This window comes from Falco rusticolus, chromosome 3 (assembly GCF_015220075.1).
Source record: "Falco rusticolus isolate bFalRus1 chromosome 3, bFalRus1.pri, whole genome shotgun sequence".
NCBI classification, from domain to species: domain Eukaryota; kingdom Metazoa; phylum Chordata; class Aves; order Falconiformes; family Falconidae; genus Falco; species Falco rusticolus.
In genome coordinates, this window is record NC_051189.1 from 116804073 (window position 1) to 117347660 (window position 543588).

Below are 543588 nucleotides of genomic sequence, written 5' to 3' on the forward strand. Positions count from 1 at the left end.
AACGGCTAGCAGCCAGCCGGTTGTGGCTACAGAGCATCACACCAGTTCAGAAGAACTTGTGGCCAGAAATCAATTTTTCCACATGTGAAGACCATTCCTTACTGTTGGCAGATGTCTGCTCTGGGATGGAGGCCACCATCCGTGCCCAGCTATCCGTTCCTGGATCCATGCTCTTGAGAAGTGGCCCTGGAGCCAGGCCAGCAGCCAGGACCTGGCACTGCTCCTGCAGCCCTCGGCTCCATCTGGAGGCTGGGCTGTGGATCAAAGATCCCTGCACGATCCATCCGTGGATCAAAGCCACCTCTCGCCCCCCCAGGACCACAGCCTGGAGTCCCTAAGCGGGAGCAGACATCTGCCCAGGCTGCCAGGAGTGACCTGCATCGGCACCTAGGAACGAGAGAAACACCTGGCCACTCATCCCTCCCCACCGCTCGCTTGGGTTCCCGGCGTCTTTCCTCAGATCTACTGCTGGCACATCCTTTATTTCAAGCTGCATCTCCCAGAGCCTGGTTTGTGGCTGTTTTTCTGCTGTGGCTTACAGGAGCCAAGCCTGGAGAGATGCTCAGAGAAGAGGCCTCCACTGCCTGCAAAGAGGGCGAAGGCTGGAAGTTCAGGCTTTTTGTGGTAGCCCCCCAAAACCACTTCACTGGTCCACAGCTACCACCATCCTTTCCACCGAGAGCCACCCAGGGGCTACGACCGGTCTGACCACGAAGAAATCCACCCCCACTGCAAACTGCATTTACACGGTGGTCCCTGTACCCCATCCCAGCTTCTCATGCTTCATTAATTCACACAGACTTTTAAACTTCTTTTTTTTCCCCTTCCAAAAGCTGCTGGAGCTTATCAAGAGACGAAAGATTGAAGGACATGCATAATTAATGGCCTGGCTTTATTTAAATAATTTAATTTTGCCATCACGTCTGCATTCTTCAGGTATGGCTTTAATTCTTTAATTACAGAAGAGCATGCCACAGTGCTTTGCCTGATTAACAGTTGAAAATTAACTAGATTGGAGTGGGGGAGAAGGATGTCAATACAGTAATAAGAATATAAAGTAGTTTGATAAAAGAGCAAAAGTAAAGAGCATCTTCAATTCAGCAAACCTACTTTTAATAGTCCTGTATCTGTGGGCATTTCCAGGAGGATTTCCTGCCCCTCAGGAGAGCTTGAAGGGTCCCAGGGAATGAGGAAGGGTCCTTTGTAGGTTGAAATTCCCCCAGGAGCCTGGGCAAGCAGAGTGATCCCACCCTCTCCCCAGCACCAGGGTGCAGAAGCCCGATGGGTCTGGGCAAACCCTGCGGCATCCTAAAAGAGAAAAGCTGACTTTTTACAAAGTTTGGCAAAGATCCTGCTATTAATGCTGAATTTAGAGAGCAGAATCGAGGCTCTGGGATCAATAGAAGCTGAATTCTCTCATCACAAACTGATACTTTCAACTTCTAGAAAGGAAGGGAAAAAAAATATTATCCTCTGGTCAGTTCAGGCAAGTGCATTTGCCAGCCGTTATCCAAGGAACAACATTGATGCCAGCTGCAAAAGACAGCTCTTCCCCTTGGCTCAGCTCCCAGCCCAGCACTAAGCAAAGGTACATCAAACTGGGACAGCAGCAGAGAAGAAATAAGAAGTGAAAGAAGATGAAAAAAAAAAAAAAAAGGAAAAAAAAAAAAAAAGCAGCATCTGAAAGCACCAAATGCTGGAGCTTCAGTTTTCTGGCTGCTGATGCTCCATCCCAGCTGGGCGCCCCCAGCATCCTTCAGCACACCCACTTCCATGGGTCACCATCCCTGAATCCTACCTTTCCAAACCTGTCTTTGTTTTTTCTCTGATGGTTTGGCGGTTTGGTTTTGCTAGTGTATAACCTACTGAGGATTTTTCACTAATAAAGGGCAGGCTACAACGTGAATCTCAGAGCACAGGAAGACTGGCACAAGTTTGGGAAAGAAAAACCGCTGTGCTGAGGGTTTCAAGCTGTCTTCCAGCAGCTGGTCGGGAAAAGCTTTGGGAATGACCCAGCTGTTATTTTCTGTTTTCTTTGGGAACAACCCCAAGTTTTCTGTGCAGGGGAACAGCCACTCCTGGCACGGAAAGGATTTGCTTGTGGCTCTGGTGCTCCCTGGTTCTGTGCAAAGGTCCCCGGGGGACCCCCAGCGCCATCGGTGCTGCAGAGGGGATGCCGAGGCTGGCAGAGGAGCCAAGCTGCTGCTGTCAGGGGCTGGCTGATAAAGGCCGTGGATGGTCCCTAACCAGGGTACGTGCACAGCCCTGGCATATGAAATGTAATAGTAAGATGGTAATGATTCATTATCTCACCTGTCTACGAGGGGGATATTTTTCTCTTTACTGGAATAATGAAACCAGCTTCTTTTACACACTAATAGCACTTTACTGTCATACAGCATCTTAAATCCAAGCACTTCACACCTATTTGGCTAATGAGGACACGGCGCTGCCAAGGCTGGCTGAAGGATTCCCCTTCTGCAGGCAGCGGGTGAAGCCTATAAGTGAAGTTATAAGGTGAGAATAACGTCCCAGTTATTCTCACCTCCCTCTACAGGATTTTCAGGTGCCATTACTCACAGCCACAAATAACCCAGCCCCTTCCCCGCTCCGAAACACACCTGCACCGTGATGCTGAATTCCAGCTCTGCCTGACTCCCCGGCAGGGAGATGCTTCCCTCCCCCACAGCCCAGCTGGGCAGGCTGGGGGGGGGGATTGTCTGTAGCTCACAGTGCAAGTACAAATGAAATGCCACTTTTATTTCTTCCCCCTCTTTTTTTGGCCTTCTAAAGCCTGAGAAATGAATTATGCATTTTCCCCCCTAGCGCTAACTATAAATTCTCCTTTTAGTGCTTGGAACATTTCTGCAGAAAAGCAGCACCCTGGCTGCTGCACCCCTCCTCCCTCCAAGATGCAAAATCTCAGTTAAATAATACAAAAATATGTCATACTCAGGTTTTTCATTTAGGTGCAGATTTACTGTGACTGCTGCTCATCTAACAGGTGCCTGTGATGGATTTTATATCACTCGTCTGTTCAGACGGGGATGGGAGGAATTTGTACAATCTCAGCACCTTCCTAGGAGATAAAACTCCGTGTGTTTATCCCAACCCCGGTGTAGCTCCAGAGGACACGGCATCATCCACCGCAACTCAAGTGCCAGGAACTACTTCTGACTTTGCTGCCGGCTTGCTGTATCCCTTTGGCAAGTCCCTCACGGTCCCCACTTTCCCAGCCTCCCCAATCAGTCTAGAAACTTTTCCGAGTGACTGCCCCCAGCCCCCAAACCATGGCTTCAAAGGCTCTTTACAAGGAGGTTTTCCACACCAACCTCTTCTGAGGTTTTCGAATCCCCCAGCCAAGAGCACCCAAATGTGCAGGTGCAAAACCTCGGGCAGCTACAAAATTTCAGAAAGCTCTCGAGCCTGGGAAAGCCATGCTCGCCTCTCCTAGCCTGCCCAGGTCGCGTTGCAAATGAGAGCCTCGACGTCCAGGGAAGCTCCCGTAGCTCCCACAGGCTCTGAGAGGGTTCAAGTGCCCAGCTGAGCTCTGGATCCCACGGCGGAGCAGTGCTACCTGGTTTTTATGCGTCTTGGACAACCGAGGCCACCTCCCCACCCTGCAAGGGAAGGCGTGAGGACGAGGAAAGCTGACCTGCAGCAGCCATCCCACAGCTCCTACATGATCTCCATCTCTACTGTTACCACCCCAGCAGACCGAGGATTATTCCCCCTCTCAGAAAGCCCTTTAATTTTAGTAGTATGAGGATTATTCTATCGCTGTCACCACGCTCAAAAAGCCGATTGTTTCCAACCTTTAGGAGATGAGCCAAAGAGAGGGCGGCTGGGCACTTTGCTGGAGGACACCCAGCTGTGGCAAGGCAACCAGGAAGGCTGCGCTCAGAGACGTGGCGATTTAGCCCTCCGGGGGGACTGTCCTGTTGGAACCGACAGGTTCGGGCAGAGCCACCTCGCTTGTGAAAGGATGTGGCAGCAGGCAGAGCCTGCACCTGGATGCTAAAGCTGCCGAGGGGAGAGAGGAGTGTCTCGGGAACCAGCCCGTCTGCAGGGAGCCCAGTGCCTCCCCCATAGTACCCAGCAGCCCGGCGGCACCAGTGTCACACCGAGCCCGAAGGTCTCGGCGGTCAGTCCCGGAGGTGTGAAAACTTCCATTTCAACCTGCAAACTCCATGGGCCAGGCTACACACTCGGCAGCAGGTCACGCATCAAACCCCGTCGCTGTTTCTCTGCACATGGTAACGTGTGACCCTGGGCTTGACGTGCCTTTTCAGGAAAAGCCACTTGACTCAGGGGGAAACCAGACATTAACCCCCCCTGACTACCAGGAAGAATCAAGATGGATTTACTACTGACTGTTTTCCAAACAAGCTGTACCGAGGATACTCGCAGTGGGGGTAGTTTTGTGGTAATCCAGTGAGGGCACGGAAACAGCACCCAGCGAATCTGCTCTGGCCACAGCAGAAAACATGTTTTGTTAACACAGGGCCAGTAACTAAATCTAGCAGAGCCAGACCTGATCATGACTTAAACATATTTATCAGCTCCTCTCAACAGCAAAAGAATTAAAGGAAACTGCAACCTTAGCCTGGTCTGTGAACAAAGTTTTTGCTGGCAAAAGCGAGGTGCCCGCGGAGGCTGCGGGCAGCAGCTGCCCAGGGAAGGCAAGGCTGGGGAGGGGGCTCCACGGAGATATTGAGCTGCATCTGCTCTGCCAGAAGCCAGAGGAGCCACCGGGAACTTTAAAAAGTTGTTGAACAGTCAGAAAATGCCATGATTTTCTGGGGGATTGTAGCCATCAGCTACAGCTCTTGACTCCAATTTGACATGTGGTCCAAGCCCGCCCGCCAGTGGTGTCATCTCTTGCATCCTACATCGCGACCTGACTGCGGGGACCACCCCGGCGCCTTTCATCCAGCTTCCCAAATACCCCGGCACTGCTCCACACCAACACTCCAACACCACATTAGCCTCTGCAAGGATTTCTGCTTTAACAGTTTTCAGGAATATGTTCAATTCCTCATTTGTGGGAGATAAAGAGCGCGAGTAGCCTGGAGAGAGCAAAGTACAAAGCAGGATCCTTATAATGGAATTTAAAAATTGATGAGGAAAACCAGATCAATCTAAACTTAATGTCACTTGAGTAATTAGGCAACATTAGGGCTGCAGTTTATCTCACATGTAAGTGGTCATTAGACAGACACGACCCACAAAACCTTTTTCAACTCTGTCTCTTACATGGACTGACCAAGCCCAGAGCCCGCACAGGGTCAGATTTCAGCTGCAGGGTCTAATTGAAATCCCATTAAAATCAATCAAAAGCTCTCCCTGGCCTTTAAATCGTGTCAGGCACTCCTCATCAGCATGAACACATTTATCTGGGATGATCAGGGGAGGAACCGACCTGCCCCACAGGGGAGGGGAGGGGAGGGCAGATGGGGGCTGCTGTGCAGGGAGCGGGATGGGTATCAGCTCAGCCAAGGATGCAGTGATGCTTGTGGGCTCTCACTGTTGGCTTACACCTCCCACCTCCTGGATCCCTGAGCTGCCTGGCTCATCAACGTAAGCTCAGGGGTTTCCCTTTTCTCTCAAATGGATGGACACAACACTTTGACCCTCTCTCCAAGAAGCTGCAGGTCTCCCTGGATAAGCTGGCTTGGGAGTAAATTCATCAACAGCATTAGCATCAAATTGTTTGACCACAAACCTACGTGTGTTGTGAAACCACAAGCCAGCAGAGACAGAACACACTGGTCCAGATTGTGACAGTCTGGTCGTGTGGATGGTTACCAGGATGGAGGCAAAGATGAGGAAAAAAGCACACGGGCAAAGGCGAGGAAAAAGCACACGGAGCACAGGGCAGAGCCACAGCCTTGGCCAGCTCTCGCATGGGGTGGCAACGTGTGGCCACAGCCCCCCCAAAGCCCCCATCACCCGGCCAGCCTCAGCCCCGACGTCTGGTACACGAAGCCCACCCCCAGCCCTCCAGCGCCTGCTCCTCACTGCCAGCTGATTTACCGCTGCAGTTCATTATTCCAGAATTTCATTACTCACCTCACTTGCTATCTTCCTTCCTCCAGTCACATTTCCAGGTGCTCTGCCGAGCGCTGTGCAGTCATTCACCCCGCGGCACTGCCGGGGAGGCCCCCTCCTTCCTCCTGGCACATCGGCGTGGGGCGAGGAAGAAGAGCCCTGCCCTGCTCCTTGCCCTGATGCTCGTGCAGAGGGATGCTGACGGGGATGCAGGCATGCAGTGACACATCTACGGACCCCCAGAACCAGCGGCACCCATCAATAAAATAAATACATACCACCACGGCCCCCCCGCGCGGAGCAAGGCTGGAGGCTGAACTACACAGGGGGCAGAGTGGCTGCTTTATCTAATTGAAACAATTAGTGCAATATTTTCTTTCTTCAGTCTAAGTTCTGCCAAGAAGCAAAGGGAGTCGGAGCTGTGGGTGGATCGTATGTATGGGACACCCCGAAGAGTTAATCACTCATTTACAAAACGCTGCTATAAATTGCTGTTAATTAGCTCTGTAAATGCTTATTGTGCTGGTTAAATTAGTACCTGCTGGAAGGGGTTAGATGTGCCAATGTGGTTTAAGTGTTATTTATTTCTCAGGGGACTGTCTGCAGAGGGCTGGGGCGCCCTGGGAGATGGGAAGGCTTCACAGCCCCCTCCCGCTGGGACATTTGTTTTTCCAAGCAACTTTGTGTTCTGTCGTTTCCTTCGTGACTGGCTGTATCAGGGGTTACACATGACACCGCTGGGCATCGAGGCAGTGACATCCACGCCGTGCCTAGTGTTACGGGACCCAGGGCTAAGCAGCCCCACGGTCCCTGTCTGCAGGCAGAGGATGCTGGCGAGAGCCCAAGAGGATGCGCCTTTAAGAAGGACCCTAAATCCCTTTGCAGAAGACCCCAGTGGCAACACGATGCTCGGAAACTGAAGAACTATCATCTCTGCCAGTAGCACTGAACACCCAAAAGCCACGAGCGGTGCCTGCAGCCGGGTCCAGCCTCTCCCCACGGCACCTCTGTGAACTACAAGCAGAAAGGACCGACAATAACCTACTGGCAAAGCCCTGCAGAGCTCCAAGAGGTTGTAACCATCTTTCCTTCGTCAGCGTCCTTATCGATCCAACAGGAACGCTACCACTGCCCCCAAATCCAAAGCAACACACATCTCGGGCTCGTTGTGCCATGAATGAGTCACACCAAAGTCCAGCAGAGCCTGACACGGGGCACAGCCTGTGGAAAGCTCCCGGAAAAAAACTCGGCTCCATCCCACCGCCTTCCCTGCTGACCTTATTACAAAGTAAACCAGCCGAGGCCAGCTGAGAAGGGAATGAGACCAAAAAAGATAAAGTGTCTGTGATCTGGAAGAGACAAATAAAAGGCAACGTGAAAGCCACAGAGAGAGCATCAAACTCGCACCAGCGCAGCCGGCGTGGGCAGAGCAGAAGCAGTAGCAGGACATCAAAGACCATGCAACGCCCTTTTTTTTTAAACAAATTTTGTCAATAAGTGCTGAGACACAAGCTAATTGCAGTCAGTCATCAGCAAGGGGAAGAGAGGAGGCTTTCAGCAGAGAATGTAACCTCATTAAAGCAAATTGGGGCATCCTGGACTAGGAACACCCTAGAGTGCAGGGCTTTGATGGAGCGCAAGAAGAGGGTGGGGGTGTCTGCAGACCCTGTTATCCCACCTCCCACTGCACAGAACGGTTCCCGTTATCCCACCTCCCACTGCACAGAATGGTCCCCAATATCCTGCTGCACACAGCTCCACGCTGGGCACAGTTTTTCTGCCTCCCTTGACAGAGCTGACTAGGCCTGATAAAAACTTGCTGGAAAAGCAAAATAATCAATTCTGCATATAGAGAGGAATTAGCTCCGCACTCTGGGAGGGGGCAGCGACAAGTAGTTATTTCCTGGCCCACGTAGACTCGGGCTGGAGCAAGGATGCTGCTGGCCCTGCCCTGGCAGCTGGGGAGGTACCACCGCCCGCACGGACCAGGCGGAGCAGCGGGAATGTCTCACGGGGCAGCCGCCGTAACTCAACAAGCAGCTTTTTAACGCGGTCCCAAGGACGCCCGACTGCGCCACTCTGGCAGGGGCATGGAGCTCTTTCTTGCAGGCTGATTGCCACAGCAATTAAATGACTAATTTGTTGTCTGGCTGCACCTTTCTCTAGAGCTTGAAGAGATTAAAGTTTTGCCCTGTTGCAGATGTCTCATTTTACAGCCTTGGCTTTTAAGCTTCCAAATATTTTATTTCGAGTTCCAGCCAGAGATGGGGAGAAGGAACGGGCACCGGGGCACACGGTTGTCACCCATTGGTGTCACTCTAAGCAGCATCATCCCACCTTCCTGACCTCGGGAAGCACAGAGCCACCAGGAGCCCTTGGCACGCTGGGCATGGAGCTGTGGAGGGATGTCCATGGGATGCTTTAGGCTCCCTTCTGACTATCACCAGAAGCCGATGCTTTTTATTTGGGCTGCAGCAAGGTGACCCCTACCCTAGGCTGCTGACAACGATGTTATACTTGAGCCAACGTTGCATCAGCAAAACCACCGGTGTGGGGCCCCTACAACGAGGCTTAATACAGGTCAGAGCAAAAACATGTCGACAAACTCCACTGAGGAATCTAGAAAATGTGCCTATTTGTCACTGAAAAATGCAGCAATCTCAGATACTCTCAGAAAGTGTGACAAGAGACATGTAACAACATATTCGATGTCCCTTTCCAACTAGAAAATTCTCTGCCAAATTAATTTCCCACTTAAAAAGCAACGTGAATTCAGCCCCAAACCTGGATCAAGAGAGCCATTACCGGCAGCTGGTCTCACTTTGGGCAGTTGTGCCCTTTTTCGGTAGCAATGCTGAGCAATAAAGCAGAATTTCAAAGGTTTTGTTTGTGTCTTTGAAGCTCTAGTGGAAGTACCTGTTTTCAAGGGGGCTCTGCTCATCTGCTGTGACAGAGGATCCCTGAGCTCCCCAGCAGCCCAAGCATCATTCCCAGCTGGAGGGGTGGGACCACAGCTGGAATAACGTCACATCCCATTAGCGCAGAGCAAGTGGGAAGACAGGAGGGCACCGCAAGGGCCAGCAGCCAGATGTTGGCTTGGTTTAGTCCCTGTGGGTGAGCCTGCTGCCGGCCACGCAGCACAGACCGCATCCCGGTGGTCCGCCCCCGGGTGGGGGCTGCCTTCCCAGGGCACCACGTGGGGTGGGCATCCTGGGGCGGGAGGGCAAAGCGTGGCGATGGGGAAAGGGGTTTGCTCTTGCCCGAGTCCTCCATCATTTACCTGTGCCTTCCTGAGAGCCGGGACGTGCAGCTGAGCATCTGTGGAGCGAGGGTCAGCCCGGGGGGTGCAGGCTTGTCCCTGCGCGTGTGTGCGTGCAGGGCGGCATCCAGGGCATCCTAGGAGAAACCTCTGGCAGCTCACGAAAAAGGCACCAGGAAATGTAAGAAAAGCAATGCAAAAATTTATATTTTATTTTAAGTCAAAAATTTAAAATAGCTTTCAAATTCGGTAAAGTATGCCTGAACACAATGAAAAGCCTCATATACAGAGACAGATAAATTAAATTGTATATACTGCAGACAAGCCAAGTCTATGTATAGATTACATATTTACACTTTTATGTAAACCATATTTATACATTTTATTACATTTACAAAAAAAAGCTGATCTTCCACTACTGTTTACTACAATAATGAAAAAACATTTACATTGTGTTTTTTAACTGTACAAACTTTTGATTCATAAAAATATATCTCTGTACAAAAGAGGGATTTTTTATTTTTTTTTCTTTTTTCTGGTTTTTTTTTTTCCTTTTTTTTTTTTTCTTTTTTTTTTTTTTTTTTTTTTTTGACATAATGCAAGTCCTCTGGGCACAAGAATGGAGAATGTCATGTATCGGGTCCCAGCCAGCTTGCAAAAAAATGGGACAACACCCCCTCCACTTCTTTTGTTGCTTGGGCAACAGCAGAAAATGGTACTTAATGGGTTGAAAGCAGCAAGTCTTGTTTCAGTAGAGCCCCCCCCTTCTCCCTGCCTTGGGTGTTCAAACCCCTCGGGTTCATTTTACCCACCTTGATACAAGTTTCTCCTGGCCATCCCACGGGATGAGCGGGATTCAGCAAGGTCTGAAAGCAACCGCGGGCTCTGCGTGCCTGTGTGTGCATCCCTGCGCCTCCTCGCTGCGTGCCCAGGGCTCGGCACCAGTCGCAGCTGGGAGAGGTTTTTCTTGAGCTCAGTGATAGGAGCCTGGGAAGATTCAAGTCCTGCTGTTGCGGGATGGTGCTGGATGTTTGGGATTTGGGTACTGGAAGAGGAGCCGGGACACTGCAGCTGTTGGCACTAGCGCAGCAGCTACAGCAGAACGGTTCAGCGTCATCCTTCGGGATGCGCTCGGCGAGGGAGCCTGACCCCTCGGCTGTGTTATGGGGGATGGACGACGGCCAGGAGGACGGGCTGTGGGTCTGGCCAAGGGTGCGAGCTGCAGCATAATTTAGGTTGGAAGGGACCTCGGGGCAAGATGCGGGCCAGGAGAGCAGCGCTGGAGCTGGGAACTAGCTGCCTACTTGCAAGCCAAGGAGCCAGGGAGGTATCTGGGTCTCATTACACCGGTGTAAAGGGGAGGAAGCTCCCTGCGCCTTCACCGCAGCCGCTCAACTGATGGAGGGGAGACATGCCTCGGCCCCAGACCCCACCGCAGCCTGGCTGGGGTCTCCTCACCTACCCTTCAGCTTGCTCTGGGGTACATCTCCTGCAGGCTGGAGGTGCCCAGAGCGGAGCAGGCACTGCTGCCAGCCTGCCTACCCCAAGGCATTTAGTCCCATAACCAGCTGGAAGGTGAACCCACCCACCCACCTGTATTTGGCATGAGCTGGGGTCACACCTTGCTGCAGCACATGGGCCGGCACTGGCCCTGAGCCACCTGCGTGCCCACGGCCACCGGGCAGCGCCGCACCAGCTCCCGTCCGTGCCGGAGCAGGTCCCATCCATGCTGGAGCAGGGCTCCAGCTCACCCATGCGCTTGCACCCACCTCTCAGGAATAAATCGGAGCACCTTTGCGTGCTTTGGAGAGCAGAGATGGCATTTTTTGGCAGGCTGGCTGTTCAGCCATTAGGCTGTAGGACGCTGCTTACCCTAAGAGCACTGAATAAGAGACAGAAGTAAAAAAAATAATATATATTTATATACAGACACACGCGCACACACACGGAGTAAAAGGATAAACAAAACAGAAAAAAAACCCAAAACTACCCTGTGGTTTGCATTAGGCAAAACCTCAGCTGACATTAGGTAGGGGGAAAGCCAGCGTTTGGATGCAAGCACGGATGTAAACGCCACCCCATTTGTTTTAATCCCATTTTCCCTTCGAGCTTTCTGCGAGGAGCAGCTGCTTCGCCGACACGCACGTCAGCGGGATTTCACCCGACCGGCAGCCGGTGCGATGGCACTGTTGCGTTCCTCGACTCCAGCCTGGCCTAAGAAACGGTGACTCAAACCAAACAGACTAAACCCCGAATCAACAAAAGCAGCTCTCCTCTTTATTAGAGGAGGACAGTGTCATCACAAAAGCATCGTTCTCTTCTAAGGGAGGAAAAATGTCAAGCCGTCTTATCTGCTCTCCTGAAAGCCAAGGCAACCTTTCTGCCTCTGGGAAATAAAGGGAACAGCTTTGGATAGAAATTAAAACTCTTATTGCATTGCCATTTGGAGGATCAATATGGAAAGGGCAAAGGCTTTTGAACGCAACTGGGGGAAACCAGTATTTGTTAAGAGTTCTTTTTAAAGGGGTTTTTGTCCCTTTGTGTCCGTCAGCAATTTCCTGTTGAGGGTGTCTGGACACAGCTAAAACTGGCAGCTGCTGGGAGAGGGCTGGGGCTGGGGGGACATCTCCCTACCAGCCCCGAGAGCTGCCTGAAACGAACACGGGGCAGAAAGAACCCAGCAAAAATGCCCAAAGGATACTTAAATAGGGGGAAGAGGAGAAAAGCTTGCGCAATTCTGCTTTTCTCACTGAAAAGGTCCCATGTGAAAACTCTTCCTCTGCAAAAGCCCTGGCTTAGAAAAAAACAACAAAGAAATAACCCACGAAACCGAATAAGGACAAAGCAAGTACTCATCCTGTCCCGTACCGGTATCTTCCATGAACCCCAACCAGCACCTTGTGTGGTGCAACCTGCTTTTACCTCTCTGTTGTCCGAGCTCTTCCCAAAGCAGGGGGAAGCTGGTGGGACCCCGCACACCCCAACTGCTCCCTCCAGGAACACACCACCAAGAGCAGGTTGTCAAAGCCTGCCCATTGCCTCGCCTCCCCGGCCCTCCACTTCCCCAGGTCCTCCTGCTGGGCTGAGCCCCACTGGCAGGGTGGGAGAGACGAGCTGTGCCGGAGCGGACCTTTGGTTGGCTTCGTTATCCACGGCAGGGTGGAGAGGACGGGTGAGGACGACGAGAGGACACCCCTGCGGTCTCTCAGGAGTTAACGCAAAGTCCAACGAGGTGTAGCAGCTTCTCCACAGCCTCAACGAAGTTGGGAGGAGGGAGATGGGGAGGGAATGGATGGAGACTAGTGAAATGAAACACAATCATCCACTAGACACCGACCCCGGAGGAATCTGGGACAATGGGAAAGGAGGGGCGAGAGAAAAGCAAACAGCTTGTTAATATACACGGAAACGCTGGGAAAGTCTGCTAATGGCTTTGTTGTCTCAAACTGGGAACGTTCCCGTCTAGAAGTGCTCTACCCACAGGATACTTTCATGACACTTGTTCTTTCTCTGTGCCTGTGCAGTAAAAGTCTTAACCCCTTTGCTTTATCCTCTGAGGGTGCAAAACACCCTGTCTGGAGTCACACCAAAGACTCCTTCCTTCACCTGCTGACTGCCCCCACCACAGGGCTCTTGGGATTTGCTTTGTCACCGGTCCCCAGGAGGCCATGCCCCGACTGGCAGCAAGCACCTGAGACTGAGGGATGCTGGTTTGGGTCTTGCCCTGGGCAGAGACGATCTCCTGGACCACCCTGGGTGCTCCTTTGAACCACCACTTCCATACAGCATTTACAAAGTCCCAACCAGGAGGAAAGGGGGGGCAGCATCCCACTCTCGCGTCCCCTTTCTGCCCACTCACCGCGGAGGGGCCGGGTGCTATACGGCTGTGCACACCGTGCTGACTGTGAACTCCGTCTCGTTGGCCATGATGTCCGTGGGCTGCAGGTTTCGGTCGTACATCGGATTTTCAAACGTCGCTCGGACGTTGGTGTTCTCGTGGCCCGCATAGCCATTGAATGGGACTTTGGGTCTTCTCCTGCGGGGTGTCGGAGAGAAAATCCAGCCAGGTCAGAGCTACTCCTGCGGCAGGCAGCTGTACAGCCCTGGCAAGAAGTCAGTGGGAGGGGAAGAGCTGCTTTTGAAGAGGGTGAACAGCAATAAGGCAGAAGGGTCCTACAGAAAAATCGTGCTATAGATCCGCAGCAGCGGCAGCTCCCCGGGCTTTGCTCCCTCTGCCGAGCCGCCAGCCTGCACAACACTTTGCAGGGCAGCAACATTTCCACAGCCATACATTGATCAGGAGAAATCACTAACTTACAACATATGCAAAGCCAGCCTGAACGCTGAAATATTAAATTTACTTTGCCTTATCCTACTTAATGTTGCCACAAATCTTATTAATGGTCATAAAAGCCCTCAACGCTCGCTTCTCCTAACACCCTCGCCCCGCCATGCATGCTCGCTCCATTATTTTTTCACCTTCTGAATTAAATGAGAAATCAGATCTAGGGGGGATTGCTTTTAAGTGAAGCTCAAATATTTCTGCCAGCCCCCTGACTTTGTTTCAGCTACTCGCCTCATGCCTGCAACCTACCTGTGTTTGTAGAGATAAAGCACAAACCCTGCAATAATCAGGGCTATGAAAGGCACAAGAATGGCAGCTGCCACAGAACTGCTGTTTGATGCAAAATGGTGTCCTATTGATTCTGGATCATTTTCCATCATGCTGACGTCTGAAACACAGCAGAAGTAAACACATTTCAAAACAACGCTGTGGGAAAGTGGGGTTTGCTTGAGTTACAGGTTATATCCTCATCAACGGAATAAGATGGTTAGAAGTGTTGCTGTAAAAGGTAATCAAAAGCTGCTGAGCTGCAAGAAGAATTGTTTGGAGATCTAGCCTAGCTTAGACATCATCATTTATTTAGCACTGCAATTAAAGAGAGTTGTAAATAGATTTATCTTACCACAGTGCTCAAACTTGGATGCTTAAAGTCAAGCTTTAAGGGAGACTTTCAAAGGCTGCAATAAGGAGCATCTAATTCTCCATAAAGGTGATAAGAGTCCAGGGTCAGATTCCAAAAATCCTAAGAGACTGAAGAGCTCAAGCCACATTAAGAGATGTTTAGGAGCTTAGAACGTGGGTGGTTTAAGCTCTCAAGTGTCTCTGTGATTTCCCAAAGTGAGAGGGAGGCCACTTTTTGTGGTAGCAATGGGACTTGGGCTTTTAGGTCAGACATCTGGCAACGCGGAGGAAAAAAGTTTCCAGCTGCTATTTGTGGCTCCGAAGCCTTTGCCTTAACAGCAAACCATGCATTTAAATGCCTCGCTTTGTTCCCAAATGCAAAATCCTGTTGTTGTGTTCTTCGCCTCCCACAAACCTTACACTGAGGGTGGGTTTCGCCCCCATTGCCAGAATATTCTGTGTTCAATGTGTTTGGTATTTCAGCACAAGGCAGGGCAGAGCTGTGCGTCCATCCCGCATGGGGAGGAACGGGGGTGAGGAAGGAGTGGGATGCAGGATGGAAGTGCCCCCATGAGGGCACTTCACCCCAGGGGTTGGTTTTGGGGTTCCCAGCTCTCACAAACGCTGTGTGGAGAGCAGCTGGGAAGGGTTAGCTTAAACCCGACGGTTTAAAACCAGCTATAAAGATCTGGCCCAGCAGGCTGAAAATTACAAGCCAGAGGGACAGGAGAAACGTTCCCTGTTTGAAAACCTCCCCTACCACCCAAATCCAGCTTGCAAGGGGAAAAGTGGCAACCAGAGGAGGTTTACCAAGTCTCTGAAGGCCAAACTGCCCGAAGCCTTTGCCACGCACAAAGCCCTGGTACACAAACGTGCCGCTTGAAGACTCTGACGAGACCTGTGATGACAGGAGAGCACACATCAACAGATTTGTCCAAATTTGTCCTGGGATTTGAGCACCCATCTTATCACAGCCTCTTCCAGGGCCATGCCGGATTCATCTGATTCAATTCCCCAGAAAATCACGATGTTTTCTAACTGTTCAATGACTTTTTAAGATTCTCACGTCTCAAAGGAAGGAAAAAAAGAAACATTGGCAATAAACTATAGAACACACTGCTGATTCAACAGGGATGGTGAGGGCTCTGGGCTACAGCTGGCCATGGGTCAATCAGACCCAAGTTTCTTCTAAGCTCCAGTAGATCTCTCAGGGCATGGGAAGTTACCAGACACAGAAACTGAGCTGAGAAGTTGATTCCATAAGGGAAGATAAGCTCTTCTAGCTCCGTGTTTAACAGACATCAAATGTTAAAATGGAAGTAATGATGTTGGTTTCTCCTTTAGTGTTATCTGGAAAACTTACAGGCTTCAAACCAGAGGGCAATAAAAAACCAAAACCCCATACAGCTGCAAGGGAGCATGGAAGAGCTGACTGCCGTGTAACGTTATCTCATGTGCTGGAAGAGTGCCCTGTGTCTCCTTCCAGCAAGCAGGTCACTGGAGGATAGCAACCTCATCTTGCCACCAGCTACGGGAGTTATCCCCTCAGCTTCAGCAAGAGAAAAGCCAGGGTTGTGACAGCAATGAGAGGAGTGGTGTGGGTACGCTTTGTGTACGAGGTGCCCCAGCACTTACGTGTCCATCTAGAGCCCATTTATCATTTTTGAACTTGTTGACAAAGATCTCCACCGGCCCCGTTATTTGATAAACCTGGAGAAGCAGGTGCACGTCTTCCTTCTTGTAAATGCCTGAAAAATAAGTGGCTTTTAATCTTTTGATCACAATGACTCTGAGTTTGAAGTAATTAAATTCCTACCTGAGAGAGGAGAGAAATCACCACATCACCTTAGAGCGAACAACTTCTCCCAACCCCATCAGTGGGATGCACGGGGAAACACACCATGGGCGCACAATCCCCACCCCCCCCCGCCCCAGATGTTAAAGGCATCTTGCTCATGGGAAAAGACCTGACTGGTAACACCGAGGTGACGCTGCTGGATCAGTAACACCCTGGTGCTCCAGGGAGGGCAGGGACAAGGAGCACTCACATCATTTAATATTGTTTTATCTTAAACTACAAGCCCACCACCCCCGACGATGGGCTGGGCTGAGCTACCTTTCGGGTAGAGTCCGAGCAAACTCAGGCACATGATTTTGTTTGTCTTGGTCCAATCAAAGACCAGAGACTTTAATCAGAGCATCAACATCACTCATGGAGCAGAGCACGCAGCCCCTTGCTCTGCGGTACCGCACAGGATGAGTGTAAATCCCTACAAACGAGCACGCTGTCTCCCTTACCAGACACCTGGAGCTCCACGCCACTGTGGTCTATCAAAGTGGCGTTGACTTTACTGGTGGTGGGGTCAAAGCTAGTGACAGACAGCATCGCAGGCTGCTTTTTCCCCATGTATTCGTAGGAGCCTTTCCAAAGGGAATTCCTTGCAAACACATCAGCAGGCACTAGAAACCACAGCAATTTGGGAAGCATTGAAAAACAAGAGCATTGCCGTTTATTTTCATTTTTTTTAGAAATCAAAATAGAGCACATTCCATTCTTTCTTTGAATTCACAAATACGTATTTAAATATCTCCAATCCCACCCACCCTCTGTGTTACCATCACTGAGTACAAAGCCAAGGAGAACAAACAAGCTGATGACTTTAATTTTGTTGTTTTGACAAAAAATGCCACCAAAGTTTTAAAAACAAACCAACCCTGAAAACAATTACTTAGGAAAAGCTACCAAACCCTTTTTTTTTTTTTTTTTAAAAAAAAAGCTCTGATGTAACACATCCCAGAGGGCTTGCATCTCTGGAGTGCCCTGAGGTGGGTGCTGGTACCCAGCTCCCTTAGGGCTCCCACCCATCTCCAGTGGAGCATGAAGAGGATGGTGCACGTGGGCTGCGTTCAGCACGTGGTGCTGCAAGGAACAGCCGGGTTTCTGGCTGCCCTGGGGAAGAGATGGGAGGAGATGGACCTAGTAAGGTCCAGGTCTGGTCCTAACGCATCCCACAGAAGAGCGAGCGCTGTGACGGTACCTGACACCTTGGCGAGCGGCGGGTCCCGCGCGGTGCCGACCGGCCTCCCGCTGGGGCGGACATCAGCTGGAAGAGAGGGGCAAACATCAGCCCGTCAGTATTGCCGTGCCTGACGCTGTTGAGACACTTGTGCTGGTGCGAGTAGAGAACAGCCTTCGGCTGGCATCGCTCACACGGGTGACGTGGCTGCGCATCCCTGCGTGTGGGGGCTTGGGACAGGTTCCTGCCCAGCCCATGGCAAACAGCACGAAGCTTCATTTTGCTGTCCTCCCCTGCCAGCTGCTCCAAACCACAGCGTCCAGAGAAGCTACCAGCTCTGTTTCAAGAACAGACCATCCCGTGTTCCTGATCTAAGCCTCTCAGGTGGCTAAACGGTGGATGGCGTAAAGAAAAATCTTGTGCAGATGCTTCCGGATCCAAACCATCAGGCAGACCCCACCCTAGCTATCACAGCCCCTGGAGGACCCCACAGGACCCTGTGAGCCCCACAGCCAGGCAGCCACACGGTTCCTGGTGTACTGGTGCAGCTCCAGGAGCAGCACTGGCTCTCCGGGGCTGCAACGCTCCCCTCCACGGAGGTGCAGGCAAAGGCGAAACCCGCGGCGCATTGCTCAGAGCTTTTACCGAGGCAAATGGGGGGTTTCCCCGTCCAGCTGCCGTCTGCTTTGCAGGTTCGATGCTCAGATCCTCCGGTGAGATAGTACCCGTTCTGGCAGGAATAGATCAAGGTGTAGCCCAGAGATGGCAAATCCAGGGCTCCGATGTTGGCGTGGGAGGGGGTCTCCGGCTGCTTACAGTGGTGAGCTGAAAAGCACAAGGAAACAGATATGAGAGACACCATCCAGTTGTACACCGAATGGCAGAAAAGTGATGCCATGATGTCAGCAGGGACAGAAATCTCTTAGAAGAGCTTTTTTCAGCAAAAGCTTTCTTCGCTCACTGAGGGAGACTATGTCACGCCTAGATTTTCCCCAGCTGGATGAATTAATGAGACTGCTTCCCGTGCTTCGCTGGCTAGATCACTCTGTCTGGCTAAAGCTCTCAGGGGATCCTTTGCTCGGCCCCAGCTTCCATCAACTGAAAATCAGGCTCTGCCATCCCTAGCTTTTAAGGGAAAAAAGCCAAAGCCAGATGATGCTGAAGACACCTTCTTCCTTTGCACTCCAGCACCAGAACCATGTCCCAGGCTTCTTTGTGGACTGAAAATTGACTGGGTCTTGATGTCCTGCAAAGGCAGTTAAGCCAGTGATTCCAGTGAGTGCACTGCAGTGCTGGTTTTGTATAATCTCTCTTCCCAGGACCACTGTCCTCCCAGTAACTTGCACCTACCTGTCCATCGGATCACTCGGTAAGTCCTCAGAAGCGTGTGAGTCATAAAAGCCTAAAATTACTCAATAACTTTCAGGATTTGGCCACAGAAATGGAAGCTGAGCTTGTCCAGCTCCCTGCCACCAGAGCCCGCACCGCTCTACGAGGTCCTGCTGTAAATGTGTCACCGCTTCCCTTGAGAAGTTACGACACAAAATGAATAAATCACCGAGCTGGGACGCTCCCTCTCACCCACACTGTAAATTTGCCCTTTCTGTGGCTCTCCAACTGCTCATGAATGAAAACAAATCCTCAGCAGCCTTCAGGAGGTATAATCTTCATCCTCATTTTACAGAGGATGAGATGCAAAACGCAGGAAGCTGAGAGACCGACCCCAACTCACATGGTCTGGGACCCCCGGCCATGAGCCCCCAGCCCCATGGGGTCATGGCAGCTCAGCTCTCATTAGCTGGAACCGCATCCAGCTCCGTGCCGCGGACAGAGGCGGCTTTACACAGAACCTACAGCCTAGTGGTACCCACGTCTGCGCCAATTTTTCCTTTACCACGGTTACAACAGGAGATAAACAACTCAGCACTCCTGGCCACCACGGGGAAGCCAAAACCATCTTGTATTTCCATGCACCAGGAGCAAAACCCCACACAGAGCCACAGCGGCATCCCTGCAGCCTTCCCGTCCGGCAGAGAGCCTGGGCACCCAGGGATGCACTGCCAGCACCCAGAGCAGCAGGGATGGGCAGCTCCATCCAGAGCACCCCCCCCCCCCACCTCCCCTGATGCTATGTGTAAGAGCTTTTAAGGCAGGTGCCCTGGTCGGGCTGCTCGCAGAACAAGCACCTACAGGGTTTGTTAGCCGAAAAACCTCATAAGGGAGAGGAAAAAGCTTTTTAATACTTATGATACAGAGGTCATGGTGGATATTACCACTCAAATACATTAAACTGAGCTCCTTCTGGTGTAGCAAGGAAAAGATGATAGACAGCTTAAAAGAAAGAGCAAAATGTTTTTAGAGATGAGGAGAAACACTGCTCTGCCGGAGAGCCCTTCTGGCTAAATGTTAAACATCGGTCCCTGGAGTGCGAGCTCACGTTGCCGCCATCAAATGCGGTTTTGGAAGCACAAAACAAAGTCTCACCTGAAACTGTGTCTCTGAGGAAGGGACAAGTGAAAAAAAAAATCATCTGAAATCAGGAGCGGCTGCTGATGTAGTCATGTCAGGAGAGAAGGAATTGTGTGATCTCCCTTTTCTTCAAGAATATGTATGATCAGAGCCCCACACACCCCCACCTCCCCAAATTACCAGCTCTTCAGAGCTGGCACAGTGAAGCACAGCGACAAAACAAGGCGACAAGTTGAAGCTTGGGCAAAGGCACCGGTTTCCTTTGTCAAAACCTCTCCCGAGACTTACGGACACAATCCGGCTGCACGCCGCTCCACGTCAGGTTGGGCAGGCAGGTCCTGGTAGTGGAGCCCTGCAGCAGGTACCCCTTCTGGCACTTGAAAAAGATGATGCTTCCCACCTGTTTATTAAAGAAAATGTATTTTGAATTAAGAAATTTAAAGTGCTGAAGCTGCCAACTGGCAGAACCAGGCCTTGGCCCTTGTATAGCCCTAATCCAAGGCTGGTTTAAAACTTAGTCAAGCTAATCAGCGGGAGACTAAAGAAACAATAGATGATCAATTGGTGTATGCAAGTGCTCTCCGTTTTTATAAAAATTAATATAGATGAATATCCAAAGACTAAGCGTGCTTGAAGGATTGTGTGAGTTAAAGCAGGCAGAAAGAAGATTACGATCCGAGGAGGAGCCTGGAACCCAGGCGGAGCCTGGAACCGAATAGATGGATCAACTGGGACAGAGTCAGGTGATGGATTCACAGAACTGACGAGACTAAAGGAAACTTCTAAAAACTTCAGACATCAGCTAATGATTTGATAAGGGTATATAAGCTGCGATGCATCCCTTTGCTCTTTGCCCCTCAATTCTGAGCTGTGATTAAAGCAAGCCCAGTGGTACCCACAGCTGCGTGAATTTTTCCTTTAACACTGTTACCACAGGAGATAAAACACTGAACCTCCCAGTGCAATGGGATTCACCCATACTTTTAATACCAAAAATCCCATCATTTTCCATCTTCTATACGCTGGAGAGGGCAGTCACCTGCTTTCTGCCCTCACTGCCCTGGTGTTGAGAAAGCTCTCGGAGCCCCTGGGAAGCTGCAGCCCGTAGCTGTGCAGGGGGTTGCTGCTTTTAGTGATAGAGGCGAGGCTGCTTTGTCTTTAAAATACAACCAAAGCCAGCATCAAACACAGGTGCTGTCAGAATGGGCTGAGATTTTTGCCAAAAGGGATATTCAGTATAACCAGCATCAACAAATGTCCTGCAGCCCCGTTACAAATGCCAATTCGGATTGTGAAGAGCAAAGAGGATCACAAAACCCAAACCTGACTTTTCGACATTTTTGCGGCATGCTTTTTGCAGACTATCCGCATTTTTTGCAATTGATTTCCACCAAATGACCATTATTTCATCCCACAATGGAGCTCGTGCCCCGTTATCCCAACTGGATTTGCTTTAAAACCAAAATATCCTGGAATAAAATTGCCAAGCAAAGCTTTGAACACCCTCCCCATCCTCCCTAGCAAGGCTGTACTGTGCGGGCCACCTCCTGGCTGTCCCTGCGGCCGGGCTGTACCCCATGGGTGCTCCCGGGGACCCCCAGGGTACCACATCCAGAGGCAGCATAGCCCCGCAGCACTCTGCTCCAGCCACCACCTTGTCCCCTGCAGCGTGCGGCTCTCAGGCTGACCTACAGTGTCTCAGCATTCATTAAAAACTAGAATGAATACGCTAAACCCCAGGATTAAGATAGCTAATTAGCAGCAAACCCAAAAGAGCCACTCTGGCAGGAGTGGCTGCGTGGAATCCACTATCCTAGCCCCGTCGCAGCAGGGAACGGGCATCCACTGGGACGGCAGCGGAGGCTGGAGATGGAGCACCCCGGGGAATTCCTTCGGGTTTTTTCCCCCTCTCCTTTCCACTGATTTCATACTGTATGGAAGGTGCGATTATGAAAACCACCTACAGAATTTGGTCTGAAAATTAATGGAAACGATGCCTCCCGTGTGAATACTAATTACACTAATAACTATTAATTAGCACTGTAATTAATATCATAAATAATGCGTTGCTGGTTAATCCCATACAAACGCACTCTGAGGTCTAATGCAGCACGCCGGGATGTCCTGCTCACGGGAGGACACGTTCATCCCCATTACAATCAGACACGGAATAATCCCAGCAAGTACCGGGGGGCAGCCGAGGGGACCCTGCTGCCATGACAGTACCTGATAGCCCTGGGAGTTGTTCTGCATCCCAAAAAGAGGCACACCGGGGTCTGCGCACGTCGTGAGGCTGGGGTCTTAAAAGAAAAGAACAGAGACGGTGTTTTAAAGGAGCGGTTGTGGAAGCCCCGTCAGAGCTCTGCCTTCCCTGCTCTCCGCACAGAAAGACCGTGCTGTGCCTTTGCAACGAGACAGAAATATTCTGCTACAGAAGGAATACATAGCAACAAGGAAAAACACACGGATTTTTTTGTTTCTTAAATCCCTGACTGTTGCAACGTATACTAACCAGAGGCACTCTATCAGCCACGAGCAAATGCGAGAACATAAATCTTACGTCAGGGCCAGCTCCCTTCCCTTCCCCTGTTGTAGACGTGATGAGCGAAGCACCCGGCTCACCAGTGCTGTGCCCTCGGCTTCCACTGGCCACCCCTGCACCGAGGGCCACTGTCACACCAGTCTCTTCTGTGCCCTGAGCCAGCGCCTCTGCCCTTGTGGGCTCTGCTCAGCCGTCACTCGCACGCTCACCCTGGAACCTCACTGTTTCGTGGTGATAGGCGGGGGCTGGAAATTTTAATGCATCTCAGATACATAATCTCTCTTTACATCTTGTTCGGTCTCAATCCATCTAGATGAACGCACACAGTTCAGTAGGAATGATCTGCTGCTACCCTTGTAGCATCTATCACGACTTTTTCCCAGCGTGTCGGCAGTGGCAGGGCACTGGCGGAATTAAGGCAGAGATGCACCACTTTAATATCAGCATCCCAAACGGAGCAAAGGCAACATGCAGCTCCTGTCTCAAGGGCAGTTCAGCAGCAGCAGGTTCCCTGCTCCTTGGGAGCACTGCATTGAGTGAAGGCGCAGAGTTGGCCACAGGGATGCTCAGGTACCCGGCCAGGGTAGCTACGTCACCGGGGAGCTGGAGCATCGCAGGATTTCAGTGCAATGAGATGAGAGCCTGCTCTGGACTCCCAGCCTTCTTTCTTCAACTTGCTCAACATCATTAGGAGAAGCATAAACAGCACAGCAAATCCCTCTCTGCACTTCCCTGACATACCCCAACGAACAGCATTGTGCAAGTCAAGAAATAGCCACGAAAAGCCTCCACAACCCAGCACAGTGGGACAGAGGTGGCCTGTCACTACAGCCTGCAGCTACAGGGCCATGGAGCACAACTTCTGTACCTAATGGCATGGCTGTTTATGCCTTTCTTCCTTTCGATCTGACTAATCGGTCTCTTCACGCTGAAACATTATTGCACTCGTTGGTGTCGTCCCCAGGTCCTCAGAGCGGCGGTAACTAAACAAGGGATACAAAACGTGGCCCATTTGGGGCTGCAGCGCACGAGCTAATTCATTTTCCGTCGTTCGGTTCTGCTGAGCTTTCGTCATTTATCACTGATGCAGCTTCCACGGGAGCCTGCAGATAAATCAGTGTCTAAAATAAATAAATAAAGAGCCCCATCACTGGATGAGGTAGCAGGTGATGGATGGCAGCGCCTCGGTCTCCTGGCTCCATCTGGGGGGTCTGTGGCACTGGCAATCTAAGGAATCTCAGAAATGAGTGAAATCCCAATAAATACAGTACTTTGGGTTCGGCTGCTTGTGTCAGAAACTGGCGTTCTGGGTTAAGGTTTTGTAGACACACAAGTCTTCTCCCTTCTCGTGGTTTGTTTTGGGCAGGCAAATTCTAAGCACGTTTCAGCAGCAGCGTGAAGAGCTGCATTTGCTGGGTTCGATCACGGATGGCCCTGGAGGGCTGGGTGCCACACATGTCTGATAGGAAGGATCCTGGACAAGGATTTGCAAGAAAGTGCTGAAGCATTTAAAGCCAAAATTTCCAACAGTAGGCAGGTGCTCCCAACTCTCCATACGCAAGAAAGCTCCTGGTGAAATCAAGAGGAAACTTGGAGGTTCAAGCCACGAGTCATTTTGCGTTACTAGAACTGGTGAGGCATTTCAGATGTAGCTGGAATAACTGAAAATTGTGGAAAACAGCCCAGGATCTGTCTCTGCCCCCGATGCCCTCATAAGGTGATGATGGTGGTGTTCAGGCAGTTATGGTAACAGCACACAGCCCCTGCAGTTTATCACCACGGGAGCCCCAGAGTTCAAGAAGGTAGCCGGAGTTTTAAAGAGGTGAAGAATACTGTGACTAATTATGATTACACACCTCCCAGAGGTTTCAAAGGGTTCTGGAAGCCCCAGAAAATGGGCACCTGAAGAACAGGCGGGTATTTGAGCCTGAATCCCAACACCGCAGCTAGGCAAAGCGATCTATAGGATTTTGCTCTCTGTATACAGCACTTCCACACTTCCAGGAGTTGCTCTTCTGGATGTAATTCAAAGGCAGCAGAGAACATAAGGGCTCTCCTGTGCACCCTTTAGGCAGCACTCTGGTTTGCTGCAGTTTCTGTGAGCAGCAGAGCTAAAAGCCCACGGCTGCTCTCTGCAGTCAAATTGCATTTTCAGGCCCATCACTGATGACGACACTGTGCCCCTCCACGGAGCAGCGTGTTGGGCTGGAGGTCCCCGAGGAAGGAAGCCTGGAAGCAGCACAGAGCCCGAAGCCCAGCACTGTGCCAAGACGATGATGCGATGTTGGCAGGGATGCAGCAGCCTTAGCACGGCACAGGGCACAAGTGCTGTGGTCCCCAGCCCCAGAGGTAACGTGGGCAGCACCAGCCTTTGGGACATCTGGGTGGTGCAACCCCCCGCAGGCGCCTCCATCCCCCTCCCCAGCCCTCAATCCTTATGGCCCAGGTTGTAAATATTAACCTGGAAGTTCTGCAGAGGAATTTTCCTTCGGGCCCACCAGCAGCCCAAGCACAGTGCTGAGGAGCAGTAACGGGGGGATGGGGATAGCCCTCCTTGGGCGCACCATGCATTGACCACCATCAGGGGCAGGAATGATGGGGCCAGGCAGCAAAGAGCAAGAGAAGAAGATGGGTTGCTTACCACCAGCTAGTCCGTACAAACCCAAAGCACGATCCCTATATATTCTGATTTGCAGGGCAGCAAAGCGCTCGTTTCTACCAACCCGGGAAAGAAAGCCAGCTTTGCTACCAACGGAAAAGCCAGGTGACCGCTCAAAGCTCTTCGCCCGTAGGTGCAAGACGGAGTCTCCCCTTACCTATGCAGCTGGGCTGGGTCCCGCTCCACGTCCCATCGGACTGGCAGAACCTCCGGGCCGATCCCACCAGCACGAGCGGGGCTAAGCAGGAGAAGGAGACGGAGGAACGGTAGGTGAAGCCTCTGTCCTCCCTCCTGCCTTGAGCGGGTATCCCCGGGTCACCGCAGAACACGGCTGCAACAGGCGGAGAGACAAGTGGATTGCGATGAACCTCCTCAAGAGCAAGCCATGTTAATAAGCTAAAGATGGGTCTATTAATGGCCCAAACCTTACCACTCCCTGCCATCAAACTCTGTGATTGACTAGGGAATTAGCAGTGGTAGAAGGCGTTGCTGGCTACTTTCCTTGTAATTCTCTCTTTTTGTCAATTGCCGTTAATTAACTTCCACCTTCTCCCCCATCTTTTCTTTTTTTCTTTTTTTTTTTTTCCCCCTAACAGCATGCTTAGCTTTAAAATGTATCTCTAATTGCACGATGTCAAATTGCTATATGGTCACACAGAAAGCCCGCTAATTATACAAGATCCAGGGAAAGGTGCAAAGAACACGGTGAGGGCTTTGTATGATTTAATATGAAAATGGCTATTGTGCAGCTGCCAGCCATCCAGCCTAGAAAAGAAACTCAAATCTGCCTTTATCATTATGAGACTTTTAACTAATTTTTTTTGCATTAGCTATTGTATCAGGCACACAGGTTTTCACCCAGCCAAAGTTCTGCCTTCACAAAATATCCCTAACTCCTCCTGCAGCACCACAGTGCCCTTGGCCAAAGGTTTTTTTCCTACAGCCTTTGGCAGTTTCAAGAGCCCTGACTGCAGAGGCTTGAATCCCTGGGGATACACACGGAGGAAGAGCCTGTTTTAAAGACGCTTGTGGACAGGAACATGCAAGATCTTCAGACGTGCCCACACACCTTCATTACAGGAGGTGGAGTGACTGCCTGCATCCCCGTGGCCACTACTACAACCAAGACCCCCAGCCATGTGGCTGCTGCCGGAGGTGGGGAGCGCGTTCAGGCTTTTGGCTGCAGGCACGCTAAGCATCGTCATCTTTCCTCCTGCCATGCAAAACTCCCACTGCCTTCAGCTAATGCAAGCCCTCCCTTGGGCTCAGGGGTAGGAAGCACAGCAACCAGATATTTAACTTCCCACAGACTGAGAATGGTCCAGCCGTACCCCTGGGATGCTGTCAGGCAAGGCAGAGTTAGCACTAACATCAACGGCACGGAGACCAGAGATGCTGGAGAGAGGGAGCACTGAACAACTGGGTTTTAAGCAGACTCCTCCACCCCATTCATGCATGAACACATGGATGGCTGCCTACTCACGAAAGCACTGGGGAATTTCCCCGCTCCAAGTCCCATTGCCCTCGCAGGTCAGCACGGCAGGCAGGGAGAGCTGGTACCCCTCCAGGCAGGCATAGCTCACGCTGGACCCCCAGCTGAAGTCCGAGCCCACAACTTTCCCGTTGGGGATGGCTTGCGGGGATTTACAGATGATAGCTGAACGAGAAACAAAAGCATGCTCAAGTTCTCTCAACTCTTCAGCATAGTTATTTCCATTAACAAGCAAATTCGTGTCGGATCAAAGTCGTGTTCTGCTCTTGAAGAGCATCTCCTGGGACTGGGCTAGCAGGGGGCTGTGCAAACCTTCCCAGCTGTGCCTGCAGCTGTAAACCCCAACATTTTACTTTGAAGTTTGGAGTTAACCACATCCCAAGTCTCAAAGTGAGATTTCTGAGTCAGTGTTCGTTTCCCACGGAAGGTAAGAACCCACCCTGACTGAGTGTGAAAACTCACCTGAAATTCCCTCAAAGATTCAAACATTCTGGACAACCTAGCTGAGTTTCAGCTTAGCAGTTGAATCAACAACCAGTCTGTATTTCATCCACTCTAGGGTGTTTCAATATGACATTTTTGCAGTGCTTTGCTTTTCAGCTCAGGGGAGCACTGGGAAAGATGCTAAGCTCATGCAAATCAGCCCGGCCTCCAAACGAGACTCTGGCCACATTCTCTATTATTCCTGCAACATTAGCTCAGTTGAGAGAACAAAAGGAGTGTGAGAATTGCTCTTTATAGCCTCAGAAGCAACTGAAGTGTATTTGGAAGTTTCTGTGTGGTCTGTATTTATATCAGAATCATGACAGCTAAATTTTCCAGACTGCTGAAGAAGTACACAGATGCTGATACAAGCCTTATCTACACTTGGTGGGTGAGTAAAACACTCGCAGAAGAGATCCAGCCTGTCCTGCAACTGCTCTATTATTTCCTTTTCCTATCTCCTAACTACAGAGGCAATCTTAGAACTGAGAAATAATGAAAGGAGTTGGAAGAAACATTTTTCAGACTTCTAGATGGTGCCAAAAAGTGCATGCTTGCAAAACATAATATTTAATTCGAGTTTGATCTGAGTTTTTGCGAAGAGTAAGTTGCTTCACTCTTTGTGCTTCATTTTTAATTCTCTACTACGGGGATAACAGCAATTGTCTCCCTCCCAGGCTTATTGTGATGATATACAAGCCTGAAGACAGCAAGGTGTTCATGCTACATTGCTAAAATTGTGGAAGTGCCTGTGTTTACAGGGGACAGACTGAACGACAGGACTGAGACACGCCCCCCCCCTCCCCCCCCGGGGAGGCTCGTTGCTGCCTATTACATTGCCACAAATTACAAAAAAGTTTGTGGCCTGCAAAACGTGTATCCTCCAATATTTACAGCAACCAGTCTTACCCTTGCAGGCGGGTTTGGTGCCATTCCAGGTTCGGTCTTTCGTGCAGGTTAGAGAAGATGCCCTGTCTGACTCCATCATGTAGCCAGGCGTGCACTGGAACACCACTGTTCGATTGTAGGTGAAATCACTGCCCAGCCTAATGCCGTTGGCTGGCACACCGGGGTCACCGCAGTTGATCACTGCCAACAGAAAACAAACAAACAAAAAATAATAATGAAGCGTTTCTGGCTGACCATCCCTTGTCTCACACTTCTGGATCTGCAAGAACCAGCAACCTGATGGTCCTGAGTGTTTTTCAACACAGGAAAACTAACGGTGGAGAAGGAGCATCTGCAGCACAGAGGCTTGGGAGAGCTACGGAGCAGGCTGGGCTCCGGCACGTGGAGAAAACTTTGTTTCTACACAGCAGAGCGAGCAGCAATCTTAACGATACATTAAGACCTTGCAAGAAGTATTAACACACATTAAACTTTAAAGAAAACCTGGGTCAGATCTGGGCTAGGTGGAAGCCAGTGTGCCCACGGCACCCCCTCCTCGCTTTACCCTAGTTATGGTCTCTTCTGCAGGACCACGGTGGCCTCATCCCCGTTCCTGGCACCTGCGGGTGGGAGCCGTAAGGAAACGCGGCGCATCCACCGAGGGGCTCCTGCAGAGGGGCTCTGCCCACCACATCCCGCTGCCGGCATGCTCGCCTGCAGAAGCAGCCCCGGAGAGCCCCTGCGGGCTGGCTGACATCTACTTATGAAATTATCACCGAGCTCCCTTCATCCAACTGGAAAAAACAAACTCCAAACAAGAGTTTTCCATTAGGTCCTTGCGGGGATTGCAGGCTGAGCGGCTGACGCTGCCACAAGGCGGTTGAGCTGAGTTTCTCCGCACAGCGCAGCGTGTGTGTGTGTGTGCGTGCGCACATCTACAGCGAGCCTCCAACACGCCCTGACAACCCGTCCCCAGAGCCTGGCAGCATCCTTCAACTCATCTTCCAGGAATCCAGCCCTGCGCTCACCTGTACACTCCGGACTGGTCCCAGTCCAGGTCCCGTTCACTGTGCAGTGCCTGCTCAGCACTCCTGTGGAGTAATAGCCTTCCCGACACTGGTATATGATGGAACTGGAGAAAATCAAGCCGTCGTTAAATATAACCCTCGCGTTGCTGGGGGTTCCTGGATTTCCACAGGATATAACTAGAAAGTAAAACGACATAGTTAAAATATAAAAACCCACCACCAGCACCACAACACAAACAACATCCCCCCAGAAAACCAGACCAAACCCAAGGGTTTCGTCCTGCAACCGACTGTTCTCAATAAAGAGAAGATTTGCTGCAAAGCCCCTGGATCAGCTCAGACAGAACAGGCTGTTCCGTGGGAAATCAGCTGCATCGATCCAACAGGATCCCAAGCACCACTCCCCGGCTGGGAGCAAGGGCTCTGCTTTGCCAGGCACCGCGTCCCAAGGCTGTGGGGCAGCGGCCCTGGCAGGTGATTGAGAAAAACCTCCGTCTCTGCAGGCAGTCTGTGCTCGACACAGCAGATCCCCCTTCCCCTCTGGGCAGACGCCCAGCCTGCCAGCATCCCCCTCCCGCTGCTCCTCCAGGCTGAAGGAAGAACTCCTCTCTGGTTTTTGCAGGACCTTATCCCAGCTCTCAATCTCCCAGCTGGTCCTACAGCTTAACAAAGCAGACTGTGCCCACCACCTTCCAGGAATTTGGAAGCCCAGACCTGAGCTTTGCTTCCCTTTGGGAAGCCAACAACTTTGCAGAACAAAAAGGAACAAAAGCAGCAAGGGAGCCCGCTGCTCTCCCGCTCCGGCATTGCTCACTGCCCAGCTATATCCAATTATGCTCTCAGAGGAAGGAGAATATTGTGGGAATACAATTACAGGTTTGTCAGTGCCCAAGTTTTATGTCTGAAGTACCTCAGCACCACGGCAATAAAAAGGCGTCAGAGCGAACAGTGGCGCACGAAGCCCTGTCATGACCAAATAAGCACCTGCAATAATTGCAGCCAGCCCTCATTTACCCTGAAAATTACAGGACACGAAAGAAAATCACATGAATTAAGGAAAAGCTTACACCACAAATCCCAGCTCTTTGACAAGGAAATTCCTTGCTCCCACCTCTTCCCTGCATCGTGCCACAACCTCTGCAAGAGCATCAGTGGGTGCATACACAAGGTGACCCGCTCCTGCCCTGGGACCCCAGAAACGCAACTCCAGCTCCCAGCACCAGCCACCAGCGCAAGGAGAGAAGTCTTCCTCTGCCTCGTTGCTTAGTTTGCTGACAGCCTGTTAACAAAGGAGCTTGTTGGAGGCATATCTGTTTGACAGGAGGAAACTAATAACCATTCCGGACTGCGTGCACAGAAACTCTGCATGGCACTAAACTCAGCTGAGGTGCGCTCTCGTTACCGATTTCTCATGCAGCCAACGTCTCTGTGATACACGGTGTCATTTCCAAGAGATGCTGGGATAAAAGTCAGATCCTATCATCTCAGAAAAAGCTCGAAACTACTATTTCACTGCCTGCCCATACATCAGCTGTTCTCTCCTGCCCAACCTCCACCTACACACGTGGCCAAACACACACAGATGACCCAAAAATATTATTTTTGTGACTGCAAGGCGACTCATGGAAACGGTTTAATCGCAGCGTGCATCAGCTGTGACCCGTATAGGCTAGATATAAAGGAAGCTGTAAATGTAAGAATGAAAAGTTTGAACTTTTGAAATAGTAATTTAAATACAAATAGGATCTAATCATGCAAGTGAGCAGTAAGCGGGTAAATAATTCCCTTTAGCTTCAGTGAGAGGTGTAAAATGAATTAGGCCCCAGAAGAAAACTCGGCTTTGGCTCTGGTTTTTGAACAGAGTATAAATCCTGAAAAGCCCAGAATCCCCATAGTCATACCCACTCGCATCTCCCTTAAGAATCTCAAACCCAATCGCCTTTAAACCGAAGTCAAAATTCAAGACAATAACCTGAAAAGCAGCTGCATCAGATGGAAGTTTCTTCAGAGTTGCTGCTTCTTTACCTGGGAAATGTTTCAAGGGATGATGCTCAGCTGAAATGGCCGATACGACCAGAAGGGTCTGACTCTCCGCCGCAGCAAGGAGTGCGAGGGGTGCCGAGAGCCAGCTCACCCCGCGCCTCCCACCCAGGACTGGGGTTCTCCCACGTTGCAGAAGATACAACCGACGAACCCAGGATCCAGACCCTTCACCCCGCCACCAGCACATGGCTCCCTGTTTGTGCCAAAGACCCAAGCGTCCCGACTCCCAGCCCACTCTGGCGGCCACCAGCACGGACCCTGCCAGGGTGCTGAGCACTGCGGGGCAACCCTGCAAGGCCAAAGCCCGCCACTGCTCCTGCAGCATCCCAAACATCCCTGAGATGCACAGGCTGTTTCGGAACTCCCCACTTTGGGGGTTCTGGGTTTGTTGCTTTATCAAAGAAGATTTTGTTCCTACGGTGATTTTTATGAAGTCCTTTTTGAGCCATCAACTCCATTCCCACCGAGTACCTGCACATCTCCAAAGCCCACCCGCAGCACAAGGTTTTCCAAGCAGCGGGATGGGGTGAGCTCAGCATGGCAGGCTCCAAGCTCCTCGCGAAGTATAACACGAGACGGCACAGCAAGGACTGAGGACTTAAAAATGTGCTTCTGAGCCTTCCCGAAAACTCAGCTACTCGCCCCAATGTGGAGCTGGAAGGCAGCCAAGGGCACGCTGCCCTGCTCCTGTGTTCCCTGCCCGCTCTTCCAGCTGCTGTTACCGAACCCGAGTGGGTTTCGGAGCCAGCAGCTGGCTGAGACGGGGATGACCATGGGCTGCATGTGCTGCTGCCGCTGCGACAGCCTTCCCCAGCTCCTCCTCCCAGCGAGGAAGCAATTCTGATTTTTGAGGATGCATGCGGTGCATGTGTGCTGGGGCAGCCCGCGAGCGGTGACAGCAGGGACGGCAGTGTCTGCCTTGACTCCTGATGACAGCCAGAGCCCGTTCCCCACCATCCCATTGTTCCTGGGGTGGGGGCAGCTGGGAAGCTTCTGTATGCTACGAAGTGGCCTCTGCTATATAAAACATCACAAGGCTCAGAGGTGCTCCAGAGCTCAGTAATAATTAATTTGATGCCAATCCATGCATCCTTTTTCTGAAAAGCTTATTAAGATTCCCCCCTTGCCTTCCTTTGCTTTTTCCTATGTGTTTTACAGCGAGAAGCTGCTGGGAGAAGGGAGTTTCTCTGGTCAGGCCCTGGGCTCAGAGCTGGCATAGCTGTGCATGAAGCCACTGATGCTCAGAGCATGATCAGATGAGGCCACCAAGCTCCCCCCGCCCCAACATGTACCACCGTTAGCCAAAGCAGCATCCTCCAGAGCAGGGCAAGGGCTCGGACTTACTATACATTCCAGTTCCCCTAGCCCTACGCAGCAAATACCTCCCCGAACACTCCGAGAGGGGCTTGTTTCAGGGCTTTTCTGGCAGCCAGTGCCAAGAGAAGGTACTTTTCTGTGAGGAGCAGCAAGCCCTGCTCTTCAGAAGTGAGGGAAAGCTGAGGGCTGATGACTGCTATCGGTGCATGTCTGACTACACTCGAGGTGGTGCGTGGATACAGCGTCCTTCGCGTGTTCCCCCTCCTCTGACCTAATCTTTCTAACCGTCCGTACTTCTTTTGGGCTCTGCTGCCATCTGACCGCCCGGCTGAAACGCTCTCCTAATGACGCCTGACACATCAGGCAAAACCTCCTGCTGGAATAAGACACAGCTGAGAGCCTTTGCAGTCCCAAAGCCTTTGCTTCAGGGCTGGTAATTTTCATGCCGTTCAATTTAACCAGTAACCCATAACCCACCTAACAGAAAGAAAAAAAGCAGCCTAGACCCGAATCCCAGCCCTGCCACCTCCCATGTCCTCAGCAGTCAAGTGGGCATGAGACAAAACTTTCTTTTCCCAGTGTTATCACTTAAAATAAACATGTTTCTGTCTACTGAAACTGCCAAAGAGCAGCCAGAGCCCCCATCTCATTTTGGATGCGGCTTTAATTCACTTGGGGAATCAATAAACATTATACAAGCAAATATTCTGCTCAACTTCTAAGGGAAGGAAGGAGCGTGTGGCAGAGTCCGACTGATGAGCTCCCTCCTGCAACACTCCTCTGCCAACACAGCCAGGGCATCAGGAAGGAGAAGAAGGGAAAAAAAGAATATAAAATTCCGTTTACACTTTAAAAACTTGCTGGAAATTAAAGCTAAATGAGGCCTGAAATCAGCGATTTTGGAAATCCAGGGAAGCTGCTCTTACCAGGGACAGAAAACCTGGAGCTACATAGCACAGGCTGAAGCAGAAGTCCCAGGAGTCCCTGCACTTCATTTAAATCCAAACCATTTGTGCATTTTGTAAAAAAAGAAAAAAAATCAGTTGTGACTTCTTCCTGCCTCCCTATTCCTTCGATTTTCTTTGAAAAAGTTCTAGTGGGTGACAGGTATTGGGATTAAGAGCCGATGAGTTTCAAGGTGACCCTCTGCGAAGCTCTGTGCTCCCGCCGGCCGCGCACATCCCTCCGCGGACCAGAGCCGGCGCAGGAAAGCATCGACGGTTGAATACCCACCCCTTGACTTCAAAGTCAAGGAGACGCTTTGTCATTGAACCTATTACAGCAGCTTGCTCTCTCTCTCTGGAATGGAGATATCAGCTCCTCTCTCCTTTCCTTCTATTTATGCTGTAGGATTTGCATGGTGTCCTCGGGACCTCCACGCACTTACATGCTCCTCTGCAGCGGGCTCCCTGCTCCTGCTGAACGGGCTGAGACCCTCCGTGCTCACCTAGCAGCTCGTCTGGAGAGCAATTTGCATTGAATTCCCTGGGCAGGCTAGTGCTGGTGACCTGCGAAGCCCCGTCAGGCTCGATTTTGCTCAATTTTGGTGGCTGAGAGCAGCGAACAAGTGGCTGAGGCAGAGAGCTAATGTGCCGCGGAGGTGCCAAGCAGCTCTGCTGCCGCGCCGGAGCTTTTCCACAGCAGCGTCGAGATGCCCGCTCCTTCCAAGCATTGGCCCTCATCTTCATTTGCCCTGAATTAAATCCCAAAATTAATCTCTTCTCTCCCTCTCCTATAAATACCGTTTCCAGCGAGTGGAATATAGCATTCAAAGCGCAGTCAGAAGAACACCTTGTAGCGCTTGCAACTGGCTGTGAATACAAATGACGGAGACACAGCACACTGCTCATCACTGTAAATGACTTTCCTATATTGGCCAGTCAGCACTTAACATTAAATGACTACATTACAGGCAAAATGTTATTATTATTCATAAACTACGAAAAAAAAGCTGCCACGGATCCGCATTTTGGTGCCACTGGAACCTGATGGGTTATTTATCCTAAGATTAATGAACAGAGCCTTTCCACCGCAAGAAAAAAAAAAACACCAACCAGAGAATGAAAAAAAACCCCAAGACCTGAGTGTATTAATAACATGATTCAGTGTCTTTTCAATCAAGAGCTCCATCAATTTGGAATAAATTTCCAATTCATTTACAAACTCTCTCTGAGCTTTTGGCTTTCAAACCAGCTGGAGAGCAGCACTTGCCCAGGTCTCCTTGCAGTTGGTATCCTGCCTCATTTTGGCTTTTGTTCATTTCCCAATTGATTTTTAAACACTTTTATAAAACATCAGCAGTGAGCAGCACAGCTCGAAGAATGCGGCTGGGGGTTTATTAGATTGGATTAGAGGGTCTTACTTGACTCCTTCAAATGGAAAAATCAGGGGTTTGGGGTTTTCAAATATGAAAATATGCTTACTGGATTATAATTTGCATTTTGTGTTTCTACTTAATGTAAATGACTCTCGCATGTGCCAGTTCCAGCTTTAACGGGGGTTTGAAGCTATTGACATTTCTCATTCTGCTGCATTTCCTCACCAAAGCAGCACTGAATGCATCAGCGGTACCCACAGGCGTTCTGCCCAAAGGGGGCATTTCTGACCACCGAGCTGGGTACGTGATGCAGCTGAGGAGACACGGACAGCAAGCCTGGGAGCGACACTCTTGGGGGATGGCTGGGAGCGAGGACCAGATCCCAAAGGCTCTTCCTACTCTATACCTCAATCCAGATGTTGGCATGAACCTCAACAACCCGAAACACTTTATACCATACCGGTGCAGCCTGCACAGCAGAGCAGAGCTGGGCATGCAAAAAGGCGATACTCATCCTCCAGTGAGGAAAAACCCTCCTACGAGACATGACCTGCAGGTGTTTGGGGAGGGGGGACCTGAGGGTCCTTGCCGTGCATGCACTACTTGGAGGAAACAGGGAACATGAGTATTATTTCTTGCAGCACCAGACTGTCCCTGGTGACTAAAGCAGAGGGAAGGGCTGGCTGGGCAGCTGTCCCTGCCGCAGTGTTGCAACAACCTTCCCTGCCTTGCTTCTGGAGACATCACTGCAGGCTTGGCATGACGTGGGAGAGGATGCGGAGCTGGCAAAGTACCTTCACATTCCGGCTGCGTGCCGCTCCAGGAGCCGTTGGCTTGGCAGGTCCTCTCGGATGAGCCCCGGAGCATGTAACCGGGCTCGCAGCTGAACCGGACCATGCTGCCGACATCAAAGTCATCTCCCAGCCCAATGCCATGGGACGGGATCCCCGGGTCACCGCACATCCCCTGACTGCCTCCTGTGGAGAAGAGAGCACGGTATCAGCAGAGTAAGCAACTCATAGGGTACGGCCCTTCTTCCCTCGCCACTGCACGCGTTCGGGGGGCCGGCACACCGATCTGCGTTGTGTGGCTGACTCTGTTTAACTCTGGCTATCAGCAGAGCAGGGAGATGCCAGACGAGATGTCCCCCAACTCTGGGAGCCCACTGGTTTTAAGCTGGTTGCAAACCACGGCCATAACTCCTGCATCTCAAGATGGAGCCCTTGGCAGCTGCAGCCGCTTCCTGCGGCAGCTGCTCCAGCAGACAGCAGCTCGGTTGCCAGCATCAGTCATGTGGATGGTTTCCCTCCAAGCAGAAATTACGACATGCTCCGAGCCACCTCAGCATGCCCGATTGTATTTGCAGAACAAGAAGCTGTTGGGTTTGGAGCACGGAGGCGGGGAGGGATCCAGCTGAGAAACACCCGCCTGTACAAGTTGGGAAGGCTTGGAGCTGCCGGCTGTAAGGCAGGGGGACAGGAGGAAGGGAGCAGCTGTAGCAGATGCCTCGCAGGGGTTCTCCAGAGCAGGCTGGAGAAATGCCCGCCTCCTCGCTGCCTGACACGGGCTCACACCGTGTATTGCCTGTTCTTGGCTTTCTCCGCTAATGATCTGTGTAAACACATCCACCCCCAAGCCAGGAAAGACGATTTCGCTCCTGCAGCTAGCAATGAAGTTCCCAGCTCCCAGGCCTTCTGTGCCTTGCTGCAGGTACAGCCTTTGCAGCCTTATGTGTAATATAAACCATAATGAGCACATTCATCATCTTGCACGGAAAGAGAAGGAGGAGAACGCTCCCAGGTTCAGCATTTTCTTTCACGTGTTAACCGATATCAAAGTCTTTCTGTCTCATCTTGTGGCGCCGCAGGGATCCTCCACACGCAGCAGAGAACCTTTGGCAGGAGATGAGCCAAGCTGTGTTCTGCCTCTTCGCTGCTTCTGTAGGCGTACCGCCCCAGTTTGGTGTTAAACAGGAGCTTTTCCCCCAAGCCCCTGGGTGGAAAATCATGGTTCGGAGGTAGTGGGCATTTGCCCGGTCCCCAAACAGAGAGGGCTCATCCAAGGCCATCAGCCTTGGTCTCAAGCTGCCTCCATGGAGCCATTCAGAAAAATCACACCCAACAGATGTCCGTAGGAACCAGTCGGAGTCGCACTAAACGTTTCAAAAAATCCACCCACACAGATGACAGGAGAGACAGTGGAAACCACACGGGGAAGAGGCACGAATTAGAGCAGAAAACCCTTCCAAGTAGCTACAGATCAAGAACTCTGCAGATATGGCTTCTGAATAGGAGGATGACTCCACTTGATTTCTTTTTGCCTTCCAAAGCAGAGGTTAAACTTGGTCAAGTGGAGCTGCTAAATCTAAGTGGCATAATTAAAAATTAACACGTGTCCCAAATGCTTTGCTACAGCTAACTTCTTACTTTGGCTGCCTCTGTGCTCTCCAAGGACCAAGTGACGGGCTGGCATGGGGAGGGCTTTGCACAGCATCCTGCCTGCTGCTGGAGGCCATGGGCTGAGGTCCCAGCTCCCTGGTTTCAGGAAGGCTTGGCAAACACAACTCACTGCATCCCCCATCACCTTGGACCCAAGTCTCGTCTCGTCAGGGACTTTTTTGCTTATCAGGATGTTTTCAGTGCAAGACCCTTCTCACTCTGGCATGGGAGTGGGGATGGACTTCTGTTGCCAAAGCGCTCTCAGTGGAGATGCTGATGATGTGAAAACTGACTGTACCAGCTTGCACTTGCCTTGTGCAGACCTAGGACCGCTGTGGTGTCGTAACAGCAGATGTCAGGCCCTGGAAAGGGGCCTCACGGACTTCTTTTACCAGGACGCATGAGAAAGAGGGTCAGATGCTGCAGATAGGATGCAAGGATCCAACTTTGCATAAGACATGTTCATCCTATACAGCCTCTGCACGGAGAAAACTGTAAAGCAGCAGGCTGTAGTCCACCTCCCACCACAAACATTTGCTGCAGTGATTTATTTCTCGTCTTGCCAGCCGAGCGGTTTACTCTGTGCCAGAGCTTATCATCCAAGTTGCAGGAGACTGGAGAGCTGAGACGCAGTGATTTTCAGAGTCTTCCACAATCCCCCGCTGTAGCATGTGTATTTCTCTGGTTCAGCAAAGCACATCGGGTTGCCCTCTCAGAGGATGGAAGTGGGAGGACTGGACTGCCCCATCCCCTCCTGCCCGAAGCCCACCTCACCTGAGCAGTGCGGCAAGGAGCCGCTCCAGTGCCCATCCAGCTGGCACATGCGAGTGGAGTTGCCGATCAGCGTCCGCTTCCCGAGGCAGCTGTACCGCACCACGGAGCCAACGGTGTACTTGTCCCCTGAGATCTGAGCTTGGGGGGGTGAGCCGGGGTGGCCGCAGGAGACCACTGTAAGAGACAGATGCAAAAGCTTCAACCAGGAGGGAACTGCCCGTGATGCTCATACACAGGCAGGTGCAGCAGGGACACAGCAAAGTACTGCACTGTTTGAGGCCATACTGCACACATTTGAGGTTGCTGCATGGGACCTTGGCAGCTTAAACCCACTGATCTGCCCCAGAGCCCACCAAATGCCCAGGGACTCACGCCACGGTGCAGCTGTGCATAGCAGACCTTGCATCGGTCTCCTGCTGGGGCACACGAGCTCATCCTGTAAGAGCTGCCAAGGGTTTGTGCATAAATGTCTAGTCTTGATGCTGACAGGCATTCTGCAGGTTCCTTGGAAAGGCTCATCCCTTCTTACACAGGAGTATTTCCATGCACACCCTCACCCCCACCCACCCTCGGCAGCGCCAGGTCCTGCGACACAGAGCTGCAATCGATGCCATGTCACACCTGAGCAAATTATCCCAGCAGATTCCGAGCACTGCTCACTCGACCATTGCTAGTAAAAACCCGCTGCTAACAATAATTAATAGGTTTACTTTAGCTTAGCAATCAGAGTGGAGACAGGGAGGCTGTTGACAAATACAGTGGCAGATCCAGGGGTTATTAGACAGGTTTGGATGAGGATGCTCAGCGCCATGCACCACTCGGTTTCTGAAGGAAAGCATCCGTAATGGATATCTTATCTCCCTCTGCTACAGTCTAAAAATACCAATAGTGGCATTAGGTAGAAAACATGATGTATGTTTCAATAAAAAGGAGAGCACGCGTATGTTTGGGCACGTGGGCGTTGAAATACACTGGTGCAGAGCTGTGACTAAAACCAAGGACGCTTTGCAAGGAAATGGGTTTGATAGGTAATACTTAAACTCACACTGTAACTAACAATTTAATAACAGATACTACAGCAGACTCAGCTAAGCTTAAAACCTGTGGTGGGATGGAGGTTTTTAAAGGATTTATGTACACGGTATGAAGACTGTTTCTTCTGATGTGTCAGGCTCTGCTCCCGTGTATTTACTGGACTTGCCATCATACGCCTCAAAGGGGATCAGCCCTGTTTTACTCCCTCCGCAGGAACAGGCATGAGACAACATTTGCAACCCAAGCTTGTCTGGCATCAACCTCCTTAATTTATGTTTTAGAAAGTGCCTAGTAATTTTAGGTACCCAGCTGTAAACACTTTACAGGAGTATGAGTTTCAGCACTGAGCATATCTGAAGTTCAACACGCAGAAACAAAGACATGCAAAAATGTCTTTTTTTTTTTTTTTTAAACTGTTAAGCCCATGAATCCAAATGATCAGTCGTAAAACTGACCTCAGTGTCCAAAGTTTTGGGAGTGCCCACAAATCCTCCAAGTCAAGGGATGGTCAACATTTTAAGGAAGGAGATCCCTTTTACTTAGTTGGAAAGCTGTGGACTGAGGGAGCCTGAGATATCGGGCTGCCAGGTTTTCCAAGGTAACTACCCCCTCGGAGCCCCTGCGGCTGCGGCACCCCACCGTTATCACTTGTCAATTCCCCATGGCCTGTGCAGGGTGCTGCAAGTGTGAGGAGGTGGCATGCTGCTAACAAAAGGAAAGGAAAATGTGCCCAAACCTGCTTTGTATGACTAGGTGTCGAAGGATAATACAAGAAAAAAACCAAAACAAAACCAGAAACAATCATGGCTTTGGAACAGCTAAGCTGATTTGAATGTAAGGAGCTCCATCTCTGACTGCCCCCGCCATTCGTTATGGTACTCGTTATGTCTGCAAAAGGATGTTCTAGCTGTGTCTGCCAGGGGTCTGCTCCTGTCACTGGGCAGCCCTACGTCACCTGGAAAGGCACTCTGGACCTTGGCTCCCCCCAGTGTAAGCTGGGGACACCCCCACTGACACCCTTCATACAATGCAGGGAGATCTCCTGGACCAGGCACTACTCCTGCAGTGTGAGGCCACCATGAGTTTTTGTGTCTTTGCAAAGACACCTCAAGCCAAACCATTGCCCAGAACCCCCCAATTCTCTCTGCAAACCACAGCGGCAGAAAGGGCCAGGATACTGTAAGAAAGGAGGAGGAACATAAAGCAAGGGTCAAGAAGCAAATCCTCTTTAGCACCTGCACTACAGCAGAATAAAACCTGCATTTATTTCCCCATCGCATTGTCATTTCCCTCCCTCAAAGCCGCGGGGATGAGTGGGTGTATGGAAACTCAGCCATGCCCCAGCGGTGTTAAATATGCTCGTCCTCAGCCTGGCTAATTGCACGCCGCTTCCTAAGAAGATCTGTGTTGCACAGGTTTTGCTGCCCTTCTCTACCTGCAACACTTTTGCTGGAGCTGCAGAGAACCAGTAAAACCCAGGGGGAGCCACCTTCCCCTGCAGAGGGAAACCACCTCTGTCTACCAGGATTTCTCTTCTCAGACCACAAATTCCCCTTCAGCGGGCAGGATCCAGAGGCCAGTGAAGCTGATGGAAGGATTCCCATGGATTACAGAGGGCTTTGGATCCAGACTTTTTACACAACCATTCAGCTAAGCAACAGAGAACTACATGGGATGAAAGCCTGTGGTGGATGGGTATTATTAAGAACTTACAAAGACACTGTGGGAGGGCACGGTCCCAAGTGCCATCCCCCTGACAGGTAAGGACATGTGTACCCAATAAGTAATATCCATGGCTGCACTGATATGAGACAGTTGTTCCAAAGCTGAATCTGTGAGGACCACTTGGCTGCACTTGACGGATGCTGTTTTCCAGGTGCCCAGGGTCAGTACAGTTTACAACTGCAAACAAACAACAAAAAAACAAAACAAAACAAAACAAAGGGTGTAACAAAGAACAAAGGATTCTCCAAAAACGAGCAGGAAAAGGGGGAAAAACTGCAAATCACATCTTCCACAATTTAAAAGGGTTTTTTTCCCCAGTCTTTTTTTTTTTTTTAAGATTGTATAGGGTAGAAATAGAAAAAATCCTTATAGGCAATGCTGCAGGCTCTCGCCTTGCCACGCGAGGACTAGCAGCAGCGCCTTGCTCTCCGGCCCCAAACCATCTCACATCATACATGAGAATAACCGATTCCTTGACCAACACAGCAACAGTATTCACAGAGATGCTGGATTAAGGGAGTACAGAGGAAGGGAGTGCAGGGAGGGGATGGGAATTTGATAAGTGAACTTGAGTGCTAATACCAGCAGAAGAAGGGCAGCCTCGAAGGAGAAAGGGCTCTGCACAAAGACCGTGGCGTTTGGTTTGCATGAGCTGGTCTAGGGGTACCAGGTTGACCTCTGCTATGGGTCTGGCCTGGTATTTTCTTGTGTCCTCCCCACTTACAACACACACTTCAATGTCTTGGAGGATGTAGGGCTGGGCAGGGTCCGTTAACAACTTTGAGTGGAGTCCAAGAGACAAATCGGGTTTGTTGCATGCGATCTACCCAGGTCCTCGGAGCTCAAACATCACTCGTATGTTCCTGAGGAACCGCAAGATTTGCTTTACATGGATTTCTGACAGCAAGATCTTAGGAACCCAGAGTAACCAGCGAGGAAGGCGCAGACAAATCACATAGAGCAGGGGGGCAGAGGACTCACCGCGGCAGGTGGGCAGGGTGCTGCTCCACTGTCCATTGGCCAAGCACTGGGACTGGGATGCTCCTTCCAGGTGGTACCCAGTGTTGCACACAAACTTAGCCACATCGTTCAGATTGAACTGACTCCCTTGCGTCAAGCCGTTGGCAGGGTTGCCAGGGTGGCCGCAAGTGATGGCTACAATTAGAAATCGGAGCAATTACTTTTTTTGCCTGGAAGAAAGTGGATGAACCACTGGAAAAAAAAAAGTTCCCAAGGAAGGAGACCATAAAACGCCCACGTCAACCCTGAAACCCACACCAACACGTAAAGATTTGCAGCCAGCACTGTTGAAATACTGAATCAAGTGGAGAGCACAGCCAGTACCTTTGTTCGTTTTACTGGCATAAGAAATTCTCTGAACCGCTCTCTAAGCAGCTGAGTGCCAGCATCCTACTGACTTACACCGTAAATCCCTAGAGCTCCTCTTCAAAAACCCCAGCTACTGCTATTAATCTATTGCCTTACATTACCCTGGGCATCACACACAGAGTCATGAAACCTGATGTTTTCCTCTCCCTTCCTGGTGTACGTCAGATGTATGCTCACTGCGCTATGAAGTTACATCTGGAGGGATAGTTAAGAGAGAGGAAAAACAGAAGAAAGATCAGGTTTCTAGCATATGGTCCAGAAAGCTTAAATTGTCCTGCTTTAAGCTGGGGAAATTTGGGGGGGGAAGACGACACACCTTTATTTCTAAATCCCTGAAATGAGGAATTCTGTGTAGCTCTTGTTCCTGTGGCTGATGGTAGCAACAAGGTAAAAGGGTAAAGGGTCTGAGCTGCTCCACCAGCGCTGGGGGAAGGTGCAGAGGCAAAACCTGGAGCAGCAGTCAGCACAGACAGCCCTGACATTCAAAATCCTTCTGCCTGGACCACTCCGTGGCACCTTGGCAGAGGCGGGCGACACAGGGCAGACGCAGCCCCTGCTGCGAGCGATGCCCAGGGACCTTCGCTGTGAGCACAGCAGCCAGTTCCACTGCGCAAAAAGAAATGTCAGGATATGCCACGCAGCGTTTCTTTGGCTGCTTAAGGAATGCGACATCTTCCGACAGCTGAGGACAAAGCAATATTGATTATTGTCATGCTGAAAGAGGGTAATCATCCATCAGCAAAAGTCCAGCAGTTTAGCAGTACAGCTGCCAAAGCCCGAAGCTAGAGGGGAAGATGAAATTCTCACAAAAGATCCATAACATTTGACTGCCAGGGCTGGACTATACCACAGGGATGGGAATTTATTCCTTATGCAAGCTGGTGACAGGTACAGGTCTGAAAAATATGAAGCAAGGTAGCCTTTCGGTGCTGCAGGAAGCAGATGTCAGATTCTCTGAGGTGCTTCTGAATATGATTATACATGTTTTGAAACAAGTGATGGATTCCGTCCCAGATAAAAAAAAAAAAAAAAAAAAGGCTCCCCACAGTTGGCACGGATCAAAAAAGACCCGTTCACACAGAGGAAGCAACCGCAGCAGGTTTAGAGAGAAAGTATCAGGACAATAGGAAATTATAATGTGCCCTGAGCTGCTTCAGAAGCAATAAAGCCTCAAGGCACCTAATTTCAGAGCCCAACAGTGCTCTCCTTTAAAGACATCAGATTTATGTTATCTGTAAGGCCTAGTGTAATAACTTCAAAGCCAACTTCTGCGTATGAGACACCCTTACAGGTGCAAGCACGAAGGCTTGGGGGGCTTTCAGGCACCAGAGTCAGAAGCTGGCACAAAGCAGAGACAAATTGCTCAGGAACCCGCCCTGTGCTGGTTCAGTAGTCAGAAGACACATACGGACGAGCAACGTTCAACCTGCTTTGTTCTAATGGGTTTGGTCCCTCCTGGAAGAAACAAGATGAGCCATGAAAATGGATGTTTAGAAAATCCTGCATTTCCATAAATCTGCCTGACAGCTGGAGGACCTCCATCAATATGATTTTCTGATTCAAGGTTAGTAAGTATATACTTGGCAGGCAAAAATGAATTAAAACTTTTCCAACAGAGCATCCTCAGACACAAGAGTAAATTCAAAACGATCTACGGACCCAAAACCAGCCTTTCCAATAATTCTTTTCTGAAGATGCTCAGGCAGAATCACAGCCATCCTCCAAATCTTGGAGTCATTGCTAACCTTGACAGCTTCAGTCTGTTTCGTATTTTTAGGCTGGAATCTGCATATTTGCTGATAGGTCATTCCTCACTTCGTATCTTGCCGTTACTATTGTGCCTCAGCACACAGAGCTCTAAAGCAGGCAGGAGAGATTGAAAGCAAACAACTGGAGAATCACGATATGAAATAGCCGGATTGCACTGTCCATTGATAAGAAGATGCTTAAACTTATTAACACCTTAGAGCTCCAGAGGCTTACTTAATTAGCTTATTTACTGGAAAGATAAATGAGCAGGTTGTACAAGGTGACTTGTGAATGTGGATCAGAGGAGGAGAGAGACTAACTTTCCTCCAGCACAGGTCTCAAAGACGGTGACAACCGTGGTGTGCCCGGCGGGGCTGTATCTGCCTTTAGCCCCCCCGCACCCTGATAAAGGCTGGTCCCCCCAGAAATCACACCTTAACTGGGCTCCCCCGTTAAGAAATTCCGCGTATGAAAAGCACCAAAGTGGAATTGCCGAAGCAGCAAAGCTTCGCCACTCCTGCCACGCCGCAGCTCTCCTGCGCGAACCCCGGGATGCTTGTGCAGCACGCTCGCCATGTGCGTGTGCAAAGCAGCTGTACCCAGCTCGGGCGTGTAAACTCTGCACAACGGCTTTACACGTGCTCTCATCCTCTGAGCGTCACCAGGGCTAAAGAAATCTGACAACATACTTACGCACACAGACAGGCGTCTTCCCAGACCAGCGGTGATCCTGCTGGCAGATCCGCACCGACATGCCGATGAGGCGGAAGCCGGGGCTGCACTGATAAACCACGCTGCCACGGTAGTTGTAGTTCTCCCCGTTGATCTGCCCGTTGACAATGGGGCTGGGCACCCCGCAGTGCCCCGCTGCAGGAGGGAGACAGGGGGGTCACCGAGAGCTCACGGGGAAGGCATCGCGCGCCACCCCGATGCTCTGGGTGGATCTCGGTTCCACACCCAGCAGTCATAAACAGCCCCAGAGCAGCAGTAAAAACCAACGTATTGTTTTTAAAGCTCTCCTCTCCAATTTCAAAACACACGTACTGAGCCGTAAGGAATCAAAGTCTAATTTCTTTTTACACACCAGTGTTACCGAAATCTCGGAATGAAGAACTTATCGACACCAATGTGATGCAGATAAGCAGACGCTTCTTTACTGGCGGCCGGGTGCGTGAGCGAGTCCTCTCACGATCAGCGCACACCAAGCTTCAAACTCAGACACCTCATATAGAACTTATTCATGCATATTCATTAAGTATTCATGCATAATCATAGTGTTTCCCGAAAATCATTAACATACTCTCCTCCCATATCCGATTCTGCGCAGTAAAGGTTAGAAAGGTCCAGAAATGGGTCTGGGGTACCATTTGGGTAGGTGGTACATGAGTCGGTGGTCGCGATCTCCCCCTGCCAGAATTGCCTTTTACTAAAGTTCACGGTTTCTTGGCAGGTAACTACAAGTTGTTCCAGTCGACCCTCCCCAGTTCCCATTAATTCTATATTCTGACATTTCAATACACTTTCTACATACAGAAGACTAGTCAAATACAAAGGAATCTGTAAAATCCCAAATTTGTTACCTAAGTTTTAAACAATGATTCTGGCCCATTCTTCTAGCCTTGGTACAGAGCTGTACAAAGGATTTACATAGCAGCTTTTGCTGTGCAACTACAAGTTTCATTAAAATATATTTCTTATTCCAAATTATTTTATAAAATCAAATAAAGTCAATTCTAACTTATTAGCAGATCTGTAACACCAGTAGCACCAAATCCCTGCTCGGGCCCTCTCTTGAATCAACATGTAAAATTCCTACTCCTTCCTGAAAGGCAACCGAGAAGCTTTCCCGACAAACACCCGAGGGGATGCTCCACACCTACCCAGACATCGCACTTCTGCTCCGCTCCAGAGCCCGTTGGCCATGCACTCCCGCACGCGGGACCCGACCAGGGTGTAGCCAGTGTTGCAGGAGAAGATGGCTGTGGCCCCGTAGCTGGTCAACGTGCCGATCTTGTTCCCGTTCGGCGGGGTCGGCAGCTCTCCGCACGAGATGACTAGAAGAGATCCCAAAGCACAGTGAGCGACAACAGGCGGGGAGCGGTGTCTGGTATAGAAACACTCTCCGCGATGCTTACCACCACGAGTTATTAATGAAGTCAGAAATGAGGAGGAAAGATTATTAAATAGTTACACGGCTAACAACAATTCAGAGTCGCGTTACACGAGGTGACAAAAATAAGTGCTATTAATATTTATGCTTCAGGACGTGAGGGAAGTACTAAAGGTAAGACCGGCTAGGAAGAAACTGTAGAAGTTTTTCACATAGGAATATTTCTAGTATTTCTCTTATTATTTCTATTATTAACCCGTTGCTAGATACAGCCTGGAAGCCTGATTTCCAGAAAAGCCACAAAACGGCACAAGATCTCCAATTAAAAAGTGACACCCAGCTTTCCCTCACACCAGAACCTCCAGGACAGAGCTGATGTCTAAAGATCAGACCCACAGAGGACACCCCGATGAAAGGCTGGTTGGTGGGGTGCAGCTGGAGCCTGGCCAGGAGCCCGTGCAAATGCAAAATTCAGCTCGTTATTTTATCTAACTTAAAGATCTGCAAACCCTCTGGAGCTTTCGCACTCAGCAAGAAATCTAGAGACTCACGCTGGGTGCTCCTGACCTTAGTGCATTGCCAAGATCCTGTCATTTGAATTTAGGTGGCAATAACGCTGAAGAAATAAAACGAGGTCAGGCTCATGCTCCTGGATCTGGCTGAAGAGCTAGCAGGGGTAAGACTACATCTGTCACCGAAGCTGGCAGTTCCATCTCTAGAAACAAAGGGACACAGGAGGGAAGGGAAAGCTGCCATTCTGAAGAAGAAATTTTTCCGTCTCTATCTGCACTTACAGTGAAAAAACCCACCTTTGACAAAAGAAAAGATCCAAAGCAGAGCAGTCGTGTCAGAACTGAGCGAGCTGCTTGTTTGCCGAGAGTGTTTTTGATTTACAGGTGACACTGTTACCCTCGTAAACTTGGCATTTGCATACAATGGGAAGAGGTGAGGTTTCAAATCAGAATTTATCATCATCTTTCTTAAAAGCAAACTTCAGAGCACCTGGCACCAGTGACAGTGAAGCTGCTCGGACCCCCCCAGCAACAGACGAGCTAACGGGCTTGAGCTCTCACAGAACTGTTTAGAATAAACCAAACCCCAAGATCAACAGATGACCTCTCCCTGCATCCAAACTCCCTTCCACCACAGCGGTCCCACAGCCGTGCTCTCGGATGCTGCCGAGAGCAGCCAGGACCGTGGCACGTTTGCACGCCCACAGCAGAGCTTGCACACCCATCGGCCGGCAAACAGCACCCCCATTCCCTGCAAGGGTGGCTGGCCCTGGCGCGGCTCCGGAGCTTCGCTGCTCTTACTTTTACAGGTCGGCATCGGCTCGCCTATGCTCCACTTGCCATTGGCTTGGCACCTGATGACCCGCTGGCCCGTGTAGTAGTAGCCGGGGTCACAGATGAGCATGAGCTGGGCGTTGTAGTGGTACTGGATCTCGTAGGTCAGCCGCCACCGCCCGTGCTCAACTGCAATGCTGTTGATATCGGGACAGGTGACAGCTGAAAAACAGAGGTGGCGAGTCAGGGAAAAGAAATGCGATAAAGACATTAATAAGTGTTTAACTCCAGGGCATTTCAGCAAGCGTGTTGGCTTTTTAATGAGGGGGCCAGTATTAGCATCTCTGGTTTATGGGTGTTTTCCTAAAGCAAACATAAAGCTTGTTTATTTTAGTAAGCCTTCCAGGAACGCTGCTTTTCCCCCTTTTTTTTTTTTTTTTTTTTTTTTTTTTGTGTCCCACAAAACATCCGATCAAGGCTGATGGTGTCAGAGCCATGCCTGACGAAGGGGGAATCAGTTCAAAGGATATCCTCCATAGGATGGGTTGTTCCTTCTTATACAAAGCATCCAAGAAATTTTGGGTGGGGAAGCAAGACACCACGAGAGGGGACGGGACATCAGACCCAAGTTATGCAGGGTTACAAACCTGGTGTCCTAAAGAGTGCACCCGTGAGGCAAAGCTGCCCAGGGTAGAGCTGGAAGGCATTATTGAAGGGACTTCCCGAATTCCCCATAGGACTTGCTGCAAACACTCACCCACGCACTGCGGGGGCTGGTTGCCGTTGCTCCACTGCCCTGCCTGCAGGCACTCGGTGCTGGGCTCCTCGCCGGGCTGCAGCTGGAAGCCCTGGTTGCACTGGTACACGGCTTTCGTTCCCACTGTGTACTCCTTCCCAAAGACAACGCCGTTCCTCGGGGCTCTGGGAACTCCACAGGAGAGAGCTGAGAAAGGGGGAAAAAAACACCACCACAGCCGCGAAATCAGTCAGCTTCCAATTTTGTCATCGATTCGTGATGAGCTGAAAGCCCAGATCGCAGCTCTCCCATTTAACAGAAGCTCCAGCCCCCTGGTGAATCCCAGAAGCTGCAGCGAATTCCCACTTTCACCGAGGATCAGACCGTCCATCGGTGTGGTAACAGCAAAGCGAATGCTGAATACCAGTTTCTACTGGAAGAGGCTCTCGCTCCTACTTTCTATAATATCTGTAACACAAAATGTATCAACACAGCATTCAAAAGTTTTCACACAGAGATGAAGGATTAGATAGCAATAATGTTTTGTATTTACATCCGACAGCAGCAACAAGCTGAAACCCTTTTCCAACAGCACTTCTGGATTACATAAGGCAGCAAATTGTGTAATTATGTTGTGGCAGAAGGAAGGCTAAATTTAGCATTATGGCTGAGAAGGTAAGGGGGGGAATTCAGGGGAAATAAAAAAAATTGTTAACAGGCACAATGCCAAATGGCTGCTCAAGATGGCAGCACTTCGGAGAAGATGCTCTGCACCGCTCCTGCCGAAATCCTCAGCTCTGCGGCCAGGAGAGCAGCCAAACAGGGCAAGAAAGGGGACAGGCAGGTGGCAGAAAGATGAGCGACAGCCGAATACAGACAGACCAGACTCATGTTCATTTATGCTGCAAGAGTTTCACGAGACGGGACAAGCCTGGCTACCCCTCTTCCCTACCGCTGGGAACACCGGCACCGGGAGTCTGACACTCAAATCTGGTTTCCTCCATCAGCCTTCAGAAGAGCTGGGGAACCAAACCCCAAACCTGACCTGCCTCCAGAACCACCGCGCAGGTTCCCATCCCTCTCCGAGTCCTGGATCCAGGGGAAGCCCATCTTGCTGAGGCTGGAGATGGGCAGCCCACCTGCCCGGACAGGCGTGGGATGCCAAGGGGGAAGAGCAGCCTGGGACCTGCAGCGCTGCCACGGCGAGGCCACCAGCCAGCGGGGTGCCACCAGCCCCTGTGGGGCACCAGGACAAGCAGAGCCTGCTGGCAAGCACCAATACGGAGGCCAACACCTAACCCAAAGAGCTGTCTGCATTTTAAAAATACTCTAAAGGAAATCCATTCCTCCCCGGAGCAGCCCGAGCTGTTCCCGCCCAGCTAATGCATGAACTGGAGGCTGAGCCTATGTCTCCTGGGCCACATGCTGACACTTCAACACACATTCCCCATTCTGTTATTCCCTCTGCACACAAACGAGGGCTAGAAAATCAGCAACCTTAGAAAACTCGCCTGCTGGTGACACGGACTCCACTGGGCACTGGAAAGGAGAGACCAAGCTTACCGTACACAGCATCAGCACAACCACCAGAGATTTCCTACCGCTGAAAGTCCAAGATGCTTTCATCCCACTATTGCTACACGAGTCAGCCAGAGCCCCAGCCTGGAGCACAATTACACAGCACCTTGCAGAAGCTGGTGTTGCTAATAAGTGTGAGTAATTCAGCAGGCTCGTATTAGCACGATCAGGCAGATCCCTGGTTGAAATGATAATCACACGTATGTCACTTCATCGAGCTAAGAAGCTTGGCGAATCTCCGCACAAGGCTGGGTGTCTAGACAAGCAGCCACGCTGAATACCAATTTCGTTCTGAGGCAAAAGAAGAGGGGACCTGGCAAGTCCTGCTCTTTCTCTTGCACCCGGCAGTTCTCACATTATGACTTTCTGATGTTGCACCCAACACAAGAGGCTGGGGAGAAAGCTGCCCCCCTTCCCAGGCCGCTGCCCCCAGCAAAACCTTCTCCTTCCTCTGTTCAATCCTCTTCTGCACCCTGATACTTCGCCAAAACTCATCACCTCTATCTGCCACCAGGAAACTGAGTCACAGCAGCTGCAGGGAGGGACACCCGAGTGAAGAGAGACCAGGGCCACCGCGCTCCCGCTCAGCGAGCGCTGGCCTTTGCCTCTCTGCGCAGGGGGAGGATGACGATGACTTACTGCCTCCTCCTCCTCCCGGCAAGCCCCCTGCCCGCCTCTCAAGTGGTCAGACTGATCATTTGGAGTCTCTCCGCTGTGTAAATCCTGCCCTGATACAAAACTTAGCAATAACACAGTGCTTCTGGGCCAGACGCAGTTAATTAAAAATGTCATTAAGCCACCAGAAATAATAAAAAACCCCACTTAACCCTCTTCACCTGCAGATGGTTGGGCTACAACAAAGACTTGGACAGGGAAAGCCAACTGGGGCTGCAACCTCTGCAGCCCTGCCCTTGTGGCAGGATCCTTCCCTCTCCGCAAATTCAGCATCCTGGAGCAGAATGTGTATTAGCAAGTTTGTATTTAGAGCCCTTCAGGAAGCAGAGAAGCTTGATTTTTGAGGTGGCAATAAACTTGCCATCTGCTCCAAAAAGCATTTCTGAGACTCTGTGGGCACTGCAATCCACTGGAATTAAGAGGTGACAAAAGAGTGGGTGTTCGAGGGGAAAGCAAACCAGCATCTGGCTTGGAGACCCATGGAGAGCGTGGTCCCGGGAAGAAGGAGGAGAAGCACTTATGGGGGTTCAGAGGTACACAAACTCTGCCTGCAGGAAGATGATGTGCGAGGGAAAGGGACAGAGGCTATGAAAGCAAATCTGCAGCTGGGATTCCAAAAACAAAGCAGCTTAAAAATAGGCAGCAGAGACAGAAAAGGCGTATTAGATCATCTTGTGTTCTCCCCCATTGTGCCAACGCAAGATTGTTCCCTGCAGAATATTCTCTGCTGCTTCCATAAATGTCAGCTAGGAGTGAGCACGTAGTAAAGATTATTCAGAGGGGATTGGGAAGGGGAAGAGGATTATGCACTGGCAGAAAGGAGCTATGGGAAATGTCATTTGTTAACTAGACCATGTGTTTATGGGCACCCCAATTCCCCTCCTCCTGCCACTGCTGGCTGTGTGAGCAATTTATGTAGTGTTACGAATCGAATTCTCCAACCTCTGCCACGCGCTCCTGGCCACCAGAAAGGATGAGAAATGGAGTACGGCCCAAAACAAAAGGATGCCAGTTGGCTTTGAGAGCAATGTGAAGGGGAAAGGAGAAAAAAAAAAAAAAAAAAAAAAAAAAAAAAAGACAGTTGGATTTTATGTAGCTGAAGCAGGCAAGAAAAGCGCAGCCAGCCCTGGCTATCAGCTGCTGAAGCCGGGGGGGGGAGCTGCTCCACCATGAATTCTCCTACAGCTCCCACCCGCTGCCGCTCACTCACCTCCCGCATCCCTCTCAAGGCACCTGATAACCATGGGGCAGTATTAAGATTCCTGATGTAGATATGGGGAAGCAGTGAGAGGAGGGTGACTTTCCAAAAGGGGCTATTTCAGCCTCTGGATCTAACACCACCAGCGAGCTGTCCTCCTCGCTGGAGAGCCAGGCTCTTCCAGAGGGACACTGAGCTCCAAGATCCTGACTAAGCTGCTCTCTGTGTGGTCAGTGGACACCCCCCACCCCCCCGAGCTCCACAAGGGAAATCGGAGCACGAGCCTTCTGAAATGCTTAGAACTGCCCCCCGAATTCTTTCTCTGCTGGTGACTGCTGTGGACTGGGATCACGATGGAGCTCCGGGCATGGAATGCCTTCAGCTGAACCAGAATGGCACAGAGTGGGTTTAGTGCTTCTCATGTAGCTCCCATGGCAAACCTCCTTCCCACACCCCTCCGTCCCACGGCACAGCCCTGGCGTGCTCAGCAACACCACAGGAGCCCCCTGCACCCCCAGGCCATGGGTGGGTGGTCTGGCTCTGACTCCCTCCCTGGTGGCCTGGGAACTGGTGCTCAGGGACTTGTTTCTGCTTTGAATCACACCGCTGTCAGGTCATCCCTCATCCAAGAGCACCCTCTCCCAACCTCCCCACACACCTTCTCTCTTATCTCCTCCCCACCTCCATGTTTAAAACCCCACACACCATCACAGTTTTTGGAAGGAAACAGATTTTGGAGCTGAACACCAGGCTCAGATGGCATTCCAGCATACCAGGGCAATAAAAACTTAGCTGCATTTGTACCTATTCTTGATTACACCATTTCCCTCAAAAAAGATGCACTACATCAGAGAATTCCTCGCACTGGGCTAAGGATGCAGGAGGCACAGTTGCCATGACAGCCCCTCGTGCTGTTCATCTGCTCATTCCAGCACTCGGTGTTTGCACCTGTCTGTTATCACGGAGGCTCCATCGCTATCTGAGCTTGTGCCCAGTTTCCCAGTTCACCCTTGCCAACGGGACTGGGTAGCAGGGTCTTGGTTTACTGCGTTCCACTCACCTTTAAATAAATACAAGCCTTGGGAGGGCTCCAAGTGGATATAAGCACCCGCAGCACAAAACCACCCTTCGGCGACAGGACTGTTTGCACCCTCGTGCAATTTCCAAAGCGACTAAGTGATTTGGGAGCACAGAAAGGATTTTTTCAAGGCTCTTTGGTGCCTCCCACACTAAATAATCTTGTTTTTTCCTTATGGCTTGGACCGGACAACAATGCAGACAGTGCAATGAGATTTTGCCTGTGCTGTCTCTGTTTTCTGGCTAGTTTCCAGGGAAGTCAATGCAGTATCAATCCCCCGTGCTTGGTCCCCTTGGAACATGGATGAATGTTCAAAGGCATTGAAAGGCTTCATCAGAATAAAGATGGGCATTTCATCCACACAAAGGAACAGGGATGATTGGTGGGCTGAGGAAGAGGTGCAATCAGAAAGCGAACACAGCGAGGGAGACGAAACAGCGCTGAAGCAAAGCCCCCCGGGGCACGCTGCCCTGTCTTCCCCTCCACTCCCACGCCTGGAAGGAGCCCTGTGCTAAGTATGATATGTCATGAAGATTACAGTTAATTGGGAGGAAATGTGGAAAGAACAACTACATGCCTAAAGCTTATATGAAGCCAAGAGAAACGGGGCACCACCTGAATCTCAAGACATTTCTCATCCCCTGTTGAGAGACATTCCAGTTACAAAAGCTCAGCAGGACCCATGCTCCTGCCAGTTTTTCCAGATTCTTCCAGGCAATGGCTCTCCTGTCCTTAACCAAGGCTTGGCTGTGTCTTTACTGGCAGTTCCAACACTTCTACAGCAGCTGCCTTCACACAGCTAATTTTTTTCTCCCCCATCCCGAGCGCTCCCAGTTACTCCCTTCCCTCCCTGCCCACCTATTCCCAAGGACATGGAGAGGAGAGGAGCACCCATCGCTGCCGGCCTGCAGCTCCAAGCCTGTTCTCAACAGGGAACTGGAGCAATTACAGTCAGTTTTTATTTTTACCACATTTTCCTTAGTCCTTCCCAGGACTTCCCAGATCCTCATAACGCTCCGTCTGCCTGCTCTCACCTTGGCACAGAGGGATCGCTTCGTTCCAGTGGAAGTAGCCCTGAGGGTGCTGGGAGCAGGTGGTGGTGCTGTGGCCGACAAGACGGTAGCCCGCGTCGCAGCCGAAGCGGAGCGTGCTGCCAGGGTGCAGACCCGTCTGGCTGAGGATGAGCCCGTGGGCCGGCGGCTGCGGGAGGCTACAGTAAGGAGCTGGGAAGAAGGGCAGAAGTGAATAAATCAGTCACTGGATGGGCAACGTCAAGAGAAATTCTCTTCCTATTCTCGGGAATGACACCACGCTTCCCATAACCTAAGGCTGTACAAGAACTTGTGATGGATAAATAAAAACTCAAAGGGGGGAAAGAACGCAGGGCTAGTGTCCAAGTTTCACTCAGCTCTAGAAATAAAGACTAATTTCTGATAATTAAATATTACTTAATTCATTTACAGAGTAAAGTAATTATTTATTTATGACACACTGGCAACTTTTCAGCTCAGTTTTATAACTTCCATTAATTAAGATTTGCTAAGTTCCAAACCACAGTGATTCATTTTAAGGAATTCTCCGCAAACATTCAGCAGCCAGCAGCAGTTTTGTGCTGATCGAGCAGCCCAGGCTCCCCGGTCGGGATCCCATGGGAGCAGTGGCACAATGCCCGAGCAGGTGCACGGGATGGTTCAACCAGTTCATTGCAAATGCTGTAACACCATCAGTTGCGTGTAAGTTGTGTCTCATGCACCAAGCAGCTCCTAAACACATGTTCTTAGTGATGTTCATTTTCAAACATCTCCAAATGGCCTTGTGGCAAGGACACAGTAATTAACACGGCAATCTTTACTGTGAACTGCATGGGATGGGTTCCGTTCACCCCAAGCCATGTGGTCTACAGTTATATATTCTGGTTCTGATTTTTAAGAGGGGTTGAGAAACCAGCCAGAGCTTCAAGGTTTCTCCTGGAAAGGAACCTGCCTCCCCCAGCCTCACCAGTGCAGAACCAGCCCAGCTTTCTGCGCCTTCCCGGGCTTTGGCAGCTTCTGCCGACACAGATGGCCTATGCCCCTCTGCAGCAATTTTGTGGCGATCTTTGGCTGAAAAGACGGCCGTGCCCTTGGCCGAGCACCTCGCCCCTGCTGCCTACTCACCGGAGTAGCGGATTTTGAAGCCTTTTCTGCTGTAGGTGTGATCAGAGGACCAACGGAGATAGACTTTGTTCCCACTGCTGGTGACGGTCAGAGGGGCAGAGTAGTTCCCACTCAGCGACAGGAGCAGCGGACTCTGGCCAGAGGGACCTGTAAGGAAGGAGGGAACAAGGAAAAGTCAGGGCTGCCATGCAGCTACTCACAGGTCTTACGTGCCAGGGCGCGCAGAAGGAGTGGGCATGTTGTGGAACTGTAGCACGGCAGCTTTCGTTGTGAGTCCGGGTACAGCCGCTCACGCTCAGGGCTCTTTTGTGAACACGAGCTCCTGCGCAGACACCTGGCTCCTGGGGAACCGACGGCAGATCCAGCCCAGCTGACAGCAGCAAGGCTGGGATTTTGCTCCAGGCAGCACGCCCCATGCGTGACCACAGGAGCATCAGTGCAGCGTTTGTGTTCGGCGTGTAGTTACAAGGCTGCTTCGCCGTGAGTACCGACAGATCCCCAATCAGGTCATGAGAGCTCAGGGGTGTAGAAAATCTGGGCTGCGTGGGCTTCAGGGATGAGAATTCCCACCTTCCCAACTCGTCCCTTCCCAGCAATGTCTGCTACAATTTATCCCGGGAGTTTTCTAACTCCTTTCCCTTTGAAAAATACTTTCCATCTAGCAAAAAAAAAAAAACGAAAAACCAAACCATTGATATTTTCTTATGCAGAGAATCAATGAGTCTTAGAAGGAGCTTTCTCCAAGTCCAGGAGAAGGCTGTAGGTGCAGTGGTGGAAAGCCATCCCCGAGCGCTCTGGGAACAGCGATTAAGAGCTATCCAAACTGCTGCTTTTTCCTTTTCCCCTCAGCTGCTAAGCAAGTCATAGAATCACAGAATCGTTCAGGTTAGAAAAGACCTTTAAGATCACCGAGTCCAACCATTAACCCAGCACTGCCAAACCCACCACTAAACCCTGTCCCTAAGCATCTGCACGTCTTTTAAACACCTCCAGGGATGGTGACTCCACCACATCCCTGGGCAGCTCCTTCCAATGCCTGACAACACTTTTGGTAAAGAAACTTTTCCTAATACCCAATCTAAGCCTCCCCTGGCACGACTTGAGGCTGCTCCTCTTTTCCTATCGCTTGTTACTTGGGAGAGGGGATCGACCCCACCTCGCTACAACCTCTGGGCAAAGGGGTGACTCTCTTACCATCGAAGATTTCGAACTCATCATACTGCTTCTCACTCAGGAAGTACTCGATGGTGAGGGAGATGTTATACCCAGGCTCCACCTTCACCACCCACGAACAGGTCTGGAAGTGAGGGTAACTTCCCAGGAAGCTCTGGCTGAGGATCACACCGGTGGAGTCTGTCAAAACCTCGTTCATCGGACAGTGCACTGCAGGGAACGGGAAGGACAGACAATAAAAAATGAGTTTTCCTGTTCTGCAGAGGAAGAAAACACAAGATGCTATGGCCAAGAAGGTCTGTCCTGACACGCTAAGCCAAGACAGAGCCCAGCTCCCACCCACATACATCCACTTGGACCCTTTGGCTCGCAGAGAATCCCCAGACCCTGATGTAGGCTCCAAACAAAGCGTGCTGCATTTCCACAAATCCCAGCAATTGCCACATTGAAAGGAAGGGATGAAAAGCAACAATGCAAACAAACAATTACAAATGTCTTTGCATCGTTTCACATCTCTTCCGAAACGAACAGCGCTGCAACCGAGCAACCACTCTCAAGTTACAAAGCACTCCCTGGGAATCCCTGGAAGCTTTATTGCCTGGGTCAGAAAAAGGTATGCAGCCACAGGCTTCTCCCAGGTCACCCACCGAGCTGTTAACTAGGACTTCAGAAGTCTTTCTAGAATCACTACACCCCATTCAGCTTGCGGAAATACTAAATCCAGCTGAAAATGCTAAACATAAAGGCCAGCCAATACACCCCAGAAGAGGAGGCAAACACACAAAGTGAGCAAAAAGTGTAAAAAGATAGAGATTTTTATTTATTCATAATTGTCACTAAAGCCCAGTGCAAATGCTGTACTTATATTAATAGAAAACAGCCAGAACTATCCAGAAAGAACAGTGTATTCTTTCCAAATCCTTAATCCCATCAGTGATTTTTTGACCTCTATAAATTGGTGGCCAGATGTAATTTAAGCAGTCCCTTTACCCCCAGGCTAAGAACCATCAGTAAATAATTGAATGACCTCCCTTTCTCTCCTTCAGTTCATGCTATTTCAGAGAGAATAAAGCTATAGAAAAATATCCCATTATATGGTAAAAATGTTCAGATAGGAGGGAATGAAGGAGATGAAATAATCGCGGCTGGAGTGAACAAAAGTACCAGCAGGAATCCAGAGGATAAATAGGGGAACGTGGCAGCATGGAAACATCTCTGGGATCCCTCCTGCGCAGCAGCAAGGTGTACAACGCAGCATGCTCAGGGCTTTCATTTGTCTCCCATGTAATACATTCTGTGGCACTAATAGGGAAGCTGCTCCTCATGGGATTGCCTCGCTGGAGGAGCTCGCTTCGCTGCAGCCCTGCTCTTCCTTCTGCTGTTCCTGTGTCACTGGCAAACCATCAGTGCCGAATTCCTCCCCCCTTCCCAGGATAAGGATGTTTGGGTGACTGTTATAATGACTTCAGGGATGCAGTCAGACACACGCTGTCAGACCTCTGCTCAGCTCCACAAGCTGGAAGTGCCCTCCAGAATGGGGAATAAGCCAGAGGTCCCTCCTGTGAGGCAACCCCCCTGCCCCCCAGACAACGCAGAGACCCCACAAAATCCCTGGAGCCAGCAAAGGGGGTGCAGGAACTTTCCCCATCATTTATTAGGGAGCTGTGGCAATGAGTTATGCAGCAAATATCTCACTGTTATTCGCAGGTTGCTGCTCGAGCCCAGCCACAGTGCACACGGTGCATGGCACAGCCTGCGAGGCGGGTCGGGAGAACAGCCTTTCCCTGCATGGTGATGTCTCCTGACCCTCCTCACCAGGTCCTGATGGGTGATTTTGCACTATTGGGACCCTGGAGATGTGAGAGTTAGCCCCACAGATGCAACATGTGCAAGGAGACCTCCTCCAGTGCCACCCAGCTTGCTCCCTCCCTTACGAGCCCCCCTGCTTTGCAGCAGTCTGTGAGCAGGGGGGCTTCGGCTGCCACCCTGGGCACCCCAGCTTTACCTTCACATGTTGGGGGAGGTCCTTCGAACTGCAGGTGAGTGCCCAGTTTGCAGGTCAGGATTTCATTTCCAATCAAGGTAAAGCCAGGAAGGCATCTGTACCTCACTATGTCACCTACAGACAGAAACAGAAACCACCTTGATCTGAGAGAAGCATCAATTCATGCAGACTGAGCCGTGCCCTGGGAAGGGGGTACCACAGGGGGCAGAGACCTCTCGGCTGTGCCTCTGCCATCCAGCTCAGGCACGACCGTGCAGAAATAAAAGGCGTAGATGCAGAAATAAAAGGCATAGAAAGGCATGCTGGAGTCTCAGTCGGGATAAACTGCTGTCATGCCGCTGAGACTATTATGATTTGTGCAAGCTATTTCAGGTAGAGACTTTCCTCAAAGAGAGCAGACAGCGAGAAAAGCTGCTTTTAAAAAAAAATAATAAAAAAAAAAATCACAGCTACTTCGCTGGCTGCAGACACACTTAAAATGTGGATGTAACCGTGAGCCACAGCAAAAAAAATAAAATAAAATACAAAAAGCACAGTCAATATGGGTGAAAAGTTCTCAAAGGAAAGAGTAACGGCCTCTAAGCTTTCACACAAATCTTTGTTTGAAACGCCTGAAAACCATTATCGTGGCAAAGATTTCAGAATGTTTCTGAACAAGCTCGGGGCTCTCACAAAAGCCAAAGCACTTCTGCTGTACTAACAGAGAGGAAAAGCCTCAGGACAATCAGATCAGTTTGACTCCTTGTGAATATCAGGTGCTGAGCAAGGTCCTGTGCAGCTCCCCACGCAGTCACCCATGGGAAGAGGTCTCCTGATCCCCCAGATATGGGGTGACAGGACCTGTGGGTCTTCCTGGGGGCACTGCCAGCAGCTGGCGAGGGGGAACGGAGGGCTAGGAGGCCCGGGAGAGGCTACCTATGTTAAATTCTTCGTTCTCGGTGATGATTTCTGCGTTGGGAACGATGGTCGGAGGCTGACATCTGAAGAGCTGGTAGGCTGGAAGAGCAAAGGAAGAGTAGCAGAAGTTAGGCTGGGGGTGAAGGCAGCCACAGCCATCTCGGTGCTAAGCACCACGGACATCAGCGCAAATCCTCCCTCTCCACAAGTAGCAGGAATCGGCAAAAGTGCAACCAGCCCTTTCCCCCTCCAAACCCTACAGAGATGGATCCAGGTATGGGTCCCCCAAAGCAGCTTGTTCCAGTTTTTTTACACCTAATAGGAAACACATTGTTGTCAGTCAGTGGAGATGCAGGTGCCCGGACAGCATCTCCGGTCAGTCCGTCTGGATGATGGGTGCTGATGCCAGGCAACGTTACCAGCACCTTTTGGGACAGTACGGGAGAAGACGCTGGTGACCTCAGTGGAATCAGGTCCACCTCATGACAGGCAGAGCCTCAGACTGCTCCAGCACCAAGCAGATCACAACAATTATTCAGAGAATTTCATCCTTACCGCCTGTCCTCAAACAGAACTCACAAAACTCACTGATTTTTTTTTTTTTCAAAAACTTGGAATTATTCGTTAATTTCTTCTGCAAATAATTGCAGGAGTGCTAGTGTTTTCAACTGCAAATCCTATACGTAGCTTGCAGTTCACAACGTAACCTATGCAAGGTTACTGTCAGTGCCTCATGGAAGGCACAACAGGCAGACCTTGCACTCTTTGCTGAATTAGGTGTTTTTTTCAGGAGTACTATGTAGCTAAACGGGAAAAAGAAATCCTGTTGATGCGCCAAAATAATTCCTTACGGCTCACGCACCTGACCGAATACATTGCAAACAGCCCATTTTCCACCAAAAATTCAAGATCAGCTAAAGAAATGCACTGCTGACAAGCATGTGGGTGCATAAGGCTTGAGCACTGCACTGCTTATGAAAATAAACACACAGGAGCTATGAACACTGTTAAATTGAAAATATGGTACTGGGAACTAAATGAATATTAATGGAAGACATTTTCTGCTATTTGCTCAGCACTTCTCTGCATCTTTGCTCCCCCTGCACCTGACCCTGGACAAGCATAACTTCCTCTGAAATTTATATCAGCCCTTTAATTTAAGATACAGGAGCTCAAGCTGCCACTGAATATTAATTCTTACTAACTCCACAATGTTGAACTCTTCACACCGCAGCAAGGCTGGCAGTCCTTGCAGCAACCTTAATGAGGCTTCTAATGATGCTTAAATACTCATGTACAGAAGCAGATGCCCCATCGTCTTGCCCCAGGTTCCTTACGCCCTAATCCAGGGTAGGACAATATTTTCCAAGAGGTGCGTGGAAAAACGTGATGTTTGGAGGTCTGGGGAGCAGGCTGGAGGGAATGCAGGGGCTGCTGTTAATGTGAGGGGTGGGCTTACACACCCCGTGCGTGCAAGGGGGAGGAAAAACCAGCCATGGGCTACTACAGTGAGCTCAACTCAACTAGGGGCGAGCGTGTGGGGGTGGTGGGGGGTCACGGGAAAGGGCCAGCTCTGTAATTCGGACAGTCAGCCCCTTCCTTGCAACCCACCTTGGCAGCACAGAGAATGGATGAGCAAAGGAGCCAGGAGAGCCCACGTGTGGGATGGGAGCGGGAGCCGGGAGGCAGCAGGGAAGGATCCTGCTGCACAGCAAAGAGCCATCCCAGGAGGGAACACCCTTATTTCCAATCTTTCAAAACAGATGTTTGACAGTGGGGGAAGAAGGAAAGGAAAGCATAACAAAAATTTATATTAAATGCTATTTAAAAAGTGCTTGACAGCACCTATTGAAGTGGAAAGATAACCCAGCATTCACAGCATTAATCTCCTCTCCTTAATGGGCCATATTTCAATACAGAGGTGTGATTAAGATGGCTTCAGCATAGGGGTGATACAGCACTGGTAAAGCTCTTTTCAACAGCACATCCATTTGTTCTCACCAGGACAAAACAGAGTCCCGTCCTTGAAACCACACTGGGACCCCCTTGAGTTACTGTGCCATAAAACCCGCTCCCATCACACTCACACATCAGCTCCTGCTGGCACCTGAACTAACCCATTTAATAATAGGTGCAACATCATCATTTTTCAAGGGATGCTATTGAATCTTTAAGCTCTGGGAATCATTCTTTTGTTTCCCTTCCTCCACCCTAAGGAAACGTTTCTTTGCAACCATTTAAAAGGGCAACGGTTCTCTTGACACGGTTCTGATCATCTCTGTACGGGAAAATACAATTTAAAGCTGAAGGAGGATGTCTCCTATGTCCCAGATCTGCCAGCACGCAGACACAGAAATGAAAATACACGTTGCTGAAAATCCTGAGGAAATCGCTTTTCCTGCAGTTACACCCCAAAGGGTGATGACAAAGATTTAACTGACTGCACTGCCTGAGCCCGGTGTGAAAACTTCCCCCTTTTTCCCACACCTCTTGTGGCGTGCAAGGCACCACGTGCAGAGCCAGAGCCTGGGAAAGAGTGGAAACGTCTCACCCTGGAGGCAACCACCTCAGTCGCTTCCATCCTTGGGGTTAGGCTTTATGCTAAAGCCCCACGTATAAAGGAAGCAATGAGCCAGTAAATGACACTAATAAAAGGCCAAGCAGTTGCCAGAGTGCCCAGCTGGTTCACAGGGAATGAACGGCTGCCCCAGCTCCTACCAACACCAGCTCCAGACCCCTCGTGCCTGCGAGTGGCTTTACACCCCACATAAACCATAAGCTAAAGAAACTTCAGCATAAAGCGCTATCAAGATTAGAGAACGGCAACATATGCTGATGGGCTCTAACCATAGCAATGATACGATCTAATTCATATTACGAAAGGAAGCACTCGCTGAAGTGCAGCAGTGTTTACATACTGCTCGTTTCTGAGCCAAACTGCCTAAACCATAATTTTTTGCATAACTGTTATATACGCACCATTGTCTGGCAATATAAATCTCACAGTGTTTTGCAGCAGTAAACCAATTCCCTCCAAAACCCAGCGAACATTCTTTAAATTCAGCCTAGCTGTATAATACTTGCCTTTCGGAACTGAACATAAGCTAAGGCATTCTGCACAGATCCGTCCTGTAATTCACACCAAGGCTTTGTTGAACGTTGTTGCCAGCAAATTACCCCAGCAAGAGGAGGTCTCCATCTGTATTTTCCCAAATCCCAGCACCGCTGTAGGAACCTGTTAGCTAATCCGATTTAAAGTTGGGCTCTTGTTTCGTGGTAGAAAGCACAAGGTCTCATTTCAATGTAATACCTGACGCTGCTCTTAGCGTGAGCTGCACTCGCACCAAAGAATCCCCAGGTAATTCAGGGATTTATGGGAATCCTTTTCCTCCCCAGAGGAATGAAGTCACCCCTCAGCTGGAACACAGCTGCCATTTCAAACTAGCCACCAATATGGCCCAGTTGGTTTAGCACAGCATTGGAAAAGCAATACCACATCCAGCCAGCACCGCGGGGACGGGGACTTTTGGGTGGACAAAGCAGAGCTATCCATAACGGGATCTGCCACGGAGAGGACAATATTTACAGGCATCACCTTGAGAGAGGTGTAGGGCTGGCGTGGCTGTTAGCTTGCAGGGAACTGATCTGTGCTTGAACGATCACCACGTTACAGATGGGTATCCACATCTGCACGGGGCGCATGACCGCTTGCCAGCGCTTGATCGCATAAGCGACCTTCAATCTCAAACGTCTAACACTGGGCCCTTTGTGGAAGACTTCAGGTAAAAGCACGTTTTTTCACATCTTTTCCCCACAACCAGTCCTCCCCACAAGCCACAGCTGGCCCGTGCCCTGCCACATCCCACAGGGGGGTGTAAAGCTCGTGCTGCTCAGCAAACAATACAGACCGTAGAAATAAATGGCAAAAATCCCTCCGTTGGCTGCATCACTGTGGAATTTCATCAGGACCTGGTTGGAAGAGCTTTGGGCTGATTTCTTAGCAGAGTTGCCAGTGAACACACCGAGCTGTGGGGCTGTTTGCTGTGGACCATCCCTAAAATCATATGTCAGAAACACAAGGAAAGAGCATTATTACACGTCCTTAATCCCAGCAACAACCAACCTCCTACACTGCACGCACAGGAACTCGTGCATGCTCTTCCTTCCTTGTCCTCCCTTTTCTACTTCTGTGTTCCAGTCTCAGCAGCTCCCTTGGTAGCTGACCTGGACCCCTTGCCCCCCTCCCCACTCCATCCTAATCAGGATAACCTCTTCTGGCAGTGCAGTGCTCACTCAGTAGACGATTACAAAACACCAACTTCATTTTTAACTTCAGAACTTGAAGAGGTACAGCCAGCTTTCCCAAGGAGTTTCACTCCCTGTTGGCACAACAGACATCGAGATATTTTGCAAGTCAGATACTGAGTGCAACAAGCTCTTTAGCCAGGGCAGCTATGTGTGCTCCCTTGGCTGACTGAAGTTGGTAATAGATCATTTCTCTTCCCTTCTCCAAATAGGAAAAGAAGATCCCAGCCTGCAAGACTCCTGGGGTGAAGCAATCAGTGCCACTTCATTAACTGCAGCAGAGCTGTGCCCACTTTACATCAGAGGTCAGAGCTCCCACTTGCTGCTATTTAAAAGGCAGCTGAGGGTCACAGCCAGGGCTGGTGCCTAATGCCATCCCAGCGCTGCCTCTGCAGCCTGGGAGAGCAGCTTGGATGGTAGGGCTGCGCATCTCTGATGGCAAAAGAAAAACCAAAAGAGGACATCGGTAAATGTAGATGATTTTATCAATGGCTTTTTCTTCATTCAGCCTCTATCCACAGGCAGGTAGCCATAAAGTGCAAAAGGGGAAAAAAAACAACAAGCCCCATAAAGATGTCTATCAGAGAAATCAGAAGTGAAAGGCAACTCCTATTACACCAGTTCGAACAAGATTCATTTCAACTAAATTCAGCTTGGAGATAAAGACCCCATTTACCATTCATAAAGTGCCCTCTGCAAAGCCCCCTAAGCTTCCCAAGAGGTGGCTCCTTATTCCATTCAGCAGAGCATTTTGGAGATGCAGGGACAGGCTGGTGAAGGCACCCAGCAGGACAAGCGAGGCTCTGCCACCCAACACCCTCCCGCCGCAACTGGGACACCAGCCTGCGCCCCCCCAGCCGCTCAGCCCCTGCCCACGGTGCCAAACCAGTGGCTGCCAAGCCCAGGTGCTGCGGGGTTCTGATGGGCTGCTTCATTTTTAATTGCTGATGACCACAGAAATCAATGGCAAGGAAGATCTGCAAGGTCTGACAGGTGCTGCCGTACGGCCAAGGGTGGGACCGCTCCTTGTGAGCTGCACACCATCGAGGCAAATGTACCACGGAGGCTAAGGATTCCCATCCAGACTGCCCTCCAGACCCAAAGGATGACACTTCCATCGCTTGGCACGAGCAGCCTAGTCAGCCAGGGATCGTTCCCTTCACTGACCTTGCACTCCCTGCCTGCATTTCTCAGGAATGTTACATCAGCAGTGTTTGGAGACGGTCACCTTGTCCGTTTTGCTAGCCACTTGCAGCACATGGTCCTTAATCTAAAGGCTCTACCAAGCACCCGGAGTTAAAAAAAATTCAAATCCTCATCCCAGTGTCCCCGGAGGATGCTCCTACTCTCAAACATAGCACTACCCACACACCACGGCAACTGGTGCTCTATTTATCAGCAAGAGCATCTTTCTGAAATGGAGCCTTAGCAGCAACTCCAGTCATTCCTCACACCTTTGCTGTACCCACCAAACAGTGATGAAATCATTGTAGGGCTCTGTCTGCAGCAGGGTGAAGTTGAGGTGGATTCCATAGCCCACCGGCACTGTGAGAAGCCAAGCGCAGTCCTGGGAATTGGGGTACTGGTTGGGGAAGCCAGGAGAGTAAACCGTACCGTTCTGGGTGGTGATGTTCCCCCCACAGGGCACTGCAGGGAATCAGACAGAAACACGAAACTAATGAAGAAATACCTCCCACCAAAACAATAACTCTTAAAGATCCTCCATTTCCCATTTTTCTTTCAATATTTTGGATAAAAAGATAGCAATTCTGGATACCGGAGGATCCAGCCCCAAAATCCTGGCCTGGTTTGCCTTGATTAATTCGTATCTGTCATGACTACATCTAACGTTTTCAACTTAATCCCATTACTATAAATTTATTAAGTGCTTCAGAGCTGAAAGGAGACTGCCAGGGCGTTTTGTACAGATGTGACAACCAGGTGTGCAAATAAACTATCTTTTGCCCTAGTAAGAATCTTTGGGCTCCACCAGCTGTCTGCACCCATGCATGGAAAATACAGCTCCTGACGAGATCACACTAGTGGGCAAATCCATCCACTTGTTCATACAGCACGGGCTGGACCAGAACCGCCGAGCAGCTGGCTGCTCACCGAGTACCTCTGAGCAGGGGGGAAATGATGATTTGTATGACAGCGGCATCCAATTCATTAATCAAGGTGACAGTTCTACTGCATGAGGTATCTCCCAGGTCCAAATGAACTTGCAAAGCAATTAGAAAGCCTGGGCAGCGAAAAAGAGGGACAGAAAGACGACAGACGTCCTGCTGGATGTATGCAGGAGGGCCACAGCATGTCCCCAGGTCTGAAAGTCTCACGTACAGCTTCTGGGCCTCCCTGGTGTGGAAGTTCATTTGAAATGACGATCACACATCTGCAGCGTGTTACTGGCAGCCTGCAACAACTGCAGGCACAGGGTTAAGCGCAGTGTCCCCTGCCTGAGCCAGCTCTGCTCCAGAAGCTGCGTAGCTGCATTAACCCAGCCCTTGGCTTAGGCGAACACGTCCTCCCTCCCCACACAACAATTCAGGCTCAGCGCTACGCTCATGCGTAGCAACACACACCCCTTTTCGTGCAGGAGCAGCTCCACAGACTTGTGCCACCCTGGCCCAGATGTGATGTGCCAGATGTGAGGGTAGAGCCAAGCTCCGTCTATTCCCCGTCTGGTTCTGCTCTGCTTACTCACGTGGTCCGCCAAGCTGCGAAAAGCATGTGTATTTATGTAACTCCATACGCTCGCTTTCCCAAACAAACACCCAAGAAACCTTGGGGCCCAAGTTCCTTTCTGCCCTGCAAAGCAGCAGGCAGCCTGCTGATGGCTGGAAAAAAACAAAAATCCCCGGAGTGGTGCTGGAAACCTTGGCCTCTATGCATTTATTCCAGAATTACAGCTTCTCTTTTAATTAAAAGGGCTTTCAGATGTGACCTGCCTGGGAAAGGTGAGGCAGTTAGCCTAAGGCAGCAAGTCCTCACTGCTTGCTGCTATGCAAAAATGGACCATTTAAGGCAACAGCTACAAGAGGGATGCTCTGCGTTGACTTTAACAGCACTAACAGCCCACCAGGCGTGCGCACGGAGAAAAGCTGCAAAAGGTCCACAACGCACCTAACCCCTCACCCCCCTCTGCTATCGGAAGCGCGGCAGAGCAAGAAAGCTACTTTAAAAAACAATAATGAAGGAAGAATTGGATGGTTGCAGCTGCCAGAGCTGATGCCTGAGGCAGATAAAGGCACGATCCTGCTCCCAGCAGCTCCCCGCCGCGCCAGCAGCACCCGGCTGAGCACAGGACACTTTCCCAGGTAACCCACATCTCTGGTGCATCGCTGGGGTCACTGAAAGAGCAGCTGAGGATTTGGTTCTTTATGCTTTGTGTTCTCTGGGGTTCAAGGACTTAAAAGAGGAAAAATATCACCCCTCTCTCTCTTTCCCCAGTGCACAGTTCTTGCAGAGCAAGGGCTGTAAGGAGGCTGGGAGAAAGGTCAGCACTCCTGGGAAACGTGGTGAGAAATCTTCAACAAGCAGTCTTGAACTTCTTAAGGGTTCACCTGGAAACCTTCTGAAATAAACCACACACCACTCAGCCCACTGGCCACAAAGGATGAAAGGCTGGAACAGCCATGGTGGGGTTTGAATAGAGAATTTGGTCATTTGAGCTTCGGTGTGTAGAATGCAGACCCAGTCGTTGAGCCTGCAGGGCCCTCCTAGCATACAGGCTCTTCAGAAAGGAGACCGTGCCTGAAGAATTCCCACCTGGATCATTTTGGAGATGCCACTGCCACCACACTACAGAAACTGGGCGGGGACACAATCTTCCCACACCAAGAGTCCCCAGAGCTGCAAGGGTCTTTTACCAGACACCATTTCTATTTCCCCACGCTAAATGAATGGAAGCTGAGCGTTGCGGAAGAAATAAAGCAGACAAATATTCTTGCAACAGCCCTGGACCGTGCCGTGCTGGAAGCGCAGCTCCTACTGGCACTAGCAGTGCAAGGGACAGCTAGCGACAGGGCTCAACCATCGCGTGAGATTTAAACACGCCACCTCAAAAACCACACCTTGGTTTTAAACCGTTTTTTAAACTGTTGGCTTTGACCAGGCTGAAATATGTTGACCATCAACTCACGGAGAACATGCCTCAGCACCTCAAAGCGCACATCCTCCAGTGATGCTTTTGTTTCCAGAGACACTTTCAGCCCCATTACCAAACGATCCCAAAGGTGGCCAGAACGAGGAGTTCAAGCTCCTTCTCCCCCTCTGAGATGCCCGTGGGGGTGCTGCCGGGGTGAGCCCAGAGCCATACCTTCACACCTGGGCAGCGGGTGGTCCCAGTTCCTGTTGGTGCCGTGCTGACAGGTCAGGACAGGGTGGCCGATCAGCTGGTAGCCCGGTAGGCACTCAAACGAGATGGACTGGCCAACGTTGTAACCGGCTCCTCTTACAACGCCGTTAGCAAAAGGTTCAGGGTCAGGGCATTCCTGCAGCTCGTAGGCTGGAGAAAGAAAAAAAAAAACAACCCCACCAAACATAAGGAGGAATGTTTCATACTTGGTATTTTCTCAAAAAAGCAGGAACGGTACACCCACCGCACTGCTTGGCTAATTCCTCCTCATACAATGACTTAATTGAAGGAGATAAATTTTAATGAACCATGCACACGTCTGCATGGAGGCTGAGGGAAAATCCAGCTTCGCAGGAGCCTCAGACGTGAGCGCCAGGGTCTGCCCCGGCCCGCTGGCGCCTCTGAGCCCATATTCACCCAGTCACCCCGCACTTCGCTTCTAATTGGGAAATCTGCCTTGTTTTCCAACAAAACACGAACAACGCTGATGACGAACGCAAGTCAATTGGTTAACATGTTCCACCTGGCATTATAAATTATTGGGCAGCCTTGCTAGAGCTAATTTGCATAGCAATTTCCATGAGATTACCCAGAGTGCCTCACAGAGCACATTCCTTCCTAAATTGTGCAGCGGCGCATGAATTATATGGTGCGCGAACAGGACAGCCAAGACAAAATTAATGTTTTCAATTAAGTATGAGTAGCGGCTTTTATTGCTGTTTCTGGGGAGTCAGCCCTTTGTCAGTCCTTGGCTACATCACGTGGCTGGGGACACACGCTCCACCTTTCCCACTCCTCCCATCTCTCTCCCAGGCACTAGCTGGACCACTTGGCTCCTGTGCAGCAAAGCCCATCTGAATTGTATTCGGTATGAAATACACGACCTGCCCCTGGCATCCTTTGCCATTTCACACTCCCATATGCCACGGACAGGTGGACAGAGGAGACCAAAGGTTTTGCAAAGACATTCATTACGGCAGAGCTGCGGATCGAGCAGGGCCAGAAGTTCATGTTCTCCTTCTCTTTCACCAGGGCAGACTAACATAGGCAGCCCTGACCCAGCACCTTCAAAGAGCAGCAAATCCACAAAGAGACAGGGCACTGCCAGGACCTCGGGGCACTGCCAGGACCTCGGGGCACTGCCAGGACCTCGGGGCACTGCCAGGACCTCGGGGCACTGCCTTCAGAGTTCGGGGTGGCTGCTGCTCAGAAGACACCATGCTCAAAACTGGGGAGCTGCCCAAGGACTCTGGCTGGGTGAGAAGGCACCTCCATTCCTCCATCATCTCCAAAAACTATGCTCGAGGGCATCTTTTGATTTTAATAAAACTTCTTTCTCTCCTCTCACTCCAGGTACCCGTGGCAGCCCCACCGTTACATTCCTTGGCTCTTTGCTCAGCTGGTCCCCCACCAGCCTGCCCAGCACAAGGCTGGGCTGCAGCAAACAATGCCTTTGGACTTCAGTGGAGACTGAAAACCACCGCAGAATTCCGCAGCAAATGCATGGCAGCTGAGGGCTCCTCTCTTTGCACATGACACTCAACAGAGCCAAGTTCTATGTGAATCTGGCCAGAATTAATTCAAAGGCATTTTGCTGTCACAAAGCATTCTAGGAACATTCGTTATTTGCCGTAGGCATAAGTCCGGGTGAACAGATCCCAGTTATTAGGATTAAGCATGGCCTTCATGTAACACCTTTCCACTCATTTGGATTAAGTCCTCATGGAATTAATTCAACAGAATAGCAACAACCGTGATGCCTCCCCTCCCTCCACTGCTCTCTCCATCAGCACCTGGGGACAGGATTGTCCCACTGCAGTGCCTTCTCCAGCCTCCTTACCTTGGTATTCCAGCTTGAAGCCTGGCTTGTTCTGGGAGTGGTCGCTGTGGAAGTACACGGTGGTTTCATGAGACGTCGACAGGAGGGAGCCTGGGATTTCAGTGCCGCTGAACCGCCCGATGATGTTACTGGTGTCGTACGGCCCATTGCGGATTTCGACAAAGTCATGGTTCGGCTCAGTGGAGAAGTTTAGGAACTGGATGTGAGCACCTGGAGAGGAGGAATGAACAGTGCCTCTAAAGCTACACCCGAGCCTCAGCACATCAGCACCGCTCGCCCAGTGATGCCCAGTATACCCCGGGCATCAGCAGTACATTTACCCTGCTGGAGGCAGAGGGTGCCGGTAGTTTCAGACAAGCTCAGGCTATTAACGCCTGCAGGTTCACGCTGCTGGAGCTCCTGTGCACACCCCTCCCTCTGCCTGACACCCGAGGAACTAGGAAGGCAGGCACAGAGCGACAGGGATCACCCCTTGCCAAAGGGAGCGTGGCCGGCTCAGACGGCAGGATGCGTTGAGCACCCCGGCGGGCTGTTTCCCCAGCAGCACACGGCAGCTACAGCCGGAGGAGGAGAGTTAATTCAGGAAACCGGGAGACTCAGCACTTCTTCCAGACATGCAACACTTCCACCTCCTGGCAATCAGGCACCCTGATGGGGCTGGCCTCGAGAAAAGCTGAGCTGGAGATGGGCAAATTTCTCTCTTTACCAAGGGCTGGGGAGAGCCTAATTCTGAATGTGCTGATGCCTGCACGAACTCCAGCTGAGGCAGGACATAATCTGACACAAGCTCTGGTCACCTGTTCCATTTCTAAAGACTGATGAACTGGTGATGTTCTACGGCTATTACAAACGTGAGTAGTTAAGATGGGGAGATACACACTAAAAGAGGGTCTTACAGCCGATTCGGATGCATGCCCACAAATCTGGATCAACCTGTTACATTCCACAGTGTCCTGGCATCACCTTCTGAAAAAATATCTATCATTTCATAGCACCCTATAAATGCATCTTTAATGGCAAGTGTGATCAGGAGGTCAAACAGCAGTTTCTGTAAGTCATCGTGGCACTTGGCATCCAGCACAAACTGAACAGGGACAGGATCTCCCCACCACATCTTTTGTGATAGCACCAAACCAAACCCGTCTGTCTCACCGAACCCCACCGGCAGCAATATCCTCCATGTGCAGTCCAGGTTGCTTGGATAATTCCCTGGGAACCCCGGGCTCAGGAGCACTCCTTCCATCTCTTCTGCCGTTCCTCCACACTGGGCTGTAAAATCGACAGTGTTAATGGTCAGGATCACTTAAGGGTCTTCTCTGGATGATGGCCATGGCCGGCCAGCTGCATGGGAAATAAAGCAATTAAAAACTAAGAAGAGAGAAAGGAAAGCCTCCTATGGAATTAGCATAAAGTTTGAGAGGCACTGCGCGGCCACATTACTAATGCATGTGCCTTTCTCCTGCCCTCTGGAGATAAAAGCCTGGCCCAGAGATCCAGTTTGGGCAATCACAGTGGGAGAGACAGATCTGAGCTGTGAGCGAGGAGCCGGCCACTCTGTTCTGCTCACAGCCATCGTACCAGCACCTATCATCCACACAGCACTTGTTTGAATTTTTAACCACCTAAAAAAAAAATTACTGTGAAGAAACAGACCGATTCTGTTTTGATTCCAGTTCCCGTTACTTCTTTTTCTAGTTAACTGATCTACCTTGACTGCTATACTTGTCAATCTCTGGGCAATTACTGATAAATATAGAACAGAGTGTTTGCACACTGATTGAAGTAAATTCCCTATGAAGAAGCGAGCCACAGATGACAGTGCAAAATATGTTTACAAAAGGCATCGCGTAAAATTTAAATACAGATAGCATCTTTTCATGCTTATCTGGGTGACCTCTACCTTGTTACGGTAACACCAGCCAGCCAAATACACCCAGGCGGTCTCCTAACACGTTCTGACAGTGAAGGTACAGATTCCTTTTGTCCGGTATCTCATTATGTGTGTACTTGCTACTAACAAGGTTTCTCCCAGAAGGTTTCTCTTTCTTTTTCCTCTTAATGGCTCTTTAATAGAACTACTTCTAAATTATTTAGAAGTCAAGCATCTGGACGAAGTAGACCAAAGCAAATCAGCATGCTTTGCCAGGGAAGCAAGCTGTTCTCTGAGCAGGGCAGCAACCAAAGCCCGGGGTCCCGGGGGGCTGGCAGCCAGCGGCGCTCTGGACACTGTTTAGACACATCAGGGCACGTGATTAGCAGAGGACAACGACCCTCAGGGCTGTCAGCATGGGATGCTGTGGCATCCCTCGAAGAGATGATGGTCACTCACGATGAGCGCCATGTTTATGCCTCCCTGCATTTGGATGACCACCGCGCTTGGGCACGACCGTCCAAACCCAGACACCTGAATTCAACTGCCCTGGTGCTCATACCGTGAGGATGCTGAGCCAGCACAGCCCAGCCAGGCCAAATCCTGCTGCACTGGGAGACCCATACTTGTTAAAAGAAGAAAACTTGCAACTTGTAGTTGCTCAGCTAGGCACTAGCTAGGTGATAATACTGGGATCCTCCTCCGTGCTGGGATCTCCCCACTCTAAAGCTGAGCTGAAGGGCTTCTGACTTCACTCAGAGCCAGTCCCACAGGCGTGGGTCCTTTAGCTCAGTTATCCTGCTGCAAATGCCTCTCTATTTATTCCCGGCCTGCAGATCATCGGATGAAAGAACTGTTAGCTCTTATAATTACTTTAAAGCAAAATGATGTAAGCTAGAACAGCAGGAGCCTGAAATAACTGTTAACTAAAGCTATTAAATGCATAAATGTCTCTCTCAGAGCTGTAAAATGTGCAGTATGAATATTAAACACCTAGACTTGCTAAAAGCAAAATATTGAAAATAATCAAAAAACTCCAGCAAGTTCCCTTCACCTCTGTGCCTCTTCTCGCAGGGCTTACTTCTTTCCTGGCATGGATCGACTGTCCAGTGCTTTTCCCTGAAGGGCCAAAACACTCGGCATTCCCAGCCCTGCTCCTCAGAGGGTGTCACAGGCAAGGGGCTACACCGGCAAGGTCACATAGGACCCGCTAGACATCAAAGTGGGGACAGCAAGGCACCAAGTGCTGCAGTTCAGAGAGGCTGGGAGGTACCCAGGCTCCAGCACAAGATGCAGATTTAGTGATATCAAGATGCATTTCATCAAAATAAACCACAGTCTTAAGATCTCACTTAAGATGGAAAAAAACCCTCAACCCATAAAACCAACCTACTTACAGTATAAAGAAGTCTTAGGTTGTCCCTCTTGAATGACTTTTTGTTGAGGAAACCTTTTTTAATATTTTACATTTTATACTACAGCCACATTTTAAACATTCAAAATCAAGCATTCTGGGCAGCCCACAGGGACTTTTCCATTGAAATTCCCCCTGCAAAAGAAATGCAAATTTTTCCACACTGCCTCTCATTTCCAGAACAAACTTGCATTTCTCTAACTTAGCCCTTGACTATTTTTTTTTTGTTGTTGAGAAGTGCTATAAATATCTGCTAGGTACAAAATACCAAGAGTCCTACCGATGCAAAGCGGCGGTGGGTAATTCCAGCGGCGGACAGTGCCTGGCATGCAGGAGATGTGAGAGTGGCCCTGGAGGAAAGGAAAACAAGACACATCGTTTGGAGAGCCTCCCCGTATTCTAGACGTTTCCTGTCATCCTTTTGGCTGGAAAACATTCAGTACCTGCAGCGCATAGCCTGGTTCACACTGGAAAGAGACGACGTCGTTCACTAAGTAGCGTTCACCAACCTTCAGGCCATTCCCAGGAACAGGGGGCTCCGGGCAGCTGGACAGACCAACGGCTGGGAAGGCAAGAGCGAGGTGAGTGCTCCAGGGAGCGGGGCTGGGGGCTGCGCTGAAGGCAGGAGGAATGGGAACACGCCCCCCTTCATTTTATCCCATCCCCTTGCTGACCAGCCACCTCCACCGCAGACACCGGGGGGGGGCGGGATTCTTGGATTCTCCACAAAGACACCCTGATGACGCAGTATTCCCTGTGTTACAGGGCTGGCCAGGACTCAGAGCTATCTGCACCTAGCACTCTCACTTTACCTACAACATGTTTCTTTTCACCTACGAAGGCATCACAAATCACTTTGTGATTCATGGCCAAAAATGTTTTTGAGCTGAACCCTAATGCCTTGACAGAAGAGCTGCACTGGCACCAGCACATCCATCGCCAAGCAAAGACCGACTCACTCCCACCTGCTCATGAACCAAACTGGGACCCCTCCCCACCTGAGGTCCATATTTGTGTTGCGCTGTAGGTGCCTTCACCACCCAGGCAGCATCTGATGGGAGACTGGAGAGGATGTGAGGGAGGACTACCTGCTTCCCCTCGCTGGCGGTACCAAGGGCACATGGTATGTCTTGTATGTAATTTGTCCCTTTCTGGGTAGAAGCAGCACGGTTTCATCCTCCGACCCTATTCTTCCTGTTTTCAATGACAGATTGAATTTACCATGAGATAGCAGCAGCAGTAAGCGCGGCTGGTCCCTGACGGTGCCTGCAGAACAGGCTACACAAAGCTCACTCAGTCCCGTTTCTCCCATTTCCATCTGAGCTACGTGTGCAACTGGGAATATCCTGCTGCAAACCCCATTAACAATCCCCGAGGTCGAGTGACGTGCTCTCCCTTACACACATGCCATCCCCTCATCCTCCTGCAACACCCAACAGCGATAAAACGAAGACAGGTGCCTGCATCACCTCGTGCCCACCACGGCTCTGCTGCCTGCCAGCACCTCCCCTCGCTCTGAGCGCTGGCAGCTGCCACTAAAAGATAACCTTCTGCATCACTGCAAGGGCTAACACTCCGCTTAAACTCTGCAGACCCAGCTGAAAGCAGGCGAAAAAAAGGGAGAGGAGCTGCTGACTCCTCTCCCGACACCCGAATCATGCTTCCCAGCAAGGAAACATGTAGTCCCTCCCCACATCTCCCTGACCTTCAAAGAGCCGATAAAGAAAATAGCTTTAAATAATTTCCCATTCAGATCAGTGGGCGCTGAGTTTCAGTCGGTCCTAAATTGTTCTTGCTCCATTTTGGCTTTTGAGCATGGAGAGATAGGAGCTCTGCTTGAGGAATCCAGTGAGAGGCAACAAAGTGGTGTTTTAGTTCGCCTCCCAAAACTTCCTTGCACCGAACAATGACAAAACCTGAGGCTCAGAGCCATGGCATTCTACTTGTACAAGCAAAGCAAAAAATGTAGTATTTACAGCTGCCCTGAAAATCGACACCAATTAATTTTCTCAGCAACCAAACAAGTCTGATAATCCCAAGCCTCATGAAAAACCTGCACAGGATTGTTGCAGAGGGGTAATAGGATCCTCAAAGAACTTAATGAAACAGAAATGGAGAAGAAACAGTCACAGCAAGAGAATTTCTAAACGAACATCCACTTCTCCAGCTCCCAGGGAGCAACTTGGCACACGCCTCCTCTCCCCAGTCTTGTTGGTTGCAATAATCTTGCTGGATCCATTAATATGCAAGGTTTCAACCTGCAAACCCACTAAAACCTGGAAAGCTTAGTACTAGCTGGCCCTCTAAAAGCACACCGTCTCTGCAGTCAAACAGCTATGCCATTTCTGTGGACGCTTTATGAAATGAAATGCACTTTCAAATCTTATTTGCTGCTTTGGAAAAAAATAATAAACAGAATATTGGTTGGCTTCAGAGACAAACACAAGATTTGTGATCAGAACCAATTACGAGACACGGTGTCCAGCAAGAAACAATTATGTTTGCATTGCCCCAAGGCAGACTGCGTGAAGAGAGGCAGCAGTCCCAGCACATCTCTCATCAGCTCCCCATCACCGCTACTGATGCAGGAACACAGCCAGACCATCACCATGTATTAACCAGTCTCCCGAGAGCTGCATAAAGACCAGACTGGCTCCTGGCCGTGTCGCACCCGTGTCTTTAGTACGCTGCAAATGCACTAGCCTGCTTGCTTTCCTGACTGCTAGCTAAACATTCGATTTAGATGCGCTGGATAGAGCTGAGAGCTGCCATTCTGCACCTGCTTGCTCGTACACTGTCTGTGCCGCTGCTGGACTGTGTGTGAATAATTCAGGCCCCCGGTACAGCACCGTCGGTGAGATAAGAGCCACCATCACTGCGACCCGCTGCAGCTTGGCTGTAGCACACCTTTCCTGAACGGACATCTGCTTCAATAGCAGGAATCAACACACAGACGTGGGGGAGAATGAATTTTTGGCATCCTTATCCAAACCTGGCAGCCCTTTCGCAAGAGACTCTCTTCCTTGCCTTGTCTTCCAGTTTTAGCCAGGTTTGCTCTCTTACTACTGAGAATTTTTATCGTTTTTAAATATTGTCTCAGTATATCATCATATATAATGATATTCTCAGGTCTGGATACCCAAGAACTGAATGCATGAGACCTGCTGGAAGCAACACGCTGCCATTCTCCTGAGGTGCTGGCACGATCTGTAATGGAGGAAGCCACCAAACTGTCCAACACACCAGAGAGGGAGAAAGCAGCAGGTGCCCATGCTTTGGGCAGTGCCTCCTTTGGAACATCATCTCCAAGCTTCCCATTCAGCTCATGCCAAGGCGCCTCCCTGAGTTGGAGCCTGCAAAAGGAGGGTGGCCACGCATTCGTATCCACCACATGGGAAGTAAGATGCTCTCCAGCGTCTGGGCACTGCATCTCTAAACACCAAGCAGAGGGCGATGCCATGCCAGCAGATGAGCTGAACGAGGATCTAGCTGTGTGCCCTGGCAGCAGAGGCAGCCGACACTGCCCTGGGCTGCGCGGACAAGAGCACGGCCAGCAGACGGAGGGAGGTGACTAACCCCACTCTACTCAACACCTAAAATATTGTGCCCAGTTTTGTGCCCCACAGCATAAGAAAAGCGTTGATAAGGCAGACGGAGCTCAGCAGAGGAGCACCAGGAAGAGGCGGGGGGCTGCAGCAGCATCCTCTGATGAAAGGCTGCCCGGAGTGTTTCTGCAGTCTCCACCCTTGGAGTTTTTCCAAGCACAGACTGCATAAAGATGCGTAAAGTGAGTAATCTAGTTTTGTCTCGTACCCGACCCTGCTTTCAGCAGGAGGTTCAGTGAGATGACCTCTGCGGTCCCTTCCAACCCAAATTATCCTATGGATCTCTCTCTAGCCCTGCACGCTGTTTCCAGCGATGACCGATACGGAATGCAAAGAGCAGGCAGTCCCTCCCAAACTCTGGCAAGCATCATTTTAGGCACTTCCCGAGCAAAGATGACAGCACTGCGTTGAACAGGCCAACTCTCCATGAATTTTTAACATTTTGGCCTCCACAGCTCCTCCTGCGCTACAACACAGAAACCAAACAGGTGCTGCAAAGTGCATCAGCAGCAAGACGAGGGGCACCCCATGACCCCATGTCACCTCTGCTGCATCTATTCTCCACTTCATGGTCACCCCCTCTCCACAGCTTAAGAGCGGGGAACCACATAAGCATGATCCTCAAAGCTCACCGCCCCTTCCCCACTAAGCAGCTTCCACTCCTACAAGGCTACGGCTCTGTAACCATCTCCCCACTGCTCAGAGGAACTGCCAGATCAAGGCTGAGATGCTCTTACTTTTGTATTCCAGGTGAAAGCCGGCAGCAGAGACGCTGATATCCGAATAGAAATGCAGATAGAGCTGGTTTGAAGTGCTGTTCAGCAGCGCAGGCACTGTAGTTCCTGGGAAAACAAGAGGTGCACAAAGATACTGAAGAGGATTCTTTTTTCCTCCTCCGTGTCCTCGGAGACTAGCTACAGAAGAGGCTGAGAACAGAAAGTCCTTTAACTTAACAAGCTCTGTTGGTTTTGATCAGGTTCTAATGAGGCCAATTGAGAAATACCCAAGGCTTCTCCGCAATGGCCTTTTCAAAGTCTACTGGTGAATTTAATCATGTGAAGTTTTACCACTTACAGACCAGACAGACTAAAAGCGTCGAGAAGGGAACCAGGATGAGAAACAGCGTGGGTGGAGCTCAGGTCCCCCGCAAAGTCGGGATTCCTTCTCCTGCCTCCCCACTTGGGAGCTGCTGCAGCACCAGGTCAAGGCAGTGCTATCCCAAAGGCAGAGCCGGGCGCGGAGTCGGCAGGTCTTTACGCACGACCCTTCTCCTCAGAAACCTCAGAGCGCTTTGAAGATATCTGGTCATTAGATAAGCAAGAACCGGGGCCATCGGCTTGCAAGTGGCTCTGCTAGTTGAAAGCTTTACAATGCTCTTGGGCTGCCGGCTGCTCCCTGCTCTGCTAAAAGCCACTGGCCCCACTGTCAGGCACAAGAAAGGCTGTTTTGTAGCCCTTCATCCATTTTGGTGCAACTCAGAGAGGTTAACCCGCCGAGCACCGTGCTCCGAGCTAACCCCACACAGCCCGGCACTGCTGTGCAACTCCCACCTCCAGGCTGTGGGGTCTTGTAAAAAAAAAAAACAACCCCAAACCTCACCCCTTGGTTTTGCCTTTAAGGCTCTCTATCAACATTTCATGCAGGAGGACAGCAGCCCCATTCCCAGTTCAGCAAAGCATGTGATTCCCTCTAACGACGCACTTAAATCTGTTCCAAGTTTTTGAAGCACTTAAATATACGCTTAATTTTATGTACGTGCTGAAGTCCAGCCGATGTGAGCAGGAATGAAGCACGTGCCGGCGGGCTTCACCGAACATGATGCTGAACACGTACCGGAGAAACTGCCCAGCATGGTGGCGGTGTTATCTCCTCCGTCAAACACTTCCAGGGAATCCCAGTTCTGCTCAGTAACAAAACTGATCACCTGGATCTGGAGAGAAAAAAACAGAAGTAACAGTACAACTCCTGCATCAGGCTAATAAACCACAACAGCACCGATGAAAGGGCCGCTAATGAGGGCAGCAACACACCCTGGGGCCGTAAGTCAGCAGTGCTATTTATCTGTGCTGGCAAAACTTGGAGACCTATTGCCTCTGAGTACCACCACCTGGGTTACACAGCTGTGTCCCTGCAAACCCCACACTTCTGAGTCAGGGGCGCTGTCTTTTGCTGCTGCAAAGGGAGAGCTCCTGTATTTTCACAGCTAATTTACAGCAGCGGAGATTTGGAGCCTTTTTTTTTTTTTTTTCTGTTTTGAGAAATCCCTGAAGACTTTTGCAACGCTTTCAAATGAAGGCAACCACTGGCAACCCAAGAACTGAACTAAAAACAAAGAAACCCGCATTAAACCACAAGGTTTTTTTTGATCTAATGAAGTTCTTGCCACTGCCTTTTTTTTCTCAGCTTTTAGTCAAATCACTGAAGTCGCACTTTCAAATTTCCCACCTTTCTCTGCCATGCCCCATGAGGTTTGGAGGCTCAGGTCGGCCACTTGACTCTGTTTGTTAGAACATCAATGCATTCCTCAAATGAGTAACATCCTGAGATCTGATAAATCTGCATATACACTGAAAAGCAGCTCTTACACTCGAGCAAAGATCTACATGTAATTGCACAGATTTGTTTTCCTTGATTACCATTAAAATGGAGTCTGCTTTTATTCCTAAACGCTGGCAGTTCGAAGTATTCGGTGTCCCATTAAGGAAAATAAACTGTGCTGTAGATCAGGTGTGGTGAACTGCCTGAGCGAGTCGGACAGCAAACCCGAGAGAAAGCCAACAGCAGCAGAAAAAAACCCCAGCTTTAATCTGTAAGCTTGAGATGAAATTTTCAAACACTGGGTACCTCAAATTAAATTGCTAGGCCAACAACCTCAAAAAAGGACCCTTAGAGACAAATCAGGAGCACAAATGACTCGTAAGACTTGGCTCCAAATAAAAGGCTGCATTTCTTGGCATGCAGCAGAAGCTGCAGTGGTTCGGCACTGCTGCCGGTAGGATTGGGGAGAACGCCAGAACATTGGCCATTCCGGCAGGTGGACCCCCCTTTATCTCCAGCCTTCACACATCTGCTCACTGCGGAGCCTCCGCTCTTTGAGGGCTCTTTGGACAAAGATCTCCTGCTAAGCCTAATGCTTCTGATCTGCCGGGGTCCCGCGGAGTTCAGCGGAATGACTCCCTGAAGCACCGCGCTCGGCAGGACGCGTTCGCTGGACTGAGCACTGCCAAAGGATTTCAGCGCCCTGCACACCTTGACTGCACCCACCCACCCACCCGTACCCATGCACCCACCCAACCCTCCCCCCCTTATTCCTGCAGTCTTCTTATCCTGGCTTTACTCACCCACTCCCAATACCCTGCTTGCCTTCGCCCTGCTAAACATAAACGATGCACATTAAAATAAAAAATAATAATACTAAAAAAATAAAATCAACCCCCATTATTTGTGCCGGTTTAACCTTTTTCCTCCTTGATTTATTCTGAATAATAAAGCAGGCTATAAAGTTCCTGCAAAGTTTGGACCCCCCCACCAGAAAAAAAAAAAAAAAGTGGTGTTCATCTAGCAGAAATTGCAGTGACCCCTGCAGAGCCATTACTGATTACACTGACCAAGTCGATACCCCTCAGCCTGCGTAATTACACCCCTATTGTCATTTGCATTACTGCAAGAGAACCTGGATTGAGAATGTGCATTTTGTTTGCTCTTAAATTTTCTAAATTATTTATTCTCTTCCCTCCACCCCAGCTTAACGGAATAAACATTTTTAAGGTCCTAATTCTAGTCTGACATGTGGATTCACAAGGGATCTGCATCTATTTACTGCCATGTATATAAATTAATTCACTCAGGAAGGTTTGCTACAGGAATGAATAATTCATAGCAGAAGTGCTAGCTCGTACACTGATTACATAAAAATCCTGCTAGTGACTCGCCGCTACCAAGAAAGCTTTAATTTCACCTCCTCCTCTGATTTACAGTTGTTTAACCTTTAATTGTTGTACAAAATGAGGGTAAACTGATGCTTAAATTAGTATCTAATAACACAGAACATCTCGTGCACAGAAGCGGGTGACCAGGGGAGCAGAGCCCATGTGAGCGGGGCAGGTAAACAGCCACCGCGGCCATCACCCTGCCTCTGGGCTGTGCAGGGCTTCATGGCCGCTCTTTTACTCCCCGAGGTCCAAGACCTTCCACGATGCCTTTTTTCCCACTAGAAGACTTCCAGTGGACATCCCGGTGTCACAAGGTGATGCTGTCGCCAGCGGGCTGTGTCTCGGGGCAGAGCCGAGGGGCGGCCGGGCCAGCACGCCGATGGCATCGCATCCCCCACACCGGGAGCAGAGATGGCAGCACCGCTGCGGAGCCACACTGGCTCTCGCTGAGCACCAGAGGAAGGGGTCAGACTGAAAAATTTTTTCCTGCTGGAAAAATTCCCACTCTAGACCTAACAACTGCAGGGGCAGAGCTCAGCCAGGGGACACGCTTTTTCATTTGCCTGCCTTCTGTGTTACACCCCAAAATATTTATTTCCCTCGCAAGGGATCACATCCAGCAGGAAAGGGGCTCAAAAAACCACAGCCACCAAGCCTTTAAAACACTTTGCCTTATGTTTTCCAGTTTTACACGCCAGAGCGCTGCGTTGGCACAACCAAAAAAGTGGGAAACTTAGAAGAGACACGCTTCTAACAGCCCAATGCGATACGCGCTTTCCTCTAAGCATAACCGCCGGGCAAAAAGACCTCCAAGGGCTGAGAAGTGGCAGCGAGGGTTTGTATTCAGGACGTGGCAGCGCAGAATACAGGCATCTATTTATATCGCTTTAAAAATTAAGTGAATTATCACCTCCTGCTCCCAGGAGTCCCCAGCAACTCGCCAACTGCCTCAACTGTTCAGATGTTTGGCTGAGCAAAATGGATCTTTCTTGTCACCGGGGGATTTTGGGAGCAGCTAAAATTTCAGATGAACAGGGAAGTACTGACAGTGAGCTCTGCAGCTTTTGAAAACACTCTTTCAGACGGCTTTGAAACCAAAGAGGGGAGCAGAATTTGTCAGACTGGACACAGAGGGCTCAAAATATTTCCCCCGGCTTGTCCTGTTTTGCTGCGAAAGCCCCCAAGCGCTGCTCCCACCAGCCCTGTCCACCCAGGTTTTGGTGCTGGGTTCTGATGGTGGGTCCCAGAACCCCCATCTGGGAGAGCAGGACTGTAATCCAGCAAGGCAGAGATGATGTTTCAATAAAACCCTTGAGATAAACACGACTGCTGTGTGCCAACAGCCGGGAGCGCTGCGGAGAGGGAAGAACGCACCTACAAATCCATTAGCCAAGTACATGATGGAGAAATAAAAGCACTTCAGGAACAAAACCCTCGCAGACAAAGTGGTAGAAAGTAAAAAGAAACCCTCTGATAATGAGGCCTGTGGAATGAATGGACCTGTTAAAGAATCCATCTCCTGTGCGTCAAGCAATGTCAGCGCAACACACGGCAAGATGCCTTCCGTGAGGACAAGGCACGTGTGTGCTGAATGGGAACTTTATCTAAGGTTTGGTCTCTGATGTTGGGCTTAATTCTCAACACCCTCTAGCTTGCAGGACGATTTCTGCAGAGAAATGATAAGGACCACAAAAAGACCTGAAGAGAGAGCTCATTTACCTGGAGACAATGAACAGCAAAGCTGTAATTGTATAATCATAGCGCCGCAACTCTGCTGGCATAACAAATCCACGCAGGCACTCCGAGCAAGCAACTCTTCCTCGGTGTCGCTTACATTGCTTTCAACATTGCATAATTAAGCAGTATAAAGATATATGCCCAAAATACCGCAATTATTTTGTTACACCAGAACAGCCACGTAGCTCCAGCTGATTTCCCACAGAGAGTGCCTCCAGGAGGCAAAAAATACATTGAAGTATTACCCACTTTTGGCAGTCACAGTGTAAACGAATGTCTGATTCTAGAGAATTACACGTTCAACCCATCTTTTTCCTGTGAGGAGCGGCAACTTCATAACACGTGGCCTCTAAGTGCACTGGGTACCGTGCCTTCTCCTCTCCATCCCATGCTGCAGCCAGCCAGGAGCCCCGTACCTGTATCCCTGCTCCTTCGGGAACCGTTATCTTCCACACGCAGTTGAGGCTATTCAGGTACGTCTCAGGGAAGCCAGGGGACAGGATGGTTCCTTTGCGTTCAGTCAAATTTCCACCGCATGGCACTGAAACAAGCAAAGTAGCTGTTGGAAAGCGGAAAGACTTGGCTTTATACAAAAAAATATTCTCTTTCAAGCATCTATCCACAGACACAAAAGCAGGCAGAGTTGGCTCACGGTTTGAGGATTAGATCTGTATGAATAAACCTCTTTTCAGTGACTCTCATACAACTTCTGACGCAAGGAGTGTACAGTCCTTGGGTGTGGGGAAAGTTGGCTACAACAGCCCACCAGGATGGTGCTTTAGGAACTGCTCTCCTCCAAAGGAGCTGAAAGCAGCTTTCAGACAGATGTAATTAATTCTAGATGCTGTCCTGGATCTCACGAGTCAATACTCATTCAAAAAGTTCACAAAGGATCAGAAGGTCCCTTCCCTGACATGTGGGGTTAACTGCCCTTCTTCACAGGCAAGCCTGGCTTTTGTATGTAAGAGGTAAGAAATGATTTTGTTGTTGTTTCACTGGTGTTTTAGGGTTTTGTTGGGTTTTTTTTTTTTAGCTTTTGTGTTTGGTGGGGTTTTTTTACTCATTCCAAATAGCGTCTTTAATTTTTCTAGCACAAACTGCTGAATTGTTTTGCCTTTTTTCCTCCGTAGTTACCTACCGACACAGGTGGGTACCGAAACGTTCCACTGAGCCAGCGCCCCAGGCATGGTGAGGCACTCGATGCTGCGGGAGCCCTGGAGCGCGTAGCCAGCGCTGCACTCGAACCGCACCACTGCTCCCACCGCAAAATCGCTGCCCAGCCGCCGGCCATAGCGGGGCTCTGGCACTGAGCTGCACTGGGTGGCACTGGTCCGAGGAACCGCTGGCATGGCAGGCAGCAGGAACCAGCAGGCCAGTGAGTGGTTGCAAAGCAAAAAGAGAAAATATAAAAAAAAAAACGGTTAGAGGACATATTTTGGAAATATTAAGTGCCAAATTAAAGATCCGTTGAAACCAAAACAAAGGAATTGATTATACCTAAACCCCAAAGACAGGCTGAACCCAAACATGATGATCGAGAAGAAAAAGAAATAACATTTCACTCAAACTTCTGACAATTCAAGTGCTAATTGAAATAAAAGCAGCTAGGTCACTACAGAACCACGCATGCTTCCTAAGAGGAGACTGTTTGCCTTCCGAAAAATGACCATTGCATCAGAAAGGTCACTTCTAAACAGGGAAACCAAGGCATTCAGCAGTGACTTCCCAAAACCTGTTTGCCATATACTGCTACAGCCTCAGCGGAAAACCCTTTAGGTTTCTTGGCTTACTTGGCCTCATTACTATAAAGGACAGGAAATTTAATCAGTCTTCTTCATGATGAGAAAGGTTAAAAAAAGAAAAGGGGAATTTAAGTTGCGTTGCTGCATCGCCAGCTGTTGAAATTGCCTGCATTCCTGCTCCATACTGGGAACAAGAAGCTCCCAGTCGAAGGGAACAGAGAGGCTGACAGGGAAGCAAGGGGGAAAACGAGTCAAAGAAATCTTGTTGCTGAGGAAGAAATCAATGCATCTCTCTGAGTTGCTTTACAATTCATCAGTGTTTAATGCCTGAGTTGCTGGGAGTGGAAAAACACGGAGATGATGAGCACATTAGCTGTATTGTTTGATTTTGATTTCATTCAGCGAGGTGAATGTCAAACCCACTGCCAAAGGCATCACGCGAGGTGATTGGCAAGAGGCTGAAGTGTGCCAGTGGTCAGGGGAGGGGGACGTGGAGGCAGAGAGGAGCCACTTATGACAATGCGTTACTTCGGGCAAAACCAAGATAGCCAATATGGCTCTGCAGCCCTGCTCGGTGGCTGGTGACTGACGAGCAGGTGCTCAGCCTCGACCAAACCGTGGGGAGAACTGTGCCCCTGTGCTCGCCAGGCTGCTCCCATCACGCTGCCCACTCCCCCGCCGTGGGGCGACTCGCCGCACACGCGCCTCGCTGCATGGGGGAGGCTCGGGGAGGGGGAGATCATATGTGTAAAAATGAGAGTAAACGTCATTAGAGCCTGGCCAGGCAGATCAAAACCAGGGCTGGCTCTTTCAGTTACTCTTGCCTTCTGTGCAGTAATCACTGACGAGCGTGCAGCTGATAATTAGCATGCGGTAGTGAGGAGGTGATCTTCACCGATTTCATCAAAACCTTTGCTTTGCTGAAATTTTTGAAGATTACTATCAGAACTACAATAATTGGACAGAAATTCAAGAGAGCCGATCTCTGGGTCCTATAAAACCTAATGCACGCTTCGCTTTGCCCCCGGAGCAGGCAGAGGTTGCCCGTGCTGCTGCCACCGCCTCACGGCAATGCACATGCCAGAGCCTGGCTGAGCCACGGGTAACTACACAGAGCACGTGGGTGAGCGAGTCCTTCTGTTTTCCCACTACTCTGCGCATCACTTTCTGTTTACTACTTTAAAATCTCCGAGTGGGACTTGCCTGATGCAATACAAGCTGTTACCGAAAGGATCAAGGGGTGAAAGTTTGACAGCAGGAGACCTGAGCCTGTGACATGCAGGGAGGAAGGATTTTGCCGAGCTGCCAGACAAGCGTTCAGCTGCTTACACTGAGAAATGTGCGAAAACACCAGTGGGAGAAATTGCTTGGGTAGAAAACTTCAGAACTCGCTGTGTACTCAGGGCATGATTCAATGAGATACTTCTGATACTAATCCTAGGACGCGCGAGGGTTGAGGCCAAGTGAAAACGGAAGGTCTGAATATGAAGTACCTACAGGAGCCCTGCAAGTTCACCGCTGCCAAAATAGAATCTTAAATCTTCCGTGGTATTTCCCGTTAGGACAGAAAGTGTGCGAGGACCCACAGGTGCCAAAAGCAGGTCAGGACACATCAGGACATCACCGAGGTTCTGACCGTTCTCTGGGGACCAACCTGAGGACATCCGCAGAACACGCCTGTACTCACCTTGGTAGACAAAATGAAAACCTTTGGCTGTAGACTGACCCTTGGAAGTAAATTTGATAAGAATCTGGTTGGTGGTAGCTAATGGCAATGATTCACCTAGATGAGGAGAAAGAGAGAAACCAGGAGATGGAGAGTATGGCATTAGCGACACAGGCGGGCGGCACAGGGCAAGGTGCTAAACACCAGGCTGCATTTTTAGTTTGCTTTGCCCAGCAGCCACAGGGACACCTTCCCTACCTGTATGAGAGCCTGAGAGGGAGCTGAGAAGCCGGGACTGCTGGTTGGGGCCATCGTGGACTTCGATGACATCGTTGAGCACGGTCTGGAAGAAGGCGAACTGCCCGAAGACCACTGCGGGGAGAGGGAGCGCAGGTCAGGGCGGGCGGTGGGATGCCCTGCGCTGCCACCCCTAAGCAGCCAGGGCCGGTGAAAAAGGCCTAAAAACCTAAAGATCCACCTGAGAAAAGTCTCAGGTAAAAGTTCTGTCCTGCCTTACAAGATCGCTTGACTTGGTTCCTGAGGAACCACAGCGTGTAGTGCCGAATCACCCTGTTCTTGCTCACTGCACCCAGGCCTCAGCCACTGTTGGAAATCGCTGTACCAGGTACTAGAAATTATAAATTAGGTAGAGTTAGACACATCAATAGAAAAAAAGGGTAGCAAGCCAAGATTCATGTACAAGATCCTGGCAGGGTCACTGATGAAAGAAAGCTGCAAAGTGCAGCGCTCTGAGGAAGACCACCTGAGCGAGGCCGAAGGCCGGAACGACCCTCTCAAAATGGATGCCAAGAGAATACTCCGCCTAAACTCACCCAGGCCCCGCCTAGACTCTGCCCATCATTAATATGCAATGAGATGTTGCAATTACATGAATAACGTATGAAAAGATGTTGCCATCATGTATGTCAAATGTATAAATTAGCCTGTTTCACACCTGTGCTTCGGGGCGAGTTTCTGTGGTGTGAACCACCTCCTCCCCTGCGCAGAAAATAAATACCTTGCTGCTAAAAGTACACAAAAAAAAATCTTCATTCCGAGGTTTTTCGGCATCACCAGGAGTGCCCAGGCACTTGGGCTGCTTTTATTTCAGGAGTTTGGCAAAGCTATAAAGGGCCTGACTGACAGGCCTGGAAGATGGGAGCCCTTTATTTATCCGCAAAGTAGACATAACAGAAGCAGCAACCAGCCTCCCCCGTGTTCCCTTGCCAGTGCGCCTTAACACTGATTCATAGGCCAAACGGGATTCTTCTATGAATCATCCCATTCGCCTGCCTACATAACACAAGGTATATAATTTCACCAATGGATAATTATTATTTATTATTTGTACCAAACCCCTGGCAGGAAGCAAGCTCCCATCGGGTTATGCATCGTACAAAACCTGAATAAAAGAATCCCCGTCCTGAAGAATTTGGTTTCTAGATGGAACCTCTCTGGTCAGGGAGGATGACTGCTAAGGAGAGAGGACACTCGCCATTTTATTAACAGAGACTGCTAACGAGGGAGCCGCGCAGTGCCCTGGGTCTTACTGCAGACATTGTAAATGCACCCAGGAGTAGGCAGAGCTTATGAAAGGGAGAAAATAATAATGAGATGAGCAGAGCATTTTTTTTCAGCTTGAGCCAAGAGACTTCGGTTATTTATCTTTATTTTTCAGAATACAATACGGTTTTTTTCTCCCAAATCTGCACTTAGAAGATTTTTTTCCCTCCACTTTGTCTCTTCTCCTAGCTTTGCATTTTCCAGTTCTAAGTGCCCAATTGCAGACTCACAAGCTGAGAGGTCCCTTGCTGTGAAATTCATCATCCACCAAGCTACGACATTTCTTTCCTGCACATTCAGGTTTCCACACAGCTTTGATGTTAGGAACACTGGAAAAGTGACGACAGCACACCCTGATGCCTGCTTACGCAGAATCCGAGAAGCAAAGGAGATGGGAAATGCATAACATTCACTACTACGGGTTTCCCTGCTTGTTTTTAATGAAGCTATTGAAAGGTAGCAGGTGGAGAAGAGAAACTAATTTAGCCATCATCCTACCGCAGGCAAAAGTCAGGCTTGCACATCAAGCCCGCCTAGCCCTCTAGTTATTGTGTTTCTTAAGACAATATCAAGATCAGCTCTAGAAAAAGAGGTTAAGAGGCAGTATTTCATCAGTTAGATCCAGGAGCTCAGATGGACCTGAGATGCGCACAGGCAAAAGGGCGATTTCAGTGAAAGGAGCTTATAAGTGATGTCTGAACACGGGATCCTCGTTTCACACCTTGCTATCTTAGCAAAGGAAATCACAAACAACTGAAAAGACCACAGGGACTGGCTGGATCGATACGATGCACGGAGAAACAGAATCAAATAACAGAATTTAGACACCTTCACCTGCCAGAGCTGTCAGTGCCACTGCTCTTTAAGAACTTTAAATTCCCTTCAAACAAGAAAATATGTTAACCAATACTAATATCCAGCTAGCTGCCTCAGAGGTTTCTTCAACATTGATCACTCCCGTATTCCAGCTCTGACCAAAATTAAGCAGCATCAGAGTCTATAAAAGAATGACAGCCCATTTAATTGGATCTGGTTTAAAATTTAGTTTACGTGTTATTTAAAAATAAAAATTAGTCATAAGTACTATAGCTGCACATCCACAAACCCATACACCGATGTGCTTTTCTGCACAGATTATTTAGCGGCAGAGTTAGCATGTGTTTATGGTAAATACGTTTTGTACTCTTGCAGGTCCTCTGAGTCTGCTGCTAGCATTAATCACCATGAATTACTTTTTGCTGATTTCTCAACTCTGCATGACTGCATATAGTGCAGGAACTGGAAGAGGAATCACAAGATGGTGGGTTTTGTTAGGTTGGGGGTTTTTTTGCCCTCTAATTTTTGATAGATTTTGAAATTCACAAAATTCCCATCACCCTTACCGACTACCACAAAGTATAAATAGCATCCCACAGCACCACTTACTATTTCCCAGTCTCTCTTATCTCCATTTATATAAGCACTTATTCTATGGCTTTGTTCAAACAACAACAAACAAACCAAACGAGAGAGTTGCACAGACAGCAGGACAGATTTCCAAACACCCCCCACAACCCATACCGTAGTCCTTCGGCACAACGATGAAGTACAGGCAGACTTGTCCGCTGGTGTAGTTCTGGGGATAATTTGGAGAGAGGACGACGCCGTCCGAGCCTGTGTACTGCCCACCACAGGGTGCTGTGAGAGAAATGAAGGAGAGCTCGCCGAGCGCGCCCCCGCCGCAGCCTGCCCGGGACCCCTGCCCACTTCAGGCAGCGCAGCCCTCGCTGCAAGTTCTTGTTAAGAAAAATCAGACTTATCCTAACCCGAGCTCATGCCTACTTCACATTTCATTATGGAGACCGTGGTAAGGCTCAGGGATGCCGTGCGTGGGGTGTAGGCTAACGCGTGATTTGCACAGCTCTCCACCCGACTCAGCGCTCAGGACCGGTCGGAATGAGCTCCACTCCCTTCGCCCTTTCTCCGTGGCAGAAGCCCGTCTCCAGCGGGAATGCCGTCCTCCCCGCCAGCGCCTTGCCAAGCCAGGGATGTCATTCTCCCCGTCACCACGGACTGACAGCTATCTCTTGACTCACTTCTCAGACGAAGAAGGTCTGACCGCAAACCCACCGTTTAAACCATGTTCTCGTTAAGCCAGAAAACAAACCAAACTACAGAACCCCTATGAAAAAAAAATAAAAAATCTTTTATTTTCTCAGTAACTCTGGCCCTGCTCAGGAAACCACAGGTTTCAGGACTCTGATTAGCAGGGATGAAGTTAAGCAAATGTTGCAGTGGCTCCCTAAATCCTGCCCTGCACTAGGGACACGGGATTTGTCACACACATCACCTTTTGTGCCCAGTTTTCTGTCTCTCTCAAAAGAAACCTCATAAAAGTCAGGTCTTCCCGACCTCTGGCTGTTAAAAAAATGGATTATAATGAAACACTATGAAAAATCCCCTCTGCAAGCAGCTCTATGGAAAAGTGATGTTAAGCTTTTCATTAGGATAAGGTGCTGAAGTATCTGGCAATAGGCAGATCGCTCTCTACTCCCCTTTTCCCCCCCGAGCCTCACCTGTACAGGTAGGTCGAGGTTTGTTCCACGTGGGTTTTCCATCCCCTCCCATTATGCACGTCAGCGTGGAGCCCCCTTCAATGTCATAGCCCCCGTCGCAGTAGTAGGTGATCGTAGATCCCAGCTTCAGATCCGTGCCCACTCGTGTGCCATTCTTAATGGAACCAGGGTCGAAGCACGACTCCCGGGGATTTTCTGCAAGACAGAATTGCCAAGATCTTTACAGGTTCGATACAGCTAACTCTAAAATTTTGGTGAACGGCATGGTTTTGGCTTTTCTCAGCTGGCAACCTCACTCAAGCGTATCATGAAGACTGGTACCATGCGCAGAGTTTAGGTTTCAAACATTCGCTCCTGCTGCTGAAGCTGGGGAATTGTACAGGTCAGATTCTGGTCCAGAGCCTTCTCTGATGCTCAGCTCCAGTACAAGCATGCTGGAAGAAGGAAGGCTTTGGTTCACACGCATTCCTGCCAGTACCCAAAATCCAATGCACGAGGCAAAGCTTTGATTTAACTATCTGCACTGGCTCTCCCTTCTTGCACAGGGGACGGGCTGCAAGGAACTTTGCAAACCAGGGCATATAAACACAGACCGAACATGCAAAGTATTTCAGATACGCTACATCTGTTCGCATTAGCTCCTTGGCACCTATCATTCCTGTATCTAAGAGCTGTCTGCTCTCACCATGGAAATACATAGTGCCATGTGCTAGCTGGTTGATTCTCCAGATGTGCAGCATGGCTGCAATTATGGCAAAATGATTACAAGTAGTTAGACAAAATGAAGACATTTTTCTCTCTGTTCACTATGCCCTGCAGAGTTAAAAACCCCATTTACATATGAAAATTCCAGTAAAGACTACAGAGCTGTCAGGACTTGGATATTTTTTTCCTTCTTCTTCTGAAGGGCTTTTTTCTTCTTTTGCGTTTTTTTTTTTTTTTTTTCTCCTGCATGAAATATAATTAGAGGCTTTGATTAATCCTGCTCTTTTGTCATTTGGAAATTGCTCATTAAAGATGAGGGCTTTTCTGAGAGCAGTGGGTCTGTGAACAATTATGATGTGTTTAAGCATTAAATCACAGGCTTTCAGTATTTGGGGAAGGGGTGGAGGCAGAAATAGAAAACAGTAAAGCCCCCAGATCTTGCTTTTGTTTCTTTGTTTGCAGTGAAAAACAGGATTAGCTCTACGGTTTCCTTCGCACAACAGCTGTACCACTAGCTAATGATCCAGGTAAACAGGGCACAAAAGGATGGGAAATGATCCCACCAGAAACAGCTACCCTGAACCACAGAAGTGAGGCCACCGTTTTTCCCTAGAACACCAGTTCCCCGTTTTGGGAGCCAAAGGCTGGTCACCCCTCAGTGCTCCCCACAGACCATCACACACTTGTATCACCAAACTTTAAATCACGAAGCCCTGGGTTCTCTGCTGTGTCTGTGGTGCCTTGCTGCACGAGCTCTCTGGACAAGCCACTTGTCCTTCGAACAGCCCCATTTCCCAGCCAAGTAACAGGATGCTCCAGTTTATCTGGTCCTGGGAAGACACACACGTGTGCCTTGATGTGTGATTGCCGCAGCACTCAAAAGAGAGCTCCGATATGCAGATGGAGAAGATTGGGTTTCTAAGACTAGAATTCCAGCAAACATTTTTACTCCGTTATTTCCTCCGTGTGATCTGATGGTAGGTCCTGCTGAGATACCTGCTCGACACAAAAGAGAAAGCTTGACTATGCCGAGTAAGAGATCAGGACCAAAAAGCTTGTTCCAACCACAGCACTGGAAAGCAAAGCCCTTGGCGCTCCGGCCAGCTCGGATGAACACATCCCCTCCTCATTTACCCTTATGAGACACCAGCCGTCTCTTTAGCATTACACCAGACGATGGAATAGCCCTGGGCAGACCAGTCACCGCAGCCCACAGAGGCAACAAACTGCTCCCGGGCATCGGTCAGCCCCTGCATCGAAGACGAGTGGTGCAGTGGCACAGCCCAGAGTCCATGGTAGCACAAAAGCCATCTGCAAGTATAAATGCTTCATCTACCTTTCCAAAATATTTTTTTTTTTCACTCCACAAGCCTTTATTTCTTTGAATTGCTAATATTCACTTCTAGACCCCTTCATACAAAAGCCACATCCACCAGCTTCCTTCTGACCACTTTATGCCTCTCTTGTTGTTTTGAACAGTCTCACTGCCTTTCATCTAACAAGTTGATGTGGCTTCAACCTGTCAATCACCCTCCTACCCAGCTGTCAGATCCCTCAGCCATGTGCTTGATCTCAGCCTCTGCTCCCACTTTGAAAAATCTTGACATTCGTTGCTCAAGTCACTCCGCCGACTGCTGAAAAAAGGGTGGTGGCGGACTGCTGAGCAATAGCCCCGCTGCTTTGGTTGTGTCTTCCTCATTCTTGACTGTTTCTGTTCCCTTGAGGGGCTGTGCCTTCAGGGACACCGCTCACCCCAGAGGATGATGCATCCTGACACACCAGTCCCACACGTATCTCCAGCCGAACGAGCCTCCGCCCCTATGATCCCCAGCAGCAGGCTACAAAGGCAGGCAAGGAGCTCAGCTTTAAGGAAGCGTTTGGTTGTGTGGTGACTGCGAAAGCCTCGTGGAGAGATGTGGGCAAGCCACAGCTTCCCCAGCTTTTGATTTATCAGGCTATGAAGTGAGTACAGCGTGGCTCACCCATTTAGAATTCATGTTTTATTTGCACGCAGCCACTTCAGAAATCAAGGACTTTACCCTGATGTCCCAATTAACATGGATTCAGGCTGCCAAATGTTTTGAAAAGAGTCAAGACAAAAAAAAAAAAAAAAAAAAGCCATGAGAACAGGTTCATTAGTCCAAAGAAAGCAGAATTTTCTGCGCTTCCCACCCCTCCTTTCCCAAGGAAAACTCAAAGCCCGCATAAGCTCCTGGACCAGGAGGTCAGGCTTTCACCTGCACGTTCGGGAACAGCTTTGCTGGAGAGCTGTTGTCGGAGAAGGGCATCACGAACTCCATGTCTGTAAACGTCTGCAAGCCTTTATTAAGAGTTAAGCCTTAACACAACCCCAAGAGAAATCGTCTAGAAGACAGTTTGCCACAACAGTCATCATCACATCCTGAAGACAAGACAAATCCCATCAGGATCTTCAAGGCCAGGTGTAGCCTTGGCACCCTGAGCAGCTGGGCTGTCCCCTCCCCCGCCCCAAACACACTCTCTTTCCCAAAATATTCCAAAAGATCTGGTTTTCAAATGCATGTTGTTCTAGGGTCAAGCATCATCTCCCATTTCTGCCCGTTTTAACAGAAAACCGGTGCTGGGTATTTTTAAACAGCTTGCTTTGCAACAGATTTTGCAGAAGAGTGTTTCTGCGGGGAATTTCCACCTTAAATAACCCGTAAGTAATGCTGAATATATGTTTATAAGCTCAGGATGGGCAAAATAGTTCTAGTGAAATAATAAGGGATTTGAAATAGGGCTTGGGGTTTAGGGTTTTTTATTCATTCCTTTGGAAGGGTGAAAATTAATCAGTTTTGCTTCATTTGCTTTCAATTTCACGCCTCTTCACTTCTGGCCCACAACAGAAACAGGAAGCACTAAAAAGCGTGAGAAAACCTCCTGCTTCGGAGCATCCGACCTGGAAATTCCTTCCCACTCCCTGCCCCAAGCATGAGGAGCCAAACCCACGTGTGCACCCCGGGTCCCATTCAGCACCAGCCCAGCAGGGTAAGTCGCCCAGCTGGAGGCAGCGACGGATGGAGTCGGACCCACCTCTGTGCTCGTGACAACACGTCCCCAGCACTCACAAAATGTAAGGGAAGGGAATAATTTGGGAAAAGGTTCTCCAGACAACTAGCCTGCCCTTTACATTGCTTACAAAGTGCGGTCTCCATTTAAAAATGTAAGTGTATGAATATATAAAATGCATTCTTAATAAAATCTGTGGTTTGTGAGATGTTGCAATGCAGTGATTACTAGAATTCGGTTGATTTCCCAATGAGAAAAGATAAGCTTCACCTTAGACATTCATCCCCAGCCAAATTTCAGAGTCTCTGCTGGCATTTTCGGGCAGTGGCACCCTCATACCAAGGGGTCTTTCAAACTGACTGGGAACAGCTCTGGAATCCAGTGTTGTTCTGCAGCCAGGAGTCTCCCAAGTATAACTAACACACACAAATATTATCTTGGTTCAAAAGATAACACATGCAGAGATAGTGAGTTAAAACCCATATTTTGTTAAAAAAATTAAGCAACAACTGGAAGGAGAAATAAATTTGAGGTGTATCACAAGCCATCCCTTCCCTGTGTTTAAGTTTTTGTTTCCTAACCCTTCCCTATTTTGTAAGCAAGAACTTATCACGCTTTGGCGCTGGCAGGCTAACACTTGGGCTCACGTGGATCTGCAAACTTTCACAGAAAAAATTCACAGAAATCACAACACTAACTAAGCCGGTGTTGCAAACAAGCACTTTTTAAGGATTGTGATAACTTCAACAGACCTTCAACAGGATGCCTGAGCAAAGCACGCCTTCCTTTTCATGAACCAACCCAAAATCTATTTACTACTGCTCAGTCATTCCAAAGAATAAATTCCTCCCCAGCTGAATCCCCAAACTATTGCACTGAAGTTTCACCTGACCCTCTGAACCAGCCCAAGGCTTTATGCAGGCAGCAACCCAAACCTCCGCAAATGCATGGGGAAAGCACACTTCAGGTTGCTATGCTGGTAACCTTGATTTTTCATCCTGCTGCACAGCTGACTGCATGATGGGTGCAAAGCAGAAGGCATGTGTTCATCTATCGGAAATCCTGCTGGTGTAGCCTATCTGTGCAGCAAAACTGGGAAACCGCCGGGCTGCAGATCTGCCCTCAGACACCTTTCTATGGCATTGCTGCATTCCCACTTCCCCCTCGCTGTCATGCTCTATGCAAAAACTGGCATAATCAAAGCCAAATTCATTCTTCTCGCCTCTGTTCTCTCCATTCTTCATGGCCCCAGAGGACAACTTCCTCTGGAAGAGCCATTGCCCCTGAAACAATTTCAGATGAAGTGCTGAGGCTGTTTGAAATTCACCCGACACACCATAGCTGCAGGCTAGCACAACGGTCCCAGTCCCAGAGAAGATGCAGGATTTTAAGAAGGCACTGACAGATGGCTGCTTCGCCTTCCCCCCGCCCCCCCAAACATCACCAGAAGAGGACTACAAAGCCCCCGGTAATTCAGAGTATCCCCCATACAGCTGACACAGGTGATATACAGTATTTAGGGAGCTATAGGGGCAGAAGCCCGCCCGGGCTGCAGCACTGGCCAAACACAATGGGATGGCTGAGAGAAGCCGGTGTCTTTGAACTGTACTTGGGATTCCAGGCTGGCAAGGAGCCGAGCTCGCTATTTGATTTTCTTTCACACATGCTCCCTCCTGCATTTCTTTTCTTCCTCCTTCCATCCCCCAAAGTTCTTTTTTTCTGCCGCTTCTCAGACTTGAATCCCAGGTTCCTTTTAAAGCGTGGGGAAATTAATGAGCAAACTTAAAGCCTCGGTCTTTTCTCCCAGCAGTCTGGCTTTGTGGGAAGTATGTAGGCGTGACTAACACGTGGGAAGTATGTAGGCTTTGTGGGAAGTATGTAGGAGTGTTTAGGAGAAAAATGCACCACACAACCACCATAATTTAAAGAGATTTAATTTCTTAAATACTTTCTGGCTGCCCAAAAATAAAGCAGAAAAGAAAAAACCTCGGACTTCACTTTTAGTACAATCAGTTCTAATGAGAGCAGAAAAAAATTGATCTCGTGCATCTTCAGCAGCGCTAATTGTCTTTGTCTTACTGTTTCATAACTTTACTAGAGGGACATTCATCTGCTCAGCACAAACTAATAAGAATTGTCACTTCACTGTCATTTAACCACCGGTCAGGTAGATTCAAAAGCAGGAACCGCAGCCCAGAGATAGGATCTAGGAAGAGAGAATTGCCCGAGCACACAGAGGAAGCAGCAGCAGCGCTGACGGCGCAGCAGCAGCACCCATCAGCTCTCCAGCACACGCTGTCGCTGCTCCCGCAGCACAAAGTTGAGCCAACGCGGTCCAGCAGCCCGTTTCACAGCCTATGCTGTGGTTGCACAGCCGTGCTTTCACAGTGGCTTGCAGCCAGTGCATCTGAAGCCATCAATGCTTTGTTCTCACGCTGCAAACTAGTCTATATAGGCCAGAGCAGGCTGGAAGAATTTTTTGTTTCTGTTTCCCCCCCCCCCCCCCCCAAGTTTTTAAGCCTTCTCTCCATTCTGCATAATCCCAGCTCATCGGATCCAGCTTTTCAGAGCGCGTTTTTTACTACGGTTTGTAACAACTTCATTCTTCCACCTACCCGACGTACAAACAAGGAACATACCTGCCAAAGCCTCCCTTTCCCCCCCCCATCTCCCAGAATAGCAGTGCCAGGTCTGTCACTTCTCAGCTCACTCCAGTGACAGCTAAAAGCACTCAGGCAAAGCTCTCACCCCTGTCCCTGTCTCTCACCATTCCAGTGTTTTACCTCCTCCTCAAGCAAGCAAGGAAAAGAAGCCACTGCTCTCATAGCACAGATACCTGCGAACTGTTCTGTTCGTCTTACTAATTATCAGCAAATTTTTCAGTAGATGCTTTCAAATCTGAAGTGAAGCAAAATGCACAGATTTCAGGACAGCTCCACTGACTCAAGAGAGCTGAGCATCCACCTCCATGATCCCTGCCTCTCGATACAGCCACCCAGTCATCTGGTACACTCCTGAACGTCAGGATCAAGGATTCAAACCCAGATCCCATGTTGGATATGTACGCCTGCACCTCCTTTTCTTGGACAGAGCCGCTCTTGTCACTAAGAATAAATCTTACCATGGCAATGCGGAGCACGCCTAATAACCAGTTAACAGTTCAGCACTCCCTAGTATGCTGAAAGCTCAAATTGCAATGAAGCAGCATGTTCTCCTCACTAAAAGTCAGAGTTACTTAAATGCAGTGTGGAGCAAGATAGATTATACAGACTACAGCCTGTACATAAATAACTACTCTCTGGGAACCTCCCTTGGTTTTCTTTAAAGAAAGAACAAAAAAACCCCCAAACCGTAAAAACTCTTCTCTGTTAATGAAAGCCCTGCACAGAAGCAGCCACACGTGACTCTCAGCCCGTTTAACGCTGCTTATATCTACTTTATGTACCCTGGCTCTTCTGCCTGCCTGCAGGATCCCCTCTCTTCAACTCCCAATTTTCCCTTCCAGGAAGGCAGCAAAACTGCCTGAAAAGAGATTCCACAGTGTCTAGAGCCTTTTCCACTTGGTCCAGCCTGGTGGTTTAACCTGAGAATAAGTGCAGGTAACATCTCGTGTATTTGCTGAGTCAGCTGGGGCAGGGGCACCCCCAGACAGCTCTTACCTGTGTAGTCAATGACAAATCCAGTGTTGCTGACCGATGCATCACTTCGGAAAGCGAGGAAGAGGTTGTTACTGCTGCTCTCTATCCTCTCGGGTATCTGGGAGCCGTAAAAGCTTCCGATCAGGGGACTGAGTGAATCGGGGCCATCATAGATATGAAGGAAATCATAGCCAGGCTCCAAACTGAAGCTGCAAGACCAAAGGAAGGGTGCTTGGAGCAGGCTGTGGTCTTGCTGGGCTGTACAACTACACAGCCGAGGGACTGCTGCTGCCCCAGAATTGCTCCTCAGCTAAGCACAGGACATTTCTGCCTCCGTTCCAGACGTCAGGAACCCGGGGCTGGTGATGCAGCCCAGAGCACAACCACAGCACCACGAGCCAGTGCTGCTGCATGGTTATGTTCTGTCAAACCCATGTCATAGCAAAGAGGAGCTGCTGCTGAAATTTGTGTACCTTCCCCAAATTCAGGTAACATCTGGGAAAAGGTTACTACCCAGGACTACGGGCCAGTCCTACCAGGTTCGGTTTGGTTCCTTCAGACAGGAACGGACCCACACGCGGACCCAGTTCACCCAGTCAGCACCCCACCGCTGCCACCCCCTCCCTGTCCCCATGGGCAGGCACCGAAGGGGAAGCTAGGAGCTCCCCGCTACGTACGTGTTAAACACCAGGGCAATGACATAGTCGGGGGAGACGGTCAGCTTCCAGTCACACTCCTTCCCCGGCGGGTAGGGCTCCGGGTACTGCGGGGACAAGATCACTCCTGCCGGTCCTGTCAAGATGCCTCCACAGGGAGCTGAAGGAAATCAAGCAAAGGGGTGAGGCTTTGTCTTAAGAGCAACTCGGAAAACAGTAGAAGAAGGGAGGGAGAAGGAGAGATATGGATAGACAAGGGGAGAGGGAGGCGGCGTGCAAGGCTGGCACATGTTAGATATGTATCACAAGGGTCTGCAGTGGCCCTTATGGAGATGAGGGCTGTTATTCCAGAGGGTGTTCGTGTACACACACACACACACACAGAGCTATAGATGCTCCTGCAAACTTCATAAGCTATCTATCTAAGCAAGCAACCGGGAGGAGAGATGCTTTATGCTTCTCTGTTCCATTTATTTAGGCAACTCCTGGTCAAAGTCTAGATAGTTGCTAAGTAAGTGAAAACATGCTGTCTGGGACTAATGGCTTGTTCGTCTTTATTACAGTTACCAACACATTAAATGCCAACTTGATTGAAAAATCAATTATTACTTTTTTCAGGCTGAAAACGCCTGCATATATTTCTACTGTAGCAAATACTCATGACTGATTGATTACTGTCAAGCCCTTCTGCAGTCTCTTCATGAGAGCTGATGCTCCTCGACTGCCCCCGTTGCTCAGCCCCGTCCTCCCAGGTTTGGGATGGGGTGAGAGGGGGGAGCACAGCCCGCCTTCCCCCCGGGTGGCTGACACCAACCAGCCCACGGCACGGCAAACAGCGAGCGGGAGATGGACTAGCACAGGCATGACTGAACGCAGCTTGGAAGGATCTTCCAGGAAGGAGCCAGTGTGTGTCTTTATCCTGTGGGCTTTTATAAATACACAAGAACCTCCAGGTGTGAGGTAGAATGTAGTGGGGCCGTTCTGCAAGGATCGCAGCAGGGACTGAAGCAGAGAGCCTTCTCCAAGGCCCCAGAGCAGCTTCTTCAGCCAAGTCCCATCGCAGGCTCTGCAGGCACCGAGAACTGGTACCCTTCTGGAAGGGACAAGGCAACCACAGCACAGACAGCAAAGAGTTTAGCTGAAGGTCACGCACAAATAACCTGCACGAACCACAAGCATCTATTCTGTCTCCGTTTACCTCAACCTTTAGGGTGCATTCCTCTTCCAGATTGTAAAGTCAGGGGAAAACTCAGAAGAAACAAAAGTATATACATGGTAAAACTAAAGGAGATACGTGGTGTCCCTGCCCATGGCAGCAGGGTTGGAAACTAGATGATCTTTAAGGTCCCTTCCAACACAAACAGTTCCGTGATTCCATACAGACTCGTTTTTGAAAAGCCCAGGGGAGATGACTGTTCAATACCCTCTGATTTCTTTGAAAATCCAACCCATAGTCTCCAAAGGATTTAAACCTGAAACTGGTCCAAGCCATAGCTGTTTGGAGGTGCACCAGCATCCAGACTTCAAATGCCCCAAACCTCTGGGGGCTGTTTCAGCTGTGAGGTTCCAGTTCAGCCCACACTGTTGAGGGACTCCCGAAGCCATACAATGAAGACGTGGAAAGATATTTGAAATGTTAAATACAAACATAAAATCCAAGCCCTAAATTAAACCCCGTTTTCCAATTCAGCTCTAACTAGACAGTCTGTAACACAGTTACTATAAAACTGAGATTCTCTGGCCACTGGTTATTCCTCCAAATACTTGGTCGCTGAATAGAAGGAATGAGCAAGACATAAGCTCTGCGAAAAGCTGAAAGCAGCGACTCCTAAACCAAGACAGCCAGACTCCTGTTCAAAAAGGACCCAAGACAATATCCCGTGTCAAACTGGAAACGACCCATGGGAATTCATCCCACACCAAGATTAAGGCACCAGCTACATTCCTCTGAAGAGGACCGAGAGCCCAGCGTCTGGTGTGAAAGAAAACTCGCTAGGAGAATGACAAGATGGGCATGACATGCAACAATATGATTTAGTTCTAGCTGCGGGAAGACGAAAACGACTGTCTCTATCACGCTGAAAGGGTGCCACACTAGATCATCGAGCTAGTCATTCAGAAACCAAGTCATCCTGGAGGGAGCATAAATCCTGTGCAGGCTGTAGAAGTTTCCTAGCTGGTATTAAATCAGATGTTAGAAACAGAATTAATTGATTTTGCTTGCTTGGGATAACAGTGCATGAACAGGAATGAAGGTTACAGGTAAGTAATTTGCGGCTAGCATTTAATTGGCCAGCCAATTTGATGTTTATTGCTCTTAGCAATGTGCTTAGCATGACTATTTTTATGTGTTCTGGACATATTAAAAAGAATCATTTTTATGAGCTTCTTTTATTACTTTACGATCTCAAAGAAAATGTCAGATAGCTCTTTCTCATGACAGAATTTGCTGTCTCCTCATGCAGAAATTATTCACCCATGACCCCAATCCTCTCTACCAACCTGAGTTTTAAAGAAGCCTTTAATTTTGACTTGTCAGGTTAAATATCATCACTTACATTACAGTATGTCCTGAGAGCTTCCAGCATGAACTAGATTCTCATTGTCCCAGATGCTCTGGGGATAAACCTCAAAAAGTAGTTCTATGAGGAAGCTACCTGAGACGTTGTCATATATCTCTTCAACCCAGGTGGGACTCGTCCCCTTTGGATACAGAAGCCTTGCAGTGACACGGGGCAGGGAAGCCAGTGCAATGGGAGGATGGATGTTCATCCTCCCACCTTCATACCTGTGCAGGAGGGAGGGTCTGGTTGCCAGAAGAATCTGTTCTCAATCTGCACGCAGGTGATTTTGGCTTCCCCTTGCAGAGCGTATCCTGGATTACACTGGAAGATGATGGAGTCACCAGCCTCTTTGCTGTCACCGCTCCGGCTCCCATTCTGGGGAATTCCTGGGTCATTGCAGGAAGTAGCAGTGGAAACTGAAGAATATTGAATACATACATTTAATATACAGATTTATGTTTAATACAGGCTTACAGCACTGGCTGTACTTAGACTCTGTCCTTCAACGGACACCCAAGCGAGGACTGCATTCTCCATCTCTCTTCCTCCTTCAGTATCCCTTCAAGTTGCCACACACTCAAAAACTGGTTTTTACTTTGCACTGAGCATCTGCCACTCCAGCTGGTAAAGGCTCTGGGGAATGGCAAGTTCAAGTGCACTACACAGAGTGCAAGTTTGATGTATAATTGTGCACATGCATGTTTACTTAATAAGTCCAGACATCCACTGATCTTACACGGCATTTTTATAGATTCCTGTGTCAGACACATGCTGCAAAATAAACTAATCCACTAGCACTTTTCACTTCCCTTGACTGGCAGAGCAATTTTGCCTTTAGCCCTGTGAAGCATCAAGCCTGACCTTTTAGAAACGCACGTGTCTCGCTGCCACGTCCCTTTGAGGCACGAGATGACCCCCTCAGCTCCTTCCCAGCTGGGGGCAGACAGCACAGCTGAGCGCAAGGGCTGTCAACACCGCCACTACTGAACGCCAAGGGAAGTCCTAGAGCCATAGAGGTTTTGCAAGCTTATATAGATCATTCACGTTCACAAGATCCAAAACTGTGTACTTCTGAGCTTAGGTCTGACTACTTAGTCACACCTCGTGAACAACGGCTTTGAGCAGGAGCATTCAATACAGCCCAGCTCCGTGTCAGGCAGGGGAGCAGAGCTTATTTCCTACTAAGTTGATGAGAGTCTGTTACACCTAGGCAGTTTGGAGAAAGCTGCTCCTAGCAGAGCCAGAGGAAATCCCTCTCTCTCTGCGCAACTGAAGATAAGCAAGTTGCCAGCCCAGTCTGGTCCTTCCTGACAGGCTGAGAGACAAGCCTGGCAAAGGAGGAGGACGGCAGAGCTCTGCTGGGTGACACAAAGCTCTCCTGTGGTCATCCCAAAAGCTCTTGTACCCACCACAAACTCTTCCCGAAGAGCTGGCCTACTCTCAACTACGCAAGGCAGCCTCAACAGAAACCTCTGGGCAAAAGCTTGGGAGAGACACAATGAGCTCTGATGCTGAGACGTGTCTGAGCCCCACGAAGGTCCTACCACCATTCACCCAGCAGCCTCCCTCTTTACTACCGTCTCCAAAACAGGCATCTGTTGGTCGGTTACTGGACATGTCAGTGAAGACCTGCATCCTGGAAACCTCCATGTGAATGCTGACATACATTACCCTAACACGATTGAAATTAATGCGTTTGCAAGCCTGAGTCTTAGGTAACAACGGCCAGGACTTTGTCAATGACAGACTGCAGTTGCATTACACGTAGTGCTGCTGCGTACAATGACATCCCCTACAGCCAACAGAGCTTTTTGTGATCTTCATCCCAGGGGATCCAATTTTAGGGATTTTAAATAGACTGGGTTTTCAGAGACCACTGACCAACTGCTCTCGGAATGCCTGAAGGAAGTTGCCTGCATAACGGTGCCTCTATGGGACCTGTGGGAACGTGGTGGAAAATATCTGTAATTCCTCATGTATTCCACAACGTACTGCTCTGCATCTTGCTGCCAAGTTCACCACTGTGAAGGTGACCGTAGTGGAGGGGAGCACAGAATTCACCTGCATTGCAAGGATAAAATACAAGAGTTTTTCTCTATTTGCAGAGACTGCACCCAAAGGTGGAAGACACTTCGTGTTTTAGCTGGAAGCTGGTAGACCGCACAGCTCCTGCTACCACGTTCAACACAATACCATCTGCTCGCCATCAGTACTTGTAGACAGACCTGGAATCACTTTTCAGCAAAGCTTGGGTTTGGACAACGCTGAGGACACAAGGTAAAGCCTACCTGAAAACTGCACAGCAAAGCCCTGCTTGCTTGTGAAGAAATCGGTGTTGAACTGCAAGATGACAGAGTTGAAAGTACTGTGGACATCGCTGGGTAAGCTGGATCCGCTCATCTCCTTCAGGAGGATGCCGTTCTCCACCGGACCGTCCCAGATCCTCAGCACATCGTGGAACTCCTCAGTGTGGAAAACCATGAAGTGGAGCCTGTGGGGCAAAAGGAACTGGAAGTCAGACCACAAAGGCTCTGCCTTTTTATTTTTTCTGAAAGCATCAGGAACGTGACTGGCACCAACACAAGGCAGCGTGGCCCACAAGGAATGTGTTCTCTCCCGTTATCTGCAGCTCAGCTTGGGCCAAGTACTCTAGCCCTCTAGAAAACTCGGTCTCTAAACCCCCAGACACCTTAGTTGCCTGCCTCCCTAATAAAACACAGCCATAAATAAAAAACCAACTGAGTCACAGACACTAATGTTTTGCAAAAAGTTGGGTCCTTTCTGGTGTTCTCTCCTGACCAAACAAAACTACTAATCTCTCCTAAAATTTTGAGGAACAAGTTAAAGGTCCAGAAGTCCACTGTGGGCAGCAGAAATGTCCCTAGCAAGAATATCACAGTTGGTTTTACACCGAAGATGCTCGGACATTGCAATGAGTAGCCGTCACACAGACAAAAGGCTGAGTCAAGGACACATAGGAAACCTGCAGCAGTGAGGTGCAGGGGCTGTGACGGGGAGGACCGGGGGGTTGTCCAGAGTTTCACTATCGATCTGTTATCAACAGAAAAACACAGAAGTATTGAGAAACTTACTCGAAACAGAATTAGAAAATGTGCTGGGGTCCCTTCAGGCAACTTACATATATTCATCTAATTCATGCACTGTCCCTACGCTGCACACAGCAACAACCTTGGCTGTCCTTTTCCCTTCCTTGGTGCCCTGCAAGGAACAGCTTATGGTCAGGAGCCAGCATCTACTGATAAAAACGCATTGATTTTTGTTACCAGCACTCAGATCAAAGAATTTGCTTCTGGCACCAAGCTAATCTTGTGTACTGGGGGGAAAAAAATGGAAAGGAAACAACCAACACCACTCTTAATTAAAACAGCATCATGCTGGAAAAGAAACCCTTACCAGGGTGTTAATTGCCCCAGAGGTTAATAAAAAGGGGCAGAACAGGGTGTGCAAACAGCGGGGTGTGAATTCTGAATGCTGGACTGCAGCACCTCTGAGGATTTTGATATGTTTTACACCACTCTGGATATTGCAAAACCGTATCTAGATCAGTTAACAGAATAACTTCAGCAAGAAATAAAGAAAAAGTGAGGCAGCATGAGCCAGCTCTCCAAAACCCACACCAGGAAGGGAACAGAGAGAAAACAGAGATTAAGAAACTGGCAATGAAATTACCCTGTGCTCTCAACGAGGTATCTATGACAATGCTCTGAATGCAGATTTCATTTCCTTACTCTGTGTATTTTGTCATTTTGTCTGCCCTGGAGAGAGGGCTGCAAGGCCCGCAGCGTATGCAGCAAACGCTCCTTTGTCCTGAACCGCCTGCAGCAGTGGTCCTTGGAGCTCGTCTTCTGCTTTTAAACTACACCAGGGCTGTGCCCGTTTGGAACTTCTACAGAAAATTCCCCAGGGAAAGCCCAAGATGCTGGCAGGGATCATCGTGGCAAGGGAGTTCACTCCAGTACCAGCGATGATGGACCTCAAGGGATGGGACACGAGCAGAAGTCCCCTCTGTGTCCAGGAGAAGTGGTGGCACTCTGGGACAGGACAGCATCAACCCTGGCGGGATGCTCCTCTCTTCCCACCCTGGGCTGGGGGGGCTATCACTGCACTCCTCCCCACCACACCAACCTCTGCTGTGGGAGGGTGCCCAGCAGATGGGTCCAGGCTTTGCACGGAGTTTTGGGATCTTTCAAGATCAGAAGTACCATCTAAGCCTAAGATACTGCCGTGATTATTGTCCCACCCAAGGGAGTTATCAGCTAAAGGCTGCGATACATCAGGGCTCGGTCCCCTTCACTCCTGCACTTATGATGCCGACCAAAGAGAAGGTATTTAATTGCCTCCGTTTTTCATTGCCACATTATCACTGGGGGAAATACAATCTGACACAACGAAACCAGGCTACCACTGGGTCACTCCAGGCACGCCGGTTTGAAACGGGGACAGAAATCTATAAACGGCACCGAGAAAAATCTGCAAAAAATAAAACAATCAGGTGCTGTGCTTAAAATCCTGACAGCCGGCGAAGGAAAAGGAGGAAGCATTCCCTTGGCTGCTTTCCTATTTATCCGGGGAAAACATAAATAAATCAGGCAGAACCATAAAAAGGGGGGAAAAAAGGCAAAAAAAATTAAAAAAATAATCCCACCACAATGTACTCAGCAACAAAATGGTGTCCACAGAATCCAACAGAAACCAAAAGAGCTGTATCATAAATCTACCCAGCAGAGACCTTGAGCAAAGAGAAAAAAAGCCAGGCTTGAGGAAAAGAAGAATGGATCCTAGCAGAGGTGTTCTCCACAGGTGTGCTGGCCTGATGACGTTTGTTCTCAGGTTAATTGGTTCTAGTTAGCCAAAACTGCCAGAGAAAACCCATTGCTGGAGACCTCAGAAACGGGGAGATGCTGCTGGGGACTGACCTGGGGTGGGGGGACACTCTGGGGCTGCCACCGCCTGGGAGAGCTCGCCGCTGGCTCCAAGCTGCCAAGGGGACCAAGGCTGCCTACAGAGGTCACACCTTTCATTTTTTTATTTTTATTTTAAAGAAACAGCATGCAGACAAGGCTTCACCACGAGGAAATAACCACGACAACACAGGGGCAGGGCACAGGCTGTCCAGTGCCAGTTGGTTCAGGAGTCTATCGGGACAGTTGATTTTATTAAGTGGCATGCTCTGGGGCAAATCAATCTCTTCCTTCGGCATATCTGTGACCAAACAATACGTTTTTTCTATCAGCTTAGTTCTGTTCTCAGTAGGGCTTCATTTAAGACAAGACAGAGACATTGGTTTAGCAGACAATGGAGGGGAAGAGGGTTTAATTCTTGCACTCTGCAATTTTCTGCAATTGCATGCATGAAAACGCAGAAAAAAGAAAATTAGGAATTCTGGAGAGATATATTTTTATGTGATAGAGGGAAAGTTGTCTCAGCTTAGCCAGGAGCAGAGAGCAGGAGAGACCAGCCCTGCACTGACAATCTGCATCACGGTTGACGAGCCATTCAGCCCCAGCTCTTCGGCAAGCATCCCCACAACCTCACCGAGCAACCTGGGGCTCTTGCTGCTGGCGATTCCCACCCAAGCTCTGGCTGCCCCACCTTGGCTCCGCTGCGCAGGAGGCTGGGCTCCCATCTGGAGCTGGCCGCGGCACTGAACGCCCGCAGCACCTGCACCAGCGCCGCAGGGCTGAGGCTAATGGTGCTGCAGGGCTGCCTGCTGCTTCCCAAATTTCACAGCTATGAAGCGTTACGTCCCTAAAAACCTCCACAGAAGCGAACGGGAACATCCCAATACTCTCCTTCCTATTTCTAGATGAGACGGAAAAATGGCACCTGTCAATACAGCACCCATTGAACAAGGATTAGCAATATCAAGAAATTCTTTTATGACACCGAGACCACCGCTCTACAATAAAACACCACTGCCACTTCTAACTGCATATATCCCCTCCTCTCAGCTCTGCGAGCAGCACTTGAAGGCAAGTTTCATTCATTTCATACCCTCCCACTTCTGCTTCCTTCTCTCCCGAGCCTCAGATAAGCCAAGTCATTTTAGATGTAATTTTAGGCACGCGCGTGTTTGCACACGCACAAAATGAATCCTCTCTTGAAGTCCAACCCTTCAACTTCCATGGAAATAATGTGCAGACTAATTTTTCTTTCTTTCTCTCCTTCCCCTCGTTCCGTGCAGATACAGCTTTATTCAAAAAAAAAGCTCTGGTGATTAATTTTAATGTAAGTTATAAATGAGAGCATTATACAATTGTATCATGCGTGAAGAGGATTATTTTTTCCAATGGATTACCATAAAAATGAAGTTGCTGAAAATGTGCTCTCTCAACTACCCAGAGATCATCTGTTCTGTCTGAGCTGCTGAAGAAAGGAACAGAAGAAGGGAGCTCTCATCTCTGATGACGTGGGGGTGGGGGGGTGGGGGGGTGGGTCGCAAGGTGTATTGCCCATGGTGCTGCCTGGCATCACTCCATGTCAGCCTTGGCCCCTTCCGAGCCTCTGGCAGCTCCTGCAAATGCAACCCCCCAGCTCTGCCCGCCCGAGCGCTCCCGGGGAAGGCGGCAGGGACGGCGTGTGAGAGCCAAGCTGACCTGCTGAGGCGGGCTCGGATGCTTCTGGAGGTGGGGAGAGAAGAGGGGACCTCTCCTCTCTGCTTTGTCCTACAAAAATCTTCAGATTCCTCAGAATCTTTTACAGGAGAATAAAAAAAAGATGAGACAACTGGAAGTTGCCTGTACAGGAATTAAGCTGCATCGGCTATGCTCCTTCTCCTCTGTTCATACCAGAAACCATCCATTATTGAACCACACCGAAGAGCAGAGGTAATGGAGGAAATTTCTGCATTAAGTAAAAATGAAAATACTGGACCAAATCCATCGCCAGCACAAATCCATCAACTAAACGCACCACAGAGCTCAATGTAACAGTCTCCGCTGAAGAGATGCTGAGTGCTGATGCAGCAAGGAAGCTCCGGTGGAGATAAAAGGGCACCAAGAACGAAGGAGCACAGAGCTGGAACAGCCGCAGACCTCAGGTCAGCCCAGAAACGGGGCCGACACACAGCTACCAAGCACTAGAAATCACGACAGGAGGTCGTGGGAGAAGAGGACTGTTGTTGAACAGACCTTATAATCTACATTTCTCCCCCTCAAGTCCCATCACTCAGCAAAAACTCTGTTTGCCAATACACTTCAGGTTTCTGTCAGAGCTGGCTGTACTGGACTGAAGCGTGTAGGTACACACAGGGCAGCGTGCCGCAACGGTTTGGCAGGGCTTGGGCAAACTTCAGCGTGGGAACAGTGGGTAAGCAGCAGGGATCACGGATGAAGGACCAGAGAGCAGGGAACTGCCTGGATTCTGCTGGTGGCTGCACTAACTTTATGAGCCAAATGTTCGCAATACCGTGCTTACCTAACTGCCAAATTCACTTCTAAACAAATTAAATTTCAAACTGCCATTTTCTAACAGGAAAGTGTCAACAGGACACTGAGAGAAGTCAGAGGAGCAGAAGGAGAACACAGTCTTGGGTCTCTGCACAGACCAGATGTTGAGAAACCATCCTGAGTCTTTCCTTTGGGAGGATAATCACGTTGTATATGTTCTATTTATTAGTAAAACAAAAACAAAACAATGCAATTAGAAGGCGAAGGCTAAGTGCTGTGGTCTCAGTTTTCCAGCTGCCAACTCACCTCTGAAGGACCCTCGCACACGTAACGTGGCAAAGCGCATCCCCCTTCAGCGTTAATTTTCTCTGGCAACGCCAATGGGAGACAAACCAAACCCATCACTTCCATTATCCTTTCCTGGGCTGCAACCATCCAAGCAGCTTTATACGTATTCCTTCCTTACTTCGGGATTATGCCGCTTGGACACGTGTTAAACATTGTTGGGAAATTCCATGTTAATCTGGTGGAAAAGGTTTGTTTCTGAATGCATCCCGGTAAGGAAAGGGGTGAAAATCACTTACACTGCAGACGCAGGTAAAACCTCTCGGATGTTATTTTAATACAGTCGTACCACAGGCGGCAACGGCACTGTCACTTGGTGTCACCCCCCAGGGCACCAGAGCTGTTACAGGCAGAGGCCATACGGGGCTAAAAAGCTTCAGGGAAAGGAGACGTGACACCGCTCCTGACCCAGCAAGGGGACAAACCAGCACCTGCTCCTTTGCTGGGGACTCGCGAAGTGACAGGGTATCCCCGCTACCCGCCTGACGGAATTAGGGATGGGCTTCTGGAAAAATAAGCTGTACATGGAAAGAAAAACCCAGCTACGAGAACCTGGCCCAACTCACCCGATGGTGCAACCGGCTTCTGCCTCTATGGTCCAAATACAATTCAGATTGTGATCGTAGGGCGTTGGGTAGCCGGGAGACAGGATCCGTCCCGATGACTCTCCTTTGATAGTACCCCCACACTCGGCTGAAAGAAACATACGGCTTAGTGAGAAGATTCATGACATACTACGATTCTTGCTTGGCAACAATGCAAATCTCATCCTACGAATACAACAGGGAGTATTTCTCGCCGTTTCAAAGAGATACTTAGAACCTACAAAACAAAGATGAAGAGAGTGATTTAATTCAGCTAAAAGACTGAGTTATCAGCATAACTCTGCACTTCTGTGCTCGTTCCTGACATCTGACATGCTGTCAAAGCTTCCCTCCACCTTTTTAACTCGTAGTGAGTGAGGGCAGAGCCTGCCAGCATCCTGCTTTCCCCGGTGCACACACGTGGGGTGAAAGAGCTCGATTCTTCTGCTTGTATCTGCAAAATGACTCATCCGTGTGACAAAATGAAGAAGCCAGCATATGTATGTACCTGCTAAATGAACTTCAAAGGAACGTGAGAATTTTGCATATATTTTCATACCGTATCCATTACAATTCTCTAAGTTTCCACGTGCTCAGACACAACCATTCATATATAACGTATGTATAGCAAAGAGGGTAAAGGTTAAGACGCATAAATCACAGAAATTGGTCTTTTTACCTCAATAATTAAGGCTAAAATTCAGCAGAGAGTTACCACATAAAGAATGGTCCTAGCTCACGGGAGAAAACAGAGTGCCAACGTCTGAGCACATCACTTATAACCATGACAGCAGCCTGCTGGCTGTTGAGACCTCTCAGAGGATGAAGTCTGCAGGAGCTTCACCACGTCCTGGACATGCTAAATAATCATGAAGTTGTGAAGGAACAGACCAAGAGCGCTTTGTTTAGACACACAAAAGTTAGTAGCAGAATTTTCCAAGCAAGAGGAGAGCTACAGGTAAAAGGGAGCGCGGGACTTGGCTAAGAAAAGACGGAGGGAATTAAAATGTCTCGGAATCTGGGATCAGATGTCATGTAGCTCTCACACGAACAAGACTTTGAACTGCCAGATGCCTGGACACACGCTGATGTCTGCCAGTATCAGAAAGCGCCGCTGTTCCACACATTCAAGTGAAAGGACAAGGACTGGAAGAGCAGCAAGTCCCCTTGCAAGAAACCTTTGTCAAACGTGTGCTCAGAGCACAGTGTTTCAGGTTAAGACCTCTTGTAAAAGCTGGGCAGAGACCAGTGCTCTCGATCTGAAGACGCCTTACGCAGCACCCTCAGCAGGGTCCTCAGTACTGTAGATGGGTGCAGTCAGGGCCAGAACTAACATCGTATGTGTTAGCAAAGGAGGAAGAGAGGGTGCTGAGCGTGATGCCCAGATGCAGAGCACTTGTGAGAGGACGTCTGAAAAGCCAGAGGTGTCTCACCTACGCAGGTTGGCAGGGGTTGATCCCAAGCTCGCCGCTCCCCTGTCAGGCAGACCAGCACCCTGCTGCCTCGCAGCGTGTAGCCCGGGTCACAGCTGAAGGACACGGAGCTGCCAGCAAAGTGTCCCTCGTCGTGCACCTTGTAGCCGAACTGTGGGATGCCAGGGTCCTCACATTTAATGAGTTCAAAACCTGGAGCGGGGGAAACGGCATCTGTTTGCATCAGGTATTTAGCAGTCAGAAGATATTAACATCAGCAGTCAGAAGATCACATTAATATTTTCTTCTTTTGCTGGAGAGAAAAACACTGTACTGAAAATCTGTATTTTTTTAATTACTATTTGAACAAGATCCCAGAAATCTGGTAACTCGGCTTTGATCCAAAGTTTCTGTATCACCGTTGCCTCATTCACAACAGAAAGGGTTTGCAGACACAATCCTCTCCCGCACTCCCAATCCCATTTTAGATGACAAGATCTTTATGGAAAGGATTGTTGCCGCCGGTCGTGCAACTGTAACACAACAAGACACCGCTACACCTCGATTCCCACCTTGCCTAAGACTTACTGGAAAACTGCAGCTCAAAGCCTTTACTTGTGTTTTCACTATTGGTGATAAACTCGAGCCACATGCTGCTGGAAGTGCTGTTTATGCTGGTGCCGAGCATTTCAGAGCGGCTAAAGGAGCCCAGCAGGCGAGCAGAGCTATTGCTGCCATCATAGACCTGGGGGAAACAAGAAACACACACTGGGAATCATCGTATTTTATTTGCTACTTCAGGGACCAAATCATCCGTAAGTGCAAATAGGGACAGTTCCTTTGAAACCAGTGAAATTAATCCCAACTAAGAGTCTGACCTGCTGAGACTTCATGATGCCGCTCATCTGAGGAGCAGGATTTGTGACCTGGGGGATGCGTATCCTCCTCCAAACACCCGAGCTTAGGCTGCACTCACAGCCGCGTTTTCTGAACTAAATTCTCTTCCAAGGGTGCAGCACCGCTACCAGGAAAAACATTTTCTCCCTACAGTGACTCATAGATGTGCCTTGACCCTGCTATTATTTAAGAAAAACACAAATAGTGGTGCTTTTTCTCTTTTTCTTTCTTTTAGATAGCATGATTCTCTATGAGGGTAAAAAGCAACTTCTCACTAGCAGAGACTGATAGTAACTTCTGTCGTGAGCAGATGAGAAGTTGATGACAAATCTGTTGAGAGAACAAAATTTTTTTTCACGAGTATATTCTTTGCATTAGCTGAAAATCTCTCTCTTTCCAGTCATTTGTGAGCTGAAAATATGTGGATTACACCTATCTCGCAGCGCAGAAGTATGGCACTTAAATAAGGACAGAGGCGTTCTCTGGGAAGATGGCTTAGCACAGCAGCACACATCTTGTAATATTAATGCCTCCTACAAAACCATTTCTTCGTGGTTAACAGAAACTCAGCCTGGATTTGTCTCCTCCTATATAGAATCCTGAAACTGGTAAATGCAGATTAAAATAAGACTGAGTATGGGAAAGCTGAAGAGCTTGAGCTTGGAGTTCTGCATTTAAATAAAACCGTTTGGGGGACAAAGCAGCCTTGATTCTTAAAAACACAAAAATAATGCTAACCACCTCACGCTTCCTCATGTGTTAACAGTTCCCCCTGTACAACTGGGCAGGTAAGAACTGAAGTTTAGCTACAAAGGGAGAACCCCTGGCATGCCAACAGATCTCTGCATCTCAGGGAAGACCTCACAGCAGAAGACGCAGCAGTACAGCAAACATATCCACATTTTTAACGGATACAGGATTTGTTTATGCATCCACCTGCAGACTGAAGCCTCAAATCCGCAGCCAGGCTGAAGCGTGGGGACATTCGCTATCGCCTTCGTGCTGCTGCCAAGGACTGCTACGAGCCGCTGAAGTTCAGAGGTGCTGAACCCCTACAGTGACACACTGTGCTTTAGGCACAGCAAACCAAGGCCAGCAGTGACACACGCCGATCAGACGGTGTCCCTGGGCTAGAAGGCACAGATGGATCGCATCTGGTGCCTCGCTCCGACCTTAGAGGGATACACACAGACAATATTTTAGCCCAGCTGCCCTGCCTGAAGTTCAGTCTGGTCTGTGGGAATGGTGCTGCCGTCCTCAAAACCGCCATGGCAAGTGGTTGCACGTAACAAAGCAGCCACTCCTGGCCACTCGTGGTCCTAGCAGGGGTCTCTTCCAGGGACTACCACGGCACTGTCTGGGCTTGGTGGCATTTTCCAGAGGTCAGGTCTCAGCTAACTCCATTAAAAGCTTAGAACATCGCTTTCCTTGCAGGTCTTGCTCTCACGAGCAGCATGGTAGCACTTCATCGCTAGAGACAGAAGAATTACCTTCAGGACATCTCCTGCCTCCAGTTCAAAAGTCCTGGCTTTCAGCTGGATCCCCTTTCCTGGCTGGGTCTGGATGGAGTAGATGCACTCATGGTTGTTGTTATAGTTTATTGGATAGTTGGGGGACAGCAGAACACCTTGGGTTCCAGTTACAGAAGAACCACATTCAGCTATATAAAGACACAAAACCACATTTTAATAACCACATGCATAGCCTGGCCATACAACACATGCAGGTGATGCCTCCAAACAGCCACGGATGCTCACTCCTTCCCCTACCCATCTGCTAATGCATCCATGGACTCTCTTTCCGAGTGCAGCCAGTAAACAAAACAGTACTTAATCGCGTTTCTATCATCAGTAAACCTTGGGTGCCTTACAGGAGAATAACAGCCTCCCCTTATACAGACAGGGAAACTGAGTCACAGAAAGCTCAAATGCTCAAATGCTATCTCGGGACCCGATTCAGAAAAACATCCCCAAATCCCTGGAAAGCCACCACTGGCTCGAAACAGTGTCTGTGTTTATGTTCCTTCCCGATTCATGGACCAGAAGCAAAAAAAAAAAAAAAAAAAAAAAATTAGTATATTGAAATCTTTTCCAGATTTCTACAAAGCTCATCTTATACATGGTACATAAAAATCAGGGTGTTCATTGAACAGTCAGCACAGCTCAGCACCAACCGCTGGTACCCATGCCTGGCAAGTGCCAGAGCTCTTAGTGCAGAAAGATACGCTCAGTGAAACTTCCAAATAATTCCAAATGACAAAGATAACTCTGAATTTCAACGTGTTTCACAAAACCATTTTCTAAAAGCTAAAAGGGCAACGGTTGACCTTATTTGCTGTTAATGCTGCCCTCAGCTCTCCAGTTCATCATTTGATGATATAAAAGTACCCCCTGTCCCTTGCTCCCTGCAAGGGGAGCTTTCTTCCCAGCTTTGCAGCTAACAATGACATCCGTTCCCATCAGCAAACGACAGAAAACCAGGGAGCCTTTTGCCTGTCCATTTCGGAAATAAGCTCCAATTCACATATCTTCGTTTCCTCCCAAAATGTCACTCAACAAAGCCCAGTGGGCTCAGGTTTTGCTGTGGCATAGACGAAACCCCGACCCTTCTCGTGGGAAGGACAAGGGGCTGGGGACAGCGGAGATGACATGGGAGCCCCTGTACCCCTCTCGCAGGGGCAGGGTAGTTAATGTCACTGTAATTGCTTCCCCCTGCCCTGAGACTTCCTACAACAGGTCATAAAGGGCGAGGATTTCAGAAAGAAGGAAATAAAGGAAGGGAGGAAATAAGGAGAGGAAGGAAGAGTCATTTCCCTCTTGCTATTCACTCCAACCTGCAGTCTGTCCCTGTTCCACTACGCTCTTCTCGTAAGACTTCTCCTTCACCAGCTCTGCTTCCTTTTCTAGTCTGCGTAGTGCGAACAACATTTGATTTTGAGCCAAATTCGAAGTTAGAAAATTTGCGTGGCTCAAAACTTGGCAGAACGATCCTCTTTAGAGAAGGAAAAGGATGGCAGCTTCAGAGGTTCAACCTGCCTTGGATGTCAGGAGATCACAGTTTAATGCTTCCAGAAAACAGCAACACCCATCCCTCGCCTCTGTGGTTTATGCATTTTAATTGCAAGCTTTTAAGGACACAATCTCTCTCTCGTATGAACATGCCACAGTGAGCAGAAGACTCACTTCTGCTTAGTGGAAGAGGACGGCTACAGGCACGTCTTCTCTACGCAAAGTGGTGAGCAGACAGCCAAGCACATCTGGGTGCAAGAAGCAGGGCTGCCGTGACAGCGCCGAGCTGACGGCACGACGGCAAACGGAGCTCTCGCCTGCTGGCATCACGGGGAAGAAGCAAAAGTCCACAAGGCCCACGCACAGCTTGAGGGCTCCCCTGCAAAATGGCATCCAAAGGATGTCCCAGGAGGAGGAGGAGGAGGAGGAAGCCTGCTGCCTTGCCGAGTGCCCGATGTCAGCCGGCACCACCGCGGCCGGTTTGCTACACGCCTACGCAACACGTGTACATCTGCCTAGCAACCACCACGGGCTCAGGACTTTGGGTTTCTCCCTGATTAGCTCCCAGAGGAGCAAACCCCGAGTCAGTACTTCTCAGCCTATTTACCCTGAAAGAATTTCAGCTGTAGAACACTGGCTCCCTGTTCCTTGGAGTTGCGGTGCTTTGCACGCACAGCTGGGCAGCGTCACTCCGACTTGCCCTGACAACAGCCCTCCCGAGCAGCCAGCTCTGCGCGCCTCCACCAGTCCTGCGCAGCACACAAAGCTGCTGGAGCCAAGGGGAACCGTCACGGTGCACATGCAACTTTCTGCACTGACTGCCACCGCTGCTGAGCCCGCAACAGAGCACGAGGGTTAAGTAAGGAAGCAGCAGCAGATACCCCGAGAGGAGGTCCTTTGGAGGTGACCTCCTCCCAGCAGATACACCAAGAGGAGGTCTTTTGGGGGTGACCTTCTCCCAGCAGATACACCAAGAGGAGGTCTTTTGGGGGTGACCTTCTCCCAGCAGATACACCAAGAGGAGGTCTTTTGGGGGTGACCTTCTCCCAGCAGATACCCCGAGAGGAGGTCTTTTGGGGGTGACCTCCTCCCAGCAGATACCCCAAGAGGAGGTCCTTTGGGAGGTGACCCTCTACCAGCAGATAACCCGAAAGCAGGTCCTTTGGAGGTGACTTTCTTCTCCTCTCTTGTAGCGTAGGAAAAGCAAGACGTTTGCTTTAGCACAGATCACCCAGGGATGATGCTGGATGATCACCAGATGGGCTCTGGGCTGAAGCAGCAGTCCATGGGGAGCATTCCTACCCTGGAGAGAGGGGTTGGCCAGCGGAACAAACCGCTCTCGTGTCTCTCCAGACCCACCTCTAGAAGACGAACTGAAAACAAAGTGCCTGGGTTGTCTGACAAACGAAATTGAATCTCCTGTGATCTAAACAGCCAGGTCTCCAGTATCCGTGGGTAGCCAGGGCGAGCACACAGAGCTGAGCGTGCAGCAGGGACAGCGCAGACGAAGCTGTCACCCTGCCACCAGAGCTCTGTGCAAACCACCAGACGGTGAATTTGGCCCATCATGATCAAACCAACCTGCCCATTCAAAGCCAGCTGCAGCACAGAGCTGGGAAATGGAAGCCAGTGCGCCCACTTAGTGATGATGTCTGAGGATCAAGTTTAAAGCCTGGTTATGATTCTTTCTGATTTCTATTCCCCTGATTAGCTTTCTCTGCAACCTGATTATTATTCATGCCCTGAAGAGGCGGCTTGTCACAGCAGGATGATGCAGCCTGTGACCTAAGCATTGAGCAGTGCTGGGAAATGCATGCAGCATGGCACGACTCAGCAGTCAAGAAAATAAACTGGCTCTTGCTGGGATGCTCTCTGCAATGGCCCTCAAAGGTCACGAACACAGAGCAGGAAAATCTACCTGGCAGGCTTTGCCAGAGTGAAAACAGGTAAGAGACCTGGTCTGCCGAATTGGAACGGATCCCTCGTGGCTCTGGGTGAGCCAGGCAGCAGCGCAGCACTGAACAGTTTCCTAATTGCTGAACTGTACCACAAAAAAACACATTACATCTTTCTGCAAAGGCCTGAAGCATCCTTCTTCCTTTCTGCTTCCTTCCCGTAGCACGTTGCCACTTGTGAGGTTTTAGGCTGACCGTAAGGCTTGGAGGGTGCTGGGCAGGGGGGGTGCTGGGCAAGGGGGGGTGCTGGGCAAGGGGGGGTGCTGGGCAAGGGGGGGTGCTGGGCAAGGGGGGGTGCTGGGCAAGGGGGGGTGCTGGGCAGCCCTCCCTGGCCACACCAGGGTGTCCGTGGCCCTGCTGCATCAGGGACGACAGCCAGAAACCAGCTCGGTGCTACAGACGAACTCTTCCCCTCCTCTGGCCTTAGCTTTATTTATTGGTATAAGTAATGGCCGGAGGCATTGCAAAAAGGACTTGCCATAGCTAGGAGGAGAGGAAGCGAAAGGTGTAAGGTGCGAGAAACCTCTGGAGGACACGAGAAAGCTAAAAGCTGGGGGTGTGTGTCCCGGACACATCCATACTAGTGTGGAATTTGTGCTGCTTAAGATCACCCACCCAGAAGCAGCTTTCACATGCCTGGACCATTGCACGCTACAGCACGGATCCGAAGGGAGGATGGCCTTACCCCCCCCAAAGGGACGACAGCTCTCCCATGGCTCGCGATGCGTTCGCTTGTACAGCCACTGGGGCTGGAGCGAGCGCCGTGGGTGGGCTGCAGGGGGGCTTCTGCCGGTGTGTGTGACCCCATCTGTGCTGCACTTGGTGTGCTCCATCTTGGGAGAGGACTGCAGCTCTTCTGCCCACCCCTCCCCTCCCCACACACAGCAGCAGGGCTGAAAAGCTCATTCCAGCTCCCTCTCCCCCCACCCCTGCCCCAACCACCCCGTGAGCTGAAAGATGCCGTCCTGGGGGATGCCGCCCATCCCTGCCCACCGACACCATCCAGCAGAGGGTAACCAGCCAAGCAAAATGAAAGCACATGACCACCTACCAACACACCTTGGCAGAGGCGAACTCCACACACGCCGTCTCCCCCCGAGGCAGGTGATGCGGGATGCGCCCTCCAGCCGGTAGCCCGGGAAGCAGGAAAAAGTGAGGACATCCCCCACGCCGAACTGCAGCCCCTTTCTGATGCTGTAGGCTGGGACCTCTGGCTCGTCACAGGGCTCCAAATCGTATTCTACAGGGGACAAACGGACATTTACGGGATGGCGGGGTGACACCTCATGGCCCGTTCTCCGCGGTGAGGGTAGGCACCCCAGCCCCTGAGCATGAGGATGAGGAGGGAGCTCTACATTTTGACCCAGCCGTGGTGAAGCTCTGCAAAGCAAGCATCCATGCAAGATGTACATCCCATCTGAGCTACGAAGACCAACTCGGGCTTCACGCCCAGTACACAACCCCCCAGGGCGTCACCAGGATCCTGATTTACAACAACTCAAAGCACAACAGGTCTCGTTCGCTGTCACCGTTGTCAGGCAAACATGAAAATGACATCAGTAGTGACAAAACACAACGGAAATTTGTCATTCTCCCTCTGGTTTAGTCAAATGAAGATGAATTGATCCGGATGGGATTTCTGCTGCCTCTACATTACTAATCCTGAAAATGAATGAACGCCGCATCTTGCTTGGGGAACGCAAGAGAACACTTAAGCCGTTGCTAAATGAAAGGTCATGTAGCATTCTGGCTAGTAGCCAAATGCACGTCTTCGACCACGACACGGTTTGAAGGAAACCTCTTTTGAGGGTTCCTTTTGAAAAATAACTGACCCACAAAGTACGAAGTATCTAACACAGATCATCTAGAAGAAGCTAAACCCACAACACAGATCATCTAGAAGAAGCTAAACCCACAACTGACTCCCATTTTCATCTTCCAAGATAGGAAAGAAGTCTCCAGCTACATTGAAAATAACAGTTACACTCAGAAGCAGTCTTTTTAATGGCATAAAGCTATTTTTCCCCTCATCAAAACAAAAGTTAATTGGAAACTTTCAGACTGGTTTCAGATGTGAATCCTCAACTTCAGAGGCCAGAACAAAGGCACTGGAAACCCGTTCTCAGCGCGGCAGGTTTTTATCTGCGTCTACGGCAATAGCTCTGTCAAAGACAGACCATATCAGCATCAAGCTCCGCAACGATAACGGTCATTTCTCTTCCACGCCAGCAAACCAAATTTGCAGCTGCTGCCCTCAGACTAAAAGGTACGCTGAGATACAGAAAAGAACAGCACCAACACAATAAGCTTCTGGTTGTAAAACTGATTGTTTTACGGAGCGGCTTGTCGGGGCGCTCAGGCAGTAAAGATTACATTTTCTGAAATGTGTGCGCCGGCAAGCACCTCAGCAGCCATCTGCAGGACTTTGGGTTAAAGGACAGAGTTAAACACCTCGTGCACTTCCACCAGAGCTCCCCCACGTGCAGCCGTCATCTGCGGGTGTGACGACCCCCTCTGCACAGGCAGACCTGCCCCCCTTGGGCTCGCTCTCCCAGAGCATCACGCATACGCCGCTTTTCATTGACAACTTCTGAAAATCCAGACTTTCATTTGAAGAAAGGAACATTCTGTATCATCGCTGTCGAAGGCAGCAGCAGGAGTGGCTTGGCTTAGTAAGTGCAGGGCTGAACTGGTTTACTGGGCGTTCTGGGGGCAGAAGCTGTCTCGCACAGCCCAGCAGGCGTGAGAAGGGCTGCTGACCTCAGCAAAATCCTGCATCCCTGGATGCCCTGCTATGTGTGCCAGGAGGTCTGCCTCCATCTGCTGTTACAGAGGGTCCATTAGAGCTTGCCCAGCAAGAGGAATTACTGTTTCCAGCTCCCCAGCGATGCCAGTGGGATCAGGGAAACCTGGGCTAAGCCACACGAGGCACGTGTTACATCTGAAGCCAGCTGCAGAGGCTGGGTCACTTGGTGACCGTCCACGTGGAGCAACAAACTAAAGGAAAAAAGAGAGACCAGACGGACAACGGGAGTGACCAGCTCTGCCTTGCTCCTTATCCAAGAAGTCCAGATTGCTCAGCGTTGCCTTCCAAAAGACCCCATCTGTCCCAGCTTCCCATGCTGGAAACGCTGTACCTACCGCAGTGATTTTCCTCTAATAAAAAGAGGAATGTAGGTATCTGGAAGAAAGAGGGACAGCATACCCCCAAAAATGTGGAGCCTTGGTCCATAAACAGAGCAGAGATGTTGATCGGGTGAGGAGGGAGAAAGCAACAAACATGTCTGTAATGGGATTTAATTCCAGGGGATTCAATCCAGTAATCTACTGGGGCTCAAGGCAGACAAAATGGCTAGATCTGGTGATATGGGGACTGCAGGAGAATATTTCTTGGGACATGCTGTGGTTTAATGCCAGAATAATTTACTGGGGTAACAAAAGGAGTGACCATCAGTGACCCGATCACACTCCACGGCATCAACAGAAAGTTATTCCCAAGATTTGTAGAAAAGTTGGAAAGAAAGGGAAAGAATGCAACCTTTACCCACCGCCTGTCCTTACCTGAGAAGGTGATGTTGAAACCCTCATAGGACATGGAGAAGTCTGAGATGAAGCGGATTTGAGCGGAGAAGTTTCCGAAGAGCCCTGCACTAAGTGGGGCAGGGAGCCGGGAGCCTGTCAGCTGCTTCAGGGGCTGAGCAAAGCTGGTGTTTTCCGTGATGAGGAGGTAGTCGTGGCCATTCTCCAAGTGAAAGGTATGAAAGGTGAAGAACACACCTGCGGGGGAGGAAAAAGGGACGTCTTCAGCCCACCGTGTCCACAGGGCACCCCTTCATCCCAGAGCCAAAGCCCCTCTCCTCTCCCTGAGAATCCCAGTATCGATTCCCTGCTTCCCAGTAAAAGCAGCCCAACTGAGAAGGAAAAGCACCCTGTAAACCACAGACCCATTGATGTTAAAAATGATAATAGTTGGAAGAAACAAAACAAGGGTACGGTACACGGCCCAGAAGAGGGAAAAGCGTTTAAGATCTTCAGCTCCTGTGCCTTTGTATCGCAGGAACAGAGGTGACACAGGCTCGCTGAAGGGACGGATCAGCAGCAGAAAGGACCGAGCCTGCCAGCTTAGAGGAGTATTTTATTTTAAAAGCGTTGACCTTTCCATAGATAGCAAAAGCAGCAAAAGCTGTAGTCGCGAGGATTTGAAAACAACAAAAACAAGTATGTTCTGGAAGGAATTCGCACCTAGGAAAACAGGGCTTAAGCCAAGTATCAAGGTCAGAGAGGCTTTTCTAGGAGATGAAGTCTGTCAGCGGTGTGACTGCAGGGACCTCCTGTTCCCCCTGCGGTGGGACTGGCTGCTGGTCCCCGGTACGGACAGCCCTGTGTTTCCCCAGCCACAGGCGGCTCGCTTCAGGTGTGTGTCCCCCGTAAGGGCCGTACCCCCCTCCCAGTACACACCATGGCACGGCCAGCAGCACTCCAGCACCCAGCCCTGCCCTGTGCTCCTGCTGTCCCTTCCCTGCTCGTGACCCACCCCCAGGACCTGCTGCCCCCCCCCCCCCCTCCCAGGCACCCGGTGGGATGTGCGTGTGCAGCCGCGTGCCAGGCACGCAGGGTCAGGGTGCTCAGCCCAGCTCCCGCTAGCTCGAATGGACCCTGGAAGCGAAGAGGATCCTACACTCCATATTGTACCGCCAAAAATAAAAACCACAACAGATCCACCCACAGAAAGAAGAGACAAATACAGGGAAACCCGTTTGTCCCTTCTTCCAAATTCAATTTCAACAATTTGAAACATTCCGGTGAGAAGGCTGTGACCTTGCTGCATTTGTAAACGAACAAGAAAGGAGTAAAGGGTTACTTAAAGTATCCTTCACACCTACCGACACAAAACAGTAAGTACTTCAGGGTTTTGCAAAAGCCTCTAGCTAGGTGATTTTTCATGCTGGAATTCAAATGCAATTAGAAGCACTTACTCTCTGGAAAATAATTCCATCTTTGAAAAACAAAAAATGGCAGCGACAGCTTTCAGGCTGCAAAGCAAGGCAGGATCTTCTATCAGAACCCCTGTCACATTATCGTCGCACGAAGTTAACAAGCTAAAGCGATGCCTAGCAATAAAAAAGCCTCTTTGCATTTATATGGCTTCTTTCATCCGAAGATCTTCCGAGCATCGAAGGGCAGCCCCCCCAGCCCCAGCTCATGCTGATTCGGGCTTTACGCTACTCATAACCCCGCTGAACTCAACAGGGCTATTTGCAGAGGAACAGGCTCCTCCGGGCAAGCACAAGAGCTGTAATCTGCCCCTCGTTAGTCACAGCTACGTCCCTACCTCCTCGCACGCCCCAGGAGCGGCCAGCGGCACGACCAGGTTATCTCATTTAAGCCACCGATTAGCACCACAGAGACCGCCAGCCTGGCGAGACCCCAGGGCTGCCCTGCTCCGCATCCCATCTCTGCCAAAGCACAGCATCAGCTGCTTCAAAAGCAAGCCCAGGAAATCTGTAAATAAGGATCAGAGGAATAATCTCCTCCTTGCTCCCCATTCCCCATTAATTTCTGGAGATCAGGATGAGACCAACCTAGAGATTGATTAAAGCTCTGGAGCATGAGATTTAATATCCATCCCAACAGGTTTTTGTCAGCATCAAATTATAACTCTGAATATTCCATTTATCCTTATGTCTATTCAATTTCTTTTTGAAGGTTTACTGGTCACAAGCAAGTAGTTCCCTTCCAAGAAATGAAGGTCAGAGAGGCTGGGAACCAACACAAAGCCGTTCCCACAGGGATCACTGGACTGGGAAGAAGCAGGGCACACACTGGCATCTCAGCTGCCCTCCTCCCTCCTCATCTTCATCCCCTCACAGCAGCTCATTTCATTGTGCCGACCCCCCGCGTCCCGGGCAGAACTGTTTGCGTGACCCACCGCTCAGCGATGACCAAGAGCAGTCTCGACTTTGACAATTCCCTCCTTACATCCAGATAAATACTACATGGAGCTTGGCAGAGAACGTTTAGCTCCGCTCTTCCCCCCGCAAAACTCCACCGAGGCAGGAAACCCAACGGTTTCCCAACGTTTATTATTCTTACCAACAGTACAGTCAATTGAAAATAGATATCGCCTGGTTTTTCCTGAAAACTTGGGGAGATGCAACGAATGCAAAACGCCTTAAGCGTTCCCTGGTTATCAGCTGACAGCAGATTTATACCCTCGGTTTTACAAAACCTGATCCAAGCAACAGCAACGCTATCACTCGCCCGAAATCGGCACGCCGCCAGAGGAACACCGGCACTATCCAGTTCCCAGATCCAGCAGGACAGCCCCCAGCTCCAGGATTTTTAGGATAACAACTCCCATCCCAAGGCACGAGGTCTCTCCAGCAGCAGAGCTGGTTAAGGGCTGTGTACCTGGAGCCATAACGGCAAATTATAAACTCATTTTAAAGGATTTGTGACTCTGATTAAACCTCTGCTGTGGTCTGAAATTTACAGTGGCACAAAATGTCTCTGCAAATGCAGGGTTGGGGTTTTTTTTCCCCATTCTCTGTGAAAGAAACAGCCAAACAAATTATAGGGAAAAGAAATCACTTTGAAGTCCTTAGATTAAAAATAATAGTCTCTCTTTAAGTGCTTAAATACCTTTAAAATTAAGCTGCTTTTAAACTCAAATTGTACAGCTCGTGAGTCCATAAAGTAAATCAGTGTCTGCAGTCACATAAAAATAACTATTATAACAACCAACTTGTTTCAATTAGGGGACTCGTGTGCTGGCCACGTGTGAGATGTTCATAAAGATCTGGGAGTGAATAACTTGGAGAGTGGGTTTTATGATGCCGAGCTTTCCTGCTCCGCCACCGGCTCGGGGGAACAGCCCGGGGGACTGGGGGGCAAGGAACAGCCTGGGGGGCTGGGGGTACCAGCCCTGCTCCAGTCTGGTTTATAGGAACCCAAAGATTTCCCAGTCCTGGGGCAGCGCCACGAGCCCGGCGTTGGTAAAGGCGTGGGAAACGTCAAACCAGAACAAGGAAAATCAGGTACAACGGGGAACGTTAGGTCGTGTAAATACATCCCCTTCTCACAGCAGTATTGTTACAGCTGCCGGGTTTAGCAAGCACCAAATTTACCGGGTGATCACGGATGCACGCGGTGGTCCCCAGGAACAGGGAGCCGAAGGGCAAGGACACAGCAGAGGGGGACGGCTCCGCACTGCATGTGCGCTGCTGATGCCATTACCCCAAACGGGCTTCGGTTACTCCTATTTTTGAAAAAATCCTGTTCTGTTTTCCCAGGACTAAATTGATTCCATTTTAGTGGCTACCGCTCTGCCTCAGTATCACACTGTTCCGCTGCTCTTTGCTGAAGAACGAGAAGAAACGTTGCAGGAATGCTGAAAAGAGCTGGGAGAAGCTTGCTGCAAGGCACAGCGGTTTCACACAGTGACAGCCGGGGAAGTCAATCACCGAGACAGAACGTTGTTGCAAGAGAAAAGATGTGTAGGTACGAGTACGCACGCTCCCACCAGCACGACCCAGCATCCAAACACATTCCAACATCTTCCAGAAAACATCAGGGAAAAGGACGTTTTCTTTGCTCGTCTCCTTCCATCGCACCGGCAACCAGCCAACCCCCCGGACTACAGGGCTTTCCTGACACGCAAGGTGGCCACGTGCCAGCTTGTTGTAACTACGTCCTCCATCTATCATCTCCTCTCACCCTAACCCTTACCTGGATGTGGAGGTTCCCTGCACCCTCGCAGCCCAGAAAGCCCCCCACGTGCCAGCAGGGGGGCTCTGCCACGCTGCTGTGGCTCAAGGGCACCTGCAGGGAGAGGGACCCCACCGTGCACCGCAGCTCACTTCTAACGAGCTCCTGGAGAACAGCCCTGAAGGAAGGATACCAGCAGGGTAAGGAGAGGGAGGGATCGAACGGAACACAGTACGAACACACTCCTTTCATGAAGGTGAGAGATTCTTCTACACCAAACACTCAACTTCTTTGCTCGGAATCTCACCCTCGCCTACCCAGCACAACCTGATCGGTAAGAAGAGCCAAAGCTCTTGCCTAAAAGGCCTCCAAGTTTTCACTACAGCTAGCTGGATTTACAGAGCAGCTCACAGTTTGGTTTTCTAATCTCCATCATCTGCAGCCAAGGCCAGAATTTTGGAAAAAGCTGACAGGCTTCAGACCGCTGAAGGTAGGACCAGCTTTGCCAAGAGCCGAACACCCAGCTTGTGTCAGTGTGACGGACACGGTGACACGGTCCGGTCCAGGATGCTCAGATCCAGGATGCTCAGATCCAGGGCTGAATTCTTTTGATGATCCAGAACTGCATCACACTGAACGGCTGTAAGGGCTGCACTGTTCCCTGCACTACTGAATAGCCACAGCAGCATCTTTTACAGGACAGGTGACAAAAAGCCCCAACACTTACGCAGACGTATCCCTACTATTTAAAAATACCCCGTGTTTTTTCAAGCCTTGCTTAGCTTGCTTAGAAGACTTTCTTCTGATGCTGGCATAAAAGCCCACAGGCCATCAGAGTTGCACTTTCTCATCTAAAAGCGTGCCTGTTTGCTGCGTGGTGCTCAGCTTGGCTACAGGATAATGCGGTGTCTCGTCAGAGAGCTGCATCCGAGGCACAGTGGATTAATGAAGAGTGGATTGCTGCTACTCAACAGAATACTTTTCACAGCATGCGATGGTTCCCTTAATGCACTGTGCAGTTCATTGACAAGTTTATTCGCTGTAATACAAATGGTATTTGCAAAATTGGCTGATGATGGCTCCAGTCATGCTCGTATCCGCTACGACGAGACCGTTATATAAAGTTACATAAAGGATTTATACCCTTTGTGCTTACCTCAGGCAGATACAGACTGGATCAGGTGAAATTACCTCCTGCCCTCGTGCATACAACTTGCTCTCTAATTGCAAATGATACATTTGCTTCAAATTTTCCCCCAAGACACAAGGTTGGCCTGTGTGCGCAGGAGATTGGGCTGAACAGGTCTGCACTTTGCCTCTGTGCTGGCAATACCCCAGGCTAGCGGGGAAACGAGAGATGAAGAAATAGGACAGAGCTGGGAACCAAGAGCCCGAGTTCTGTCCTGTGTCTGGAAATGATTTACTATGCGCTTCCACTTCGCTGTCGGTAAAATGTTACAGAGATAGTGATCCAGCACCGCAGAGAAAAATAAGGCAGAAAGTACTATCAAGTACTAAACGCTACTGCAGTGTGTTGGTGGCAGCTCCCCTTTCCCCTGGGTGACACTAGTGGCAATGCCAGGTACCCAACCACCTTCCCAGAGGATAACGCTTAAAGGTCTGAAACAGAAAATAACACCCAGCACAGGCTCGCAGATCTGGGGGGTGACAGGACCACCTTTCCCTCTTAATCCTCTCCACTGTAAAACGATTAAGAGATGTAACACCAAAAAACTCTCTGCATCATGTCCAGAGGCAATGTTTGGGTGGCAGCAAGGACGGCAACTGGCCAAGCACGTGGGTACCCGTCATCACGGACAGACGAGCTCCTGGTGCACACGGGGAGTGCTTGTCTCCCACTGACCACCATCCCTCAGTCCATCTCTAAACCCACTCCAAGCTAAAGGTTTCTCACCTTTCCCATGTGATGTTTCTATTGTCCACGTGCAGTTCAAGTTATTTGGATAAAAATCAGGGAAGCCTGGGGATAAGATGGTACCACTGGAACCATGAATGTAACCTCCACATAGGGCTGGGTGAGGAAATAAAAAAAAAAAAAAAAAGAAAAAAAAAAAAGAAAGAATTAGAATTAAATAATTCAAACCCTATCAGCAGCTGGAAGAACATCAGTTCTTCTGAAAGTCAAAACAAAGCCCAACCCATCAAAGCCAAACAAAATGCACAGATCAAGCGGCATCGCCAGCTTTACAATTGCAGCTTTGCTTTTGCAGCAGACGTGCAAACGAAGCGTCTGCCACCTCCTGCAGCTGCAACCTGCACTTCTCACCCTCGCAGCTGGGCAGCGGCCGGCTCCACTGGAAGTTCGGCTCACACTCCAGGGCTTCTCTGTCACTCAGGGTGTAGCCTGAATCACAGCTGAACGTCACCAGTGCTCCCACGTAGAAATCATTCCCATGACGCTGGCCGTTCACCGGGATGCCCGGATCCAAGCAATGGTCCGACTGGAGCTTCACAGCTATGGCAAACAAACCCACCCGTGTCAGAGCACTGGGAGGCTGCTGCGGGTGCAGCCACGAGCCTGGGGGAAAGCTCTGCTCCCCCTCTGAGCGCAGGCAAAGCCGTACTGGTCATCCCCAAAGGCAGAGGGTGAAACGGACAGGGGGACACAACTCCGCTTCCTAAAATCAGCAATAGTCTGTAGATGCTAAAATAAAACCTAAAATCTCGATTATAACCGAGAAGGGTCAGAAACCAGAACCTGCTACTTCCCTGGCAGCAGCTTCACGCCCCCCGGTCGCTGGCAAAGGGAAGGGTGAGACCCCTGAGCGAGGGCACCGCATGCCGGAGAGCGCGTAATGACATTGGTGACTTGCACTTACTTTCATATCGGATCTGAAAGCCTATGTCCGAGTGGCTTTTGTCAGTGGTGAAGAGGAGGTAGAGGTAGTTGCTGGTGCTGATGAGGAACTGGGGCACCTGAGTCCCATCATAGACACCTATCAGCGGGGAGGAGTAAGACCGGCCATCTCGCACCTCCAGGGTGTCGTAATTCACCTCCGTCTTAAATCTGAAAGGGACGCAAGAATATGTCTGTGAAAAAACAGCAGTGCTAATTCTGCTTCGTCGCGGTGCTGAGCATGCTCTAACACCCAGGAGGCAGCACAGGCCACCGGGCAACACGCGGGTTCTGCTTCTACTGCCTGAGCATCGTACTGAGAACATGGCATCCCCCCCTACGTGCTTCTGTTTCTTTCTGATCCTTCACCCGCTTCATCTGCTGACACCAAAAAGTCTTTGCAGCAACAAGCATCTTCCACTGCTTGAACACTCAGCTCAGCTCTCGGACACAGCCCCAGGCTCGGGGAAAGCACAGCCCTGCTCCGACAGCCAGACCCAGGGCCAGATCCTCCCTGGTGCTGCTCCCTGGCAGGCTGAGCATGGGGGAGCGCAGCCCCCCAAAACATCTCCCATGCCTGCCTAAAACAGCCCTGCTAATTAGCAGGCGTTAGTCAAGAGAAGAAGGGGAAAGAAAAAAAAAAAAAAAAAAAGACTGTTTTCCATGATTTCTTCTCGAATGTTAGGTGAATTGTAATGCCTTGCCAGGAGTCAATTAAAAAAAATAAATAAACAAAAAGAAGGAGAGCTCCTCGCTGGCAAACACAACTGAGCAGCTCGTACCCTTTTCCTCCGGGGGTGGCCACAACCCAACGCTGCTGGAACCACCGCAAACAACCCCAAACCAGAACCTTTTGAGAAGCCCAGGGTGAGCACCTGTCAAACGTGATCTTGATGGGGTAGCCCGGCTGGGCTTCTATGACCCACGCGCAGCTCAGCGAGTCCTTGTAGAAGCCAGGCCAGCCGGGGGACAGGATGGTTCCGCTGGGCGCTGTCAGGTGGCCCCCGCAGGGCGCTGGGGACAAGCAGAATGGCACAGTTCAGGCGAAGAGCATCATGGCAAGCAGCGGCACGGTGGGACATACCCCCCCGCCAGGCAGCACTGGCCCGCCAGGCAAGAGCTCTCATGCACTTTTGTTTCTCGCGTGTTATACAGGTGTGTGTAACTGTATATATACAGATTTATAAATATATATATATTTATATTTATTTACCATTCTATTTAGACAGCACTTATTCTCACCCCTAGACCTTCCTCACAGGGAAGATAAAGAGCATGGGCTTGAACCTGGCCCAGCAAAGCTGCTGTCCCCCCACCGACGAGTCAGCCCGTGGCAGAAGTCACATCATCACCGCTTCTCTATATGTATATATACAGCTGTGTATAATTCTGTATATATACAGATATACAGAACCAGATGGAAGAACAACACCAGCTGGTGAGAAATGGCCTTTTCAGCTTAAACTGAGGACGTAGCAGCCTGCTGCTGTCTCTGTGGGAGTCAGTAGCCTGACCTTGTGCAGTGGCTCTAAGGGGACAAGGTATAATAATAATTATTAGATATAAAAGCAGAGAAAACTGCAAGGTCAGTTTGCATTTCAGTAGCGGCAGGTAGCAGAAAATCTTTCATATCTGTGGTAATTGAGTCATGTCTTTTCTACCACCAGGGACATCACAAGACTATGGCGTTTATTCCACATTGTGGTCCCTTGTGCCACCAGCAGAAGCTGAAGGCATATTATTATCTTTTCTGGAAAAAGGATACTAGATCTGATGGACCAGAGGTATAAAATCCTATAACCCTAAATAACTGCAGTGTATTGTCCTCTAAAAAATGAAATTGGATGGAAAAGTGCGTCTGCTTCTGTGAGTTTGCGCTCCCCCTGCTCAGCACTTTGCAGGATTCATCACCCAGGTGCTTCTTCATGTCCTGCTAAGCCACCGGTGCGGGTCACCTACGTACGTCTGAGCCTAAACCCCCTCGCTGCTCATCTGAAGGATGCCAGATGAAAGTCAATTGATCTCAACTGGATCCAAACCAATTATTTTTGAACAAGAAGCTCCTTTCTACCCCAAAACTACAGAATTTCCTGCCAGGACTTCTATCAGTCTTTCAACTCTTCTTTTAGGTCTCCTTCTTTCCCATTAATTTTTCCAAGCACTGCACAGTACTTTAGATCTATATACTTCCTCCTTGTTTAAAAAGGCTAATTAAAACGTACACTTAACTGAGTGCATACTGAAGGGTGAGTCAAAGAAATCACCACTGTGATCACAGAGGAAAAAAGCCCAAGTTAATGGTGTAAGGTTATCAAAGCTTCCGAAGCTAAGAGTTGATTAAAAGTGTATTAGCTCATATATGTTTCCCTTCTACGCTTAAAAATACATAAACTTAAAGGCTCGTGCTTGTGAAAGTAATGGAAACCTTGAATCGTCAAACCTACAGACATCTTATTGTCAGCTGCTTCCAAAAGAAAAATTATACAAGAGCACTAAAAAGCCCAGCTTACTATATAAAAGTTATTGAGCACAACTGATACCTTCCTCTTCTAGTCTGAAAGACAAAGGACTAGATTGCGCGATTGCTGCTGCTCATCCGCTTGAACAATGCATGACCAACTACTGACATTATTTCTCACTATTCCAGTACTATTTCTCAATAGCACAGTACTTATTATTCCAATTGCTGTAAATACCAGTGCAGGGCATCGCTTTCCTGAGAACAGAGGGCAAAGGGAGACTTTTCACTTCTAATGAGCTCCTTCTTCACTTCTTTTTTTCCACAGTAGAAGCTTTAAAGGGTTAGGAAAAAAAGCTCTGAAATCTGTGTCAAAGCCTTTCGTTCAGCCCACCCCCCAGATTGCTGGGTGGGCTATCACAGCCGTCGTGGCAAAGGGATGTAAATGCCAAATTTCTGGCTCTCGACTGCCAGCGTCCATGAGACATGACTGATGCACCACGCTGACAAAGACATGCCGACGGTACGTGTACGTGTACCAACGTTTGCAGCTGCGAGTTCGCTTTTCACAGCAAAGATCTGTACCTTTTGCCTCCTTCATAATTCTACAGATTTTACATGTATCAAAAATCAGGAGAGAAGAAATATCGCCCTGTACCTTCCATCCTCTGTTCTTTAATTCCCTTTGTGACAAGAGTAGCAGGGAAGCTTTTAGTCATCAGTCAATCAAAGCCTTTTATTATTGTCATTAGAAAAAAATACCTGTTGCAACCAGAACTCGGCTAATGAAAATAATCCCCAGTGTTCGTTTCACACAAAAATAGGAAACAAACCAAGTTCAGTGCTCAGTGATGACTGGACTGGTACCTTCCCCTAAGCAAACTCTTCTGTGCAGATGACACCTTCCAGCGATTTGTAAAAGCCGTAATGGAGAAGCTGAGGGTAAGAACTGAAGTCCAACAGTCCTTTGGCTCTAAGCAACAAATGCCTCCGCCCATATGATGGCAAAAGGCTTCCTACAGAGCCAACGCCATACACCATCGCTACGGGTTATCTGACTGGAACCTAAACAGGACTCTTATCCTTTTTCCCAAAAGGCTGCAAACACCAGGGGCTCGCCCTCCCTCCAGGCTGCCCGTGCAGACTAGTAGGAAAGACGGTCAAACGGTACCTTCACATCTGAGCACTGCATTGTTCCAGACCACATTGCCTTCCTTCAGGATGCAGGTGATGGTTTCTGAGCCGTGGGTCCGAATGAAGCCCTCGTCGCACAGGAAGGACACCGAGCTGCCGAGCTGCAGGCTGTCCCCAAAGCGCTTCCCGTTCACCGGCACGCCAGGATCAGGGCACTCGTTATGCCTGAAGGCTAAGAAGGAACGAAAAGAGAACAGTGAGTAACTTGTTTCCCCCTCCTCTGTCCAATTCAGAATTAAATACGTTGGACCACAAACTTGGGAATTAATATTTTCGTGGGTTTTCTGTGTAGGCAGCACTTATTCTCGCCCCTGGACCTTCCTCACCGGGAAGACTAAACAGCCTGGGCTTGAACCTGGCCCAGCAAGGCTACTGTCCCCCACACGGACGAGCCACCTGTGGCAGAAGTCCCGTCGCCACCGCTTCTCTAAACGGCTAAGGCACCAGGTATGTGTCCCCACCACTCGGCTTCCCAGCTGGCTGAAGTCACTGAGGTTTTTCTGTTCCCTCCCCCTACTGCAAGTGCTCATTTGCAACCTGACAGAGGAATTACAGGGATTAAAAGATGAGATTAAAACCGTTTGCATCCAGGGGGTGCTGAGATGAAGCAGGAACAGGGGCCAGAAATGAGCCTGCAGAACAAAATGATCTCCTTAACCATCTCTCAAGCATGAAAACACACAAATACTCATAACGGAGGAAGATTTCTAAAGATTCCGCAGTGCATGCATCTGCATAGAGGGAACGTAAATTAACCATTAATGAGACAAAATGAAAGCTTTAAGGCTCTGCAGTTAAAAGTAAGGGTCCTCTCAGCACGCTCTCTGACCGACTGCCACGTAGCCCCTGACCTCGCTTGTCATCGTTCCTAGGACGAAACAAAGGACTCGCAGCAATTGCCTTTCTAGGTGTTGCAAAGCCGCACGTGGACTTGCAGCCCCACGGCTGTTTAAAGCCCTGCCCTTTGCCAGCAGCTAGAAACCAGGCTGGCCAACAACCAGAAAGCAAGCCTATAGCCTTAACTCCCCATTAAGTGCATAATTATGTGCTGTATCTTCATCTGCTGGGAGGTGGTCTTCAGAGATGAGCAGTGTATTAATGATTAAAGCCTCCAGATTAATTACACACACATGCTTTTAGTATCTTTAATGCACCTGACCAAATTCATACGAGTTCTGGATTTCTGACAAAGCGTTGTTACTCTTATAATATCTTGTTATGTGCACTGCTGAGGGGGAAAACACAGGCTGCATCTGTTCCTCATGCTCCGTATCCATCCCTGGCAGCGCTACATCGTCTCCTCTCTCATCCCTAAACTGAAGGGAGGGATGGCAAGGTCTCCGAGAGACTCGGGAGCTCCCTTTTGGTAGTTCAAGCAGTCAGAACAGATTAACTCACGCATACGTAAAGAGCCATTTACAACAACAAAAATCTGCTTTTAAAAGTGTCTTCCTACAGGGGACGGCCGCAACTCCCAACGCAGGTGGGTCAGGGCTGGGAGCTGCGTGCTGGCGGAGAGCACCCGCGTTTCTGGACGAGGTGTCTCGGTCCCGGCTATGTGATGCCACCATACCCGAGCTACTCCATCGGATGAGCCTCCAGCCTGCGGTAGTGTGGCAAGCGATTCCATAAGACCTCCAGTTTATTTTTATTTATTTAGTTAGTTTTAGTTTTAAATAGAGGATTTGCAATCATAGCTAGAAAGGCTATTAATTTAGCTGTGCCACTAAAGGCTATTACAACAAAGTCATTTATCAGTTCTGCTGAATAGGTTTAATAACGCTCTTTAGAAAATTATAGGACAATACGAGGATAAAATTACCGTAGCATTCATTTGAGATTTGAAGACTGGACTTAACGTGAGGCCCAAAACTATCTGCAGGGCTTTCAAGGCTTTCGATTGTAAGACATTGCTACGTATTTTCCTTTATCTTGCAAGCCTTGCATGCTTTCACGTGTCCGCTGACAAAGACAGTGCTGCCTGACGAACCCAACCATCCAAGACCTAAGAGCTCTTCCTGATGTGCACCGAGCTGTCCGCACCTCCAGAATGGGGTTAAACCCCCACCACACAGCGAGCTGCGGGCTGACGGGAGATCCCGGGCTGCTCCGTGGACAGATAAACCAGGGCCAAACTGGTTTCCCTCACCCCCACCGGCCAACACAAACTCACAGCCAGGAAGAACCTGTGCAACCAGCTCTAAGCTCGACACCAATCCTCGATTTCCCAACTGCAAATCCAAAGCGATCCCTAATTTTCAGGCTTACTCTGGAACAGCAATGGTTTTAGCAGGATCAAGCTCTTGCCTGCTAGTCTCCAACAAGAAATCAGAGTTTGAAACGAAAAGCAGAAAGAAGGATTGGGCACTTACTGGTGAAGGTTATGTTGAAGCCCCTCTTCTCCATGGAGTGGTCGGTCTGGAACTCCAGTCTGGCTACGTGACCGCTGCTGGTCAGGGAGGAGGGGATCTGGTTTCCCGAGAAGGTCCCCAGCACTGGAGATTCAGCAGTGCCACCGTCCTTCACGGCTAGGAAATCAAACTGGGGCTCCACGTCAAAATCATTGAAAGCCAAGTGAATGCGGCTCTCGGGTTTAGCTATAATTAACCAAACGCAGTGCAAGCTGCTTCCGTATTCTTCCGGGTAATTTGGTGACAGCACAATCCCAGATGGGGTGGTGAAGTTGAAAAAGCAGGAAACTGCAATAAGAAATCACCATCAATCATGCAGCACGGTGTTCCCACAAGCTGCTCCGCCACGTTTCCCCCTCCCCCTTAGCCCCTGGGCTGGGTGATTCCTGCAAATTCCCGATGGCTTTGCTTCTCAGAGACATTAAGGAAAAGAAGGGCTCAGTGCTCCATTCACTGCTAGATGTCAGTGATTTATTTCCAGGGGGAAGGAGTGACTCCAAAGCAGCCTCCAGCCCCGGCTGTTGTTGGGTTGCCATTCCCCAGCCCGGCACAGCACCTTTTCCAGCAGCACGCTCTGCGCCACGCAGCACACGTTTCTTTTACCGCGGCAAGAAAACGTCACTCAGGTGGGTGAGGATTTGGTATTTTGCAGGTGAATTCTCCTGCACCTCTCAGAGAGAAAGCCACACTAGAGCCAAATGCGTGACTGCAGCTAGCGCAGCGTAAATTTAGCATTCAACCAGTCAGGCTTTGTAGCATCATCTTCCATCGTGGCTACAAACCTGCGCATCCCACAAAACCCGCGGTAAGGAATCAACTGTGCTGTTGGCTCACGCAGACCTCCAGGCTCCTCTCCCGCTATCCGTATCCCAGCAATTCTGTGTGCAGCACAGACTTTTCAGGATTTGCTTAAGGAAAACTGCACGTCTGGCTCGCCTTGCCCTTTGCTAAATGCACTTTTCAGCCATGCCTCAACCGATGCGACTGCACCCGGGCAGTCCCACTGCACTTAAACTCCTTGCATTCAGACTATGCCCGTCCTATTAAGTACTTAATTTATTTGCATTAAATATTTGACCAGTACAGTCAACCCCTTTGCAAAGGAGCCGTCAGTCAATTTGCCTTTCTCTACCTCCTTGGGCAGCTGTTCAGACCTGTGCCAAACAAGCCCTGAAAAACGAAGGCTGCCGTTTGGTTTCGGTAGTGACTTTGCTGCGCTGGGCGAGGAACAGCTTCCAAGAACCTTCCCAAGCCTACTCCAAGTGCCAGGAGCTTGGGACAACTCGGAGCAAGGGTTGGCAGGCTGGGACCTGCAGCCCAGGTGTAGGGGACGATCCCCTTCCCATTGGAAATAAATCACTGACTTCTGCTGGGCTAGCGTGTTATCAAAGAGAGGCATCAAACCGGACTGCCATTCCCATGAAAATAAGTAAAACTGGTCTTAAAATGAAGTTGAGGGGAAGAGTGCATATGAAAAAAAACATCTTTAGCTCTCCAGGGTTTTCAATATATACTGTATTTCAGCTGACAAGGTCCATTAATTTGAAAAAGCAAGGCTGTCTTTTAAGTGGTACCTACCCCATGGCTTTCACTATTTTACGTATGGATGCTTTACTCATCTTTTCCCCCACCACCCCCCTTGGTAAAATCCATTACTTGGAACATATATCTCACTAATTCCTGGGAAAAGGACTTCGCACACAGGATGAGACTGGTTTTAGTTTGGCATTTATGCAATTATTTGGTTCAATGCTCACCCTCCCTTTGTTATTTTCCCTCTGTCTTCCTTCAACACTTAATGGTTTCAGATCAAATAAGATGGACGTTGCCATGACGTTATCAAGGCTAAGAGCTACACAATCTATTTCCTGCTCTCAGCAACAAAGAGAACAGATTAAAGAGAAAACAAACTGCAAAATATCCTCAGGATTTCGGTTCTTTACTAGATGCTGAAATATCAAGGGATGCTGTCAAATAGTTCTGTCAGCATCATCTTGGTATAATCTGCCTAGAAATACTTATTGAAAACAAATGCATTCACATATAGAGAAACATCTCAGCAGTAGGAACCCCTCACAGGAGCTAGGTATCTCATGAAAAATTTTAAATCTGAGGTGGTAAATTAGCATTCATACAGGACCTACAGCATCACACCGCCAGCAACAGAGAGGTGCAGTTGCTAGCGCAGCTATTACGGCACAGCGCTGCTGGCTCATTTCAGGAAATAAGAACAAAGAACTTGCTGACAAATGAAAGCAAAGCAGAGTGAGGCAAGAATATAAAATTAACCTGGGCTAGATAAAACAAAATGACAGATTAAAAAGTAACAGATAAAAAAACAACAACACAACAACAACAAAACAACCGCCCAAAGGTCTCCGCTGCAGGGAAGTAAATGACATATTTGACTTTCCATGAAATAACAAGTGTCGCAGACGGCCAAGGTGCTGGCTGGGGGACAGAGGCCACTGTCCCACACATCCAGATCCCATGGCCGGGGCAGGGTACCACAAAATCTGCTCGGTGCAACGGGGAGCTCGGCATCGCCTCCCAGCGCAGCACATCCTACCCAGGAAGCCACAGCTGATCCAGAAGATTTGTTAACAAGATCACAGTGTCTGTGACAGGAAGATTTTCTGTATCTTTTTAAGCAGGAGAGGTCTGTCTTCAGCATGGAAGGGGGGTTTTGGCCTGGGGCTGCACTGGCTGGCAGCGGGATCCACGTCAGCCTCTCTGCTTTCTCAGAAGGGCTTTGCCGGGCACTTGGATAAAAGCAGAAGGTGATTAAAAATATGTCACAGACAGCGAAACGCACTACCAGAACGAAGATGATGGCCCCCAAGAAAGGCAGAGGACAGCTGAGCGTTACCTGCCTCGTACTGCTTTGTGCATCCGAGACAGTCGGGGACAAAGTGTCCCCGAGGAGCCACCGGTCCCTGGAAATATGACAGACAGAGGCCAGCCCTGCCGCCGGCTGCCTGTCCGTCAGGATCGCCGAGTTAGCAACGTCTGAGGCCTTGGGCCTCAGAGACTGAAATTAATATTTATGATCAAGAAATTGAGGTGGAAATTAGTATTTATTACCGTTGTTCTTAAATGTTACGCGAGGATGTTTCATTGTGTGCACAGCACAGGTCTGAATTTATAACCCTATACTGATCTTTGTCAATAATTATTATGACCGATCAAGTACTGCAAAAGCAATAAGAAAAATCTCTGTGTTAAATACAGCAGAAAAAACCCACAACAAAACTCAGCAGAAGCAGAGCACCTACCAAAGCCGACGAGACCCACACCACTACTGAGTACAAGGTATTTACTCAAGTCATCACAAACATCGAGATTCTGCCCTCGGAGGAGTAAAGTGGTGAGGAAATCGCTCTTTGCTTCTTGTCTTAGAACGTCGGGTGGGACGTACAGCCCCACGCGTGCGATGCTCGCGGCTCAGCGGAGCACGGAGGCACGCGCCCGCGGTGCAGCAGCACGGCTGCTCGCCTCTGCAGCCAGCCAGGAGCAATTTCTGCGTTTGCCTGGTCAGCCAAAACACAACTTGCTTCTCTTCTGCCTTCAAAAGCTCCTGCCTCCTCACAGACCATCTCGCTTCTGCTGCCAGGCGTGCCCAGTGGCCCCCGCCGCTGCCTGAATCCAGGGCTGATCCCGGGGAGAGGGCACCCCTGCAAGGCACGGGAATGGGAAAGGCACCCCGTTCAGGAGCCGAAACCCAAGCATGAAACCACTGTAATAATTTCAGTCTCCATGGAAACAATAAAAAGAAAATCCTGACTTCTTGCTCAGCTTTTCGGTATCATTCCCGCAGCCTCTCACCACTTGGGAGAGAGCTTAAAGACAGTAACAGGCTTTCTGCCCTACCTTTCCTTTTCAAAAGGATCCCTCCTCCGGGCATAGCTTGGTGATGGACTGGAAAAATAGGACCTCAGCAGGAGCCTGGTTACTAAGTGGCACGTCTCGCTCGGGGAAGTGTACAGCCCAAAGAGCTAACAATGCTGGAAGCTCCGGGCACCGCAAAATACAAAATACATTTTGTATTTCCCACTTTCTGTATCTGTTCTTTCCATAAACACATCTGCACCACAACACGTTTTTCCTTCTTAAAACCCTGAGGCACTGGGAAGGCAAGCGGGAGGCGAGGGAAGGGCTCTAGAGCAAAGAGTAACTGGGAAAACTTTTGTTGTGTGTGTGTGTGTTTCAGAGCAACAAACTCTTCGGCTTGGTCTGATGGAGCAGTTGTCACCGCCAGCACGCGGCTGAGCAGGTATATTAAAAAGAAGGAAAAATAGGGAGGTTTTGGGTACCAGATCTTGAAAGAAAATATCAGCTGTGAACTTAACATAGATGGTAGAGGACCCTCCACACGACAGAGCGCTACGACACGAAAGTTGGTTTCCCTCCTACCCACACAGAGCAGAAGCAGCGGTCGGGTCACTAGGAGGAATTTTCTTAAACTTACTGGAAGACGCTGCTCCACGCTAGGACAGTGTTGGGCTGCTTGTCTGCCAGGGTTTCTGCAGCCATCTGTCATTCCGGAGGTGCTCCAAGGCTTCTGCACGAAGACGAGCTCCTTTCCCGTGTGCTTATTTATTTTCAGCAGAACTCCCCCCCCTCCCTGCACTCTCCCTCGGGAATCGGTGGCAGCATCCACAAGGCGACAGAAGCCTAATTGCTGCTTTTTGGCAAAAGCCCCAAAGTGGTGCAGTGCTCTTGTTATGTACCTTCTCCTTTCTGCTCCTCCGGGGTTTAGCCCAGCATCCTCCCTCCGCTGCAGCGCTCAGCGCCGGCTGCCAACTGCTGCAACGCATCCATCTCCTGCAGCTGGGAGCTGCTCACGCCGCCGGCCAGGACCTGCCTCTCCACACCGTCCCACGGTCTCGGCACACCGCGCGCAGGAAGGATGAGTGCCGGAGCACCCGGCGGCTGAGGCGCCCCCGAAGCGTGTCACGGCCGGGGGGCGAGGGCAGCTGCACACTGGTGATGAAGTGCAGCAGAGGCGGCACCAGCAGGTTCAACCACACGCAAAGCGAAGCTCGGGGGGAGCAAGAGAAAGAGCCTGAGGGATAAACTTGCCACACATCAACTCCACCTGCAAACTGGAAATGTCCCATTGCAGCTTTCTCGAACCCCAACCCCACACGTAAAGCGTTCAGGTACGACAAGGCAGGGGCGAGGGGACTCCTCTGCAGAGCAGATGGAAGGTGGCAACGGAACATACACCACAGTCCCGTTTTCTGGATATAGAAAGGGGACAGGGACAACCTCCTCACCTGATAAAACCAGTGAGCACCATTTCAGATTCAGATTCATGTAAAGAGAAGCGACCCGCCACGCTAAGCGATTGCTGTCAGGAACGGGGACAGATGCCTTGGCAGAGGACAGCTCGTTTATAGCAGCATGAAACCCTATCAGGGTAACAGTTCGACTGATTCAAGCAGGAAAATAACAAGCATGGAGAGAACCCAACGCACAGCATCCCACCGAGGAGCGCTGAGAGCAGCTCTGGTGAGCCGCCTGCGCTGCCACGGGGCCCAGCACCCCCCCTGGGTCCCCCCCACCAGCTCTGCTCCCTCTGCAGCAGAAGCATCCCTGCGGAGCACGTGAGAGCTGGCCACATCTGCTGGATCACCCACCCCCCTCACCCCACCCTGCAACCTCCCCGCTGACCCAGGCGGTCCGCAGCGGACCCCCGAGCCCCTAACAACCCGTTGGAAACCAGGAGAACACACGGAGCAGCAGCTCGCAGGAGGAGAATTCCCTCTGGCTTTACGACTGCTAGAAAGAACTCACTGGAAAAGTAACACCGAGGAGCAAACAGGCTCTGGTCTGATCCAGGGGGATGTCAGTTTTCCTCAGATGGAGACCCCAAGGGAAACTCGGCGTTGTGGCGTGCTGGAAGGCGCACAGCTCATCTGCGACAGCTCTCAAGGAGGAGCAGAAGGGACCGGTTAAGCAGCCCTCTTATAAAGTCACAGAGAGGGACACGGAAAACTTTCATCTGGGTTCCACCAAAACAATGCCTGGGTAGTTCACGGGGGACAATTAAACCCCCATTCATTGTCATTAAGAAGGTGCTTAAGTGCATTCCTGCCCAGCACAGCACTTCAGCATCCACGTCTACTTAAGCAAACATTTACATCGCGGCACTTTCATAAACTGCAATGCAGAACAGGGGCTTCGAGGGAAAGCGCCCTGCTTAAAATTAAGAAGGGAATGGTCTTACATGGCTGCAACCATGAAACAAGGTTGTTAACAAAAGCTACAAATCCCACATGCATACAGAGATCACGGTAATCCTGCCTTCATTTAATTTGCTTCCCTTCCTGCCAGGGACAGACTGGATCCCGGCGGCTCAGGGGACCGGGCTGAAGATAAGGAGCATTTCCCCGCCGATGTGCTGCTCTGAAGCCAACCCCGATCAAGGGCCAGCACAAGGTGGTAAAGGGTCCTGAAGGACACCCATCTGTTGCACAAATGCAGCAACCATCCAAGCCCCGGGATGTGGCTCCCCGGGCAGCCAGCCCGTTTCTCGGCAGCTTCCAGCCGCACGAACCCGGGATGCGACCGGCTGCTTGGCGGAGGTCAGAGCGGACACGTTTGGGTAGGTGAAGGTTAGCGACCAGTGCCCTCTCCCAGCTCGTCTGGCAGCGATAATTACCGTCTCTCTCTGCCATTAGATCTGGAAATTGTATCAGGGTGCTTCATAAAAGCATCAATCAAACAATAAACCCCCCCAACATGGCAAAACAGCTTGGAAATAAAAATTAATAGAATCCCTACGTTTCTTCCAAAATCCACTAAAAGCAACGGCATCTACCAGCAGATAAACAAGTCCAATATTAGCTAGAAAACCTGTTTACAGCAGGAGGGAGAAACATTTTGTGAGTTAACATCAACTGTTCCATCAGCAGTGCAAAAAGGAAGAGGAATTAAGAATAAAAGAAATAATATGAAGAGCACACAAAGGACCAGGTTTCATCAGAAGAGCGAGAGCCAATGCTACAGTTCTAAAGTAAAAAAAAAACCCTCCCTTATAATGACAGAAGTATCAACTGCTTTAAGGAAATCTTTCTGGAATTTCTGATTAAAGAATTATTGGACAATAAAGAATCATTCCAATCATCTTAACCATCTGCCTCCTTAATACAGACGATAAAACAATTCCTGGTTCCTACAGATCTCCATAAAGGAGTATCCAAACTCAATTTATGAATGTTTAGGTATGGAGAATCCATCACTGCCTTCAGTAGGCTGCTCCAAGGGTCAACTACTCTCTCTGTTAAAAAGCTATTATTTTTAAAAAGGCAAACGATGCTTTTCTCATTGCTAAATTAAGACACACACTTTTATCAAAATTACTCTTTGTAGGGAAGTCCCACAGGTTGCTGAGAACAGTGGGCAGGAAAAGAGAAGAAAGAAAGAAAAAGAAAACAACGGCCAACGGCCAACTTAATTTAGAACGAAGTGAAGACACTGTCAAGTAAAATAAAATCACATGGTTCTGTTCCGTATGTTGCTGGGAAAAATACCTACTGCACTTTGCACATGCAGCTGCTAATCCTGAATGTTTGTGCACGCAAAACGCTCGCCATCAGCTCAGAGGTAAAGCCTGCAATCTTTACAAAGATTATTCAGCAGGTATAATAGGCCAATACGGGATTAACAAAAACCCAGGAGTAATTACCACTAAGGAGAAGAGAGATTTTATCCTGCTATTAAGGAAAAGCAGACGGTCAAAAGACTGGGGAAACCCCCAGGATGGTAACCCCTCCGAAGGGGTGCGTGGGGCGACTGCGTGCCCTGGGCCTAGCTGAGCTGTTGCTGGAGCCAACTCAAAGGCATCTCCCAGCAACGCAAAGGATGCTCAGTTCGGTCTGAGAGAGCCAACGCACCGTTTGCAGCAAGGCAGCCCAGCTCTGCAGCGTTCACGGGCGCAGCGCTGCTTCTGCCCCGCATGCCGGCACGTCCCAGCACCCGTGAGCAATGGGTGCGGGGAAATGGGCTGCGGTTGGGGCTTTCAAGGGAACAAGAAGGGAAGAAAGCGTAACATCTGCTCCAAAGCCAGAGAACACCACACACAATTTAACATAATTTCAATTGGAAATGCTTTGGGAAATGCCTTCTGCTCTGTTTAGAGGAATATTATGCATGCCTACCGCTCCAAGCAGGTCTGTAATGCAAAGAGAGCTTATGATAACACAACAAAAAGCAAGTCACTGGAAACTAATGAGGATCCTAAAGCAAGACCAAAAGCCCTGTAACAGCAATCAGCTCAAGAAGGAGTCCAGGAGTACTCTGAAACAGCACAGCTCACATCGCAGCCCCTCCACTTAAATGCACACACGGATATATACATACGTACACGGGCGCACATATGTATCGCCAGCCTCTGTGGAGTTGCAGTCAAGCGACGCCAAAAAAATACCCCTCAGTTCAGGGCAGAAACCTCCTCCCCCAAGTCTGCTTGATGCACTGCAAGCAGAACATAGGCACCGCTTCACTTCTCTGTGTTCGTTACCTTCAGAACACGACGGGTCCGGAAAACTCGCAGTTTGCCAGTCTGAGATCAACGAACTAAACTTGTATCTGAAAATATGTTGTTTTCAGAAATTCCCCTCCCAGAGCAACTGCGACCCAGAGGACAGTTAGAACAAGGCAAAAGCTTTGCCTTTGTTGAGTGAGATGGTTACAAATGACGTATATTGTCAGGATAGTTTACGGCATAATTATCTACCACGTCAGATGACGGCGCTGATTGGCGCAAGGCAACCCTCCAGCTGTAGGTGCAGGACTGAAAACTCAGGAGTTGTAGGTGACAGACCCACCAGGGCAGGGCTGCAGGCAGGAGGAGGAGGAGGAGGGGAGCGAAGCTGCTGGAGAAGGGTAGCAAAGCACCTCATGAGACTGAACTGCTGCAGAAAACCCCTGGGCGCACCCTCCCCCCGCAGAGGGGGTGTCAGTCCCCCCCCCCCCGTCTGTTGCAAGGAAACATAAACCTCGTGAAACAAATCTTTGGTCATAGAAAATGTTTTGTAGTGGGGCTCTCTGTTGCAATAGTCCACATAAAATCGGGTAATGAGTTTCTCCCTACTACACATGACTATGTTTAAACAGTAATTCCAACCATGAATTTGAAAGTTATGGCACTACTGAAATGCCCTGCTCCCCGACTAGGTCCATCCAGACTTTCATCATCATTCTCACTGCAGTAACTGAACAACTCACCGGCTTCCCGTTATAGCTGCAATTATGGGCTGGTTCCCCGCTCATAGGCTTAATAATCTCCTCTGCCACAGGTAACTGTAGACTCCAGTTTGAGTATTACATCCCTTATGAGTTCCTACCATCAGAGCACAAACTTCATCAAAGTAGCACAATGGTTTTCCTTAGGTAACATTTATCTGCAGGACACCTCCGAAGCCCACGTTGCTGCCCTTCAAGACTTCGGGATAACTGAAGCAGCTCTTGGTACCCCTTCGTAGCTCTGCACAAAAGCTACGGCTCAGGTTAGCCTGGGTTACAGAACTGCCTCAGCCTTTGTAACTTGGAAAATGCAAGTATCCAAACAAAAACCGGGAACTATGAAGCTGATTTGAGCACTACGAGGTGCTGTGGAATAGGAAGAACGAGAGGTCTTCAGCACCCAGTCACCACCGGCACCCAGTCACCACCGGCACCCAGACACCCACATTGCACCGAAGCAGAGCCCAAGCTCCGAGCAGACAGCTGGACTGACCGTGTTCCTGCACCCGGCTGCAGCGCTCCAGGCTCCAGTTGTTTGAGGTATCTCAGCTCATGAGAAAAAAAAAAAAAAATCTGCACATATACAGCAAGGCGAGGGGGAACTCGCTTAGCAAGGGGTTTGTGGAGGGCAAGCGCTACCAAGGGCTTGCAGAGTTTCTCAAGCGCCCTACGTGCTTCACCCTGGCCGGTTAAGGGATGCCACGACAACAAAGAGGATGAAGATGGAGGGTCTGTTATCGTGAAGGCACAGACAGTCACGAATTAAGAACCCGCTGCAATAAGCAGATGCATTACTTAAATGGTTTGCGTTGCTTTGTCATCGAAGCCCCAGGAAATGAGTTCTCCACAATAAATTCTGTCTGCTCATAAATCATTTGCTCAGGACAGCAGGATGCACCATAGCGCGCTGTTTAATCTCCGCCTGCATTTGTCACGCGTTTGCAACCAGAATCAGAAGCACTGAATTGTTTGCATATTCCAACTAGCGGCACATAAATCAGGTTACCTTACTTCCCCACCTCACGCCCAATACATCTAATGGTCTCCCAACATTTACAGAGGGTTTTTTACTAATCCCCTGACAGATTTCATGCCAGGTTACACATTTTGTCATGCAACCGCTTCCGATTCATGCACGCTAATATGATGCTGTCTAGAATAAAGGCAGGCGAGTAAAGGTGGGGAGAGGGCTATGAAACACTTTTTCCGCTATGTACATGTTGCCTTGTTGATTCATCAATTGCCAAAGCTGGAGGGCCACAGAGAACAGAACACAATGGAATTATTTCAACTGAAAGATTCATGCCTGTGCCACGCTTTGCACGAACTGCCGATTAGGGCTTGATTTCAGTATCTACCTACAAAAAAATAATCCTACTTTACTGGTAAATCTCTTTTCTATACTGCTATGATCCAACCCTGGGCACAAACTATGGGTTTAGTCTCAGTGTGAACTATCTGCAAGAACCTCAGCCGAAGCACCTGCTGTTCAAACTCATCTGTACTACCTGGAAACAAAAAACCAAACAACTTCTGACCCTGAGCACAGAAACGGCCTAATATCTCCTGCTTCAAAGCTAACCAGGAAAATTCAATTTTCCTCATCAGCATCTTTAGCTGATTTGCTTGCAGAGAAAACCAAGTAGGAAGGGAGTCAGGGCATCTGGCAAAGGCAAAACTCAAAGTAATTGCTTCCTTTCCCCAAATAGACATTTCTCAAATGCTGGGAGATGAAATTAGCCTTTGAAAAAAGAAAGGCACTTATTTAAACCGTCTTCCCACATTCTCCCATAAATTGCCAACGTAGGAAGGCTAAACCTCCCCCTCGCTTCTCCCACAGCTGCTGAAGATCCCAGATTCAGCTCCGAAGTGACAAGGTTTGCTCCCCGCCAGCTGTGTCAACTCTTGGGCACGGATCAGCTCCTGCCACACCACAAACAAAAAATATTTTGTACTGCGGCATCGAACCCCAGCACACCTATTTATCTGCACAGCGAACCCACCCTGTAAAAATTATCAGTTCTGTTTCCTCTCTATCTGTTTTCACCACACTTCTGTCCTCTCTGTGTTGCTCAGCTGGATTGTCCTTTCCTATTTTTTTTGTTAGGATCCATCTCATTCCCCAACGCTAGAGCATCACTTCAAAAGTACAGACATTAACGTACCCAGCTAAGCAGAGGTGAAACAAAAAAAAAAAAAAAGATTTTGCTCATAACCAACTGGGGAAAATACAGATACTTTTGCAAGTTTTAGTAATGTCCAAATATAACATTGTTTGTGAGCGAAGGTTCGGTCAATATAATCAAGCAGATTGCCCAATGCATCTTTAAAGGACAGCGAAACCATTAAAACCCAGTGGGGACTGTGCATCTAACTTCCATTTACAACTGGAAATTTTATCCTTGGTCACTACTGAGAGCATAATATCCTTCTGCTGAGAACTCATGCAACAAATTAAAAAATGAGGTCCAGCAGCAGGGAGCCTGAATATCGTCAGATAACGAAGGAAAATTAAATGCCCCAAAATAGAATCAAGTTTTAAATTGTTGTATTTTTTTGTGTCCGTGTCCATGCCTCCTGCCTCGGACACGAAAGCCCTACTTTCTCTCCAGAAGGGATGCGAACCCGCACAGCGAGAGGGCAGGGGGGCAGAGCAGAGAGAGCTCGTGGTCCCGGTGCGAGCCCAAACGTCTGTCTGGATGCTGGTCCCCGCTGCGCATCCCTTCCCTGCTGAGAGAAAAGCCCAACCAAACCCTCCCCGTGGCTTTGGTTAAGCCCAGCAGCAGCTTGGTGCCATCTCTGCCGCCAGGAGAACGTGCCCTGCCCTGGGTACCAAGCACAGCGCACGCACGCACGGTTTACACGACCACCTCACCACACAAGGATGATGGGTTAGAGCCGACTCCTCACTGACTTACAAACACAAACTGGTTTCTGAGCAGACCACTGGCTGCTCTTTTGGCAGGTAATTGTTTTCTGTCCCTTCAACTCAAAGGCAGGCTGGCACTCAAACTTCAAGCTGTCCCCGTGGCGAAACGTGGATCCTTCTCTCCTGCCGTAGGCTGGGATCCCAGGATCACCGCAGCTCCCTTGGTCAATCTCTGGAAAAAAAGAAAAAAGAAAAAAAAAAAGAAAACAGAAGTTGCATGGGGGAAGGCTCCGACGCTGAGCTGGTGGGATCCCTGCCGTCACACGGCATCCTGGCCTCCCCCACCGTCTCACGGGAGGGGGTCAGCAGCGACGCAGAGCGCAGCCGACAGCATCCCAACATGCCAGTTTTACCAGTGCCACCGAAAGACCCTCCTAAAAACCTCCCCTGACCGCTTCCTCATCCTCCAGATAATCCCAGCCCACTGAAGAACACAGCGAGACCCGAGGAGATCCTCCCCTGCCCCTGCTCCAGGGACTTCTGCTGAGGCAGACGGACCGCGTCTCCCTCCACGGGAGCATCCTTCGGCTCCTCCGGCCGAGGGCACGCCGCTGGGATGCCTTAGCGCCATTCCACGTCTGCCGTCTTCCCCTTCCTGCCCCCGTTCCCATCTCCGCGTCTGGTCCCGAAGCCGCCACCATACTGCAGGGGAACGCAGAGGTTACCTCTTGCCGCGCAGGTATTTCGACTTCACGTAAATACAGCGCACTGCTATCTGTTACCTTCGGCTCCATAAAATTTCATTTCAAATTCATACCCCTGCCCTGTGTCACATTTAGCTACAAAACCTCATTCCTCCTCAGCCTGCCGAGCGCTCCCACACTGTTTCCCTGCTTCACATGCATCTCATCGTTCACGTCCTCCTGGTTTTATCCCCATCATCTGCGATCAGCCTCGCTGTCTTTTCTCCCCATTTTCAATTTCTTACACCAAATTGGAAACTTCTTTTATGACAGTTTCTTTACAGAGGAAAACGGCATAATCTGAGATTTGCATTACGCCATCTAATATTCCAATTTGGTTTGAATAACAACAAGCACCTCATTATTATTCTGACTCCAGGCAACTTAGAGACAGGTGTATTTTGAATAGAAGTCACAAACAAGGCACCTAGCTTCTGCTACTGCTGTATGCACCTGGAACTAAAAAGTCACTGCCACATAATGAAGCGTTCCAAAAATAATTTAATATATATTAATATGATAGTTTTCATGAAATAGGTGTCTTTTTTTTCCCTGTTAGTGAAAACAGCTTGCCAAGATTTACGTATTTCCCTGCCAACTTGGAAAATCCAAATGTTTCAGATTTGTACTTGCAAAGAAGGGACAAAATAGAACAGTTTGGACAACAAGATAGTGTTGAACTGTACGTTACTCTCAAAAAAAAAAAAAAAAAGCAGGAATCAAATCGTGCAAACGATGAAAAAAAAATTCAGCTTTAAAACTCAAGAAACAGCAACAAGATCAAAGGGTAGCATGCATATTTTAAACACGTATCGTGTCCTGACAGGCACGGGAAAACTGGTAGTGCCTTCTGCTGCAAGTCAACAGCCTTTAAAAATTCACCTCTGGCATTCCTTCCCTCCCCACACCTTGAAGACTTGAAATGCAGGAGCAGCAGGCGCCGCCGCGGGCACGCTGCCTCGGCCGCCTTCCCCCAGCGCCCCCATCCCCGCTGCCACCGACGCCGGCGGCACTGGGTGCCCCGGGGAAGGGAACGTTGAACACCCCGGTGCCACCGCGCTGTTTGTTCCTTGTTTGAAGAGATGGCCAGAGTGACACAGCGTGGCTTCCATCTCGGTGGGAGCAAAGTGTTCAGTCACCTCCCTGTCCTTGCCAGGCTCCTGCGCTTCCACCCAGAAACAACAAAACTCCTCGACAGACACACACGTTCCGGCCCGCAGCTCACTCCGGAGAGGGAGCCCCGGCTCCTAAAGCCCACGAGAGTTTTGCCATTAGGCAAAATTTTTGCTATTTGCCTGGAGGAGCTCCCCTCCGCACCTGCCCCAGAGGGATGGTGGCCACGGGACCTCCGCAGAGATGCTAAGCAGCTCCAGCAGCAGCCAGAGAGCTCCAGCGTGCAGCATATGCTGCTTTTTACAACAAGGACATGCTCAGGCTACCAGATACTCGGGAAAAAATGCAGCTGAGCAAAGAAAAAGAAATCCCTTTTGACCCTCTGCTAAGAAAGAATAAAGGTGCCCGAGATGCTCTCGAGGCACCGACTGTGTGGTCCCCCCTACGTGTGAGCTTCTGTAAGGGGACCAAGCATCCTCAGTCCCATCAATCCACCGATGAGGAATGGCACTGCAGGTGAGAGCATGGGAGCCTGAATCCTCAGTGAACCCTAGGTTCCTCAATCACTCGAGCACGCCGCACCAGCCCAGCTGGAACATTGCCACAGAGTGAAACCACAGGCTTAGGAATGGGAGAGAAACGAAGAATTAGAGCTCACACTTCCCACCGCGCACGTGGTCTCCTTGTTAGCGGCAAGCAACCAAAGCTAGCGCTTCTCATTGCATTAGGGAGGGCAGAAAACGGGATTTCTGTCCTGAGAAAATCCCCCGGTTCCTACATCTCTTTTCCTACATAGTAAAATTCACTAAATATGTAGCAGGGCAGAAATCCCCCCAAAAAGAGCGATTCAGAGATATCAAAACATGTTACTTCAATAAGATTGAAACATTTATTCTGATGAATGTTTAAGTAAAATCGTTTTCACATTAGAATAATAAAAGTCAAAACTAAACAAGAACATCTAAATCAAGTGTTTTGACATTATTTAAATGAAACAAGTCGACATGAATCTTTATCTTCCCCATCAAATATGATATCATGCAGATAAGATTTTGACAAAACAGCATTTTCGAACAGAAGATGTTTCACCAGCTATTTATGCTATTTGTCTTCTGGCTGTGGGTGGAGAAACCGGGTCCCTTGGCTCAGCACCGCGGTGGCTGCCCACGCTGCCAGGGTGACTCAGGAGAGCGAGAACCTCGCTGTTCCCTCACACCGCTGCACCACAGCCCAAAACTGAGGCCACACTTTTCCTGGAGTTCTGGGGGAATTCCTGCTCCTGCCTGACCTGGCTCTGGAGGAAAAGAAGAGGATTTTGCAGCTGCAAGCACTGTGCTAGGAAAAGTTCGGTTTCGGGGAAAAAATATCCACAAGGTGTGGGACCTGTAAGCACTTCGAGGCTATAGGTGTGGAAATCACACAAACGTTACCCCCAGTCAGAAAAGACCCTCCAGAAAATATTTAGCCTCACACACATTAATTTGTACATATATTAACTTTGCTGAAACTATGGAACGCTGTAAGCTTTCCGCCCGTACCTGAAGGAACCAGGACCAGGGTGCTTGTATTGCCTAGTTCTTTTTGTCGATCCCAGTGATGACATAAAAAGGATCTAGAGAGGAAACCCCATGAGCAGGAGGAGATCAACTAAGAAGGAAAAGCCATTTCTGCGTGTCTTTGCCACATCCTTCCCATCTAAAACCACCGCTGCAGGGCGAATGCAGAAACCGAATCCAGCAGCCTCATTAAAACCCTGTGGCATAACGGCAAATCGCTCCCACTACGGTTTATACAAGACTTAAATACAAGTAACATGACCCGGAGAGCACTTGAGGTCAACCCATCATAAGCTAAAAGCCTTCCCGTCTGTTGGGTCAGCAGTGCTGCATGTTTTATGACATGAGTCAATACATTTAATGGAAAAGAGAGCAGGAAAGAGCAAAACACTGAAGTTTTCTGAGAGACTTCCACCACCAACAATACTGGGGGCTTAGGCAACGTGGAACCTAAATAAAATAATGTAATTAATGAAAGCCACCTGCATGTTATCCGGGCTTCTCGGTGAAACCTGGGAGCATTTCACTGGAGAAATCCGAAGGCAGCGCTCCACGCCAGGGAGCAGGAGCTCAGCTTCGAAAGCTAACCCTGCCCAGCAGCAGCACTACCTGCAGATGTATTTTTTTCCCCTCAAGTCCCCTAGGATCAGGCAAGTGAAGACGGTATTGATCGCTCTCAATTCGACACAGGTAATGTGTACGCACACCCTTACGCGCAGCTTGCACGCAGGCGTCCCTGCAGAGTTCCGTACTCGCGTATCACACATGTACCCCCCGACGTGGCCACCCAGCGAGCTCCCCCGACCAAACACCAGCCAGTTTGATTAAACCCAGAAAGGTCAGCAGAGGAAATCTTCAGGCTCCAGCTCTGCAGAGCTCCCTAAGCCTCTTAGCACCGCGGGGCTACATTTCGGCTCTAAAGCTAAGCTCCTCAGACCAAACACTTAGTCAGCGTTTCAGCAACAATAAATATTGTTTAATCATCCCCTGCCTGCAGCATGCTGGTGGTTCGGGACACAGACCTTAGTCAGCGCTACCCAAACGAACCAGCTTCCGACAGAAATCCAACCGAGATTAGCGTGCGTCTAGGAACCTAGTTCTGATTTTAAATTATTACTTTACATGAATGATACATAAATGCAAGGCTAAATTAAAAGCCGGCTTTGTTCTGTTTTTCCATGGTTTAATATTTCTGTCTCTTACCACAGAATTTTCAAGTGCTGATTTACTTTTATACTGTTGCTTGTAAGAACCTCAAGCTCATCAGTAACGGGAAGACTTTTTCCCCAACACTTCCCCTGCGAGGAGGACCAAGCATCTTCAGTCCCATCAATCCTCCGACGGGGAATGGAACTCCAGATGAGATTATGCAAGTCTGAATCCTCAACGAACCCTAAATTACTCAAAAACCTTTGAAAATGTTACCCGGAGGAATTATTTGTTCCCAACCGTTACAAGGGGTTGACCCGGGAAATTTCACACCACCATCCTGACGGCTGCGGAAAGCAGTGGCTCCAAGGGGAAGGCACTTTCAGAACAAGACATCCCAGATTAAAGGAAAGAAGGGAGAAGATAAGGCCCAGGACCCCAGGAGGCTGTAAGCCCTCCCACAAGTCAAGCACTAAATTGCGGTATCAATCAGCTCGCTATGGTGGTGAGAAAGAAAAAGACTTTTCCACCAAAGTGGAGCTTAATACAAATTTCTTCTGACAAGCCCTGGAAGTCCAAAAACATCGTTCACTATTATGAGAGAATGCCTGTTTAAAAGGATAAACTGGCTGCAGTTGAGACATTGGAGATTTAGAAGTAATCTTCATGAACATTAATGAGCCAGATCCTCAGCTGGTAAAGACTGACATGGCTTAATTGAAAATCAATGCTGTCGCACTGATTTACACCCACCGAGCATTTGCTCCAAACGCAACCAGTCTTGCAGTGTGAAGATCTGGAAACACCCGAATCCAGATACCTTGTGTTTTGCACATTCTTCCTGGAGTTGAATATATATATATTTTTTACATATTTCTCCTGGAAAGCACGAGGACCTGGTTGGCTTCCCCCTCCCCGGCACCCTGCGCATTAAGAATCTGACGGCATATTGCCCTCCTCAGCACGTTCCTTCCAACAGGTCCTTGAATCTCTGCATCAATAAATCTCTTGGGCATAACTGTTTCAGCACTAGCAACAGGCTTTATGATGGCATTACGCTTAAAACGTACACTAAAACTTAGATGTTTTAGGATAGATGGCTATTTAAACATACTCTATAAGCAATACTCGGCCCTTCTACCAGGCAGATTTTTGGTCTTGAGTTTATATAGCTCCATTAGCCGTAATTTTCCTTTCACAATTAGGAAGACGTGTGGCCATAAAACTGATACGGAAACTTGTTAGTAAGTTGCATATAATTTCATAACGTATTTGGCAAGTGCTAATTGCCTCTTACTTAAATGTCTCTTTGCTTTGTAACTCCAAGCATTTGCAAAAACTAAAACCTCTGGATAGTACCAGTATGGACCTGTGCTTTGGGCATGGAGTGGATTTGCTTTGTTCATGCACAAAGCCCTTGTGCAAGGTCAGTAGCTGCTGTACAAAACCTGCAAAGATGCCCAGAAACAGGAAAAAAAAAAAAAGATATGAACGATCAGCAGAGCGTAGGCTCTGCTTCTAACACCTGCAAAGGACAGGCACCCCCCAGGCAAGGGTTCCTCCTTCAGCGTTCAGCAGCAGCAGCGCCAGAATATTCCTTTTTTTTTTTTCTTTTTTTTTTTCCCTTCCTTCCCTAGGACACCACAGGCATAGAAGAGCACGGCAGAATAGGCGGCAGCTGTGCAGGGTAAAGCTGGTGAGCAGGGAAGGGAGAAGAACATTTGACACTGGAAGTTCCATACGACAGGACTCCAAAGCAGGAATGATAACGGTGATCCCCAAACCGCCCGGTGAGGGCACAGGGAGCAGGAGCAGCTCAGCCTTGCTATAGATCAAACTCCCAAAAACATCCAGGCGAGCCAGAGGAGGACAAAGTCACGCTCCTTATAGATCCAAAGTTCACAGAAGATGAACAACAGCGTAAGGAAGTCCCTGTATCATGTGCTTTGCAGCTTTATGTGCTACGCTACAGGGTAAACATCAGATGTATCAAGAGGCTGAAAAAATATATCCGCATCGCTCTTTGGATGAGATTCACAAGGCTGCGGAGCGCTTTCAGCCCCCACAGCTGGCGGGCAGGGGTGCAGCAGCGCGCTCCGCCAGGCTGCCAAGGATCAATCGCAGCCAAACGTGGCAGGAGACAGACATGGCAGCTCCTGCAGACAGTGAGCTTCCCCTCCCAGCCAGTGAGACTGAAATAGCACCATTAAGATGCTCCCTAGACAATCAGGCTAGATCTGCCTTCTCCTCCTTTCAATTCCATTATCTCTTATCCACGTCCCTCCACGACTTTTCTGCTGACCTGGTCCTGTAATGCTGTAAATACTCCAGCATCATGACCCAGTCCCCGCTCCCGGGCACTGCTCAGCCTGCCTGGACACGCTGGCATTCACCCCAGCCACGTTTTCGGGTAGGTCAGGTCCCTTCAGGCTCCCAAAACTGCGGTTACTTCAGTGTCACATCATCAGCACCACGATGGGCAAGTCCTGGCCTGAACACATGAGGGCAAGTCCCAGAGAAACGCTGTTAAAAATGAATGAACGCTAATGTGCATTTAGGGCCCTTGAAAGCAAGATTTCAATGTTAGTGCTGATGTCGGTGGAAGCTGCTGGTACTCAGGCACTTCAGGAGCAGCCCCCATACCTCGATGAAGATTTATGCGCCTACTTTTAGGTGTCAGAGACAAAAGAGTAAGCCTTCCCTGGCAGCAGCAGGTCACAGAGAAAACAGAAAGGCATTCAAGTGCTTTTCGAAGAGATTAAAGATGACAACAATACCAAAAAGAAGCTGACAGGGAAGTGGAAATGTTCCTGTGAAACGAGCTCCCCCTCCGCAGGCACGAGGCACTGATGGGGGATGCAGAGCACGTTCTCCAGAGCGGTGCTGCAGAGGGTGCTAAGCACCCTAGGCGCTCACATCCAATGTGGAGACACAAGAAGGAGATTCCTGGAAAAATCTAAAACCAACTCAACCAAGAATCTCAGAAAAGCTTCAGCCAGAATCACCAGTCACTCAGGTGAGTGAGGAGGAACACTTTTCCATCACCCTTCCTCTAAACCTGTAAATACCAACGACACCAGCAAACACAGCAGCTTAAGACAGACTTCAGCATTCATGTCCTAAAGCATTTCATGAGTTCCTTCTGAAAAATCCCAGCATTAACTTTTCTTTCACTTGCAAGACTCCAGACTACCCCAAGTTTAAAGTTCCACTGATCGACTGGAACCATTGATTACTTGATCACACTTTCTCCCGCAGACGCAGCCTGTTGCCAGCAGCTGAGATTCACCAACTCTTTTCCAACAAAGCAGATGAAACGGCAAAGAAACATTACCCACTCCGTCTGCTTTCATGGAAAAGCTGTTCTTACTGCAGCAAAGCTTCAGTTTTAAGGAAAAAAAAAAATATCTGCAGAGCTTCAATATATTTAGAGAAGCCTCTTTTTCTCCCAAACAGCTGTACCCATCTCATCCCTCGTCCCTTGAAAACAGCTAAATTCTAAGAGTGAGAGAGATGCCTGGATTACCTTCATACGTTGCTTTGAATCCCAGCAAATTGCTGACACTGTCTGTCTGGAAGAGGAGCCACATCTGGTGGTGCGTGCTAACGATGAGATCGGGAACTGTGGTACCTGTCAAGCTGTAAAAATAAATAAGAACAAGTAAACAGCCTGTACATCTCCCCAAACTTATTATCCCACCAAAATAAAGGCTGCGTATGCCCCTGGGGGAGCAGAAAATAATGAGAGCAACACCGACACAATTAAGGATAACCCCAAAACAGAACACTGTCCAAAAATCTGATAGATTTTCAAGACTGATGAGCCTCTCGGTATGTTTGTGCATCCTACCTAAACAGGGAGCCTTCTACCACAGTTAAGGGTCGCTATTACTACCAGCGCTATAATAATTACAATTTAGTACCATTATTACAATGTATTATCCAGCATCAGTAGTAATAATTTCCTTCCTCACTGAAGCAAAACGTAAGCAAACAAATGAAATTCCCAGAACCCATACTGGTGACTGAATCCTCTTAACTGCCTGTAGAGTATTTGCTAGCATTACAAAAAAAAATTACCTTCAACACATTCTCGGCGACATTTCTATCCTCACAGACAAGTTTTCACAACAATGTCAAAAAACCAAACCAAAACAAAAAAAACCACCCCAAAAAAACAAACCCTGGAAGACAAGGCACGAGCCTCAAATCTGCTGAATGCCCTGTGAGCCCTTGAAAATTGCTACTAATCCAGGCGGTACGGGATGCTCAGGACATTGCCTACCCTTCAAGGAGACTCTTAGGAGAGCTGAAGAGATTTAGAAAAATGTCACCAATATATTCGTATTTATGAGCCGTGCGCGGCTCTCATTCAGCCTTTGGGATTAATCACCTTGTTGCGGTTCAACACGGCTTTAGAGTTTTATCCCCCACCCCAAGCGCCCGCTCCGACCGCGGCTCCCGCCCTTCCCTATGGAGTCACGGTGGGAAGGGATGGTCACAGCGTCCGTAGTGTCACGTTGCCCGTCTCAGCGGCAGCGTTAAACGTTATTATACTACGGCTGCCAAGGTATCATTGTGATAAAGTTATAAATCACCTTCAGTGCAACTGCTGTGAGTGGATAGGTGTTTATTTTTCCCCGTAGTGTTTGCTTAAATCTAAATACATACATATGGATGGGCATGGCTTCTGCCTGGCGCCGTTCTCAAGCACGACAGCAGCACCTGAAAGGTTTCTTGATAAAATTGATCCCCAAGCTCTCCAGGCAGAATTATTGAACCCAACGCTGCAAGGGAACACACCCAGCAGCTGTGTGTTGATAGCATCCTGTGAGGAAACGTAACTCGCAGCCTCCGGGCATCCTTGCTGCCATTCCCAGCTTCCCGGGAAACCAGAGGCGGTACGGCCGAGCTGCCAGCGCCTGTGTGCCGAGAGCGAAGTCAAACGCCTGCTTCAAGGGCTGTGCTGCTTTACCGCTCCTGAACGCCCTCCTGAACGCCGGCCACGTGCTGAGCGCCAGGTTCTCTCCAAGACCCTTCCAGGGATCTAACATGGATGGGACCAACTCCACCGGACACACAACTCTCCTCCCCATCCCGGAGAACTTCTCACCGCATACGCACCGGAGACTACGGTAACGTCCGAAACCAGCCACTGCTTGAGCTCTGGCCGTGGAATCTGAGGGGTGTTTTTCCCTGAAATCCCATTCGTGTCTCCCAAGCCCATCAAAACCTCCCAGTTCTGCCCCCACCTTTGCTCTGTTCCTGCTTTGACCTGCATCAGAAATTCTGTTGAGCCCAAGGTGCCGGCAAATTAAGAAGTAATCTTGTTTTAATGACTGTTTTGCATCCAGAGAGTTTGATGGGAGAGGCAGATGAAGTGCTATTGTTGATTCTCCTCAAGTTATTTAAGCAGCAGACGGGCAGGAATGAGGAACATACCACAAGAAAAACCTTCAGAAAAAGGCACTTCAAAGGTTTTTGCATGCTTTCCCACTCTACTGTAACAAGCTGAATGATTGATTTGGGGGCTTGTTACTTTAGGGAATAAAATCCTCTCTGCCAGTCGGAAAGCTCAGCCTAACAATCTGTTATGTTCTCCGAGATGCATCTCGCAGGGATGCGAGTGAGACTGGAAACAAATGGTCCTTCACACCTCAGCCTGGGACAGCGCCCGCTGCCACGCAGGCGGATTCAAACGTCTTTCTGCAGTTGGAAGGCGGCAGGACCCAGTTCCTCTTCAACATCCGAGAATAAATCAAGAGCAGTAATAAAACTGGAACTCCTGCCTTTAACAGGGTGAGGTTTCTGCACGTCGATTCCTCCAAAAAAAGTACAGCTCGTGTCCAGTGGATGCATCCGATACCGACAGTGGGTAAGAGGGCAGCAAATGCTGAGAAAAGTTGTCCACCACGTTCATTACGAAGGGAGTATTTCTGCGGTCTTCACAACTCTCTCACATTTCATTAGTTTTCCACTTACCCTCCCAGATCAAAAATAAATAAATTTCCCTGTCTGGATTCAGCATCAGCAATTTAACAGAAAGTTCTCCTGCCAAGAGAGAAGATACCAAGACACTACACCTTTTGCAGACAGGCTCAAGATATTCCAAAATTGCACTAGCAAGGTGTTGAGTAGCTAATACAGAGTGAGAAAATGTGGAATGATTAAAATCAAATTGAGGAAAATCTTCACGGGCTTTAGACAAACAGAAAGGGATGGAATGAGAAATCATTTCAGCAAGTTATTACAAACTACTCCCCTGGCAGTAATTTGCACATTTTGACCAATCAGCTGTGAAATGTTCTGTGACACTTTAATTACAAACACTTTTGCAATAAACAGACCTCACATTTATATACATCGCAGGTTAGAGTTGCTGACCTAAGTATCACCGGTGTTCACATTCGGAACAGAAACGTATGGGAAAACGAACCTCGGAGAAGGAGAGGTCTTGGAAAGAGGCAAACATTAAGATAACGGAAAACGGAGTGGGAGGCTGATTCACGTAGAAAAACAAGGGAGGAGGAAGAATTAAGAAAACCGCAGAACATGACACGCTCTCTGCTACCTGGGAAGAGTACGAGCGCTTTGCTAGAGCAGCTTTTGGGGAGTCGTTTGCTCTTGCATAAGGTGATTAGACAGAAAAGAAGGGAGACTTGCAAGTCAAGACACTTAAAGCTGGTGGCCTTGGGTTCCAGCACCCCGTTCACTGCTCCAAATACTCCCCCCAAGAGTCAGGGTGACTTTTCCCTCCTCCTGCCCCAGCATCTGGCTTGGCAAGTTCCCCCAAGCCGTGTGAGACTTTGACAGCCACCACCGCCTTACCTCCTCGCTCCCAAGCGGCAAACGAGACCCCAGGACGGCGAGCAGCCAGGCTTCCCGAAGCGCTCCAGACCCCAGCACCGTCCCGGGGCGCAGCCGAGCTCCAGGATATGGAGCAAAATACCTGCAGGTGCTCAAAGCCGCCCTGAAGTCACGCCGTCCACGCCAGCAGCACCCCGCTGCACTAGCCCAGTGCCACGTGTGACCCGTGCCTTGCTCTGCACCTCCACCCCCCGTGGCACGGCCGTACCTGCTAACGGCATGCTTGCGGCACGCAACCGGCATGCTGGGAGCGAGACACATCTCCCAAAGTGCTCCGATGTATAGCACACCTCCCACAGGTTTTAATTTTTTAATCTCCCCACAGCTACAGGGTATTCTGGATCTCCCTAAAGCTACAGGGTATTTCACTTTAATGATTCAGAGAACCTACAGCAGAATCATTGCTATATCACGATATATGATATCACGAATGATACACAATTACGTCTGAATGACACACAAATTGATTTCTCACCGACCCTTCAAACAAGGAACAGAAAGACTTTATCAGAGGAGGGGCAAACATAAGTCATTAACATCAGCAGGTTAATGAGAATAAACGGCCCTCAGAGATGATCAAGGCTCACTCTTTTTCAACGGTGGCATTTTCTACAGGCTGTTGTAAAAGATCCTGACTCACCCCTATGATACACAGGGGTCCATTTCCACTACAACCCCCCCTCCCCAGCACGGCGTGGATTTGGAGTGAAGCACGCTGTATGTAAACCTAAAATTTGGAGAGAAAGTTTAAAGGAGAAAAACCTCCCTGTGTGTGCTCAGGGCCACCCTCCATCCAAACCCGGCGGTGCCAGCACACGAGGACACGCTCTCCTCGGAGAAGCCAAGAGCTCCCACCGACCTCAAGAGAGCCTGGAAAACCGCAGGCACCACAAAACGATGGTGACATCCCATAAAACACGTGGGTCAGGGAAATCCCTCGCCCTCGGTGTAGCAACCCACAGCTCCTGGGCTGACACACTCCCTCCAGCCTAAGCCAGACCCACCTCCAGCTCCTCAGCCCTGAGGGTGGGATGGCGATGGCCAGTCCAGAGCCAGTTCCCCTTTACTCCTTGTATTAGCTGCACTGTAACACAGAGCACTCGGGCTCCGCAGCTTTTACAAACGATAGCCTGACAACACGGCAATCCTTTCTTCTACAAACTGGCAGCATCGGAGATTTCATCGCTTCCTTCAGCACAGCTGGACTAGCCCTGTACTGATCCAATGTCCTTTCTTTGGAATTAAAATCAGAAAAAAAGAAACCAGCCCCAAGCAACCACTCCCCCCCCCCCCAAAAAAAAAAATAAAATCACCAAAACAACCCAAAGCCAGCAAAAACCCAAATATATTTAGGTAGGAGACATTGATATAGGAACATCCGGAAGGAACGTAGGACTATCAACGTTTCTTTCGACCGAAGGAACCTCCATGGAACATCCTATCTACAAACGAAGGGATATAAACAGAAGGGGATGAACCCTCAGCCTTCCAGAAGTGTGCGTCACCGTTTACACGGGTGCACACCGGGTGTAAAACGCTCAGGATGTCACCCGAAAATAATGGATTTACAGCCACTTTGCACCGTTAACAACGGCCGCACAAGGAGGACAGCACGGGGGAGAGGGATCCCGACTGTCCCCGCTTTCTGCCCGATTTGCATCTTCTCTTGTAGCTGAGCTTTAATCCTGCTCCCCCAGCTCCTGGACAGCCTCAGCCTCCCCCAGGGGCCCCGACAAAGGCAGGGAAGTGAAGCAAGGAGGCAAAAACCCTTCCGTCAGCGGCAGCCTAAGAGAAGGCGACGAGGGCAGAGCACCCCAAGAACAGCCAGCTCCGCCAGCTGGGACCCCCGCACCCAAACCCACTGGTGACATCTCTCCAGGCACAGCTGAGGTGTGGATTTCTCACAGGGACAAAGGACGTGCTACTTACACGTAAAGCACAGTTTTCTGGTCTCCGACTTGTCCTCCATCACCCACTGTCAGAGTGTCATATCCTCTTTCTAGTTCAAATTCTTCAAAGGTGAGTTTGATAACCTGGCAAAGATGCAGCACATTAATATGAGTCAACTGCCAAGGTAGCCAGCAGATCCTCTTGTCTTGTTTATTTATCTGTTTGTCTATCGAGAAGCAATTTATAAGAGCATTAATATCTTCAGGACATCACCAAAGGTGACCGTCCTCACTTTTTATAGCACTTCTTTCCAGACAGATAGAGCTCTTACTGAAATTACCACTCAGATTTTTCTGCTTTATCTATTGATTTTCTAGATGACTTTATTGATAAAGATATGTGTGTTGGGATTGCAGCATGCTTTTTTTTCCACCAGGTACCGCTACCAATTCTTTCACAAACCCGAGACGATGGTGATGGATTTGAACGGGCACACAGGCAGCCCGTTAGAGAGTCTCTCTTTTGCTCTGTGTTGCTCAGAAGGTTCCCCCTGGTTTTCAGACGCTTCTGTCAGACCAAGAAAGACTTTACCTGAATTACCGCTGGGGTAGCTCCAGGAAACTTCTCAAGCTGCCTGCAAACACAGTCGTCATCCCACCTGCCCACAGCTGTTTCCTTCCTGTGATTTCTCTCCTGCTCTATCCAAACCTTCCACCCCCACTTGATTTACGCAGCCTCGACATATCATGTAGGAGCAGAAGTCCCACAGAAGTCGAGAGGTTTGTGTTCCAAGTCTCTTAGCTGCTTTTTAAATCCCTATTTTCAAATCACTTAAAATTACCACGTGACCTAGGGGACAAAGGTCCTTATTCCAGCCTTGGACAGGGCGAGCCCACAGAAAAGGAAGGGAACTTATTTTACCGATGTGCTTTACAACCACATATACAATCAATATACAAATAAACCAATGGGAACTTTGTTGCTTGGAACTTTTTAACTGAGTGAATCCAGGAAAGCACATAAACACTTGGATGCACCCAGACCTTTGTATGAGTGCCTGTAAACATAACACATTTCCTAACTTTGAACAGCCTAAGCTACCAGAAATTTGTTTTCACACTACTCTTTGCTATTTCACACAACACAGAGGTTATCAAGAGTAATGAATGAGAAGGACCTACGTGTGTGCCAAGGATCACGGAGACGTGATGCCACCCTGCACCTTCTGACTTGGGGCAAGGAAGCAAGGCACAGGAAAATGAAAATCCTCCCCTTGGAAATTCTTGCCTTTTGTAACAGCAGCATCTCCTGCAAACACTTCAGTAGGTGTGCAATCACAGAGCGATAAAAGTCCCAAAGTTAAACCCCAAAGCAATAATTAACTGTGCTTTATTAAAGGTGAGTGTGCCCTGCGGTCTCATCGAGGCTTGTATGGACTGTCTGGGAAGCTGACAACCTTCTTCTGTCAAGTCACCCAACTTCACCCCCTTAAGAAAACACCGATTACTCAGACATTGAATGGCTTGAACGTTCCTTAAAAAACAGTGAGTGTATATATAGCTCAGACTGAAGTGTCCTGTGCTACTGCCTTCTACATAGAAATGCAATTAATACTTTTAAAATGCACAGAAAAGCAAATGAGGTATCTCAGCCGTGACACTCGGAAAATAGGGTTTTACCAAAAAGCCCCAGGATCGTGAAACGGAGCCTGTGTGACACTTCATGGAAGTCTGGAACCATTAATTTTGTGGTAGTACCAAAATATTAACCTGTGCAGATTATTACTAAACCATGTAATGATGGAATAATGTAATTAATAAAAAGAACACGGTGCTGTAAAATGGCACACATCATTAGTTAAATCAGTCATTCAAGTAAACTGCATTCTAAGAAGTCTGACCCTAATTAAATAACTAATTACATTCTAGTATACTGAAGACTGTAACCTTGTGGCACAGGAACAGGATGCTGAAGACAATATTTGTTTATCCACTTTCCTATTTTCTTTTTGGCCTGAAAGCTGAAAATTATTTAATGATTCATTGAACAAGAGACCTACCAGCACACACAAATACACAGATGACACAAACCCTCAATTTTAAACTGCTGAAGTGACAGGAAGCAATTAGAAAAGCCAAGAAAATAGGCTGTAGTATGACACCCGATTCTTAAGGCTCTGGACTGCAAAGTGATTTGCAGCGCAGTCACGCACGTAGGAAAAACCCACAGTAATTCTCTCCGTGGAGAACAGCACCTCTTACAGTGATATTCAGATGCTTTACAAGCTCACATTACTCATCCCCCCTTCTCCCCAGGTCCCAAGCATCTATCTTCGTTCGGGATGAATCATCCCCTGGAGGGGCCCATCTCTCTCCACCGACCATACAAGACGCTTGGACGGAGCTTTATTTGGCTCGCCAGGCTCCAGGTGAGAATAACCCCAGGAGAAGTGTCAACCAGTAGCATCCATTATGTCAAGAAGGTTCAGAAATAGTTTTGATGCAAATTCGCCAATTATCATATGCATTTCTGGGCTCCCAAGCGATTTGTTTTTCCACCGTGGTTGAAACAGATTCCCACGGTACTGGGGACCAGCGAGAAGCCTCTATATGCCGAATCCCGCAAACAGGTTTGATGCCCCGCTCCGTATAGGAAATCATTCCAAGCTGTCAACTGAAAAGCACTATGCCTTTAATACTGTTTATGTAGGTTTCTGAGCAAACTTCGAGGGGATTATGTAGCTCAGTGAATCTGGCTCGCAGTCCTTTTCCAAATATAGAACAGATGACTTGCAAATGAGTTCTAAATTCAGCTCGGTGGTTTTCCCATCGCTCATATTAAAAGCTTCATATAACAGGACCTGATCCAAAGACCACTCAAGTCAATAAAAAGATTACCACCGACTTCAGCAGGCTTCAGCTCAGGCCCATAATGCTTTTTATCTTCAAAGTATTTTACAGGCATTTTAATTAATTCATCTCCAATCCTTCCTTCACCCATGCTGGGGAATGTGCGATGATGAGATCATCCCCTTTGCTCACAAAGGCGACGCGAGTCAGAGCGATGAATTCTCCAGTTTAGCACCCCGTTTCTAACTGGGGCCATGCTTTAAGCCAGCGAGAGGTTCACGTGTACTTCCCAGAGGCTGCACGACACGACTGGTGAGACAGGAATACCAGTGACCCACCTGGCACCAGAACGCACATCCCAGCAGCTCCCAGTGCTATACTGGGTCATGCACAGGTGAGCTGCTGCGGTAGCACACACAGCCAGCCTCGGGAGAGGTCTGCCGGGCGAAAGAACCCCCCCAAGGCAGCGAATTTACTGGCCATCTTGTATCTTCACTGCTCAGATATGACCTGGTCTGCACAACTCTGCTTTCCGGAGCCTTAATGAATTGATTTAAGAGCAGAAGACGCAAAGGGCAATGGGCTGGTTTCCAAGCTTCCCGAGGAGTGCCCGAAGGGGCTGCAGGGACCGCGTGGAGCCCCCGCCGGAGGAAGGGCATCAGGCTGCAGCTCCCGACAGCCGCTCAGACGAAGAGAAGCAAGCGAAGCGCCGCGCGGGGAACCGGCAGGCACGGCAGCGGCTTTCCCAAACCATTCCCGCGTTCCCCCTCAGCCCTCCCTGCTCCCAAGAGATGGGGAGTTTCTCCCTACTGCAACCTACACGTCCAGGATGAAACACCCCGAACCCAGAAACCCTTTCTAAACCGATATTGCTAATTAAGTACTACCGCTTCAAAGAAAACGAAGATGGCAGTCTCTTTACACAGCTAATACAAGCTGCTGATCTGGCCAATCCATCCGTGTTCCACTTGTGCTCTTCACCCTGCACCTCTTCACAGTCTACGGTGTCGTGACCCGTGGAGCGCAAACCACCTTTTTCTTGTCCTATTGAATCGGTAAGTATTGAAATTAATGGGTTTCACCAATTTCAATCTCCTGGATGATTTGATGCAAGCTGAGGATCAGGACTTGCAGATCCTGTTTTCTAATCGAGAATTCATTATCACTCAGGTTTAAAAGCTGAGGAAGAACCTAAGCAGCGGGAGAGGAGAACCCTTCCGTAAGTCAAAGTTCACAAAGACTATGGTTTCGAAAAGTGGAGACTGCCTGCCCAGGAGGCTGACAACAGGAGAAGCTTGTTCTATCACACCGCTGAAGAAGAAGCAGAACAAGTTTGTGCACGAGGCAGGCAGAAAAGCAGATCATCAGAGCTGAAGATCAGACTCAAAATACTCAACACGAAAGCAGGGTGACAAAGGGTCAATAAAACAGTGGACACAGTGACTCTTGGCAATCTCTTCAATCGTAATTTGTAACAGAAAACCCAACTGGAAGTGTTAACCTACACAACACCCAGGGCAGCCTACATCTAGCTCACTACAGATTCTTCCCAAACACAGAAGACTGTTTTTTACACCCAAAACCTGGGTTTTTCTGATCTTTGAAAGACAAAGATGGACAAAAGTAAGGGTAAGTCTGACAGCCACACCACAGCCCCAGAGGCTGATGGAGCCAACAGCCTGCCCATGCACAGGCGATGTGCACCCAGGGGTGTGCAGGACACAGCTGACACCTGAGCAGCAATCGCTGCTGTTAGATGTGGTCTGTTCTCCACTTGCACATTACCCTGATGAAGGAGAACGTCCTGGGTCTGATTAACCAGCAAATCACTCCAAAGAGATCAGCACCGAGGAAGTACCCTGATTCCTCACCCCGCTTTCCCAGAATCTGGGTCATTCCCGTGCTCCTGAGCAGCCCACCCAGGCATCCACGGGATGAAACGGCCGGCTGACGACGACAGCCCCTCAAACACAAACTCATCTTGAAACGGGAATGTAGGAACACTCCTCATTAAAATCATAATCCACCAGTGATCTGCACTTATTAAAGGCTTGAACGGAGGTCAAGGAGGAGAGGGAAGCAGAACTCAAGAGGCTCTTCAGCCAGCGCCAGCTGCCCTGCCACCAAGTGCTCCAGAGGGACATCCCACCGGTGGCAGCTACCACTGCGGGCGCTTCCCAGCGTTTCTGCGGACCGTAAGAATTTCCAGCAAAAGATGAGACCCTGGGATACTAACATGTTTGTGGAATGCCTACCTCGGATCAGCGGCCGCAGGCGGAGTGCCAGGACACAGGACTGCCTCGAGGCAAGGACCCAGGATAACTGACGGAGCAACGTACGAGCTCAGTGCTCGGCGCGCACCATTTGCTCACGAGCTAATGGGGATGACGTCAGTTGGAATCCAGATACTAAAAAGAATGAAACCCATTGTCTAAGAGCAGAGGAGAGTGAACAAGACCTCAAAAAGTGCATTTTGAGCTCCACAACGAAGTAATTTTTGTCCTGATGTTCCCACACGGATCTGGCGGAGAGGAACAGGCTGAACTTGCAGGGCTGGAGAAGGCGGCGAGGCACTGAACATTGCCCTCCCCGAGCCAGCGGAAAACAAAAGGACTTGATCTGACAAAGGCCCAGGCAGCGAAGCCTTGCTCTCTCCACGATCAACAATCAGACTTGAATCAGATACGCAGACCAGCGGGGACAAAAAAACCCACCACCCTCCTCTTCTTCCAAGCCTCAGCAAGCACAGAAAGGACTTGCTGGTAAATTTGCAGCACCGCATAAATAGCGGTAGGTAGAACCAATACCTCCCCTCCTCACTCACCCTCGGGGGGCTGCAACCCCCATTGGTGAGGGGCCAGCCACCAGCCAAAAGGAAGGGAAAAAAAAAAATAAATCAGCATTCCTGGCACAGCCTCCCCGGCCCGACTGCGAGCTGCCTTAATGAGATGCTTTGCTAAGCTGTTTGGCATTTCACCGCCATTCACGCCAAGATATCAAAGAGGTTTTCCATTAAAAATAATTACGTTCACTTTTAATTACATCCTTTAACAAAATGGATTTTCAGCAGAGATGGAATGTGATGTGTTGCGGTCTTTAAAGGCGGTTGGAGAAATGCAGGGAAGAAGTCTGCAGGGGGGGAGAAGGAGGTACCAACGTTAGAAACAGAAACCTGGACAGCTAAATATCAGAGCCTAGTCCTCCCTGAAGCACAGCTGTACGACAGTTCAACTAAGGCACCGAAATAATGACATGGAGACGCATCTCCGAGACCTACCTTGGCTGGATTGAGCGCAGTGATGACCCACACGCAGTAGGCATTGTTATCGTATTGTACGGGGTAGTTGGGAGAAGTTATCACGCCGCTGGGACCACGGAGGTACATGTCACACATCCTAGCTGTGGAGAGGAAAACAAGACAGATGTGGGAGGGAGGTCTCTTTCCCTTTGGGATGCACACTGCATTCGTTGTTTGAGGAGGAGAAAGAAGCAGAGATGTAGACGTTACGGAAGCGGGGGAGAATTAAACCTTGCTGCTCTGTGCTGTTTTCACTAGCCAAAAGGTTCCTTTTATTCCATGTAACAGAGAGGAAGGATTTCTCCGTGATGAGCAGATAAGTGGGGTGTTTCCAAGGGCTACCAAACAGATGGACCACCAGACCCACCAACAACCACTCATTCTCTAGTGCTCAGACTGATCGCATTTATTTTTTTACTATATTCAAGCCCTCACAGAAACACTTTGGTGTCCATACAGTGAAACCAACAGCAGAAGATGCCAGCTAAGATGCAGTTGCTTTTCAATGTCTTATTTCCTTCACTGCAGGTCAAAGAAAAATAAAAATACTGCACAGCAAGTATTTATTTGGTAAGGGCTGAGTTCATTTCAATATGACTGGGGACTCCAACCCAGGATGGCAGCTCAATTTTGCATCTTAAACACATCTTGGGTAAAGTAGAAACTAAGAAATGCTTAAGCAGGGCAATCTCAGCCTGTGGTATTCCTTGGATGTAGGATCTACCCAGAACATGTGAAGAACAGCATCCTTGGTCATGGAACTGCCTCTGCTGTGGTGGTGGATCCTCAAAATTAATATATCCCCAATCTCAAAGGAACCTTATTTGCACACGTGGCATCTGCAAAGCGGTTCCCCGCCCCCCCCCCAAATAGCAGTAGGGTGTGGAAAACGGTCTCCTGGCCAAACTGTCTGACTGCAGAGGTGGTCACACAGGAACGCTGAGAAGCTGCTCAGGAAAGAGCAGAGCGCATCTATCCATGCCCCATCCCTCCTGTGTGACCCCATCCTGGAGTCATTGCACCCTACCTTACAGAAATAAGGTAAATCCTCTTACTCCCACCGTTATTCCCATTTTACAAGCGGGCAACAGGAGCGCAAAGGGATTCGGAGAGCCTGCCCGTCATCCAGAGGGAACCCACTGCAGATGGGGAAGCTGAAGAACAGTTTCCCAACAGCAGGGAGAGGTTTGAGCACTGGGGATTAGAAATTACACAGACCAGGGGGTTAGAAGCTGGCTCAGCAGGGACCCCGATTTCTGTTATTTGACCCAATAACAAAAAGAACAAACAGGGAGGGAAAAAAAAAAAAATAAAAGCAGTATAAAGATGGAATAAGAAACAGATGGAAAACTTTTTAAAAAGAAAACAACCGCAAAAGTTAGCAGTTAAAAAAAAAAATTAAGTTGATTCATAGAATCAGAATAATGCAGGCAAATCCTTTCTTATCTCCTGCAAGAGGACACCATAAATTTCCTTTATAGTGTCACATATTTATGCCAAATATCCTCTTACAGTGATTCAATTTATTCTAGGCTTGTTTCAAGAATTAGATGGGATTCCAAAGCCTTGAAAAACTCCGTAGATGAAATTAAAGAAAAAAGAACTGAAAAAATACTAATTTATGACTTTAAGAGCTTTAGAGGGATTTAATTAAAAATATTACAAGTTGTTCATTATTAGCATTACAAGTATCACAATTATGCATGCGACTTCTTAGAGAGAGACGGAATGAAAACAAAATGGCCAAGGGCGAAATGGGCATTAGTGTTTTCCCCGCTGAAAAACAACTTCATTCACTGATGGCTCATGGCTGGGCCACGGGATAATCAGGATAATGCTGGCAGGGAACCACAGTCCAAGTAATCCTATATTGCTGCCTACTAGCAGCAGGTTCCACGTAGAAGTATCTCCCTCCATCTTAGCTTTTCCAGATTTTGTTTCAGGCTTTCACCTTTCCTCCCCTCTCCTCCTCATCCCATTAAAAGGAATCCCTGCAATAAAGAGACCAGAAGGGAGCAAAAAGCGTTGCTCAGAGGTGAGGACACAGTACACGGGTATGAAGGACACCGATGTCACCCGTGTGGTGCAGAGCTAATAGCTGATGGGGCTCCGTAGTTAATGGAAACAGCTTTACTAGTACTGCTATGCACAGGAACAGGTGTTTTTCTTCAAACCCAAATCTCCAGAATCCAAAAAAAAATATTGCATGAGAACCAAGCAAAGGTTTCTTTCTCAGGCTTGTGTAGAAAAGACTGGAAATTTAAACTCGTATGACACTCTCGTGCTCGGCCAGAAAACAAGAAGGATCATTGGAAAACTATTAATAAAGATCCCATGGACTGCTGAGCAGGGAGCTGACGAGCCCACAGCGCCACTGCCAAGGGCACATGTGCACCCAGCGCGGTGCTGAGCACACGGCGGGACAGGGCTGCACCTTCCCAGCAGGCTGCAAGCATCCAGGGGGGCTCTCCCCTCGAGGCGGGGGGCGGGGGGGGGGCTCTCCCTGCCGTGCCCCTTGCCCGAGGAGGGGTTTGAACACAGATCTGTACAGCCAGGCAGCAGGCGGTGGGTCCAGACCCCCTGAGCGGTGACAAACGAGGACAGAGTGGGTGATGCACGACGGGGACATTAAGGAGATGGATGCTGTTGTTAGTCCTAATAACTCAGGAAAAAATTTTTTGGTCTTCTCACCTCTGCACACCGGCCTGTGGTCACTCCATGCCACAATTATGTCGCTCACTCTCTTACAGGTGATGCTTTTGGACCCTTGTAAATCATAGCCCTCGTTGCAGGTGAACTGGATGCTGGAGCCTAACCTAGCAGGCAGAACAGAGGGGGACGTTAGCAACCGAGACCACGCTGCAGCAACAGGTTCGTCACTTGCTCGTTACTACCCCAGCGATTCTCCAAACTGGGAGCAGAGGGAGTTCCCCAGCCCTGCAGGCAACAGCCGAAGCGGGTGGGGGGCAGAGGCTGCCCCACGCGCTCGCTTGCCTCGGGGGTGACAGTGCACGGACAGAGCTGAACCTTCCCATGCAACTTCAGCGGGAATTTTATTCCATGTGGGAGCACAGGCTCAGCCCCCAGAGATGACATGCTCAGCATTCTCATAAAGAAAAAAAAAATATAAATTCTTTATCTACTACTAAATTTATTTTTTTTTTCTTTATTCTAACACTTTGGCTTCAGCTCCTCTGCTGATTTAAGCCAATGCTGCCTTCTCCACTGAAGCAACACCGTGCCAGTTTACAGCAAGCAGCTCAGGATTTATCCCATGGCATTTAGGGACTATTGGGAATTCCCTTTCCTCCACCCTCAACCCTCCGATCCGTTTTCTGGATTTCAGGAAAATTTGATAGACTCAGGCTAAGCTGCAAGACACTTTTTGTGAACAAAACGGCTATCAACAGTGAAATAAGATTAAATATCGATTCCCCATTGCTAACAGCAGGCTGATTCATTCCTGCACACTGTAAACGCTAGCAACCAGAAGGGAACAGCAGCATTGTTTTAAACTTTATAAGAAAACAATTATCTAGCACCACATATACTTATTGACAAGGAACTGTGCCAGCGCTTTGGGAAGTCACCTCAAATCCACCAGGGGCAGGGCCATGCTGTGACTGAAGCTAATTTGAAAAGTGATTTTTTTATATTTTTTTAAATATATTTTTTTTGGTGCTGTTTAAGGCAGTTCTTTCTGCACTTAACTGGAGCGGGGAATGACAACAAACATGGATTATACAAGCCTGGCTAAATGCCCGTGTTGTGATAAGAGAAATGCTCTGAAAGAGAGATCATTGCAGAGCCTCATCTGGGACACGGTCTCCCAAACACACATGGGCACGTTTACACACACTTGTTCTTTTACAATCACTAGTCTCGGCAAGCTTTTCTGAGAGAACACATTTAGAGGTGTGCAGATGGTCTCTAAAAACAGACTCCAGAATGCCAAGGAGCACACACAATGGTTATCGAGGGTAGCTTTGCGGCATGCAGAAACACACACATAAAAGGTTCTTACCTAAAATCGTTGCCTATTCTTTTGCCTCTCTCTGGAATCCCAGGGTCTGGACACATATTATGTCCCTGGGACACACCAACCTGAGTTACTACAAAGCAAAAACAGCACATACAGAGACAGAATAGCAAAAGAAACATTCTTTCATCAACTGTCTTGGTGGATGTGGAGAGAAAAATGGCAATCGGTAGCTCGAAAACCTGAACATATTCCATTTTGTTTAGGAAAAAAAAACAACCCCAAAACCAAAAACACCCCCACCAAAACGAAAACAGCTTGGGAAACAAATGTAATTGGAATCATTTCAGCTCGGTTTATACACCAAAGTGTTTTCTAGGAAATGCCAGCTAGGGACACAGTTTTCCCTCCGTTCCACTACAGAAGTACCTCTGAAAAGAGTTTTTTTTTGTTCTGCAAAATGACACCGACTAAGCCAGCCCATTTCCACAGCCTGTGATTAAAACTGGCCACCTGTGACACCACAAGGTGACAGCCTACCGCCCCCCCAAACCCACCTGAGTGGTGCCAGGGAAAGAAAACAACTCAATGAAGAGGCAGGTGTATGATACCAGGGGAAAAACCAAGCACAGAACAAAAGGGAGAAAGGAGAGGGAAATGCAAGTCTAGCATTATAAAGCAAGTAATTTAGTTTGGATATGAAAAATTTTATGGAGCAACCTTAATGTAACTGCCAACAAACATGAAATCTATGAAGTGGTGATCAGCACTGAATAAACACCTTCAAACTTCGTTCCCTACCTCCCCATCTCCACCTTCCCTCTCCAGCCCGTCAAACGGCACAAACAAGCAGTCAGGCACTGACCTGGGGGGGGTACAACCTGGGGGGCGGGGGAGGGGGCTCCTGACAAGGACGAGATGAGCTCTGGCAACACACCGATTCCAATTTTGCATTCCAGCAACTCCCAAAACCCACAATGATGGGGGGCAGAGGGATGATTTCGTCACGGAGCTGCCTCAGTTTTATGTGACTTGGTTTTCTTGAATCGCTAAGGGAAGGACCCAAGGAAAAGGCGACATTTCTTGGCAAGGATGCTGAAGCAGCGAAGCGATGAGTCTGAACCCAGCGCGCGTCCGTTCTACCTCTACCTCTCGCTCGGTTCAAGGAAAAAGCTCTGCTGTATTTCAGCAGACGCTACGTTAGCACAGCGCCCCGAAGACCGCCGCCAAATGGATGATGGTGCGGTGACCAAAGCATGTTTCTCACGAGAGACAGCGCGAGGTGTGCACGGCACGGAGCAGTGAGAGCGATGGAGCCGTGTGCGTGTCAATATTGACATGGGAGGATAAACACGTGGAGTAGCTACACAAACACAGACTGCGCAGCGTGAACACACAGGAAGGCAAGACCATCAAATATGGAAATTATTAATTGGGTAATTAGACCTTGCGGAGTGAGGCACTACAGGTGGAAGGCGGAACGCTGTTCCTAAAAGGATGGAGGGAGCTCTCTGCTGGGACGGGGCGCTCACCCCAGCACCCGCACCAGCTGCCTACGCTGGAAATGTGACAGCTTCTGACATCGGCTGCAGGCACAACGTCTCACCTTGTGCCCTTCCATTCGGCGAGGGCCTTTGTGCCTCCCGGTCTCCCGCCCCCCGCTTCCCACCCCACCCCAGGGTGCTGGAGCCCAGCACCCGCAGGATGGCTCGGGGCCGGCCCTGCCGCTGCTCGGGGTCTCGGAGTGCCGCTTCGGTGCTCCACGCTCTCCTCCATGTGTTTGAGGGCACAAGAGCAACAGACACAGGGCTCGCAGGGAACCAGGCTCCTGGGAGACTGATTTCCCTCTTCTGCATATTCATAACCTTGCGTTAAGCTCAGTCACCAGGACAGAGACACCGGCAAGTGACAGCAGCATGAAAGCGGCACACACTACCTTTTGATAGCTGCGTTTTGTAGCTACAAAGCTTTGCTGCCAGCCGTCACGGGTTCTGATGCTGAACGTACACCAGAGCCAGACGGCAGGGAGCCCCTGCCCAGAGCGGGGATTCAGCTCCGGGACTTCCAGCATCAGCGCCCCAATAACTGAAGCGGCCACGACAAAACCCTGCGCCAGGAGCCGGCGCCTCCAGCAGGTCTCCAAAATGCAAAAATCATTTGGTGACCCAAAGGAAATCCCCGGCTTCCCAGGGCCCCTCTGCTAGTGCTTGAAATCACACGCTGAGTCTGAGAAACGCAAGGTCAGCTGCACAAAGGACACCGGTGACACCGTCGTCCCTAGGGCTTCTCAGATCACTACCTACCCACGCAAACACGGTGACCACGCATACAGATGTCTCCAAAGTAAAATTAACGCTTAGAATAGAGCGTACAAACTAGGGCTGGACGTCACCAGCCCGTATGGTACTGAAGGAAAAGCGCTAAGATTTCTCATCTCGCTTCTACACCTTCCCCAGAGCAAAAGCACACTAAAGGAGCGATGCCCACCACGTCCGCGTGCGCAAACCCAGCTTCTAGAGACATCTCTCCATCCAAAGACCTGCACGCTCTTCCCTGCAGAGCGGATTACCAGATTGCCTTTCCACAGCCCAATTTTTCTCCCGTGGTCAAAGGACTATCCAGACATCTTTTATGCCTGGGTTACTTCCCTCTGCCCTGTATCACATCCATCAATTACGTCCCGTAGCAGCTGGCAGTGAACCTGGAAGCCTCCGATGCCAAGCTCTGGGAGGAAGCAAGGCTACAGAGGACCAGCAAAACCCACAGGCAGGTTGTTGGTTACCAGTAACATTTCTTCCCTTGTTAGCTAGCATTTTGTTCATCTCTGTATAACCCGTGTTGATAAACCAGAGAGCAGGTAAGATCAAACAGAGCAGGGTGGAAAGGAAACGTAACTCCGTAGCACGATAGCTGGGATATTTTACTGGTAAACGTGAAGGAGAGCAAAAGAAAAGGAGAAGATGGATTAGATGGTCACTTACAGAAACTTTTGTTCTTCTACGTTTTGTTTTAAACACACGCACAGGAATATAACCCACATAAGCCATATTTGTTATGCTGAGAACTTGCTGTCAGTACTGCGCTCATCCTCCTGCAGGTCTGACTGATCTACGTCTGGGCTGCAGCGCTCCAAAATGAATTCTTCAAGGTTACTAGAAAAACAATAGGTCTCAAACTGTGATGAACTGTTCAGTTTCTACATTATAGGCTGAAGGAGTCTCTCCCCCAAACCATGCAACTAGTTTTCCGCCCCTTCATTCTCCTCCTGATTTTTTTTTTCAGCAACTACCTTGCCATTGCGCATTCAGGAACAGACAGTGACGACCGCTTTGTTTGACACAGTAATTTACTCCATCTGTTAGAAGAACTGAGAACCTTCTTTAGTTCTCTGTATCTCACCACATTATTAAAGAAAGTTCATCGATAGGTTCCCGAGGGACAGCTTTTTATTGAATTTAGGGATGTAAAATATTAACTAGGAAATAAAGCAGCATCTAAAAAGATTTTACAAAGGCTCCACATTTCTCAGCATGAGAAATACAGTGAAAACAAGTGGGCTTTTCTACTGCCACGGGGGGTGGGGAGGGAAGGACTGTAGCAGCAATTAGTAGTTTTAAAAGGGTTAATCTTTAAGAGCACGTTAAGGCTGGCAGTTACTCCACGGAACCTTCTGGTTAATGGGTTACAAAACTCAGCCCTACGAACGGGAGAGCTACCACCCCAGCCAGTGGCTCGCTGCCCCTCCGCGTCCTTCATCCAGCATCTCCAGAACCTCAGTGGTGCCGATCCCGATGTTACCCGCTCACCCGTCTGGCCAAACGCCAGCGTGAAAAGGGTACAGACTTGGGCTGGTCACGACAACTTCCAGCTGGAAATCTTTTGCTTGGGGAATTCTGACCCCGTAATTCCACATCTTGTCGCTATCTCAGGCTAGCTCGGAAAAATAGACAAGTTCAAAAACGTTTACAGGCTTTCAGATTTTAAATACCATTTGCCAAGACTGTGTTTTGCCCTACTTAAAGCCAAGGCAGCTTCTTTCAGAGCTGGAGTGCTAGAGACCCAGGGCTGCTCCTCTGCGGCTCTGCACTCGCTCCGTGCTGCCGCGGTTCAGCCCGGACCCAGATACAACCACTCGCAGCTCAGCACCCCATGCAGAAAGCAGGCTTGCTGCAATGCTGAGGATCTAGAAGCTTCCGTACACTTGGCTGAGACCTACAACTGATCAACACCTCCAAAATTACTTGGCGTTCGTGCATTTAAAATAGGCTTTGACAAATCTGAACATACACAGAACTTGCGCTACTTCGTACAAGCGCTTCCAAGATATCCAGCAGCGCGTTTTCAGGGATGCCTCATTCAAAGGTCAGAGAAGCGGCTCTGATGTTGTTTTGTAAAAGCAAAGCACCACGCTTTTCCCACTGTGTGACTTGGAATACTCACATTTACATGCTGCGTACAGTAAAAGAAACAATCTCCTAAGCGCAATTTAAAATGTAAAACTGTTTCTTCTATCTTATCCTCAGGAGCTGTATTATTTTTCCTCCAAAAAAAATGATTAAAGCAAAACGTCCAAATCATTTTAGGGATGATGAACAGTACGAGGCACTTGATTTCCATTTCAATAAACACGTTTGTGACTGAACACAGTTAGCACCTCCCCCCCAGATTTCATATTTCTACACATTATTTTCCTGCAATAGTACCACGTGCTGTTCCGTGGATATGTGTCGCCTCTACTCCAACAGATGAAACACACGGGCTTTAATCTGGACAGTTAGGATCTGGCAGCTAACCACAGCGTCCAGCCAGCCCACCAGAAACCTCCTGGCAGACCTGCAGGGTGGTAAGGACACGGCTGCAAGCTGCTCTACACCGCCACAGATTCTTCAAGGGAGAATTTTAGGATGTGCAAAGAGCACCAGAAAAACATGGCTAGGAAGAAAGCCTTTGAAAATAAAGCATGGCACAGCTCTAGCTATTACCAAGAGACACAGAGGTTTCTAAATTTCCGATATTCGAGTCAGATGAAATAAGAGCACCACTAGCAAACTTCACAGGTCTTTAATCAGCCTGTCCCACCTGTATAATTACCTCTGATGCATACGCAGACTCAGAAGCTCATGAAAGTTTGAGAGAAGAAGGGGCATGGCTAGCCATGCAAATCAAAAAAGCAAGGGGAAAGAAGAAAAAAAAAAAAAGAAGATAACCTCTTGGGCTCCATTTTCTGAAAATGAACCATTTTCTGGAGACATCTTCTCCGGAATCAGCATTTCTGAAGTTGAAAATGTACTGTAACAGAAGTGTGACAGCAGAAGGCTGTGGGAGATAGAGCTTAATCTGGGTTTACAATCCAGACCTTGCTAAGAGCAGCGCACAGGGAAGGAGCTGAAGGCACAAGGGTTGTGGCAAGCACCATGCTGGTAAGGGAAAGGAATTTGGGCCACGGAACTATCACCATCTATATTATTACAGCTTAATAGCTTTCAGGCTAAGCTGCCTCCCTATGCTCTGTTTTGCCTTATCAAATAGGACAAGATTAGCACTACACAAGATGCTGAATTGACAGCTTTGAAGACTGAAGCCTGCTCCCCGTTGGGTGAGGATAAAGCGGGCAGAAGCAACAAGAACTTCCTACGTTTTTGCCCTCAAAAGTGGAGCTCGACTGGGACAGAGCAGGACAGCCCAGCAAGGGGAGTTCAGCCGCTGTCTCTCGCTCAGCCCCCACCTTCGCCCGAGCCCTGGGCACGGCCAGAGCTGACAGCGGTCATTAGGGAAGCAGCCTCACGTTCCCAGGAAGGAGAAATGGGAACCCTATATATTCCCAACACCGGGATACTTACAGACAGTAAACTAATGACTCCGAACCAGGCTAACGTCTTCCACTCAGCCAAGACTCCCTCCCCCACACCCCAGGCAGCAGACTTCCCACTCCAAACACATCCTTTTCTCTCCGGTGCCCACACAATCAAAGACCGTGGTACCTTCCAACAGAGCTTCACCCTTAGTTAAGTGAGCTGAAATGTTTATTACAATTAAATTCTTCTCGGCAAGAAACATCATACAACCAGAAACATGTTGCATACAGGGACTTTCTTAAAACTGAATTCATTTCCTCAAAACACGTCCTACCGTTTTCTGCTCTGAAGGTTTTGGGCAACTTATACCCTGCTATTTTGTTACCTTGTTGGGCTTTGCTTCTGAAAAATGTGAGACTTATAAGCACTCTCATGTGGGCCTAGAAGCGAGCCATTCTCATTTCAGACCGACAGTGAGCAATGCTTTACATTCAATTCATCCTTTTTTCTTAAGTGAATTTGGCATCCAAAATTCAGACGAGGGAAATGTCCAAACGGTACCTCTTTGATGGGTGTAATGGTCTATGCAACAAAATGAGCAATCGCCTCTTCTCCTCTAAAAAGGTATTTAAAAAAATGCTAGGTTCTGCTCCTGTTCGAATACATATAAAACATAAACTTGAGTTAATGCTGATCCCTCCTGTTCAATATTATTAATAAGTCCCGTTAGGAGCCTAGTGGTCCGTCCACAGTCAGGCATAAAGAACTACGGGTCCTGCTTCTGATTTGAAAAGGACCTAAAAGGCAAAGAGGAACAGACCTAACGGCTTCCCCTCCTGCAAGAGGAAAACACAGCAGTGACCAGGTGACATTCTGAGCACACCTCCAACATATCAACCCCTAGACACGCTGAAAGCGAGTAACTAACAAGGAGACCATAAAATTCAGTATTACAAGCTCTTGCACAGCAGCAGTATCATTTTTCTTCAGGGACAATTAAATAAAATGCAAAGAGAAAAAGAGAGAGGCTGCCATTGCCTCTGCAGATTTTCTGCTAGGTCTTTTTCGGTGGGGTTGCTTATCCCTAACTCCTAATTTTACAGCAGTAGCATCAATGCAGTTTTCAAAACTGTTTACAGTTTGACACTTTCCACGCTAAAACCCAACAGAAATCATGAACCCCAGTCCATCATCGAGCAGAAAGCATACAGTATATATTAAATGCACACACACCGATCCCCTCCATTCCCACTTCAACAAGTTAGTATATGCTTGTGAATAGAGCACTGGAAGTGATGCAGTAATGCAGAGGGAGGAGAGGGAAAAGCATTAAAACTTTTAAGAGTGACGAAGTTTTAGAGATTACTGGAAAGTCAAATGAAATGTTCAAGGAGACCATTATACAAAAGACAGCGTAAGGAGCAGCCAAAAAACTTACACACTGATGTCTTCTGGTTATTGTCCTTGCTGGGCATTAGCTTCACCCCTCTGGACTTCAGTTCAACTTGCTTTTTGACTACAGGGACAGATTTAAAACAAAGCAGAGACAAGGGAAAGATTTAGCTAAGCATTAGGGATTATTTAAAAAGAAAATGAAGCAACAGTTGTAAACCACCCACCCATGCTGCAGGATACCCTGTGTCTTCCCCTTACAGCCCGGACAGCTTATCCTGCCCCTCGGAGCCGTGTTAGGTCTGGGCTGGTGTCCCTGGGGATCCGAGCCAAGCCGACCCCAGCCGAACACAGCTCCTCACCCCTCCGTAACCACGGCATTTTGCTTAACAGGATAAAAAACGGGAAACAGGCAAAAGGGAAGCTCTGGGGGAAAAGGGCAGCTTGGTTTCACCCGGTTTGACTGCAGCAGTTCTTCAATGAACGCGTTATGGAGCGAAGCCATTCTCCGCTTCTGCGGGAATACCACGCCCCACGCGAACACCCCATAACCTACCAACCGTAATCACGATCTGCCTAACGGTAGGCTCAAAACGGCAGTAAAATCCCAGGGAAAAGGGCCACAGTAAAACCACGTTACTGGCAAAGAGAAGCGTGAGCGCACAGACCCACTACTCATAGCCACAGGCACAAGTAGAGATGCTGCACAGTGGCTACCAGAGCTCCCGGTGTGACCATTCACCTCCCCACTCTGCTCCTCACCCAGAAAATGAGAAACCACGAGGGTTGCAACAAGATCCCCATCCATCCATCCATCCATCCATCCATCCATCCATCCCCAAGAGAGCCCCGTCCTTCTCGATATGAAAATCCCCCGCGTAACTGAGCAGCTCCTTGTTTTTAATATCTGGACTTGGCTGCCGCCGAGGCGCTCACTACACCAGAGGGTTCTGCACAAACCCCACACTGGCAAAACCATCTGGATACCGGGAGCGAGAGAGAGAGGCAACGGCTCCCTGCAGCACAGACACAGCTATTTTTGCCTAACACACAGCAGAATTTTTTTACTGGCGTTATTTGAAGTTAACGTGGTTAAAGAACAACTTCACAGCAGAAAGCACGATGCCCAAATCACTTTATGGGATCCCTTCTCCAACGAGCCAGTCCTTATCTACGGAGAAATGTTCTTTTCTTTTTCTTTATCTTGTCATACTTTCATCCCTAAATTAGCACATTTTTAAGACAACGTTGTCAAGAAAAATTACCGATACAACTAACAAGCTTTTTTTAATCATGCTTTTTGGTTTTTTGCTTAAAAAAAAAATAAAAATCTGTTTATAACATCTGTCTGCAGGAGCTTCAGACAGGGAGATGTCAAGTATTATTCCTTGAAGCTTACCTAAGGCAGTGCTTTTCTGAGCTCGACGCTAGCTTGGAGCTTTTTGTTGATCATTTGGCTACAGCTTTTTGCTTTCTCCTTAAATAAAGCAGCTCTAACTTCAAACTGAGGTCCACATTAGCTTAAAAAACCTCGATGAAAAAAAGCTCGTGTTGTTCACATCTTTCTTACCAGTACTGTGTCTTTAATCTGTTGGGGTGTGTGTGTGTGTGCTTCTTTTTTTTATTTTTTTTTATTTTTTTAAAGAAGGGAAAAATAATTAGCAGTATGCCACTTTCAAAGCAAATTATCACACACTTGTTTCTTTTTTACTGTAAATCCACAAGGAGAAATGCAGCAGGTTTCCCAATGCCCCTGACAGCCACGTATTTCTCCAGGTCACGGACTGATGACGCCGGGAGATATGGAGCCCGACATCGAGCCTCTCAACAACTGCACCGTCAAGGGACCAACAGAAGACCCACAGGGCCACCAAATCTAATGTTGGGGGGGAAATTTTGAAACCTCTTTCTGTCTCGACGGGAACAGCGACAGCTTTAAAACACGAACGCGCTCTGCAGCCTTTTGGCTGTGTGACAGAGGGGGTCACATCTACCACGCCACCGGGATAAAGCGCCGAGCAGGTCCCCTTCTGCTCATCCTCCGTAACGCCGCCGTTCCCGATTCTCTGGCACTTTCCAAGCAAGTACAGGGATAACCTCGTGGTCACAGCCGATGTTCCCTCCCAGTCAATAAAATACAATCAAGCCCAAGCATCCAGGGCTAAATCTGAGCGACTGCAGGATGCACAATGGCTCGTGACTTTGCAGTAGCTAATTCATTGCTCTGTAAAGTGCTCTGGGGCACCATCAGTGAGAGAGCAGCTTTATAAAAATAATTTCCATTTTTATATTCTCTGCATCTTCCCGTTGCAAGTTACTTGATACAATTACCAGTGAATGTTTCTCCTAGCCACCCACAGAAAAGCACAGGACCATCAAGTTCTGTGTGATAAAGGAAGCCTGGAGCCTTAAAAGATGAGCAAAGCTTTCCAGTCCCTGGCGCATGCTCTGTGCACGTGGTATCGATGCCGACACCGTGCACGGGATAACGCGTCCCTGGGAGGGTCAGCACTTATCAGGGTGCGCCAGCTGCCCAACTGCACCACAGGGCTGCTGAACATCCCAAAATCAGCATGGGGAGCTCAGAGCTGCAACACACCTCAGCCTGGCCAAACACGGCCAATTTTTAAAGGACGCACCCGATAACAAAGGTTCACCCATATTCATTCCTGCTTTCACCACCCAGCCAGCAGAACCCCACTCCAAATTTGTGACTAATGGAAAGCCTAGCTCCAAAAAACCCAACAGCAATCAAAACAAGCAGCAGAAACCAAACCTTCGTTACTAAGGACCAGGCCTAAAATGCGGAGATGAAGATGCAATACCCATGAAGTATTTACTCCCCTAATTGCATCGTGTCTATTTCAATGATAATTGATAAAGAGATATCACTACATACTCTCCTTTTAATCCTTCATTTTGTTTGCGACATGGAAACGTAATGATGGAAGTCAAGCTGTACAAATTACCCTAGATGAGAACAAGTCAGAATACAGTATCATTTCCTTTTTATAAAAAAAAAAATTAGTAAGAACAATTCTCCTACTCTATGCCCTCAAAAATCTGGTATATGAAAACCTATTTTGTTTATAAATTTGAATGTGGAACAGGACTACAAAGGACTGTGTCAGGATAATTGCATGAACAGAAATTCCTCTATTTTCTGGAGGGTTTTGCTGCTCACGTGTATCTGATAGATTCTAATGGAATACTCAGTGTCCTGTCAAATTTGAAAGATGACATTACAAAGCTTTTCCAGCAAGCAGGTAGTCTGGGATGTTTCTTTGAAATCGTTTCACGTTGCTCTAAATGAGAATTTAAGGAGACATTTATTTATTTTTAATTTGGAAAACAGCATTTCAGCAAAAATCTATTCTATGAACCTCTGTTCGCCTTGCTAGGGGTTTGGTATTAAACACAGACTTGTCTGAATCTTTTTTCCTCCTGCTGGGGCGTTTTAGCATCCTCTGGGACACAACGGCAGGTTGCTTACAGGGATCCTTACTCAAGCTGCAGGTGAAGAGAAACACCCTCGACGCAACAATTTTGAAACTCATCATTTATGCCCTCCATCAGCTGGCCGAAGCAGCAGTTCTTTAGGAATCAAGAGCCTGCAACAAGGACCGGGATTTTCCTGGCTCTGCCTCTCCCTGAGCATCGCCCAGGAGACTCAACAGGTTGCACAGCACATGCTGTAACCCCTTTGTAAGACGTGATCCAACAGGAAGACTGGCAGATCCGTTAAAAATTAGGCGTGCGTATTTCTAGATATATACACGTCCTTAAAAGCCGTTTCTGTGGCGCAGCGCGTGCAACAGGCAGCTCCTCGGACCGTCAGGGAAGGGAGAGGTCTGCGGGTTCCCCGTGCTGCGCCACGGGCTGACACCCACCCGCGACCCGCTCTCCGCCTGAGGATGGAAGATGGAAGGGGAAGGGAACGGGGTGGGGAGATCAATCAAAGATGCAATTATGTGTTGGTAACAATCAACTAAAAAGCAATTTGGGATCCAGCTTCTGTAACAAAATGTGCAGAGAGAGATGGGCTACACCATTCTGTAGACCTGTTCAGCACCATTTTAAATTCAGCAGCTTTTTCATTACCTCGTTGCTATGCTGATGAAGGGGATGACAGGGGATACCTGGCTGTGCTGTCACTTCTCCCCGCTAAGGCACGTCTACCTTATTTTCTTAAGACCTGCAGGTAGACGGCACCTTTTTGGGAAGGCAGAAGTGGCAGGAAGAAACAACAACAACAACAACAACAAACCCCAAAGGCTGATGCACCAGTTTCTCTACAGCTCCTTTCATAAGCCTAGAGGGCGTAGGGAAGCAAGTATTTGCAAGAACACAAGATTCCCCTTACATAAAAGGGAAAAAGAAAGGGGAAAATATTTTAACTCTCCCTGGAAGGCAACCAATTTACTGTATTAACAAAGAAAAGCTGTATACAGGGTGATTATATCTAACCTTGCCTTTACATTCATAAAGATATATCCAAATCAGGGTGTGGATTAGAAAGAGCTGAAATAGAAGATACAAAGGCGGCGTTCTGCTAAACTAGGTATCAACGTTAAACAAGCTGGAAGGGAAATGATTTTCTTATAGATTATCAGCAACGCCTAGTACTGTCTCAGAGGACACAGAATGTTAATCAATGATGTATACAGATGTCTTTGGAAAACAGACGACAACTTCGATTCACCCTAACCCTCTCTTCTTCCTCTTGGACAACCCCAGGGTCTGCTTCATCTCTACTGCTGAAAAACACATTTTAGTTGCTCTGTTTTATATGGCGTTACATATCCTACTTTGTATGCGTTTCTCTCCATTAAAATACTTCTGTCCAAGCATGGTTACGTTCTTATGAAAAGGGTTAAGAGGTTTTTGCAGTTGCACTGGCACCTTGAACGTTGTACAGACACAGATTCCACTGACTGCCAATACCCTGCCTTTATACCGGGGGTGGGGGTGGGTTCGCTTTGTTTCTGTTTTAAGTATTGAAACCTTCCCCAACAGATAGAAGGGACCTGACAAACTCCATAAAACCCAGCAAGTGCGTGAACAACGAGCGCCAGATTCCCTCTGCCAGCTCGACAGAGGTCCAGCTTCAATGCCATTTCAAGAGCACATTTTTAAGTTGATCTTTGAAACACTCAAAACACAAAAGCACAGTTCATTATATCGAACAAAACAGCTTCCAAAGAGTGTGCTAGATTAGAACCCCCTGACATTTATCTAATCAGAGGAAATTATAACATTAATCTGTACTTTTCTATTTAAGAAAAAAGGATGATTCAGACAGGTGTTTTAATAGAAAGCAGCAATCATGACAGCAAAGGAAAATGTCGTATCAAAAAGCCATCAGCTGCGTGCAGTCATTTGTGTTACCCCGGAAAAACAAAGGGGGCTTTTTTCTTATAATTTGAAGTCATTTATATGTTAAAGGAAAGCAAGGGAAGTTAAGTTACAATGGTGATTCACGGAGCCCACATGGAGGCCAGGAGAGCACAGCTCGGGCTAAAGGAACAGGGAACAAACGAACGGGGCGAGTTTGTAGATCTATCCAAGGAAACTCAGCTCCCTCTCTCTTCGTTCCTGTTAGTCCAGGGCTACGGCACCCTCCTCACCACAGCCATCCTCCTTGCTTTTGAGGGGAGCTCTGCAGCACGCCGACACAAACCTGGAGGGCGGACGAGGAACTGGGTGCCATCCCTGCTCCTTCCCCGCTTTGTTTTCCCTCTCCCTGATCCTGCCTCCAGCGCCACTGCCTGAAGCAATGCAACTCCCCTGCGCCCACAAAGTCCTTCCAAGTTCTTCAGCATCCCCGAGAGGACAGCTCTGAGGAACCCGCCCTGGCGAGTGTTCGGCCCCAACAGGACGCACCGAATGGGTCACCAGGGCTGCCCGCACACCGTGGAGCACCACAGCATCCCAACTCCTCTGCCGGAGCATCTCCTCTCCCTCAACAGCATCTTAAGGACCCCAAACTGAAATCCACCCTTCCAGGGATGCCCGGTGAACCCGGAGCGGTTTACACCTCATTCAAAACAGACTCAGTTACCTCTCGCTTCAGCGGGGTGTAACGGCAGCGCAATCTCTGTGAGACCCTAAGACCACCCTCGGCCCGGGGGCACCCTGCCTGTATCCCCACATCCCACACGCTGCCAGCAGCGGGTACAGGAACCGCTCCTAAGGAAGCACACAGTGCAAATGAATCTCCCTGTGGTACTCCCAACAGCAGTTCTGCACATGGCAACGCTTAGAGACCCCGCTGGAAAAATTGATGTTAACAGGATACAGAAGGGGATCATGCAGGAAGTTAACTGTAGGTTCCTCGGGGGGAAAAAAAAAAAAAAATTGGCTAAACACACACTGTGAATAGCGAGACAGGCCAGTGAGCGTTTACCTTGATACTGGGCACTGAATCCCTTCTGCCTGTGGTTGCCATCTGATGTGAAGTGAAGCCGCAGCCAGTTTTTACTGCTGATAACCGGGGCAGGCAAATTCATCCCAGTAAACCTGCAAGAAACCAACCAGTAACAGCCAAACGTTAGTATGATTGTAAATGATACCCCAAATACCTCCTCCTACAGGAACACAGGAAATCCTGAGCGAGTACCGCAGGCCCCAGGGATGCATCCCTGCACCCCGCGGATGCTCCTGTGCCTGCGCTCCCTGCCTTGCCTTCCCATCCAACGGTTACACGGTTGTTAATTCCCGGCGTTTCCAGTCCTTCCTCCTCAGGCAAAGGATACATATGGGGGGCTGAGCTGGGGGCTCACCAGACAAACGGGATGGGCGCAGCTGGACAGCCCGGAGGCTCCAGCCCTCTCCTACCTCGCCAAGAACGTGTGGAAGGTACAGAACGGCTCCGAGCTAGAGAAGCGCTACGTGTTTCCCCAGAGTAACAGCGCCTCACGGTTCCGTCACCTTTTGTATCTCATTAGTATCATGCAGAAATGACAAAATCATCTCGGGGGACACGCTACAGCCAAGGTATGCAATATGAGCTTGAGTCTCAAGCTTATTCAGTTCCCATCTTCATATTTGGTTAACCCAGTTTAAAAAAAAAAAATAATGTTTGTTTTAACTGACAAAGAGAAAGCATTGCAAGAACGATTTTTTTACTGGGAATAGCCAGCAAGAAGCAATTATTTATGATCCATCCCAACCTGCAGAAGATTACAGCCATCAAACATGAGGTGGAAAGCTCCACAGCCCATTAGTAGTCCTTCAGCAACTGTTTCCTTCATACCTCTTTATACACTTTTTTTATTATTTTTTTAAATATTATGCTGTTTGCTTTATTAAACTCCCGATCATAATTCTTGGCTGAGTTGTCACATGCCAGGTCTCAGTCTGGAACAATGTTTACTTAAGTCACAGCCCTCTTGAACTGAGGTATATAATGGAAACATTAACCGTGGTAGGGAGAACAACACTACCATGACAAAAGCTATTACGGAATCCTATTATTGTTAATGAAAGCCCATTTACATTTTTAATCATGGACTGTCACTTATTTAAAAATTACTGGCATTCCAATACCTATGCTTTTTTACGTGAAGGTAAAAGGATCCTGGAAATCTATCCCATTCAAAAGGCTACTTCAGATTTTATTACTACACATTTTCAACAGCAGAATCGATAGCCCAGAAAATATTATAAAAGCCCTCTGCTCCACTAACACCTCCAAAGGTGAATTTACCTCTTTCCAAGGCATGCGGCAGGGAGCCAGGATGGTGCTTGGCAGCACATTTATTAATGGTAGAGGAACTGCAATGTAATCCTGCTCTACTAGTTAATGAAATAGCAGGGATGATTGCGCTGCATAACTAATCCATCTCTGCCACCTACAGTACAGCCTTTAAACCTGGTGTTATCCTGTGGCTGAATTCTGCATAATTACAAAGCATGATGAAAACATTCTTTACGCTATAAAACTGTTTAAGACTGCTCCTGATCATTTCTCTATTGATTATTTTCATCTCAATTTTGCAGACCCTTTTGAAATACAAGGTGTAATAAAAATGGGTTCTGTAGGGCGTTGTGCCATCCTTGGATAACTCAAAGACAGCAGAACCAAATTAATTTGAAACTTTTTCAAATAACTGAGTTGAAACAAACATATCTGGGGCTGATGGCAAACATGGGATGCCTCAAACCAATTCTGAGAAAGTTACTATGGCTGGTTGTTATGACAACGTGTTTAAACTTAATACTCTTACCCCCAAAGGCTGTTTTATTATTTGTTCTGAATCAATAGTCAAACTTCTCATAAATAATCTTCAGGTATGCAGAGCCAAATTTTACTTTCATAACTGTGGAGAGCCAAGTAATTCAATCGCCTGATATAAAAACTAGAGAACAATAAAATTAACCTGCCTGAATGAGGTAGAATTTCACTCTTCTGTCCCCCCACCCTATTTTTTAATATGCACATACTTTGGAGGAGCGGATTCACTAGCCTGCAGACTAGCAATCTACTTACACATATGTTTTAGGGATGCGAGTAGCCTGCTATTAACGTCCAAGGATCCCACAACATGAAGTGCTAGAATTTCACCAACCGAGTGCATTAACACTTCGAAAATCAATTAGACAAATGAATGGCTTGCACCCTCCTGCTACCTTTGCAACAGCACAAATAACTACTGAAGGCAAAAGCAAGAGGAGAGAAAAATAATCAATCACAACCATAGTGCTTCGTACCCACTTCACACTGCTATAAAAAAAATACAGAAGATTTAGGGTGAAGGAAAATGGTTCCCTGAATTTCCTGCATGTAAATTTTCATCAGCACCATATGTCATTTGCTTAAGACATTGACAGCTTCTTGAAAGGACTAAATCAGCCAAGAAATCACTATCAGGTCCTCATTTCCATACACACCACCGCTCAAACTCTCAGCACACAAAAAGACTCTATTCTCGAGGGTTCCAGCCTAACAGACTCCCTCTTCTCCCTTTTATCTCCCTGTTCTCTCATTTTGGAAGTCAAGCAGCTCCCTGTTAACGCCAGGTTATTTGGAATGAGTTTAGAGCCCAGGTCCTGCCGGCCAGCAGCAGCCGGCTCGGATTTTTGGATGGAAGGAACAGCTAAAACACGATGGCAGAGCACGAAGGTGCTTCCCTCGCCGCCCCAGCGCCTTCACCGAGCGGCAGGAATCCTGGTGGGATCACTGGGACAAGCATGTGGAAATGCACTGGGCAACAGGTGGAAGCATGGATTTTGGAAGTGGATTTTTTTTAAAAAAAAAGAAAATGATTCCTGTTAATAGAATAGAATTAGTTGCAGAACACAAAGGTCTTTTTGATTAGCTTAATTGCTTGCGGAGATATGATTTCAGGCTCTGTACAGGCACTGAGCCCCGAGCCCCCACGTATACTCCCAAGGAAGGAAAACTCCATATGATGGAAATATAAAATTTAATGTGTGAATAGTACTGCTCCCCCCAGCCGCACAGCAGTTGTAAACCTCCACGTGTGGAGCACTGAGTGGAGAAAAAGCCAAACCGCTGCAGGAGGGAACATGCTAGAAGGCACAGGCTTTCATTCCAAATTCCTGCACCTTGGCAGGGTCCAGCCAGCTGGCAAGCCACCCTCCCCAACCAGGGACAGAGCATCCCAGTCTTCCAGCGCACCCCCCCCACTGCCACCACTGCCTCTGCTGGTGGGCGATGCCAGGACCAAGGTTCCTTCCCACCGGATGGGTCAGGGGCAAAAAATATTCTGATGGATAAGGAATACCGTGGCTCAAGCGAGGCATTTAATGCAAATCATCAACGCTCACCTGCAGATAACCACTAGCTTTTCCCCATAAGGCTCCCACAGGTTTCAAATAATCGTTAGGAAGCATTAATAGTTAATTGATAATGGAATATTTAATTACAGATAAACACAGTTGAACTGAAGCAGCTGCATGGTCTTTGAATGCAAATGCCCTGGCTGCTCTTGATGAATCTCCAATGAAATGGGAAAGATGCTCAGCAGGCGAGAGTCGAGAGCAATCGCAAACGCCAGAGGAACATCTCAAGTCTCCTGCAGGAGCCACCACGGCTCGTCTGCACGCAGGGATAACGCCGGGCAGCACCAATTAGCACCGCTAAACCCACGGGCAGAGCGACAGCAGCCCAAGACAAAAAGGCCGGCGGCAAAGGCTGCGACAAGCTCCTGGGGAGGATGCTGACTGCACCGTGACACGGAGTACGCAACGGTGGCGCTGCCAACTTCTCAAGGTCACATTATTTTTCTTTATAAACCCAGCGCTGCTGCGCTGGCTTCGAGAAAAAGGAGGAGCCACCTTACAGAGACTTGGAAATGCACAGAGCTAATTAAAAGAAGCTGGAACGCCTTTCCACATTCCCCAGCACACTTTTGTACTACATTATGTGCTCGGAATTCTCAGCACCCACCATTAGCCCAATAAGAGATTGAATTTCTAATAGTCCAGTGAGTCATGTAAATAAAAGCCCTTCTCTTCTGGACCTCTGCCACTGTATTTTTCAGTATTCCAGGCTTTTCCTTCTTTTTCCCCTCTTTTTTTTAAAAAAATAAATCTATCAGCAATTTGAAAAACTTACCAAGCCTTTGTAATGTCCATTTCCCTCCCTCCCCCCCCCCCGCTTTCTTGCTGCCATCACCAGGAGATATGAATCACTTTATTAAATATTCAACTTCCTGAATACGGCAACATGTTAACTGAAATCTAAGGCTTTGGAATGACTAAGTAGCAATGTAAGAACTATTTTTTAAGTAAAATCAATAACCATTACTCACTGATGGGAATTTGGTACCCATTTTACATTAAGCATTTTTTTAATCCTGGAATCACTTGTGAAAGAGATGTAACCGTGCTTCCACTCAAAAATCATTCCTGCAGCTGTGCCTTTCTGAGTCTGGAGCATCTGGAGAGGATGCTGAGGCCAGCAAGGCTGGGAAGGATCAGGCTCTTTGCTCTGTCTCCCCGCCTGGTGACTGGGGATTGGGAGAACATCCTTCCTCCGAAAGTTGTTTCAGCCCGGCCCCGCAAGGACCATGTTTCAGGATGCTCTGGCTTGTGCTCTAGCCATGAGAAGACCCTGAAAGCAAAACTGACCCTTCAAAGCACACCAAACACCTTGCACAAGGACAAGAACCCCTGAGAAGGTGCCTAACTTCAGACTCTGTAAGATATTGAATGACTTTGATCAAGTTTCAAGTGTCTTCAACACCAATGTCAAGCAACCAGCGCGCAGAAATCAGCGCTGGGACAACGGGAACTTTTGTAATTGCTTGAAACCTCGGGAAAACTCTATGGTAGGGAGGATTTAAAAAAACAGTATTTTTTTTTTCTTGATGTCTAAGCCTGCCTTCTCTTCTCCTGCAATTTAAGCTCATCCTATGCACAGCGGAGAGAGAAGAGATTTTAGTTTTTTACATCGCGGTCCTCTGATAGAGAGACACTGGGCGCTTTGAGGACAGCAGGCTCCCAGCTCCCCACCGCCGCTGGTGAACGCTCCACATCAACAGCTTTGAACGTGAACGACCAGTTTCATCTCTGAATGAAGAGGGGAAAAAAAATATAAACACCGCACTCAGCCTGCTGTGGGGGCAGCTGGGTCACCCCACCGCTGAACGAGGTCAGCGGGACAGATTGTACGTACGTTTGGGATGAGGATTCAAGTCCCACGTGTTTGTTGTAGCTGCGTGGCACGGAGGACTATGTCAGAAGAGACCCAACATACCAAGAAGACAAGAATTCCCGTGATTGCAAGTTTTAGAAGAGCCAGGGAGGGAGGTTTTTGGATTTTGGAATGAGGGGTCTTCCTGCCGCGGGCTGAGCCCCGGTGCCCTGCGCCCAGTTCTCCTGCCACTGTACCAGGCACTGGATGTATTTACCTTCCTGATCACCTGCACTTCCAGCAAAACAAACCAACCCACCCAAGAAAACAAAACCACGCCGATACTCGGCCGTAACCCCCACCACACTCCTCCAGCAGCTCCCTCCTCCAGCCCACGCCACCTGCTCAGCCAGCAACCCCTGCAGCACCAGCAGAATCACAAAATTCCACTTCCCCCCAAAAAAACCAGTCTTTTCCTTTGCCAGCATGGCTCTGAACCCTCACCCCAGCCCCCAGCCCGGCACGCCGTCTGCAAGGCTAGATGGCCTGTGAAAAATACCTCTCAAGCAACAGATTTTATCCCAAATACTTCCCAATATTGTTTTTAAACCAGAGCATTAAGGCATCCTTTCCTGAAGTGAAACTGAAGCCTCTGCATTACACGCAGCTCCTCCAATTCCTTTGCTGCGTAATACAGAAAGGTTAATGGTATCAAAACTCCTCTTTTGAGCAAAAGCAGTGAAGTGTGGCTTTCTCAACTATTTTCTTTATTTCTTTTCTTGCTCTTGTATTTCACATTGGATTCAGGCATTTAATATTTACGCCAGTCACTCAGCCATTCCTCCCTTGGCACAGTTAGTATTACTGTACATGGATGGCACCGATTAATCTGCATTCACGCACCATTATCTATTTACAATCCCAATTCCTGGCTTTAATTTGGTTCCACATGGAGAGGAAGAAAAGAAAAGAAAAAAAAAAAAATCAATAAAATGTCAGCAAGTGAGCTAGAAGCCGCAGAATAGTGGAAGGAGATATTTGCAGACAGAAGATCCAATTTTAACTACCCTGAAATTTGATTACCACGAATTTGAGCGCAGTACTTAAGGAACCCAGAAACAATGAGCATCTCATTGCATGGATGCTGCACAAACCGACCGTAGGAGAGTGTGGAGTCGAAGGTCACAACCAAAGGTAAGAACTGCACTTGAAATCACATTACTTCAAGTGATTTATTCTGAAATAATGGATTTAAGCACGAACTTGGAAGGCACACGTGTGTCCTGGGCTGCCCAGAGGGAGGATGTAGTCAAACACTAGCTTCAGCGAGCCCCAATAAATAAAAGACAAAGTCACTGGGGCTGCCTTTCCCCCACCACCACCCTTAACTATTCTTCTTTTGGTTCACTCTTAACACAGAACAAGCTGAGCCCCCGAAGGAGGAGGTTACAATTCCAAGGTCACACCAGTATTAGCTCAGCACAGGGAGTTACACTCTGACCTTTTCAGATTCAGCAAAGATGCGTGTTGCATTTTCCAACAGCCTCATCACTCTAGAATAAAGACTTTTTTTATAGCACCTGCTCTTGCTTAGATTTTTTCAGAAGACCATGAATCCTTGATTTGCACGGGCACGTCCAAGCACAAGCACTTGCAAGAACACCGGAGCATCGCTGCGCTCTTCATGCTTTACTGGAAAGGACTCGGGATGAGCCTTGCTCCCTGCTCCGACAACACCATGCACCAGGCTGCCCACTTCCCAGCTGGGATTTCTCAGCAGCAAGTACAGGGCCACTATTTAACGCCACCTTCCTACATCCCCTCGGCACATGGCCATCTAACCACCAACCTGCTGATGACCAGTAGCATCGGCCAGTCCCTGACAGACATGGGGTCCCCCTAGAGCCTCCAACACTAACGTGGGGGAAACCATCTGATACTGCATCTTCCCACAGCACAGCTGCACCTTTTCCTGCTTTTTAACCCAAACTGAGATCTGCTTTAGTCAATATAGTGCTTAACACCACCTGACAGTCATGGTCAATAGAGATTTAAAGAGAAGAGCATGCACACCTGGTAGTAGAACAAGAAAAAAAAAATACACAAACACCTTAAATTTCGGGCTGTGGGTGCTTGGTTTAACCAGAACTGTTCGAGGTACAGACTGATGCCAGCTCAGGCCCCAGCAGCTTTGCAGCTCTTGATGGTCTTTATTACACTGAAGCGTTCTGACTATTCAGAGATTAATTTTCCTTCCAGTACAACTAGGGGACATATTGCAGAAGCTCTTGATATCTCCGTGTATTATTATTCACTTCACCTGTATTTTTAACTTTTCATCCAAACCTCTACTCAAATTATCATGAGAGCTGTACCATTAATTCTGAACATCTTACTTGAGCATGTCTACTCTCTTAAACAAAGTATACTTAAGCACCTCTAGACCTCATTTTTCGGTCGCAGGAGACATCCCATCACAATGGACTTCTACAAGGAAAATGAATAATTAGATCAAGTTATTGTTCCTCGCTAAACGCTGCAGGGATGGAAAGAACACCCTGCATCTTAAGTCTGGTTCAGCAGCACAGTTACACAAGCCCAGGAGATGCTCAGACGCTGCAGCGGGAGAGCCGCTCCCCACGGCTCCCCACGTCTTTGCGAGCGTCAGCCTGCCGGCGTGTAAATCCCCAGGGATTCCCGACTGTGAAGCACCCTATGAAAAAAAAACCCAAACAACGAAACAAACCAAAAAACCCACCAGTTTGAAATCGATGAACTTCTTGGACCAGTCAGGTTTGTGTCTTGTCATCAAACGAAGCCCGTACCCCCTTCAAGGCTCCAAAGCCCTCTCCTTTCGCTTCTTGGTTAGGAGGCTCCTCAAGAGGTCAACTTTGGCTCAGGGTCGATCGCTCAGGTCTCAAAGACCCACCGTGGGGCTCACGGGCCACCCTGACCCCAAGGGCAGAGCTACATAAGTTGTTGTCTGCAAGAGAGCCAGCGTTCTCCTCCTTTTCCAAGAGGAATGACATTTCACTTAAGCGTACAAGGGATTTTAGGAACAGAAGCGTGGAGACCTTCTTGGCACATTCAGAGATGCTGTGACCCTACAAACCCCCACGAACCTGGTGACACCAGACCAGCTGACAGTTATTGGAAATGACAGAAGACGAGAGATGTGCTCAAAAACGGACCCGGTCCAGCAAAGGCCACCACCCCGACCCAGGGCTGTGGTATCCGTTCAAGAATTCCCGTGATTCCATCTCACCTCAGCCTTAGCTCCTGGGTGCAGCCCAAGGGTGAACCCCTCCCCCGATGTCACCAGGTCACAGCACTTCTGGCCCCGAGCCCTCCGCCACCTTCTCGCTCTCCCAGCGGAGCCCCACTGATCTTGTGACAACAGAATTCAGCTTTAGCTTTAAGAGCAACAAATCGCTCCCAATGCCTTCCAGTTAGCGTGGGACCTGCCTTCGCTCCTTCCAGAAGCCGGTGCTGGAAGGGAAAGCTGATTAATTTACCACTCGCAGCTTGCTTAGCCCTCCCCTAACCCCCCCCCCCCCCTTTTTTTTTTTGCCTTCCATCGAAAGATGAAAGTGATTCCATGCAGCTGCAAAACTTCAGTCATTAACATCAACTTTAATTACTGCCAGCTCCCAGATAAATTTGCTGGCTTAAACCAAATTGATACCTCTTTTTTTTTTTCCCTTCTTCTTCCCAGGAACCTTTACACTTAAGTTCTTAATTCTTCATTTTTTAAGTGACATCTTTAAAGGAGTGTCAACCAGATCCCCAGCTGATTCGAGGCAATGCAGCTCCATCGGAGACAAAACCAGACTAATTCACACTATACAGGGGATCTGACAATCTAATTTTGCTGCTGTTTTCCCTAACCTATGAAATGTTTCAAAATTATTTTAGTCTCTCATTAGTCTGAATTCTCTTGGATCCCTATGCTAGATTAATTATGGTCACTTTAATGAAAGAAATGATTAATTAGTCCACATGCATTTCTGAAACTGTCACAATAGAGCAATTCAACAGGTAAAATGGTCACCAAGGAATTTTTATAAATTTATCTGTTACTTATGCACATATCCACGCTCTACAGAGAATTGGTTTCTCACATGTAATTGATATAGACGGAGTATTACATCCATATAGACACGTATGCAACATAGCCACACATGTTAAATGCAAAAAGAGCAAAGGGCTCACCTTGCAGGCAGATACTTTGCTTTCACAGCACTAACAGAATTTAGATTTTCACTTTCAGAGTAAAATCCTCTTCAACCCGAAGGCTGAACTTTACTTGCCACTCGCTGCAGCAACGAGCGAAATGCAGACGGTGCATAAAGGCAATGGTAAAGCACTGCAAAGCGTGACTAAAGTCATACATCGGGTTTAAACTTCAAAACTGAAGATGTCGGAATAACTCTGAAATCTTTCAGACGCCCCCCCGGTGACAGGCTGGAGGAAAGGGGGATCCCTGTGCTCCGCCACAGGCTAAAGCGAGGGACCAAGTGCAGAACACGGGTTCGCTTCTGCACGGCAGGGCCGGGCCAGCCACATCCCAGAAGCAAGAAAAATATAAAAAACCTCCCACCCTCTGTCGCTGGGGCCCCTCCAAGGGCCAGTCACATCAAAAATTATTAAGGGGAAAAGGCTTTTCCCCCCCAAACAACACAGCTGGCCGTGGCTGGCACGGCACTGCCCACAGGTCGATCCTGCAGGTTTCTTGTGGATGGGAAAAGGAGGGACACCCCCTACCCCACTCCCCCAAAGTAAAAGGGTCCTCAAAGAGACCCACCCTCACTGCAGAGTGCTTGAATGGGTGGAACTCACCTGACGGGTGGAACTCATGCAACTGACAGCACAACTGTGTGCTTACAGCGGAGCCCCATCAGCCACGATGCGCCGGACCGAAAGAGGAGACCATGTCGCTGAAACCGGTGTGTTTTATTCCGTGAAATACCTACCCTAATGCTTTCACTACGGAAACAGTATTTGGCTGTAGTCATACCCAAAAAAAAAAAAAAAAAGGTAACAAATATGATTATATTTATTCTATTCAGGAGAAAACAAACACTAATTCAACACAACAGAGGAATGGCTAATGCAATTGAAGCTTACTAATGCTGCATTGCAAATCCCCCAAAGAAATCTGCTACAGCTTTATTACAATTTTCTCTAAACCCTTTCTGCCTTACTATCAGTGCTACAGAGATTGTTTTTTCTCAGTGCAGTTAGATGAGTTGATAACAAGAGAGACTATATTTATTACTAGATAAATAACAACCATTGCCACCCCTGCGTGCAGAGAGATATACACTCGCGTCTTTGTCAGTCTAACAGTGCACTAAGTTCCATTAAACTTGGACTCTTTATGGATTAGGCTGGAAAGTCCTAGGGCACACTTTCACAACATCTACCCCACAAAATTCTGCAGACTGAGTCCAAGAAGTTGAAAGACAATTTTAATTTTCTTCTAGATGGAATATTAGGAAAAATTTCTTCACTGGAAGGGTGATCAAGCATTGGAACAGGCTGCCCAGGGAGGTGGTGGGATTGCCATCCCTGGAGGTATTCCAAAACCACACAGTGTAGAGGCACGGGTTAGTGGTGGACTGGGCACTCCTGGGTTAATGGTTGGACTTTATGGTCCTGAAGGCCTTTTCCAACCTAAATGATCCTCTGAATTTCCACATCCCAGTTTCCCAGCTCACTAGGCACAGCAGTTACTTCCTTTGGGAACTGGAGCACAGTTGGGCCACCTCACCCTGGTTTTTAAAGACACAAACCTGACCGAACTGACACCCCCCACCACCCCCCTACTTTACCGTGTCACACTAAGCACGGAAGATGCTAAGCTTAAGTGACAACTGGATTGAAGCTCGGCCGTATTCAGACCAGACACAGAGGTTCACGACTGTCCTGTTTTCTCCTAGGAACTCTGTTTTAGAGCCTGGCACCATTCACAGTATGTTCTACTTGTGGATATCCTTTCGTCAAGTATTAGTTAGGCATTCAAAAGAAAAAAGGGACATATCCAAGTCTGCTCCGATATCCTATCAGGCTCTTCAAGAAACAGCATCTTTAGAAAAAGAGGTGAAGGGATGTAAAAGACCGTGACGTCTCTGAAGTCCCAAAGGATGCTTACAAGGTTTACCACCACATTCAAGATTTTAGCCACAAGTCATCTATCAGACACCACCGTGAGACATATGTCATCGGCTGGCACCAAACCAGCCCACGTGCCATCTCTGAAGACTATTTTTCTGTCTTTTTTTTTCATATATTTTTGTAGCTTCTACAGAGGCTCTTCTACAGTGTAGGGGAAAAAAATACCACAGAAACTAGGAGAAAACAAGATTTGCACACTGAACCTTACGTTACTGACAGCTCCATGAAGACACGCTAAAATTACAGCAGTCACGGCTGTGGAAATTACAACAGAATGCAAAGCAGCCTCAGGAAGAAAGGAACCAGAAACTGCAAGTTCTCCGAAGCAAAGCCTTATTTTCTGGCTTCACATTTAGCACAAAGGGATGTGCCTGCGACCAGAGTTTCTACATGAGTCTCCAACTTAACGCTGATAAGAAATAACAGCGTGCAAACGAACCAAACGCTGGAACACGTCTTCGCAGGCACGCTGCTTCTGCCTCCCTTTTCAAGATGAAGGGAACTGACGGGCTGTGTGACAAGGTGAGGTGGTAAAGCCCCCTGAGAAAGGTGCAAGCCAGGTCTAATGGCTGCTGCCTCCAGGAAAAAGTCTGAACTAATCAAGTGATGAACGGCCCTGGGGTTCCAGCACGTCCCCAGCAGCTCCGTCCCCAGCAGCTCCATCCCCCGATCCTTCCCACCGGTTCCTCCAGAACAGGTCACTGATTTATGAGAGCAGCACCGTACAGCCTAGGGAACAGTACGTCCTGCCCTCCCCCGCTCCATCTCCATCAGCTCAGAAGACGTTTAAGGTTTTATATATTTTTTTTATTTTATTTTGATCATTTCGAAGCATACACGAAGCTGGAGTGATGGCAACATCCCTCCTGGCCAAAAGTTACAGCCTACACAGACTGCTTACATGGTGCTCTTTTACTGTACTGAGTTCTTGGCTCTTGCTAAGACCACGAAAAAGTGCTGCCTTGTTATAAAAAGCATATTGAAAGACGGAACTTGGTTCACAACTTCTGTACTTCTAGGTATTTACATCCAGCAACTACATTTCCCATCTTTTTAGCTCAAAATTGTTCTGTCTGCTGTCACGGTCAAGACTGTTCTCCTTTTTAACTTCCAACTGCAGCAGGGTGACACTTTTTGGTTGAAAAGACTTCAGCAGAACCATCTGCTTATTTACTCTAGATATTAATTCAGCATGAAGTCCAAAAAAGAAGAAAAGCCACATGATGGCTTTCAACCCAACCCACAGAAGCCACTTTGTCTCTAAACTCCAGCCTCAAACCTCTTCTAAATTCTTTCAGCGACGGCCACCTTCTGTCCCCTCCAGAGAGCAGCGAGTGTCATGGCACCCTGAAACACAGCACCGCTCTCAGCCCTTTCCAGCACCCAGCATCACCCACCACCACCCAGTGCCAGCCCTCATGCTCATCCCTGGATTCCTACTCAGCCCCCAGGATTTCTTTTGCCATGATGCCCAGACCCCAGACACAACCTGACCAAGCCATGCATTGAGGCAGGATTGCCATCAGCTTCAGCAGCTTTTTGACCAGACTGTAGATTGATGTTCCAAGGGTGTTTTACAAGAGACAAAACCAAGGGTTTATCACTGCTCATGCAGAGCTGGCTGAGAACAAGCTGCAGTCTGCTCCATCATGTAAATCAGCTGCATCTCATAATTTTGAATAGCGGACCAAAGCCTGCCTCTCATTTACGCTCGGCAGCACAGGATCACATGCCAAGGCTAGAAAGTACAGAGAGCATCCCTCAGCCTCCTCCAAAGTAGCGCACAACCCTCTTCTCTCTTGAACATCTCTATCTGACAGTGATTCAACATGGTCGTTTAGCAGCCTCCTCCATTGCTTAAAAATTACCATGACAGGTATGGAATAGTTTCTTGTTCTAACCTTCAGCTACTACCAAGAGAAAGTAGTTTCCCTTCCTCCCTGGTATAGCCACGCATGTTTATATAGTGACTGTGTCTGCCTTCATCATCTTTTACATTCATCTCCATGGCAATTTTCTTTTCCAGACCTTGTTAGCCGCCTTTCTGGGAATTTATTTCCAATCTTACATTTATTCAGAACTGGCAATCCCTCCACATGCGACAGCTGCTGCAAAATTATATATATCCCATTAGCAAACAATACAACAACGTCTGAAAAACCTGTCTGTAAAGCTTGAAGAGGTTTGCTGGAAATTGGGATATATTTTTTTTCTTCTTTTAAATTAAACTCCCCAATTTCTGAATACAGACAGATTCTAGATATAAAAGGAAAAGTTTGCTCTTTATTTTTCCTTTGTGAAAAGTACTTTGGTTGATGGATGAGGTAGACTCCAGGGCACTTGCAAAGGAGCTGCTCCGTTTTGTCACATCGCCGCAGCTCTCCCACCGACCCCTTGCATATTTGCTCAACCTTTTCATTCAGGAAGAACGAGCAGAACCCTTTCCATTAAGGAAAAAAAAAAAAAGTTGCTTCCACTCTCTTTTTCCTAGGCACGCTCTTGTGCCAGAAGTAATGGGAGCAAGAGAGGAAGAAACCTCCCGAGAACCACCCGCGGCACGAGCAGCGCACGCCGCAGTGCACAAACCAAACTTACCTGCTCCCCTCTAACAGCAGCAGTGAAGGTTTGTCCTTAGACATTAGCCTCCTGGAATGGCTTACTCAATCACAAAAATGACTTTCGTGCTGAACTTAAGCTGCCAAAACTTAAGCTTTAGAAATAATTAACTCTCTACCTGACAGTTACAAGCCCCTGCGCTCAGATGGGAAACCATGTAAAAATACCCTCCTCAATACTAGGGGAAAAAAAACAAAACAAAACAAAAACAAACCAAAAAAAGAGACTAAGAATGTCCTTGAAATCAGGCAGTATAAGAAGGTCAAATGAAAACAGGTCCATTAGCAGTAACTAGTATTTCAGAGCTCAGCCTTAGCATCTTCAACACAAAGTGCGTGTGTGGCAGGCTTATTACACAATGGTGGAGTTCTGGCATCTCAGTTAACAGATGTACAAGAGCAACTTTGGTGTAAAAAATGGAATAAAGATGTGCTTGTTTTGCTGCACGCTTAAGGCAGGAGGAGAATATCCAGACAGGACAGTGCTGCGTGATGAGTTTGCGTTGTTTTCTGTCTTAAGTCTGGAAGGAATAAAGATATTCCGTACTACGGCCAACTTAAAAGGACTGGAGCCTGGAAAAGAAGTGATTATCTTCATTTTCCTCCCACTGAGCCCACGGCACCTTCCTCTGGACACCAGCACGGGCACCGGGCTGTGAGATTGCCCCGTCTCCCACCCCCACCGTGCGGAGCCGACAGCATCGGGGAGGCACAGGAGCTGCCAGAGGACTGCTCCCAAGTTCCCCAAATACACCATTTAATTGTCTTCAGATAAGGCCATATCTGATGAGTATTTAACAGAAATGACTCCTGATCTTGGCCAAGCACTGTATGGTAAGCCATCACTGAGCAGAAGAACGCCGAGGCACCCACCCTGGGGTCATTTCACGCTCTCCTCTGCCCAGTCCCTGGGACCCAAGGGAAGATGCTCTCAGACAGACAAGGCTCGGTGACTTACAGGGCCAGGACTCAGCTTTTCAGCCACAAGCCCCTCGAAAGAAAACTGCAGGTCATTCAATTTGAAAACTTAATGGCAAACCAGTTCAGCAGCAGCACACCACTGTCAGGAGGAGCACACACAACGTACCTACGCCCCCGCAATAAGAGCATGCCAGAGTTACAGCAAGAACCGTGATTAACAGCAGTAGAAACTGAAAATACAACTAAATCCACACGTCACGGTGGATATAGCACCGATACGGTGAAGGCAGCACATTCCAGTAACCCCCCTTTGTCTTAGGAGAACCCCTTTTGCACCTTCCTATTAAAAGTGAAAATGCCTCCATCTCCAGCATCAACTGTTAATATTTTACGCCCACAGGGTGGTTGCAGGGGCAGTGGTAGAAAAAAAAAACACACCTAAATTACTCTCCAAGGTCATTCAAGCAGAGTCAGTAAATGAGGCCTCCCTGAAGATTCATAAAACTGAAATATACATGTCCTGTATATTAAAACTTCAGAAAAAGAGAGAGAGATCAAATATTATTAAAGCTCTGAGTGAGAGCTATAAAAGGCAGGAAATCCAGTGTTAAGTCAAACATTGGATCTCATTCAAAAGGAGCAGAACGGAGGAGAAAAAGATACAGATAAGGATTGTTTCCAACCGTGAACATGTTTACCTTATTAATTTCTGATACTCCTATCCTCTGATCAAGGTGCTTGGGATTGGGCAAAAATTAAACAAAAGCTAGGCACAGTTCCCAGAAAACTGGCCCGGGAGCACTCTATCTTCCCCAGACAGCCCATCGGTAAATCTCTCTCTCTTACACAGAAGGGGTCAGTATGTAATTACCCACGGCACCGAAAGGGGAAGCGGCCAAGGTGACACGCCAGGCTGATGGCCCAGAGCCCAGGTCCCCAAGCCCCGATCTGGTGGTTTGTTTTTTTTGGTTGTTGGTTTGTTTTGGTTTTTTTTTCCTCATGTGCAATCTGCTTAAAAGTCTAGACGTGCCTGGGGTAAGACCTTGTTCTGGAAGAGTCGTATATACACACCGATTTATTTGTTCTCATGCTTCCTGTATTTTGGATAGTATACAAAATATTTCTCTCCCCAGCTCTTCTAGGTGCAGAACTGCATTTGCCCAGAGATGAGGGGCTGAAGAATAGATCAGTTCAGCATATGAATGCTGAACATTTCAGGAGCTCCTCACAATTTACCAATGCCCTCAACCCCTAGCCCTTTCCACTCACCTGGACCCAGCTTGGCTCCATTGTAGCACTCAGGCATGAAGGCTCCTTTCACCCCAGCTCCCCTCGGCTCCCTCTTCCCTTCTCCCCCGAGCACATCAATCCTACCCTTACAAAAAGCCAGTCTTTTCCAGACCTCCTTTCTCCTCTCCAGAAGGGTAGCACTGTCACTGCTCGGCTACGTTAATAAATAAAAGACAGGCAACAAAAAAGATTATCTGTGGAATCACTGAGAGGAATTTTTATGAGGGAGCAAAGATTCAGTAATGATGATGTTGAAGCAGCAGTCGTTTGTGCAGAGTGGTCCCCCTGGTAATTTCTACAGTGACTACAGAGGTATAATATATAGTATTATTGCAGGGAAATCTCTCATAATGAAGCAGATCCTTGACTTGGTTTGACGTTGTCATTTTACACCACGCTATTCAGCGAGAGACCTACGAAGTAATAAATACTTATTTTGCTGGGATGTCGGAAGCCCTGTGAGAGGTGCCAGCTACCAGTCAAGGCAAAAAAATTGTGAAGTCAGTTCCCATTTTTGCACTGAATTCCGCCTTGCTCCCATTGCCTCTGCAGAAAGAAAATGAGTTCCCTCCTTCAACCGTGCGGGATGCTCTGAGATCGCGTTCACTGATCGACTGATGCTTGAGCTTTATTGTAATCCAGCCGCCGAGACAAGAAAGCCCCTTCAGTAACGTGCAGTCAACGAAGCTAGGGAAGAAATGAGGCTCGTTTTCCCTCTTTGCTCACCCCAACACTTTCTTTCCCAATCCCACATTAACGGCTTTAGCTCCTCCTGTCAACAGCGGTGTTGTGAAAAGGCACATGCAGCATCGTGTCTATTTACTTAGCAAGCAACTGAATAATTGGAGCAGAAGAGCATAAAACAAGCCTGTTCCTATCCTTTCTGGTGAATTATTTAAAAAAATCCGTTTTCAAGGGGCTGGTGAACAAAATAGTTGGTTGTTGAGAGAATTCCTAACATTCGATCCAAGTAAATACTTGTTTCTGAGGATCAAGCGGCACATTCTCACCAGCAAAGCGAGGGCTCCGGCGTCCACCTTAACGCACCAGCACATCCAATAACTCAGTAGTAGCCACTTCAGGCATCCCCTTGGTGAAAGCTTTCAGAAAAGGAAAACAAGTTCATTTTAAATGCCACCTGCCGCCGTACTCCCACCTTTAGCCAGCAAGATACTCACAGTTTGGTTAACCCAGTCACCAGTGATGTCCGCTGCCTCCTCGGACAAGAGGCCACCCCTCACTGGGGAGCACTCCAGCCCTCACCCGGCCCTAGAAAGGACCGATTTGTCCTTCAGAAATCCCAACACACGGGGCTTTGCCGGGCACCTGCTGGTCTTGCTTTATTTTTGCTCTCCGCACATCAGCTCCACTGATAAATGGGGCATTTGTTCTCAGGACTGGCCAGCCTACGGTCGTCACACGCAACACTCCCATCTTAAGAAAGATCAAAAGTTTTACTGCTGTGCCGCATCGTTCTTGTCAAAGACGTTATGGTATTAGCTTCAAGAGGAAGAAAGGGCTGGATGCTGTTGTTGCAGTATTTATTAGCCCGAGTACTCAAAGCCATGAGCGGGTTTTGAAGAAAAAAAGAAAGTCTTGATGGACGTTGGAAAACACCGACAACCGGGTTGTTGCTGGTATCATTTTATCATGCAAATCACAGCCCTAAACCCAGATCTCAGCCCTTGAAAATTCAACGCCTGCAGAAGTTATTTGACTTGCTGAATCGGCTGTATTTAAGAAAACATTGCAAAATTATCATAAAAACCTCCATCATATGAGCAATTCCTAATACAATCTAGATGGTCCATCCCAACAGACCCCATGGCTACAGGCCGTGAGTGAATGGCAATGACACAACCTGCTGTGTCCCCACAGAATTCGCATCCTCCACAGGCAAAACAAGAAAAGTAGGAATTGAATCAGCCAAGGTCACAGAAATGGTTTATAACAAGCTGTGCAGTAGCAGTGAACCAATTAAGTGACTTCTAAAATTTATGTACAGAATATACAGTACAACCATGCAACGGTCCTGTGAAAAGCATCTGATGTTTATAAAATACTGTGCTCAGTCAAGAATTTGGAGGAGGGAGAAGGATTTGTTAATTTAGGTTGTTTCATGCTGTCTGCTCAATATCAATGGATTTCGCTTGTGTCTGTTCTAGAGTTGGACAGAGAGAGTAACAGAGATTTAATTGGCATGGATCCCACAGCAGCCTCTGCCAGGAACAGCTGCTATCTGTCTGGGAGAAAAGCCATTCTTTTTCCCAGAGTCCTATAGTACCAGGATATAAAAGACTCCGGGAAAAAAAAAAATAAAAGAAAAAAAGAAAAAACCACAAAACCAACAAAACCTCACAAACCTGCGTTGTGCATTCCCTACCTTACGGACTGTCTCAGGGTTATCAGGCGAGGGATGAGGCGCGGAGAGGGACCCCTGTGCGGCCCCGGGGTGTAGGATGCTCGTAGGAAGCACAGGGCTCAGCACGGGGCTCAGCACCGTGCTGCTGGCAGGGCTGCAGACCGGCACCAGCACATCCACTAAGGGCATCTGCTGCAAATCTGCCTGAGCCCAACTAACCAGCAACCACTGGTAGTAGGCAGGACACCCCGGGGAGGGGGAGCAAAGGCCAAACATCTCCACTAACGCGATTCCATACCCACTTCCCATCCCCCTCCCTTCCAGTAAAGTCCCGCCACACACCGCACGGAAAAACTTCCTGAATGGGGAAAAGCTTCACAGAACACGTGTCAAGGTTGGCTAAATGTTGCCTTAAGTCTAAATTAATTATATCATCCATACCATTATTATATTATCCATAACATAACAAATATGAAGGATAACATCCAGCACCTTGTCCCTGGGCTACAGCAAAAAACCATCCCCGCAGGGAACCCCGATGTCCGACAGCGATGGTGGGGAGGCGGCAGGGCATTGAGGGAAAGATCTGCAGTGGCCACCTTCCAACGGGACTCGCCACCATCGATACAGGGGTTACTCCCCAGCATCACCCGACCGACTGGAGATCGCACGAGAGCCAACCTGCTGGAACTGCCACTTGGTAGCGTCAGATTAGGACCAGTGATCAGGGACGCCTTGAAAGATCCCGCTTGCCTGATGTCTAGATTTCCAAGGTACCACACGCAGCGCCAGCCATCCAAGCTTGCAATTCCTCCATATGCTTAAAAAGTCTCTATCTTTACTCACCCAGTCGTACAAGCACACCCTCCCATACAGGTACCCCAAGGTACCAATTTCACGAGGTACCTAGACATAAGCCCGACAGATGAAAACATCAAAGCTTTGTTTTGGTTCTGTTGCAAGTGATAATTTCTGCTCCTTTTCTAACAACAAGAATCCTAGATCTCCTCCCAGTACCCAAAGATTTCATCTGAACTCCTGAAACCAGCTGATGACAAGACCCCAACCACAGAGGTACATTCTAGCTCTGCCCTAGAAATTCCTTGGAAGAAATCCACCCTGCATTACTGGTATTTTTTCCTTCTCTCTAGATATTATGTCTGTTCCAAAATTGATCCATTCCAGGTCTTTCACCTCTTGTTAGTTTTTCTTTTCTTAAAACAAAACCGGTATTGTGTAATGGAGCCTTGGCCAACTGTAGGTGAAAGTACTACAGAGAAGGCAATTGTTAAAAACAAAGTAAATCTGAGTGATGCTGGGGCAGAGGGGAAATATCAATATAAGAGAATAACTGGGAAACAAACCCGATTGTCAAAGTTGTTCATAAGATGTACAAACTTCAAGCAATTTCCTCTACTTGTTGGTATACATCAAACTTCGTTATGGTAACTCCATTAAAGTGCAGTTGATATATTTAATATTTGCTGTGTCACAGTTAAATTATCAATAAGTACAACCAGGAATGGATTTTTACAGCTGCAAGATTAAATTACACACCCTCGCTTTGTTCCCCTGGAGGACTCACTTTCATGAACCGAAAGACTGTAGTAAGAACAAATAACAGGTGCATTTAAAAAAAAAAATCAAGGCAGGGATGGCAGCAGCATTTTGTCTGTTTTGATGATAAATATTACCAAAATATAAAATACAAACCACAGCGGGCATGAGAGGGAGGTGATCTCACTATCAAGGAAGAACAGGCAGCGTACACAACTGCTATCAAGAAATATTCCGGAGATCAGTACTCCTTGAACTTTTGTTATCTTACCCACCAGCATCTTATCTGGGGAAGCACAGCACTTCAGCTCTTCAGCATTTACATAGGCCATTTAAATAATTCCTGTAAAATAAACTGCTTATCAGTTCCACGCTATCCCTTTCCCCTCACTTACAAGACGGCTTTGCAGCCTGTCCTTTATTTTTCCCCGTATGACCCAGCGGAGCTGTACTTCACGTGAAGAGAAGCTGTGTCTCAAGCGAAGGCAGCAAAAGGCTCCTGACAAAGCACAGGCGGCGCCAGCCCACGGCTGAGCTGCCCCAGCGCCGGCAGCCACGTCATTGCGACGATAAAGCGAGCGACCGGCTTCACGTCTGAGCATGTCACCTCACCCGACGGCTTCATGTTGGCCGACGCAGAGAACGGGGGACAGTCAGGAGCATTTGCGATCCCAGTAATAACCTGACAAGATGATGTCCTCGGTGACGCCGCCAAGAGAACGCAGTAAAACGGGTATATTCCCACAAATTAACCCAGGGTAAAAAGGGGAAAGAGCTTCATAACACCGTCATCTGGGCATCAGCCAAATGTACCTATTTGGGGGACATGAATTGTTCAGTTCTCACTGAAGTCAACGCCTACATCCCAGCTGATGCCAGCCAGGCCGTGTGAAGACCCTCCTCCATTGAGTCCTTGGTCGGAGCAGAGATGCAGGGGTCAGAAGATCAGGAGAGCCCTTGCTACCTTCCCCCAGGCACCCGGGGGGGGGTCAATAACAATAAAACGCGGCTACAGAGCTTTCCGCCTAAAACCCAATTCTCTACGCGGTATCATGCAGTTACTCTTTAATAGCATTTTTTTTTACGGCATGGAAGAAAGAACTTAATATTGCAATTACTTCATTTAATACCATGTAATGGCTGAACAAGCTTGTCAGCTACCTGGAATAGAGAAAAGGCAAAGTATAGTATAATTGCATTAAAGTGGAAAACATGAGTAACTACTCATATTAAAAAGGACCAGAAATAAAAGGCAACATAGTGTGAATTATGGAGAAAATAAATAGTTTATGACATGCAGCTGAAGATCTGGCATCTTTTAGCAGCATCTTGAAAGCCAATTCAGCACATGAGAGACCATTCTCCTCCCAGTCACCTCTGCTTGCCAGAGGCAGGACACCAACGGGGGGGGGAAGGAGGGGGGCTGAAGGCACACACCGCGCAGGGCATGCGAAGGGGACACGCTGGGCTCATGTACAGAGTTAGGAGGTCGGGGACGAGGCACCTGAGGAGATGCTCTGCCTGCGATGTCGTCGGAGAGGTGGTGCATTGCAGCACCAACGTCCGCTGCGAGCCCAGCACCAGCGCTTTGCATTCTGACAGTCTGGCAGCTCGAGGTCTTAAAACCCTTCAACCACCAGCACCCCCCACTTAAACAGCCCCCCCCCCCCCCCCCCACCAGCTGCGACGGGACCAGCCCACTCTCCTGATTTTATGGCAGGAGAAAGGACACTAAAAAAAAAAAAAGCAATAAAGGCTATCCCTTGGAAAAACACCTGCGATGACCCTCGGCGCTGCTGATGGCAAGCGTGCCAGCACATTTCATGGACACATTTCACGTGTTCCTGAGGGTAAGTACTCCTTGCTCCAGCTTGCAAAAGCCAGACATCAAGTCTCCCAGAGTCTGGAATTAAGGCATGATGATGATCGCTGCCGCTTTCAAAGAGTGGAGTGAAAGCGCTTCACCTGAACAAAAGAAGAAAAGAGCAGAAGTGGCAAGAACGGGTCCTATCCCCAGCTGCTTGGCTAACTTCTGTGCACCAGGGAAGGCAGCAATATTTGCCACCACAGAAATAGCTTCTGCGTGAATATTTTGCTAGGAGGACCTATGTGCACGTCAGCTAAAAAGGGAGCCATTCCAATGAAGTCTTTGACCTTAGCTTTATACAGCCGGGAATACCTGTAGCTCCAATAAATGCAAAACGTTGACCAAAATGTCATCAGATGATGAAAGGTAAGATATCGCTTCTATTTACTTTACGACTTTTAAGATAACGTTACCTGGTTGGGACCTTTTTCTGCAATCGCAAACCAGAATGCCCAAGAAAGGCTCCAAGAGATGAAGCCTTTATATCTCCAGATTCACACGGTATAATTACAAGAGCCAACAAAGACACGCAGCGCCAAACCTCTTACTTTCTTCTGCCCTTACATAAATGGTAAGCTTTCAGACATTACACAACTTTTCTTCTCCCTACATCATACTTTACATAGATCCTCTACACCTTAGCGCGTGTCTGATCTTTTCAGCTGAACTCTCAAAATGTCAACATTCATTTAACTTATAATTAACATCATTACGAGCAGTGACATTTTTCTCATCTTCCTGCTTTTTTTGTGTCTTGATAGTTTCTGTCAAGGGGCTGGTCAGACTTTCAGGTTTTTTTTAAAGAAACAGTAAAAAATTGTTATTTCAAATTAACAGCTAATGCATATTACAAAGATTACCACTGATGAGGCAGCAACTTTGAGCACTGCTGGAAGCACTCCGGCAACAGGTTTACCTTTACATTAATTGCAGTTCATGTAGAGTCTTCTACTTTGGTTAATTTTCCTGTGTTGTCTTTTACATTATTCCTTCCAGCATGAAATTTTCACGCACCATGGGAAACTGGAACCAATTTCATACCTTAATCAACACTCATTAGCTAATAGGCAGAGGTAAGGTGTTAGGTGAGCGAGCCATTTTAGTGGCTGAAGTCTGTAAGGGTTTTGTTTGGTTTTGTATTTTTTTTTCCCAATGAAAAAAAATTTGTGTTACATGCAAACTTGATAACATTCTGCTTTTCACTGGAAACCTGAACAGGTCCCCAACAAAAATTTTCTCCTGCCAGGACTGACAGCAAAATCTTTTCTTCATTATTAAGCGTCTGCAGTCTCAGGACACGTTTCTACCTACTGCACCGAGTAGATAATGACACTAAGCAGGCACCTTGAAACAGCCAGAGGCCTCGTTCAGGTTCAGTTAGAAAAACAGACAAAAATCCACTTTAAGGAACAATTTCAGCATGCCTTCACATTTATGCACACAAGAAAACAAACACCCCCACCCCAACCACTCTGCAGTCTCCTGACTGCTCTGAAAACCACCGTTTTACACCAGGAGACATATAAAACACTCCGTACCGGCGTGCAGGGGTTCGTCCCCAGACTTTCCCTTAAATTATTTGAGAAATCTATGCACAAGTGCATAAGGACAGAAACACATTTACCTTGGAGATGTTTGTGATCATTAGTCAAAGCAGCTTCCACCGGATTATCCCAGTAGCCGAGCTGCAGGGAGGAGCAGCTTGGAGCAAAGTGCACTCAAAAGGGGTTTGAAGCATGAGAATCTCATTTCGTGTGCTGGCTATACTCATGTGCCGAATGCACATGCTAAAAAAACTCGACCGAGGGAATTCAGGATGAATTATTCCTTTCTGATGAGCAGAGTGAGCCAACAGAACACCCACCTGCCACTACAAGCATGACAATTGCCCTTCGAAGGAAAGGAAAACAACGCTATTGTTGAAGGCTTAAAAATCCCACCTACTTTGCAAAAACATGCTTTAAACTAGCAGCATCCACAACCTCAGTGATACCCAAAGGAATTCCTGCAAGAACGGTGCCGCCTTACACCCCAACTGCTTCCCAGCCACACACCACTAAGAAGCAGCAAAACCACCAAATACCAGCTTCAAGGTGAGATGCTGAAACAAGAGCAGCGTAAGAAAGCTCCGATATTTTACCTAGGGTGAAATTATCTTTTGTTTGGAAAATGCCCTAATTAAGTCTTCTGGGTTTTTGTTTTGGTTTTTGGTGTTTGTTTGGGGTTTTTTTGTTTGGTTGGTTGGTTTTTGGTTTGGTTTTGGTTTTTTTTTTCCAAGCTACATGACACCCTTTTGGTGCACCTTTATGTCCTCCCCCCGAGCCCCTTCAGCCTGCTGACCCGCAGGCACTGCCCAGGACCGTAGGGATGCTCACAACCAGGAGGAAGGCAAGAACTGCCCGTCAGGAACGCAACAACCAGGAAGCTTCCATGTCCCAGGGCCCTGAAAGAAATTTATCCTGAAATAAAAAGTGAGGTTGCTAACAGAGATAGAGCAGAGCTTTTAGGTAAACGCTGTCAGGTGAAAATAAAGACTGGAAGCTTAGTAAGGCACGGAGTATCTCTCCTATTGCACTGGAGTTTCCCTCAGCAACACGAAGCTGACGTACCGTGCTGCGTTATCGGGAAGGGACAGTCATTTTTAAGTTCTAACTCCCTATAAACTCATCAGATAACTGGATGGAGCACTGGAAGGGAAGGGATGCTTTGCTTTCCCAGGGGAGCACTGCTCCAGCTCTGAGGGATGAGTTGCAGACGACCAGGAATCCGCTGCCTCTGCGCTCGGGAGCAGGAGAACCAGCCGGGCTTCGCCATCCCCCCTACGCTCAGCAAGGGCACAGCCTTCAGTCCCAGGCTCTGCTCCGGAGGATGACACTGGCTGGATCGAGCAGGCACCGAAAGCTTTGCTCTTCCATCAGACTTCGCCAATAACTTGACCTTTTCAGCTCAAGTCAGGATGGAGCAACAAGCCTGCTCCGTTGGCTTTCCACAGCGAGCAAGCCCCCGCCGGGTCCACAGGGCTCCTGGCTCCGCCGGCACCCCCCGGCACGCTTCCCAGGGCTCTGAGCCCCTCAGCCTCTCTAAGGTTCTAAAAACCACGCTGTGTAGCGGAGGGCAGATGCTCGATACGCCCAGGAGGAAAAGGTTTTGTCATCAGACCCCGGGGAGAAGAGCAGCGGCCACAGGCGCACCCGAAGCCAGGCTCTCCCGCCTGCAAATAATTTGCTCTTAACCATTACTTTTCCACCTGAAAACCCTCTATACTAAGGGAAGTTACCGTAATAAAGCCACTTCATTATAGTATATTTGCCCGCAGGGGCCCCACGGAAGCGGCAGCGTATTAAACCCTGCTACACCTCTCCGCGCTGGAGAAGAGAGGGACAAGACGGATGGTTGTGTCCCCACGCCGGCACTGACCTGTGTTTATTCCAGCACTCCAATCCCAAGATTTATCTGAACAGAGTTGGCCTATTTTGATGAATTATGTAGGTAATTCAGGGACATGAGCAAACATTCTACGGAGTTCAGATTAATGGGCTCAATTCAAAGTGAATTTTATAAATGACCTAAACCAAGCGGGACACACGCTGTCTCATGTGCATTTTAACACAATGCACTCCTTAAGGCAATTTTACAGAATATCATCAATTCCACATTTAAATGAAATTCCTGGGGAAGATCTGGAAAGAACGCAGATAAATGAGGCTAAATAAACCAAGTCAGGGAAAAAAGCTGAAGAGTTTTATTTGTAGCTCCTGAACTCTGGGAATTGGGGAATCTGAAAGTCTCTTAGGCTGAATTATTGAGATAATAAAGCACCTGCTGAAGAGACCTCTGAATGCTGTAATGAAATTATTTCATTGCCCCAGAATAATCACAAATGCAGGTTCTCTTCTGAGAGCAAAAGAAACAATGGAAGGGAAAGCGGGGTAGATAAATGGAATGCAAATCACCCTCTCCACTCAGAGAAAGCAAAAAGGAGCCGTGACATGAAAGGAACGAGCCTTATGGTACTACAAACAGGCTGAGTTTGTTCCAATTTTATCTGCTGTCGTGGGGTCACTTGAAAACAACTGGGAGTAAACACCGAGGGGGAAGGGATGAGCACAGAAGTGCCACCACACTGAAGGACGGCATCCAGGCTTGGCTTTGCCACCACCTTCTCCATAGCCCGACAAGTCATCTGCCCCTAATTCTGACATAATTAAACAGCCCAGCAATTACAGAAGTCCTACTAGTTGCAACAGACTTATGCAATTAAAAAAAAAGTTATCCATGTGTAATACAGGGATGGCTCCTTACTTCCAGCCATCCGCTCCCCCACCTTTACCTTTCGGAAAGTCCTACAGAAGTCGGGGCTGTTTCATAATTTAATACTTATGCAATCAACTACATCTGAATATTTAACGCTGCCGGGAACGTCAATAAATCACCTCATACTTACAATGAATGGACAAAATTTCCATTTGTTTTATTCATAGTCCTGTTCTTAATCACGAGACTTCTGAGTAGGACAAAAAAGCCAGCCATCTCCTGGGGACAACTGCTCTAACCTTTCAAACCCAAGCAAACAAAACACGGGAAATTTCTTTCTTTTACTCCCCCACACACCTGCAGAACAGTCTTACATTTTTCATTTCCTAAAATGTAATTAATGAAAGCTTTTAAACCCTCGGAACCTTTCAAATTAATGAAAAGTCCACCCAAATAAATTAGACACGTAGTTCAAGAGCCGCACATTTAAATAACAGTAGTTATCCTGACAGGAACCAAGGAACAGCTGTCACATACGATTATTTTTAGGGCTGCTACTAAACCATTTTCCCATTATGAGCTGCCACCGCTCAGCAGCGAACAGCAGCTTCGCATTTTATCATGGCAAAAAATTAGAGGCATCCAGTCATCTCCTCGGTGTAACGCACGGTGTGTGGTTCAACAGAGATAAACCCCAGCGCCCGGTCCAGCCAAGAGCTATTACGTCATCGCCGCTATGACCTCATCCTAACCCTCCAGCCAATAGGGTTACAGGAAGCGGAGCTGGCCCCAAACGATTGGCTCAGAGAACTCCGCGTCACAATCACACCCCAAAGCCATCGCCCCATTGGCTCGGCGAACCGCGCATCACACCTGCACCCCAAAGCCGTCACCCCATTGGCTCAGCAAATGCTGCGTCATAACCACACCCCAAAGCTGTCGCCCCATTGGCTCTGTAAACTCCACATCATAACCGCACCCCAAAGCCATCCCCACCCCCCACCCCCGCACACTCCAGTGCGCTTCAGTAGCCACCACGCCAGCCGGCCCAGCTGCCTCCTCCTCCGCCTCCTCACCACCATGCTGAAGAAGAACCTCCGTTCCAGAAAGGAGCGGCAGCAGCCGCGCTCAGCCCCACCGCGCTCAGCCCCACTGCAGCTCAGGCTGCCCGTCAGCCCCCGGGCAGTGACCCACACCAGGTACCTGCTGCTGAACATCTCCATCCAGCCTGTGCCCAGCAGCAAGGCGGCCAAAAGCCGCTCGGGAACACGGAAAGCCACGTCCGTGAGGAAGAGAAGGAAGTATGAGGTGATGGAAAAGCACCCAAAGGTGAGAAAGTTGGGTGCTCCGAGGAGAATGAGGCTAAGGCAGAGGAGGCAGCAGAGGAGAAGACTCGGCTTCCCTACAGCGAAGCAGCCGCTGCCTCCCTTCTTCCTCTTCATGGCACAGCATCGTCCAGAGCTTCAGAAATCAAATCCAAGGTGGACAGCGGTGAAAACAGTCAAGAAGTTGGGGAAAATGTGGCACAAACAGCCAGAAGACAACAAAGAAAGGTACAAAGAACAGGCCGCACAGCTGAGGAGGAAAAACACCCAAGAGAACGGCGCAGGTCAGGGCACGAGCCACAAACAGGCAGGCAAGGAGCTCACCGCAGGGAAAAAAATATCCAAGCACAAAGGAGGAAATGAAGACTTTGATGGGCTGCTTTGCTGATAAGACCGTGACCCTCTGCAATTTCATCTCATCATTTCTGCAACTGCAGGTCCTTGTGAAGTTTCAGCAGAGTTCGTAAGCCCAAATAAAATAATTGCAAATGCTAGATAACCGTGATTTTTTTAGACAGGGCAATAATTCAGTATTAATATAGTTGGCTCCATATTGATGGCAACAGGAAGGATTGTGCGGGCTAGAGATAGATGTTTCGTGCTTATCCACAAAGAAAACAGCCATGAGTCTTCTCCGCCTGCTCTCCCCTCCAAATCGCGAGTTAAAACACGCTCCTTCCACAAAAGAGGAATTCTGCTCCTCTAACTCAGCAGGTCCTGGAGCCTGAGGGGCAACCAATAACACAGACTTGCCTTGGGGGAAGCACGAGGCGCTCCATCGTGCCGGGGCTCGTTAGCTGGTGGCCCGCTCGGCCTGTGGGTCCTCTCCACAGCACACACCACCCATGCCCCAGAGACGACAAGGTAGGTAGGACAGAGCACGTTCTACTGCCGCCCCGCACCAGTGAGCGGCTCAAGCTCAAACCCTCTGACCTGCTTCGGCAGGAGGCGGCTGTGGGACACACAGCATCCTGCTCCCAGCTTGTGTACGCAGCTTCGCGCAAGGACCATGTCTGCACAGTGGTGGGTAGGATGGGTCATCTCCACAACCACACTTGGTCCCCAACCCTGGCAAGGTTTGGGAGTGGAGAGGAGCTGCTGCCAATTGCCTCTAGTGGAAGCACCTACCTTCCCGTGAGATTCACCGGTGGGTTTTGACCCTGGTGTAACTAACACGGAACATGGAGATGCAGGGGTCCTCCTACACAAGCGATCTAAACAATGGAAAGAAGTTTTGGGTTTCAACTTTCAACCTTATGGAGAGCAGCATCATTTGGAAGGGACAGCAGTGCCCGCTCCGAGGACGGGGATAACGGCTAACTCTCTGCAGTCAGAGGGAAGCCTGGGGAAGGTGGACAAACTCAGACCCAGAACCTGCACAGGTTCCTGAACCCGCTGGACAACCGCCAGCTGGTTCATAGAGAGGTTTCTCCTCTTGACCACAACCTTCCTGCAGGTTCCCAAAGAAAGAGCCCCCATTTTGACACAGGGGGCAGCACCTCTTTTGGCTCAAACAAGCCTAAATTTGATCCAGAAGACCAGGTCTGTTACAGAAAGGCTGATGACTCACGGTATTTTGCAGCTAAAGTGAAATAACCAGCAAGCACTGCTTGGCCAAGAGGTTATCGGGCTTGTAATGCCATCTGTGAAAGCTCCGCGCTTTGGAGAGCAGGTCAATTGCTTCTGAGGCTCTCTGAAGCCTTTTCTCCCTGCGTCTCGTAGAAGCCCAGAGCTCCACCAGCTTGCCTGATCCACGAGCACAACCTTGTCACTCTGCTCCCTGCTCCTAAGCTCTTCAAATTTCTCTCTCTCTATTTTTTTAAAAGCAAAATATTAGGAGGAGAGAGCAGGGAAAGTGTCCATGCTTAAATGCTGCCTTGTGTATGAAGCTGCTGCTCCTTTTGCCCACGTGTCCTTGTCCCAGGTTTACCAGCCAGTTTTCCTGAATGTAAAATTTCATTCCAGGCTAAGGTTTACCCAGTCTCCCTCTCAACCCAAGGCTTCAAACCCAGTTCCTCCACCATACATACTGCACACATGCAAAAGGAAACAGTGAAATACTCAACGAAAGCAGCACTCCAGAACATTTCCACATTACCCATGACGGAGCATACCACACCAGAGAGCCGTCGTTAAATGCCACCTTCCTACCTCCTGTGCACAGCAAGGGGAACGCTGCAGCTCAGAAAGTCACAAGCAAACTAGACTCCAAAGATGTGCTTGTCCCTTAGTCCACAGCCTGGGTTTTGTCAGGGTCTTAGCACCATCTACTGTAATACCTGGAGATGAAGTTGGTGGTCAGCAGCTCTCACTGCTGGGAAACTTAAAACACCCAGGATACACCCCCTAGTAAGCAATCAGTACAAATGCTGACAGCATTAAGTAAAAAAAAAATAAAATAAAAAATACTCTGCTATGACTTGGTAGCGGAGTGTTTAAGTGAGCAGTGACAAGAAATATCATTTTAATGGTTCTCATGACTGCATTGGCCGCTAACATCTTGACAGCATCCATCAATTAAAATCTATTCCCAGCTGTACTAGTGATGGTCACAGCAGACTGCGCACCTATTTTTGGCACATTACAAATCCAAAGTGGTTAAAAAAAGATGCATCAAAAAGGTCCAATATTACCCATCCAATTATACTTTTAATGACATCTTTGTGTCTTCCATTCCTCAACCTGAATACTTCATAAACAACTGGCATTCAAGCAAAATCATGCTCTGTGAAGTTGGCACACAGGTTCCACTCAATTTAGCACATCGCAGTCTGTTCATGAGGAATGTCTTCAAATACCTGCAGCGCTGCCTCAAAACACACACGTCTTTGCAAACACACACGTCTTTGCAAACACACACGCCAATAAACCCCCACTACGGCTATTTCTGCCAGCCCTTTCGGCTGACACGCAGCCTGAGAGGCTGAAGGACAACTCTGACTGCCAGCTCAAAATATACAATAAATTCCCCGTTATCTGCAGCGGGAAATCTTGGACTGAGAGGGAACAGGAGAGTCTGGAAAATGGCACGCTTGAAATCGGCAGTTTTTCACCTGTATCTGATTTCACGCGAACGGTGTATAGACTACAGATGGAAATAATTGTTAGAGCTGAGCATTAACAATGAAAAATTGACACTTTTGGTGGTGCCTTCCAGTAGCAGCAGGGAAGCTACGGTCTTTGAAGAGCCTATGGGCAACTGATGGAGAAAGGGGTGTGTGTGAAGAATTAATACAGTTATCATGGGGGTAAGATGTCCAAGAGGCCTGGGGTAGGCTCCTTCACCTGCTTTCCACACTGTAGTGAAAGCATGCAAAGAAACCAACTGACGCCTATGGTTTCTTTCAGTATTGGAACAATTTAGGCTCACTGCAAGCTTCTGCGCACTCATGTACTCAAAACTAGTATTAATGACATTATAACAGACCTAGGAACATAATTTTTATTGCCATGCTACCTGTGTTGTCACTGCAGAGGGAAAGATGAGTAAAGAACACCTCGTAAATTCTGCGGGAGAAAATCAGCTGGACTACCTTCCCTACAAGCCAGCTAAATGGATCCATCTGGGTAGCGGACAGAGAGGGACAGGGCTTGCTTTCCCTGTCACCCCGATGGGGGGGCATCAAAGGGTCTGAATTTCAGAGTGGAAGAGAATAGCCAGAAGAGTTAGATCTTTAGCCAAAGCCTTCAGGAATCTGCTTCCCTCTGCTCTGAGCAGGAGCAAACACAGATCTGACACTGCAGCCACAGCGGCACTTCCACACATGGTACCAGGCACATCACGCTCGGGTCAGACTTCAAAGTCTGACCAAACAAGCAAACCCCAAAGCCAAAATATCACTATGCCCCTACTGTCGTAAAAATACCCCAACAAAACACACCCTCACACACCCCCAACCACTCTGTAATCTGAGCACAGAAGCATAAAGGATTTGTAAGAAGACGTGGATGCTACGCTCGCACTGCTGCTGACATCAAGAAAAGTCTATCACTGTAGATATTCCCTCTTTTACGTGTTAAATGGCAACAACAGCACTTCATCCTACCTCCCCCATCTCGCCTTCACTCTCCTTACGCCAGCAATTTTCTCCTGTGTGTGTAGAAGACATAGTCCAGAACCTCTTGTATTGCAGCAGTAGTAGTGGAAGCACTATGAATATTTCTGAATAGCTGATTTATTTAATAGATGTTCTCTGCAGCAATACTTCTACACCCTTGCCTTATCTGCTGTGTAACACAACCACGAGAAATCGTGTTCACGGAAGCTTACTGATGCACTGGATGTGTCACACAGGTGGGGACTAGCAGCAAAACAATCCTCAGAAAACAAAACATCGCAATTCTTTCCAGACGTTGTAGTGAGGAGCTGAGCCTTTCAATGTACTTGTTTGGGGCTTGTGTGGTTTGCACCCCTAAAAAGACGCACGGCTAAAAAGATTTGGCATCCCTCGGTGTGTTTAATAGAACAATGCACGGCAGCCTGACATCAGGCAAGCCTGGCAGAGACCTCCCCGTAAACTCCGCTTAGTCAGGAACAGATTAATACTTTATGACTTTGAGACTTTGTAGAAAGGGCCCTGTCATGAGTTAATTGAGACGTTATAGCCTAAACACTCCTACGAAAATCAGAAACTGGAAGCATTCTTTGCTCGTTAAATGGCTAGCAAAGAATCTTTTTGTTTTACAGAATCAATAACTGCTTTTCTCCACAGTTCGATTTTAACGTGACCAAAAAAGACACCAGTTTCTAGAAGCAAAAAACCCCAAAAAAAACAACCACAACCTACCAGGACTGTAGTAAAGAGAGCAACAGCTTGCTTCTTTTAAGCCCATCTTACAACAAAGCACAGATTGAGCATTACAGAGCACATACCCATCTGTACAGATTTGAGAGAGAGGCAGTACATCCTGCCACCCTTGTTAACTTTGATTTAGATCACAAATCACTGCAGTAACAAACTCATCCTCTGCATGCCAGTACAACGCTTAGCACAGCAGAGCCCTGCTTTGCGGATGCTGGCTACTACAGTTTTAAGAGCTTCCCCCATTCCCCCCCACCCCAAGGGAATGTGTTCAGCACAGATGATGCCCGCTGACCTTGCAGTTCTTGGGGAGACGGAATCCTCATTCCACATTCCAGTGAAGATAATAAAACAGGTCTTCAAAAGGGTGCCACTCCCACCGAATGGCAAACCCATCTGTTTCTTTTATTTGCTAATAGTTACCAAAAAAAAGCAGGTGCTAAGTGCAATTTGAGCAGCAGTTTGACAGAGCCAATTTTGTCTTTCGCGGAACTCATCATTTAGATTGATAAAATAAATATTTGCTTGTGCTCTTCCTAACCTCACATAAAACCACAGCAGGTGTGTTCATTTGGGCAGACAGATAAGACTTGCAATTCTCTAGGGGCGTGATACTATGCATAAAATACCACAGAACACTGACGTGCAAAATATGGTTAAAATATTATCTTTTTTTCTACATGAAAAATAAATATTTCATCAGACTACCATTTAGGAGACCACAACCACCAGCAAGATACATTGCTTGATTTGCCAAAGTCTATTTTCCATCACTTTCACCGCAAAAAGTTTTATGCTTCCTAGAACAGCAAATAATAAAAAAAGTACTCACTGAAGTTTAAGTCAATTAATAAATTAAAGATATGAATACTTACCTGGGAACCTACAAGACACCCAAGAACTTACTCAACAGCAACTGGCAATTAAACGTCAGCTGCAGAGTCCCAGTGGTTACTTGTAAAAGAGGACTTGACCGAGAGAGGGATGGTAAAGCCGTTATCTCACAACTGCCTATTACTTCTAATTAATTTATTGGATGATCCACCATATTGGCTAGATCAGGGGGATGAAGGTATTAATTCCTCTTCTGGGCACATGAATACTACTAGTAGTAGAGGATGCTATTACACGTGCATGAAGGGAACGACACACCACCCACTTGGTTTCAGCCAGGCTTACGCTTTCAGGTGGGGAATCCCAGGATGATCCAACTCCCGGAGAAATCAATGAAGAGTAGCTGCTCAGCTTCATGCCGATGCTGAATGAAACGCGGCCTCACATCCAACACAGCTAAGACAAAGCAAACACATTAACCCTTCCTCGCTGCATTCCCAGCAGCTCTGTCCTCGGTGGGACCGAGCCCCTGCTTTGCTGCGGGACCTTGGGCCAGTCCCTTCCAGCAGCCGATGCCGGCAGCGCTGATCAACGTGCTTCCTCGGGAAGATGAAGAGGCTTGTAACACCTGAGCAAGCAGCCAAGTTGCCCAGAAGTGGAATAAGAACCTACAAGGGCAAAACGTCCCTTTTTTAATAAAAAGCCTACGTGCGTGACCTTAATGCAACGTGAAGTCTTCCAACTGCAGAAACTGTTGACTACTTGAAAGCACTGCCGGTGGGCTTTACTTCATTATGTTTTATTTTTTAAACCTACCTTCTAGGTGCTCTTTGCAGTTCCTCTGCCTCTTCCAGATTCTCCGAGGAGATCAACCTGCATCTTTTCTGCTCAATCTCCTCAACTGATGTGAATCGTGTCACCGGAGCCGACTCCTCCATGCTGCCTATTGTTCTGTATTTCCAAGTGTTTCATCAGATAAAAAATCCTGAAACACAGGCTTTGGTCTGACATTAAACAGCCTACGACAGCAGAAAGGCAGCAGATATTCAGTCCACTTTCTATTGGGAAAAAAATAATAATAATCCACCTTGACCCAGCCGTTAACGTGGGGCCGATGCTGCTCCGTACCTTCGTCAGCGATGTGGTGATGGGATGGAGCACAGGCTCAGCAAGCCCACGGCCAACACAAAACTTGGGGGGCAGCTGCCACGCCAGATGGGTGCCCTGCCATCCCGAGGGACCTCAGCAGGCTGGAGAAACAAGGGGACAGGAACGTCAGGGTTCCCAGGGAAGCGCAGAGCACTGCCCCAGGCGGGGGCAGCCCCACGCACCAGCACAGGCCGCAGGTAAGCAACAACCTGGGCTGCAGCCAGCCCTCCGTTTTGTGAAATCCCACCGACTTAGGAGGACCTGAGCACCTCCCTCGCAGGAGTTCAATGCCAAACGAGCCAAGGCATCTGAAGGACTGACCCACCACGTGGTACAAAGACACCTTGCAGCATGACCACCCAAAGCAGCAACGTATGGTAACGGGTTCATTAGCATTGCTGCTTTTAAGTCAAAGCTCGGTGCAGCAATTACAGCTACACAGCACTCAAACTCGCAAAGAAATTACCAGAACTACCCACAGCTTAGATGAACTTTCTACCCTTTCAATCAATACAGTGCCATTAAGAACCCATTCCAAGCCCTACATTGTTTATAGCGTTAGAGGCATGGCAGAGCCTGCAGCCTGTTACAGATATTCTCGCTTGAATGTATTAAACTTCAGTTCAATACGACTTTGCTGGGAAAAGCCTTACAAACCACTAACTCTGCAAACTCCGGCATCTTCTAACCTGCAAGCCAAAGGGCGTTTCAAAGCTCTGCTGAGGTCTGTTTCTGGTCTCAGATTTATTATGGCAACCACATACTCAGAAATAGCTTCCATTACTTTTATTGCTACCTATAAAAATGCTTAAGAAAAGAATCCCGGGAAAAAAATGTTTAGGAGAGGAACAAACACGAAGTTCACAATTCCAAATGTTTCAGACTGGTTTATGTCTCAGTTAATGAAACAATGAGCACTTCGGGGTGGATGTCAGGATACAGCCTCCAGTCCACCCCAGACTTCTACACGTCCAGATGCAAGCTGTCTTAACGGAATGTTTAGAAGGAAAATTTAAAAACATCCAATTTGAAATCTCCTGAACTTCACAGCTGCAAACGCTGTGGAGTCAGCGGAGGTAAGCAAGCGTCAAGTCCTTACCAAAAACTCCTTGCAGTCTTTCAGAGATTTCAAAACATGGTTTCTTGATAATTTGGCATAAAAAGCAAAACACTTACTTTTTTGGCAACTTATTAAAATCAGAACTTGTATAAAGAAAGAGGAAAAGCACCAAAAGCAAAGCAAGAGCTAACATCCACAGCAAATGCAGAACCTATTATTTCGTCCCTTTGGACTCAATTAGTCCAAATTTTACAAAGAACGGCACCCTTAAAGATGTTAAACATTAACAAAACTTCCGCTAACTTGCTTCAAAATTAATTTTAATTGCAAGCTCTGCTTTATACACATTCCAGGGTTGCGAAATTTAACGAGCATCTTATTCTTCCCACAAAAATTCCAATATATTAATTTCATGCTAAAAATCTGTAGTTCCTTAAGAGGTCTAAGATTAAAAAAAATAATAAATCAATGACAACATGCTTTGGATGATGGGTACTTGAGGTCCTTTCTACTTTTAGAAGTTTCTTGTTGGCGGGCAGTGGGGGCAGAGCAGACAGATATCGAGCAGCAATATACAGACCTTCCTGCTTAAACAGAAACAGTTTTAAAACTGTCTATTTTTAGAGATGTGACAATACAGATGCTGACAAGCTTTCTCTTTTCTAAACTGGAGGCGAAGCTGAAATCACAGCGTGCATTACCTGTGTTTAAAAAGACCAGAAGTTGTTTTTTTTACCGTGAGCTTTCCTCCACCTGCAGTGACCGTCCTCACGTCGAGCGGCGCGGACGGCACTGCCTGAGCTTTTCACACCGGCTGCTCTGACCGTCAGGATCCACCTCCCACAGCCCACCGGTAACCACAACAAGAGCAGCCACCCCAAGTTCCTCGGATAAAAGGCAGCAGGCTTGAATTAAGTGCTTGGTCAACCCATCCCTGCTGCCACCACCCCCCTGGGACCTCAGCCACCCACACCAAGTCAGTTTTCAGCACCCAGCATCCAACACCACATGGGCTGGCTTTGAAACGTCTGTCAAGACTTTCCTTTCATTCTCCTTTCCCTTTGACTTTCTTCCAGGCTCCAGAAATTCCAGGGTGGCTTTGAGGCTTTGAACAAATACCCCGTTGGTTTCTAGTGTCACACAAAGTGTCTGTGACTGGGGGGGGGGGGGGGGGGGGGGGGGAGGAGAAAAAAAAAAAAAAAAAAAAAAAAAAGAGCACTGCCCTGACCATCAGGCTGTTTGGAGCACCGGGCACCACTCCAGGATCAATGGTGTTAATTTATTCTGTTACATTACAGAGCGAACAACCTTATTTCAAAATTCCTTCATGCCAGATTCCAGCCTGAAGTACTTCCCCCCCCGCCCCCCCTTTTAAGAACAGCTGACTTATCAAAAACAGGTTTTTCTAACAGAAAGCCAGAAGCTAAGCCACATTATTATAATTGAAGCAATTAATTACTTTTATGCCTGCCTTTTTAAGGGAGATCTTTAATGCAGGTAATTCTGACTAAAAGAGCTAATTTGAGCGGCTCCATCATTTAAGAGATGATTATAAAAATTAATAGAGAAAGTGTAGAATGAAGACAAAGGTAAGCAGGCGGAGATGGGTATTCCCCCTGTGCCCCAACCGGGCAGTATCAAACTAAAAATGCCTATTTTAAAAGCGTGGGAAAAGCTGATTGAGTTTTCAGGTCTCTGGTGGAAAAGCAGCTCCTGACACGTTGCTGACACGGACAGGTCGGTGGGCCGCTGCAGCGCAGGGGGGGAGCTGCTCCCGTTTTGCCTTTTTGGACTTCCACAAGGCAGGAATCGCCCTTTACACAAAACCACATCAGCAGAGCACTGTAACGCCTCTGGTTTTCCAGAGCCTTGGAAAACTCCAGCTAGCTGCACCCAGGGAGACGGTCGTTAGATGTTGGCTGTTGACAGCATTTTGTCTATTACTAATCCTCTGATATTTACTGGTGCCCTGGCATCTTCCTGATCCCTGCTACAAATCCAGCCGCAAGAAAGGTCCCTGTGAAGAAGAATCCAAACATCCACACTGTAAAACAGCCAAGGCTGTCAAAAATAATCTCAGCAGGAGCTGAAGAGATCACAACCTGCCATGAACAAAACAAAACGCCACCAAGAAGCAGCAGCAAAACACAGTAGCCACACAAATCCAGAAACATCATTTCCTGCCCCCACCTGGGCTTTGGGAAGGCTGATCAGATCTCCATGCAAGACAGTGGAGACGTGAAGAGGCAAGATACTTCAGATTAAGTGTCTGTATTTAATAACTGATATTACCAGATTTGCAGCCCGTGCTGGAGTCAAGGAGCATGCAAGACAGGAAAACATCAAGGAGCATGCGAGACAGAAAATCGTCCCCGTGCCAAACCCCATCCCTGTGCAGAAAGAAACCACTGGACTGGGAAGCACTGGGAAGCGCAGATAACCCAGGTGCAAGAAAACTCACAGAACTCATTATTTTCTTCTTCTGTCCCACAACAGAAATCATTCACATTTCTGCCTATCAGCTCATTCTTTGTCCCCTGAGCTCGGCACCAGGTTTTGGACTAACTTCTTGAAGAGCCATTGAACCCTCGGCAGGAACATCTCACCCTGAGAATGAGTTTCCACAGTTCAAGTTTCCACACCTTCGACCTCAGACAGCACTTCACGAGCAGATCCTGCGCTACCCGGCACGGAGCTGCTATCAGCCCTTTCGCCAACGCTTTTTGCTTCCAGCTCCCTTTCTGAAAATCCACTTCTGACTTCAGGAGCCCCTCCACGCACAGCCCGCTCCCAGAAGCATCGCACGGATCTGGAATGGAAAATAGCCTCTGCACTCCTCTCCTGCTTATCCCATCCGCTCCTGATCCTGGCCGCAGCATCTTTATTTTTTGAAGGAGCAGCAGGTCCGGCCAGCAGTAAACAAATCACAGGAACAGAAGCTGGTTTTTCCCACTTTTGCTGAAAGGTTGTTACTCAAGGACAAGAGGACTCCAGGACTGCACTACAGCTATTAAATTGCCAAAGATTGGCTAACCTAAAACTATATATATGGGGGTTTTGTGCTCCATCGTATTTGTCAAGACATGTCGCAGATACAGAGATATATTTTAACAAATACAACAGACCAGCTGTGAAAACACACTTTCTCATTCTTCACCGGAATAGTTCTTCCATTTCTATGGCTGTAGTAACACTTTTATTTAATCTGTCCTGTTGAGAGCAAGTGTAACAAAACACATTTGTGTTCCTCTAATCTTTGAAACACTGAAATTTTCCTCCCTTCACATCTACTCCCCGTCTCAGCCTGCTTCTAAGAATACCCAGGGAAGGACGGTGGAGCTGCTCAAGTGTGAGTGAGCAGGGGCCACTTACATTTCCCTGCTGCAATTTGTCACGACTGGAAGGTGCTGATCCCACCCGTCTATCTTGCTGGAGGGCTACACTTTCTCTAAAAAGCAGAAATTAACACACACGTACTTTGCATTACTCTCAGCAGCCAACAAATGTCTCCTAAAGCAGGCGCTCTATAGGTATTTCTTCCCTGTATTTTATGCACTTCAATATTTCTAGAGACAAGTGGAAAGATCAGGTTGAAGAGATGCCCGTGACCTGAAAATTACCAAAGAATAAATGACGCTTTTCCACGGCTTGAGTTTATACAAGCCATGCTAAATGCCATTCTTGCCCAGCTTCAATAAATTAGCGTGTAATGCAAATTAGAAGGGAGTTGTAGTTTAATCACAGGAAATGAGATATGTTAGCATTAGACATGCAAAAAAAAAAAAAAATTAAACACAAAGGATGAATTCAGCACCAAAAGACATCTATCAGCTGCAGAATCTGAACGCAGGTGAGCAAACCCCCACTTTCACACGAGCAGCAGCTGCAGGGAACCTCAGGAAGGAAACCCAGCAGGCAAAGACCATTTGAAATGTGTTTCGTAAAACAAGTGACATCTGAAAACAAAGTACTTAAATTCCTTAACACAACTTGTAAATATAAGCAAGCACCCCTGAACGGGCCCACAAAGGAACCCCCAAAGAAAGAGGCCTCTGAGAGGATGAGAACAGCTGCAGAGCTGCCTCCGCACTTGCACTTGGAAGTTGTAGATAAGGGTGAGCGGTGTAAAACACGACTATTATCAGCTCTGGCAGACGGATTCTGACACGTAAATGCAGCTGTGGAGGACAGAGGGAATACTCTGCACAGGCAGACCCCGCTGCATCTGCACATCCCCCGGCAGCTTCAACGGCGGCGAAGCCCTGCACCGAAAATGACATGAACCCTTTTCTGAACACACACAAAAAAACCCCCAAAAAACCGCCATGGAAAGGCAAAGACATCTCATAGAAGGACCTTGAAGTCAAGTCCGTCGTCTTTCCCACCAACACCTATTCATCCAAACCCTTGCCTCTCCTGGGGAAGCTCAGTGTCCCACACTAACAGTGGAAGAGGAGACACGGTGTTTCAAAGAGGACCCCAGGTGTCCAACTTTTTACAACCTGTGACATCATTTGCACTTACGTACAGTCTCCTTCCCCTGCCAAATAGAAGTATTATTCACCATTTTACAATCTAAATGGTCACTTAGATTTCTGGGTTACATCCAGAAGGTACTCTTGAGATTACCAATATTTTTTTCAGCTTTCAGCCTGTTGTGTTATACTAATTTTCACGAGGTCTGTCTTTCAAAAAAATTCCTTAGTTTGCAGGTATTGAGCGCTCTTGCAAACAAGCCTGTCTTTTTTACTTCCAATGCATGCTTGCATCCAGGACAGAAATAGCTAAATATTACTTTCTTCATTTAGTAACCCTCAAGGATTTTCCACACACCCACAGGCCTTCCTGCACCTCATCCCTTGAGGAGCAGGAGCCTCCACATCGGGTTCTCTCTGCCTCAGAGGTGACCAGCAACAAAGGACAAATTGGGATAAAAAGGACAATTAAAACATGATCAGGGTAATTTTCAGCCTAAAAGCATCTTCTTCGTTGGCTTAAAAAGCTAGCCTGAATATTCATGAAAAGCTCTCTACTATCTAGCAAACAGAATTAATCATATTAATGCATGGAAAAATAAGATTAGCCAGGAAGTGGTATACGAAATCTAATCATGTTTTATTGAATGAAACATGAGTGGGAGAGGTCGTGAGACCCTTTCGGTGTAATTTGTCACCGAAGCCTCCCTCCCTGGCAGGCTGCTGGCAGCAGCGCAGCTCAGGCTTTCGGAAGCACCCAGCTCACGCCTCCCAGGAGCGGGGCGGGCAGCCGGAGCAAGGGAAGGGGAGTTCTGCCGCTGAGTGACCTCGGGAAGGTCTTGCACACGCTGTCAGCTACGTCCTGAGCTGATGAGAGCTAACATAATCTGCACACTCTTCTTCTTCTTCTTCTCCTCCTCAGCCGGGGTACAGTCGAGATCTTCCCTTCCCTACCAGAAACACACGCACAAACCACAGAGCATCTTTTAACATCTTACCCTGATCGGCCCTTTCTTCCAGAATTTCCCAGTTATTTCTGCGGTACAACTGGCCAAGGAGCTCTAGGACAATGTGCAATACTATATATTGTATATTCTATAATAACGTATTATAGAAACCACAAAGCATCACCAATCCTTTAACTTCAAACCAGCCATCAATACACTCCCGGATCATTCGCATCCAGGAGGGAAGCATCAGCTCTCCCTCACAGCCACCACCAGGAACCGAGGGCTCCCAATGACTATTTCCCACCAAAGCAGTATTTTGCAGCTTAAAGCCTTTGTAGAATTTTTTCCAATTAAAAGCACTATAATGCTTAGGAAGAAAGAAAAAACCCAACCGTACCAGTCACTACAGAAGGCTATTCCCAGATCCCAACGAAGATGTACCAGAAATTTAAATAAGTATTTCAAAAGCCACTCATACACATCTTTTATTCATTCCCAGTCTATGGAAAATATTACCATGGAAGCAAAAACATCTAAGTATTACAGATAAATTATCTGTAGTAACTAGCTCTTACAATAAGGAAGCTTAATTAATCACACAGGAAAATAAAAGTTTCACACTTGCATTATCTAGGCTTTAACTAGTGATGGAATAAGTTATTTCAAGACACAATAATCTTCAAGCCTTCAGCCTCACACATGCACCAGGGCAGGATAATGCTTATCAACTTGCAAATAAAAGCAATTACTGACTGGAAAGAATTCAAAAAGTGGCAAGTGTGAGCTGAAAATCGTTTGAAAGCAGTCACCAGGCAACCTGTTCTACAGAACCGCTGCAAAGAACCAGGCAGCTGCAGGGGAACGGGGGGGAGGACCCCTTCTAGGCTCCCACGCAGGTCGGGGGGCATCGGAGTTTCACCCCAGCTGGCAACCACAGACCACGCAGCCAGCACTAACCTGGAGTGGGAGCAGCATCGGTGTAAGCGGCAGCAACATCAGCGGGAGACCCAGGGCTCCCGAGCTGCAATACAGCCAGAACGCATGGCAGCGAGTGCCAACATGCCAAAGCCTGACTCGGCAGCCCTCTGCAGCCAAAGCCTGCCCGTTGACTTCAGCAGGCGTCGACTGAGGTCTGAGATGAAAATACAGGCTGAAAGTTCCACAACAACTACCCAAGGATCAGAAGCTGCTTTGATATAAAGAAAATAGGTTGGTTCATTAGAAGCACATACAGGGAAGAGTTTTTCACCACCAACATTATCATTGTCTGAACCAGCCACCTTCAAGGACGCCGGTACTCTAATCTCTTAACGGTAGAGCAGATGTGCGAACAGATTAGCCTGGCCGGTGGCACAAAATAACTGGCATCAAGAGGGAAGCACAAAGCCGATCTCACATAGGAGAACTTTAATGAGTATTAGAAACCACTCGCAGATAGCCAAGGCTAGTGAGGAGGGAAGGGTCAACTGCAGATAATGACAAGGAAAGAAATGAAGTCAGTTAAGAGGTGATTCTCATAACCATCCTTCCCTCTGACTCAACTCCCCGCAGAAACGCAGCAAGAGAAAACTTGGGAAATCCTTTCCAGAAAGAGTTGATGTCCAAAGGGGTCTCCCCTGGGATCAGCTCCAGAAAAGAAGATATTACAGAATTAACCAGAGGAACCTTGAACTCAGAGGTCCTCAGTTCTCCTTCCAGGAGAGCTGAAGCAGAGCAAGATGCCTGCGTTGCCTCACATCAGGCACAGTTGTGCTAGAAAAGTAATGCCAAATAGCACACACGTACACGTTAAGGCATGCTCCCCCACTTCTAGGAAATCAAGAGACAAAGCTAAACCCAAATTCTACCAAAATTCAGTGCAAAAACAGCCCTAAGGAGGAGAAGGAAAACATTTGTGCAAGACAGACATGCAAAACATAGCTCCAAGGCTGAAAAGGCAAAACGAAGATGAGACACTGAAGAGGAGGAACCAGATTCAGACAGAAATAACTCCATCGATTTGGCAGTTACTTGCAGCCTTGCTTCTCCCACTGCATTGCTTCGCACGGGATTATTAACAGGAAGGGGGGAAACGTTTCACGGGGGAAAGCACTGGGGAAGGCTCAAAGAGTGGGAGGGCAGCAGAGGGGCAACTTGACAGATGATGCAACCCCCCCCTGCTAAAATAAGACTTCTGTTCCAGAACGTGGAATAATTAAGTCAAGAGGAGGATCATCGGGAAGAAAAATACCCAACGACCCAAGACTCCTGCATTAATACAGCAATTCAGTATGTGCTCATGTCCTCTTGGAACAAAATATAGAATTAAGGAAGTTGAGAAGAAGCAGTTTCTAAAGGTCCATGAACCAGATTTAAAAATAATAATAATAAATAAGGGAGTGAGTGGCAGCTTCATTTCCTTTTGAAGATAAGCATGTGAATTTTAACAAAATGTAGCCACATTCAGTAAATAAAGAATAAAGAAACCTAATAAGTTCAAGAAGAAATGCACCATTACTGGTTTGTCATTCAGAAGGGTAGACACAGCCTGGATTGCTCCAAGGGAAATCGATAAAGCAGCTGTAGCACTTTCCATTCCCAAATTAGGGTGGGATTTTATAGGGTCAGGCTAAACAGGCTCAACATTTGGACAGAAACCCAAGGATCCAGTGGCAAACGAAGGAATACAAAAGCAAATCATATTCCAGGTCACCATACACTTCTCAGTGCAGGACTATGAGGTGCTTTGCCAGGTAACATTCTGTTGCAGCCCGGTTCAAGCAAAAAGATTATGTGAAATGAGGTTATGGAGGGCAAGAGGTTAATTGCTACACTAGAACCTAATACAAGGCTAAAAAACAACTCAAAAGGTTCTGACCTTCACATATTGAAGTATTTTTTGATCTGAAAAAACCACCATATGACTATGTAACAGCAACAGGAGCACCTTTCCCAACTAAAATCCCAGTCTCTCTGACCAATTTGGATTCCGATAATCTACCATACGCAGCTGCAAAACGCAACATAGTATGAAGGATTTGAAAAGCTTCATTATTAAAGAAGTCATCTGCACCTCAAAGTAAACGTCCCATCGGAAAATTAGAAACATCTAATGAACTTCAAAACATGCCAGACAGGCTGTCACAGACAAACGAGATACTGTTAAGATTATCTCATAGAATTAATTCATCTGGCAGGAGCAGAGGTTTCTAGTTTCATCAGTGGAATGAACAGCTATGGAGCCCCACACATCGTCTGAGGGGAAAGGCTATCGCTAGCCACTGACCTGGCCAGCAGATGGGCTGAAGCTTACAGCATCTCCACTTTCTCCCGGTCTTCCAAATCAACAGCACAAAATAAGCTTTTTATATGGCAAATATTAGACCGTCTTCCTACGTTCCACAACTTTGAAGATCCCTGCTCTAGAGGAACTTAGTTGCAGGCGGCTCTGCATAGCCTGTGAACAAGGCTTTGATCTTTTACCTATTCTGCCCGCTTCAGCTGTATTGGAATGGCTGCAAAAACCTTCTTTTCTAATATCTGCATCATACCCAGCAAAAAGCACATTTGATCTTAGTCAATCCCTGTAAACACACACAAATAAACTGGATTATTAGTCATCTCCTCCATCACCACCTTCTCTGACAACGGCACCATAATGCTTTAATAATTGTAATCCAAGCCATTACACCTAATATTAGATACAGGTCCCAGACCAGCTAGGTGGGATCTAAACAGATGACAGAAGTGCAAGAGACAGACAACCCCATTTTCATTGTCTGCATGTAAACTGCAGCAGCAGGCACAAACACGGGAAATCCAGACCTCTTCCACCACAGGCAAAGTAAAAAGTTACCCCCTCTGAAGTGTGCTCAGAGTGCAGCCACGCAATTGCTGCACCACACACTGCTCCTTTCTCTAAACCTTGGGGGGGGGGGGGGGGGGGCAGGGCAGGCATGGAGGTACGACAGGAGGGTACGGCCACCAGTCCTGAGCTGTGGTACCCAGGCTCCCACCACCCCTGCTGGAGTCCCCATCCTGTCACCCCAGGCATCCCCCAAGCAACTTCTCTAAGGACTCACGGAAGAACAGGCAGGGGATCAAAGACAGTATTTTACACCAAGTCGAACCCTACCCAAAGCTTCAGAGCACCCCCGAGCTGTTAAAGGGAAGTGAGGCTGGGAGGCATCTGCCCCAGAGCAGGTTCAGTGCAGCCAGGACCACCTTGGAGGTTTCCTTATCATCACAGTCTTGGGATGGTTTAGGTGCTCAGCTTGAAACACTTTGGTATTTTCAGCATAGCTGAGCACCCACGGGGATGCTTGCCACCAAATAAAGCTTTAAAAGTGGGTACCACAACAGCCATAATCAACAGATATTCCTGAGAGGTGTTAGCCAAGGGATTTAGTCTGCTCCGAGCAGACACTGACACAAAGCACATGATCAGCAGAGCTCAGTCGCCTTAAGGCTGCAGCCCAAGCTGCTTGCAGGGGGTTTCTTTTTTTACATGTATTATAGAGAAAAAATTAATTAGTTCTTTCAGATCCCTCAGAGCTAGTAGAAAATAAGGGGGGAAAGAACCCCAAGCCTTGAAGACAAGAAAAAGTCTGGGGATAACGATGCAAGAGACCACATCACTGCGTATCCTGCTCCAGTTCCAGTGCATCCTTGTAGAGAGGATGTGATACGGATGTGATAAGGATGGCCACTCCAGCTAACCTCCAAGGAGAACAGGGCAGCTACTGCCACCCTTCCCATTTTTCTTTTTAGCCTGGAGACCCCCCCCATTGTCATTTCAATCTGACAGGCTCTTTTTCATACTGCTACTTTTTCCCCTTCCTCTTCTTCGCTCAGTAGAGTTTTATTTCTCACCTGTCAAGGAAACAGGCCCAAGCTCTCCTGAGAGAAACCACCGATAGCGGTTAGAAGAGCTGTAAATGTGTTATTTTATTAATACGTCTCAAATAGCTACTGAGCTCTATTGCTCGGCTGACGTATGGATGCTTAGACCTGCGATGCCCTTTCCCTTTCAAGACTTTACTGCGGATTTGCATCCAGCAGGTCAAGGACCAAACGCAACCCGTTGGGGGATTCCCCAGGGAGCAGTTTGTGCGCGCCGAGCTCAGCGTGCAGCGCGGCTGATCCAGCCGGGGCGACCGCCCAAGGCAGGAGGGTTAAGGGAACCCGGCTCATAAAAAAGCAAAGCAGCATCTATTTTTAAAGAGGGGAGGGTAAATGACCACACAGGAGATTTTTAGTAAGCCTGCTTGCTGCGCTGAGCTTACTGCTGCTGTGGTCTCATAAACACCATCGTTAGATACATTCCACAGCTTGAAAACACGTACAAATTACACTCCAGATGAAATTTAGTTTTGGTTGGGTTTTTTTTTTTTTTTTGAGTACATCTCTGGACAAGATTAAACTATTTATAGTGCTTAGGAAAGGAAATATTTAGCTGCAAGATACTTCCATAGAATGGTTTATTTGGTCACTAGTCTCTCTGCCACATTACAAATAATTAAAACTAGGTTTGGGGGGGGGGAAAGGGTTTTAGCTATATTTTCAAGCTGAATCATATCAACATGTTTAAGAGGAGATAGGAGCTCCAGTTTTTTTCCCCCTATGGGCAAAAATTATTAAAAAATGGGAAAATGAGTCATCTGAATTTAATTACCAGCTTTGAGTTGTGAAGGCTGGCTTTGAAAAATGCAATTCAAAACAAGACTCTTTGTAATTCTGTTTATGGGACTGAAAAGTTTCCTTTCTCAAGAATACTAATGAGATTCCCTTTGAATTGAACTGCCATGTTTATCTCGCCCATGTGTATTTCACGGGACTATAAAAATGCAGGATGACCTCACAATGCAGGAACCAGCTTCTTCCGGCTGCAATGTGTTTGTGTGGAACTGTTTCACTCATTAACACAGCGCAGCTCACCTGGGATGCTCCACCAGCCGATTCAAACAGGAGTCCACTGCTGCTACAGCTTGCAGAGTTCATCCAACTCCCAGTGAAAATCCATTTGAAAGAAAGGCATCATTAAAGATGCAGCACATGGGCACCCTGGGGGGCAAGGGGGAAGGAGGAAGCAAATATATCATTATTCCCTCTGACAAGGCCCCCAAACCCATGTCTGTAACTTCAAAACTCCATAGCTACTAAATCTCCTTTTTTAAAAAGAATCCATGTGCATGTACGTGTGCTACTGAAAGTCAAAGGGCTAATTTTCTAAGACACATTTGCCATTTTTAAAGGTCTACCATGCTGTATTATGGGGAGTTTACTAATTTATTTTTTTCCCCCAGCAGTTCACTCTGACAGGCATTGTTGTATTTTGATATGACAAGGCACAGCACTGCAGTGGCAACAACTCCAGGCTGAATAATGTTTCTTAACTAGCGACATTCATCTTTACCACACACCACAGATGACTGATCCTCACTGCAGTACGTAATGGCTAAAATCTAACAGTGCCCTAAATATTAATGCATGCTAATAAACAAGGGTTTTTTCCACGAAACAGCAACATCTAATTTTCAAAGGGGTCCTGGGCACAGTAAACAACTGGTACATGGTAAATGGCAAGTTCTCTCACATCACTACATTCTAGACATTCAAATCCTATTCCCCCATAATTGCCAGGCAAGTATAATCACTTAAATGAATGTTATTTGTGGCTGTGACAGAATCCTCATAAATAATTGTAATTTAACTTCCTGCTGATAATCCAGGCAACACCTAATTATTTCAAAACGCTTAATTCTTCCCTTCTGGAGGGATGTTGGTTTAAGACTACTCCTTCCATTTGCTGCTAGTTAGGACTTCTAACCATTGTTAAGTGCTACCACAGTGCAGAAGATCACAGTGTCTAGATTGACTAGAGGCAGAGGTGTCCTTTGCTGTAAAAGCAACATAAGCAATACATCACATTCCTTCTGGAAGCTCTCACTTCAGACTACACAGCACTGATCATTTGGGTAGCTCTTTTATATCTGGGGGAAAAAAATATCAGTGTGGCATTATTATACGTAAAAGCAATATTCTGAAAGCAGTGCTCTAACGATGGGATGAGAGGTATTGAAATTCTATACGCAGCCTTCTGTCTAAAGGACAGACTGTCTCTAGAAACATTTGCCAAAAGTTCATTAACAGTAAAGCCAACCTGTCAGCAACATATTTAGCAATAATCAGAAAACAAGTCAGGAAAAACAAGGTTTGAGCAGGGTTTCCTGGGTTTTGAAGTATTGGGTCTTCCGTGGTGAGGTTTTTTTTTTTTTAATTCGTTATTTCTTCTAACCAACTAAACTATGAAATCTTATTGCAGAGAATATGATTTAAAGTAGATTAAAACAGCCACTGCAAAGTTACCAAGCAAATAAGCATCCCAGGGAGTTCATTAGAAGGCAGCAACAACCTGTGCCTGGGATAACCACAAACTACCCTCATTCTGGCACAAACCCTCTTCACTCCCAACACCCTGTGAAGTCTGGATCTACGCACACAAACACCAGCAGTACGACACGACTATACAGATAATAACGAAGTATGGCCAGCAGCAACCTACCAGGTTGAAGATCCCTCCGTTCCAGCAACTTCTAAAACATCGTATCCATCTTCCAGCTGAAAATCCATGAAAACCAGAGCAATAGTGTCTCCAGGTTCAGCAAGGATAGTCCACGTGCAGTCCGCGTTATTGCCGTACTCCAAAGGAAAATGAGGGCTTGAGATAATGCCGCTCTGTCCCCGCAAAGTCCCTCCACAAGCATCATCAGCTGGAAAGAGAACGCAAGTTACCAGATTTTGTTGGAATGCGCAAAGCAGTACACCAAAAAAAGAACAAGCCCCAATTCAAAGCAAAGCTTTAAAACACCCATTGCTTTTGTCAGGATGTGTTTTACTACATACTATTATTAAGAGACAAATACCTTGCGGGATGCAAAATCCTATTAGGTCAGCCAGTGTCCCCTGGCAAGTGCCAGCTTATTCCCCACCGTACACTTACTCGTGATTTGTTTAGTCTCGCTCTAAACACCCCAAGTGACAGTTTCCACCACCTCCCTGGGGAGGCAGCTCTCGGTGTAATGTCTCTCGCTGTCAAGACACTCTTTCCTCACATGCTCTTGGCCAAGTTTTCTGTTTTATTCCTGAGCAGGATCCTCCCCCGGTGTTTCCCACAAGCTTCCTCCCATCCGTACAGCCAGCCAAGCTGGAGGAAAACCAGCAGGAAGGCAGCGACCGAGAGGGTTTTGCAAACCTCACGTCACAGCGGGGAGAGGCTGGTCTCCACCTCACGTAGATCTCAGCACCTTCATCAGCCACAGAAACACCCCCAACATCCCGGGAGAACAAGACTTAAGAGTACAAACACTGTATTTAACAGAAAAGGAGTGGAGCTCCCACACACCTGCCTCACGGGTCTTCGTTGACTCTGGTTTCTTAAGGAAGTATGTGGTTACCAAAACCATAGTGGTAAAAATTTAAGGCTTTGTTCAGAAACCTAGCAAGGACGTTTCCTGGGCATTTGCCTGGTCATACACTGGATTTCAACTTTGCTGCAGGTTCCTTCATTTTTACAACCTGACTTTTAGCAGCAGGAGCCGTTAGAGCAATTAAAGGAGGGGGATCTAAAGAAAACATGGGCAGGAAGATAAAGGAAACCAAGAATTAACCAGCACCGGGGCAGCTCACTGCTCATGTACATGCAGCATCAGCTCAGCATTTATTTGGAAAGCTGCTAAGAAAAGCCTGTTAACTTTACAACATGTATTACTGAGCATTTCAGATGCTTTAGTCAAGGAGCTTGGGGCTTTACATCACGAACACTTATTTGCATTACAAATGTTTTTTAAAAAAAACCCTTCCGAACTGAAATTTAACACAGGTGAGAGCAGGAGTTAAGTGCGATGGGTCGTTGGCACCTAAGGAAAGGGCAGGATGGCGCTGCAGGGCTGCTCGGGAGGACCCTTCAGCTTTTAGACCTGTTCAGGACTTGGGAACTTGTGCTATCAGGTCTTCTCAGCAGAGCTGAAACCCACAGCCTCTAACTGATGAAACTTGAAAGACAAAGTCAGACAAATACACATGCCAGCTTTTCTCTCCCCCAGCCATCTGCTGTCCCAGCCCAGCCAGCCACCCGAGCAAGCAGAAGGCACGGGCGGGCACAGGCTTCCCAGTGACGGATGGCAAGCGCCGGCGATAGGAACACCCCAGGCTAGAACGTCTTGTTCGTGTGGCATTAACACGCCGCGCAGGTTGCACCGGCACCTTTGAGCCTCCAACCACTGCTGTGCTCAGTCGGGGATGGCACATCGCTCGTTACGGCGGAGCTCCCAGCAAGACAGAAAAAAATAGGATAAAAATCCCCACACCTGTAGGCACACATGCAACTGCTTCTGGACCATTCCAGCAGCCAAAACTAGGACTGAAAAAGGCCACTGAAATCCCAACACAACGCTCTATTCCTGGTATTCTCTTACCACAAAGTTGTGTATCTGCTGCAGTTATAATGTCAGTGAATTTAAGTTATTCACAGACACTGAAGTACAGTTAGAATCCTCAATAAATTTAGGCTGAAAGATCTCTCGTCTAGTCCAAGCACCAGAAAACCCTTCAAACTTCAAGGCATCATCCACAAGATTCACAGTGGGACCTCCAAAGGAGGTCTACGAAAAAAGTAAAAGGGCTACTTCAACCCCCCACCACCACCCCCTCCCCCATCAGGCAGAATGCAAATGCTTTTTAGAGGATGAATGGATCCTAGCCTGAGAGGATAAGCACAATTCACCAGTTTACTGGTATGTTCAAATGTAATTTCTCATGAGTAAGTGCCCTTGCAGATGCTAGAGAGAAACAGATGCAAATAAGATTCTGGGTCAGCGAACTCAGACCACACGCCCAGCAGCAAGAGAGAGCAAGAGCAAGGTCATCAGCTGCTTCAGCAACACACGGGGATCTGAAGAGGCAATTTATCCTTAAGACAGACTTACCTCCAGAGGGGCAGCTACCTCCTGCACGATGTGTTAAAACATCATTGTTTGCTGCTGCTGGCCCTGGGCACCATTCCAAGCATCTTTGCAAATAAGGTCCCACACCGCTACCACGAGACATCCTCAAGCAACCCAGCCGCTGGATGCGAACCCCGCGGGGTCAAGGGCACAGCAGCTCTTGACCAAACGCTTGCTCCTCACTACGACCATGCATTCGTGCAGCTCAGGTCTACGCAGACCCCTTGAACACACACCCCCAACAGCAAACACAGCGTTTTCAAAGAAGCAGCTCCTAATGTCAAGTTCTCAGCCACGTTCACCATCAGAGCCTGATCTGGTCCATGAAAGCTGCTGTCATACTAGAAGGAATGCAGGAGGCGACAGCGAATACGCTCAAGAATTTTGACTCAATGCTATAATTAGATTTCTTAAACAACGGGACTATATATAATTTTTTTTTTTTTTTTTACAGGACTAACCTAATTTTAAAGGAGAAATTTACACAGACGTGGGTACCGCTAGGCTTGCTTTAATCACAACTCAGAGTTGGGCCACTCATGTCTGCGTAAATTTTTCCTTGAACACTAACTTAGAGTAGCTGAAGATCCAGCCAAAGGTATGGTGATTTTGGCTTCTTTTTTTTTTTTTTTTTTTTTTTAAATTGAAGGGGAGTTTTTAATTCCTTGAAATTTTTTCATTGCAAAAGGCATTTAATGGAAAATGTATTCTTCCTATCCATTTCTAAATACACACTTCCTAAGTTTGTAGAGGTTGTTACTGTGTAAATATATCCTACAATCTTCTAAAATCTTCTTGAACAGCCCTTCAATTATTTTGGGCACAGTGCAGTCTAAGCAGCTGTGTGAGTTAGGAAGATAGACCACTTTTAATGAGATTATGCATATTTGATATGCTTAAAACGTAGCTTCACAAATGTTCTCAACTTCTCAGCTGGCTTACTAAATTTTTACTCAACTGCCTACCAGAATCATAAACCTATCAGTTCTACTTAAATTCAGCAAACAACCTGGGCAAGACTTCTCTCCGCATGCATGAAAGAGCTTTACAGAACAGATTCAGATGTTTCCAGATACTGTTTTGGTGCTTCAAATGCACCATTTTGCTTTATTTGAAATTAAATGACCCCAGCGAGGGTTGTTCCTTCTGTGGCTACAGCGTAACAGAAGACAGCATTCCGAGTCCACAGGGGTTTTGCCTCCAGTGCACCGTCAAGATAAAAACCCAGCTAGACTGGCAGGACTGGGCTTAAGGCCCCATTTAGATTAAGATAAAGGTCTTGGTTTGTTCTGTGAATACAGAACAATTGTGCAGAAAGCGTGTCCAAAAAACCAAGATGCAACGAGGAAACCATCCCAGATATTTCTGACACACATTATTATAGCTGGGATAAATGTCAGCTTAGCCCAGGTTTTACAGTCTGACCCAGACTCGCTGAGGACTCTCAGTCCTCCAGGCGAATTTCCCGGTTACACATGGTCCGCCAGGCACAGCCCAGCTCCTCTGCTGGGCAGCCACAGCTGCCACCCAGTTCTGCGCGCTCCTGCTTCGCCGATCAGCATGGAGATGTCACTTCTGTTGCTTTGGTGCTCCCTGAATGAGATCACTGCAATTTTAAACCTTCCGGCCACGTAAGCAAGAAACATAACTCACCCGAGCAGAGTCTGTGCGGACTGAATTTATAGTCTCTTTTAGCTCAGAGTCCAAGAATCAATTTTGATATAACTGTGCTTTCAAAACCACTGGCGAGCCGCAGCACTAGCTACTCTCACCGGCTCTGCAGAGACACATTTCTCCGAGCCATTCCTTCTGCATCTGGAATTCCTTCCTCCTTTCCTTTCTTAGTGAGATTACACTTGTCCTCAATTAAAAAAATAAATAAATAAATAAATACATAAATAAATAAATAAAAAAGCCCTGTACTTCTAAACTGAGAGTTGGGTAAAGGTAGTGCAGACAAATCCTATGAAGATAAAGCTGCTACGCTGCAGCACTCCTTTCCTTCAAAGCCTTGCGGTCCTGGCACACCCCCGCAAACATCTTTGTTTCTTGGTTTTTTTCTACCATGCATTTCTTTGCATCTTCGATTATTTCACTACATGAACACTGGAACAGAGACAAGGCTACCAATACATCGAAAAGGATATTACAAAGTAGACGACCAGCACAAAGAAAAGAGCATGAAGAAACCAAAAGGGAGTATCGATTAGCATGGTAGAAACTCACACTGTTCTCAACACTTGTCTCACACCTGTCACTGTGCTGGAGAGGAGGGGAAGAAGGAAAGGGCAGAGTCCCCAAACCAAACACTGCCCTTCGCAGCGACATTGGATAAGCCTATTCCCAAGATCGCTGCCCCTGAGATTTTAACGCCAGCTCAGCTAGAAGGCACTTTTCATCTTTATTTGTTTGGATCTGACACAGCAGCATGACCCACCTCCAACTCATATTAGAAAATAAAAGAACATGTGCAAACACATTGAATAAACTTTCAGGTGACAACTACCAGTAAGCCAATACTATTTAATTATAAGCTACATAGGCCACACAGATCTTTTATCTCTCGGGGAAAAAGATATTCTTCTTCAGGCAAGAGTTTTGAAAACACTATTTTCCCTACAAATGAAGGCGTAAACCTGTTTGTCAATCGGCAAATCGTTTTGCCCCTTGCAGGAACTCAGGCCTGTATCACCAGTTTATCAACCAAGTACAAATTACTGATTACCAAAAGCCTCCTTATAGTAGGAGTGCAGCTGGGTTTCAAATTCCACAAGTCAATTTGCAGGCTGACTTTGCTACTTCCTAGTTTCCTAGAATAATAAGAGATAAATGTTACATGAGAAAATTTCTGGTTCCTGTCTCCAAAAAAATGTTTTGGCTTTATTCGAGGTAAAGTCTTGAAGGATCAGGGCCCCAATCTATTAAAAAGGAGCAGTTCCCTCCAGGAACCTGCAGGCACACTGCTACGCAAGTGCACCTGAATAAGCACATTATTTTGCTGCCAGAGCAATTCATACAACACTGGTGCAAGCACCACAGGATTTTTTATTCCTCCCTTCTGAAGTGTATCAGATGCCACCATCATCATTGCTGGACTCAAGACTGAAAGGGTAGTGTTAAAATTAAAAGTGGGTTTGACAGTTCAAGACAAAAATGCAAAAAGGGTCTTTTCTCTGCAGCAAAGATCACAAATTGCAACGCTGTCAACCCTCAACTTCAACATTTGTTGGGGTCAGAGGTTAATCCCTCCCTTGTTGGGGTCTAGTACACAAATGTCTGAGTAATAGCAGAGCAAGCAGATAGCAGCCTTCCTTTGGGCAAAGGCAGTATCAGAGAAATCCTGTCAGACTGGAAGAAACACTGGTCCACTGATGCAAATAATTTCCTTCCCTTCTAAGAAGGGTATTGCATCGCATACACTCAAGGTTGAACTGCAGCGAATGTTTTTTCTGCACACATTTCCAGTGAAATACAAAAGAAAAATTAAAAAAAAAAACATTATGAGAGTCCCAATCTGAAGAAAAAGCAAAGGACCGTAATTAATCAAACTAAACTGGCAATGATAGCGGTCCCTCTCCAGGGTCAGTCTGGCTGTATGACCCCCTCCTTCAGCAGTATAAAGCCCTTGGCCCCAAAACAATAGGTAAGCGTACAAAGAAATACCCCAAGCAGCACATATTACTGCTGCGTAACTGATTCAGGCAAGCATTAAAAACACACCAAGCAAACAAAATTTGCTCACTTTAAATGCAAGATTTATGCTACAGCTTAGAACTGCTGATTGATTGCACAAGCAGAGTCAATAAAAAGAATCAATATAAGATGCTCTGCTGAAGTACACAAGGAATTGAGGGGAAAAGACTTCAAAGTAACAGCAACTATTTTGGTGTAACACCACAGACACTTGTACATTTACAGACTCTCGAGTCCCTTGTGGTCCCAGGGAATTAGCAAGAAGCTCTCTGTACTGATAAAGGAATCTCTCCCTGCCCCAAAAGGGCTTGCAGGAAGGCTGGCCAGCCTTCTCAGACACAGGCTGGATTTTACCTCCCATCCAGCATTCCCTGCCCGAGGCTGCCAGCCCCACTGCCACAGCCCACACCAGCATCACCGCGGAACGTGCCACGGGGGAAGCCAGCTCGACATTGCAGAACGCAGAAAATCCAGTCTTGTTTTCTAGTGTTTGATCTCGAAAACAGGCATGATCTTGGGTGGATGCCCTATCTTATGGATAACACGCCTGCTCTCCCCCCCCCCCCCCCGCCACTTTAGACAAAGAAATTGAAGTTAAAGTAGCTGGGTAGCATTTTGAATACTTTGAGCACTTCATAAACTTCCTATTATTCACCCAAACCCTGGCAGTTTTAAGGAATCCAATAAAAAGGAACCTCAATATTAACTACATCATGTTTAGCTTTCACCTTTTTTAAATCAAGCTTACAGCCCGTGACGTTATTCCCAACCCCAAACAGCTCATTAAATCCTGTTGCATTGTGCCTTGTTCCAGAGGAGAGAGGACACTTTACCTCTGCAGAAGGGGAGAGGAAAATCCCAGGAAGCACTGTTTTCCGAGTTGGCATGGCACGTGAGCAACGCGTGGCCTTCCAGAAAGAAACCCGGATTACAGCTGTATCTCACTTTGTCCCCGATGCTGAAGGTCGTCCCTTGCTGAATCCCATTCTGCAGCCTTCCTGGATTTCCGCACGTATGACTCGGTAGAACTGCCAAAGAAAGGTGCTTCTGGTTAGGGACAGGGCATCGTAACAGAGCAGTCAGGTGAAGGATCCCGAGGGAGGGCTCCTCTCAAAGGAAATGCATCACTTAAAATGGAAAAAGCAAATAACCCCAGAACTTACCCCAACAGAACACATCAAGGCCAGTTAGGATTTGCATTTAATTACCATTTGTACCAAGTAGATACAACAAGGAAACAAAAATCACTCCCCCCAAGCTAATGAGTCAGAAACAAGATCCTCTCTTCCCTGACCAAAGCATCCCTCTTTGCCATGCCACGCCGTGCAGCTCCTTAACGCAATTGCAGTTGATTAGAATCCAAAGATTACATCCCTGTTTGAAATAACTTTTTTCCAACAGACCTTCCCTGGGCACCTCGAAGGCCCCTGCAACGTAAGCAGAGTTGCATTATACTTTAGAACCACACAGAAGATGGCAAACCCTGTAATTAGCAACTATCTCCTAAACAAAATGAGCAACATTTCAGCCCACCAGGATTTACACTTCATTGCGCTGTGTGTTTAATCTGGATTTCACACATATTCATCAAACCGAACTCTGAACAATGCAGTGGGACCCAGCTCCACCGAAGGCAACAGTCCAACAAAAGTTTGCATCAAAAAGAATATGGGATACTTGAATAGAAGATGGAAAAGCTGCAGAGAAAATGCTAGCAAATTCTTAACCAGTGCCTCTGTGCAGCAGTTTCAGAGAATTTAAGTAAAACTCCACGGATTCCCATCAGCCACTCCAAAATGATCCACTCAAATGATGGGTTTAGAACCCAGTGTAAAACCCGACATACACAACCCAGGCGACAAATGACTTAATCAAATGCGAATCAGGCCCTTGTGCAGCATCTTGTATTATAGTAGTTTTTCATTAAAGCTGAAACATGAGAGGAAGGAAAACATGGTCATTCAAAGCTGAAGTGACGGTTTATCATTGGAAACAATTTTGTCAGGGGCATGAACAAAACCAGATGAATTTATATGAGCAAAGGGAGGTTTAGTCTGCAGCTCTGCCAAGGAAAAGAGGAAGATTAAAAGGAAAATTATATGCTAGCGTACACGGCACACAGCACAATAAAATACAACCAAAATTGTGCGTAAGCATGTGAAATGAAACATAAATCCCCAACAGCAATGCAGACACACTGCCTGTCTGTCCTGCAGGTCGGGATTTGGGATGGCCCCGCTCTGCCTGCGGAGCGGAGCTCGGTACCCTAAGCGGGCTCCCTGCAGCAGATAGCAGGCAGCATCCCTCACAGCAAGGGAAATTAAAGACTAATCTGTAATGAATACAGGATTAGGCTTCCTGCATCCAGACAGACCACCTTGTTGTCTAGTTAACACGCTTCGAGATTAAATGCAACCTTACCACCTTGAATTTGATTAATCTTAATAGCACATACATTTCAATTCCTGCGTTGCTTCGGTTTTGGGGGGGGTTCTGCTGTGATCGCAAGCTCTGGGCACACGTCTGTGTGCAGGGGAGCTGTGATACCCAGAGCCCCAGCAGAGCAGAGCCAGCATCCCAGGGATGCAGCCCTGGGCTCCGCTCCCCCGTGCAGCCGTTGACTGCGCAGCAATGGGGGGCAGGTACAAGCTCTGACGGACAAGGTAGCTTCCCCTTGCTCCCTCCTCCAAAATACCATTTACAGCCTTCCCAGATGCCGGGAAGTTCAGCAGCAACTTCCACATAGAAATATTAATGACCATACAGGTTTTGTAAGCGGAGGGATGCTATCAAATACATCAGATGGCTTGAAAAGCAGTGTAGAACTAATGTTTCATTTTCTGTAATGATACTCTAAGCCCCAATTTAATTAAATTACCAGTGTCACTTTTTTTAAAAATGAACCCATTCCTGCTTTTATGCTTCCATCCTTTAAAATTAATGACTAGAACTCTGCTATAAATAAAAATCTATCATTTTTAAAAGTCAATCTCTAACACTAGCTGCTCTCTACTTAATGAACCGTGAAGAATCAGACAACCCTGACCTGCATCATATCTTAAAATCATACTTGAAAAACAGGATCTCATTTAAAAATTCTGCTTCATTTGGCTGCCTTAACTAATATCTTGTTACAGGACAGACAACGCACACATGCTTTCGGGGGGAGGAAACATTAACTCTTTGCATTGGATTCAGTGGGGTTGCTGCAGGAAGCAATGCGGATTGAGTATGATTTTTTTCACTTTTTAAAAATACCACCGAGCACATCTGCAGAAGACCAGCACTTCTTCAGATTGCTGCCTCGTGGACTGAAGGAACTGCTTCCAGAGAGGCCAGAGCTACGGCCAGAGCTGGTGCAGTGCAAGCAGCCTGCACGAGGATCCGCTGTCAGCCACGCTCTTGAGGCACTTGTGCAGGAGATGAGCTTGCTCAGACCCTACCAGGAGGTGAGGAAGTACACCGTCCCCTACAGAGGGAGCAAAAGGAGTCACGGGACACAGCATGGATGCTTCCTGAGAAAGCGCGGCTTCCCCAAGCCCCACCGGCTGGCTGCAAGGTGCGCCCAGGCTGCTGGGGTGCAGGGGCTGGAGACGTCCCCGCAAAATCCCAGCTGGAAGCCTGTGCCCGTTTCGCTGCCGAGTGTGACTCCCTAAGCTGGTGCAGCAACTGCTTTCACAGCGATGGATTTGTGATTCTACTCCAACATTCTCGAGAAGAGATAATATTATTGCTCATACTTGGCTGCCTCTAACAGCCAGACTCTCTGATTGCTTGAGAGATTAATAGAACTGTATTATTTACATCAGATGTCGCACAGAATAATATTATTAAAGCTTTGTCTTACCCATTTACCAATTCCACTGTAGATTAGTAGCACGGATTTATTTTTTTTTTCCTCCCCATAAAAGCTTTGTTCCCGGCAATCAACATAATATTTTCCAGTGATTGTATGGAAATGAATGCAGCCACAGACCAGATTTGTACAGATGAATAGAAGGTCCTGTTAGTCATTTTGTAGCTTAGTCTGTTTCTTTCCATGATGAATTTAGAGCAGTTTATTTTATTTGTCTTGATTTGAACAGCTGCCAAACCGTTATCTTATTTTATGACAGAGGAAAGGAAATAGGATTATTCTATTGCAGTTGCACCTGGAGAGCTCATCAACATACCTCAACCATCACTGTCCCAAGCACCATTCAGATATACTGCCCCGGAGAGTTCACTCCCCAAGACGATGCAGTAGAAGAATCATAATCGTGGTGTTAATTGCCAGCACAGACACAAACAGAATCTGGCCAGAACCTCTGGAGAGGAATTAGGTGAGAACTACAACTGTCTTAAGAGGCAACGTGGGATAGGATGATCTGAGAGCAAGGCAGAAATGGCATCTTTTCAGCAAGAAACTAGGAAGTGTCAGGACATGGAAAACAGTCAGGAATAAACCCACCAAATCCTAGAACTCTCCCACTTTCTGCAGTTTGCAATCTATCCTTCAAATCCACTTATTCAGCAAAAGGAAACCCGTAGGGCACAAGACCAGCCTCTGCCCAACTTAACTCCCTTCTGCTTAACTCCCATCTTTCTCTGCTTTTTTGTTTTCTCTTGCTTTTCAGTTTGGGCCCCTTTTGCCCCATCTTTTGGAACCCACAAATCTCCACCAATTCCCCTCTTTATCCTGGGAGCATCACCCAAGAACGCGTGTGCCGCACAGGTGTTGCAGAGTAACAAAGATGCGTTCCCCTCACGGCGCTAGATCTATCTGTGCAAGACCCGAGGTGCCTCAGATTTCATAGCATGCTGCTTGAAACCGAACTGAACACAAATTTGAAATAGAAACAACAGATTTGAGAAGTTTCCACCATCCATTCCTCCTGTGAGCTGCTAAAGAGTAGCCAGAGAGCTACCAGAATTGTTGGTCTGCATCAGAAGCTTCACACCATTCCCTGACTTCTTTACCCCCATTTCTTTCTGCCCTTTTCAACAGGCTCGCCAGGCTGTTCCCAGCTTTGCTCGACCCCTTGCCCATGATCACTACGCTGGAAGCTTTCAAAATCAGCAGCTTTCAAAGCCTAGCACTTGTCAAGCCATGTCTCCTTGTTCCAGTTCATTCCAAATTAATTAGTAGTTTTTAAGTCATTAGATGTGACTCAACGCATCCTTGGACAGCATCCCACCATCAAAATGCATTCAGCCTAATGACATCAGCCTTTCCTAAAACCCCATAGCTCTTTTTGACAGCAGGGAAAAAAAAAAAAAAAAAAAAAAAAAAAAAAAAAAAAAAAAAAAGCAGGGAGATTTTTCCTCTTCTTGCTCATCACATTTGAGCTACCTCCCCAGTTCAGGTACTTTCAAAGAGAATCATCTCAAACCCACCCCTATTTTGCTCACCATGCTGAAGAAAAACCTTCCCTGTTTCCTATTCAAATTAATCTTCAGCTCCATTTTCTCTGTTTATATTGTTCGAATATAAAATAACCCCAACATTTAATACATCTAGATACTGCATTCTGGTCTATTACCCTATTTACATAGCTAAAAGAAGCATTTTTATTGCTTGAATTATCTGTGGTAGTTTACGACAGATATTTCAATGCTATCATTGTTCTAACCTTGAAATCTTATCAAGGAGTGCAACTTTTATGATATGAGGCCATACATTATCTCCTCATTCCCAACTAATTTTCTTTCCCAATAAAAAAGAAAAGCAAGCAAGCCATGCCAGAGCAGGCACTTATAGCTCCTGAATACAGTTATTACAGCAGGAATAATTTATAAATCCCAACGAAAGGATGCTACACAGACCAAGCAAAATAACAAAACCATTGACCTAAACTACTTGGCTCAGTCGTCACCGCACGCTCATTTCCAAATTAATCTCCACGACGCTTTGTTCAGCTGCCTTCCCTTTTCCTGCAGTTCCAGAATGCAGCGGCAGTTGACGTCTTGACTTCCAAGGGAATAAACAGAAAGGTCTCTGCTGCTAGAGATCCAGGCTGGGCAGGGTGGTATTTCGCTAAGACAATCCGCATTGTATTTGTTGCCTTCCTAGAAATTCAAGGCAAGAAACGGATTCTTTAAGAGAACACCTCCAAGACTGCCGTCACAGCGTCGGAACGCAACCCCAACACCGGTGCACGACAGCGCGCCTTTGGCCGGCACAAATGCCAGCGCCAGCGGGACGGGGAGATCCACGCAGACCGGTGTCCTCTCCCCTCCTCATCCATAACTTTTAGGCCAAGTACCACAGGGATACGCCATGACTCTCAAATATCTTTCACCAGTGTTTTAGTGCAATCTGTTTTCGTTCAGCAGAGTTTTGACCTTCAGAATAAGTGTCCAGTGTGTGCTACAGAAAAGGAAATAAATGGTGTCTTTTTCATTCCATTTTATCCTTTTTTATGTCATGATTCATTTCCAGCACAGCCAAAGATAAAGCTAAATGGAAACTATTTTTTCCCCTCTAATATTTCTTTGTTCACTAAAAAACAGCCAGATAGTTACTTTTGGATAATAACAGACCAGAATGGTTCACCATCCATCATCTTTGTGGTAGTAGTTCTAGGGCTTTTTTCAAAATTCATTTTCAGTTTTCAATTTACCTTCCTGGAAATGTGCTACAGCAACTTCAGTGAAACTTCCAAGAGTACCATGCGAGCTGAGAGAGGATTACTTTAGATTTGATTTAGTAATCCCACTACAGAAATAGCAAAAGATTCAAAACATGAAAGCAGTAACATCACAGGAGATACAGCAACAAACAATCCCTCCTATCTTCAGAGATGCAGCGAGCAGGGATCCTTAACATTCAGGACTTTACACCACTCATTTTTTCTTTATACTTTCAAGTAAATGTTGTTACTTGCTGAGCACAGTAGAGGAAGCCTGGCTAGAATGAAGATACAGATACTGAAGCCTGGCTACAGAAACCTTTTGCCAGGCCCAGAAGAACAACATCAGACTGGCAGATGCTCGGACACCAGTAGATGCTCGCTTTCCAGAACCAGTGGTCCTCACATCCCATCCCAGCCTGGGATGCTCTCCTGCATCAGCAGCCTAATCAGCGAGGTACTTGAGAACGTGCTTTGTCTTTTAGCTCTAGTCCTGCTGCTTTTCAGTGCCACAACAGTTGAACACAGCTTAATTTAAAGTATGTGGTTAAGTGTTTTGCTTAGCAGGAATGGATTTAAGTGTATGTTTAAAGGCTTCATTGAACTGGCATTTAACAGCTGCAGAGTAACTTGGGAAAAAAAAAAAACTTCCCCAGGGAGGAGGGTGGTTTTACTTTTTACTTTTACTCCATCTTCCTCCCTGAACTGAGGTTAACCATTCCAAGGGAAACAAAGACCTGCATCTTTTTGTAACATAAAAGACAAGCCAAGAAAAGCAATACTGCAGTGGTTATCAGCACCAGAAGACAACTGCAGGAACCAAGCGAAAGCAGAATTAAAACTGCAGCTCCAGAGTGTTCGGGTGCCGTCCCAGATGAAGCAGCTCGCTCCACTGTGCACACCAAGACAGAAAGCCAAGGATCCGTGTGAAAAAAGGGTGTCAGATGTAGAAACCCTGATTCGAACTGAATCCATCTAGACACTGGGTGCCAGTGTTGATCCGCTCTGCATTTTGCTGGAGAGTGTCCCTGGCCAGGGAACGCTCTTTGTTCTTTAAAAAAAAAACCACGTCCAACTTTAGAGACCACATTGTTTATCCGCTTATTGATCTTCTCTAGCTATTGGCTGATTACCCAGAAACAGAAATCGTAGCCAACTACATTTGTTTTAATAAATATTTCTCAGCAGAAGGCAGGCATTCACCACAACACATCATGCCTAGTTTTTTTTCAGCTGCTTCTCTGGAAGCAGCAGGTAGCAAAGCACAGGGCAGCAGCCCGAGCCCGCGGGGATCCCAGCGCTGCTGGTGCTCCTCGGGTCTCACCTACAGCACTGCCTGATCCCTGTGCCCAGACACACGGACCTGCCAAATCTTCCCACCAGCATCACAGGCAGCTGGATTTTCTTTCTTCTAGCGGCTTCCACACTTCTCCCCCACCCCTCACTCCTGGCTTTCAGAAGCCTTTGGAGGGGCCGCGGGGGATCACACCCCACGCTCCCGCTCCAAGCAGCAGCCCACCCATCTTCTCAAGCAAGACTGCCGGAGTTAGCGCCCAAAAGTACCGAGGTTAAACCACGAGTAACCCGTTCTCTCAGAAGCAGGGCCAGAAACTCCATTAACTCACAGATTCCAGTTGCTTCAGCTTCCACCCAAACCACAGAAGGTCTGGCTCACTCCCACGACGCACGGACAAACGACTTTGTTTTCCTTTCTCATCTGCCTGCATAATGTATTCCTCCTAATTTATTCCCTCTTACAGTTAGCTTTGCTGTACCTCCTTTAGGAAGCTTGGTTACTCGATCCCACGTCACGGCCAATACCATAGGCATAACTGAGTGGGACATCACCCTTAGGGAGCAGCACATGAACTAATCCCTGATATCACACAGTTTGTGGGGAAGCGCCCTTGAGATCAGGCAAGGAGAAATGCTATATATACACCATCGAATACAACGGTCAATAGTAAAAGCAACCAGGAATGCTGAGCTCGCAGCGCGGGCACCTCCTATCAATACCCAGAAAGCAAACACGTTTCAGCCACGGTGCCACGGAAAGAGTCCACTGAGCTGCCGTAGCAATTAGGTCGTCTTCTGCTTCTGGCACTACAGATTCATTATTAATTTGCGGTCATAATGGATTAAAAAAAAATAAATAAATCTAGAAGGTAATTTTATCCTCCTCGCTGAAAACAAAGCAAAAGTAATCTAATTATGTCATAAAAGCATGCCTAGGGCTCAGTCCTGGTTCCTGAATTCACCAGTGCCTATCTTGCAAAATGATGCTTGTGGCAAGTTTTGCAAGCTATGCAATAACATGCACTCATCTCAGCGAACAAGTTTTTAGCCCCACATGGGATCTCCCCAATGCCTGAATACATCCTGAAGCAAGAGCTTATTCTGATTTCAGGGACCTTACTCTGATTTCAAGTCCTTGTCTGTTGCTTAAAAGGTAGATGAAGTGGATCTGGGTGCTCAGACCTGCCCTATCTTTTCTTTCATACATCCCAACCTGTGATGGACATTAAAAGGACATTTATGCAAGCTAAGGTTAAGGCAGGCAGGGAGGGTGAGAGGGGAAATGCCCATAAGACTAGGGTTTGGTGTGTTTTTTTTAAAAAGGAAAATAAAAAGAAAAGCAGCTGCCAAAAATCCTAACTTAGAGAGTTCAGAGCGGGGATCCAGAAAATACCCTTCAGTAGAAGGGAAGTACAACGTGCTGATGGGCTTCCCCGAGACCCCGCAGAATCACCGTCCGTGGAGCTTTCCATGATCCAGCCAAGCAGAAGCACAGGTGACCCCACCTAGTGCTGGTGGACACTTGGGCGTTGAGGGGGAGCCTGCAGCACAGCCCCCCTGCGGTCCCCTTGTCACCGCCACCAGGAGAACATCTGCTGCTTCCAGATCCATCGGCTCGTTACAGAACCACCAGGTGCCCGCAGAACCAAAGCACATCAATAAAAACGCCCCGCATCCTTCCAGCGAGGAGTTCTTTTGCGTGTGATATAAAGACTAGTCACTTGAAGTAAACACCTCCAATTCAAGTCGGAAGGTGACTTGCCTGTCACTTCTGCGCATGTAGCCTGGAGGACGTGGGTGTATTTCCGTCCACTTTTGAGACGAGACGTGGCTGGGTTGCTCTGTACGCCTCTCACACTGCCAAGCCATGCAAGACGAGCCCTACAGGGGCACTTGCAGCCTGCCTGCCCGTTTAGATCACTAACCTCCACCTTGGAGACCTTGGCACTGACTCACGGATTGGAGAGGGAAAGAGAAATGTCCAGCCACCCACTTAGCACGTCTCCAGCTGGAGTGGCTGCTGGCCATCCTTCACTGATGAAAAAACCTGCCACAATCATCAGCATGAGTACACAGCCCCAAACAAAACCCAGCTTCTAGTTGAAGAAAACTAGATGGGGGGATGCAGGGAACGCTGGAGACACCACCTATTAAGCCATGAATGTTCCTGTCCTTCCATGTGACTCATCAGCAAAATGGAAAAAAAAAGTCACCTCGTGTACTCTTCTCTCGCCAGACAAGATGCTGTGAAGCTTTGCTCAAAGGTTAGGACTCTGTCAATCCAGAAATGCTCATTTAAGTTCTATCTAGAATAGCATGATGATTCCAATACTTCAAGGAGACCTTAAATATACCAGGAATTGATGCAAAGAGACGTTACAAATGAAAAATCCATATATACATGCTACAACAAAGCCATCTATTGTATAAATATTGTCATGGAAACAAGACACGGCTTTGCTTTAAAGGACACTCACAGCCCGTGAATAGCAAGGACTGGAACTAAACCAGGACAAAGCAGATACCTCAAGATCTCGGAACTGGCCTGAATCTTGCTCCACTACATGGGACAAACCTAGGCGTTGCGTAGATTTCACAACACTGATCTAAAAGCTGAACGTTTGGGCTTTGATAACACAACTCTACACTGAGAAAGGTCACGTTGAAAGAGCTGAAATGCAACCACAAAAATACCACGTTGGGTTTCCACATGCAAATAACAAGGAGGAAAAAAGGTGCGCTTCGCTATTTCAACATGACATAGTTCAAAAATATTTTTTTTCCTCTTCCATTTTTCCGTGCTACTTTAATTACGCTGTTTATATGCAACACAAATCTACCCTCTAAGGGCAAAGATACAAACCCTACTTAAACTTCAGGTGGGGAAGTGCGAGAAACAGCCACACTCACCCACCCAACCTTGCATTCTCTACTGCAGATGCTACTGCTACTGAGAGGAAGGCAAAGAAACAAAACCTGTTTGTTAAGACAGTTCCCTTAACCTGTCTGCCACAGAAGAGAATACTACTCAGCTTCTGTCAGCAGTTTATGCCTTGAACATTTTCTATTAAGAAAACACTAAATCTTAATCTAAACAGTCTTCAGCTCTTGAACCCTGCAAGCAGGCAAAGCATGGAAGCTCAACCTCTTTGAGTGCTCACACTGGAAATAACTTACACAGCACCTATTAGACATGCAATCCCATCTAAAAAAAACTAAAACCTCTTTTCTCCGGAGCTATGCACAAGGCACTGAGAGAGGAAACGCTAGGGAGTCAAAACAACACCAGCAGCAAAAATAGGACCCACTATGATCTGTAGAAGATCAACTAGAGCAAGGTGACACACGAGCCTCCCACTCAGCAATAGCTCGCTAAAACTTGCAAGAGATTCATGCAGTGGACTTCTCTGTGACTGCCACCACCGTCTTCATTATACTACCTGAGCCGAAACAGGTATTTTTAGACTAAAACCCTTTATGAGCTGTTCATCTTATTACTGCTTCATTCCATTCATTATATTTTTAATCATGTCCAAACAACTGAGCTATTAAATAAATTCCAAAGCAGCACAGCAGGCTGTGGCTTATGCAAGCTAAGGATCAGAGCAGTAGGCGAGAAAGGCTACTTTGGCTGCAGATTAAACCTTCCCATTCTCACAAAGCAACTGCCACACATTCAGGATTACAGCCATTTCTCAGTCCTGTATCCTGCTGACATCTTAAAAGACATTCACATCTTAAAAGACATTAAAAGATATGATTTACTTGATAAAAGTTACAGGCATCTCACAAAGGAAGGAGAAAGTTATATAAGTAACCTTTCGGTAATGAACTCCCCGGTGCAAACACTTTTGTTAGTCTCCACTGGAGTATTTTTAAGTGCAGCTTTGTACGCTGCAACACTTGAAGCTTTCCAGACAGCTTCAACATCTCGTAAACTGTCTTGAAATAAGCAACTCCACACTGCCGTGACCCCAGGAGAGATGCTGGACTGCACACCTCGCATCGCTTACAGCGGATTAAATGGAAAACTTCTAGTGATGTTTGAAGACATCCATCCACCCGCTTCTGTAAATACCGAAAGGCTTCACTGAAATCAGGGAAATTGGTGTGCCACAACTCAGAAGGAAACCAGCATTACACGGCAGAAGACCAGAAGGAATTTGATGTTGTCCTGCAGCACGATTCTTTCCGGCTTCACCAGGCAATTGCCACAGAGGCAAAAGGTGCATCTCCCTTCTTGCAAACTCTGGAAAGGGAGTCCTCGGAACAAGGCTTGCTGCCCGCGACAGCACCAATAAATACATCACAGGTTTTGTGCAATGTTTTGTTATGGGACACCTACGCATGGATTAAATAACTAAAGAATACAAGAGGGGAAAAAAAAAAAAAAAAAAAAGCATTTCATAAGCCAGAATAAACATACTTTCCCAGTTAGAGGATTACACCTGCCATTCAACCCCATCCCACCTCAGTTTCTCATCTGCCAAAGGCAAGTACATTCATGCCGTTGGTTCTTACGGCATCCTTGCCCCACAGGCTAGCACTTTCACCCAAGAACCCCCACCCCCTCCTGTCCAAATCACTGCCCGCTTCTTCCAGAAAGGATCATTTTCCACCAGATCATCTAAGGTCTACCAGATCTTTGCCTCCAACCAGAAAAATCTATTCTCTTGATCAAAGGCTTCCAACCCCCCTTCAACTCATCGGTTTTCCTCTGCCTCTTTCACCCACCCCAGGGCTCCCAGTGGCTCCCAGCCCCGCGGCTCCCGGGGGCTCTGGAACCAGAGCAAGGAGCCTCAGCTGGGCTTGGCCCAACACCCTTCCAGGGGTGAGTGGCACAGGCAAGCCAGCAGTCAGTTTTGCTCTCGCTAGGATTACAGACCGCTGTCTGGTAGAATTTGAGCCATGACAAAGTTTACTAGCACTGAAAAGCTACCCAAGGCTCAAGTGAAATTGGATATATTCCACAGTACAGAGACGTAACAGAAAGCTTAACAACATGTGGCATTTATATAATATTTTTTATGTTCAAAGCATCATTCAGGCATTACCTGCAGCTCAGGGGACTGGTCAGCCAGGCTGGAAGTCTGTTTAGCATTAGTTCTCATGGGATTTCTGATAACGGATTCTTCACTTGCGCCAGAAATGCCATAAAAAGATCTGTTTAAGGGGTAGCACAGCCTGCGTGCTTTCATTGCAACCTACAGTCTCAGAAGAATACCAGCCACCCTTTTACAAGCTCTGAAGTTCTCATTTTAATTTGATTTCTAAACAGCAGATTGTGATAGTCCTCCTTTTAGCTAAGACACTCACTGACTTCCAGCACTATAGCCCGAGACAAAAAACTGGGACAAAAATTCCAGGGAGAATTAACAGCCATCATTTCCGTACACACAAGTTGCACCAGGGTTCCTTGCACTTTGGTGCAATGCACTTTCAGCAATACAGATTTTTCTATAAAACATAAAAATTACAGCTGGTTTGCGCACTGAGAATCTGCTCATACATAATTAAATACCTGGAACAGGAAAACTAACTTCCATTAAAGTTTTTGTTTCCACTGATTTTCTTACCTACCAGCCACCTGAGGCTACCAGCTCAGGAGGACACCAACATGCACCCACCACCATTAAAAAGAACAAGAGATGAAGATGCTGGAAGATAGTTTAGGACAAATGCATAAAGAAAGCGCATGCGGACAACTTGGTCACGTATCCATAACAGAGCTAACTGCTAATGAGATTACTACATGAAATATGCTAGCACAAACTCATTTTCCTCCCACTGCATGTTCCTGCAAGGCTGGTCTAATTTTATAGGATGAGAGGTTGGCATGGGAAGAACAGGATAAAAGCAAGATCCACGATTGTAAGAAATTTTAATTAGCATAAAGGTTACCCTGCGTTAGTTTACAGAACTGAAAAAAAACATAACAAAATGTCTGCAAGATTCACTTCAGGAGAGTCTGGGACCTGGATCTTTGTCCAAGACGCTGAAAAATGTACGTACAACATTTCTGACGCAGCATGTAGAACAAACTGCTCTCTTTTCTACAGACCTACAAGATAATTTTGGAATCACCTTTATGTCACTTCCATTAGGACTACGGAAACTCTTGTGCATCAAATACAGTCTGTTTTCTTAGTGAGCGGGGCTTATGTAATTTTTAATATCAAACAAGAGTTCACTGGATGCCAAACTACAGGATCTATTCTATTAAAATCCAGGACCATTCCAAATGCCCAGTCTCAGACATTTCTGAGCTCTAGCCAAGATGGATGAAGCGTAAGATCTGAAGTGATTAGTCTGCAGGAGGTGAAAATACATGGAATTTAATGACAGCACTGAAAAGAAAGCTCCAGCAGCGAGTGCTCGGGCTGAGCAGAAAAAGCAAACGATCTAAAAGGGATAGAGGGGTCAGGAGAAAGCTGAACCATCAGACATTCCCACGTTCAGAAGATAAACGGACAGCCACTTGCATCTTCAACTACAGATGGTCTTCAGTCGAACACACAGTCACATAAAAACATATCACCTTTGCTTACAGAGAAGAGATCTAAGTACATATGGAAATAAAAGAGTAAAAAAAAAAAATTCTTGTAAATCTTCTTCCTCCGTAAGGGCAAGGAAAATCATGAAATCAATGTGTTCTTCATCAAGCAAGTAGGAGATACCATTTACACAGAAGCATCTCCAACAGGGCACAGAAGAAAGTTATCAGTCCTAACAGAGAAGTACACTAGTTATATTTCAGATGTGACACGGACCATAAATACGTATTTGAAAGACTAATCTTAAAAACCATCAGACAGAAATAACAAAAGAAAAAACGCTCAGAAACTAGCCACTTCTTGCAGCAATGAGCTCTAATGGATCAGTTGGAACCCATGGTTTTCTGCTTTTTATACCCACCCTCTTTCTTTTCTTCAGCCTTTTTGTGCTAAGCTGAAAATATGCAGCCATCCCATCCCCGCTGTTTATGGAAGCGGCAGCACAACTGCCAAATCCCCCACCCTCCATTCCCAATTGCTTATTATCAAGAATGGAGACCACAATATTGAAGAAGCAGTGTGTATTTATATCTCTTTGGCAGAAAGATCTATTTGGAATGAATCAGATTGTCTTTTTCCCAGTCTGAAATACACTAACAGCATGTGATTCGTCATCTGAATTCAGTGTCTCCTAATACAAAAATACCTGGGTATGAAAATCTGACCCATCAGAGAAGAAACACTTGGACGTACACCAATGCTATGAAACGCTTCTCATAGCTAGAACGGTTAAGTTCCTTTATTAATTTTAAATAAAAGCTGCGTGTTGAACTGCTTTGGCCTTGAAACCAGTGGAAAAGTTGGGAAGGGACAGCTACAGCCTCTGGGGGGAAAATCCAGCACCAAAAACGTAGGGAAGAGGAGTCCGGTGCATCCCACCTGACCCACTTGGATGGTACCTCTCTGCTGCAAAAGCACAACGGGGCTGTCGTGAGAGACTCCTCCTGGCTAGAAAGAACTGAAAGTCAAGTCTGAAGAGCTGTACGCAAAGCGCATGAAAACAGTGCGAGTTAATCCTTTGAGTGAAAGTTATTTTCAAAGACCTGGTCTGTCAATCAGGGCGGAGGGAGGCTCCGGTGAGAGAAGCAAAGAGGAGTAAGACCAACGGTTCAGTTATATCCTTGCAGATGAGATCTCTGACTGTGAAATTTCCAAGATAAAGCACAGCACAGCACTTCCCCGGGGGCAGAAGGCAGTCACCGTGACTTTATCAAGTAACTAGCTATAATTTTCATGCAAATAACAAGAATAATCAAGTGACTATCGCAGCTGTGTCAGCCTGAAGAAAATAACATCTATGAGCTGATCAAAGCAAGCAGATGACCTCAGAGAAAGCACATTCATGATGTTATCCATCCTTCTACAATTCATTTGCTTTGGTGTGAGCTAAATCTTAAAAAAAACCCAAAAAACAACACAAAAACCACAAGACCTCTCAGACTGCTTATAACCGCACGGGTGAGAGTGCCACAGTCTGTGCACACCAGCCACCTTCCAGGAGCGTAATTTATATTTACTGGTCAATATTCACGTGTAGCCACTTGATTATTTTTACTCAGTCTTTGCCAGCACAGAAATATAGGCAAAATGCATTTGCTGTCCCTCAAGGCAAAGCACCAGACAAGCCTGTGTATTAAGGAATGGATGAAGCTGTTGAATAAATGAGGAAAAGATCAAATCATACAAAGTGCTCTTCAATGGGGTTTGGTGTTTGGGTTTTTTGGGTTGGGTTTTTTTGGGGGGCTTCCAAAGCAGAGGTGGTTTCTTACCTCCTCTGACTGTCAAACCTCAGGATACCATCACATGAAGCTGAGCTTTCAGATGCTGGCAGATCTATTTTTCCTACTGGTCTAGTTAAAAAAAAAGCTTCATCTTTCCAAACTGGTCATGGCTGTGGTGTTCTTTTTTTGTGGCGTTGTTTTTAATGTAAAATTCACAGGACACGAATATTCTTTTACACCACTTCATCACTATTAAATTTAGTTGAAATACTGGGTTTAAAAATTATGAGTCCACACACAGGGCATAACTGCATTCCTTCCATCTTTTGGAAACCAATCTAAAAACAAAATGATTAATTTTATGACAGGGGTATTCAGACACAGCTAATAAAAATTTACACTTAAGGAAATAAATGCCGTAACACAATTTACTTTCCATCTACTGCATAAATTAAAGGTCATACACTTAACTCTTACAAGCTAAATGATTTCTCTTATAATGTTTACACAGCATATTGCAGCGCTGGGCTGGGCCTGCAACGACGCAAATCAGGAACTTCAACTGAAATCATCCATTTCCAAATCCATGACCAGCTACATTTGGCATAATTACATTCACTGCCCAGAAAAAAGAAAAAAAAAAAGTTTTCCAAAAGCATCCTCTTTAGCAAGCGCTATCTGGATAGCCGGTAATCTGATGTTAGGAGTTTCAGGATGCACAGAGATAGGCCTGTAAAGTTTACACGGGGCAGTTCTCCAAAAAGTTTGGATCTGCTTTCGCACTACCTGCACGAGGACATTCGGTGCTCCCGTCGTTTAAGCTCCCTCCACAAAATATGGCTCAAACGTGCACGATACTTTACATTAGAATCTGGTCTAATTCTCTGAGAGAGACAGTCTTGTTTCATTCTTTTCAAGTGGGCATTGGTCATATCAGACCAACATATCTAATCATTATGCACCGTTAAGTAATTAAAGTTTTTGCAGTAAAAATGCAGAATTATTAGACAATCATTAGGGATTAAATACTCCCGGTACAAAAGAGAATGTGTAAAAGCCAATTTTCAGGAACAAATTGGAACCTGTTGCAGTTTTTCCATATAAAATCAGGGAGGGCAGACTCTTTATATTGAATTTTACTATTTTCTGTGAGTTTCTCATTTTTCCACCAAAGTATTTCTCATTGACCAGAGCTATCTGGTAAATGAAGTAGGTTGAATCATTTTCCCTATATATTTTAATCTGGAGTACGTTTAGTTCAGCTTTTCCATTCCATTTTATTCTTAATTGTTGGACTGCCCATTATTTTATAGCAGGCATCACTATCATCTAGAGAAAAACTGCACTTCCCCAGGCTCGGTACGGCAGAGCTACAAAGAAACATGGGTCAGATCTACTCGTACTTCCACAAGGTGAAAGCAAGCCAAGCCCTGTTTATTTTGCTCTACATTTCAGGGATTACTGATTGACAGACCCTATTCTTAATAACAATATCACTGAGCCTTTCTGAGCTTGAATAATCATTGTTTTTCCTCTCTAGTAACACGACAGGGTTTATACAGAAGATTCAAGAGCATAAAGCTATGGTGACCTTCCCCACCTGAGAAGATGCTGCTGAAAGTGACAGCTGATTAAAAAAAAAAAACCAAACACACAACAGATCAAATGAGATAATGCTCCAGCCATTTAATCTCCAGACACATCAGCCCATAATAAACAGAATGATAACCAACTCAGACAGATGACACTCCCTCCTCCCCCCAGTTCTCCCCCTTCTTTAAACAGCATTTCATCTCACCATTGCTAATACTGGGGGAAAGAACCAATTTGCACTTTCTGCATCGGTTACACGCTCCGAGTCTCCCTGAACACAGCCCCCAACACCCCAAATACTGAGTCATCCCTGATCTGGATGCAGATATCCATGTAAAAGTACGTTTTCATCTCGATATTGACAGCGTTGCAGGCGCTGTCTCCTGCTACCTCCCTAAACCTGTTGTCAATAGTCTCCTCACAGCAGCAGCAGCTCATGCTCTGAATGAAGCATCGCTGCTTTTCCTCAGCCTCAAATAGCTGGATGGGGCATTTTCCAGACGCACGAGCTGCAAGCACATTCAAGTAAATGCCTTTTCCCCTACCCATTTTTTAGATACAGTAATGAATAGCAAGAATTGTAAACGCAGTTGATACTTGGGAAATAAAATAAAAAAATATTAAAAAAAAAAACAAAACCAGGAAAAAAAACCTTCTTACACATGCACGCATACACCCTTTTTATTTATATATAGGGAGCCGAACCGCTCTCAACATAGCTTGCATCTGCATGAACAGCTTTTGTACAGCGCGATACAAAACAGCTGGGTTCGAGTCAGGGAACAGAAAAATTAGTATTACAGAAGCGAAGAATTACTCTGTGCACCACTAGAGCTGCTGGAAAGCCCCAGCAGGGACCAGGACCAGCATCACAAGGCAAACCCCAAGATCGTTACCAAGCGCCCTCCCATACCGGCGGTTTTGCCGGGCTCAGCCGCAGCAGTCAGTGTTTGACTGTGATTTGGGGACTCACTAACTCAAAGCAGAGTCGAAGAGCAAAGGACTTTTTGCCACACTGATCCCTTAACACGCATCGTGGCCAGAACTACAACTTGATTTTCCTTTAAGCTCTATTCAGCTTTGGAGACTGAATTCCGAGTGCCTCTACCGAAGGGACCACTGCGTCCAAGCAAAGAGCAGCCCATACCCTCCCAGCTGCACACAGCTGGAATGGCCCCATGCTCCCAGGTTTGAAAATTACTGATTTCAGTTGAACACAGCCTGCACAAAGGGATGTGTTTTGAAGGAGGAGGGACTTTTATTTTTGGTTTTGGACTTTTTTGTTTTGGTTGGGTTTGTGGGTTTTTTTGGGTTTTGGGGGGTTTTCTGTTCTTTGTTTTTTGTTTTTTTTTACACATCTTAAATGGCTGACAGCTAATCATACTGCTTTCTTCATCAAAGTATTATTCAAGGTGAGAACGCATGGTAATCAGAGACACAGATCACCACGTAGCATGCGCGTTCACTTCTGGAAGCAGAGATAAAGTTAATTAAATACTCATTTCATTTGAATTAAGATAGATTCACTCCGCTTGAGCTGATCAAAACCCTAACCCAAAAGGTACACTGTACAGAGTAGTAGCCTTTTGTTACTTAAGCTTTCCCGAAGATGCATTATTTGTGTAGCCTGGTACAAACGTATAGCCCCTTTTCATACCATCTGCTGTAGCTCTCGACCTCTCTGCCTTGCCAAGGGCAGCTCAGGTGGCTGCACAACAGGAGAATCCTGTCCTGTTCCTCAGCTGACAGGACAAGTGCTTGAAGAGCTCTTCAGATGCACAAGGGACACCTATATGACACCACCTAGTTCGCAAGTTCTGTGCACACAGGAGTGACAAAAAGACCAAAGCGAAGCGATACAGCAAAGGCGGGAAGAGGTCAGAGCAGAGGAGTACAAGGCTAAGAATCACCCCCGTTCCTGCCGAGGGTCAGGGCGAGAGCAGAGCTGACAGACCTGAACACCGACCTCCTTGTGCCAGATCAGTCCCCCAGCCCAAACATGACGCTTCTGCTCAACGTCGCTCAGCTCTATGAACACCCAGGGGAGAACACCTCTGTCCTCCACCATGAAATCCCTCCTGCTGCTCTGCGTTCCCATCACCTGAAGAGGGGCTGGGGGGTCCTTCCACTTTTTTTTTTTTTTTTTTTTCTTCCAAGAAGCCTCCAGGAGTCACCAGCAATTCAAAGCTTAACCTAGAGATACAGCAGGGCTCTTCCAATAAGGTGAGCCCCAGCAAACTGCTTAGAAGTTATTTATTTATTTATAGTCAGGTTCTACTCCAGACAGATGACATTTTAATCTCAACACTGGAAAGAAATACCACCAGGTAAAGAAAAGGGGAAGGAATTACCATCCAGGCTAGGTGGATTTGAATGTATTGAGAGGAGATGTCTCACAGGAGCTTAGATCCAATCTGCGCGTGTCAGAGGATGTTGTGGGATAGGTTCTGTTACTCAGCCAAGCAGGATTCCTTTCGGTGCCTCTGCAAACTGCTGTTTCCCAGCCAGCGCTGCTATGAACGGTCAGCCCAGTTCACAGCAAGCCACTAAAAGCAACACCGGTCAGCCAAACCGCCTCCTCTCCTCCTGCAGTAATTGCTTTGCCTACATAACCAAAAGCAACTGGGGTCCTGCTAATGGAAACCGGAGCTTAAGGCTAATTCTTCCCATTTAAAATGCTGCATACAGATAGCTTTAGTCTGTATTTTCAGCAATCCACGCACACTTCTTCCTCTGAAGTATAACTCATCCGTGTATCAGATGAAAGATTTATTTATGTGCCTAAATCAAGAAGTTCAAGATGAAGAAGATGCTTGCTGAAGCCCCAGATGGTGCAGACACAAGCTGATCCCTCCAGCTGAGGACCAGCCCCAGTGTTCCTTTCTTTACACACAAACATAGATTCTATAAACTTTTTAGATTTAGATTTTAGATCTAAATCTAGATTTAGAGACAGTGACCTCCAAAAGTTCATTAGTGAATCCTGCGGCACAAGAAACATTTCCCAGGCTGGTGGATTTCTACCAGCAGCTCCAGGACTGAACTAGTATTCAAACCCCCGGTCACATCAGAAGCCCAAAATAATAAAACCTGTAGTTATAAATAGCTCCTTCCCCTGCCAAGGTGCACAGAGTTCTGTACAACATCCTAAAAGCAAATGAAAACATAATAAAATCCAATAAACATAACAACCTCTCGGAATGCAAGCAGATATAGGCGTACAGTGAGGAGCCCCGACCTGAAGAACACAGAAACTGGCTCAGATGGTGACTGTGGACCCTTGGAAATGTCATTCCACAGAGGGAACATGGGATGGGCCAACAATTAAGATTGGAGACTAGGACTCAGGTCGGATGACTTACAACACTCTCCAATGTGGGAAATGAAAGCCCAGGATTCAGACTTTGAAAGTTAACAGAATTTCAATGGCCGTTGATCTGGAAGACAAACTGACCAAAAACCTCCTTAACATGGCTATAATTAGCAGCCGGATCAGCCAATTCTAACCATGAAAAGAAACTCCACAGCTTTGGGGAATATCTGTCTTAATTCTCACAGCCTTGGTCCACTGATGAGGCAGCTGGGAAGCCAACATACAGAGATAGAAAAAAAGAATAGTAGCCGCACATGAGTAGCAACAAGGAATTTTTTGGAGATGTGACACTACCCTCAGCATCTCACCTTCCTTTTTATAGCTACCATGGCTGTACCTGCTCGAGCACATTGCGTGTGCGTAAGGATCCAAATGGCAATGAAGGACGGACAAGCCTTTTAACCAAATTGGCTTGGCAGTAAGTCTGCAATTTTCGCACAGCTCATTAGTGGTGACTTTTTATGGAAATGTATGCTGAAACAAAACCAAACACATCTAACAACTACATGTTCTGCAAATAGATTCCTTGATTGAAAAGAAATGTTTCTCTATTATATGCGAAAGAAAAAAGGGGCAAGAAGGCAGGAAAATGAAGGTTTTCAGAAAAAAAAACCCACCACAATGAGAGTCCTTCATGACATGCCCTCGCACTGCTGCGCTGACATCTTCAGGTACTGATTTTCAACACCTTTCACCGGGTCCAGTCACATACAGCAACCCACAGGTCAGGCAAGCGCACCTCCAGCACAAACCGCCCTCCATTTCCAAATGCCACGAAAGCAGAAGCAATATTATAATCTTGTAAATTCCTTCGTGTTTGCTACGTTACTTCTGTATGCTCTCCTCTCAAATGGGCTGATCGGAGCAGCTGTACTGCCAGGGAGTAGCAGTGGGACCTCCTTGACAGCAAAGGGTCCCCGTATTGTAGCTTAGCAAGTGTCACTTGATGTTTGTTTAAACGCTTATATGCTCCATCCTATTTGCAAATCATTAGCATGCCTGCTCTCCTGCATCTGCACTGATTGATCTCATTTGCATATGCAAAACAAATGCCAGTATGAGACACTTAATATTCCCTCAACTTCATTTAGCGCTGCAGCAACAAGGGTCAATATCTCACACCATCCTCTAGCATGCGAGGAGGGTTCTAGCTGAGTCAGCAAATGCTAATAAGCCTTGCTGCTTTCAAGTCTTAGAATCAATTAGTAGTATATTAAGGCAGACTTGCTGGGAGCTCATTTAAGTAATAAAAATCTTTTGTATAGCTAAAAAGAAAAAGAATAGGAAGGTTGACTCTTCCTTCCCCGGGGAGTTGCTTCCATAAGAAGTCACGGCGGAAAGCAACGCATCTGCCCACAGCATCCACTGCAACAGCTCCGCCGGGTTTGCTGGCATCAGAGGGCAAGTCAGTCAGTAAGGACACCCAAAACCCACCCAGTCTTTAGCACAAGCTTTTCCCCTAACCCTTGTTTGAACAATATTAACATACACAGGCAGCAAGAGGAATTCAGAGCAGCGTATCCACCGCCACCAACCCCTGCTCCTGTATTCATGACACGAACCGACGCTGCAACGGCACCTCGCCTGCATTAACATTTACGGAGCGGTGACTCCAGGCTGTCACAGCACGAGATGTCCTACCAAGGAGCACAGGCTCTCCAGTGCTAACACCGCAAGCTTCTTGGAACACAAGCACTGCCACAAGAAGCTGCATGATCAGCGTAGGCAAACAAATGGTCCAGCAAAAGCCCAGCCTGCAGCCTCCCCACTGCTACAGGCATCATCCACCTACAGCAGATCCACCGAACCCCCAAACCCACATGCTCCAGGTTAGCTTTCCCACCCTGATGGGCGCTCAGCTCCAGAAATGCTCTGGAATTAAGGGACTGCACCAAGAAGATGCATTGAAATCAGAGCAAACACAATTTACACCAGCTGAGGGTCTGGCCCAGAACCTCTCTGCCCCTCACGGCCTCACCCTGACTGACAGCAGATCAAGTACAGAGAAGACAACCGGTACAGACAAGACAACCGACTGATGCGGAGCTTTTAAGGTATTTCCCCTCATGCAGATGCAGCTTCTGCGCATGTCAGCAGGGCCCAGAGCTCGGTGCTTTTGCTGCTTTTACCCAACGCTACAAATGGCACCAGCAGCCGCACCAGCCAGCCACACCAGCACTTGACCTTGAGCACTCCCGAGGGGCACTCACTACTCAAAGTGAGCACCAGAGCTCATTTCAGCTTTACGCACCGGGAGGTATTTGCACCTGAACGCTCTCCCTGCCTGAAGAAGTGCCCATTCATAAAAAAGCACGAGCATCCCCAGCCACACCACCCAGGGAAAGAGTGGCCAGCACAGCTATATACCTTTATCTCCTTCACCTACTAATCGAGGTTTGTTTTACAAGCACCTGACTACCTGATGTAGCACCGAGCTCATAAACACGGCAAGGGGCAAACACCTGGCTTATTTGCTTGATTTGTCTTCAGCAAATTTATTGGGCATCATCTGCAGGCACCAGACTGAGCAGCACTTGCACCGGTTCCTGCCAAGGCTGCGAAAAATAATTGAGTCACCACTGTCGTGCCAATTTGCCGTTCATTTCCCTTTCAAGGCTGAAATGCCACTAATGACTGGAATATGCTTCTGACCATGAGAAGTTTCCTCTATGGAACAAAAAGGAGTAAACAAATATAGATTACTGGAAATAAATAGCAATAAAGGGTTCACAAGCCAACTTCAGATTTCTCAGGTGGCTTTTTGCCCTTTAAAAGTTGTTCATAAAACAACTGCTCTTGTCTAAACCACTAACAAATTCTGAAGTAGTCTTTTTTGGTTGGTTGTTTTGGGTTTTTTTCTGAACGTCACAGCTAAGACATCAAAGGTACGTGTTCACTGTCAGGCCAACAGCAGTTCTTCCAGCGCTAGCACGGGCCAGGAGCAAAGGGCAGCAAGAAGCACAGCAGGACTTCAGGCTAATCTGGGATCTAAAGACTAAAAAGCACTTAAGAGGTGACTGACTCCCACCAGCCAGATACTTCACTATTTGTCTCATCAAGTTTGGATCCGTCACTCCAACATGTGACTGAACACAACAGCTGACTGTGCAAAAATCACTTGCTTCCAATATGCATATGGTACGTTAAATGAAAGAGTAGCTGCACATTGCAAACAGCTGATGATAAACAGGGACACAGCTACAGAGCTGCGATATGGTGGAAAAATTCCAAAGAGCAGCCATAAAAAAAATTCTGAAACCATATGATAGGCAAATTTACTGCCAACCAAATTTCTTTCACGTTAGGTAGAAAACACTTACTTGGAGACAGAACCAATCCAATGCTCTGCTTTAAATCTAATTATAAAACTACTTCTCTTCCAGACACTACACTGTGTAAAACAATCCTGTCACTCAATATTATTGACAATACTGCGTTGCCTTACTGCTTATTTGGTATCTTGGTTTATCATGTAGTCCAAATAGTAATACCTTGCAAACAAGAAGCGAATTAAAGTGCTGACTGAACAGCTGCATGGTTTGGCACAGCTTTGACAGCTCTACGTACACGTTCCTAAGCGTAGTGTTATGAACCCTAAAATGAGAGCAGCAAACACAGCGGTGCACAGTGTTCTCCTGCTCCTCACCTCCCCACCACGCTCTGTCACAGTGAAATCATGCCTGATGTTCCAGCAGAGAGGAGCAGTAAGCAAAGCTGCTGCAGAGCTGTGTTACCCTTCAGCTATTTATCACCAGCGCCGCTGCACTGCCTCCCTCTTCCAGCAAGACTCCGGCTCTTTCCGCTTCCCTCCAAGTTTATTGCTGCTTGACAAGACAAGGGATAACGCCCGATTTCTGTTCCCATCCTTTCTTTCAGGCATGATGTTCATTGTGACCAATCATGCTTTTTTAATCCCCGCGTATTAAAATGGATTGGGATGTTTCAGACACAGGAATATCAATGTTCAAATGCAATCTGCGCAGTTCCTGCTTTTAGAGTCGTTTGGAAACAGCAATGTGACCCAAAACAAGTCAACTCGCCCAGAAACCTGTTAAGATACAAACATTATCAGCAAGATACTGTGACAATAGGTATTATTAAGAAGTGCACGAGGCCACCAGAGCCAATTTAGGATCTCAGCTGCTGATCTCTTTGGCTGGTTTGAATGCTCTAAGCAAGTTACCAGAGCAAAATAAACTAATAAAACAATTTTTGGTATATAGGATTAGATGAAAACTCACGGGTCACCTGCTACTGTACTCTGCTGTTTCATTGCTTCTCCGTATGTTGGGCCTACAGACAAAATATGGGCAATTTCTCTTTACAGCACTCCACATAATCTGCAACAATCAGAACTTAATCTCTTTGGGAAGGTTTTTAGGTTCTGCAGTTCCACAATACAACAGATGGGAAGTTTTCTAAAACTTAAGATTAATTATAACTTTGAACAAATTACCTATAAAAAGAATACTATATAATGAGCACAGAAGTCTTGACATTAATATTTTGTCATCAGTTCAACACAACTAATTCCATCAGCATGTTTCCAGACTGGTAATGGCATTCTGTACCATCATCACAGAAGATGCTGGAGTTCAGGCGGCTGCTCCCGGATAGCAGTATGAACCATAGCCGGGTTTCCCTGTTTGCAAACAGACCAGAGACAGCTGAAAAATGCCGAAAGGAACAATCCAACTATGCAAGTCCATGCAGTCATCTCCTGTCAATTACTTTAAAGCAGTAATGAACATCTCAAAAGTTACAGTGTTAAAGCCTCTTAGAGACAAAGGGGCATTTTGAAGTGTTGCCACATTCAGAGAACCACCATTTTATGGCTTCCCAGGCTGTTCTTGTCCATAGCGTTATCTGAACTGTAGGGGCTACAAACTTCTTTTAATTAAAAACTTCAATCCTTGAGCACAGCTCTCTAATAATGAAAAGTAACAGGGTGGGTTCAGCATGGAGCTCTGGCCATCTGCGTATTTAGGAATCATTTCACCAGTTACAACCACCATTGAAGCAGAATGTCAAGCAGTACAGTCCAATACGGAGCACTTCACCTGAAACTCAGAAGAAATTTTAAAACAATAAATATTGTCTAAATGTGAAGACAACATCAGTACGCTAGACTCACACTCAAATTTGGTACACACCCTTTAATAGTCACGGACACCAAGCCACTTGGATTGAGCACCTGAAGCTAAAGAAAGCACCTGCAGAAGCAAACCAGCACCGACTGTTACCACATTCCTCAGCCCAATAGGAATTTTCTTCATTCTTTTTAAAGGAAACATGCAATGCCACTAGACTCACTACTAACTCGGTACTACGTGCTGACTCACCAAACGTACCTCCCACCAGCATCACGAGATTTCCCAGGGAGGTCTCCCATCCAAGCACCGACTCCAGCATCACCCTAACTCAGCTTGTGAGACACAGCAGGAGGAGGGAGACAAAGCTAAATCTTCCTCAGGTCACAACTGATACTAAAATTAGGAGGCATAGTTTAAAAAAAAAAAAAAAAAAAAAAAAAGAAGAAGAAGAAAAGAACCACTAAGGGAAGGTACATTGAGCACAGCTGGTAAGGATGAAGTGGCAAAAATTGTAGAAGCAGCTGACTGAACGGGAGGTAAAGAACTACGTCTATTATAACAATGATGTCCTGAAAAGTATTGCACATCCTTGAAAGCTTTATGCCACACAGTCAGCGTGCCCAATACTCAGTAGACCAAAGTAAAAGTAGCTGTTAAAAAGTCAATACACTCTGGCATCCAGATCCACGCACCCAACTGCAAAGCCATTTTGATTTTGAATACATTAAATCATCTCTTGCAGAGATTGAATCATCAGATAAACAAAGCAACTTCCAGAGAAAAAGGAGCAGCAGAGCAAGACTCGGAGCTTTCATCCTTCCCACTGCCAGCAGAACAAGGGTTAATCTGTACATTGCTGCAACTCAGGATTCACATTGCTCTGTTTTGGTTTGAAAAAGGAGAAAAGCATCAAGCCCGTAAATTTACCAAGAACCCCGTGTGTTCAAGTTATGATTTAGGTACTGAGAGAATTGGGACGCAGCTGGATCTTTAAATGAACCCAATATGGTGCTCGCTCAGAAGGCAAATTGGCATAAAAAGCACATTCGATTATGGCTTTAAAAATTTTCGCCTATTCAGTACTAGCCTGAATTTATTTACACAGACGGAGAACATGCTTTGAGCAGCCGCTGGACAAGCACGAGTCCCCACGTAACGACAGACAGCCCACACACCATCTCTGGGAGGCTGCTCCCAGCTGGTTTACCACCCTTTCACTCCAGCATCTCCTGAAGCCTTAGAGACTCTCTAGTCCCCGTAACAGCTTTGACCCCCAGTGTCAGCTGCAAGCAGGCAGGACTGAAACCTGAACTGTTACTCAAGAACTTTCCTGCAGCCCAGTGAACCTCATCCAAACCATCACAGCCCAAGTCGTACCCACAGCACAAGCAAATTAGAGCCAATTCTTCAGAAACTCTTCCCAGACTTTTACATTGAAGAACTTATTTTCAGAAAACGACTGGTTTGTGTATCCAAATTCCTCCACTCTTTCAGTCGAAAAATGGGATCATCATTTCCCAGTTTGTCAGAGGACTTCCAAAAAAAGGCCCATTGCCCAAGGCCTGGGGGAATCCCCGGTTTTTTGTAGGAGATTTTTGCCCTCAAGGACAGTGTTGGTCTTCACAATCAGAAGCTGATCTGGACAGTTACCTGCTTTCACAAAAATCTTGAACACTCTATTTCCAAAGACAGAGAGCGCTCAAACTGATCTGTCTGTCTTCCATTAACGGGGCAACTGTTACTGTAAAGTCAAATGACAGATGGGAAAACTGAGACACAAAGCAGTTTCACAGCTGGTGCACAGCGGCAGCACATCCACAGAGCAGCACCGGATCAGGAAACCTCATTTGGGTTTAGCAAAAGGAACGGTCAAGGAGGGCCAGGAACCAGTTTTTAATTGTATTTTCTAAATATGTATGCACAACTTCACAAAGAACCCTCTACAGAATGAGTTATTTGTGCTTGAGAAAGAGGAGGGTATTTATTATGAAGGAAAACAGCACCATTTACTTGGGGCTGTTTCCCTCTGTATTTAAATGCTTCTAATTTCTTAAAATAAGCAGTGTTCTTCTAGGCATAATTGTTTCTTTTCAATCAGGCACTCAGTGTTTGCAGCTATCAAATTTGTTGCAGCTGTAATCAAACTCGATGTCTTGGGAAGGAATCTTCACCTAATGTTCAATCTTGCTGCATCACACAGCACTGCTTCTGCAGCAGAGTCCAGAGTCCAAAACACCATCGTTCTCTCCGGAGGTTTCTAACTGAGCTTTGCTTTTGGAGGGAGAAATTAAAAAAAAAAAAAATTAACATTAAAACTCTGGAAGTTACATAGACGAGGATTCCTAAAAAAGGTATTCAACATCATTACATCGCTCTTCTTTCATACAGCACCTCCCTTGTTAGAACACAAGCACCAGGAACAAAAATACAATCCTATTTGAGAGAGAAACCGAGGCACAGGGCAAAACTGAGAGTTGAGAACATCAATACAGCAGGACCAAGTTAACACAAGAATCCAATTCCTTCCGTTCCTGCTAGAAATCCCCCAGACAACGCTGCCCTAGCCGCAGCAGGACAAGTCTCAAGAGAGAGCACTGTGCCTCTGACGGATTTCTGCAGGTGAAGGAAACACCTGGCTAGCAGGCTAAGGAAATAGCAGCTACCCCCCTTGAGATGGAGAATAAAACCGTTTTCAGCCTGCTGCGTTCCCGAAACTCAGCCAGCCACTGGTCCTTCCTCTGCTTCAGCATCTCCCCTTGGTGCTACCTGTCCTCCTCCCTCCTTGTCTGCTGCTTCTTTTGTCTGCATCCCGAGCGCAAGATCCAGCCGTGGGTCCAAGGCCAGCATAAGGGGCCCAGTGCACCGTTCTCCTCCTCAGCCCCATCCTGTGCAGCCAGGATGAAACCCCTGCACAGGCACCCTGTCCCTGCCAGCTGCCACAGCACCCCCAGTCCTGGCAGCAGCTGTAACACACACCACCGGAGCAGAAAGACACTTTATGCCAGACACCCAGGCCCTGGCTGCTTGCTTAGTGTTCAACGAATGCTCAAGAGCCTCAGAAAGAAAGACCAGTGGAGCCTCGAGCATCATTAAGCTCATCAGCCTCAGCAGTTTGTAGAACTGCTCTGTACTCACGTACAATAAAGAGGAGGTTTGGATGTCTCTCCTTAAATCCCTTTCTATTTTTCATACCCTCTGGACTAACAAGGCAGCCAAGATATAATGGTTTACAAATAATAATAATGTGATTTTATTTTATATCTACATTAGTAAACTAAAAAACCACCTGCTATTCATCATGAACTGTTATTAGCATTATTGAGGAAATGATGTGGAATTTATATCAATTTTCCTCTTATAGTAAAAGACTTGCCCAATTTATTTTAAATGTCAACTGACTGTGTATTCATCAGGTGTGCGGCAGCACTGATTGTAATTAATTCCACATTGTAGTCTAGGCATGTGCCTTTATTAGCTTCACACATCTTTCAGGGGAAGCAATAAATGGAAGCATTGGTCATTTTTGGTCATTAAATCTTCAGGAGTATTTTTCACAAGATGAGACCGTCAAGATTCACGCCCCAGTAAAATTCTAACTTAGATTATTTATAGCTGTTTCTACTTCAAAATTCTCCTGCAGTGGAAATGAAATGCAAGACTCTACAACAGCTCGTTAGGATTTTTGAGAAGAATCATTTAGTCTTAAAAAAGGAAAAAAAAAAATCCCACAGTCTGAGGGTGAACAAGGCTAATTGTGAAATCATGTTGAATTCAAGGGACAGTTGAACAGGGAAACACAAACAAACTTAAGGATGCTAAAAGCATGAAAGCACTTAATTTAAATATTTTCTAAATTATACGTTCTGAAACTGAGCTTCATAAAAACTGCTTGTATTTAGCAAAAGAATTTCTTAACTAAAAAAAATAACCTTCAGATCAAAATATTATACTTAAATGGAAATGAAATTTTCTGTTCTTCCAATTCAGCATGAAAAAGCTGACAATTTTTCACTCCCAGCCATCCTGCAATGGTTTCCCACATTTATTTTTCCAGATCATCCACATAACAACAGTTACTCATGACAATCTAACCACGTCCCCTCTCAAACTGCGCTATTGCTGCAGGTTTCCCCACAGCCACAATGCCATAGAGTAGCTCCTGAATGCTCTGCGTGGGTTCATGAAGGCAAATTCCTAACGGCACGTAGGACAAGGAGCCATTCGGACCTGGTTTTGCAGCTGGGAAGCTGGGAACCCAGACTACAGCGCCAACGTGAGACCACGCAGAACCATCTGCGCCACAACTGGGAAGAGAAATCAGATCTCTGAGGTTGTGACCCGGTGCCTTAAACCCAGAGATGCTCCAGCCTCAGCAGCATCGTCCTCAGTCGCAGCCGTGCCCGCTCCTCGAGAGATGGCTGGGCTGGGGAAGGACAACAGCAGCTTTTATTCCACAGCAGAATCACGGAGGAATTATCCCCGCTGTTTCCTGAGCTTTGAAACAATTTTTAGCTTCTAGAGGAAAATCACAACAAACAGTATGAGATGAGAGAACATGAAGAATCAGACAATGAGAGCAGACAGAAACAAGATGGCCACACACACCAAACCAAATGAAGAAAGATGAGCAAGTCGGACAATGAGGAAGAGAGGATTAAGGAAGATCTAGCAGCCAGGCACAGTAACATATAATGAAGTCAGAAAACCGTGAGGTCAAGAAGGAAGCATCACAGCCCAGTAGCCCTGGAGCTGGCTATTCCTCTGTTTCCACGGCCACCGCTGGCACCTGGCTTACCTGGGGCTTGAAAAAAAGCTCTGCAGACTTTCAGAAACTCACTCTGCCTATCTGTTCTTAAAGCATCTCTAACTTCTCATAGCAGAAATGTTATTTAATAGATTCCACCGCCACTGCGTGCAAACTCTCCCTTTTTTAGCCAGTGAAATGTACAGCTGAACCATGTGTCCTGAAACAACCAGAAATTAAGAAACATACAAACAGGTACGAGCAGACGTCTGTTGTTTTCAAGAAATTGCTTGTAAGAGATCTTATCGTGCAGGCATCATACTAACTAGATAAGCTAGGAAGATGTTAACTTGGATAAAGCCAACCTCAATTTATGTATTTCCCAGAGGATCAGGGCAGAGCAGGCATCAGTGTAAGCACAACGTTTTTGTGTCACTTTGATGCCTCCAACTACATACTTTCTTCCTGTCCTCCTTTAAAAAGAGTTCCTGAGATCTTTTGTTCCAATTTTAAAATTCTGTTTCTTTTGGTGCTTTTCCCAATGATTGCTTAAAGAGAGGAAGAGAATAATGAGCATGCTTTGATAGCAGATCATAAAGGAATCATTTACTGCAAGGACTCCAATGCATTGTTCTGTCTTTAAACATGAATTATCGAATCACAAGCTATTCACCGAGTTGTAGATTACCAATGAACTGAAACAGTAATACAGCAGCAGCGTGTCCCTTTGATCAAAAAACACACTTATCTCCTTCTTCAGTCTTAGTTAACAGCGATCCAAACGGCAAGCAAGCAGCTTGTTTGGAGGCAGGCTCAGAGCAGCACTTCCAGCAAGTTTGCCCCTCTCTTCCTCAAAATGAAGCTTTCATTTACACCAGCGCCCTGGGTCACCCTCTAACACCAGTGCCCTGGGTCACTCAGTGGCTCAGATTAAGTTTTAAGTACATTTCTTTTTTCCCCCCTAGAGATGCACTCAAGTTACCTGCTTGAAAGCCTCCTAATCACCAGTCAAACTTCAGGTAATCTAAAATACACGTGACTAAAGGGCAGCCCTGGAACAAGCCTTTGTTCAACATCACCAGCTGCATCAAAGTAACAAAACATTTACAAGTGTGCAAGTAATTGTGTGTAAATGCCAAAAAAATGAACTCTAAATGTCAAGAAATTACAAAACCAGCTACATGTCCTCTATCACACAATTTGGGAGTAACGTACTGTCATCTCCACGAGACACAGCAACTGACATATGTTCTAGCAGAGGTTTTGCCAACGGGCACCAGGATCTGCCTTTCCTCACCACGCTGCTGTGCTCGCCTGTCCTGCCAGCCAGCACACACCACCAGCATCCCCAGCAGGCACTTACCCAGCAAACAAACAGAGGTGGTCTCCGACTGCGATGAACTTTAACACCGTCGCCTAGCCGTACGCAACACCTGCTCACACACTGATCACTTCCAGACTAATAAAAAAAAAGTCTTAATGCCAGTGGCGCCTCCAGGCAGAGCAAAGGTTTTAATCAGAAATTAGAGGGTATTTAAACAGAGCTCCCCTGAACAATTGTCAAGTGCAGAAAATGTTGAGAGACTTCCACATCATCTAAATGAAGGCACCTGCTTGGTTTAATGCATTGGGTAATTGGCCAGTAGTACTTATCAGCAAAAAATATCATTAAGGCCGAGGAACTTCCACAGACTCCAAAGAACATTTATGCAGACACAAACAGCATCCTAGGTGCAATAATCAACATAAACGTAACTTGAATTTTAACAGGGTTTAATGTCATTTACCCAGCAGTACCAGGTCATATCACAGCCGTGACCTGCCTGCTACTATGAACAGCTCTTTCACGTATCTGAGACTTCCACTGTCCAAGATTTTCTGAAGCCACCAAGCCTTCACATGGAATCCTTTACTTCTACAACCACCAACCACTGGCCATTATTTATGACCAGAAACACAGGAGGCGAATTTACGTACTTGGGGAGGAAGGTGCACAGTAAAGAAAAACAATGCATAAGCAAAGAGACTATAAAAGAAAAATGCAGTAATCTGAGCATCCTATGCACTGCTCCACAGTCCCCAGTGTCTCAGCTGTAAATCCCAGTGACTATGCAGGGCGCTGCGCTTGCTGCAACCCTGCACACTCCACAAATCCCACATTACCCCTCCTTCTCAGTCACTCCAGCTTTGCTGTTAGAATAAGCCTTCAAAGAGGTTTTGAGCACAGATGCCGAGAGGAAAAATTACATTTCACTTGAAAGGAACCAGCAATTTGAATTCAGTATTCTGTAGAAATGGATCAAATTATACAAGGATCAGACACTCCTGTCTTGGATTAAGTGTCTGCATACGTATATACCCCGGTGGAAAACTCTGCACCTTCATTTTGCATCCTGCCACAAGCCAAATGCAGATACAATTCAAGACAATTACTGAACTGAGCAGACTTACCTTCATAGTTAGCCTGGAAGCCTTGAGCACTGACTGCGTAATCACTCACAAGCCACAAGGACAGCACAACCCCTGTACTCACAATAGGAGCAGGCAGCTGGAAACCCGTTAACCTGGAAGAAATCAAGAGGAAGGTTACACTCACCACTTCTGCCTTTGACCCGATAGCAAATCCGAGAGATGCCACTCCGGCCAGTACACACCACAGCCTGAAGCAGGGAGCATCAGAGCTGAAGGAAACAAACCGGTACAGCTTCAACAAATCCTGGGCTTTTAACACCTTCTGGCTTACCAGAGTAACTACTAATGTAGTTCTTTGTAAGCTGGTTTCAAATAGGGTCAATCTGCTTCACACCTCGTTCAGTAACAACACTGGCTCTGCAGTGCTCTGCTAACCCCAGCCCTGTGATCTCAGAGCAGTCACCGAGCCCTTCAGAGAAACTTTCCCTGTCCATGAAATGGAAGCAATATTTAAAAGGTTGTTGTGTGAGCCCAAGACATTATTCAAAAATGCCTGTAACGTGTTTTGAAAACCTCGGAGTAAGAGTATCAGGTAAGGGTCTGAAACATTATACAAGCTATATTAAATCGAACACAACCTAAAATAGCATAAGAGAACAGGCAAAAAAACTGATGTCCCAATTAAAGCCCATCAAGGTGGCTGTCTTCAGAGTATTTGTTCTGTATTGTACAATGGATAAGGTTTGAAGTTTCCAGGAATCCTCCCCAACCCCCACCCAACTGTCCCTGCGAGAACAATCCCAAGGATGGCACTTTTCATCCTGCTACCTAATATGTGCCACAGCGAAGATTGCAATGGTTAACACCTCTTCACTCGGTGAGGAAATCAAAGCGCAGGGACACGAAATCATTTGCAGAAGACCATCTAGCAGATGTACTGCAGGAACTGCCTAGAACACAGACACGTGCCCACCGGTCAGGGTAGAAAGAACTATAGAGAAACGGGACAAGTCTAGCGAACAGACCAAACCCAGCACTGCAGAAGCCCCTCACCCAGGTGTCCTGCCCTCCCACCCGCGCTACTAGAGCTAAATGACAGCTGTTAATTTTATTACAAAAGTCTGTTCAGTAAGGGTTTTAAACCCGCATTATGAGATTCCAAACACCAAGTCCCGATACTGTGTTGACATAGCCCAAGAACAGCTAATGTACATTTCTCACAAACAATTACAGTTTTATACCTTACAAGCCTTCGCCTTACACCCGGCTACGGTGATTTACATAATTGCTTTAAAACAAATGTTCCTTATGTAAATCTCTCATATTAGATTCTTGCCTGCCGTTATCAAGGACAAATTCAGATGCAATCCCCCTTGCCTGCTAACTGTCCTAAACCCAGACCTTTACAAAACCACAGAAGCAGCAGCAACCGAAGGCGCTCACTGCCACGAGGTCTCATTTGAGATCAAGAGTGTTCAAGCCGGGAACCAGATGATCTTCAAGGTCCCTTCCAACCCAAACCGTTCTACGAGTCTGCGATGAAGTAGCATGAGATAAACCGGCTACAGTAAGGCAGTTTGAAGCTTCTTACATCCTCAGAGGTTTATCCCACATCTTTTTATACAGCAGCTAGCCTTTCTTACAGAAAGCGCAAAAGATTACTCGTGACACAAAGCACTCTGACCTCTTAAGAAATATCTGTAAGCCTGTGTTTGATTCAGAGTATCTCCTCTCCTCGTATATTACATGGAATGAAAAAAGCACCCACAGAACAAAAATCAGATCTTTAATTCTGGGGGCCACCACCCTCTCCCTGACCATGGGCTCAGGTACCAGCACACTGCAGTTCCCAGCCCAAGCAATTTCTCCTTCGAGCAGCCACCAGCCCCTGGCAACTTCCAGAGACAGCGATTGTACTTCCCTGCAGTTCTTCCTCTAGCCTTAATTTAGTAAGCCTAAAAATTATTTAAAATAGATTTAACTCTGACAAATGAAAGCTGACATGCGCTGCCTGAGAACCTTATTAAAGCAAAATTTCCAAACTGGCAAAGTTCACACAGTTCCCAGTCAATTATGGAAGTCAAATTTTATGTCAGCAGAGAAGTACGTACTGGCTGTCAGCATAAAATCCGTTGTCTGTACAAGCTGGAAGGACAATTGCTCCTGTTTATTAAAAAATAAAAGGTTCCAGGATGTTTTAAGGTCCAAGATAGTTTTATCATGCACAGAACTGAGGAAAAGCGCCATAGTTTTTATTAATTTATTTTGCAGTTTAATTAAACTGTTCTACTGAAACCTTCATGCACTCAAAAAATCCAGGCAAGGCATGGACCAGTTTAATAAAAACACACAATGGACAGCAGAACCTGTCAGTTTTTCTTCCTCTAATCACCATGCACTGCTTTATCATTATCTAGGAATTAGTTAACGATAGGCTGTGCTTTTTATATCCAAAATAGATCTGTTCCCTCTGCACTAAGCTTCCTGCATCACAGATTCTGTTCACAGTCTATGTACCAAGAGGACCTCGCTTCACAGGTGTTTCTTTTAATTCCAGGCAACATTTATACATCTGTTTACCTGTAAGCAACTGCACATGTCCCATAGGAGTCAGTGGGAAATAACTGCTACCTGGAACAACACTGCCCTCAAGCATGTATTCGTATTTTCTAGTTACAGGGCCTTAAAAGAAAAGGATAGCCTGTGCATAAGGGCATGAAATTGTAAGTGAGGGTTTGTTCTCAGTCTTTCTACAGATTCCACATTGACTGAAGACACAATTTTCATGGGAACCTCTGGGCTTCCTGAACCTCTAAAAATTAATAAACCCATCCATCTCTCCAGGCCCTTAACTTCAGAGGTTCATTTGTGTCTATCAAGTGTCCCTGGAGCAAGCAGAAGAAAATGGGCTGCCTGCCTGCACAGACAGTGACCAAACACTGTCTTCCCCTTCAGATCAAACAGCCTTTCTGCCCACAGATGATGAAAAGTGCCCCATTAACGCTAAAACCATACTTGTTCAGAAGGAAGCAGGAAATACTGCTTCAAAAAGAAAAAAAAAAAAAAAATTCTATGTAGCAGCTCCTACCCTCTAGGCCACTAATTTCTGTATCTGCGTGTGCAGTGAAAACCTGCACTGGAAATGGGACTGAATTCCTCCCATTCCTCACTGGAAGCAGTTTCGGTCAAAATGAAAGGTATTCCTCCTCTTAGGCCTTCAGAAACGCACAGAATTAAAAATTTTCTGATGTCCTCTTCTCCAAGCAGGAGCACAGGCAGCATCCTCTTTAAGAAACACTAATTTAACCAGGCTCATGCTCAAATCACTCCCGTAAAACCTCAGTGCTCCTGTTCCAAAGACCCAGGACAGCCAAAAGCTTGGCAAGGCACCCTGCCTCGTTTTGACCTGGCTGGTAAACTGTCCTCCTGCCTTCCTCCCTAAACCTGCACCCCAGGCAAATTTAAAGCACAGGAATCAACCTGATGGCAGACAGAACATGAAACCATTCCCCTACAGCCTCACGCAGGAAGCAGCAATTCTGACATCGCTGTTATTTAGTGTAGCAATAAAATATATATATATATGCTAATGAGAAAGAAAAGCAACAAACTCTGCTTCTTGTTTTTATTAAGGGCCATAACAAGAAGGTGAGGGCAGTAATAACAGCACACACACACACACACAAAAAAAAAATCATCTTCCATTTCTTCTGTACCTCTGGCCAAATGGATTATTGAGTGATTATCCCCTTAAGTTGCTCGGAGCCAACACTGATTGTGTGAGATTTTCAATGTGTTTTTCATTGGCTTAATTCTGCTCCTACTGCGAGGCACCAAACTAAACCAGTGCCAGAAATACCACTTCATAAGCTTGCCCTTGCTTCACAGTACGGCAAAAATCAATATACCAAAACACATCAGCACAGAAATCCTCTCCTCTCCTTGCATCCCTCTTCATTCTTCACCTCGGGTTTGCCACCGACATGGCAATATTTCTGGTGCATGGCTCCACGTTTGCAGAACAGCTTTGCTAGAACCAGTGTCAGTAAAAAATAGCTGCTCTTGTAACCACCATCCCTTCACAGGTTCTCCGTAGCGCCACGAGCACCAGTGCCTCCCAGCACACCAGCAGGTGCTGAGGCTCAAGGATCATACGCTGGGTTCTAGGGGTGCTGCTCTCCACTCCTCACCGAGCTCGCCTCCGTGACCTACCACCATCCTCCCTAATGCCACAAAGTCCTTCCCCAGTGGCAAATCGTCCCGCTGAGCACCAGAGACCCACTGACTGCTGGGCGCAGCAGGTTCAACCCACAACTGAACACTTCTCTTGCCCTAGGAAAGGAACAGTCAGCCAGGACAGCCCACCTTTCTGTCCTGTTGCAAATGCTCTCACCTCCATCTGTTGCATATTATACTGTTCCACTGTATCAAGTACAACTGCATCATAAACTGTGACGCAGGCTCCCGTTTTGGAGTGCAGGTGCCATAATTAAAACACAGCACATTATTTTTCTGGTAGGATGCCCACCATCAGCTCAGGCTGCAATCAAAATAGTTATTGCAGCTGGCAATCCAACAGCCTTTAAAGCATAAATGCTAGAGAAGTGTCTCAGAACATCTAATGAAAATGCACTGGATTGCATCGTTTAACCCAGCATTAAATTACACTACACCATACTTCAGTGATTTTTTTCCTGCATGTAATTTAAAGGCACCTATTAAAGAAAATTTCCCACCAAATGAACCACACTCTTCACTATATACAGTTTAAATGACATCGTTCTGTTAAGTACTAATCTGACACCCTTGCACTATCCCAGGACAACAGTCGAGCCAAGTCAGGTCTAAGGGACTCGTTGAGAAAACAACGGCTCAGAGTGGGAGCGGAGGGGTCTCTGGAAGGAGCCGGTGAGCGCCTTGCATGCTGTGCACCCAGCTAACAAGGCAGCAAGTCAACCTGAAGTCATGGGAAAAGTGCATTCACGAAGTATTCAGCTAATCCATTTTCAACCAGGGCCAACAGAAAGAGCCCAGTAACCTCCAGTTGCCTTTCAATCAAGTTTTATATGCCTTATTCAGCTAGATGGCTGGCTCGTGCGCACAGAAATCAAGAAACTCACTGGCTTCAGTGAAAGGCCAGCTGTATGCTCAGCCTTTCCTCTGAAAAACAGCTATGAGTGAGAATTACTACTTGCAACTTTCTCAATGTTGATGAAAAGGATGTGTAAGCATCGTACACCAGTTGCTGCAGGCAGAACACCATCAGAAATACGTACATATGTATGTATGTTTAAAAATTAAATGTCTTAGGGGAAACTGGAAACAGCCACATGCAAAGTTAGTGGTCGCTCACAAGTGTCCTCCTCTCAGGCTGCCTGATGGAATGTAGATCAAGACTAAGAGAACAAATGCAAGAGATGAGGGAATTTACCCACAGCAATCCATCTCGTCTCGGACCTCGTTACAGGTAGCAGATTTTTTCTTTAAAGACACAGTTGCTGGTGGGTGTGGGGTATAGTCGTCTAACAGGGAACAAAACATCATGTCACTCCTATTAATATCTTAGTTTTAGAAATCAGTTTTAGATATCATCTTTCATCCTGAAGAAGTTTAACGTCTCCTCCAAATCATGGGCCAAATCCCAAGAGAACCACTATGCATTTCAAATTCTACTGTACAAACCTGGCAAAAAAGCGACCCACTGATGCCCTAGGCACACGGACTTGAATATTTGCAGTAAAATTAAAGCTGACAGGTCTTTGTCACATATCATTGTCTGCAAAATTCAGTGGTAGCCCTGACTCCAGGAGGGCTTTCTCCGCCACCTCGCTGCTGTCCCACCTGCTCCAGTGTAATTACAGCTCCTACAGCCTCCTCCTCCTCCTCCCAGTGCCCCAGTACGCCTCCACCTCGCTCATCCCCTGTGGGTGTACCACAGGCTGCTGCTGCCTCGGCCCCTTCCACACATCTTATCCCTTCTATTTTCAGCAGGGAGAACTGTGCAGATCTTTTCCCCCCACTTTCAATAAGCATGGATGAAAGGCACACCCAAGGAGGCAGCTAACTCTCTGCTAGCATTTCCACAGGCTTGTCTGGTTCAGAATTTTTTTTCCTCAGTGGTCCTGTTAGTTTTTCTCTCTTTCTCTCTGTATTTATCAACAAAACAAGGAGTTACAATAAGATGTGAGCTTTTTAAAAAAAAAAAACCACAAAACTATATTGGCAGAATAACTGGTACTGTGAATGTTCTCATTAATCATCAATAAACCAAGCAGAGCATAATCTGAGAATACTTCCAGCTCATGCATGCTGCAGACACTTAAAAGCCAGTTTTGTCTGCAAGGCAGAACTCACTGGTGTTACAGACAGCTGTCCTTTGATTTTAATCCCTGTAAGGCTTAAATGATGCTCTGGACCAAAAAAAAAAAGACTCAGACAGCTTAAAAGGGTACTGTAATGATGTAAGAAAAACTGTATCAGTTCACATTTGGATTTACTCAACTTGTTGGAATGATATATGCTCAAAACCAAGCTGTTTTTATTTTTAAGTCAAGCTACGAACAGATCCTGAACAATTATCTTCAGAGGCATGCTGCAAGCAGCAGTAACTCCTTGTATATTCTCTGTTCATATTTCACCAAGCTACTCCACTGTCAACCAACGCCACATGTCCCATTTTATCCCACATTACCTTCCAACCCTCCCCTCTGCCCAGCTGTTTGATAATTAAGTTGCTTCTGAAATAATATAATCCATTGGCTCTGACATGTATTACTATATATTTTTCTTACCAAGACGGTAACATGCATTAGGGAAACAAAAGCTGCCTCTGCCCCTTAAACTTGCTCACGATGACATATACGACACCTACACATTTTTATCTTTTTTTTTTCAGGAAATCAATCCAACACTTTGCAAACAGTTCTCAATCTAACCTCACGCAACGCAGCCCCCCGTGCCAGCATGGCTTAGGAATCAACTGCACTTTCTCCCCCCCCTCCCCCAAGCCAGGTATAATTCATCAAGGCACAAGAGTCCTTTGCTTACCTGACACCCACAAAGGCTTCATTAACTAACACAGTCTCCAGGGACAGTCACCGGGCTCATAAATTCCAGCCTGGATGGATTTCTTTGCTAGTTTAAAATGGGGTTTGGGTCTATTCCTACTAGAAAAATGTTATTTATAGAGCCTAAAGCCAGCAAAGAGGTCTAAAATATATGAGGCCTTCATGGCTCAAGCTGGGAACAGGTGCTAAGCATCAAATTTCAATAAATTTAATTTTCCATACAGTGCAATAGAGTAGGAAGACCATGGAATTAAGATTTATTATTTTTATCATGTCCCTTCCATGCTCATTTTTCCTGTACTTTCTCAGGTATCAGTGAGATGCAAGCAGATATCTGACGAACCTTAGCATCTATATTCTTAGTTGCAGTATTAAAAAACAAAAAAGAAAAACACAAATTCACAGAAAAGTTCACCAAATTTCATTAACCTCTTGGCAAATCTGAGCTGATATTCTGAGTAAACAAAGACAAGTTTGGATATAAACCAAGGAAAGCTCAGTAGTGTCAATTCAAAACTTGGCAGTTTTAGGTTATTTCTGGGTTTCTTAAAAAGAAAAAAAAAAAGAAATCAGGGGCGTGAAATCTAGTAAATGGGAAAAATAAGTTCTTGAACCCCCCTGTAAATCACACAAGGCTTAGTGCTAAACACAGTGCGACTGGTGAACAGCAAGAAAGTATCGCCATACCACAGGCATTGCAAATACCCCAAAATTCACACCAGACCTTTAGTGACGTTAACTCTCCTGCTGCATGCTGAGCAAAAGTGTCCTGCCGCCTAAAGAACTTTACATTTCGATAGACATGAGCGTTCAAAACCGCTTTAAATGCAAGAAAGGCAGAGTAAATGCAAGAGTTCTCAGGCCAGAAGCATTCCCAACAGAAATGCCACCTTCTAACTCATTCGAGCTTGTTCACCCAGGAGGCAGCTTTTGAAACTGGGAGTCAACTGCATGGCTACACCCCCAGGTATGCCACTAGCCTGCCGAAAAGCTTTAGGCAATCCTCCGAACCCCAGGCTCCTTCTGCACCCCAGTCCCTGCCGTATACATTTCTGACCACCCACTGGTCTTCCCTCCATCAGAGCACATGGAGATTCCCAGCTGAAAAGCACCAAGCAGTAGATTTATGGCAAACCAGTACCACGGAACTGAAGATAGAAGCTCCCGTTACTTTCCAGTACTGTAATAGGCGACACAAGCAAGCAAAAACTTCAGTTATGACTTCCTTAGTATATGTGCTTTTACTGTTCCTCCTGTTTTCTCTATCTAAACCTCAAGAAGGTAAAATCTATACAAATGTACAGAGCCAAAGCTGACATGCAGAGTGAATCCAGGCCTCATCTGTGCGCCCCTTTCATTCTTTATGCATACAAAACCCGGATTTGAACTAGACTTTAGTCATCAGACTTAAGAGAATCTTTACTTCCCCCAAGTGAGCATTAAGCTGCAGCATCAGGCAAGTCCCGGGCTGTGATCCATCTCGGTGATTTCCATAGAAGCTCAAGTCTCACTTCCAAACATAACACAGGTATGCCAATGCTCATTCCTTAAGAGTTTAATTTATAATAACACATAATAAAACAAAACTTAATGGCAACAGGTGAGAAGGAAACAGTAGAAGCTTACTTTCTATAAAGCTAAGAGTTAAAAAGAAGCACCCAAATGGAACAAAGAAACAATCCAAGTTGTCCTCCCATAGCCAGGGTTGTCAAAATACAGGTTAATACAAAACTTTATTTTTGGGTATGTTGTATGATAAAATGAATCAAATACCAGTGTTCCTGCCAACGAAGATTTATCCAAGACGACTGTAATATTGATTCATGTCATATGTAATCGTCCATTCACTTGCACCTTGTGTGAACGCTGAATATTGAGCAGAACCAGGATAAAAGTATTGCTGTCTGCTGATGTTTAGCAGGAGAGCTCAGTAACACACAATGCACTAGAGGTGAAAAGCACTGGTTTCACAGCCAGCAGCATCAGCACTACTGCTTGCACTGGAGCTAGGCACTTCATTCTGTTTCCATACTCCTCCCCTGCCACACGTACATGAACGGGGAACAACTTCAGCGTGAGGATGTCTTGCCACACACCTGCATAGCAAAAGGACCCGATTTCAATAGCTTACAAAAAATATTATATAAAACCACTAGAACAACAGCATTTCGCCCTTCAATTTACAAACGGATCAGTGACAAAAGTTACTAAACAGTTCTAATGAAAATATTTCTCCCTCCAAAACTTTTTATTTTATTATAGCAGCTCTAATCAGCTGTAACGCTAAATATTATAAACATCTCTAAAAATGCAAGGGCTATTACTGCATCTTTGGACAGCAGCAGACTTAAATTTTCCAAACAACTACAAACTCACAAACAGACAATTATATTCTTTATTAAGAAAAAAGACCAGATGTCAGCAGTTGCTCTTGCAGCACACCAAAATCCTATTCTGAATAGTCTAGAAGGAGCCAGGCCACCCTCCGCCGCCCAACAGGAGCATAATGAATTAGAGTCCACGGGCACCGAGGATTTGTCAGTTTTCTATTTGAGACTGCAAGTAATAGCAATCCACAATTTCATTGTATCTTCAACGATCTAGTAAGATTGTATCATCTCCTGTAGACTTTCATTAATTTTGATAAAAGAGAAATACACACTGTCTAAACAGGTGCTTTGCCTGAGAAACTCTCAAGGTCAGACTTTATAGTTACAAAAACTTCTCGACCTAAAGATTTACTACATTCAATAGAACATGAAAGCGCATACATTTTTCCTCCCTTCGGGAAAATGGATTCAAAGGCATGGCTGTGAACTTGGTTTTGTGCTTCAATTCTCTTCCCCCAATATGGCACACGGACCCTCCAACTAGGAGCTTTTGAGCTTTACAAATGTAAAGCAAATTTACAAATTTACAAATGTAAATGCAAAAATAAAACATTCTGTCATTTTACAGATGGGAAAACCAAAGTAAATAATTTGCCCAGTGCCACTGAGCCAAGCAGCTCCTGGGGTCAAAACTGGACTAAGACTTCTCTTGTGAGGGGCCACCAGCATACACTCTGTGCTCTGCCCAGTGCCGCTGGTACCACCACCTCTGCACATCCATCGCTTTGCCGCACTGCTCGCAGCATCCTCTTCATGGGAGGCTGACACTCATTATCAGTGAAAAAAAGTGGCCAACTTTATGCTAACTGATGTCAATATCTATTGACCAAAGCGCAATCATTTTTGAAGACCTGATTCTGTACTAATAAAGTCCAGAGGTTTTTTTGTACAGCTTCTTACGCAAGCGGCATCGGACTAGAGTTACCTTGTCATGCAGTTCTGCAGTAACACAGCAGTCAGGCAACCCAAGTTCAATAACTAGCAGCTAACAGCTAATAACTCACTGCGCCGCTTAGGGCAACTCGCTGAACTTCCCTGTGCTGCTTCCTCCCTTCGACAGCGATACAGCAGACCTGTCCCTTCTCGAAGCACTGTAAGCTAGAAATGAGAAGCACCATGCAAGGGCCACGGGTTAGTTCAATTTCTCTCCCTCCACTGCTAAACAAAAAAAAAAAATCTAATCTCACTCGGCCTGACCCTAAAAGCTCACCCACTGCTTTTGTAAATTGCCACTCCTGCTAAAAGAATAAAAGCAGCTCTGTCTAAAATAAACAACTCAAGATGGCTAAAAACGCCTGTGACCGTATTGCTTTAAACACCGCATACATACACGCGTAAAAAGATGGTAAAACTTTCTCTGTATAGAACAGTTATTAGGAGAGCACCAGCAGCTACCGTCTTTATCATTACCCATCTTTGATAAGGAAAAGGAGCAACCCCACAAAAGCTATTAAAGATCTCACCATGCATCTGGAACGCTGTAGAAGTGAGGACCGTGGGGTCTACGGTGATTGTACATCAGATCACGTTCAGACTCCACAACCCCCTACTGCTGTCTAACAGGCTTGGCACCACTGTTGGAAGTCCACCTGAAGTAAACCCATCGCCTAGAGGGATCTAGGGAAGAACGGATGATCCTGGGCTTCAGCAATTACTTCGTATAATTAAAAGCAAAGCCCTAAAAGTGCGGATAAACTGCAAGAGGAAAAGCTGAGGAGGGGAGTGTAACACGTAATGCTACAAGAGGTTAACAGTGGAGCCCAGTAAAACTCCAGTCTGCTGTCTCAGCACGCTGCACATGGGGCTCCAGCGGCCAGCAGACACACCAGCAAGGTCCTACAGGTGGGCACTTCATGGGCAGCTCCTCTTCCCTCCCCCCACAGCTCACCAGCAGAGGAGCAGGAGGCCTCCACCAGGCGCATGAAGTGGGGCATGCAAGACCAAGGACACTCTGAGCCTCCCCAGAACTTCCACACGCTACTTGAGTTCACCTGTTTAAACCCCGCCTCGACTACTGATGACATTCAGTGCTCACAGATCTATCAAAAGCAGGCCGTTCCAGTGCAGAGTCTTAATTAAAATCTATTAGATGTTGTCCAATTACAGAAAATCTTTCTACTCTTAATACAATTAGCATACCTTAATATGCAGCAAGAGTCACTGTCGAGGGTTTGCTACTGGATTTTACCTGGAAACATGGTTAATCAGCAGTTCAGAAGGGAAAACAATACTTTGTTTTCAAAATTGGTTTTATTTGAGTAACAGCAACACCTTAAGGCCCGGGAACAGACAACCCCTGTACCAACCGCAGCAGCAGAGAGCCATACCTGGAAGCAATTCTGTAGTTCAGACTGAATGTAGAGACACGGCCAGCCAGGAAACTACTTCCCCAATTAATATTTTATTCATTGGCCATGAATAAAAGGTTCTAATTTTCAGCAAGAGCCTATTCCACCAGATACTGGTACAGGACACAACGCAGCAGCAGGCCTTGGCGCAGACAAGTTGTGTTTGCACAGGACGTGAAATGTTGGGAGAGAGCAGCTATTTTAACCCTTAAATCAGGACCAAAGCTATTCCATCACCTTACGTCTCCACCTGCCAAAAGATCAGAGTCAGGCCTCCTAAGCTGACTGGATTCAGCACGGTAGCAGAAAAAAAGCTCCCACCCCAACTCAATCATCAGCTTCTCTCACTCATCCTGATGCACACGCTCCTAGTAAGTATGGGAAAGTTGAATACAGCCTCTCAAAACCAAACAGCCCTAGATGCAGTTGCATTAACTCCTACAACTTTCCTGGATTTTCAGACCCAGTCCCATCAATTATCTCACAAAAAGTTTAAATACTTAGCACTTAGTCAGAACAAAGGGACAGGGCCACTGGCAAAAAGCCCTAATGCTGCTGGAGCGGCTCAAACAAGTATCTTACCAGGAAGAAAAAAAAAAAGTATTTTATTCTACAAAGCAGAGAACACAAATTCAGGTGGTTTTTTTTGTTGTGTTTTGTCCCTGTGGAGTTAATGTAAAGTGACAAAAGATTCTGCTAAATGGAAAAGGGAGGTAGGATTCTGAAGTTCACTAAAGATGACAAAAGGATTTAGCCGGCCCTCCATTTTATTTATCTTTATCCTTAGTAAAAAGAACTGTAGTCACCTTGGAGACATGAGGTAGCTACAAAGGAATATGCCACAGGACCAAAGGTGACAACGCAAAATCCTAATGTAAATTCTGCGTATGCCCAGACGGCAAATGCTATTTCTCCAGGAACTTCTTTAACAGTACTGAACCCAGCAAAACCAGTACCTGTGAAGCCAGAGCTCCAGAACGTTATTTTAACGCAGGTTTGCAATTCTGCAAGCAAGAACATATGGCACATAGGGGGAGAACTCTCCCCTTCCCTGTTCCCTTTATCTCCTCCTCCCCTTCCATTGTTTTTAAGATCAAAAGCTTTGTTCTCTTGATCGGTAATTAAGTACAAGTCACCCAGTCCAATTCTTCAAAAAGTAATTAAAAGGTTATCAAGGAGAAAGAGGCAACATACAGGTGTTCCTGTTGTATCTGTAAATAGGTCACCCCAGTAGATAATTCAACTCTTATCACTAGTATCACATAATTTGAAGTTCAAACAAAATACTTAATCTTTCAGTCAATTAAATATGGCCAAAGAGATGGCATGGCTTCTAACTGCATACACAGCGTATCGACGGCAATCCTCCTCTGAACTCTTTGGTCATTCGTCAGGGAAGAAGGATGAGTATCTCTAATAAGAACAGCAACTTTAACAGAAGACACTGTGCATAACATGGAGACATGAGCTAGAAAACAAGTTATTGACAGTGAGCTAAAGGCAGTATAGATCTTTGCTTTGCTTTAGGTATGAAGCTATCGCAGTAGCGATTTGCAGACATCTCGAACCTTTCAACACTTCCTCGGGATCAGAATGGGGCAGTTCCTCACAGCTTTGTAAATATACACCTCCTAGTAACTTCTGTTAAAGTGCAGACCGCACTGCTATAGTTCTGGGGATAATGAAGGCTTTTTCTTAATACACTGGCTCAAACGAACGTTTTCTTCGCCAAATAAATTCAGTATCATTGAAACATTTCCTTTGAACAGGGAAGGTAGACCAGAGGACAGGGCAGTTGCTTACCCACATCACACAGGAAGGAAAGCCCACGGTTGTAAGATCACAGACGTTACCCCAGCGTTGTTCAGCATGTGTGCAAGCAAGCAATCTCTCCTGATAAAAAAAGATTACATATTCTGGCCCTTGGGCTTTCCAAAGTAGTTTTAAACATCTTTGGAGCCTGATTTTCTAAATCCACCAGTCCTATTTTGATTGTTAATTCAATGGCACCCTTCAGGAAAACAGAATTTGGTATGAAATGACCAGACATATTAGATAAGAAATGACCGGGATCTGAGTGCAAGCCTGAAACTTCAAATAAGTAAATTAGCAACTAATCTAAGATTCTCACATTAAAAGCATCCTGCAAATTATCAGCAGCAGATGAAAAAGCTTGAAGATATCATGTGGCTTTCTTGTTAACTACTGTCTGGTTATGTCACATAACAGTCTGACACAAAAAGGTGCAGAGAGTCTCCCAAATCCCATAGCAATCTTAGATCCATAAATAACTCCAAATATTCAAATTTTAGTCAGGTCTCTGCTGAGCTTCTAAGCCCAGCACAGTGGGAAACCAATCAGGAAACCAACCTGATTGGAGCATCCTCTTCACAATGACACAATCAGCAAAGCACAATGGGAATTTGCAAAAAGACTATTCTTGAGTAGCTGCAGTTTTCAGATCAGGTCTCCACATGCATCCCCTCTGATCCCACTGGCAGTACAGAATAGTTAGGAACTTGAAGGATGAGCACTTGGGAGAGTTTGGTCTGGTGGAATGAGCACAAACACCACTTAAGAGAAGGGAAAGCCAGAGACAGGCACCGAAGGGAAGTTACAAATCTCATCTGAACTCATGAAAATACACAGCTCGCCTACTCAAGCCAAGGGACAGCCAGACCCGCAGCCGTCACTGTTCTCAGGTTTCGAAGAAGATTCTCTTAAGTGGTCCCTGCTGAAAGGCAGCGTGCAGCGTCGGGGAAAAACGAGTTATTTGAGAGAAGCTGAAGGAGCAAGGACTCAGAAACAAGCTCTGATTTTAGCAAACAAAGCAAAGTCATGGAACTGAAAGATGACAACAGCCCTGGATGTCTAAATTAAGACACAGAAACGCGTTTAATATTCACATACTCATCACAAACGCGCAACGCAAATTCCCTAATATATAGTAAAGCAGTTTATTAGCAAATGTCTCATTGGATTAAGTCTGCTCTTATTCTATTAGGGAACTTTCACACCACATTAAATTGCAAGACAACAGGGTGTTTGTCAGCACACAATGAACACAATTATTAACCCCTTCCTAGAAACACAGAGAGATGACACTGTGACACATCAGGCCAGGGAGGCTCTCAGGAATATATTCCATTAAACGGAACAGCAGCGTACTGAGACAGCTAACCATTCTCCACCCCTCAGCACAAGCAATTATCAACAGCAAGATCATTCTCTTCTCCCAGGCAAGCAGGCATGACCTGCTGAAAGACATCAGTGATGCTCAACAACACAAGCTCGAGAATGGGAGAAGCAGAGATACAATTCCTCTTCATTAACCTTTTTGTTGGTCAGCCTTGAAGACACCAAACAAAACAGCTACCTTCTCTACAGAAGCATGTTTAGTTGGTTTTTTTCCTTCTTTTACACTTGCTTACAGCTTATTTTGGCCCGCCTCCTGGTAGCATGAGCTTTGATGAATGACGCATGGTCATCCATCTTAGAGTGCTGCATTTCGATGATGAATTGAGTACATTTGGAAAGCAGTCTGAGAAAAAAAGAAAATTGATAGCCACAGGAAAAAAAGAAAAGGGAGAAAGAAGAAAAAAGAAAAACCAAATGTTGGGCAACAGCTACAGAGTTTAACGAGGCAAGATTGATGTACAAAAACATATAAGCTGATCAAAGCGAGACACCAAACAGCACAGAGGAGCAAGCTCCAGGTGTTGAAGTCGCTAACCTAGAAACACCAGGGGAAGAATGCAAGCGTCCATCATACAAAATTAAGTGAGATATGGGCTCTTGCAAGTCCTAAGTGCTTTCAGACCTCTAGGAAGCCTCCTCAATACCTTTCCCCCCACACACCTATTTCACTTTCCTGTATTGTACTAGATAGACCCCATTTCCTGAGCACCTTAGCTCCTCATTAGAGTTTCATCCCACAACTTAACACTCACCTACCCCAGCTGCACATGAAGTTCACCAGCAATGCAGAGGAAGGACCTTATTTGTCTCCTCACCTTCCACCAGTGCAGGGCTACAAACTATCAGGACAGTACTGAAGATGTATCTCAGAGTTTTGTTGTACCGGTCAACCGCAGGAAGATGCCCTTTCTGCCACTTCTATCTATAATCGTATCGTGCTTACAGGTAGCTCAGAGCAATACTTGGATGCAACCTGTGATCAGCATCTTACTAATTTACTCCACCACGACCCTAATTCTGAATTCATTTCATTCACATATTTTGCTTCTTCAGCAGAACCTCCCACTGACATCTAGAGGCAAAAGGAAATCTCTGGCACCACTGATGAGTGAAGCAATTTGCCAGGGGACGTCTCAGGGCAATAGGAGCACTGACTACTCAGCGTACAGTTTCCTGAGCAGAATTTTATACCAGACGTAGGCAGCCTTCACATAATACCCAAAGCAAAGCACTATGCTACCTTCTGATTAAATTATGAGGTCCCATAATTAAGATGATTCTCAAGCAGAGTTACAAGATGAAGATATGATTCATTTGCATAACTGAAATCATCTATATGAAGAGCTAATTTTTACCAGTGTTTCTTTTCTGGTTGGGTTAGACAAGACACTAAGGTTAAAGGATCTGTCCTGAAGTGGTCTGAAGTAAAATTAATTTCCAGGACTGTTCATGACCACAGCATTCTTACTAGGAATTCTCACACTGGATGCTGCCACTGTTTCCATTACGTTTTGTAATATATTACTGTCAGACTTCAGCTGCAATCGGACACTACATTGAACAGCAGTCACGTCAAGTCACCCAGCTGATTTCATCTATGCCTCTGATCTGGTGGTCCAAGATCATGACTCCTTCAAATGCAGAGGTCTGACGTGTCATGTAACACTTGCTACCACAGGAATACATTTTTTTTTTTTTTTTTCAAAGTCACCCTCTCATTTAGCTTTTTGTTAATGCCAGGATGGTACCTGAAAGTCCCAGAGACTGGAATCCATGGAAAATCTTCATACCAAACCATGTTATTCGATAACTACTTACCCCTAAAGATCCAACAGCTTAGTCAGACGTGAGAGAATATCACCCCTGTCCAGCTGGTGAACAGACCAAGTTAGGGAATTATCCAACGGCAGAGCTATAGACTGAAACCCATTATCCATCCTCCCGCTCCGAGAATCTCTTTTGGATTGAGGGAAGGTCCTCCGCAAGTTAGCTCTGCTTTCCTCTTGCTTCATTTTCTAACTAACTTCTCTGGATGTCTAGAATGACTCTTGATAAATCACTACTGTCAGGCGTTCAGAGAAACATTTCAGACCTTATCAGAGATAAGAAAGCAAAGCAAGTATAAGAACTGCTCATGAAGAAGCAGTCCCAGTCTATTGCAGCATAAACATCCAACCTAGATTTAATCCCAGTGGCAGAAATGGGAACATGTTTATAAACATCACTGTTACAAACAACGTACCTTGTTCTCAGATTCCCCTGCTGAGGCAGTCCATCGTAGATAGATAACACATCAAAATCTTCCTCTAATGCAAAGGACTGGAAAACAAGTTGTATCCTGTTCTGCTCCTCGGCAGTGATTGTCCATGTGCAGTTTGCATAATTTGGATATCCATACGGAAACCCTGGACTCTGTATTGTCCCGTTGGGGCCCTGCAAAACATGACTGCAGTTCTGGGCTGTCAAGAGAAAAGACAAAAGTACAAATCAAACGTTGTAGGAGAAACATTTCATATCTTCACCATCAAAACAGATCATACACGATTCTTTCCACTGAATTTCTTCTCAGTTTGTGATCCCAGGGAACAGATAAAGGCAAAAATCTGAAGTCCTCCCCGCAGGAACTTGGACCTCAGATACTCATCTCTTGGGCACTGCTCCCTGTAGCTGTAAATGTAATGGGCTTGTAACAGCTGGATTACACAGCTGCTGACTAACAGAAAAAATGATGCCTACTCACCCGTCCCATCACAGCCCACAACAAAGTCCAGTAAAGCCTTCACCACACACTGCATTTTGGGATTCAACACGTTTCAAGAATGCCTGGCCATGCCGGGTGCCTCAGGCATGAGGGGTTCAGAGGCCACAAAACACTAACAATGCCAAAACTGACCACCTCCGTTACCCTTAGTTACACTTGAGTAAGAGACAGAAGCTCAGGGCTCAGCTGTGCCAAGGGACACAGACCACCCCTCACCCTGGAAGGCCAAAACCTGTAATGGGCACCATACACAGCGAGGAACCGAGTCACCAAACGAGTAGCCCGTCTGGTCAAGACTGCATGAAAAGTGAACGGCAAAAGATCAGAAGTTAAAGTTGTCCTGACTCCAGAAAAAGCAGGACAGTTCAAAGGCTTTAACAAACCGTATCTGAATAGTTATTTGGAATAAAAAAACAAAGAGAAACCCTGTATGTTTGCAACTTCTTAGAATGGCAGTTCTTCCCCACCACCCCCATCCACATTCTCTCAGGTAAGCATTGCTCACCAACCTGAAACTACCTCCTAGCAGGGAGAAGAGCCGATGGTTTTTCTCCAGGGCCTTGCCGTGCAGGCTGCCGTAAGGAAGAGGCATGTTCCCGTCTGCACACCCCGAACTGGCAACTGCACCACTGCAAAGCAACATGGACTGCAGCCCAGAGCGGCCATCGTCAGAAACGCACGTGCTCCTCTTAGACCTGATGCAGGTATAGCAGAAAAAAAACCTGCTGGCCAGACCCAGCCTTCTCAGGCTGCTCTGTTTTCTCTTGGCCACTGCCACAAGTTTTCCGCTCCTTGTGCAAGCAAGACATAGCAAATGTCTTCCAGTCAGTATTTCTAAGGAGGTGCTGGAGAGCTACAACTTTGAGATCCACCTTTTCCTGCACCCAGCAGCTAAATACCTCACACCTCCCCGAAATCAATTGTCCTTCCCCAAGGCAGTACCTGCAACACTCCATCCCAAAGATAAAGATTAACTGCCAGGATGTACAATTTTTAGATAGATGAGATTTTCTTCTCTCTGGGGAAACAGGTACATAAATATGTTTTGGGAACAGCCCAAATGACAAATTCTCCTTAGTGTTTTCCTCTCTCCTCACTGCTGCTTTATCCAAATGTCTTTTGAGACACAAAGAGAAATTCACTCCAAACAAACTAGTGTAACTCCTACTGGCTTTAATGGAATAACTCCTCCACACCAAAGCTAAATTCCAGACAGTCTGCAAAGGCAACTGTGGCGAGACCAAAAGCAGATTTTCACCTTCATCCTACAGCCAGCATCAGAGCTGCTGATCACTGCTGCCTGCATTTGCTCTGTCTTTTCTTACCAAAGCTGGATTGTTTGCCCCTGCTTATGCAGATAACCGAGGCTTTCAAGTTGAAATGAATTAGATTAGAAATTACTTCTTTGATTTCTCATTGCTTTTTTTTCAAAGGCGGCAATGGCATTTGCACTTCTGAGTGCCAACCAGCTACAGGTAAAGAACTGCAGAGTAGTGCTCATTACAGCCAATTATAATTAGATTGACCTACTTTGGTGCAAAAATGCTTAGTGGAACTTCCCTCCGCAAGACGAAGTTCACAGCTTTATGAATATAAAATGGTCAATCACATTTACTACCCAGGGAATCTTTCTGTATCACGTTTATTATACCAATGAGAGTTAGGACAGCCCCATAATCCACCAGGGACCAAAACGGAGCTAGGCACATAACTCGTTAGCAAGGGCAGCGTAAAGTACTTTGCATTTCTACAGCACCTGGCATCTGCCTCTCTCAGTGCATTTTGTCAATACATAATACATACAAGAGTGAAATCTACCTCCCTCCTCCACTTTAGTTCCATTTATTTGTAAGGTTCACTGAAAGGATGTATTAGCTCGGTGCCAGAAAGCTGCGCAGAGCTGGGAATATTACCGTTATCACAGAGTGGTAAAATTAGGCCCAGTTTGGTTTAATAACTTGGAGACTGCCAAAGATCCATAAGCTTCAGTTCTCTAAAATTCAATCACATCCTCTTTTCTTCAACCAGACTGGCACTCAATAGGCAATGTGGGGATATTGAATCTGTCTCTACTGCACATTTTTTATTTTAATCATAAGTAAATGTCATCAGAACAATTTAAGGAAATTGGGAAATTAAAGAGGCTGTATCTCTCCATTTCCTGACGGTATAAAAGCTACTGAAGCTGCATGAAGTTCAGAAAATAAAGTCAAGGTCAGAGACACCATATTCTAAACACTTCCAAGGTCATAGGAAAGGCAACAAGCTTAAGTTCAATATAAATTCATGCCATCCTTGCATAATTAGTGACTCAATCAAAGGCCAGAAAAACGCACATAACCTTACAACCTAGCTGAAGAAAAAAATGAATAGAAAATAGGACACAGTTTTATGACATATCAAATCCATCTACTGAAATATTTGCATGTTCATTATTTTGACCAAGATGTGCTGTGGACACAGCTAAAAGAAAATTGCTTATTGCAAACAAAAATTAGTTTTCCAGAAGCTGACAAACTGGAAAGCAATATATTCTCCATCAACTGTAATAGTAGGGAACTTCATTTACATTGGACACTGCTGGAAAAAGTCAGCAGGCACAGGAGAGAGATCCAGGAAGCCCAGGAGAATTTATGCATACACTGTAATTTGCTTTCAGGTTTAAGGTAGTTAAGTTCAGGCTTTACTGACAAAACCTTATCTAAAAATCTGAAGTACATGACAAGGAGACATTCCGTTTCTCCACTGAAGACTTGCAAAAACAATTCTCTTTAGCCCTTTGACCCAGGAGCATGAGTAAGTTGAAAGGTATGAAAGGTCCCTGCCGGTGTCTGTGCTATCAAGTTCCAGGTGAATTCGTACTTGACAGCAGACAACATTCTTCCAAAATTTCCGGCATATTCTCTCCAACCCCCAGAAGTCTGGCACGAGGCACCTCCACAGACCTTACCTCAAGTCACAGGAATGCAGCAGCTTCCCCCACAGACCAGTGACCTGCCGTGCCCTTTATCCCAGCTCAGACTGGGGTGACCACAAGGAACGGCAGCAATGACCCTGTACCCAGGGACCAGCACCTTGGCACCCGCTGTAGGTTAATCAGCAGCAGCCCTGGCATGGGAGGAATTACAACCCTTCCAGGATGGCTGCATCTCCCCCTCTCAATTTGCCACTCTATCCACAAGCTACAACAGTGAATGAGAGAAGAAAACGCCCAAGGCTGCAGGATGAGATGTCATTCACCATAAGGCTCAGTGGGGCAGTGTAAATGTTTATGCAGATATTTCAGCTTCTACTACTATTATTCACAGACTTACACTTTCTGAAGGTATAACATCAACATCAAACTCATCAGTGGATACACATTTGTGGGCACATGTCCTGTTTTATGATGGAGATGACCGGTCTGAGAACGGAGTTCATTCCAACTCGTACCCTGCCAATGCAGCCTGCTATTTTCAATTCTGGAAAGTGGTTTATTACGAGAGTATATCTTTTTAATGAATGCATTACTGTAATTTTATTGCAGTAGCACTTCAAGTTTCCAGACAAGGATGAAGGCATTATCATACTTGGCACTGTTCAGCGGACAGGGCCTTTCTCCAAAGGGATCACAGTCTAAGGTGAAGGAAAAAAAAACCCACAGCCCAAGGAAACCCACATTTGTGGAGGACTTGGGGCTCTGCAGAAAAACGTCTTCATCCAGGGGGCACAACCATTTCCTTAATGACAGAGCTTAAAACTCAGCTTTACCAGTTTCCACCTACGCCGCTTGTTTTGTGAAATACACACTGCTTGAACAACGTAAACAGGCTAATCAGCTTCACTTCTGGCTCATATGCACAAGGAAAAAGATGAAATATTTACTTTGCAATATGCTCATAGAAGAACTGCATTTCTAACAGAAATATGGGCTGCCTGCAGCACTTTATAATATACAGTTAATCCACATGCCACAAAACTTAACATGACTGGACACTTAAGCAAAAAATAAATATCAGCGGCGTACAGCTCCAGCTGCCTCTTGCTTAAGTGGGAAGGCTGCAACCCCCACCCCCCCCGGCTTCATTCTGGGTATCAATCAGCCTCCTGCCACCAGGAGAGCGGGAAGAATGTTCTAGTACTCAAAAAGCAAGAGTTTCTTTTGACAGTACAAGCTACACGACCGGAGACAGAAGCTAGCAGGAGGCTTATTTACACTGTGTATCTCAAGTTGTTTAGACACGAGTGTGGGACCATTCTTGCGGCAGTCAGTCCAGCTTTAGCCTAACGCCACATGGCTAGCCAAGTTCCGAAGCAGAACCAGTTCATCCCTCAGTAACTACACTGTGGGCAGCATTAATTGGTTCTCAGGTCTTCCAAGTCTCAGGACTGACAGCCGTGATGACCACCGCACATGGATCAAACCAAACCAGGTTACATTTACAAAAGAGGAGACTCAATCATTCAAGCACCTTCCCAGCAACAGCATTTTGCTATTTCCTTCAAATAAGCAACACTCCCCTGCAGGAGCGAGCTGCCTCAGCTGCTGTACCCTTCAAGCCCCTGGCTGGGTCTAAGTTTCATCACTTGACATTGAATTTCAGCAGCTCTACAGACTCAGATAAACTCGCATTCAAGTTCTGTCACTACAAATTTTCACCAAGTTGTCAGAAGCTAAAACAAACAAAGGCATTGCCTGACATTACAAGTGCGAAGGATATGGGTACAAAACATCACCCATCACCTTCCACCTACCTGCAATTCCTTCCACATACCAGGACAGATCCATGGTGGTGTAAATCAAGGGAGCATTTTAACTATGTTGATTTACATCATTTTAATATCTAAGGAAGCAATACTTTAGAGAGAGAAACAGAATTTATTTCTGAAGTGCTTCCTAAAATATAAGTTGATGCACTTTGTTTCTCAGCAGAAAAGAAATCTAATTTAGCCAACTGATGTATGGTCACTGCACAATTCAAAAGGAAGAAAATCAAATCATATACACTGACTTGCTCTCAACAGTATCATCTATTGGTGATACATGACTGTCTTCTCCTTAATGCAGTAGTTTTTGGTATTGTCATTTTCTTTAGTTATTATTACTTAGGCACAAATGTTTCTATTTCGTGTTGTTCTAGCCTAGTCAATGAAACAGATGAACATAAAAAAAAAAAATCTTTCCTCAAGAAAAATGAAATCCACATCCTGCAGACACACAAACACATTGCATCCTGACCTAAAACACTAGGGGCAAATCCTGCCCATACATCACCAACTTCTCTTTTTTTTCTTTATTTACATTATGCAATGAAGGTAAAGGACTCTGGACAGTAAAGTTCTTCAAAGCAAGACACTCTACTCCAACTCCGAACCAGCACTCAAAATGCTGACATCAGCTGTCAGCGTCCCCTGAGAGCACATCTGGAGGCTCTGACGAGCAGGGCAGAGCTTGGGGATGAGACAGCAAAACCAGCCAAACTCAGGGCAGAAGTGCCCCAGCTTTCTTTGCGGGATGATACATGTGAAACCACACAAGACTCGTGCAGCTTCTCACACAACTGGGTATATGCCACAGCACAGGACCAACACCCCAGGTCCCCACTGGACAGTCCCCTCACATGAAGGCACAATCCCTGTTCCAAACAGGGGGTGTCAAAAGTGGGTTGGGAAACCTTCAGCTTCTTCACACAGGTCTTCTCACAACCTTCTTCCCAAAAATAACATACTAAAATCGCACCCCTTGTATCAAACAGTTCATCTTTAAGAACTCATCTAAGTAGGAAAAGTGTTCCTTTCTCCAATGTTTACTGTTTTGAATTGTTTATCAGCAACCAGTTATGCTTTCTTACATAGCAGTCTTCTAAATCATTACAATCGCTAAAAAAGGTTTACCCATAGCCTAGCTTTGACACTCTTGCTCACACAATTTTAGTGAACAAACAAGGAAAGTACCTTTACGCTTCATAAATCTAGGCCTTGTTTCCCTAAGTATTCACCTTTTCATAGTTTTAACTTAACCTACAGTCTTATATCAAAGCCTTCTGGGTAATAAATAATTCAGAGACATTCCATTAACTATAACTTTTAATCAAAAGCCAGTGGATCCGAGATCATCATCAAGGGGATGATTTACATCTCAGCCAGTGCCTTTTCTCTCTGAACACATGGAGTGATAAACTGAAGAATGCAAGGGCAAAGAACATGCATTTTATCCGAATCCAGCTCATGCCATTACTGCCAAGTCCAGAAAGAATTATAACATCCACCTCAAATCAAAAGCAGTCTGTGAGTTTTCAGCAGGATGGCACAATACTGTGATACTGCAAATCAAACATATCATTCCTGAAACCAACTTAGTCACCTCCAGTTCTCTGGAGAGAGACATTACTTCCCTTCCATTCCAACAGTCTTTCACTCCCACTCTGTCATCACTTTGTCCATTTTAGCGCTACCCGGGCTTTTAGGCTGTTATTGCAGAGATCTGTTACACTTCGGCGTTGTTCCAACGTTAGCATAACAATTCAATTTTAAGGGCTTCCCAAGCAGCGAGAGAGGAACAAAAAAACAAAAAAAAAGAGGATGGTGGAGTGAAGATGCTGTAATAGCGTATTTAGTTTTTCCCACGTGTTCCCTCCCTTCCTCTCCCAACCAAAAAATTTGTCTTGGAAAATTATGCAAATTTCCTATACATATTTGGGGTTCCTAGTCACATTGCTGACCTTGGAGTTCCCCAGCAAAAGCTCCAACCAAGCAACCTTACAGCTGAAAAGTACAAAGACTTGCAAAGAGAGAAGTTGGAAACTTCCAGCTTTCATTGCACCATCCTCACACGCTGCCACACTACTCTGATCGTGTTCATTTCTAAGATAGGTTGGAAATGTAACATTTCAGATTAGGAAGAACCTGTACAAAAAGCATCATAGCTCTCCATTTTCTTAACATCTGGCCCAGATTCATCCTGTTATTACTTTAGACCACGGCATTTTCTCCTACCTACACTGGACTCAAAGAACAGTTTATTCTCCCCAGCCCTCTCCTCCTGAGACAAGTGATTTATCAACCTGCAGCACATAATGCCTGCGGGCATCTGAAAGGCAAGAAAGGAAAATGACCTTGCGTCTATTCTTTTCAATTCTCTAGAAATACAGTAACAGCCTACACAGAAATAAAGACGCCTAACACTGGAAATGTTGGGGGCAACAGATCCAAACATGTTCAGAAAGCACTACTGTAAAACAAATGAACCCAACCTGTTCAATGCTTCCCTGTTCAATGGTGTTTCTGAACCCCCAGCGAGGTTCTGGACTCTCCCTACCTGTCCTGAAGCGTAAAGTCAAAAACGGGACAGAGTGTTGCAGCTAAGCCCAGCCCCGAGCAGAACACTGCCTCATCCATACGGCCGGGATGCCAACTGTCACCCCCACTGGCACATTCCCTCCTCTACGCCCTTCTCCTCTGAAGAGGGTCTTTTCTGCTTTGTTATACTTTAGTTTTGTATTTTGTGAATGAGCCTTGAAAGGGCACATACTTCCAACAGCAGGGTCAACGGAGTTTGAAGATGCTGGACAGGAAACGTCCAGTTTCAGGTAATATCAAAAGCCGTTGCAGGACAGAACCCGGCATCACAAGAACATGACACTGCACATATGTCCTGTCTTACAGCTGCACTGCAGTCCCCTGACATGCTGAGAGGCCAGAGACTTCAGCTGCTAGAAAGCAATGCCTCGTTTGGTTGAGCTAGAAATTGCCTAAGTGAGCACACTGGTCATAATAGCAGCTGCCAGATTTTCCCTTGAGGCTCAAGTCCTCTGTTCTTAACAGAGGGAGAGCAGCATGGCATGCTGACCTGACACAGGCTGTCTCCTGCCAGCCTGCTGCACTCCTACCCTGCAATGACCTGGAAACAGAAGGTACTTCAGTCTTCAAGACCCTCATCACATTTTTTGTTTGAATAAAATGACTGGTATCAAAGGGAAGATAAAAAAAAAAAATAATCAAATCCCACTACCTGCTGTGTAGCTGGTAAGAACTCGAGCTGTTCTGCAGTGAATACCCCAGCACACGCTCCTGTTGGGTTATCACAGAGACATTACAGTGTCATGGTGGCTTTCCCAAACACTCCTGGAGATTTATAGGCCACTTCACCATCTGTAAAGCTAACCTTCTAAAGAGAATCAAAGCAAGCTAGAAGACGGGACAAGCATTTGCAAGTAAAGACTTGCACATAGTGAGGAGAAAGGGAGATGGTTTCCCTTTATTTTACTGTTAGGAGGGGAGGCAGGAGGGCTTAAGGACTAATAGAAGATATTAAAAATATTACTTTGGAGTTATTTTAATAAGCATCTAGAAAATCCCTGGTAACACATTCTTTTTAATATAATTAGTACTGGAGTAAATATTCGAGAAGTCCGTGTTCAAGACACATCAATGAATACATTTTCCCATTTACAGCAGCAATCTTAAATACTGCATTTTATTGGCAGGCAGGCAGCTAGCTGGAGAGGGGCAGGCAGGCAAACCACTTCAGACACCACCAGATCCAACATCCAGTGGGTAACAACGATACAATGGTAGTAAACATTTCAAACGTGCACAACAAAGAAAACTGCCTGGCCAAGACTGACCAGGAATTTAAAATTACTAATTACTCCACAATACAGAATGCATCAGTATGTTTTCGCTAAATCTGTTTTTACCATCTTCCTTGAAAACATGGTGACAAAGACCACATTGACTGCATCATCTAGAAGGCTCCTGGAACATGCGTGCATGGAACAAAGTCATGAAATGGGGTCTGCCTGTTCTGACTGCAACAACAACAAAAAAAAGATTGTTTCCACGCTCTACTGACCTACAGAGATTGTGTTTAGTCAAGCAAGCAGAGTTTGTTGATGCAAGGGGGATACATAGAAAGAAAGAAACCCCTAAACGTTTTAATGAACAAAGCATAGGACTTTTGTCAGCGAGGCCAAACATACTACAGCTCACCCTGCTTTAAGCTGAGTTCAGCGTTATCAGCATAGTTACCAGGGAAGATCTGCCCCATCAGCAGCTCCTTTTACCTGTTTGAAACCCGACTAGAGGACTCGAGAACAAGATTTCTCATGCAAACTGAAGACCTGTGTTTCTTCCCGCTCCATCCCATACAGCAAATATCATGTAAATCCGAAGGCTGGGTGAGGCATTTGCAGTTAGTGCTGGACACGGAATCAGGAACACCTCACACCCCACACCCCTCCAGGCTGTGCTTTCTCTGCAAAAGCATCACGCTGCTCCCCTCTAACCCTTTGGGGAGCTGGCATACTTTTCCTCGGATTTGAAAGAGAAGCACCTGGAAAAGGAGCTGCACTTACCTCAGGAAACATGCCAAGTTCAGCTGCTGAGCTCCACTTACCACACAAGTCTTACACATCACCATTCACAGGGAATACGGGAGGATCTGGAGCATATGTGGAGCCAGACTAAAGAGCCTAGCCTGTAACTCGTGCTAGGCTGCTGCAACATAAGCGTCAGGGAATCAGTTAACAGACAATATCAGCAAGACATACATCCAGAGCTGCAACAGAGCTGCCGAGCCTGCAGTGGAACAATCGTTCCTAGCAGCAGGGAAGTCTCAGCCCAGCAGTGGTGTCCAGAAGCAGCATCATCCAAAACATCATCCCTGCCTGCAGCCTGAACACACCACAGTGCTAACACAGCTGTATCCTAACGGGAGTCAAGCTGGCTTCTCCAGAGCACTGTGCCACATGGAAACAGCAGCACTGTCAATGCCAGGAGGAGAAGAATCTCACACGCTTTACTGCACTACACTGAACATGCCTGCTGACTCCAAAGCCACACCAGAAACAAGCCTGGTTACAGAAGGTACTCACTCTTCTGTCCCTGCCATCAGCATTCTTCAGCGTGAACTGACCACCCCATCCCAGATGAGCATAAAAACCCCAGTGAATTGCTGTACTGCTGACAAGGAAAACACAACCTTGTGAGGTAGCAGGCATGAGTCTTGCACGAACAATGCACTCGGAGCCATCAGCAAGGGACGGACTCTTTCACCTGTCCAGTACATGTATCCAGACGCGTTCAGGATTCACACAGCTGCTGCAGGGCCCAATGCCCACTGCCGTAAGCTTTCACTGGGCAGGCCAAACCAGCCAATTCACCTTGGGGTTCCTTGCTGTACCCTGTTCTAACTACATGCACAGCTCTCCAATGACAAAAGTGACAAGCAGTACTTCATTTCACGTCCCGTGTTTGCATTAGAATGAAGGACATTCATTCTTCCATTGCACTTCACAAGCTGTTGTCAACTTATCTCACTGGGGCTTTAAAGGAACCTTGGCCAAAGTAACTCACACATTAAGATTTTGAAAACCCCAATCAAGTAAAAAGCCTCCAAGCTGAACACCCTAGAAAGAGACAAGAGCTTTAAACACTTGAAAAACAAAGTAAGCAGCCACAAACGCTATGCTTTATGCATACTCTCAGGCTTCTGCCCCAGAGCTGCTGCTAAGAGAAGCAGATTCATTTCCTAGGGCAGATGTACGCATTTTAAGCCTTGCCCCTCTGTTACTGCAGAAGGGTGTTACACTTGGTAGCTCCAGATTCAGTTGGAATTACGGTGCCTTGGCTGTGTTACAGGAATTGTTCACAGGCACATATTTTACCCCACCCCAAGTGCAAGGCAATGTGACTTGGCTGCAAGACTAACAAAAAAAAAGGTGTCAAAGCACTGCACATGATATAAAGGTTTAGCTACCAGGCAACATTTAGCTCATCTGATTTTTGCAGGGCAGTGGCAGAAAGCTCTCTGTAGGTATTCAAGGAAGCCTGAAGGTCAAGAAATTAAGAACAAGGCTCTGCCAGCCTCATGAAAAGAGGCTCTAATATCTTTCATCACAAATTACCATTCTGACCAGCTCCCTGACAGCCAGCGGCTCCATCCCCGGCACTGGGTTTGCTGCGATGCTGTGACGTTGCTAGGCCAGTTGCTAGGCAAGGGCACACATGCAACAGCTCAACTGTAGCTTCATCACAGGGCAGCCTTAACGCGAAAAGAAGGTGGAGGGAAAAGAAACAACCTTTGATTTTAATATATACATCAAAATTTCTTTGAGTGCTAAACAACTAGTTAATAGAGTTTGGCAATATTGCAGACAAGCTTTCTACTGCATGGCTTTGCAAAAAGTCACAATTCATTTCCCTTCCCTGCCTTCACAACATTTGATATTCAGCAGCACCAACTGGTTGGGTTTTCTGCTGAATACTGGGCATTGCAGGAAGCTAAGCAAAGTGGTCTGGAAGAGGCAGCAGGAGACAAGGAAAAAGAAGCGACATCCCCAGATCAAAGCAAGCAAGGTGTGCCTACTCTCAGCGATGAGCCTAATACACACAATTTGGACCTGAATTTTGACCTAGGGCATCTTAGCAACAGGACTCTGTGATGAGTAATAACGTTTTAAGCAAAGCCAAGGCTGCAGGTGTTCCCACATATCTCCAGGACACAGGATGTGGCCTCTTCTCTCCAGCACTAGACACAGAACAGACAAGCTCTCATCCATCTGCTTGGAATCAAGTATTTTATCCAGATGACACAATTTAAGGCCACCTCCAGGACTAGAAGTACAGGATGCTTCTTCAACAGCAGTAATTGAAAACTCAGAATAAAGGTTAGAGCCACGATGAGTCATTAGTACAAAGAGCAGATAAACGAACAAGCACTTATAGAAACATTCAGATAGGAAGGGGGTCTATCCCTTTGCCTGACAGGCTGCTCACCACTTACCCGCAACAAATCTTAACCAGAATATCCCAGAGTACATTAGCCAGATCCACTTAAAAGTACATGTTTCATCCTTGTAACACCTGCTGAAACAAGGAGAAGTTTCTGCACTAGGATGAGGGAGATTCCCAGCATCACCAGGCAATACTGCCATTCAGCACATGGAAACAAAAGCGTACCTACAGTGCCTCTGCCCTCTTCTCCCCCAGCTACCATGCCCTGCCAGGCAAAATAGGTGTAAAAAGGGCCTACACAACTCCTGTGCTCCTCGGGCCAGTCATCTACATCAACAGCTGATCAGCAGTTCCATACCCACTTGGCTTGTGAGTCACCTTGAGGTGTCCTCCGCTACCCAGTCATCAGGGATGCAACCCTCTGAAACCACCCGCCATCCCCCACAGACCTGTGCGGAGACAAGACCCCAGGCTCACTTCTTACAAGTGACTGGGATAACGCAGAAGTCACTGTATATATTGTCATGGCCAATGCTACTGCATAAGTCAAACACACAGTCCTGCTACTCCCCTTTCAACACAGTACTGATGCTAGCATACCTCAGAGACAGGCTGCAAAAATACCAAGACATATGAGTAAAGGTATAATCAAAGGATGCAAAAAACCACAATCCTGTCCTTAGAGCACAGCTGAACACTTCAGTTTCAGTTAACAGCTTCCTTGCCATGCCATTGATTGACACTGGACAATTCCTGCTGGAGCTTACCATGAATTCCATCGGTGGCACACTGGATGTGCCCTCATGCTGTACCTGACAGATTGACTGGGTCCATTAAGTATGTTTGAATACTGAAATTCTCTGGCAGAAACTTAAAGCCATGTCTATAGTGATCACTAATATCAGCAGAGTTCAAAATTTCACACCAAAGGGGAATTAATGAAATAGAAGATGTGCAAAAAACTTAGTAAGAAAGTATGGTCTCTGCTTCCAGACATGAGACATTCAGACAAGTGTTATGGTGTGCCTGGTTCAGACAGGTTGGGCAAGAAGCAAGAACATCAACTGAAGGCAAACATTCACAAGTCCAACTTCTAAGCTTACTGAGTTTTAAACACACCGATCAACAGCTGGGCCTGTGCTCAAAGTCTCCAGCAAACAAAGTTTTGAGCATTCTTCACTGGTTCAAGTTTCTCGAGTCTGTTTTCTGTAATCACATTCACTATTATAATCATCAGTTTGAAAAATGCAGAGGTACAGCGAGTGACTACAAATTGCACTATAAAGTATATATACGCATGTGTGTTCATACATATATATACACACACAGAAGAAGTTGAAGCTAAAGTAGTCCTGTTCATTACATACTGTCTCCTTCCAGGACTGGCAATCACACCATGTAATCCTATTTTGAAATATGTTAGCTTTTCACTCCTGTACATCACACGGGAAGATTTTTGTTAGAACCTTACTGGTCTGAGGATTCTAAAGTTATTCTAGTTTCCAAGCTAAAGTTAATTTGTGCCCAGTGTACACCCATTTGTTTTCATACCAACATTTTTGGTCAGCTTACAGTCCTCCTCCCTGTTGTGTTTTTACCTGGCCTTGACGTATTTCTACAGAATCATTAGACCCCCTTGCAATTCTGTTTGCCAAAATAAATGAACCCTGTGCTTTCACCCTTCTAAGATACATCCTCCATTCCTCCAGTCATCCCCTTGCCAACCTCAACCCGTTTCAATTTGAATGCCTCCTGCATAAAGGACATCAGACCACTCCAATCATCCCAACAAGGGTTCCTCAGTGCCGTAAGAGTTGCTATGACTTATTTCTCATCTCGGCTGGAAAATCCATTGGAGTTGCCTACACATATACTAAAGCTTTTGCAATTCATAATCCAGAAATTCCGGGGGTTTCAGATTCCTCTTAGTGGAACTGGGTTTCACAAGTTAGGTTTCAAACTAAACACTCCGTGACCTTCACACACCTCAAGCCTAAACAGCCGGGTTTCCTAATGCTTGCAATAATTTCACCTCTCACCAGCAGCCATTCATTAGCAACCTAAAGAACTGTAATTATTTGCAAGACTTCACAGCTACGTAATTCCTGATGAAACTGGGGATCTTGTGCAGACCGTCCATTACTTAAAATCATTTGCTCAGCTTGGAGAAGTAACACAGTTATCCCAATATTCAGCCAGAATGGCCTCTTCTCAAGGGATGTAATTTTCTCCCTTCAAAACTTTCTCTTTCAAAATTGTCTCTTAATCAATTTTGACTGCTCCCTTAGCACCACAACTCTTCTACATAGCCATTGTCAGCATAATAATAATATCAAGCACTTATATAGCTATTTCCATCTTCAAAGCACTTCACAAGCATTAACCAATTAATGCATATTCTTCCCATGCTGTCTCTAGCGTAACAGCCTTGCTGGGTTTTCCCCGTGACTTCCCTTCATGGCTTCTCACTTGCCCCAATACTCTTTAATTGAATCCCACCGTCAGTCTCCTTCCAAGTGCTCATACATCACATTTTAACAGGAGCCGGAGAAGTGCTGCATCCTACTCTGGTCACAGGAGAACACCATGCAAGCTTACCCACTTTCTACCTAAAACCAAGAGTCAGTCTAAAAAAAAAAAAAAAAAATACAGTTTAACACATGGTTAAGGCACTAAACTGGAACTTGGGAGGCCTCGATTTGACCCTAGACTCATGGCAAGGTTTCAAAGAGATTAAGCTACTCCTTTATGCAAGATTTCACAAAACCAAAATGAGAGTTCACCTCAGGACCATGAGTCCCTTTTCAAAAGGAACTTAAGTAGACCACGTTTACACAGATATTTTTTTTATAACCCAAGAACCTTAGACAGATGCCTTGTAGCCTTTGTAAATGCACCTGAGTTCTGCAGCTAACGTATCCTCTTATAAAACCCTACTGGGCAAGTACACACTTACTTAGGCATCTAAACATCCTTGAAAATCTTGCCCTGGGAGTCCAAGGCTCAATGAAAACATTCAGGATTATTCAAAAGCTTCTTAAAATTTTACTCTTATTTTCTCTCTGCACCTGCATCATGAACACAGTGAAGGTTTAACTTTTCCCCACCTCCAGTCCAGACATCTGTGAAAATGACACAGGGTTGGCACGGTTTTCTGCTATGTCTGTAACTCCCGATACGTGAATCTTGTGAATCTCAGATTTTATCCATTGCCCACAGGTTTTAGGTTTCACCTGACAGTTCATCTCAACTCACAACCGAAATGAACACTCAGAAAAGAGAAGCTAATTTGATGAAAAACTTCTGTACAAACCCCTGCAAATGGACTCCATTCATAAGCACCATTTTTATTCAGTCTCATTTATAAGGTGCTAATTATTATCTCCAAAACAAATTTTTCAATTTGTATTTCAATTATTTTCCACTAACAGAATATTTGCATTTAAATAGCTTATCCACCGTGCTCAAACTCATTTTCATCTCAGGTGTTAGGACTCACTAACTATAGTTCAAAGACAGAGCAACAACTACAGTTTATTCACTATGAGGGCGGTGAGGCGCTGGCACAGGTTCCCAGAGCAGCTGTGGGTGCCCCATCCCTGGCAGGGCTCAAGGCCAGGCTGGACGGGGCTTGGGGCAGCCTGGGCTAGTGGAAGGTGTCCCTGCCCGTGGTTTGAAGTGAGTGGTCCATAAGGTCCCCTCCAACCCAAACCATTCTGTGATTCCAGGACTCCTCCAGCTCAAAAAAAAAAAAAAATGTAAGAAAGGTGAAGTAATGTTCAAGGTGAAACCCACCTCGCTAATCACAGTGAAAGCCTAATTTAAAGATTTTTCTCATAAGTTTTCATTATTAGCCTCTATTCCCCCTGTACCAGACGTATGTCATCATGAGAAGACAAAGGTAGCTGCAACTTCATTTGCCATTATTAGCCATGAAGCCGTGTGTCCCTCTGAAGTTCAGTGCTCCCTCAAGGCCAATAAGAATGGAACTTGCCCTGAGAGACATCTTTGACCCAGCTACAAGTCTCATCTTGCTAATAAATTATAACACCTCAGTCCTCAAAATTCTCACAGCAGTAACAATTTCATCACTACACCAATGGAGAACTGACACTTTAAAGAGAATACTGTGGATATAGCTTCTTTAGAAGTTAGCCCTAAGCTCAGAGGGGGGTGCAAGGATTTTTTTTCTACTCCTCACCAGGTTTCAGTTCCTAGCATGTATCTTTAAACTCCAATAGATTAATCTGGTTGTATTTTCATGCATTTGTAACTACATGGAAAGCACAGAAATTACACTAAGTCTACTATACCCTTTTGGCAGTTGCAGGGAGGCCACCGTCCCTTTTTAGCACGGAGGGCTCAGAACAGAAAGGAGACAGAAGTTCTGTAGAAGATGACACAGAAGAAGTGATTTCAAATATCCAGCTAATGCCGTAACGAGCAAATTAGCTGTGACTACAGTGACCAGAACCTTCTACCTTCAGCTATACATATTAAAGAAAAATATCCTGAATAAGCAGAGACCCCACTTATTAAAAGCCCTTCACACTTCTATCACAGTTCTCATTTAACCACGCTCTCTGAAGAGAAATGTACTGTGCGTTTACGAGTGCTTTGAGATCTTCCAACACCCTGCCAGGCATTTGTATTATAAAGCTTGTACTTGTATTATTGTATTTGAATTACAAAAAAAGGCAAACAGAAAGCAATTTCTCTCGGGAATTTTTGTTGGGATATAAATCCAATTTTTACTTGATTCCATTAACAGCACTTTCATATTCACTTCCTTGAAGTATTACTGCACTTGATCTTTATTAGCTAATGCCTGCTTGTCACCTTGAGCAATCAATGAAAGTCACCAGAAGGTGACAGCACACAGAAAAGTTAACAATTCTGTTCACCCAATGGGACAAACAACAGCCACATGCCCTAGAAAATAAATAGTTACAAAAAGGTTTCTAACAGATTATCCACGGAAAAAGTAAAATATTTCAATCACATTGAAATTTTCAGTCCCTTTACACAGGAATTTCACATATAGAACAGCAAAACCTAAATTCTTCACTGAAAGCTACCAGCTCTGTTCCAATGATAAATGTCCTAACAATCCTGGCAACTGATGGATGCTCTGATACTACAAAACCAGACTTATTTTTATCACGTTCTGATCCAATTTAGAAAAATTCTCATGCTAGCTACCAATCTGCCACAACTTGTGCACAAATATTCTCACTAACTGCAGTGGATCAATCCACTCACGTGCAAAGTCCAAGTCACTTCCACACAGTTCCTGTATCCCATGACCTCCAGCTATGTGTAACTAACAAAGAAACCCAGAACTTATTTCCATTACCATTAACATTATATTGTACTATTCTATTTTTCTTTCACCTCCTCCATTCAATTAAAACCTCATTTTCACCCTTAGACATATTCTACTTAATCTTAGTTTTCAATCCCAAAAGCAGATCAATACATTTCTTCTTCAATCTACACAGCTCTCAATCAAAGAGCTAATAAGGGGTGAACTGAATCGACTTGTAGGTTCAAATCGGGTATTTTTTTGTAAAAAGTCTCATTTGCTAACTGCACTTACGGAAAAAAAGGGCAAAAACTCCCCACTGTAGCCCTCAGTGTTAGATCCCCAGGCAAAAAAAAAAGTTGTAATTCGTTCTGTAATTTATGACTGTCACAGTACTTAGCAGGAACAAATGACAGACCCTCCCATAAAACATTATTTTCTAGAACACTTCAAATCCAGTGAAATGAACTTGCTCTTCTCAAGATTACTCCTTTCAGTTAGAACTGATCCAGCTGTTTACAAAGAGGTAACAGCAGCACGGGCAGCGCAGGCATCATCTCTTGTATCTTAAATCTTGCCAAGGTAAGGAAACCAGCGCTGCATGTGCTACTGAAAGAAGATGACTTGGTTTCTCATAGATCAAGGTAAGATAGCAGATTATCTGTCTTCACGATCAAGACGAAGAACTTCACTCAAAGCCACAACAGTTTCACTGTGCTTTAGCTCTAGGTCTTAAGGAAGATACTATCTACGGTGTGGGGACCATTCGTTCCACACGCCCTTCCCTCAGCACACGAGCGCCTGACAGGATTTTTAATGCATTTTCACTAAAGCACCCTACCGAAGTACAGAAACTCCAATCCAGCTACTTCACCATCTTTTGAAAAGCTATATGATTTCCACGCCACCACAGCCTGTAGAAAGTGAATGGAGCCCTCAGAGGAGGCAGTAACCCTGCAGAGGGGACAGCATGTGAGTGACAGATCATCCCTCTCTCACTCCAGGACTGCTGCCTCCTGAGGGTATCTGTTAAACCCAACACCAGAAAAAAAGCCCCAACACCATCAGGGACAAATTCCCTATACTTCAAAAGCTTATTATTGCAGCAGGTGGGTATTATTTTAATATTAACAGACTGAGTCCTTCTCCAAGTGGTGCTTAACTTTAATGAAAACATCCCAGGATGGTTGCTGACAGATGTCCTGTGTCCACAATCAGTGCCTAACCTTTCCCTAATGGAGACAAAGCAACAATAGAAGGATATAAACAATATGCTGCACAATGCAAGCAGCATCTTTAGAAATGGCACTGGCTTTGGAAAAGCACCAGGCTTCACTATCCTTCTGAAGGAGATTTCCTCTGAGAGGAGATCTGGTTTTCTCAATATTATTATTCAGTGTATCAAATGGGAAAGGAACATTAAACTGTGCTTTTGTTACAGAAGAAATGAGCTTCCATTTTCTGTACCTCCAGCTTGGCTTTAACCGCTCACCAATGTCAGATCAAATGTCTATTAAAGGACCAGATCCTTCCTTTGCCCCACAGCAATGAGAAAAGGGAAGAATCCAGCTGACAATGCAGTTACAGAAACATGAAAGAGGCAGGGCTGGGGAGCAGAAACAGACCCAGTACATCCTTACCTTTCCAAACTGCAAGACCAGCTTTTCTGCAAGACGCTTAAATCGCCAGCTAGCATTGCTCGTTTCACCTAGATCTAAGAAAGAAAGTCCACCTTACCGGCCACACATCCCAAGTCTTTGGGAACACACACCCCCACCCCCACCCGTTAACAACGGCAGGATAAGGGGAGAGCAGTAACAACATGTAAGCCATTACACAACACTCCCCACTGTAAAGTTCTTCAGCAAACTTTGTGCGAATGAAAAGCCAACTCAGACGTTAAGGAAAACTACTCATCTTGTTCTTACAGGCAATAAGCTCAGGCTCTCTGGCTCCAAAAGCAATGACATAGCTGCCATAAAAAAGAAGATTTCAAACTCTGCTTTCACTAGTTTAACAAAAAAAAAAATAAAAAATGATAAACTGCTGATAAATAACAGGCACCATAATTAGGAAAAGTTCTCTATTTGATCTCTGCCATCCTTGAGCCATTCATCTTCAAAATCCATTAGACAGTACTATTCTTCCACTCTCTAGACAAGAAGCTGAAGCTCACACAATTTAAGCAACAGCTTTCAAGCCAGACTCCACGGCAGATTATAATCTGAAGACCCAGACCAACCTTTCTGCTAATACTCTGCTTCTGCTAATGACCAGCATCCAGTTTCCTGATGTTTCTGGCAAGTTCTCAGTCTGCTACAAGTCTCCTACCTTCCCATCCATACTGGAGTACACTCCGCTTTTAAAAGCTGCGCTGCAGTCTTTTGCTAAAAGGCACAAATGCAAATATAAACATATAAAAACGGTGTAAGTGATAACAGCTGAATTACAGAAGGAGCCGAGCAACCTGTGCAAATCCTTGCTAGAACAGAAACTGCATTGGGTTATATTCCTGACTTTTTTTGCCATTAATACTTCTTGAAGTTCAGCAGCAGACAGACAACTTTCACCTCAATGTCATTCACAATTAATCCCAAATTGTACATGAAATGGTTGAATTCACTCCAGGCAATCAAGGGAGAAAACCAAGAGCATAAAACTTGTGTAGCTAATCAACCTAGTGCAATTTGTATCTGCTGAAAGCTTTTCACAAACATCCAAAGATCACTCTGCAGAATAAATCTGTAAATCATTTCAGGATTTTGCAAATTCTACTTATCCCCATTTTACAGACGGGGAGGTGAAACGGAATGACTACGGCTCACACCCTCAAGGATTTGTAAGTGCCAACAGCCATAGAAAACAGCAAGAACTGGGTTTTAATGACTTTTGTGAGTCAAGAGAGTGTGCAAGTAACAGGAGCGTGCTGAACCAGAAAATCCCCAGTTGTGGTTAATTCTCTAGTTGTGATTAACTCATCCTTCTTGCCCTATTTCAGTACTTCTTGCACTTTCCAACACGACTGGCTCTGGGCACTGACGGGGCCAGGACTATCAGGCTGTGACCATGGTTCGGTGAAACTGCCTGTTGGTCTGCACCCCACTAAACCAACAACTGAGAAGCAGCCAAGTTCTTCACACTGAAAGAAATGTTGGTGGCACTAAGGCAGGTGGATGGAACCCAAATAAAGCCATTTCATTAGGACAGAATAGACTTAACATTTCAGAATGCTAGTGCAAGCCAGAGGCCAAAAGAACCAATCTTCTCTTTCTTTTTGTTTTAAAATGTTCTGGATAAAGATACATTTATTGGCTATTCATTGTTGTTTTATCTGCTTTGAAATGGGAACTGCAGACATTTTGATAAATGGATTGAGAAATTGTTCTGTTTCAGTGTAACTACTGTAAAATGCCTTGACATCCACTAGCACAGATACAGCTCAGACCTCATCTGCAGAGAAAGCATCTCAAAAACACCTCTCTTCGCAGCAACAGCACGGGATTTCTGTGCTGCTGTTTAGCACGCAGTAACACTCAGGAGTGAGACGACCTGGTGCATTCCTAGCTCCACCAGCAACCTGCTGCACGACCTTGGGGAAGCCTTTCTGCATCTGGTTCTGCCTCCTGACTTCCCCGTGCTCACAGCAAAACATCTTCGGGCACAGACTGTTTCTGCCCAGTGCCTTCTCTCACAGGGCTAACAATGAAGCAGAACAGCAATGCCTCCTTACTTTGATGGAAGGAAGAAAAAATTTGCCAGCAGGGCATAGGATGCTGTTAATTGCCTTCTGGTTACAGAGAGAAAGAGCTGCCTTCGGAGGTCACCGGGACTAAGGAAGAAGCCCAGATGCCAGTGTGAGTTGAGGTACCAGGCTTTTACGAGAACTTGGCTGCAGATCCAGCCCGAGTCCTGCACAGCAGCACTCTCATCAATGCCAGGCTGATATATGTACAAGTATAAAGCTGTTTTCTGGTGACACTGGTTGCCTTTCTTCTGTATTGTCCTTAGCCAAACCTGGCTTAAGCAGCAGACCTCCAACAGCGTGGGCAGAAAGCACCTCTCCACCTATTGTCACAATTCTCCAACACTCCAGAATTATATCCAATACCTGTCAAGAGTTTAGATTGTACATTTTTCCAGGCAAGGGCTGCCTCCAGCTGTATGTTTACACTGCACTAGACTCTTAAGGACCACTGCTCATGAAGCTGTTGAGCACTCCATACCATGAATACACTAACAACACGTTGCACAGGTGTCTCTGCAAGTCATGTTCCCCTTCCTTCAGCTCTCTGAATACCCACTTCCCCTAAACGTAGGCCACCAGTTCATTTTCGAGTAGATTTTTGCAGTCAGTAATGGGGAAGGAGCTTTTAAAGCTTTGTTTAATTCCTCCCCTATTACACATCTCCCTGGCAACCAGAGCCGCTCCAGGCCGCACAGTTGCAAGACCCTTCCCTTCCAGTGAAAAATCACAGAGCATCAGATGTCCCTACTCCACAACTATTTTGACCTTTCAGAAATTACTATCACTAGCAGGGCTCTGACATAGTCCCCACTTCTCTCTCCATCCAGCAGACAGCAGCGTGCACACAAAAAACAGGCAGTTAGTTTATTATTACAGTGGTGATACCTGTACCTTGTAAGGATGGAGAATTACTGCAACCATCGTTGCCTGACACTGCAAAGAACAAACACCAACCTGTTCACCGTGAAGTCAAATAAAGAGGGGGGGAAACCACACCCAAAACAACCCCCTTTCCCACTTTCATGCAAGGGAGGTATTAAAAAAAAAAATAAATTACATACAAGCTCCCTCCAGCATACTGTCTCCATTCTAGCTGGCTGTGTCCATGGCAGCAGCAAAGAGACTGAAACAGAGTTAATTTGATTTCTTTAATCGATGGGATTTTCCCAATTATACATTAACCACTATCAGATCAGTTTGCCACTGCATGGCATGGCAGAAACACATATATTTTGCAGATTACTGCACTGCATCGTGTTTATTGCAAGCAAAGTACATTGATTTCCATAATTGCACTGTACTTCACTCCTCCAGAAACACTGTGTAAACACGGAAACTGTGGGTGCTACTATCACTTTTTTTAATCTCTGTATCTTGATTTCTTTGAAAGCAATGCAAGGGCCTACTTCTCAAAGCAGGCACTCACACACCACAGGAGGCCTCAGAAATAACCCTATAGTCACATTGAAACCACCTTACCTCTATGCTCCTTTGCAAAAAAAAAATTAAGAAACAAAGCAGGAAAAGTGATCTTGTGTTTAAGGCCGAGACCAACGTTTGCAGCTCTGCCACGAATTCCCAAAATGACCTTGTGCAAGTCACTCAGTAGAGCCAGCTGCTTTCCATCCCAGAGGCACTCCTTAGGGACTCGTACACGGCTTGTGGCCCGACGCTTGAAGAGATACTGAGCAGGCAGCAGCAGTATTTCCCCTGGCACTTCCACCGCCCCCTCAGCACTCTGGATTTACCACTGATACAGGTTTAAAATGCACTTTATTAGGAAAGCTCTTTAATTCTATGTTTGCCTCTACTCTGAAACAGGTTACACCAAAGGTATTGGATGGCATCGTACCAGCCTCATTGGCTGGTTTTATGCACTGTAACATCTAGGTGACAAGTATTAAGTGCACATATTGTAGTTCGCAATAAATATGTTTAAAGGAGACATTTCCATAAGCAGCAATATACAGACTCCATTAAAATATTGAGCTAGACTACAAAACCCCAGTTAACACACAGGATTGATGAGGTCATCTCTGTTCTCATAGCCAGTCTTTCTGGGTGGAGCAAAAAACTTACCTGGTTGTAAACGCCTTTAAAGTCTGATGCTATCAGCCTTCCCATCTTTCACCTGCACCCACGGGGGCTGCATTTGGATATGAGAGCCAACACGTGATTACGCTACCTCTGACATTTTTGGCTGCTGTATGTATCAAATAGACAACCCGATGCTGGACTTACCAAGTCAAGCAATACAGAATCTTTGTTACTCAATTTTATTTTTGGTAGCCCTTTAAAGTCAATCTCATCTTTCCCCTTCCATCTGAATTTGCTATATTTTCTGGGCAAAGGCTAATTCAAACCTAGGCCTATACATTGTATTTCTGAACTTCCTAATGCCTAAAAACATATAAGATAGCAAAGAGGTATCATTTAAAAGCCACTCACCTAAACATACCTTTGTTGTAATTTCACTAAAGCCTATGAAAAGTTACTCCAGCCCTATGTCTCAGAACACTTTTGATAAAAAAAAGGAGTTAGCAAGAATTCTCTTGTGATACTATGGACACAGAGACATCTATTGCAGCTTTCTCCCCAAAGTCTTCACACCAGCTATCCCTTACACAATAAGCCTCTTAAACTTATGTTGCAGTGACAGGTTAAAAGGTTAGCTGCACAGAACTAACAAAAAACCTCAAGTTTAAATCCAGTACTGGTTAGGCTGCCTGACCTTCCCTCAAACCTGTCTAACCCTCAACATTATCATAACAATTTCCTCTGGTCAAGATCCATGCCAAATGTAAGTAGGAGCTAAGAGAGGGGGGAGCATCAACAGGAACATAAGCAACAAGCACAGCTGTGAAATTTGGCATTTCTCAAACAACTGGCCTCTCAGGAACCAGAGCAAGGCAGCAAGCACCACACAATAATTCAGCAGTTGCAAATCCCTGGAGCACAGGTGCAAGTGGTTAACAGCAAACTGGGGGGAAGAATCACTCTTCACTTGTCCCTGAAAGTAGATTAATCAAGTCACAGCCACTTCTGCATAGGAAAATGTATTCTCTATAGCAGGGATGCTACAAATGCTCATGTGATCAACTACACCCTAAGCCCTAAATTGCCCTGGCAAAATGCATATCCACTGGGATCTATGGCAGATTGCCTGGATCACATTCCCCACACCCATTTTGACAAGCGCCTTCTTTTGACAGAAACTCGTAGACGTTTGGAAGGCAGCCACTGAGATGAACAGACATCCACCTCTGTACCACTGCGGGCTGGCTCAGCTGGGACCCATCAACCAGCTGAATACAAAATTTCCCTAGGAGGTATCTGACATGACAGAGACTGAGCTAAGTGGCAAGGAAAGCTTGAGCTTAGATGTTCTTCAGCAGCACAGGGAGACTATGACAAAAACAAAAAGAAAAATAAAATCAGAGCGAGAGGCAGCAAACAATTGCACAGCAAAGGAAAGGCTCCCGTACCCCAAATGATGAAATCAATACAAAGAACAAGAGGACAGAAGTGCAATTGCTTGCCTACAGTGCCGCAGCGTGATGGTGCCGCAGCATGGTGGACTTGGCAGGGCTACCTTAACAGCTGGACTTGATCGTAAAGGTCTTTTCCAACCGAAACAATTCTATGAACTGTGACCCAAACATCCAAGGCTCCAAGCAGAGTCCCAACTACTGCGCAGCGGTCTTCCTAGCAAGTTCTTTCTAGTAAGAGCTCCTCTTCCCCCACCCTTCTCTACCCATCATTATAGCCTTATACTTCCACGGAGGAAAGCATGCTGAATTTGAATGTTCTTCACTGAGAACTTACAAGTGTGCACACCCGTGGGAGGAGGTAAGTACGTACATGCACTACACTCCAGACAGACCTAAGGGCCACGTGGTAGCCCAGATTCATTATGTAGAGGCACATGGAGGGGGAAGGATTGGCCTTATTCCCATCCATCTGAGCATCACCTACGTTACCCCACTGTGAAGTGCTGAAAACCTATGGACTAGGTCACGTACTCTCTCTCCCAGTAACAAGGACAGTGAGGCAGGTACAGCAAATTGCTGCCTTCCTGTGTTCCCAACCTAAGGGCCAAGAAGCCAGACTAAGCCTAAGCAGAAGAGCCGTACCCTCTAAACATCCGCACCCTCTAGATGTTTTCCATAAATAACTCCTTTCCAGTAACAAAAGGCAATAGCAAGACATGAATGAGTACATAAGAATCATTCATTCCATTTAGCACCCATATCCCCACTGCTTCAGTAATAGTAGGACTCAGATCAAAACGATATGCTCAGCTATTGCCATAAAATACTGTAGTTTCATCGTATGCCACAATCAAATGTAATCTAGCTGGTGACTATTACCTTCCTCCTATTTCAAAAAAAAAAAAAAAAACACACACACACACAACAACCCAAAAAACAAAACCACACTCATCTATCTACCACTTCAGAGAGTTAATATCTTGCACCCTTACCCCTTAAAAAAACCATACTCAAATCACTGAGTATTTCACACTGACATTCCTTCCCTGGCACAGTAAGTACCCCTGAATCATTCTTCATCCTGTAGAGATTTAAGACAACAGAACAAAATAAAAGGATGATTTACAACATAAATACATACACATACATCAAAATTCATAAACAGCTTCCCCCTCCTCCACTCTTCAGAGGAAGATTCTGCCAAAAACTATTTTCCATAAAAAAAAAAAAAAGGAAAGAAAATTACAATGGTCTAAATTGATTAGACTACGTTTCAAAAATGTATCTTTCTATAATCCAGGACAAAACAAGATGCTGACTGGCAAAGCAGTGTGTAAATAATGGTGTCAAGACACCCTTTATAACAGGCCTTCCAAAAAAAGTGCACATGTGTATATCCAATACATTCCCCAAATGCACCTTCTGGTGCTCATGCATAGCTAATTACCCAGGAATACCATTCCTGTTCCCACCTGTTTTGACAACCAAGAAATACAATTTCAGAATCACCACACATACTCTGAGAGGCCACTCACGGATCACAATTAACTTGCTAAGACCAATTTGGTGCCCTCTGCCTATCTTAAAACACTGTCACATCATTACTGCACCCTTAAAACCGAAAGGGGAAACTACACGAACCGCTTCCTCTCCCCCTACTCCCCACATACACAATAAGCTTCAGCAGATCACAAAGCACCACCTTCCCTACAGCTCTGTCAGTTCTTTGCACAAACAGAAGCTACATTCTCCTGCCTTCACAGTAGCATCTGAAGGAAGCACATGCTTTGTGCCAGGTTTTTTTTTCAGAAGGACATTATTGGGCAACAGGACTACTGACATAGCACAGCTGATGTGATACCAGTAGGTTTTCTTTCCCTTTTTATTTTTAAGACGGCCAGAACTACTAACTGATAGTTTTACATGTACAGCTCTACTGCCACACTATGGGTACTCCTGGTTATTACTACCTGCACAAACCCTCGGAACAGGCGAGGTTAGAACTGAAGCCTCTTCAGGAACTTTGTTCTACGGAGGTTCATGATTTGCTCAGCGAAGGTACTAGAAGTCCCAGCCCCGACTACACTGACTTTCTGGGATTACACCCCAAAACCACCATGAACTCTGCAAAGGGTGGGTGCACTCACTCTGTATACACGCATTCCGTTCTGGATATCCAGCAGTATGCCACCGATTTCAAAGTTGGTGTCTTGCTTTGACAAAAAAGATCATTACTGGGATTTCAGAATTTGGTTTGGGTTGCGTTATTTTGGTTGGGGTTTTGGTTTTTTTTTTGGTTTTTTTTTTTTTTTTAAAAAAAGCTAGGAAAGAGGAGCTATTGACCAATGCCTCTAGCTCTGATGCAAATAACACACACCTGAGGTCTGGTCTAAAAAGCTGTGAGCAGATCACCTGCAAAAAAGAAAAACAATATAGAGCACCAACGTCTGGGTGAAGGATCCAGAACAGACAGCACTCTACATGCAGAGAAAAGGGACCTAGGGGCCTGAGAAGAAAGGCTTATATACTGAACAAGCAGATAAAGAGAAGCCTGGAAGATCTAGCATGAACAAGCTACAGAGAGCTTAAAAGAAAAAAAAAAAAGAATCTGTAAACCCTGCTATAGTAAATCATCTATTTAGGTATCTCTACATTGGTCTACGTGTGTAAGAAAAACGCAACAGAAGCTGCTGGAACGGTTCTCTCTTGTGTACAGGCTAAATGCTCTTGCTGAAGAAAGGAAAAATATTCATCAAATATTCATCCTTAACTAGGACTTGTAGCTTGTTTGGGTGGTTTTATACCCTCTTCTAAGAGATACTTCCAGTTGGCAAAACTCTTCGGGTCCACTGCAAGAGTACTCAGGAGGAACAGTTAATACTTACTCTGAATCTCCTTAGAGGAAATTTGCCTTACATAATAAAATCAGTGTTGTGTTGCAGATAACAAAAGTTTAAAAAAAAAATCCAAACCCCAAGAAGCTCTCATGCACATCAACACACACACACGCATTCCTCTAGCCTAAGATACAGCAGACAAGACAAACGTTACTTAGAAACTCTTGGAAATCAGGGCACTGCACAGTGCTGAAAGAAGACACAGCCAAACACAGCTCTCCCACTCTTTCCCCTCCTACACACACATAAGGACAGTCCCTAAATATTTGCTGTTTACACCAGAAATAAACTTCAGTCCATAGATATGATTTTGCCACAAGGGCAGTTGTGGAAACTAGGGAGGAGACATAGGCAAACTCCCCCCAAATTCTAGTTATCTTTTGCTATCTTTCAAGTCAATAAGCATGTATTTCACAAAAAAAATGATGCTGAGGCCAAAGAGCTCGTATGAAGAGATAATCAACTTGAAAGGTAGGAGAAATAAGAGAAAAGTGCTTCCATCTTCAGGCAAGGTACCCTACATCTATTTCATCAGCTATGGGCAGATACCGGGGTACTGAAATATTGAGTTAAGATGCAAGGCAAAGACAGAAGGGGAAACCGTGATGGCATTTTTCAGAGTCATCTTGCATATTATACAGCAACTGTGCCCAAATGATTTGACCCACGAAAGAAGGGGAAGGAGATCAAATAAAGCCACCTTTTATCACCCCATTGCTTAAAATTGTTGCTCCCAGAGGATACAGAGGAAAACTATCTTGTACGAAGCTACAAAGGTCTGAAGAAAATACACTCCTTATTGAACACTACAGGGAAGCATGTGCTGACACAGAAGTGCATGCACACACACAGAGTGTCATATCCCCCCCACCCCCCCCACCCCACCCCGAGGAGATTAACAGTGGTCCTTTGATCTAAGGAGTAGGACAAAAAATCCTCCTAAAGTTGCCAGCTTTCTCCATTACACTTACCAGTCACCGAGACAGCCAGCAGCCCCACGGAGAGCAGCAGCACCCGGCTCCAGGAGCTCACTTCCACCATCATGAGAGCAAAGATCCCAAATTTTCCCCAGTTCCTTCCAAAGCCACAGCTGCATCCCGGCTTGTCCCATCTCAAGGAAGGCTGCATGTCAAAGGGCAGCAGGAATGGGGCGTGCTGGGGGTTGGTTGGTGGTGGTGGGTTTTGCCCCCTTTTTCTTCCCCTTAGCAATTGGGATAGTCCTCAGCTTGGCTGGATGAAGAGGAGAAAGGAAAGAGGGAGGGAAAAAAGCAGGTCAGGCTTGTGATTTATTTTTTATTTTATTTTATTTTTTCAGCTCAGAAAAAAATCCCACCGCATGGAAGGCTCTGAGCTTCTGCAGCTGGAATGAACCAAGTGTGGCAGCAGCTCGGGGAGAGGAGAGGCAAGGAAAGGAGAGGAGGGCTGGCTCGTCCCTCCCGGTGGCTGTCTCAGAGCCAGCTCCTCGGCATTAGCAGCACACAGTCCTCAGGGATTTATACTTTTTTATTAGCCAGTTGATTAATCGTTCCCATATCTTTGTCCTCCTCTTCACTGAACGCTGCGGAGGGGAGAGGGTACAGGCGGTGTGGTGAGGGGCTACTGTGCAGCCACCGAATAGATCTGCCTCAGTTTTGCTTCCCCAAACCCAGCACAATCCTCCCACCAGCACCCACCCCACCAGAACCTACAAACCACAAATTACGCTTTAGCATTGTATTTCTTTTTAATGCACACTACACGTTTCTTGTACAGGAATAAGTCCCACAGCCCCCTGTTGTGCATGGACCACAGCACAGTGTGCATACATACGCACACCCGTAGCATCTCTGCTATTAAGACATCTGCCAGAGCAATGCAGCCTCCCAGAGTGCCCCCCCCCCCCCGCCTCTGTAAACAACTTGATGATATTGACACAATTTTTGTGATGAAGGAAATGGTTACAAATCCGAGAGATCACAAAACAGCCACCCTCCCCTTCCCCAGCCTGTGACTTGTCGGATCCCCAGCAAGAGCGATACCCTGGCACTGGTGGGACTGGTTCGGGTGAAGGTGGGGATGGCTGTGCCCCCTCCAAGCCACCAGGCACGCTTGGCTGTAGTGTTGTTACCCCTTCGCAGGGCTGGCGAGAGCAGTATTTCTCCACGCCCCCCCCCCCCCCTTTTTTTTAAAAAAAAAAAAAAAACAAAAAAACCATCTATTAGTACATTTGTCCCTGTAGCTGCGTGCAAGATGGGGGGAAAAATGCAGTCCGCTAAAACCACATTCAGGAACTTAATTATCTTGGTAATGATGCTCAGATCCTATGGACAAGAAAAAAAAAACCTCGAATATGACAGCAAAGCTTTAAAAAAAAAAAAAAAAAACCACAAAAAAACCTCGACTATTCCGCCCCCCCCCCCCCCCCGCCTTCTCGGCCAGAACCTACTTCGCCGTTTCCCTTTTGACAGCCAAGGAGCAGCCCCTCGCCCCGACCCGCCGTCCTGCCTGCGGAGCTGGGGGTGCTCAGCCGCCCGAGCCCCCCCTCCAGCCCTACCCCACCCCCCCTTCGCTCCCCGCGCGGGCGGGGGCAGCCCGGGGGGGCCGGGGCCGCTCCAGCAGCCCGGCTCGCCCAGCCGTGCACTAGCCAAGGCGGGCGGCTCCACTCGCCACCCATCCCCCTGCCCGAGCGTTTTGCATTTGCTGCAGTTTCTTGCTGCAAAACCCCCTTCTTCAGTCTTGTTCCGGTTGCCTTGAATGAGCTTATTTGACAGCTCAAAAACAAATTATATCGAGGGCTTGCAAATCTGTCCCTCCACCCTCAAATCAATCCTCTTTCTCACTCACTTTCCCTGTGTCCCCTCTGCATTTCAATCCTTCCACTGCCTACATTGTGAACCGATGCCAAGAGCCAAGGCAACCCGGGCTGTTACATGAAAGAGTTGCTTTATGTCTGTTTAAACTGCAGTATCCTATTCAAAGAGACCTTATTGTTCAAAGGCACAGATCCAAATATAAAAGGATCAGAGAACAGGGTACCACACTTCACGGCTCCATACATTGGCTTTCCCTTATACAGCTATTCACCTCCAAGCATCCCCCCCATCCCAATATTGCATTCAGCTGAAGATGTGACTTGGTTGCTGCACACCCGCACGGTATCGGCTGAGCCAAAGTCAGCTAGCCCTGCATCAAGAACAATCCACAGGCATAATAAAGTCATTGAGGAGATATAAACTCACTTTATTCCTGGTTAATAAAATCGTATCTATTTCAAATCAAGGGTTTCCTCCCAAGTAAGTTTCCTTCTCAAAACCACTAAGTTTTGGGGTCTAACTCCCTCCAAAAAATACTGCATTTATTTGTTAAATGGACAAGACCGATGAATACAGCAGAAACCATCACTGCAAACGCCTGCTTCTTTGATTACAACCCATCTCCAATGGGGAAGCGTGTGCGGGTTCTGGTTAACAGGCCATTTCTAACCCCTACCACTCACTTCGCTTCTCACCTTGCAAAATTGCCTCTCTACTAAAAATCTTCTCTTCAGTGCAAGCACCCACCAGGAGACAAATTCTGCTCTGCACTGCCACCCGCAGTCAGAGCCCGGGCTGAAAGGAGTCCGTTGCCTTCAGACTTCACGCCCTTCCACCTCTCTGCAGACACTTAGCCAACATTTTGATACTCCATTTATCACACAGTACCTCACCCTCCATGCCAAAAGAGTCTGATCTGTTTTGTGATTCCTCCAAAACAAAACAACAGCGATTGCAGCATCCCTGAGTTTCAGTTTAATCCATGGAGCCCAGAGCAATTCACAGGTTTGAACCAAGTCGTCACAGTACCTCCCTGGAGGAAGGGAAACAGACTCTGACAAAAATCAAGGACTTATTAAACAGAGTGCCAAAACCTGGTTTTCCCTCAGGTTTTGACACAAAGCCACATCCACAGGGTTCTTTGTCTCTCCCTCCTCTCTCCTACATGCATCATGCTCCAAAGAATGCAGACAGTACCCTGGCTGCTCGCAAATACAACCACTCTGGTGATAGGAGGAACCACAGAAGGTATTCACACTAGGAGCACCATCACATTCCCTAAAATTTTAAGTACCATAATTAGTACTTTGGTATGGGGGAAAAAAAAACCCAAAACATCCTTCTAAATGCCCCACAATTTATTTGGTTTATTCTCTTAATCATGTATTATCACTATTGGGGGGAAAAGAGCATTTACCCAGGCATAACCATGAGTTGAGAGAGAGGTAGCTATGAATAATACCTCTATCAGCAAGAAACTGCAGTCACTATTTAACTTACATGACAGGAGAGTCCAGCTCTGGATTATCTGAAAGGAGATCAGTACAGAGCCAAGATCTTAGTGTACAGAGTAATGATTTTGGTAGCAAAGAATTCAATACACAGCTGTTATATCTGAAGGTTTGCACCTCCCTTATATTTAATATGTCTTACATTTTCATAACTGAATCGAGTTTTATAGCCCAGCACCCAAAATGCCACAGAGGATGCTGAAAAGAAACAGTACACAGAGCAAAATTCTATAGCCCTGATGCTGAAAAAATATGCAAGCTCCAAAACTGAAAATGAGTTCTTTTTCCACGGCAGTGGCAGGGCTTACAAAGTGGCAAGAGGTATTTTTGCCCTGCATGACAGCGGGGCAGAAGCACCACCGTGCTTCTGGAAGCATGGAAGTGCTCACGACTAGAAACACTGCAGCAGCAACAGCAGCGCTGCGGGCCCAGCTAAGCAGGCTTTGTGCCACTCGCCGCGATGGGGGATCTGGAGTGGGCCACGAAGAGTTTCAGGGACACAGATCGCTCGAGCAGACATGGAACGTGTCGCTAGATGGGCCTCGGACAGGGATGTAGCTTCTCCTTTTGGGGCTGTGGAAAAGTAAGAGTAAATGGGCAGGGGCGCCCCTCCTGCCTGTACTACCTCCCACACACAAAGCCCCTGCCCCTCATCTGGCGTCACTGAAAGATGAGGGACCGAGGGCAGGAGGAGGCAGGAGGCCCGGAGGGACAGTGCTGGGTGCACTCCACGGGGCTCGGCCGCCGGCAGACACCCGGGAAGCGGCACAGAGCCCAGCCATGGGGAGGCAGGGACCGCTGCCTGGCGACGACCCGAGTTCTTTAGAGTTTTACGCTGGGGAACACTCCCAACCCTGTGGAAGGCCTGTGAAGGACGTCATTGGGACTGTGCTATCTGTCTCAACATTGCTGGCTGACTGCAAACCAACACTGAGACCCTGTAGAGAGCTTGTCTACATCTTGCTTCGGTGAACCACAGATGTTTACCCAGACACCGCTGCATCTGTTCGACCACAAAACCCACGCATCTCCTGTTTTGTACCCTCACCCCAGCAAGTACGCCCAGACCTCAGAGGATGAAAAATTCTCTGAAAAGACAGCAGTGGTGCAAGCACCCGTACTGAGTGAGGGGTGAGGCTATGCAAAACAGTCCTTGGAAGGAGCACAGACTTTTGGGTGAACAGCTCTCAAACATCTGTAAAAGAACTGTGACAACCAGCACCGGGTGGAATTCCACACCTGACGTGAAGTCGATCCGGGCTGACGGGACCCCCAGCTCCGTGCGGTGGTAGCTACTGCACCTTTCTTTACTTTATTTTTCCTCTCTTTCTCTACATTTCCTGCCTCTATGCGAGTACCATTAAACTTCTTTCCTTTACGGCATTTGACCTCGTTTGTGTCTTAATCTCACTCTGGGAATCACAAAGAATCTCCCCAGACCCAACCTTTCCAGGCCTGGACAAGGCCGCACCGCTGCCATTTCCATGGCTGCTGCTGGGAGCCCAGTGGCCGTTGCCAGTCGTCACCCTGCCCAGCTGCCAGGCCGCGCGGTTGCCATGGCTCTGCGTTACCAACACAAACCGCCTCCTCCAGGGAGACAGTCCATCGGTGAGCGCCCAGAGCCCGCAAGATGCTCCCTGGTACGAACATGGCTCCAACTCCTGTCGTCATATCTGAGGGTCAGTTCCCCCTGGGCCCTTTCCCTAGGCACACCTGGATCCATGAGGACACTCCCCAGGACAGCCTGGACAAGGCCTGCCACGAGATCTGGAAACGGGTTCAAGTGCTCTCTGACAGGCTGCACACGCCGGTGGTGCTGGTGCCGCCACTGCAGCACACCCTCTGCTCCGAGCTGTCCACGACCTTTCAAAAACACCGCATCGACTCCCCGAGCAGGTAAGGGACCTTCGAGCATCGCCCAAGCTCCAGCGAAGGCGGCTGCTGCTTCCCTTTTCACACCTTCCCAAACCAGACTCCTGTAACCCATCAAATTGAAAGCCCGGGGCACAGTGTACACCAACTGCTGTCTGACAGCCTCCCGTTGAGGCAAACTATTCCCACTTTTTCCACGATATTCTTTTTTTTTTTTTTTCCCCAAAGAAAATTTCCTGTCCCATGAAGTCTAGCTACTTCAAATTCTGAAGCACCATAAGCAGCTGCTGCATTTGCTTCCCCACAACATTTAAAAGAAAAAACAACTGTACACACATCAAAATATTTACAGGGAAGTGAAAGCAGCATTCAAAAGGAGCAAAATCGAAAATTAAAGTGTTATAAGGAAGCTACTGTAAACAGCTGATCTTTACAAAGAAAGGCTGGATTTAGCACAGAAAAATTTATGCCAAATCATGTTTCACAGGACAAATAACAGTCAGAGAAGGAAGCAGGCTCTTCAGATTAATAGGATAATATTTACTCTATGCTCCCAAAAGAGAAAAAGTAAAATTTATAAAACCAGCAAACAATCAGCAAGCATTAGTACACGTCCAGCTCTTAAAGTCCAAACAAAACATCATGCAAACATGGCCCATCTTGCCTAGTACACAAAAGCGTAAACAGTTATTTCACCTTTTTGAAAAAATAACTTCACACTTGAGGAAACTGATGATTTTACAGATGAAGACACTGAGGCACAGAAGGGGAATTACCTAACACTACGTCAGGTAGAAACCTAGGAATTACATCTTGGACTCCTGGCTCCTTTCCTTTCTCCTCCATGTCCTAAAGAAGCTAAAACCATAAGAGTCTCCAGAATAAATGCAGGAAGAGGAAAACCAGCTAAATCAAGAATAACCAGTGAAGCCCAAGGAGTTGCCTATAGCAGTAGATTAAATTATACAGCTGAAATATCTTTACAATTAGCACATGCTCAGTTAACCACATATTTTGGTCCTGCCAGTTGCTAAGAAGTCTTAGGAAAAAAGGCACTACACACACCAGTGAAGAACTATGAACTACTAACAATCTTAACTACATTCTTCAGCAACATATTTTACTCTTACAGGAATATAGATCTGGTCTTCAGCAATAAGTCTACTGCAGCAAGGCCAGCCTAACAGACATGATTTCTAGCCCACTCAACCTGCAATTACCCTGAAGCCAGTGCAACTGGGCAGAGCCAGCAGATGAAAATAGTTTCCTTTTTGCTGCTTTAGTGGGAGGTTGTGAACTTTAGGACCCCTGGAATGAAGGCAGCAGCCAAGACACAACCACAAGGACCTTAGACAAGCTCAGCAACTTCAGTTTAGATGAAATTATAAAGGCTGCAAAGTCCAGTGGCTAAAGGACTATCACTGGGTTCAAAATAACGATCCTCTACTCCTTGTTCAACTACTGAGCTGAGTTACCTTTGGCAATTCATCTGGCCATTTCTCAGCAACGTTTTCCCGTAATTAGCTAGCAGGCTCTTCAGAACAGAAGTGCTCTCTGCACACACACTTGTACAGCAGAGTACATTGGGGTCTTCAAGCAACTGGGATCAGAGTCATTGAACCTTCCAACAACAGCCAAACTGAAGTGCTAAAACCAAATTACTGTACAGAACTCAATGAACTGCTTTAAAATGGAAGCAGTTCAGGTGAGACAGCCCTAGGTCTGGTTTTTACCTCTGAGGTAGAAGCTTCCATACCCTACCTCGGCCACCTCTATTACTCCTGAAAGACTTACAGAAAGACCGATTAAGAAAAGCCTTTCAGTATATACCAACTGTCAATAAAGGTGTTACCCAATTCACCAGCTGCCATAGCATCAAGTGGCCAAAATGATACCACATGACCTTGCTCAGTTTAGCAATCCTTAATTATTTTAAAATACTGACTTATGCAAATTGCTAGTATGCTCATTTGAAAACGCACCTGGAATCTTTTGAACAAACAACAAGTTTCACCTTCCTCGTTTCATTCTGGAGCATCTGGATAGAGAAGAGCAAGTTATTAAGAACACCCAGAGCAGGTGGTGACAGGAGGAACCTCGTTTGTTGAGGGGGTCACTATTTACCACACAAGGAGCTTACAATCTTCCAGGAGAAGAGGACAAAGCTTCACAGGCAAGCATCAGAGCTAGCAACACGACATGCAGCATCTTCAAACACATCCAAATACAGGGATTCCAGTAACCTAACATTTAAGTCCAAGAAAGAGACAAGCAGCATAGTAGCCACCTCAACTTTTAAGTCTCTCCAACTACAGTCAGAGCACAAATATCAACCGGTTCTGCAAGGTAGCAAGAGTGGAGCCAAAAAACCTGCAAGATTTGAGCAGTACAAGATTTGAGTGAGAAGTTGCAGAACCAAGGCTGCAGCCTGTGAAGCCACCAGAGACAGGAATCCCACTGAAAGGGGAGGCAAAAACTTGTGTGAAATAAGCCGTAGTCAGAAATAGCCTAACGATTTTCTATTTTCATATCTACAGTATAAATCTGTTGAGGTTTTTGGTAAAGAGAATATCTATGTTCTTTAAAAATAGGAGGGAAGCAGCACCATACTAATTATAGTAATCCTATGATTAGAGATAATTAGATACATTTACAATTTAGAATTTCCTAATTTTAGCTGTTTATGAACCATATATGTATCGAAATAGTGTCTGCACAAAGCATCAGTCTTTTATCAAACTAAGAGGAGTAAAGTGATAATAAAGTGATCGAACATATCTGGATGTGAAAGAGCAAACTGGAATTTAAATCAGAGTTTTGAGTAGGTGACCACAATCGGCACTAATCAGTATTTTGGGCAGGTAACCATTATAGGTACTTAGGTGTGCCTTAAAAGACAAAATTGTTCAGCTTTGACAGCAGCCCCACAGTAAGGTCCCAGAAGACCTTGGGGGGCTATAGAGGTGCCTTGTGATGCACCCTACAATTAAATAATCTGACAGTCTTATCTCCCTATATCAGAAATGGTTGATGAGTTACAAATACAACACCCAGCTCTGTTAAAGCCCTAGAGGGGATAAGGGAATCGTAATGACCAGTCAGTCCAAGGAAACTCAGGCCCTCACCCTGCAAAGATTTAAGGGTCCACTGAGTCTTGAAGGTTGAAACCATGCAAAGCTGGAGCCTGGAGAACAAACAAGGTCTCTCCCATTAGGGACACTGGGATTCAAGGCACAAACCAGAAAACTATTTTTCACATCCAGAATCATTGAGTTAATTTTACAATTTTTGACAAACAAGATGAAAACCACCACAGGGCTTAACTGTGCGGGTAAGGCTCCTCCACAAACTGTTGTGAGGGAACTTAATTATTACCAACTGCTCTAATGCAATGGCACAGGGGGCCATTTAGTTCTTCCTCGTGGCAAGTGTAACCCACCTCGAAGCTTGTTTACCTCATTCACACCCAGTGCCTGCAAAGAATCACCTTGTTTGACACAAAAAACCCTTAGATTTTTGTTTACAATCAAAATATATTTTGACCCACAAATATTTTTAAGCATATATTCTATAATGATTCTTTTCACACCTATAATGCTATCATCCAACTTTGCTTTAGTCATTCTTGGATAAATGCATTAACTAAGTTAAGATATTTCCCCTCCCCCCTTTATGTGGTTCTTGGAAAAGAACAGTATCAAAGATGAAATTATGAAATTTTATTCTGGTTAAGAAGGAATGCTTGAGTTTTACATAGAACACTAATGAGATAGAAATGCAGGGTTTAGGAGGAGTCAAGAGAAGCAGAGCTCAATCTTAAGTCAAACCTCTTTTAACAGCAGCCATATTCTATTTTCTTACAGCAACTACTTGCTAGATGAACCAGAGGGACTCGAAAGTATATACAAAGCAATGATTGGAAACAGAGAAAGGGAGATGAAATTAAGAGCTCTCTGTAATGCTCAGCTTTCTGCTAAACCCACGATCCCCAGCCTTCTGTATTCAGTAAATTCCCAGAAGAATTCCAAGGGGCTGGAGGGTGGCAGCATGACAGGCGCTCACAGCGTGGAGGGCAGCAAGCTGGAGTTGCCATTTCTGCTGAAACACACAGACCCTGCCAAAGGTGCAGACAATCAGGTAACAGCCGAGGAAACAAAGGAAGTGAAGGAGTTAATACAGAACAGCACGTCCAGCTCTGCCAACAGTAGTACAACTGTGTCATTAACAACAACAGCAGAAAGTCAAGCTCCAGGACAGAAGCAGCAGCTCCTACCATCCACTGAGATTTGCCCCAAAACCTATTCTGATGCAGTCACAAAGAATCCAGGTATGGAGCTGGGCATGGTCCTTGAACATCAGCTGGGAATCACGGGAAAACCAAAGTGTAAAACTCAAAGCTGTTGAAAAGCACGTGGCAGGAGCTGGTCTGGCATCACTGCATCGTTTGCTCCATGGTGATGTCCTTTCCAAGCCCTGTGTAAGAGACTGAACTAATCATTTCCATTCAAGAATTCTCGTGCTACACTAGGATGTTGGTATCTCCCCTCTAACTAGCACCTACCCAATGTCCTTCTCACACGCTGGAATACAGTACATATAGGAAGGTCATGACCATTTCTGTTTGGTCAGTATTTTCTAGGAGCTGGTTTTTTGGGTTTGGGGTGGAGGGGTTTTGTGTTGTTGGGGTTTTGGGGGTTCTTTAGGTTTTGAGTAGTTGGAGTTTTTGGCAGGGTGGTGGGGTTTTTTATAGCGTCATGATTTTGGGGTTCTGTTTGTGAGACATTTAAAAAGAACCTGATTTTCACAGAGTATTCATAACTATGTTCCTTTAAGGATCTTAGAATAGACAAAAACAATGGTATATTCAGATCTACTGTTTAAATTTCTAGATTAGATTTATCTGTCTGGAGACTTAAGGCTACTACAACAGAGAAGCTGATTGTTATCTCAGAGTTTTGAACTTTGGGTAAAGGTTCTTGTTCTGGTCTTACAATTTCATTCATTCTTATGGCTCAGGTCATTAGCTTTATTCCAGGTCCTGTGGGTCAGAGTTTAACGGCCCTACAAGTGAATTTGAACTGCTAATTGTTGAGTTTGGGTTGCTGTGGTACAGAACTACAGCCTGCAAAAGTAACTGATATCTTAAACAGATTTTGCTTTACAGGCAAATCATGTCCTCTTAATTGTAAATGTTCCACAGAGTGCATGTTTCTTAATATCTTTAACCTTGTTTTGTTTTGCAGTAACTACTACAGCACTGGATAAAAAAAAAGCTGAATACAATGCAAGTACTTCAGGCTTTTCTACTACTTCACTGACCACAGCGTTACATCAGCCAGTGCGGCAGAGCCCGAGCTTCCCTCCATTTTCCATCTTTACCAACCGCTCAAACTTTTTTCCACAGTTTCAGGTAACATAAACTAGACCCTCATTTTGTGAGAAGATAGTAGAACATCCCCAGGTCTATATTGACAGACACAGGGCACCACCTGCTGCTATTTTGACAGCTGCTTTCTGATTTGTAGGGTAAAGCAAGAAACCAGATTGCTATTCTACTACAGTAAGTTACACGAAGTGGCTTTGGGGTCACAAACAAAGCTTTAACAGGACACATAATGTAGTCCTCCGAGATGGTTGTGATGATATCAAAGGATGATGTATTATTGACACAGATACTGAATGCTGACCTCTCTCAGGCTTCATTAGTTTCCATTTTTATCTTGTACTTACAAATATTTTATCTTGTATTTACAAATACTTTGACATAATAATTTATTACAAATACTTAATGTAACTCCCTGTTTACAGACTGGGATACCACTTAGTCTAGTCTAACAGGACCTCACAGCAAAGTAAAAAAGCCAACTAAGATTAGGAAGAAGTCCAATACTCAAGTTGAAAGAAATAAAAGAACGAATACTGGGAAAGCCATGTAGCCATGGTTTTCTATGGGCTATGCTCCCCTAGTTTCCTTTGAGTCCACTAAAAAAAGCAATCCACAAAAATAATACCAGAAACAAAGCTATGGTTCTATAGCAGGACTCAGTTCATCCTACAAGCTGTCAAAAGTTGTCAGCAGCCTGCTATAAAAAAGAAAGAGGGTGAAGACACACAACCCAGAGCACACGTGTTTTGCCAGACTGAGCTCCCTCAGAAGTTTACAGTCCAAGAATTTTCCCTTTTTCCATTAAGTCAATGACTAGTTAGCACAACAGATACTTACTTAGCATAGCAGAAACACATGAATTTTTCCCCAGGCAGAACAGAGCTACAGAGTGGAAAGCAGATTCCTATTCCAGAGGTCTCAGATTAAGGAGACAAAGAGAAGTTTGCCCAAAGCTAAAAAATACTTATCCCAACCTGGTTTCTTTGAGCATAAAATACCCCTAAGAAGCTTATACAAAAGTAATTAATGGACCAATTCAGATTGTTTTAAAAAAAATCATGCTTTACGTATGCTTAACAGGGTCCACATCACCAGAGCGCAAGGATGCCGTATCAGCAAGCTCTGCACCCTTTCCTTGGATGGTATTCAAGACAGGTGTGTTTAAATGGTTATGAATATGCTTTAATTTGCAGAACACAGATGCTAAGCACAATAGATAAGTCAGAGCACTTTGTCAAGTGCCCAGATTGACATTGGTGCCACTGCAAAAATAGATTTGGGGACAAGATGCTGAACCGGTATAAAGTTCATACAGTGTGCTGGAGCACCGTGCACTCCCAAGAGCTCAGGAGATGGCCTTGAGCCTCTAACTGAAAACATTTATTGCTTGCACTCTAGTTTTGTACGAAATTGGCAGAGACCACTATGTGTGTCTGAAAAAAATATTTTCAACAACTCCAATTTCCATTTATGGGGCTACTACCTTGTCAGTATTCCCGTCCCACTTTTTTTTTTTTGTTTAATCTATGTTCTTTCTTTTTCCTCCCCAGGTAGCTCTATACAGCCCACAGCACGTTTTCCAGCCACCTTACAGTCCAGTGTTGAACTACATCCCTCTGGTTCAGCCTGGTTATCCATACCAGCAGATGACCCTACCGCCAACATCCAGCAACATCCAGGAGCTACCACCAATGGCAGGCGATGGGATCCAGAATCCATTTTCTCTTTCCTATGGGTATGGCGATGCAGATTTGCTTTCTATTTTTTTCAGTACTTTAAGGAGAGTTAAGGACAGTGAACCTGCGCAGAGCTAAAGACTTAATCCACAGTGGGTTTCCCAGTTACAGTCTCACTAAATTCCAAACCTGAACAAAATACAAGATTTTACTATAAGGCCTAAATTCTAAAACTTTTATACAAAACCAAAGTAATTAGTTTTGGGTGAATGAAGCTGAAACACTGTGCTATACAAGATGCCACCTACAACTTCCAATCAATATTACGGATCAAAAGTATAAACACCTTTAACTTAAAAAGAAAATGCTTCAACAGGCTAGAAACCAAAAATATTTTAACACTGTCAGAATGAAATTAAAGGATTCATTGTGATACCTTCTTATGAAAACTGTAGTTAAAATCAACATATTCCGAGGTTGCTAAAATAATGGCAAAATCTGGTAAAATGATCTCTGGAGATTCAAGTTCTATATATCATCTTCTGTTCAATGCTTATGGGACAGACAGGAATAGCATATACTTCCCCCCCCCCCCCCCAGATCACCTTCCCAGAAACCAGATTACACATTAAAAAAAAAAAAAAAAAGCACATATAAATGCTTCCAAGAGCTCCATTATTAGGAAGAACAATTAATTTGAAGTTAGATGTAATCTCCTAAAGCTTGACTAACTTACATTTTCTGTTTTAGGTTTAGTTCTGTACCTGGAGATCTGTGACAACTAACCTCAACTACCTTCCAGCAAGTGCTATGTAAAATTTTAAGTGAACCAAGTTTTCCTATCCTAGCATTCAAAGGAAAACCTACTGTCTATTTATTATAGGTTCTATGGTCCTATACAGATTTCATGTTTTCCTCAATGTGAACATTCCCATCTAGAACAATTCCCTATGATTTATAGGGTAAGAAACAGCTGCATGACAATTCAACTGAAATACTTTTTTTTAGGATGACAGAATAAGAAGGGGCATTTTTTGTTTTGGAAGACTGAGACAAATAATAAAAAATGTTTATATATGACAGATGCCTGAGCTGCTTAGAGTTGAGTGTTGGTGCAATAAAGATGGTTGATAGAAGAGTCCTGGCCACAAATTTCAGAGATAGTAACTTCAGCTGTATATTCAAAGTGAGATTAAGACAAACACATTCAACAGCTGAGTGGTGCAGCTCCATGCATGACATGTTCCTGTCTTATTACCTCAAATGCTAATCCAGATGCTAATTTGACACTTAATAGTAAAGAAGATCAAGCCATATAGCTTGTATGGAGAATCCTGCTTAACTATATTCCCTTGGTTATTTAACTCAGGAATTTCAAGTGTCTAACTTTTGACAATGAGCCTTTGCCCCTGCAAAATACCTTCTGCTTTGTCTGGAGCCGGCACCATTCCTGCAAAGGGAGAGCAGCAAGGCATCTCTAGAGAATGGCTGTGGCAATCTGTCTGCTCCATTTCAGCCACACTTTGCTGGTTTGGAAGTAGAAGAGTGATTAGATAGGATTCTACAGCCTGCATGATACACGTCAGAACAAATTATCACAAAAGTCTCTCCCAGCCTTAAAACTAGTGAATAAGGTGTCAGTCACAAAGATCTGACAGTTTGCAATCATCCAGCCCTATACCCAGTAGTATGCAAGTCAGTCTGCTTTTACATTCAAGGAGACGTACTTATACTTCACTTAAGAAGGATATTGCACCCATACAAGTCAAGATTTGAAACTAACTCTTTTACACTGTTTAACAAAAGCCTATGTATTTCACAAATAGTTATAGGTCCTAAGAAATATAAAGCACCACGCATTCCTGGAGGAGCCGAAAGCACCAAATATGCTTAACCTCTGTGGGCAAAGCTCTTTCTAAGAGGACAGGCTTGAATAGCAGCTCACAGTACAAGCAAAAAATGGAGCACTCTTCCATTAACCGAGCTTTAGACTTGGCCCCAGGTACATAAATACCAGCTTTTTTTTCTCTCCTGGTAAACAACAATAATCCTGTCACTTTTAAAAAATTAGCTCCTCCTTCCCTTTAATTGTATTTAATGTAAATAATACAAGCTAGTTGTATAGACTTAGCTGTAGCTAGTAAAGAATTCACAGGGTATGTTTACTCCCTTAAGGTTGATAAACAATTTTACAGCGATGCTTCAGGTAACATTTTGCACATTATAACTAGTCTGCTCCTCAGTGTTCCTCTTTCCACACTGCATCAACATCTATTTTGGGTTACCCAGATGGCCGAGGTGATCTAGGACAATTTATAATAAGAAATTCATGCTTTGGCAAGATGTGCCAACTAGCCCTGTTTTCTCTACATACCGCTGTAGGCCAAAATTTCAACTAAGAAAAGCCAGACAAGCAATTAGGAACCTCTAGTGTTTCCACAAAGCATCAACGTTCTTCACTCTCCTTGCCTTGTGGGTAAGGTGACAGGCTGACAACATAACACAATCTGAAAGACTGTTAAAGTAATACCAAGGCAGCCAGAAGAAATCAAAGCCAAAGCCCATGTACTGTTTACGAACTCCCAGCACTATCAGCAACAACGATCTCACAGTTCCAATGCATCTCATATCCGAAGAAAAGGGGACACTAGTACAGAGACCACCTATATCATTCCACCAACACTCGATTTGTTGGAGATAAGCAACCTGAGCCAGACATACCACTATTGTACCACAGTTCAGGCTAGAAATCAGGGAACTGAAGATTAGCCAAGATGCAAAGATGAGCTACCTCCAGAGTCCTGTCAGGAATGGGGCTGAAAGATCATTAAGGCACAAGCGGTGTAAACCACAGCTGTATCCCTCTGTCAGGAACACTAGCACACTAAGGCAGATGGCATCGTTTTTCTACCCAAAATGCTTGTTTTCAGCACAAAATCAAAGATACCCAACGAAGATGCTTGTCAATATTTCTATTTCTTTCTCATTATGCAAGATGTGGGTGTGGGCCCCATGTATAGCTGCAGAAGTATTCCAGTTTTCAAGAGCTTTTTGCTCCTACTTGGAAATCCACTGTTCCAGGCCCTTTCACAGCACACTTCTCCCAAACCTCTGTAAGAGGTAGGAAAGGAAGTTATCCCCATTTTACAAATTAAAAAGCTGAATTCTAGGAAGTAAGTGCTCAAAGATTTCATCCATGCAGTTTAAGGACACTAGCTACAGGCAGTCAAACAAATACTCAGGAACACAAACCAGAATCTAGAGGGTACAAAATTCACGTATACTTTCCCTCTAGCTTGACCCTTTTTGCAACACCTTTCCAGGACATACCACTACTACTGGATGTCATACGCAACTTTCCAGCCAAACCCTTATTTCTTCCATAACTTAGTCCTGAGTTTGTCCCGAGTTGCTGTTGCAACACTACATATCTTCTACCATAGCTGTTACAGGCTTCCTTTCAAAAAGAATTTTACAGAACAATATAATTATTTACTTAGGTTTTTCAAACCCTAAACTTGGATCAGAATTTGCTTTGGCTAAAGTCAGGTATGTTCTGCCCCAGTAAATTCCCATTTTCTTAAGTAAAATAGAAGCTTAGATTTTCCTACAGTTAAATCCACTGGCTGTTTTTCTCCAATATTCCTAATGCAATTAGCATAACAAGATAAAGGAATCAAGTCCTTTTCCATTTTTCTTCCTTTATAAAAGGACTAATGACAAACTGGGAATCAGAATCTGTATTGAATTACATTTGCCACAAAAGAGTTCATTAAGTAATAGTACATAATAAAAATCGCCTGTCAGCTTGAAGGATAGACCAAATCCACTTAACGAAACAGCTGGTTATTTTCTAGAGCACTCTATAGCTCAAACGGTCAATATGAGCAAGGAGAAGAACTGAGAAAAGGGGAAATTAGGAACATTTCAGATACCAGCATGCTAAGCCAGTTTCAAGACCCTTGTCTTATACGCAGTTGTAGCATGACCGAAGTAAGATTATGCCTACAGTACCCCGATTTCTCCCTCATTATAGTGGTTGCAATAGCTCTTTTCCCAGGAAAAGGATTATGAGGCTAAGGGTGGGACAGACCATGAGATGCTTCAGCAGCCAGAGTATCATCAGGGGACCTGAATATCCATCTCACTCCGGCATATCAAATGGTCCATGATGATGATGGGAGCGGGGCTGCATTTTCTGCCCCCGGCTTCCATGCACAAGGCTGAAGCAGCACTACTATATCCTAGCGGAGGAGCATCACTGCTCCCAGCCTCGCCAACCAGGAATCTCAAATATAAAGGCTCTTCTGACTTGCAGAGTCTGTGCTCTCAGCAGCAAGTCTGGGAAGAAAGAGCAGAAGGATCAGTGTTAGTCCTTTGCTCTAAACAAGCCGCATTGGCTCCTGACAGAAAATTTGCCTCCCTTTCTGCATTCAGCTCACTTGCTGAGTAACCAAAACCCAGGCAAAACATCTGCGCTGCCTTGGCTCAAGGGATTTGTTCCAAGATCCTTGAAGTCTCGTAACATGGCACTTACTGTAAGATTACTCCAGGTAACATTCAGTGCCACAGAGAGAGCTTGTTGGGAGTAAAGGTCATCCATGACACAGCATGGCTATGAACCTACGGTGCCCTTCTTGCATGTGTTTAACACAAGTCTCAGAAGAGCAACCCCTCTTAAAAAGGGTCAGTTCAATTTTAATCTTGCTGATTCTTCACCATTTACAGATTTAGTCCAAGACACATTCTTAATGGTCCTATTCTTCCACATATCCACAAAAGTTGTAGACAGCAGATTTACACAGTGCTTTAATAAATCTCAGAAAAGAATAGATGTAGAAGCCCTATTGTGGCCTATACTCAACTGGACCCTTCTCAGGCAATCAACCAACCAAAACTAGTTATGAATGTCAAAAATAATCTGTTACACTGTTCTGTCTTTGAAAGCCTCATATTGCAACACAGCGAGGATGGAAACTCCAGGCCCAGCATGGCAGTGGTGATGGTGGAGTCCGCCTAGCCGCACCTCTGGTCCAGGCAGACCTTCAGAGCTTTACCAAACCTGAAAGTACAGTGAGCATCGATCTGCCACCACCATACCGAACTCCTACCTGGATTATTATCAGGAGCTGCTCCCATGTCCTAAGCCAGACTTACTGCTTTTGACCCAAGTCCCAACACAAGCGTCATACAGCTTTTCAAAGGACTGACACATACAGGCAAATGCTGCCCTATTTCAAGACTGATCATGCTTATAAGAGTCAGAAACCCAGGGCCTAGCTGAGCATGCTGTTTCCCCTCCTTCTCCTTCTTTAGCATCAGTCTCCTCAAAAGTGTTTTCAAATAGTCTAAGCTTACCTGACGTCCTTTAAAAATCTGAAGATTCATGTTCAAGTTCTATTGATCCCAATTACTTACAGATGGGATGACAGTGAAAATGGAAACCTTGTATCTGGGGTTGTAAAAACTTCTTATCTATCTGCTGCTATTGTTTTGCTTAATCATAGCAAAATATAATTCCTCTCTTTTGCCCTAGGTCATCTTCCCTCACTGTAAAGGAGGAAGTGAACCATTTTTGCAATTTATATTACTTTACAAAAACTCTGTATCATGAAAGTATTTGTTTACACATACAATAACTGGCATTGATTTTTAGTATGCAAAACCACATCAGCATTATCAGGTTCTCTAGAACGGCTGGTTGTGTTCATTACCTGCCAGAATGGGCCAGAAGCCATTGCCATTACTGACTTTAGACACAGTTTTTCCCCTTTCAAATATGCCCTTGTATTGCCCTGCTGATCAGATTTGCAGAACGCCTCACTGACTAATAAAAAGGTGTGCTGAAGATCACCTCCCTCCCGGGTAAAAATCCTACCCTTGCTGCTCTGCTAAAGACAGAATCAACTGGAGGATGCAACAGACATTTGTAGGAGCTGCAGATACCCAGAGCTGCAATACTATTTTGGAGGGAGAACCATCTTCATCTGCAGGCACAAAAACAGCCTCTCTCTTGCTTTCTTCCAAAAGTCTCACACAGCTTGTGTTGCTACCACTGCAGTTTTACCCAAGTAATTTAGTCCAGCTACCCAAAACAAACTTTTACAAAATTAGCTTGCATGGTTCCCAAGTCCATTAAACTTAAGATAATGTGAGGAAGGGGGATTGATTGAATAGCTATTAATCAAAGGATGGGTTTTATTCTTGTGATGTCATAAACTGTAGAAATAGAGCTCAAGCAGTTTATTAAATTACAGGAATGCCAAGAAAAATAGATAGCTTTAATAATACATTTTTGCCTATCTGTTATATTTTATATGTAGCTTGCAGAAGAGAATTAAAAAGTTTTCTACCGTATAAAATTTCTATTTAAAAGGAGAAAAAACCAAAATAGATTCTGTCACTGATAGAGAATACAATTATTCTAGGCTAAAAAGTTTATTCTTTTGCTAACGTGTGAGATTACCGTAGTTCAGAGCCTACAGGAGCGGAGGGGGGATAATTCCAAGATAAGAAACCGTCTCTAAGCTTAAAAGCTCAAATGAACTAGCTAAGAAAGAATATAAAAAACCCAGATGTCTCATACAGGCAGGCCTGTCTTTGAGGGAGAAAGCTCTCCGGCTAGCACACCTTGTCAGTGCTCCACCACCACCCTCACAGCCTGGGCTCACCGCAGCACCCAAGTCCAGCAGATGCTACTAAAGCAGCAGAGTACCAGGCAGCCTATGGACTGCAGCAGCGGTGTCTAGAGGAGGGGGGGACTTGGCCAGAAACCCCTGCTCTGCACTAAGATGCAGCCCATCCCAAGAACTAGGAGATGCATTACTAGCATCTCCAAGGCCAGACAACTTGTGTGAAACTTTACGTGAAGAACATCGCTGCTCACTATTCACCCTTCAACAGGGACAGCCTTCCTCTGCTTAGCCTCTTCAACTGTTTCTACCTCTTAATTAACAGTTCAAGAAGCATCCCTCTGCATAGCCCCAGGCCCACCAAAATCCAACACTACCTCATTTTTTATTATTCTCCCACCATCCTACTTCCTCTCAATCTCCAAGACTTCCCTGTGATTCAGCATAAGCACACCCATCCCAGCTTTTGCAAGCTGCCAATTGAGTCGTGTTATCTGGATGGAAAGCTTCCAAAGAAAATGCCCAACTACTGTTGATGAACTGAATTTCTTTCCTCTGGGAACAAGACTCAAGAACGCTACCAAGAGATATTGTGCTGCGATTTAACATGTGGCAGGTCTAGCATATAACAAATAAACATGAAATTCTGAACCCGTATCCTTAAGAATGCCACAAGTGGTAAGGCTTACGTGTTTGAGATGGCTCATTTATGTTGATGAACCAGAAGCCAGTTTCCACGTCAAATTCCTTCAGTCTCTCAGCTGTGCTTTATATACTATGCTCAAAAAAAACTGTCTTGCAAAGATAGACATTGATAAGTACATTGTACTATTAGGATCTCTTAGTAGGGAGTAGACTACATGAAGTCTGTATTTATCAATTTAACAGCAATTGCATGGGGGGTGTCTATGCTATTTACCAGGTAAATCCATCTGGCAGAACGCTATGGTTAGGCACAGCCCAAGGTTAGTAGAAACATACTTAGGAACAAATCCAATGTGCTGGCATGTGACTTTAATCTCCTTTTCATATTCACCTCTCAGAAACATGCCCCTGTTAATCTTTCACAGATGCTTCTGCAAAAGCAGAGCTCATCAGGAATGAAGTGTCTTATTGAACACGCACTCCTCTCTCACCTCTGAGAGCAGATTTTGTCTCCTGGGATGAGGGAAGTACCCTGCTGAGGAAGCGAACAGCAGGAAGCAGTCTATATATATTTTAATGTTTCACACTGTGCTTTCCTGTTCTTTTTGGCATGATCTATGGAGCTCTCTGCTTCAGCATTCGGACAGACACAGAATATAAGGCTAGAAGAAAACTACAAAGGTCACTTAGTCCATCTCCTACCCTAAGGCGGGATCAATGTTACATGAAACATCTGCCTAGATGATGTATACATGGTTGACACAGGTAGAGCTGACCCTGCCTTGGGCAAAGGGATTGACTAGATAGTTTATTGCACATAGAAGTTATTCATGTTTATATGGCATGTTTTCTTAACAAAAAGGAGACCAACTGTTCACCAAAGCATCCCTTTCCAAACATTCACTGCCATTGCTATTAGACTTCATTGCCCATGTGACTGTTCAGACCAACTTCTACCCTCTCTGTGCAATTTCCCCCCACAGGTCTTGCAATCTGCCTGTTTAGGGAACAGTTAACTAAACTAGGCACACATTCTCCCACAAGCATTTTACCAAAGGCTGCAATTAATTGGGGAACACTGGCTTGGTTTGGGGGCTTTTTAAAATTAAAACAAGACTAGGTATTTTTCTTAAAGGCAAATCAGTTAGGGATTAATAGTTCAGTGGTTTGTCCACCTATTTCCTATAGCATCTTCTGTAATAGAAATAGTAGGTTTCTAATTCAAGCCCTACTTTTCATGCAGAATTCAGTGCTATCAATACAACTCTAATGCTCTTATTTTCTCTAGTTCATTTGTTCAAATGGAAGCAGATGAATTTCAGTTGAAAGCTTACTACCGGCTTCACTTCAAACTCCTGGCCCATAAAGAAAGATTTTGATGCCTGTTTCTTGCATTAATGAGAAACTGTTAGAACTTTCTTGCCACTGGTTATGAAGAACCTGACATGGATTCCAAAAAATGAAGAGCGGTTTTTTAATCATGGGCACTTAAGCATTCCAGTTCTCTGCACATCTTCACAGACACTGGCACAGCTCTGGGATAGGGAGATGGACTGCAGTATTCCCGGATTTGTTCTGGCAGCAACTGCTACGTTACTCTTCCCAAGCCAGGAAACTGCCTTTGTCACAAAGTCTTTCCCAAGACTTCAGCTAGCACACAACACTAACGCAAACACACAACTCTGAAGTGACACAAACCTATACAGGCTGCAGACACTCTTCCAAACCCTCTCTGCTCTTTAGGTTTCTCTCCAGAGCTCTTTAACTGAATGACCTCTTTCCTTGCTAAAATTGCTCATACACAGGTTTACTCCAGCAGCTCACTGTAACACCCATGAGTTCTAACACATTGTAAACAGATTGCAACAGACTGCATCACACCTTTTGTAGCAGTAGGAGGCTGAAGGGCTGACTGTCTCAGCTTCCCTCCCCCAGCTCACCCCTCCATTGTGCTCAGCACAGGATCCACGCCTGCTCTAAGACTTCCCTTCCAGGGCCTAGAATTGAAAGATTGAAAAGTTTGGCTACACGTGAAAAAGAACTAGCTCAGACTGCTAATAACTCTTAACGTACACATCAGTAAGATATTAGTTTTACAGTAAAGCACATCTGAATAGGCACAAGCCTCGAGGAGCAAAAAAGCTTCACGAGACAGTGTGACATCACTGTAGGCAATGGAACGGTAAGCTCAGAAAAAAAACAGGTCAGCTGGTCTTACCACTTTACCTCTGTGGGCTTTTTTTAACCATTCTATACAATCTGTTACCCACTCATCCTTTTCCAATGGATGCGTTCTGCCACTCACTTGTATGTGCTTAAAATTGAGATTCAGGAGGTGGGTGCGTTCAGTTACTTCCCTACCTCAGTAAGATTTCTTACACATTACACAAGCAACTGATAAATGCTCACTTGCTGCTCTGGCTGTGCTTCACCATTTGTACGCTACTGAATTAATCCTATTAGGAAGTATAATATTCAGAGCATTTATTCCTTACTTCCTTTCATTTGTATAAATATGTTGCTCTGCCATGTTTTCTAATTGCTTAACATCTGCTAGAAGGAAGCAAAAAATAAACACATTATGGCAAGAACAAACTGTAATACCCTTTTACAAAGTGAAAGTGTAGAAATGTTTTATAGAGTGGGCTGAGAAAACCAAGAATACCAAAGCCAAAAACGCAAGAGTCATCCACCTCATCAAGTGAGGAAAAGCCTTTGTGATCAAGATGCCCCACACTAAGACAATTAGAGTCACTCCGTTCAATTTTACCTTTGATTAAAATGTTAATTTACTAAAAGTGGTGTTTGGCCAAAACCTAGTAAATGCGAACACAAGAAAGCGTGAAAGAAATAATTTCCTGAGCACTTATTTAGCATACAGGAACTCCTCAGGTCCCTGTGCCAGCACCCACTTACCAAGCTGAACACTGAAGGGTATTGCTGCCAGTTTAGGGCCAAGTGGTGACACTGGCTTCATTTACAACCACCAAAGCCCCCTTCGATTCACACTGACTTTGAGTAGCATTTACATCATCCCACAAAAGCTAGGGACAAACAAGAGCTACAAAGCCGTACAGGTATCCTACAGCACAATTGCCATAAAGTGTCAGGACACTTCTGAATTTCAGGTTTGGGCTAGCTGTGGTCTTCGGTTTACAGGCTTGCTGAAACAACCTCTTAGTGAACCCGCCTAACAGACATACAGCTTATACTAGTAAAAAGAAATCATGATAACTGGCTAGATCCTTCTGCCAGAAAGAACAGAATAGTTAGAGTCTTAATTAACTTGATTTTGTCAGTATAAGAAATACTGCTACAATTTTTCCTTTGCTCCAGCCTGTATTTACCTTCTGTTTAAAAGAGGAAAAACAAAGCCTAATTTTACCTAAAATATTGTTAAGTCCCAAGGTGTAACCTGAACCTGCTGTACATCACTTGCACATTTCAATGTCATTCTGACAGAGCTGACAATGCAGTTAGATTTTATTGTGCGATTTCATGAATGACTATTTATTAACCACAGGCACAGAGTCCTGTAAATAGCATTTCATTTTTGTGAGCTTTTCTTTTTTTAAATGACTTCTCTGCTACAGCCATTCTTTGCCTCACTCTCAGAAGCATGCCAGTTATCAACTTGGGACTAAATTGTGTGCAAATGAAGAATTTATTGACTTTAGTACTTTCCCTTCCATATTCTGCAAGCTGAAGTCGAGCCATTCACTGAGATAGAAGCATCTTGTAAAAATGGGGGGGGGGGGGGGGCAGTGGGGAAATCACTTCCAAAAGATATTTCACTGAAATTACCACTCATGGAGCCTGATACTCTTAGAAAAAGCTAGGAGGGTAACAGGAAAAACGTAGGTGTGGTGTAAGTCAGCTCACACAGTGGCAATTTTAGACTCTACACCTCCTATACGTTCTCAAGACATACACGAAACTCTTGCAGTCCCAACATAGGATTCATTCAGCTAGGACAGTCACCTCCAGCTTCAGGACAGCTCACATGCTCCTTCCCTCCTCTGACCACAGCAGCAGGGATGGGCAGAATCATTTACCAGAGGGATGCCTCTCTGAAAACATCCCTCCGCTAAAGCTGCCACTCGGGGACTCCTGTGCTCTGCACAGCAAATTTTGTACTTTCTCCCCCAGTCACTGGATGCCGGCTATTGGCAGAGGCAGGCATGTTTTCAGTACATTTACCCAGTACTTAAAATAAAAAGGGCTTTTTCTCAGGACTTTGAGGTCCTGATAATTATTCTATACAAATTACTAACAGTATCAGTAACAGCAGTGATAAGGAATGTATATATTTTAAATGCCAACAGATCTTCTGACCAACTGTTTTCAAAGATGTCTTGCTCTTAAATTTTCGGACTGAAGGAGTACTATGACCACAAATTTTCATAAAATATGTTCTGCAACAAAAGCTGCACTAACAAGATGACTTGGATTAAAAGAAAGCAAATTACTAATTTAAGTGTCTACGCCGTTAAATTTACACATCGGTAAATCTCACCCATTAGTTATTAGAAGTAGGTGAATAAACTTGGGAAAGCACATGGCATACTTCCCCTCAGATTCTCTTCACAGACATTTTGCAAATAGATGAAACTGTTCTTCACCTGTTTGACCTTTACTCTCCGCTCACAGTATACGCAAGTCACAAGCATCACTACAGCGTGGCTGACTGACAGAATTTCATTTCTCCACCCTCACTGGAGAGATACCAAGCTACCCAATACAATGCAAGCTGGAATTTATCATGATCAAATTCATCATTTGCCTCCTGTGGCTATTTAGGCTTTCAGTCTGCTCTTTCCCAGTTATTTGCTCCAGAAACATGCCACCACTTGAATCTTCATCAAAAAGCAAACTCAAGAGACACTCGCCGCTTGATCAACATGAGACTGTGGAAGAATGAAGAGTCTAGATTAAAGCAGTCCTTTCTAGCTTCTGGCCAATCTACCAGAGTGTTACAATGCTGTTTAAAGACGACAGGACACTGTTCTGATATCAATTAAAGGGCAGTGACCAAGACTGTCCAGAGCTCAGCCTTCACAGACCTCAGAAACAAGCGTACCTCCCTGTTCCTACAGCAGGGAGAAGCAGACTCGCCGAGAGGCGCTTGGTTCGTTTGAAGTCACACAAGTTCTTTGCAGCTAAGCTAATAAACAGAAATTTACTGGCACACTGATCTACTGCCACAGAGCGCAGGGTGGCCAGTCACCAAGGAGTGGGGAAAAAAGCTTCTTGTCCCCTCCAGAACATTCTTTTCCAAAGGCCCATCTGACTGGGCCAGCTAACAACAGCAAAATCTAATATATACAAAATTATTTTATCCATAAATAAGGCTTCAGACCTCCAGATACGTGAGTAGATGTAGTGTAGATGTCAAGCTAGGAGCATCCTTAATTTGCTTACTCTGGCAGAGAGAGAAAAAACCCAAATGCACATTTGTTTTTTCCAGTGGGTTAGCATTTTCTTTCTCTCCGTGCTGGACAGACCATCTGAGCAGAGGGGAGGCAGCGCTGCTCTCGAATGTTTGTTTTTAATGAGCAAAAATTATTCTGCCTCTGCTTTGCAGGCACAGCTACAGGGTAAGACACAGTCTTGCCTGTCTGGCTAATGGCTTTTTGTCAGGACAAGTTAATACGTTCCAAGAACACTGTGTTATCACAGCATCTATGAGAGTGCGTGCCTTGAGACTTCTGGGTTCACGAGCAGGGAGGGTACGTAGATTCTTTCTTGGGTAGCTGAAGAACGGTATCTGGCCAGTACAGCAGCGTTAACCTGCCCCCCACCCCAGCTCTGCCAGTACCTTCCTGCAGCATTGCCAGGCTGAAGGCTTACTGGCCTTTCTGGAAAACCTCCCCGGGAGCTGGGATCCCTCAAACAGCACAGACTGTCATTATGCTCACCATGCAAGCTGTAACTTGGCAGCACTGCGTAACTTCTTGCCAAGGGACAAACTAATTCACACATGGAGTTATGGATGCAATCATCTCCCTTTTAAAGCCCATTTCTATCCGTGATTGTATGCACACAAGGACCATCTATTCTCTTGAGCACATCATTGATATCAACAGCTTATGTATACGGAAATTACTCTTTCCCTCCCTCTAGGAAGACAGGCTTCTTGCTTTTAAAAGTGGAGGCACAGTTTCAATTTAACTTTCAAAAAAGTATTTATTGAAATCCAGCACGTGGGAAAGAGCCTTGAACATGAGTCTCTTTAAATCCACAATGAGTGAAAAACACCAGAAAGCATGAAAGATGACACAAGAGTTTACACCTTTGAAGCCTGGCTCATTTGAAACACTCCCCAAACACAAAAGTTCCTTTATTAATAGTTAAATATTGATGATTATTGTACTATCCTACTTAACGTCAGCTGGAGAGGTTCATGGTGCCTCAGCAGCCATTACTGCTAAGAAAGAAATGCAAATGTTCACCCAAAAAAAATCAGCAGATTTCTCAACAACTCAAATACAGTCCTTCAGGAGACGGCAGTTGTGGTACGACACTGCCTTCCTACAGTGAAGCTCACACAGCGGCAGTTTTAGACCCTCCACTTCCTACACATTCTCAAGACATACACGAAACTCTTGCAGTCCCAACATCAAAGATTCATTCAGCTAGGACAGTCACCTCCAGCTTCAGGACAGCTCACATGCTCCTTCCCTCCTCTGATCACAGCAGCAGGGATGGGCAGAATCATTTACCAGAGGGATGCCTCTCTGAAAACATCCCTCCACTAAAGCTGCCACTCGGGGACTCCTGTGCCAGAGGACAGGGACACAGGGTAAAATTCCCCAAACTCCACTTTGAAATGCAGTGAGATTAGCTCAGCTGCAAGGAGTGTCAGATCTTGGTATGTAAAAGCCACTCAAACATTACAAACGTATCAAAGGGGGGAAAGGAGTTTTCAAGTTATCATCAATATTTGTCCTCTTTGCGTGCCTGGGCAAAATACATCATGCAACTCACCTTCAGTTTACAAATGGTCACACAATGGGAAAGAAAAAATAATGAAGCATGAAATACAAAACCTGCATTTGAAGTGAACCATTAAACAGTAAAGGCAACACAGCTGATCCAGTGAAGTGCTCTTATTCAGAGTACATGAGCCAAATTTAGAAGGTAAGGCTACAGCACCCCCCACCCCAAAAAACAACCCTTCAGAAACGGAAAAGGATTTAGTGTAATAAAACACGCCAGCCAAATTCCCTGCCGGTTTTGGGTAGAAAGCTGCACTGAAGGCACAAGGTGGAAAGCACTTGAACAGTAACAATTTGCACCAGATTAGAAGTTAACTCTTGGCAACAACAGAGGAGCAATTACAAGCAGGAATCTGCAGCCAGCTTTTGCTCTCATTTGTTCCTGTGGAAATACCAAGCAACTTCAGGGAAATTACTGGGCTAAGGCTGAAGAGAAATGCTAACAGCAGCCTGCAGTGTTCTTCTCAGCCTAGTCACAGAGAAACAGTCACCCTAATTTTTCATTGCTGCTCTTTTAGAGTCATTTGCTAATTTGCACAGGCTCACAGGAAACCACTGCAACTGCTCTGTTGAAGATCGGCATTTTGGTTGTCCTTTGTATACCTATGACAAACAGTAGCAAGCGCATTTCCAATCATGCACGACAGGCAGCTAGGAGCCAGCTTCTGCTGCCTCTATTTTCTCTGCTGCCTGTATTTTTCTGTGCAAGCAGCAGAGCTTTACTGATACAAAGGACAGATGTACATCTAAACCCAAACTGCTCTCAGCTACTGCACAGAAGCTAGGGAAGGATCACAAGTCTTGGGACAGCTTTGTTCCAGCCAGGAAGCATTACTGTGCAACCACAACTTCAGTGAAGCCTTTTCGATATTAGCAAAAAGAAAAATGCCTTAGCAGGGCTGCAGACCAGGCCAATTTGAAAGAGTTAAAGTGAACTACCTGCCTCCAGCTCCAAAGGAGGGGTTTTTTTTCAGCTGCTGTGGTTAAATGAGGGCCAGAAAGAACAGGTGTTTCTTCAGAGTCATTTCTACTTGCTATAGCAGACACTGATTCAGTATGAAGGGAGGCCGATGAGGCTATTTGGATCAAACCTGGTGGGAAGGCAATTGGCTCAGCCACCTGGCACACTGGGAACAGGAGCAACCTCCGGCAAGCAGCCAAACGCTCAGCAGAACAGAAGGGAGGTTTTTTTGCTTGTTTTTTTTATTGCTAGCGTGGATGGGACCAGGTTGACAAATGGAGATGGCGAGGTTTACACAGGTACATTAACCCGCATGCTATGGACATCAGTAGTTTGTATAGATTTTGGACTGCACAGAGCTTAGCACTTCATCTGTATCACTCCCCTGTGCTTCAGGCACAGAAGCCATTTTTGCACCTGTGCTGGGAGCCGGACAGTCTTTGGCATCACGTGATGTGATGCCAAAAGCATCTTACAGAAAGCTCTCACTTGGGTTAGGACTCCTTCCATCTCTGACTGCTAGTTAGAAACAACAGTGTGGCTATGCTGTCACTGTCTCTTATTCCTGTAGCTAGGAGGTCTGACCCAGAGCCATTCTGCTGCTATGAAGCAAGCCCAAGGTGAGACAATCCTGGATAGCTACTAAGCCCAGAGCCATCTTAGAGGACTGCAGATGCATAAAACTGGGTATAATGACCTGAAGAACCAGGTGCATGGATTTATAAAAGCATATTGCTCATCTGAATTGGATCCAAAACTCTTCAACCACTTTATATTTAAAAATTCAGCTTCCCATTCCTGTAGCAAATAGCATCGGCTGCCTTTCTGTACTGCCTGTTCTTGAAGGAGATCGGCTATCAGCTATCAATTGCAGTAGCAAGCATCTAATTTGACTTTGGCAGCAAGATGACAGTGTCTTGAATGCTAAATTACATCTGCAAAAAGGTCAAACCCCATGGATATCTGAGCATTTACATAATTCAAACAGCTCATCATCAGTTGCCTCTTTTTTTTCTTTTTTTTTTTTTTTTTTTTTTAAAGCTACTCCAAGGCAACAATTTTGACATGACTTTCGGGAAAGTGACTTTTAGTGGGTAATGTTCTTGGGTTTGACCTTGTTTCTACAGTGTTAATTACTGTCATTATCAACTGCTTGCATCTCCAGAAAAAAAAAAGGCAATTAGTTGTAGGAATCAGCCCTCCCCTACAATCATTGTAATAAACCAGAAACCCCTGCCCTGAAGTGAACAGCATTCCATAGTCTACCATCACCTCCCAGACCCTCCTTCCTTCATAAAAATATCATAGAGCTATTCAGTAGACTTGTATCAAACCAGGCAGCTTCTCTGCTGGTGTAAACTGATGGGCAGTGCTGAAAGTCACGATGGAGTACACTGCTCCAGACACGAGTCCAGGAAACATTCACTTCTCAGCAACGCCACTGATTTCCTGTGCAACTTTTAAAAATTCTCAAGCAGAAAACACTCAGTATAATGAAAAAGGATTTCTGTCCCCTGTTCACAGCAAGGAGTAGAGTCACATCTTTCCAGTCCCATTTCCATCTGTCTGATTTTCTGTTTAACAAAGAACAGTCACTTTCCCTCTCAGTGCCTCAGTTTCTTCTCCCCAGGCAGCTCAGTCCGTGCAGCAGCACAGGCTGAATTCCTTCGGTGCACAGTTCTCCTAAGTGTACCTCACTGCTGCTAACCTATTCAAGTTTTCCTCATGGTTTATATTTTGCAGATGAATTACAGCTTTGTAATTAATCTTCCTCCTTATAACTCTATATGTTAATTACCATGATTATTTCTGGTAATTCCATTTTATAAATGCTCCTAAAAGTGTGAAGCACTGGGTGCACTATCTGAAATGAAATCTCTGTTCAGGAAATGCAATAAGAGCAGAGAGTGCAGGGCAGAGTCTTTAAAAGATGAGATGAAATTGTACTGTGACCAGCACTTCGCTCTTCACTGGGCTCCTCCTGCCTCATGGCTCCTTAGCCTAATTACCATCAATCAGAGAGGGAGCATTTTGATCTTGCATGCTTATAAGGCAGAGATCACTCACTAACAGGCTATTCCCTCCCCTTCATGTCTCTGACAAAAAAACCCAGAAGTTAGCTCTGAGCGGGTACGTTCATTGCTTGCTCAGGAAGGAAAGTTAACGTGCACCCCCAGTTCTAGACACACTGAACACGTATGCCATCAGCAAAAGAAACCCGTCACCGAGCTGCCTACTCCACTCCACTAGCACTTCTGCATCTCATGTTGTGTAGCTCCTGTTGCAGTGCCAGTCAGCCAACATCAGCAGTCTGTCTTACTGGCCAGCTTGCTACTCCCCACCCAGCTCATTTCTCCACTTGAATTCTGTCTCCCTCTGTCTGAATTTCAAGGGTTCCTTTTTTCTTATTTGAGACCTGCAGTATGATGGAAAGACATGTTTAGGGTTAATAAGTATCTCTATCAATAGAATATTCAATCAGTATGAATAACCATCACATCTCTCCCCACCCTTCTAACTGATGATAGCTTAATTACTTCTAAATATAGCCATAAAATCTGCATTAATCCTGTCTGCTCAAACACATTGGGTTTATTGACAGCATGAAGATATAAGCCAAGCACCTGCATGGAACAGAAGCTTATAAAATAGGAAATAAGAGCAATCCAGATGCAACGCAACTTCCATTAACCTTGTCTTTTTTGTTTCACTTCTCTGAAAGCTAAGACTACCACCAGATAATTATTTCTTTGCGGACAGCTCTGGACTTCAACCTAACTAGAGAATTGTACAACAGTACCACTTCCATTCATGTTATATTACTCTCCAGCTTGGAGAAAGATAACCAGAATGAGAGCTTCCTCCAAGAATACTAAGAGGTTAAGAAGAGTTTTTTGAAAAAACTTCCAACGTCTGTTTCCTATTAAGAAGTATGTTAGTAGTTCCAGTGTATCTAAACACTACAGTCACCACAAGCGATTCACACCACAGCAGAAAACAACCCTATCCACAAGCTTTGAGGAGATCTTTGAGAGCTAGTAAGCAGAAGAATTCAGTTGTTAATGACCACATCTGTTTATGTTTGACTTCACTCAAAGGCGGCAGCACCCTGATCAAGAGCACAGTCTCACAGGTTTTTTTCATGTGTATATAGTGAAGAACACACAGCTATAGGCACTTCTGCTCTCTCTGCATGACTTACAGTGCAGCAAAAACCAAGGAATTTTCTTCCATGGTGAACTGCCTTGTTTGGAGCAAGCCTTACAGAAGGATGACTGCAGGAGCAGGTAAGACCGGACCCTTCAGCTACCAGCCTTAGCACCATTTAGCTGATATATTGTACATTAATAAGTCCACAATAAGCCTATAGATACACATCTGGAGTCAGTCCTGTTTTGCTCTGGTGTAAATTGCAAATAACTCTATTAACTCCTGGAGTTACATCAAAGCAAGAGGTAAATAAGGCCCTCATCATGTTCCCTCTAAGGACAGCCTGCCCATCACGGTTTGGTTAATGCACTTTGCTGCTAGTTCTGGGCTGTTCGCCATCAGTAGTAATTGGATTGCAAGAAAGGCAGATAGCTGGTTCCAAATGACATTTTATCAATATCTGTCTGTTTACAGGTGTCTGTCATAACCTTCAAATACACTTAAATAACTCATTCATCCAAGCATTGAACATATGCTGAGAAGATTCATCAAGCAAATGCAAAACTACTGCTCAAGTTTTTGCCTTCTAAAAAAGTGTTACCTTTTCTTGCCTGAACCTGAGTGATAGCATGGCCAAGTCTTCATAGAGTCAGAGGGGCTGGTGAAGCAGATATTCACCCCAAAAATAGGTTTGCTACTCGTTCTGGGGTGGTTTGGGTGGGCTTTTTTTTTTTCATTATTTTCAGCAGGAATTGTTATCAAAGTTTTCAAAAAGAAAAAAAATCCACTTTCCTGGAGAGTTCATTTTTTCTTTACAAGACAGTATGATGTTTAGATTCACACCAGCTACTGCAGTACCCTGTGAACACCGTAGCTCAGTTCCACTACATGCCCACTGCAACATAAGGCTAAATAACAACATCTATTCCATATAAAACCTCAGTATTTCATCTTTTCTGGATTGTGATACAGAAGGACAAACCTATGAAAATTCAGAGCCAAACATTTTAGACTCCCCTGAACCAGAAAGTTAGACCTACTGGTCCCCAGCCTGTCCAAAGATCTAGTGAACCTCTCAACACACCTGCAACTGAACTTCTACTCCAAACTTCAGGTCTTAAAATAGCTCTCAAGCCAGCGAAACCTACACAGCAAGGCCTTATTTTGTAAATTAAGCTGGAAGTGATTTGCAGTTCCTTAGTCCTTATAACTGTTCTGACTGCAGGAATGCTGCATGCTCCTGTAAAATACACAGCAATTCTTCCACCCTTTAGTTATTCTCAGTCTAATATACAAGTCAGGTAGAATGGCATGAATCAAAACTAGTAGTACCAAGTCATTCATAGCATTAGCACCTTTACAGCCAATAATCAGAGCGGTTTTACACAAGAGTTAAATGTTATGTAGGTAAAACAAGGTACAAGCCTTCCTTTGAATCATGTAAATCGTGTGGTACTCAAACCGTTAATCACCGCAAGCGTTTAACCCTCTGAGACAGGAAAAGCACCATCACCTCCACTCTAAAATTAAACACCAAACAGCACAGAACACGCCATTTGTTCAAGACTTCAGGGAGTCGTGGCAGGGTCCTCATTCCTTTACTCCCCCAGGCTTCCTCCCTGCATTTGAAGGGCAGGCAGCAGTACCTGGAATTAACATGACAGTAGTCTTGTCTCTACAATTCTTTGAGAGACAGTCAGGAAGGCTCAAAGTTAGCACATAGCGAAATGCTTTCCTGAAGGATCACCCAATATCCTGATAAAGCCTTTGGCATGACTGCTGCTTTGAAGGGAGCAGCTTACTCCTACACCACTGACAAAAACAGAGCAATTCCGACCTCACAGGTTGTGCAGTCCTTTTTTTCTGATAAGCCTCAGTGCCATTTGAAAGGTCTTTTTGAGGAGTTGGTGGCAGAGTGACTATACAAGATGTGTGCAGGAGAAAGACAACTATCCCTACAGCTGACTGTGCTCCTTCTGTTTTATTGGAAGCCTTAGTTCCTCTAATCAAATGATTACTGCTTTCATTGAGCAGGACAGACTAAAATCCTCACAATTGCAGGGAAGAGATGCAAAGAGTTAAAAGGCTCAAAAAACCCACAAGTCAAATTCAAATATACATTAAGAAAATCTCAGATGTTGGAAGGATAACAGGGAATCCCAGCTCTTGGATTGGCATTGCACACTCCCAGAGCACAAACGAGTACAACTGCCACATTTGGCACTGCTATGCGCGATGCTGTTAAAATGCCAGTTTTAGACATCATCATGCTGCCAAGTCCACTCAGCGGAGCACGCGCTCACTTAAAGAATAGCCCCATCCTCAAAATGCTGATTCCTCAAACACTCTAGCCTCCATAAACTCATTTCTATTTGTTTTGCCTTGCTAATAAGCTCACAAATTAGAAGGAGGCTTGTGTGTCAGATTAAAGCTCTATGATAATGACTTTAATGTTTTACTTTAATATTAAATTTAATTAGGACAGCAAGGAGGTGGTGAGAGAGGGAGGACTGAAACCTGGAAAGTGTCACCAGCAGCTTCTTTTCAACATCTGAATTGGAATGGCTTTTAGCCAGATGAGCAATTACTCCAACAACAGACAGAGACAACCCATGCATGCGAGGCCCATATGCTCCTGCCTAGCCCCAGCGAGGAGCTCTGGGAAGTTCTGTCACTTCCCACTGTTCTCCAAGCAGCTCCAAGAGGCACCCCATGCTCACAGCACTAACCCTGCAGAGGACGGGGATCTCGGGAAGACAGCCACCCCCAAATCTTTCTGTCCCTCTAGCTTTCAAAGTAGCTGCCAAGCGTCACTTGCAGGAGGCAGCAGGGATATAAAGCTTCAGGTTTGCGTGATCTCTCTCTGCTCTAGCTCAGTGGGGAAGATGTACTCAGAGTTAAGCGAACGATGCTCAGAGCCAGCTTCCTTCAAATCCAGGCAGCAGGGCAGCCAGCCTCAGCTGGGACAAATAGGCCACCATGCTGGGGTGAAGTGACATGACTTAATACCCCCCAGCCAGGGAACAGAGAGGATAAAAAGCAGCCTTTATGATGTGCAGCATGAGAGCTCCTTGAGCAGCACAGATGTTAACATCAATGGTGCTGCAGAAGAGCTCCTCTGCAGAGAGGTCCTAAGCCCCTGCGCTGTTTATGCCAGCACCAACAGACATCTCTTGGTGACCCAAATCACCGCACCTCAGCGCAGAGAGGTAGCTGCCCAAGGAGGAAGGCAGCTCCCCAGCCAGGTCAGCAGCAGCTCACGTCCTTCACACTTGCCCAACACAAGGTTATGAAGCATCAGGTCTCCACAACATCCTTGCTGATGTCACAGCAGGCCACAGGAGGCCTCCTGTAACTCAAACCTGTCATTGCCATCAGGCCACCAGATGACAAAGCTGTATGTGGACAGCCACGGATGAGGTACTGCTTGATCAGCTGAAGTTTTAACCGCGCATATGCTGCTAGCACGTTGCACTAGTGCAGTAAAGCCACTCTCACAGATTAAGCTCATACTATTTAGTAACAAATGCACATCAACCAACTGGCAGTTAACTGAGGGGCTGAAAATAACAGACACAGGCTGACAGCTATAGTAGTTTGATCACTCTCAAGCAGCAGGGAAAGAGGCTCAAAAGCCCAAGTCTCACATACGCCGGAGGCGGCAGAGGTCTTTGAGTCTTCTGGCTTGACTGTGACCACATCATAAGCCAGGTTCCTAGTCCCTCCCTTTTAAAAAAGCATCACCACAGCAATTCTCTTTTAAGAAGGACCTCATGTCCCCAGTCCATACAAAACTAGAACAGCTTTCATTAGTAGTAGTCGTTGCATATTACATCTACACAGAGCCCTTTGTCCAAGGATTACAGACATTCTAAAACTTATTAATTAAGCTGTAACCCCCTGCCCTCCATAAGGTGCATTAAATTCTCTGTCAGCATTTTTAGACTAAAGCACTATTTTATAGCAGTTATTAATTAGCTGTAGGTTTCAAGTTCCTCACCCAGGGAAAGATGCAACTCCTGCCTTTCAAGCACAAAGCTTGAAGTCAGGATTCTTGGGGATTCTAGTTTTAGGTTCTGCCATTGATTTGCTTTCCTGACATTAGGCATACAACCACTGCTCATCCAGCCAGCTGTTCCCTCGGGCTGGCAGAGATGTACAGCAGACACCCAAGGAATTAAAACAGGTACCCAAGAACTGGCAGCATACCTGCTATAGCCTCTCATGTCTGAATCGTTCAGGACTAACTTTTTGTTTGCGTGGTCTGACACACCACAACTGCTTTGTTTCTCATTGTGCTGGCAACCTTCAACTTGCCCTTCTTGTCTTGATTTGTCTACAAGGTGATCACACAGCTGGAAGGTTATTTGTCCTTATGTTCCGAGCTACAAGACACCGATACTATAAAGCCTCTCGGTCCAGTCCAGTCCCCTGATGCCATCTGATGAGTCCCCAGGAGTCAGGCTTGACCTACTGTACAAGACTTAGCACAAGCGAGGGCCAAGGAAGATCAGGCTCCCTGATGTATTGCAACTACACTGACTTTATCTCCGACTCCCACCTGTACCTTTTATGCTTCTTTTGCTCCTCCCCACATCAAGAACCTTCTCGTTCATTCCCATTTACAAATCTGAGCAGAAAGCCAAGACAGTCCAAACAAACAGAACAGAAAAACCTTATTTCACAGTGCTCTGACCTCCCATCACAGAAGAGGACAGAAAAATCCAGATCGTTAGAGCAGTGGCCATTTCACAGCTACACACAAAATCCTTTCTACTGTGCACAGCTGAGCCTGTGGCCTTACATCTCCAGCTGAAGTCAACAGGATTTACCCATGCACAGCTGAGAGAGCTCATATGCTTCAATTTCCCCACCCCAATGATTATGCCAGCTAACCTTTCAAAATATTGCCAGATCCTAAGATCGGAATAGGGTTGTGTCTATGTGACTTTTGTCACAGCAGAAGTATTCTTTACCCGCTGGAGAGAGCAGTGGGATTTTTAGAGGGTTTACTATGGGAAACAGATACCTCTGCTTTCGTCTCCACTGCAACAGCAGCAAGCAGATCATTTTCAGGCCTGCTAGGGAAGTCAAGTGAAGTGGAATCCAGAGACCTCCTAATGATCCATCTATGCTGAAATGACTACAGGAGTTGTGAACGCCAAGAGCACATAGCATCTGGATGTAACATGGATTGGGAAAAGACTAAAACAGCTGGAAAAGGAGCTGCCTAGAAAAAAAGAAAAACACACCAACCGACATAAAGGGTACCTTGAGCAGAACAAGCCTCCCTCACCCTTAATCTAACTTGTGTTACACTGGGCCCCACGGAGTGAATGGTGGAGTGAATGGTTTCACATCAGAGCATTGCCACTGGGCTCAGCACAAAGGGAAACCGGCTAATGAGCAGAAGTGGAGTCCCTGCTTTCTTTTGACACAACCAAACAGGCCCCCCACTTGCTACATAACCTTGTGCTCAGCTCTGATAGCTCACTGCCACGATGAAGAGACACTATGCCGCTGGGAAGAAAAGGGTTATGAGGACAGGGTTTAAAAATAAATCAACTTTTGTGCTGTTTTGGAAGTAATCTATGAAAAAGATTTGGTTGTAAATGCATTGTATAAATGGAGGCACTATTATTGTTTTGACAATAAAAAACCCAAACAGTTTTCTTGTATTTGCTTGGAATAAAACCATTTTGCAGATGTCTTCAGACAGGGTTTTTAACTGCTTTCCGCATCTTAATTTTCCCTTTTAGGTTTTTATTACATTTAAATTAAAATTATGCCTGTAAGCAGTCAAGGGCAACTTTTAACAAGTCTATCATTGCTGAACTTTTCACTACTCATATCCATCACCTCTGCTCAGGAGCCGGTAAACAAAGCTTACCCCTTTTCTGATACCCCTCCTCTTCTCTGCTTAAGCAGAAATGCTTCTCCTACCCTTTGCACTTCCCAAGAAACCCCTTCTCACGGTGTATTACTGCTCTAATTACTCATCACAACAAAAGAGACAAAAGCCCTTCTGCACCTTTATCCAGAACAATGCTCTTTGGAAATAAACTCTAGCCTAAAGAGCTACAACGCAAGGAATAACATGCAACAGAAATAAAGGTCTCTTTCACTGACCAGTGTAGATAACAGACACGGTCAGGAAGAACAAAGCCAAAAAACAACCAACACCTCTCCCCAGTGCCAGATTCCAGCTTAAATAATTCGTCTTGGAACAGTAAAAGGTTTCTTAAAACACCTTAATAAAGTATCTTAATAAAATAAGCGATCTTTTATTAGGTTTCAACAAGATTTTGACCAGTAGTTTTGGTTCCTACCAGAAGATAAGAAAGTATCCTTCATCACCCTCTTTTTCCTGCAAGCACAACTGGTCTGGCTTCCCTCAAAAGCTGCACTTCAGTACTTACACAGTTTTCTACTGATTTTCAAAGTGTAAATCAGAACCAGGGACCACAGTGCTGGACAAAGTCCTCATAAGAGTCAATAAACAGGACTGCCCCACAACAGATGTTAGGGGTGGACTGAGGTTTCCTAAGCTTAATTTGCTCAGAGACTCCCAACATAGAATAAAAATCATCCTGTATCACAGCAGTGCTGGCAATAGCAGACACATGAGGAGACACTCAGCTGTAGATCATGATCACTGCCCAAACAGCCTCTCCCTCACCTCCTCTAGGACATGAGAGGAAAGAACCTTCCTTTTCTGAGTGTTGCTTTGAAGTAGCCTGAGTACAACTGTTCAGCAACCCCTTTAAAATCAAAACTGCATCAAAATAACCAAACCGCTAAAAAATACTAATGGGAAATACCTCCCAGAGACTGCCTTCTTGCTCTTGCACCTTTATATTTTCAAGGTTCTCCACTTCAGCGAGGGCAGCTGCAATTGCTGCAGGCCAAATTAACGTGGCATGTTAAAGAGGACATCAGCACACCTGCTCTCTAGTAAAGCTTTTAATTCTGTTGCTATATTTATTCTCATTTCACTCAAACTAAAGTAAATGCTACGCAGACTCAAAGCTGCTCTTTGCTTATGGGGAAACAGTGAGAGCCCCCAGGTACATCCAAAGCACAGAATTAGGTAAATAATTAAGTTACCTCATATACTCTCAGTTAATTCCCATGTCTGGATTTAGTTCATATTTTCTGGGTTGAATATGTCTTGTTACATTAGCTGTAAGTATTCCATTAAAGTATCTTCAGACTGGTTGGGGGTTCTCTTGATTAATGAAGCTTCCTCGAATGGATTCTCCCAGGACCAACATGTACCAGGAAGAAGAAATGCTTTTCTGTATTTAGTACTTTCATTGTCTACAGATGCATTGCCAGGTTTGTGCAGCTACAAACATCTCAGTCACAAGTATAGACTTCATCTAACAAAAGGTTCAAACAGTCCGCGTAAAGGAAGCCAGCCCATTTTGCTCACTACAGCCTCATCACCTGAAAATTTGGGAGAGGTCTTCACAATGTATGCAAGCTGTCAAACATACTACAGTCTGAATTACACAGAGCACTTCTCTGCCATCAGCAGGAAGCAAGTTGCACATTTTTGGCCTCACCTACACAGGTAAACTAACCAAATTATTTCCACCCTACTCCGAAAGACAGCCCACACAGAGCTGTTTGCAAATATACAGTCTAGAGTACCTTGCCATGCAGTACCTGCAATAATCCCTACCCAGACAAATCCTGACACTTGTTAAATGACCATACAGAGCTAACTCAAAGCTTATCAGTAGCATAAGTAAAATTTTGTTTTCCTGACCCAAAGACTAAGGGCCAGGCAAGACAAACCACTCCTGCAAGGGACCACCCCACAAGCCCTAGCCATTGCTTACTTTGCTTACAGCCCAAGTCAGCTTTGTAACAGAGACTGCCTCAGGAAGAGAGCCTTGTCCCTCATCACTCACCTTAATCATAACTGTCCTTGTTTTAAGTGCCTTTGAAACATGCACGAGTGCCTACACTTCTCCCAAGTCTGATTTCTGTTCACAAATGAATTGTTTAAGCTTTCTTTGAAGATGCCATTATGATCTTTATTGGAATGTATTTCTATGTGACACCAGTTCTTTTGAAAATTTTCATATATATTTGTAAACCTATTTATTCCAGGAGTGCCTGTGGTGCACTGGATATAAACAGAAATACACCACTTACATAGAGAACAGCAAGACTGCAAAATACACAAAAGAAACATGATGCTGGTAATCTATGATTTTAGCCATAAAAGGTGACCAGCAGATGTTCAGATGCAGCTTGAACAAAGTGGGATTCTCCATATGGCTTCAAAACCCATCTTATTTGCATGTTTCTACGCAAACTGAAATGTTCATCAGGGATTCTTTCAGATGTTCACAATTTCCTCCCCCCAAGTTTCTACCACCGGAGTAAGACAAACTGCACTGCTGGCTTTATTTCCCATTTAAAGTGGAAGAACTTCCCTTCTCTTCCAGCTGTCCAGTCAAAACTGGAATTAAGGCAAGCAACATCTCAATACAGAAAATTATAAAGACTAAATCAGCATTAGGTGTTATTTTCACATCCAACTCCAGTTTAAAGTTTATTACCAAATAGTACCAGCATGGCCACTTCTGTCCTGTTTCCCTTGCACTGCCAGGAAGCACTTCACACAGCTAAGAGAAGATTTGCTCTGTGTGTTGTGTTTGCTCAGCATTGATTTAGAGCCCACATCAATACCCTCACCTCTCACTAATTTTAATGGTGAACGATTGTGCTCCTCATTCAGGGCACAGAAGAGATGTCCTCAGAAAAACTGCAATGACCCCATTATGCATCCAGGGGATTTTTAGAGGGCCTGTCTTTGTGCTCCCCTCCAAGAGATGAGACAAGTCTATTGTTCTTCCTCGTTAACTCTTTATTAACTTTTGCCACCAACAGACAGGCATTTGCCCTGCAGGCTGAGACAAGACTCACACTGTAAGCAAAAAGATACAGCATTTATCAAGTTAAAACTATGTACGATGAATGAACAGCACTGGAATATTGGCTGTAAGCAAATAACAGCATCACCGGTTCATCAATTAGACTGGAGGGGGGCAGGGGGAGAAAGAAAGAGTAAGAGCCACAGTCAGCACATTGTTTTGATGGCAAACATTAACTCGGAAAGGTTTTGGTTATTAAGAGTTTCAGCAGCTCGACGTGGAGGCTTGTGCTGTTTACTTTGCTTATTAACACTTGGGGTGCATGTTTGGAGAGGGTGCCACGGTGCATGCATACTAACAACCCTGTAATCTACTCTAGTGAGCGAGGCATCCCTGGCCACCGTTCAAGAGCAGCAGAGAAAAGAAGCGCCTTCCAGCAGAGCCGGGAGGCTGGCCAGGGCCGGGGCTGCGCAAGCAGGTACTTGCTCAGCAAGGCCAGGAGCAGACCAGGCTCCTCAGGAGTCCCCCACTGCTCTGAATTCGCTCCTGCATCACGAACACACCCGAGGCCAGAAGATGTGACTGCACAGCTTGAGGTGACACGGATGATTTTCATTATTAAGTTACTTGTTTTCCAAAGAAAACACACCGCATACATAAATGACTACAGACCTCCCCATGAGGTATAACAACCTCAAGCAAGAGGCGAGGAACCTGCTCACAGGAATGGCGCTGTAGGACAACAGGGCTGCTACAAGCAGCTACCACAGGGACCAGCACCAGAGAAAAAAATAATAATAATAAAAAAAAACAACAACCAACTACGCCAAAGTAAAAATAGTGCATAAAACATACCTTTAAGCTTCAGAAGAACTGCTGGGACTATCCCCTGCTAAGCTTACAGTGTTGCTTCATACCAGCTCAACACTCCAACTCTTCTGGAGTTACCCCACCTACTAGCAGGGGTGTGACTAGCAGCCCCCCAGCACCCACCACCACAGAGCTTCTTCCTCTCCCTTCCCGTCTCTCCTTTAGGCGGGAGGGCCCTCCCAGTCACTCAGGCTCGGCCCGGCCTGGCCCACCGCAGTCACTCAAGCCCGGCCGCGGCCCACCCGAGTCACTCAGGGCCCGGCCCGGCCCACCCAGACAGTCAGGGCCCGGCCGCGGCCCACCCGAGGTGCCCAGGCCCGGCCCGGCCCGGCCCACCCCAGTCACTCAGGGCCCGGCCCAGCCCACCCAGGGTCCAGCCGCCCCCCGCAGGTGGGCCGGGGCAGCCGCGGAGGTGGGGCGGGGGGGCCTCACTGAGGCGGCCCCTGACGCTGCCGCCTCAAAGCTTTACTTCTTTCCTTAACAGGAAAACTTTTTAAAAATTATTTATTAGCACAGCTGTTCTGATATTTTCCTCCTTAGCTGCCCTCTACTCAAACCTGTCTCTAATTACAAAAGGCTTGTGCTTTAATCCCGCCCCCCGCGGCCTGCCGGCACCTGGCTGGCACCGAGGCCTGGATCCGTGGCCGGGAAGTGAGGCCGGGGGGAAGGGCAGGGGGCCTTTTAGAGCTGGCAGCCCCGCAAGGCCTCCATGTTATCACTCATCCTGTAGGCCCGGGGTGCTGGCTCTGCCCTCCCGGGGCGGCTGAGCCTCCCTCAGGGAGAAGCTCCCTCAGGTGGGTGCCGAGGTTGGGCCTGTGCGTCACCATTATGGCTGTGCTGCAGGCTGGGGGGGGTCCTGGCCTGGGTGCGCTCCCAGAGCAGGCCCTGCACTTCCTTTAAGCTGCAAAAATTCATTCATCAGTAGCAGCTTTTCAGCCCACAGATTGGAAACTGTGAATCTATTAATTCCCAGTACAGAGCTGAATGGTGAGCATGCTCAAGGTTTGGGTTTTTTGTTGTTATTTTTTGTTGGTGGTGGTGGTGGTTTGTTTTTTTTTTAAATGCTTGTAGTGTTCAGGTATTTCAAACTGCTTGTCTAATTCATCATTTTTTGTTGGCAGGATTCTCCTGGTCTGGCCAGAGTGGGCTTCTGGTGTTCCACAGCTAGCTGGCAGCCTGTGCTGTGCTTTCACCGGGCGCACGAAGCGAGCGCTCACATGGGGCAGGTGGAACCATCCTGGTTACTGAAGACAGGAGAGGTGGGCCCACACCACTTCTGCCAAGTGGAAAGAGAACAGAGGGGCTCTCCAGAAACTGTAAGTGTTCTGTGGAGTTCCTGCCCGGCTCCTGGTGGTGGTAGCAGTACTGAGCTGGGGCTTGGTGGCCAGTGCTCTGTGCCCAGCAAGCTCTTTGGGTCTGGTCCTTGGTGGAGCAGCTGTTTCTTAGCTGTGGGTGAGGGCGTCTGTCCCAGCTGTGGCAGCTGGTGGCATTGTCACCTGAGGGTGTTGCTTCAGGTGGTAGCTAGCATGTGAGAGCAGCTGAAGCAAGTAACATTTTAGAGAGTGTTGGCCAGGTGTGTGATACTGAATTGGCAACCTCTACACATGAGCAGAAATAGTGATTTAGAACAAAAATACAATAAGCAAGACCTTAGCAACTTCCAGACACTTCTACTGGCTATGCCGTTTCTTGTTATGCTTCCAGGCTGCTACCGTGCTTCCAGGCATGAGCCCCGTTTCCACCTGCCCCCATGAACCTGCTTCAGCATTATAAAGTGCCCTGATCCCATGAGGGACCTGCTGCCCTGAGTTTTTCCCCTTATACAGAATTTCTGTAACTTCTCTCCCAAGTTTAACGTGAATGAAAACATGAACGATCTTGTGAATAGGAAATGTGATGCTGCATGTTATGTTTTTAGCACTCTGCATCAGGGATTAGATGCACAACTCCTGTTGCCATAGCTTTCATCCCTCTGAGACTTAAACGTGTCACATAAGCTGAATGAGGTATGCAACCAAAGCAGGGGAGGAGAGAGGTATGCAGCAAAGGAGGGAACCACAAGCAAAGCAGAAATCCTTTCTTTTCATTTCAGCCTCATGATTCAACATTTATGATGTCAATAATGTTAAGCTGTAAACAGCAAGCTAACAAAAGCCATGTGTGGGAGGGAATTAAACCTGAGCTCAGGATGACTGCCATTCCTTGCGATCACTAGTCAAGCCTGCTTCAAAGACTTGTGTGTTCATTATGGACTCTTATTAGCACTGACAGCCTTCCCAAAGGAGATGCCATTACCAGAACAGACCAACAGTCCCATTTAGTTTGTTGTGCAGTGGCTGGTGCCTGAGTCTGGGTAGCAAAGGCAGAAAATTCTTCCCAATGCACGTAATTATTCACAGCAGTCCCCAGTGCGCCCTGCACACTGCTAGAGGAAGTGACAATAAATGGGAAGGTGTCTGCAGTAGTTGTTTTGTCTTGTTTTTTTCCTCTGTGGAAGGTAAAGGGGGAAAGTTACATGTCGGTCAGGAAGGCTTCCTTGGGAACCTTACAGATGAGTAACAAATTGTTCTCTTTGGCAGTGTTTGTAAGAGGTGCCAATCCACACTTGGGCTGTTAAGTAAGCAAGCAAGCAGCTGTTCAGTGCTGGTATCTTGGGTGGCTTTGGTTTTGCTTGGAATGAAAAGTCAGCCACAGAAAAAAGGCAGAATACAAATGGGGGCAGGGGGGACCTGAAGGAAAAAAAATCTTGGTGACTCTAGATAGGTGGAATAGCTGTGACAAAAGGAAAGGGCAGATTAATTTTTCATCTTCTGCATATGTCAGTCTCTTCAGTTTTTAAACTGAAACTTTTCAGGTTTTAAACGAAAAAAACCCCAGGGATCCTTCAGCTATATTTTGGAGATTATTGCAAAGTGAAGCTTACATAGTTTGCGTCAGATGATTGTGTCTGTCCTACTTAAACAATGTTCAGCCAGTCATGTTTTTTGGGTAGCAGAGATGCTGGTCTGTTCAGCATCCAGTATGTTGGCTTGGAAGCTAACAGAAATCGTAGCATGGGATTTAGCAAGGAACCAGCCAGAAAGCAGCGGTGAAGTGTGTGGCAAGTACAAGTGGACCGAGGCTGTGGGCTCAATAGACCCATGTTCTGGGTTACAAAGATGGGGGGAGGCAGGGGATGGAGGCTGGGTGCAGGCTGGTGGGAGCATGCTCCAAGGGTGCTTTAATGCTGCATTGCTGACTACCTCTGGACCCATTCATCACAGGTACTGCCTTTCCAGCTGTCCCTTCTGCCCTCTTCCATTCTTTGGACCTTTCTTTGAGGTCTCTTCCTGTGATGAAAATGCGTCAGGGCCAGCAGGCAACCTGTCTAAAAGCCTAAGTGTCAAAGGAGTTAGAAGTCTGAGATATCTTTAGGGAAAGGGTGATAATGAAAGTGATGATGCTCAATCGCCTTTAATCCATTTGCCTTTTAATTCCATGATAAGGGGCACCAATTAGCTTATGGAAACACTCATCTTGGAAATATTCACTGGGATGCTATAAAATTGGCTTCAACTTGTCTCATCTTTTGGCAGGGAGAGGAATCTAAGGAAAGGGTTGTGGGTTTTGGGGGTTTTTTTAATTTAAAAGAAAAGGAGAGGCGGATATTATAGTGTCATGTTTCCACTGTTCCAAATATATTTCTCCCCAAATCAATGTCATCTTTTGTAGATATAGCTTCCCATGCTGAATGGCTCGATCCCAAGGCAAAACATTGCAGCTTTATTGGCACTGTGGGTGTGGAGTTTGAACTGTGTTGTTTTATTTATCTGATTTGATGCAGGACTCCATAATCCGGAGCTGGGGAGGAAAAGCAATTATTTCCAAGTCTGAGAGACTGGTTTCTTGGACTCTTAAATGAGCTGCCTTTAGAAAGTGATGTCCAGTAATTGCATTGGCCAGGCAACAGAGAGCTTCTAGTGCCTTCCTTTTTTTTTTTTCCTTTCCGAAATTAAAAATCTACCTGGAAAATGTCCTTGCCAAAGAGTTTCTACTGATGGCTTCATGTGACCCGTCACCTTGCTGTTGCAGACAAGTTGTACATTCTTCGGGTTGAAGAGCAGTTGCTTGAGTTCAGTTCTCAGCGCTTCTATACAGTTTCAGACAAACCTGTGAGGGTTCATTGGAGATGGTGGTGGTAGAGCTCCAGGATTTGTTCCCTCCCCCTCAGCAAAAGTCATGGCTGGCCATGGTGTCAGGAGAAAATGTCAATTTCAGAGGGTCTTTCTCTGGTGAGGATAGATTGCCTCATTCCTTGATAACAGAGAGCACTGCCCAGAGGACCAGCCAGCCAAGTTCCTCTGAACCTCACTTAAATGAATGTGTGATGCATTTTATTTGTATTTTTCTTGCAGTTTCTTAATTTGGCTCCCTCTAGCTTTAGGCTGGTCTCCCTATTACAGTATTTAATTGAAATGGAACATGTGCAACACCAGTTATGTTTGGACTCTGAACTCACCTGGGGTCTCTGCCACAACATAAATAATAGCATCCAACTATATTTTTTAATAATTTGCTTTACACATCTGTAACACTGTTTAATTGATCAGGGCTGTATATAGGTTGGTTTTCGGGTACAAAAAATGGCAATTGTGCAGGTTAATTCCGGTTTTAATAAGATGGCAGAAAACTGCATGAAGGAAATGTCAGAACGTTATCCCACGTGTTCAGGCTTTTGTACATCTTGAGCAAATGGGCTCAGATTTGCTACTATGGCTCAGAATCAGGTTTTGACCTGGGAGATCTGGAGGGAATGTCAAGACTCCTGTGCTGTGACTTCTTGCTAGCATCTCCTGACTGCAACGTAGCAGATGTTAACGATGCAGCTACAGGCTGGATACCCTTACTTAGACACGTTTCGTGCTTCAAGCTCTGATGATCAACATGTAGTAGTGCATCTCAGCCCTCAAGAGCTGCCACTGCTAAACAGAGGTGCCCCCTTGCACATCTGTCTTCCCTGCTGCTCCTGCCTTTCAAAATGAAGCTCTGGCTGTCAAAAGAGAAGGCTGTGAACTAGAGAGGGGGAACATGTACCTCATTCCAGTCCTCCCCAGACAACAGCCATGCTCGGGCAAGCAGAGTCACCATCCACTGTCCTAATTGAATATTTTGTTTTCCGTTCACTGCAGCTTCATTTCAGGTACCAGTGCAAACAAGAGATGGCAGCACGTGCATATTTACACCTTGTTCTTGTTTCAGCTACCCTCTTGGTGGCTTTTGTGCCTGAAGTAAACGCAGGAAAGGAAGGTGATAATAGAGCTACTGATTAACGAGCCCTGTGTGGCTGGCTGAGGTGCAAGCTGGGTGGAACAACAATGCTGGTGAGAAGCTTCCCTGGTCCCCCCTCCCCCTCCACATCATATGTTTTTCAAGTTCACATCAATTACTTCCGTTTCCAACTGGATAAACTTGAATGAGAGGGTTTTCTGTAATTTGCTGACAAGACTGTGAAGCCCTTTTTGTTAGCTCCTCCTGATGTGGTCTAAATTGGGTGTTTGCAGGAAAGAAATATAGTGTGGAGCTAGAAAAGATTAAAAAAACAGAGAGAAAGAAAAGGAAGGAAAGGTATTAAGTTAGACCCTGTGTTAAGATTCTAGTTCTGATCTCTTGTGCCAGGAACACATGCCTGTTAGAGGTTACAATTGAATTAGGTGTAAATACGTTTGTGAAACAAAAGGTGTCTGTGTGCTTGTATGGCTACTTCTGTTGAAATTCCTCTGAAGAGTGGAAGTACGGAAGAGAATCCTCTTGCTAACAGGACCCTGGAAACAGGTGTGGTAGAAGAGAGCAGGCATCTGTATCCCCTGATATGGAGCTCCCCCTTTTGGGGGGGATCCCTCGTGGGAGAAAGACCTCGTGGACAAGCCTGCCATGGGCAAAAGGAGTAGTCAGCCATGAGATGTAGGTACAGATCTTACTGGTTCTCCTGCTTACAAGAATGTCTTGCTTTTCCTAAGAGCTTGCGTCCAGCAGCTGGGAGGTTTATGTCAAAGCTACAGGCTGTTATAGTGAGCAGGGAATGCATTTCCCCTCTGGGAGGGGTAGTACATACAGGTGCGGTGCAAAATCGGTATGTCCGTAACAAGCTATGTGGGAGGCACTAGCGCTTTCTTCATGTAGAAGCTCTGGTTAAAATGGTAGTTACCAGCTCTACTGTAAGCTTCCTCAGGCCTTGACCACCCAAGAGAAACCTCTGGGAGACCCGCTCAAGTCCTCTGTTGTTCTCTTGATGGCTTTAAGCAGTACTAAACAGCTGCACTGTCTGAATACATTGCATAGTTCCATAGCAAATAAAATTTCCTACCTTAAGGAGCGTAGCATTAAGACGGATGGTAGTCTAATCAGATTTTTGTAACTAGGCAGCTCTGTTTCTAATTTCCCTGCGCTTTACACAGCGAACTGCTCCTGTTGCCACTCCAGCAGTATCAAACTTTATGGGAGGTGTTTTGCATATAACCATTTCTGTTTTCTTGGTGTTTGGTATTAACCACTCTGTCTGCTTTTGTGCTGGGGAATTTTGAGTTGTGGACTGGTGTAGAATAAAGTAGCAGATAAATATTGACTGGCTCACAGTTACAGTAGACTGATTTACAACAGAGCAACCATTTCACTGTATCATGTGTCTGTTACATTATTATTACAACACACAAGAAAACAAAGATTGGTCTTTTGCCATACATATGGTCTTAAATGTGGTTGCTTTAAAATACATAGAGACGAGTGCATTGGAAGGCCAGAGATATTGCTGCTTAAGCACAGAGCTGGGCAGAAACAGAACCAAGATTCAATTTCCAGATCTGCTGCCTCTTTCCTGGGAAACATTATTCTGTATTGTTTAATGTCTGTGCCCAGCTTTCTTCTCTCTAAAACAGGACTGAGACGTTGTACCTTTCACATGTATTGAATATAGCAAATGACAGTCCATGTAGTTTCATGGGAAATAGTTCTTGTCAAAATGACCTGGTTTAGTTGTTTGAGGTTACAAATTTGGTTGACAATGGTAACAGCAGAGCTATAAAAAGCTTCAGCTGTTTTCAGGTGTTTAGCTGCAAGCTGTATGGTATTCTGATTAAAAGTTGGTTGAACACACAGTAAATAGCTGAACTGTGGAATGGGGAATTATTTTTTTCCTGATGCAATTCCACAGAAAAGTGATAGCAAGGCTAAAGCTTTAGGAAGGACTATAGGATAATTTTATGCTAGTTCAGCCATCACTGGGCTTCTTAGCCTCTCTGCCAAGGTGGGTAAGCAGGGCTTTGTTGTGCCCTGGGCAGGGCAAGGAGTTGGAACCAGAAGCCAGATTGAAAATGCATACTGTGTTCAGAAAAACACTAGTGTTAGGTTGCAGTGAATCTCATGCTTCCTGAGCTTCTAGGTTTAGCACAATTACACTTCCTAAACAGTTTGCAGTATCAGGAAACTTAGCATTGGCTTCTTTCTTGGCCTAAAACCTCCCATAGTCCATACTTGTGTGAATTACTAGCAAAGCAGGATAGTATTACTGTGTTATCAACAAGGTCTGTAGCACAAAAAGCCTCTTTGACCTTGGGCTTAGATTATTTCTCTGTCTTTACTGTCACTCTGTTCGTAATTAACCCAAGGTGCTTCTGCTGAAATAAGAGGCTGTGAGAAGTAGGGCCAGGTGACAGGGTGAAGATCACCTGTTCCTTGTGAAAGTAATGAAGCAGCTTATCTGGGATTGAAAACTATGGAGTCTTTTCACTAGGAAAGAGGATGGAGAGAGACTCCATACAAAATTTGCAGCTCTCTGTAAGTGAAGGCAGTTGTAGAAGTCTAGGAAACAGATATGTTGAAGGATAAGGTAATGATTTCTGTTTTGCCTTTGTGGATTGATGCTGAACTGTATAAGGAAAGCTGGGGGAAAAGGGACTTAAATGCTGGAGTTCTGACAGATGCTCTGCTGTCTTCAGGCTTTTATTGAGGTAAAGAAACGGAGATGCAAGGTATAGGACAGTGGATTACAAGGTGCCTTGTCTGTGCACTTTTTGGTTGGGATTTTTGGTTTAATGCTGGATGCTTTTAACTTAGCAATGTAGTAATGTGTTTCTAGAGGCAATAAAACTAATGCCTTTCACTGAGTACAAGTCAGGAAATACTGCAGAGGAGCTACCTCTCAGATGAAAAAATAATATGAGGGCAAGACAGAACTGGCACTGAAGTGCCTGAAGTTACTGGAGAAGCCCAAATTTGAATCTAAATTTAGATCTTGCTTGGGCTTATTCAGAATAGGTCATTTTAATGTTACTGCTTGAGAAGGACCTTGGTTTATATGAATGGTTTTCTTATTCTGTGATAAGTAGAAAAACTTCGGAGAAAGGATTGTTGGAGCACATGTTCAGCAAGTAATGCATCTCCTTTGTCTTCTACTTGGTTCCACCATTGTGAGATGAGAGGGTGTGTGCTGTGACAAGGTCACTTGTGCTGTTAGAACTGCAGTGTTGTCAGTAGCACTTCAGAATTTTAAGAATTGCTCTGGTTCCTGCAGTTCACACAGCAGCCTTGGCTTAAAGTGTTACTCTGGGCTATTAAACTCTCTGTTGAAGCTTTGAAAAGGTTTTGAGCCTTGAAAAGGTTTGAGTGCTTCAGATTTTTCAGTGCTTGGTGCAGTGTTGCTATAATACTACTCCAAGCTCAGTGGATGGGGGCAAAGCAGGTGCACCAAAGGTAAGATGTTTCTAATGTCTTTTTTGCATGGCAAGGTGAATAAAGTGCACAGGGTGTGTGGCTTTGCCCTTTTAGCATGAGTAACTGGTGGTAATGGGGCTTCACAGGAACTCATCATCATCTGGATGGGTTATGTTCCTGGGGTGTTTGCATGGGTTATTTGGTTCATAATCTCTTTGTACCAGTTGCTCATAAGTGGATGCCACTGCCCGCTGCAGTGCTGTCTTTGGGTACCAGAAGCTGAACAATTGTCGTAAATGCGGTGCAGTCAAAATACACTTGGATTTAGGCAAGTGTCCATGAACTGTCGTCTTCTGAAACTAAATTCATAACATGTAAGAAAAAGAAGGCTTGATCAAAACTGTTGAAGATTGCATCCTAACTTTCTGCCAAGGATAGATATGTCACGCGCAGTCTGTGCCACAGACTATGGAGTTTGTTTGGCAGTAGATTTGTTTGTAACATGTTTTCGGTTCATTTTAAAATAAGATACAAAACTATCTGCAATGTATGCACAACGTTGGAGGGAAGCAGGCTAGGTGCTTGGCGAGAACAGGAGAAGGAGGTTGGTGTGTTATTGGAGCTCTGTAGATAACCTTGGCGGAGGCCGCTTGCCTCTGACATCTCGCTAAGCAGCTCCATTATGGGAGATGACAGGTCTGGGGGTAGGAGAATATAAAACTTGTGAAGATAAAAGCTTGACAAACTGTTGCTACAACAAGTTACCTTTGCACAAGAGATTTGCCATATCAATAAACTTTAACAAGTGGGATTTGGGGACTGGTGTGTTTCTAGTAAATCCTCTCAGAGTGGCAGTGTTTACTGCCAGGGCTTTGGGGAGCGTGAGTGATAGCAGGTCTCTTGGTCTCATGTAGCAACTGGAGAGACCACACTACTGAGGAGCAAATAACCCAGAATTCAGGCTATCTGGAGCAGATGGAGAGTGCATACGGTCACTGCCACCACCTCGCCCCTAAGTCCTGCAGTTAATGCTGTGTAAAGTTAGCACGTGGGACAAGACTGCATAATGCTTGCCATCTATGTGCCTTTATGTGGCTCTTCATCAGGTTCCACGCTGCATTTTCTTTATAATGTCTCTTGTGTTCAGAGCTTTTAATATGAGAGCATGTGCCATCACCCCGACCCTGTTCTGGGTACTGGGAGCAGGCAAAAATGGTTCTGTGTGCTCTTCGGGGTTTAGGGGCTGCTACTGTGTGACTGGCAAGTTGGAAAAAGCCTGTTGAGTGACCCAGGCTGTGCAACCAAAAAATCTGGGTAGGGAAACAATGTTGTGATAGGTGTTTAACCAATCTCTAGCGTTCCCATGTAGAACTGAGAAGCTTCTCAGTGGAACTAATTATACTTGTTAGGCCTGGCAAAGTCACTTTCGCAATGCTGAACATATACCAGTGAGATTTTAATTTCCTCCCACAATTACTTGTATATGATACTAGAAAACTTAATCCAGGTTTGTTTATATCCAGGGAGCTCAAGTATGGCAAGAACATAAACAGTAATCGGAAAACCAGCAGCAGGTATAGCCGAAAAAGTTCCACTCCGATATCCTTCAGACTTTGCAGGGGCTAGCTGCAAGCCCCTGGTAGATTACATTCTTTGCACAGTATTTTCCCACTCCGATTTCCTCAGGGTTGTTCCCAGTGTTTTCATTTGCTGCAAACTCTTAGTTGCAGTTGGAAACCCAAAGTGATTACGTTAATGGATTGAAACTGACTCTGAAAGAAGTATTACTGAAGACTTTAGAACAATTTTTCTCTTTATTTGAAACTACCTAAGGCCTGAAAGCATATCCATTGCCTGAAAGGAGGAGTGTTTTCTGTCGTATCAGTCTCAATAACCTCCCATTGAGCTGCTTTTTTGTGATTTGCAAGCTGTAGTGAAAGGAGAAACTTTGCAGCGGTTGCATGCAAATCCATCCTCCGCTCTTCTCCTGGGGCTTATCGAAATAGCAGAGGAATTGTCACGCATTCCAGAGTGGCAGAAATGATCATCACCGCTGATGTTCAGAGGGAGAAATGTGAAGTGGGAATTCAGGAAGTCCTTTAAAAAGTTTGGATGTCTGTTGGGTTTGCTTTTCTTTTGGCCTCCCCACACAATACTTCCCACCTTTCTCCATATTTAATTTGAAAATCAGCAATCTATAGAAGGAGCAGTTGCCTCTGCCGAAAGAAGTTGACAGGTAACTGTCGAAAGAACTGATTCTACAGCTGGTGTCAAATGAAATTGGTGCTGTGCTAACTTAAGCTACAATATGGGATGTCTTAAGGGTCAGGGAGGAAGATAAACTTGGGGATTCAAAAAGAGTATCCATTCAGGGAAGGGAAAAGTAGTGAAAAGTTGCAGACACCGCTGTCTTTCCTGGGGCTCTGTGTTGCATAAGGCAGTTGTGCTGCTTCTGAGTGCAGAGAGTGATTCTGCTGGTATTCACAGCCCAGCTCGCTCATTGCACTGGCTTCATTTTCTTCCTCCTACGCTCGTTGTGCAGTACGGTAGGATGCCTTGAGGAGGAAAACACAAGATGGAAAACACATGAAAAATTCAAGGAATTTTTTAATAATAATAATAATAGAAAAATCCCCATATGTTTACATTGTTATTAGAACTGAATAGTTGCATCAGCTTGGGTTTGAAGAAAAGGTAGAAATGTAGTGTTTGTATGTTAGATATTAAATTGAAGTCCCTCTGTAAAGCAGTGCCTGTGCAGTGCAAGGGGAGAGAAGGGAGTGGTGCAATGTCTTAGAGGCGTGGGACTCCATACGTTGGGTATGAGCCTCTCCCTATGTGTAACTTACAGCACCTGGCACAGCGGCTCTCTCTTCTGTGAGCTCCTGTAATAAACCTTCTGCTCTGAAGTGAATTAACCCTTGAGGAAGTGAGATGTGAAGCAGGCTGAGTATCCTTAGTAGCAGCCCTTTCCTCTTGACATTGAGCCCGATTCATGTCTCGCTCATCAGATCTTTCTGCATTATAAAGGCTTCTAACAGTTCCTTGTTATTGCTGGACCCGTTTGGACTCCAGTGTAAGCAAGTCATTGCCTGCTGCAGGCAGACAATGTCATGTGAATTTGCAGAAGCTGTGAAAAGTCAGAGTGCCTCAAGCCTAACAGGCATTCGGGACCCTAGAGCTGTTAGTGCCATTGGACCTTTGCTTTCCTTTTTAGCTACAAAAAGTGTTGAGGTTTTTTGTAGACTGGGCCTTTGAATCGCACTCTCACGTCCTCTCCCACTTACATTTCTCCTCTTTGTGTAAAAAAAGAAAAAAAAAAAAAAAGCAAGGCTGAGGCAAAGACAAGGAAACTCCCTGTTTGAAATGTCATTCTTGCCTCTGCTGAGCATCTGTGCCAAAGACAAATCCATGGCTAGGGGCCGCTTGAAATAGTTTCCTGTCTAATATAAAGCAGAGTGATGTGTAACGTGGACTCCTGATGTGAAGGACTGAGGAGATTACAAGGTGAGTAGAGCACCGCAAAGATGCCTATGAGTCTTATCCTTGCAATATTTGGATGCTTTCTGTCCAACCATACTAAACAAACATTTGCCTCCCCTGAATGTGAGATGCCTTCTCTATGGTGATGGGAATTTCCATGCTAAATTGTGTGAGATGTCCGGATGCTCTGACCTTCCATATATGCCCTGTAATGGAGTGATGGGTGAAGCTTGCCACAAAATCCACAGGAGTTCCTTCACTTTGGTGTGGCAATCGATGTTCTGCAAGGAGCCAGATCCCCTGCTTGTAAATCAGTTCAGCTTGTAATATCTGTCAAGTGTTTGGGGACACCTGGGTATCTGATGCTGTATAAATGTCAGTTGTTATTACAGTTTCTTGCTCGGGTTATTGATTTCTCCCCTGCTGTTCTCACTGAGATGGAATGATTTGAGGTTTTGGGTAGATCAGTTCTTCCTCCTCCAGCTTGTCCTGCATACACCGTACTTTGAAGCCCCTTCCCCTGCACTGCAGTGTAGTAGTTGCCATGTCTCAGAACCGGGTACAGCTCTCCCTGCTCTAGCTTTTTGTATCCCTTATCCCAGTAGGTTAAACAGTGCCCAGCTCCTGAGTACATACTCTGGGGCGCAGAATATCTTCTGTGATCCTTGTAGGGATGTTTTGTGGATTTTGTATTCTGCTTCTCCTCCAATGCACACATCCACAGCCACTTACCCTTTATCATATAAATTCTTCTCTTGTTTGAATGAAAATATGTTCAGCTCTGTTATTTTAGTCTGAAGGACAAAGTTATCATTCTATCTCTTAGTAAATGTGCTGCCCTAACCTTTGAAAGATCAGCCATGAAATACGAACCTTTGACAGGATCTGATCCTCCTGGAGTCCCTGCAGTGTTTTAGCTTAGCAATCAAAGCTGCTTCAGTTAAGGGGGGAAAAAAATATTCTCTTCTTCCCCTCCCAACTCCAGAAAATCTTCCCTGTCCCCCTTTTCTCTATTACCATTGTATCAAGAAACTTCCTTCACTACTTCAGAAAATTTGGGCTTTTAAGAGCAAAAGGGCCTAGCTTTGATTGTTTAGGCAGGATTTATGGAAAGCACTGATGTACAAGTCTTTCTGTTTTCCTAAATCAGCTGTGCCAAAGGCAGAAAAACATTGGACTTAAACTGGGTGGAGATGAATGTGCTGAAGTTAGCAGGGCAGATGTCATGCTCTCTGAACCTCTTTGGTGCTTATAAAATCTTTCTTGATTTTCTGAAGTTACACAGGTGCTTTCCAAGTGCCACTAGTGCATGTGGCACGAGTGTCACTAGCCCAAAGAATGCTCAGTGTGTTCTCCACTAGCCATGCTTACAAAACTTGTTTTAGCTGGTGCAAGGAGTGCATGTGGGTTTTTTTTTTACCTGTGAGCAGGTCTCTCTGGTGTTAGAAGTGTCACTAGTAAGGAATAGATACTCAGCTGGTGTAAGTTGACTGTATGGTAGTGGCAGGGGATGTTGATTTATAGAGCTGAAGGTCTGTCTTGCTCATCTTTTTAATTAGTATCAGATATTTGCCTGAAAATCCTTTTTGGATCAACATGTTGTTATGCCAGGTGCTTTGGAAACGCAGTGTAAGAGAGACTTCAGGTCCTGAAAAATTTGCAGTCTGCAGTGCAATTAGGCGACTGCTGCTTGAATCTCACCTGCTAACAGTTGTTATGCTAAAGTGGAGTGCAGCTTGGATAATTGCCCTGAATATCACCCAGGTAAATCTTAGAACCGATGCTTCCAAACACTAATGTGCTAGCTGTGCTCAAGCTAGCTAATTTAAAGCCTCTGTGGTATGTCAGCTCCAGCTGCAGTTGTGTGGTGTAGTGCCATGTAGATCTGACCAGTTGTGCTCAGAATCATAAATTCAGGGATGTGACTTGACCAGGACGGAGAGCAGGTTGGTGTCAGAGACAGGAGCAGAAGTAACGCTTCACAGCTCTTAGGCTAGCATCCTGCCTGCTGCATCCGTACTTCAGCTATGCTTCCTGGCAGAGCATTACAAAAGCTAAACGGTTCTAACAGAGCAGAAAGGGCATGTGGTTCCTCTGTGCTTGGCAGGGAACTTGATACAGACGCAGGGAGAACAGGAAAGAGGAGCCATGTTCAACCTAAATGTGAATGAGACACACTTTTATGGGTTTCTTTCCCTTTTTTGTGTGCGCTGGGAGTAAGGGGCAATAAATCGAAGGATTTTTATATCTTGCGCAAAAGCTGACACTGCTAAAATATCACATTATCGTAAGCTGCCATAAATGAGCTCCTCGAAGAGACACAGCTGGACTCTGTGAATATGGAAGCAAAGTGATTACCGGAAGCCATCAGCTGGTACTGGAAGAACTGTAGGAAAGTCAATAACTTGTTAGCACTAGTTTCTGGATTATCTGGTTTCCTAAAGAGATTCCCTCCCCCACTGCTCAAGTAAGTGATGTTTTTGTTATGCAAAGCCACAGATTGTCATCCCCTGTTATGCTCCCTGCTCAAAGTACTGATGTTTGAACAGAGTTAGAATGGGTCTAAGAAATGCTAAAGGCAACGTAGGGGCAGCTGAGGGTTTGTTTAAAAATTGCTGCTGTTCACCCTCGGTGCTGCTTCGAAATTATATCTTGTTCCAAAGCTATCCATGAAGGCCAGGAAGGCTGCTTAAAGAAGCTGCTGACAGAGCTGTCCTCTTTGGTGCCTCTGAATTTCTCTGATGATGACCCTTGCCATGGTGAATGGGACACTTGAAATGCAGCAGTACCCCCTCTTCGTGCCATTCCGCTGCTGAACAAAGCCAGGTATCACTGTACCCAATGGCAAAGGGCTTTTGATATTGGATCCAGAGGATTCTTATACTGATGCTGTGCCTCAGAATTTAGGAACGGGTGATGCTGAGTACAGGAATACTGTGGCATGCCCACATGGGTAATCTGAGAGGGTCCTAGGAGATGATGTCTGAGGCAAGGGAGAATGCAGACCCACCCCCTTAGTCTTCGTGCCGTCTATGATTTAGATTGCAGTCTACCGATGTTCTTTCTGGCTTGGGACTGTTAAAGCACCACTAGTGACAGAGCTGTTTGATAAGGGTTCGTGGCATCCAAATGTGCTTTGAAGGTGATAGTGAGAAATAGCTGAAGGAAGTGAACCATCTTCAAAATAAAGATCCAAGGCAGATGGAGATAATCCCTGTGTGTTTAGAGCATGAGAACAAAGCCTGTGTTCTGATGGTGAAGTAGCAGGGAGGAATGCAACATTTGTTGTCTTTTTTTTTTTTTTTTTTTTTTATTTTAGGCAGATGAAAATGAAGTCCCTGCACTTAATTATGTTGGGGTGGGTAGCAGGTATGCAAGGAAAAAAAACCTATTTGACTGTTCCACCCTGAGGGAGAAGAGATGCTGTCCCATCCTTCCCAGGGCCTTTTACACACTTTGTGTAGATGTTTTGGCCACTCTAGAAAACTCTTGGAAGCTGTGCAATGGTAGTAGATAAGAGGGGCTTGGTGCTTGGATACTGAGTTTCACAAGGGGAATTCTCCTTTGCTTCTCTCCTCCTTCACATACACTAAATTAATTTTCTTACTTGATGGACCATAATATCTCTGTCACCAGGAAAGCAGAATGTATACAGCTTTTTATATACGTATTTCTTGCACCATTAAACTATTCTCCCTATGACAGGACCTATGAATAAGTTCCAAGAGGTAACCTGGAATGTTTTAGGGTATAGCTTTCTGTAATAAATAGATATGTATATCTGCACTTGGCAACTCCTTAGTATGCAACCCAGTAAATAAATGTAGACTTATAAATTAGTGGTAATAAAGGGGTGCCTATACCTAACAGTCTTGCTTTGCCAGAGCCTGCCTTCACAGTAGGGTGGGAGCACGTGTTGCTTAGAACCCCTTGGCCCTGGTTTGTGGGTCAGTATGACTCGTGGAAATTAATGAGACTTATGGGCTCATTATCGCTGTGTAACAGGAGGTTTGTCCAAAGGCAGAATGTGTTTGTAGGAGCAGCTCTGCTGCGTTCCCAATTGCTTTGAAACCTGTGAATGATTGTGGCCAAATTTGACAAAGGGGCTCTGGTCTCCGAGCCCTTGTGTTTTTACAGGTGCTTTGCAAATGAGCAATTCTCAGCTGGGTGTTCCACCTCAAAGCCCTGCGCTTCCCACTTTCTGTGCCCAGGCTGTCTCCCTTCATAAGCCGCTGTCTCCCCTGCTGCTGGGGTGTGCTTCCAACAATGTTAACAGAATTTATTTAAACATTTAACACCTCTGCTGCTGTTCCTCTGTACTGAGTACATGTGATGGGGTAATTTATGTCCTGAAATTACAGTCCGTGTGAATTAGCCTGGCACAAATACATCATTTCCTAATATAGACAAGATGCTTCAAGGAGTGATGATGAGAACAGTCCTTTCCTATATGTTCTGTTTTACCTGCTGAGTAATTATCTCATTTTCTTGTAATGATATAAAAGGATTTTTATTTCCCCTTCCCCCCCCCCCCCCCCCAAGTGCAACAAGTAAGTGCTGCCTGGAGGCTGTGGTGTAAAACAGGGCCCGGAAATAACAGCAGTAGATTGACTTTTGTGCTTACATAAATGTACACCCCAGGGAGAGTACCCTCCCTGAGGTTAGGTTTTAAGGGCTCGCCCATGTGGCGAAATCAGTGGTGTCAGCTGGCGTGATGTGTGATTTGGGGTAACTTCCTTCTCTTTTATTTCAGGAATGAGTAAACGAACATTTATTTTAAGATGAGGTCTTAAGTGTGAGTGGTTACTGTGGCACCACTCACATTCCACGTGCTCACACATCTTGCTTTGGTTATGGTAGTTTGTGCTACTTACGCGTACCTTAAATAGATGACTTTGAACTTTCTTGCTCTGTGGTTTATTTGCAATTAAATTTATTCATCAAAGCTGTCTTCCTCCCCTGTGTTTTTTACAGCACCAAGCCCAGGAGTTCACTGAAAGATTTTTTTGGCTTCTAGGTGGTTCTGCAATATTAATTGTTGAGTTGCTAATTACCGGGAAAAAGCCTGGGCTAGATTTTCTTTCCTCTCCCCTTCCCTGACTTCCTGACTTACCTGTTCAGCCTTGAGGGGTTCAGTGACAGGAGATGTCTCTCCCTCACCCATATGTAGGACTTTGCATAATCCTGTTTGACTGCCTGATGTTACCATAGTAATAAGTAATGATTAAGAAACCTTCTTTGAATTCTGTTCAGAGCTAATGATCAGAGGGGTGTGGGTAAGCACACCAATGCTTGGATCATTTTCTTTGCCCACAGCATGTAGGGTGCCAAAATCCAACCAGAAACCTCAGAGGAGCTGCTGTTATGACATGTCTGTGCTGCTCCAGGCCAGCCATACCTACTTCTTGCTTAGCCGGAGGTGTGCTGTTTGTCAGCATTTTTAAAGTGCTTCAGAGATGGTTGGTGGGAGGAGGCAACAGCTCTTCTATCTGCAAATAAAGTGGAGCCCCTGGTCCCAGGGATGTGGCTCACTCCGATGCCTTTGGAAGCAGTGGTTGTGTACAGTGAAGGTGGTACTTAAATGCTTTCCGGTATTGGAGCCTCCTTGTGCTGTAATGCTAGTTAGAGATAAATTGCAGTATGATTTCACCTGAAGCCTGGTTTCTTTGCTTAGTGGCCGTTACACATAAATTTTCAGAAGCTTTCTTACTCCGTTTCTTCCTTCTTCACATCTGTCATATGATGGTGAGCTGTAGTCATGCTGATGCATCTTGTATTATGCTGCCAATTTATTACCTCCCCAAGATGTAATACACATTATCCAAACGCTCTCCAGCTTGTGAAGGATACAGAATCCATAAATGCATGAGGGTCTGCAAGGGGAAAGGGGGAAACAGCTCACAGAGGCTTTTCATCAATTGTTTAACCCTGTGGCCTTATAGCAATAGTAGAGTGAGAAATTACTACTTTTTTTCCTGCACTCCATGGTGCAGTGACCTTGCTGGATAATTACCCTCAGGCTGTTGCTGCAGCCACCTTGAGTACAGTAAGGGAGAGGAGAAAACCTCGTGCATGTCAGATGCTGCTTAGGTGGTGAGTGTCAGTGTACTGGGAGACAAAGCATGAGCACTGAAATCATGTCTGAATAACCTGGTGACACCATTAATAAAACCTCATAAATAAGCAGAACAAGATCTCTGTCCTTACCCAGGCAGAGCTCCTCTTTACTGTTAGTATTTGTAGTGTCTGTTGTTAAGACCTTAGTGTTGTCCTTGGATATGAGGGTCCTGTTTTCATGGCCACATTTGCACTGGCAGTCACAGCCTTGCGTTCTGAGAAGCCTCACAGGCAAAGGGAAAACTGTGGGTTGGAGGCACAACAGGATTTTTCCAAAGGTACAGAGAAGGTGCAGAGTGGAACTGGGAACTTTAGGATAAGAACGCAGGATGTGCGATGGTGATGGCGTGGTTTCAAGCGATGTGAGTTTTTTCAGGCAGTAATTAATTCCCCTGTTTAGCCCACTCATTGCTGCTCTTGCTCAGGACTGGCTTGATTAATTCAGTGTTATTGTAGCAGTTTTGCAGGGCTCGTTCCATCCAAAGTGATGGTGAAGAACAGCTTGTTGGAGAGGTGTTGATGGACCAACCTTTATTATTTAATTTTACTTGATTTTTATAGAAGAAAAAGGGCTTGCCATAAGGCCCTGGGCAACTTTGTATGATTGAAGTATAAAACCCGTAACAATAAAAAGCAGTCAACCTATCAAGTAACGTGCATCAACTTAACCAACCGCTATGGAGCCTTTCAATGACATAAAACTAATAAGAAGAAAATATATTGTCGTATGATGAGTTGCCCTTCATTGTGAATCTTAAGTACTTCAACACATTTACAACCTCTGAATGAATTGTGTATCTCTTGGCTGTGTGGGTTCCTAATTGAGACTTAAACTCCTAGATACTATTAGTATGCAAATCAGAAATAATGGGAATAATAATAAAAATTATCTTAACCTACCGAACTACAGTAACAATACTGTAACCAGAAAGGGATGATCATGCAAGTAAGGTGGCAGTTCCGTTCTGGAGATGAAGATTGGTAGAGAACAGAGAAATACACTTGGCTTGCCTTGGTGTGCTGTGGGTGTTTTACAAGCTATGTGAATGCTTCTTGTTGCTCTACCCCACTGATAGTCTGTGCAAATGCCTCAGCACTGGGACAACTGTGGGGAAAAAAAAAAAAAAAAAGAAAAAACAAAAATTCTGAAACTGATTAAACCTTTCCAGCAGCACAGTTAGGTTTAATTTTAATGATACTGCTGATTAAGTTGGGGGTCTGTGTGCCCTTTTTGATTTCTATGATGTTATTTACACTTGTAATAAGGAAAAGATAAGCTTTCTAGCTAATAATTTGCTTCATGGTGTATCAAAGCCTCTAGTACAGCAGGGATGAATTATACTCCTCTAATAGTCATGAATTATGGGTGAAATCATTTCAGTCTAACTTACTGAACTGAATGTCAGGGTCAGGCCTTCTGTTTTCTCCGCTGATGTGCTGAGTGGAGAACCGTGTCTCTCCAAAACCTTCCTTTAAGTGCCAGATTCTTCCACATGTCACTGCTACTTATCCCCATGAGGGACTGAGGAGAATAATGTAAAAGATGCTCCATATTGTATGTTCAAGGGCTGACAACTATTAAGAGCTTATTGTGCTTATCTGTTGTTTTCAAATGGGGCTGCCAGACTGAGCTGGCTCCAGCCATGATCTTCCCATCATCCTTACACCATTATCTTGGATTTCTAATGACATGTCCATTCCTTCGCTCCTGATGGTCCACTTTAGCCAGGGAAGAGGATTATCATTCTTATTTTATTACTGATGACAGCATGACATTTTTCAACCACCTGAAAACACTGTTTGGCTGATCACTTTGTAAGTTATTGGGTTATTGTGAATTATGGAGTTCTTTCCTTCTACTCCCAGCAGATAAAAATGCATTTCCTTGAAGCTAATCTTAATGTAGAAATCAAATCCTGTCTCCATCTGTGATGTGTGATGTGATCTAAACACGCACTGACATAGTAGAGGCTAATGAGAACAACATCCGTGAATGCCAGGTTTTGGGTCTGATTCTTCTCTTTAGGGGGGCCTGAATGGAACAGTCAAAACTTGCCAGTAATTTGATGGGCCCAGTTATAGAGGAGTTGAATTCCTGGAGCCATTCGTGGGATACTTGTTTGGCAACATCAACACCAGTTATTCTAACAGTGTGACAGCCCGAGAGCTTCTACACAATGCAAGTCCTTGTCCATAATCCCTTTTTTGTAGTGCTGAGGTACAATTGCACATAATTATTTGTGAGGGTATAAAACCCACCTGCAGTGCATGTGGTGCTTAATGCCAATGTACTGTGAATTTCTCAAATACCTGTACAATCATCTCTGGCTTTTTCTTAACATCAGTATTTAATATTAGGACTGGCAAATAAAAAACTTGCTCTCTCCTCTTCCCCTTATTTGTCATCCCACTTGGGATTAAAGTGGGTTTTTTAAAATAAATAAAAATTTAAATTGCATTTTATTTTCTTACCAGCTGCTAACTCTCCGAGACAGATTGGGAGATCAATTATCACAGCGGTGAATGAATCTAATTTTTCAATATAATTTACGGTAATTCTATATTCTCTGCCCAAGAAGCAAATCGTGCTGGCTTTTTTCCAAAAGTGAGCTTAGAAAGAACAACAAAAGAAGCCTCAAAACAAGCAACACCACTGTAGTACTACAGCAAGGACCCCTGGTCTGCCACTGCTCCGAATGCCGTGCCAAAGGTAGGGAGTGTAGGACCTGTGTGTTCGGAAGGAACTTCTACGGCAAATTCTGGAATTGACTTTGAGGAGGGGGGTAATGACCTAACGGAATTCTGAATGTTTCTGTCTGGTTTTTATAGAGGATTATGGCTTTTGGGATTATGTTGCCTGGGCTCTCTCTAGCTCCTCAGTGCAACAGGAACTCTTTGTTGGGCTTCATGGAGCTCTGGACCATAGTCCAAATGTCAGATGCATCCCCGTGTCCATCACCACTTTTGTGTCTCTTAATGTTCTGCAATATGGGGTACGTTCTGCATCCACTTCCCCTGGGTCAGGCTGCTGCATGGGATGCTAGTTTTTAGCATGGGGCCTGTTCTCTGGGACATGGGAATTACATGAGGGAGGTTGGCCTCTAGGTATTGGCAGTGATCAAGAGGCAGGATGGTGAATGTGGCTGATGATCAGGATCCAGGATGCCAAATCTTCCCTGGGTACCATTTCAGTGATCAGTTCCCACAGATGTCACACCCAAATCGATAGAGCCCAGTGCAGCATGCGGATCTCCTGTATTTGTGGTTGTAGATCAAGTTTACATCTGCATGTTTCGGGGCAGACATCCCCCCCCACCCCCCTGAGCTGCCTGCCACGCAGACCTGGTGTGGCTGTACCATGCGCTGCCGACAGGGATTGTTGCAGGCTCTGTGGCACATACTCAGATCTGAGGGTACCTCTCAAATGTCAGGGAGTCATCACAAGTGGTTTATTAACTAATGCTTAGCACGAGTAATTGAGGCAACTCTGTTTCGTGTAAATGGCACTCTCACCCACTCCCCACCCCTTTTAGCCCCTTCTGGCACTGGGGACAGCTCCTGGAAATTCACAGAAAAAACTTAATATGCTTGCTGAAATTATATTTTACTAGTAGGGCTTCTTGGACTGCAGTCAGGACAGCACCATTTGGCACGGGAGGCCAACACTGTAAGCAGTTTCTGAGCACTTATGTCATTTATTGAGAAGTATGTTGTTTAGCGTGAGCTTCAAATGAGTTTAAATAATTAAAATAAATGGCATGCATAAGTTGGGGGGGGATGGGGGACAAAAAGAGGCTGCAACACTTGTTCTCTTCATTTAAAAGCACAGTAACTAAATCTCATTTCAGATCTACCAGGAATGCAAATAGTGCAATTAATTGGCAGTAATTTAGAAGTCCTCCATTTCAAAAGCCCCAGGACATACAGTTTGGAAACAATGAATCTCTTAATGTCAACAATGGTTCTGCACATGGACTAAGATGCAAACAAGTGCGAATAGGATTTTGCATATTTTCCCATGTTATTTATGGCTCGTCTTCACAAAGTGACAGCACATTATTGTATGTTGCATTAAAAATTCCTTCCCAAAGCTGATCGGATTGATTTCTCCCTTTTTCATTAATGCACAAAACAAGAAATTACTGTATTTTTTTTCTGTGCAAAGTGGGCCATGAATCTAGTAACTATTTAAGCCTTAGCGCAAACACTTGAAGCTCTCGGAGAACACAATAGCCTGAAAGAGGTCGCTTGTCAGGTCACAGATTTTTCTTTTTGGCTTGTTCACTGAATAACTGCAATTTCTCTGTCTCTTTTTTTTTATTATTTATTTCTGTTTGTACAGCCACCATTGTCCTTTGCAGTGTCTGTGATTTTCCATATTTGAATTGAGACCTCCATTCCCCAAATGACAAGTTCAAATAAAGTTAATGCCACACCCTGCAATTTTGGGGATGTGCTGTTTCAGTTCTCTGATAGATGGAAGGAACAGTGCCTTCTTGATTCCACAGTACCTTCTCCAGCAGTACAAAGTGCTTTTGAGCATGCATGGATTGCACAGTGCGATGCTTAACAGGAGATAGAGAACGATATTTCAGTAGCCAAAACTTAAGCAATAGATGTGGCAGTTGGTGTGTTATCAAATCTGCTTAAATGTGAATATGTGTGTGAAATACTGTGATTGAGATACAGCCCAGGTACAAGGCCCTGTGTGACTTTGGGCGAGTCACTTGCCTTGTTAGCAAAATGAAGCAGCGCCAGCCTTTTTGCTTCTGTAGTTTGCAAGCTGATTGGGACTGAGACTTGCCTGGTTACGTGCATGCAGTGCGCAGTGGCGTCCTGCTGGAGTTGTTCATATTCCTTTGGAGCTGCTCTGTTACAAGTAATAGTGGTAGCTGAATTGGCCAAAGGGCTTGTAAGAGACTGTTCCTTTGATGTTTAGAGTAGGAGCTTGGTCTATGCAAGATACTTTCCTATGAAGCAGGTAAGGAGCCCGTGCAAGTCAGCGCAGTTAATGTTCTTTCTTTGCGTTGGCAAAAGCAGAATCTGCCCACGCTGTTGGGTAGCATTCAGAGATCTGCATAGACTCTACCACATTCTGTGACATTTGCAAAAGACTTTATTGTTTGCACCTCTGAGCATTTAGGCCTATAAATATTTATTAACCTTCTTTCAGACATGTACCACAGCTAAGGCAGAAATGACCTTCCCTATGGCTATGACTGGGGAAGAGGGGAAACCCCTTCCATGAAAGAGCTGTAAAGGCACAGATTCACAGCCCCTGACACTTTAGCAACATGCTGTGGAGCAGAAGAGAGCTAGAGGAAACAGCAAGGGTCAGAAAATGAGAGATGAGGGGTTGCTGAGAGCAGGAATAGTTCTGAGCTCAGATGGCAGCACACCCAGGCTGAAACTCACTTGCAGAGTTCTGCCACTTCAGGGCTGCGTGGGCTTTGAATTGCTTTCCAGTGCCTCTTCATTAAGGTGGATTGTCTTTGCAGCCTTCAGAGAGCGGGAGAAACTCTATTCACTTCACCTTTATAAGAATTGTATTAGCCAGCTGCTGGTACTAATGGAGTTGTTTCTTTAGTTTCAGCTACATCGTTTTAACACTAAAAGACCTTTTTTTTTAAACCTCCTGGACGTCTGCGCAGCATTATTTCCTTTGTCTGAAGTAAGCAGTTATTGACGTTAAAATGTAAGTTGGGCAGATGTGGGGGCACGTGGGCTATCAAGACTGGGTGGTCCAGGCACCATGCAAAGCACGTGCATGAGAAATTATGTCCCGGCCACTGGCACTGAGGCATGTAGGAGGCGGCAAGGGAGTCTAGCTGCACAAAGGAACTGTTTAAACGTGACCTGAGAGGATCCGAATGAGTCAGTGAATTGACCAGGGGATGTGGTGGACAGGGCAGAAGAAATGTTCTTAATTTGTAGAGAAAAGAGAAATTAACCCAGGTGTCTGGAGGGAAATGTTTATTAACTTCTCAGCATAGCAGTCAGCATCCTTCCATCTGGCGTGTCCCGAGTTAAAACATCGGGGCCTGGGGGGGCACATGTGCCAAATTAAACTAAAAGAAGTGTCCTCCTTTGCTTTAGAGTAGCAAAGATAGTGCAGAATGAGATAGAGAGGAAACAGGAAGCTGCCTCACAAGGCAACTATTGATTATTTAATGAGCTGATAAATAACAGGCTACAGCATAATTGCACATTTGAGCTTCTTCGGCCTGAGCCGGCCACTCTTTCTCAAAGCAGGCACAGGACTGCAGCCACGGGCTGAGCGAACGGGTTGTGTGCAACCCCCAGTCACCCAGCCGGAGGCCGTTCCCAGGAGAGCCCCTTCGTATCTGTCACGCTGCATCAGAAGGTCACTCGTCCCAGGGCATGAAAACCAAAACCCCATTGAGCTGTTGTCTTTAACAGGTTTCAGTAGAAATAGCCATTTCTCAACCCTACATTGAACTCTGGGTCTGTTTCTGTTGACAGTATTTCTAGGCCTTTATAGTGACATATTTATTTGCCTCTCCCTGTTCTGGCTGTTACCTGAACCGTACTCTGTGCTCCAGGGTTTCTGCGCACCAGTTGCAATGGCGCTAAATCATGGGGCCCCAGTTCTATCTTCAGAACATCTCCCACATTGCCCGCTAATGTGGTACATAAGCGGGAGCTTGGGAGTAATATTGCTTTAGAAATCCTAGAGACATGAAGAGAGTAGACCGTAGAGCTGAGGTTGTTGAAATGGCCTCGTTATTGCTATGACTAGGGTTGCGTTACCAGGGGTACAGTCATATGTCTGTGTGATGTTCATGTTCTGTCCCTTTAACCAGAGCACTGCAGTTCTAAACGCTCATCGTCGGTGGTTTGTCCTCACCTGAATTGTGGCTGCAAAGGCTGAAGTCAGACCTGAGACAGCGAGAGGAGGATTATGTTGAAAATGGACCTGATGAAAGTGCATCTGTCTTTGGTGACACTGAGGCAGTGGCCAGTAACTCTCATGTACCATCCAGTATGGTTTTGTACTGCTTGGGAGTACCCCCTTGAACAGTTTTCCTGCTGTTGATTATTTGAACACTGGCCTTTAGTTGAAGGGTAGGAAATAAATAGAATTGGAAAAAAAGAGAAGGGGAAAAAAAAGTAGGAATCTAAGCAGATATAGACAACACATAGCTAATGGAGATTGCAGAAACATTTTGATGTTCATATGCTAATTGCATCCCACTTCCTTACAAACTGAAATCACTTCATTGTTTTTGTGCTGTGTTTTTTGAAAAGATTTCGTTGGCGCTTCCTTAATTAGGCAGATACAGAGAATGAAAGAGGTATGTTATGGATGGAAATTTCTTCTGTGTGCTTCATGTTAATTCTTCTTTGATTTCATCTTAGCAATTTTGTTCACTTTACAGGCAGAAACCAAAATTGGTTTAATTGAGAGACTAGTTTCAAACAGGCATCCTAGAGACAAGCTGTGCTCCTTCTGTTGTGTGCCTGAACTGGTCAGGCAGTCTGTGTGGGTATCGTGATGTTCTTGAGCTGTTGTTCTCCCTCCTGGGATGCAGTGGGGTGTCTCTTTCCCTGAGAAGAGCTTAAGGGAGATGCCCTGGCAAACCCAAGACCTCTGGGAGATGATGCATGCCCTGTCGAAGTATTCTCCAGGCGTTGCTGCTGGAGATGTTGCATCACAGCAGTGTAGAGCGCAAGCCAGGCTTATGATTTATTGGCATAATCCATGTGTGGTTTGGTTTTATGAAGGCTGCTGGAGCCCTGAGAGCTGCTGCAAGAACTGGTGTGACTACGTGTATACTGGAAGGAGTCCTTAGCGCCATTAATTACGATGTCTGTAGGCTCTTTCTCAATTATTTGCATATGGAGAGAGCCTGTGGGCAGCAGAGGAACTCGGCAGCAACATAAAAAAAGCCTTTTCTTTTCTCTTCTAAGTGTGGTGCTGCAATAAAAAAAAAGTTTGTAATAAATGAGAGGAGAAGGAAATGAGGTTGTTTCCAGGGAAGGGTGCTTGTCTTTTGAGGTGGTTTCTATTTTGTCAGTCTTGGTTTTATTTATTTCTTTGGCTGTTAGGGGGAGACAATTCAAACGAGCTGTGGAATGCATGAAGTATAGCTTGGTAAAGGTGGTTCACCTGGAATATGAGTAGACCTAAACCTCTAGTAGGGGCATGACAGGAACCCCAGTACTTCCAAAATTGTAGCAAGGTTTGAACTGCCTCCCTGCTACAGCTCTCACTGTTCTCTACCATTTGTAGCATCAGCTGATGAAACTGAAAGGACAAGTCTGTATTTCTTGCCCATACAGTAACAAATGTGTAAGATGTTTGGAATCTCATAAAATTTCCGGACCAAAATGTTTTCATAGTAAGTTGCTACGGTTTCTGAAATTAGCCTGCCTTGAGGGTGTATTCGTATCAGAACACCTTTTTTTCCTAATTTTAGCACATGCATCTTGGGAAATGATGCCACAGAGTGTGTAGGAGTCTGAGAATTTTAGGGCCAGAATGAACTACAAGATCGTCTCATCTGACAGCTAGCATAATGCAGCATTCAGCAATTACTGCATCAGGATGGTGTCTGCTGCCCCATCCAGTAAATCTCTCGCTGATGCAGGCAGTGATTGAGAGACTTCATGTGAGGGCAAGTCAGCCGCGCTCCTAGCTGAGTTGTTTCCAGTAGTTAACCACTCCTCACTCTTTTCCAAAGGCTTTGGGACGCAGTTATCTGTTGGGAACAAATTGTAGTAGTTTTTGCTGTGTAATGGACAGGTAGAAAAGTGACAAGAAATCCAGAGGAAACTTATTATTTGAAATAATAGCCGTATGATGAGTTTAGTTGCAACTCCTGGTTCAGGTTGATAGTCTGTGGTGAATCTCATCTTTTCATCACCCTTGAAAGATTCTGTTGTTCCCATATGGAAACAATGCTTTTGAGTATGACAAATCACATCCCACTCAACGAAGTCAAAGCCTTCATATTCATTAGCTTCCTGCTTGTTTCACTACTTTTGATGCACCTGGCTTCCACCTCCACTCCTGCTAACACACTCTGCGTTTTCCCTTGTCAAACCACGTTTTTTTGGAGTCATCAAAGACAGGCATTGCTGTGTTTAAAGAACATAAACTTTTAATTTGATAGCATTATGATCAGCTGAAGACAGGTTCCTTTTGTTCGTGTTTCTTTGCTTAGACTCTTGCCAAGACAAATTGAAATGTAAAAATAGCTGTCCTTGTTTAAGCAATTATATTTAATAAGGCTTGGAGGGAAGTGTGTTCTAGGAAATACAAGAGGATGAGAACTGAAGGACTCTTGTGACTTTTGTCCTGGCTTTGTTGCTGATTTGTTGCTTGGCTCTGGCTCAATGGCAGAAGCAAGGAATTTGTCACTGGTCTGTACTTGTGTGTGCACCTATGCTCTGTGTGTGAGCCCTTCCAGCCCAGTGAAGACCCTGAAGATCAGTTGGTATCTCCAGTGACACTCCCAGACTCTGAGCACGTAGCAAAGAGAGCTGAACTGTTAGTTTAGAAATAGGTGGTTTATTAAGTTCTATGTAAGTTGCAGAGACAACAGCTTTTAATTTTAACAGGTTGTGCTTGGATGGAACAAGTGGCAGCAGCAGGTCTGAATGCTTTGGTCCTCTAGCTGCTGTAGCTGGGTAACTGAAGGTCTCTTCATCCTGCTCTCATCTGTATCACTAAGACTGTAACGTCCAGAGGACCAGGATTGTCACTGGAAGCCTGTACGAAGTGTAGCAGGACCTGATTTCTGTTGCAGTTTCTAGTCATTACTGTAATACACGTAATGGGAGGGGGTCTGGCACCATCTGAGGGAGACCACTAGTACACAGCCGTAGGGGAGAGTCAGATCTTGGCAGGGGCTTTCAGGGCCTCGTGGGTAAAGAACATCCTACAAAATAAATAAAAGCACTCGTGGTCTCGTTCCTTATGGTCCTGAGACTTCTCAGCGGTGTTTCAGATCAAGTCCTCAGTTACTTCAGAAGCTTCTCCAGCGCTTAACGTTCTACAAAATTGTATGCATGTTCCTTTAGATGATGTGAAGAAAGTGACTGCTCTCTGTGACTTGTGCAGGCGAAAAACAAGCCATTTCCATTTCCACAGTTTAACAGCTCAACTAAAGCAACAGCAGTGGCTCTATCAACAACAGGTGCACACAAACAGCACGGCCACTTTGACTGTGGAAACTGATCAATTCAAATTGATTCTCCCAAAACCATGGCAAACAAACCCCCCCCACATCTTCTAGGCTCTCTGCACAAAGCTTGTTGTAGTGTCATGTGAAATATTTATACCAAATTCATTTGGAAGCTGTAACTTGCATTATGCATAAATGAGTTCAATGAACCCTTTTGAGCAGGGAAGTGCTTTGCTATGTTTGGTGTTCTGGGGGTTGAGTATGCGCCCCCTCCCTTATTCTGTCTGTCCAGGAACAAGTTGCATTTCAGGGAATGGTGGTTTAAATTTTTTATTTCTTGCCTGTTTGGGAAGTCTGTGTCATTTTGGCTTTAGTTTTCTATGTGTTTTTTCAGCCTGGTAAATGTATTTTTTTCCTCTCTTTTATTAAAAGAGAGGAAAACTAATATTCCATTTAAAGTCTTGAACTGGGCAGTCAGGCTTTGAAATTCTGGCTTCTTTGCCGTGGAATCCCTGGGCTTCCTTGGGCACATCTAGCTGCTTACTGAAACTCAGCTGAATTTCATTATCAGCAGATGTGAACATCTTCTAGAGTTCAATTAAATTATACTCACTCTACCTCCTGTAGATGAAAACTGTTGTTGTTCTTATTTTATAGTTAGAGGAACCAAGAGGCTTAAGGGCCCACCTACACAAGGCTATGGAAGTACCCGTACCGCAAAGGTGAAGGTTCCTGTGCCGGCCTCAGTCTTGCTGACACAGGTGATAAGGCTCTGCCGGGTGTTGTTTGGTCTAAATTTATTGAATAAGAGGTGAGACTTGCTACTGATTCTTAAATTATTATAGGTTGCCTTTTTTTGTGGTTGCTACATTGCATTCTCTGCTGCTGAGCTGGCTGAGCTACTGTGGGATGACAGACCAGTGGTGTCCAGACCTGCAAGGCTGCTCCAGTCTAACCAGGACACTGGCTTTTGCTTGATTAGGTGTCATTAAGTTGTGATTGCTGCAGTGGGAAGATTAGGGGAAATGAGACGGACCTGTAAGAAACCAGGTTGTGTTTTTCCTCTGCTTATGGGAACAGCTTGCTCTGAGTGCAAGTCTCCTGCCAGCCCCAGATGTGCAGCTGAGTAATTTGGTGAGTGCTAGCTGTCCTCTGTGATGCTTAATCGTTTTCAGGGATGCAAACCTTTCCTTAAGGCTACTGCTGCTTTCTGGAAAAGTCTGTTTTGTGGGTTTTTTTGTTGTTGTTATCATGAGTCCTTTACTGCCCTGGTTCACCCTTTAGGAAACCTTTTTAAATTGCACAACATAATGAGCTGATTCACTGGTGGAATTTCTTTCCTTTCAGTGAAAGGGCTTGCCTCCTTCAAGGAGGAAAATTAGGTTGCACCTAAAATGGCCTTTTGCTACATACCCCAAAACATCCTTGTGGTGAGAGGATGTTGCTGCAGTGATAAATACGCTACTTTCATGACTTTAATAATTAAAAATGCACTTTGAAAAAATCCTTCTGCATACGCTATAGAAGGGTCTGTTGCATTTATTCTAGCCTTTCATGGATCCTTAAGGTTTTATGGGCACTTTAAAGCAGAAATAAAGATCGGGTTTATATTCAAAAAACAGATGTCTTTCAAACAGCCATCCTATTCCACACAACTGTAGCTATTTTCTCTTTAAGATGTTGCATCTGGACCACAGTCTTTTGCCTTTTGTTTTCTAGAGATGCGCAGGTTTAGGGCAGAAGAAGTATCACTAAAGATCCAAGTGGCTCCTCAGCTGGCCCTGTGTGCTCGTTGCCACTGCCACACGCTGTGGCCCAGACTGTGGGAGTCTGCACTGTAGAAAGACAGCCTGAGCCTGAAAGTGGTCACTCAGGCAGCGTGTCCACCTGCCCCCAATGTTCGGAACTGGACAGCTCCATCTTTGAGAGTCTCACGGTGTTTCTGCCTTCCCAGACTTAAGGTACACAAAAGCATTCATGGACATCTTTCTTGTAAAGATGGACTTAGCGTGAAGCAGAATGCTTCAGAGAGGTCCACCCTCATCTTCCTCCCCATGTTCAGCTAAAATATATCTAGCTGACATGTGCTTGTCTAGCTCAGAAGCAGGTTAAATTCTAATCTACTTTTGAACCTAAAATATGCATGTGACAAGTATCCCTTTGCTTCTGTTTTCCATCTGTAAAATGAGGATAATACTGTTCTGTTCCCAATGGCAGCTCCTAATGAAGCTCGCAGGTCCTGCAAAGTATCCAGATCAGTATGGTTTTGTTTCTGAAATTATCTTGGTGCTGCAGTGAAAAGAGGTAACTATGAGTATTGAAGTAGCAGACACTATGTAGCTTTGTCTTTAGCTGCTTGATCAGACTGCAGAATATCAAAGCATAAGAAAAGCCGATGAATTAAAAGGAGTAGTTGTGTTCTACAGAGTCATTATAGCAGAACAATGTATATATGGTTATTTATTTTTGAGATTCACCCAAGAAATCTCCCAGAGAAATAGAATGGATGCATCTGGTCTGGAGTATATATTTGCTTTCATTATTACTTTTTGGCAGAAAATGTCTTCGAAAAGAAATAAAGGAAGATATTAGATGAGAAGAATCGGTGATTTTTAGGATCTGCTTTCCTTCCACCTTGTTTTTTGTATTTGTGTGCTATCTTGTTTTGTGAGCTCTGCTTCGTTCATAATGAAGTTTCTTCAAGTTTGGCAGCTGAGGGCAGTCAGTAACCCAGCAGCCGCAGTATAAAGGCGCTGTGATGAATGGTTTAGGAAAACACGAGGGAAGCAAAGTACTGATTTGACTAATGGGGTAGGTTTGACAAAGAAGTCATTTTGGTTTTGCTGCTTTCCCTTTACCATGAGCAGGTTTGGTGCGAGGCGTTTCCAGTCGTGCAGTCAACCAGTGTGGGACCCTGGCTCTGCCGTTGCCTTTGTGCAGCTGTGAGCCACAATGCTCTTCCCACCTTCTGCTTCTTCATCCTGCCCTTCCCGTCCAGTTCTTTTTCCATGCACTTTGAACTGATTTTCAAGCACAGGGCATGTATTTATGGGGCTCCCCCATGAAACTGATTCTGCCATTTGACTTCCAAAGTAGAATGGAAAAATCCCTACAGCCCAGTACAGCAGGAGTGGGAGTGCAGACAGGACAGTAAACTGAATTTCCAGAGGAATCCAATATAAATCAAGCAAGTAGTGAAAATGGAGGAGCAATGAAAAGAGACTTCTTTATTACCAGAAACCCTAAGTTCGTTTTCAGCAACTGCATTGGGAATAAGGAACATGTGCTATACTGTAGTCTCTGAAGAAAAGAACATGGATGAAATCCCTCCTGAGCGAAATAATGAGGTTAATAAGGATAGCTGTGCCTCCCCAATTAGGGAACATGGGAGGCCAGCATATTACTGTCTTGGCAGAAGACACTAGGATGTCCAGCTGGGTCTGATGGTTTTAGAATTTATAATAAGCAAGCAGATCAAAATGTGCCTGTGTAGTAAATAAAATACATGCCAATGCATGGAGGGGGGGTTGCAGGCAAACTGTTGTGTGCAGAGTTACATGCTGAAGGAACACATTCCCTAAAAGAGGAGAACGCTGCGTTCTACAGCTGTGGGGTTTGAGCTTCTCCAGTAACTTTGGATGATCATCTCAACACCTCTGGGTGGTAAGGACCATTTACCAAGGCAGTTTGATAAGTGGTATAATTTGATGAAATGTTACTGTTTTGTTCTCAAAAAAAGCATCATGAGATTTGGGCTACAGCTGCAGTGTGAGGCAGCAGTGTGCGAGAAGCTTGGATTCAGGGTCGGTCTTTAAATTACACCAACTGTACATACATTTGACCTGCAGTGCAGTCAAGCCTGGGCAAAAGATGTTTTCTTCCCACATCTGCCAGATCGTGCAGTTGTGTAGCACCACTGGCTTCTTCCCCTGCTCACAACTGTGTCAGGTCCTGAACCTCAGGAAGAGCTGAAATGGGAGAACAGTAAACAGAGAGAGAAGAGACGGAGGATTTGGCTAGTGAAATTTCTGGGTGAGCATGGACTCGAACAAGGCTTTGAAGTTAGTCTTTCCAATGCCCCTCTGAGGGGCAAGAACAGGTCTTCTGCCTTGCTGGGTATTTGTTGGGACCGTAGCCTCGGAGCAGAGGCTTGCTCTGTATTTGTGAAGGCAAAGGTGTTTGCCTACTGCACTCAGGATGCCTGAAGTCAAAAAGCACTTGTGCTTGAGGGAAGAATGAACTGTGCAGATATCTTGAGTGACTACAGAAAAGGGACAAGTCAAGCGGAAACAGTAGACACGTAAGAAGGAGGGAGAAAGCATCTTTACTGTTCTTTGTGACAAGGGGAATAGTGTGTTCTGTCCTTGCTCAAATTAGGTGTATTTTTTTGTTTTAATATTCACTAACATATTTGAAGCTAATGTTGCTTTGCAAAAATTGAGTGTTATGTGCCACTGCTGATTTCAGTCAGAACGGAGTAGGGAGAAGGTTTATTTTTAAAACATCCAACAGGATTTGATAGTGAGAGCTTTGTATTTATTTCACCTGAAGAGGAGCGGCAGAATGAGAAGGCATGACTTAGTGGAGAGCTGAGCTGACTTTGCTTTCCCTGAAGTTCAAAATGGAGGTTCTGTTACCACTGTACTGTCTACAGGATAGAAAGGCTCCAGCTGTGCTAATTACCTGCTTTTTCCATTAAGAAATTACTTCACCACTGAAAAGTCATGTCTGGTTTGAATATTTTTGAGAAACATGAAAAGGCTTCAAGTGAAAGCAGTTTATTATTCCTATCATCCTGCTGGAAGGGGACCCTTTGAGGGGGGGTGCTGGTTGGGTCCTTCTGGGGCTGCGCTCCGCAGGGGGTGACAGTGGCACAGCCCCATCTCCTGTAGCCTTGGCGGTCCCCACAGCGGAGCCACCATGTGCCATCCTAACACTGACCATCATCGCTGTCCCTTACCAAACTTTAGAAGCACTCCAGCCTCCATTCGTGATGCACTTTAATGGTGATGGACGTATTAAAAATATTACTGTAGCTTCTTCAAAATGTATGTGTGATGGATGTGTATATCCTTCAAATGTAAGTAGCTTTGTACCTCAGTTCTCTGCCACAATCTCTATGCTAGATGCGTGGAAGAAAAAAGCAATATAGCCAAAAGCTACAATCATTTACTGCAGATATTTCCTCTTCTTTCTTGCACTTCTGATATATCAGATTACCTTATCGGAGCCACTGGTTGAATTATAATATTGTTTATTACAGCCTATCAATCAGATTCCATCATGTGCAATCCCTATTACTGATAATGTGCTTTTACTTCAGCAAACGCTATAAAAGAGGGGAGAAAATAAAGGAGGGAGAATGGCTTTTGGCAGGGGGGAGGGTGTCATCAAGAGGTTTGTCGAAAACTTGACAGAAACAGAGTATTTTGCAGTCTGCAGGAACTGTCTAGATATTTGAGGGGGGGGGAAAACCCACCAAAAAAATCTGCTCTTCAAAAGACAGATGATAAAATTATTTCATCTCCTTGGGTTGCTTTCATAAATATTGTTGCCTCTACAATTCAGCAGCTGTTTGAAATAAATGTAAAAATAGGATGTTTTATATTATTATCATACAATTGGAGAGCAATACGTTATACTCCCCGTGCATTCTGCAAAGTTCAGGAAGTATCATAGCATTACACATCAAAGAACAGGTTGAAATTGTCCAGTTGTGTATTACCAGTCCAGTAATGCTATCAGCGCAGTTTGAATAGCACTGTTCAAGCTGGGTGATAAAGTGGCTGGTTAAGGGGAAGCAAATCTATGGCGGTGTTAGCGATACTGCAGGCTGATGGTGGTTAATATACAGCTGGCATCTGCAGCCTGAGTTGGAGTTTATTGAACAGGTTGTGCGTTTTGTGAGTGCAAGGAAAGCAGAAGCCTTGTGTCTGTGAAGGAATGGCTGGATGTGCTGCTCTCATGGGACCAAGGTGCAGGAAATCGTGCAAGTGAGGAGAGCAGCTTCTCCTTGTTTGTTTTTGCTCCAATTTAATTGTCCTGCAAGTCTGGAGAAGGTAAAAGATGCCTTGATTGCATAACCCTTTTTGTTCTTTATTAGTATGATTGCAGTAGTAGAGAGAAGGGTAGTTAGGTCAAGCATGAAAACAGCTGAAATAGTATTTATTACCTTGAAGTCATACCATGTTGCTTCCTACACCAGCTGATCACAGGAGGCAGAGGTAAGTGCCAGCAAAGTTTTATGTCAAAACTTAAAATGGAGTGCTTAGATTTTAGGAGATTTCTCTTTTGACACTTTCATTTTCACAAAAGCACAAGCAGAGATTGAAAATTTTCCCTCCAGCTTTATGGTAAAAACTAGAATTTTGCTGCTGGAATGGTTTTAGTGGTCAGTGTTGCAGGGAATAACACAGTCTGATCTCTAGATTTTTGGCAGGCATCTTTATTACCTCTGAAAAATCTGGGTAGGGTGTGATCTTCGTTAAGCTGGTATGAATCCAGGAGATGCGGATAGAGGTTTTTCTTTGCAATGAGACACTTCCTTGCAGTGCAAGAAATGCAAATGTAATCATCCAGCTTTACCCCTCCCCTCCCAAACAAACAATAATCAAACTGGCTCTTAGAGGCTGGCATACAACAAAACCCAAGAAAATAAATGGACCTGAGCAAGGTAGTAACTAATCCAAATCACATGCAAAATAACCACGAGCCCTCAAACTCAACCCCCACTCCCCACCCCCGACCCAAACGAAACAAAAATCAACCAAAACTGCCTCCCTGCCGCTGCTGCCAATCAAAAGTTACATAATGAGAGCATTTCGGTTTGATTTAGGCTTTGATTTCTCGCATCTTGGTGCAACTCTCATCAAGGTTGTGTTTAAAAATGGTCTCTTTTTGTGCTCATTGTGACATGATGTAGAGAACCTTCAAAGCAGTTGTAAGGAAAAAGGAGTAATTATTTTTGATAAATTATGTACCGTGGTCAGGGTAAGGAGTAGCTCAATCTGTCCTTCCTCTCTTAGGACTTGAACACACAAGGAAAACAAGATTTCAAGCTTTTGAACATTGAATCGGTGGCAGAGACAGTACACATACGTTTTTAAATGACATTAAGGTCACTGAACATTCATTCTTAGAGAACGGGTCATACTGACATGGCAATTATTGATTATTTTTTTAAAAATTATTTTTTCCCTAACCCAGAGGCTCTCTTTTCCCATGTGTTGGTGCATGTCTTATTCTAGCTTTCCCTTCTCCTTGTGCTTCAAAAAAGAAAAGGTATCACCATTTTTAAGTGGTAAATCAAAAAATTGTAGAATGACCGAAGGTGTCTGGAAGGTTTCATGCTGCAGCCCTGTAAATGAGCCCCCTGCACCCAAGGGATGCTCTTTCCCAAACTGCAGCCTTACCTGCAGCACCTGGGCAATGTCGCTCGGGGATCATCAGTAAAAGTGTGTCCGTTTGTATAGACATGGCTAATCCCAGGAAGAGATTTGTAATTAACAGTGGCCTGAGCCTTGGGGGCTAGACTTTAACTGTTATAAATCACTAAATCTTTACTTCAATGGGCTGGAACCAGAAGGGTTTGGAATAACAACTCAGAGCAGGATGTGAAAGGCTAGAATGGCTCTTGGGGATGGAGACAGGGAAGGCTGGGGCTGTGGAGGATCAGCCAGGAACCGCTAAGCATAATTAAGACTGCAGATGACCTTCGGGCTGAGAACTAGACTCTATGACTGCTGGTACCGAGCTATCAGTGGGCGCACCACTAACCAGCACTAGATAGCTGAATCCTAGCTGCGTGCACAGGCGTTAGATGGTCCGCTGTGGTGGTGAAGTGGGTCTCTGCGTGCTCCCCGTGGGTGCAGGGCTCCAGCATGTGCTGCTTTTAGATAGGCTTCTACTTTCGAAGTGCCAGTGTAGCACTTTATCTTCTCCTGCTGAGACACCCAGTGTCTCTATTAGCTCGATAATTACTCACCAAAGTTCCTGTTTTCGTAGCAGTGATAACAGTTGTTAATCACATGCTGTGCTAGGATTATACCTCCTATGCCAATCCCATGCATTATTCTGAAAACTTGACACGCACCAACCCGGGAAGTTTATTAATGCAACTGCAGCAAGTCATTAAGCTTTACTTATGGTGGGCGTTAAATGCGTGAATGGAAGTCGCATTCAAAGATGTCTAATGGGGAGTCACAACAGTCCTATGGACAGCAAATTCATTCTCCGTTTTTTCATCTGGGGAGAGGATCACAGCTGGCAGAGAAATGGGATGAAAGTGGCCATAAAGAAGAGAGCACAGCAAGCAGCAGAGGAACAAAAAGGCAATACTGGGTTGTTGATAAATTCCTCAAACTGCAGGGACTACTGGTGTTGGGCATGAGGAAGGGTATTAGTACTGCATAGACTGGCCAGGCTTCCTGAACCAGAGGTCTAAACAGATACAATTAGTGAAACAGCAAATGAGCTGGTGCTGCAGAAACCAGTACTTATTATAACATCCTCCAAAAATAGCTCTGGTTTAAGTCGGTTTGTGTCAAGCAAAGTTACCAGGTGAGTAAAGAAAGGAAGACTACACAGACAAATAGCTACCCTATGTTTTTATAGGAAAGAAGCGTTCATAGTAAGCTGTGCTGTGTTTATATGTGAAACATCTCTTTCAGTTTCATCAACATATGATGGAGAACTGACTTCTGCCAAATTTACATCTGCCTAGGCATAAAACCATTTTTAAATACAGAGCTGTCGGGAAAGCGACGGCATTACATGAGCATCTCTTACTGCCACCAAATATGTGCATGCCATGTGATGGTCATGGTCATGAAACATTGAGCTTGAGATGTTGCATTATTGCTCAGTATTGTTTATTTCAAAGTAAATATGTAGGGGAAACAGGGCTGAAGGGTCTGTGAGGTTGAAATGATAAATAGGAAGAGAAACTTGCAAGTCTTGCAAAAAAAGAAGTTGATAAACTCTAAGGTATAGGGAAAAGATATTTCAGTTCTCACCTACGTAACACTGATGGTAATGCTTGTTGGCAGTCCTTTGAGTGCCCAGACCTTAACAGCTTTGCCTGAAGGGCAGGAAAATGCTGGCCAAAATGTAACATAGGATCCAAAAAGCCTCCCACTGGAGGTACAAAGCTAACTTCACAGGTGGGATATGTTCACTAAACCTGCACAGGTTATGGACCTAGTCCGTATATACCTAATCTAAGTATAGATCTCTACAGTTCAATTCATTCTGGTCTTCACTAACCTAAAATACTCCAAAGGATTTCTCACGCAGCCTGATGTTCTGTTCAGGTATGGTGGTGATAAAATCTCTTGTGAAGCATCCAGGTTCTTTGGATGGTTTGGAGATGCAAAAGAAGAGCAAATGATTCAGGCTGAGTGTTTAAGCAATTAGGGAAGGCTGCTGGGGAAAAACGGGGAGCTTGCTTCCTTCTTTCTGAACCCCTGAAAGAATATTCTGAGCAGGTCAGATCCAGCTCTGCAAAGACAGCGTGGACTGTTAGTCGAGCGTTAAATACGACTCGGCAGCAAATGATATTCCCCTTCAGTTTCTTGTGTTCCTTGTCCTTTAAACAGCAGCAGCATCACAACAAACTTTCCAGCCCCTGAAAACCAGTAGGGGGAAAAAAGCCTGGGGAAGAAGACTTTGGTCGAGCGCACAGCAGAGCAAGGCTTCGTTCTCATTAGGTAGTCCATGAGCTGCCCCAGTGAGCAGCGAGATGTGTGAATGGGATGCTGCGAGGTGATGGACTGTGCTGGTGCTTGCTGGCTGAACTTTCTTTTCTAAGTTTTTATCCAAAGCAAAATGCAGAGGGGGGCAACTGGTCAGGGGAAGAGACAAAACACAGCTCAACAGCAAAATGACTGCTGCAGGGAAGGAAAAAGCTGCTTTTATTGAATGATGCTGGCACCAACAGAAACAATTTTCTTCCCCTTTTGACTTAATTTTTTTCTCTGCTTGTGTTTTGCATAATAAGGCTGTAGATCCATTGCTGTTTCAGGCCAAACTGTGAGGCAGTTTCTCCTTTTCCTTCTCCTGCTCTTGTCTATCAAGAGGGTTATTCAAGCCAATTCAGATGGGCCTGAGTGTGACACGGTGGACCCAGCCAGCACATCTTGGCTGCAGCAACTGATAGGCTTTGAATGTTGTTTGGCAGTGTTTGTTATAGATAGCATCTAGGGTTGGTTCTTTGGCTCTGCAATGTACAAATACAGATTTGTTCACTATCCCTGGGTTAGAAAAATCTCTTTAAGGCTGCTCTCCAAACAGAAGGGATCATTTTGAGAGACCTCTCTGCACTGTGCCTGTGTCTGCCTGCCTTGGATGAATGGAGATGCATCCTGCTTTATTTCTCTTCCTATGGCGCGGATGGGATGAAGGCAGGGCTGCTGGGAGTACTTTGTGTCTCCAAGTGAAATATTGTTGAGACTCCTCCTGTTTTCCCCTATGTTTTTATGTGCCGCCAAGCCTTTTGCTGACCAGCAGTGACCACCAGTCTGACTCCTGCCTCTGTCTGTGCTGCTCAGGGAAGCAAGAGGATGTTCACCTGCCTTTAATGTCCTTTATCTCACCGTGATGCCTTCTACAGCTAGGTCTGAGGTTCAGACTTGAGGGGTGTCTGTGATTGTTGGTGAAAAGGGCGATCATGCTGTTTCAGGAGGTCACAATTGGAGATGGGAGATCTCCTTTTCTACAGGGAAGATTCTTCTATCCAGTAAACCCAACCGGCACAGGAACAGGTATCTCCAGTCGGGAGGGGGCTGCTGAGAAACCAGAACCCTAACAGCTTTATTTTTTCCCCTTACGCTTTGCTGCAACAGCAATCTGGGGGAAAGAAAAAAAAAAAAACAAAAAACAAGAGGGGAAAAACAAAAAAGTAATCAGGTCAGGTGAACACAGGCAGTGAGTCCGCAGCTGTTCCCAGCCCGCTGAAAATCCTCAGGTTTTGGAAAGGAAACATGAGAAAGCTGACTTGGGGGTCTGCGCTTGCTGTGTCCAGTGTGTCATTCCCAGCAACCTTGCTGAAGGAGTCAGCCCCTTGCCCACCCAGACATCCCTATCTTACAGCTTCCAAGTAAAGAAATAATATATGTGCGGCGGTGACGTACCCGCAGCGGGGTGAAGCCTGGTTATGAGGCAGCAGGATCGGTCCCGTTCGCAGTGTCGTAACGTCGCCTGTCACTCGCTGCACAAGGGTGCCTCTCTCTCTGCTCTAACCTTACTGCCTGGCATCTACGAAGCAGGGGTTGTTTGCCAAATATAGGAGTTGGAGATAAACAAATTTGTTATGTAACTTTTCAATTGCCAGGAAATGTGATGATTTTTGACTCCTGCTGTCTGACTTGAGTAATGGATTCAGGATAGAGAGGGTGCCTGCAGAACTGAGTGGCTGTCATTTGTTTCAGGACACAGTTGACATTGTAAATAAACTTAAAAGGCCAAAATCTGCAGTTAGGGGTAAATAACTGTGACTCTCTGATCTGGCCTGTAACATTGCTAATGTTTATTTACCATTATAACTTAAATTGTTACAGCAAACTGCTTAATAATTGCTATGTGTAATGCCCTGAGCTATCTGGCTAGGACAGAGAGAAGCCACCATGCATTATTCACAAACGTCCTTTAGGACCTATCTGAGAAACCTACCACCCCAAGATGTTCATTAACAACAGATAATGGTTCTGAGCAGCAGCACTAGTGGCCTTTTTTTAAATTCTGCATCCTGTGGCTGGATTTCTAGTTACAGGCACCATGGACACGGAATTTTTGTTCAGCGCATGCAGGGACCAGCCTTACAAGAGAGCCTTGTCCAGGTTTCCAAATGTCCAGGTTTCTGCGTGTGACTGTCCTGTGGGAGGTGGATGTCACCACGGGGGAGATGAAGAACTTTAAAGAATCTTTTCCTGACTGGCTGCACTGTACTAGTCAGGCAGTCCCAGTGCTTCAGCGTCTGGTGGTCATTAAAGGCTGTTCTTCATTTAGTTTGCAATCAAAAGGAATATTACAGAAAGTTATTTGAGTTTGTGAAGCACAGGGAGAGCAAGAAGATGCTATCTAGACGCAGAATGATTTTATTTTAGAAAGCTCTTTTTGTTCAAATTATGCCTCATCTCAGGGGTAGTTTAAAGTGTGTAATAGTCCATAGAACAGTTGTGCAGACTTGATGCATTATGGTATTTTTATGTACTGTTTGAAAAAAAATAATCAAAACAAATGGAAGGGGTTACTTGCTTTAAAACACTTGCCACTTAAAAGGCGTACAGCTACCCCTGATACTGGATGATTTAGTTATGAATAATAGAAAATAAGTGAATAGTAGGATGTGACTTCTCCACATTTTGAAGTTCCCCTATTTCAAAGCACTTATCAAAGCTATTATGAAGTATTTTGAATTAATGATTAAATGATAGTGGTAATGCAGCGATTATGTTAACCACCCAGTTGAATGCTATGGGCCTCATCCTGGGCTGATTTGTCCATCTTGCCCTGAAGTAAGAGAGGGATCAGCTGAAACGCAAGTGCTGGTATAAAATACGCTGGCGAAACCCTGTGAAGGTGCTTGTGGAGCTCAGCAGCATATGGTGTTGCATGCCTGGGACAAAGTGAATCAGTCAAGCAGCAGAAGGGAGGTTACCATGCCGCTCGATGAAGTCCACTGATGTTTTTCTGGGCTTTTTCTGCAAGGTGCTGACTACTTTGGTTTCCTGCTGGCCATCTGTGAGAGCCAAGGGCAGACAACGTTGCTGCAGGGTCAGACGCTTCCTTATTGCACAGCATTCAAATAGTATTTGAAAGAATCTTTAGAAACAACTGCCTTAAAGTAAAACTGGCTATTAATTGTAATTTATGTTGGGAAAGTTGAATAGAATCTTTGCTTTTCCAGAGTGTAATCAGTCATGTTTTGATATATACAAACAAAATAGCTTGGGGAAAATCAGAAGGAAAAACAATGACTAATGATCCTGTGCTCAGGCTGTGGATGCTGGTGTTCTAATTCATTCCCTGCCATTCCAAGGTTACTTTCTCTTTCCTTGAAAGACCATGAAATTGGGAAGCTTCTTTTCTGGGGGATAAGGAAGTCTGGCAACTTAGCAATGGCATGGTTTTCTCATGATCTGAGAGTGTGGCTTGGTGTGAGCTTGGGAAAAATGCAATCTAAACTGTCCTGAGTTCTGCAAAACTTGGATCTTTAGTACTGTGCTTGGCCAGGTCCCCAGGAATTAATATTAGTCAGTCACAAGTTTAAGGTACATAAGCTCATGCTGCATGACGGTCTAGTCCTTCACCTGCAGCTCCTCCTTAGACTAATCATAGCAAAGCCAGCTTCAGCCTTTTGTACAAGTCACTAATTGCATGTAGAACCACAGAAAGCACACACCCCGTGCAGAATACCTGCTCAGGCTGTGGGAGGTTGGGTGGAATCAATGGAACCGCATTGCTCTCTTGATGCAAACCTTGTGTTTGGAAGATTGGCAGCAGAGTCTTGCAAAGAGCTGGGCCCAAGGTCAAAAAACCTGGAACTGGTTTCGTGATGGCCTCGCAGGGCAGTCTGTGTAAGAGCTCTGCTGTTGGGATGCTTCGCGTTGGCCCGCTGTGAGCTTCAGGGCAGACCTGGAATTGCACCTGTATTTGCTGTGCTGGTGCAGACCTCCACTGCAGAAGCTGTAGAAAATCCCATGCTAACGCAGTGCACGTTTTAACACCGGTGTAGCTTGCCTCAGCAGCTTTCTGGCCTGATCTCCTCTGAATCTGATTTTATGCACGTGGCTGTGCATGATGAGTACCGACTCATGCCGCTGGCTGTGAAGGTCTGTCTCCTGTTCTTGGTGTTGATCACAATGACAGCTGTCATGTGCTAGCTGCTTACACCACTACACCTAAGTGGTTACAAAAAATTCTCAGATCTTGACAAGCTCTTAGAACATCCGCTCTGTGCTCTGCGGGCTTGCATGTGATGTGTGCGCGCATGTTTGCACACATACGTCTGTGCAATAGGTGATTTGCAAAGAAAGATGCTAGGTGACACAGACAACTTCGAGCATCATCTGCTGAGGAGCCCTAAACAGCTGCATTTGTTTTGGAGTGAAAAATCTTCCAACTGCTCATATATCAACCCTGTAACATGTCCCACGATGCTGTGCTGCTGGAAACTATGGCTTGCAACTGAAACGTCCGAGTGCCGGGCAAACGTGATTGCTAAGATAAAATGCCACGTTCATAAAATCATCATGTGCCGAGTAACTGCTGAGTGGCCTGGGCCAGATGCTGATGTCAGCTCCTCCGGTGTATTTTCACTTCTTTCAGTGGATTATTCTGGCTTTGCACTGGAGACTGGCTTCTGGCCAAAGAGTTTTGCCTTTGGTCAGATCAGACAAGTTGATTCTCTAGGACAGACAAGACCGTGCAGAATAGCTATGGACTGCGGCAACCTGCCATTTTCCCCACCGAGTGGGAAGGCAATGCGGTGCGGCGGCTGCTGTGATCTACCTGGAAGGTAAAGCTATGGAGAGAATGACAGCACCATCCCACTGAGGAACTGACACTTGATTTTGGGTTTAGTGGAGACACCTGTTACTTCCCCGAGGTTTTTTTCTTAGACAGTGTGTTGCATTAGCGTGACTTCTTAAAATGACAAGTATTTGCATTTGCATGAAGGTCTGTGTGTGTAACCATATGGTAAGCAGTATTTTTACAGCCTGTGCATTCGGGGTGGCTGAGCTTGCTCTGACCTTAGCTGAGGTCTCAGGACAGAATGTGATGTTTCTTGAAAGATGTTTGCGGTGTGCCTGCCGTGACTGGCTGCGATGGCCTGGCCTGTCAAGCTTAGACTCTTTAGGAGGAGGGAAATGCTGGCTCTTGGGTATAAAGTCCCTGCTGAGATTTTTGCTGTGTGGGTGTGACAGGAGATGAGCTGAAGTGCAACGTTATGAGTCTAAACAAGTACCTGGCTGTTCCTTGTCGTCGAGAGCTGGGTCACTCTGGCTGCACATCTAATGCCTCTCTGGCTTCTCAGCATTAATGAGGAGCCGAAGGGTTCCTCATCAACGATGCAGTTCCTATTATCACGTTGGAGAGGCAGGGATGCTATACAATACAGGGAAAAAGACTGGGGACACTTGAAAGAACAAATGCAATTTGGGGGAGCTGTATGGAGCCTGATAATAAAGCTGTGATTGTCTCTCTTTTATTTAGAAGTGCCATTGCTGGGCTTAAAGTTTAAATAATAATATTAAAGAACGAAAACAGAAATCAAATATCATATGAAGCAAAGTGCTTCAGTGCTTCCAATTTAACGGCTCGTGTGAGAACCTGAAAAGGATCATATTTGATAATGAGACATTTCATCTCAGTGACTGTTGATGAAGAGCTGCTGTTTGTCACTTCTGCTCTTGAGGGAATCTTCAAAGCCAGAGCAGTCGGTAGCTGGGGACAGCTCCTAGGAGGGGCGGACCAGATTCCCCCAAGGTCAGCACTGGAGCTACCTGTGTGCTCATAGGGATTTCAGATCGGACCTGGGACACCTGATGTTCCACAGCGTGCTGCTGTGATGTGTGTCCGGAAAGGGAGAGGGACCCGTGGCCAGCCAGCCCTGTTTGGTGCCCAGAAATTATCTGACCAAACGTATCGTAAGGCACCTGGCACTGCCTCGTGGAGCTCTCGTGCCTTCCAGGCTTCTTTCACCGATTGCACTGGACCCACAGGGTGTCACCTCTCAAGGTGGCAAGTTCAGAATCAGCGGTGACAGTAGCAGATCTTTGCAACCCTAGCTTCCTTTTCAGCCTAGATTCCTGTTGATTTTCCTGTCCTGCCACCGTTCTGGGTTGCTGAGAGAAGGCTGTGCCATGCAGTGGTCCAAAAATAGAGGAGAACAAAGGAGGTAAAAATGGGAAGAAGCTGGGGAAGAATTCCTGTATCACTTTGGTCAGTGTCAACTCTTGCGTTGGCAGAGCGGAGCCACGTTTCAAAAGAGACTCTATCAGAAAACTTTGTGCATGGATCATGCTTTGAGAATATCTATGTGTAGGGAGGTTTAAGAAGTATTTTCCTGTCCACGGCATGAACAAACACCATGTAAATGACAAACACACGGCTGGGCAGGAAGGTGTTTGTACTTTCCAGCGAAATTTATGCAAAGAGACCAAATAAATGATGCCCTGTGATATTTGTGTAGCCAAAGATGGTATTTGTCCACCCAAAGCCAGTTGTTACGTACTCAGAGGACAGTTAAAGTATATAATCTTGCTCTTTAAAGGTAAGTTTTTAATTTTGGAGGTTCTTAGAATATCTGGCCTGTATTTTCTGCCCAGACTGGCTTCTAAATCTCCACCGGGCAACCATACATTACAATTTATCCCTTCTGAGCTCTGTTTTGGAGAACGGAACAAGTTGAATCTCTCCCTTTTAATGCATATTACTTACTGGGTAGCGTTTTCACAGCCAAGCTTCTTGAAAATAGTAAATCTGAAAGGAAAATCCATTTTAAAATCATTAAAAGCATTAAAAATGACCTTTACCTGCTGCAAACATAATCCGTTAATAATGTGCCTTGTACTGGACAGATAATGGGGATCTTCCACCCAGGGATTAAGGGATTGTGCGAACTCAGAGCTGCTGATTTACTGAGAAAATATGTACTTTTTTGAAATTGCAGGTGGAACCATGTAAGTACTAACACCTATACCAAGACACTTCCATCTTGTGCCTAGCCTAGATTTTAAAATTTGCACAAGTGTCTCTTAGAACATTGAGAGCTTAGCATCTCTGAGCAAGGGATGGTGATGCAACAACCTTTTGGTTATGGCTATTTGTACCAGGACAGTGTCTGGGGCCCTGAAGCATGGATTGGGCTCTTTGTGTTCTTGTGATATATTTAGGGTGGTTTAAATTCAGGTTGCTGGTATAATTTAGCTTGCTCCCCCGTGTTATAATGGAAGAAAATCCAACAAGAAATAAAGTATATAAGCATTTCTAGCTGTAGCTCATGGTGTTTGCAGCGTGCAGAGCTTGGACAGCCTTTATGTTCTAGTGTGATCCTCTTTAGAAATTCTCTGATGTTTATCTCCACACGGGACACGAGCAGTTACCTTACAGCTCTTGTCCAAAGCGGGAACCAAGAAGCTGTGGCTAGTGGTCTGGATTTCTCTCCAGCTCCAGTCAGAGCGCTTTCCTTGCAGTCCCGCATCGACCTGTGTCAGTTGGGAATGTTGCTCGGAGTTCCTGGGGGCACGGGGGTGGCTGAGATTTGTAATTAGGATCTCGGAGTTCAAACATGCATCTTGTGTTGGCTGTGCTTCTGGTGTGATCCTGGAAGGTACTGTGAAGGGCTGTGATGTTACAGACAGGATGGATTTCCCGGCTTTAAGTGAATGGGGAGAAGGTGGGAGATGTTAGTGTCACCCTCCTCAATCTCATCTTGCTCAAGTCACTATTGTAAATAGGAGTTAAATGTTGAGAATGTACCAAGCAGTGCAGACAAAACTTTGCGCAAAACTACTTATAGCTGAGGAGGCTTCGTGGTGGCTGGGATGTCAGGTTGATTTATCACACAGCTTCTGGAGAAAATAAACAATTCTGGTGGCAGAACAAAGGTTTCCTCATTGAAGAGCCGTCAGATTTGCCAGGACAGTAATGGGCCTGGGAGATAGCCCTAGGGGGGCAGGTCGGGCCAGGATGGAGAGCTGCCAGGTGAAACAGCAGCACACACTGCCTCTCCTGGAGAGCTCCTTACAGCAGCAAACTCAGGAGGAAAAGATGGGGTTGTTTTCCACTGGTATGGCAGCCTTCCCTCTCCTAGAAATTGAAAGAAAATAACGACCAGCTACCCTGAACAGAAGTCTCCTCTGGAGGGCTCACGTAGCCCGTGGGGGTTGCCCAGGCCTTGGGACTGACCCCTCTGTGCACGGTGTTCTGCTTGGACAGACCCTGCAGGGCTGCAGGTGGGACCAGACCCACCTTGCGTGAGCTCCTGCATCACATCCCTGCGACTGCTTGGGACGGCGGGGGGCACGAGTGCGAGTGGCATCTGCCTGTGATGTGTCTGCCCCATAAGAAACACAGTTTGAATCCCCTGGTACCCCTCAGCCTTTCTGTTAAGCAGGTGGCAGGGTGGCTTGTCCTTCCCCGATACAACCTGGGTCCAGCCTTGTGCTCTGAGCTATTCAGCCAGTAGCCTGTGACCTTCTCTGCTCCCCAGCTCCACTTACACACCCGGGTGCCTTACAGGGCTGGTTCCGTGCTGGTACTCAGCGCTGCCCGCAGCCAGTGGTACCCAGGACTTCAGGTGCTGAGCCAGTGCATCACAACAGGCAGCCGAGGGCAGGGGCTGCCATGCGGTCCCAGGCTGCGCAGCCACCAGCGCCGCAGAATCCAGGCTCTCCCAGCACTGTCGCCTTCTAACAGGGGTAGCAGGGTAAGTGTATCCAGCTTTTCTGTTGACCCTTACTAGGGAATCATGCTGATAATATTCATTAGGCTTTTGAGATTAATTTTCCCCCGTTTATTTCCTATTTCTTAACAAGACTTGTGCCAAAGACAATCCTTGTCATAATCCCCTCTCAAGGTGAAAGGAATCACAACAGCAGCTCTGTAAAAGGTGGAGGTGGCAGCAAACTCTGCAGCCATGCTCTTCACAGAGGAAGCTTTGTGTAATCAATTAACACAGGGTTAACTCTCAAGCATGGCTGTGTAATTATGTCTGCCTTTTCTCTTGATACTCACCCGGATTAATTATGTCTGAGTGTGGCTGAATGGATACCTCCTAATGCCAGGCAAAGAGCATCCTCTTCGTGCTGGGGAGAGACACCAGACAGAGACGAGGAAGCTGGTCACAACCAACACGTGATGAGTGGAGCATGGGACAGTGGGATGATCGATTTCCAGAAGTACTGAATGAGGAACAGGTTTCTGGAGCTTGGAGGAAAGTGTCCTGGAGGGAGGATGCCAAATGCTTTTAGGATGAGGGGGAAGAATATAATCAATCCTCTGCATGATGTAAATACCATGTCATGTTGGTGCGTGTCATGTTTGGAATGCTTTGTTTTTACTCTGATCAGAGGAGCCTGGACCAGCGGGGAAGATACCTGCCCTCTTGCATCTGTCTGACCTTTATGATGTTGGGTGATTGGTTTTGTCTCTTCTCCTTTTGGCTCTCAGGTCTACGCAGACTGATGCCCCCCAAGCAAGGGCTCGGTTTTGTTGTGCACCTGAGTAGTGCCATGGAGTATCAGTGGTGAACGCTTCCAGGACGCTCGTGTTGATGCCTGTTTGGCCGCTTTAGTTGTGTCCACCGTTGACTGTCTTATTTCTACTTGCTGATGACCATCTATGGTGCTCTCTGGGACCTGGTTAAGATGTAGTCTCATCCAAGCTAAGGGTTAGGCCTGTGTGTTCCTCCTGTGGAAGCTAACAGTATTTAGGTTATCAGCTCTTTAGAGATTGACAATGATCTGCAGCCGCCTATAACAGCAGAACGGTGCTTCCAGAGCCTAGACTGTTGTCCTCATGGGGAAAACTGGTTGAGCGTGGTGAATACAGTTCAACCGGGTCTCTAGTGAGCTGGCAGCAGAGCAGAAGGTAAATCTAAGAGTTTTGGTGGGTAGTTCAGAGATTTGCATCTAACAAGTCCTGAGAATCCTTGGAGGCATGCAGTCCATGGTGGGGTGTGAAAGAAAAGAGTATTTATTGAGCCAGGGCAGCTGCTGCTTTTTCTGGTTTGCAAACATCCATGCCACTGGGTACACGTGAAACCTATGGTGCATCTATTGTCAGTAGCAATTTCCTGAGCAGCTTAAGTACTTAAGTCTCATTAAAATGTAGCAGGAATTGGGCCTTGCCAATCTCATTTGCGCCTTCGAAAAAAAACCCCAAACTTTATATTCTTTCTGTTTAAGGAGTTTTTGCTCCTCCTCCTCCTCTGGATGGCCTGCACTGAGCAGGCTGCAGCACCTAGGACTCCATGTACTACTTGCCTCTACAGTTTCAAAGCTGCTCCCAAGGTACAGCTGGGCTAATAAGTGATGCTGTAGCACATTATCTAGGAAGTATGGTGCATGGGCTGAGTCAGTTAAGTGATTATCCTGGGAATGTATGGGGCAATAAATGTCTCCCTTGCTCATAACCCAGTAGCTAATGTGAAGAGATACTGCCGGGCTGCTCTGTTTCTGCTGGGCTCTACTGCATTTAGATTGCAATTAAGCTGTATATTAAAAAAAAAAAAAAAAACCAACACAGTTCAGCTGTGCTGTAATTCACTGAAGGTGAAATTCACCCCTGTTCAACAGTGCAGACCAAGACCTACCTATTGTTGAATTTTTCTACCTATTTTTTTCATGGTCTTTGTAATATTGACACTCTCCTTTAGTCTGCTTGGCCTCCACTTGTCTCAAGGCAAGCACTTGGAACACCAGGTTTTGACTACAGAGGCTGCATTTCAGCCAGACCTCTTGTGTTTGAGGGCAATGGAGTTTTGTGTTATTATTTATACTGCTGGAAGCATCGGGAAGAGCTGTGGATGCCTTGTGTAGCTGCTGTGCAGATAGAGGGTATGACAGCACTGCATGGTTACCCTTTGTATCCAAATGTCCTGAACTGCAGTCTCGACTTAATATGAAGTTGACAAGTTCCTTGAACTCCAAGCGCTTGAGTTGAATTTAAATTCAGGTCTTATACGCAGTGTGACTGGACTAGTCCTTACATTCAAAGTTTGTCCCAGCTAGACAGCACCCTTTAAAATGCAGGTCATCCTGCCTCCAACAGTGACCTCTCCTCTTTCAACTACTGAATTTTGAACATTTACACTAGAGTCACATTTACAAGATTTTCTTCAAAGGCCAAAGGATGGGAAGCTGAATTTTTGTTCTTTTGAGGGCTGAGTTTCTCATAAAATAATGTTATACCAGTATCTGAAAGCAAAAAATTAACGTGTATCATCAAAGTTGCGATAGTCTTAGATTTGGGAATACCTTGTTTGATTTTTATCTATAGCAGTGATTGCACTGCTGTGTCCTTAGAATTGCACGCACTTGAGAGCTTTGCTTTGCTTGACTTTGTGTGAGCAATGTACACTTGCAGGTTATTGTAAAAGGCAAAAAAAAAAAACAACCAACCCAAACCTTCTTGCAGTCTTTAAACCTCCTCTTTTTTTTCAGAGTACCGTCCCAGGTGGACTGTATGAGTACGTACCAAACTGAAGTCTTATGCAAACAGCTGTGCTAAGCATCCCTGGGTGCCCATCTTCTGCGTAGCCGTAGGTAGTCTGCCCTTGCTTTGGTATGTCAGTGTTCCCTCATCAGACCTGCCAAGCTCCCAGATGGATTCTTGCCATGAAATCAAAAGAGAAACTTTAATTAATACCTGATCATTTGGAATTCATAACTTTACAATGATTGAACAATTATAGTGAGTCTGTGAAACCCACAAGCCATTAATGAGGCTCCCATAAAGCCATAACTGATCAGCTCTGATGAGGAGCTCTGATGTCTTGTCTTGTAGCACCCACACGGGTCATCGCTGGTAGCCCCAGCGTAGCCCAGCCGAGCACGCCGGTTACGAGCTTGCAAACATAATTGGTGTAGGAAACCGAGCCCCTTCAGCCACGAGGCGACTGCTCATCAAACAAAGGGAAGAAAAGGCCATGAGAAAGCTTTTTGTCACCTGTAAATAGTCAGTCCCTCTCCAAAAGTCACATTCCAGCCTGGTGATTGATAGAGAAGTTCATAAATGCTTTAAATGCCTATAGCTAATGACAGCTGGATGCTTTGCTCTTTTTATTCTGGAAAAGGTTGCTTCCCTGTTTGGCAGTAACTGTGGCTTTATTGGGGATGCATTCGTGTGTGCTTCTCTGTCTCCCTTCATCTTTCATCTAGGCAGGCTGGTCCTGTGGCTGGGAACCAGCCTAAGTATTTTTGCTTGAAAACTGTGGGCACCTCCTCCAGCTTTTTGCACTGCTAGCTGTCTTCCTGGGCATGCTTGGGAGAGCACCAGCGAGAGGGAAAAGGTCACAGAGAAAAGATGGGATGTAAGAGAAAAGCAGAGTAAGTGAAGGAGAAAGGGAGAGATGTTGCTGTCTTGTGCAAGGGAGAACATGTGTGAGCTGAGGTGGCAGAGAGCTTGAAGAGGAGCATTGTATGGGAGTAAAAAGGAAGGACAGAGGAGGACATGGAGCAAGGAAGATTAAAGGAGTAAAGAGGGTGTGGGAGAGGGAAAGATCAAAGAGAACAGAGGTTTTCCATGGTCAATTCTGTGCTGCTTCTGACTCAGCTGGAAGCTAAGGCTGTCTCTCCTGGATGTCCCATCTCTGCCTTCATCCCTAGGGTGGCACTGCCTTCCTGCAAAGGGCTGGGAGACGAGCCTTTGCTATGGAGAGCAAGCCTCTGCGAGGAAACCTGGGCACATCAGACGGGCTTGTTCTCCGCTGGGGTGTTGCTGGAGAGCCCTTGTAGCCCACCTAGTCCCTTCTGCAAGAGGCCTGCCTGAGACATCGCGTCCTTTCCCAGGGCCACCAGAGTTAAGGACTGGTCCGTGGCTGGGAGTCTGTGCGGGTGTGGGAGGCTCGTAGCTGCCTCTCCTGGAGCCCCCAGCCCCGCAGCTGCTGCTCTAGCCCTCACTGTACCAAAATGCTTGTGCAGGGTCTCTTCTTCGGCTTTGTGCTCCCTCTGATAAAAGCTCAAGCTGTGGGAGGAGAGAACAAGCAGCTAAATCAGAGAACTTTTTCAACAAACTTTATCTAAAGTGTCCCATCTTTTCCCGTCTCTGGAATAGCCACTTTGGAGCAGGCTGGGGCAGCAGAAGGGCTGGCAAGGGGCACTGGGAATGAGCCGAGTAGAATTAATAAAGATCGTGATTACTTTCTGTGCTCTTTCAACCTGTTCCGTGCGTACGGACTCTCTAGTGCAAGTCAGAGGTTTTGTACCGCTGAGGTCAGTGAGACTTACTCTCACATTCCTGGTGTAAAGCAGCAGTGATCGCTTCTCAGATGCGTGGGGCTAATTTTCCTCCTTCTCGGTCATTGTAATTCCCCAGTACCACCACTTGGGCTGAGTTCCTTCTCGCTGGGGAAAGAGTTAAGATGAACTAAAATGAATTAAGGCCTCTTTAATTCTGAAGAGGAGAGTTTGTGTCATGGTCTAACACAGTTTAACTAATCTACTTTAAAATTAATTTGGTTTAATTTTCCTTAGGGCCCCCATGTGGATATACCCTTAAATACCTAGAATAAATAACAGGTAACTCGGCTGTAAATCACCAGAAGTAATTGTGTACCTACTTACCTATTGTAAATCAGCAGTAACTCCAGTGGGGCTGATTCTCTTTGTGTATACCTGGAATAAATGAAGAGTAACTTGCTGTAAGTCAATAAAGCTAATTTTCTTTCTACTTTCCTGGGATAAAACAAGAGTAAGTCCAGCGGTAAGGAGCTCAGCTGAGAGAAATTGAAACCAAGAAAGTACATATTTTTGCTTCTGAGGATAATTAACTACTAGAACAACTGACCAAGGACCGTAATGGACTCTGTGAGTACAGACTTTTTCTGTCAAGTTCAAATAATTTTTGGAGAGACTGCTCTTGTTCAAACAGGCGTTAGTATGGAGGAAGGTCTCTGGTATGTGATAGACAGAGTATCACGCTATATGAGCATATTTACTCCTTGCATGCAAACCCTGGAAGACCCTGGGAAAGTCAGAAGCACACCTCTATTTTTAAAGTTCCAGACAAGTCTCCTTGTGGTGAACCAAGGAGGCAGTAGATGGGCCGTGAAATGATTATCATGTCTCTCTTGGTTCCTGTGATCACTGTAGCCATGGTCTTGCTCAGAGGGAAAAGCTGGTGTAGGAAATCAAGGGATTAATTCACGCCTGCCACTCCTGCATATAACGCTTCATGCAAGTAGCTTCATCGTGGTGCAGTTGGATCTGAGCTACTTTCAGCGTTGCCCATTCCAAGTACAGCTAAAACTGGCATCAAACCAACGCAGCTCGCTGAGGCTTGCAAAGCGTACACTGGGACCGTAACCCCCTTACACACAAGCGAGCTCCAAGATGAAGCAGCTGCACTGGTGTGCTCATAAAGCAGGGCCAGCTAAGAAGTCAAATTTACACAAAAAAATTTAGCGCTGGGGGAAATACTGCAAGGTTTTGTCAGTAAAATGTCAGTGTGCTCCATCCATTGTTACTTAACAGCTCATTGACACAACAAACTTGTTCTTTGCTTTCTGCTGCTTGTCCATCTCCATAAGCCCCAAGTAGGATTTATGATTTATGACTATGAAAAATAACTACTTATAGTAATGGTGGTATATAATATGCTATTCCCCCCTCCTTCTGACAGTACAGCTTCTGGCAAATTTTCCACTCAAGTCTAAAAATTCTGCATTGCTTTCTGAAGCACAGCTCTGTCCTAGTCTGCACCAACATGGAATATGACAAAGAGCAAACTGGCAGAGAACGTAATTAGCAAAGTGATTGAAACCCCATCTGATGTTGTGGCATTTCACACACCATATTTACACAGGATTTAACACCTTCCCTGTCATGCTTGGGGCATTACGTTTCACTCTGGTCAGAAGGATTTGTCTTCACTAGAAATGTGATTTCAGATCACATGCGCATCCTTCCACGAGCTCCTTGGTGCGTCTGTGGGGTTCTGTTGTCCTCCCTGCCTTGGGTCTTGCAGCTCCTGTGCAGGAGTAGTCTCCAGCCCCCAAATTATTATTTTGTTAGTGATTTGGTTCAGCCTTGCATTAGTTGCCTAGATTTACGGCAGTGACTCAGGACTGAACTCCAGACTTTCTAGGGATTTTTCTTATTTGTGTGGATAAACCCAGTGCTGCTCTCATTTGCAGGACTACAGTGCCAGGTGCTATCCAGCCTGTACCCTTCGGGGGGGTGCTTTGAATCCTTTCCCTTTACAGCACAGCGATGGGAAGACCCAAAGTTAAATTGAAGAGTGAAAAAGGGCAGGTTACTCCATTGGCAAATGCTACGGATCAGAGCTTGGCCTCTGCTTGCATCGTGTTTGTCATCTGGCCTTAAAGTTGTTAAACTGGAACAAGAAAGGGGACCAAGGGGGAAGAGCTGGTTTCTTAAGGGTGAGCTGAGTGGGTTTTCTGCTAGGGGTCTTCCACCTCCGTGATGAGGCATGGTGGAAGATGGGTAGAGGGGGGATGGGAATGACTTCATGTGTATGAATAATCTCCCTTAGATATATGCCTCACCTGCACGGTGTATTTGTGGGTAAGGAAGATCTAGAGATATAATGTACGTGTGTTTTGTGTTTGTGTCGACGTAACATGCATATATGCATGCAAAGAAAACAGCTTTGTGTTGAATGGATCTATGAATGTGTGCAGAAGCAGGGGCTGTGTGCAGGCGTAAGTATGGGGAAACGCTATGCTTTTATACAAAATGGAAGAATTAGACTGTGCTTTTTGTTGCTCACATATATAAGGCCCAAGGAAAGCTCACCCATGCCCAGCAAGCACAATCACAAAGGAGTGACCGAGGGTGGACTCGGGTCCAGGTTAGTCTCTTTTAGGGTGTTACTAACCATATCACAAGATACTTTCAATTCTTTAGTTACATTTTCTTGCAATTTTTCTTCCTATAAGGCTTGGCTTCCCCTTCTCACATATATATTTGCCTGAATCTCTATTTTTTTCATGCCTTTTTTCCCCACTCTGTGTCTGTCCTCTCACTCCCTTAGGGCACGTTTCTGTTCCTGAGAGGGATTTTGCGGCGTGTTGTGTTAGACGCTGCAGATGAACAACTAAACCTCCCATGGAAGAAGTGGCTGGAGAACTAAGGAAATGATACTCAGCATGCTTAGTATTGGCTGCAGCAATTTTCCTTAAAATTACCAGCCGAGCCTCCTTCCTTAAGCAGGAGCCCCCCTCCACCCCAGCTACCTTCCCTTCCTGGGGAGCAGAGGAGATTCTGTTTGACAGGTCTGATCCTCAGAGTCAAAAGTTTATTCCTCCATCAGCACATTAATGAAAAGAGAAATGGAGCTCAGGGAGGAAGGCTTATGAAAAGAAAATCAAACTAAATCTATCAATTCCCTGTCCTGAATAAATGAATCTATTAGCTTCTGTGTGGGGTTAGATGCCTGGCAGGTAACGGGCATTCCACGGGCAATCAGAAATACAAAATTAAATAATAATAATAAAAAAACAACAGCCAGCCCTTTTCAAACCCAGCACTGAGTGCTGTTGGGCTTGTGTGTCTCCTGTGTGCTGTTAGGTTTTCCATCTGAGTCACAATTTTCTAGTTACTGCCTGTAAAGAGAACGCTTCTGTCTGCGTACGGGTTAGCAGAAAGTTAACAGGAAGAAATGCCAATAGATGGCGCTTAGGAATGTGTGGAGGGGCGAAGGTTTGGTAGGAGTGATGGAGTCTGTTGTCTTTGTGCGCTGCGAATAGGTTCCTTTACAAGCTCCCTACGTCTACTCTTAACGGAAAGCACAGGCTGATGATGTAAACGCATCCCTGGCCGGCCTGCCTGCCACTGTGAGCAGATGCAGCCTCGCCTCTTGTTCCCCAATTGGTCTCATTTTGATTTTAAACAAGACAAAATCTTTGGAGATGAGATAAGCGAGGCTGGTAAAGCCAGGTCGTCGAGGAGCTGGCCTGGGTATATTGTGGGTAAATCGCTACACTACCTGCTGTGACAGGAGTAATTTATCTCAGGCTGAAAAAAGCTGCTTCTTCCCATCCTGAGCGGTGAGGGTCATTCATCACTTTTTGTTATTTTTATAACAGAAGAGAGAGTGCTGATTCCTTCCCCCCTTCCCCTCCAGCCAGTCCCTGGGGACAAATTAGCTAGTCTGAAAATGGATGAGCTCAGGGGCTATTTTCATTTATATTTTTAATAGTGTCACAGAAGCCCTCAGTCCTGCAGCCCTCCCTCCAGCTGGGGTAGATGGAGGAAGGCTTTGAAAGCTCCGCTGGGGAGGGGACGTGGCTTTCGTCTTCTGCTGCTGGCTTGGCAGGGGGCTGCACTCAAAAGCCCCTTAGTGCCTCTGAATCCACCATGGCATACAGCATGAGCCTGCGGGCTCCTGCAAAGTGTGTGTGGTCTGGTGTGAGAAAGCCTTTGGGGCTTCTCAGACGAGAGACCTCACCGTTAGAAACAAGGGCTGACTCTTCTCCTGGGGAGAGCTGGATCCTCACCGGATTAAAGGCTATCCGTCCATAGGAATCATATCTGCCATAGGAATGCACAGCTCTGCTGCATCGGGATGCTGAGCTCTGCACAGCCACGTATGCTGTGCGTAAGTATATGTGCAAATATGTACAGATTTTATCTCTCTTGGTTTACTTAGATTTATAAGCGTGTGCTCAACAGGTTATTTTTGAGACCATACTTTAACATACGTATTTTTACATCACGCTGCAGCGCTGCCCGGGTCTGCCATGCTGGGATAGCTGCTCGCACCCCTGCTGTGTGATGGGGCTTTAGGGTTTTGCTCGTCACTTGTCTTCCTATTTGGGTTGTTTGGGTGCTGAAGAGCTGTATCCAGCCAGCGAGCAAGAGAGAAGATTGGATAGCAGAGACCTTCAAGATAATACAGATGCTACAGGATCCCTTCATCACCGAAGGGACATTGCTTCAATTACTCTGCCAATCACCTGTCACTCAGCCTGCCTGTCAATTTCTGTACAATCAAGGGGTTCACTTCAGAGTAGCCAAAAGTGGCAGCTACAGGTATCTCAAAGAGGCCGTTTTACATAATTCTGTGCACCAGGGAGCAGAGCGGGGAGGTTGGATCCAGAGCCCTATTTCCATGGCAGACTATAAGCAAGCAGGTGAGGCCATTGATGTATTAAGTTACTGGGACGTTGCACATAGGGAAGATTTTATTTGTAACGATAGAAATTGCTTTTGTGTCTCATGTGTCACTCTAGTGACTTTATTTGGAGAAAGGGCAATGAGGAGAAAGGGATGGTGATTTCTCTGGCTCTCTCCCCTGCCTTCCCCCCACTTCAGAGGAAGCTTTTGGAGCTACAGTGTGTGCTGCGATGGAGATGCAGCTGCAGCCAGATGTCGTGTTCTGCAATAAAAGTTGTTGCTGTGTGGTGGTCCTGGTCCCTGCACAGTGAAGACTGGAGAGTACACATTAGGGCAACTGGCCCTAGCGCTGCCTTGCAAGGCAGATTCGGATTCTGTTTATCTCCTGTTGATTGTACAATATGAAGCAAATCATATAACCTTGGTTGCCTTGTCTGTAACAGCAGTGATTACTTATTGTCGTTTATAATGACAGGGGACAAGCAAAGACCATGTACAGGCACCAAAGGCTTCTTTTTAAAAAAAACTCAAAAGGGGCTTAGGTCTTCTGGGGAAGCAAACTGGCACTGTTCCCTTAGCTTCAGGGAGCACCACTGCTTTGTACTTGCTGTGGCTATGGTTCAGGGCTTCTCCGATAGCCTTGGTAATAGAGTCATTTGTCTCCCAAAATACTCATTGGTTTCACTGAAGATTTGTGGGTTCTTTTCATTATTAGTATCATTAATTTTTATTTGGACAGAATTTATGATCCTGTCCAAGGAAGTTTATCCAAAGTGGTATCTTGAAAATGCACTGAGAGGCTCGTGGGGAAGGAGAGGCTAGTGGCTGGTGTGCCATGCCCTGCCCCTAGTCGCTGGTGTGTCCTGGGCTCAAGCCAGAGCACCAGGTTCGGGTTCCTCTGGGGAAGGTGCTCATGAAAACTGGGGACAGCTGACAGAAGACGCGGCATGAGCATGTGGGGATTTAGGCTGCCTGAATATTGCTGTTAAGTAATACAAGACGTTCCGAGTATCCGTTTCCTATTGTCATCTCCTCTCGCTGAGGGTGTTGTGAGAAGAAATACCATACATGACCAAGAAATACCAAGAATGACCAATAGACTGGTCAGATGTAATAGGGGAAGAACAATGTCACTGTCTTTGATTTATATTTTTTTTTGTATTCCCCTCTAGCCTTTAAACACAGCTCTTTTTCTATAGAGACAAGTCATGCTGCTCTTGCAGCAGTTCTTAATCTAAGAGGGGACCTCTCCCATCTGGGTCCAGCTGGGGCAAGAGGCTCTGGGGTTGAGGTCAGGCACCTTCAGCCTTCCTTTGCTGAAAACTGACGCTTCTACCTTCCTGCAAAGCTGGGAGCTGCTAGAGCCGAGGATCTGGATGCAGCTCTATTCTGTGCTGGGACCACGACCCTGGAGGATGGGGATTCAAAACCCAGTGCTACCTGAAGTTTTGTGGAGCTAGCTCTACTGCTGGGAAACTTCCTGCCAGGTTTGGGGGGTGGGGGGTGTGTGTGTGCGCGCGTGGGTTTTTGTGTTTTGGGTTTTTTTTTTTAAATTTGCTCTTCCACTTAAATTCTTCATTATCACTGCCACTTGCTGGGACCGACAGCTGCTAACAAACACCAAGGGATTCCAGACAGCTTTGCAGACTGTCTTTGAGTGCCTCAGGCAAAGCCTGAAACGCATACAACATGAAAATAACCTATTCTGTTCGCTCACAGACTCATACCCTCCTTCCTCCCTGGGGTAGGGAGTGATAGGTGATGCTCAGATCAAGTAGGTAGGGGTGGTCATATGCTGCAGGGTACTGGGATTCAGCGTGGGGATGTATCTTTTTTTATTCCTGCTGTGGTTACTCATTAGGGAGCCTTGTAGGCCCTGCTGTGGGGAAGTGACCCACTGCACAGAGCATGGTTCAGCCTGTTCGTGCCCTCGTGTTTTTAGCTTGGCCTCAAAAGGGAGCAAAGCTGATGTGATCCTACTCTATTACGTGTGTCTTTCACTTGTGAACCATCATGTATGATAGAGAACGAGAACAGGTATTAAAAGTCCCGGGGAATACATAAGCGTCACACTGTCAGGCAGCTCAGTCAGAGGAGGGAGACCCTGAACGGTGGTATTTCTTTGTGGCAGAGCTTTTTGTGTAGCTGTGTACAGCACTGAACCCACAGCTCCCCGTTTCTTGGTGGGCCTCCCAGGGATGCAGGAAGGCAGGGCACCTCGGGCTCCCTTCCTGCTGCATCCTCAGCCTGTGAGCAGGGATCCCCAGGCTTTGATGGTGCGGTACTTGCCTGGAGCTCACTGATGTTCTTGATACTGGTTTATGGCTCTGAGATTGTTAAAATGCGCTGGTCAGGTTTATCCTTCCTAACCCTGTGTTATTCAAGTGGGTTGTTCTCTCTTTCATGTTAAACAAACAGACAACCGAAAAGCCTTAGGAAGCAAAGTCCTGATTTGCTGATTAGACCCAGCCCTGCTGGAATCTCATCGTAAAATTCATCTGACTGCGTCTGGTGGGCTGCCCTGGAGAACTGCATTATTTTGAGACTTGAAGGACTGACTTGAAAAACAGTTGCATTCAAGTGCAGATCAGAACGACCTGCAAAAAACAAGCACAGGTCAAGTTGTCTGAGGCATGACTTGGCTCTGTTAAGTGTTAAAAGGCTGTAAAAGAGACTGTCGAGGGTATTAGTGCAGGGGAGAAGAAGAGCACATATGCTAGAATATATTTTCTGCTTATTAGCAGTTAAAACAGTGGTGAATTCCTGACAGTTTTTAGTGTTTAGCTTGGAATAAAGTGTTACGACCTGAAGGAGAAAAAAGTTCAGGGCGGGAAAAAAAAAGGTTTTCTTCCATACATAATCAGGAGAATGTGGAAAAGATATCAACAGGTAGATGGATGTTCCTTCCTCACTGGCCTTGTTCTGCAGGTGTGTCTGCATTGGGAAAGGGGTGCAGCATGAAGCTTGGACACAAACTCATGAACTCTTCTGCATGCTTTGCTATCTACGCTTGTTAGGACTTGAAAGACAGTGTGTCTCACTTTCTCTTAATTTAACTGGATTGCTCCTAGTGCCTTTTCCAAGCCCTAGGTTACAAGACCTTACAGTAATGTGAAAAGGAGTCCTCCTGTGAGGGCGCAACAAGGTTCCTCCCTGTGGAGCAGGAGGTGGGGAGTTCAGGTCAATTCTTCCATGTGCCTGCTCCTTCTCTGCCCCTGGGGCTTTTGGAGTAAGATGAGGCAAGGCCATTTCTTGGTCCTCTGCCCTAGCTAGTTAACACGTGGCGTGTTCGTTGTCTTCTATTTCCAAGCGTGGTTAAACTCTTCCATTCCAGGCTGTCATTTCATGATTAGTTTGCCTCTTACTCCTAGCAACTAGCTGTACTGCTTGCACATTTTCAGTTTGGTAAAGGGCTCCTTATTTCTTTGTTTTCTCTCCTCTCTCTTCAGAGAGAGAGATGTCCCAGTATTAGGTCCCGTAAGAGATTAGTAAGAGCTATTACACCCATGGGGGATTGTTCACTTACTGCTGCTGTCCCCTGTCCAGTTTAAAATGATCCCTTTCCTGTTTCTCATCAGATGCCACCTAATGCGTATGCATCCCTGCTAGAAGGTTTTGCCTGATGCTCAGCCTAATATATTCTGTGCACAGTTTTGTCCCATTATTCCTAGTTAAACTCTCTTGGATCACCCAGAACATGAGGAATGTGCAGCAGCTTCCCACAGCACAGCATAATTAGCTACTTCAAAAACTACCTGCAAAGAGTGATGCCCTCATTATGCCGAGCAGAGGAGAATTTGGTGGGGCGAGATGTCTCCAGAAAGAAGATGCATTTCACTTCTAAGCAAGAACAAGAGGCAGCCATTGCCCTCCCGCGGTTAGCTTTATCACTGATTGCCTTGGGAGCTTGAAGGCGCATGGCAATGCCCGTGATGAAAGCAAACACCTTCAAACATCCATTAGTTTATGGTGATTAAAATAAAGCCTTGTGGTTCACATGCTGCACTGTTCCCAGGAAGTAACTGCAAATGGGGTTTGAAAATGCTTTCCTTGCTGTTTTGCTAGGAGTCCTCCAAAACACACGTGTGGGTGCCAGTTTAATCAGCCTTGGTGCTACAGCGGTACAAGTAACCCATCACCGGTGCTGGCTGGAACCCTCCTCCGCCACCACGGTTAAAACAAATCTACTTCATCACTTCTTCCTTCACTGATTCACGGATAAAACACAGAGAGCCCAAAGAAGCCAGCCTTGGATTGAGAGCTGGCCCTTGATTTTCCCCGCTTTTATTCCTGGAATCTAGAGCTGGCCAAGAAGTTTCTAGTGTGTGCCTGTCTAATCACAATAACACTCGATGTTGCAGCAGTATTTTTCATCTGGGATCTCAGAGTGCTTTGCAAACAAAATAAATAAGCTTACTATCAACCCTCTAGGGTAGGTATTATGATACTTACTTTACAGATGTGTAAACAGAGACACAGGAGCTTGAGTTTTTCATGTTCAAAGCACTTTGCAAATACTACCTAATTAATCCTCATGCTGGCCTTGTGAGGTGTGTGTTGGTCCCTTCAAGGGCAGAGCAAAGTCACTGGTGGGAAGGACTAAGGAGTCCTGTGTGCCAGTTGTCTTGAGCTACCGCAGTAAATTAGTTAATATTAATTGCAGCTGGCTTTGGGCAGCCCGTGTAGCTGGGCAATGTGTCACCTGGTGGCTCTGGGCTCCCTTTAAAGCCAAGGCAGGGAGAGAGTTCAGGACTAAGCTGGGCTTCTGTTGAACTTGTTAGTTTAATTTTCTAAAGCCTGTTCCTAGCCCTATCAGGCTCACTCTTTGAAGATTCTTAAAAGCCCAGACTTGGGGTCTGGAATAATTTTTAACAAGATTTGGAGTTGGGGAGTGATCATGGCAGTTCTGATTCCTGAGTGATGGCACAGGCAGGAGCCAGGGCAGGCGCAGGCGATCAACCTGGTTATTATTAGTCTTGGGATTAACACAGAGAGGGAAGAGCTCCTGGTATTGATGCTGAGGGTGGGGGCCTGGTTCTCTCTCCTTGTGATTCTTCTGTGTGTGTCACCTCCTTGAAAGACAAGCTCTATGCACCGCACCTACGTAAGTGCATTCACACGTAAAGGTGAGTGCTTCACAGCTGTTTTCTGGATCATGGCAGCTCTTCAGCGGTTTTATGCTGGTCTAGTATTTGAATAAGAGCTTCATATTGAACATTAGTCATAGATGCTCTTTTTTCTTCCATTGTGTGATCTGAACAAAACAGCTCAGCCTCTGTGATCTCAATGGGATGATGTTGATTCTTGGGACTTTAGATTTTACTGCTGTTCAGATATTTGTTGCAGCTTGGGGATATTAGCCAGCATGACCAACGCTGCAAATGATGTGGGGATAAGAGGATTCCTGGCACTTGAAAAAAGTTCACAGGCAAATGGAGTAGTCTTCTGCCTGATGGTTCTTGTGAACTTTGGAGATCCTGCTACAGGCAGCTGTGAACACTGGTTCTGACTATCCAGCATCCACCGATTACAGTCAGTGAGTTGCTCCTTACTCACCTGGGGATTCAGGGCTCAGGTTCTGTAACTTGTTACAATGGCTATTTTTGGACAACTCGAATCACTTAGCAGCAGCTCCAGTCATTAAGTAGTAAGTTTCATGACTTTAATATGTGTATTTCCACAGTACGTTGCAGTTTGGAAGGTTTGCAAAAGACTACCTGGATGAAACCGTACTCTGAGAATGAAGGGCCACCCGTAGGTACACTGTGAGCGTGTGCGCATACCTGTGTGCAAACATACGTACAGGCTTCCATGTGAAATGTGGTCAGGAACTGCCACAGCGTGACTTAGGTGTCAAACCTGAGGTGACAAACCAGCGTCTCTCTGCTGAAGTCAGCAGAGCTATCCAGATGTACATTATTGGATGGTCTGATCCCATGAGTTTTTAAAGCACAGATTCTGGAGAGCACTGAAACATTTTATTAGCCTTTTAACAAGACAGAGTTATATCAAGTTTGTTCAGCATTAATTATACTTTCTGCAGTGTTCTACCTACACCATCAATTATTAATTAATCTCACGCTATATTTTTAGCTGTTACCTGTCCCTAATCACCTTGCTGCTGTAACTTTCTGGTCTTATGCCAGCATGTGTTGCCAGACCAGTTGAAGCCATTAGGATGAATGTAATTATCTCTCTATTGCATGTGTAATTTTGAATCCTCTATACAGATTACATTAGACAGACTTCTTGGAGAAGGAAAGGTAAATACATTTTCCCCCTGCAAGTAGCCCTGCTTTTTTCATGCCGACAGCTGTCTTTCTCACTCCAAGACAGGGGAGCGACCTGTGTGTCCCACAGTGGTGAACCCTCTTATGCAGCGACCTGGATGCCGTGAACCAGCTCTGAACCAGCTGCATGTAGCTGTGTTAGTGCAAGGCGAGGCTTTATGGAATAAGCCCTTCTGCAAGCAGAGTATACGAGCTCGGCAGCACTGCTGTGTGTCGGCTGGCTCCGAGCCGCCCGTGCCCAGAGGCAGGTACCCACAGCGGCAGCTCTCGTGAGCTCTGGAGAGAACTTTTCACCATTTCTGCCCTTTGATATTTGTCTCTACAGCCTTTGGCTTGAGTTAATCAGTGATCTAGAGACACAGCGTTTTCATCAGGAAATTGCTGCATGAGGGCTCTCTTTTTGCCAGCCTTTTTTCAAAGCTGTCGCTTTGTCACGTAATGTGGATGCGACAGTGTCAAAATGAGAGAACAAGGGGGACTGAAGCTCCCTGGAAGCAGCTTCCTAGTCATTGTATGAAGGGATTTAAGTTTGTCTTGTTTCTATACTAAGTTCCTTTTGTTTCTTGCATCACAATTACCACATCGAGGTGTTGCCACAAGCCTTCTCTCAAAGCTGCCCAGGAGAAAAAAAAAAATAATAGAACTTCTTATTTGTGCATGTTAAATCTTCTCCCCCAGCTGTGCTGCTTGCAGCTGTGCCGCGTCTGTGTGCTTAGGCATGTCCAGGGCTGCAGGTTTCCAGGCACGAGATGAAACTCCACCAGCCTCCAGACTTTTCAGCCAAACCTGCCTTTCTTCTGCTTTCCAGTGGCTGCTTCCCGACTGCTTGGCTACTTGTTTGCGTAGATGAACAAATGTCTACCCAGCTGGTTGCAGGGGCTATTGGTAGGAAAGAGACAGTTACGGAAGAGGCTGATGCTGAAGTTCCTTCCTTTCTGCAGCTGAGCACAGCTGTGTTTGTCAGATGGTGTTTGTGTCCCTGCTCTGCAGCAGTTGGTGTGCTCGGGGTTGCAGAGCCAGCTCTTCAGCCTGATGTAGCTTTGCGAAGGTCAGGAACTGGGCTGTGATATCAAGTGCTCTCTTTATTCCCTCCTGAGAAATACAGAATCGTTTAGATCATCGAGTCCAGGCTGTGTTGGAGCTAATCAACTGATTGCTGTTTTGTGTCAGTGAGCATGTGTGCAGGGGGAAAGGGTGCATTTCTCGGGGTGTAGCTGCAGAAGGAGGCTGGGTTTTTTGGAAGGGGCAGGAGTTGCTGAGGTAATTCAGAGCAGTACTGTTAGAAAAGCTGTTATACATCCATAGCCCAGGCGCACATGTTAACTTTGCAGCAAGTATGTTCCTCAGATCCGGGCCGGTATCTGGGGAACGCTTTTCTCCTTGGGTGCTTACCCTTCATTCGCCCAGCCGAGATATTTGTATGAGCAAAACTGCGTTATCAGTTAAAAAGTTGAGTACCTTGACACAAGTCCTTGAACTGCAGGTCTGGAAGCATCCACTCCAATAAATTAAAGGTTAGCAGTGTTTCAGATGAGTAGTCATGCAGCAGAAAGGAGGAAGAGCAAAGCCGTTAATTGAGCATTGCAGGACATAACTCTCGAGCAGATTACAAGAGGAAGGATACAGCCACACAGGACAGGGCTGTCCCAGGTTTTAGGTCCGAACATGCAAGAGCAAACAACTGCTTTCTTCTTTCTGCGGAAAAGAGCTGGCAGTGCAGTGCAGGAAGGGCTGAGTAAAGACTGTACTGGTGCACAGAGCTGTACTGGTGCTATTCCATGGGCTGTCAGGGTTTTTTTGCAGTCAGCCCAGGCAAGTAAAAAGCTGTTACGTGCCAGCTGTGCAGGTGGAATGCAGGGAAATCTCTGAAGCATTGCCTCCTGAGATCAGCTGTTGGTTAGCAATGCATCGACAGCTATGGGCACAACTGAGCTGGGAGCAGTTACATTTGGCTGAGCGAGCCTGGTAGAGACCTCGGAGCCATGTCCAGCCTCTTCCATAGCAGCCATGGAAGAGAAAAGCTTTGCAGGGAGGGAGCTCGGAGCGCTGTGCTTAGCCAAGTGATCAGGTGCTGCCAGGGCATCGCTAGCCCAGCCTGCTGGGCAGCAGCTGCTGCATCCACTCTGGAGTACGAGTCCCTTCCCGGGTGCCGGAGAGGGGCTCGCTGGCAGGTGCTGCATTGCTGCAGGTGGGGAAAATGATGACTGCTAAGCTGTGGAGCAGGGTGGGAGGTTTCCGTGCTCCCCACTGGGGCAGAATAAGGCTGAGAAAGGAATTTGTGGTCCAGAAGGCTAAAATTTCAATTTGTTTGGCAGGAATGGGACTAGTTTTCTGGAAAAAGGCCATTCCCTCCGAGTGGAAGAGGACAAATTCTGAGGCGGGTGACTGCAAGCGTGACAGCTGCAGGGAAGCGGAGGATTCCATAAGTATCTACTTTCCAAATTCAAATCCATCCTGAGCAAATACAAGATGTTAAACAGTTAGTCAGGGGGAAAACCTGGGAACATCCAGTCTTAACAATTAGCTGCAATTAGCATGGCCCATCAGGTTTGCTGCCAGGCTCGTTCAGGCAGGTTTGCCACAGGTCAGGCTGGCAGTTCTGGCTGGCCAGTCCGTGCTGCCTACAGTCACTGCTGGCAGGAGAGCTGGGGTTAGAAAGGCAAAATAAAATGTGTAAAAAATGGAAAATATAGGGAGCTAGATCTCAGCTGGCACAAATTAGCATAGCATTTTTTGACATGGGTGGAATTATACCTTCCACTGAATAAAATCTTGCCTGCTTTTTTTTTTTTTTTTGCAGTGTTTTTTACAGCTGATTTGACTTTGGAGTTGAAGTGGCGCTGATATGTTTGGTTTTTTGCTGGAGCCGGATTCTAGGCTGTGAGTAGAGCTCAGCAGTAACTTTTCTGCAAAGTGATGCTGTTCTGTTTTCCCTCAGAATTTGCCAATTTGTCAAATTTGTTTGCAGAAACAGTGTGATTTTGATTCTGGAGGAATTAAGGCAGTTATCAAATGCAGCCTGCTTGGCAGTTTTATCCTACCTAGATCTGCTTTAGAGCTGGAGCACCTGCCCAGCAACTCAACTTGCTGAAAGCCTGGAAGCGCATGAGTTCTGGCTTCCAGCTCTCGTGTCCCATATGGTGCTCCTCAGGATGGCAGTGCCTGCTCCATTTCACGCAGAAGTAAAAACATTTTCTCTGCTAAATGCAATAGTCGTTCTCCATCCAGCTCTAATGTGAATTCCTTCGTGCTGCATAGGGTTCTTACTGCTGGTTATTGTACAGCTCCAGCACAGCAGCATTCGGTGCAGCTCAAGTATTTACATGCTCAAGAGATGTGTTAGATAGTAAAGTTGAACTAAATGACCAGAACTGGGAAGCCTGTCAGAATGCAGGGATGCTAAGTGCTGGTTTAAATTCTTCCAAGCTTAGATCTCCATGTGCCACATATCAAAATATTTCTTCCAAAATCCTTGTGGGTTTTTTCTTCTTGCAAGTGTGAAATGCCTGGAGCTGGGGACTTCCTAGAGAAAGGGCATTCCACCCATCTTCAATGCTTGTCACGTTTACCATGAAACATCAAGATCCCTGAAGTCCCAGCAGCTGCTTTGCTGTTCCTATTATTTTTTTTCCTCCTGTCTGGAGTTAAATTGGGAGGCCATGAAGCACTCCTGTAAATGTGGAATGGTACGGAAGGCTTGAAGAGTAAAGGAGAATAAGGACAGACCCTGTTCGCTTTCCCTTGCTCAGAGCTTTAACTTGGCAAAGCTTGGCCACTCCCTGCCTGGTTCCTCATGCTAGCAATTGCACTTTTATTTCAGAAAGATCCAAGGGAAACAAGTTAAAAGCAACCAGAGAAAAATACCTTTTACTGAAGCCGTAGTGGGCAGTATGGATCTCTTATCCTCTAAACCCATCCACACAAACGGATATAATTTGGACAGATCCATTCTGTGACTCTGATGCTTTCACTGGGCTTAACTGCTGAGTTTGATGGTAAAACCATGTGACGATGCATATGTTAAAAACGAATAAGAAATTAGTGAAGATTTACTGCCAGCCAGCACATGAAATTGAAGAAGGAAAAGCATGGAAGTAATTGCATTACGTGGTCTTGTGAAGTGACGGTGATAGGTAGAAGTGTGGGTGACGGTGGGCAGGAAAATGACAGTGGGACCTCTTGGGCTTACTCTCCCTTTTGGCCAAAGCGGTTGTTAATCAGTAAAGTGAGCTTGAAAGTAACACTGTTGACAGGGCCATGAGGCTCCATTCAAAACCTGTAAGGAAAACAGGAAAATTGCATTTGAGGCTCCAGGTATTAAGAGGACAAGATGACCTTAAGTCCCTGAGACCAGAGCAGAAGGACTGAGAGATGCAGATGTTCCAACTCTGCTCCAAACAACCTTTTCATTTCTTCAGTCAAGCTTACTTCTGGTCTGACCTGGGCAATTATAAATCTCAGAGCTGATTCTGAAGAGATGGGAACAATGAGGATAATTGCCCTTAATTCAGGGAGCCTTGGTGGGGATGGAGGTATATTAGCGCAGGAGAGAGAGGAATGACTCTCTTTATTGCAGTGAGAAGCAGAAGCCCTGCTTCTTATTAAAGTTGAGTGACAGCCCTGCTTGAACTTCCTCCATGCCTTTGCCAAAACTTAGATATATGAGCCAATACACGATCCTTCAATTAAACAATCATATTCTAATAATTGATAACAAAGTGGGAATTCAGGTTCAGTTTCAGCACTGGAGTTTCCTAGCTTCCGAGTGCTCATTTTTTGGAAACTTTTCCTTTCTTATAGTTTTGAGTGTTTGGGTTTTGGTGGGGTTTATTTTGGTTTTGCTAAAGCTTAGTAACCTAGCAATGGATCCATGGCTTGTAACAGTCGGCAGAACTTTTGACAGCAGCGGGGCCCGTGGGATAAACCACCCCACTGTCAGTAAACTGCGATTCTTTCCTCATTATGTAACAATGCAAATGTAATAATTTCTTCTCTGCTCCAGTTGTTACTCAATCCCCGATTAATTCAGAAATGGGCCAGCAGTGAATATACAATTGCAACGCCTAGCAGAGTTTAATATGAAGTTTGGGTTATTGTCAGATTGCTATTAATAACACCTGTGATTAGGCACTGACTTTTCCCTGAGCTGTTTAAATGTCATTGCTGGAATCAGAGGGGTGCAAGGAATCTAATCTCTTTTCCCCAACCCTCAACCTGCGTGCTACAGGAACTTCAAAATGTACAGGTTTTCCTATTGTTCTTCAGTCTATTGTAGAAGTGCTGCAGTGACTAATTCTTGCATAAATCATTGCCATGACAACACCTGTAATATATACTGTCAAACAGCGCCGAAGCGCTGATTCCTTCCACTCAGACAAAAGGCTAAAGAGATACAGATGCGGGTGAAACAAGTGCCTGGACCTGTTCCTAGTGACAAAGGAGCAGTGGGACGGGGCTGTGGAAAAATCTCCCTCCCTGCTTGCTGTCCTGCCTCTGTCCTTGGGAGCTTACCAAGCCAGCTGCCAAGGATTCATATGCGTAGTGGCAAGTGCCCTGGTCGGGTACCCAAAGGTCTGGTTCTGCAACTGCCTTCTTGAACAGCCCTTGGTGTTTTCCTCCTCCTCCTCCCTCTGCTTGTTGGAGCAGACACAGCTCTATGGCACTGCTCGGTGCCGGGCACAGCGGGGTCTTGATCTCACTTGGGCTTGTTAGATCCCCTGTCATGCAGATGTAACAGGGTGACAGCCCAGTGTGGACAATTTACAGCAGCTGAGGACCGCGCTCTTTTTGCTGGACTGCATTAATGATAAACTATCGATTCTAATCTACTGGGAAACAGGCAAAGTTGGGTATTGTGTTTAATTAAGGACTTTAAAACAAGGACTTGTAAGGTGATCAATATTTATTAGGACAGAGTAATCTAGTTTTGACTTTTAAACCTAGTGGATTTTATATACAGCAGCAGCGCTATAAATGTGTAGTAGTGAGATGCGCTTTTCACCGGGTAACATCTTTTACGATAACCTGAAGCCTGGCTCTGGTTTAATGGCAAAATATATCAACCCATTTTTTTCCTGTTCCTACTAGCTCTTCTTTATTCATTCTAAAAAGAAGGGCTGTGAAGGAAGAATTGAGCAGAGAGGTTACTGATTGCTATCTACAGTCTTGTCTCCAAAAGAAAATTTTACTAACATGGGTTAACATAGGAACAACTCGCATTTAACAGATTTCGTCAGAAGTACTTTACAGGTAGGACTGGATGAAAAACGAGGTGTGACTTTTAATGCCAATATAGAATCTATCTGTTTAGGTCCATCTACTTTTTTTCTTATCTCATTCATCCCTCTTGCATGTGAAGTCTCCTGTGATGTGTGAAGATCTCAGTTTCGCCTCAGATGAAAGGCAAGACTTCTCTATGGGCAGTGTTTCCTACCAGCGAATAAAGGGAAGAAGGAATGGGTACCACGTATAGAACGGTTGGTTCCTGCGGTGACAGCACACTAGGTTTTCTTTTGAGGTATCCTCCTACGGAGTGACTTTATTTATCCAGAGTCCTGGCTCTTGACCTGATTTTCTACTCCACAGTATCTCCTGTGGTCACTGACATCTAAGCGTGTGAAAACACTGCTATTCTAGTTTCTCCAGCTGGGTATAATGAACACTGTGCGGAGTAGCGGAGAACGGAGGTTCAGAATTGGACCTTCAGTCAGTGTAAACCAGTGAAGCTCCAGGGATCACAGGTCATTTTCGATGGTTCCTCATCTAACGTATTCTTAAAAATTTCCTGTTGTGGAAAATGTAGGACCTCCCTGTGTAAAGGTGAAATGGTAAATAAAATATGGGCATGCTTGAAGAGAAAAGGGTTCATATGATGTTGCCCCAGAGGGAAGCGGGTAGACTTTGTTACCTGAATGATTCTCAGCCTCTGGGCTGGGCTGTCCCTCAGTGATTTGTTACTGTGCTCGAGTATCCTGAGAGTTGCAAAGTTTTACCTCCAGTCTAACCATAAATCTCCCGACTGGAGACTGCGGTATCGTACGCAGGTTCAGCCTGTGGCAGCATTCAGGAGATGCACTGAAATGTAAATTGAACTTTCTCTTCAGTTTCAGCATCTGGGTTCTGGATTTTTTTTTTTTTTTTAATTCATCCACTAAGAAGGATTGAGGGAAAAGAATGTGGTTTGGTGTGATGCATTGGCTTAGCCACGGTCAGTGACCCTCAGGGAAGGAGAACAAGCACAAACCTATATGTTTAGCTGCAGGCAGACCTCCTGATGCCGAACAAGAAATGACTGAAAAATGTTTCCTTCCTCCCCTCCCCCTCTTTAGCTCCAGGAGAATTAATCCCAAATGAAAACCTTTGTTTTGCCTAGCAAGAGCTAGCAGGCTGAACTCTTGCTTGGAGCATGTGTTTCTGCAGTGTCACCAGCAAACCTGGGTAATTTGTGTAACAAAGAGTTTACTCACTGAGAAATGCAGTTTCTGAGTGGGAGGAGGCAAAGCTGTTTGTGAATTTGGGTCAGATTCAGTAAACGCTTCCTGCCAAACACTCTCCCTTTATTGCTTTTCCAGATAATCAAAATATTTCATTTTATATTTCTCAAGCAGCAGCGAAGTAAAAATACAATTCAGAATGAGCAGTTGCTTTTCACTTGGGAGTACCCCACGCTGAAAAATACAGATGAGCAGTGACATTTGCCTATGTAAAATACCTTATTTATCAAACCCCCTTGTTTTTCACAGGAAAATACCTGCCCGGTTCCGGGACAGACAGGCACATGTACATCACTCAGAGTGGGCTGGCTGGTGCAAGGATGTCATCTATGTGTCATTTACTTGTTAATAGAAAAAAAACCAGCAGATGGTGCTGGAGCATATACACCCTCCTCCTGGAGCATGGCCCGGTGCAGCTGCGGTGCACAGACCCCAGCGCATCGTGGGGCTGGGGGTGCGGGCAGCAAGGCCAGGGGCTGGGCTCTAGCTGGATGAGAACACGTGGAGGAGGGGAACTGGGCATCTCCAGGCCTGGTGCTGCCCATCCTGCACATGCCGGTGCTTGTCCCACTCTGGCTGAAGGTGTGATGGAGGCGTGATGCCTTCCCTGTGGCGTCCCCCTCTCCCCGGCTCTGGTTTCAGCTCTTCCAGTTGCAGCGTTATCAGCCACTGGTGGCTGCACGGTAGGTGGGTTCAGGCTGTTAGCAGAGACCTGCGAGGTCGAACAGAGGAGATAACACTTCTGGTTTTAAACTGTCAGTAAAAACTTTAGATTTGCTTTTTTGTTTTCTGGGTTGTAAATGACTGAGGAAGCACAGCAGCGATGAAGATGTCTGTAGCCTTTGTTTTCATCCGCTGGGGCTAAAAAGGTTGTGGCTTTGTTTGTAGCAAAAGTAGAAGAGCTCATGGACTCTCCTCCCTCCCTAATCCCTGGGGGCTAAGGGTGAAAACTCTTCAATGGCTCTGCAAGTCAGCGGGGATTTGTGCTGGGACTGCCGGGACTGGCCATGCCCTGCACCGCTGTGGCTTCAGAAGAGTTGCTCCAGATCTACGATGGCAGATCAGAGAGCAGAGATGTCCCTTCTCCCCTGTGTCATGGCTTGGTAAAGGCAGCCTAGCACCTGGTGACATTTCCCATCCTGACAGCTCATCTCTGAGAGCTGTGTTGCCAGACTGAGAAGTCTCTTTTTCTCCTCTCATTCCTAGCACAAGAAGGGAGATGTAAACCCGTTCTCTTAATGTGTGAATTAAGCAGAGAGGGAATGGAAGGATGTACAAACATCTGTCCTGTGCCTCTGCCTTTGCTGCAGAGATGCTCGGGCTGTGAGGGTATTGATGCTGTCGCATTCTGTGTGCGTTTGGGACACGTGGGGCTGAAGTTACTGGGCCTGCAAATAAAGCCTCTGATGTCGTATTTACGGGTGAAGCGAGGACTCGCTATTTTCTTCTTCCCGTGCTCACTCACTTTCCACGCTGTCAACATTCAGTTTCTGAAGACTCAGTCTAAGAAGGAGAAAGAAAAGAAAAAAACTCTGCTCGTATGGCAGGCTGCCCCAGCGCCCTTGGAGGTGCTGGCTAGTGGCAGTGGGGTGTGATAACGTCTGACTCGTGCGATAAATTCACACCCCTGCCTGAGAGATACAGGGCAAAAGAGGGCGTTTGCCTGTTTTTGCACCTCTGAGCCATATACATATGTGTATACACATCTATATTAAAACCCTTATATATAAGGTCTGTGGATTTGAATCTCAAGCTGTGCTCAGTGGGTGTACCAGGGCTTTGAAGCGTTGCACATGCTTGTGAATGTTTACACACAAAGGAAATTGCGATGGTACAAGTCTGTGGGAGCACTTACCCTACAGGCAATGCTCCAGAAGAAAAGGGAAGAGTCTTATCCTTTCTGAGACACAAAAAGACTTGAGGGAGGGCTCTCGGAAGTGATTTCTGGTATTTTGTGCTTTGATTTGCTGCCTTTGTGGAGATCAAATCACTTAACTGTGGTAGTCTACCAGGCAGCAACAATTTTGTTTAGTCCTGCCATTTTGGTTCATGCCTTTCTAAACCATATCCTCCGAGGGGAAATATTAACTTGTCTAGACCGAGGTACAGAATATTGGCTAGTTCATCTCCCAGGAAGGTTTGTACTTTCTGTAGGCAGCGCTCAGAGATGGACATAGTGTGCGTGTGGATTTAGGGAGGCTGTTAAAATTCATCTGCTTGGTTTCATGCAGTCAATGCCTCTAGCAATGAGCTGAAAAGGCAGAGATTTGGACATCCCTGCTCCTACCAATTTCATCTTCTCTGGACAGTGTGATTACCCACAGTGCATTTCCCATGAGTTCCCTGAAATACATTTAAAGTTGCCTTCTGACACTCCGGATAGCTTATCTTGTAGCTATTGCAGGCTGAGTGTATTCTACAAGCTGGAAGCTGCTTGTACCTCTTTGCTCACCTGAAGTGCTTTTTCCCTTTCCTCTTTATTTATGGAATGTGTGCCTCCCTCCATCCCTCCCCAGACCAAGAGCTTGCTGTGGTCTCCTTCCTCTTACTAGAGCACAGATTTTTTTCTATTTTTTTTTGCAATTTTAGATCCTCTGTGGAGATAAAAAAAATACCAAATAACTTTACTTTTTAATGGGGATGAGGTGGAGAAGAAACTTCTGGTTCCAAAAGGCGTCTGTGATCAATATGCTTCATTTCAGGACTTTTGCACAACAAAACCCATCAAAATCAGATTTCTATCCATGTGCTGCATCGGTTGTAGGGAAAACCACTTTTTCCACTGCAACAGATGAGTACAACGCTTCCAGTCCGTGGGGAGGCAACTTCTGTGCCTCAGCTGAGGGAAGAGCAAGGCTGAGCTCAGCTGGGATGTGCTCCCTGCTGCCAGGAGCTCCCTGCTTTGAAGGTGGGGGGGGGCTGCTGGTAAGCAGGAGCGACCGGCTTATGGGCCCCTGGGTGCTCCTGGCTTCCCCTAGGGTGCACCCTCCTCTCCCCCTCCCCAAACAGCTGTTTCTTGTGACCATTTTAGCAGATTTTGGAACTGATCACCTGTAAAATCTTGCTGCCTCAGATACGGCAGGGCAGCTCCAGCCAAAGGGAGATGAGGGCCTCAGCCATGTAACTTGCAGCCTTTCCCTCTCTGCTAGTATATTCTGCTGCTGCAAAGCCCCTTGTCATTACTTTTATAGGAAGCTTTCAGTGGCCTAATTTGCTATTCATATACATCTGTTCCACTGGAGCCTGTCATTAATCTCCTGATAGGTTTAAGTTTTGCCTCTTACATTTGCTGCATGGCCAGTCATCAAAGAGACAACTAAATGAATACTGATACAAAACAAATAATAGGTTCCAGGGTTACCTGATAATTGTTTTCTTGCTAAAATACATATGATGCATCTTTTTCTCAGTTAAGGGAAATAATAGATTGAGTGTGTGGGTAGGTCCCTCCAGTCCCATCAGAGTACAGAGCTTGGAGAGGAGCAGTTATGGTCCCCCTGCGTGTCAGGAGGGTGCGGTGGGCTGTGTGCCTGGAGAACAGACCCACGGGGGTTTGCCCCACGTAGCCCCAGCTTTTCCAGCTATCGTTACAACCTGGAGTATTGTATTCATCTCCTAGAAATGTGATGGCTATTAGCCAGGGCTGCAAGCAAAGCTGTAAACATTCTGCTGGGACTGCAGCATATGGGTAGAAAGGGGCATTTTTAAGGCTCTTCCTGAAGTAAGATGGAAATTAAAAAGATATTTTTGTCACAAAGCCAGACCCTGAGTAAGCGTCATTTGGCTCTGACAACTTCAGAGGAACAGTGCCAGTTTATACAGCTGAAGACCCATCTATGATATTAAGAAAAAACAAACCTCATTTATCCTGTGTCCTTGTTGGCATCACAATTCAACTATTAAAAAAAATGAAAACATAACGGACCAGTCCTGCAATCGTGAAGCAAGCATACATCAAGACAGTTAAACTGAACAAAAGGGATTCTTTGTTTTCTTTTTGTGTTTTTTTTTTTCTTTTGCCTTGAGGAGTTCTGTTCCTGTGTTTTCTTTGTAAGCACAAGGGTGAAAGTGGTTTTTTACTGCGGGAGTCCAAAAGTAGGTGGAGAGGAAAGGCTTTCTGAAAAAAAAGCATCCCATTGTGACATCTGGAATGCTGTTTTCACAGGGAATGAGGCAGGAGCAGAACTTGCCTGGCAGCCCTTTCTCCCGCTTCCCCCCAGTCTGTCACATCCTGACCACAGACTTGTGCTCCTGGCGTTTTGTTGGTGTGGGACAGCTTACACCAGGCACTGGCGTGTTCACAAGGTTGCTCACAAATATTTTGCCTTACAGCATTAAGAGAATTTCTGGCCGTGGGTCATTTAAAATGACTTACTGGCGGTGACAGTTCACTTGCTGCCCTGTGCCTGGGCGTGCTGGGATGGTTGTAGGTTGGTTCAGAAGGGCGTTGCTTTGTTTTTCTAGGGTGCATCATAAGGATGTAATGTGATGGCATGGCAGAGTCATCTAGAACAGCATAGGGTTTAACACGACTGCTGGGATTGTGTTTTCCCAGGCTGCTTCTTTCTCGGAGCGTTTTGTTCCTGCGGGATCTTCCATCTCACTAATTGCCTCTGGGCTCCAACCCTTGGGCAGTTGTGAGATGGAAGCAATAATTCTCCCGCCTTTCACCAAGGGGCTTTTGTCTTAGAATTAATTGTTACTTTTCAAGAGCTTTAATATTGTCAGATGAAACCTGCTAGAACGTTCTTCTTCCCCCCCCCCCCCTTTTTTTTTTCTCACTCACTTCAACACCAGGAGAGTGAGCGAGTCAAATGCCTGTCAGACTCCAAGGGAGAATGCAGGGCTCAGCCGGACAGGCGTTTAACCAAACACTGATGGAAAAAAACATACATATGCACCCATATGTCTGCTCAGTAACAGTTAATTTACAGCTTACTCCTAAATGGTGAATTTTAATAACATTTTCTTTCAGAAGTGTTACATATAAATTTGCCGTACCCGTGTCAAAGTGTCAGCAGGCGCAGAGATCATTATTGCTGGGCTGACTGCTAAAGACTGATACGTTTGCAGAGAAAACATATTCTCTCCAAAGTGGAAACTCAGATTGTAAATTAAATTTGTCAATAAATATGGAAATGGTTTTCATTTACCTCTTCCACCCTGTGCTGCTGAGATTGGTCGTTCTGGTACCACATCCCTAGCGTGGCAAGAGAAATTACCGGCTCCTGCCCTGTCTGTGGCTGACAGGCTCCCGGTGTTGAGAGATCTGTTGTCCCAGCTTTAGGTCAGTGAGTTAATTGTACATTCATCAGTGATAGCAACAATACAGATTCTTTAGGAACAGAGTCTGAAAGAAGGTAATTGGTTTTAAGGAACTCAAAAAGACATTATGGACAACGTATCTTCTTAGAAATGTGCGAGTGATGGAGTAAGCAACACAGAAACACCAGGCGTTGGTCCACACAAGTGCTCCTATGAAAAATGAGCCTCAGGTGAAATTCCGTGTTCTGCTCCTTAGTCAGAAAGTTCCCATTCCAGCCCTGCTGGTCTCTCAGCCCCACTCTTGAGCTTCTCTTCTGAAGGGCCACTGTGTGTAAATAGTGTTACCCTGCCCTTGTGTTGCCACAAGGTGGATGTGATAGAGGAGAATTGTGGTTTTGGATTCTCCTGTCTGCACATGGACATCCGCCCCCTGCACGATTCAGTTCCTTGCCCAGTCTAAACCAGCACAGTGACACTGGGGTCCCTGGATCTATCCTGTGTTCTTTCAGCTCATGGTTTTGGCCTTGTCTCTTGGATGAAAAGCTGGCATGTCAGTGTCTGCAAGGCAGTCTGTCCAGGTGCTACCTGCTCGTATGGAAAGTTGGATTTAAGAGATAGCAACTTTGAGAGAGACAGGGAGAAGGCACGCTCTGAAGACATAAAGCTGAGTAATAAGAGATGCCTTAGACCCTCAGGTCCTCCCAGGGGGACCAAACAAGCTCAAAACTATCAAAAATGTAATGAAAGCCCATCACTTTGATAAATGGAAAAAAATCACCCTAGCATCAGAATAGAAATATAATTTTGTTTTATCACCCCGCTGTCATTAGCCTGGAGAGCAGAGCTCTGAGCTTGGGATGCCATTTGCCCTGCCTGGGAACTCACTGCAGTCCCATCGATCCTGACAGGGGTGCCTTAATTTTTTGTTTTTAGCGGAGCTTGGGGGATTTTGATTTCTTGGTTCATGAAATGCTCTTTTGTCTACCTGACATAGTTTTCCTCCCATTTAATACACACCTGCATTTTGTAAGGTGAGCGGTGGATCCATTTCCACATGATTGCATGATGTTTGCGGGGTCCTTCTGAAAGTGAAGGGGTTTCAGGAGGTTGTGCTCTTCTCTTCCCTTTCCAGGTCACCTTGCATCTCCTGCTGGGGGCTCTGGCTCCTGCTGCCTTACCTGCAGATCAGCGAGGCAGGACCAGGGCAGGCTGGAGCCTGCGGCAGGGAGGGAGGTGGCTGGTGGCAGTGGCGGCGCTGACACGGATGCTGGGTTGAGGAGGCGCAGAGGATGGTGAGGGCTCATTTGCTATGAGCTGCCCATCTGTCAGGAGCAGGCTGGCAGCTGACGTGGTGACAGACACACTAGTTTTGCTGTTGCCACGCTCCTTTGCAGTGTTTCTGAGAGGTCGAGGAGCAGCGCTGAGACACTTCTGCGTGGTTACTGCCTTTGGTTTTGTGGCTCTCAGCTCGCGCTGTCTCCCTCTCCAGACAGCTCAGTGTCCCCCAGATGTTCAGCACTTCTGCAGTCTTTATCAAACCACTTTTACAGTGACTCCAGTTACTTGCTTTTGAATCCTCCCCCACCCCAAAAGCCTTCTGTGCTTCCTACCAGAAGCCCATCTCTCTGCCTTGCAGATCCATCCCTCTTCTCCTTCCCACTTGTCTGCAATTTGTGATCTATCTTCCCTTGGGCCAGGGAACATTGTCTTGTTTATGGCCAGAGCCAAACCCATTTCAAGCCTCTGAAAGTCTCCTCCTGATGTCAGTGAGGCTGAGACAAATCTAATGTAACTTCACAGGCTGGTGACGAATCTCCAGCCCTTGCGAGTGCTTAGCTAGGTGAACGCTCTGAGCCAGAAAGATGCTACATCAAGAAAGAGAGCAGGTTCCTTGGGAGAACAAAATGAATTTCTTTTCCCCACCGTGCTGCTGCTACCAGCCAGGATCCCAGGGTGTAAGCTGACCTCCCTCGACCTACTTGATAAGTTTCGGGTTTTGTTCCCTCTCTCCGCGCTTTCAAGAACACGGTTAATTGTGGGGAGCCGCGTGCCAAAGTCCAGGCTTTGGCTGAGAGTTAAACACCACGAGCTAAACCCAAGCCGTCGAGCTATAGAAGGCTCTGCTTTATCAGAGAAGTGTCAGGCTTCCCCTCGCTGTGGCTGCTATCAGTAATTAGCACACCCTACAGAGCCTGCTGCCGAACAGTCCACATGCTAAATGCTGCTTTGTCATCAAAGTACAGTAGCTTGTAACTAATTACATCCCAGCTTTATCTGGACCAGTTCTTCCTTTTAAATACACTTAATAAGTCTGCCTTTGAAGGTTCTAGGCATAAAAATAACCACTTCAAATAATCTCCTGAAGACACACGCCACATTAGGTATAGAGCTGGAGTAGGCACCTTGGATTATCGGAGCAAAACAAGAGCCCTGGGCCCCTGCTGGGACATGGATGGGGAGCTGCAGTTCTGGCGTGCTGCTCGTCTGCTGGAGAGCTGAAGTTCAAGAGTCCTGTGAGTATGTTGTCATTAAAGACATGAGGAAGGAAAAGTGGACTGTGCCAAAAAAGAGCTGCAATTTGGCATGGCAGTGACTGACCTGAATGGAAGGACTAACAATGTAAGGGCTAAAATTCAGCGTTAGTCCCAAGTCCTCCTCCGTGACCTGGAAGCCATCCATTTCTCTTCCCAAATCGTGTTTAAACATTTCCAGTTGCACTGGATTCACGACTGTCTTCTGTCATCCTCTCCCTGACCCTGTCAAAAGAAAGACCAAAGAAAACATTTTATTTTCCTGATTTTGGAAGTTCCTGTGGGATGGGAAACACCTTTGCAGAAGGAAGGGCTGCTTAGCATGGTGTGGAAGCGGGACTGGAAGTCGGTGGTGAGACCGGGATTCATGGGCCTGGTGCCTGTAAGGGAGAGTCTCCACCAGTCTGTTTAAGGTTTATGTGCCCGTCATTGAAGCCAACACTGTGAAGTCTGGGTACCATAATTAGGCACTAAAATATCCCATAGGACAGGAGTGATTTTTCTTGTAGCTGAGTATTTTTGGCGGGTATTTTTTATTATTGCTTAATTTCCCGTTGTACGGCGAGACCCTACACTCAGCAATGCTTGGGCTAGATGGGAACGTGCTGGTCTCTAGCAGCAGTTTCTGTGTCATTGAGTTAGGGAAGAGGCAGAAAATTCCAAAGCAATCCCGGTAAGTACCTTGACAGGAGGGAGGAACAGAGCAGTAACGGAGGCCTGCGGCTCCTCATCCGAAAGCCAGCTAAACAAAAGAAGCAGCTAGTGCAGTGAAGATGTCATGACTGCAAAGTGCCAAGGAGGAAATCAACTTCAAGAGGTAGCAGAAGGGGAATAGATTATGGCAGTTTTAAATTAAAGATGTTCGGGGGATTCCTGGAGGGAAGAGGCCAGGAGTTGGAAGGGAATTCATTACGGAGAGACTGACTGTGCCGGTGAATCACCTGTACAGTCTGGGTCCATTAAACCCGTGTCTTACAATACCCTCAAAACGCAGGCGGGATCATTCGGTGTCAGTGACAGCCTGTTTATCTAATCTCAAATGACCTTTAGTAAAGGAGGCTCTGGAGGCAAGATGAGTATTTACAGCTCCAGCACTTCTCCTGCCACCACCCGTCTAATTGCAGTTAAAGGTGTTTGTGTGGTCCTGACGGGTGTTCGAGCTGGCTTCTGTGGTCCCTGCCAGGTGAGGCTAATGGCTTGACTGGGTGTCAAATTGACCGTTTCTTTCATTTGAAACAAAAAATACAAAGGAAGGGGGAGAGCTGCACACGTGATGCACAGAGACGGTGTGCAAAGACTTCAGAGGACTTTGGTCTGGAGGGGACGGTTTTCTATTCAGCTGGAGTAAATTCTGGATCAGCCCCAGAAATGAAGCAAGTCTCCTTGTCTGTAGTGGGAACTGGGAGCAACTTTAATAGAGCTATCATGGATTTATGTCTGGCCTAACCCCAGAAGAGTCACTCTGCATTTGCATTTTTAACTCAGCTCTGCCGGTCTGGACTATCTCCAAGAGGCTTCCTTGGCTTTGCTGTAGAATTATTTTTTTTTTCATCCATTTCAAGTGCAATTGTTAATGGATATCAATATAGAAAATACAATGAGTAAATTCAGTGTTTGTGGAAAATCAGAAAGCCAACACAAGGAAGGACTGAGTGTGCATTCCCCGGTGCAGCTGGGCTGGCATTCCCTCTCTCCTGAGTGCAGCTCCTGCTCTGCCAGGTTTGTGCCAGGCCACCAGCCCTGCGGAGTCCAGTCCCAAGGATGCTTTGCTGTGGTCCTCAAGCCTGTGGCCATTCTGCCAGCCTCTCCTTGGCTATGAGGGTGACAAAGCCACCGCTACAGCCTCATGCTGAATGAGGAAGAGGGAGGTGACCATATCTCATGAGCTTCCCACAGCAGCTTCCTCTCAAATGCCTCTTTGATCTTGTGGATTCTCACCTACATCAAACCCTAAATTCTGCAAAGAGTGATTTCCAGTGGCTCCAGACCCAAGCTGCTGTCAGATCTGCTCCCCCCAATAGCCTTACACCTCGCACGTTTGTCCGCTCTATTACAGGAGCAGGAGAAGGAAGTAAAACATGTTGGGTTTCAGCTTTAGACAGAGCTGATGATTTGTGCAGTTTGCAACTTGCCACACAACAAAAAAAAAACCAAAAAAAAAAGATTGTTTTGTCAACACTCGCATATGGTGACTCATGCGGCTGTACCGGGACACAATTAATTAATTGAGTCTGCTGTCTGTATCTGTCAGAGCACTGCAAAGAAAAGTTTTGGGATGCATTGTTTGTTTAATCTCATGTCTTTTGTTTGCCTCAGAATGGTGCGTCTCTTTCCTTTTTTTTCCTTTTTCTTATCTTACCCCTTTCTAAAGCTTTAATTCCTATAATCCAAATGGTCTCTTTTCTCTCCTTGCTGCTGATCAGTTATCCACCAGAGATTAAATTATCTCAGATGGAAGGGCAGCAGCAAGTGCCCAGCAGCCGCAGAGCTGGTGACAGCAGCAGCAGTCAGCCGGGGCTGGGAGGCAAAGTGTGTCACCGCCGTCACTTGGTGCCCGGGCTCATCCTGGTTCTTCCTAAGCCCTGAACAGAGATTGTGCTCACAGGGAGTGAGCTGGACTCGCTGTCGCCTGAGTCAGTGAATAAAGACCTTCAGGTGTGATTCAGCCCTGAGTCACTGTCTGTCTGTCTTTCGGCTGGCTACAGCCTGGCTCTGTGCCCGTGGGCAGGATCGGGCACCGTGGCCTCGGTGTCTCCCCTCTGGGGAGAGGGCTGCATCCTGCCGGGTGTAAGGGTCTGAGGGTGTAAGGGATGGCAGAACGAAGGGGCATGGCTAGGTGAAGCCATCTTGTGAGTTGCCCCAGGGCTGGCAGCATGAGGAAGGCGCCCAGGAACCCATCAGCCCTGGAGGCCATGGCAGCGGGAGGAAGGCTTGCGGCGGGGCCGGGGCGCCTGCGGGCCCTCCCCAGGCCAGGAGAAGCCATCCCCACAGCATCCCTTCCTCCAAAAGGAACATCTCTACGTGCTGGGGTTGTGGGGCCGCTGTGGGGTTGCAGGGCACTTTGGAAGCTGTAGAAGTGCCAAGTCCTTCCAGCTGCCGTTAGAAGGGCTGCGGTTCCCGCAGGCCGGTAGCGTTCGGGTCAGGGGAGCTTTGGCTTTGGCTGCCTTACCCAGGTGGCAGCTGCTATAAAGGAAACAGATGTTTTGTTACCATTTCTAAGGCCCTCTGATAGTTTTGTTAGATCTTAGGGAGCAGAGGGCCGAGGTCAGCAGTGAGTTGCCATAGCCGGTGCTGCAGGGCTGATTTTATCACGAGAAAAATAACTGTTTATTAGCGCAGGGGAGAGTTGGGAAAAATATTTCCAGGGGAAGGGGGGGGAAGTATTTGTGAGTGTTGGCTTGCTGTGAAAGCTGTGCGCACGCTTGGCTGGGTCTGTACCTCCCTGTTGTCAGCTGCCCGTGAAGCCTGAGAGCAACGAATGTTGGTTTCCAGAAGTTGCTTAGAAAGAGATCCACTTGCCCTTGGCAGAGCAGGGATGGTGGGACCACGGCTTCCTCTGGGTCGCTGGGGATCGTGTTTTGGAGGGTGTCACTGGGAGCCAGGCTCGTCAAACCCCGTCCCGCCGGCTGCAGGCGCCGGGCTGTGTAAGTGCCAACAGGAAAAAAAACGAGCATTCAGGGATTTTCACCATTTCCATCAAGAGTGGGTCCCCCTCCTTTGCTTTTAGGACTAACTGAAGGACAGGTCGCCCCTCAGTTACACCCGAGGTCCTGCAGTAAACTGACACTTCTAAAATTGTAATAAAAACCCCACACGAGATGCATTTTCCAAACCTTTCTGTGGCTTTGGAGTCAGGCTCTCTACGTGATTCCCAAATGTTTTCCTTCCAAAACCTTAATGTCAGGTCTTGGAAGTTTAACTAATCATCTGCATACAGATTTTGCTTAGCTCAGGTCTTTATTTTCTCCTTTGATTCAGTTTGCAATCCAGCCTTCTATGCAGGATGTTAATTTTGTTTTTTAACCAGCTTCTTTTATCCCTGAGACTTGAATGCCAGGCACCTTAGGGCAAACTGGGTGGCCACAGGCTGGGAATAGTCAGGGAGTGAGTTCAAAGGCAGTAAAAACATTTTATCTGTTCAAAGACAGCCATAGTCCCAACTACTGATTTTTTTAGTGGTTCTCATAAAAACTAATAATACTTAATTAATAAAAGTTAAAAAATAACTCTTTTATAAACAGCATCTGAAGAGGTTTGGCTCAAGCTGCTGAAGAGGTAAATGTCTCTGTGGTCCCTCCCTAGCGGTACATACTGGAAAACGTTATGGATGTGGTATTTCTGCACTGACTCAGAGCAGCGGTCAGGGTGTTTGCTTTCTCTGTGGGCCAAGTGGTATCGTTGCTTCAGAGGTAAAAAGTGGGACTTTTCAGGCAGAAGCATGCTCGTCTCTTGGCCCCAACTCGGCTGCTTGCCGGGGGTGTGGGAGTCGGGGCTAGTGGAGTATCTCGCTCAAGGAGGTTTTGCTTTAAGCCTTCGTAATTAGAGCATCTTTTCAATGCTAAAATATGAAGTTTGCTATCCTGTCCCAAACTTTTATTGTTGCTTAATTATAATTCTGGCTATTCTTGTTCTCTGTATCAATATTCCCCACCATTTAAATTATTTATGCTTGGAAAGGTCATACTCATACTAGAAGTCAGGGCTTTGCATTACAGAGCAGTCTCTGCACAGGGTGTCTAATGCTTTCTGGGATGCTGTGACACAATTGGTGTGGCAATAGAAGGATTTAATCAGAGAGTTTCACAGGTCTTTAAATGCTTTGGTTGTTGGGGTTTTTTTATTCTTTATTCAGGTATCTGGCATTGAACATCTGAATTACAATATTGCTTTGCAAGTCTGTGTTCTTGGTAGGCTTTCTGTTCCACAAAGTTTAACAAGTTGTTTTATGAAACCATGAAAACTTTAGCATCCATGGCATCCTATGGCTTGGAGAACCTCAGTTTAATTATTATTTTTTTTTCTTTTGAAAAGGCATCTCCTTTTCTTGGTTTTGAATCAGGATGGGAACTGAGCAGTGGGCACCATTTGCTCCCTTCATGTTTTCAGGCTGCACAAACCAGGTAACAGCCCCTGAGGTCTCAACGGTTTCTCCCAAGGCACGGGCTGGTTCAACATTATCCCAACCCTCCTCTCTGTGCTGCAGCCGCCCCCCAGCCCAGAGCTGCAGCTGTCTGCGGGACCCATGCAGCAGCCAGCAAGTGCCCCTGGTATTTGCAGAGCGGCAAACAGAACTCACCAGCTGTAGTCACAGCCAGGCTGATCTTTAAAATAAATGTTATTTAAATTGCTGTATTTCAGCAGCTGTGGGAGCAGCACACCTCGGCTTAGCATGCTAAATATACCTTATTAATTGCCTTGCTCTTTACATACACCGGAGGCTGGTGCATCGTTAAATACACCAAGAACTTTTATTCCTTGAGGTTTTGTTTCTTACTGAAGTATTCCAGTTGTTAATGGCTCCTCTGGCTGGGATCAGGTTGGACCTGGAGTAGTGCAACTTGTCCTGGTTTTTCCCTTCCTCACCAAAGCACAACAGTACAGTGTCCCAGTATCTGTATTTAAGTCCATCGTCCCTATACAAAGCAGCGTCATTAGACTGGCAGAGTAAATACCTTCTGAGAGTATTTAGTTCTGCTATTTTTCTGTATTGCTGCATTATCTAAAGGCTAGAGCCGAGACTGCTCTTTGCATCGTGTGAAGGCAGAGACAGCCTCCCAAAGTGCAGTTTGCAAACTAAGTAGGCAATTAAGAGAAGTGGCAGGGCATAGCCCAAATGCGGGTCAGGAAGCAAGACCCTTTCATTCAAGGCAGTTCACAGCATGACTCACTTCAGAAGGCACAAGGAATAGAATCCAAGTCCAATTTCTTGCTTATCGCCTTCGCTCTACGTCTGGAGTAGCGGTGCTGGAGTTGCTACTTTCAGACCAGCATGTAATTGGCCCAAGAAGAGAATGTGAGAGGTGCTCAGCCGCTCCAGAAACCCATGCTGCGTTGGGTTCTGAATGGACTGTGTCTTTGAATACTTTCATGCATTCCTTCTGGGCCTGCGTGCTTCCACAGGAGAAGACTCGAGTGGGCTTTCAAAGGCAGGGCAGGAGCTTCTGCATTCTTTTAAAAATGCCTGCCTGTATCCATAGTGCTGCAGAGAAGGAAAAGCTGGAAGAGTTTCTCTTTCTGACAGAAGCAAACCTATCCTGGAAGATAACCTTGACTCCACTTCATATCACCAACTAGAAGCGTTCTGGGGGATGGGCTTGCTTCACTTAGAGTAAGAAAAAAACCTTCTCAGCTCCAAACAGCATGCTTTTTATTGAGAGCCTTTTCCTTTTTTACAGTCCTATTTTTTTTTGCTGTAAAAGGTGGTGAAGCACCTTGCACAGCACAGCCATGGCCTCTGCTCCCTTCCCGTGCCACAGTACATGGGGAGACGTGCACGGGGGTTGCAAAGTGTGCTGTGCCGTGGGATGGAGCTGGTGGGCTCCGAGGACCCTCACAGACACGTTCCTAGGACAGGCTGCACGCAGCCTCTGGAGTGTCTTGCATTTGCAGAACCTCAGCCCCTTGGCAGTCTTCTTTAAACAACCGATTCCTTCCCCAACTGCATTTGTTAAAGGAAAACACAACAGCGATCACCAGGCAACACGCCGTTGTTTTATTCATGCCCTGGAGTTGAGAGTGATTGAGGTGGGGAAAAGGAGAAAAAACTCTGCAAAATTCATTACAGCTTCAACACCGCAGAACCTCCTGGGATTTGGGAGATTGTAGCTTTAATTGGAGCTAATGGGCCCCTGTTCCACGAGAGATGTCTTTGAGTGGATGTGCGGAATGGCTGCGGATCCCTGCCTGGAGTGGTCAGGATCCAAGGGGCTGGGTGCAGGTCTCCGAAGGAGACGGCGTGAGTCACCAGGGAAGCCCCAGGAGGGAGCTACAGCTGTGACCTACGCGGTGACACACGGCTTCTGCTCTCGCGGCCTCAGCATCAGCCGATGCTTGTTCTGTCTTGTCTGTTGAGGCTAGAGAAGGTGGGACGGCAGCTTTCCTACCCACTGCCTCCTGCAGGGCCTGGCACAGCTCGCCTCTGATGTCAGCGGTTGCCGCAGTACTTAGGTGGAAACACAAAGGAATTATTGTAACCCGGTTTAGCACCGACATATTTTAAGCCTGAGCGCAACTTATCAATTCAAGGCAATGATTTAATTGTTCAACGCTATTTGCTGCGTTACTTCATTTGTCAAAGCAGACAACTTTTGTCTTTCCCTGGTCTTTAGATGGGAAGGAGATGCCTATCTATCCAAGGTATTTATAGACTCCATTATCTCAGTGCCTGATATCGCATGTGTTTATCCTTGCACTGCCTGTTGTTTATTAGGCGTAGCTGTTTCTCCGCTTTGCAGGGTGTGGAGAGAGGGGAAAGTAAATGTCGACTGCTTAATGGCTTCCGCAATTAGGAACTTAAGGTGGAGCAACACTCCTGCATTTTCTAGAGCCCTCTGGTTAATGGATCATCCTCCATCTGTATGGAAATCACTAAAGCTTCAGGGCTGCCACTGAATCTTCAGGTGCAAGTCCCATGGCTGCAAAGAGCAAAAATAGTTTTACTAGGGCTTTCTTCCAGAAATCCTGCCCTTTAGCAGAAATAATATGCCTTCCGTATTATTGTCCCATTTGCTAGGCTGTCTGCTTTGCGGCTGCGTCCAGCCATGCTGTTGGATGCCACCGACGTCAGCGTGACCCACCACGGGCGCAGAAGGTGGCCGTGGGTGGATCAGTTCTTTGCACAGGGGGGTCTGCAGGTTCTCCCCTAGATGGCTGATGGCTGTGAAGGACAGTGCAGAAGGTGGCCTTGTGACCGTCAGCAGGATGCTGGTTACTGCTAACGGCTTTACAGCAGGACCGTCAGAGAGTAAACTCTGCCCGATAGAGCCCGTAAAGTTGAACAGTAAGTAAAGGGCGAGCAAGGCAGAGCTCATACAGTCTAATTAACTTCGGTTCCAGGCTGCATTTTTTTCTGTGCTCAAGCGTGGTTTCTTCCAGATTTAAACTGATTATGAATACCAGCACAATGACAAAATGCTGCTTTTGAAATCAGAGTTTTCACAGTAAATGCTTATTTGTTTTTCTGCACAAAAATATTGGTTTATCCAAGATGATACAATTCTCTCTCTTCCCTCTCCCACCTTCACTACTGCCTGATTTGTGTATGTAGTTTAATTAAAATCATACAGTATTTCCACAACTTGGTATGTCTCTGCTGCTAGCCTTTTATTTGATTTATATACAATATTCCAGTGAAACTGCCAGGAAAAATTAAATAGACATGAATCAACTTGCCGCAGGCTTTTGAAATCAAACATTTCACAGCTAACTCCCTGTGGACATCTCCTTTCAGCCTGATACAGGATAAATGTTACTGTAAGCTACTAAGCGCAGGGCTACGTTAAAATGCAGTCATTAGGTTTGGGGTTTATAATTGTAGTTGTTTGCCAAATCATAGCTTAGGAGCCAGGGAGCACTTTGATTCATTACCTGTGATTATACGATTATTTTTGGGGGGGAAAAAAAAACAACCACCAAACAAAACAACAACAAACAAACTAACAAAACTACTTGGGCTATTAGAGTTCAATTTTTTTGTCTTGGCCTTTGGAATGAATCTAAACCAGTGGCGGATGTCAGATGTTTGTAAAAACGGCTTCAGCATAATTGTGTTTGATGAAGCTGTTGTAAATGCTTTTTCTGACTGGGTTTTATCTGGGGGTGTAAGCTGTTAGCTCTCAGATAGATACTTATTCTTAGCGGAGCTGCAGCTCTTTTCAGAGGCTTAGTACATCATAAACAAAGTTAACTCCTGATCAGAATCTAATCTTTAGTCTTTATCAGTATGACTTAAAATAGACCAAACAAGGCATCGTGCAGGGGAAAACATGAAACACCAGTGCTGTTATTCCGTATCCATATAAATGGCTTTCTTAGGACTAAGAATGAACGTCCAAGTGAAAGCCGTTCAGGACGAGGGGAGCAGGGATGGCTGCTGGCCCTGCGCATGCTCCGTCAGCAGCCGAGTCGGTCCCAGCAGCAGCGACGAGCCTTGTGTTCCAGTTCCAAAAGGACAAGCAGGAAGGGAAGAAACTTCCTTTGTGCCTCCTGGATCGTCTGCTGGGAGCCCACCGATTCCCGTGCACAACTGTGCATCACAGCACCTATGTCATTCAGAGCTGAACTACTCAGAGCTTCTGAGATGTCTCTCATCCTTCCTGCCTCGTGCTAGATGGGAGTTAATCAAGAATTGCCGGCATTATGGAAGACAAAAAGAGCCCTCTGTGGGATTTGGGCTCAGCTGTGTCCTTTCAATAATTTATAATAAGTCTTGGGCTCTAATAACCTAATCACAAGGATTTGGGGAAGGAGGCAATGAATTTGTTTCCTCCCAGCCACAGGTGATATTAAAGTGAAGAAAGAAAAATTAATCCCCCTTTCTGATTTGTCTTATGAAAGATATGCAAATAGTATTAGGGGCTGAAAATGCCAGTGATTACTGGATTGCTGAGAGTGAATACTAAAGCAGTCCCTCTGGACGACAATGCTGTTGTGGCTTATAAGTGCCAGTTGTGAAGATGTCTTCTGCTGTTGGTAAAATGCGGTGGGTTGGGATTATCTTTGAGGTCATTGTTGGAAGTAAGTTGGTCCCATCAGGAGAATTTGATGGAGGGATGCAGGGTGTGACCTTGCTTAGGACAAGTTTAGGCAGACTGGGATGCTGAATGTGGTGGGTGAGAGGCGAGCTGAGCTCCTCCAGAGACGTGCAGAGCAATGGTTGAAGGAAGAGGGGATGCAGTACCAGACCCAAAGACTTGGCTCGAGAGGAGAGCACGGCGTGTGCCCCTGGCGCCTTCTGCAGAGCAAAGGCAGCCGCCTGAGCCGGCCAGCGACGAGGCAGCTCAGGGAGCCCAAACTCCAGGAGCTGATGGAAGGGATGAATTGGACTTTGAAACCATTTGCGTGGCTACGAGACCTCCATCCCGTGCTGCAGCCCAGGCTGCGTGGCACTGCCTTACAGCTGCTGCCAAGAAGCCGCACAGATCCAGAGCGGTGCTGGGCTGCGCCATGGTTCTGCGTGCGCACGGTAGCTCGTGAAACCACCGTGCCTTGCTCGTGCTGGGGAAACCTCGGGGAAAGGTAAAGTGGTGGAGGGGTAGGACGGCAACTGGGAGACACGTCAAGGAGGAACGCAGCAGCAAAGCGCTGGTGGATCCCAAAGCGGAGGAGGGAGCACGTGGCACGTGAGGAGCGTGCTGGATGGGGCCCCTCGGCACGCGGAGCCGGGATGCTGCATGGGGTGGGTGCTGGCTGGTCCTGCCTTCCTGACCTCCGGAGATCCTGCCGCGCGGCAGAGAGCCTGTCATCTCGTGTTTGCGAGTGCTTTTCAGTTTAATACATTTTAATCAGAAAATTAATCAGGAAACACCAGTTCAGCAAGATAATTGAACAATGAAGAGACACGATAATTACTGTTTAGTCTAATTAACTTTGTTAAGTCTTTATTGGGAACAGAGACTTCCTGAGTGAAACTTATTAAATGGTTCTCCCTGGAAAACAGAATCTCCATCAAAAAGCCTTTCTTCCTCACATTGTTCGTTAGGAATCGGGTGCCTGTCTTTAAATCATGATTAGGGAAGCCAGCAGGTAGGTTTTAGGAAAACTCTTAAGTTACCATTCAGCTCAATCTTACACGTCTTTAAATCATTTATATCTCTTTAATCCATCGCTCTCCTCCTCACTCCTTCCCAGGTAGGCAGGATCTGATTGCCAGCAAACCTCCGGGGCCGTGCAGCCCTACGGTGCTGCATCCGTGAGCATCCCTGTTTGGCTTTGTTCCCACCTCTCATCTTCAGGCGTGTGGAAAATGGGCAGGTGGGTGGGGGTTCACTGCAAAGAAGGCTGAGAGGCTTTGCTGTGGTAAATGGGTATTAAACCACCAAAATCTTCGGTAGGATGGAGCTGCTGGGAATCCTCCAGCATTTGATGGGTACGTCGGGGGTGTACGTGGTCCTGCAGGTCAGGATCGCGGGGTGTGGGGAAGGCCGGGTCTGAGCTGGAGAGGCCTCACGGTAATTGGGCATCGTCAGAGCCATGATGTTACTACTGAATATTTGTATATGGCCAGAAGATTTAACCTCAGTGAAAAGCCTTCGGGAATGAAACCTGCCTTTGTGTCTGCTTTGTGCTCCTGGGCACTGACCTCTGTCCTTGCAGGCGCTGGGAGGACTCGAATAAATAAGCTGTGTTCATTGACGCATATTAATGAGGGTGAAGGAGCTGCGTACGCCTGGGCACAAATTAGTGCGAAAGAGTCAGTCTGTCTGGTCCAGTCCCTGCTCTGCTTTTGCTTTGCTTTGCTTTTCTGGTAAGGGCGTAGCATTACATATTTATAATTTCAGAATAGAGGATTAAAAATAAATATTGAAATGAACTTGATTGGCTTTTGATCTGCAGAAAGAGCCCTCTGGCTGGCCACAGTCCAGTAAGCAACTGACCCACCGGTAGCTTGTGCATTATTCATATGAGGTTAGGTCAGAAAGATGAGACTCAGGATATTGACCCTTTAGGAGAAGCGTGAAGGGATGTGATTTAATAACCTGTGGCTCATGGGGTTATCTGGAGGCAGTGAGCTATGAACCAGCAGGAGCTCAGGAGTTTAGATCTTACTCTTAGTTTCAGTCATGCCAAACCCGAGACATCCTTTCCTAGCCCAGGGGTTTCCATCCATGTAATGTAGGTGGGGAGAATCTACGTTCCCTAGGGACAGGAGTGCCTAAAACAAGCTGCGGTCCCTTGGCCGTTGAAGGTGAGGCTATTTTGTTTTCTGTCAATACTAATTGTCAACCACAGAAGTACTTTTATAGTAGAGCAGGTCTGCCTTTTCCAGAATTCAGATATTTTAGTGAGCAATTTTTAATGAGAAAAATGCTCTGCAAGAATATTTTGCTACTTCTGTTTCTCACAAGCTCAATGAGCATGAGAATATCTCAGACCATACCCAATGCACTCTGCCTCACTTCAGACCTCAATGTTTTCATTACAAGTAGGGTACAGGATTGCTCCCCACAAATCCTGTTATCTCCTACACTTAATTTGTGCAACTAATACCCTAAGCATTTTGAATTTCTTGTTGGTGAATGGCACTGTAATTGAATTTCCGATTTATTTGGTCCAGTTTATAATTAAAATAAGTACTCTTTCACTTATTGTTCTACGTGGCTCTTGGGTTTTTCCACCCTTGTCCTGCATTTGAGGCTGCAGAGCACTCTGCGTTCAATTCAGCCCCGATGCGCTGGGGAGACAACTTCATTATTTGTCATTTTTTCTGGGTCACCCAGTGGCGGGTGTCGTTTTGTTGCGCTGAAGCACTGTGTACTTTCACGACTCAAGACGTGGGTCTGTTGGGAGAAAGTGTTCTTGGAGTGTGCAGCCTAACAGCCTTGCCTACTTGTTTATTTTCTTCTTTCTCCTCTCTTTCAGTTAATTATTGTGTAAACACTGCTGGTTACTGCAGGATTGCCCTATGGATCTGGCAGCGGCACTCTCACCAGGGAGAGGCAGCGAATGGATTTTCTAGAGGGGCAACTCTTGAGCAACCTTCTGATTTAATTTTTCCCTCCCATCATCTCCTGTGCCGTCATAAAGAAAATAAAATTGCTAGAGCTTTAAAACACTTCCCTGGCTGAACAAGGGAGTTAATTATTATTTAAAGGGACAATTGGGCAAGGTTAAAAGCTGTGAAGTAAAAGAGAGGAAAAAATAAAAAGTTGAAATTGCCAAGATGGGGGGCAATGAAAGAGGTGATCCTTTCCTACAGCGCGGTATTTATATGGAGCAATAGTTGCAGTTTCAAGGTGGAAGAAAAGTAGAATAATCCTTTTTCATTTCCTTTTCCTGCAACCCTTCCAGGACAAGTAAATTTCAGTTTTCTCCTTCAGAAGGAGAGACAGGAGCTGCTGTGGGTGCCCCATCCCTGGCAGTGTCCAAGGCCAGGTTGGACGGGACTTGGAGCAGCCTGGTCCAGTGGAAGGTGTCCCTGCCCGTGGCAGGGGGCTGGAACTGGGTGGGCTTTAAGATCCCCCCAACCCAAGCCAGTCTATGAACTGGTGAATCCGCTAGTTTTATTTCCGCCCAGTTTGGTGGCCATGCAAATGATGTGCAACTCACTGTGCCTTGAAGGTGTCTACCATTAACTTTCGGGAAGCCACCTGTGGCGTTCCGCACATCACATCTTAAAACCGTCTTTCCGTGCTGCCCTCAAAAGTAAAATCTCTGTGGCCGCAACTGTCATGCGCCAACGGCACAGCACGGGGGCTTCAAGAGCTCGGTGGAAAGGGCAGGGGATTCCCTAGGCACCAACACGAAGCCAGTAATTAAGAGCATCATGAAGCCTTAATGGGGGCTTCAGCCTGTTCTTCAGGGTGGTTTTGCCCTGCAGTCAGCCATCACTTGGCTCTGCTTAGGGAACCCCGAAGAGTCACGCTGCGTTGGGTCTGCTCCCCAAACCTTGTTCCACACCTTCCCCCCTTGCTCCACACCAACGCAGAGCTCCAGCTGTGTGTGCTTACACAGACCTTCCTCCAGAGCAGGGGAATATTTTTACCAGCAAAGGCTGTTCCTGGGCTCCCAAAGCCTTTGTGTTTATGCTGTGACATACGAGATTTACCTCACCTCACCTCACTGTTCAGAGCCACAAATACTTTTACTGCTCAATAGGTAGCAAGTCACAGTCTGCTGCAAAACTCGCACCATGCTGCTTGGTTTTATCCTGTACCCTGCAGAACAGCTTTTTCACAGCTACTTGTGCAGCCTATTTCTTTTGTCATAAAACTTCTAGTGCTGTGCCTACAGCACTCACCTACATGTCTAATTTCACTTCACCTTAACAGGCAGGCTACAGAATCTTAAATAAACGCCTGTTGGTCATTAAAGCCATATTTACAGGGACTTAACAGCTCTGTAATAAGCATAGAACTTGCTCTGCAGAATTGTTACCACATAAATATACCAGAATAAGCAGCTGGTAGTTAAAAGCTTTGTAATGTGTGGAAAGCTGTAACTTGCTGATTAACAATAGTTGATTGCAATTGTCTTGCAGTAACTCTTTCCTAGCATCACCAGAAACCTGACCCATCTCTGAAAGGGCCAAATGGAAGGGAAACACTGTGGGACTGTAAGAACAAAGGACTTTTGACCGTTAATGTTGGGTTCTTTTCAGTGGAGATGGGTCTTTGCAGCGCTGCGAGTGGGATCTGGCCAGAGCTGCTGAAGGTCAGTGTGTGTCTCCTGCCAGTTCGGCTTTGCACCAGCTGCAGATCTGCTTCTTTATCGCTGAAACCCACCGTCGGGGAAAGCCGACAAAAGCCGTGCTTTCTTCTCTATTCTCACTCATTTTCTGCTGCTAATTTGTTGGAGTTCCTCAGCGAGTCACTTCACCTCCATCTGTCTCTTCCTTCTGGGCTTTGCCTTTCAAGGTTGCTGGCATTTCAGGATGCTGTTTGCTCAGAACTTGGTGTATGCGAAACTGTATTTTTTCTGAAGCTTCCATGTACCTCTGCAGTATAGATTAATATACTGTTGCTACCGAACCCTTTCTAACTGACAGGATTTCAGTAGGATGTAGGTTTACCTTTTGCATAAACATCCTTTTCACCCAAAAGTGTCTTCAGAGTCTTTTAGTCTTTATTTTAAATTATGTTATGCCCCTCTTTGAAAAACGAGAAGGAGGAAAGAAAAAAAAAAAAGAAAAAAAAAAAAGAGGAGTCAGGAACATAAATTAAGCCTTCAAATGCATGTGCAGTTCTGTGTGACACAAACTTTGCTCTTGGGGTTTATGATGCTAATAAAATACTATTCACTGCTAACAGCTCTTTCCTTCCTAGCCTCACAAACTGAGACAAATAAGTGCATGTGTTGAAGGAGTTCACATTTTATGTTTCTTTGCATCAATATGGCCCTGCTTTATTGACATTTTTAGGTAGAAACTGGCTAGTCATGCCTGGACTATATTAACTATCATTTATTATTTGGACTGAGGACCCAAGCCCTCCTTGTTCTAGGTGGTTGTATCCACAATTCAAAACTATTTCTATCCCAAAGAGCCTCTAAATATTATGAGACACAAGAACTAAGTAAGATAAAAAGATCAAGAAGCAGGGAGGCAATTTGTGCAAGACGTGATGGGGAACAGCACACACAGCCACCGTGAGCATCAGCCTCAGCCACGATGGGGAAGAGCCTTACCCGTAGGCATTACGGAGTGTTGGCATTACGACATCGTGCCTGCAGGGTGGCAAAATCAGCTGGCGATGATGCTGTTGCAGAACTGGATACACTGAGTGAGGAAAGCTATAAGGACTCTATACTTCCCATCCAGTTGTTAGGTGATAATCTGACACTATGGACTTCAGACATGCAGGGTGATGGTGAAGGACAGACTAAAGAAGCGCTGCAGGATGTGGAAGATGAAAACCAGTGAGACACAAAGGCCAGCAAGAGAACCCATCTCTGACCACCCTTCCCCTCCCCACAAAACCCCTCAGCGTCACCCTGAGAACCACCGAATCTGACTTTTACATTGGGTTTCAGAATTTAGGTTCCTGCCCTGTTGGGTTTCGTTATTTTTATTTTTTTTTACACAGTTTAAAATAAAATACCACATCGATACAAAGATGCAGTAAATGGTCTGCTGTGTCCCCAACTCGACCAAAGGGCTTGTGTTTCTGCTGAGGACTTGGACCCTCCCTTGTATGCTCTTAGATTTAAACTGTTAGGGGCTTACAAAGACAGTTATTTTAAGTGATCAACAATAATCAATTTTTGTCATCTTTAACATAAATCGTGTTAGGAACTGCCTGAGCAGGACAGCATAAGTAATTAGAGTCAGAATCCTGGACACATGCCCTCGCTGGCTCCAGTACGACTTATGAATTACAGAGCTGCTATTCCTGATGAAATATGCCTGTTCTTTTGTTGCAAAATCCGGAGTGGCCAGGTTGGGGGACCACTAACGGTGACATAAACATGGTGCTTTGGTACCTCACTGAGGGCATCCAGGCAAGATCAAAGTGAGTCCCAGACAACTTGACCAGGAGAGAGAAGAGAAAGTGAAGAGTCCAGCCCCATGTCTTAGAATATTTTCAAGACCAGTGACATTAGCCTAGGTTTTGCATTAGAATCTGTGATCTCCATAATCCAAGTTCTCCCAGCTTCTTAAACAACTTCACATGACTTTGTCATACATATAATAATACTTTCATCTCGTTTTCTCCCCCGCCTTCTTGCTGACCTAGAATAACAACAAATGCCTCTGTCTGATTCAGAGATTCATGTACGGAACCATTTGGGGAAACCACAGTGGAAACCCGAAACAGAAATCAGCCCTCAAAATGGAATTAACCTTTAGGAAGATCTCGTCAGTGGTTGGTACCCTTCAAGGTATTCTGTGCATCACTGACAAGACAACTAGGCTAATTTAAGCGTTTGTCATATAGATAAGGAAGAGTCACATTCAGCTCTCAGTCATATGAGCGGAGAGGAGGGTAAACGTGCGGAAGGGCTGCCCTCCCGTCGTGTCCACTTCCCTGGATTTCACACTGCTGCTCCGATGGGGACAGCCCCAGCTCCTCCGAGACGGGGGCAGTGGGTCTGTGCCAGCAGGGATGCTTGAGCTGGCCCGCAGTATGCAATTTCCTGATGGCTAGGAAATCTCTGCACTTAATTTTCTCTCTTTTTAGGGCCTAGACTTGTTTCTAAAAATAAAGCTTTATTCTTCATGTTCACTTCCTAAAGGACAATGACAGAAGAAAGAGAGAGAAAGGGAGAAAATGCCATAAACTGGGACATTTTGTTACCACATTCACAGCACATCTGGGAGCTCTTTGGGGACATAATTGCTGCATAATGCCATTCACGAGCTGCAGCCTCATACGTGTTCTCGTGGAAGCTGTTGTTCCACTGCCGTAGTCCATGCTTCGGGAACGGAGTGCGACCCATTGCGCAGGGATTCAGCTCACCAGGTAGAAACCTCTTGGTTCCTTCTCTTTGCTCCATGAGATCTTGTCCAGGCCGCTGCTGTGCTAGTTTTTTCAGGCTCTAAAAGCCTCGTTGCTCCCAAATCCATTGCTGAGGGAAGGGCACTGTTTAAGTCCTAAAGATAATTCTGTGGTGAGACCAAACGTGTCGTGCTCTGCAAGGCTGTGACACTGGGAATCGGGGGAAGCTCCTCTGTATAGCTGTATTTTCTCCATTGCAAACATCAGCTTATAGTGAAGTGGAGAAATTATTCCATTGGTTTTGTTATTTAAGAAAGGAACTCTGACCACAGAAATGTGTTATCCACACCAACAACCTAGGTGTGATTAAGAAACAGCCACTGTGCTACGTGTTCCCTATCTTAGCTTTCAGCAGCAGAAGAAAAAAAAAATCAAAACATTTTATTGAATTTCCTAACTTTTTAAAATGCAGTTTAAACAGAACTCTTTAGGGGAAAAGGCTGGTTAAGATGTTCCCCTACTTTTCCTTGTGATTGTGTATGGCTTAACTAGTTAATCCCAAAATTTTGGGAACAGTCATCCGAAAGGCAGGGAAGACGTGCCAGTTCTGGGGATAATTGCATGCAGTGTTTGCTCCCCTTGCCAGTGGCTGGGAGACACAGTGTGTTTTGGACGTACAGTGTCTGATAATGGATGAATGCAAGTTTAAAGCAAAAACGATTGAGTAAACTTCTACCATCTTAACCTGGAAGTGGTGTCTGTCCATGCCACATGGCGAAGATGATAAATTGCAGTGAATTTGTGATCTGGAGCCATCACATTTCCTCTGTCTTTCTTAACCTTGGGACAAATTAAATCAAATTCTGCTGTGAAGCCTAAAGACGTAAAATTTGTTAGCTGTAACAGTATATTCTGCCAAGCAGTCAGAACTCCCTAGTATTAATTACTTCATTCAGTAAGTTAAACAAATGATGTGATATCTGGATTCAGGGGGAAGCCACTCAGGGAGTACATAAAGGATGCAAAGATATTCCTGTCAGTGAACATCCAAACTCAAGCTGCTAATTTGCTGCGGAGAGCAATAATCTGTTGGAAAGCTGCCTCCATTCCTGAGCAATACCATACCAAGTACGAGCATCATGAACAGGACTGCTTTTAACAATGCACCAAAACAATACCCACAAAAAATGGGAACTACTTTCCATGAGCTCTCCTCGTCTGGAGGGAGCAGCGGTGATTTTTATTTTTTTTTCTTTGCTCCCCAGCTGTGAGTAGTTTCCCACAGCTCTGCGGACAGAAAGAACTGTGTGAACGTCTCCTCTGCCCCAGATACAGCCAGGTGGGTCCAGAGCACCCCAACACCTAGGTTAAGGTAATCCTTGCTGTTGGCAGTGGATTGGAGATCTCTTATCTGGTTTCTCTCACAGGCAAAGCTGTGAAAATTGTTTTTCCCTGCAAAAAAGTATCTTTCAAAGAGACCCAAGTCTAGGCTGAGAGGCACCAGCTGATGGAGAGTCTACCACTCCCAGGTTGTTCCAGTGATTCATTACCCCATTTAAAAAAACACAAGCATTATTTTGAATGCAAATTTGGCTGCCTTTAATTTCCACGAAGAGATTCTCTCTACACTCATTTCTGCTAGATTAAAGAGCCCTCGGTATCTGCTGGTTTCTTCCTGAGAAAGTGCTTGTGCACTATAATCAAATTATCTTTTGAATTTCCTCCTGATAACTTAGAGAGATTAATCTTTTCGCAGTCTTCTTTCTAAGGCATTTGTTTCCATGAGCCTGAGTCACTTGTATGCCTTCTCAGCACCCTATCTCCGGATTTGCGTCTCGCAACAATACACAGATACTGCAAATAGGTGTAATGCTGTTAAACCGAGCTCAGAACTAGCCCAGGGTGTTGGTTCAGGTACCGTGCTGGTTCCCCCAGGCAGCCCAGCCACAAGCCTGGGACATCACACCAGTGCGAAACCAGTCAGAGAACCCAACTGCCTGCATCTGGCTACTGGGAGGAGAACCTGTAATGTGTGAAACCAAATCACATTTGCAGCGACACCTTCCTAATGCAAAGCTGTTATTAATGAATCAGGGGGAAACCAGCCAGCGTGCTTCTCATAAGTCTCGGTTTGAAATGCTTTTGCACTGTTCCTATGTCTCAGTTCAACTTCAATCTATCTTTTTTTGTTTGTTTGTTTTTCCTCCCCTATTTCTTTCCTTTCTGGTGGAAGATGGAGAACAGCTACTGTGAAAAAGGTGCTAAATAGGCACCTGATTTATTATCTTCATTATTTTACTGAAGCAGCTGTGTTTGGTATTATCCTCTAGGCAGTTGGGACATGTTTGTATTCAGCCCAGTGCTATGCAATCGGTCCTGTACCAGGAGCTGGCTGTTTCTGTTCCCAGCCTAGTTGCTGGGATGACCATTTTGTCCAGCTTATTAAATCCAAAGCAAAGCTTTCAAAGATCTTTTAAGAACTTCTTCTTATGAAGACCATATTAAAAGGGCTAAGAATTGTGGCTATTTTTAGAAAAGATCAAGTATTAAAATGCAAGAAAGGAAAGAGACGAGGTGGACAGGGAAGTTGCTCTTGCAGTACAGTGCTCAGCTCATTAGCTCGCTCTGCCTTGAGCAGCCTTCCACACTTGCTCTGGTATTAAACTTAATTTATACTGTAAAAAAAAAAAAAAAAACGGGGAGAGTTTTGAAAAAAATACGCAGAAGCTCAATCCTGCCAGATGCTGAGTGCTTTCTTGTGTAGTGCTGAGTTGGCAGAAGTCAGAGCTGCTCAGCACCTCTCGAAACATTCCTCCTCCTCTTGCTTTATTGTCAGTTAGCCTGCAGAGCTGGCCATAAAACAGAACAGGAGATTTCCAATAAAAGGAAAGTCATGTCCAAGCGTTAAGATATGGATACTTCACTGTACAGAGTCATTCCAGAGGGTGAAATGCTAATTAGTCATCAACCCCTTAGATGTTACGGTAGAGGAATACAGAGCTCCTATGCCCAGAAGGGTGAGAAATGGTGGTGGGAATAGCGTTAGCTCAAAGAGATGCACCCATGAAATGTCCCCTGCTTGCTGCTCCGGCTCCGCTCGCTCGTTGCTGTCCCGTGAACACAGACTCCGGTGGGTTGTGTCAGCATCAGTCTGGGAGAAAAGAGGCTTTTGAAAGAGCATTTAGACTCAAAATTACTGCCATGCATTCTGGCCCAACGTTCCCTGGCCTTATTTACAATACAGGGCAGCAGACAGCATCTCCTTGGAGGTTTTAAAGCTGAATGTAAACCGTAGGTACATGATATTGCAGCATACATAAGGCGATGCAAACGTGAGGGGGGCGGCCACTGCCAGGGGTACCAGCCTGGGAAGGGGTCATCGTCTTGCCAAGGGTCACTGGTGTCTCAGGTGGTCCTGGGGACATAGAGCACGTGGCAGATGACTGTCTGGCTCTCCCAGGAATGGTACATGGTAGATAAATGCTTCTGGCCAAAAGGTCCCTCCTAGTCTGAGTATGATCCAGGACTTGTATAACATAGCCTGGATCTTTGCTGTAAGCTCAAATCCTAATCAGTAGTAATAATTAGCAGTACCAAATGCAGAAGCAGAGATCAGAGCCTTACGGGGATGTGACCCATGGGGGCTTGGGGGTGCTTTAGGAGCGCCAGCCCATGCAATACTCGTGCAGTTATTAGCGTGAGGACTGCAAAGCAGTGCCTGCCGTGACCACTGTGCTCGTCCCGAGAGCCGCTGGCTCAGCCTCTCGCTGAGCAGAGCTGCCTGGGAAGGCTGGAGCATCAGCGAACGTAATCATCACCGAGGTGGAGGCTGAATCAGAGGAATAATTTCCTTTTTAAACCAGAAACTTAAGCAGCAAGTTGAGTTTTACAGAGTCCCACAGTCCTTCAGAAGGCACCTCGTGCCTATAAACAAGCACCCCCATCTCTCCAGTACACTATAAAATCCTTCAGTAACGATCATCATGACAACTATAAACCTGTTGTTTCCATTCTCTGTGATTTACGGAGCTGGTGGAAAAGGTGGGGCTGCTGGTTTATTGGGATGATCAAACGTTTGCAGAGGGAAAAGACAATCTGCATTCCTCCAAGGCTACTTTTACATGTTGAATCATGAAAACATTTCCTTTGCCAATAGCAATTCAACATTGTAGGACACGGAAATACTTCTTCAAATTGAATTTTTTTTTTATTATTATTTTTTGTAATGCCCTGGCTCTGTGGGAGTGAATGCAAGAGCCCTTGCAGCCATGGGAAAGCAGGCACTGGAGCCTTCCCTAAACAAGCTATCCCTGGGCTTTATTTTTCTGAGTTTTTTTATTTTTTTGAAAGTCTGAGTTTTCATTCCTAATGGGGATGGAGCCATGCTGCAGAATGCCAGAAGCCTCCACAAAGCAGCATTTTCCTTCTCTGGACAGCTCTGACCAAGATAATCACCTGTCCTGCCCTCCTGAGATGTTGACCATGTGCTTGTGATAATGGTGAACATGGGGAGTCGAGCAGCCACGGCGGGCACAGGACCACTGAGGAAAGAGGACTTTGGTCCAGAGAGAAAAGATGATGAAGGAAAACAAATCCTTTGTGTCTCTTGTGTGCTGGATCAGCCAGGCACATGCAGAGAGAAGATAAATGATGCATGGGGCTAGCATGGATTTTAGCCTTGCATCACCTGGCCATTTCTCTGCATTAAATATTTTTCATTGTTTTCTGCTGAGTTAAAAGGCTACACCGGCACTCTGGAGATACTGTATTTAATAGCTGCAAATGTGTAATCGAATACGATTAATAATAGTAACTGTAGTAACCAGCACGCTGTTGTAATTGACCTAAATGTTTCTTACTAATGAGAACAACTACAGTTCAGAAATCATTCGCAGGCTGGGAGCGGTGCTTTATATTGGAAAAAACAAGCTGGCCTCAGTCTGTGACACACATCAGTGTTGACATAGCAATGTCCAAGAGTGGATTTTATTTTATCGTTAAATTTCTTTGCATTTTCTGGGAAGTACAGAGCTGGGTGGACATAAGGAAAATGTTGTGGGGTCATAGCAAGGGGTTAACTGCGCTCTGTTCTCAGCTCTGGGAAGGGATGAGCTGGGAGAGGGGTGGCAGAGGTGGTCAGTGCTGGGTGTCGGAGCTGGCCGGGGAGAGGGACGAGCTGGGAGAGGGGTGGCAGAGGTGGTCAGTGCTGGGTGTCGGAGCTGGCCGGGGAGAGGGACGAGCTGGGAGAGGGGTGGCAGAGGTGGTCAGTGCTGGGTGTCGGAGCCAGCCCTGGGAGAGGGTTGAGCTGGGAGCCTGCTGCATCCTCTGTGCTGCCTAGAGGGGCTTCCCTTTCAAAACGCTTCAGGTGCTGACACGTCTGTGGTCACTGCAAGATGCTGCCTGCCCTCTATGGGGTGTGTGTGCCTGCCTGCTAGGTCTGCCTGCTCGCTGTGCCCAAATGTTGTGGGTTTATCTTTTTTATTTTAATGTTCACCTCTCTCTTGGGTCACAGGGTATGTGACCTGGTCACACTTCCAGCAAAGACAGTGTATCCAGATCCATTTGATTAAGCAGTCTAGGATCTCTCCCCTAAGGATGCTCATCAAACTTCCTCCATCCTACATCTTGTGTCGTCATTTATGCTCCTGCAAAACGAATATGAACCGTTTCTGTCAAATGAGAATTTTTTTCTTGAGAGTTTATTTCTGATTTATGCACTGATATAAATTGTTGGGGAACACACAAAGCGGAACAAAACCAGGCCCAAAGCGTTTGTGGCTGCGGATTCCCACATTACAGAAGCACCACTGGGATGTCGCAGTGATCCGGGATGCGTGAGCAAGCGGCTCACTTAAGAACTGTGAATTTGGTGATTGATGGCAGCTTGGAAGGCATTTGATTTTAAGCACTGTTCCAAGTGCTTTGCTGGACCAGAGCCAGGGAGCTGATTTTTGCAGCCTTGCTCCTGTGCAGTGTCCTTCGCCGTGCTCGCTCAGCCCCACGGGACCTGCCCAGTTAATCACCGCAGAAAGCGCTACCGGGGCAAGCGGCGCTTCGCAAGGGTGACACCGCGAGTCACGGCTTCTGTGCCTGAAGCTCATCTCAACAATGTTCTCATGTACGTTAGGTCAGAAAGAGATATTGTGGGCCACATCCCTGGCTGGCGTTAATCAGGAGAGCTCCACAGCTGGAAATGGAACCGATGGGACAGAGCCAGCTGAGGATGGCTGTCTTCCAAAGAGATGCACTGTGCGGCAGGACAGCAGGAACCCGGCAGAGCAGCTCTCCTCGAAGCAATGCCACCCACAGCCATCCCTTACCCGGCACCTCTGTTCCCCCAGAAAAAAACATCAGCCCCTTTCCTTCAAGGAAGAGAGACGGGCTGAGGAGAGAGCAGCCTACGCTCTCACACGGATCCTGAAAGGCACAGCACCGGGTAGCGTGACTCAAATTGCCAGGGAGGCAGAGAGGCTGACTCCGGAGGAAAATCAAAAGGGAACGGTTAAAGGCCTTGGCAGCTGGCTGCCCAAAGCGACCACAAACATGTGTCTCACCCTGGTAGGTCTCATCAGCACAACCCAAATGTCATCTGATCCTGACAAGCGAGAGAGAGAAAAAGACGACTGCCCTTGCTGGAAAATAATGAGAGTGCTGCAAGGAGGGAGGGAGCAGAGAACAGTCCCGGGCAGGTTGTGTCCAATTTGTATTCCTCCTCTCCCACTGTTTGTCCGGTGATATTAATTTTGGAGGTTATAAAAAGCTAGTTTTGCAGGAGCACTAGTGCTCCTCTGAGCCAGGCACTGTATAAATACCTGGGAGTAGAAAGCACCGGCCCTAAAGCAGCTGCTGCGCGACTGGCAAAGGCTCAACGCAAGGCACCGAGCGCTGATCCAGAAAGATTTTTAGGAGATGAAAGTTCAGTTCCCAAATTTAACATGCACTCCTCTGTGTGGTCTCTGGACAGTTCTCTTAATCCTTTCGTGCCTTAGCTCTCCAGGCTAAAAGCACATTAGAGGTGGTTTAGGTACGGCTGATCCTGCACTAGGGGGCTGTGGCTGGGCACAGCACTCGGTGGGAGCAGCCGCACCAGCGGGGCAGGCAGTCTGCGGGGGCTCATACCCCGCTAAAAAACCCGTGAGGTGCCCGAGACTCTTCCATCCTTGCGTGCAGCGTTCAGCACGACGAGACGCCGTCTCTGTGCTGCGCTACCCCATCGCACAGAGCTGGGCGCTGGGCAGTGCCCCCGTGTCACCCCTCTCCATCCAGGTTTGCTCCTGCCTGTTGGGTTCCCCAGCCGGTCCAGCTCGCAGGCGGGTGTGCTGGGCTCGCTCTGGGCTCCCTTCCACCACACACCCAGGCTTTTTATTTCTTTCCACTTCCCATATGTTTCAGGCTGAGACTGAAGTGCAGACATAAAGGAATGTGCGCTCAGGATGGCACGGCGAGGCGTGGGGGACCCTCTCTTTTCCAGCCCAGTACTTTGCTAAAGCCCCTTGGTATCTCCGCACTCGGCTGAGTAATGGCTCTCCCTCCCGTAGAAATATGTACTGCTTTCTCACTGCATTAAGCATTGGCTTCGAGTGAATTTCTTTCACAAGCAGAACTAATAAAAGGACTAAAACCTGCCAGATTCCACTTGACAAATGGCTCAAAGGAGGACATCTTATAAATGCTTTTAGCATTTGCAGTGATTGATCAGGGCGGGCTTAGAAGCAGCTGACCTGTTGAGTTTTTTCGGAGTGGGAATGATGGAAGGATGATAATACTCCTTTCTTCCTGATCACTGTAATTTTTGCTTTTCTACAGATAATGTATCCAGTGTCCAGAAATCACCACCTGTGTTTTGGAACCGGCCCAGGAATACAATTTAAATCCACGCGTACTGATTATGCGCCTATCTGTCAATTTGCTATTCGTATCATCGCATGCTGGGAATGGGATGACATGTGCTGTGAGTGTTGCTGTAGGCACGTAGAGAGAGACAGGCTTGCCCCAGAGTGGTTTATGGTCCAGAATGAAGGTCGCACAGCAGCTGGGATCAGAGCCTGCCATCAGCAGCTACAGCCAGTTTCAGCAAGGGTCTGTCTGCAGCCAGGCACTTACTCTTCATTTAAACTGTGTCACTCTCTCCTGTGAAAGCTCCGAAAGCCCACGCTCAAAGATGGATGAATTTTTGCTTAGCTGGAGCAGGTAGGAGCGGGAGCTCTGGAGCAGGGAGCTGCTCCTGCTTGGCACTCCCAGCACCCATCTCGGCAATGCGGCCGGGCAAAGCTGGCAAGAGCTGCCGAGCATCGCGCCGGCATGCTGGGGCGTTAGCTGTCGGACAGCGGGAGGGCGGAGGGGACAGGCTCTCCACTTGTTCTTGGGCAAGTCATCTCCTTTAAGAAAGTCACAATTTCTCTTTTTCAATAAAAATCGGAGGAGTAATAGTTCTCCCACAAGCACTAAGTGCTTTGAAATCCTGGAAGTTGCTAAATTTCCAGGTGATCTGTGCTAGCTTCTCGAAGCCAGACAAGATGAGGCAGGAACGGAGACTTGGGATCTGGTCTGCTAGCTGCTGCAGTCGTCCCTTAGATTTTTCTCATCAAATACATTTTCAAGCCTCAGTGACAGTTGTTTTCTCTTTATCTAAATAAATAAATAAATATATAAAATTAAAAGGAGACACACTGTGACCACATCAGGAAACCTGTCCTTTTCTTGCTGAGGATTTCAGACACTTTTATCTCCCAGGGGATCACAGTAAAACCGGGCATGTGCTAACCAAGTCCAGACTGTCAGGTGGAAGAATCGATGGCTCTTCCCTGAGCTGTTTGTGCAGGTGAATGCTCTTTTGTTTAATTGATGTCCTATTTATTGGTGAAGTGTTGCCCTTTTCTTTTTTGCCTTCTCTATTTCTTGCTTCTCTGTCCAGGAAACAAGATTTGGTTCAACGATTGGTCACAAGAGATTAGCAAACAAGCTGAGAACAGTTGCTCTGGGACATATTTGAAATCAGGCAGCTCTTCCTGACCCCGCTCTCATCTCCCTCCCTCCCAGCAGCTTTCTCTGAATGCGTTAGGAAACTTAGTGGAGACTTTCTGGAGGTGGATTTTCCCAGAGAGTCAGCAGCGCAGCTGCCTGATTTATCATTGCGTGCAGTAGATAAAAGCAATTTTGTGTTATACTCTGAAACCCCTTGTTCATTTTATGAGTAACTCCTGTAAGTATCACTTCAGAAACTTAGTCAGCGAAGTAAAGAGGAAGGGACAGACACAGAACATCCAGAAAAAAAGGGACACCAAGTTCTATCTGCAAGTTGGATGCCTGGGGGTATTTTTGTAAACTCATCCAGGTGGGCTGGTGCTTAGGGATTGTGGAGCGGGCACTGGAGCCCTGTGCCTGGCGCAGAGCCACTTTTGCAGCTTCTTTTGTTCTCTCTGTGACTTTTTACAGCACAGAGATGTGGAAGCAGGGCAGTAACAGCACGTTCTTCATTTCCAGCTGTTCTGCATCCCTGCAAAGCTCTGCAGGAGCCATTAAGGTGAGATGTAACTGGAGTTCATTTAGCCTTCTGCAAGATTTGAGCAGCTGAAGCACAATCAGCCTCCTCTCGAGCTCTGCCAGAGACCGGCCCTGACATTCGGAGGCTTCGGATCAGTGTGGAGCATCTGGGAGACGGGCAAGAGGAAGCTCACCCATGCCATCACCAGGGACGAATGCCAAGAGAAGTGGCCATGTTTAGAGACCCCAAAGGAAAATCACTGAGGGTCCCGGAGGGCAAGGTGCGGCCCCTGCTGCAGCTGGAGGGTGTTAATCACTGCCTGGCGTTTGCTCACTGGAGAGGCGTTTTAATGAGTCAAGGACATGCCTGAGGGCAGCTGGTTTTAAAAAAACAAGTCATGGCAGGAACTGGTGGCACGTGGGCTGCTTCCCAGCCCAGTACAGCCCATCTGCTTCGTTTGATCCCCCTGTGCCTGCCGGATCGGTCCCGGCTGTGGGTGGCTGCCCAGGTGGCACGTGCAGTGGGTGCCTTTGCCACCACAGTGTCACCACTGGTTTGGGGCCACCCTGTGAGAGGGTGCATCAGTGTGGGATCATTTCAAGTCAGCGTGTTCCAGCTCAGCTGATCCACTTGCAGGTCTCGACTGAGATTAGCATCAATTAATGTTGATGGTTCTTCATTAAGGGGGAGGGACTTTGCTGTCTCCTCCCCTCTCCAGCAGCCACCTCTCCCCGCTGGCAGAGCACCGAAGGATGCTCCCGGGAAGGCTGTGGCTGGCCGTGCCACACTCCCAGTGATTCCTGAGAGTAGCTCACTTATGCATGCAGATTTCTGCGTTAAAAGATGTGTGGTTAACTCCGGGACCTGTGCCCTAGTGTGGCCTTTCCAGCTCTCTCCATTTTTAATTGTCACAATACCCTCCCTCATTCCTTGCTGAGCCATAAAGCCTGCACCCCTAGCCAGGATCTTCCCACCTTTTTCTGTGGCTGTGGGGGTTTTCCTGACTTCTGGTCTACTCTTGAGGAAATGTCGATGCATTTACTTGCAGTTGATGTGAAGCAAGTAACGTAAAGAGATCCCCTGGCCCTGTCTACTCACAGTAGCTGGTCACTGAAGCACAAGCAAACTTTCTCTTTTTAGATTTTTTTTTTGCACAATTAGGCTTAAGAATATTCTAAATCGGTTGACCTAGACTGAAATAAATGTGTCCAGCTGAGCTTTAGCATCAGGTGAAGACTCTCTAAGCTGGTGCAGTTGCTCAGTCCCTGCTGTGCTGGGAAGATCTGGGTTCTTCCAGGGATGCCCAGCAGAGCTGGGGCTCTCTGTGCCCAGGGGGGCTGATGCTGGGGCACCCTGGGATGGGTGGGCAGCCCTATCCTTGAGGGAGAGCTGTGGACTGGGCAGGCGGGGGGTAAGGCTCCTGTTCCATGTGCTCTGGAAATGGTACAGAGGACTTAATGTGGCTTGAGCAGGGTTTAAGGAAAATAAAAAGGCACTTTGAGTTTGTTGAACAGAAAAGAGAGAGAAATGCCTGGAGGTGAGGTGGATGCTGGGGTGGGCTTTTCGTGCTGTGGGTGTACGGAGGCTGCCTGCACGATGCTGGTGGCTGCACGCGGGGCTTGCCGTGTGGCTTGCTCTGACTCTCCCCCGGCTCTATTTATCCAGCTTCGCTTGAGGTGTTTTCTCCCACCTTCTTATACCGAGTTGTGAGCGCACAGATGCTTCTTCAAGGGCTTCTAGACAAGTGGATGAGCGGAGGAGATCTGTGCTGCTCTGACAACGACCCCCGGGGCTATGCGACCTGCTGCTGCACTGGGCTGAGGTCCCTGCGGGGATGGGGGAGAAGGGAGCACTGGGCTTCTGGCAGAGCTGACCAGAAAGCAAAAAGGTGAATCCCCTTCCTTTCCTCGCTTAGAAAGAAAAGGAGGGGAGGGGAGTATGAAGTACTGAAAAGCCTTTAAACTAAGCTGGCCCAAATGATATCTGAGGGATGCGTTTTTCGGTTCTCTCCCTCAGGTGGGGTGGCTGGCCCCTCCGCTGGTGTTACTCGCCATCTCTGCCGCCTCTCTCAAACCCGCGCTGTTTTTATTAAAAAAAACACGGCTCGCGGGTCAGGCTCTTTGCTGCCTTCTCCATGGGGTAAGCTGTGATGAGGGGCTGGGGGCACAACTCGCCAGCGCTGCTTACGGAATGTTGTCAGCAGTTCTTTAAGATGCCACAGGCTTTAATAAGCAAGGGATTAATTACGCTTCCCATGACCGCTCGGCAGCTTCACCTGAACGCTTCGGCGCGTTAGCGCATCATTAGTCAGAGGGCAGGAAAATGATGTCCCTGTCCTCCCTTTTCCCCCAGCTGCCAGCCTGTGCTCCGTACGGGGTTGTGTGGCGGCGTTGGCGAGGTTGTGTGTGTTCTGCTGGAGGAGAGGCAGTGCTCGCAGGCAGAGGGGCGAGCTGCGTGCTGCAGGTCACCAGTCCTCTGCTCTAACAAGCATCATTGAAGGGATTTACTCCATTATCCAATTTGATTACAGGCGAGCTGCTGGGTAAAACAAGGGAAAGGGAAGGCTTGTATGAAACCGCACAGCCCGAGTGGCTCTTTGGAGCTGATCTTAGCAACCTTGTTTATGTAGATGTGCTTGCCAGAGCCTCCCAGGCACAGCCTTTGAAGTCTCTTGCTCACGCTGCAAGTGACTCAGCCAGCCAGCTCCCTTTCCTGAACTTATCTGGCAGGTTTGGTTTCCTGTTGCGGCAAATCGGGCACTCCTCGGAGCATCGGGTTCCCAACCACCTCTTCTAGTGAGCAAAAATCCTACCTTTATGACTTCCCCGGAGGAACTTGGGATGACTTGTCAGGCAGTTCTGACCAAAAATGGCACATGAGGTTTGCTCCTCGAGGAGCTGAGTAATGCACTAATGAGTGCCAGACAGATCCTGCTGCTTCCCATCCGATGGGAATTAATCCTGCTTGTGCTGGAACAAAACTAGGCTGAAGGCTGGCTGACTTCTCATGCATTGATTGGGGCTTAAGTTTCAAGAAAGTACAATCGAGCTGAACTTTTCAATAAAGTTTGAGCCAGGAATGACGTATCGGTCGATGAGAACTGCACCAAGATCCCTCCCTTGCACAAGAACTGAGCTAGGGCTAAGCTGCTACACCTGGAACAGCATTTGTGCTGCAGAGCACACACCCCCACACACCCCCCCGATGCAACGCTGGAGATGTGTGCGGTAGCACGGAGACTCAGGGAGCCTGGCATTCACAGCCTAATTCACCTCAAATCAATGCCAAAGTATTTCTCTTTGATGAACCAAATAGTTTGGCTTAGCGCTGGGACTTGGCAGCACACGCGGTTCGTGCCTGTAAAACGCCTCCCCCGGGCTGTCCTTGCTGCTGTGCCTGGGCTGCCTTCGCGCTGTGGCTCTGGGTGAGGACCCCCAGCTGGGGCAGGAGCTCGCAGGCTGCGGGTGCCCACTGGCACCCCTGGCACGGGACCTGCCCCATCTCTGTCACCAGAGTCGCTCCTCAGCAGCTGCCACCACCAAGGGGGGCTCAGCAGGACCCCTGCCTGAAGGACACTCCTTTGGGGTGCTTGGGTCACTGGGGGATGCCTGAAGTGTTTGAGAGAATAACCTTTTAAATAAATAACCCTTTAAACCCACTTTACCTTGTTGCCCCGACGAGCCCTGATGCACGGGTAGGTACAGCCATCCCAGCAGAGCCCAGCAGGGCTGAACTGGACCCAGCTGCCCCTCACCTTCTTGCAAGACCATTAATCAAATCCGTGCTTCAGCAATGCAGACCTGCCCACAGCCTGATTACTTATTGCTTAACAAGTGCATTAGTGTAAATCAAGAGGCATGTTTCAATTATCTGATAGAAGAATTATTGATCCACCAAATGTTCAAATGTTCCAGTAGGAGAAACAATATTTGTATATGCTATAAAAAAAAAAAAAGGAAGTGTGGTTTTATGTTTCAATTAGATTGTACTTGGAGAGCTGTGGCAAAATGCTTTTGCAGAAGCAGCTGTGACCAAACTGGCAGGCACAAACTCAGCTGTGGTCCACAGCCCGGGATCTGCTGCTGGGGTGCTGACCTTGCTTGTGGTCAGTGGATTGTGCAGCAATGAGAGCACTAGATGACATTCCTCCCGTTCCACTTAGGATGCTGGGCAGGGAAGCCCAGGGCTCAATTTTTACCTTCTTGTCCACTCAAAAGAGCAGCTGTTCCTCCAAATGCTAAATTTAGTTTTAAGTGTATTAAATCAAAAGAATTTTCTTCTCCCCTTTCCCTGTGCTGTGGTTCTGGAAGTTGGAGGGGAGGACGGGGATCTGTGCTCCTTGAAGACGTGAGTGTGAGGAGCCTTAGGCGTCTCGCTGATAAAACAAACATCCTGGAGGAGAGTTAATACAAAGTGGAGTTATTCTAAACCTTCTGGCTTTTAGTCCATTGTCCTTTGGTAACTGTGTAAAATGCAATTGAAGGATGTTCCTATTTCCCTTTGATATAAAACATGGGACTATTTTAGAAACTTAAACCCCATTCCAGGCTCTTCTCAGCACTTCTTTTTAAAGCAGCTCACTTCAGCTGTCAGCGCCTCGCTCCACTTCTAATTGAAATAGGTCTGTAGCCCTCACTGACAAGCAAACATCTACAGTAAGTTGCAAACTATAGAGCAATCCTTCTCAGCTTAAGAAGGATGCCAAATAAAGTGCCACTTGCCACCTCTCTGGGAGAGCTCTCTATATTTAATAATAAACACACAAATAAAGTTGTCATCTGGGAAGTTGTCGATAACTTCTTTTTCTGGGACAGGGAGCTTAGGTGAGACATAATAGCAGTTGTCTGTGTACTTCATGCAGTCCCGAAAATGTTGCTAGAAACTTCGTGTCCTCGACATTTTTTTATTTTTTTTTTCCTCTGTGGTGCACTGTCCCACATTAAGCGTGACTTGTGACACAATGTCAGTCTGATCTGGTGAATTATGAAAAATCATGGGGCAGCTGAGGGGTCCTGAGCTTTGCTCTGCTGCAGCACCCCACGCCAGCAGACCCCCGCAGGTGGGGAGGACTCAGCCCCCCACAAAGTGTACCCAGCTTGGGGGGGGGGGGGGCACCCAGGGGACCCCCTCTGCTAGCGATGAGACGGAAAGCACCCTGAAAGGTGGAAGCGGCTTGCACTGGGGAGTTTGCACAGAATATTCTTGCGGTGGGAGCGTTTGATCGTTTTATTGACAGACCAGGATTTTCCTGCTGGTACAAGGCACCTGATGAACCTGTCACCGCTTTTATGTTCCGTTTATTGAATGCCTGAAGAAACCCTCAGAAAGCAAATAAGATTAACTCAAAACAAATGTGTGGCGCGGAGCAGCAAAATCATGCTGCAGGATTCTTTCTGTCCCCATTATTAATAAGTTTCTTTTCCCGGCCTGGCCGCTGCTTGTTGTCTTTTTCAGTGTTTAAAGCTTTTTTAAAGTCCCCTGAAAGTCTTGGGGTTACAGGAGGCAGATCTCACCCTGTTTTGGGGGTCAGGCTGGTTATCCCTGTTTCCCAGGTGGGAACTCGTGCAGCACGAGCCAGCGTTAAGCGTGCTGGCTCCCAGCCAGCCCTCGTGCTGCTTGCCTTGCACGAAGCGTTTGTTTGTGATTTTTATTCATATTTGTGAGGGCTGCCCACAGCTCCTTCCTTCCCCCACCCCTGTTTCATGCTGCTCTCGGTTCATAACCCTGCAGGAGATTATTCCACACCCCTTTATCGAGCAGAACATCCTCTCCTGGGCTGAGCGGTGCTGTAAAGCTGTCCAGGTGGGAAGCATAAAGAGAAGGCAGCAGTTGTATTTTCACTCTCCTATTTGCATACTCTTATAATTAGGAGGATGTTTTTGATTAGCTAAAGAAAAAGAAAGAAGGGGGGGAAAAAGCTGTGTCAATTGAATTTAATTTCTCTCTAAAATTTTGCTCTTGTGAAAAGTTTTGGTGGTTTGCTCTGAACTGGAATATGGGCAATGGAGTGAGAGAAATCAATTTTCCTACCGGGTCTAATCATGACCAGTGTGAAATTAAGTTGTCACCCAGTACCCCTAATGTGCATGTCTAAGTGCATGTTAGACTGTTTGCTGAGGCAATTTGCAGAAACCTGTTCTTCTTTATCCCTTTCACTAGAACTAGACTTCCCTCGTTATAAACCACTTCGGGGCAAACTGTGGTGTGACACAGACACCAGGGGAGTAGAAAAGTTTCAGAGAAGTGAGGCATGTAATAGCAATATCAACTGTTATGAATCAAGAAGCTATTTATGAGCCATTTACTTACTTAGCCCTAAAAATAGCCAGAGCTGTGTGTGAAAATAGGTCTGTGATTGAAATCAAGCCCTAGACATGATGTAATAGGAAAGGGGGGTATGAAGACAGATGCAATCAGTTATTCTGTAAATAGACCTGCTGTCCTCTCCACGGATGGGGCAAGAGGCTGGTTTGGGCTCTTGCCACCAGGTAGCAGAGGGGTCGGTGAGGCTGGAAGAGCTGCCTGTGTGGTGGACCAGAGTCTGCAGCAAGACTGAAGGTAAGGGGAACACGGGCAGGGGCTGAGACTGAAGCCCACGGGGTGACTGCCCACCACCACCTCAAATCCCTGGCACTGCCACCCAGCTGGAGCCTCCTGGCCGGTGCTGTCCTTGGGGCTGCAGCACTTCTGCCACAGTAAGACGCTTTGCTTTCACGTGCTGTCTCTCTCTCAGCTGGAGGCCCGGCAGTTCAGAGGGCTGTGCTGTGTTTGGTGGGCCAGGTGGGCTTCCCAGGAGCATCCGAAAGAGTGAAGCTGGGCTGCTCTGCTAACACGTGGGTGTTGCCTAGGTACCTTCATCGCAGGACTGCAGCAGGGGGGGCACTGGGCTTCCAGTGAAATTACAGGTCCCTCCTGACCCAGACCAAAGGTGCTGAGTAACTTCTCCTGGTGCTGTGCTTGCTGGAAACAGCTGTCTGCAATATTGCCCCTTTAATCTCTCGCTTCCATCTGGTATTTTATTACTCTTGCTCCATAGTTGCAATGTTTAACTTCTAACTAGAGAGGTGGCATCTCTCCCTGTGACCCGCTGTGGTCCTGCCCGGTCCCTCGGTGCTGGTGTAGGCACAGCACCCTGGCTGGGTGGCCATAAACCAGCTGTACCTTTCTCCTTAATCTGCAGGAGCACCCGGGGGAAGAGAGTGGGAGAAGCAGCTGGGGTTAATCCCCTACTTACTGTGGGTAATTAATAAAGGAGAGCACGTGTGTAAGGTCACCAGCTCTGCCTATGGACTGGGGCATATGCCCAGTGACACCAGGACAGTTCTGGCCCTTTCTTAGCGTGAGGTGAGAAACATAACTGTGCTCTTGCCACGGTGCAATTAAATAAATCCACTACTACCAATAAAGCTTAAACCCTATAAAATACAGCTGTTCAGTCCTGCTGGGTTTAAAAAGAAATGGTTTCACAGAAACAAATCCAGGTGCACGTTTGTGCCAGAATGACTCATGAATGCTTGTTGGAAGGGCTGTGGAAATATTTTGGCAGATGTTCCTCTTGGTCTAGGGAATATTGCTGCAGGGAAGGAGCGTCTCTGCACAGGGTAATGCAGAGTAATACGGGCTGAGAGCTGCAGCCGCTTTGGGTAGCAGAGGGACAGCCTGTTTCTTAAGTCTCTGGTGTAGTGACTCAGCTGGGCAAAGAGCATCCCCTGTGCTGCTGCCCCGTGGGCATCCTGGTGTGGATGCTCTGCCCAGGGCTCCAGAGAGAGGAGATGGCAGTCCTGGTCCGTCTGTGTTTTCCTAGTCTTAAGCATGGCAAAAGCAGGGTGCTGCGTGCTGAAGCCAGCCGGGTTTACTCTGGGTTTCTCTAAAACAGGTTTGGATCAGGGGAGCTCAGCACCCCTGTCAGTGGGGAGAGGGAGGGGAGACTGAGCCCAGCTTCTGTGGTGGGATTTGTGACTTGTGACCATTTTTCAAGTTAGGATCATTGATTTTTTTTTCTTTATTTTTTGTACAGTTTCTTCTCTTTGAAATGCAACAAATTGCCTGAAGGGATCCAAGGCCATTCCCCTCTCGTGCCCCGAGCGCCAAGGCTGCTGTGACATGTGCTGCAGAGCTTTGCTGGGCGGTTTGCAGCCAGAGGGGCTGGAGATGGCTTAATGCTAGCACTGCGGGGGGGACGGAGCTGCCATTTTTATGAAGAGTCTTTAGATTTAGCTTTGTTCCTCGTGGCAGTCCTATTTTCCCTGTAGTGTTTCGTGATCCACCAGGAAAGAAACCCATTCTTTGTTTCGGAGTTACTCTAAATGCCTTTCTTTGCTAATGCCAAACCAGCTCTTTTTATGCTGCCTATTCCAATATAAAAGGAAATAAATTCTCTCCATGCACAGCTGCAGACTTTTGCCCTGAAAATGCTGTTTTGGTCATTTTGGGCAGGTTGCAGGAAGTTCTGTCGGTGGGCACTAAACCCACGAAGAGCTGTGCGCATTCCGGCTGGAAAAGGAGCGTTCTGAACAATTCTGTTCCCTCTTGCCTTTTTGCAGAGTTAAGCTACCAGGCACAGCAATGAATTTGGGGGAGAGAGCTTTGACACCGCCTATCGCTTACCCTCGCCGAATAATGGATGGTCGGGAGACCGGGTTGGGTTGTGAGCTCTACTGCTCGGTCACATCCCATCTGTGATCCTAGATACAAATGGGAAGACTAACGTCTTGTTTTATCTGCTCTACCAAAACGGGAGCTGGGGATTGATTAATACTTGTGAGGCGATCAGAGACGGGATGAAATGTGCTGTGTGCCTCCAGATACGGATGATTGGGAATTGGGTGTCTTGTCTGGGGGGGACAGGATGGCTGTGAACCTCCCAAGCTCATGCCTGGCCAGTGTGAGAGCATACGTCAGAGAACATCGCTGGGCAGCATGTGGGGACAAAAGAAGACAATAAATATTTTATTAAAAAAAACCAAACCGCTAAAATTGCTATTTTAAAATCAGGATGAGATGAATTATAATCGTTCATATGTGAAGGAATGTAGGCTATTGCTTCTTACTCCTTAAAGGAGTAAAAAGTATACCGTACTGAAATAGTTAGTGACTTTACATCTCTTTATGAATATTCTCCTGCAATTACTCAACTCTCTTATAGTTTTTCAAACATTTTTAGGTCCTAAAAGAGAAGTGCTGTTTATCACCTCTAATTTCCACAACTGGGTCTGAAAACTAATTAGTAAAATAGACTGTACCATATGCTTCCTTGGTAAGTGCTCCTGCTATAACTATTTATATCTTAAGTTGTTTTTTTTCTTTGTAAAATTGCTATTGCTTCTAAAACGGCTTGATCCTACCTATTGTTGTTTTATTGTGGAGTCGTATTCCGCTCCTTATGGATCTGCATCTCTTCCTGGCATAAAGATTACCTGAGAGGAAGGAAACATAAAACAAAACTTAATCCTTGTCATTCTTTCTGCACAAATGTGTCTGGTTTCTATTCCCGGGGCAACTGTTACTGGAAAAAACATTGTGGAGTTTGTGGGTGAGAAGCAAGGAGCTGTTCACCTTACAAACCAGGGCCACTGATTGTCCGTGGAGAGGGAACGGGAAAATGAGACTTGGACTCCCTCTGTCCCCTCAGCCCTGAAAACAGGGACGTCGTGGGTTGACCCGTGGGCTGGGGAGATGGTGGAGTGGCTGCAAGTCATCCATAGCTACTGGTCATGGCTGTTGGATTGACCAAACCCACTGGCTTTGGGTGGGACTTGACGCTCTCCAGAGCAGCACAGGACTGATGCTTTTGCCGTGCCGAGGAGGTTTTTCCTCATCAGAAACTGACAGAGCACAGTGATGCTCCATGGTAGATATTTACCCTAATATTCTGCTTAAGTTTTCCATTACTCATTTTAATATTATTATTCCTGTTCATACACTAAGCAACTCTTCTTCCCTGCTGTTTCATGTCCTCATTGCGTCTGCTTTCTGGAAGAAGAATCCTACTTGAGAGCAAAATATTATCCTTAAAATAAACTCAGCGATGAAAACTGTTTAGTCCTGGTTTGCATCTGCAGGATGGGTGATGGAGAAGGAATTGTAACACGGTGGACGTGCAAGTTAGTGCTGGCTGCTCCGCAGCGAAATGAGAGCAGCGCTTCCCTTCTGAAATGGGTGACTGCAGTGAAGCTGCCAGCTCTCCTGGAGGTGGGACGAGAAGATCAAAACTAACAACTCAGACTAGCCGTGTCAAAAATGACAATCTGAAGCATAGCCAGGCATTCTGATGTGCACCTTGCTGGTTTCTCCTTACTTGCAGAAGTATCGTATCGACTGTTAACAAGAAAGAAAATTGGAATGATAGTTGTGGGCTAGCTAAAAATCTATAGGTGTGATGGATGCTGTTCCCACTCCCAGATGCCAAAGATCTTTAGACCCTAGGTTTCTTTCAAGCTCATGAGATTCCCATCAAGCCAACAAGGACTGTGCTTGCCAAATAACACATCTCAGATGAGAGGTGCAAGATGCTTACTCTGCATGAGCTGAGCTGGTTAGGTCATGCCCTGCTTTTATCCTTCCCTTTGCGATCTCCATGACTGGTGGCAGGAAAGCCATTATCAAGTAGCTGCGCCTTTGCCTTGGCTTTGTGGATATAAATACGGATTCCTTGTTCCATTTTTCATGCATGACTCCTTTTCCTGTCTTGTTCAAAAGAACAAAAGGAGTTTTGAGCTTTCTGAGCTTGGAATTTAAGAGCTTTTGCTTGGTGATGGCATTGCTGATTTTTTCCTTCCCTTCTGCATCAAAAATAGCTTTTCCTTTTGCCTATTAGCATGAAGGGGAGGGGAGAAGAGGGGAAGAACTGAAACGGTGGTGGTGAAAGCTGGGGGAGGTTTAACCTGCGTGCATGAAGCAGTAATTGAAGTGATTTTATTGTTTGGGCTTTCTGACGGTCATCCCACACCATCAATAAGCTCTTGCTGTCTCTCTGCTTAGCCTTGCTTGTTAGCTGAAGGCACGGCAGAGCGCTGGGTTTCTGTAGCTGGCTGTGAGATGGCTGCCTGCCTGGTTAATTCCCCTCTCCCCCCGTCTCTCCAGCTGGCTTTCATTTCCATTCGGAATATATATGGGACGAGAGGCATACATGACTCAAGGGAGCAGGCGGGATTTATGGCCAGCAGACAGTATTTAGTACAGATGTGCGGAGCAGCAACTATCAGTTGCCAACAAAACCTCTGGAGATATACATCATAGGAGAAAGTTGTCAGCAATTAATTTTCAGAGGGCTAAACTTCACCCATTTTTTAATAGAAGAGGAGTCTGAGGGACCACAGAGAGAATAAATCATTTGGACTCACGGGAGGTTTTTAGCTACTTTCCAGAGCAAGTGTTACTACTTTTTCTCCTTTGCAACAGGTGAAACAGTTGGGTTTTAACCACTGAGACAAATATTTTTAAATAAACATGACTTAAAACAAAGAAATAAAATTAAAAATGGCTTTTCTTTGCTGGATCCCTTGAGTTCTTCCCCGAAGAAAGATACCAAACACTCAGATAAAGGTCTGGTTGATCTTGTAGGTGATGCCTGGGTGGCAGGGTGGGGGGCATAGAGAAGAACGTTTTTCCTTTTTTTCCCCCCTCGCTATAACTGGTGGATATGGGAGGTTTGCTGGCAGGGTTGGGACTCATAAAACTAGCTTGTGGGGTTGGGGTTTGGTTTTCTGGGGGGTGCTGGGGCCTGTCGGTGTTTTGCAACTTAGTGCATCTGCTGGCCACAGACTTGAGCGAGAAAATCCAGTCGCTTCACTGTAGAGATGGGCACGGCATAATTGCAGGACTGATTTATTGGTGGTTCATGGTTGTTGAATCGATAATGTTTAATGAGTCTGTGTTAGGAAAGGATAGATTATATTCTTTCTGCAGAGCCTCAATTTGTCAAAGCGTTTCAGCATTTTGCTTACAGTTAAGCATATGTTTACGTCCAGTAGTACGGTGCACGGTTTGGTGGCAGGTCAGTGTCACACAGACCTGGCCTGCCGAGCAAGCCCGGATACTCAGCATGGTGGCTTTTGATGCTCGTCAAATTTTCCTTGCCTGTTGAAGTTGACCATCCTTCGCCTATATTAACAAAAACCTTCCTGCAATTAAAAAAACCTGCACGTGTTGGTGGTGTTGACAGCTCCTGCCACTGCTCCATGCTTTCGTTGCTCGGCTTCTGAAATGCAAAGTGCAATGGGTGGGGGGAAAAAAAACCCAACCGGATCTTCCCCTGCCATCGGGGGGGCTGCCTGGCCTTCCCCCAGGGTCTGGAAGTAATCTGGAAAGCTCAGGAGATAAAGAACTTGAGCAGAGTCATTGCCGAAAAATTCCACTCTGTCATATTTCTCTTTATTACCCTTTCCTCTGCGGCCATGATGGGATTAGTGATATTTCCATTTGTCTGTTTTATGTATTTTGTTTTGCCTTCCTCTGAAAAATGATTACAGAATGAAAAGTTTGTCAGGCCTTGGAGTTCAGCAAGACTCTCTCTGGAATTAATTTCATACTGTGGAGTGTGAACAGGCATCTAGAAAAATGCTATTTGCTTAAACTTTTGTTTTAATGTTTAAAAAAATGGTTATTTTAGCTTGTTGGTGGGTGTAGGACACAGAGATCTGTGGAAAAAGGCAGTATTTTTATTTGTCAGATGCCTGAAGACTTAAAGAAATGAAGAAGCAGTAATAAGGAAGAAAGCTGGGGCAATAGAAGTGTTGCTACAGCTGATTATTTTCTAAATGGTGGAAATTCTGCGGCAAAGGAGAAACGCAGTAGGAACGAGCACATTGACCTTGAATAAAACACAGCACAGGTTGGATGAGCCGAGATCTGTGAGGGCTCGGGGCCCAGCAGAGCCAGATTCAAACGGGTCTGGCATGAAATGGCTCTCTTGATTTTATCATCCCCTCTGTAAAGTCTCTCAAGGCCTTGATCTAATTGAAGGGGTTTGTTCCGACACCTGCTGCAATCATAGCTAAACACTTTCCATGTAAAATCAATGCCAGTAACGAAGCCTGTGCTGGGCTCTTATCTCCATGCTGTCTCTCTAAGGCTGGTTTCCACTTGTTCCCGGTTGCAAGACCTTTCTGCTCTGCCGCTCCTTCCACCTGGAGCACCTTCCCATAGGCTTTTGTAAAAAGTACTCATTTTGAGCCTGAAAACTTGTGGATCTTTCCCACTCCCCCGTTTCAGCCTTTCTCGTCTCCTAGCATCCGTAAGCGCAGCGAGGCAGCTGCAACGGTTTTCTGGCGCAGCAGCAAGAGGAGGGATCCCGTGGGGTCCTGCTGCACCATCAGCTGCCCAACACCATCAGGGCTTCCCACTGGGGCTTCTGGAGGTGGGGGCACAACGTTGAGCCCCTTCCTCGGGGCTGTGCAAGCCCGTTGCCAGCCGAGGTAGCAAGCCTTGCCTCCCCGCACACGTTGCTGATGGCTGGTGCGCTCTGCCTTTAAACGAAGTAACCTCTGCAAGGGCTCTTCGTGCCTTGAGTCTCAGCCCTTCCTGCTATGGCAGTGTATTCTCTTTCCTACAGAACATCTCATTTTCTGCAGGCTGCTGACCTCCTGGCTCGCATGCTGCGCTGCACCTGGCGTGTGCGGCAAGGAGCTGACTAACAGATGACTCAAACCTCTTCAGGGGCGTTTGCAGTTTTGCAAATAAAAGAGCCAGCCCCTCTTGGAAACTCCGGAGGCTGAAGGGGTGTCAGGGCCTGGAAGCACACCCTGGCACTGTCATTAAATGGAATTAGCAAAAAGCCATTGTAAATGCAAATATATTAGCGCGGCTGAGTCAAAGGAGAAGGAGGAGCCACTCAATTATTTGCAAGTTCTTCCTGAAGTTCTGGAGTCTGTAGGTAGATCCCAGTGTCTTCCCTCAGGGCCCAGCAAAATAAAATATTCATCGAATGGTTTCTTAGGAAAATACCATCGTGTGAATCAGCTGAGCTATCTGGAGATCCTTTCTGCTAGTGCCAAGGTCTGATGGGTGGATGGTAAGGTAATCCAAAGCAGCTCCTCCCAGACGGCAGGATGCGGTCGGAGGCAGGATGCTGAACCTCTCCAGGGGTCCGTGTTGCACCCCTCGTTCTGCCTCTTCTAAACTTCCCATTTTGGGGACAGCACGGCAGAAGTGGCTTCTTTCTGGGGAAGGAGCAAGGAACAGGCAGATGGTTCTGTTTTGCTGGGGTTCTGTTGTTTAATTCCACAGCCCCGATTTTAAAGGCATGTGATATAGTTGTTTGTTATTTTTTAGAAAGGAAATCACTTGTCTGGGGGATTGCTGAGCACTACAGGGCAGCGGCAGGGTGGGAACTGTTGCTGGAAAGCCTCAATGCCAAAAGTGGTATCTAGATCCATGTGCAACCTGTCCAGAAGGATTCTGGACCCATCAGCTTTTTCCGACAGTCAAAGCACAGGGTCAGCAATCCATGAGAGTGCCGAGCTCCCTGCTGGCTCCGGGCTGTCACCACACACGGTGGGGGACAAGGGGCAGGCTGGGATCCTGCACCTTTGGTTGCACAAAAGAAATGAAGCAATCAAAAAATAGCACTGACATGTATTGTCACCGTTCCGTTGTGTCTCACTAAGGAGCAAAACCAGCAGCTGAGCTGAGATGCAGAACCCTGCAGAAAATAACGTGTCTCGTCTTCAGGGGGGATTGTGGGTGTCTGTTGCGAGGGGGGTTATTATCTTGTTTTCTGAAATATGCTTGGAGACCCTCCGTTGGAGGGTTTGCGTAATACCTGTGGTCATCTCTCATTCCTGCCTAGCGTACCCCGCCTGGGCTGGAGGTGGGAGAATTAATTGCACTTGAGTACAGAGCTCGTACTTCTCATCAGCTGGAAGGACCACACGCAAGCGCTGCGAGGTCTGGGTGTGGGATTATAGGGCTTTACGGTGTGCAGGATTGTGGCAGTAGTTCTGTAGGTTTTAATGGAGCCAATACTTGTAAATTAGGATATTTTTAATTTATGGAGGTAAAACTCCCCCAGGAAAGTGCATTTGCTGTTGTGAGGCTTAGAGGTAATTATAATCTCCTTATTTGACACTGCACTGTTGGGAATGAATGCCAGCATTTCCATTCGAGGGTTTATTTGATTATTTTTCTCATTTTGCAAAACATTATTACATTAACCCGCCACTCCTGAATCCTTATCCTACCATGGCATTTATGCATGAGAGGGACTGTGCTCTGAAAGGAACATCAAACTGAAGAATGCTCCATGATGATGGAAAGGCTTCTGTTTATCCTGTGGTTTTGGAATAAGAGCTTATTTTTTGGCTTTAGAAGCAAATGCAACCTAGCTTGGACCCAAAATGTAATCTGGTCCTTCATCTACGCAGTTCAGATCTTTATCGAGGGCTGAAAGTACTCAGCTGGGGTTCTGGAGGTTCTTTTATTTGTTTCTGTAGGAGTTGCTTTTGCAGTGCATATATGTATAAAGAGTACGCATCCAGTGGTGGTGGTGGTGGGGCGTCATTCAACAATCAGGCAATTTTATTTCTTCCTGCTTGTGCTTGTGCTTTGTGATACAGCCTTCAACTGCACAAGCGTGTGCTGGGGCTGAAGCACCTCCCTGCTGCACGGGGACGCTGCTGTGCTCCATCAGGTGATGCCCAAACCCTCTGGCCGGTGTGGCGGCCGGCTGGAACCGTGTCAGCGGGGAGGACGATGTCCCCTGTTCCTCCCAGTGGCTTGTCTCCCTGGGTCCCAGCCCTCATCCCCCTTCCAGCCCAGTTACACCTGAGGGGCAGGAGGGGGCTACTCCAGTCTGAAGTGATACCTCAAACTGTTCCAGCCAGGCTTGCGGATGATGCTCTGAGAGAAAAGTTACCCCGCCAGAGCACCCTGTGTTACCCCACCAGGGCACCCTGCTCCTTTTTTTCCTTCCAGTCTCTGCACACTGACCTGAATGCAATTAAAAATTATAAAATGCAATTTTAAAATAATAAAAAATTATTCTTCTAGTCCATACAATGCTACGTGCTTTTTTTTTTTTTTTTCCCTTGTTTGCTTTTAATTAAATCTCATCACTTGGAAAATCCCAAGGAAGAATTTGCAGATTTTTAATTTGATTTTTATTTTCATTAAGCTAAAGCTTATATGACAAGTTTCCCAAAGCTTTTGCTAAATGCACTTTGTTTTCATGCAGTGCTCTTCTGAACAAAAGTCCTGTTCCTGCCACAGGGTTCACCTGGTTTTTATGACCCTGCTGACCCGTCTTTGTTATTAATATTGTGGCAAGCAGGGAAAGCAATTAAATACTCTGCTACGTGGAGGCTGCATAGCATTTTTTTAAACTCCAATCATTATAGCTCATGTTAGCGTAGAAAGCCAGAGGAAGAAGATTCTTCATACAGAGCAAGCAATTCTTTTTGGACCTTATGAAATTAATTATTTTATATCCTGTAACTGAAACTTGTAACTCAGTGTAATTGGCAATAGAAGTCCCGCAGTAACCATCACAGGACCTGTTATTGTTTCCTCTAGTACTCCACTGCGGGGAAGCTGGAAAAACAGCCTTCCATTCTGGCGTTTATTGGCAAATGTTTAAATAAATCATACTGGTTTGTACAATAAGCGCAACGATAAACAATTTCTTCTTCCGAAATGTGAAGTTTTGCAGGAGGGAGAGTGGTGGGGACGGGCAGGTTTTGTGGTACCTGGTTAGCCGGGATTGTAGTTTAAGGCTTAGGGGAGCTGTAAGGATTTGGAAAACTTTGTTCTCTTCCCAGTCTGCCAGTGTCTCACTGTGTGACCATGGCAGGACGTGGATTAATCTCGTCTTGCCTCCCATATTGTATTAAAATAACCCATTAGCTGCTTCAGACAGTTTGCAGCCTTGATGGAGGAAACTCCTCCTCCAGCAGCACCTCGTAGCGTGGCTCCCGTTTCCCACACTGTGCTGCTCGGCACCCTGGCAGTTTCTCACCCTCTGTGTTCAGCCCAGTGACAGCAAACCTCCTCGTGCAAAGCAAACCTCCTCATGCAAAACAAACCTCCTCATGCAACAGCAAACCTTCTTGTGCAACAGCAAACCTCCTCGTGCAACAGCAAACCTCCTCATGCAACAGCAAACCTCCTCATGGGACAGCAAACCTCATGCAATCATGGAACAGCAAACCCCCTCATGCAAAGCAAACCTCCTCGTGCAAAACAAACCTCCTTGTGCAACAGCAAACCTCCTAGCGCAACAGTAAACCTTCTTGTGCAACAGCAAACCCCTTCATGCAAAGCGAACCTCCTTGTGCAAAGCAAACCTCCTCATGCAACAGCAAACCTCCTCGTGCAAAGCAAACCTCCTCGTGCAACAGCAAACCTCCTCGTGCAACAGAAAACCTCCTTGTGCAACAGAAAACCTCATGGAACAGCAAACCTCCTCGTGCAATCATGGAACAGCAAACCTCCTCATGCAAAGCAAACCTCCTCGTGCAAAGCAAACCTCCCTGTGCAACAGCAAACCTCCTTGTGCTGCCGTCAGCTCCAAAAGCACTGGTGTGAGTGACCCCTGCCACCCTCAGTCCGCTTCATGGACTTTGGTCCACCCTCGTCCTGGAGGAGCTTGTGGAGCTATGTCAGACCCAGCTGTCGAGGTGCCTCCAGCAGAGCTAAGCCCACTCAGGCTCTGCCACGCACGGGTTGAGTGTGTACCCAGGGGCTGCTGCTGACGTTCTGTCTCACGGGCCCTCTGAAGCTGCCTCCCTCTAGCAACTTGATATATTAAGATTTTTTTTTCCTATCTGCCTCTAATTTCTGCCTGTTTATCTCCCAGGTGGAGTCTACGGTGACAAGCTAAGCAGAGCGATGCATCTGACCCTGACCCGTTCGCACTCGAGCTGAGGCTGCAGCATGGCGGGGGCGGGGGGAGCAGGGGGGGTAGGGAGGGTTATGCTGTTGCTTAACGTCAGCCCTGGGCACTCGATGATGGGACAATTGAAGGCAAGGGAAGGGGCAAAGCAAGACATCACCGATCAACGTGGCATCTCCATCCCACTGCTGCTACTGGGAAGAGCGCTGGTTCGGGGTGCCTGAGGACACTGCTGCGATTTAATGCTTCGCTAGGAAAGCTGGGGATGTATCCTCAGCTGGAACAAGCTGGCCTGGCTTTCCGTGGAAATCAGGCGGTTTATGGAGGATGGGGATCTGACCCGTTGGTCGTTAAAGTCTTCAAGCTCATCTGTTATGCTCCACGTGAGTGCATACCTAACGCGCGGAGCCGGAGCAGGCTGGAGCACACATTAGGATGAAGCATTAAATGCTTTACAGAAACACATCTTGCATAGCCGAGTGTCAAGCCAGATTTTTCCACGCCCTGTTTTCTCTACAGACAATTCAGTCCAATTGTCATCTTCATGGGAAAAATGCAATCCTGGTAAAAGACCTAGGTCTCTTGGTATGAATCCACAACAATTCTGGAGAGAACTGTAGCTTTTAGGGGTGGTGCAGTGTTTCTTTTTCTATCTCTTCTGTCAAGAGAAGAAAAATACGCTCTTGAACTCTACAGGTAATGGTTTCAAGGCAGTATAGCTCTTGTTAAATCAGTCATTTATGGACTATTACGATTTAGTAAACGACCTCAAAGGCGAAACCTTCCAGACTTGTTTTCGCTTCCATATGCAGACTATTTTGGAAAATTTGGGTCAGGAGTCAGCATGGTTATCTGGGGCTGGGAGGAGCTGAGGGGCGTTTGAAGGGGGGTGAGGTGGCTTGGCATGGGGGTCCCCTAGTTGCCTTCTCTGATGACGGTGACTGAGGAGAGGAGAGCAGCGCTGGGAATGGTTAGTGAGTGGGTGTGGATTCAATCCTGCCTGGACTCTTCCCCAGTTTCAGCTATTGCTGATGGTAGGCGAGGGAAGGAGCCTGCGTGCCGCATGTCCGGGCGAACGTCAGAGTGGATATGACACGGCCCTTCTGTAATGATGGCACGAGAGTACGTAGGTGCTCAGATGTCAGGGGATGCACAGCACCAGGGGGAGGCTGATGACAGAGCTCAGACCGGCCTGGCAGATGCGTCCGGTTGCAGCAGCCAGCTGCATCCTTGCAGGCAGATGCATTCTGCGCTTTTACAAGGGCCAAGGTTGCAGCCGGTTGACAGGAGGTGCTGTAGGGCCTGGAAGCATCCCCAGGGAATGCTACAAAATTGTATTTGTGGGCACCCGTGGAGGGGAGGGTACTTCAGGTGTAGCACACTTGGCCAGCTTTGGATGGGGAGCATTTATCCTCACCAGAAGCACTGTGCTGTACCTCCCTCCCATCGCTCCCCCGTCTGCTGGTATCGAACAGACCTCAGGTTTGAAGCAGAACATCCTGCTCTGGGATTTGTTTGTGCTTTGTTAAATCCAGCACCCTGGGATTCTTCCTCCGTTTGCTTTCAAAGACCTAGTTTCACCTTCCCCTTGACTCTGGGATGCCAATTAAGTAGCTGGAAGCAGGGAGGGCTGTGGATGTTATTGATTAGGGCTCTAATTGCTTATTTCTCCATGCTGTCCAAGTGAAATGGGCTGTATGGAGATGCCGAGCGAAATAGAGATGTGGCTGCCTGCCACGCGGATTGCAATGTACATTGTTCCTCAATCAAGGGCTGGTTTTGAGCTATTGTTTCTCAGGCAGTGCCAGCTTTATCTCGCTGCTGTTATCTCTTCCAGCCTCCACTGAAGCCCCCCACTGTGGTCAGCCAGGGGCAGGGAAGGGTGGTCCACCACCAGCACACCTCGCGGGCTGCTGCGAGCACCTCCCAAACAGCCAGTGCTGCGGCAGGGCGGCCACATAGTGTCAATTATTCGGTAATTAATTTCCTTCCAGCTCAGAAGCAATGCTTGGCATCTTCAAGGCATTGCAGGACAGCGAGGGGCAAGTTCACATACATCCCCAGAGCCAGTTTTTTGAACAGCGAGAAGTTAAAAATTTGGGGCATGCGTTTTCAAAGTGTTAGCTGGTTAGAGCTTTGTTTACTCAGTACCCCTGGAAAGGAGAGGAAACCTCACCAGAGAGTAAAGCGATTGATCACAGTCAGAAGTGGACAGCTGTCCAGAGCCAGGACTTTCAGAAAAACCAGCTCTCTCCCCGTAATTCTGGGTTGTTGCTTGGCTGGGGAGGCTTCGGACCATTAACAGCCGGGAGGCACAGGGAAAACAAGGCGAGCTATTTGTTAGTCACCGCAGGAAACTTTGCCCCCCTATGAACAAGGGGATGACTACAGAGTTGTCTAATTGAGCAGGCAAATGTTTACTGATGTTCACAAAAGGATTTCACATCCATAGCTTGAATTGACCTGTGAAGTGGTGAAAAGGCTGAATTTCACTCACGGCCCCTGCACAGAACTGAACAACCTGGCTGTGGATGAGAAGCTTCACGCTGGCTCTCGGCTTGGGGTGAATTTCATTAGAATGGGCTGATAATTGCGTTGTAAAGACAGACTCAGGTAGGGTGAATTCACCTTCAAGGCCCATGAAGGACAAGATCAAACCAACCTGAGAACAATATCAGATTTTTCTCTTTGAAACAGTTTTAGTGAAAACCTTGGGAGGACTTTGTGAACTGAAGACACCGGCCTTGTGGGTGTTCAAGGCTGACAACAGCTATTTTCTGCAAAACAGAAAGGTCTGTTCCCTGCAGGGGATGCACTTTCATCACTGCGATGTCAGGGCATCTTTCAGGAGTACGGCTGGGCCTGTGGTTCATCAAGGGTTTCTCCAGGGGAAAACTGGGCACCATCGGTGGAGTACGGTTCCACATGGTTTGGGGTGTTTGCTGGCAGTGCCCCGCTGCTTCGTGTTGGAGAAGCTCAGGGAGAGGGCTCTAACTTGCAGGTAAGACACAAAACGCTTTGTTCCTGAGGAAGCTTTGCCCTGCCTGGGAAGCTCCCAGAGGGTGCCAGTGCTCCTTTCCAGCGGGGCGCACAGAAAGCACTGCAGTGCTGGAGAGGCTGATGATGACAGTGCTGCCCTTCCTCCTGGGGGGGATTCTCCACGTGTGCTGGGTGGAAAGCAGCAAGCACCTTGCAGGTAGGAGCGGATGCCTTCAAGGTGGCTGCGAGAAGCAATGCACATACAGGAGGAGTGAAGACAGTGAGACTGATTTTAAGTAAATTTTTGGTTTTGGGATCAGATCTGCATATTTATCCCCTATCTACGTGCACGCTTAATCCCCCGTTGCAATGGGACACGAGGATTGCCTGTTTCTGCAGGCTTGTTCTCTGTGCAATTTCCTGTTGTTAATGCCGCTCGGTCCCTCGTTCCTGTGCCAGTCAAGTCACGCCAGTTGTCTTTTCCGAGGTCATTCTACTGCCTTAAAATTACCCCCACCTCTGTGTTTGCAAAGCTGGTGAATAAAGAGCTCTCCCTAAGGAGCTGCAGAGCCATGGCCAAGCAAGCGTGGACCCAAGGGGCTTTTCCGTCCCTCGATCAGCTGCCAGTCCTGCTGCTCTGAGCACGAGCACGCTCGGCTTCAGACAGGATGGATGTGTAGTCAGACTTCATGTACTCTTCGTATCTAGATAGCCCTTAGAAAGCCCCGCTCAGCATTGTAACAAGTTTTTAGCATACAAAAAAGAAAACCTGGTTATTCCTGTGAAGTGGACAAAAGCTGGGAAACCTTAGCAATAGCAAGTGCATTTTTGAGATTTTCATGTGTCGCAAATTCTTACTTAGGTATTTCCTAGAAAAGTTGACATTGGTTATGGAAGCCTCTGTCAGTACAAATGCCACATCGGCTGGAAAAAAGTATTGTTCTTAATTTTTGATTTTTAGCCATCATGTGGTGTGACATTCATTAGGCAGTGATCAGATGTGCCAGACCTCCGAGGGGATGTGACCTGTTTGGAGGGCTCACCTCAGCACGCCGTAAAGCTTAGGCAGTGCCAAGAGGTGAACGTCTCTTGTGTTTCTGGTGTTCAGCTTCGGCTTTAGCCCCTTTCTTCCAAACCTGGCAACAGAGGGAGGCATCTACCCTCCGAGTTCCTACTGGCATCCTTCCCCTTACCTTAGTACCCCGTCAGCAGCCTTCCTGCAACCTGCATGAGCTGAGCAGATTGTCCATCTGCCTCCCTATCTGTACCTGCATTTATCCGCCGCCTTGGTACATGTAGGTATGGAAATATTTCCTTGTGAATGGCACATAGGAACTGTAATAAAAAGCTAGGACTTCGGTTTGGAAGTGTTATATTAAAAGCTAACAAAGAAAGAACAAGAGGAACACCCCCGAGGGATGCTTTCTTGGGTGAATTAAAATCCAGGTACTGCTGGGCCAGTAGCTAAAAGAGCAAAACAGGCGAACCAATTGCTTTGCACCTTCTGCTTAAGTTTGTTCCCGTGCAAGTGTCTTTTTTGGGGGTGACAGAGCAGTGTTAAGATGCATGCAGACACTGACCTGTCTCACAGGAGCTGCTCATCACCTCAGTCCCTTCCCAGATGACGGCACTGGTTCCCAAATGCGGGTGGTGAGTTCCAGCTGTTGGAGCTCTGCTCTCCCCTGGCCTCTGATTTCTGGTTTCTGAGCAAAACTGCGCAGAAAACGAGCATGAGGTGCAGGTGGAAGCCGGGAGGCTGGTCCTCCCCCGGGGTGCTGGGAGTCGGGGCACAGGGTCCAGCAGCGGGGCCAGCACGGGGAAGGGATGCGTGCGGCCGGGAGCCAGCCCTGGCCATTGCAGCCCAGCCGACAACTGGGAAAAGCTCCAGCAGGGAAACTGCGCGTTCCTGCTTGCTCCCGAGGGTGCAGGTGGATTCCCTGCACTCCTTTCGGCGCACTAACACTTGCAGGGCTATCAAGGAACCAGGGCTGGGTAGGAAGGGCTGTAGCATCTTTGTATAATGGTTGTCTGTGGTCTGGGGACAAGGCGCTCCGGCACCCTTTGCCTCTCTCCTGCCTGTTTAGGCAAGGAGGGGGGTGGTTCAACAGGCGAGGAGCAGCTGCCTCATCCAGGAGCTGCTGTTTCATAAATGTGTGAGAATTGGTGTTGAAGGGAGGGAGAGCAAGGCTTCGAATTGGAGCAAATGGGCCGGATGGCAGTAATAGAAAAAAACCTTCTGCTTTTCTTATAAGCAAGTGAAATCCGGCGTGGTAGAGGCGGCTCGTTTCTGCAGAGCTGCCTCTGACAATAAACACCTTGAAGTGTCGGTGTGGGGAGCAGCAAGTTGTATTCTTGAGTCTCTCTGATAAGTAACAATGCATTGTGCTTCACACACGTTCAAAAGGGAACTGTTCCTCTTCTGAAGGTTTTTGTCCCACTTTGCCAAGTCTTTTTATTCCACTTTCTCTGAGTCACAAAGTGAGAGGGGAGGTCAGGCCCTCCGGGCTAGTGTTGCAGAGAACGCGGAGAGCATCCCTGGCCAGCTCAAGCCAGCGGTGCGTGTTCGGGTTTGAATTTGCTGCAATAATCCCCTGATGAGGTCCCATCAGTGAAATGAATGGAACGGATGTATCATTAGGTTAAAAATAGATATTGACAGTCACAAAGTCTGTATTGCCTGGCAGTAAATGGCGTCTTGGCCCTTCCCCAAGCGTGCAGCTTCTGTTGCTGCCTGCGAGGCTGGAAGGAGCAGCCCCTTTTTGCAACAGAAGCGTTGCATGTCTCAGTGACATGCAGCGCGGTGGGAGGAAGGCGCCGGTTCCACCGCAGGCACGGGGCAGAGCAGCAGCTTGCAGCAGGCTCCCAGCTCGTTTTCTCGCCAGGCTGTGCCCACCCTGAGCTGTGTTTTGGGGGCACCTTGAGCCTGGCTGCGTTGGCAAGGTGGGTTTGCCCCTCTGCGAGGGGATTGTTCCGAAGGTACATTTTAACCTGTGCATATGCACATGCATGCAGCAGGCGTTCGCTGGAACTGGCAAGCTGGAAATATAAGTGTCCTCAGGGAAAATACATACTCCCTTGTTGGTGCCTTCCTCCCCTCTGCTGGCAGTTTCTCTGCACATATCACAGCTTTCAGCCTGCTGCCCCTGAGAGCCAGAGAGCCAGATAAAACATTCTCGTCACAGCGATGTTATTTTTCTTTCAAAGTTCTCTCGTGCTTTCATATACGGTTGTTGATATCGAGAGCTATAGATGTCACAGATCTGGATATATGGATAGAGACCTACAGCTGAGTGTGACAGCTGGGTGTCTGACTCCTTCCCATTTCAAAATCTGATCCCTCTTCTCTGCCATCAGTTTGATTTCATGCCCCTTCTGACTCCTTTTTCAGTGGAGCTGGGAGCTATATAGAATTTCAGGATTCTTTTCCAATGAGCTTGTCGGGTCTCAGCCTGCAGCAGTGAACTCATTAGCAAAAATCAACACTGGCGAACATCCCTTGATTACAGAAGATGTCAGCACGTGGTGTGTCTTAGGGACTGAGCTGCCCTCCCGCTGCCAGAGGCTTTTCTCCTCGGCGATGCGGGGTCATTTGTTGGGCTTATCATGTTGACGCTGCCTGGCAGTGGGGAATTACACTGTGTCATGCAGCAGTGAGAGACCCCGCTGGGATCCAGCTCAGGTCCTGAGCAAGCCTCTTATCCAGAAGGCAGCTCCACATTCATCTCTTGCACTAGCGTCAGGCAGGGGTGATGGGCTTTAATTCGATTGCCGTGACTGTGTTCTTATGCTTGGTGCAATCACAGATAACAGCGCTGAACCCAACGGGAGGGATTCTCAGCTTGGCATCACCGAAGGAAGGGAGGGCAGAGCGGTTTGGTGGGCTCACACCGCTGCCTGCGAGGGTGCGTGGGCAGGTCTGTGCCGGCCCCTCTGTGGACCAGGCTGTGGTTCTCTCTGCGGCACCATCGGCACCGAAGTATTTCCTGCTGCAAGGCTGGAGAAGCAGAATTACTGCACGTACAGCTGGAGCTGATGAGGCTCAGCACCCTCGCTTCTTGTTTCGTGTTTAATTAGCTGCTGTGTGAAGGATGGATTGGGTAGAACAAGGAAGCAGGAGGGAGAAGGAAGGTTAATCTATCCTCCAGCCTTGCTATTCCTTCTTCCTTGTGATCTTGTGAAGCAAGGAGATGATGTGTCCTTTGAAGTGCAAAGTACTCCCCATCCTTCTCCCTGAAGTGGTCTCCTGCTCCTCCTCCTCCTCCTCCTCCCAGCCTTGGTCCAACTGCTTTCTGCAAAGTGCTGCTGATGGCTGAGGTGCTGGAGCTGTCCTTACGGGGGGCTGCAAGCCAGGGCTGGGAAGCAGGATTTCAAGACTGGCTTTTCTAAGCACCTTCAAAGCCATGTGCCTATTCAGACAGCCCTGACAGATGAGAGTGCTGCCTAGATTTGGTGTTGGGAGCTTGGGGTTACAGGAGCAGGAGGAAGAGCTTGAGCGGGGAGGGGGCAGGGGCTGGGGGAAGGGGCAGGGCAGTGAGCAGGGGTCGGCAGGGCTCTTCGGGGGGCAGGATGCTGTGGAGCTGGCACTGGGAAGCCCTGATCTTACCTGGGCTCTCACCGGGACCTCAAGTCTTACAAATAGCAGCGCAATACCCCGAGCTGGTATTTTTTAAGGAGAGGGAGGCGGGCTCCCTCCTCTAGTGGTCTTCAATGGCTTTGTTCAATTTTTCAGTAAACTGTCGCAGAACAACAGCTTGGAGCTGTCAGGGCAGGAGAGGGCTGGCACGGCGCAGCCCTTTCCCCAGGACCCGTGTTCTCCCCAAGTCATGGTAATTGAATTGTTTCAGTATTAATATCTTCAATATTAATATCTTCTCTGGAGCTCTGCTGATGGGAGGGAGGGAGAGATGTTTCTTCCAAAATAGTCTTAAGCTAATACAGAGAGTATGAATAAATCTCTCAGAGATTATAGCCCCTGGAAAGCTCCTGTGAGTATCAGAGAGACATCCTTACTGCTATGGGAGGTTTGATTGAATTACAAATTTGAGGCAACTCCAAAGTAAAACTGATTAAGTCTTTTTCACTCTCTTGTTGTAGCTTTTTTAAAGCGCTAAAGCTTTTTAATAATTAGAAATCCCCCCGTCCTGTTTGTAAGTAGTTCTAATTGGCATCATCCTGTCTGTAAGCAGTTCTAGTTGGCATTGTGTCCACACGGGTGGTTATGCACCAAAGCAGAAAACCTGCAAAGCACGAGCCCGTGACGAGAAGCAGTAGCAGTCGTTACCTCCGAGGGCGACCCATGGCTCGTGTTGCAGGAGGATCACCCTGGGGTTTGGAGAAGGCAGTGGGAGAGAGAGGCAACATCCAGGAGATGAGCCGTGGTTGCTGCGGGGGGTGATGGTGGCGAAATGGGGATGGGACCCCAGCTCAGGTCCCGTCCCCGCGACACAGGGAACTGGTGGGGCACTGGGTACAACCTCTTACGTAGCTCTGGGAAAGGCTTTTCTTGGCTGGTGTGGACACAGCAAAGCCCCCGTTCCGGAGGCACAAAGCTCTTGCAGCGGGGGAGAGGAGGGTCCTGCTCAGCTCTTCCCATCGGATGTGCATGAGCCATACCCGCGCCCACGGTGACATCGCTGTTTGATTAACATTGTCACTGCGCTGCCAGTATCTAACTCATCGCTTTGTAAAACATCGCCGGCGTAAAGACACTATAGAAATCACCTTATTCAGTTCCCTTCTATTATACCCAAGATTAAAAAACAGAAAGAAAAAAAAAAAAAAAGAAAGAAAAAGAAAAAGCGTTGTACCACAGAAGCTTCGCATCTCTTTGCAGGGCTGTCTACACGGAGAAGACAGCTGTGGTCTTTACCAGCCCTTGACAAGTGATTTTTCCAACAATCAGATGGGAGAACATGCTCTGTTAGGCTTATAATTGATAATATACCACTGTTGAAATATGCCTGTCAGTTCTTCAGGTAGATAAAATTCTATCATTGATATTTCCTAACAGTTTTCACAGGCAGCATCTGAAACCACATCCTCCCCCTGGCAGATGAAAGGTTAGACGGGAAGATGTGTCAGCAGGATCCGGCCTCCTGCCTCAGCGTGGGAGGGAGGAGAGGAGCGGTCCTGGGCTGGGTCGGCACGGACGGCAGATCACACAGGCGATTGAAGCCTCTCCCAGAGCCCAGCAGAAATGTTTTGTGCCAGGAGAATGCAGCCGGGTATGAAAATGTCGCGATCACAGAGAGGTTACAATAGCGACTAGGGAAATCCAGATAATCTAGCCCAAAGTCAGAATGCCGACTTTTTAAGCAGAGAAGGCAGTTAACTACTGGACATTTGAGCACGTGCTGCGATTGATCCCTCCACCCTGGGAATGTTTTGGAGATGAGCGCAGGCGTTGGGAAGATGTGGCATCACCACCCAGGCTGTGGGGTGCGGGGGGAGCACGCCTGCACCGTGCACCCCCGCTCAAAGGGGGACAAGGGCCGAGCCCAGGCAGAGGTGGCAGAGGGTCCTTCGCGGCTCTGCCGGCATCCTGTCCCCCCTGCCCATCCCACAGCCGCCCACTCCTGCCAGAAGCCAGTATGGCTCAACTCACCAGAGTCCAGCAAAGCTCTTCAGCAGCGCTGGGGTGGCTGGGGCAGCCTTTGGGTGAGGGGCTTTGGCTGCCTTCGAGATTGCAGGGCTCAAAAAGAGCTCAGGACCCGCTCAGGAGGCAGGTATCACAGAGTCCCAAAAATCCAGGAAATCCAAAAGCTTTTTGGATCTCTTTCTGGAAGGTGTTTGCTGGAATTAAAACCTAGGGCTGAGACAGGGAGGCAGCCCCAGCACTCGCCACCACCTGGCTTTGCCTTCTTGGTCCCACTGACAGCTTGGTGTCTGCAGCATCAGAGGGGTGCCACATGAACTGGGTGATGAGAACAAGCAGTTGCTCAGCAGGGATGTCCAGGACCCTACAAGACGTTGCCTCTTGGGTTGCATGGGAAGCTCCTCGCCTTGCCCAAGCCACTGGTGCATTTGCAGTCCCACAAACATGCTGGTACTAGGGAGAGAGAACAGGTTTTATAGACCAGAAGTTGGTAACAGCTTGTGTTATGGGAGAGGTGGAGGAAGGGACTGCAGGGATTATCAGCAGGACCTTGTTGCATCTGTCGGAGGAAATGTTGCTCCAGATGTGGAGTTTGCAGGCAGGGAGGAGAGATGCTTCGATGCATGTGCCGAGTCAGTGTCCTGCAGAATAAAAATGAAAAAATAATTAAAAAAAAAAAATTAAAAAAAAAAAAAGAAAAAAGCAGTTCTGGAAGCAAAAGGCATAAATGACTCTCCTTTTGCTGCTGGGCAGGTGGAAAGCGGCAGGTGAGGCACGAGGTGGGGACCTGGCAGGGCTCTCAGCTCCTCTCTGCCAGCCTGGGCTCAGGGGGAGGATGCGGCAGCTTCGGCTTTCTCAGCCCTTTCTTCTCTCGCTTCCCTCCTTTCTTTCTTCTCCTGGCAAAGAACTCTAATGGCTGGATTGCAAGAGCAGTTACACGACATTCCCAACACCCCTTTCGCTGTGCCCCACGAATCCTGCCCCGCTCCGGTGGGTGCTCAGCGGCCAGCCCCCCTGCAGCCCAGTGAAGCTGGCTGGGGGGGGCCCTTCATCCACAGCATCCCCCACTGAAGCCCCCAGTTGGCACCTTGCAGCGAGGTGCTGGGGCCTGCCTCGCATCAACCCTTTCTGTGCTGCAACTCCTGCCCGTTCGTTAAGCGTTCTTCCCGTTCGTTAGCGTTCCTAACGTTTGGAGTCGAATTAAAGGCGTGTAGCTAATAGCGAGCTCTGAGTTCTCTCCAGGGTTGGCTGCACTGAGTGAAATCAAAGTTCTCGACATCCCCGTTCCCCTTCCCCCTTACTAATTAGCCCTCCCCGACTCTTAGAGGCCGACATTTAAAATGGACTTGGCTAAAATTAGTATTTTTGCAAGCAGGGGTTGCAGTGCTGCAATAGGGACACAGGGGGGGACCCCCCGACTTGAAGGGCAGGCAGGAAGGTGCCGTGGGGACAGGGGACAGCAGTGCTGCCCGGGTGCCCCTCCTGAAGCCTGGGGAGGGGCCATGAAGCTCCCGTGGATCGATGCATTACGGGGATCGGGTTGGGTTTTTTTCCTGACTCCCTGATGAAGGTCCCTTTCATGAGAGATTTCTCCCTTCGAGATAGAAAAACCAGTAAATTCTGGGCTAAGTCTGCAAATCCCCGGCTGACTTTTGTGACTTAACTTACTCTGCCGAGTAAAATGCAGAGCGTAAAGACGAGAGTTTTAGCAGTGCTGTGTGACCAGGCTGCCAGGCTCTTAAACCCCCAATTTCCTGGCTTTTGATGGATTTAAATCAGGATGGGTCTAATAATAATGATAGTTGGTACTTACATGCCACTTTATCTTAAAAGCACTGTACAAACATTAATTAATTATAGACACAGACTGTGTCTGCAAGTGTGTAGCTGCAGATGCGCAGGGCTTCAATGCCACGCACAGCTTTTAGCCAGGAGTCTCACAGCGAGCAAGGGCACAAATTACATCTGCTGCAGCCCCTCTGCGGGCAGAGCTGCTTTGCTCTGGCATTACCTGCCGGGGCTGGCAGCTGCGAGGACCTGGCCCCGAAAGGTGATTAAAGGAACAACCTGTGCCCCCATCCCTGCCTGTAAACACATTACCGGCACAGTGGGACGGCGGCTGGGGTGAGTGCCCCTCCGGGTGCTGGGGTCCAGGCTTTTTTCACACCATTTTATTGACATCTCCCCAGTGAAAAGGAGGCTGGTGGTAGGTAATGCTGCAGCGTACCAGGTGGCGTGTTCCTTTGTGCTTCAGCCTCTACGTGGCAAAGTGGTGAGCGTGATGCCTTCCTCCATCTCAGTCCTGGACCAGTAAAAGGCACCTGCTTCCTATTCCTGGCTAAGGAGGTGCCAAGCTTTGGGGGCTAGCTCCTCCTTTGGGGCAATTTGGTCTGGCTAGGCAAGAAAGAGAACGAGTAGCCAAGTCCTGCCTTGGTTTATTGGCCTCCTTATGGTTGTAGGTGTTACTCTTTTGGGGGATGCTGTGGTCCCTGACTTCTATAGCCAGTAGCAGAGATGAAAACTGCCATCTCCTGCTTCTCCAAATTAAAACAAGCACCCCAATACTGCACGGAAGGTTGCTGTTGGCAGTGAGAAACCGCGGCTGCACCTCTCCAAACAGATGCAGCCCAACTGGGATGCGGTGGTACGTGTTGGGGATGCTCTGTGCCTACCAGGGAGGGAGGGAGGGCAGCAGCAGCCATGTAGGGAGGCAGGCTCTGTCTTCACAACCTTTCCCCATCTCTGACCACATGCTGGACATGCAAAAGATCCCTGTTTCCTTGGAAACAGGTTCTTTCTGCATGTGCTGCAGTGAGTCGGGGAAGTTTGCCTTCATCAAACCCCCACGGTGAAGAGAATAAGCTCCAGAGATGCTGTCCTGGGGATGGCAGCCTGATTGCTGCTCCCTCCCCTATTTACATCCCTGTAAGAAAAGAAAGAGGAAAATGAAAATCTCCCTCCTGCCCCTTGCAGAGGAGATCTCTCCTGATTCCTTGTGAGCCTTGCCAGCGTCTGAGGGCAGAGGAAATCACTTAAATCATGGACACGTCGCTCAGCTCCCCCAAACCACACATCCCCTCTGCAAAGCCTGGGCTGCAAATGCTGCTCCCCCGTGCAGCGGCAGGCTGCGGGCAGTTCATGGACGTGTCCCCTCGCTTCGTTCGCCTTTATTCCCTTTCCAGTTCATTTACCATCAAGTCAGGCTTTGAGATGAGAGACCCAGAGGTGCTGGAAGCGCCATGTCCGTGGGGCACCGATGCCAGCCTGGCCCTGCGGAGGCTGCTGCCGACTCGGGGAGCGCCAATGGGCAGGCAGGAGCCAGGAGCAGCCCGGTGATACCGCACCGGTGGCCTCTCCTTTGCTTCACGTGGGAAGCGGTGTCTGCCTTTGTGTCTTTTCCAAGCCCAGAGCCGCACAGACACCCCAGGGAAATCAGAGCACAGACCAGGGGCGTACGCTGGGCCAACGTTTTTCTGGCTCTGTCATCTCTGAGTCTTTCCAGAGGGGAGGTGGGGCAGGGGAGTGGGTCCACCATGGGCCATCCACAGCAACGTCCCTGCTGGCCGTGGCTCTGAACAGCTCAGCACAAGGGGCTTCTTGGAAGATGCCCTCAGTTGCAGCGTGCAGCAGGTTTGCATTTACCTCGCGCTTGGCCAGGTTTACTTGCCGTCACTGCACCGACCAGCCCAGATGCAGCCAGGGGCACCCCAGGGTGGTGCTGGGGTGATGCTCCCTGCGCCGGAGGAGTGCAGAGCCTGTCCCTGGGTGCTGGGCACCGGGCAGGGACCGCAGGAGATCCGAGGGGAAAGCACAGGGGCCACCAGTGTGGGCAGCCAGGCTGGAGGTGAAGCAAATCCCAAAGCCTGGCTCAGAGCGGGTGCGTGGGCGTTTGGCCCCACGTACGTAAGTGCCTGCAGTTTAGAGAAACCTCATAAAGAATTTTCCTCAGGGAGGATGAAAACAAAACAAAACAAATACAGGTTTGGGCCTTTGGGGCATTGCTGTGACCATCTCTTTAGAGAAAACGGTTGTTTCGCTGGTGCTTGGCTCTGGAGTGGGGGGAACATAGCTGCCGTGCGACGGGGATGTGGCTGGCACAGGGTCCTGCCAGGTGCCGGTGCTGCTGCAGGCAGCGCTGGGTGCTGCGCTGAAGTAGCCGTAGCTAAAGGGGCTGTCTGTCACAGAAACACCCCAAAAAAAGCCAAGCACCAAACCTAGTTTATTCATCGTCTGACAAGTATTTCCATCAAAAAATTAATTTTGCAGGGAGGGAAAACCAAGGAAAAAGGCTGAATGTTTCTAACGAGGGTGGTTTGGTCCTGTCATTCAACCAGGATCTGCCAAACCAAACCAGGGATCAAAGCCTTGAGTTCTGATCCAGAATGGGTGGGCAAGTGTCATGAGGGGTTTTGCCATTCTCCTACACTTGTTCTGACTGCCTCTACCTCTAAAGTCTTGTTTGAATTTGAGAGTGAGATTTAATTTCATTATTTTTACAGCTAGAAAGCAATGAATGAGTAAATGCTCTTTGCTGAACATTTCATTTGAAAAACACACTAAAAACCACTGAATTAATGACTCGGTGATTGAGGCTGTGAATTTTGGTTAATCATCATTTTAAAAGCTATACTAGTATAATTTTGTAAGCTGAGGAATATCATAAAATGTTTCAGTTGTTTTGCTGCTGTAATTATGCAAGACACACACTGTCCAGATGCAGTGGTTCTGGTACACGGGTGCACTGCGCTGCTACAAATTGCTCCGGTTCCCAACCTGGAGCTGTGCCAGTGTCAGCACATCTGTACCAGTGTCAGCACATCTGTACCATCGGCCTGAGCATCCACCACCGTGGCAGATGCCCAGCCAGGGGCTGGTTTTGGTGGAGCTGTGGCAGTTTTGACGTGGGAGGTGGGTTAGATGTCAGCCTGCATTTGCACATTAATGCCAGGCGTTAATTACCTGGATCTCTTTGGATCCTGCTGGCCTTGACGCTCTAAATATTTGCGGCAAAGTTCAACATCCACAAAAATCTCTTTATTCTTGGAAATTCAGACCTTGTTCCCCAGGACTTGCTGTGGCTTTGCTAAAGTCACTGGCAGCCTTTCCAGTGATTGCTTCAGTTCTCTGGCTGCCTGCTGCTCATGGGCTTATTTTGAAGAGAATCCACTCCTTTTTTGAGCAAATACAGATGCAGTTTATGGAACTGATGCTCGGGCGATTCCTTTGGTTTCAGTATAAATCCCAGAGGAGATCAGCATTTTGCTTAAAAATCTTTGAGCCGCTCAAACAGAGGGACGGATAAAGAGAAATGTTTGCACAATCTCTTTGCAAATCAAATCTTTAACGTTGTGCATCGCTCTGGAGAGGCGGAGGGGAAAGATAATCCCAGATTTTGACTTTGAGCTTGCAAGGCAAAGCTGTCCTTCATTGTAAAATCAGTGGGAGTTTGTCCTGCCATGGAACTGGAGGATCTGGAGTCCTGAGACATCAAAGCAAATTACACCGCGATCTTTTTCTCAGCCTGACTCCAGGAGGTTTCGTCTCGTGCCAAGCGCACGCAGAGTGTGAGCATTTTGACATGTTCTCCTAATCCTGGGATTTATAAAGCGCTTAGCGACACACACAGAAGTGATTCATTACTGCAGCAGTGCCACGTAGCCTCGGATGCAAAGCAGGGAGAGCGCCCGATGGCTGCCTGCCACGGCCCCTCACCGCTCGCACCCCAGCGCTGACGCCTGTGCAAAGCCACCGCTTTGGGGGGTTGTTGCTGAGGGGTGCTCAGGACCGTCGGTGCCTCCAGGTCTGAGCTCACCACATCTCCATGCTCTCTCTTGCTGTATGGAAAAAGGAAGAACGTGCCGAGGGATGGAGCCAGGAGCAGCCCTGGGGTCCCAGCCTGATCCATGGTACACAGGTCCTGGGTGCCACCAGCGCTGCATGGAAGCCAGGACAGCATTCCACATTTTCTTCTTGCAAAACTGATTCCTCAACATCTTGAAATTCCCCAAACACCTGTACATTTGAGATACAGGCCCCTAGGAACGCCTAGGAACGCTGCTGTCCTGCACTGAAGGTTGATTCCACAGGTAGTGAGTAAATTCTTGGGGTTTTTTATGGGTTTGGGCTGAGGTTTGGAGGTAGGGAGGTGCTGCTCGGGGTCTTTAGGACCCTAAATGCCTCCACAAAGCTGGTGTTTGGTCGCCAGCCAAGGAGCTGCACCCAGCAGGTGGCTTGTAGCCAGCCCATGGTGCAGGGAACCAGAGTAACGTGTGCTCATTATCTCTGCCTTGCTCAGAAAGGATATTGTGATTTTAATAACTTCTTGGATCCATTTTTTCCCTGGTAGCTCTTGTTGCCTTGGATACAGGCTCTGGAGAGGCTCAGCCCTGCTAAAGATGGTAGATCATTTAAATGGAATAGAAGATGAGGAGTGGATTTGCAAACTGCTTTTGCTCTCGTAGAGAGCTGGCTGGGAGCGCTCCAGCAAAGCCGAGCTTTTTGGGACGCGCCGAGTTGGGAAGGGTGTCGTTCATGGGAACGGGACACCAGAACTTCCTTTGCATGAGGTTCACACAGTGCCTGGTGTGTCCGTGTGACGGTGCCAGGCACAAAGCCTCGAGGCTTCGGCAAGTGCCATTGCACCGATTCCCAGGGCACTCCTGGCAGGAGAAGAGCTGGATCTTGGCACCTTTGGTACAGGGCTTCAAGGACCTCTGCTCTGCTGCCATCCTCTTCCTCCTCAGCCCCAGCCTCTTGTCTTCACTCTGGGCTTGCCAAGGTCCCACAGGTCCTGCAGGGTGGGCTGCAGGCCATCAGCTTTTTCAGCCTGTGTCCACGACGCTCCAGTTCTCCGGGGTGTTTAGATGCCAAGCGTAATTCCCACTCCTAGCACCCCCTCAGTCCCTTCCTGCCGCTTCACACATGCTGCTTATCTACAGATAAGCCATGCAAATCAGAGAAATTCTCATTTCATGCTGAGAGGTTACCCACCCCTAAAGGTCACCAAAGCTATTAAAGAAAAACCCTCGTGCCCAGGGCTTTGGACACCTAATTTGGCTGGCTTTGGTCAAATTTCACGCTGCTGTAGTTTTTGATTTATGCCCTTTGAAAGTCTTTTGCTGTGCTGGAGAAAGCCTGCTCATGGTGCCTGTTGTAATCAAATAGCTCTAGCTTTTCTGAGATGCTTTTTCTTCTTTTAATGACTCTGGGGTGTCCAGGCCCATCCTGATGATAAACAAACTAAATGAATTGCTTTTGCTTCCTGGTCCCCATCATAAGCAGATTTGGATATGACGGCTGCCTGACTAATCATTAAGATCATTTGATCACTGTCAGAGTAAATCAGCCTGACTTGAGACAATGCACTAAACCTCGACTTGCTGCTGGGGTTACCGAGTACAAGATGCTAATGACACTGTGCTCTTGGAAATTATTTCTTAATTGCTTTATAGTAGCTGGCAGAGATCATAGCCTTGCTGTGTTAGGTGACACGGCACGGCAGAGCCATTAGAGGAACTGCACAGCCAGAGACACCCAGGCAGCACCCAGCAGCACTCAGCAGCACCCAGGCAGGACCTAGGCAGCAGCCAGCAGCACCCAGCAGCACCCAGCAGCACCCAGGCAGCACCCAGCAGCACCCAGGCAGCACCCAGGCAGGACCTAGGCAGCACCCAGCAGCACCCAGCAGCACCCAGGCAGGACCTAGGCAGCACCCAGAAGCCACCCTCTCCCTGCACAGCTGAGGATGCTCTTGGGTAGCAACATACGGGCAGGACCAGGAGAGATGTGTTTGTGTGGGGGCTGACCTGGGCGCTTCAGCTCTTGCTGGGAGTGCAGGGCGGCGGGACTCCTGCCTCTGCATCCCAGCCAGTCTCCATGGGTGCCCCCGTGCCCGCCGCTGCCTCTGGGAAGGGGTCTCACGATCTCTGGAGGCCTCGGGAGTTTCACCCTTGATGCTGCCTCAGGGAGAGGGCAGCAGGGGCCCAGGAGAGGAAGGAGGAATCATTTAGGAAGTAGCAGCAGAACAAAGAAGGAGGGAAAAAAATCTTTTTCTTTGCTTAAAAAGAAATCTCAGCCTTCCTGGAGAGAAGAAAAGAAGAGGAGGGAGGTAGATGCACCACACAAAGAGAAGAAAATGTGCTGAGAAACCACAAGGTGTTTAAAAGCTCACACAGGAAACCAAACCCACTTTGATATCCCCTCTCATTGGAAACGTTTGAGGCCAGAATAATGCTGCCATGATTTATCACACAAAGGGATGAGAAAGTGAGTGGATCCGAGAGTTCCTTTCTGGTTCTTAGGACAAAAAAAATGCTTTGTATTAGATTACAATGTATAAGCAAAAACCCCTTAACAAAATGTCTATTTGCAGGCATGTATTTGTTGAGCAGCAAAGCGTGTGCCCTTCCAGGAACAGGCGGCTGGGAAAGCAGCAACCGTCGTGCAGGAGAGGGGCCACCTCCATCAGCGTGTAAGAACGTTCCTGCACTGCTTCACGCCTGTCACGCACCCCTGAGCCGAATGCTGGGTGTCCCTCCTGCGAAGGCTCACTCCACTCGGGAAAGGGCTGGGGCTGGCAGGCGCTGGGGTTCATGGCCAAGGGGAAACTGAGGCACAACCGGGGAATTTTCCCACACCAGAAGCCTGTGAGCACAGAGTCACCCATCTCCCAAGCCAGACATGTGTGCCCCGAAGCATCAGCTCTGCCTTAATTTCATCTCTCCTCCTATTTGTCCAACAGTCCAGCTTGAGAGCCTTTATTTTATGCTTGTTTAAGTTAATTTTATAATTAGCGGAGAGAGGAGGCGTTTTGGCTGGGTGGTCATTTATAGCTGTAGATTGGGGCAGCTGTTACCGGTGCCTGGTCACCGAGCGGTGAGCGATGCTGCCGTGCCCACATCGGGCTGCGTCTGTTCGAAGGAGAACGCTCCGTGCCGAGCAGCAACTTTCCATGGAAGCAGATCGGTCCCTGCTTCTTCCCTAAATACTGAGTGGATGTGGTCCGGGTCCGACACAGGAGTAGAAGAACTCAGCAAACTATTTCTCCTTAAATGTTCATCCCAATATATGGCAGAGCAGTTACTGCTGAACAAATGAAAGATAGAGCTGCATCAAAATCAACTTTTTTAACAGGGAAATGTTTATTATATACTGTGCTGCTTTTTCCCCTGGTGGGAAAAAAAACAGTATTCAAAATGAACATTTTTTAAACTGATGAAAAAATCAATGTAACAAAAAATAAATGCTTAATTTTTCATCTAACATGTCCCCATTTTTTAACTTCCAAATTACATTTTCAGTAATTTGACTTTTCTGCCTGTCATAAACAAGCTGTATCAGACTGTCTCTCTGGCCGGGAAGCCCGTGTTGGTGCTTCTGTCTCTCGCTGTGCTCAGGAGGGATGGAGCTGCTCCAGAGCAGGATGTTTCCAAGCTTCACCAGGAGACAGGGAATGAGAAAACCTTAGTCCACAGCTGTTGGAACCCCATGTCTTCTCCCCGTAAGGAAAGCAGCATTTTGCATCTGAGACCCATTTAGTGTCTCTGCCTGAAGCTGGGCAAGGGGAGGAGATCCTCACAAAGGCATGTTGTTTTTGAGGTTATTCCAATTCTGGTTGAAGCTGAAAAACTGAATTAAACCATGCAGGAGAATAGGGATATGGCTCAGACCCAAACACAGAAAGTGATGGGAGGTTTGGAACAAGCCTTTTAATAACTTGCTGGGGGGCAGGAGCCCTGTGGCACAGCCATGCACCCTGAGAACGGCCGGAGCGGGCAGGGGGACCCCTCGGGCCAGGGCTCCTGTCCCCAGGCTGGGCTGGCGTGTGCAGAGGCTGGTGGCTTGGGGGGATGCTCAGCGCAGGGGCTGGTGGCTTGGCTGCAGCAAGGGGGACGGCTCAGCAGGTGGCTGGTGAGAGACCCCCTTGGAGTCCAGCTGATCCCATGAAACCTTCTCCAAAGTAATTACAGCGGAAGGCTTGGAGGCAGAGGCCGATTTGCATTTTTAGTTGAGCTCAGAGGCTCCGAGGTCTCCCGGTGGGCTATGAAGGTTAACGGGTTCCCAGCCTGGGCGCGCGGGGCTCTGGAGGGGAGGCAGCTGCCGCTCGGGGTGGTGTGGATGGGGGAGGCAGGAGTTTGGGTGGTGGGGATGCCATAGAGCCAGGTTGCTTGTGGAACCCAGCGGAGCTGAGCTGCTTGCAGAGGGCGCTTGGATGGATGAGCCACCAAAAGCCACCCGGCTGGCGGGCGGCTCTCGGCGGGGAGATCCGATTCTCTCGAGATCCGATTCTGGGGGGAGCGGTTGCGTGTCCTGGCAGGAGCAGCTCTGTGGGGAGCGCTTCCCTGGGCACGTGCAGCCAACGCCGAGGATCGTCTCTGCCAGGGAGCAGCAGCTGAAGGGCGCAGGTCCAGGCAGGCGGCTGCTGCGGAAGCACTGTGCTCCCCTCTCCGGCTCAGCACACCCCCTGCCCTGAGCCCCAGCATCATTTATGCCCCCGTTAGAGAGACACGACAGGCAGAGGCTCCTCTCTCACCCACACGGGTCCAGCACAGACCTTGCTGGGACCCAGTGTGACCATGCAGGATGGTTGGGGCTTGTCAGGTCCACGTTAGCCACTGATTTCCTTCCAGGTCTAGCGTGTCTCCAGAGCAAATCTCCTAGTGCAGAGCAGATACTGCCTCTTCCCAGTCCCCTCTCCCACGTGATGATACGGTGCTGTCCCAACACATGTGCTGTGATCTCTTTTAAATGGATGCATTAATCCTGCTATGGCAGCTTTGGCCGAGGCTGCGTTACTTGTAACCAGAGCCTAATCCTGCTCCCAGCTCGTGTGATTTATCTTTATTCCCTGCATATGTAAACCAGCCCCTGCCACCATCAGCATCACCTGGGCTTGATTTGTTTCGGCAAGAGAGTGCTATTTTTCCTTTTATCCTAAGCAAAATGCATATTTGAACGGGATTAAATTTGAACCCCTTCAAATGCTTAATTCTGAGTGGAATGCAAATAGTCCCTGTGGACCGTGGCAGTGGCTCCAGACAGCGGAGTGAGGATGGCAGTTGTGTTATGCCTTAAAAATATTTTCAATTGCAAAACAAAAGTGGGAAGAGAGGCCTTAAATGATGTGAAAATAACACTGTTTGAATTAATGTGTCAGCCCTGATGGATGCTTGCGCTGCCCGGAGTTTTGAAAGGGCTGTGACGGGTAAGATATTACCAGGTGAGATTTACCTACAGCCCATGACTTCTAGTCAGCAAAATCTTAGATGAAAACCTATCCTTCACTCTACACTGACTTGCAAGGAATATTGAATCAAGATAAAGACCTGCAGGGCCACATACACAAAGGTGTTTTGGCATCTAAGTCCCATTAATTTCGATGCAAGTTTTGGCATTTTCTGATATTATCTTTAATTTAGTCAAGTAAAGGAGGGTCAGTCCTTGTCCCCAGCGCGCCCAGTGCAGGAGTGCAGGCAGGGTGCAGGTCTGGGCTGTGGACAAAGCTGGTCAGTCCTGCCCTCAGTGGCTCTCTCTGGCTGTGCCAAGCGTAGTTTTTCAGTTTGTCTTCCTTATCATCATCTCGAAGCTGCACGTGCGTGTATGTGGTTTCTTGCACCCTGATCTTCCTCCCAGAGTGAGAGAATGACCTACGTGTACAGGCGTTACACCGGGAGGATGCTGGGCTTTGTGACATGGGTTGTCTAAGGACTGGAAGCAGCAGTGCACCGCATCTTCCCGAACGGGCACGCTCATGCCCAGATGGGGACTGTGCTTGCCGCACACCTTTCCTTCCTCCCCCACTCCCTCCTCCTCTCCATGGCCACACGTTGGGTGCTGACCCGTGGCAGCGACCCGCAGAGCAGCCCGTTCCCAGTGCCCGCGGCCAAAGGGAGGGAGTGACAGCAAGGGAAAGCAGAAGGTGAGGATCACAGCGTGGGATCACAGCGTACACGCTGGACCAAATCCTGTCTCTTGACCTTTGAACGAGGCCGCCGGTGCCCACGAAGGCGGGGATGGATTGCTGCCTTCAGGCCAGGGGAGAGATGGCAGGGCTGCGCCCGGTGCCGCTCCGCACTGGCAGCACCAGAGGAAAAACAGCATTTGAGATCCTGCAGGGCTGCCTCTGAGCGAGCAGGGCCTTTGTTTGTCGTCCCTTACGAGTCCCGATGTGAGATGAACTTTCTTTCCTCTTTCTTCCTTTACTGGCACAGGTAGGGATGTGCACTGCAAAGAAGATTAAAATAGAAAGCACCGAGCGATGCACAGGGAGGAGAGCGGCTGCAGATGTGCCTGGGAGTGCCAAGGTCCAGGTGCCTTCCCTCTGGGATCCAGGGCATTCTTGCCCTAAACTTTCATAAGTCCTTAATGGTTGGATTCTCCTCATACTCAGAGCTGGGTGGAAGCTGGTTTCTTAACCCCGATGATTTTACAGCAGTGTCATTTCTTTCTTCCCTGAACTCTTTGTGAAAATACCACCGAGGCTTTTCAGTTCTTTGCAGAAGGAGACGAGTGACAGATCGCTCACGGCACGGCAGCTCCTGCCCCTTGGATGGGGAGAGCAGCCTGTGCCCTGCTGTGCCCCACAGCCGCTGCCAGCCGCGCACCAGAAGCAGCCAGAGGAGCCTGCGCTGTTGGGGGTCCCAGCCGGGGTGCTGAGCCATGTTTGCCAGCCTGGGACAGGGACAGCAGCGCTCCAGGATGGGCACTTCACCCTCAGCCCCGTGTGCGGGCACAGTGCTGCGCTGCTGCCTTCTGCGAGGACCTTTGCAACGCACTTGTTGAGCCAGGAGTGGGGGGGCTTTGCTGGTTGGGGTCTCACCAGTCTGGGGGGGATCGGGCCCTCAGCCTCGCCATCACGTAGAAAAAGTTATCTTGGTGTGTTCAAAGTGAAATTCATGCTTTGCTGGTTCAGGGCCTGTAGGAATGCTAAAAATGCATTAAAAAATACCTAGGAAAAAAACCCCACAAGTTTAACCACCTTCTCTTCCTCCCCACTAAGCAATTACCAAGTGAATACAAAAATAAATGAAACATCCCCGTAAACAGACATGCAAAGAAAATGAAGCACTTTCTGTTCACAGCTGGTGAGCTCCCTGCCCCGAGGCAGAGCTGGCTGGGGGCTGTGCCTGCTGGAGGTGACATCCCTGGCACCCCTCAGTGCCCCACCGCCCTTCCCAGGGTGAGCTGATGTCCTGGATCAGTGTAGACTTCTGCTGTCCAGAAAGGAGACGTTCATGCAAATTCCTGCCCATGTCTACGTTTAATAACAGTATAGCTGCTTTCTTCTGGTTTCAGAAAGTCCTCCCATCAAACACCAGTGCAGCCAGCTGGAGCTGACCTTCGCCTTCTGCGTGGGTGGGGTGGATGGACGGGTGGGATGGACGGACGGGTGGGACGGATGGACGGGTGGGTGGGATGGATGGATGGGTGGGTGGGACGGATGGACGGGTGGGTGGGACGGATGGACGGGTGGGTGGGATGGATGGACGGGTGGGTGGGACGGATGGATGGGTGGGTGGGATGGATGGACGGGTGGGTGGGACGGATGGATGGATGGGTGGGATGGATGGACGGGTGGGACGGATGGACGGGTGGGTGGGATGGATGGACGGGTGGGACGGATGGACGGGTGGGTGGGATGGATGGACGGGTGGGACGGATGGACGGGTGGGTGGGATGGATGGATGGGTGGGACGGATGGACGGGTGGGTGGATGGATGGATGGGTGGGACGGATGGACGGGTGGGTGGGATGGATGGACGGGTGGGACGGATGGACGGTGGGTGGGATGGATGGACGGGTGGGATGGATGGATGGGTGGGACGGATGGACGGGTGGGTGGGATGGATGGACGGGTGGGACGGATGGACGGGTGGGTGGGATGGATGGATGGGTGGGTGGGATGGATGGACGGGTGGGACGGATGGACGGGTGGGTGGGATGGATGGATGGGTGGGACGGATGGACGGGTGGGTGGGATGGATGGACGGGTGGGACGGATGGACGGGTGGGATGGATGGACGGGTGGGACGGATGGACGGGTGGGATGGGGGTGGTGGTGTCACCCTGCCGCCAGCTCAGCCATCAGCCCAGCCGCTCCCACTGTGAGGGTACCAAATCCAGGCTGGGCTGATCCCCATCCCAACATCGCTCTCACGCCCTCTGTGAGTTCCAAGTTGAGTTACTTCAAACACGTTACATCTTCAAAAAACCCCGCTGCTGATCTGCGGTGAAGTACAGAGCCATTCCCCAGCACTTGGCAGCTTTCAGCACTTTGAAATCGCGACTCAGCTTCAAGGAGTGGAGCTGGGGCTGGATCTGACGGAGGGTTCGATGTTCCAGAGAGGCTGTTGGTGCGGGCAGCCCTGCCCCGGCGAGCTCGCTCCCTGCAGCAGATGCATTTTGGACCTGTGCAGCCAGCAGCCTTAATTACACCTCATGCTAATGATGGTTTTAACGTCCAGGGAGAACAAAGGCATGGCAGAACTGGTTGACTTGTTCTCAGTAAACAAATGCCTGATCCAGGAAGGCAAACTAGACCCCGTCCTACCACCAGCCCAAGGTTACAGCACTCACCGGTGCCCTGTTTGTCCAGTCACTACAGATTCTTGGCACTACAGGGAGCACCAGCACCAGTGGGTAACATGGAGCAGTTATGGGTGGCCAACAACTGCAGCCAGCTGTACAAACAAAGCTGTACTTGCTTTCGTATCCCAGGGATCGCAGATTCCAGCCACGCTGCCTGGCCACCCCTGCCACAGGGCTTCCCCAGCCCCATCGGGCTCCAAAAGGTCAAACCCTTGGCAATGGCACAGCTACAGAAGGGAAAAAAAAAACCAGAAAATTTGTGTATGCATTAAGGAAAGAAAATCCTGAAAAAATATTGATAGCAGATGCTTTATATTGTGAGGGAGGAAAAAAACCCGAATTAAAACTGAAGCTATGTTCTGTCTAAAGCTCTTCAGAGGCTGAGACGAACATTTTCTGTTTGAATATGTAGTATTTAAAAGCCGGTGCCTTCTCCCCAGCAAGATAAGCAAGGTTTTTATTGGAAACTTGCAGTATCTACACTTGGCCAGCTGCGAGGAGCTGGGTCCCTGGGAGCTGAGCCAGGCAGGGGGGCTGAGGAGAGCTCTGCACAGCCTTCCCTCCACCCCTTCCCCTCTCGCCAGCTGCAAAAAAACTCGGAATCAACTAAGCGAGGGGAAGGAGCACCCGGGGTCCTGGGTCATTTGAAAATGAATTTCAAAGTAACTCCCACTCTGCTTGCTTTTGCTGGGCGTTCGTGAAACGTGGAAGGGCGAGGGGTCACGATCTCTGCCTCTGCCCCCGCGCTCCATCCCGCTGCCCGTCCGCAGCGTATCAGCGTGTTTTCCACGTAAATCGATAGCAACAGAGATTTCTTCGCAGGCTGTATGGCATCAAGGTTAAAACCCAGCTGTGTACTTTTAGATTTTTCTTTGATTCTTCAGGATTTTTTGAGGAGGGTTTTGATGATTTATATTTAAGATCTGAGGATTTAGCTTTCTTATTGGCTCAAGTTTGCTGCCGTGTATCTTTAAAGCACTTACTAAGCAGGTGCCGTTTGCTTTGTACAGCAGAGGGGAGCAGGCGTGGGCAGAAGCATGTTGCACGGAGCAGCCGGAGGTGGAGGTGTAGCCCGTGCTGCCCTGGCACTGGGGCTTGGTGGCACCTGTCTGTCCCTCTCAGAAGTTGCCAAGCCTGCATTTTTCACACCCACCCAATTCTGCAAGAGGCACCACTTGCACGTGGTTCTCCAGTGATTTAGGAGTCGCGAGCTTCCACTTGTAATGCACCTAGAGGGATGTTGGGATGGGGATCAGCCCAGCCTGGATTTGGTACCCTCACAGCGGGAGCGGCTGGGCTGATGGCTGAGCTGGCGGCAGGGTGACACCACCACCCCCATCCCACCCGTCCGTCCATCCCACCCGTCCATCCACCCCACCCACACAGAAGGCGAAGGTCAGCTCCAGCCGGCTGCACTGGTGTTTGATGGGAGGACTTTCTGAAACCAGATGAAAGCAGCGATACTTTTATTAAACGTAGACATGGGCAGGAATTTGCATGAACATCTCCTTTCTGGACAGCAGAAGTCCACGCTTATCCAGGACATCAAAGCCTTATCTCCGGGAATGCAAATATTTGCCCCCAACCACAGAGGAAATGAAAAGTTTCTCCATTATGTGTTTATCTGTTTCAAAAAGATGTTTTCTAAATACTAGAAGACAAGGAGAGGGGAGCGAGAGGTTACCAGTACTACTCTGAGGAAGGAGCTAAACCAGCATTCCGAGCATGCCATTTCCTGCAGGACAAAGTCCTTTCCCCTGGCTGACATCCCCCTGTCTGCACTGTAACCTCCAGTGAGGGCTTACAGGACCAGCAGTCCTTACTGGTTACAAGCCCTCCCTGCCCCCAGAGAAATCAGCACCCTGGGATATAGCGGACTAGACTGAAGAAGGAAATACTGATGTTTGTGTTTCTCTTCTGCTCGGGAAGGCTTTCAGGTCATCCACACACGTAAGCATCACCGAGATTTCTGTACCATCACCTGACTCCGGGAGCTGGTGCTCGAGGGGAAGCACAGGTGGCCGTAGCAGTCCTGCTTTTTAGGTGTGACATGCAGGAGGCTGGGGCGGTGCGGCTGAGTTCTGACTCCTTGGGTGAGGACTGAACGGCACGGTGGGTTTTTTGGTGTCCTCATGCGCTGCAGCTGGGACACGGTGCACGGGGAGGGTCTGGTGACCATCTCAGGAGGTTGGGTAATTTTCCACGGCTGCTCTGCTGCTGCTCCCCCGCTTCAAAGACAAATGGCTTGTGCTGTTCAAAGGGTCCAGTTCCTCCTTAGGTAACTTTGAACTCAATCATGCCTGGCTTTGCTTGCGAAGAAATCTTGAGACGCCTTGAAAGCCCGGTGCTGCCTCATTGACTCTGTCGTGCTGACTCTCCTCCTGCACAAGCACACAGAACCGTGCCTGCTCGTTTTTGCAGATTTGCTGCCAAAACAGGGGAGGAATTCAGTGTGAGGAATGAGTGCGATTTGGGAGAAAGCCCAGCAGAACATCACTTAGCCCATGCCAGGATTTATGCTGCTCTTCTCGCGGAGCCTGTGCACCAGGATGCTGCATCTCGGTGGCCCGCGTTGCTCCAGGCTTGGTCACCATGCCCAGGGCAGACTGGGACCCCTGCTGTGCTGAGCAGCAAGCTGAGGCTTGCAAAAGAGGGGGCAGCCCCCCAGCCTGTGCTTTGGGGTAAGCCTCTTATGGGGTAAGCCTCTTACATGTGCCCTTTTTGACAAGCCCAGCTCTGAGCATCGGGATGCGGCCCCGCCAGCCAGCTCCTCTCCCGGCACTGAATCTGGGCCACCTTGAAAGCTTCCAGCTTTTTCGGGCAAACACTTTTTGTCTGGTATCCAAGAAAATTGGGCCCTGATTACTGATTAGACCTAACTACTCCCCGACATAGTGAACAAACACGAACAAAAGTTAGGGCAAAAAAATGTTACAGGGAAACATAAGCCACAAAACAAACCAGTAATAATGTATTATTCATATATTAACGTCAGCATTAATAGTAATGCAGTGTTTTGCAGCTGTTTTAGTAATAATGCTACAGCTTTATGTATTAATAAGTGTAGTAATATTAATGCCACTTTCTGCAGTAAATAACATGGATAACAGCGTTGCTTCTCAGGGGTTGTTTAAAACTTCTGCTTCTTGCACTTTGTGTCCAGCCAGCATCCCGCTCCCCACCGCTAACGGGTCTCCCCTTGTGGGGTACACTCAGTGCAGCACCTCATCGCTCTCGGGAATAAATAAAATCCTCTGAATTTCCACTGCTGGATTTCCTAATTCCCACACCTCCAGCCAGGATCAAAGGTCCCCTTTGTTTTTGTAGCCTGAAGTTCTTTATTCCACGTCCCTCTGCAGGGGACTAACTACCAGCAGGGGCTCAGGGAGAGGGCAAGAGGCACCTGTATCCCATTAACAACTTCCAGGGTTTCTGTTGAGCTTATAGGTGGGTTTCAGACTAGTCTGGAGAAAAGCTAACTGCTGATGAGATCAGCAACTCCATCTGGTTCAAGGCTCGAATAACAAGCAAATGAGTCCTTCCACCTGGTGCTTAATGAGGCTGCTGCCAGGGGTTAGTTTTTCTGCCTGCTCACATGCTGGCCATGCAGCTGGGGAACAGACCCAGGAGGGTGTGGAGATGCTGTTGGGAAGAGAGGAGAGTCCGACTGACCCAGCAGCACACAAAACCCCAAACGGGGTTTCTAATGGAGCTGTTGGACTCCCAAGTTGGAAAGAAGTATGGAGATATGTGTTTGCATGACTCAGCCTGCTGAGCTGCTGGGACCGTGCAGAGGAGGAACGGCGTTGCCAGCCCCAGTAGGGACCAGTGCCAGGTGAGCCAGTGCCCGGGGTGCTGGAGAGAGGAGCCGGCTCTGCGGGAGCTTTGGCCGGGCCCAGTGGTTTGCTGGAGCGATCCTGGGCTGGTTCTGGATGAGCTGGCCAGAAACGGTGCTGGTTGCAGAAGGCTGCAATGATGCTGGCTTGTAAGGGATGGGCCCTGGTGCCTCTGGGCTTTGGGTTGTTTTCTTTTTTTTTGCATCAGAGATGGAGTGTGTTGCAGGCACACTGTGAGAGCTGAGTAGATTCCAGGTTGGAGAGGCAGGATTTTACCCATCAGTATCTCACTGCCATCCTGGGTTACGGCTCCTGGTCCTTTCTGGGTGGAATGCCCAGAGTGTGATACTATTGAGTACCGTGATGCTATTTGCTAAAAACTAAGCTTGGTCGCTTGGCTAATGGCTTGAATCCTCCCCTGCTCTGTGCAAAGCTTTCGGGTCCTCGCTGGTGGGCATCAGCCATCAAAAGCCTTCCAGCCTGGTTGTGGTTGCTGTGTTTTACAGCCAGCTTGGACCTATATTTTTGCAAAAGAACTTGTGAGCCTGCAGGCTCCTTGTTGCTGTTTTTCTTTCTTAATTGGCTTTGAGTGCATGTGTGTGGATGTGCGTGTGCCTGCCTCCCTCATCAGCAGCACCCCTGGTATTCAGTGGAGTAATTAGAACATCTAAATCTTCCGTATATGTCATCCAGACTTTGTAAAATTAACTGTGATTACTGGCACCAGCCTGCAGACGTGCCGAATCCCACCCCAGCTCCCGATAAGCATAATTGCTCCTCGTTGTTCCTCTGGAAAGCCTTGCGCTCGCTGCCACGCGTGAGCTCCTTCCCGCTCGCTTTTGTATTAGCGCCGAGTTAAATGACTTTGGCTTTTGTTGACTCGGGGAGGATTTACGAGGAGTTGCACACAACTGAAATCGGGAGTGCTTCTGGATTGCTGAGCAAACAAAAACCCTGTGTTGGGTGATGGCTCTGGAAACGAATCCTGCTCCTCCTCCTCCTCTTTCCCTGACCCCTGGCTGGATCCAGGAGTAGGGTGAGCTGCCTGGGATGTGGCAGGGAGAGCTGGCCGGTGCCACGGGGCGCAGCTGTGGTGGAGCGGTGCCCTCTTGCAAAGAGCCCTGACCCTCCCCGGGGGCCTACTTATACGTGTATAAATATATATCTATACTATATATAAAAATTAAAACCTGCAGGCTGTTGGGAGGAGCTGGTTTTGCGCCTTGCCCTGCCGGATGGCATTATTTCTGCAGTCTAAAGGTGCATCTTCAAAAGCCAATGACCATTCATCCATCCAGCTTTGCCATATCCATGCGTTACTGCCATCGGTGGGAAGGTGCCAACTCCAGGAACAAAGCAGGGGCAGCTAAGGAGTGGGTATTTATCGTTATTAGTCTCTTGTTAAATGAGGAAGGGCATTGACCACTTACCCATTTCCTTACACGCAGGTTAAGTGGTGTGAAGAAATAATTCTTCTTCCTGAAGTCACGTTTTTACGCCTCCTGCCTTTCCGCCCTCCCAGCCCCACTGGCACGTAGAGATCAGCACCACATCTTATCTCCCCAGTGCGAGTGCTGCCCAGATGTCTTTCATGTTTCTCTGTCTTCCCTGGAGGGTGCTGGGTCTCTCACACCATTCCCAATCTAAACACTTTAAAAAAAAAAGGCCAGGGAACTAACTTTGCTAATGACTTTGACTGGAATCATTAAGGACATCTCAGCATCATGGCTGCTCTTCTCTCTGCTTTCAGGAACAATATTGATTGCTATTTTAATTTAAATCTTGGACAAAATCCTTCATTTTTCTTCCGAGTTCTCCAGCACAGCTCGCTGCCGTGTCCTGGGGGTGCAGAGCAGCATGTGGGAGGGATGCAGAGCATCCTTGGGCAGTGTCCAGGCACAGCCGGGACCTCAGGGCAGGGGGGGCGATTGCCTCCCGGCTCTGTCCGGGGAGGGGGGAGCCGGGGGGTGCCAAGGACCTGCCTTGGGAGTGCTGGAAAATGGGTAATTGTGGGGAAACGGCTGCAAAATTCAGCCAAGAGGAGGCAAGGGTGGCATTTTCAGTAGGGAAGTCTAGTGCTCCGGTGTCTCTCTGCTCTCATTATATACTTTCCAATTGCTCTTATATATGCTTCAAAGGTTAATATATGTTTGTGATGAGTGCACTTTGTAGAAATGTTAATTAGCCCGGGTGCAATTTGAGGGATTCTTCCCTCAATAATAAATGCTCTTTCTGTATTTTTAGCCACCATTTTTATTGGCACTCGCTCCGCTCTTTATCCAGGCAGTGACTCGAGAAAAGGCTGGGGTGGGCTGCGGTTCCCGTTCCGTCCCCCCCCCCGGGCAGCAGGGGCTCAGGGGTTTTGGGGAAGGTGTCTGGCTGGCCCGGGGGCTGCTGCACCGCCGAGAGAGCCCCCCTGGGACTGGGGCCAGCCCGGGCAGTGGCTGGTGCTGGGGTGGCACTTTAATGTCACCAGGTGATGTAGGGACCTGGCATGGAAAATGGGTCTGGGGCAGGGGCTGCTCCGTGGGAGCAGCCCATTCTCGTGCTGGTGCTCTGCTGTATTGGTGTGTGTTCCCAAAAAGCTTGCGGATCTGAGGTTCTTCCACCCTAAGTGATGCGATAGCCAAGAATTCCTCTGGCTCCATGTCTGTGTGGGCTTACGATACATCCCAAGTGCTTGTGGATGGGGAAACTCAAGCCACAGGCTTCATCTCTGATTTTCATGAGGTTACCAAGTGAATGCCCTTCCATTTGCAACATGGGGGGACAAAATGGGATTTCAATCAGTGGGAAGGGAGAGGCAATTTCCCAGCTCACATTAGCTGGTAATAATTGCTTTGAGAATGGAGGTTTAATCTCAGGACTTTGTACAGAAGATAGCTTTCTGAGCGAGTTTCCAGTTCTCGACACGGTGGCTGGTCCCTTCCCCAAGTGCCACGTCTGGAGGCTCCTTAAAGGCTCCTTAACCCCCCAGCCCCGGCGTGGGGCTGCAGCTCCCGTGGCTGCCAAGGGCATCTCCCCCCACCCCCAGCCCCCTGCCCATCGGGACTCGGCAGGCAGGCACCCACGGCGATAACGCGGTGCCTCCGAGCAGGCTCCCCCTGGCCTCGGCCACTGTATCTTTGCAACACAAAGGTCAATTGAATTCATTACACTGTAAAAATGAAGTTCTCTGATTGATTGAAGGTTCCTCTTTAACACTTCAAATAAATGTGTTGGTTTTACTTGATGGAATGCTTTAAAGGTCCATTATAAAACACCCTTTTATATGAGAAGTAATTTTTTTTACATCATTTTTCTTTTCCTTAATTTTTGTGGAACGTAATTATCCTTTTCCCCCTTCACCTCCTTCTTTTTAATCGATTTTTTTTTCCATTCTTTTCCCTCCCCAGTGTAAAGCAAGCAGCGTTATTTAAAGAGACACAGAGATAAAATACAGTGGTATGATGGATACAATGGATGGAAGATGAAACAGATCCATCCATCTCAGACTTTCAATGGCTCCCATTACTCACTTGATTTCAGTCTCCTGTTTTCAGGGTGAGCAAAGCTGGAGGAAAGGGGGATGCTCGGGTTCCAGCACGGCATGGAACACCTTCCCCATGCTCATGCTGGGAATGGGGGGGGACATGTGTGTCCTTGGGGCTGCCAGCCCCCGTTTCCCCCCTCCAGCCAGGGCGGTTGTGCCCTGCTAAATGGCAATGGAATAATTCCTCAGGGCATGGCTGTGGCACCCACTTGAACGCTGAGCAATAATTGTCACAATTAATTCTTCTGCCCTGATTTGCCTTGCAGAAAATCCTGAGTGCGCCGAAAAGCTGTTTGCTGCCCGTTTGTACGGTGCTGCTGAGAAGGGAAAATGGGGACAAAAGGGAGAATGATCCCATTTGAGGCTGGGTGACTAACGGCTCCCGCTCCGGGGGAGGCTGCAGCACTCATTATAATTCATGATGAATCCGTGATAATGAATGACTACATCCAGCTAAATCGAGACTAAATAGGAGTGAATTACTGACACTTGAGGCACGGGCTGATGCAGCCCCAGAAGTAAACAGGAGCTCAGCGCTGGAAGGTTTGCTCTCACCTTTCAGAGCAGCTTATATTGACATTGAGCGCATCGAAGAGCATCGTGCTGCCGATTCCTGGGTACCCACCGAGCTCTGGTGCTGTGCCTCCTCGCAGGGAGAGGCAACCCCCTCGCCCAGGGAGCTGGCAGCTCCTTCAGCTGGGTTTGGCTTGGGCATACCCAAGCGGTGCCGCGTTTCCAGGGTGAGTTTAACACCAAAACCCTGGCTCGCTCTGCTTGCGTTGCAGTTTCCTCTCGCTGGTGTTTGGGTTGCAGTGACCTTTCAAGCAGTAGTTTAGAGAGACTGTTGCTGCACAGGGCTGAAATACACCTGAGACCTGTAAGCAATCGACCGCTTCAGTAAATGGCTTCAAGTAACAGCTAAATGGAGGGAAAAGCAGACGGACCACAAATATTGTCCGTGCAGGAAAAGCAGAGGTTAACGTGTGCGGGTGGCTCATGGGAGGAGATGGTCTTTAAAGCTAGGCTTAAGAGATCAGACAAGCTCAATTAGTTCATTGCTTGATTATAACCTTAATCAACGAGAGTTGCACAGCCCCGGTCCGAAGCAGCCGAGCGGCGGGTGTGGGACGTGCCCCTGCCGGTGGGAACACGCTGTGGCTGGGCAGGCGATGCAGCAGGAACAGCATCCCTGCCCCTTGGCTCGTGTGTAGGGATGGGGCATCACTGGTTTGGGCAGAGAGGTGCAGCTGCTGTGTGGGGGGAACCTTGTTGACGTGGCCATAGAAAATAGGGGGAGAGGGGATCCTGGAATTCATTGCCTTTTCCCCAGAATGGGATCAGGCTGCAGGCACAGGCTCTGCCTCCTCCCTGGGTGCCGTAGTCCAGTGTGGTGTTACATTTGGTGTTAGAAAACTTTGTCTGCTCTTTATAGAGGTCACTGGTCTCTCCTTGCTGGGGCTTTACCCTCTGCTGGAGGATAAAAGTGGGTATCTTTTACCCTCCGGTAAAAGAGCCGGGTGCTTCCCTGCAGCACAGCTCCTGCTCTGGGGCAGGAGGAGGTGGCTGCTCGTGGCGCACAGCCCGACGTGCCGAGCAGGGACGATGCTGGGGCTGGGCTCGCCGCTCAGCAGGGCCGAGGGAACTGAACAAGACAACGTGCTTAATTCCTGTATTAAGGAAAAAAAAAAAAATAAATCCCAGTGTCTGTTGGTGCCCCAGGGGATGGTCACCACGGACCTCTGTGTCTGACGAGGTGCCAGTTCTTGTGCAGCGTGAGTAATGCTCCTTGTCAGCTCCGATAAAACCTGAAATCTATCACTGGCCCTTTCCTCCAAAGGTTTTGTTACCGAGGAAAGTAATTACAATTTGTCCTTAATTCCAGAAGTGTGCCTAGAAAATGGGCTGGGAGGAGGCTGGGGAGGAGGGGGCTGGTCCATGGCAGAGCCACAGCCGACCGCCACCTCCCGAGGTCCTGAGCAGCCACCTTGGTGGCCGTTGTAGCTGGAAATAGTGTAGGGAAGGTGGTGGAAAGATGGGAGGTGGCTGCAGTCGCTGCTCCTTCCGCAGCTCCCAGCCATGCCGGAGGGGTGAGTTTCCCGCGCTGAGCATGGCCAGACGCCCCTGCCCTGGCCGGACAGCAGGTCCTCTCGGCTGATGGATTATGCAGGATTTGGTTTTCAACCCCGGTCGTTCAGCGGAAGGGGAAAAGCCCTCCCTCCGCCTCTGGATCTGATGCGATGAGACATCTGACGCGGAAGATGAATTGAGGGCTGCATCTGAAGTGCCAGATACATAATCCATCCTAAATAGGCTTCATTAGTGGTAACAATTAAAGCTACCATTGTGGATTGGATACATTTTCTATTAACTTTGCCCTTGTCTGCAACTCAGACTCACCTCATAATAATGAGCTGTGTCACTTCTGATCTATTTCTCATAATGGCTCCGTTCTCCTCTAAATCTGGGCAAAATATGATTTATAGGCAGGGCCGCTGTCTTGGTGTCAGCCACCTGGCTTCCACCAGCGGGAAGGGGGCAAATGCTGACCAAGGTTTGCAGCCTTTGCTGGCCCCTGACGGATGGCAAAAGCCGTCCTGGGGCTGGGATCGAGGGTGATGCCTGTGGGCTTGGGTGTCAGCAGGACAGAGGGGAGCTGGAGCCTTCCCACGGGAAGCAGTCTTCTCCAAAAGCCATCATCCTGCCAGAACAGAAGGGGTGAAACTATCTGAGGATTAAGTCTGGTCACCTGAGCATTTCTTTTATTGAGGGATTTACGGCTTGGTCAAATAAATTTTTAATTTCCTATTTTTTATTTGGGCAGCCCTCCTGGCTGGCTCTCGGCACCCTCCAATACTTCTGTTAGAGCAGGGCTCTCTGTGTGTTGGGCAGGGGGGGTGCCAGCGCGGGGGGCAGAGCTACCCAGGCTGTCTGTGTGCCCTGCCAAGGGGGGATGCTCAACCCTTCCTTCCCTTTATGCACAAAGAGCAGGAGCTCCCACGTGGGGTTTGGTGCAAACTTTTCTTCCTGGTGGGCTTGGCAAGAAACACCCTGTATTTGAGGCAGCCCTGAGTCCCAAACCACTGGCCATGACCCACCTGCCCCTAGCTGGACGTGCCTGTGGTCCTCGTCCCCTCAGGGGGGCACGGTCCCAGCAGGCAGGAGACACCTCAGCAGCTGAGCGAAGTTTTCCCCAGGACAGGTGTTTTTTTCAGAGACTTCTTTGCATCTCTGCCTCACCTTTCTTGCTTCAACTCTGAGGATACGAGTCTGGCTGTCTTACGGACGGGTCGCACGTGTGCCCTGCTGCTGAGGCTGGCACGCAGCCCCTGGTGATGCTCCCAGGTCCTGGAGCTTGATGTAGCTTGAGGGATGGAGGCTGGAGAAGGCATCCTTGCACTGGCCGGAGCTGCGGGCAAGAGGGTGGCTGGAAACCTGCCGCTGTGAGCCTGCTGCCGTCCCCTCCGTGTCCGAACCGCCTCCACCTTGGCCAAGTGGAAGGCAAGCCACCGCGGTGGCAAAAGCCCTCCTGACAAATCTGTGCATGTGTCCCCACTCCTTGCGAATCTGACTATCATCTCATCATTATCAGTAGTGATTAAGAGAAGAAACTGGCAATTAATCCCCTGCAGGGTATTTTGATGATTAAAATGAGAGCTGTACCATATTAAATTTGGCTCTGGGCAGATATAAAGGGAGGCAGCAATGATGTGACCCTCCTCTCCAGGGCACCAAATTTCAGAGGCGCACACTCAACCCAGGCACCTCTGAGTTTAAATACTACTTTTGTTTTGTTATTTTATTTTGACTGTGAATCCCATGTTTCGTGCAGGCACAGGCAAAGGCAGGAGAGGTTCCCACTTAGTGTTTTCATCATGTTCCCCAGCCCGGAGCCTGCCTGAGTCCTGGCTCGGCAGCCAGACACAGCGGGCAGAGCTGCAGGTTAGTTGTGCAGGGTCACCTCGCCCTGTCCGTGGCCCCCAGCCCCGCGTGGGTTTGTCTCTCCAGCTGGTTTGCTCTGAGAAAAAACATGTAGGAGAAATTAAAAAACAAGAAAGAAGAAGAAAAAAAAAAAAAAGGTGAGTAATGACAAATATGTTTCTGTCAGCCCAAGTTAAACAGACTGTGATGCTTCAGGACCTTTCCTGATAATTAAAAGCAAGGTGATGGCTCTTTGCTGGTGAGAATTTATTCTGTCACTTGGCTTTAAGGAAGCCGCCTTGCCAGGCACTGCACGGGCAGTCAGGGCTCGCTTCTGTCCCTGTCACCACCTACCCTGTCACCATCTCCCTGCCTGCCAGCCTTCCCCCAGCAGTGACATGCTGCACTGGGGTCACGGTGGAGGAATTCGCATCCGTCCCAAGAAAAGACTCCCCATCAGCAAGGCAGCATTGCTGTGAGCAGCCGGTTGCCATGGCGATGTGGTTCTGTAAGGGCCCGAGTGGATGATTATTGTTATTTATTATTTTAATCTCACCCTGGTCCCCACCAGCAGGAGCCGGGGCACTGGGAGCCAGGAGCGCGGGGTCTGCTGTTGGGCACTGAGATGAGATGGGAAGAGGGATCCCTGGGTCTGGCTGCAGGAGCAGTGGGGGTCCCGTTTGGGAGGGAGGGGGTTGATGTCCTCACCGGCGCTGTCTTTTGGTCGGAGAGGACCAGTGGTGGCAGAGGGCTGGGTGGGCAGGGACGGGACCAGGCTGATCTCTGGGTGGGTGGGGGATACCGCAGCCGAGAGGAGAAGCCTCACCGTGCTGCCTGGACATCGTGCCAGCCCCTGTGCTGTGCCAGTGCTGCCCAGTGTGGGGGACACCAGAGCCTCCTGAAGGCAGGTGTGACTCCCTCCACCTGCTCCCAGGCTGGCAGAGAAGTTTGTCCCCGTGCACGGCACGAGCGCTCATCTCCAGCCTGCTGCTTGCTCTTGCCAGCCCGGGAGATGCGCGTAGCTGCTTGAGCACGTTTCTCTCCTGTTTTTAATTCCTTGATACCGAAGCAGTCGCAGGCAACCCGGTCCAGAGGGACTCGTGGGTACTTCAAGGGGTGTCACACCTGCTGGTGCTACTTGGGTTGCAAACCAAGGGACAAAAGCTGCCAAATGCCACAAGCGGCACTACCTCCTGATTGAATCGGTTGAACAGAGAGAAGGGACTTGATTTTTGCTTGGCTGGGACCAAAGTCCTGGCGTCACATCTGTGCAGAGCCCTGCTGGGAGCTCTGCTTCGTTGCTGAGCTCAGCCCTTGTCCAAGCAGAGCCACCCATCGTGTCCCCCTCTGCCAGCCCCTGCTGCGCAGGGCACTGCCGGGACCCCTGGGGTCAGCATACGACCCCCAGATTTGTCCTTGCTCTTGGTGCCTGATGAGCAGCAGGGGATGGGGTGTAAAGCTGAACCGGTGCACCCACCCCTTGCTGGGGGACATCCCCCTGCCCAGGCTCTGTGTGGCGTGGGCGTGCGGTGAGGTTTCAGCCAAGGCCACGGACTGCTCTCCTGCTGCAAGCTCCGCACGTCCTGTGCTGCACGGGTACCCCGGTGACAGCCCAAGGTCACCAGGATGTCACAGCAGACCTTGGAATTGAGATTTCATCTTCTTGAGCTGTTCAGTGCTTTGCTGTCAAAGCCATCCTTCATCCTTCCTAAGGGAAGGGGCTGCCTCGCCCAGAGGCACGCGTAGCTTTTCATATACATGGTATCAATCTCCGTAAGGGAAGCACTTTTATATTGAAGATCTGATGGAGGAATAAATTCCCATAGAAGTAGAAAGCAGAAACTAATAGGCTTTTTCACAATGAAAGAATAGATCTGCTGACAAAGGCATTTCCAGGGCATCAAAATAAACTGTATTTTCTGCGAAGACCAGGGCTGTTCCAGAGCTCCTTCGCCTCTGCAGGCAGCCCAGCTGAGAGCAGCCACCCGGGTGTGCCATCCCTGGGACACTCGCGCCTGGCTCCTGAGCCCAGTTCCCCATCTGTCACCCACGCAGAGCACCGCCGTGACGGTGTGTCTTGGGTCAGTTCTGTCCCCGCTTGCTCCTGGGTCCTGGTCCCTCTGCTCATCCACCGCTTGCCTGGACACCGCTCTGCACCTGCCAGCCAGCACAAGAGCATCTGCCCTGCCTTGCCAGAGCCCGCCTGCTCTTGGTCCTCTTCGTTATGGGATTCCTGAGCCATGGTCTGGTTTTACTTTCTTTTTTTGTCCCACTGCGTTCCTCTGATTCCCTTTGCTGGCTCAGACGTTGCTTTTTGGGTGAGCGCATCCCTGCCCCAACACGCAGCTCCAGTGGGGCACCTACCTCCGCTGCGGGTCCCAGCCTGCCTCTTCTCGGGGGGGGCTTTGCCACAGAGACCCCCTTGCTGGGCTGTCCCAGGGTTGTATGGACCATCTTTTTCCAGGGAGTGTCTTGGTTCCTGGTGCTGCCAGGTCTTGCCAATGTTGTCTTTGGCAGAAATTGTAGGATGGGGAAGATCATGCTGCCCAGATAATCCTTATGTTTAAGCTTCTTATCTGAAAGCGGCTCTTTGGAAACGATAGGCAGAATTAGCCCTTGACCCGCGTCTTCTGCACGCTGCAGGCGGTGTTCCCACCTGGGATAACCCTGCACATCAGCATGCCTTCTTCATGGTCCTGCATCCCAGCGCTGTGCGTGCCCTTCTCCTTGCTGGAGGCTGGGGCAGGACCACGCTCAGCTCCAGCCCCCCCTTCTCCTGGCCACCCCCACCCACAGCCCATCCTCTCCCTCTTCCCCATCGCTGCTCTCAGGACTGCCCCAGTGCAGCTCTGGCACCCCAGGGGGAAGCCAGGACCCCTGGAAGGTGGTACCCTGGGCAGCCCCAGGCTTCCCACCACCACAGTGCTCCCAAAATTTAGGGACAGCTTTCCCAAGCGGTTCCTCAGAGCCGAGCTCCTGCCCACGGCCGTGCCAGGCGGGCTGTGCGTTGTAGCCGGCTCCTGCAGGCAGAGGGGAGGGCAGGCTCCTAGTGCCAAGCTCTCTTTGTCATTTCCCCTGTTGAAAAAAAAAAATACTCGTTAATTTGTCATTCCTATCAATTGATTTTCCAGTTAAAACTGCTCTCTGCCTGCCCTTGATTCCCACCCTGCAGGAAAATAAGCCCTATAAAAGAAATGGATACCCCTGTTGCTTAAGAGACTAAAATTTACTGAAGACTTAAGCGCCTCAGTCCCCAAAGGGGGCGAGAGGAAATGATTTGTTCAATTAATTATAAATGTTTTAATTTAAATGGCTAATGTGGAAGATAGTCATATATAAGACAGCAAACTACTGAAGTGTTTTATGGGTCCTTAAAGACCACTAAATGCTTGTTCTGATTCTGCTAAGATCACTCAAATGACTTTTTCTTTTGCATTCAGGGTAGGGTGCTGTGGGAGGCGGAGGGGCAGAGATTTCCTCTTGTATTTTACATACCTCCAGGCAAGGTGTGATAAATGTTTAGCAATTCCTTTCTTTGGAGCCGGAGTTTGCCTTTGAAAACCAGAAACGTTGCCGATCCTGCAGAGAGGTGAAAAGAAAAAACAAGAGAAGAAATCTTCTGGGTCAAGGTCAACTCTTGCTGTAGGATTTCTCCTACACTTACCGCATCCCTGACATCCTCCTTGATATCCCAGCCAGCCCTCACTGCACAGGATAACGCTGCCTTTAATTCCACGGTGACGGATGTTTCACATGCGTTTGTGTGCATTCCCCGGCTGGAGTAAGGCAGCGAAGCCCTTTGTATCACGGCATTAGTGAGCTGGTTTACACAGGGAGTGTTGCCAACCTGCCCTGTATCTCATCAAAAATACTGACTGCAGAAAAGCAGAATCATGAGACTTGTAGGAAGAAATATTGCCTGAAAAGGAGGGATCCCCCAATGGAAGTTTCCCCAAATGGAGTGAAGGAGAGGGAGAAGGAACTTGGGTGTCTGTGTGTGGCTTGGAGCAGAACAGGGTTGGCAAGCCAAGACCTCGCTGCCACCAGGCTCTTCCCTCTGCTCCCACCCTTCTTCTCACAGCTGGAATGCGCTGCCGCTATTCCACTGCCCTGTCTTCATTTTTCCTCCCATGATGATGCCCCTGCACCTCGCCTGCTCACAGTGCCATCACTAATTCTTCTCCATGGTTCCTATTTTGTGGCTGAAAAGGGGCAGACCGACCAGGAGTGGGTAAATTGGCCACTTAATAAATGCATTTTCTCAATTCTTTTTTTCTCTCCTGTCTCTAGTGTGTCCTGCCCTGAGAAGTATTTTCCTGGAGTTCTCAGCTTGTTGACCCCTAGAGCTCCAGAGCTGTTCCCTAAGCTAAATGGCTTTTCTTTTCATGCTTCAGCAAAATCTCTCTTGCTTCCAGCACAACCCATCTCCTCCCAGGCCACACAGAAACAATTACAGCAGCAAAAGGCTTCTATAGTCATAATTACGCTTCCTTGCACCGCACCGGCAGCTGTGCTCCGGAGGGGCAGGTGGGTTTGGGTGGTGGTTAGAAACCCCTGACAAGGTCCAGCCCTGAGGAGCAGCTGCACCCAGTGCTGCCAGGCGCTGCAGACGATGGGCTGTGAGTGCAGACGACGGGCTTTGGGTGCCGATGATGGGCTTTGGGTGCAGGGAGTGGTGGGAAGCGCTGAATCACGCCCTGCGTGTTTCCCAAGGTGACGTTTGGTGGGATAACAGCTACGGCGCTGCTCAGGATAACATCGACGGCTGCAGCGGGGACCGATTCCCGGCTGGGAGCTGCTGCCAGCGCAGGGGCTGCACCGTGCGCTGCTCCTTTCCCCCGGTGCCTAAATTAAATCTCTCATCACCCAGGAATTTGCCTCATTTAGCAGGCAGCCTGCTCAGGCTGGCAGAGCATGGGGCTGAGATCAGCCTGTTCACACCCAACGCCTTTCTTCAAAGCGTTCGAAGCTGCCCTGCACCTTGGTCCTCAACCTGTGTAAAGGTGATGGCCCAGTTGCAGCGGTGCGGGCTCCCGGGGGGGCTGCATGTCTCCGGTGGGGGGGACCAGCGGGGACAGAGCTTTTGCTGCTCATTCTCTACCTCTCCTGGCACCCCACAGCCTACACCTGCAGAGGGATGTGATCTGAGCAAGTCTGGGATCCCTCCTGCCACCCGCCTTTTGGCATACTATACCTGTTACTAAAAATGTAAGTGGCTTGCACGCAGGGAAGCACACCCAGAGGGATCTGGGCTGGGAAAACCAACTTAACCTCAAAGAGATGCTGCGGCCACGCCGGGCTCACCGTGCCCTGGTGCATCAGGGCCAAAAGCTGGAAGTGGTGAGAAGTGGCAGGAGAGCAAAGGGAAATTGAGTAGTTACATTTTATTGAATGAAATGTAAAAACTGGGAATGAGTGTTAAGAAGAAAATGGGATTTGAAAAATTATTACTTTAGAGATTATTAAAGTGGAAGTATTTGTGACAGCATGCGGAAATTGGTCTCTAAAAACAGTGCTCCCTTGAACCTAAGTGTCCTTGTGCCTGAGGTGCTCAGGTTTATGTGTGCATGTATAAATGCATTCACTCTTAAATAAGTAAATGTTTGGGGCTTATCCCTCAAAAGCGCCTGAAACCCTGTCGATACGAAACAAACTGGTTTTCTACTCTCAGTTATTGCTGGGAACAGTATTTGCTTTGGAGCTGGGACATAGAGCAGAAACATTTGGAGAGGCCACGGGGGACTTGTGTTGGATGTTCCATGAGGTTGTTGACCACTCTGGTCCAAAACCATCCCCAAGGAGCCCTCGCTCTCGGACAACAACCTCATTAGCAGCTGATGGGAGCCTGCTTTGCTGAGCTGGGAGCGAGCCCTTGCGAAGGAGCTTGGATCTTGTGATTGGAGAGGGCTTTTTTTGATTTTTTTATCGTTTTTCTTAACCTTTCCCCAAAAGGAAAATACCAGGCCTGCGTGTTTCAGAGTGGGTTTCTCATTGGCAGCTCCATCGGGTTTTATTTTAATCGGTGTGGCGATGCCCAGCTGCCCCCCCCAGGCCTCGCCGCCGTGCCGGAGAGGTTTGCTGGGCTGCTCTAAACAAGCGCAGGAGCCGTGCGGCTGCCAGGGGAGAGCAGAGCCCGCAGAGCTAACTGGGGACCCGGGGGACACACGTGTGCCAGCCATCTGGAGGGGTCAGCAGCGGCGCGCGAGGCTGGGGAGCAGGCGCTGCGTTGGTGAGCCAGGCTGTGAGCCTGGCGGAGGGGGTGACCTGTTTGGGAATAAGCTGCTGCTGCCAGGGCTTCGCGCTCTGGAGTGTGAGCAGAGGGTGGCACGGGCAGGCACTGCGGCGGCGTGTGTGTGATACGGTGCTGGGGCTGCTGGGGACACGCCGCATCATCCTGCTGGGGCGCAGGCGGGAGAGTCGGGAGCAGGAGCGCGTGGCTGCTGCGAACAGGGCTGAGCTGTAATCTGCCCTGTTACAAAGCAGAAAGTCTCTCACAAATGGATTTCCAATTTCCCGTCCACCTGCTCAGCTGAGACAGATTTCTTGCTTTATAATTACTTTTTGGGTACTTACAGGATCTGGTATCCAGGCAACTTGATGCCTCTTAAATCCTCTTGCAAATCTGTTTTTTTTTTTTTTTGGGTGTTGGAGAAACATCCACCAAACTCTGAAGGGAGAGACTGCTTTCTTCACAGCTGTGCCTCTTCCCCAAAGTCTGCTGGATAGACGCGATGTCACAACAGCGTTTCGGGGTTCAGGTGGGTGATGCAGCAGCTCCCACGGCTGCTGCCTGCCAAACCTGGCAGGGCACCGGCGCCTTGCAGGGCCCCGGCGGGTCTGCGTGGCACCTCTCGCTCTTGTTCCTGATAAGACACTGGCCAAAGCCAGCTCGTGTTAGTAATGCATCTTGTCTGCCCAACAGCATCCCAAGGCAGCGATGTTTCCGTGGCTTAAGTCTGTCCCTGCTCCAGGAGCCATCAGGCACATGCTCAGGACTTCTTGATCTCGGGGATGTTTGTGCCTATCAGGGTCAGGGCCAGGCTGTAGATGCTTTTAATAAAGAGAAGCTTTTACTAAAACAGTAAAATGTTTACTAGATGCTCTCGTTAAAGCGGTTAATCACACCGGCGAGCTCTCTGCAGACTGTCCATCACAGGGCTGGAGCAGGAGCGGGGCTGAAGGTCACCCAGGCACATCTCCCAGCCGTTGCAGGGCTGCACAGGGACCGAGCTTCGACCTTCCCCTCCTTCCATTTATTTACATTTTCACGGACAACTGAAGGAGGGAGGGAAGGAAGAACAGCATACGCTGCTATTTACGGGCCCCAGCAGTCTCTGCATTACCATGCACAGAGCACGGGCAAGTCAAGGCACCCTGCAAAAGGTCACGCACTCAAAGGCTTTGACCTCTGTTGGGTAAAGTGTAATTTAATTAACTTTTGCCTGACTGTTACCGTGCTGGAATGATTTGGAAATCTGCACACGGATGCTGCTGGGTGGCCGGCCCCGCTCGCCTGGCCCCCAGCCTCGCAGCATTGCCCCCTTCTCCCTCTCCCCCAGCACACGGGTGTCCCCGGCACAGAGCACCTGGGCTTAAAGCCATCGCTTCTGGTCACGGTGGCAACAATTAGGCCATCAATCAATAAAGTAATACTCTCATTTACAGTCATTAGGGACTGCGTATCTAAGCATCTGCTTTTGCTAATGAGTTTAAAAGTTGGCTAAATATGGCAGACCTGCTCTGGTGGAGAAGGAAGCAACAGGAGTTCGATGCAGAATTGGACTCTGGTGAATACAACATCAATTTTAATTAGCAAGCTTCGAGAGTTTCCCAACTAAACTGAAATGAATGAGGAAAGGGAGGGTGCTGCTGCAGGCTGCTCGGGGCTTGTTTTGGGAGCCCAGCTTCCCAGCCCCTTGCTGGGACACGGGGGTCCTAAGTGGTTCTTCTGGGGCTAGCAAGCTGCATGGACACCCTCCTGGTACCAGTTTGCGCTCAGCACTCCCTCGGCTGTGGCTCAGCCACAGCACTTCTCGGCTGTCACATGTATCTTTTAATCTGGCGAGGAGTCATTTATTTACACCTCCAGGCCTAACACACTGGCTACCGTGGGGATGCTGAAGTTTGAAAAGCCCTATCATAGATCTGTTGTAGCTTAGAGGGAAGGGAAAAACCTTTTCCTCTACCTGCCTCTAAATGACTATAAATGTTTTTTTTTCTCGGAGATCATGGCTCACAGGGGGCCGGCAATTGATGAGCTGGTGTTTGACCGGATTGATGGAGACCTCCATCACCTGCCACTTCCCGAGCCCACTGCATCACACAGCAGGACAGCAACCTCCTCCCTTGCTGCGGTCGTGGCCTTCGGCAGAGCCCACAAACCGCCCCTGCATCCCGCACAGGAGGGCCCTGGGTACCAACCTCCCAGCGTGCATCCTCACAGCATCGTCGCTCCTGCCGCTGGCCTGACTCCCCGCCCAGCCAAGCGGTGCCCCGCAGGCAGTGCTGCTGCCTCTTGATGGTCTTGATGGCCGCTTTTTAAGGGAAGGGTGGAAGAAAAAAACAAAGAGAAGTGTGGCGCCACGCATCTAAATCTTTTCACTGATGACTTATATCCCTAACTTCGACAAGTCCTTATATAACTGAAATTAAGCTCCCGCTGTATGACATCTTTGGCGAGTTAGGCCTGCAGTGATCGTATTCTCCTGAAGACAAACAAGAGCCCCACGTGCACCCGAAGCGCCAGCACCCCTGGGACCCCCACGCTGGGCAGCAGAGGCAGTGCTGGCATCACAGCAGGCAGGGGCGGCTGCCGCAGAGCCCTGCCTGCCAGCCTGCCGCTCACCCCACGATTTTTCAGGTTGCCTCTGCTCAGAAAGGGGTGAAAAGCAAAACTGAATTTTTTTCTGCAGCCTAGTTCCCAAAAATGCCTCAAAACCGGAGCGGCCGTGCTGGTTTTGTACCTGTTTTGTAAGATTTGCTGACTGCTGAAATGCCCCCAGGCAGCGCAGATGGAATTTTACCTGTGCATAGAGCAAAATGCTTTCTTTTTTTTTCTTTTTCAAAATGCTTTTTCTTTTTTTTGTTGTTTTTAGGTGAGGAGGAAGCCAGCCGCCTCCCCGCAGCAGCAGAAGAGCTCTGATAGCTCAGCACCGGGTGGCTGAGCAGCACCTAGTCCTGCTGCAGCCAGGGGCCCAATCCTGGACCACATGGATGTGTTCAGAGTCTTATTTGCCTAAATCAATATTCTTCTTTTTTTTTTTTTTTCTAAGCAGCTAACAGAATCTGTACTGAAAGGCAAGACATCATTCGGGAAGGCAATTATGCAAAGGCAAATGTATTTTTAAGAAAATGCAGAATATTTTGAGCAGCAAGCCTGGCAGATGACTGGTTTATCGCCGTGCGTGTCTCTAAGGTTCGATGGCATGAGTTGCTTCGTGTCCTGCCTGTGTGCCACTAAACCACCGTGGCCGCTGCCCCGCTGCGCTGCAGACATCGAACCTGGGCGCGTTCTCCAGGGTCTCACCGGGCAGGGGATGAAACACCCTGCACCTCGCAGAGCCCAACCCCTCAGCCTCTCAAAGCAGCACCATTATTTTCCTGACAGATCTATTTCTGCAGAATACCAGACATCACGTTTTTCAGGAATCTCATGTTTCTCAGTGCCAGTTAAAACAGCAGATAAAAGGAACCCTTTGAAAAATCTTTTCTCCTTTTCTTGTGCACTCCTCAGTGAGTCAGATTGAGGCATTACCAGCTGTCAGGGATGTTTTAAGGCATGGCCTTCTCAGGATAAAAGCAAAGTCCAGACACAGGATTTGGCTTTCAGGGAAGATTTCTCTTCCTGAGCCGTTACTCCCAGGCTGCCCCAGCATGTACCCACGTCCCTGCTGCGTGTTACACCCCCTCGCAACCCTCTGATCGCCACAAGGCAATGGACAGCACAGTTCTGAGGGTATTTTTATTTTAGCTCCTCAGATGAAGTTCTGGTAGGTTTAAAAAGGAGAAAATCAATCTTATTTTACGTAGCGATTTTTTTTTTCAGTACGTAAAGGTATCTATGGATCCAGAAAGGTCTTTGCATGACTGGGGATAACGGTTGCACACGTGGCGTGCCTTCCGGTGGCCGCACCCTGCCAGATGTGTACAGCTGGTGGCTGTAGCAAGAGGTAGGGATTTGCATTAATTGCTTGGAAAGGTCAGGGTTGGTGGCTTCCTGGGGTTTTCCAGATGAGGACCCCCAAATAGTATCCCTGAAAGAGTGAATAACCAAGAACTGGCTTAGGGAGGCTGGAGCAGGAGAAAACCTCTTCTTCTGATGGAAGAACCCAGCGGCTGTGGAGCAGGGGAGGGTTTCGTAGCGCTTTGTGTGGAGGGAGGGGACCCAGAGGCTGCCTGGGGGGACCCCGTGAGATGCTGCACCGATGCCGACTGCCGGAAGGTGGATGTGCATGAATTTACGTCTGCTCCACCCAGGGTGCTCGCCAAGGGCTAGGCTTTGGGGGGCTGCTGGTCAGTGGAGCCGCTCTCAAGTCCTGGTGGGGGGACCCCCTGCCAGTGGTCGGAGCTGGGGAGCGCCAGCAGGGCCCTGCAGTGTGCTGAAGGAAGGCTGAGCGCCGGGGAGAGCTGCTGCAAGCTTCCATAGCCAATGCTCTTGATGCTCTTTTTAATACATATATTAAAAGGGTGATAATAAGCAAATCCGTCAGTTATGCAAATGAGTGGCAATTGCATCTTGAAGAGCATCCCACAGTTTAATTACATCATAATTGCAATGTAACGCTTTAATTACCATATGCATCACAAAATCATGAGCACTGTTTCTAATCTCTTCACTAATATTTCAAATCAAACAGATTGCACAAGGCCCGGTGTTGCACCACGGCAAACAAACACACCGAATCTATCCCGATGCAGCAGCGATACCGGGGTCCAGAGGTCGGGAAGCTGCTCTCAGCACCCTCGCACAGCCGTGAGATTAGCAGATGGCTGGATGAGTGTCCTTGGCTGGCGACTCAACCCACGTCCAGCCGTCGGGGATTTGCAGGAGACGGTGCTGCAGCTGCCGGCCAGGCTGCAAGCTGAGCAAGGCATGCGCTGCCGGAGGAGCAAGGGCAAACCTGAGCACCGCAGGACCTGTCGTGCTTGGCGGGGTGGGCGAGAGGGCGATGTGGCCGCTCTGGCCGCTGTTCAGGAAAGCAGAATTTACTCAGGGATGCTGCAAAATGTTGGTTTGAGCCGATGGAGCACTTTGGCTGGGGTGGCCCTGGAGCTGCTCCATCTTCATCCCTGCCCAGGCTGGGGGTGACCACAGCAGCCAGCCGAGGTGGTTGCTCAGGTAAAGGGATGAAGATTTGTAAATGGCTGATTGGGAAGAAGCAGTCTGATGAAAACATTGCCCTTGGTCCTCCCTTCCAGCACAGGAAAACGAATTTCGTGTTCTCCTTCTCACCCCTGAGAGGGAAACAATAATGCTTTCTGGGGCACAGCTTTAGCTGAAGATCTGTGAATTTGATTTAAGCCGGTTTATTTCGTAAATCTTCCCGGTTTGCATGCTTTTATTTCTCCTGTCATCCAGCTTCTTTCTTTCCCTCATAAAGGGACATCTAATAAGCGACAAGAAAAAAAAACAGGTGGGCTTAACAACGGCCTCAGATTCATGGCTGGGGACTCGGAGAGCAATACTCTCAAGCAGCGATGTGTGCGATGGAGTGATGGATCGGGAGAGCTGCGTGCTGGGGAGATGAAATCACTCCCATCTCTGCGACAGTGCCTGTGTTGCCCCCAGCAGGGGCTGGCTGCTCCGGGAAGGGGCTGGGGGCTTGGCCAGGTCCCCGTACCAGGCAATCCTGGTCCCCAAGGAGCAGCGGGACCGGCTGGCACATGGAGCAGGACCAGGGCTGCCGCCCAGCCCATCACGTCGCCGGTGCTTTTGCTGGTTTGCTTTGCCATGAGCTGGCAGTGATTTAAAATCATCCTGTGCTAATCCATATAAATTCTTTTAATCGTGGATTTAATCTTTTAAGCATGCAGTAATTAAATTACATGCCAGTCAGAGCACATCAACGTAATGTGTGAGGTTTTCAGCCCCGTGGGCAGCGGGGGAGAGCTTCAGGACAGCCAGCCCCGTGGCAGGGACACTCGGTCACTTGCTTCCTCCGCTGTTTCCATGTCATTATTTTTTCCCCATCTCTTTTTCCCAACCCCTCGGAGATCCCGGGAGGGGAGGTGCTTCTAGAAGGTCACAGATGGGTATCGCCTACCTGAGGAACATCCCAGAAGAAGATGTTTCCTCTTGAGCCCCTTTAACCTGTCCACAAAACCTCCCCGTATCCCTCGGGAGCCTTGCTGCTCCATCAGCATCACCCTGGGCAGGAGCACGGGCTGGCCGAGCCCCGGCTGTGGAGGCACATCTCCTGCTTTTGTGTTTGCAGGTGCTGGGAGGAGGAAGAAGAGGAGGAGGAGTAGATGAAGCCCCAGCAGGAGCTAATGGCAGGGCCTGGAGTGCTCCTCTCTGTGCTGAGGTACCCCCGGAGAGCGGGAGGAGAGAGCTGCTGGGCTCCCAGTATGGGACACCTCGATGGGCTGGTGGTAACGGAGGAAAACGCTGTGACGGGAGCAGCACGTGAACCGATTAAACTTTGTGGTGAGGAAGTAGAGATGAACTGCTAGGTAGAAAGATGACTGGCTCGGGGAATGTGACAATTACTGTACTTAATATTTAACATTAAGAGCCAAATAGGAGTATATATTTAATTCATTAAAACAGTATGAAGTAGCTCCCTCCATCCCAATGCAGTTAATCGGTGCTCAGTGTCTCCTAATGAAAGGGTCCCTGTAAGGTCAGCCTGCCGCTTGTTAGCTAATCGGAGACTTATTTGTTTTGCAAATTGCTCTCCCATTTTGAACTGCTGTGCAGTAATTTCCATGGTGGGGAAGCAGGAGAGAGTTCACAGGGCTGGTTTTGAAGCCCTCAATCTGTCATTGGGAGGAGGATAAAAATAGCCTGGGAAAGAGGAGGAGGAGGCTGCTGGGTTTGTTCCAGGCAATCCAGCCCCGTCTTCCACAGCCAGGGATGTTGGGAGCGAGGGGCAGCCGGAGGGCTGCATGGGCAGTGGCACCATCCTGCATGTGCCGGGGGACCAGGGAGCGTGTGTGACACCAGTAACGCCGTGCCAGGCACCATTCTGCCCTTCCCAGCTCTGCCACCAGCCTCCGGGGGAGCGGTGCTGCGGGGGGTTGTGTGGTCCGTGGGGGTCCTGTTCTCTGCCCAAATACCTGCATCGTTAGCTGCACAGAAATAAGGGATCTGTGCGCAGGTGACCTGGGATCGCGGTGGCCCTGGTAGGTCTGGTAGAAGTGGCTGGGTGGGAGCAAGGGTTGTCGGGGGCAGGGATGCTGAGCACCTTGCAGGACAGCAGGCTGCGGACCAGCAGCCGCGAGGGTTTCTGCACGGAGGGTGAGCCGTGCTGGCACCCCTCCTGCGCCCACAGACCCTGAATTAGCTACCTCAACCCTTTTCCTTCTCTCCCCAAGGCAGCTGGAGGTCTGGCTGCTGTCCCGAAGCGTAACAGAGAGGTCCAGCGTATCTGGGGGTTCATTTTTTTCTCTGCAAGCTCACTTGTAAAGGAGGCATCTCCCACCACATCAGCACAAGCAAAAACCTTGCTCGAGTCGGTTATTTATTTTATGGATGTGCCCATGGGAACAAGCTGGTTGACAAGGTGTCCCTTCGCATCGCGGTCCAGAGCCATCCCCTGGGACGCACAGGGCACCCCCTCCCCACCCTCCTGCAGCCCCAGGGCACAGCCCAGCACATGAGGGGGCCGGGAGGGACCCTGGGCTTTGCTTTTGGGAAACAGGGAAGAAACTCAGATATTTTTTTTTATTTTAAGTAAAAAAGCAGAGTGATGTGTAAATTGGGCTTGTCATCCATTCCTTATCAATTCATCAGCTGGGGTTCAGCAGCCCTCCCTTGTCCAGGCTGCAGGTGATGGAGAGCCTGATGGCTGTCACTGCCAATTTCACTCGGATATTTAGAAATCAGGAGAAAGAACAAAACGCAGAAGCTCCCTGTGCTCGTGCTGGGGCTGCCCACGGCCGTGCTGGGCGGCTGCCCTGGCTCTCCAGTGACCAACCTGGGGTGCAGCTCTTTAACCGTGAACTTTTGGCAGTGGTTTTCCCCTGGTTTCAAAGCAGGATGACCGGGAGCAGACTCCAGCTGTCCTGACTGCTCTGTTTTTGCGGCTTGGCAGTCGCTTGCACATACAGCAGTGTGGTGGTTAGGTGGGAGAAAGAATCTTTATTTCCCAATATCAAAGACAAAAAAAAAAAAAAAAAAAAAAAGCACCTTTATTTTAATTTCCCTGTAAAGTAATAAAGTCTCTAGTGTAAACAAAGCATTCCACTGAGGCAGAACTTTAGAACTTTTTCCAAAATGTCATGGAAATGGAGGAATTTCAGCAACCATTTTTATGTGCAAAAGGAAAAGAAAGTAGGTTAATTTTAAATGGCTATATTGATGGCAGTCAGGCATGAACCTGCAGCAAGGAGCCCTGCGCCATTCCCCACCCCGTGCTGTACAGATCGGAGCGAGCTGCCCTTCTCGCGGAGCCGTTTCGCTTCAGCATCTCCCCAGGATGCTGCGGCATCCCCAGCGCAGCACGCCATAAACCCTGAACTGCGAGGGGTGAGCGAGAGGACCGAGCGTGTGATCCCCAGCACCCCGGCACTGAAACACAAGGTTCCATCTGTCAGCACAGGAGTCACCACCGAGCCTGGGGACGATGTTGAGAAGTTCCCTGGGAGTAAAGCAAGGAGTGAATTTTTACTGGACTTTTATTCCTCTGCAAGAGCCCTCAGGGCTGCTTCTGTGTTTGACATCTGGGAAGAGCTCCTGGATCCTTTGAGATAACGAAGCTGATTTCCTGCAGCTGTATCGACGAGAAGAACGTGCTAGGAAGGACCCTGGGAATAACGCTGCCTCTCCCAGCCAATTAATAACAGATGGGCTGCCTGCCATGCAAGAGACCAGAGGTGGGATCCAGCTCCACGTGAGGTGGTGGGAGGTTGGCAGAGAGCAGGCGGGTTGTCCTTCTCCCTGGCACTGGTGGTTGCAGTGAGGAGATCCTCATGGTGATGGGAGTTCAGGCAAAGCTGTGGGAGAAGGAGGGCAGGCTGCCCAGAGCCCCGGTCCCAGCGGGGCTGGGGGAGAGGTGAGGGCTTGACGTGGTGGTGGTGGAGCAGGTTGACTCCGGGGGGTCCCTCCAGCCCAGCCCTGGGGCTGGTTGGGGGGCTGCAACCCCTGGCTTGGCTCTGCTCCTGAGAGCATGGGGAGCTGGACATGATCCCAGCCTCTTCTTGGACACCTGATGCACTCTGCCAGCATCCCCAGAAACCCTGGGTTTGGTTAATTCCCGGAGGCAGACCAAGAGCCAGAGCCAGGCAAGCTGGAGGCGAGGGGCAAAGGCAGCCTGGGAGGGTCAGCAACGCCTGGCTGCTGCATGGGGGGAGATCCTGTAGCATATGGCACTGTGAGCATCAACAGGTGAGTTGATGTCTCCTTGGGTGCTCCTCAAAGTTCTTGGTCCTTGGGATACCCTCGCTGATTGGCTTCACGTTAGTACGGATGGATCCAGGTACCTTCTGCAGGTACTTGCTGAGCTTGTGTTACGCTGCCTGGCCGGGACAGCAGCCTTTGCTGCGGGGGCTGAACAGGCATCCGGCTCTTGGCTTTTTCCTTGCCACCAAGGCAGCTCTGCTTTCTACCCACAGAAGGTGCTAGAAGTACTTTATCTTCTTCCAGGGCAGCAGGGCATAAGCCCCAGGTGACCGCTTGCCATCGTAACTCACGGTGTCTTGTTTTCTCTCACAAGGACTAGAGTTTTGGGGCAAAGTTGCCCAGCTGAAAACGGGTAGTGCTCATGAGAACACAAGGAGAGTTTTAAATCCCAATGACCAAAGTTTCCTCCTAGAGCCCCTTTTCACCTCTTTCCTAGGGCACAACCCGCTTTGGGGGAACCACGCAGGTACATGAGCGGTCCCTCCGCTCCCGCCATCCGTCTGAGTACGGCATTCCCCACATCGAGCGGAGCCAAGGCCTGACGCTTCCTCTGTCCGCAAGAAGTGGGCGGGAGCTGGAATGTAGAATACATACATGAAATACGAGCTGTCTCCACGAGGCAGTCTCAAGAGCTTGAAAGCCATCTTTGCAGGGTCATGTGCCCAGCAGCGTGGGCTGGCGGCGGCTTCCGATCCCTCACCCAGCACGAGCCGGCCAGTTGCCCACGCGCCGCCCAAGTGATGCCGGGGCTCCGGCTTCAATTGCAGGAGGAAGAAGAACGCTTCGCCCTTGATCGAGGGATAAGAATAGCGAGCGGCAGGCGGCGGAGCGGTGGGGTGCAGATGAAAGGCGGCTGGCTCTCATTCTTCCCACGCCCAGGGCGATCTGCCCCCTTCTTTCTTCGAGCCGTAATTGCACGCCACGCCGCAGACGAGTGTCGCACTCCACCAAAGCCAGAGCACGGCGAGGCCAGGACTCCAGGCTCTCCGTCAATGAGCGGGGAGGCAGGGCGGATGCTTTTGATCCCACTCTTCTTCCTCTGACAACACTGAAGAATTATTAGCCTCTGAGGAAGGTATTTCTCTAGCTTGAGCCTTCCCTTGCTCTGCAAAGGAGACCAACTGCTTCTCGGCCATTTCGAGCAGCAGATCTGCCCGCGGTGCCGAGCTGTGCCGGTGGCCGGTGCAGCACCAGCTGATCTCACAGAAGATGCTCACTGGGCTCCAGGCAAGTTCAGACCCAAACCCAACCATCCCTGAGCCCTCCACAGCACCCAGCGATGGTGGATGCTTCTGTGGCCCTTCCTGGTGGCAGTCCCTGGCTTTTGTGGCTTCTGCTCATAGAGGTCATGCTGGAGGCAGCCTTGTCTGGGGCACCAGAGCTCGTGGAGGTATTGTGCCCCCTCGGCACCAAGATTTCCAAAACTGGCAGCTGTGGTGGGGCATTGTGGCCTCCACTTCCTTTTTTTTCAGGTGCTTCCTCTGGCTTGCTTTTGTTAATTTAACACACGTGCAAGAGCATAAGTGGACTCGAACCTCCCTCTCCGCAGCTGAAATCCAATATTACCCAGCGTAACCCCCCTGGAGAAGAGTTCTCGGCTGGTCACCAAATTGTGAAGAAGTTCACTGTATCCTTTAGAGCAAGAAATTACCCTGGAGCATAAGTTATGACTCTGGCAGCCTTACAGGTACAAAAATAAAATGAAAAGTATGGGTGAGATGGAGATTGAAATGACGCACTAGAAAGACACCTCCATCTGAGCGAAGTGTAACCGGGGGCTCCCTTTTGGATGAAGGGGACCTGGCAGCAGTGTCCAAAGGAGATGAAGGGAAAACCCTGACACGGTGGTCGTGACAAATGGGACTGGGGGTAGAAGAGCAGTGGGGAAGGCTGCATTGCCTCTGCAGGTTGCTTGCAGGGAGCAGTGCCCTGCAGCTCCATCCCCTTCGGCAGCAAGTTTGGGGGGCTCCTGGGGGGCTGCGGGACAGTGCTGCTCGCCTCCGTGTCATCCCTGCCTTCAGGTCCAGCTCACCGAGGGTTAGAGAGCTGCCAGGTGCTCTTCAAGGAGGATGCCAGCAGAGCCTGGATCCCACGATGGGTTACACCTGCCAGTGACAGCAAGGACTGTCTGCCCCCTCAAAAGCACCTGCAGCCCCCAGACTTCACCCTGCTCCCCCCGTTTGCCATGCCTGCCTGTCCCTGCCTCTCCCATGGGGACAGTGACGGCACGGTACAGCTGGCCCCGCTCAGGCACAGGCAGCCACAGCTCCAGCCCATGGCCAGGCTGATGGGGGGACTGAATTTCCAGCTCATCCAGTGTCCCACTGTGCTGCACCTCCCCTAATGAATGTCATGGAGCCCTCTGTATTAATGAGTGGCGATGAGACGTGGTGGGAGCCCTGGAGAGGTACCAGAAGGATGTGCCAGGCATGTGACAGTCACAGGTGACAGGGGAGCATCGCCTCATCTCTCCCGGGGCAGGAATCTCACCGCTGAACTCCACTGACACCCAGCTCTCCCTGCACTGGCGTGATGCAGTTTAGCTGAGCACATCATCCCTACAGCTGGTTGGTATTTTGAGGGGGTGGGGTGGGGTGCTTTTTTGTGTTATTTTTAGGAAATGCCAATATGGATTGGGAACTTTTTTTTGGGTCTGGGAGGCAAAAGGTCAGCCTGAACAAATTTCTCAACCTGAACTGAAAATAGAGAGGGGCAAAACAGTTTGCTAGCTGTTTTCCAGACAGACCCACTCCAGCTTCAGATGGCAGCTAATTAAAGTGCTGACATTTTAAGACATGATGATGTGAAATCTCTTGCTTTGAGCCAAGTCTGGGCCCTTTTCAGGGTTCATTTCATGCATTTGCTGCCCAGAGTCCCTGGGACCAGCACAAGCGAAATAAGAGGGGTGATGGATTGTTTTTAATGTAGTATTTTTCTTAGGGCATGAGCAAGCTTTTAGCTTTTGGAGGAAAGCTGTATTGTCGGGCTGCCTAGGCAGAGAACTCCACAAAAAGCTGAGCTCTCTGGCCAAGCTCCCTGTGAAAGCATTTGAGTTTTCCCTCTGCAATGTGTTACCCTGCTTGGAGGGGGACAGGGGTGGGGGGGTCTCAGCCCCACAGGATGGGGGGGGGCAGGAGCAAGAGAGCAGCCTGCAACGCCAGAAACAGTAGCAATCACCCCAGCAGCTCTGCCAGGAGGAAGCAGAGCGCCACGAACTCGAGCCGTGCCATTTTCCAGAGGGCTGGAGGCTTTTGGGGTACCCCTGGGAGGGGAGGAGCGGGTGGGCTGCGGCGGTGCCACGCCGTGTGCCATGCCACCAGCAGCGCGGAGGGGGGACGCAGGCTGCGAGGGCCGGCGTGGGGTGGAAGGGAGCGAGCTGCAATCAAGAGCTGTATTGTGGCTGCTGGGCTGGCCTGCACGACGCAGCACTCAGGAGACAAGCGCAAAAAGTTCGGCTCGGCTCAGTGGGATGCAGGAGGTGATTTGGGGGAAGGAGCTGCTCACCCTGCGGGGTGGGGTGTGATGGGTAGTGGGCTAAAGGGGAAAAGAGCCAACTGATCCCGGCTGCTGCGAACGGTTTCTGGCTCCAACTCGGTGTGGCAGGTCTGGGGGTGCATATGTCCCCCAGCAAGGGCTTGTGCCCAGGAGGGGCCTGTCCCCACCATCCGTGGGATACTGAGTGCGCACGGAGGGGACGAACGAGATGCAGCAGGGTGGATGGACAGACAGACAGACAGACAGACCCTGGCAGGCTGATCGGGAGGGAGGGGTTGACCAGGACCCAGGAGAAATAGCTGGTAGGAATGGTGGGGGGGAGCACGCTGCTGAACTGCACAGTCTGGGGGCTGCCACAGGGCTGGTGGTCCTCCCCCCAGCTCTGGACATGAAGGGGCTTTTGTCCAGCACTGCTGGGGATGGTGTCCTCCCCCATAGCAGATCCAGTGACACCAGTTTGCCCACCAGCAGGCTATGCCCGGGGAGGCAGAGGGATGTGCCAGCCCCCAGGATTGGGTCCCACCGGGCTGTGAGGGGCACAGGGATCGATCCCATGGGTGGGGTCTGCAGTGCTGGGGGGAGCTGGCCCGGGGCAGCCCCCCAGCACCGGGGCTTGAAAGGTTGAGCCATCGCCTGCAGAGACCCTGCTGCTGTTGCAGCCCCAAGCTGGCTGGAGGCTACAGCTGCAAATGATGCCCTGGGGTGAAATGCAGCGCGGGGATGCAGAGCAGGTCCCTGGCAGTCTCTCCAGGGAAAACCATCCCATGGCCAGGGATTTGGGGCCAGAGGGCTGGCGGGTGGCAGACAGGCAGAGTCTGCCTTCTTGGGGTTCCCAGGGCACTGAGTTGGGGTAGTTTGGGGCATCTCGGCCCCTGCTGCTGTGTGAGCAAACCTGCCCATCCCCTGCCTGCTCCAGGGTTAATCCTCAGCCACCCTCCTGTGCCTGAAGCCTGTGCCTGGCTGCGGGGCTGCAGCCCCCAGGTCCCCACTCCCTGCTCCCCCACAGATCCCGCTGCCTGCCGGTAGCTGGGAAAGCCACATGCCCAGTCTGCAGGAGAAAAACCTTCCTTTCCAGGCTGGCAGGCTCCTGGTGTCAGCAGGGGAGGGATGGGTTGACAGCAGCGTTCACCATCCCTTGCGTGGGGTGCTGGGTGCATGCACCCCATCTGGGCAGGCACCCACGGAACCCCTGACTGGCCGTGCTGGTGCCACTGGGAGCAGCTGGGCTCCAAGGAACAGCGAGCGGCCGTGTGGGCTCCAGGCCCCAGCTCATCATTGGGAGGAAAAAAAAAAAATAATGTTGGGAGAAACTAAGGAACTGTTTTATTAGCTCAGCAAAGAGGCTAAGCTCCGTGAGCTCAGCCACACCGCTGCACTCACCCCTGGGAAGCCAAAGGTCACACAACCGCCCCATCACAAGGCTGGTGTGAGGATGAGGACGAGCTGCAGCCTCTCCCCAGCAGAGACATTTTCTGCTCCGTCATCCTGAATTTTCTGCTCTGCTTTGCCAGACTGTTCCAGGGAAGGCGGCCGCACCGCGTGGTGCGTTCTCCCAATGCCATCTAGTGTCTGCTCTGCCGGCCCCAGACAGTTATTTTAAGACATCAGAGCTTATTTATTGCAGAATGATCTTTGAGGGCCAACGGGCTGCTCGGGCTGATTATTAACAGCGGTACCTGCAGCATGGATAGCTAACTGGTGGGTGCACGGGTTGGGCTGGGTTATTTTTTCTGTTGCTCTCATTTCACACTAAAAGCCTACCCCGGCAGGATGGAGCACAGGCCGCAATGACATGTCCAGGGTGATTAAACTCTTTCAGCCTTCAGCCACTTGTCTTGTAGCCCTGACATCACCTGAGGCTTAATCACTCAGAAAAGTGCTGTCATGTCCTATTGTCGCCGTATTGGGAGCATGACCTCTTTCCCATTTAGCTGCCATTTCAAAATAATATAACTTACCAGGGGACAGGCATGACTCAGGAGACTGGTAATAGGATATAAAGACTTTGACCTGCGGGTCGCCCATTTGAATGCCGCCAAGGTCAGCAGCAAGAGCAAAGATGTCATTTGCACGATGATTATTTGGCCAAATGACCCAATACAGGCAGAACCGGGCCCCTCCGTGGCAGTCAGCCAGGGCTGGGTTGGATTCTGCTTCCACTCTGAGAGCATCCCAGGACCCCAACACCTCCCTGCCTGGGCTTTAGGACTGTGTGACTCCCCGTGGTCCCCTCCAGCTTGTCCTCCAGATTCTCCCCTTGCCATCGCTGCAGGGGCAAGGTCTGCAGACTGGGAACGCTCTTCTTTCTGCCCTCTTAGGGGCAAAGCATCTCCCCTCCGTGCCCCGCTCGTTTGCTTCCCGGCAGAGAGAAAGGATTTGCAGGACAGGCATGCCCCGTCCCCCTGTCCCCTTCTCTGCTCCCCACTATCACCTGCCATGCCAGGTCCCTGGTGAGTGGGCGGCTCGTCCCCATCCTCAGCCACCGCTGCCCATGTGACTTTATCTCCTCGCTAGCAAACCATCTCATCGAGTCAATTTGATTCCATGATTAATTAAGCTCTCCCTAGAAATGAGGTTACTCCCTGCAGTCTCACTTGTAAATGTTAGCAGATTAATGGGTTCTGGCCATGTCAGATCGCCACTGCCGGGCTGGGCTGTGGGGGTTTGCCTGCTCTCATCCAGACGGTCCTTGAATGCAGGTTTGCTGTGGGAGAGCTTCTAAACAGACCCAGCATATCTGCAAACCACCGTCCTGGCCACGTGAAAGAAGCCTGTGCCAAGGGAAGCATTAATATCAGCAGCTCTTAGGGCAGCTTGGGGTTGATGCTGCCATGAGGCAGCAAAAAGGTCCTTTCAGCATCCCTGTGGTGGGCACCGTGGGGTGCGGCACGTGGCTGCTTTGAGCTGCAGCTGCCCGCGCCCGGCAGTACCCACGGCAGCCCCGCAGCCCCTGCACAGCATCTCTTCAGTGACGCTGGATCCAGATGCCTTCGCCAGGAGGGTGCCGCAGCCCCCTCCTCATTAGCACGCTGCCCTCACCCACTGCTGTGCCAGCAGGGTGGTTTAATTGCTGTCGGCCTCGTTAGCAGAGCCACCTTCTCACCATCCTCCTGTAATTGCATCCTCCCTCCTTCCCCAGCAGTGTTGCGTGAAGCGCTTTGGGTGAGACACACACACACACCCAGGGCCCTGTGGGACCTGTTAAAAATGGGGGCTGCACCCTTGTGCCCCTCTCCCTCCTGAGCCCGCGGCTGCGGCACTGGGGCTGTGCTGGCTCTTCCCATGCAGACGGGGGGCTGGGGGGTCGGTCCCATGGCACGTGTCCCTGAGCCACCAGCATCAGCAGGACCTTTCACCACCCTTTGCACCCCCTGCTAGAGCTGGAGGCCAACAAAGTAGGGGTTTGCAAGTCCCGCAAGGTGCTGGCAGCGTGGGGAGGTGGTGACCACCCCCGGCGTGAGCCCCAGGATGGGTGAGAGCAGCTGGCAGCACGGTGGGGATGGGGACACCAGGGCTGACCCAGGTACAGAGCAGTCAGTGGATGCTCACTGGACTTTTCCAGCGGTTTAGGCAATGTCCAGCCTGCTCTGTGTGTTCAGTTTTCATTAATCTGTTTGGGGTTTTTTTCATTACCTGCAAACGAGGTGCCTCCTTTGAATAGCAATGGTGCTGGGTAGTGTGAGTGGTGGCGGCTGGTCTGTGCAGACTCCCTGCCGCTCAGCACCCACTCTGTAACTTCACCCAGGACCTATTTTTCTGTATTTATCCAGCATCAATAATGGGATTCCGCCCTGCAAACCAACATCTGCATGCAACATCACTGACAGCAGAAGCAATTACTGCCGAGTTAGTGTGTAAAAGCCTTTGCCGTCACTCTGTGGTACAGATCTGAAGGAGGGCTTAAATATAAGGCTCTTTAATAAGGTGAAAACAGCCCACTGGTTTTCTGCTTGCTCTTTCACGCCGCAGGAGCCCACGGGTTGTGTCAGGGCCCAGCTGTCTGTGGGCTGACAGGTTTCCTGACTGCACCGAACGCCTCCCCTCCCTGCACCACCAGCACAATATTGCAGCAGCTGGAGGAGGCAGCAGCTCAGCACCAGCCGGTGCTGCTGGGGAGCCGCTGCAGCCCATGGCTGTTTGGGCTATGTCTCCAAAACTTCCTCAGTTGGACTTTTTTTTTTTTTTTAAACAAAAGCAAACTTTTCAGCAGAAAACCTGTCACCAGTGGTTTCACCTGATGGAAAGTGAAGCAGAGACCTTGGGACCTGCCCGGTCATTGCAGTGCCTGGGAGCTGGGTTTGCTGGGACCCTGCAAGTCCCTGGAGCTGCTGAAGCTCAGCAGATGGTCCTGGAGAGCAGCCACATGCCCGTAGGGTCCTCTTCTGAAGAGAGGACCCAGACAGTTCACTCTTCACAGCACAAATGTAAAACACATTTCCTTCCTTGACTATTATTTCTATTGTTTTTAATCCAAGCCAATAACCCCCAAACAGCTGCTGGCCACCCGGCGTGCCCCAGCCTGGTTGCTGGCATTCCCAGCAAAGGCACCTGAGCCTGGAGATGGGCTGGAGCCAGCGGGGATGCATCACCCTGTGGGGTCGGGCAGATGCTGGCAGCAGGACAGGAGATGCTTTGAAATATCACCCAGCAATGCCCTTGGCTTCCTGGGGAGCAGAACAGCCTCCAGCTGTGAAGTGACAGGCACAAGGTTTGCTGTGCTTCACATCTGCAAAATCTGTCAAGGAAGGGGCCAAAAGGACAAAAAAAAAAAAAAAAAAGCTCTGAATATTGTTGTTGTTACTATTTTACAAAGTGGAAAAACTTTTCTTGCAATTCCAAAACCTTCAAGGAAAAAGCACCAGGCCAGTGGCCCGAGGAAGTGTTTTGCTTTTCTACAGCAACTTCTGTCTGACAATAACAAAACTCGGGGCTGGAGGGAGATGTCGCAGGCAGGGCAGGTGGCCCCATGAGCTTTAGCGTGGTGGCATCCTCTGACGGTGGGCAGAGCGCTGGTGGTCTCCCTCGTGGCAGGCATCAGCACAAAGAGCTGGTGTGCTGGAGGGAGCCCTGTGCCTCAGGGTGTGCAGCAGGAAAACGGGCATAACCCCATTTACCTGCCTCCTCCGGAGCGGGCTGTGGTGTTTGATTCATGTCAAGAGCTTGGCTGGTGACTCCTGGATGAATGACGCTATATAAATGCAAAGTGTTATTAATATTTCATGTTGTAGTGAAAATGTACTAATGGGGCTTGTTCCTGGAAGATAAAGCGCTGCCATTAATACACCTCTGCGTCCCCAGCCCCGCGGACTCACACGGGCTGGCTGGTTTGGGCTGGTGGAGGGTGCAGCCCTCGGCACCCCCATTTTCTGCTTCTGGGAAACTGGAATTTCCAGCAGATGCCAGCGGTGGGATGGCGGCTCCGGCTGTGGGAGCTCGCTGGCAGCCCTGCCTGCTGCTCGGGAGAGGCGGCAGCAGCTCCTGCCTCTTGCTTCACCTCTCTCCCTGGTTTTCTCTCTGTTTATTTGTTTTGTGCATCAGCCAGGTATTTGCCAGGCAGATGGGGGCTGATCCCCGCTTCGCCTTGGCCGGACAGTCCTGACCAGCAGGACGTGGAGGAAAGCTGCGTGGCCACTCACCTTCTCATCCTGCCGTCAAAGCAGGGCAGGGGGGCGAGGGGGGTCCACAGTGGCCGTGCACACCCTCCCAGGAGGGCCGTCGGGTGCTCTGCCTGGAGCCCAATGCCAGCATCAACCGCCCACCACTCCTGACAGCTCCCCAAAAGAGCGGATTTTAACCCAGAAAGCAGCACACCACGAGACCCCCTTCAGACACCTGCAAGCTTGGGGGTGCCTGAGGCAGAACGTCCCCCCCACCCACTGCTGGGTGCTGGTGGGGTGGGTGCTGCTCTGTGCCCTCCCTGCCTGCCTGGGGGGGATGCAGCCCCCCGGAGCACCTTTCCCAGCACAGCCACCGCACAGGCATGTTAAAAAAAATGAAAATATGAAAATGGTCTTGTTTGATTTCAAACTGCAGAACTCTTCCCAGGAGCCATCCACAAACAGTGGTAATTTACTTTACAGCTGTTTTGATTTGTTTCTCTACATTTAAAAAAAAAAAAACACCAAAAAAAAACCCCACCAAAAAAAAACAAACAAGCAGAATTGCAAATGAAACATGTGTTTGCTCCTCAAATGACTCCATCTGTACCTGAGCTCTTGCACCCCACACAGCAGCACCCACCCCATGGACCCCCACCCATCTGACCCCCCACCCCTGCCCCCCTGCTCTGTGCTCCCTGCTGTGCCCCAGAGCTGTGAGCCAGGGGCCCGGCCCAAGGAGGGGGTTCTCTGAGCTGGGGGCTCATCTTGGGAGGGCTCCTGGGCTCTGGTGACAGGGAGGGGGTGATGGGGAAGAAGCTTGTACCGGCTTGCAGGTGAGGGGAGCACAGGCAAAGTGGTTAATTCATTTCTGGTGAAATAATCAACTGCCGCCCACGCACCAGAATGTGGGGAGGGAAAAAAGCTCTTAACTTATGGCCATGGTGCAAAGTTTGAGTAAAAAGGGATTATAAAGGGAGGCACTGGGCTGAGCGGCTCCCGGTGCCTGAGGCAGGGCTGCCAGGGCTCCAGCCACGTCACTGTCACTGCTGCAGGTCCAAGCAAGGGCAGGCAGGCACAAGGAGGGGATGGAAGGACTCCAGACGGTGCTGTGCACCCCAGCACCCCTGCAGCAGCGGAGGGCAGACGGCTCTGAGCACCCACCCTCCCCCGGGGTGGGGCGGCTGCTGCAGCCCTTCCCAGCACAGCAGCAGAATCGGGCCCCCGCACGCGGTGAGCCAGCCCTTCGCCCCAGGAAATCTGGCAGCCCACGGGGACACGTGGGGATCTGCCTCGAACCTCGTCCCTTCCCCCTGGGAATCTTCTCCTGGCTCCCAGGAGCCCAGGGGTGACTCACGCGGTGCTGGCGCCCGTCACACTGGGAGATGCAATCCTGACCGGCAGCACCATCGGCCTCAGCACAGGGATGCCCGGCAGGTAAGCGGCGTGAAAACATTCCTCTGCTGCACCCCCTGCCCTGGTAAGGTGGGGCTGGGGCTGGGGAAGGTGCACCCACTGCGGGGTGCACGCTGCAGACCCCGACCCAACGCCGGGGTGATGGGCGCAGTGTGCACAGGGAAGGAGAGACGTGGGCTTTGCTTGTGTCCCTGGGGACCGACTGCCGAGGTGCCCGGGGACCACGCGCGGCCACCCCAGCCCTGCCAGCAGGCGCGTTGCATGGGCCGGGCTGTGCAGAGCTGGGGGATGCATCCATCCCCGAGAGCTCTGCCAGCGAGGGGGAAGCTTCTTGTTTTGCTGACAGGTAAAATGTTTAAGAGAGTCGGTGCCAAATACATCCCCGGGAGTCTCGCTCGGCTGCAGCCCCACACCGCATGGGGTGCGTTTATCCGGCACGATGCAATCCAGGGTCAAATCAGCTGCTCAGGGTCCTGGGGCTGGTAGGGGCTGATGAGAATATTGCAGCCCCCCAGCCCTGGGTCAGCACCTCAGCCTTGCCCCGGGCGGTGCAGCCCTGCCAGTGTGCCCACTGCCTCTGCTCCCCGGTGTGCACACTTTCTTGCTGCGCCATGCCGTGCCATGCTGCACCATGCCGTGCCATGCCGTGCCATGCTGCACCATGCCGTGCCATGCCGTGCCATGCCTGCCGTGGCCTCCCCCAGTGCACGGGCACGGTGCAGGTCGGTGCAGGGCTCTTCCCACGCTGCCCGGGTGGGAGAGTGGAGGCGATGGCAGCAGATTCCAGCGATGGGAGAGGACGTGGTAGTGGTAGAGCCGCAGAGCTGCTGGGTGAGTCATGCCCTGGCTGCTCCTATTTGTTGACTTCCTGGGCCAGGCCTGGCAACGTAAGGAAAATTAATAACAAATACCTGGGCAACGAGGTGAGAGATGAGGCGGGCAGCGCAGGATGGCAGAGGGCTGAGCCGCGGAGCGTAGCTGGCGGTGGCTGAAGGATGCTTTGGCGGCAGCAGGACAGGCACGTTTTTCTGGGTCCCCATGACCCAGCCGTGGGGGATGGTGCTCTGCAGAGACACATCACCCGGACCAGGTCTGTGCTGGACACATGTCAGTGCGTGTCCCCACATGCGAGCAAAGACCAGAGACTGTCCCCAGGGCCACCGGGGCAGCATGGCTCAGTGCTGTGGGGGCACACAGGTGCTCTGTTGGGGACCTCTCGCTGCTTCTTTGGTGTCACTGTGTCTTCTCTCTCCTCGCAGGCTAGCTAAGGGCATCGGGGGACCATGAACTGGGGGGTGTTCGAAGGGCTCCTCAGCGGGGTCAACAAGTACTCCACAGCCTTCGGCCGCATCTGGCTCTCCCTCGTCTTCATCTTCCGCCTGCTGGTCTACGTGGTGGCAGCCGAGCGGGTCTGGAGCGATGACCACAAGGACTTTGACTGCAACACGCGGCAGCCGGGCTGCACCAACGTCTGCTTCGACCACTTCTTCCCTGTCTCCCACATCCGCCTCTGGGCCCTGCAGCTCATCCTGGTGACCTGTCCATCCCTCCTGGTCATCATGCACGTGGCCTACCGGGAAGCCAAGGAACAGAGGCACCGCGCCGCCGGCGGGGACAACTGCCACCGCATCTACCCCAACCCTGGCAAGAAGCGGGGAGGACTGTGGTGGACCTACCTGCTCAGCCTGGTCTTCAAGGCCGGCGTGGATGTGGTCTTCCTCTACATCTTCTACCGCTTCTACAGGAACTACACCCTGCCCCGGGTGGTGAAGTGTGAGCTGCCCCCCTGCCCCAACGTGGTGGACTGCTTCATCTCCCGGCCCACCGAGAAGAACATCTTCACCCTTTTCATGGTGGTCACCGCCTGCATCTGCGTCGTATTGAGCATCATCGAGGCCACCTACCTGATCGGCAAGCGGTGCCGCGAGTGTTTGCGAGCCAGCAGCACGGAGAGCTGTCGGCACAGCCAGGACTGCCCGCTCTCCTGCACCGAGCCTGCAGGCACGGAGGGGCAGGTTTTCCATGGGGTGGACTACAAACCCCCCACAGCCTCCATCCCCCCCACAGCCTCCGCCCCCCCCACAGCCTCCATCCCTGGCACGCTGCCTGAGGAGGAGGCTCTTTCCTAGAGCTGCCCAGGGGAAAGCAGGAGTCACTCACCTGCCCTGCACCTTCGCCCTCCTCCTCTTCCTCCTCCTCCATCCCCTGGCGCAGGAAGGCTGGGGGTGGCAGCACTTCGGAGTCAGGCTGTGCCCCAGGGCTTTCTGCCTGTCCCATTCTGAGGAAGGCTTGTTACATCGTTCTGCTGAATTTGGGGTGAATCTGGGTGCTGTAGGACACGTGTAGTCCCCGAGAGCCCACAGGGACAAGCAGCTCTGTGGTGGCTGTGAACTGGCAGCGGTGCCCAGAGGTCGAGCCCTTCCCAGCCGGGCTGGCTTAGCTGGTCCTGAGGGTATCCTTGCAATGAATAAAAAATTCTGTACCTCAGAAGTGATGGCCAAAGCGGTTGTTCTCCTGCTTTTCCGGCACAGCGCTGTCAAGAGGGGAGTAAGGGCTGCATCACCCCTGGGAAGGCATCGCTCCCACCGGCTGCTCCAGGCTGGGTTTGGACCAGCCACGGTGACAAACCACTGGCTGCAGACTTAGGTCTGCTGGAGAAAAGCCACCGAAAATTGGAGCAGCCCCTGGAACTGGACATGAGCAATGGCTTTGGCCAGAGAGGGGGAGCACCAAGGCTGGGCAGGTGGTTTTGGGGGTGTATGGGGTTGTACGAGGGCTGCACTGCCTGGGGAAGTGTTGGCCCTTGCACCCAGCAAGCCAACGGCAAAACTCTTGCTCATCCAAGTACTGGATGCAGGTGAGCAAGGAGGACACCTTAATTATCTTCCTGTAATCCCAGGCTTTAAAAAAAAATACATTCTTGATTTAAGATGGGCTGCTGGGCACAGGCAGGCACACCCAAAGGCGTCAACATCCCCAGGGACCCACAGGTGGCTCAGCCCTTTGTGGCCGTGGGCTGACAGAGACAGGGAGCAATTTAAACATGTCACAAGTTTTCAAACCAGCTCAGAGGTGGTGGGGGTGGTGGGGGAAAGGGGCCAGCCAGGACAGGCACCCTGCACCCCCCTGGGCAGCCCCTCTCCCTATCCCTCACCCTGCGTAAGCCAGACCATGGGTGTCAGGGCCATTTCAGACTGATAGGTTCGTCATTAATGACATTCATTAGCAGAGTGGGGACAAGAGCATGTGCTTGGTGTGGCAGCCACCGTGGCAAAGTGCAGGGGTGAGGATCCAGCTGGGCAGGCAGAGCCCATTGTGGGCTGCTGGCTCTTCCTGCCTGGCCAGAGAAAAACACCCGAGCAAAACAGCCGAATAAAGGAGAGGAAAAACACCCTAACCATTGATTAAACAATAACATTAAATGGCAGAATATGATCTCGTTTATTGCTGTAATATGTCGCGCTCTGCCATGACTCAGGCGGTACTGCAATTTCTAAGGCCATCAACAGTAACTGAGCATTAGCTGGGATGAATAATTAACAATAATTTCATGGCAAATGCACTCGTAAGTAACATTAGCATTGAACATGCAGCTCGATCTGTTACTGGTTTCGCTTTATTTAGAGGGTGCGATTATTATTTTTTCCATGAGCATCGACAGCCCCAGCTCTCGCTGTCTCTGCTGCAAAGGAAGCGGCACGGGGCGGGGGATGCTGTCACCGTGTCCTTTCGGGCCGGGGCCGTTCTCGGTGGCTACCACCGCTTTGCAGCACGCCTGACCCAATGCACAAGCTCCCACCTGAGACCCTTGTTAGGCAAAGCTGAGCCCCTTCCCACAGCCCACCCTGGAGCAAGGGGCCAGCCTGGATGCGCTGAAGAGGGAGGCAGAGGGACCGCTACAGCCGGGGGGATGCTGTGGGCAGGCAGGGCTGCAGTATGGCCGGACGGGAGGGCAGGGACCAGACTGGCCACCCACGAGGGTAGGGATGGTGGAGGAGCCCTGGGGGGATCCTTGCCACTGGCCGGGACCCTCTGGACTTACAGCAGCTCCTTGCACTGGCACCGGTGAGTTTGGAGATCTTTAGGGTAAGAGAGGCAGGTGGTGAAATACGGGTAGATTTCTTCCATCGCTTTTTAAGTGAAGCTGTGCTGATCTCTGCCTTCCTTCTGCCCGCTCTCGTTGCTCTGCTTGCTGCATCGTTCACCTGAAAATTTTCTTTACCGAAGCCTTTAACATCAGAGGATACAAGTTGTTCTTTGTGTGCCAGCCATTGCCTCTGATTTAAAGACCTAGGGCTGGGCTGTTTGTTTTCAACCAAGGTTGGCAGCTCTTGATCAAGGCTGTCCTCGATTAACAAAATCACGAGGTGTTCCCCAGCTGCAAGCCCTAATCGTGGCAGGGATGAGACCCAGAACAACCACCCTGCCCGCCTGCCCCGGTTCCCAACATCAAAGCAGCAGCCGGAGCTGCTGCCCATTGCGAGAGACCCGACGATCCAGTTTGTTGATGCCGTTTGTTGTTGCGCTGCTTTATC

General features: G+C 47.5%; 2 protein-coding genes and 1 long non-coding RNA gene across 3 annotated transcripts; 1 reads left to right on the plus strand and 2 right to left on the minus strand.

Annotated features, from left to right (window-relative positions):
* Window positions 1-9923: 9923 nt before the first annotated feature.
* On the minus strand, window positions 9924-315199 carry CSMD2 (CUB and Sushi multiple domains 2). The gene is made up of 71 exons (XM_037381617.1): window positions 314903-315199; window positions 286260-286476; window positions 269054-269166; window positions 236451-236645; window positions 229485-229692; window positions 181108-181220; window positions 174748-174825; window positions 167560-167647; window positions 166227-166351; window positions 163515-163636; window positions 157428-157531; window positions 152158-152270; window positions 144120-144302; window positions 131911-132237; window positions 129516-129710; window positions 126762-126900; window positions 125870-126057; window positions 125317-125505; window positions 124945-125061; window positions 118884-119099; window positions 116374-116562; window positions 111850-112019; window positions 110051-110207; window positions 109484-109675; window positions 108033-108159; window positions 102001-102203; window positions 99937-100128; window positions 97170-97308; window positions 96514-96701; window positions 89120-89314; window positions 88125-88241; window positions 85260-85373; window positions 85023-85118; window positions 82732-82935; window positions 82010-82134; window positions 77758-77854; window positions 76662-76766; window positions 72763-72881; window positions 72600-72669; window positions 70188-70304; window positions 69036-69245; window positions 67157-67345; window positions 64308-64485; window positions 62442-62587; window positions 58552-58632; window positions 57637-57750; window positions 55653-55841; window positions 54459-54605; window positions 53337-53525; window positions 47795-47980; window positions 47065-47259; window positions 45522-45695; window positions 44335-44508; window positions 41485-41658; window positions 40492-40680; window positions 37744-37917; window positions 35326-35508; window positions 28855-29031; window positions 27848-28027; window positions 26447-26620; window positions 25121-25294; window positions 21989-22062; window positions 20051-20162; window positions 17939-18118; window positions 17315-17380; window positions 16575-16736; window positions 15912-16024; window positions 15087-15174; window positions 13905-14043; window positions 13170-13346; window positions 9924-12658 (listed from the first exon to the last, which is right to left on the minus strand). Exons 1-70 carry the CDS (start codon window positions 315057-315059, stop codon window positions 13187-13189), a joined length of 10794 nt encoding a protein of 3597 aa, XP_037237514.1. The 5' UTR covers window positions 315060-315199; the 3' UTR covers window positions 9924-12658; window positions 13170-13186.
* A 200563-nt stretch (window positions 315200-515762) lies between these two features.
* Window positions 515763-519615, minus strand: LOC119145678. The gene is made up of 3 exons (XR_005103491.1): window positions 519557-519615; window positions 516479-516562; window positions 515763-516058 (listed from the first exon to the last, which is right to left on the minus strand). It is a non-coding gene; the product is annotated as an uncharacterized LOC119145678 (long non-coding RNA).
* A 20367-nt stretch (window positions 519616-539982) lies between these two features.
* Window positions 539983-541182, plus strand: LOC119144579 (gap junction beta-5 protein-like). The gene has a single exon (XM_037380079.1). The coding sequence runs from the start codon at window positions 540337-540339 to the stop codon at window positions 541180-541182; it is 846 nt and encodes a 281-aa protein (XP_037235976.1). The 5' UTR covers window positions 539983-540336.
* The last annotated feature ends 2406 nt before the right edge of the window (window positions 541183-543588 follow it).

Bases quoted from the DNA above. Each gene is read 5' to 3' on its own strand.
- LOC119144579 (XM_037380079.1), top strand. From the start codon at position 540,337: ATGAACTGGGGGGTGTTCGAAGGGCTCCTCAGCGGGGTCAACAAGTAC.
- CSMD2 (XM_037381617.1), bottom strand. From the start codon at position 315,059: ATGCAGCCTTCCTTGAGATGGGACAAGCCGGGATGCAGCTGTGGCTTT. The intron at 54,606-55,652 runs GTAAGAGAGTCA...CCTTCCTTACAG, and splicing joins TGAGTTCGAAATCTTCGATG to GTCCCTCTGGCCAGAGTCCG. The intron at 22,063-25,120 runs GTAAGGGGAGAC...TTTTCTTTTAAG, and splicing joins GACCCAGCCCAGCTGCATAG to ACCCCAGCCTCACGACGTGC.